The sequence below is a fragment of the Scyliorhinus torazame genome, chromosome 17 (genome assembly GCF_047496885.1).
Source record: "Scyliorhinus torazame isolate Kashiwa2021f chromosome 17, sScyTor2.1, whole genome shotgun sequence".
Lineage (NCBI taxonomy): Eukaryota > Metazoa > Chordata > Chondrichthyes > Carcharhiniformes > Scyliorhinidae > Scyliorhinus > Scyliorhinus torazame.
In genome coordinates, this window is record NC_092723.1 from 20,572,147 (window position 1) to 21,118,144 (window position 545,998).

General features: G+C 47.7%; 3 protein-coding genes, 1 long non-coding RNA gene, 1 other non-coding gene and 1 pseudogene across 13 annotated transcripts; 3 read left to right on the forward strand and 3 right to left on the reverse strand.

The window, feature by feature from the left end:
* Positions 1 to 9,944: 9,944 nt before the first annotated feature.
* On the reverse strand, positions 9,945 to 11,652 carry LOC140393767 (uncharacterized). The gene is made up of 2 exons (XR_011935728.1): positions 11,606 to 11,652; positions 9,945 to 10,244 (listed from the first exon to the last, which is right to left on the reverse strand). It is a non-coding gene; the product is annotated as an uncharacterized lncRNA (long non-coding RNA).
* Positions 11,653 to 39,216: 27,564 nt separating this feature from the next.
* Positions 39,217 to 260,280, reverse strand: LOC140393765 (suppressor of tumorigenicity 7 protein homolog). Of its 6 annotated transcripts, none has more exons than XM_072480155.1 (15): positions 260,120 to 260,280; positions 181,929 to 182,011; positions 162,285 to 162,447; positions 159,949 to 160,003; positions 156,438 to 156,553; positions 151,374 to 151,452; positions 146,137 to 146,291; positions 144,027 to 144,124; positions 142,632 to 142,746; positions 139,745 to 139,817; positions 116,466 to 116,568; positions 70,836 to 70,986; positions 65,171 to 65,263; positions 53,969 to 54,108; positions 39,217 to 39,645 (listed from the first exon to the last, which is right to left on the reverse strand). In XM_072480155.1, exons 1-15 carry the CDS (start codon positions 260,271 to 260,273, stop codon positions 39,550 to 39,552), a joined length of 1,674 nt encoding a protein of 557 aa, XP_072336256.1. In that variant the 5' UTR covers positions 260,274 to 260,280; the 3' UTR covers positions 39,217 to 39,549. The 6 variants fall into 6 exon arrangements, with proteins under 6 accessions (XP_072336256.1, XP_072336260.1, XP_072336258.1 ...); XM_072480159.1 differs by lacking the exon at positions 260,120 to 260,280 and adding an exon at positions 216,581 to 216,890; XM_072480157.1 differs by lacking the exon at positions 65,171 to 65,263.
* trnas-gcu (transfer RNA serine (anticodon GCU)) lies at positions 206,930 to 207,011 on the reverse strand. Its single transcript has one exon. It is a non-coding gene; the product is annotated as a tRNA-Ser (tRNA).
* Positions 259,906 to 356,196, forward strand: capza1b (capping actin protein of muscle Z-line subunit alpha 1b). Of its 2 annotated transcripts, none has more exons than XM_072480161.1 (10): positions 259,906 to 260,204; positions 328,806 to 328,869; positions 334,337 to 334,388; positions 334,924 to 334,987; positions 336,606 to 336,812; positions 339,297 to 339,376; positions 346,623 to 346,701; positions 346,788 to 346,859; positions 351,206 to 351,268; positions 353,980 to 356,196. In XM_072480161.1, exons 2-10 carry the CDS (start codon positions 328,830 to 328,832, stop codon positions 354,118 to 354,120), a joined length of 798 nt encoding a protein of 265 aa, XP_072336262.1. In that variant the 5' UTR covers positions 259,906 to 260,204; positions 328,806 to 328,829; the 3' UTR covers positions 354,121 to 356,196. The 2 variants fall into 2 exon arrangements, with proteins under 2 accessions (XP_072336262.1, XP_072336261.1); XM_072480160.1 differs by lacking the exon at positions 259,906 to 260,204 and adding an exon at positions 295,097 to 295,189.
* An 88,878-nt stretch (positions 356,197 to 445,074) lies between these two features.
* On the forward strand, positions 445,075 to 529,428 carry LOC140393768 (putative helicase MOV-10). 3 transcript variants are annotated; one of them, XM_072480162.1, is made up of 22 exons: positions 445,075 to 445,433; positions 456,057 to 456,156; positions 459,740 to 459,888; positions 470,043 to 470,281; positions 471,962 to 472,202; positions 477,525 to 477,665; positions 482,302 to 482,464; positions 486,517 to 486,668; positions 490,414 to 490,590; positions 491,495 to 491,642; positions 494,145 to 494,306; positions 495,468 to 495,571; positions 499,136 to 499,233; positions 503,998 to 504,117; positions 510,044 to 510,152; positions 512,451 to 512,568; positions 515,484 to 515,675; positions 517,258 to 517,332; positions 524,669 to 524,794; positions 525,538 to 525,626; positions 526,788 to 526,906; positions 527,898 to 529,428. In XM_072480162.1, exons 1-22 carry the CDS (start codon positions 445,297 to 445,299, stop codon positions 527,957 to 527,959), a joined length of 3,021 nt encoding a protein of 1,006 aa, XP_072336263.1. In that variant the 5' UTR covers positions 445,075 to 445,296; the 3' UTR covers positions 527,960 to 529,428. The 3 variants fall into 3 exon arrangements, with proteins under 3 accessions (XP_072336263.1, XP_072336264.1, XP_072336265.1); XM_072480163.1 differs by lacking the exon at positions 456,057 to 456,156; XM_072480164.1 differs by lacking the exons at positions 445,075 to 445,433; positions 456,057 to 456,156 and adding an exon at positions 457,132 to 457,176.
* On the forward strand, positions 502,334 to 502,539 carry LOC140394623 (U2 spliceosomal RNA; annotated as a pseudogene).
* Positions 529,429 to 545,998: the final 16,570 nt, after the last annotated feature.

Sequence of the window (545,998 nt, forward strand, 5' to 3'; positions counted from 1 at the left end):
TGGGGTAATGCTGTTTTTTGAAGGGGTTCTGTATTGGGGTAATGCTGTTTATTAAGTGGTTCTGTATTGGGGTAATGCTGTTTATTAAGGGGTTCTGTATTGGGGTAATGCTGTTTTTTGAAGGGGTTCTGTATTGGGGTAATGCTGTTTATTTCAGGGTTCTGTATTGGGGTAATGCTGTTTATTAAGGGGTTTTGTATTGGCGTAATGCTGTTTATTAAGGAGTTCTGTATTGGGGTAATGCTGTTTATTAGGGGGTTCTGTATTGGGGTAATGCTGTTTATTAAGGGGTTCTGTATTGAGGTAATGCTGTTTTTTGAAGGGGTTCTGTATTGGGGTAATGCTGTTTATTAAGGGGTTCTGTAATGGGGTAATACTGTTTTTTGAGGGTGTTCTGTATTGGGGTAATGCTGTTTATTTCAGGGTTCTGTGTTGGGGTAATGCTGTTTATTCAGGAATTCTGTATTGGGGTAATGCTGTTTATTAAGGGTTCTGTATTGGGGTAATGCTGTTTATTAAGGGGTTCTGTATTGGGGTAATGTTGTTTATTAAGAGGTTCTGTATTGGGGTAATGCTGTTTATTAAGTGGTTCTGTATTGGGGTAATGCTGTTTATTAGGGGGTTCTGTATTGGGGTAATGCTGTTTTTGAAGGGGTTCTGTATTGGGGTAATGCTGTTTTTTGAAGGGGTTCTGTATTGGGGTAATGCTGTTTATTAAGGGGTTCTGTATTGGGGTAATGCTGTTTATTAAGGGGTTCTGCATTGGGGTAATGCTGTTTATTAAGGGGTTCTGTATTGGGGTAATGTTGTTTATTAAGGGGTTCTGTATTGGGGTAATGCTGTTTATTTAAGGGGCTCTATATTGGAATAATGCTGTTTATTAAGGGGTTCTGTATTGGGGTAATACTGTTTATTGAGGGGTTCCGTATTGGGGTAATGCTGTTTATTTAAAGGGTTCTGTATTAGGTGATGCTGAAATGGTTATTGTCAGGGTCTGTGTTGTAGTGAAGGTCTTCATATAAGGCTGTTAACAATGTTCATAATCATAACTCGTTATTAGGGTGAAGCTGTCTAAACTGGGTCTTTGCCTTTGGCTGGGGTTCTTTATGTAAGTCACGGTTTTTATGTAATTATGCCATTAAAACACAGTGTCCCACAAATGACAAAGATTAATTACCAGATAATCAGATTTTTATTGATGTTGATTGAGGAATAAACATTGGCCAGGAAACTGGGGAGAACTTCCTTGTTCATCAAAATAATACAACGAAAAAAGAACAATACAGCACAGGAACAGGCCCTTCGGTCCTCCAAACCTGTACCGGTCATGATACCATCCTTGGCCCAAACCCTCAGCACTTCCTAGTGCCGTATTCCTCAATACCCATCCTATCCATGTATTTTTCGAGATGCTTTTTGAATGCCGTTAATGCATCTAAATGCCATGGGATCTTTTATATCCGCCTGAGCAGACATCTCACCTGACAGACAGCACCTCCGACAGTGCAGCACCACCTCAGCTCCACACTGAACGCTCGATCAGACAATTTTGTATTTTATGCTCATACCCACTCACTTAAACTTTACCAAACTCACTTCATGAACAACTTTGCAACCGTTGGGCAAAGGAGAATCCGTCACATCAGTCAAGGCTGACCTTGCTGCCAGAGAGAAATCACTTGATGAATAAAAAAAATTCTGCAACGTGGTGTCATCTGGGAGTCCAGATTCAGTCTGATAGGAATTGCACTATAAATTGGCTCCATTCTCAGCAGAAAAATAGCGGAACGTTGAAAAAAATGCAGAACAGGTTTATAAGGATGTTACTTAAATTGAACGGACGCAGATATCAGGGAAGGTTGAACAGTTGGGGATCACCAGTGCTGGAAGAAGGCAGACTAAGGGACCTGATAAAGTTCTTTCAAACTATTATTATTTATTTAAAAATTCTAATTCAGGGGCAATTTGGCGTGGCCAATCCACCTAACCTACACCTCTTTGGGTTGTGGGGGGAGACCCATGCAGACACGGGGAGAATATACAAACTCCGCACGGACAGTGACCCAGGGCTGGGATCGAACCCCGGTCCTCAGCGTCATGAGGCAGCAGTGCTAACCACTGTGCCGCCATGCCATCCCCCAGGTTCTTTCAGTTAACAAAGGGGTTTTGATAAGATGGATGTGGAGATTTATTTTCCCACTTGTGGGTGATTCCAGAACAAATTGGGCATTAATATGAGATAGCCACTGAATGAACCAGAGGAAGGATTTAGGAGAGTTTCTTTACACAGAGAGAGGGGAGAATGTAGATACAGCCACTACATGGAGTGCAGAAGCAGAGCATTGGTAAAGTTGGCTTGATACATGCTTGAGGAAGAAGAGAATAGGGGGATACAGGGGCAGAGTGGAAGTAGGAAGGGTCAAGTGGAATATCAAGACTGGCAGAGACCAGTTGGGCAAAATGGTAAGTTTCTTCTACAATATAGCGAGCAGGTATTGGCATTGATTCAGAGCATTCTCAAGTACATCAGATATTTCATTCTCTGCTGTCTAGGGGCGAATTCCTCCCTCCATCCATACTGCTGTGCTCGTATTGACACTGTCTCTATCAGCACTGTCGGCAGGTCAGTCCTGAAACATTTCAAATGACTGAGCTTCTGGTATTCACTGATCAGTCAGTGAAGCAATAATAGAGCACGATAATCCACGAACAGTAAAGGCCCAGACATTTGAGTCTTTAACAAATAGAAACTTTAATCAGTTTATTTTAACTTCTTTCTTCCCCTTTTCTCATTTCATCCTCATTTCTGACATTTTTGAATCACTTTTCCCACAGTGCCCAAGATCTCCTTTCACAGGTTAAGAATTTATTGGAAGTGGCAGAAATGTTAACTTTTTTCTTCGTTATTGGGGCGTGATTTCTTTGACGAGGTGAGTACTTATTGCCCATTGAGATGGTAGTGATTAGCTCACTAGGTGGCTTTAGAAGGCAATTAAGAGTCAACCATTTTGGCTAAAGTCACAGAGACCAGACCAGATAGATACAGGAACTTTCCTTCCACGAAGAACATTAATGAACCACTGGATTCTTATGATGGTTCCTTTATTGAACTGAACACAACACTGGAGGATTTGAACTCTCATTTTCTGGATTAAAATCCATACCTTTGATTAATTGTACATTGACGTGGCAGTTTATAAAATATTCTTGGATGAGATAATTTGTTACCTATCCACAATTGCGCGTGAGAGGTTGATGGTAGCTGCCTTCCTGAACTATCCATGTTTTGTAGGAACATCCACAATGCAGTGAGGAAGGGCATGCCACGATTTTGACCCAGTGAAGGTGAAGGAACAGTGATCAATTTCCAAGTCAGGATGGTGTATTGTTTGGAGGGGAACCTGCAGATGATGGTGTTCCCATGTATCTGCTGCCCTCCTCCTTCTTGCTGGCAGAGATAGCCGATCTGGAAAGTACTGTTGAAGGAGCATTGGTGCATCTCTGCAGTGCATCTTATAGGTAGTAGACACTGCTGCTACTGGGAGCCAGTGATGGAGGGAGTGAATGTTTGGGGTGATAGATGGGGTGCCAATCATACAGATCGCTTCGTTCTGGATGGTGTTGAGCTTCTTGCATCGTTGGAAGTCACACTCATCCAGGCCATGGGAGAGTATTCAGACTTTGGAGTTTCAAGAGATGAGTAACTCACCTCAGAATGCACAGTCTCTGACCTGCTCTTGTGGCCACTGTATGCCTGGTCCAGTACAATTTCTGGTCAATCGTTGCCCCAGGATGTTAGTAGTGGGACAGTCAACGATGGTGATGTAATTGAATGTCATGGGGAGGTGGTCATTGCCTGGCACTTAAGTGGCACAAATATTACTTGCCAATTATAAGGCCAAGACTGGAAATTGTCCAGGTCTTGCCGCACCTGGATATAAATTGCTTTAGAGGGGCAGCACGGTGGCGCAGTGGGTTAGCCCTGCAGCCTCACGGCGCCGAGATCCCAGGTTCGATTCCGGCTCTGGGTCACTGTCCGTGTGGAGTTTGCACATTCTCCCCATGTTTGCGTGGGTTTCGCCCCCACAACCCAAAGATGTGCAGGGAAGGTGGACTGGCCACGCTAAATTGCCCCTCAATTGGAAAAAATGAATTGGGTACTCTAAATTTAAATGTTTTTTTTTTAATTGCTTTAGTGTGTGAGGAGTAGCGAATGGTGCTGAACATTGTGAAATCACCAACAAACATCTGACCTTATGATGGAGGAAAGGTAATTGCTGAAGCACCTGAAGATGGTTGGGCCTCGGACACCAACCTGAGGAATTCCTGCAGCGATGTCTAGAGTTCTAAGTCATAATTTTTAAAAGTCTCCTTTGAAAAGCATGCCCGACTAGCTGAAATCTCGGGCACGATCGAACGGCCTTGTTGCGCCCGACCTGGTGACGTGACGAGGCCATTAAATCTCGAGAGATCTTCCCCATTTAAAGGCGCTGGCTCCCACCAGAACCAAAAGAGTGGAGCTCTGTACGGTGGAACTGGGAGTTATCTTCATATCAGATATTTAAAAGGGTTTGGAGGTTGTAACTGCAGATTATAAGATATCATTGGAGATTAGGTACTGCACAATGAAGGTGAAACAATGAATTGCACAGATTGCAATGGTTAGGAAGATTTTCTCACCATGGAGATTCTACACAACTATGGCTTTACTATGTTAAATGGGCTTCATAAATGTAGATTGTTGTTGGAAAGGTGAAATTGTCTTTTCATATTCCATGTTTTCTGATATTCTGAATCCAGGCACTGAAGTTACAGGGAGTTCTGGAAATAGTCAACCAGACTCTGGTCTCACAGCAACAACAACCACTTGACTTTACATAGCACCTGCAATGTAGTCAAACACCCTGAAGCACTTCACAGGAGTGATACGGGACAAAATGAGGGGCATAGATAGAGTAGACAGGAAGAAATGTTACCACTTTGTGGAGGGGTCAATGACTAGGAGCATAGATTTAAGGTAAGGGACAGGAGGTTTAGAGGGAATGTGAGGAAAATCCTTTTCACCCAGAGGGGGGTGGGAGTTTGGAATTCGCTGCCAGAAAGGGTGGTGGAGTCAGAGACCCTCACAACATTTAAGAAGTATTTAGATAGGCACTTGTGATGCCAAGGCATACAAGTGTATGGGCCAAGTGCTGGAAAATGGGACTAGAATAGTTCAGTGGGTATTTTGGACCAGCGGAGACATGATGGGCCGAAGGCCCTTTTCTGTGCTGTAGATCTCTATGACTCTACACTAATAATTTTACACCAAGCCATAAATTAGGACAGATGGCCCAAAGTTTGGTCAAAGAGGTAAGTTTTAGGGAGTGTGCTAAAGGAAGAGGGAGACACAGGGAGATTTAGGAAAGAAATTCTGGAGCCTATAGGGCCCAAGCAGCTGAAGGTATTGCCACCAATCATGAGCATCAGGGACGCTGAAAAGACTAGAATTTGAGGGATGCAGAGATGTCTCACATTTGTGGTTTAGAGGAGCTAAAGAGATTGGGAGAGAGAGGCGAGGTCATGGAGGGATGGAAATTAGAGGAACATTGGTGATCTGAAATACAAGTAAGGTCACATTTGGAATCAGACAACAAATCAGCACTTGCGTTATCAAAGGACCAAAAATAGCAGCGGACCAGGTAGAATTACATCACCAGTGAAGAAATCAGCATCCAGACTTCCGATTATTTAAATTAATTTTATTACTTAAAAGTTTGAATTACCCAATAATTTAAATTAAAAGGGGATTTGAATGACAATTTGAATTATTGGATATAAATTAAGTAGATTTCAATTAAGGGGGTTGACTCTACGATTGGAGAATGCAGGAACAATACATAGATGAATCATAATCGAGTCGAGGGATTCAGGTGGTTTGTATATATCGGATAACAGGTACCTGGGAGTGAATTACAGACTTGACTCTCATCGAGATTTTCAAAGCGTGTACAGCGGCAACAACCTGCATTTATATTGTGTCTTCAGTGAAAAGCCCTCTCAGGAACATCATCAAACAATCTCTGACAGCAAGACATAAAAGCTTGATCATGGAAGCATATTTTAAGGAGTATCTGAGAAAGATGGAGAGGGTTAGGGAGGGACTACCAGAGCTTAGGGCCCAGGTAATTGAAGGCTTGGGTGTTAATGGTGGGACGATGAAAATTCGGGTAGCGCAAAAGGCCAGAATTGGAGGAGCTGAGATCTCAGAGGGTTGTAGGCCTGGAGGAGGTTACAGAGACAGGGACGGGCGAGGCCATGAAAGAAAGATCTGAAGACAAGGGGATAAGCAACTTAAAATGGAAATCAGTGAGCGAGTCCACTCATAATGACCAGTTTGGGTTGGGTACCGACACCAATAAGCCCCAATTAACACGAGACAACCCCTTCAACAGAGGAGTGGGGGGGGGGGTAGAGCATGAAATCTGAAGGAGTGTTTTAAAAAGTGGAACCTGACACTTTTATAATGTTCCCTCGGCTCATCTTTTACTGAAACAAAAAGCTTCAGGCAATCACAGCTCAGATAAAGATTGATGACTGCAGTTCTGAAGGAGAAGGGGGGGGGGGGGGCAGGTTTCATTCATCAACCTGTGCCTAAATCTGTGAGGTATTTCTGCCAGAGGATGTCTGATGAGGGTGGGGTGCTGCTGGTGGGGAGCGGAGATGGGGCCTGGGCTTCAGATGTCGGCAGCAAAAAAACTCACCACATGATTTTCCGGGAGCACAGGACTGTTTTTAACCACCGCAAAGAGTGTCTGTATATAGTCCCTCAGGGGCGGAAAGGTAACCTGCTTTGTTTGTGCAGTTCTGTCCATTCCCCATCCCTTGTAAACGGGGTAGTAATTGGCTGGAAGTGAGTTGACGAAGATTAGCGAGGAGCAAGTTAGTGTCGGTGAGTCATATCTTTGCTGCTGAACGGGCCCACTGGGAGGATATGAAACAAGATCCCCTGCTGGGTCAGCAACACTTCACAGACCTCCCGGGCCATCCCCCCACTTAACCTGAAAAGAAATCCATTAATTGCATTCTCCCGAGGTTTAACTCTCAGTCAGGGCAAAGCAAACATAAACACAGATTGTCTGAAACCCCTTGGGGTGCAACGTGCGAATATGGCACAGAGTCTTCAAACGACCGGTCGTCGTGTTCTGGAATGCACTGAAAATTTGCAGGACTATGGGGGAGAGAGTAGCTGGGGTCATGAGGGAGGTCTTGTGGTGCGGTGCGCAGCTGAAACTCTGGGCCTGAGTCCCACCCCAGGATTGACTGCCACGGAACTATCGTTTGTGGTGTGGCCAAGGAGGTTGATTCTCAACCTATGACTCCTTATGTTACGCCTTTGGCAAGGCGGCAAGAGCTGGAGAGATCCCTGATCGGCCAGAACTGTGTGGTAGCTGCAGGGCAACCCCCCCCCCCCCCCTGTGTGGTAGCTGCAGGGCAACCCCCCCCCCCCCCCCCCCACATTAAAAGACTCCATTGTCCAGACCCTCGCTTCAAGCAGCTGCTCGAGAGAGAACTGGGGTTGTGGGACTAAATGGAGAATTCTTTCAAAGATCTGACACAGTCAGGATGGGTTGAATGGTCTCCTATTCTACATCATTCTATAATTCTACGACTGGCTGTGTTTTTGGTCAGTTACTGCAGACCCAGTTATTTAGCTTACCGGTGGGATGGATGGCTTTAACTGAAAGGACGTTTCTCATCCCCATCGCTCACCATGTCCAAACCATGGCTCATCACAACCCTCCAACTATTGTTGGAATTGGTTCAAAGTGTCCCAGACCAGGTCTCATCCCACGTGCCTGCCACTGATCAGGCGATCCATCTATCCTTGTGGCATAATTCCTTCCCACCCCAATGAACACATTCTTTGCTTTTGATTGAATAATTCTGGACCATTAGTCACACCGCATTCCTATATCCAATATGTTTAATCATCAATAAATGAAAGCATTCAAAGAAAATGAAAACCCTCATACGATGTTAGTGACGCTCCTGTGACTGTTCTCCTTGGATACTTTGGAGACATCCTGGAGCGAGCTGGCAGCCTCAGTTTGAGTCCCCTTTTCCCAAAGCCTGGAGCCCAGTGTAACTCCCGATCACCTGCCTTTCTACAGCTTGAAGACCTTCAAAAGCAAACCTGGCACCAACACAGTTGCTCAGTCGAGATGTGGCCTGTATTCTTTGGAGTTCAGTACAATGAGAGATGATTTCACTGGAACATATAAAGTCCTCTAAAAACCAACTAATATAAAATCAACTCTTTAAAAAAGGATTGACAGGCTGAGAGACCATTTCTCCTGGCGGGAGAGTATAGAACTCGGAGACATGGGATTGAATTCTCCGTTTTCTGCCGCTGGCTACGGTAATTGTGATCGGGCAGAGAATAGCCCGGAAGTGAAAACTCGCGATTTGTGCCCTGTGCCGTTCTGACGCCATGCTCTGGTCATTTGTATGGATTTCAACGTCATTAGCGGACTAGATACGTCATTCTCCAGCCCTCTCGGGCAGAAGTCACACGGACGCGAATTGGTGCAAGTGTTTACATGCAGGGACTGGGTGCCATGGCTGCTGAGGGGGAGCGAGTGGGTAAAAAAAAAACCCTCTCAAAAACAGCTGGCCTTTCTGATGGTTGGGCGAGGGGGACTAGCGGGGAACTTAGGGCTGGATTCTCCGATCGCCGACGCCGAAATCGCATTCAGCGATCGGCCGGAGAATCCACTTTTATGCCAGAATTGGGAGCGGCGCGATTTTTGCGATGCTCTGCCCCCACATAAACGGTTTATGTTGGGGGGGGGGGGACCCGTTCCGCTGGCAGGGGGGGGGCTTCAGCGAGAGCTGGGGTGACTGATGGAGGGTGGTCCGGGGGGTGGCGAGGCTGGTTACAGGGGGACAGTTTTTGTTAGGCCGGGTCTGTGCGGGGTCGGCGCCATGTTGCACGGCGTGGCCGCCGCAGGTAAAGCTGGGGGCTTTACGCGGCGTGGCTGCTGGCCCACCACCGGGCGAAGGATCAGTGCGGGGGCAGCGCCGACTTTCTGATCGTAAGACCAGACGGATCCTGCGGACATAGCCGTAGAATTGGAGAATCCAGTCTTTCGTCTCCCAAATGGAGAATCCAATCCATCGTCTAGAAATAAGGGATCGGCCAATTACAACTGAGATAAGGATAAATCTTTTCACTCCGAGGATTACGAATCTTTGGAATTATCTACCCCAGAGAGCTGTATCATTGAAAATATTAATGGCTGAGATCAGTAGATTTTTGGACATTAAGGAAATTAAGGAATTAGTGGTTGGTGTGGGAAAGTGGAGTCAATGCAGAAAACCAGCCATTATCTTATTGAATGGTGGAGCAGGCTTGAGGGGCTGAATGGCCTACTCACTGCTCCTATTTTTTATATTCATACCTTATTTTCTCTCCATTTGACTTGACGAGGGTTGCTAACCTCCTCCCCCACTCCCACTCCACCAGGATTTTCCGGGAGTTTTGAGGAATTGATGATTATCATAGAATTTACAGTGCAGAAGGAGGCCATTCAGCCCATCGAGTCTGCACCGGCTCTTGGAAAGAGCACCCTACCCAAGGTCAACACCTCCACCCTATCCCCATAACCCAGTAACCCCACCCAACACGAAGGGCAATTTTGGACAATAAGGGCAATTTAGCATGGCCAATCCACCTAACCTGCACATTTTTGGACTGTGGGAGGAAACCAGAGCACCCGGAGGAAACCCACGCACACACGGGGAGGATGTGCAGACTCCGCACAGACAGTGACCCAAGCCGGGAATCGAACCTGGGACCCTGGAGCTGTGAAGCAATTGTGCTATCCACAATGCTACCTTAATCTTCAGGACACTGCTACAAACAAGAGTCCAGGAGAAAACCATAGAGGCATCAAAACAAATGTTTTTATCTGTATTTTATTTGAACACTTACTATTTATTATCTCAGCTCGGTTGGCACAGTAAATAGTTTTGGAATTTCTGATCGGGCAACATCTCAGGAGGATCTAGTGAATCGGATAACCGCCTTCCACTATCAGATACCTGGGATTGAAACCAGCCAGAGAAAATGGGATTGAAATCCGTTCGCACTTCCACAAGGATCCTTCCTCCACACAGTGAGTTCACCGCAGTCTCAATTAGTGTTACCAAATCTCCAGAATTGGCCTTGGGGATTCTCCTGGACATAGCCGAAAGTAACCCTGGGAAAAAAAATCAAAATCAAAGGGACACTAAAGTAACATTGTGTACTTTAAAAAAAAAGTAAAGAATGCTTTGATCGATTATTGAAGACAGAGGGGGGAAAGAAGAATCGGCCAATTGAACAGTTTGGCAACTTTCCGGCTGACTCTGGGATGGGCCTGGCGGGTGGCCAGTTGACCAATGATGGGAGGTGGGGTGGTTGGAGGTCGGTGATACAATCCAACTTGAGCTGCCACTCTCCATCCATCACAACATCACGCACAAACTACTCTTAAAATTGGCAGCGCCACATGGGCTTAGAAGTCAGTATTGATGGGGAATGGGACTTGTTGCAGCTCGGAGGGTGGAGTTAGGAACTGTGGGATTATTGACCAAAAAAACAACAACCTCACAGCTGCTTCGCAGCCGATCCTATTGCCAGTAGCGGGATGTAGAAGGATTCCTTTGGTTGTTGCATTTCATTTCCGTGTGTTGTGTAATCTGGAATAAAGATTATCCCTCTGTGAAAACATACAAAAGGCGCCATAGTTTAACCAGCAGCTTGGGTCTACATTAATTGGAGTCCTGGTGGATGTGATTGAACAAGTGGCCTCTGTAATCTGACGATGATGGCTGGAGCCAACCAGACCAGACTCGCTCCCCAGGCACCCCCCTGGCTTCAGACACTACCCTGCAGATGCTTCTCATGTCTGTGCACTTCGCCGCACAGCATCAGTCGGGAAAGCCAACCAATGCAAACCCTTTGCTGCGTCTTGACCTCTTAAAGTGCCGAGGGAGCTGGGGAAGAGTGGCGGGGTTACATATGCTTGCAAAGCGGAATAATGTTCCATTTCCACCCCCCCTCCCCAATCCCTCAGTTCCTATCCCCATCCCTCCTTCTCCCGCGCCCACCACTGACATTCCTCACTCCAATCGGGACAGACAAGACAGAGAGGGACGGGGGGGGCGGGGGGGGGAAGAAAAAATTCCACTGGGAGATTTTTGCAGGAATGGAATTAAAACAAAAATCCCAAAGAAGCAACCATAGACGAGGCTGAACATTTTAAGCAAATATTTGTACTGCGTGAAAACCCATCGCATTCAATCCGAAAAACTTGGAACAAACGATTGTTTGTAAGAGGACCTCGTTTAGTATTGCGCACTTGGTGACTCGTGAAATCAAATACAATCTACTGAACCACACTAAGCTCCCAGACAAACACAGTAACAGCGCAGCACCAGAGAATCTTCGGTCACAATCAAACTCCTGCAACAAATTGAAGCAGATAAATCTTTCCAGTGCATATTTCAGATCAATGAGGGAAGAAATAGTACACGTAGCAAATTATTCACGAAACATCTTGCTGCCGGAATTAGTTACCTTTGGGCTAGCTGCAGTTAGCCGACCCAGTTCTGGAACTGCGACAGGGCAAGGATTGCATTTTTCAAATTACACAAGAGCAGAGCCTGGCAGGTTTTTGCCAGTCACTGCCTGGTGCGTTTATGTTGGGCGTTGAAACAACAGCCCCACCTCACCAAATATGTAGATCACACAACAACTTGCATTCATATAGCGCCTTTAATGTGGTTAAAACCACCCCAGGTGCTTCACCAAAAAAGGTTGTACGCTGAGCCGTTAGGACAGGAGACCAAAGGATGATTCAAAGATGTTGGTTTTAAGGAGCATCTTTAAAGGGAGAGAGAAAGAGAGAGGTAGAGAGGCGAATAGGGTTAGGGAGTGAATTCCAGAGCTTAGCGTCCAGACAGACAAATCAAACACCAGGAAATGCTGCAGCTGCTGACTGACCAGATTTATGGGGATGTGTAAGCTTCAGAGATTTCAGTGTGATGTTTAACACAGGGGGAAAGTGTCGGCTGATGTGCATCAAACAAATAAACAGGATGGCCGGGTCGGGCCAAATGGTCTTCTTCCAGTTCCCAATTATTCCCATGCAATATACTGAAAGGACCTTCGATAGGAACTGTGCCCCCAGGAGGAGGCTTCAGCTTGTTAATCGATGCAGAAAATTCCCCTCCTCCCCTTCTCACCGCCGCCCCCAGCCTCACGTCCACAGCAACACGGCAGTAAATTCAAACCCAATGAGTCTCATGGCACAGGAAAACAGAGAGCGAACATCTCCTGGCTATTTTATATTTCAAAAAATTACTTTTGCAACAAACAGCCACTATTTGGCACTGACAATAATTTAATATCGTTTATAAGTTGGAAGTTCAAAATTTTTACATCAGGAAGAGGCCGTTTGATATATTCATTCATGGGTTTGGAGCAATGCTGAAAGGGCCAAGATTTATTGCCCATCCCTAATTGCCCTTGAGAAGGCGGTGGCGAGCCACCTTCTTGAGCCGCTGCAGTCCACGTGATGTAGGTACACCCACAGTGCTGTTAGGGAGGGAATTCCTGGATTTTGACGCACTGACAGTGAACGAACGGCGCAATATATTTCCAAGTCAGGATGGTGACTTGGAGGGGAACTTGCAGACGGTGGTGTTTCCAGTCGCTGCTGCACTTGTCCTCCTAGGTGAGAAATGTTGCCGATTTGGAAGGTGATATCTTGTCCTCTTGGTTGTACCAAATGTAAGGCCCTTTCAGGGGGGGGGGGGGTGCTAATTTTACAAGATGCCAATTTCCTGCCTTCTCGCCAGAACATTACAGATCCACCTGGCAATAACTACCCAGGACTTCTGTTTCAATCCTGTAATTAAGAAGTCTCGATTGCAATTGTTTTGTGTGGCAGCATCACGGTGCTAAATGGGATAGATTTCGAACAGATCTATCAACTCAAAACTGGGCATCCATGAGGTGCTGTGGGCCACAGCAACAGCAGAATTGTACTTGACCACAATCTGCAACTTCAAGAACTGCCGTGTCCCCCTCCCTACCATCACCTCCAAACCTGGGGATCAGCCCTGACTCAATGAAGAGGGCAGGAGGGTATGCCAGTAGCAACACCAGATATACCTAAAAATTAGGTGTCAACCTGGTGAAGCTACAACACAGGACCACTTGCGTGTCACACAGCAAAAGCAACAAATGGTAGACAGAGTATAGCGATCCCATAACTACTGAGGTTAGATTAAAAACTGTAGTCCTGTTACATCCACTCATGAATGGTGGTGGAAAATTAAACTTCTACACAGAGGTGGAGGCGCCATGAACATCGACACCCACAATGATGGGGGAGCCCAGCACATTGGTGCAAAAGACAAGGCTGCCAGGCACCTTCTATCAGAAGAACGGAGTGAATGATTAATCTCAGCCTCCTCCGGAGGTCCCCCTGCATCACAGATGTTAGTCTTCAGCCAATTTGATTCACTCCACGTGATATCAAGGAATGGCTGAAGGCACTGGATGCTACAAAGGCTATGGGCCCTGACAATATTCCGGCAATTGTACTGAAGACCTGTACTCCAGAACTCGCCACGCCCCTGGCCAAGCTGTTCCAGTACAACGACAATGCTGGCACCTAGCCAGCAATGTGGAAAATTGTCCAGGTATATTCTGTCCACAAAAAAACAGGTCAGATTCAATCTGGCCAATTAGCGCCCAATTTGGCTACTCTTGATCATCAGCAAAGTGATGGAAGCGGTTATTAACAGTGCTATCAAGCAGCACTCGCTCAGCAATAACCTGCTAAAGGACTCTGTTTGGGTTCTGCCAGCATTACCCAACCCTTGACCCCCATTACAGCGTTGGTTCAAAAGAGCTGAATTGACAAGACAAGGTGAGCGTGACTGCCCTTGACATCAAGGCAGCATTTGGCAGAGTATGACATAATAATAATAATTTTTATTATTGTCACAAGTAAGCTTACATTAACACTGCAATGAAGTTGCAGTGAAAAGCCCCTAGTCGCCACACTCCGGCGCCGTTTCGGGTACACAGAGGGAGAATTCAGAATGTCCAATTCACCTAACAAGCATGTCTTTCGGGATTTGTGGGAGAAACCGGAGCACCCGGAGGAAACCTACGCAGAACATGCAGACTCCGCACAGACAGTGACCCAAACGGGAATCGAACCCGGGTTCTTGGAGCGGGGAAGCAACAGTGCTCACCACTGTGCTACCGTGCTGACATCAAGGAGCCCAGCAAAACTGAAGTCAATGGGAATTAAGGGGAAAACTCTCCGCTGGTTGAAGTCTTCTCCAGCATAAAGGAAGATTATCTCAGCTCCAGGACATCACTGCAAGAGTTCCCAAGAGCAGTGTCGTCCATCTTCAACTGCTTCATCAGTGACCTTCCCTCTATCATCAGGTCAGAAATGGCGATGTTCACTGAGGATTGCACATGTTCAATAACATTTGCAACTCTAATACTGAAGCAGTCCATGTCCATATGCAGCATGTTCTGGACAACATTCAGGCCTGGGCTGATAAGTGGCAAGTAACAGTAATGCCGCACAAATGCCAGGCAATGACCATCTCCAACAAGAGAGAATCTAATCATGTCCCCTTGACATTCAATGGCATTACCATCTCTGATTCCCCCAATATCAACATTCTAGGTGTTACCATTAATGAGAAACTGAACTGGAGCAGCCATATAAATACTGTTAGCTACAAGAGGTCAGAGGCTAGGAATCTTGCGGTGTGTATCTCACTTCCTGATTCCCCAAAGCCTGTCCACAATCTACAAGTCACGAGTGTGACGGAATAGTCTCCATTTCTCTGACTGAGTGCTGCTCCAACGAAACTCAAGAAGCTCAACACCATCCAGGACAAATCAGCCCCGCTTGATCAGCACTTCTTCCACCATTGGTGCACAGCATGGCGTACCATAAACAAGATGCACTGCAGCAATTCACAAAGGTTCCTTTGACAGCACCTTCGACTGTTCAAATGGATATAATGCATCCTTTGGCACTATGTCTTCCCAGTAATTTCTGGTCAGAAATTTCTTTCTCAACCAACTAAAAAATGCAGATTAGAGGATAATGATCACATTACTGGTTGAGAGAGTTTGCTGTCCACAAATTGACTGCCGCATTTCCTACACTACAACATTGTTTTAAAAGTACTTTATTGGCTACAAAATGCTTGGCATCTGCTGAGGATGTGAAAGGCACTATATAAGTGCAAGTCTTACTTATTTATCCCTTGGCTCTGATGCTGTGGGGATGTTTCTCCACTAGAGTTAATTTCTCACCATCCTTTCCTTTTAATGAGCAAATTAAAATAAATAAATGGTATGTGGGAGGCAAACTTGGAGGTTGGCAAACAGATGTTGGGATAATAGAGGCGAGGGTGGGGTTGGGATTTCAAAAATAATTCAGCAGTTTATCTCCCACACTTGACCTAACCTATTACTGGCAGTGTCATTGCATGGGCTCCTGGCATTAACTGAAATAGCTCCTCGTGTTACTATTCGTAGGCTTTTTGAGCTCATCGAATGACTGACTAAGAAGGTCATGTACAATACTCTTCCCAAGTGTCCATCCGTCCCCCAATAACCCTCTTCCCCTGCCCCTGCCTAATGCTCCATGGTACCTTTTTTTCCACTCGTTCATTCAAAGCCCGTGCAAGCTGGTGGTGAAGTCAGCATTTGTTCTTCACCCCGCGTTGACCTCGTGAAGGTGATAGTGAGCCGCCTTCTTGACGATTGAGTGGCTTGCTCAGACATTTCAGAGGGCAGTTAAGAGTCTACCATATCACTGTGGCTCTAGTCACAGGTAGGCCAGGCCAAGTAAGGACGGCAGATTTCCTTCCCTAAAGGACATTAGTGAACCAGATGGGTTTTCAATGACAATATGGTGGTTCCAATTGAAATTACTCAGCCCCTCAATTCTGCTCCGCTAGTTATTTGATTACCATCACTGATACTAACTTTTAATTCCAGATGTACTTAAGATGCCATGGTGGGATTTGATCTCAATGTCTCGGGATCATTAGAGCAGGTCCCTGGATTATTAATCCTGTAACATAGCTGTTTTTGGTTGGTTTAGTGAAACAATGAGCTATCCAGGCCAGATGGGTCAGCATTACAATTGGCCTCTGTGTCTGGGAGCTGAGATAGGAAATGATGGCAGGTTCCCACTCCTGTTCACTGAGCTGTCTGTGAATGTTGAACGAGGCTGAGGTCAGGAACAGCTAATGAGTCCATTATGGACGGCATGGCAGCACAGTGGTTAGCACTGTTGCTTCACAGCACCAGGGAGGGGGTTCGATTCCCGGCTTGGGTCACTGGCTGTGCGGAGTCTGCACATTCTCCCCATGTCTGCGTGGGATTCCTCCGGGTGCTCCGGTTTCCTCCCACAAGTCCCGAAAGATGTACTTGTTAGGTGAATTGGACATTCTGAATTCCCCCTCAGTGTATCCGAACAGGTGCTGGAAGATGGAAATACTCGGCAGGTCAGGCAAAAATGGTGCAGAGAGAGTCCAGTCGATGCTTCGTCTTTCAAATCCCCTGTCATCAGAACAGCCAGCTAATTGAAATATTAACTCTCTTTCTTTCTCCGTGACTGCTATCAGACCTGTGGAGGATTTCAGCATTTTGCTCTTTTATTTCAAATCAAATAAATTGTCTGATCATTACCTCATTACCTGAATCCCCCACAATCAACTACCTGGGGGTTACCTTTGATCAGAAACTGAACTGGACTAGCCACATTAATACTGTGGCTACCAGGGCAGGTCAAAGGCCAGGAACCCTACGGTGAGTAACTCACCTCCTGACCGTCACCCCAAACCCTGTCCACTATCTACAAGGCACAAGTCAGGAGTGTAATGGAACACTCCCCACTTACTTGGATAAGTGCAGCTCCAACAACGCTCAAGAAGTTCCACACCATCCAGGACAAAGCAGCCCGCTTTATTGCCACCCTTCCACAAACATTCAAACCCTCCACCACCGACGAACAGTGGCAGCCGTGTGTACCATCTGCAAGGTACATTGCAGTAACTCATCAAGGTTCCTTAGACAACACCTTCTAAACCCACAACCTCTACCATCTAGAAGGACAAGAGCAGCAGATACCTGGGAACCCCACCACCTGGAGATTCCCCTCCAAGTCACTCTCCACCCTGCCTTGGAAATATATTGCCGTTCCTTCACTGTCGCTGGGGCAACATCCTGGAACTCCGTCCCTAACAGCACAGTGGGTGTACCTACACCTCAAGGACTGCAGCAGTTCATGAAAACAGCTCACCGCCACCTTCTGAAGGGCAGTAACGATGGGCAATAAATGCTGGCCTGACCAGCGACACCCACATCCCGTAAATTAATAAAGAAAATGTCCCTGTAAAGCCATGTTGGCTGGTTTGGGAGTGTGTTGCATTCTATTGTGTTAAAATTTATAATATAAATGCCTCAATGAAATATTTTTCAAAAGAAAAAATGAAAACCTCACTATTGTTTGTGGGACCTTGCTGTGTGCATGTCAGAACAACTGTTTCCTACATTTTAACACCGACCACGCTTGAGAAAAGTACTTGGTTGGATGCAAAACAATGTATCCCGGACTATCCAGTAATGAGGGATAATCAGCAAACTAAACTCTGAATGTGTGACTTCTGACTTTTCCAAGTGGGCAGTCTGGTTGTACAGGGTGGGCAATACAGGGTGGGCAATACAGGATGGGCAATACAGGGTGGGCAATACAGGGTGGGCAGCACAGGGTGGGCAATACAGGGTGGGCAATACAGGGTGGGCAGCACAAGGTGGGCAGCACAGGGTGGGCAATACAGGGTGGGCAATACAGGGTGGGAAATACAGGGTGGACAACACAGGGTGGGAAATACAGGGTGGGCAATAGAGGGTGGGCAATAGAGGGTGGGCAATACAGGGTGGGCAATACAGGGTGGGCAATACAGTGTGGGCAGTACAGGGTGGGCAATACAGGGTGGGCAATAAAGGGTGGGCAGTACAGGGTGGGCAATACAGGGCGAGCAATACAGGGTGGGCAGTACAGGGTGGGAAATACAGGGTGGGCAATACAGGGTGGGAAATACAGGGTGGGAAATACAGGGTGGGAAATACAGGGTGGGCAATACAGGGTGGGCAGTACGGGGTGGGCAGTACGGGGTGGGCAATACAGGGTGGGAAATACAGGGTGGGCAGTACAGGGTGGGCAATACAGGGTGGGCAGTACAGGGTGGGAAATACAGGGTGGGCAGTACGGGGTGGGCAGTACGGGGTGGGCAATACAGGGTGGGAAATACAGGGTGGGCAGTACAGGGTGGGCAATACAGGGTGGGCAGTACAGGGTGGGAAATACAGGGTGGGCAATACAGGGTGGGCAGTACAGGGTGGGAAATGCAGGGTGGGCAATACAGGGTGGGCAATACAGGGTGGGCAGTACAGGCAATACAGGGTGGGCTGTACAGGGTGGGCAATACAGTGTGGGCAGTACAGGGTGGGCAATACAGGATGGGCAATACAGGGTGGGCAATACAGGGTGGGCAGTACAGGGTGGGAAATGCAGGGTGGGCAATACAGGGTGGGCAATACAGGGTGGGCAGTACAGGCAATACAGGGTGGGCTGTACAGGGTGGGCAATACAGTGTGGGCAGTACAGGGTGGGCAATACAGGATGGGCAATACAGGGTGGGCAATACAGGGTGGGCAGTACAGGGTGGGAAATGCAGGGTGGGCAATACAGGGTGGGCAGTACAGGCAATACAGTGTGGGCAGTACAGGATGGGCAATACAGGGTGGGCTACCAGCCGATTCTCAATTTAATTTGAACAGTGCAGATCGGGCAGCCAATCAGCTATTCTTTCCACTCCAAACCGTGGAATTTTTATTCAAAAGAAAGTATGGGATTTATTAAAATGACAAATGTAAAAAAGGTGTTTTGCGTTTGTTCTCCACATCTGGTCAGACAGGGGGGTCAGGAGATGGGGGCGGGCAGGAGGAACAAACAAAGAGCCATGCCTATTTCGCCATCAGAAAAAAAGCATGCCGAAAGTGTCACTGCAAAATTACAACATCCGAATACAATTCGGAAAATTCACAGCAGCAGCGCAATGAACACTCCCTGGAATGGTCACAAACCAGATGGAGAGAGAATACAGGCGAACAGATCACGAAAGACGCCTCCAGCAAAACAGTGAAGTGGGGAAAAGGCTCCACGCATCCCATAAAATACAGGATGCCTGAGGTGTTCGTAATGGGCCTGTCACGTGTCCATTTGACTCCTTTGCTCCATTTGTCAAAAGAACATACCGCACCCTGGCCTCTTATCACCTGAGTTTGAACACTAATAGACAATTGTTTCTTTCCAAACCTACGATCTTCACAAACTCTCAGATTATGGACTGAGCTGCTTTGGTCTCAGATTTTCTGACATTCAATGGCATAAACCTGTACCTGAAAAAAAAACACAATTCCAGAAAAATAAGATCTAATCAGCAGTTCATTTTACAATAAATTATTTTAAAAGTCCACAACTGGACCATTCTGAAGTATTCATCCATTTCACACTTTAGAAATATAATCCAGGTTCGATTCCGGCTTGGGTCACTGTCTGTGCGGATTTCTGCACCTCCTCCCCGTGTGTGCGTGGGTTTCCTCCGGGTGCTCCGGTTTCCTCCCACAGACCAAAGATGTGCAGGTTAGGTGAATTGGCCATGATAAATTGCCCTTAGTGTCCAAAATTGCCCTTAGCGTTGGGTGGGGTTACTGGGTTATGGGGATAGGGTGTAGCTGTTGACCTTGGGTAGGGTGCTCTTTCCAAGAGCCGGTGCAGACTCGATGGGCCGAATGGCCTCCTTCTGCTCTGTACATTCTATGATAGGTCTTCCGAAACCCCGAAAATTGCCACCTCTGGACTCATCACCACCCTTGTTTTCAGCACCCGGAACATGACCTCTGCAAATCCCTCCCAGTACCCCCTAATCCTAGGGCATGCCCAAAACATGTGAACGTGGTTCGCTGGTCCTCCCGCGCATCTAGCGCACTTGTCCTCTACCCCAAAGAATTTGCTCATCCGAGCCACCGTCATGTGGGCCCGGTGAATGACCTTAAACTGAATCAGGCTGAGCCTGGCACTTGTTGCGGTTGAATTTACCCTACTCAGGGCTTCCACCCATACCCCATCCTCCATCTCTCCCCCCCCCCCCCCCCCCCCCACCGAGTTCCTTCTCCCATTTGAGTTTCAGTCCCTCTGTCTGGGACTCTTCCCCCTTCATGAGCACCTTGTAAATATCCGAGACTCTACCCTCTCCTCTAGAGACTATTCTGTCCTGGATCCCTATTGGCGGGAGGCGTGGGAAGGATGGGACCTGTCTGCGTACAAGTACCTAAAGTAATTTCCCCTTTTGTTGGCTTTCATTACTGGCACAACGGATGCGGCCCATTCCGCAAACTGTACCAGGTGTATGATCCTCAGATCATGCAGGCGCCGAAGCTCCATGTCGACTTTGGCAAGCAACGCATGAGGGATAATATCTGGGAAGCTTGTATTCCATGAATCTTACGGGGAAATGAACAAGGGTCTCCCTGTCGTTCTCATTGGGGTTGTAACAGGCTGTTACCATTAGAAAATGATGTGGAGATGCCGGCGTTACTGTGCTCACCATCATAAAGGGGAAGGTTAGCTCTGAGTGCAGTTTAAGCTAAGACCTTTTAGGAATTGTTTTAAAGTACATACCTGTGTGAAGTCATTCTTGTGTCTAAGTGCATTTTAAAAATTGTTTATTAAAATAAACATTTGCTTGAATATAAAATGATCACAATTGATCAGAAACATAATTTCCTGATTTCAAAAAATCTCATAATATACAAATTGCCAAAACTATTTTGGCAGCGGTTTCGAATTTCCTTTTAGGCTTTGGGTTTCACAGGGAAACACAGGGTGGAGGGAGGTTGTATCCCAGCAAATGCCTGGCTACTTTGCATCTCCATACAGTTCTGACTCAACGGGATTAATCATTCTGTGGAAGGTTCTGAGGTTGGTGGTGATTTCGAATGTGTTGGGGTTTGTGGTGTTTTGTTAAGATTTTCGTTAATTTGGAAGTTGTTGAAGTCAATGGAAGTAAAAGTGGGGAGCGATATAAAACATGCTGCCAATTCATGATCATTCCTTTTACTCATTGTCAAAATCTATCCCCATTATTTTGTCCATGGTACCAAACCTTTAAGATAGTAATGACAATATCTGCCTTGAACATAAGGTTGAACATAGTCTTTCAGATCCCAATGCACAATGTCACAGAGGACAAGCAGTGTTGTTTTGTGAAATACAATATATAATAGGCAAGGGACTGACTGACAGGTGACTTGTAATCCACAGCTAAGAGTAGGCAGTGGCAATGTGGTGTAGCTCAATACTTTCGGCATGGAATGGCTGTCAACAATTATCCTTCCCATATAATGTACGTCGGAACATAGGGGTACATAGGGGTTGGTTTGCTCAGTTGGCTGGATGGCTGGTTCGTCATGTGGAGCGACGCCAACATCGTAGGTTCAATTCCCGTACCGGCTGAGGTTATTCATGACGGCCCCGCCTTCTCAACCTTGCCCCCACTCACCTGAGGTATGGTGACCCTCAGGTTAATCTCCACCAGTCGGCTCTCTCTCGAAGAGTAGAGCGGCCTACGGTCCTCCAGCGACATTTATATTTATGCATAGGGACCTCCATTGACAATCAAATCAGATGATAGTGCAGTGAGTGTCTGCTCTTTGTAGCAGTGTTTTTCAAACTTTTTTTCCCGGGACCCACTTTTGCCAACCAGATGACTTTCGGGACCCACACTGGCCAAACTTTGTGACCTAACACCACGTTTGCTTACCTTTTAAGGCAAAAGGGGAGCATGCTTGGTCCTCACAATCTCACTCGAATTAGGCTCAAAGGAGGAGAAGGTAATCATATCAGGTGCAGGATTCAGCCAGATCCTTTATGCCATCTTCATCTTTATGAAAACCCAACCTCGCACATTTAGGTCGTCATGAAGGGCAATAACAACAAAATGCTTGTTTTACTCAGCACTGGATACTCCTGGGAGATGCTACTCCAGAATGCTAACAGCCTCATGGGCTTTTGGCATGTTTCTAATGTTGTATCACAGGTCAGCTACAGCAGCGTAGTCTTTTAATTTGGAGTCAGTTCTAAGTTAATAACTGACTCTAGGGTCTCAAGCTCAAAAGGAATTTTTCACCAACCACTTCTTTTTCAAAATCTGAAACTTCTCTTCTCATTTGCCAGTACTTCCCTGCATATAACACACATGGGCTTTGCATCCTTATTTGCACTGGCACAAGTGACAAAAATATACCTCAAGAAATCATCTTTATACTGCTTTGTTCTCAAATTAATTTCTTCTTTGTAGGCTGTAACCAGTGGCTCTGGAGCTCTGCACAGAGATCACACCAGCACTGCTCTCTCCTGCCCTGGGCTCTCCTGTGCAGCTCTCTCCAGGGAATTCTGTTGTGAGATACTGTCCCATAGGTACACTACCTATTTGTGTCTCTGGCCATCTCTTACTTTTAAGAAAACAATGGGCTGGATTCTCCACCATCGGGATTCTCTGTTTTTGCCGGCAGCCTGGGATTTCCTGACATCGTGGGGCTGCCCCCCAATGGGAAACCCCATTGACCAGCCGGCGAAACGGAGCATCCCGCCGGTGTGCTGAACCACAAATCAGGTGCGGGGGGGATGGAGAATCCAGCCCAATATCTTCACAGTCCTCTGTCGAGCAGCTAGAAAATGGAAACAACTCAGCTCTGTGAATTGGCGCCAAAAGCACATGCAAGGCACTTGATGTCAAGTGTACCAGCAGGGCGTGTGACCAGCTCTCTGTTGCCGCTTCTGGCCGGAAGACATCATGCAGCCTGATTATTTTCATTTAAAAGGTGGCAGCGATCGTCATTCTCAATGTAAAAGGCAGTCGCGGCCGTTGGGCGCTACTCCCGCGATCGGGACGATCGTGGGAATGGCACGACCAATCGTTCCGTGACCCTCCCAATACCCACCAAAGAGTCACGACCAGCACTTTTAAAACCCCTGTTTTATAGCATGCACCTCTTCAACCTGTTAGATTGGAGGATCATAGATTGAGACAGCACTGAAAGAGGACATTTGGTCCATCATACCTGTACTAGTATAGAACCCCTACAGTGCAGAAGGCCATTCGGCCCATCGGGTCTGCACCAGACCACTGAAAAAACATCCTACCTTGCCTAAGCCCAATCCCCCACCCTGCTCCCATAACCCCACCTAGGGGCAATTTAATATGGCCAAGCCTCCTAACCAGCACATCTTTGGACTGTGGGAGGAAACCAGAGCTCCCGGAGGAAACCCACGCAGACACGGGGAGAATGTGTAAACTCCACGCAGTCACCCGAGGTCAGAACCGAACCCTGGTCCTTGGAGCTGTGAGGCAGCAGTACAAATCATTGTGCCACCGTGTTGCCCAGTACTTTGACAGAACTATCCAATATCCTTATGTTTGTGGCTTCTTTTGCTACATAACTACATTTTATATATTGTAGTTCCATATAATAATAATAATCTTTATTGTCGCAAGTAGACTTACATTAACACTGCAATGAAGTTACTGTGAAAAGCCCCTAGTCACCACATTCTGGCGCCTGTTCGGGTACACAGAGCGAAAATTCAGAATGTCCAAATTACCTAACAAGCACACCTTCTGGGACTCCAGTAGCTGTTAAGATTAGTTTAGTGTCCTACATACCCCCATTGGAATCCCGCCTCCCAATATCCGTAGGTTAACCAGGCTGATTCACCCTCAAGTTGCCGAGGACCCGGGTTCGATCCCAGCCCCGGGTCACTGTCCATGTGGAGTTTGCACATTCACCCTGTATCTGTGTGGGTCTCACCCCCAAAGATGTGCAGGGTAGGCGAATTGGCCATGCTAAATTGCCCCCTAATTGGAAAAAAAAAGAATTGGATCATCTAAATCTATACTTAAAAAAACAGGCTGATTCACGTCAGCATCCCAACTGGTGTGAGGTTGCAGGACAGGAATGGAAGAAGTCTATCCCCTCCTATTTCAACTCCAATTTCATCTCGGTTGCACCAGGATGGAAGGAGTTGAAACCTCCCCAACAATCCATCAGTATGCAGCCCCTTTTCCATCTCTGATTTCCATCACTCGGCTGTGCCTTCAGTTAGCAAGAACTTAATTTCCTCCCTAAACCTCTTTATCTCACTACTTCCTTTAAGATGTTTCTTAAATCCTACATGTGTGACTGTGGTCTTCTGTGTCTCTGATAATGCTGCTTTGAAGCACCTATTGATGTAGACATTACAGGCGCTTTATAAATGCATTATATGGGGGCAGCACGGTGGCGCAGCTGGTTAGCACTGCTGCCTCACGGCGCCGAGGACCCAGATTTGATCCCGGCTCTGTGTCACTGTCCATGTGGAGTTTACACATTCTCCCCGTGTTTGCGTGGGTTTGCGTGGGTTTGCCCGCTCCCCCCACACAACCCAATGATGTGCAGGTAGGTGGATTGGCCACGCTAAATTGCCCCTTATTTGGAAAAAATGAATTGGGTACTCTAAATTAAAATAAATAAATAAATGCATCATATTGACTCACCGCATGCCCTGCCTCGGGTTCTCCTGAGCTTTTATTCCTGGGATGAAGCAGCATGGATGGATAGCTTCACAGCACACATTAAAAGGCTTTGGAGATACCAGACACTGGCTGATGAAGCATACTACAGCCAATTTTGTTCCATCTTTTTACTCCTTTATTTACTGATAAGGCCATGCTGAGAGGAACTGCAGACGGTCAATGAGAATGTTGAAAATGAGGAGGGAAATGGGCGGATAAGCAGCAGATGCAGTTTAAGGTGTAATGCATTGTGAGAGGGAAGAAAGAATAAAGACTGGACATTTCTGCTCAATGGTACATTTCCCACTTCAGCGCAGGAGCAAATTTGAAATCGTAACATAAACACTGAAATCCTTAAAAGTGAGTGGAGTGACAAAATCTTTGAAGGAGGCAAGTGGGCTTATATTGAGAGAAATTGAATGCATAAAACAAAGAGATCATGATGCCCCAGTACAATTAATCCACATCTGGATTGGTTTTATAAGGCCCAACAGCTAAATAGAACACAAATTAAACTGATGGACAAATTAAAAGGGGCCACACTCAAAGAACAAACGGAGCACATCCCAAAAGGAAACGGAAATTTAAAACCCTTCAAACCAAAATATGAAAATCAGGGTCTGTAATACAGTCCAACCCCTACGGTGCCTACCGAGCATGGAAGAGTCCACATCTGGATTCCTGTCTGAAATTCTGGAATGTTAGGAATGGGTTAAGAGACCTTCTAATTAAATACTAATTAGATGTCAAATATCCAATAGAAGTCACTGATACATAAAGGGGTTAAAGGTGGCACTATTTGTTGGTGGAGATTTGTGTGTGAAGTTCGATCAAAGGAATAAAGGTGGCTTGTGGAGAAGCAGAACACTCGTCTTCTTTACACTACAGCAACCCAGAAGCCTAACAGGGAACCTCCAACACAAAAGTGATTAATGCCTGAGAACACGGGATTAGCAGGATGTTACCATGTGTGAGGCTGTCAGAGGTATGAGGAAAGGTTAGTAGAAACTAATTCTCTCAAAATGAGAAGACTGAAAGAGGGAGCGAGAGTAGAGAGAACTTGATTTTAAAATAATAACATTTCAAAACAATAAAATGAATTAACAGTAAAATGAATTACTTCTGCTGCCAGGAAAAATAAAGGAGTGATCTTACCTAGAAGGTTAATTGTTAAATGTTTACCACTCTTTGTTTCAATTAGCAAAGCTTTGGGTCTGATGACTATTTAGGGATGGACTGTTGCAGTGCCTGTGTATTAATACTAGACTAGATTATCAAACTCCCCCAAGGCACGGAGTCACTCACAGCTATATATGTGCGCTATTCATTCATCCAAAGAACCCTGGCAATAGGGACTCCTGCTGAAAGTGATCTGCTTCGTTGCAGCATCTCTGTCATAGCAGACGAGTGAAGCGTCCCAGCAAACTGGACCATACGTGGTCGAGCCTTTCCAATAATAACCCTGCAGAACACTCCTGGAACTCACTCAATATACAAAAGCATTCAAGCCGCATATTATGGGGCTTTGTGAAAAACTAAATGTGCACAACAGGCCAATTAATCACGGCAATGCTTTGACAAACTGACATCTGTCAAACAGAACACTGGGGAAAAAATACAGCATAAATATAGGCCGCACACACAACTTCTTCTAAATACAGGGGAGGGCAGTCCCATTAGCTCACACTGGCTCAATGATGTAAGCCTTCAAAACATGAACAAACTAGCATTTATGTAACATCCCATCAGCTATCCAGCCAATTAATTATTGATGTACGGTCACTGCTCTTTGCAAATGCCGCAAATTTGTGCACAGCAAGCTCTCTCAAACAACAATGAGCTAAGTGACCAATGGGCCCATTTAAGCCCTATTGGTTGTGGTATGAATGCTGGTCAGGACATTGGGGCTTGTGACATCTCATCAAATGTGTACATGGAACATATATATAGTCCCAGATTTGGGGGTGGGGGAGGGCAGACTGGTTTAACAGGCGAGGGGCTAGCTTGAGAAGGCACGTCCTTCATCAATAACTTCAGCCGGTACAGATGACCGGGTTTCGGTTTAACATTACAGTACACCTAACAAACCAAGTAGGGAATTGGAATGTTTACCGCATCCTAGAAATGGGGCTTGACAATGCAGCACTCTGTGTTACACTGATGTAATAGCCTAGATTACTTAATCCAGTAACACTCCTTGTTTTCTCTATCATGGTTACAGCATTCACAGAAGAATGCTAACTTTAAAAGGCAACATGGTGATGCAGCGGTTAGCACTGCTGCCTCACAGTACCGAGAACCCGGGTTCGATCCTGGTCCCGGATCACTGTCCGTGTGGACTTTGCATGTTCTCCCAGTGTCTGCACAACCCAAAGATGTGCAGGGTAGGAGGATTGGCCACACTAAATTGCCCCTTAATTGGGGGAAAAAAAATAATTAGGTACTCGCTAACTTTAAAACATATCCCTCATTTCAATCAGGTCCGCTAGCTTAGTAACTAGGTCTATTGCTTGAGCCATACACATAACATGGCCGGGACCAAGTTCTCCTTGCTTAGGGAGCTGAAAATTCACGCGATCTTAATAATCTTTATTGTCATAAGTAGGCTTACATTAACACTGCAATGAAGTTGCTGTGAAAAGCCCCTCGTCGCCACACTCCGGCACCTGTTCGGGTACACAGAGGGAGAATTCAGAATGTCCAGTTCACCTAACAGCACGTCTTTCTGGACTAGTGAGAGGAAACCGGAGCACCCGGAGGAAACCCACGCAAGCACGGGGAGAATGTGCAGACTCCGCACAGACAGTGACGCAGTCGGGAATCGAACCTGGAACCCTGGCGCTGTGAGCCACTGTGCTACCGTGCCGCCGTTGTTGTTCCCGAGTTAGAAGATTGAGGGATCAAGCTACAATTTAAAGTGAGTGCAGAATTATCAGAGATCTTTGCTTTTTTGAATGAGGTCAAATCAAAACCCGTCTCACGAATTAGATTAAAGATCTGTCACTTATTGACAGAAAACCAGAACTTATCTCCAAAAAATATGTTAAACAGCAAGGAGGTTGGTAGCCGATTTCAGGAGACAGGATGGAGAAATACACAGACACATAAATTTAATGTGGAGTGGTATGAAGTGATATATTTGGGAAGGATGAGGAGAGGACAAATGGTTCAATTGTAAATGTGCAGCAACAGATAGGTGAGAGGTTCTGTGGAAAAAAAACATATGATTTTCTTTGTTAATCAGGGAATATAATTTTGCAAAAGCTATCCAAAGTACCTGTTAAGCCTCGGCTGATGTATCATGCTCAATTTTCAACATTGGACAATCTTAGGATGTCAAGGCATTAGAAATAGTGCAGAGGAGAGCCTGCTCCTAATTCTTGGGAGTGCATATTAACAATGAACAGGAGTCAACCATTCAGCCCTTCGAGCATTTTAATAGGACCATGGCAGATCCGACAGTAACCTCAAATCTGCACCCCTCCTACCCCGATAACCTATCATCTCCTTGCTTACCAAGAATCTATCCACCTCTGCCGTAAAACTATTCAGACTCTGCTTCCACCAACTTTTCAGGAAGAGAGTTCCAAAGGCTCACGATCCTCTGAGCAAAAAAAAAACTTCCATTTTGAATGGGCGACTCATTATTTTTAAAGAGTGGCCCCCTAGTTCTAGATTCTCCCACAAGAGGAGACATCCTCGCCACATATACCCTGTCAAGACCCCTCAGGATCTTATAAGTTTCAATCAATTCATCTCTTGCTGTTCTAAACTCCAGCTGATACAAAGCCCAGCCTGTCTAACCTTTCCTCACAAGATCACCCACCCATTCCTGGTATTAGTCTGGTAAACTTCTCTGAACTGCTTTCAAAGCATTTCTCCCCATGTCTGCGTGGGTTTCCTCCGGGTGCTTCCGTTTTCTCCCAGAGTCCAAAGGTGTGCAGGTTAGGTGGATTGGCCATGCTAAATTGCCCCTTAGTGTTCATGGGGATAGGGTGAAGGTATAGGGTGCGCTTTCCAAGGGTCGGTGCAGACTCGATGGGCTGAATGGCCTCCATCTGCACTGTAGATTCTATGATCTTTCCTTAAATAAGGTGACTGATACTGTACCCAGTACTCCAGATGTGGTCTCACTAGTCCCCTGTACAACTGAAGCATAACCTCGCTACTTCTATTTTCAGTTCCCCTCTCAGTAAATTACAACATTCTATTTGCTTCCCTATTTACTTGCTGTACCTTCATTCTAGACTTTTGTGATTCATGCACTGGGACACCCAGATCCCTCTGCATCTCCGAGCTCTGCAATCTCTCACAATTTAGATAATAAGCTTTTTAAAATTCTTTCTGCCGAAATGGGCAATTTCACATTTTCCCACATTATACTCCATTTGCCAGATCCTTGCCCACTCACTCACCTATCTATATATTTTTGTGACCTCCTTATGTCCTCTATGGGAGTTGGTTAGCTAAGTTGTCTGGACACCTGGTTTCTGATGCGGAGCGACACCAACAGCACGTGTTCAATTCCCCATACCGGCCGAGGTTATTCATAAAGGACCTGCCTTCTCAACCTTGCCCCTCGCCTGAGGTGTGGTGATCCTCAAGTTAAATTACCACCTGTCAGCTCTCTCCCTCTCTCTGAGGGGATAGCAGTCTATGGTCCTCTGGGACGGTGGCAACATTTATATGTCCCCTTCGCAACTTACTTTCCTACTTCAGTGTCGTCAGCAAAATTGGCAACCAGCCCTTCCTCCCAAGTTATTTGAATCAATTCTAAACAGCTGAGGTTCCAGCACTGACCCCTGTGGCACATCTTGTCCCCTCCTACCCCGATACATCTTGTCAACCTGGAAAATATCCATTTAAGTCAACAAGATGGTTACACAGACCCCTGGAGGGTTAAGCAGGGTAGTTGGGGGGTGGTATTGGGGCAGAGAAGAGGTGAGCTGACGGACAAAGCCTCACTCGAGGAGAATCAGGTGAGGATGAGTGTCCCCTTGGTCCTCTGGGCATGCCAGACCCTTGCTGCTGCCTGTCCTCCATCATCAAGCTCCTCCTACGGGTTCTCCCCAGCTCTTCCTTCATCCCCTCTTGGTCTGCCGCCTGCTCCTCAGATGAGGCCGCATGTCCCTCATCCTCCAGCATGTTGCCTCCCTGCTGTGCCAGGCTGCGTAGGGCACAAAAGTGGGAGACGCTCCGGGGCGTACTGCAGTGCACCACTGGAGCGGTCCAGGCAGCGGAACTGCATTTTGAGCAGTCCAATGCACTGCTCAATGACAACACGGGTGGCAACTTGGGCCTCGTTACACCAGGTCTCCACACTGCCGTCATCAGCCAGGACCTCAGCGAATTCACCTTACCCCCTAAGAGCCAACCCGTCATCCTGGGGTGGTCGAGTGTCCCAGGATGTAGCTGCCATGTCATGGAAGCGTGCATACATGTGCATGATCCGGAGGTGGCGGTCGCACGAGTTGAACATTCAAGGAGTGTAACCCCTTCCTGCCAATGAAGCGCACTCCCTGATGCCCTGGTGCACACAGGGAGACATGCGTGCCATCGATAACCCCTTGGACCTGGGGCATCCCAGCGATGGTGAGGAATCTTGCAGCCCAGGTATCTTGGTGGGCCTTGTCCACGTCAAAGTTGATAAAGTCTGATGCCCAGGCACACACGGCATGTGGGCTGTAGCTTGTGATATGCCGCACAAGTCTCCGTTCGAGCCCTGGGATGATCTGGTTCATAGAAGTTCAGGGTTGCTGTGACCTTCACGGCCGCCAGCAGCAGGTACCCTCCTCCTCAATGGGGTGCCAGGTCCACACTGTCTCTTTGTTGAGACGGAGTCTCCTGTGACACATGCTGTTCGTCATCTCCTCAAAAGACCAACGACACCTGTACACCTTGAGCCTGTCGCTGGCCTCCAACTCTGGGTACCTCTTCAGCCTGATTGGTGGCCGGGTCTTCAGTATGTGCGGCGGTTCCCTGTACATGGGGTGCTGCCTCCAGCCCACATCGACACTGCTGCCTTCTCCGGCCTCTCGCTGTGTGCACTCCCACTAGCACCGCGAGGGCAGCCTCTGTGGGACTGACATAACCAGCCATATTGTTATATCTGCAAGAATTGGAGGAGACTGACTGACAATGAGTTGGGGCTTCCACCCCAGGACCTTTACATCCCCCAAGCCTCCCCCACCCTATGAGTCCTGCCTTCTCTCAGAGTGCCATCCATTGAGTCAATTGTGCTGAAAAACCTCACTCTGCGCATTCACCCCCGGCCGTAGCAGGAGCCACTAGACCGCAGCTCAGGTTCACACACTGATCCACACACTTACCTATATGGTCTCGAGGCTATCCCCAGTGCTGAAGCCCAGTTCTTGAGTGCTTGATTGTTGGCTACTGTCTCTATGGTACTGATTCTTCTAGAGTTCAGGCAAACTATTCAGGCTTCAACGTTTGATTGAAGTGCAATACAATAATCACCATCTGAGACATGACACGTGTACCCACGAGAAGTCACTTGAGAATAATTTTTTATTTAACGGTTAATAGTAACAAAGATTTTTAAATCAACTGCGTAACACTCCACATACCACACTAACCATTAAACAAGGAAACGTTGCCGTTCCATATTGGTAGAAATGCAAAGCTACATCAGCTCATTTTCACAAAAAACACTGTATTATCCCTTGCAGGTTCCTCAACAGACAAGGAGCATAAACCTAAGAATATGTGATGTCTGAGCTTTGTTGTAGAAATGATATCTCCATGAATGTGTGACTTGTTCCACATAACAGTGCCATTCACCGTCCAGAATGCACAGCTGTGCAGGCCCTCCCACACGGCCCAATCTCACTGGAACCAAATCTTGGCATCAACATATTCCACTGGCACTCAAGGTGCAGTTGGACATCCTTGACTTCCAGCGTGTTTAACCCGCGGTGGATGTGCCAGTTACACGCAGCATTCACCACACCCGCATCAAAAGCATCAGTAATCTGCCAAAGCATTTCTTCAACGGTGTTAGCAGGTGGCCCATTTGGGTGAATGTCGTGCACGAGGTCTCGCAACGTCTTCTTGCTTCAAACCAGATTGTCTTTTGGACTCAACCATACCCCTGAGCCCAGTATTCCAGGACCCAGGGATCTCTCAAAAAATTGTCCTTCTTTCTGGCCACAGAAAAGGAAGGAAACAGCAACAGCAGCCTCCAGGTATCTGCAGCCACCAGCAGGAGAAAACAGCAAACACAATATACAGCTGTGAAGTGCTCTCACAGCTAACAAGGCCAATTCCTCATTAGCAATAGTCTTCAGCTGTGACGTTAGTGGCTGCTCCAAGTCAAAGGGAGTGAAAGTGACCTTCAGCATAGAACCAAGAGCAGGGTTTTGTCCTGGCAGTGTTTGGTAGGACAGGCAGGCAGCAGCTGTAGTTGCCCCGGTAATGGGTTTCCACAATATTTAAAGGTGGCTTGAAGGCCTCACAGATGAGGCCCCTCACCCAGCAAAGGCTCGATCCCCAATCTGCAACACTTCAGCCCCCCCAAACAAGCTCAATTCCCCTGAGGGGTTCCCTCCCTAACCCCCGCCCCCCCCCCCCCAACCACGCACTGGGGCAACAGCTCCATTGCCCTTGAGCAGCATGCTGGAAAACAAAAATGGCTGCTCACCTCCCTTCATCAGCCATTGCCCCAGCTTCAGGTTTTTAGAAAGGAATGCTAAACGACGCCCGCATGATTTCCCGCTGGGGAGCGGGTTAATTCTCAGCAGGCCGTTGCATTGGACTTCAATCTCGCTAATGAGATAGAAATTAATGCAGATGAGGGTTAATGATATGCTCACTATATTTGGGTGTGATTCAGAACTCTCCATCAGGAAGGGGCCAGTTAGATAGCAAACTGATGTGTACCCAGCGCAAATCTCGATTATGGCCTTTCTGCTATTTAACCAGCGCACTCAGATCTGCACTGGCACAACACAGTGGTTAAATCATGCACATAGTTTTCATTGGTAGGAGAATCCAGAGGACACCGATATAAGGTAATTGGCAAACAACAATTTATATAGCACCTTTAACGTAATGACATGTCCCAAGATGCTTCAGAGGCACATTATAAAACAAGACATTGTGTAATGAGAATGTCGCTTTAAGAAATGTAGGTGGAGCTGAGCTCTGGTTCTGCTTTTTAGTTTCACTTTGAGAAAAGCTTGGGTGTGTCTCTCTGTCTTTTTGGTTTCATTTTTCAGTGTGTTGCAGCTGAAGTCAGCCAAAACAGCTGTATTGTTGAGCTCTCTGCCATGAAGGACTATCTCTTAAATCATTTGGTGAATTCAGAATTATAAATGTTTTCAGTATTGAATGTAAACTCTGATGTGCTTCTGTTTAAAGGTTTGTTAAGTCTTCTGGGTGAAAAGGACAGCATAGATTACTTAGTGTTGTATTCTTTGGGGGGTGTATTTGATTTACTGGTTGCTAAGAGGTTCACTGTTTGTTTTAGAAAGGTTAACTTGAGTTCATACAATAAACATTGTTTTTTTTTTAAAATACTGGTCCATTTCTGCTGTACCATACCTGTAGAGTGAGCTGAATGCTCCCCATACCACAATCTATTAAAAGTTGTGGGTCAGGTGAACTCCATGATACACTTTGGGATTCTCTAAACCCTGGCCCATAACAATTGAGCCACAAAAGGACATTGGAGGTCAAATAACCAAAGGTTTGGATTGCAGGAGTGCCTTAAAAGGCAGAAATCAAGGTAGAGAGGTGCAAGGAGAATATACCAGAGCTTGGGGTCTTGATAACTGAAGGCACAGCAGCCAGTGGTGGAGCAACAGTGGTTGTACAGATGTTTCGGACAGTTGTGAGGTTTGGAGAGATTTTACAGATAGGGAGAGGTAAGGCCATGGGGGGTATTTGAAAACGAGGGTGAGAATTTAAAATTTGAAGGAGCCAGAGATGCATGAAGATAAATGTTTTTGCACAGGGAGTTGCTGTGATATGGAATACAATTTGAAAGGACAGTGGAACAGGTTCAACATTAACTTTCAGAAGGAAATTTGATGACTACTCAAAGGGAAAATATGCAGAGGTGTGAGGGAAATAATCAGCGGAATGGGACTAATTTGATAGTTCTATCAAAAAGCCAAAACTGATTCAATGGACCAAATGGTCACCTGTATATATGCTCTATGATAGTTGAAAGAAAGCATGGGCTTTATCCTAGTCCCCTGGCTGTCATCTACCCTCAACTGAATCAATACAGAGTAATCAATCATTTATATCAATGCTGGGGTTAAAATGGTCTCCATGCTTGCCTATCTGGAAGCAACGACTACCGTTCAAATTTAATTCAACATCTGCAAACCTCGGGATGGCCTGATGACACAACAGGCGGTCTATAAATCCAAACTCTTGTCTTCAACTCAAAAGTGCTATTTATGATGGGAGGAAAGAGGGATGATACCTTTGCTTCAAACCTAATGGCAGAATTTTCATAGAATTTACAGTGCAGCAGGAGGCCATTCGTCCCATCGAGTCTGCACCGGCCCTTGGAAAGAGCACTTCACTTAAGCTCGTGCCTCCATCCTATCCCCATAATTCAACCTCGCCTTTTTAGTCACCAAGGGCAATTTAGCTTGGCCAATCTACCTAACCTGCACATCTTTGGACTGTGGGAGGAAACCGGGGCACCCGGGAGGAAACCCATGCTAACATGGGGAGAACGTGCAGACTCCGCACAAACGGACCCAAGCCGGGAATCGAACCTGGGACACTGGAGCTGTGAAGCAACTGTGCTACCATGCTGCATTATTTCTAGCAACATTTACAATTCATTCCACCATAGCTGCACAGTGCATCAGTGTGTATCACGTACACGATGCAATTCAGCAACTCAAGGCTCCTTCAACAGAATCTCCTAAACCCGCAACACCGCCACTTAAAAGGACAAGGGCCGAAGGCACATCGGAACACCGTCATCCCCATGTTCCCCTCCAAGCCACACACCATTGACTTAGAGATATATCCTTTACTACCACGGGGTCAAAATTCTGGAACCCCCTTCCCCAACAATACTGTGGGTGTACTTTCACTACACGGCCTGCAGTGGTTCAAGAAGGCAACTGAGTGCATCTTCTCAAGGGCAGTTAGGGATAAATGCTGGCCGTGCCAGCAAACGCCCACATCCTGAAAATGAATGTTAAAGCCGCGGCAAATCACGCTTGGCCACAGAGTGGATAGCCTGGCAAATAGCACGCAGTGCAAAAGAAGATTTAAATCCTCTGCTGCCTCTCTTGAAAGCACTTAATATTTAGTGAACATTTAAATAAATTATTCCACTCCCTGATGTGCAAGCTCAAGGAGAATTTTTCTTTTTGGCCTGTTGTGCTAAAGTATGTGGTTTGGAGCACAGTCGATCAGCGGTTGTAAATGAACGGTACATTATGAAGACCCAAAGGATATAATTTATCTCCCACAAGTGAACTGACCGGATAACTCATGATCACTCAAGTTGTGAGAGAGTTACAGTTGGAGCCGCGAGGAATATAAATCACATCCCAGGGGCCTTCATAATGCATTTTATTTTGCCATATTAATTTTTTTAACATCTGTTATATAGATGATTACGTTTTCTGGAACTCTCTATTGCTTAGCAAATTGGTTCCAGTGCAGTTACAAGTGAGTACCAACCAGTATGATTCTCCTGCAGTGACAGTATTGATTGGTCTATGATTCCTTTGTTCTGGGATTACTGATTGGTCTATGATTCATTCCCTTGGATTGGGAGTATTGATTAGTCCAGAGCAGCACAAAACAGCAAGAGTATAGCAATTGCACGATGAGGAGCTAGGCAACTGCATGTGCAATGTGAATGAAATTGTACCTCACTGAACTGCAAAGTATCCAGGAATATATCTACAAGACCTTGTGGGTCATAATGGTGTGCAGATGGTGTGGCTGTAAAGATGGCATGGAATGGAAGGTTTTAGTTCTACAGAGACAAAGTAAGTCAGACGCACCAGCAAAGACGGTAAATGAAACTGTCCAGAAAGGGCACACACAGCATAAATGGTAAGGGGGAAATAAAAGAGCATTAGAGGTTGAAAAGGTCTTGACGCTAGACATTATGATACAGAATAGAAGCAACTGATGCAGCACATAAACGTGCCATAGACGAGGATATGATTAAGATAATAGTGACAAAACAATCCCATGTGGAAATGGGAGTCCTCAATGTTCTATATTTCAATGCTAGGAGCCTTAGGAATAAAATGGAAGATCAAGAGGCCTCTCCCAGAGATGGGTATGATGATATAGGCATCAGAGAACAAGTTCAATACCATTTGGATAGATCAAATGTTACAGACCATGCAGAAAAACAGATTATTTCAAAACTTGGTAGAAACTAACTGGGGTGAGAACTTGGATTGTAAGAGAGATGGTCCAGGTTTAAATGGACTTTGGCCAGGAAGACGGCATTTGACAAGAAGGAAATTGAACATCTGTTATAGGGCACCAGGTCAGGAAAAAGGAGTTGGATCATGAACATTAATGAAGGGCGAACAGATGCTATGGACTTCAATTTAATGGGAAGAGATTGGACAATCTACAGGCTGCAATAAACATTAAATCATGAACCTGGACACAATATTGAATTGTTAAATGGGGCAATTGGTCAACCAGTTTGGTTAAATTTGCAGATGTTTAGATTTCTGAATCCAAATCATCAATGCAAAGTAAGGATTAATCGTTGGGGCATTCAGCATCTTCTGACACTCATGGTGTTGTACCTTTCACTCAAATTTCTTATCCATTCCTGTCTGGCTAAAAGGTGTAAAGAGCAGGTGTAGACGTGCAGGTTTCCTGTAAGGCAAGGTTTTAATTGGTAAAAGAAAAATGCATGTCAGGCAATCTAAGGAAATCCATCAGAAAGTGGAGCGTCATCCTAGATTAATTTCCAGATAATTTGTATTGGTGATGTTGGCTGAATATTAGCCAAGACATTGGGAAGTTTGCCTGTGTTCCCTTTCAAATAGTACTGCTGGATCTATCTCCCTACGATAAGGAAAACTAGTTCCACGAGACGGAGGCTAAACTAATGTGGCAGGCAGAAAGGAGAGCAGAAGATGCAACTACGACGAGGTAAGATAAAGATGCTCAGGTAAGTGAGGTAGAAAAGTAATAAAACAGGACCAGATGTGAAAATAAAACGTCCAAAACATTTGCAGACCAAGCTGGATGCATGTTAATGTAAATATGAGGATATGGATGTTCAGCTGAGATGCCTTGTGCTCAAGTCTCTGGAGTGCGGATTTGAACCAACAACCTCTGACTCCGGTGGAAGAACGCTACCAAATGAGCCACTGCTGAAAGCACACGGGTGAGTTCCTGGCATTCATTGCTTAGAAAGGGGGGGGGGGGAAATGTTGAACGGGAGAGCCTGAATATGTTGACGGGTTGAGCATTCGCGCCACTTCCAGGCAGATTTGGAAGCGGAGCAGAACTTCGGGCAGGGTTCAGTCTATTTTACAGAATACAGTGTATATTTTAGCAGTCTCTGCAAACTGCAACAACTGCAGTCTATTTGGAGTCTGATGAAAGCAGGATTATTTTTCCACAAATCTGATTTGTATCATATGAATTATAGATGTAAAGTTAATCCCAGTCATTTACAACATACATCTGACCATTGGTATTACTGAAAAGAGATGTTGCTGAAGCTTTTTGGTTTGAATTCATTGGGGCAAATGCAAGAATGCCAAATTTCAAATGATGACATCAAATTACACTAAAGAAGGAAAGGATGCTGATTGGTTGGCAAGTTGACTCTGATTGGCGTAGGCACTGCCATGGAGAAAGCAACAGGGAGCTATCGGCTCCCCAAACGCCTGGGTAATTCAAAAAGGTGCAAGGCTTGAACAAATCTCATTTGTTTGCAGAGAATGGGTCGCTACATATGAATGCATGTCACTTTAATAAAGTGTAAACGGACCACGTTACGGATTCCATTTAAATTGGTTGCTAGTGTTGCTATTCGCACACTCCGAATTGTTCAGCAAGTGCTGCCCACTTATTGAGTCACATCGAACATTTAAGCATTTTGATTTAAAAACCTCTAGTAAACTTCCCCTTCGTCATCTCTGATCCATGGCCAACAATCCCAGCTTCTCTAGTCTCTTGAGATGAGATCCTCACCCCTGGTACCATGTCTGTGACAAACACTAGGGCACTAGGAAGCAAATGTTAATAACCCCACAAGGACAGGTTGAATTGGGAGTTGAAATTAAAATATGGAAGCACGACCACTTCCAGTTTTAATAGGGGCAGGGGGAAACCCACTTTCACGTCAGCCACTGGAACCCTTTAAGGAAATCGCATGCTTCCATTTGAACTCCAGTTTTATTTTTAGTACCTGTAGTTGAAAGTGGAGATGGATCCATGAGTCAAGTGCCTTCATTACACTACATGCGGGTAAGAGGAGCAGGAGTTTATCCACTAATCCACAGAGTTTAAACACCCCACTATGTTCCGCCTCTCTCCCACGTCCAATTCTCCTGACGCCCCCCCCCCCCCCCCCCCCTCCCCAACCATGTTGGACTTGGCTGCTACTTGTATACCGGCTGCTTTCCAGCACAATGGACAGCTAGCCAATCAACTTGCCTCTCGGCCAGGAAATCTGCTGACATTTAAAACAGGTCCTTAATTCCGGAAAACCATTCAATCTTTTCCCGACTCAAGAGCTCTGGGAATCTTAAATATTTGAAGATGAGAACCTGTAAAAGCAATGAATGTCAATGAGCATCAGAAAGAGAAAGCCGAGTTATTCCCAGAGTGTTGGAGTACTGTAGCCTACAACTCACCGGATGCCTTTGTTCAAATCACAGTCAGATATAACGGTCACAGGGAGCAACTGCAAATCTTTATCAGCAGAATCAGGCTGATCCTTATAAAATCTGGAAAGGCTTGGGTTTTGAAGAGGTGCTTGAAAAGTAGTTTCATCGTAGAATCCATCAGCACAAGAGGACGACATTCAGAAATCTAAATTAGTACCACTCCCCTCCACTTTCTCCAGAACACTGCAATTTTTTTCCCTTCAAGTATTTCGTCCATCCCCTTTTGGTGGTTGGATGAACTTCCACTGCCCTTTTAGCAAGGTGTATAAAACTTTTAACGGCATGGAACATTAAATGAACAAGAGAAGGCTAATTTTAGGACTCGTGTCAGGAAATTCTTCTTTACACAATCAACAACTAACATACAAAATAAGTTTCCAGATAGAGTAGCAGAGGTGAAGTTGTCAAAATCACTTGAGAAACAATTGAGCACCAATATCAAGGGGCAGTTGGAATTTTCTGATAAATAAGTTGAGATGAATTGAATGGCCTTCTGCATTCCGTGATTCTCTGAGCGAGTGCAGCACAAGTTAGCGAACAGAAATAAAATGGGGTTCATCTACACAAAGAATGCACAAAATTTAACTTTATTTTTTTTCCCCCTTTTGATTTTTTTTTTTGTCTGTTTCCCCATTTGGCAAAGAGAAACTGAAATAAATTCTTCTCTTAGTTCTTTGTTACAAGGTTTAAAGCACCCAGACTTGGCAGAAGTGACAGTGTCTACGACTTGCAGTAGTAATGTTCTCCTCGGCCCTTCCCTCCCTCGTCTCAATAGCCTGGGCAGTGTTTTGTTGTACACTGACAGGTCCAGGAAAGGGGGGGGGGGGGGGGGAGGGGGAGAGAGAGAGAGAGAGGTTTAAGGGAAGGAGAGAGTGTTGGATCTGTTTTCTGTGAACCATTTGTGTCAGATTCGGGTCAGCAGGTGCCAGAAGCTGGAGGGTAAGACACTCTCAATCTTCTCCATCACAAAGTTGAAGGGTGCAAAGAGCGTGCTGAAGAACTGCAAGACATTAAACAGTAAGGAAGTGAGAGTCAGAGACATGTCTTTTGATTGAGTAACATACAGGAACAGCATTACAAACCCAAAGGCACACCCACCAAACCTTCAAGGGAAATGCCTTGCTGTATTTTAAAAAACTATTTGACTCCTGCTTTGTCGACTGTCACTGCCTGCACTGCTCTGGAATGAGCTGATGAATTAGAATGCTGTAAAAAAGAACTGTAACAATTGTTTGTGATACTGGCAGATGAATGTTAACAGGGCATTATTGTTATGTTTCTTTGCAAAGTAGTAAACAAAATCATTTAAAATATTACCCCTCTTTTTTTCCAGATTATGAAAATAACTGTTATTCAAGGACTGATAACTAGTCTGCTCAATATGTATCCTTTTTTTGCACAAAGACGTCCACAGCAGAAGGTTTAAATGATTCCAAGATTGTGTGGATTCCACAATGGGAGACGGTGGAACTGTACACTTCTTCTATATGAATGTATTTACTGTATCTTGCGAGCTACAGATGAAAATACAATCAATCAGTCTTTTTCGCGGCTCACACTTTAGATTAGATGATGCATGCACGTCAGATTGGGCAGGCGATCTTTTTAGAACCCAGCTGTTTTGCTAGAAGGAAATTTATCTTCTTTGAAATACTCAATGTCCACCATTAACAGACAGCTCAAGGTTAGCTATTGCCCATGGTGCCAGCAGTACTTCAGTTGATAGCACTTTCGCCTGAGTCAGCAGGCTATGGATTCTAATCTTGCTCTAATGACCTCAGCACACAATCAAGGCTGATGTTCCCACTGAGGGAGTGCTGGGAGCACTGAACATTTACCTGGGAAAATAAATGTCCCCCAAAGTTTTACTCCAAGGAACGGTTCAGACCAGTGGTGGGAAACCTGCAGCCTGGGGGCTGCATCATGGTTCAGAGTGTGACCCCAAGACTTGTTGTTCACCGTTGTCCATGCGCAGGGCTGCGAGATTCCACTGGTGCCCATCCACATAGATTTCCTACTGGTATGACTAAAATGATGGGTCACAAAGCAAGGTGGGTGCTGATTGCGCTCACACAACACTGACTGGGAGAGCTGTGTGCTCCCTCTGCATCCAATCTAAGCACAGATATTTCTTTTGCGTTTACCATGAGGTTTTGACCGCTCTATAAATATATGAATGATTAAGCATTTTCTACAACTTATTTATTCAAGGGGTCATGGTCAGTGAACATGCTCGATTTAAACCTTGCGGCCCACTGAGATGAGGGAGGGTCACTCATGCGGCCCACTCACTAGCCTAGATTGTCCATCACTGGTGCAGACTATTCCACTGCTCAGGGCTAACACTAACAACGGCCACTCCTGATTCATACGTAGGATTGGCAACTGAAGGGCAGCATGGTGGCGCAGTGGGTTAGCCCTGCTGTCTCATGGTGCTGAGGTCCCAGGTTCGATCCCGGCTCTGGGTCACTGTCCGTGTGGAGTTTGCACATTCTCCCCGTGTTTGCGTGGGTTTCGCCCCCACAACACAAAGATGTGCAAGGTAGATGGATTGAACACGCTAAATTGCCCCTTAATTGGAAAAAATGAATTGGGTACTCTAAATTTCTTTAAAAAAAAGGATTGGCAACTGACCCCATGTTTTATTGCACATGTCTCAGTTCTTTCTCGTGTGTTAACAGCCGAAGCTGAAGTTTTCGACATTCTTTGTTATTTCAATCTGACATTCATAACCTTGACTTAAAAAAATCTGAAGCAGGCTGACTGCACATAATGTACAGCACAGAATCAGGCCATTTGACCCAGCTCATCTGTGGTATCAATACTTTGTGTGAGTCTCCTCCCATTCCACCTGCCTCATCTCAGCCTTTCAGCATATCTTTATATTCCCATTTCTCTCATGTACCTGTCTAGTTTTCTTTTTGAAAAGAATCTAAGTTATTTCCTTTAACCGTTTCCTGTGAGAGCGTTCTACATTCTCCGGGTAATGATATTTCTCCTCCTTTCCCTGTTGGATTTATTAGCAACTATCTTGTACTTCTGGAACACACCATTGTAAATGTTGGTTGCAAATGGACTCCATTGAAAGTGGTCCAGGATCAAAATGCAAAACCAGAAAGTAGAACTAAATGGTTTCACTGATAAACACTAAAATCATTTATCAAAGTAGTCCCAAACGGGGCAGCACGGTAGCGCAGTGGTTAGCATTGCTGCCTCATGGCGCCGAGGTCCCAGGTTCGACCCTGGCTATGGGTCACTGTCCGTGTGGAGTTTGCACATTCTCCCCGTGTTTGAGTGGGTTTCGCCGCTACAACCCAAAAATGTGCAGGCTAGGTGGATTGGCCACGCTAAATTGCCCCTTAATTAGGAAAAATGAATTGGGTACTCTAAATTTCCATTTTTTTTAAAAGTGCCAAACCCCAACGTACACACTCATTGGAATTCACAAAGCTCCAGCGGTGTAGCTTATTTTAAACGGGTCAGGTAAATAACAGCAATTTTTTTTAAACAAACGTATCTGGGGCTCAAATGGGGAGGAAACTCCAGGTGCAGCTATCTAGATGGTCTGGACTTTGGCGTAGAGAGCATGATCCTGAAATTAGTTCTGTTAAACAGCCAGCAGATTGTTAAAGATTTCAGGGTGAGACATGTGAATACACAAGGTGCAGGAGTCGACCACACAACCTTGTTGATCCTGTTCTACCATTCAACATGATCTTGGCTGTTCAACTTCATTTTCCTGCCTGCTCTCCAGATCGCTTTGTTCTGAGACCCCCAAATATCTGTCTATCCCCAGCCTTAAATGGATTCAATGATGGAGTGTGCACAACTACCTGGGACGGAGAAGTCCAAAGATTCACCACCCTGAAGCAATCTCTCCTCACCTCGGACCCAAACGACCAGGCCCTTATCCAGAGACTGTGTTACATTCCCCGACCAGCGGAAACAATCTCTCAGCGTCCACCCCACCGAGCCCTTTCAGAATTTTGTAGGTTTCAATGAGATTACCATATTGTTTATTCTTTTAAACTCCAGGTAACACAAACCCAATTTACTCAGCTTTTCATCTAAGACCAACTCCCTCATCCTGGGGACCAATTTAGTGAATAAATATGGAATTGTACTATGTAGGAGGAAAATCATGAATGGGAACATATACATGATGGGAAAATGCTGAAAGGGCGGCCTGTAGATGAACAACGAAGCCTAGGGACTCAAATGCAATATCATTGTCCACCTCAGAAACTCTGAGTTACTGGTCATGGGTTCTGTGGTCGATCCTCAGGCCACATCTTCGACAGCAGATTTGGGGGGTATTTCCGGAAGGTGGAATTGGTCCTTGGGACTCCAGATCGCTGCCATGCCCTTCTCAGGCTACTTTTCGGGGCCTCCTCTTACCGTCGGGTGTCCTTGAAGAAGGAGGTTCCTCCAAGTAGGTCTCCTCTGAGCAAGGGTCGCCCAGGTATTGATGTTTGTGTTGCATTTCTCAAGGTAACCTTCAGGGTGATTGATGTAATTGACAAAACGCTGGCTAACTGGAAGTCAATGGTCGCAATATAAATCAGGCTGTTAAACGTTGGGAACCCATTTCATGTTACTAGCACAGACAATATCACTGCCGAGATGTCAGGAGGGAATTTTTTTAACACCAGGATTTTTAGGGGCTGGTTTAGCACAGTGGGCTAAACAGCTGGCTTGTAATGCAGAACAGGGCCAGCAGCGCGGGTTCAATTCCCGTACCGGCCTCCCGAACAGACGCCGGAACGTGGCGACTAGGGGCTTTTCACAGTAACTTCATTGAAGATTACTTGTGACAATAAGCTATTATTATTGCAGGGAATGCTTTGCTATGGAGAGTGGCTGAAGTAGAGGTTCATGCATCTTTTAAAGAAAATATGGATAAATATTTTAGAGGGAGAGCAGTGGGGCAGTTGTGGCTAATTTTGGATTGTACTACTTTTACTAAAATATTTAACTAGAAACAATGGCAATTTCATTCATTCGGTTGAAACATAAGTAAGTTTTATTCGAGGCTGTTATCTTCTGACCCTGGTGCATTGCGAATCACATAGTGACGTGCAATCCGTCAGTGTAAGACCGTGTTCTTCAAAGTCAGGGGAGCGGGTGTCGGGAGGGTCGCGGAGCCGTTGTCCGCGGCGCTCCCGATCGCGCAAATCCCCGCGCAGCGGCCGGCTTTTCATAACGCCGGCTGCAAGCGGCCGCAAACGTGTTAAAAAGAAAAAATATTTGGCCGCATTGCGCATGCATGCATGATGATCGACGCACATGCACAAGCGCGCCGATAATCGGGCACGCATGCGCAGTGTGACCGCTATTTTTTTAAACGATTGCAGCTTTTTGTTTTACAAGTTCTGTAGTGGTTTTTATTCATTTATTTAATTTTTATTTCTTTCATTTATTTTATTAATTTTTTTTTTTACAAGTTCGGGGGGGGTTTTATTAATTTTTTTCATTAATTTTATTCATTTTTTTTACAAGTTCGGAGGGGTTAGGGTATTTGATAAAATTTTTCAGGAAAAAAATTCAGAACTTTGGACAGATGGAGACTCCATACTTTCCGACACCAGAAGGCTTCACCTTCATCCAACAGGTTCCATTGGAGGAGCGTGTACGAGGGCCAAAGGGACCCAAAACCATTTCCTACATTTTTGTCAGCAGCAAACAAGGTAAGAGAAAATGGTGGGTAGCGAAGGTCAGCCGGGTTGGGTCCCGAAGGTTGGCCGGTTGGTAAAAATGGGTCCCCGGAAAAAAAGTTTGAAGAACACTGGTTTAAGCTAAACTAACTTCCTCGCCCTAATATTGACTCCTTGCCCGTCTGAGAACTTTGCAGCTGAACATCAATGCCGAATAAATTTGACATCCACTCACACAATCGAACTTCAGACATATCATAAAATAGTGAAAGTGAAACATTACAATCCTGACCCATATCAATGTCCAACAGAGGAGGCCTTTTGGCCCACTGTCTGTACTGTTCTTTGAAAGAGCTATCCAAAAAGTCCATTCCCTTGTTCTTTCCCCATTGCTCTGCAAGTTTGTTTTTTTAAGTATTTGTCTATTTTCCTCTTGAAAGTTTTCTTTTAAAATCTGCTTCAACCAGCCAATCCCTCATCGTAACAACTTACTGTGCAAAATAAATTCTCATCACCTTTCTCCCCAGCCCGACCCGGGATTTTTTGCAATCATCTTAAATCTGTTCCTTCTTGGTCTCAGACCCGTTTGTTGGTGGAAACAGTTTCTTTCTGCTATACATCAGCGGATTATATCTTCGCTTAACCGCCTCTATTCAGAGGAGGACAATTCCAGTTTCTCTGGTCTCTTCACATAGCTGAAGATCCTCATCCCTGGTTTAATTGTGTTACAGCTCTTCTGCACCCTCTCTATGCCGAGGGTGTATGCTCTATGTCCCCAGAATTGGGCACAATTCTCCAGCTGGGAAGCGATTTACAAAGGTTCAGCATCTCTCCCTTTGTGGTTTTTCATTGAAAAACCACAACTTACATAATCACCAGAGATATGAAAAATCCTGAAGATTTCGACTGCTAAATGGAATCTGCAGCAGGAGTTTTGCTCCAATTTAAAAATAGCTTTTGGATTTTAATAATTAAATACTCAACTAAGTGTTATTTAAAAACCAGGTTCAATTGAAGCGTTTAGTAAGTTCGTGTAGAAGATATTTCCACTTGTGGCAAGTCCAAAACTAGGGGCCATAAATATAAGGTGATTACTAATAAATCCAATAGGGAACTCGGGGAAACATCTTTACCCAGAGAGTGATGAGACTGTGGAATCTGTACCCACAAAATGTAGTTCAGATATGTAGTTTAAAGAGGACGCCAGATAAACACAAGGGAAAAAGGAATCGAAGGATAGGTTGATATTTTGAGATATATAAGGGTGGGAGGAGACTCATGTGGACCATGTAGAGGGGGGGGGGGGGGGGGGGGGGGGTGGCACAGTGGTTAGCACTGCTGCCTCACAGTGCCAGGGACTCAGGTTCCATTTTGGCCTCGGGTGACTGTGTGGAGTTTGCACGTTCTCCTAGTGTCTTCCTCCAGGTGCTCCGGTTTCCTCCCACAGTCCAGAGATGTGCGTGTTAGGTGGATTGGCCACGCTAAATTGCCCCTTAATGTCCAGGGAGTTAGGTTATGGGGTGGACACTCGTAAATGGGCAAGATTGCTCATTCGAAGGGCCGAATGGCCTCCTTCTGCACTATAGGGATGCTATGGTAAACCAGTGGATCTGTTCCTAGATAAAAATTCAAACCATATCCACATTCTGCTCCGTTACCATGAACACTTTCTTCTACATCTGTAACATCTCTTCCATCAGTGACCAACAAAATTCCAGTCTATTCCAAGGCTCAATGTCCCCCAACACACTTCTAGTGTATAGGTTCAACTTATATCAAGTCCTCATCTGCATAAGTCCAGAATTGCCGTCCTCTGGTCTCTTGAAGCTCCAGCTGCATCACCTACACCACAGTGAACGGACTTCAAAATTCTCAGCTTCTCTCTCAATCTCTCTTTACCTTTGTGGTTTCCTCCTGTTTTATGTTCCCATATACATTCACTGTCTCTCAGTCTCGCCACTGATGGCTGCTCGTTGACTCCTGCCCCTGCCTAGACCACTTTTGTCCTGCCATTTCTCTCTCTGCTTTCAACCCACTATAAACTTTGAATAACTTCTATCCTCACCATAACTCTCCATACATCTTCCTACCTTCGCCTCCGCGCCCCACACTACCAAGAAAGACCCTTCAAAAGCCCTTCTGCATTTAAGAACATCAGGAGTGAGCCATCTGGCCCCTCGAGCCTGCTCCGCCATTCAATGAGATCATGGCTGATCTTTTGTGAACTTGGCTCCACTTTCCGGCCCGAACACCATAACCCTTAATCCCTTTATTCTTCAAAAAACTATGTATCTTTATCTTAAAAACATGTAATGAAGGAGCCTCTACTGCTTCACTGGGCAAGGAATTCCATAGATTCACAACCCTTTGGGTGAAGAAGTTCCTCCTAAACTCAGTCCTTAAGGAGGAAAAGCAGCAACATAGTTGTTCATGTTGGTGAATTATGTTCAAGAGTGAGATTCTTTGCTTAATGACCCGTGGTATCACCTTTTTGACAACCGCCGACACAACTGTTAACGAAACACCTTTTGTTCTCATCCCAACAATACAGTATCTCTGCTGCCTTCACGATACAGCACGGAGTGGTTTGTTAGGCTTGGTCTCAACAGCCTTTTCCCAGAATATTATTTCCTGACACCTGCCCTGAATGACACAGCACAGGACGAGGCCATCCAGCCCCATTGTGCTCTTGCTGGCTCTCCAAATTGTTCCTTATATCACTGCACACAGAAGTTAGTGCTTACAGCTGAGATTTATAACTCTTGAAGACTAGAAATAAAACTCATACTTGCCAGGTGGAATGTTACACTCATTTAAAATAAAAAGTCAATAAATAGACATAGGACGATTCTAAGTGGAACAATATTACTAACTATCATTGTAATTTTCCCAATGGGGTGGAAATCATATTTATAAAAAACAGATGGGCTTATTTAAACCAGTTCCTTTGTGCATCTGCTGACTTGCCAGCCCTGACTGTCTTTTCACAGAGTATTCTTTCCACTGATACACACTCTCATATTTAGCAAAACCTAATCTCTATTGGTTCAGTACGAAAAAGGCCCCAGCGTTTTCCCATTAATCAGACAAAGCCTCGACCCAAACTGTGGAGACACAGAAGCAAAGTGAGCAGCATTGCTGCCCCCCCCCCCCCCCGCACAACAGACTGGTGCATGGATCTGGTTCCTGCTCCCGAGGCTGCTCTGGTTAGTTTCACACTGGCTATGAAGTGGAGTCAGCACATTCAAGAGAGTTCGATTCCTCCCCCCAACCCGCTTTCTTTGGATTGTTGACTCGGCCACTAACTAGCACCCTGGCCAATCCCCCTTGTGAAGAGGAGATTTATTACAGAATTACCAGCAGCAACACATGAATTGTCCCTCTGCCTTATTTCACCATCCAGTGCCAAGGGTAGCACAAGTGGCTATCACTGTGGCTTCACAGCGCCAGGGTTCCAGGTTTGATTCCCCGCTGGGTCACTGTCTGTACAGAGTCTGCATGTTCTCCCCGTGTCTCCGGGTGCTCTGGTTTCCTCCCACAGTCCAAAGATGTGCAGGTTAGGTGGATTGGCCATGATAAATTGCCTTCAGTGACCAAAAAGGTTAGATGGGGTTATTGGGATAGGGTGGAAGTGAGGGCTTAAGTGGGTCGGTGCAGACTCGATGGGCCGAATGGCCTCCTTCTGCACTGCATGTTTTTTTTTAATAAACATTTTATTGAGGTATTTTTTGGTATAACAACAACACAATAAACAATGTGCATGAAACTATAAACATAGTGCAAAAGTCATCTCCCTCCCTTACAGGTCCCACCTATTATTAACCCCCTACTCTCAGCTAAACTAACCCCCCCCCCCCCACCCTTCTGCTGACGATTAATTTTCCACGAAGAAGTCGACGAACGGTTGCCACCTCCGGGCGAACCCTAAAAGTGACCCTCTTGAGGCAAATTTGATTTTCTCCAAACAGAGAAAGCTAGCCATGTCTGATAGCCAGGTCTCCCGAATTCGGGGGCTTTGAGTCCCTTCAAGCTAACGGTATCCGTATCCGGGCTACCAGGGAAGCTAAGGCCAGAACGTCTGCCTCTTTCTCCTCCTGGATTCCCGGGTCTTCCAACACCCCAAAAATCGCCACCTCTGGACTCCGCGCCACCCTTATTTTTAACACCGTGGACATGACATCTGCAAACCCCTGCCAAAATCCCCGAAGCTTCGGACATGCCCAGAACATGTGGCCATGGTTCGCTGGTCCTCCCGCACATTTTGCACACCTGTCCTCCACCCCAAAGAATCTGCTCACCCAGGCCACTGTCATGTGAGCCCGGTGAACAACCTTAAATTGTATCAGGCTGAGCCCGGCACATGTTGCGGACACGTTGACTCTACTCAACCCGTCTGCCCATCGACCATCCTCTATCTCACCTCCCAGCTCCTCCTCCCACTTGCGCTTCAGCTCCTCGTTCTGCGTCTCCTCTGACCCCATAAGTACCTTGTAAATGTCCGAGATGCTCCCTTCTTCTATCCACCCTCTGGAAACTACCCTGTCCTGAATCCCCCTTAGCGGGAAGGCTGACACCTGTTTACGTAGATAAATTCAAATAACTGAATTTGTTTCCCCTCACCAACTCAATTTTCAACCATTTTGTAAAGAAAGCACTACAGTGATTTCGTAAGTGAATGAAATTCCGGTTGTGTTTACGTTTTGAAGATTACTAGCAGGGTACTGTGCTGTATTTCACCGTTTCCCTTAATTACTGTAACAAAAGAATAGTGGAGTTCCACCCAAAAGAGATCATCTCCATTCGCAGCCACTCTACTTCCCTTGCAGGGGAAATATGGACAATGCCCAATGTCTTCATGCAGCACTCAGCTGAGATCAAGCACTCACGTTGGGGATTGTAGGAAGAGATGAAAGCCATTTTGCCACTTCTTTGAAAATAATGCCATGGGACCTTTCACATCCACTTTAGAGAGCAAACGGTGCTTCGGTTAAATCTTAATCTAATCTTGCCATCAACAGTGCAGTGCTTCCTCAGCAACCGTACTGGAGAGTCAGCCTAGATTATGCGCTCAAATCTGTGGAGTGGGACTTTAATCCACAAACTTCTGGTTCAGAAGTGAGAAGGCTACCCAGCAAGCTACAGCTGATGTATACTTGAGAAGTAAAGGAAATATACCATCATACGACAAAATAGAACAGAAAGCAGAACAACAGGCCATTGAGCCCAGGCAGTACAATGTGGCATTTATACTTCATGTTAGCCTCCTCCTGTCATTCTTCATCTAAATCTATCCAAACCCTTTTTTGTCTTTATAGTATGCTTAGACATCTCAATTGTTGCATGCAGGGCCTTCAAGTGCGGTCAGTGTTCCACATTCACATGACCCGATGTGTGAAGAAATGATTTCCTGAACTTAATTTTAACTGGCTGTATTCTAAAACTGAAGGTGTTCACGATTTCTTTACTGTAGAACAGCCACTCCTCATCTACTCTCTTTACCTCCTTCATTAGTATTACAGTGCGAGAGCTTGCACCCTTCTGCACTGTTGCATCACCCTAATGCGCTGCTGTTTCACTGATACAAGAACGTCATTTTGTTGATGAATTCAGGTAAAACATGTCCCAGTTAGCCCACTGGCTTTGTGACTGCTAGTTGTGTGGACAATGCTGGGGCGGGATTCTCCCCTACCTGGCGGGGCGGGGGGCGGGGTCCCGGCGGGATGGAGTGGCGTGAACCACTCCGGCGTCAGGCCGCCACAAAGGTGCGGAGGAGGCCAAGCCCGCACCTTCAGGGGCTAGGCCCGTCCCGGAGTGGTTGGCGTCCCGCCGGCTGCCGTGGAAGGCCTTTGGCGCCACGCCAGCCGGGGCCGAAGGGACTCCGCCGGGAGTCCTCGCATGCGCGGGAGCATCAGCGGCTGCTGACGTCATCCCCACGCATGCGCAGGGGGGGGGGTCACCTACGCGCCGGCCATCGCGGAGACCTGCACGGCCGAAGAGTAGTAAAAGAGTGCCCCCATGGCACAGGCCCGCCCGCGGATTGGTGGGCCCCGGTCGCGGGCCAGGCCATCGTGGGGGCACTCCCCAGGGCCAGATTGCCCCGCGCCCCTCCCCAGGACCCCTGAGCCCGCTCGTGCCACAAGGTCCCGCTGGTAAGGGACCTGGTTCAATTCACGCCGGCGGGACCGACATAGCAGAAGTGGGACTTCGGCCCATCACGAGTCGGAGAATCGCCGAGGGGGGCCCGGCGTGGCGCGATTCCCGCCCCCGCCGAATCTCCAGTGCCGGAGAATTCAGCGGCCGGCAGGGGCGGGATTCACGCTGCGCCCCGGCGACTCTCCGACCCGGCGGGGGGTCGGAGAATCCTACCCCTGGTCTTTTTTCAAAGTTTGCTGGAGGAAATTTGATCAGTAAATCCTACATTGCAGCCATACTCAACTTTGCAAAGCAGCTCTGTGGCTGTGAAGTGCAGTGGAGTTCCCCTCATGTCTCGGCCAACATTTAACCCTTAAACATGAACAAAAATACCCCAAATTCCGCTCGTGGGATCTTGCTGTGTACAGACTGGCTACCGTGTTCTTACAGTTAAACAGTAACCACAGTCCAAAGGTATTTCACTGACTTTGGGAGTTCCTGAGGTTGTGAACGACCCTATATAAATGCAAGTGGTCTTTCTTTCTTTACTGCAACCGTACCAACAGATAACTGAGTTATTACTGCAAATACTGATGAGTAGCTGAGTAGAGTCCTTTAATTCAGTCACAAGCTATAAGCAGTTTTAAAAAATTGAATTGCAATTGTGTCGCAGATTTAACTGAGCATAAATGCTACAAGGTTCATCAATTGCCTGCCAGCTTATGAGAGACATCAAGCTACTTTCGAATAAACACAGACTGCGTGACTTGTGCAACCATGCATATGTCAAAGAGAGTTATTTTCTAATGTGACCAACAGTTTTCAAATCCAGGAAGTTACATTAACTGTTTTTGTGGGGATAGTTAAGGAGCTGTAGCTGTTACAATTGGTCTGGAATTTAAGAGATCTATTTTGGATCAGATTTATACAGCCACCTCCGTGGTTAAACATTCAAGAAAAGAAAGTTGTGTATATAAACATTTCCAAAGGGACAGCTTAAACATTTAGATTTTAGTCTTCCCTTTCATGGAGTTACTGAGAAGTTTCCACTTCAATTATATTTAAGCATCAAATGCATGACTGTTAATTTTTATTTCCCTGTTCATAGGATGGCACGGTGGTGCAGTGGTTAGCACTGCTGCCTGACGCCGCTGAGGACCGGGGTTTGATCCCGGCCCCGGGTCACTGTCATGTGGTTTGCACTTTCTCCCAGTGTCTGCGTGGATCTCACCCCCACAACCCAAAAACGTGCAGGGTAGGTGGATTCGCCGTGCTAAATTGCCCCTTAATTGGAATTTAAAAAAAAAAATTTCCCAGTTCACTTTTGGTTAAAACAATTCCCTTAATAGCTTTAGGTTCAAACAAGGTTGGATATTATGAAGCTCTATCGTAGGACAGCACGGTGGCACAGTAGTTAGCACTGTTGCCTCACGACACAGAGGACCCAGATTCGATCCTAGTCCCAGGTGACTATCCGTGTGGAGTTTGCACAATCTCCCAGTATCTGTGTAGGTCTCACCCACACAACCCAAAACGATGCGTAGGGTAGGTGAATTGACCATACTAAATTGCCCTTAATTGGAAAATAAATTAGATACTCTAAACTTTTAAAAAATGAAGTTCTATCATGTAAAACAACATACGAAATAGATGCAGGAATCAGCTATGCAGCCCCTGATGCCCACTCTTCTATTCAATAGGATCATAGCTGATATTAAAATAATAATCTTTATTATTGTCACAAGTAAGCTTACATTAATACTACGATGAAGTTACTGTGAAAATCTCCTAGTCGCAACACTCCGGCGCCTGTTCGGGTACACTGAGGAGGAATTCAAAATGTCCAATTCACCTAACAGCCCGTCTTTCGGGACTTGTGGGAGGAAACCCACACAGACACCCTCGAACATACAGACTCCGCACAGACAATGACCCAAGCCAGGAATCGAACCCGAGACCCTGGCGCTGAAAAACAACAGAGCTAACCACTGTGCTACCGTGCCGCCCCCGCAAGGTGATTTTCTACATCAACTCCCCTTGCCCAACTGTTTCCGATATCCCTTCATTCCCTTAGTTGAGAAAAATAATCAACTGATCCCAGCATTAAACGTATTCAATGACTGAGCATCCACAGCTCTCTGGGCTAGAGCATTTCAAAGATTCAGAAACCTCCAAGTGAAGAAACCCTTCTTCATCGGAGAGCTAAATGGCCAACCCCTTGTCCTGAGACTATGATTCCCTCGTACCCGACTCTCCAGCCAGAGAAACCGCCTCTCAGCATAAATCTGAAGAGGTATTTCGTAGAAGCTCAATTCCAGAAGCTAGAGAAAATAGTGGTAATTATTCTGTTCATTACCCTGGAGAGTGTGACTGACATATAGGGCTGGATTCTCCCGCCCCGCCCACCGGAAATGCCACAGGCGAGACGCCGACAATGGAAAAATCCATTGACCTCGGGCGGGATTCTCCGGTCACCGGGCAAAAGCAGCCGGAGAATCTCGCCCGCAGTTCCAGGAACAATGGTGTGAACAAATTTTAGATTGGAGATGGATTTCTTGCTAGACCGTAAATTGATGCAGAGCCAAGACAGGTGGATGGAGTTAACATACTGATCAGCCACGACCTCACTGATTATTGGGAATAGCCTCGATGGGCTGAATGACCTCCTCCTGATCCTACACTCCTAAGACCTAAAAACGTAAAAGCCTCCAGCTAAAATGTTACCCCATCTCCCCCTTTCAGATGCGGATGGAGAAACTCCGTGTTTCTTGATTCAGGTTTGCAGCATTTAGAATTTTAATCAAATTCCTTGGGCTGGATTCTCCGATCTACGACGCCGAAATCGCGTTCGGCGAGGGGGCGGAGAATCCCCAATGACGCCCAAATCGGGGACGGTGCCGCTTTCGCGATGCTCCGCCCCCTGAAAAGCGGCGTACTCCTGACGCCTTATCCACGGCCTCAGGCCATACCCTGGGGCCCGCCCTGCGATGCTCTGCCCCGACCGGCTGAGTTCCCGACGGCGTGGGACACGTATGGTCTCACCCGTCGTGAAGGTAGCGTGGCAGTTGCGGACTCAGTCGGGGGAGGGCCGATCCGCAGGCGGGGCTTCATTTGGGTGGGGGGCACTGTGGGGGCCGAAGGGGGGGGTACTATTTTTGCGGTCTGGATCCGCAATGAAGCACGGCGCGGTCGCTGCAGGCCGCCGCTGTACACGAGCGTGGCGCAGACCCAGCAATGCTCTGGGGCATATCGGCAGCTAGAGCTGTGAACTTTACACTGTCTCCCTGCAAGCCCCCCCCCCCCCCCCCCCCCACCCGGAGCGGGGAACCAGTGGTCGTTTTGCACCAGTTTTCCTGCCGTAAAACACCACCGTTTTCACGCCGGCATCGGAACTTAGTCTCCCAAATGGAGAATCCAGCCCCAGCCTTTTACCTGCTTAAAGTTTCCAAGTTCTAGTAACGCTGGTTACAGAACAGAATATGTTCACAAGCGAGCTGTAAATTACAAGTGCCTGGAAATTTCACCGGCAATACGTACAGCCTTAGCAAAGACGCCCATGAGCTCCGGAAACTGGTGTGTGAGGAGTGCCAGCATCGCAGTGAATGAACATAGTCCAGCGGTGAACAGGATGAAGAACGGGAGCTCCTTCTTAGGATAAACGGAAACTTCGTGGAAAGCTAGAAGGGCAAATAACAAAGGATACTCGGTGTTAAAAATGCAATACAACCTGATGAATAATACAAACACTTTCATGATTTTAATTTAAGAAATCTTGTTCACATTATTGCCTGTTCAGAGTAGCCCTGGCGAAGCTTTGGGGCGGGAATTATATTTTTGGTGTCTTCGGGAATCAAGGGCTAATGGGAAGGGGACAGGAAAGTGGGGCTGACGCCCAAGATCAGCGATGATCATATCGAATGGCAGAGCAGGCTTGATGGGCTGTATGTGCCACTCCTGCTTCTACTTACTATATTATGTGCCACAGTTCTTGTGATGTTAGGTAGCAACATTGAAAAAAAACACCCAGCCCATTAAGCTACTCAAACTTGTTCCACCTTTCGATGAAATCTTGGCTGATCTGTGTACTAGCTCCAGAGGCCTGCCTTGGTACAATATCTTTTTACACCCTTTACCTAGTAAAAATCTATCAATCCTGGATTTAAAATTATTAACTGAAACCAGCATCTGCTTCTTTTTGGAGCACAGAGCTCTGTATCTCTACCACCATTTGGACAAGTGCTTCCCCTTTGTACAGCCTGGTTCTGTTTTTAAGGTGAAGTCCCATTGGCCTACCAGAAGAAAAGTCCTCTCTATTTACCCTAATAATTTCTCCAAAAGTCCCAGAAAACTCAATCAAATCACTCCTCATTTTCTATATTCCCAGGAAGAGAACATGAATTTATGTCTCTCTGTCTAATCTAACCCTTGGAGATCCGGTAACATTCTGGTGAGTCTGCGCTGTAGGCCAATTTATCTTTTCGAAGCTGTAGTCCCCAGAACTGTACGCAGTGCTCTAGATGCGGCCTTAACGAGAGTTCAGTACAGCTGTAGCCAAACTTCCTCCTTTGTACTCTAGCCCCTGAGATATAAAGGTTAACATTCCATAAGGCTTTTTGATGATTTTGTGTGCCTGTTTATTATTAAGCATACATGTACTTCTTTGAGCCCCCGTGCCTTTTGACCAAGAGCTGGTTAGTTTAATGGCGAACCATTTGCAAAACTGTTTCAGCAGGATACCTGGGGACACTCCATCACAGCCCAGTGATGCAGTCTTACTGATTTTCTGTTTCCTTCAGTTGGGAAACTGAAGATGAACTGTCCTATTATACTAAAAACAAATAAGTACGATCTGATAGCCATTACAGAAACATGGCTGCAAAATGACATAGATTGGGAACTGAATATTGATGGGTACAGGACATTTAGAAAGGGCAGGATGCAGAAAAAGGTGGAGGAGTGCCACTGCTGATTAATGGTGGTGTGTTTGCATTAGAGAGGGATGACTTAAGTTCAGGAAACCAGGATGTAGAAGTGGTGTGGGTCAAGATGAAAAATGATAAAAGCAAAAAGTCGCTTGTGGGAGCGATGTACAGGTCCCCTAATTGTAAGTACATAGTAGGACAGATTATAAAGGGAGAGAGGTAGAGATAATGGAAGCTTGTCAGAAAGGTACGGTGATATTCTTGGGAGATTTTAATCTACAAAAACACTGGAAACATCAGGTGGGCAAAAGTAGCGTAAATGAGGGTTTTGTAGAATGTTTTTGGGATAGTTTCTTAAAGCAGTAAGTTCTGGAGCCAACAGAGAGCTTGCTATATTAGGCCTGATACTGTGCAACAAGATAGGACTATTTGATAACATCATAGTGAAGACATCTCTGGGTAACAGCAATCATAATATGATTACATTTTACATTCAGTTTGAAGGAGAGAAAAGTGGGTCCAAGACTAGTATTTTAAACATAATTAAGGGCAATTATGAGGGCATGAAAGCAGGACTAGCTAAAGTGAACTGGCAAATGAGGTCAAGGGATAGGTCACTAGAGATGCAGCGGCAGATATTTAAACGGATAGTTCAGAATACACAGAGTAGCTACATTCCAACGAGAAAGAAAAATTCCACCATCCATGGTTAACTAAAATGGCTAAAGACTGCATCAAATGTTTTTTTTCCTTTTTTTTTAAAATTTAGAATACCCAATTATTGGTTCTCCAGTTAAGGGGCAATTTAGCATGGTCAATCCACCTAACTTGCACATCTTTGGGTTGTGGGGGTGAAACCCACGCAGACCTGGGGAGAATGTGCAAACTCCACACGGACTGTGACCCAGGGCCGAGATTCGAACCCGGGTCCTCAGCGCCGCAGTCCCAGTGCTAACCACTGCGCCACATGCCGTCCAAGACTGCATGAAACTTAAAGAAAAAGCATATAATTATGCCAAGACCAGTGGCATGTCAAGATTGGATAAAATATAAAGAACAGCAAAAGGATTAATGAGAGGGGGAAAATTAGAGCACGAGAGAAAGCTAGCTAGAAATATAAGTACGGATAGTAAGAGTTTTTATAGATACGAAATAAGAAGAGTTAATAAAGTGAGCTTTGCTCCTAAGAAAAAGTGAGTCGGGGGAATTAAAAATGGAAAATAAAGAGATGGTGGATGAATTGAACAGGTATTTTGCACTAGAGTGGATAAAAGTAACATCTCACAAATAGCTGTAAATCAGGAAATGGAAGGGAGGGAGGAACAAAGGAAAATTACATTCACCAGGGAAGTGGTACCTAGCAAATTGTTGGCACTGCAAGTTGCCGAATCCCTGGGTCCTGATGGACTTCATCCTAGGATCTAAAAGTAGTGTCCAGCAAAATAGTTGATGCGTTGGTCTTAATTTTTCCAAAGTTCCTTGGATTTGGGTAAGGTACATTAGATTGTAAAATAGCAAATGTAATTCCTTTATTTAAAAAGGGCGGGAGACAGAAAGTAGGAATGTTGGCAGTTATTACTAGAGGTTATGGCAGAGCACTTCGAAAAGGTCACGGCAATAAGGCAGAGTCAACGCGGTTTTGTGAAAGGGAAATAATTCTAAGTGCTCTAAGTTTAACCAACTTACTGGAGTTCTTTGAGGAAGTAACCTGTGCTGTGGGTAAAGGGTAACAAGTGGATGTACTGAACTTAGATTTACAGAAGGCATTTGATAAGGGTGTCACATCAAAGGTTATTACAGAAAATAAAATATAATGTTGTAGGGGGTAACATATTGGTATGGATAGAAGATTGGCTAGCTGACAGGAGATAAAGGGTAGCCAGAAATAGGTATTTTTCTGGTTGTGCCAAAGGGATCAGTAGAGGGGCATCAACTTTTTACAATTTATATAAAGGTCTCGGATAAAGGGACTGAAAGTATGGCTACGAAATTTGCTGATAACACAAAGATAAGTAGGAAAGTAAGATGTGAAGATGACATATGGATACTACAAGGGGATTATAGACAAGTTAAGTGAGTGGGCAAATATATGACAAATGGAGTATAATGTGGAAAAATGAGAAATTGTCCATTTTGGCAGGAAGAATAAAAAAAGGAGCCTATTATCAAAATTGAGAGAGATTGCAAAGCTCTGATGCAGAGGGATCTGGGTGTCCGACTGCATGAATCACAAAATGCGGTTATGCAGGTGTAGCAAATAGGAAAGCTAATAGAATGTTATTGCTTTTTACAAGGGAAATTGAATGTAAAAGTAGGGTTGTTACGCTTCAGTTATACAGGGCATTGGTGAGACCACATCGGCAGTTGTGTGTGCAGTATTGGTCTCCTTATTTAAAGAAGAATGTAGATGCATTGGAAGCAGTTCAGAGAAGGTTTACTGAACAAGGGGCGGGTTTCTCTGACCCCCCCGCCGGGTCGGAGAATCCCCAGGAGGCGGCGAGAACTCCGTCCCGCCGCTCCAATGCCGACTGCCATATTCTCTGGCGCCGGTTTTCGGGAGGGGGCGGAGATCACGCCACGCCGGCTGTTGGCAGCGGCCCACCCGGCAATTCTCCTGGCCCCAATGGGCCAAGCGGCTGTCGGTTTCTGGCTAGTCCCGCCGGCGTGGATTGGACATGGTCCCACATGGCAGGACCTGGCTGGTATGCCGGCTGATGCGGTCCTCGGGGGGGCGCGGGGGGATCCCGCCCTGGGGAGGGACCCCCACGGTGGCCTGGCCTGCAATTGGGGCTCACTGATCTGCGGGCAGGCCTGTGCCGTGGGGGCACTCCTTCCTTCTGCGCCGGCCCCTTTAGGGCTCCGCCATGGCCGGTGCGGAGAAGACACCCCCCTGCACATGCGCTAGAACACGCCAGCTGGTCTGCGCTAAACCATGCCGGCGGTTCTGCTTATGCGCCAACTCGCGCAGTTCCTTCGGCGCCGGCTGGCGCGGCGCCAACCCCTCCAGCGCCGTTCTTGGTGCCGGCGTTGTGCCAATTCCCGATTACGGTGAATCCCGCCCCAGGAATGGGCAGGGTGTCATGAGGAAATGGACAGGCGAGGCTTGAATCTCCTGGAATTTAGAAGAGTAAGAGGTGATTTGATTGAAAGATAAAAGATCCAGAGGGGTCATGACAGGGTGGATGTGGAGAGGATGTTTCCTCGTGTGGGAGAATCGAGAACTAGAGATCAATGTTTTATGCCCGTTTAAGAGACAGAAATTAGGAGAATATTTTTCACTGAGAGGGTAGTGAGTCTATTGAGCACCCTTCCTCAAAAGGCAGTGGAAGCAGACTTTGAATATTTTTAAGACAAGAGGTGGTTGAATGCTTGGTAAGCAAGGGAGTGAAGAGTATCAGGGGTAGGAGGGAGGTTACAATTAGATCAGCCGTTATCTTATTGAATGGCAAAGCAGGCTTGTGGGGCTGAGTGGACTACTCTTGCTCCTAACACGTACGTTCATATGACTCCCACCTCCCCACAATATAAAAGCACAACACAAATGAGCCAGGAATTTGAACCAACATCATTCTGATTCATGTTGTTCACCACAAGTGCGCCGTGGCAGTTACAATAAGAACAGCGCTAATCTTTTAAAAACAATTGAGTACCCAATTCATTTTTCCAATTAAGGGGCAATTTAGCGTGGCCAATCCACCTGTCCTGCACATCTTTGGGTTGTGGGGGTGAGACCCACGCAGACACGGGGAGAATGTGCAAACTCCACAAAGCAGCGCTAATCTAAATTGCAAATGTGTTTGTCCAAAATTGTTGCTATCCTTGTAAAAGCAACATTTTTTAAAAAACAGATCAAGTATACAGAATTCAGGACAAAAATCACTTCCTTTAGGTGAAGGTTTGTCCAATCTGGCAGACACAATGCTGCCCCCTCTGACCTCTCAGGTGAACGGTCAAACCAAGTCAGGGAGGAGGGGATTTCCTCTCCAATAACTGCTCACGAGCAAAATGAGAAACTAAATAGTGACCCTGCTTGACTGCAGTCATTACGTCAAAATTCTTGGAGCAAAGCATTTACTTTCGAGAGACCATAATTGGTCAAAGTGAAGGCAAAATGATTCCTGGTGTGGCTGCAGCCACATTCTAGTCTGGAGTGCTATCATATCAGGATCAGAATCTCGCCGTAGAGAACACTCAATCAGTAACAAATTTGCTTACCTTTCTAATCAAGGTGGTTACACACCTGAAACCTTAACCTGCAGGTTTCTCTTTCAGACACTTATGAACAGATGCATTATTTCCAGCACTCTTAGTTCTGGCTTCATTTTTCTTCCCTGCTTGCAAATATTTCTTAATAATCTCACACAATATTGCAAATTACTTTCAAATAGCTTTTCTTTCCCATTTTCTTTCCTTACTTTATGGCCCACTCCTGACGCTCCCCTTTTGTGGGCGGCACAGTGGTTAGCACTGCTGCCTCACAGCACCGGGGACCCGGGTTTGGGTGACTGTCTGTGTGGTGGCTGCATGTTCTCCAAGCGCCTGCGTGGGTTTTCTTTGGCTGTTCTGGTTTCCTCCCACTGTCCAAAGATGTGCACGTCAGGTGGGTTGGTCATGATCAATGCCTGGGGTTGCGGGGAGTGGGCCAAGTTGGAGTACTCTTTTGGCGGCTCCGGAGAGACTTGATGTGCTGAATAGCCTCCTTCGGCACTGTTACGGTTTCTCTGGATCCTATATTTAAGGGAAAGCTAGGAAATATTGAATTTAACTGCAGGATCTATTTTACATTCTTGGACCTCATTATTTGACTGGCTGCAGACCAAAAAGAGACTGCCAGGCAGGAATATCTGCTACTCCAGGTCATAGACCAGGAGTGGGTTGGAGGAGAAACGGAGAGAGAGTGCATAGATAGGTAGCTCGTGGAGCTCCGACTGGGGAGTGTGCAACAGACGTGCTTGAGGTGATGGAAGAAGTGGGCAATGCCAAGGCGAATGCTGCTGCTGGATCCAGATACATTTGCGCCCCCCCCCCTCACCTGATGGGTCTCCTGGATAACCCGCGTGCAGTCAATGAATTTAAAACAAAGCGATAATTTGAGACAGCTTCATTAAATATTTAAATAATTAAACCTGCCTCTGGAGACCAGGTTAATCACCCGCCACCAACCCCAATAAAATCCAAAGATGGGCAGGTTTGGTTTCCTGTTTTTGAATTTTAAACCCACCCCACCATTCCTGAGGGTTAACGTCCAACCTCCATCTTTTCTGAAGTTTATTTCTTTCTCTGCTTGGGTTCTTTCGCTTTCCTCAATTTTTCCATTCTTTTTGATACATTTCCAACTTTGGCGTTGTGAATTGCAACAAATTGGTTGTCGAGCTTCTAAGCAATAACAGTTCGACCGTGTGTATTTTCTCAAATATGTAGAAACTGTAAGCCCCCCCCCTGCACCCAAAGCTACAGACTTTCATGCACCCTTAAGGATTTTTAGAAGGCTGCTACTACATATAAATTAAAGGTAACTACTAGCTGTTTCCTACATTCTAGTAGTGACTATGCTTCTAAAGTACATTGATTTGGGGTATCCTGAGGTAGTGAAAAGCATTATAGAAATACACGTTTTTTCTTTCTAATATTTCAAAATCTGGTGTGCTAGTAACAAGTCTCATAGAGCTCAATGTTGTACCGAGACACAGAAATGCTAAACCCCCAATGCTAATCGTTTTATATCAATAAATTGCCAATTTCAGAAAGCACAAACAGGTTATAAGATTGGACAGATAGGTGCTCAGGTGTAATTTCAAACGCAAAGTGAAACAGTTTTGTGGGAGGGAATGAGAGAAAGAAAACACACAAAGTAAAACTTTTTTTTAAAGAGGCAGATTTTGTTGTGTGGATGAAATACACAATTTGTTTTTTAAATGAGGGGAGGTGATGAGGCTTTTTTAAAAAATCACAGTGATTTAAAATAATAACTGAAATAATAGCAAAATATTGCTGATGCTGTAAATCAGAAATAAAAACAGAAAATGCTGGAAAAACTAATCAGGTCTGGTAACATCTGTGGTGAGAGAAGTAGAGTTAACGTTTGGAGTCCGTATGTCGCCTTCAGAAGAAGAGTCGGACAGACTCTTGTTAATGTTTTAATCATCTACAGTCCTCCGCTCTACCAACTGAGCTATCGAAGGAGAGGCCGAGTCTTGTTAATGTTAACTCTGTTTCTCTCTCCACAGATGCTGTCAGACCAGCTGAGTTTTGCCAGCATATCCTGTTCTTATTTTATATAAGGTAAGCCTGGTTTTGATAACAGTTGCCAAAGTAAAGATGAAAGACTTCTGGTATAAGGAGAGACTAGAGAAACTGGGTAGATATTCATTGCAGCAGGGTAAATGAAAAGGCGATCTCTTGGAGGTGTTCAGAAATTGAGGGTGTTGATGAGGTAATTTGAGAACATTTCACTCCTCGGTTTGTCAGTAATCACAAAGTTACGGTAATCAGTAAAAGACAGTTTTGCAGATTTTGTTTAATATAGTTTATCTGGACACTGAATATAGACTTGACCAGAATAATAGTGGAAACAGAAATGGATTAATTATAAAGAATGTACAGCGCAGGAAGAGATCACTCCATACCCTATTTCAACTCCACCTATAAGAGTTATGTTTGTTTCTCGCTCGTGTACTACGGAGAATTCCATTAAATGCATCGCTGCCTATTAGCCTCAACAATTCCATATGTTCTCACTATTCTCTGGGTCAAATTCTCTTGGATTTTTTGTTGAATGTTTTACGGGACAGTTTTATATTTATGACTCTAGTTATGATTTTTCCCTCCAGTGAAAAGATCTTCTCTCTGCCAACCCTATCAAACACGTTTCTAATTTCAGGTCACCTCCAAGACTTCACTTTTCCCAGCCTGTTCAGTCTTCTTTGATAGCATTTGGAAAAATTTCAATGGGTTGAGGAGGCAGCCCAATGAGCAGGCCAGAGTTTCATTCTGTGATGTAAAATTCTATCATGCTAAGGAATTGGGTGAATATGGGAAAAAGGGATGGGGGAATATGAAGAGAAGGGATTGGGGGGAATATAGAGAGAAGAGTTGAGGGAATATAGAGAGAAGGGATTGGGAGAGTATGGAGAGAAAGGATTGGGGGAATACAGAGAGAAGGGATTGGGAGAGTATGGCGAGAAGGGATTGGGGGAATATAGCGAGAAGGGTTGTGGGAATATAGAAAGAAGGGTTTGGGAGAGTATGGAGAGAAGGGATTGGAGGAATATGGAGAGACTGGAATGGTATTCAGATTGAGCAAGAAGGGACAGAATGTTTCACCTAATGTCCTATTCCCCTCCATTCTAATGAATGGTTGCACACTTGAAATACTTTCATTTTTCCTTTTAGTTCTTCTAAATGCTGTTCTTAAAATGGAAATAATAGATGAAGTAATCAACATTATAATTCCAAACTAGCCGGTGGCTGTGTTTTTCCATTGGTCATTTGGAAGATCAGTGGTACAGCTTCAAGGATTGTTTTTTTTAAAGAAAGCAGGTAGCTGGCAGCTGCTTTAACCACCGTCATGCTTCCAACTTTCTTTACTCAAGAGTAGTCAAGACATGGAACTCGCCATCATATTGAATTGTCGGAGCAAATCATTTAGATGGGTTCAAAGGGAAGCTCGGCAAGTACATGAGGGAGAAAGGGATAGAATGTTATGCTGGCAGGGTGAAATGGCGTACGGTGGGAGAAGGCACGTGTGGAACATAAACATTGGCACAAACCAGTCGAGCTGAATGGCCTTTTATGTGCTGTAAATTATATACAATTCTATATTACCTGATGGAGCTGTGTTTGGCTGAATTGACAGAAGTTGGGAGGCACTGTTCCTTTACGGTGCAAATTAAACTATAAAGAGCAGGGACTGTTCTTTCTCTATTCAAATGCAGAAATCAGTCCCTGGGGGTATTCCTCCTGAGCAATGAGATCATCTTAATTGAGCGACCATTTGACCCAATGTCTCAGGTAGGAATTTACCTCCTCCCAAAGCATCATCTGCTTGGAACCGGGAAACCACAAACCCATGATCTACTTCTGTGGATGCCTATGAAGGAAGGTCACCCGCAGGCACTCCAAATCCTTCAACAAGGCACACCCTTCCAATCACAACATGGGACAACAAGAGCTATACAACTGCTAACAGCACACAAGCAAAATCAAATAGAAACCTTGTATGCTGAGCTGGAGACTTTCACAAATTCTTTGAAAAAAAAACATTTAGAGTACCCAATTCGTTTTTCCAATTGAGGGGCAATTTAGCGTGGCCAATCCACCTACCCTGCACATCTTTGGGTTGTGGGGGCGAAACCCACGCAAACACGGGGAGAATGTGCAAAGACTTTCACAAATTCAACGCATTATGAATACCAAGAGAGCCCTGGTCTCTGATGGAATCTGTATCTGTGCCCTGAAGCAATTCCTTTCCAAACTGAAGCAGAGTACCAAGTTCCTGCACTGATAAGACACAGATTCTAAGCTTCATAATAATACATAAGCCATTAAAATAACTTAAAGTATTATGACAGGCACCTGAATCCTACCTTACCCGTTGACTGATTAAAATTATCACTTAACTTAACTGAGTGTAATTTAACATTTATTTACTCAACAGTAAAACTGTGAACCCTTTTACCTTGCAGTATGCCAGGAATTTTCAATGGGAATTCTCTGCACATTTTTAACCTAATTATAGGAGAAAAGCTCAAAAGCTAAACCTGCAAATGAAAACTGGATGTATTTTTTGTCATTTTCTTCAGAACTTTATGAACTCTTACTGCCAATTTTCTTTATTTTTTAATCTGAACAATTTCACATTTCTATAATGTTTCTCATGTATGGCATTGCGAGGTTGTAGAGTGGGGGAGGGTGGGGGTGAGGAAGCAGAAAGGTTAGGGTGAAATTTCAAAAGCATAGCCGGTGAAGACTTTCAAAAGCAGGGAAGGAGATTGCAAGATGGGAGTGAGTTAAGGATAAAATTCCAAAGGATAGAGATGCAATATTTATAAGTGGGACAGGTAGTGGTGTAGTGGAGAAGGCAAGGAGCTGGTCTACACAAACGAGGACGAGTTTCTGGGATGGAACTCTTGGAGAGAAAGAACTTTCATTTATATAGTACCTTTCACATCTGCAGGACGCCCTGATGCGCTGCATAGGCAAATATTTATGACTGAAGTGTGACCTCAATGTTGGGTAAGCAAGTGTAGCAAAGTTCCACAAATAGCAATGACATGAATGACCAGTTAATCTATATTTAATTTATAGTGCCAATTTAAATGTTGTACAGGGCAATGGGAAACTGCACTGCTATTTTTTGAATAGCTCTTTCTTTTCTGGTCCACTTTGAAAGGCAGACACTCAGTTTTATGTCCCATTTGAAAGTTGGCACCTTTGACAGTGCAGTAGTCCCTCAATGGGAGTCAACCTGGACTACATCCACATTCTACAGAGACGGGCAATGGAGGAGGAGGAGAATGTGGGACATTGCATAGATGAGAACAGAGGTTGCAGCATTTGGAGGAGTTGTAGCTCGCAGAGGATGGATGTGGCTAGGGAGCATTTGATAAGTTAAACCTTGGGATCATAAAAGCATGGATCAGGTTTCAGCAGCACTGAGGAAGAGGTAGGGGCAGGTGGAGCAGGAACATAATGCATTCTACTAATTTATTAAAACATGACAGTTACTTTTTTAAAAACTTTATTTAAGGTCTCATTTAATGGAAGAGAAAAGCCACATTCTTTATCAAGGAATAAAAGGTTGGATCATGAAACGTACATGGCAGTAACTCTCGGTCTGCTGTTTCAGTGCAGCTGGGATATGGATAGAAAAGATGACCTTTCTCCAAGGGATATGGGATCATTCGAAAAGCTGAAAGTAGAACAGTAACACAGATAAGATACACAACATTCACTGTAATAAACCACAGATGTTCCAGCAATGCAGCAGTCTCCAGAGTGAATGATTGTCTCCTTGTGAGATCCTGGGTATTAGCAATTATAGTAAAATAAATGGTTCTAGCTTTAAATGACTGACCCTCAGACAAGGTAAGCTTGATATGTGCCACGTATGTCAAAGAGTGCAGTCTACATAACCTGATGAAATATGGAGCTAATCACAACCGCAAAATCAGTTATTTTGCATATTAATTCTCTTATCATTCTTCAAATTGACTTGCACTGCTGTGCAGCTCTTATGTTTCAATGCAATCCAATTTCCTGTGCTCGATGTCGAGGGTGCCCAAAGCTCGGCCTGCATTCTTCACTTCATGTTTTCTAGCAGCCCATCTAATAAATGGTTCAAAAAAGGCCCATGTGCAGAGAGCACAGAATGAAAGGTGACAGATTAGTCAGGCAGTGATGCCAGTTCTTGCAGCAAGAAAACAAAGGGCCCACATGCGTGCCACCCTCCAGTCACAGCCAGCCTCCGACATTTATGGGGCTTTAAGTCTCAGAGGAACAGACCTGAAGCGAAGGAGGAGAGTGAAAGAGAACTGGAGAAGACACCCATAATTTTATAACGATGGAGAGCGTACACAACCATAGGTATACAAAGGCACAAAGATACTGTGTTTCATCAGGCAAAAATACAAAACTGTACAGCTGAAATGAGAAAGAAATGTAACATTCAATTCCCCAATTTCATGATATTTGATCAGTCGCAGCCCGTTCCTAAATTATGGCACACCGATCTTGCTCACTTTAAAATTTTGCATTCAGATCAGAGCATCCAAACTCTACCCGTGTTTCCACTTTATGTACGTTGGGAGAAATTGTAGCTTCAACCCAACATTGGCTTTTACACCCCAAGCATCCCATGGTGGAGGCACTAACACACTTTACCAGACAGCAAGATGAGGGTTCACTTCATTATTTCCTCCCTAGCCCTGGGAAACTGCTGGACAACCTCACCCAAAATTGAAATGCATGTTCAGATGGAGCAAAGAAAGGATCATTATGAGTCAGCGAACTCACATACAGCGAGTCAACTAATTCAGACAGGCCAAGATGGATAAGTAGACAGGGGGAAGCCAGTATGTTGGCAGTATCATCGGCAAATGCTCTCAAAGTCAGATTTCCACACCTCGCACAAATGTAATTCACATACAAAGAACTACAATGTTCACATAACAATTACTGCACTTCTCAACCAGCCTATTATTTTTGCACACAGCAAGATTCCACAATATGTTTTTGGGGTGATATTGATTGCTTGAGGGAAGGAAGATAGCAATAACAGGAGAATTACTGCTCTTCTTCTTAAATGATGGTGTGGTTGCTTCAACATTCACCTAAAGTACAAGTAATGGCAGCACCAACCAAACTAAGTTCCATTAGGCAGATGTTAACCCGAGCTGTTCTTGTCTGATAATGCTTAAGGCACCACAATTAGGAAACGCACATCATTCCCTGCACTAATACTCTCATTTAATAAATAAAAAAGTACACCAATTAATGGACACTAACTGTGCAAAATTTACATAAACTTCCCTTCTGGTTGCCTTTTGTGTTAGCTTAAACAGTTCTGCATCTAGATGCAATTAACAACAACTTTCAAACATGCGACCTCTATCAGTTAGGACAAGGGCAACCGATGTATGGGAACACCTCCACCTGCAAGTTCCCCTCCACCTGCAAGTTCCGCTCCAAGTCACACAGTCTTGACTGGAACTTTGTCGCCATTCCAAAATCCTGAAACCCCCTTTCCAAAACCATTGTGGGTGAACCTGTGGAGGTTCAGTCATTGAGTATGCTCAAAGCAGAGATTGAAGGTTTCTAGATACCAATGACATCAAGGGATACAAGGATAGTGCGGGAAGATGGCATTGAGGTAGAAGAGCTGCCATGATCTAGTTAAATGGCAGCGCAGGCTTGAGAGGCCAAATAGCCTCCTCCTGCTCCTGTGTTCCTATATGGACTGTAACGGTTCAAGAAGGCTGTTCATTCACCACTTGTTCAAAGTCAATTAGGGATGATCAATAGAGGCTGGCCTTGTCAGTAATGCTCGTACCCCAAGAATGTTTGTTCTTTAGCACAGAAAAATATCCCGAGGTACTTTACAGGACACTAAAGAAAATATTAAGTGCGATGGAATTTCAGCAGCCTGTTAAAAGAGAAGAATGGGGATGAGGGATTGAGGAAGATGGTTCCAGACTATGAACGTTCGTCGGCTGAAAGCCCTGTTCACAATGGTGGAATGATGAGAAAGAGCTATGTACAAGAGGTTGAAGTCAGAGGGCTCAAAAAGGGGCTGGAGAAGGTTACAGAGACAACAAAGGAAAAATCATAGAAGAATTTAAAAACAAGGATAGAATCTTGAGGCACTAGGGCAAGGGGAGACATTCTTTGCAGCTGGCAAGGTGGGAACGGCGCAGGCATGACGGCCATCTTTGCGATGGGCAAATTCAGTAGCGCACATGCACCACCTCCATTTTTATTGGGGGCAAAGTTCTTTAATTTTTTCCATGACAGAATAGGAATGACTTGTCCGTCAAACTGCTTCACACTTTTGAGTTACAATGTCTTATTGATGAGGCAGAGCAATGATACATGTCCAAGTCAGTGACTATAATTTGTATTTATATTATACCTTTCACATAAAATATTGGACTCTTTTCAGCCAAAATATTTCCTTTTTCTTTCAGATACTGACTGATTGTATTTTCAATATTCAATAATCTCTTTTCTCTGCACATCTACCTTTTAGAGTCTGATTTACAACTGGTTTTGACTGGACAGATGAAGTTTAATGTGGCGATCAACTGAAATGTGCTCTAATTATAGGGTAACTGAAGGAATGGTTTGATTTTCCAAGTCTCAGTATCCCAAGTAGAACAAAAAAATGCACCGACCTGTACAATGCAACCACCAAGATTTAAGGAAACACAGTTAATTTGAGCGAGTATTTAGTAGTTTCTCATAATAGAGGGACTTCAGATAGTCATGTTATAGACCAATAAGAATGTAAAAATATACTCTTCTAATTTTTGCAGTGGACATAACTATATTTCAATCAATTCATGTGTATATGCCAAAACAGCAGCTAATGCACATTGGACAGAATGAATCTGTTAGCACATACTAAACAGCTCCCAATAAACCTAATCCGTTCCAAAGAAATCCCTCAAGCTTTTACAGCCTCTGATTACCAGTCATTAAGATTGAGAAGAAACGGCAATGAAATTTACATTCTAAAAAAGCTAACATCGAAGACACAATTGCCCACCCTCCCCTCACCCTGCCAGCTGAAACTACCTTTAATCAAATTTCTGAGGCCCATGTTTATAGTGCCCTTGGGCTTTGTGTACAGGAAGGAAACAAAAGTGTGTTTATATGAAGAAGAGTGTGGTAGAAGAATGTTTAGGTGCTGATGGGAGCGAATGAGCAATGGGGGTTTGTGATGATTTATTTACCCAAAAAAAGAGGTGGGGAGTTGAGTGATTGGTGAAAGATTGTGGAAAAACAGCTTTTAGGCATTGTATCGTCACAGCTCTCCCCGACCCCACAGAGGCCACTAGATTATAGTTTAAAATAGGATTCATTCAATATTGCATAAAGCAGGATTTTGTTAGAATTTACTTCCTTCGGATTACATAACGGCCTGTAACTTCCTGGAGGGGGCAGGCAATCTCCGGTGGTTTGCCACTCTCTGTATACTTACCCATGCTGGGATTCCAAAGCCCCCGTCTCACCCAACCTTCCTCAGTCAGGCTGGGTGAGGCAGGAGCAGCGATGTACCCCCTGGCTCTACTGGCGTGCAGTAACTGGGGCTCAGAGAGGTAAGAAACGCCCTCTTTTTATAGCAATAGCTGCCATAAAGGAGGTGTTGAAAGAGACAATTAAAAAGACAATGGGGGACGGGGATGGGTGGGGGTTGTTCAATCTGGTAAGAGAGGAGGGGTTGGGGGTCTGGTCAGGGTGAGGATGGTTCCCCTGGGGGATCGTGTGTGTGTGTGTGATTGGTGGGGGGGGGGGGGGGGGGGGGGGGGGTTGTCCAATGCGAGGCTCTGGCTGGATTTTTAAAATAGTTACTCTGCAGTTAGAAGTATTTTTTTCCTCTAACTCTTTCAGAGTAACTATCTGGGCAAAACTGGCAGAACAATCCGAAGTTAGCGATTTAAATTGTTTGGTGGATGGTTCCCAGACCAGCGCAATTGTCCAGAGGAAGTTAGCGCTTCTGGGTAATTGCCAGGTAAACCCATATACAAGAACCTCTTCGAGGGATTCCCCAGTGCATCATTGAGGTATCCCCTAAATACGATGCTGGGAAACCCAGAAATTATGGGTCATAAGTCAAGAAATCATGCATAATGAGGTCTGATTTCATCCCAGTATAACATGCTATTCAAAGAAATACAGGGGTGTTCTCTCCGGTATCCTGGCCAATATTTATCCTACAATCAACATCAGTAAAACTGCTCACCCCCACATTAGTGTTAGTTGGACCTTGCGATGTGAAAATTAGCCAAAGTGTTTCACTACATTGCCACAGTTCAAAATTACTTAATTTCTGATAAAATGTGTTGCAACCTCCTCAGTGTGATGTGAAGTCGTGATTTTTGGATTATTACTCCACTCACTAATGCAGTAACATAACTACTACCCATACTTCCATCCTCATTACCAATAGGACTTATCACCAATAGAGTGCGAGAGGCATTGGACAGGGGTGCATATATTCTTCACCCAGCCACCTCCCCTTCCCTGCAATACCAAGCGAAGCTTTATCTGGAAGTTATGCATATTTCCCCCTGATATCGGGGGTGTTCAAATGGCAGGCTGGGATCATCAAATATTTCTTTATGCACATGATGTTCACCTGCACCTATTTTAATCAGCTTCTGTCCTTGATCTTCCTCAGTGCATTCAGCAGTTTGGTCACATCGCTGGCTTACAATAGCCTAGTGGTTATTCTACTGGACATAGAGCCGCGAGAATGTGAATGGAAAGCAGGATTAATGTTGATAACGTTTGACGTGGAGCTATTACTGGTATCAGTATAATGGGTCGAACATCCCATAGTACAGAGTCTTTGTTGGCTGTATCCACATTTTTAGTTCCTAGCTCAAAGATAACATGTACAAGTCCACAGATAAATTGAAACTGTATAAAATATTGCTGTTAAAATACAAACAACCAGCAAGGTTGGAATGAGAAGTAAGACACTGCTCACTATGTTTTTTTTAAACTAAATAAAGGTCTCAAAAGCCTTGATCAAGATTATTCCCCTCGACAAATCTCCCAATAAAGAATCACATGCTAGAAAATAATCACATCAGACAGAAGTTTAAAACTCAGGGAAACCCTTCACATTCCAGTTAATCTTCATTACAAAAACAGCATGAGTCTTGGAGTGTTCAGAACATCCAATTAAATAAGATCACTTGAAAATCGCTTTGAATTAGGTTAGTGAGCTTTGACACGAACAGCAAAAGGATACTTACTGCCTTCCCACGTACAGTGCAATAGGTTAAGGGCCCCCTCTACTCTCTTCCAGTGTTGAAGGTGAAAGAAAGCATATGCTATTGCTTCACTGTCTCCCCGCTTCAGAATGTGTTCTGGAGGCAAAATTAAACTTTTCATTTCTAGTAAATACTGAGGGGGAAAAAAATGGGAAAAGATACAAAAAACCGATTAGTTGTTAAAAAAAAATTTAAAACAGTAAACATCAAAGTGTAACCATCTTTACAGGGAACAGGAGAGATTATTTTTTACAACGGGTGGCATGAAGAAGCATTGCTTCAGAAGGCAGGCAGCATTAGGATTAAAGTTTATTTTTGCTAATTTCTTAAACAGTGTGTAATTCCCCCAGCTCCACACAAACTGGAAAATTGTGTAGTTTTGATATCTTCTGAACTTTACTTCAGTAAGGAACTAATGTATTTAGTTGTGAAACATTCTTATTCCTTCCCTCTCTCCCATTTATGAACCTCTTACTCTTTCCCACTCTCTTCTTCCATCCATGAACCATTCAGATTCCTCCTCCTCTTCCATTCTTCAAACGTTCCCACTCCTCTCTTTCCTGTTCCTGGCAAGGGTCGGATTTTCCAGAGGAACTGATAATTCCTAACTCTGTCCTCCTGAAACAACGGAGCACACCAGCGACATGAAGAGATGCACAACTCTGTCAACTTGATTCTTGCTGCACAATCACCAAGCAGCAAGTTTGATCTTCACAGATTTTTGTTGTCCATACTTGCGATTATAAGTTGTAGTACTTCACGTTAGAAAGTTGGGAGACCCAAATTTGACAAATCCTATAACGTTTGGAAACAAGTCAAAAAATCTAAACCAACATATGGCCAATTCCCATCTGCCAGTTGAACAGATTCTTAGAAACAACTCTGGAAATCCAAGAGATTTGTAAATGTGTGACCAATTTCCAGATTAAAGCAAAAACTTCAAGGCTCATGAGCTTTACAAATTATCTGCATGTGGGAATGTAAAGTTTCAGGAGTGCAGAGTGCAATTTATAGTACGGCACAAGGTTTTAAAAATAACACAACTGCATTTACGTAGCACTTCTTACAACCACCAGGCACCTCAGTGTTTTGCAGACAATTAACTACTTCTGAAGCGCAGTCACCGCTGTAATATTGGAAACACAGCAGCCAAGTTGCACACAGCAAAGCTCCCACAAACAGATTTGTGAAAAAAGACCAAATCATCTGTTTTTGCGACGTTAATTGAGGAGTAAATATTGGTCAGGACAAGCAGGAGAGAACTGAAATGGTGCCATGGGATCTGGTTAATCCACCACAGCAACAGGGCCTTGGTTTTAAAGTCTTACCTGAAAGACAGTGCCGCCCTCAGTAGCGTTGAATGGGACTTGAACCCAAAGCCTTGTGCCTCAAAGGCAAGAGTGCTACCACCTAACCAACCGCTGATACTATTTGTAGCATACATGACGCGGCCGGCGCCGCATAACTGGCGTCACCCGCGCATGCGCGGGTTGGCCGGTGCCAACCCGCGCATGCGTGGTTGCCGTCCTCTCCGAGTCCGCCCCGCAAGAAGATGTCTGACAGATCTTGCGGGGCTGCGGAAGAAAGGAGGTCCTCCTTCAGCGAGGCCGGCCCGACGATCGGTGGGCACCGATCGCGGGCCAGACCCCATTTGAGGCCCCCCCCCGGTGCAGGATCCCCCCTCCACCACCACAGGCCGCCCCCCCAGCGTTCCCGCGCTGTTCCCGCCATCAGAGACCAGGTGTGGACGGAGCCGGGGGGGGGGAACCCGCCGTTTTGGGCAGGCCGCTCAGCCAATCCGGCACTGAGAATCGCGGTTGTACCGGTGAATCGCCATTTTGGCTGTCTCGGGCGATTCACCGCGATTGTGCCGATCTGGCCGCTTCCGTGAATCGCGGGAGGGCGTCGGACCGGCGTGGCGGGAAAATTTGGCGAACCAGGCGATTCTCCAAACCGGCGCAGAAAATCGCGCCCCCCGTCTCTCTCTCTCTCTCTCCCCAGCACATCCGGTATCCGAGTTCCATATTTCAACAATCTGCACAAATAAATGTATCCTAACTTAGATCCACCCACCCTTGGTGACAATTTCAATTTGATTGTCCATCACTAACTATCCTTGCTGAGGAAACAACCTCTCCTTAATGAACCCGACCAAGTCAAGAGTCATCACAAACTCGGATTACAAAATCCAGTGCCATCAAAATCTTCCTCATTGTACCAGAAACTACTGCGACGATAATCTAGAAGGGAACAATAAGACTGAGAATGCAGCAAATCTGTAACGTGAACAGAAAATATTGTCAACCAGCCACCTTCTGTGAAGATGAAAGGTTAATAATTTGGCTGTGCCATCTACACCAAATTGCTTATCATTTTTTAACCTGATATTACAATCTCTCTTTCAGCAGCCAGCAATTTTTAGGGACGAGATTTTTTGAAGTGATGGTTTAAAAGGAGAGGGAATGGCATAGGGGAAACAGGGAGGATTCAAGAGGAAACATACATTCACAAGAGTACTAGGCACACCGTTGAAATATAAAATAATTTGTTCACGGACGCTCAGTTTGGGTTCCCCAGGGTCACTCAGCTCCTGACCTCATTACAGCCTTGCTTCAGACATGGACAAAAAGGCTGAATGCCAGAGGTGAAGCGAAAGTGACTGCCCTTGACATCAAGGCAGCATTTGATAGAGCATGGCCAACAAGGAACCCTAGCTAAACTGTAGACAATGCGAATCGGGTGAAAACTGGTTGGAGTCATTTAAAAAAAAAAAAAAATTTAGAGTACCCAATTCATTTTTTCCAATTAAGGGACAATTTAGTGTGGCCAATCCACCTAGCTTGCACATCTTTGGGTTGTGGGGGTGAAACCCACGCAAACACAGGGAGAATGTGAACTCCACTCGACGGTGACCCAGGGCCGGGATTGAACCTGGGACCTCGGCACCGTGAGGCATACTGGTTGGAGTCAGCAAATTACTGCGGATGCTGGAATCTGAAACGAAAGAGAAAATGCTGGAAAATCTCAGCAGGTCTGGCAGCATCTGTAGGGAGAGAAAAGAGCTAAAGTTTCGAGTCCGATGACTCTTTGTCAAAGCTCAAATGGTTGGAGTCATACCTGGCACAAAGGAAGATGGTTGTGGTGGTTGGAGGTCAATCAGCACAGCTCCAGGACATCACTGCAGGAGTTCCTCATGGAAGTGGCCTCAGCCCAACCATCTTCAGCTGCTTGATCAATTACCTTCCTTCTATCGTAAGGTCAGATGTGGGGATGTTTATTGATGACTGCACAATGCTCATTATCATTTGCGACTCCTCAGACACTGAAGCAGTCCATGTTAAATGCAGCAAGACATGGATAATATCCAGTTAAGGGACTGTTTAGCACAGGGCTAAATCGCTGGCTTTGAAAGCAGACCAAGGCAGGCCAGCAGCATGGTTCAATTCCCGTACCAGCCTCCCCGAACAGGCGCCGGGCTTTTCACAGTAACTTCATTTGAAGCCTACTTGTGACATTAAGCGATTTTCATTTCATTTCATTATATCCAGGCTTGGGCTGACAAGTGGCAAATAACATTCGTGTCACACAAGGACCATCTCCACCAAGAGAGGATCTAACCATCGCCCCTTGACGTTCAACGGCATTATCTTGGCTGAATTCTCTATGTCCTGAAGGTTACCATTGACCAGAAACTGAACTGGACTAGCCATGGCTGACAGAGCAGGTCAAAAGCTAGGAACTGAGATGGGTAACTCACCTCCTGACTCCTCAAAGTGTAACAGAATACTCTGCAAATACCTGGATGAGTGCAGCTCTGAAAACACCATCCTGGAGAAAGGAGCCCACTTGATTGCTACTCCTTTCACTAGCATTCAATCCCTCCACCACCAACGAACAGTGGCAGTAGTGTGTACCATCTGAAAGAGGCATCTCAGGAACTCACCAAGGTTCCTTAGACTGCACCTTCCAAACCCACGACCACTACCATCTAGAAGGATAGAGCAGCAGATGCCTGGGAATACACCACCTGGAAGTTGCCCTCCAAGCCACTCACCATCCTCACTTAGAACATATCGCCATTCCTTTATTGTCGTTGAGTCACACTCCTGGAACTCCCTCGCTAACAGCACTGTGGGTGTACCTACATCTCAGGCACTGCAGCAGTTCAAGGAGGCCACTCACCACCACTTTCTCAAGGGCAACTAGGGATGGGCAAATATGCTGATCTTGCAATCGACACCCACATCCCGTAAATGAATAAATAAAATAATTAATTTCAAAGCACCACGGTTGTCAAATAGCCAATTAACAACCTTCAACTCCAGTATCTGCTGCAATGTAGGAGACACAGAAGCCAACTTTCTCACACAAAAGCTTCACCAATAGCAATTAAATGAATGAGAAAATAATTTGTTTCAGTGAAGGTATCTAAAGCATAAATGTTGGCCAGGACACAAAGTCCCCTATTTTCTTCAAACAGTAGTGCTATGGGAGCATCCAAAAGCCAGCACCTTTGAGTGCAGCACTCCACGGTACTGCACTGAAGGATCAGTCTGGATCATCGCCTCAAGACTCTTGGCTTGAATCAGTAATCTTCTGACAACCGAGTAAAGGTTAACAATATTTCACGATTATATTAGTTGCCGTGCCGTTCATCAGAGGAATAAAGGGTACCTGTACGAAGGGTGACCATTGCACGGTGACACAGTGGTTAGCACCACTGCCTCATGGCACCAGAGGCCCGGGTTCAGTTCCAGCCTCGGGTCACTGCCTGTGTGGAGTCTGCACGTTCTCCCCATGTCTGCGTGGGTTTCCTCCGGGTGCTCCGGTTTCCTCCCACAGATATGCAGGTTAGGCGGATTGACCATGCCAAATTGCCTTAGTGTACAAAGATGTTCAGGTCAGGTGGGGCTGCGGAGATAGGGCAGGGGAAGTGGGCCTAGGTAGTGTGCTCTGTCAGAGGGCTGGTGTAGACTTGATGGGCCGAATGGCCTCCTTCTGCACTGTAGGAATTCTGTGGTTCCACCTTAGAGCCTGCTGAGGGCTCAAAGAGTTAGCGATATGCTAGGTTCACAATGGGCAGCATAGGCCTAACATTAAATCCGTGCTTCAGCAACTGTGGTTCACTAAAAGGTGTCTAACTTGCAGAAGGCTAAGTGTTTCAAAGATGCAGTGGCATTCTTTGTTTGGAGGCCAAAACTAAAGTTACCTGTGCAGCACTGACTTACACAATTCTTGCTTCAAAACCACCACCGAGGGCCCAGGGTTGGGAGGGCACTCTTGGCAGAGACTATTTAGCAGCCTGCATACAGTTCATTATTAGATTACAAACAAATAGAGAGTACAGCACAGAAACAGGCCATTCAACCTATCTGGGCTATACTGGTGTTAAGACCCCAAAAGAGCCTCCACCGATTCTGCCTCTGTATCCTCCAAAAATACATCAAGCGTCCTCTGAGATGCATCAACACTCTGTTTCAGCTACTTCAATTGGCAACAAATTCCATATTCTCACCACCCGCCTGCGAATGATTTGATTATTGTTGAATGACCAATTAGCAACTAATTTTTATTTAAGCACCCTCCACTTTTTCAGGATTCAACCACAAATGAAAACAGTTTCTCCACCCAATGAAATCCTTGCATAATTTTGAAGACATATTTCAAACCTTCTCTTACAACCTCAGTACTCTCTCAAATCACCTCTGACTGACTCATGTGGATTTCACACAGTCCCAAGTCTCAGTAAATGTGCCCGATTTCAATCCTCAGCAATTATCCCACTCAAAAAGGGCACAGGCAAGAGGCATCGGGCAGATGCTGCCCACCCTCTTCCCCCAGAGCACAAACTAGCACAGGAAGTTCCAACTGAATTCTTCCACCAGACAAAGGACCTTTTTATCTTTAAAGAACATCAATTAGACACAAGATTTGACAGAGGTGGGTAATGTTAGAAACACGAATGAAGGCAATGTGTTCACTACCCACAAGTTCCAAATCAGTATGCTCAGGACAGCAGCAGGTTTATTTCCTCCATTCATTCTCAGGATGTGTGTGGCATTGGCAAGGGTGGCATTATAGTTTGGAAGAGCTATATATTCTGTCGTTACAAGGACCAGAGAAGAAGAGCTTGAGAGTATTTCTTTTGAATTTGAATTTTTTTTTTAAGATTACCCAATTCATTTTTTCCATTAAGGGGCAATTTAGCGTGGCCAATTCACCTATCCTGCACATCATTTTGGGTTGTGGGGGTGAGACCCACGCAGACACGGGGAGAATGTGCAAACTCCACATGGACAGTGACCCGGGGCCTGGATCGAATCCATGTCCTTGGCGCCATGAGGCAGCAGTGCTAACCACTGCGCCACCATGCTGTCCTAGGGCTAGAGAGTAATGGATATGATTTAAGTATTTTCCAAAGGTTTAATGTAAAGGGGTAAGTCATAGCAGCAGAGCTCAACGCCATGGTGTGCTCCTCCTGCTCTATGTGGGAAGCCGGGAACATTTCCAGTGCCCAGATCAGCAGGCATGCAGGAAACTTCTCCAGCTGCAGCTCCTGGAAAGCCATGTTGTGGAGCTGGAGCAGTGACCGGGGACACTGCGGAGCATCCACAATGCAGAGCGTATCGTGGAGAGCACATACAGAGAGGTGGTCAGACCACAGGCTAAGATTCCACAGGAAAGAAGGGGATTGGTGACCACCATGCAGAGCAGAAATATCCTGCAGTCATTTCCTGCAAAACAGATAAACCGCTTTGGATACGGTTGCGAGGAATGGCCTCTCAAAGGAAAGCAGCAACAGCCAAATGTTTTGCATCACAGTTGGCTCTGCTGCAGAGGGTAGGAGCAATAGTTACAGGGGATTCAACTGTAAGGGAATAGAGTTTCTGTGGCTACAAACGAGACTCCGGGATGTTATGTTTACTCACTGATGCTAGGATCAAAGATGTCTCTGAGTGGCTACAGGACATTCGAGAGGGGGCAGGGTGAACAGCCAGTGGTTATGGTACAAATTACGAAGGTAAAAAGAAAGGGATGAGATTCTAAAAGCAGAATATAAGGAATGAGGAAATAAACTGAAAAGTCGGGTCTCAAAAGGTAGTGATCTCAGGATTATTACCAGTTGGTCCACGTGCTAGTCAGAGCGTTAATAGCTGGGTATGTCAGATGAACATGCGGTTGATGAGATGGTACAGGAGGGGTTTCGGTGGAGGGACGAGTACAAACTGTGCAAGCTACACCGAGGCAGTCTGATGTCCTTGGGGAAGTATCTGCAAGTGGTTGGGGCAGGGGTTAAACTAAAATGGCAGGGGGATGGGAACCTATGCAAGGAGTCAGAGGAAGGGGAAAGACGGACAAGAACAAAAGACAGAAAGAGGAATAAGAACAGTGACCAGCAGAGAAATCAAGGGAGAGAATCAAACAGCACCACAATGGGAACGGGACAAGGAATGTTAAAAAGACAAGTCTTAAGAGCATTTGCAATAAAGTGGATGAATTAATCACGTAATAGATGCAAATAGGTATGATAGAGTTGGGATTATGGAGACATGGCTGCAGGGTGACCAAGGATACGAACTGAACATCCAGGGATATTCAGTATTCAGGAAGCGCAGACAAAAAGGAAAAGGCAGTGCAGTTGCATTGCTGGTTAAAGAGGAAATTAATGCAATAGGGAGGAAGGATATTAGCTCCGACGATGTAGAATCTGTATGGGTATATCTGAGAAACACTGTTGGGCACAAACCTTTAGTGGGAGCTGTACATCGACCCTCCCCTCCCCCCCTGCACAAGCTGTAGTGGTGATGTTGGGAATGGCATTAAACAGGATATTAGAGATGCATGCGATAAAGGAACATCTGTAATCATGGGTGACTTCAATCTTCATACAGATCCATAGAATTGTTACAGTGCAAAAGGAGGCTATTTAGCCCATCAAGTCTGTAACTAGCAGAGTTGACAAGGGGGAGATAGTGGATGTGGTTTATTTGGACTTTCAGAAGGCTTTCAACAAAGTCCACATAAGAGATTAGCATGTAAAATTAAAAAGCATGTGATTGGGGGTAGTACATAAAGATGTATAGAAAACGGATTGGCAGAAAACAAAGAGTAGGAATAAACGGGTCTTTTTCCAAATGGGAAGCAGTGACAAGTTGGGTCCCACAGGAATCAGGGCTAGGACCACAGCTATTTACAACATATATTAATGATTTAGATGAGGCAACTAAATACAATATCTCCAAATTTGTAATGACACAACCTGGGTGGGAGGGTGAGCTGTGGAGAGGATGCAGAGATACTCTGTGATTGGAACACGTTGAGTGAGTGGGCAAATGCATGGCAAATGCAGTATAATGTGGATAAAGCTGAGATTATCCACTTTTGTCACAAAAGCAAAGCAGATTATTATCTGAATGGCTATAGATTAAGAGAGGGGAATGTGCAACGAGACCTGCGTGTGCTTGTAGACTAGTCGCTGAAAGTAAGCTTGCAGATGCAGCAGGCGGAAACGAAGGCAAATGTTATGTTGGTCTTCATAGCAGGAGTATTCGAGTACAGGAGCATCGATGTCTTGCTGCAATTAAACAGGGCCTTGGTCAGACCACACCTGGAATAGTGTCTGCAGTTTCAGTCTCCTTTTTTGAGGAAGGATTTGCTTGCTATAGAGGGAGTGCTGTGAAGGTTTACCACACTGATTCCTGGGATGGAGGGACTGATGTAGGAGGAGAGATTGAGTTGTTTAGGATTATATTCACCGGAGTTTAGAAGAATGAAGGGGGGGGGGATCTCATAGAAACCTATAAAATTCAAACAGGACTAGATAGTGTAGATGCAGGATGGATTTTCCTGATGGCGTGGAAGTCCAGAACCAGGGGTCACAGTCTAAGGATACAGGATAAACCATTTAGGACTGAAATGAGAAGAAAATTCTTTACCCAGGGCGTGGTGAGCCCGTGAAATTGCTACTATAGAAAGCGGTTGAGGCCAAAACATTGTAGATTTTCAAGAAGGAGTCAGATATAGTTTTTGGGGCTAAAAGGATGAAAGGACATAGGGGAAAGCGAGAATAGGTTACTAAACTGAGATAATCACCCATGATCACAATGAATGGCACAGCAGGCTAGAAGGGCTGAATGGTCTATTCCTGTTCCTATTTTCTATGTTTCTATGTTATTGCCTAGAGTCAGTTGCAGGTCAGACTGGATAAGGACAGTAGGTTTTCTTCCCGTTAAGGCCATTAATGAATAAGTTGGATTTTTGCAGTAATCCAACAGCTTCATGGTTATTTATACTGAGACCAGTTTTTTTTAAATTTCCAGATTTATTTATTTATTTTATTCTTTTAAACCGAATTCAAATTCTCAAACTGCCATGGTGAGAACTGAACAAGGTTCTCTGGATTATCGGTGTCATTGCTCATTTTTATCACATTTCTATGCAGCTTCTTAGAATATTATCGACATTAAAGGTACAATTTTAACTCCACTAAATGTCACATATAAAGCATTGTCAACACTGAAGTGGAGTTGGTGTAGAAGTTCAATCATGATCTTGATTGATAAAGCAGGCTCATTAGGCTGTATGGACTATTCCTGCTCCTATTCCTTACATTCCACATAGGAGATATTGGGACAAGTGATTAAACAAGTAGGTTTTAAAGGAGAAGAGACTAAGGAAGGAATTCCAGAGCTCATCATAGAAGAAACGTCCGGGTGGTGCAGTGGTTAGCACTGCTGCCTCACTGCGCCGAGGACCCGGGTTCAATCCCGGTCCCGGGTCATTGCCCATGCAGAGTTTGCACATTCTCCCCGTGTCTGCGTGGGTCTCAGCTCCACAACCCAAAGATGTGCAGGGTTGGTGGATTGGTCACGCTAAATTGTCCATTAATTGGGAGAAAAAAAAGAATTGGGTATTTAAATTTAAAGAAAAATAGAAGAAACTTCTGTCGATATCACACTCTAGCCCTAATGGGGCTGGTTTAGCTCAGTGGGCTAGACAGCTGGTTTGTGATGCAGAACAAGGTCAGCAGCACGGGTTAAATTCCCGTATCAGCTGAGAATTCTGAATTCTCCTTCTGTGTACCCGAACAGGCGCCGGAATGTGGCGACTCGGGGATTTTCACAGTAACTTCATTGCAGTGTTAATGTAAGCCTACTTGTGACAATAAAGAGTATTTATTTATTTAATTTATTTATTTATCCTTCATGACAGCCAAGAAGCCTGGTGCTTGATGAGTCATTGTTGTGGTTTTTGTAAAAGGACAGCAGCCGCACAAGATGGCCAAAGAGGGCACAAAATCTCAGAATCAATTGTTTCTAGCAATATATATATATTTATATACATATAATTAACTGTTTCAATTTGCGACGTTTCTTGACACCAGCTCTAAATATCTAGAGACTGGGTTGAGTTAGAGGGATGCTCACCTGAGCACACCTTTGTCAAATAATTGCTCTGGAGAATGGGGGAGGCAGGGGGAACAGACGCGGCAGCTCCGAGCAATATGTCTTGTTTTGGGAAATGTCACAAACGATAGGATTATTTACTAATCCGTTTTTCACACTGAGAAGTTTTCAGATTCATTTTCTGAAGGAATGCACTCAAGGTTTCTTAGACCCCCTTTAGATAAAGTAGATTTACTGCCTCAGTAGGTTCCCTTGGAGCATTAAGACCTACACTCTGGTGGCTAATACTGATGCTAATCCTGGCTAATCCCCCTTCAGTCTGTTTTACAGAGCAAGGATCACTGGCGGACATTAAGTTGTTGTGGGAAAGCTCGCCTGAATGCCTGACCTCTGGTCTGACTCCTCACCTGCTCTCCAGTGCTTGTGGCTTTGACTGTATTATGCCATTTTCTTGAGAACGGAAGCCAAAGAAAACTCATACATTTTGTTAATTAGGTGCAATTGTGCAAAAAGAAAATAAATCACATTGGTGAGACGATTCTGAACATATTTTTAAAAATTAGTTCTCTCTCAAGAGTCCTTTCATAGGAAAAAATGCACTTCAATCCCTGAATTATTAACACTGCAAGAATGTCAATTTTACACTGGCTGATTTAATCAGAAGCAAAACACAATCACTGGGATCACATGACAAAAGGGGCTCCAAATGGAAACACTTAAAAACCTCGCAAAGTTGCGTGCATATATTTATATGCAAGAATTTATTATTATTTTTTTTAAATCGAGAGAAAAAGTTCAAACTTTTTTTTCGTATAAGCTCTTTTCCCCCTAAAGGCGCAGGGGAGATGGGACACTCTGTCTGAGCCTGTCTTGGCTAAAGATGTGCAGTGCTTGATCAGTCATGCACACCGCAATTTCGCTCTGCAATTAGCTTTCTCTGCTTACAATGTAATTGAGAGACGAGGACACACAGTACAACACTGGGATAAATACAGACCCCTCAAGGTTACAGTCATTCATATCTACTTATGAAACAGCTGTATTTGCTAAAGATTAGAGACACTCAAATCCACACCCCAACTCTCAAGGCTATGCTTCCATTATTTTATACCTTATTACCACAGATGGCTAAAGCCACTAAAAGGTTCTCCAAAAGGCCACTTCTGCTGACCTCCTACATACAGTGTTATTTTCACATCCTTGAAAAGTCAGTGGTAAACAGACATATAGTTTAGGAGGAAAAGAGGAAAAACAACTCTGAGGGAAAACTGAGATATTCTGCCAACGAGTTATGTTCTTCCAGTGATGTGAGGAGCAGAGTGTCCCATTACTTGTCCCTTCACAATTTGTCACTGTACCTACCCCTTTTAATGTGCAATAAACAGATGCACGGTGGTGTCGCGAGACTGGTATTTTCCCAGTAGCGCAGAGCAAAGTCTGCCCGAGGTCAGCGACGTCAGATTTTCCTATCAACTGAAATATTGGCTTGGACCGATTTTATCAGTCGTGGAGTACAAGTAGACTTTACCACAAACTTGGAAGGATTCACCACCACCGATTCATCACAGAGTTGTGATAAGCATTAAGAAGGAACAGGAGTAAGATACCAGCAGCCAGCTGAGATGCCATATTATAAAAGGGATACGCAGTCACTGCATAAAATGGGAGAAAAACATTCAAAAGGATGAAACAATTCATCCGTGGAGGAAAGATTAAACAAGCTGGTGCTCCTTTCTCTGGACAAGAGAAGGTCGAGGGGTGACCTGATGCAGAACTTTAAGACTTAAGGTTTTGATGGGGTAAATGTAGAGAAATGTTTCCACTGGTGGGGAAGACCACAATTGGAACTCATAAATAAATAATAATCACTAATAAATCCAATAGAGAATTCAATGGTGGAAAGCACTACCACAAGGGGTAAGAGAGACAAAGAGCATAGGTGCATCTAAGGGGAAGCTAGCTAAGCATGTGAGGAAGAAAAGAATGGAGCAATATACTGATAGGCATTGGATGAGGATGGGTGGGAAGCGATGTATGTAGAGCGTAAACACCAGCATGGACCAGATAAGCTGAACTGCCAGCTTCTGTGCTGTACACTCTATAGAATCTAAGGACTGTTGATGCCCAGAGAGTCCCCAACAGGCAAGAAGAGGATAAAACTAGAAATAAAAAAGGGAGAAGAGGGAAAAAGAACAGAAGACTTGGGAACAAAGTTCTAACAGATGTTAACTTTTTAAAAAACTGCTATTGTATTGCACTCACGTGAATGGGAATTAAACAGTGCACATTGCTACATGAAAGGAAAGCTTGCTCAAGACTGTCATAGTGGAATACATTTCCCCCAATCAATAAATACATCAGAAATCCAATGACGACCCTGATCATAGCCTCCAAGTTACCATAGTTCACGCCTTTAGCCACAAGCTTTATGAGGAACATAAAATAGCTCCCTTCTGTGCTTTAAACTCTATGATTCTTCAAAAGAAAATAAGGCAGGTTAATTGGTATATTCATGAAAGCTTTCAGAAGGGATGCAGGAAAGGTGTGAATGTTGTAAATCTGAAATAAAAACATCAAATGTTGTTAACCAGCATCAGGTTAGTTGATCAGGGTCCAAAAAAGACAGAACTATTTAAGGGAACTTGAGCAATACAGACCAGTCCCAGCACTGTCCATGTTAATGCTGCTCTCCAAACACCCCCAAATATGTCAAAAAACCCTCAGCCAGCAAATGAACTCTGCAAGGGTTGTCCTAACAGTATCGACTGATGGGTCCACTGTGAAGATTGCTTGAACAGTAGATACGGACGGGTACGCACTGCGATGATTCCACAAGTATACTGAGGGTGCGCTCTGCAAATATTTGTGTAACAATGCAGTGTGGTCGCTATGCTCTGCAAAAGATTCCTTTTGTTGCTAATTTATTTTTCTCTTTATTTGGCTCTGAATATGGCGGCCAATATGGTCGCCTTCCTTAATTCCAATTACGTTTTGCTCTAGTCGCCAGGTATCTTTCGATACCGCCACAAGGTTCAAACCGAATACTGATCAAAGACTCGATACACCAGTTAGTTAGTTCAAAGTCAAATGCTGATTTATTTACACACACAGTTAAATATAATCATGCACAAATACTACAGACTAAGCTATCACTACTGCTAAAGCCTATACTTAGCTTCGGGCGCCCACTCAGTGAGAGGAACAATGGTCGTTGTTCGGTTCTGAGGCTGCTGGGGTTGAAGTGGTGATGGGGAACAGCTAAGATCGTCTCTCCAGTAGTGTGCGTTGACCTTGGACTTACTTGTTCTGGTGCAGCTTTTGGGTAGGTCTTTCCTCGGTGAGAGCCGGAGCCAAGAGAACGATTCTCTCTTGGGGGATCCTTCTTATACTCAAAAGGGGCTTCACGCGCTTTTGCGCAGGCCTTGAACTTGGCCCCAATTAATTGGGCCGTTTCTCAATCATTCCTATTGATTTCCTCCAATAAAAGGATGGGTGCCCTGATGGCTGGGCATGTCCTAGGTGGTTGTTGGCCTGCATTGTTCTGGTCTCCTCTGGCGCCGGGGTGTCTGCCTTGGTATCGTTTACTTAAATGTTACTCTTTTGTCCCCGGAAATGGCTCATTAGTATGGTAATGGCTTTACAGTTTCGGTCTTGTCTGGGAGCTGCGGCTCCAATCAACAGACAAACCCTGCACCTGCTTGCTTTCTCAGTATTGTCCATTTTCCCTGCAATCTTTGCAAAGTGTCCATTTTGTAATCGGGAAGTGGACATCCCAGATGGCTACACTTTTCCCCATCTGATGTCAGATGAACCTCAGGAATTCTGTGAATTTTGCTCAGAATTCAACACCTCCCAGAAATCAGTGGCTCAGCAGGGAAACACAACTTTTGTGTTTACGAGCCATAATAAAAACCAGGTAGGTTCGGAGTTCAATTCGCAGCATGGGCTGACCTCAGTCTGGACAACTATTGGGGTGCTACAAATGACCACGGCACCTCTGGGTTAGGGAAATGGGAGATGAAAAATCAGCCAAAACCCCCCATTCTTGATGACTACCTCATGACCACCCAAGTGCTCATTGGACGAGGAAGACGACACACTGTAGTGTAGTGGCTACATTACTGGACTAGTAATCCAGAGAAAGGTGAATTTCAATCCCACCATGGCAGCTTGAGAATTTGAATTCAGCCCAAAAGGCTGGTATTAGTTGAAAGAAAAAGGTGGCACGCAAGAGTTGAAATAACACAACTGTTTCGCTGCCATCCCTTACTGAAGGAACTCTTGCCATCCTTACCAGGGCTGGCCTATTTGTGACTCCAGCCCCACACCAGCATGGCTGACAATTAACTCCTCCCTGAACCGACACCGAATCAATGCAACCAGCCCGGGTAAACAGTGCCTTGCTTGGAGGCCCACATTCCCGAAAACGAATAGAAAAAAAAGTTAGGCTGTGCTGGCTTCCCTCACAGAAATTGGCTGGTTTAGCGCAGTGGGCTTAACAGCTGGCTTGCAATGCAGAACAATGCCAGCAGCGCGAGTTCAATTCCCGTATCGGCCTCTCCGAACAGGCACCGGAATGTGGCGACTAGGGGCTTTTCACAGTAACTTCATTGACGCCTACTTGTGACAATAAGTGGTATTATTATTAGTTGATCAGCCTGCCAGCATTTACTCACCCAGGCTCCCACAAGAGATTGCCACTTTCATGGACCAAGACAGAAATAAATGGGCAAAAATATTGGAAAATAAATATCCCCTTTTACCTTCACCCACAGCAGCAGGAAGAAAAGTGGGAAGACTTGAAATTCCTCGCATGTATCACCTCCCACGTGACCTTTTGATTACAATGTATTTAAATTTTATGCAACAGTCGAGGTTTTTGAAAGCCAGACCAGAGATCAAAGCACCTCAACTATCATCTATAAAGCAGTCAATACTTGCGCAATGCCCAGCAGCAAATTGACAGCCTAAAGAGAATTATTTGATCTTTATCCATCCAGTCACTAATAGCTTCCAGCTTTGGCTCGCTACAGAGGAGAGGGCCTACGATCCATCAGCTTTGAAGGTCCACTATGCAAAAGCCAGCAAACATACTCGCAGTGCGCAGATCAAAACAATTTCAACTCCTGCAAAATTCTACACTCACAGATGTTCTCCCAAAGTGTAAAAACCGGTTTTAAAAATTAATATCCAAACAAATTAGGAGAGGATTGAGTTTTACAAGCGTGGGCCTTGTGTTTTCTACTTGGCTTGGTACTCTTGCTAAGCCACAGGAGCTTCTGAGAACAGGGACCCTAAATTTCTCGACGTGAATTAGAATCAGGTGTGTGGCTCTAATGCCGAAATTAGAGCCATAACTCAATAATTGGACTGGATTTCGAGTAATCTTTTAACTTGCTGTTTGAAATCTAACGATGGTCAAAATCTGTGTAAACTCGACAATGTAGATTTCAAATCAAATATATATTTTTTTAAAATAGATTTAACCCATACCAGGATGTCACGGAGAAAGCAGAAAAGCTAGCTTCAACTGCTGCAGACTTTTCTTTCCTGCTCCTCACAATATGGAAGGCTTCCATTTCTTCTATACCCCTGGCTCCCCCTATTACAAGTCGCACGCTCCAGCTCCCATGGCACCTTCCTGCGGCCACACTCATGCCCCCAGCAAGATTGCTCTTAATCCAGTTTCTGAGAGCAACAATAGTAACCCTGGAGAACTTTTCCCTCCCTTGGACACAGTTAAGCAGCATACTCATTTTCCAGATTTTAAACTTGCTGTCGTTGTGGTCATCACAATGCATCACCCCTCAGTCCATGATCCTGAAGCGAAATTAGAATCACGGATTTACACTTTACCAGAAGTCCATTCGGCCCATTGTGCTGGGCTAGCTCACTGAAAGACTATTCCACTCCCCTCTTTAACCGCAGCCATGTAAATTTTCTTCCCTTCCAATTCCCCTTTCAAGGTCACAGCTGAATTTGTTTCCCAACCCTTTTTGAGACAGTGTGGTCCTGTTCGTAACAACTTGCTGGGAAAAAAACCTTCTTTACTGATTCCTTTTTGCCACCCACGTTATTTGAGCATTGTTGTTTCGTTGGCTATACTGAAATCATCAGGTTAGTGTTGTTCTTAAAACTGCATACAGCGAATGCATGACACAAGTTAAGCAATCTATGTCATTTGTCACTGTGCAGAATTTCAAGACAAGTAGATTGACGTCACACACATTAACTGTCGCAGAAAATACTCGGACCATATTTTGAGCTGCAAACCAAACCGGAGTCAAACAGAAATTCGCGGCTTGTAAAATTAAATCTTTCCTGACGTGTTCACACGCTGTCCGTGTTTTACCTAACATTTGCATTGCACAAAAATAACCAAATGGAATATTGCACAAGGCGGAATAGTTTAACGGAAGCCCTGAAGATGAATTGTGCTGGCTTTTGCATGGTGTAACTTTAAAGCTGATGGATGGTTAGGTGCTTGCCTGTGTAGCACACAGTAAAGCTGGAAGCTATTAGTTGCTGGATGGATAAAGATCAAATAATTCTCTTCAGACTATCAATTTGCTGTTGGTCAGTGTGCTAGCTGAGGAGGGGCAGAGTCCAGCTTAATCTGAGGCACAGGTGCTGGCAGCCCTATTGATGTTGAGCCCCAGCTCCCGCTGTGACCACCACGCAGCGGATTACTCCACCCACTTCAAAAATAAGGCACATCATGCAAAGGATTTGTGACTCACAATGAATACAAGAAAAACCATCACCACTGAAATGAATGCTTGCCTCCAGCAGTATCATGAAAGCAGCACTGCTTTCCCCCAAACAGTTTCACAGCTGGATTAACTAAGCACCTTGTAACCACGTGGAGACAAAATCCTTTTCATCCAAAACAGTTGCAGCAATGGTATTTTGCTGCTAAGTTACTGAGCAACTCTCTAGAAATGTCTAGCTGTATTCATTCCTTTCTTCTCCACAGAAGCTATTCCAAAAATCAATTGGCGAGACAGCTACAGGAACAGTTGAACACACACTTGAGGGGAATGCAAATTTGCCTCACATAAGGGGGCTGCTGAAGAAATTAATCAAAACGGTTAAATAATTATGCCAATTCTAGAGAACTTTTGAACACAGTAAACCTTTGCAAATCAGGAAAATGTACAGCACAGGAAGAGGCCATTTAGCCAACTTCACCTGGCTGGTTCTTAAAGAGATATCCACTTTGCTCCAGCCTCTTTTCTTTCCACCATAATCCTTTAAATTTTTCACCCTCAAGTATTCATTCAATTCCCTTTCAAAAGCTAATGGGATTTTGTTCCAGGTATATGCCAGTGGGCAGTTTTGGTCTCCATATTTAAGGAATTTAAAAAGATAATAATTTACGGTATGTGGGCTGGTCCAGCATTTATTGTCCATCCCTAATTGCCTTCCTGAAGGTGGCGGTGAGTTGCCTCATTGAACTGTTGCAGTCCCCAAGGTATAGGTACACTCGCTGTGCTGTTAGCGAGGGACTCCTAGGATTTTGACCCAGCGACAGTGAAGGAACAGCGCTATATTTTCACGTCAGGGTGGTGAGTGGGGGGGGCGACACACCCACGACCCTCCAGGTGGTAGGGTTCCCAGGAATCTCCTGCTCTTGTCCTACTCGACGTTAGCGGTTGTTTGGAAGGTGCTGTCTAAGGAACCGTGGCGAGTTACTGCTGGGCATCTTGTGGATGGTGCACATGGTCATACAGCAACATATGTGCCTTTAACAATCAGATGTTTGAAGGCATTTCATAGAAACATTTACAACAAATTCTGATAGTTATCTAACAAGATATTAGGTGAGATAACCAAAGACTTACTTAGGAGGTAGGTTTTTAAGTAATATCTTAATGGAAGAAAGGGACTAAGAGAGGCACAGAGCATAGGTCCCAGGCAGTGTAAGGCATAGTCTCTAATGAAGGAGCAATTAAAATCGGGGATGATCATGAGGCCAGAATTAGAGGAGTGCGAACATTTTGATGGGTTGCGGAGCTGAAAGAGATTACAGAGATGGGGAAAAGCAAGACCACGCAGGGAGAAGCAGCTTTAGAATTTTCTAGTCAAGACACTGTTTGACTGGGAGACAATGTAGGTCAGCGGACCCAGACAGGGGTGAGAGGTGAAAGGGATTTGGTGCACATTAAGACACAGGCAGCAGAGTTTTGGATGTTCTCAAATTTATGGGGGGGGGGGGTTAGAATGCAGGAGACAAATCAAGAGTGCATTGGGAATCAAATGTAATATTTCCAAGTTTGCCGGCAACACGAAACCTGGTGGGAATGTGGGGCGAAATTCTCCAACGGCGCGATGTCCGCCGACTGGCGCCAAAAACGGCGCCAATCAGACGGGCATCGCGCCGTCCCAAAGGTGCGGAATGCTCCGCATCTTTGGGGGCCGAGCCCCAACATTGAGGGGCTAGGCCGGCGGCGGAGGGATTTCTGCCCCGCCAGCTGGCGGAAATGGCGTTTGTTGCCCCGCCAGCTGGCGCGGAAATGCGGCGCATGCGCGGGAGCGTCAGCGGCCGCCAACAGTTTCCCGCGCATGCACAGTGGGGAGAGTCTCTTCCGCCTCCGCCATGGTGGAGGCCGTGGCGGAGGCGGAAGGGAAAGAGTGCCCCCACGGCACAGGCCCGCCCGCGGATCGGTGGGCCCCGATCGTGGGCCTGGCCACCGTGGGGGCACCCCCCGGGGCCAGATCGCCCCGCCTGGTCCCGCCGGTAAATACCAGCTTTGATTTACGCCGGCGGGACAGGCAATTTCTGGGCGGGACTTCGGCCCATCCGGGCCGGAGAATTGAGCGGGGGGTCCCGCCAACCGGCGCGGCCCGATTCCTGCCCCCGCCCAATCTCCGGTAAGGAGACTTCGGCGGGGGCGGGATTCATGGCGGCCAACGGCCATTCTCCGACCCGGCGGGGGGTCGGAGAATGACGCCCGTGAATAGTGAGGAGGATGTTAAGAGATTTTACGGTGATTTAGACAAGTCAAAGTGAGTGGGAAAATGCACGGCAGATGCACATAACGGGTGGATAAATGTGAAGTTGTCCACTTCAGACGGAGAAATAGAATGGCAAGAGTATTATTTAAATGGTGATAGATCAGGAAATGTTAACAAAGGGTTCTCAGTGTCCTAGTACACTAGTCACTGAAAGAAAGCAGGCAGGTGCAGCAAGCAGTTAGAAAGGCAAATGGTATGTTGGCCTTCAATGCAAGAGGACCTGAGTACAGGTGCAAGGATGTCTTACTGTAGTTGTACATGGCCTTGGCGAGACCACAGCTGGAATAGAGTGTGCAGTTTTGCTCTCCTTACCAAATAAAGGATATACTTGCCCTAGACTGATTCCTGGGATGGCAGGATTGTGGTGTGAGGAGATTGGGTCGACTGGGTCTGTATTCATTGGAATTTAGACGAGTGAGAAGAGATCTAATTGAAAGGTATAAAATTGACAGGGCTGAACAGACTGCATGTGGGGATGTTGTGTCCTCTGGTTGGAGGAGGGGATGGTCAAGAACAATGGGTCACAGTCTCAGGATACTTCTTCACTCAAGAGGGTGGTGAATCTGTGGAAATCTCCAACACAGAAAGCTGTGGAGGCCAAGTCGCTATATGTGTCTGTATATATTATATATAGATAGATTCCTAGACTCTAAAGTTGTCAAGGGGTATGGGGAGAGCAAGGTATTATGGTGTTGAGATGAAGGATCAGCCACAATCATATTGAATGGTGGAGCAGGCTCAAAGGGTCAAATGGCCTACTCCGGCTCCTATTTTCTATGAATAGCTCGGTCTTGAGGTAACAAAGGAGTGAATGAGGGTTTCAGCAGCAGATGAGTTGTTACAGAGGCAAAGTCGAAGTTAAGCAATATTACAGAGATGGAAATCGGCATGAATAGGCGGTCAAAGGCTCATCTGGGGGTTAACTATGACACCAAGGGCGCAATTCGCCGGCCTTTTTACGCTCGCGTTTAATCGAAACGAGGCCGGTGAATAGTGGGAGGCCAAAAATGAGAACCGCGCAGGCGGCAAACGGTACGCAATGCAACCGGCCTGCTCCCATAGGTGAAATTGTGATCTCGCCGTTGTGTGGCGAGAAACCAATTATCAACACATAAGCCCTATTTCCATGCAATTAACGAGAGCCACCCCATATCCAATGGCCTCCAGTCATTCAGCGGCCTCCCCAGCAAGTGGGCACACTGCCAACGATTAGTACTCTTTTTGAAAAACATGAACCTGGAGGAAAGTCCTCTGTGGGGAGCTGAAGAGGTGAGTAGTCATCTTTGGTCACAGGCAAAGAGCCCGGGGCTGCTGGGGTTGCCACCCCAGAGCTCGGTGGGGAACCCTCGGCTGGCGTGGGCCGCCATAGGAGGGTGGGGGGGGGCAACCGCTCAGAGCACCACCATGCCAACCCCTGGATCGTGTGTATCTGTTCTGGAATCAACCTTTGAACCTGCCCGACTGCCGAGGCCTCTGCCGTGCGGCTGAAGGTTATTGCTAATAGGGAATTGGCAATCGTGGTTAATTGAGCACTTCACACAACCCAAGTGGATTCCAGTGGGTGGATGGGCCATGTAGCATGTGCAGCTCATTGCCCAGCATCCCAATCACACCTTGAAGTCTGGACACTGTGCTTGACACTGTAGGAGGCAACACCACACACGCAGTAGCCAACATCCGAACACCCAGGGAATGGGACACAGCTCTGGGGACATGTCCACGGCTGTAAGGTGGGCGGGTGCCATGGGGAGGGGGAGATGCCTGGATGGGCCACGGGTTCGGAGGTCAGCCCGCATTGCGGAAGAAAGTGACAGAGGCATCACACTGGTTGTGCACAAAGGTGTTTATTGTGTTTGACAATTCCTCACCCTCCAATTGGTGCTGCCCCCTCCCCCACACCCAGACCCCTCACCCCCTCCTACCCCCCCCCTCCCACCCCCCACCCCAGTGCCCTCAGTGATCCTCAATGTGCTTTGCCCTCCTTGCTCTACCACTATGTCTAGGTGTGGCACCAGAATGCACATCAGAAGTGGAGGCAGCCAGCTGCTTACCCCGCGGGGCCTGTGGCCTTCGATGTCGCTGGTGGGCGTCCTCTGGGGTCTCTGAGGCCGAAAGGCCCCGGCTCACTTGTTGGTGGCCATGTGCTGGCTGCGAGTCGCGGCCTCATCAAAGGGAAGCTGGTGGCCACCGTCGCTACTCCATGTGACAGGTCCAGGTTGACATTCAGCGCCTCTTTTCCCATCCGGTGCCCATAGAGCCCTTGGGTTCACTTTGGGACCGAGGGGTAGTTGCTTCGAGCCCCAGCTGTCCCTGCATCATCTGGCTCTGCAAGTTCCCCATGATCTGCACCATTGTATCGGCGTCCTTGGCGATGCTCCTCAGTGACTGGGACATGCTCTGCAGCGCCTCGACAATGCCCACCTGTGACTAGCACAAGCTCTGCAGCGCCTCGGCCATGTCCATCTGAGAACGGGACATGTCCTGAAGAACCTCAACAAGATCACCCTGGTACTGGGTGACATGCCCCAGCAAGGTGGACGCACTGTCGAGATCCTCAGCCATGGTCGTCATCGACTGCGCAATGCCTTGGACACCTTCACTAATGGTGCCAACGTCGTACACCAGGCTCTCCACTGCGGTCGCCACCCTAGCAGTGTTGGCCTTGGTGCCACGCATTGCCGGAGATACCTCCTGCGCCCCTAGTCTCTGGGACTCCTCCAATCGAGTATGGGCCTGCTGGAGTGTCGCTGACATCCCCCTCTGAATGTGCGGGGTGCTCCCTCACGTCTCCATCAGTTCCGGATAACCCTGTTCCATAGAATCAGCTGGCGAACGCGGTGCCGGCGAATCGGCTGGTGAGCCTTCATTTATGGCGAAAAGCCTGTGAGGCCTCGTTAAGTGGACCAATTAACATTGAATAGCGATACCGACCTCACTGGGCCGAGTGCTGGGAAGCACACGCAATTCCTGCTCGCTACTACACTTAGAAATCTTTCCGGAGAATCGCGCCCAAGTTTGTAAGTGGACTGTTGACAGTGAAAGGAATGAAGTCAAAACTAAGGAATGGAGTTTGGAGCCAGGAGCAAAAACAATGGCTTTAGTCTTTGAAAATTTAATTGGGGGTAAGTTTTGCTCATCCAGTACTAGATGCCAGGTTAAGTAGTCTGATAATTTAGCAACAATGGAGGACTCCAGAATAACCCTAACCTGAAGTACTAACCTCAGTTTACATGACCAATTCAGTTTAATATTTCATGCACTATATCAATGATCGCTAATATGATTAACCAAACTATCAGTGACCACTGGAGCGCTATCATTTTACAGGTACCAGGGCATGTTTAAGACACACACCACAGTCTCGGACACATAATCCAGCCCAACCCTCAAATGCTGAGAGAGCACACCACTGTCAGAGGTGCCATTAACCTAAAGTCCCACCTGCCCTCTCAGCTGGATATCACATGATTTCAAAGGACAGCACGGTGGCGCAGTGGTTAGCACTGCTGCCTCAAGGCGCCGAGGGCCCGGGTTCAATCCCGGCCCCAGGCCACTGTCCCTGTGGAGTTTGCACATTCTCTTTTTTTTTTTAAATTTAGAGTACCCAATTCATTTTTTCCAATCAAGGGGCAATTTAGCATGGCCAATCCACCTAGCTTGCACATTTTTGGGATGTGGGGGTGAGACCCACGCAGACCCGGGGAGAATGTGCAAACTCGCGGGCAGCATGGTGGCGCAGTGGGTTAGCACTGCGGCCACACAGCGCCGAGATCCAAGGTTCGATCCCGGCTCTGGGTCACTGTCCGTGTGGAATTTGCACATTCTCCCCGTGTTTGCGTTGGTTTCACCCCCACAACCCAAAAATGTGCAGGCTAGGTGGATTGGCCACGCTAAATTGCCCCTTAATTGGAAAATAAATTTGGTACGCCAAATTGATTTTTAACAAATGACTTCAAAGAAGCACAGGGGAGTTTTCCCTGGTGCACCGAATATTAATTGTTCAATCAACATCTTTAAAACAGATGATCTCGTCATCACCACATGGTTACATTTTTTACACTCTAACTTTGGCTACTCTTAAAAAGTACAGAACTGTTTGCAAAACATGCGAGACATTCTGAATTCATGAAAGGTGCTGTGTAAATACAGGGGGCGCAATTCTCCCATCGGGAGACGAAGTCCCGATGCCGGAGTGAAAAGGCGTCGGAGGCCGTTCCCAGCCCCCTATTCTCCCGCCCCCGGGGGGCTAGGAGCGGCACCGCGTCATTTACGCGCTCCGGGCCTTGGCGCGCGTAAAAGCGGCGCCGCGTAAATGACGCGACCGGTGCCTCGTAAATGACATCACCTGCGCATGCCCGGTTGCCATCCTCCCCGCGGATGCCCCGCAAGAAGATGCCGGATCTCCTTCAGAGAGGCCGGCCCGCCGATCGGTGTGCACCGATCGCGAGGCAGACCCCTTTTGAGCCCCCGCCCCCCACCCAGTGCAGGAACCCCTCTCGCCCCCCCACCCCCCAGCGTTCCCGCGCTGTTCCCGCCAGCAGTGACCAGGTGTGGATGGCGCCGGCGGGAACCTGTCGTGTTGCGCTGGCCGCTTGGCCCATCCGGGCTGGAGAATCGCCGCTCGCCCATTACCAACGGCAAGCGGCGATTCTCCCAGCGGCCAGCCGTGATTCGCGCCGCGCCGGTTTGGGGGGGGGGGGAGAGGATCGGACGGCGTGGCGGGACTCGGGCGGCGCCCGGGCGATTCTTTCACCCGTCGTGAGGGGGGGGACTTTCATTGTATCTGGTCCACAATTTGTGTGAGGCAAAGTTAGGCCACTCGAGGTCGCACACAACTGTTGCACTGCACTGTAGGTATATTGCCAATATCTTGCATTGCCAACTTATTTATTGCTGATGCTGACAAGGCTAACAAAAATAAGAGCAAAATCCTATGGATGCTGGAAACCGGAAATATAAATAGCAAATACTGAAAAAGCTCAGGGAGGTCTGGCAGCATCCGTGGAGAGAAAAACGGAGTTAACTTTTCGAGTCCAATATGACTTAAGCTCCGATGAAAGGTCATACTGGACTCGAAACGTTATCTCAATTTTCTCTCCACAGATACTGTCAGACCCACTGAGCTTTTCCAGCCCATTTTCTGCTTTTATTAATGATAACATACAGGTTTCCTGCCTCTTAACAGGTACAACTGAAGCGGTTTCCACATAGCCTTCGACCTGTGGAATGATTCTAACTTGTGGAATACTCCCTTCATCCGTTAGCACGTTGAACCAATTGGAATTAATATCTAGAACTGAACAAAGCTATCAATACAAGCCTTTTCCTGAACAAGCTGTGTACGTTGTATATCTGTGACTGCCAGTGTAGACAGGTTCTTTGATGGGGAACATCCAGTGACAGCAGGAACCATTCCCAATAATTAAACCATAGAACCTCCGAGGGCAGAGGAAAGCCATTCTTATCAATCGATCCGGTGTCAGTTCTTAGAATCTCTACAGTGCACAAGGGAGGCCATTCGGCCCATCCGTTCTGCACCCACCCTCTGCAAGAGTACCCCCTCCTCCACCATATCTCTGTAAACCTACCTGACTTGCACACTAAGGGGCAATTTAGCATGGCCAAACCACCTAGCCTGCACATCTTTGGACTGTGGGAGGAAACCAGAGCACCCGGAGGAAACCCACGCAGACACGCGGAGAAAGTGCAAACTCCACACAAGCTGGAATTTATCCCGGGTCCCTGGCGTTGTACAAAGAACAAAGAAAAATACAGTACAGGAACAGGCCCTTCGGCCCTCCAAGCCAGGCACCCACTCCTCTGTGCAAAAAAAAACTTGCCTCGTACATCTACTCTAAACCTTGCCCCTCGCACCTTAAACCTATGCCCCCTAGTAATTGACCCCTCTACCCTGGGAAAAAGCTTCTGACTATCCATTCTGTCTATGCCCCTCATAATTTTGTAGACCTCTATCAGGTCGCCCCTCAACCTCCACCGTTCCAGTGAGAACAAACCAAGTTTATTCAACCTCTCCTCATAGCTAATGCCCTCCATACCAGGCAACATCCTGGTAAATCTCTTCTGCACCCTCTCTAAAGCCTCCACATCCTTCTGGTAGTGTGGTGACCAGAATTGAACACTATACTCCAAGTGTGGCTTAACTAAGGTTCTATACAGCTGCAACATGACTTGCCAATTTTTCTCCCTGCGAAGCAGCAGTGCTAACCACTGTGCCGCCGAGCCGCTTCTCGTCTAGAAGCAACCCAAAATGTGTTCACTCCCAAGAGGCCTGTGTCTTTCTCTGCCTCAGATACTTAGCACTTTTTCCATAGAGTCAAAGACAATGTGCTGCAGGGTCTCTCTGATAATAGTTGGTGGAAACATGTACAGCAAAAAACTCAATTGAATGAACTTGAACATTACCGAAAAAAAAAGAGACAAGCGATCAAAGCTTTTTGTCTTGAACACATCAGAAAAACTGGCAGAAATGACCAACTATAACAGGGGAACAACAATTTCAACCTAGCTGGCTTTCAACTGGGACTCACATGTAACACGAAATGCTAACTGTTCAGTCCCTGAATTGTCTAGTTAGGCTCCAATTACCAGCCTTGCGTCTTTTTTTTTTAAAAAGAGGTGTTTTGTCTGAATAAAACATCAGTAAGATGTTATAGACGGTTACGGCACTGGTAAATGATGCATCCACGCCACAGAAAAAGATACCCCGCACTGCAACAGTATATCTTTCTACGGCCCAAACTTTCCTTCACTGCGGTCTGGGCGAGATTGTTTCTTGAACCGATGCCAACAGTAAGACTGTGAGACCATTCCATGCACTGACAGCTGGCGCCCACTCCAATGAGCCACTGTCGCCAAGAAAAAAGAATGCAAAATTAAAACAACACATAATTAAACAACAAAAGCTGTGACAGTGCAACTTCAGGCCAATAATCCAGGGGAAGGGATCAAGTGGCCGTTGACGACAACATCGAAATGGATTGATTAGATTATGCAGCAGTAATCATTCCCATTTACCCCGCTATTGTATACTTAATTTCCTGAAGGAATGCGTATCTTGAGCACTTTATACACAATGTCAATAATACTGCTATGAATAATTATCATTTCTATAATTTCCATTTTAGGAATGGATTCCTAACATGCAGATCCAATTTTATGGAAAACAGGTTGAAGTTGTAACGGGAAGTTCATCGAGAGTTCACATTCTCCTCCCTTTGGACATCGAGGATGTCCCAAATTCAAAAACGATACAATATCGAAGAATAATCTACTGATCTGATGCTGGATTCGGAGTTATGAAGCCTATGCGGTTCTGTGTTCAAACATGATGCAAATAGGAAACTCCTATTGGACATGTCTGCATTAATGTATTTTTAATCACTCCCAATCTGTGCTCTTTTATATCTCGACTTGTCCCCAAGTGAGCCTTTCACCCACCTACCTCAGCCAGTTGAAAACCTGCGTTGAGAAGCTCCGGTATTGAGGAGTAACTACCCTTCCTGTGTGCCTCTAAAACATGTCCTGTAACACTTAGCTTAACGAAGAATTTGATAAAAATCTTCACGTGAAAAAAATATAAAAACTAGCCTGACTCTATGGCCTCTGTACCTGAGACTGGCCCCTGCAGAGGTCTTTTTTTAAATCCTACACATACTGGCAGTTTATAAATTATTATTATTTTTTTTTTAAAAGGAAAAAGTTGCAGAATGCTTCACAATGGTTAAAAGCTTTCATAAATCTTGACCTGACTTTCCCCACCGACACTGTAAAGGTGCAAGTACTGCATATGTCAGGTCAGTTAATGCCATGATTTTAGTCCACTTGAATAGCTCGAGGCTGACATCTGCTGGACTGTGAACACACTATCACAAATGCTGCTATTTAGGGCACGCGATCGAACAGAAAGGTTTTGAAGTGTGTTAGCGAGCGTGAATTGCTGGGTGTTTCCCGACGGCCGAACCGGTGAGACCGCTCCCGGCATCTAACAACAATTCGGGCCTGCAATGAAGCCTCACAGGCTTTACGTCAAAATGACTGCCCCGCCAGCTCATTCGCCTGGACTGCGTCCAGCAGCTCCCTGCTAACGAGGGGGAGCAGCACTTGTACCGATCCCGCAGAGCAAACCCCAGACAACACGCAGACATGTCACCGCGCAGACCAGCTCCACGATTCGGAGATGCCAATCTGACCAGGCTGTTTGACGTGGTGGAGTCCAGATGGGAAATCCTATTTCCCAGAGCAGGTCGGAGGGTCAGACACAGTTAGCCAGTGCCGGCAGGAGGCGGTGGCAACATGTAGCCAGGAGGACCGCTCACCAGAACCGCCACCCTGTACCGCAAGAAGCTAAATGACCTCCACCTAGCCACACGGGTGAGTTGGCATCATCCCTTGCCTTGGGGGGGGGGGGGGCAGACATCAGAGTCCTCACTCCTACAAGGAACAGGCCCAGATGATCTGTCACATGTGTGTTGTTCATGCCAGAATAATGATCCTTTCCTCCCGCTGACCACATGCCCATTCTCTCGCAGAATCTCCGTCGATGGTGCCGGCCCATCTGGGATGCCCCCGACCCGCCCCACCCCCTGCCTCCCAAGAGAACACGTCGAGGAGAGCTGAGGATGCCACTGTCGAGGCTCACAGCTATCACCACAACCCTCCACCAGTGCAGACACACACATCTCTGTTGGACGAAAGTAGTGGACAGGCTTCTGGGACAGGATCTGGTGAGCATCACACAGCTGCTGGCGCACATCAGGCGGAGGCACTGACCATATGTCCTGGTTGTTGGGGAATTGGCGGAGGCTGGAACATCCAGGACGGACAACAGTCGGAGGTCTGCTGGGCCCCAGTCAGATGTCAAGGTTATCCTGGAGCTGATGCAGACACTAGGATGCGGTCGTTAGATGCAGAGGGGGACGTCAGCAACCCTCCAGTGGGTCCATAGCCGATTGGAGGAGTCCCGGGCATGGGAGATGGCACTGGCACTGCATGGCACCGAGGCCAGTACTGCCAGGGAGGTGACTGCAGTGGAAAGCTCAAGGCATGATGTCAACAGTATGAGTGGTGGTGTTCAAGGCATTGCTCAGTCAGTGATGGCCATGGCTTGAGGGCCTCGACTGCATGTCCTGGTTGTTGGGGAACGTGCCCGACACAGGTGGACCTTGCCAAGCTGCTGCGGAGCATGTCCCAGTCGTTGAGGGTCGTGTCCCAGTCTCAGGTGAACATTGCTGAAGCGCCTCAGAGTATGTGCTAGTCATTTAGGAATGTGTCCTAGATGCAGGTGGACATTGGCAAGGCATTGCAGAGTGTGGCCCGGCCACAGAGGACCATCGCTGAGGGCGTTGACACCATGGTACAGGTAGTGGGGAGCTGCAAGGGCTGGCATGCAGGGGCCTCTGAAGCTCAATACAGCTGCCCCTCCATCCCAAGGTGATCCCTAGGGCCCTACGGACACCAATCAGGAGGAGGGAGCGCTGAAGGCCAACCAAGAGCCTCCCTACAGAGACAAAGGTGGTCACCAGCTCTCCTGTGATACCCACCCCTCCTGACAATGACACGTCTCGTGTCAGCAGGGGTCACGCCAAGGCATGTGCCACCACCTGCAAGTCGGCTGAGGCATTCCGGCCAAAGTCCTCCAGAGGATGCCCGCCAGGGGTATCAAAGGCCACACAGGGCACTGTAAGCAGCAGGCAGTCTCAACCTCAGATATGCATCCTGGGGACACACCTAGACATAGCAGGAGAGCGCCGAGGACTAAGGAGATACAGGATCACTGAAAAGGCACTTGGGGGGGGGGGGCAGGACATCGGTAGCAAGGGTCATAGAATTTACAGTGCAGAAGGAGGTTATTCGGCCCATCAAGTCTGCACCGGCCCTTGGAAAGAGCACCCTACCCAAGCCCACACCCCCACCCTATCCCTGTAACCTCACCCAACCCAACCCAACATTTCTGGACACTAGGGGCAATTTAGCATGGCCAATCCACCTAACCTGCACAATTTTGGACTGCGGGAGGAAACCGGAGCACCCGGAGGAAACCCACACAGACACGGGGAGAACGTGCAGCCTCCACACAGTGACCCAAGCCGGGAATCGAACCTGGGACCCTGGAGCTGTGAAGCAAATGTGCTAACCACTATGCTACCGTGCCCCCCAATTGTTCACCATTAAAACACATTACACCCGAGATGTGTGAAGCTACGGTCACGTTATTCCGCACTGCGGGCTGGCCTGCAATCCCCTCTCCCAGTTACCCTCTCCCGTCCCCCAGGGCATGGTGGTCCTGGGGGATGGGGATTTGGGGGGGGGGTCGGGGGTGGAAACAGTGGGTATGAAGGGGAGGGGGTGAGATGGTGGACAAAGCCCGTGCAGTGGCCCACCCTTACACTTCCTGCCTTCTGTCAGGGTGATGTTCAACAAGTCGGTTCTCCTGGGGGGACTCGCCTTGCACACGCACACCCGGCCACAGGACCCCAGAGCCCGCCAGGGACATAACTTGGACCGATCTCAAGTCCATTCCCCGATCTCCACAGCCACCCTCTGTCGTGGGGATGTCCCCTGTGCTGAAGCCCAGCTCTTGGGTGTTTGATTGTTGGCTGCTGCCCCTGTGGGGTTGAGGCCTCCAGTATTTAGGCAGAGTGTCTAAGCCTCTCGGTCTGATTGGCATGCCAGGCAATAACATGTCCCTATGTCTACCCACGGGAATCTGCTTGGGAGCTGTGAAGTGTTCACGTTAATAACATTGCCAATTCCCTATTAGCGATAGCTTCAGCTGTGTGGCCAGAGGCTGCCACCGTCAGTGGGGGTTAAAGTGGTCTTCACCATATTGCCACGGGTGGGGTTCTGTCCTAGGGGTGCCTGGTAGGATGGACAGTTGCCTCTGTTATGGGTTTCACAATCCAAGGGGTGGTTGTTAGGAACCACGGGCGCTGAGACCCTCATCACCCCAATCATCGGGCGACCCCCCACCAATGGCAGCTGACCCCCCCCCCCCAACCGGGCCAGTCCCCCCTGGGGGTCCCCCCACCTGCCCCGAGCACAGGGGCAGCAGCCCTAGTGCCCCCGGACTGATGGCCCGATCTCCAAGATGGCTACTTGTTTCCTGCAATGCCCACAGCTGCCATTGTGCTTGCTTTAAGTTTTTTAATAGGTATGCTAAAGGGTGCCCACGTGTCCGCTCGTTGGGGAGCCAGTGAGATCACGGCAGGCCTTTAGATAGGGGTTCCTTCCCATTAATGGGATGGAGATTGGCCTTAATCGGTGATTATTGGTTTCTGGCCACATCGCGGCGAGATCCGGATCTCACCAACAGGAGCGGGCTGGTTAGATCAGAAACACATTGGCACAGTTCTGCCTCTCCCACGATCTGACCAGTTTTCTCGGATTCGTGCCTGGCACGATGCGGCCTTTAGATCGCGCCCGTTGATGTGTTTTCAAACGTTTTTCCCGGGACTCACTTTTGCGAACTGGCCGACCTTCACGACACATGTCACCCGACCTTTGCGACACACACAATGTTCACTTACCTTCAATGCGAAAGAGGTGCCTACTTGGTCCTCACGGTCTCACTCCAATCAGGTTCACAGGAAGTGGGGGCAATGCATATCAGGTGCAGATCTCAACCAGTTCCTTTGTACCGTTTTCATCTTTGTGAGAACGGAAAATCCAACCTCGCACATGTAGGTCGCCGTGAGCGGCAATAACAACAAAATGCTTGTTTTACTCATCACTGGATATTCGTGGGAAACGCTATTCCAGAATGCTAACAGCCTCATAGACTTTGGCCTGTTTTTAATATGCTGTCACAAGTCAGTTACAGGAGCGTAGCTTTTTCATTTGGAGTCAGCTGTAAGTTAATAACAGAATCTGGGGTCAAATTTTCACCCACCACTTCTTTCAAAATCTGAAACTTTTCTCATTTGCCAGTACTTCCTTGCATATAACACACATGGGCTTTGCATCCTTATTTGCATTGGCACAGCTGACAAAATTATACCTCATCTGTATACTGCTTTGTTTCAGAGTTAAGTTTATTTTTTGCAGATTGTTAACCAGGAGCCCTGGAGCTCTGTACAGAGCTAACACTAGCAGTGCTCTGTCCTTCCAAGGATTCTCCTGATCACTTCTCCTCCAGCAGATTCTGATGTGCAATCCTGGCCAGTAGGTACACTGCCTATCTTTCTCTCCTTGTAACAAATCGATCCATCTTCACAGTCCTCTTGCCTTGCTTGCTCGCAACTAGAAAATGGAAGAAGCTCTCCTCTGTGATTTGGCACCAAAAGCATGCACATACAAGGTGCTTGACGTTGAGTGTATGTGCAACACGGGTGACCTGCTCACTGGTGCTGTTTATGGTGGGACGACTGCATGCGGCCTCATTTTGTTCTTATTTAAAAGCCGGTAGCGGCCGCCATTCTCAATTTAAATGCCAGTAGCAGCTTTTCGGAGCTTCTCTCGCAATCAGGACCACCACGGGAATGCTGCAACCCTCATTCAGAAGACATTCCATCAGGGTGCACAACAACAATTTTGCTACAAAATGGAACTAGCAACATCCAATGTGTGACAGGATCAGCACCTCCCGATACTTAGGGCAGTAAGTGAGCTGTAGTGATCAGAAGGATCCCAGGTTAGATTCTCAAGCTGTGCTGAGTGAGCTGATCTCAAGAACGAACACGACGAGTGTACTACGAATGACTTCAACACCCTTGGATTAGGAAGAGTGGAGGAGAATAAGGGGGTAAAAGTACATCCATAGATAAATTCTAAGAATGATTTTGAAGGATGGGAGAAGTGGAACAATATAAAGTGATTAGAGAAGGCAATCCTGACAGCAGGGGTTTAATGGCTGAAAGATCAGCCTCCAATGGTACATTGTGGTAAGGAAAGGAGGGCAGTAATCCAGACTTGGAGTAGAAGTAGGTGTGGGCTACATCATACACGTGGAGAAAGTGGACTGAATCCATGGACTGATTTGGAAACAAGGCCATAAACCCTAAATCAATGCAATAGGCATTTGTTTTTCACTTCACACACTTTCATATTAGGTAATGTTACAGGCATCTTGACAAACAAAAAATATGGCTAAATACTTTACTGAGCTAGTTATCAAATTCTACTTCACTTTATAGTGGTGTACAACTAAAGATTTAATTCTGACAATGTACCAACGTGGCTCAGTGCCATGAACCTTGCACCCTCAGGCAATAGTTAGCAATAGTTTCAGGGTTATAAATGAAAACTGTGATGTTCCTCAGCAAGGAACACAGTTTGCTTGGGGTTAAGTAAGTCTGACTCTAAACAGTGCCCAATTGTTCGGCTGAAAGAACTTGATTAAATCCATACTTTGACTTCATTTGCAAACCAAGTTCTTTGAAACTGTCATAGCTTTGAAATGCTGATCGAGTATGCAATGCAGGTCCAAGCTCTCTAGCTCCACAAGGGGCAAACTGGAAAGGTGAAGGCAGGTCAAAGTATATCAGACCTTGCTTTCACTAACAGCACTGTGGGTGCATCTAGACCAGATGGATGGTAGGCGGCGGCTCATCACCACTCTCAGAGGCTAGTAGGGATAAGCAGCACTGTTGAGCTTCCAATGATGTTCAGATCCTTTGAAAGAATAAAAAAGGCTGTGTGCCAGTGAGTGCCATCCATCAGAAATAACATGGGAATTTTAAAATCAAAATCAATCTTGGCCAAGGGTACTCCAAACTCCCATCAGCATGCCTGATGCAGCCAGGGAGAGTTTACAGAGCAAAGAAAGACTCCCCATGAACTGTCACCTTCCAGTCTCCCCAGTACATAGCAGCTTGCGCCAGTTAAAAGGAATACAATGCCCGTGTGGAAAATATGCCAACCAGCGGGGAGGCAGTGGTATAGTGGCATTGTCATTGGACTAGTAATCCAGAAAGACAGAGTAATACTCTGGGGACCAGAGTTCAGATGAAATTGGAATTCAATAAAAATCTAATCAAAAAATCCAGAAGTCTAATGGTGACTATGTACACTATTGTAAAAACCCATCCAATTCATTCATGTCCTTTAGGGTAGGAAATCTCCTGGGTCTGGCCTACATGTGACTCTGGGCACATGTGGTTAACTCTGAAACGCCCTCTAAAATTACTGAGAAAACCACTTCAAAGCCACTAAAAAGGAATTAAACTTTGGGGCCGGTGATGGCAACTCAGCACTGTCGATCATTGGGAGAGCTGTCTCATAGACTCGTCAAGCAATAGCCTGACATAGTCAAACTCACAGAATCATACAGATAATGCCCCACCATACCTGGGTATGCCCTGTCCCACCGGCGGAGGAAAAGTGGTATACAGTTGGGAGGGACTTGCCCTGGGAGTCCCCAACGTCGACTCTGGACGTCATGAAGTCTCATGGCATCAGGTCAAACATGAGTGAGGAAATCTTCTGCTGGCCCCCCCCCCCCCCAGTATGAATTAGTATTCCTCCATGTTGAACACCAAGGGTGCCAAAGGCACAAAATGAAATGTGCTCTGGGCGGGAGGCTTCGATGTGCATCACCAAGAGTTGGTCATTGGTAGCACCACTCCCGACTGAGAGTGCCCAGCTCGAAAGGACATAGCTGCTAGACTGAGTCTGCAGCAGGTGGTCAGGGAACCAGCAAGAGAGAAATACATCCTTGTCCTCATCCTCTGCATCATTTGCGGCTCCTCAGATAATGAAGCAGTCCATGTCCAAATGCAGCAAGGCCTGGATAATATCCAAGCTTGGGCTGATAAGTGGCAAGTAACATGCACCACACAAATACCAGGCAATGACCATCGCCAACAAGAAATGAAATGAAATGAAAATGAAACAACTAGTAATGAAATTCGCTTATTGTCACAAGTAGGCTTCAAATGAAGTTACTGTGAAAAGCCCCTAGTCGCCACATTCCGGCGCCTGTTCGGGGAGGCTGTTACGGGAAGAGAGAATCAAACCATCACCCCATGACACTAAATGTCATTGCCATTGCTGAATCCCCCACTATCAACATCCAGGAGGTTACCATTGACTAGAAACTGAACTGGGCTAGACATATAAATATTGTGGCTACAAGAGCAGGCCAGAGGCTAGGAATCCTGTGGCAAGTAACACACCTCCTGACTCCCTACAGTTGACTGATTGATTGATACCCCAGCCTACGGGGTAATTTAGCATGGCCAATCCACTTAACCTGCACATCTATGGACAGTGGGATGAAACCGGAGCACCCGGAGGTGACCCACGCTGACACGGAGAGAATGTGCAAACTCCACACGGACTGCCACCCAAGGTGGGAATCGAACTGGGTCCCTGGTGCAAGCTCCCAACCTCTATTCATATAGAAGAACAAGGGCAGATATATTGGAAACACCACCACCTGCAAACATCCCTCCAAGTCACTCACCATCCTGACTTAGAAATACATCACCATCGCTTCACTATCGCTGGAGCAAAATCCTGGAACTCCCTCCCTAACAGCACTGTGGTACTGCAGTGGTTCAAGAAGGCAGCTCACAACCACCTTCTCAAGAACAAATAAGCATGGGCAATAAATGGTGGGCAGCTAGACCGACCACACCTTATAAATGAATATTTTAAAATGTCAACCGACTACTGCCACACACAAACCCAGATGTTGTCTGTCTTCCTAAATAACAGTACGAAGTCTTACAACACCAGGTTAAAGTCCAACAGGTTTGTTTCGATGTCACTAGCTTTCGGAGCGCTGCTCCTTCCTCAGGTGAATGAAGAGGTATGTTCCAGAAACACATATATAGACAAATTCAAAGATGCCAGACAATGCTTGGAATGCGAGCATTTGCAGGTGATTAAATCTTTACAGATCCAGAGATGGGGGTAACCTCAGGTTAAAGAGGTGTGAATTGTGTCAAGCCAGGACAGTTGGTAGGATTTCGCAGGCCAGATGGTGGGGGATGAATGTAATGCGACATGAATCCCAGGTCCCGGTTGAGGCCGCACTCATGTGTGCGGAACCTGGCTATAAGTTTCTGCTCGGCGATTCTGCGTTGTCGCGCGTCCTGAAGGCCGCCTTGGAGAACGCTTACCCGGAGATCAGAGGCTGAATGCCCTTGATTGCTGAAGTGTTCCCCGACTGGAAGGGAACATTCCTGCCTGGTGATGGTCGCGCGATGTCCGTTCATTCGTTGTCGCACCGTCTGCATGGTCTCGCCAATTCACACCTCTTTAACCTGAGGTTACCCCATCTCTGGATCTGTAAAGATTTAATCACCTGCAAATGCTCGCATTCCAAGCATTGTCTGGCATCTTTGAATTTGTCTATATATGTGTTTCTGGAACAGACCTCTTCATTCACCTGAGGAAGGAGCAGCGCTCCGAAAGCTAGTGACATCGAAACAAACCTGTTGGACTTTAACCTGGTGTTGTAAGACTTCGTACTGTGCTCACCCCAGTCCAACGCCGGCATCTCCATATCATTCCTAAATAACGAGATGACTAAGCAAGTTTTTCCTGATAACCCTCCATGTGGCATAAGAGTTGCCAACAGAAACACTAGGACAACCCTAGACCTTTGCAGATATAGGGAATAAGATATCTAAGAAATCAAAATATAACATTCCAAACGGGGATCAAACCAAGATGCTGCCAATGGATAATGGAATTGGATGCAACATAATGTTCAATCAAAGCATGACGATTACTTAAATGGAAAAAATTTGCAGGGTTATGGGAAAAAGGCAGGGGAATGACACTAAGTCAGGATGATAGTTCGGAGAGCCGGTGCAAACACAATGGGCCAAATATGGCCTCCTTTTGCGCCGTAACAATTCTGTGATAATGAGGGATAACAGCCAATAAATGTGACTAATGAAAGAAAATGGACAAGATAGAAGACCCTTTCTTTAATCCAGGCCCCTCCACCGAGGAGAGTGATTATGACAGTCAATATCCTTTTAATTGGACATATCACAATTGCCCACTTTTACACTCCTAAAATTGGATCACATGCATTTAAAAGTCCATGTCATAAGAGGAAGTGTGCAGTCAGGACCAATCTACTTCTCAAGAGTATATACACATAATTATTCTTTTAGTGCAAAACCAGGGAACTTTTTTTTCTGTTTTGTTCAAAACAAGTTTTTGAAAGTTTTAAATTTTATAGATGGTTTATACTTGCACCGTTAAATGTCTGCCAGCTTTCCATTTTGAACTTACAATCTGTTTGTAATGCTTAGTTCATTGAAATATAATGTGGAACAAAAGCACATGGATTCCCATGTGACACTATATTTAAACCTCAAATGAACTGGACAACATAACATGCAATCAGCAGGCCTACAAGTCTTTTATGTTCAGACATACCAAATGGTCTAAATATGCCAGCACACTGGGAAACACATGCTGTCTAAAATTACTTATCAAATGAACAAAAACTTTTGAGTTTGAAAAATCTAGTAGAAACCACAGCTTGCAATGATCAGGGAATGGGTTCAGCTTTTGAGACACTGGGGATTACTGATTTGGTTGTAGCTTGAATGTAAGAGTCGGTCTTAATTTGTTTCTGTCAAATGCGTGTTTTAGTTTATTTGTGCTTCTCTCAATTGGCTTTTTAAATCTTTCCCAAAATTTGAATGCAGATGAGCGAGAGCATCAGCGAGAGGCCATTCAGCTTCAACCCTTGCAGCTACTGCGAATAGTCCTATCAGCCAACCTTCATCACCGTACTGTTCCAGGGGAACCATCGGTTGGGCAGAGGTTGGCAGGGGTGGAGAAGGAGAGGTAGTGTGTGTGTGCGTGGTGGTGGGGGAGAAGTAAGAGAGGGAGGGAGGGGGCGCATGGAAGGGGCAACAAGAGTGAGACGGGAAATGAGGCAATGGAAGAGAGAAAAGGAGATGGTAGAAGAGTAAGTGAGACGGGTGACAGAAAAGTGGAGAATAGAAGAAGGTCCCTATGCTGGCTCTTTGGTGGAGCTATCCAATCAATCCCACTCTTTCTGCTTTTTCCCTTCAAGCATTTATCCAAATCCCTTTTAAAAGCTCCTAGTCTCTCCACATAATTGAAGTCTGTCATCGTTGGTGCTACTCCAGTAAGTCTCTTCCACTCGGTATCTAACACCATGACATCCTTGCAATACTCCATCTGAGGCATAATCAGTGATTTATAAAAGGTTTCAGATGATTTCCTTGCTTTTATATTCTATGCCTCTATTATTCAAGCCAAGGATCGAATGCGGTTTTTTTTTTAAATGGCCATCTCAACTTATACTGCCACCTTTGGAAATTTGAGCCTCACTGTACAACAGTTCTTCAGAAGTGAAGCATTTAGTTTAAATTTCCTCTCATCGTTCTTTCACTTTTTTTCCTTTCATTTTTGACTTCCATATTTTCATTTTCATTCATTGGAAAATTTTCAAAATGAGATTTTAGAAAAATGCCTTACTTCACTTCTTTCACAACTCAAGAGTACTTAAGAAATCCCGAGAAAGAATAGGCTGGGGCTTGATTGAAAATTAAAATTTCACTCTTCTGTTTCTGTTTCAATTTTCCCCATCGATTCCACAAAACCTGGACCACTGGCTTCGCTGGTTTAGTTTTTTAAAAAATCATCTCAGTTTAATCCTGGTCTCTGTAAAACTAAAATGAGATTGAAATTCCAGTTTGAATTTAGAGGATGACAATTTTGATTGAACATCTACTTTACTCTTCATCTTAGTTGTAACTCACAGATCGTCCTGCACAGAACGTATTGTTCCCATCTGAAGTGGAAGCCTCTGTTAAAATACACTCTGTTCTTTCCCTGAGGCGTCATGTTTTAAACTATGCAAAGGTGCAATTGAGAATACAGTAAAAGATGCCTGCACAAACCATAGTCATGAATCATCCTTAAGGTGCCAGTTTGCCTTGTTTCACTGGATATACGTTGCACACTCGAACATTATTGCCCAAATACATTTTCTGGGTGAGTTAGCTTTGCAATTCAAAACAGCAGCAATGTTTCATTACTAGCAACAGAGACTATTGGGTTAATGCTTCCTTGACCTGCATTTTGTGGGTTTACGAATAATTGTATAACTTCAGTTGTCCAGGGCGGCACGGTGGCGCAGTGGTTAGCACTGCTGCCTACAATGCTGACGACCCGGGTTTGATCCCGGCCCTGTGTCACTGTCCGTGTGGCGTTTGCACATTCTCCGTGTCTGCGTGGGTTTCACTCCCACAACCCAAAGATGTAAAGGGTAGGTGGATTGGCCACGCTAAATTGCCCCTTAATTGGAAAAAAAAAATAATTGGGTACTCTAAATTTATTTTAAAAAAGAAAATAAACTTGGTTGTCCATTTATTGCATATGAAAATCCAAACGGAATCGGAAAACAGATAAAGATAAAGCCAAAAGGTCTGGAGAGTATAGACTGTGATCATAAATGTCAGTTTAATTGAAATATATGGTCAGAGCTTTTACGATAATTTTGAAAATGTGGAATGAGATATTATGAACGTCGACAAAAACGTTATTATGGGTATTCGTGTTTAGATAAAATAAAGAAATAAAATAAAGCCTGACTGGAGCAGTCAAAAAAATCAATTTAGGAGAAGATTTCACCTTGTAAAGAAAGGCACGCTTGCATTTCCGAAGTGCATTTACCGACCTCAGGACATCCCAAAATGCTTTATAGCCAATTAAGAACTTTAAGTGCACGCTCTGATGTAATATGGGAAACATGGCAGCCAGTTTGTACAAAGCAAGCTCCCATAATCAGCAATGATATTGATAAGATCATCTACTTCAGCGATGTTGATAGAGGACAAATATTGGCCAGGACACCAGGAAGAATTCCCTTCCCTTTGCCCTTCTTAAAAATAGCGATACGGGATCTTTTATGTGCACTCGAGAAGGCAGACGGGGCCTCGGTTTAACATTTCATCCAACAGAGGGCACTCCCGACAGTCCAGCAGCACCTCAGCATTGTGCTGGAATGTCAGCCTAGATTATGAGCTCAAGTCGGCAAGTCAGTGCACACAGTAGCTCCCACAGAATGTTATCGCGATTGTCCGCAATGTTGCACATTACAAAAAACAATATGAAACTTGACACATTTAGAAAGAAATAAAACTGGCAATGTGCATGGAGAGTCATCACTTTGTGCAGTCCTCCGGTGAAGTGGAGCTTTCCAGCAAGAGTGCACAAGTAATTCAGTCTACACACTCTTTCCCTACTATAATGTGTCTATATTTATAATGGAAATTGCATGCAAAAACATGTCACACCAGTGTATAACATGAGAATTTAAAAATAAGAGTAAATCACTCAAATCTCGAGCCTGATCCACCACTCAATTAGATCATGGTTATTCTGTATCTTGACTCCATTGACCTGCATTGGTTCCATAATCTTTTTAATATCCTTGCCTAGCCGGGGGGGGGGGGGGGTAAACATGCGGGGCAAGTTCCAGGTTACCACTACTTTTTGTGTGAAGAAATTTAGAGGCAGTTTTCTACACATATATAAGATATAGTGGGAGGATGTTTTTATATAACCAGTCTTCCTGCTAAAATGTTTCAATAAAATCATCTCAATGAGGTGCATGCTATACGTTTATTTTTTTTATGAATGAATGAACGAAACAGAGAGAATCAATGTACTTATGCATTTACACATACGATAGCCACCTTTTTTTATTCGCTCGTGGGATGTGGCCGTCGCTTGCTGGGCCAGCATTTACTGCCCATCCCAGAGGGTAATTAAGAGTAAACCACATTGCTGTGGATCTGGAGTCGCATATATGTCAGACCAGGAAAAGGCGACAGATTTCCTTCACTAAAGGACATTAGTGAACCAGATAGGCTTTTACAAAAAACTATTGTTTAATGGTCATGAGACTTTTAATTCCAGATGTGTGTTGAATTCAAATTTCACCACTTGCCACTGAACCCAGGTCCCCAGGTCTCTGGATCACTAGTCCAATGACAATAACACTTGTGCCATGCTTCCCTTGGTTGCACTGTGTCAAGAGACTACACACATCAAAAAAATCTTACAATTTTCACTTTTGGCTTATTGCATCTCCATTTTGACTCCCATTTCCAAGTTGTCCTTCAGCTGAACAAGGCGATGACTGTTCTTCCCCCAGCCTCCCCTCAGCACTGTGCTTCAAGCCGACAATCTATACACAAACCAGCACACGCCACATGTAAAGGACAGCTGAATTCAAGCATCCATCTAAAATGGGACAGAAACTTAGGTCTGTTCAAGGGAAAATGTAAAATGATCCCTTTCCCCCAGTGGGGCTCCAGCTCTGTAATCTACCTGTCTACCAAAACATACAGAGAGAACAATGGACACATGCAAATGGTTAAAGAAGGCAGTAATCTCATCAGGTTGCAGAGTTTAATACATCAACTAAATTCTGAGATCGTATTATAACTGGATAATCACTTCTGGGTATACAGCCCATTCTTGGCCTCAAATTGGTTAAGTCAAATCATTTAATATCTGAAATTTTTAGCGCTAATTCCCATTCTTGCCATGCTATTTGCATTGTTTCATTCAAATTATTTGATAATTCCATTTTTCTTTCACAAGCCAATTTATCAGCCGAGGAGCTTGCACGCTATGAATTTTGAGTCGTTTTGTTTGACTTTGGTCTAGTTTATCTGGTGATAGATGGTAGTGGGAGGCAAAGCATCTCACCTACTGATGTGCAAGGATATCTACATTTAAGGATTAGTAACTATCCTGCAACCATTGCAAGCGTTCGAGTAATTTTCTCCACTATTAAGCCATTGTAGCCACTAATTTTCATGGAGATGCACACAGGTGCACAGTTGTAGTCGCCATATCCCTCAAGTCCTACATCACACTATCTCCCATGGGTCTCACATGACACTGAGCACCAATAAACAAACACTTGCTACTGTAGCTTCTTTCATGTTACCAAATCGATCAGGAAACCAAACAAAATACTTTTTTTTTTCATTTGACTTGATTGTTCTAGGTTGATATAAACACACACCATTCATCCATTGTTTTCCCAGGCCCTATAGTGCACATATCATTCTCATATTGCTTTAATGGGTATTGTGCTGTTGACAGGTTGGTAGCTCCAGTACACACAACACATTTTATGTAAATCAAAAGGACACAAGTAAAAAGTGGTAGTGTGCATCGTGAATTTGTCCTAAGTCTATATCCTGGCAAGCTAAACAAGGCATATTTGTAAACCGTCCTAGAATTAATATTCACAATTTCCCACAACAGACCACTGTCAAACTAATGTAGGTTACCATTAATTATTTTTATTAATGATAACCAAACATTGCATCATCTAAATTACTGCCATACTCTAGAAAAAGGCTTGTATTAATTTGGTATCTTTTAAATCCTCTGGATGTACATGCCGGAAGTAAGGGCGGCACATTGGTGTACAGGATGGACATGGCGGATATACATGGCACAGGATGCACATGGTGGATGTAAGGATGGCACAGTGGCTAGCACTGCTGCCTCACAGCGCGAGGAACCAGAGTTCATTTTCAGCCTTGGAGGACTGTCTGAGTGCAGTTTACACTTTCTCCCAGTGTCTACGTGGGTTTCCTCTGGGTGCTCAGGTTTCCTCCCACAGTCCAAAGATGTGCAGGTTATGTGCATTGGCCATACTAAATTGCCCCTTAGTGTCCAAAGATGTGTGGGTCAGGTGGTGTTATGGAGATAGAGTGGAGACTCTTTCTAGGGTCGGTGTAGACTCGATGGGCCAAATGGCCTCCTTCTATACTGTAGCAGTTCTATGATTCTATGGCAGCCAATTTACACACAGTAAGGTTCCATATATATGCGACAACACTGGCATCTACCCGGCAATATGGAAAATTGCCTAGTGCCCTGTTCACAAAAAGCAGAACAAACCCAACCCAGCCAATTACCGCCCTATCAGTCTACTCTCAATCATCAGTTAAATGATGGAAGGGGTCATCAACAGGGCTATCAAGCGGCACTTACTTCATAATAACCTGCTCACTGTCGCTGTTTTGAGTTCTGCCAGGGTCACTCAGCTACTGACCTCAATACATCCTTGATTCAGACATGGACAAAAGAGCCGAATGCCAATGGTGAGGAGAGAGTGACTGCCCTTGACATCAAGACAGCACTGACCAAGAATGGCATCAAGCCATAAATTGGAGTCAATGGGAATCAGGGGGAATACTGGTTGGAGTCGTACCAGGCACAAAGGAAGACGGTTACAGTATTTGGAGGTTAATCATTACAGCTCCAGGATATCACTGTAGGAGTTCCTCAGGGTAGTGTCCTCATCCCAACTATCTTCAGCTACTTTATCAATGACCTCACTTCCATCATAAAGTCAGAAGTGGGGTTGTTTGCAGATGACTACACAATGTTCAGTACCATTTCCGGCTCCTCAGATACTGAAGCAGTCCATGTCCAAATGCAGCAAGACCTTAGGTGGCACAGTGGCCCCGGTTCACTGTCCGTGTGGAGTTTGCACATTCTCCGTGTTGGCCTGGGTTTCACCCCCACAATCCAAAGATGTGAAGGGTAGGTGGATTGGCCATACTAAATTACTCCTTAATTACAAAAAAAATAATCATTGGGTACTTTAAATTTTTTTTAAATGCAGCAAGACCTGGATAATGGACTTGGGCTGCAAAGTGGCAAATAACATTTGCATCACACAAGGACCATCTCCAACAAGAGAGGATCTAACCATCGCCCCTTGACATTCAATGGCATTAACTTCGTTGAACATAGAACATACAGTGCAGAAGGAGGCCATTCGGCCCATCGAGTCTGCACCGACCTACTTAAGCCCTCATTTCCACCCAACCGCAGTAACCCCCTCCCCTAACCATTTTGGACACTAATTAATCATGGCTAATCCACCTAACCTGCATGTCTTTGGACTGTGGGAGGAAACCGGAGCACCAGGAGGAAACCCACGCAGACACAGGGAGAACGTGCAGACTCCTCACAGACAGTGACCCAGCAGGGAATCGAACCTGGGACCTTGGCGCTGTGAAGCCACAGTGCTATCCACTTGTGCTACCATGCTGCCCTATTAACATTTGTTGAATTCACACTATTAACATCCTGGGGGCTTACCATTGACCAGAAACTGAACTGCACTAGCCATATAAATACCATGGCTACCAGAGCGGTCAAAGGCTAGGAATCCTGCAATGAGTAACTCAACTCCCGACTCCCCAAAGCCTGTCCACCATCTACAAGGCACAAGTCACGAGTGCAATAGAATATTCTCCAATTGCCTGGATGAGTGCAACTCCAACAATATTCAAGATGCTCAACACCATCAAGGACAAAGCAGCCAGCTTGATTGGTACCCCTTCCACAAACATTCACTTCCTCCACCACCGACACAGTCGCAACAGTGTGTACCATCTACAAGGTGTATTGCAGGAACTCACCAAGGCTCCTTAGGCAGCACCTTCCAAACCAACGTCGACCACCATCTAGAAGGACAAGCGCAGCAGATACATAGGAACACCATCATCACAATTTGGAAATATATCACTGTTCCTTCAGTGTTGCTGGATCAACATCCTGAAATTCCCTCCCTAATAGCAGTGGGTGTACCTACACCACATGGACTGTGGCAGTTCAAGAACGCAGCTCACCACCAGCTTCTCAAGGGCAATTAGGGATGGGCAACAAATGCTGGTTTAGCCAGTGAAGTAATTTAAAATATGTATTACATATTATACATATATATGCAGGAATGTTTTAACCCACCGAAGCAGGCAGACAGGACCTTGGTTTAAGGTGCATTGGAAGAAAAGGCACCTCTGACAGTCCAGCACCCCCAATGAAGTCTAAACCAGTGTTTTTCAAACTTTCTTTCGAGCGACCCACGTTACCAGAATAGACGACTATCGCGATCCATGCCACATTCACAAAAGATTCTCCATAATTACTATTAAAAACATCACACTCACTGTTGTCACTTAAAAATTATAAACTGAGCTGTTGTTTTTCCTTAAACAATAGCTCCACCCTGACACCTTGCTAAAGGATGTAAACTCAGGATTATTTGTTATCTTCACACCAATTGTTAGTATTTGGAAAATTGTGTGCTAGCACTGGAAAGATTACCAGGCTCAATATTGCACCGTTTTAACAACGTCACATCCACACGTTCAAAACCTATCAGACCTCGGATAGGAATTTAAACTCAAAACGTCAACTTAAGTAACAGGAGCACTAACTGTTGAACTGAAAACACGGTCATACAGAATGCCACTGGATGTCTGTCAGTACCGTTCCCAGGTAATTTGGTAACAGACTGAAAACATGCTTTAAAAAAAAACAATGCTAGGCACAGCTCAGGTGACCAATATGCAAAACGTGCAGACACATTCCATTCCATACACCTGTAACATTTTACCGGCTCCTGTATACATGAGTGTAGTGTAGTCGCCAGCTAATGCCATCTTTGGCGAACAATTCAAGCCTGATAAAGGTAGATGCAAAAGTCCTTACGGTAGAGGAACCAATTCAGCTGATGGGAGTCCATGTAGCCACACGGCAGAGATGGATGCTTGGGGTCGAGTACCTGGGAAGAGGGGGTGGATAGCGGCGGGGAGGAGATGAAAAACAGAAGCGTCCTTGAAGGACAAGAGCCCCGGTGTGGAGAGACAATTCGGAAGTGGAAGGAGTGGACATAGGGCTGGAGGAGGCTATATGTCTAAGTTAACTGAGAGAATGATAAAAGACGCACAGGGTTTGTCAGTGGCACCCTGAACTCAAGAACTATTACCACACGGAACTCAAGAAATAATGCAGGTCCTGACGCTGAACATAGTAGCAGGATATGCCAGCCAAAGAAAATTTCACAGGTCTCTGAGTGCAAACTGCCCAACTAACTCTGGCCCAGAGAGGCAAGTAAGTTCTCGGCACCAGCTTCTACATCAGCCGCGCGTGGTCATACACTCTACTGCAGTGAGAATTTACCCAGACAGAAAACGGTAAACATGGTCAGGCAATCTTTGGGGATTATTTTGGTGACCTTTTGGAGACCCATTCTACGCCATCCCGCGACACATCTACGGGTCGCGACCCTCACTTTGAAAATCCCTGGTCTAAACCATGCGTTCAAACCTCTGGAATGGAGCTTGAACCCACAAGCGAGAGTGCTACCAATTTGAACAATGGTAGCAGAGACACTTACCTTTGGCACATGTGGATTAAACTCTACTGCCCTGTGTATTGCTTCCACAGCATTCATTTCGGCTGTGCTGAGTCCTCGTCGGGACGCTGCCTCTGGAGAGAACCTACAAGCAAAAGCAAAGAAGAACTTTAACGATAAACCCACTTACTCCAGATGATGACCAAATATTTAAAATTCAAACTACATCCCTCATGAATAAGCATTTCAATCTTTGTGAACACTCTCCCACTCTCCTTCGTTGCTAAAGACTGAACAGGCCAAAGCCCTTTTCTTTAGATGAGAGAAGGCCTAGGGCTGATCCGATAGTTGTCTTTGAAGTTATGAAAGGGCTCGCCAGGATAGATGTAGCACAAATGTTTCCAATAGTCTTATGATCCCAGACCAGACGCCAACAGCGGCTAGGATACTGAACAGAATCTCCAACATTTTATTTTTGTAATAATAATTTTTATTGTCACAAGAAGGCTTACATTAACACTGCAATGGAGTTACTGTGAAAAGTAAGTCACCACACTCGCACCTGTTTGGGTACAGAGGGAGAATTCAGAATGTCCAATTCACCAAACAGCATGTCTTTCGGGACTTGTGGGAGGAAACCGAAGCACCCGGAGGAAACCCACGCAGACACGGGGAGAACATGCATACACCGCACAGGCAGTGGCCCAAGTGGGATCCTGACGCTGTGAAGCAACAGTATTAACCACTGTGCTACCGTGCCAACTGTGAAGAAAGGATACTTCACTCCAGGAGTGATCGCACGAAGAAATAGGGATATGGTATATTAAAACAAACGTTATTGCTACCACAGTATTAAAATCTTCAACATCACACCAGAAAATAACTTAAAATATTACTCAATAAAGTGAAAACAGTACCCTTAATTGCTTTCTTTATTCCCACTTCAACAACAAGAAAAAAAGCATCAACCATCTCAGCTCTCAATCCACTCTAAGTACTAACGGCATTGAGGAATACTGGCTTTAGAGATGTTCTTTGAGAAAGAGAGATATCTTAATACTAATTTAAAGACAAGATCTGACTTCTGTCAGACCCATGCAGAAACTCTGGGTGTATGGCTTCAGAAACTGTTTCTCAGCTTGTTTCAGCTCCCCCTTGATCTACAAGTCAACACTGCTATAAAGACTGTTAATCCCTTTTAACTGAACTGCAGAGAGCAAGCTGCCTGACTTGTCACAGCGTCATCCAGAACTGCACTGACCTGCTTTTCCAACAAAATGCCTGATGCCTTAGCTCCACGCAGTAATGACATAATCTTACCAAGCTTTAATTTAAAGAACTCCGCAAGGAATCCCCTTCATCAAAACAAAATTCCATTATCCTGAGCTTTTTATGATGCTTTAGTTGCACCCCGGACTCCCAACTAGAAATGTATTTAAAAGATATGACTGTAGCAGTCAAAACACACACTAACCCAGGCTTTTAAACCTTATTGTACCAAATACCTATAACACAATATATCTGATATTCTTACATTCGTCGCATAGAACCAGAGGCCAAAAATGTAAGTTGGACATTACTAAACGCAATAAGAAATTTTGGAGAAACCTATTTACCCAGAACAATAAGAACGCAAACATGCTGCCTCATGGACATTAAGAGGAATAGCATAGATGCTAAGGCTAGGCCTCAAGTCACTGAGATAGAATCTAAAACTCATCTCTTATTACAACAGCAGAAGGAATTTTGAATTGAAACCAGTTGATGTCTTTGAAAAATGAGGAAGCATCAAGTAACACTGGGAAACAGAGTGGTGACTAACATACAGCTGTTTTCGTGGATGTGGAATCGCACCTTTTCACCCTGGTTTTATTGGATTATCTTTAAACGCATGAAAAATCTTTGTGATGGATAATTGTTCAAATTGAAATGTTTTAGGTGCCGTTTTATTTCAATGTTTATTCTGAGGATATTGGTGATACTGGCAGGGCAGTAATCATCGGCCAACCCTCGAGACAGATTTTGCCACAAGTGCCATGTGTGAGGTGGTTATCAGGTGTTGGAGTGATTAGTGGTTTTCAGCATAGGTGCCAGTTGTCAAGCATTGTAGCTACTGATCGTTATGGTGGTGTGCACTGGCACTCAGCTATGGTTTCATTCCCCTCGGGTCCCTGTTCACCTATCACCCTCTTGGGGGCACTCAACCTTTCCAGTTCCCTCTCTTCCTTCAAAACAATTCACCTCTTTTTGATCATTATTTCAGTCTACCTTCCCAATGCTATTACAGCTCACCATTCAATCTCCCTTTGTTATGCAATAGAAATGTAAGTAACTTTGGACAGAATAACATCACCCAATAGTTAACGGATGGAATCTAATTGACGGCTCAGATGGGTTTATATGCACAGATGAATGAAATTAATTCCATTATCCTGAGCTTTTTATGATGCTTTAGTTGCATCCCGGACTCCCAACTAGAAATTTATTTAGAAATTTTTATTTCATTAATCTGTGCATATAAACCCATCAGAACCGTCAATTAGATTCCATCCGTTAACTATTGGGTGATGTTATTTTGTCCAAAGTTACTTACATTTCTATTGTATAATAAAACATATCAAAGAGATGAACAAAGGGAGATTGAATGGTGAGCTGTGATAGCATAAATAAATAAATGTAAAGATTAATTTAAGATTAATTAAAGATTAATGAAAAATGAACCTATGAAACAAATATACAAGTAACCTTCCTTGATAAATGATCCCACATGGCAACTGCCTTCATGCGAAATGTGAACATGGGGATTCTGGATGTCATGTAAAGGTTAACAATTGCCTGACAGCATGGTCTGGAGCAATAATTCAACTGAGGGCATCCCAAACAGCAGAGCTGGCACCCAGAAGCAAATTTCAACAGTCTCCAAATTTTGAGAATCAATAACTTTCTGTTACAAAACATGACATTGTTTTGTAGGACAGCCAAAAGATGACAATTCTCGAATTCAGCTGTTCTTCCCTATTCATTAATTGTCTTACCCCACTCTGTTGCATTGCTCATTTAGTGTTAGAACTAGGTTGTCAAACCGGCGTCCTGTGGGCCAGGATTTGGCTGTCAAATGCGTTCTACTGCCCCCCCGGAGCCAGTTTTCAGAATGGAAGATTTTGTAAGAAGTCGCTCCCCGATCACATGCTTTTCCTCTCCCGCGTTTACTACTGATTGGGGGGGTGGGGGGGCTCACAAAGTGCATTTATGTATGAAGTGAGAAAGTGAGAGTGTGCATGTACAAGTGAGAGATGGTGTGTGTGGGGTGGTGATGGGAGGGACTGAGTGTGTACGTGAGAGACTGAGTGTGTGTGGGGGGGATGGGAGGAACTGAGCGTGTATGTGGGGCGGAGGGGAGGAATGTGAGAACATGTGTGAGGTGGTGATGGGAGGGACTGAGTGTGAATATGAGAGACTGAGTGTGTATGTGGGGAGGGGATGGGAGGTGTGTGACGTGTGTGCGGGGGGGTTGGGAGGGAGTGGGAGCGAATGCGAGAGGGTGAATGCGTGTATGTGGGGAGGGATGTGTGTGTGCATGCCTGTGTGTGGGGTGGGAAGGAGAGAGCGGGTGGATGCCTGACTTACTCGCAGTCTCAGGTTTCTCATTCACTCTCACATACCACACACCAACAGATACACACACACTCACAGTGGCAGAGTGCGAGTGAGCACCCTGGGACTGGGAGTGTGCGTGGCAGACAGACTCTGGTCATTTTTATTAATTACTTGTTTTGACATAATAATTTATTGGTTTGACATAGCTTTTACTTGGCGCAGCAATTGTTTATTTTCTTAATAAATCAACTTTTTTTTTTAAAGTTCAGTTTAACGTTGTGCCGAAACACATCTTTCCGAAATTTGCTCATCGGCCCCTCGAGTGAGAAAAAAAAAGGAAATTTGCATCCACCGCCCACTCCCTCCCCCCAGCAAAGCAGAAAGATTGGACAAGCCTGCATTAGAAAGTGACCTGTACAATATAAGCAGCTGAGGGAGCAATGTAAATAGGAATGGTCACTATATTAAGGGCGTTACATCAATGCAAGTTATTGCTGTCACAACTTGGCAGCATGCAGCATTGTCAACAGTGCTACAACAATACAGGAAAATATAGGTGGCTTACAAGATTCTGAACTATCCAGGGCATTCAGATGAGGTCAGAAACTACGAAAGTGAGCTCCAGTTATTTATAACTAGCATCTGAAGGCCAGGAATGTGTAACGGCCTTGAACTGGTTCCAAGCCATTTACACTGCGTCGACAACACAGGCATTCTAAAACTTAGGAATGATTTCTCTACTTTATATTCCTGTGCTAATTATTCCAGGACCTCTGTCAGATGATACAGTAAATAGTGATTAGTATGAAACCAGTGGCAGATATTGCAATGCGTGACAGGTGCTTGAAACCCCTTCTACCATTCAGTTAGATCATGGCTCCATTTACCTCCTTAGCACCATGTCTCTTGATACCAGAAATGTATCCCTCGCAGTTTTGCAAACTCCAAACTACGCACACACAGATCACGACGCAGGACCACCCCCTGCCCCAAATATCAGTCAACACCAACAGGTTTTTCTGGAGGGGGGGTGGGATATTAAGTCAACTCAAAGCCTAATAGTGTGCAACTGTCCCTAACACTTCGTAAGTCTACATCTTTATTAGTGAATCTCCAATGTTGCTTGCACTGTTAAGTTTGAGGCTATGCTGCTTTGGACTGGCAAGTATAATTACCGTGTAAAACACAATATTTCATTCTACTGTTAACCCATAGGTGTATGTCCCTTTTAGTCTGACTAGCCTTACTGATGATAAATACACTCCATCTGGTTCAATTAAGGGGCTGGTTTAACTCAGTGGGCTAGACAGCTGGTTTGTGATGCAGAACAAGGACAGCAGCACGGGTTCAATTCCCGTACCAGCTGAGAATTCTGAATTCTCCGTGTACCCGAACAGACGCCGGAATGTGGCGACTAGGGGCTTTTCATTGCAGTGTAACTTGTAACAAGTCTAACAATGTAACTTCATTGCAGTGCTAATGTGAGCCTACTTGTGACAATAAAAATATTATTATTATTATTATTATTAAGGACTGCAGATATCATGAGCCAGATTTTCAAAGTGGGGACAGAAACCCAATAGCCAGATGGAATTACATGTCCTGAGCTTGTGCCTCAACAGTCAAATGTCATAATTGGCCATGAGGCGACCCGACTCCCAATTAGAGGTGTCCAGCGCCCTGCCTGGCACCAACAGCAAAGGCAGATGGCAGCCAGGTTGGAGACTGCAGCTATCTTGCTGATTGGAGCATTCAGCTCCTCACAGGGTCAGAAGTGTTGATGGGGTTAGAAGGGGCAATTAAGGTCCAGCCCTTGCACTGATACACGAACCCACGAAAATGATCATCTGGCCGACATAAAAACTTAAAATGCTGGAAAATCTCAGCAGGTCTCACAGCATCTGTGGAGAGAACAGAGCTAACGTTTTGAGTCTGAATGACTCTTCATCAGAATCGTATGGCCTGTAAAGCCTACTCTGCCATTCAATAAAATCATGGCTGATCTTGGTTTCAAGTCCACTTTCCTACCAACTCCCCATATTCCTAGATTCTCTGAGGCACCAAAACTCTGGCTATCCCAGCCTTATTCAACTGTGGAACATCCAAAACTCTCCGGGTTTCAGAATTCCAAAGATTCTCAACCTTTTTTGAGTAAAGCAGTTTCTCCTCATCTCAGTCCTAAATAATCAGCCCCTTATCCTGAGACTGTTTCCCCATTTTTTAGATTCCCCGGCCAGAGGATGCAATCTCTGTGTCTAACTATTAAGCCCCTTCAGAGTTTCAATGACGTCTCTCATTCTTCTAAATTCCAGAGAATACAAGCCCAATTTACTCAGCCTCTCATCGTTAGACAATCTTCTCATCCCAGGGACCAACTTAGTGAACATTTGCTGTACAGCCTCCTATACAAGTACAATCTTTCTTAAATGTGGAAACCAAAACTGCGCCCAAACTGCACCAAAACTGTTATCTCACCAAAGCCCTGTGCAATTGTAGCAAGATTTATTTATTCCTGTATTCCAATCCATTTGCAATAAAGGCCAACATGCCATTTACTTTCCCTGATACATGCTTTTGAGTATCAACATTTACAAGCTTCACAGCTTTTTAAAAATATGTTGTTTTTCTATTCTTATGATCAAGGTGAATAACTTCACACTTCCCCATATTATACTCCATTAGCCATCTTGTTCCCCACTCACTTGTTGCCACTCATCTAACCTGTCTATGTCTCTTTGCAGCCTTTATATGTCCTCCCAACAGGTTACCTTTCTACCGAGCAGCTAAGGGTCAACCACACTGCTGTAATTTTGGAGTCACATATGGGCCAGGCCAGGTAAGGGTGGCAGATTTCCTTCCCTAAAAGGACGTTGGTGAACCAGATGGATTTTTAACGACAATCAATGATATCTGTCATATATTTAGTGCCCACCATTCCATATCATAAGTCAAAGACTAGCTTTAAATTACAGATTTCTGAATTGAATTAACTCCCACCAGCTGCCATGGTGGGAGTTGAATCTATGTTGGAGTATTAGTCTGGGCCTCTGGATTACTAACCAGTGAGCTTACGACTGCACCACCGTATCCCTGGAATTTCCGGGATCTAATCATTGTTTCTGGACAGGTATCTAAGCACAGGTATCTCAGAGTTATTTCCCAATTCATTCACTGTTTTTTTATAACAAACAATTTTATTGAGGTATTTTTTGGCATTTTAAACAGTTACAGATAACAGAAATGTGCGAACATCAATATAAAACCAATGCTTCAATCAAACCATACTGCACATGCCCGCTCCTCTCCCCAAAAAACTCCCCCCTCCCTGCTGACGTTCACTCTCCTGCGAAGAAGTCGATGAATGGTTGCCACCTTCGGGCGAACCCCAATACAGATCCCCTCAAGGCGAACTTAATTTTTTCCATACCCAGAAAACTTGACATGTCCGAAAGCCATAGTTCGGTCTTCGGGGGGTTTTGAGTCCCTCCATGCCAGCAGTATTCGCCGCCGGGCTATTAGGGAAGCAAAGGCCAGAACATCTGCCTCTTTCTCCCCCTGGACTCCCGGGTCTTCCGAAACCCTGAAAATTGCTACCCCTGGACTCATCACCACCCTTGTTTTCAGCACCCGGGACATGACCCCCGCAAATCCCTCCCAGTACCCCCAAAGCTTAGGACATGCCCAAAACATGTGAACGTGGTTCGCTGGTCCACCCGCGCATCTAGCGCACTTGTCCTCTACCCCAAAGAATTTGCTCATCCGAGTTACCATCATGTGGGCCCGGTGAACGACCTTAAATTGAATCAGGCCGAGCCTGGCACATGTTGCAGTTGAGTTTACCCTACTCAGAGCTTCCGCCCACAGCCCGTCCTCCATCTCCCCGCCAAACTCCTCCTCCCATTTGAGTTTCAGTTCCTCCGTCTGGGACTCTTCCCCCTTCATGAGCACCTTGTAGATATCCGAGACTCTACCCTCTCCTCCTTCTCCTCGAGAGACTATTCTGTCCTGGATCCCTATTGGCGGGAGGCGCGGGAAAAGTGGGACCTGCCTGCGTACAAAGTCTCGCATCTGTAAGTACCTAAAGTCATTTCCCCTTACCAGCTCAAATTTCTCCTCCAAGCCCCTCAAATTCGCAAAGCTCCCCTCCAGGAACATATCGCCCACCCTCCCCACCCCCGCCCGCCGCCATGTTCGAAACCCTCCATCCATGTTCCCGGGGGTGAATCGATGGTTATCACATATTGGAGCCCAGACAGACGCACCCACCCCCGCCACATGCCTCCTCCACTGGCCTCATATCCGCAGGGCCGCCCCCACTACCGGGCTCGTGGAGTACCTGGCCGTCGACAGCGGTAGGGGAGCCGTGACCAGGGCTGCCAAACTGGTGCCCCTGCACGAAGCCGCCTCCACTCGCTCCCAGATAGACCCCGTACCCACCATCCACTTCCTTATCACGGCTATGTTAGCCGCCCAATAGTAGTTGGTCAGACTCGGCAATGCCATTCCCCCTCGCTGCGGCTCCTTTCAAGCATCGCCTTCTTCACCCGCAGGGATTTTCCTGCCCAGACAAAGCTCATGATGATTTTGCCGGTCCCTTTGAAGAAGGACCGTGGGGTAAAGATCGGGAGGCACTGGAAGATGAACAGAAATCTAGGGAGGATTGTCATCGTTACAGCTGCACCCTCCCCGCCAGTGACAGCGGGAGTGCATCCCATCTCCTAAACTCCCTCTTCATTTGTTCCACCACCCTAGTCAAATTTAACTTATGCAACCTGCCCCAGTCTCGTGCCACCTGTATCCCCAAGTACCGGAAACGTTCCTCCACCAGCCTAAATGGCAGCTCCTTCAGTCTATTCTCCTGGCCCCTTGCCTGCACCACAAACATCTCACTCTTGGCCATATTTAATTTGTACCCTGAAAACCGGCCAAACTTCCTCAATGTTTCCAGTATATTTTCCATCCCGGCCAGTGGGTCCGACACGTACAGGAGCAGGTCGTCCGCATAGAGAGAGACCCTATGTTCCACCCCTCCACCGCCCCCCCCCCCCCCCCCCCAGTCATTCCCTTCCACCCCTTCGCAGCTCTCAACGTCATCGCCAACGGCTCTATGGCCAGCGCGAACAGCAACGGGGAGAGTGGGCACCCCTGTCTGGTCCCGTGGTGTAGTCTGAAATAATCTGACATTATCCTGTTCAGCCTAATGCTAGCTTTTGGGGCCTGGTACAATAGACTGACCCAATTAACCAGTCCCTCCCCGAACCCAAACCGTCCAAGCACCTCCCACAAATAGCCCCACTCCAACCGGTCGAAGGCCTTCTCAGCATCCATTGCCACCTCTACCTCCACCTCCTTGCCCGTCGGGGGCATCATGATCACATTAAGCAATCTTCTCAAGTTAGCTGTCAGCTGCCTGCCTTTCACAAACCCTGTCTGATCGTCCCCAATCACCTCCGGTACGCAGTCCTCAATTCTAATCGCCAGGACCTTGGCATCCACATTGATGAGGGAGATTGGCCTGTCTGGCCCGCAGGATTCCGGGTCCTTGTTCCGCTTCAGTATCAGCGAGATGGTGGCTTGTGACATTGTCGGTGGCAGGGTCCCTCTGTCCCTTGCCTCATTAAAAACTCTCGTCAGGACTGGTCCCACTATCTCTTATTGAGAACGTCTTGTAAAACTCTACTGGGTATCCATCCGGTTCCGGGGCTTTCCCCGACTGCATGGTCTTTAGGCCCCCCCAATACCTCCTCCGCTCTAATCGGGGTCCCAGCCCGTCCACTAGTCCCCTGCCTACTTTTGGGAAGGTTAGTCCATCCAGGAACCTTTTCATCTCCTCCGGCTCTTCCGGGGGTTCTGAAGTGTACAGCTTACTATAGAAGTCCCGAAATACCTTATTCAGTCCTGCCGGGTCCTCCACTCTGCTCCCCTCCCCATCAACCACTCTACTTATTTCCCTGGCCGCCTCCCTCTTCCTGAGTTGCTGCGCTAGCAACCTACTGGCCTTCTCCCCATGCTCTAGCAATCTACCGGCCTTCTCCCCACTCCCCTCGCCTTCCTAAGTTGTTCCACGGCCCTACTCGTGGATAGCACCCAGAGTTCCGTCTGCAATCTCCGTCTCTCCCGGAATAGGTCCTCCCCCGGGGACCCCGCATGCTCCTCGTCTATCCGGTGAATTTCCCTAACCAATCTGTCCATCTGTCCATTTCTGCTCTGTCCGCCCTGACCCTGTGAGCCCGAATTGAGATCAGCTCCCCCCTCACTACTGCCTTCAGCGCCTCCCACAGGGTCGCTGCTGAAACCTCCCCCGTATCGTTCACCTGCAAGTAATTTTGCATACACTTCCGAAGTCTCTCACATATCCCCTCCTCCGACAACAGTCCTACGTCTAACCTCCATTGCGTGTGTTGGTAATTCGCCCCCCCGACCTGCAGGTCCACCCAGTGCGTGGCATGGTCCGAGATAATGATTGCCGAGTATTCCATATTCTTTACCTCTCCTACACAGTCCCTGCTCACGATTAAAAAAAATCAATCCTAGAATATACTTTATGAACATGCGAATAAAACGAGTAACCCCTTCCCGTCGGCTGTCTGGCTCTCCATGGGTCCACAGCCCCCATTTGCTCCATGAACCCTTTCAGCTCCCTTGCCATTGCTGGGAGTCTGCCCGTTCTGGGACATGACCGGTCCAGCCCCGGGTCAAGGACCGTATTAAAGTCCCCCCCCCCCACATTATCAACTTACGTGAGTCTAGGTCCGGGATCTTCCCCAGCACTCTTTTGATAAAGTCAATGTCGTCCCAGTTCGGGGCATATATGTTCACCAGCACCACTCTTCTCCCCTCCAGCTTGCCCCTTACCATAAGGAATCTGCCCCCGCCGTCTGCGACTACGCCATCCGCCTCAAATTGAACCCGCTTATTGATCATAATTGCTACCCCCCTGGACTTAGAATCCGAGTGGAAGACCTGGCTGATCCAGCCCTTCTTAGCCTAGTCTGGTCAGTCACTTTCAGATGTGTCTCTTGCAACATAATTTCATCCGCCTTTAGAGCCCGCATATGCGCGAACACACATGCCCTTTTAACTGGCCCATTTAGTCCCCTGACATTCCGGGTGATCAGCAAGGTTGGGGGGGGCACAACCACCCCCACCCAGTCAGCCATAACCTTTCTTGGGCCCGTACCCGGCCCATGCGACGTGCCATTCCTGGCTCGCCTCTTGGCTGCCTCCACCCCCAACCTCCTTTCCATTACCTACTTTAGATCCCCACGTCAGCAAAATAACTCTCCCCCCCTAGCAACATCCCCCGATAACCCCACCCCTGCCATTCACTGGCTGTATTCTCTCCCCCACCTGACTCCCTTGACGAGCCAATCTGCTAGCCCGGTGACTCATCGCTCCGGCGCCCCCTTGTCTCACTTCCGTTGTTTCCCCGACCTCATCTCCCCACTCCCCAGCACACCATCCCCCACTCCGACCCACTGGAGCAGTCTCACTAAGATGGGAAAGATCAAACAAGATGTAAACATCAAACCAGCAACGTGAGGCTGCTCCAGGTACAATACAATTCCAGCTGTGTACACAGAAAGGTGTTAACCCACGTCCCTATCTGAGCACCAAAAAAATATATGTATATATACATATAGATATATATATAACACCGCAATAACCCAGTACCCGTACATCCCCCATCCGAAACAAACATAAAAACCATAGACATAAATGAAACAAAAGCCCCCAACCAACATCTTTAATCCCCATTGCTGACCGGCCACCCTTTTGTTACAATACAGGCTCCAGCGCACTCAGAGAGCCCAACAAAAGGTACCCACCACAACAGAAGAAAAAAAAAGGAGGAAAAAAAAAACAGAAAAAAGGAAAAAGGCCATTTGAAAGGGGGGGGCGGGGAAGGAAATACCCTCCCCCACAGGCAAAAACTGCCCACAAAAAATACACCACAAGGCACCTTTAAAACAGTAAACAGTCAACCTGCAGTCCAGGCACAGTAGGCATCCCTTCAACCAGTAATTCGCGGACTCTAGCTTGCGTCCGTGGGTCCTTTTTTCGAGACCAGCCCCTGATCCCTCACAAAGTCCATCGCTTCTTCGGGCTCGGAGAAGTAGTGGTGTTGGCCCTGATGCGTAACCCAAACATGGGCCGGGAAGAGCAGACAAAACTTCACGTGCTTTTTGAACAACACCTCCTTAACTTGTTTGAAGGCTGCTCGCTGCCTGGCCACCTCCTGGCTTAGGTCCTGGTAAATGCAAAGGACACTGTTATTCCACGTGCTGCTCTTAGCCCACTGCAGCACCCGCTCCTTCTCCACAAACCTGTGGAACCTAATCACCATCGGACGGGGGTACCCCCCGGACGCACCTGTCTCGCCTGTACTCTGTGTGTCCCCTCCAGCTCCGGCGGTAGCGGACAGGCTTGAGCCCCCATCAGCTGCATCAACAGGTCCGCCACGAACGCTGTGGCATCAGCTCCCTCCGCCCCCTCCGGGAGGCCGATGATCCTCAGGTTTTGTCGATGGGCTCTATTTTCCAGCTCCTCTACTCTGTCCAGCAGTCTTCTCTGTCTCTCTTTCAACCCATCGACCTCTAGCGCAGCAATCGTCTGCGCGTCCGCCTGCTCCTCCACCGCCTCTCCCAGCTCCTTAACGTTTTCGTCCTGGGCATCCAGTGTCTGGTTCAGCTGATCCACTGCCTTCTGAAGTGGGTCCAAGTTATCCCGCTTCAACGACTCAAAACTGCTCTTTATCACCTGCAGCATGTTTTCCAGCGCCTGCTGGATCACCGGGTCCGAGGTTCGCAGGTCCGCCATCTTTGCGACCGGGTCAGCTTCCCCTGCACCTTGCTTTTGTCCCTTCCTCTCCAGTTTGCGCTGCTTTCTGCTCTCCCGCAGTTCCATGCAGCTCTGCTCGCTCCTTAGCCCCCCCCTGTGGCCGTCCTTTCACAGCTCCGCAAAACCGGGGAACCAGGTCCTCAAATCCCGCCGGAGTGAGAGCCCCCGAATGTGCGGCTCACTCACTCATTGCTGCCACCGGAAGCCAATTCTTTCACTGTTAATGGGCAGAATTCTCCCATCCCACCTGTGGTGGGTTTGATGGAGGGTGGGAGGGGAAAATCCATCAGGAGCTGAAAAGTTGGAAAATTGGCGACTTAAAAACAGCATGCAATTCTCCCAATGGTGGGTCAGTTCTCCCGCTGCCTGGTGGCGTGAACGGCATTTGCATTTCATAAATGTTCATTTAAACAGCTGATTGTCAAAATCTCATCAGGCCTTCCAATCTTGTGTCACACCAGCTGGGAATCACGTCGGCGCCAAACCTATTTTAAGAAGTGTGACATGCGCAAGGCGGACCACGGTTTGCTTGAGACTTCGGAATGAGTGCAATATAGCCTAACTGCTATAGCATTGTGCTGCTAATGTGCTGAACGTCACTCTGCTGGGTTTCTGCTGTCCAGAGCGGATCTTTATGGACAGCACTGTGCGGCAGGACTCATGGTTCCTCCACCCCAACTGCCCATGGTCCAACTTGAGGGAGGGGGGGTGGGGGGGGTGCAATGTGGATGGAGGGCTATGCAAAGTTTGGGGATGGAAGGACAAGCGAGCACGATGGCAGGCAGCGATGCAAGGAGGTGGATGAGGAAATGACGAGCAATGGAAGGCAAAGTGAAGACTTTGGAAGGGGGGGAAGAGGTTGGAGAGACCGCAGGAAATACTCACAAACAAGGGGGTCAAAAAGATACCACATCATTTACTGGAAGGGAATGCAGAAAGACTCCAGTTGGGCCAGAGGTCTACATGGGGCATAGGCGCCTTGCAGGTGCTGGGCCTAGGGGGAGGGAGATTAAACCGAGGTACGGATTTCTTCTCGAGGCTGATCTTTTGCCTCTAGGTTCTGGACATTCTGCATGGTCTTGAGGCCTGGTAGGCCATAGAGTGATAAGATTGTGCGGGAGTGGCATTTATATATAGCGCCCAGGCCTTCAAACCCACTAGCTGACGGCAGCCAGATCTTGGTAGAAAGTTAGAGGAATGGCAGGGAAGGGAGTGCAATGTTCCTCCTGCAGGATGTTTGGGGTGAGGGATGCAGTTAGTGTCCCTGCTGATTTTACCTGCAGGAAGTGCTGCCATCTCCAGCTCCTCCAAGACCGAGTTAGGGAACTGGAGCTGGAGTTGGAAGAACTTCGGATCATTCGGGAGGCAGAAGGGGTCATAGATAGCAGCTTCAGGGAATTAGTTACACCAAAGATTGGAGATAGGTGGGTAACTGTAAGAGGGACTGGGAAAAAACAGTCAGTGCAGGGATCCCCTGCGGTCGTTCCCCTGAGAAACAAGTATACCGCTTTGGATACTTGTGGGGGGGGGGACTTACCAGGGGTAAGCCATGGGGTACGGGCCTCTGGCACGGAGTCTGTCCCTGTTGCTCAGAAGGGAAGGGGGGAGAGGAGCAGAGCATTAGTAATTGGGGACTCTATAGTCAGGGGCACAGATAGGAGATTTTGTGGGAGCGTGAGAGACTCACGTTTGGTATGTTGCCTCCCAGGTGCAAGGGTACGTGATGTCTCGGATCGTGTTTTCCGGGTCCTTAGGGGGGAGGGGGAGCAGCCCCAAGTCGTGGTCCACATTGGCACCAACGACATAGGTAGGAAAGGGGACAAGGATGTCAGGCAGGCTTTCAGGGAGCTAGGATGGAAGCTCAGAACTAGAACAAACAGAGTTGTTATCTCTGGGTTGTTGCCCGTGCCACGTGATAGTGAGATGAGGAATAGGGAGAGAGAGCATTTAAACACGTGGCTACAGGGATGGTGCAGGCGGGAGGGTTTCAGATTTTTGGATAACTGGGGCTCTTTCTGGGGAAGGTGGGACCTCTACAGACAGGATGGTCTACATCTGAACCTGAGGGGCACAAATATCCTGGGGGGGAGATTTGTTAGTGCTCTTTGGGGGGGTTTAAACTAATGCAGCAGGGGCATGGGAACCTGGATTGTAGTTTTAGGGTAAGGGAGAATGAGAGTATAGAGGTCAGGAGCACAGATTTGACGTCGCAGGAGGGGGCCAGCGTTCAGGTAGGTGGTTTGAAGTGTGTACTTCAATGCCAGGAGTATACGAAACAAGGTAGGGGAACTGGCAGCGTGGGTTGGTACCTGGGACTTCGATGTTGTGGCCATTTCGGAGACATGGATAGAGCAGGGACAGGAATGGATGTTGCAGGTTCCGGGGTTTAGGTGTTTTAGTAAGCTCAGAGAAGGAGGCAAAAGAGGGGGAGGTGTGGCGCTGCTAGTCAAGAGCAGTATTACGGTGGTGGAGAGGATGCTAGATGGGGACTCTTCTTCCGAGGTAGTATTGGCTGAAGTTAGAAACAGGAAAGGAGAGGTCACCCTGTTGGGAGTTTTTTATAGGCCTCCTAATAGTTCTAGGGATGTAGAGGAAAGGATGGCGAAGATGATTCTGGATATGAGCGAAAGTAACAGGGTAGTTATTATGGGAGACTTTAACTTTCCAAATATTGACTGGAAAATATATAGTTCGAGTACAATAGATGGGTCGTTTTTTGTACAGTGTGTGCAGGAGGGTTTCCTGAAACAATATGTTGACAGGCCAACAAGAGGCGAGGCCACGTTGGATTTGGTTTTGGGTAATGAACCAGGCCAGGTGTTGGATTTGGAGGTAGGAGAGCACTTTGGGGACAGTGACCACAATTCGGTGACGTTTACGTTAATGATGGAAAGGGATAAGTATACACCGCAGGGCAAGAGTTATAGCTGGGGGAAGGGCAATTATGATGCCATTAGACGTGACTTGGGGGGGATAAGGTGGAGAAGTAGGCTGCAAGTGTTGGGCACACTGGATAAGTGGGGCTTGTTCAAGGATCAGCTACTGCGTGTTCTTGATAAGTATGTACCGGTCAGACAGGGAGGAAGGCGTCTAGCGAGGGAACCGTGGTTTACCAAGGAAGTGGAATCTCTTGTTAAGAGGAAGAAGGAGGCCTATGTGAAGATGAAGTGTGAAGTTTTGGTTGGGGCGATGGATAGTTACAAGGTAGCGAGGAAGGATCTAAAGAGAGAGCTAAGACGAGCAAGGAGGGGACATGAGAAGTATTTGGCAGGAAGGATCAAGGAAAACCCAAAAGCTTTCTATAGGTATGTCAGGAATAAGCGAATGACTAGGGAAAGAGTAGGACCAGTCAAGGACAGGGATGGGAAATTGTGTGTGGAGTCTGAAGAGATAGGCGAGATACTAAATGAATATTTTTCGTCAGTATTCACTCAGGAAAAAGATAATGTTGTGGAGGAGAATGCTGAGCCCCAGGCTAATAGAATAGATGGCATTGAGGTACGTAGGGAAGAGGTGTTGGCAATTCTGGACAGGCTGAAAATAGATAAGTCCCCGGGACCTGATGGGATTTATCCTAGGATTCTATGGGAGGCCAGGGAAGAGATTGCTGGACCTTTGGCTTTGATTTTTATGTCATCATTGGCTACAGGAATAGTGCCAGAGGACTGGAGGACAGCAAATGTGGTCCCTTTGTTCAAAAAGGGGAGCAGAGACAACCCCGGCAACTATAGACCGGTGAGCCTCACGTCTGTAGTGGGTAAAGTCTTGGAGGGGATTATAAGGGACAAGATTTATAATCATCTAGATAGGAATAATATGATCAGGGATAGTCAGCATGGCTTTGTGAAGGGTAGGTCATGCCTCACAAACCTTATCGAGTTCTTTGAGAAGGTGACTGAACAGGTAGACGAGGGTAGAGCAGTTGATGTGGTGTATATGGATTTCAGCAAAGCGTTTGATAAGGTTCCCCACGGTAGGCTATTGCAAAAAATACGGAGGCTGGGGATTGAGGGTGATTTAGAGATGTGGATCAGAAATTGGCTAGCTGAAAGAAGACAGAGGGTGGTGGTTGATGGGAAATGTTCAGAATGGAGTACAGTCACAAGTGGAGTACCACAAGGATCTGTTCTGGGGCCGTTGCTGTTTGTCATTTTTATCAATGACCTAGAGGAAGGCACAGAAGGGTGGGTGAGTAAATTTGCAGACGATACTAAAGTCGGTGGTGTTGTCGATAGTGTGGAAGGATGTAGCAGGTTACAGAGGGATATAGATAAGCTGCAGAGCTGGGCTGAGAGGTGGCAAATGGAGTTTAATGTAGAGAAGTGTGAGGTGATTCACTTTGGAAGGAATAACAGGAATGCGGAATATTTGGCTAATGGTAAAGTTCTTGAAAGTGTGGCTGAGCAGAGGGATCTAGGTGTCCATGTACATAGATCCCTGAAAGTTGCCACCCAGGTTGATAGGGTTGTGAAGAAGGCCTATGGAGTGTAGGCCTTTATTGGTAGAGGGATTGAATTCCGGAGTCGGGAGGTCATGTTGCAGCTGTACAGAACTCTGGTCCGGCCGCATTTGGAGTATTGCGCACAGTTCTGGTCACCGCATTATAGGAAGGACGTGGAGGCTTTGGAGCGGGTGCAGAGGAGATTTACCAGGATGTTGCCTGGTATGGAGGGAAAATCTTATGAGGAAAGGCTGACGGACTTGAGGTTGTTTTCGTTGGAGAGAAGAAGGTTAAGAGGAGACTTAATAGAGGCATACAAAATGATCAGGGGGTTGGATAGGGTGGACAGTGAGAGCCTTCTCCCGCGGATGGATATGGCTGGCACGAGGGGACATAACTTTAAACTGAGGGGTAATAGATATAGGACAGAGGTCAGAGGTAGGTTCTTTACGCAAAGAGTAGTGAGGCCGTGGAATGCCCTACCTGCTACAGTAGTGAACTCGCCAACATTGAGGGCATTTAAAAGTTTATTGGATAAACATATGGATGATAATGGCATAGTGTAGGTTAGATGGCTTTTGTTTCGGTGCAACATCGTGGGCCGAAGGGCCTGTACTGCGCTGTATTGTTCTATGTTCTAACGGGGCTGCGACTTGTCATTCGGACAGGAATTCACCTGTGCATAATTAATGAGGTTCCAAGCTCAGACTCTGGCACCCCATCCTGGCCAGAGGGAAAGGTACTGCCGGAGCCCCCGCGCTTGGTCTCAAAAATGGAGAATACCGCCCAAAGGAGTGCTACCCTCGTCCACAAAGCTACATAAGATCCTCTTATATTAAATGATACATTGCTGATTATTTGATATAATATTTCAGCTATACCCATGTAAAGGACACGGCTGATAGTAAATGCCGAGTAGTTCTAAATTCCAGAATGATAACTTGAAACAACTGTCCTCAACTGCATTTTTTTTGCAATTTGATATAGCGTGAGGAACAGTTTGAAATCCAGAGAATAGTGTCCCAGATATTTTGTGATGATTTTAAATAAAATAAATGTTGATTAGGAAATAAAACAAACAACAATAAATTAAACTAGAAGTACACCTAACTAAGATAACAGCTATACACATTATCACTAATTTTAAGCAGTTCCAAACAAGCCCAACTTTACTTCCACGGCTAACTCCCCCAAATGTTCCGCAAGACCGTATAGATTTTAAAATCTATAAAACATCCAGTGACAGTTACCACACTAGGCAGTTATATCTCTTTCGGGTTTCTTCCAAGGTAAAACCAACAACTTGCTTTCCAAGACTGGCTTTCTCCACAGACACCTCTTGCTGGGAGTTAAACAGCTATTCCTGCTGTTGGCTGAGGTCTACAAACAGCTCCCCAATGTAGGTTTAACCATCTCCTTAAATTGTTTCCCCTTTGATCTTCGCTTATCTAACCTAACGTCTTTTAGAACTCAAGACTTAATTACCTTAATTTCTTACTGTTAGCTGAGTGTAAATGCAAAGTACACTCACCTTATGACCCTACTTCACAACTCTCTTTTCACACCATCTCTTCCTTTGAAACTTTAACAACATATTCAGATTCAATCATGTTCTACCCCCCATTGTTACTAACCTGCCTTAGGTAAACATCTGTTTGCAGTATTGCAAAGTTCATTAACATATCAAAAGCACAAGTTCCATTAACACAACCATGTTGTCCCTGCCTTAATTAACTAGGTTTACCCAGTTTTTAAAAAACATTTAACCAGCAGAAAATATTCCAATTTCTTAGATTTCTTTGCTATTTCCATGTCACCAATATTTTCCTAACACATTATTGTTGTTACTGTTATACTCCGAAGCGTTTTCACCTTGGGTGCATCTGCAGAGCAGGTAAACCTTGTCTCATCATACCTGGTTAGTTCTATAGATTCAAAAAACTAGTTCAAATGTTAAGATAAACCACAAAACATGACTATTTAAGTAAACCATGCTGATCGGATTAAATATCGCTTTCATTTATTAACCAAGTATTAATCAGCAAACCATGCAAAAATCAACAAAACACAGAGGCTCATTTCTTCAAATGGAATTGAAGAGCAATGAAGTTATGTTAAATTTGGATAGAACCTTGTTTACATCACACTTGTACAGTGCTGTGAACAAACGCCTCCCACAAACCTCTGGCCTTTACAACAATACAAGATAGATATACAGGCAACAGAGAAAGTACAAACAAGATTTACAAGAATGTATCAGAACTGAGAGGTTATGTCTTTCAGGAAAGACTGGACAATCTAGAACTCTTTTCTCCAGGAAAGAGAAGGTTGATGGGGTGACCTGACAAATGACTTCAAGATTATGAAAGGGTTTGATAGGGTAGATGTAGAGCTGATGTTTCCAATTGCAGGTGAGACCAGTATGGGGACAATAAATACAAGATGCACTAATAAATCAAAGGAATTGAGGAGAAACTTCATTATTCAGTGGTGAGAATGTGGAATGTGTTACCACAGGGAGTAGTTAAGGTAAATACTATAGATATATTTAAGGGGAGGCTAGATATGCACCGGAGGGAGAAAGAAATGATAAGATATGCTGATAGGGTGAGATGAAAATAGATGGAGGAGACACATGTGGAACATGAAATACCTGGGTGGATCTACTTGGCCAAATGGCATGTTTATGCTGTAACTAATTTCTAGCACTACAAAATCAAACCAATCAAATCATTCAAAAATAATTTTCAACAGGTTGAAATAGCTTTGTTTGTTTCTGAGCACACGGATTACAAATTACATCTTCAGCTACAATGGCCCCATTAACACAAAGTCCCTTTTAAGCACACAAGATGACTGCTGAACCCAAGTGAACGTCTGTAGATTTCTCCTCAAAATCCATTCAGTTGATTTTTATACCGCGAGCCAGCTGGTCCCACTAAACTCTGGCCTCCACATGAGTGACTTCAAATTCCGCTTTCAAAAGTCACATTTTCAAGTCTTCTTTTAAATTACGCTTTCCCTCCATTGCTTCCACCAAGCTTTGCTTTCAAGCTTTACATCTCTCCCTTCGGGATTCCTTTGTCTTAAAAGGCTTTTATAGACACTCTTAAGCCCAGCCATCAATTTCCATAATTAGTTCAAATAACGTCTCCCAAACTACAGTAATTTCTCACAAACCTTGGCACTACTGTAGATATCTTTCTGGCCTCTCACAATCCAATGCTTTTCAAGGCAGCACGGTAGCATAGTGGTTAGCACAGTTGCTTCACAGCTCCAGGGTCCCAGGTTCGATTCCCGGCTTGGGTCACTGTCTGTGTGGAGTCTTCACTATCTCTCCGTGTGTGCGTGGGTTTCCTCCGGGTGCTCCGGTTTCCTCCCACAGTCCAAAGAGGTGCAGGTTAGGTGGATTGGCCATTCTAAATTGCCTTTAGTGTCCAAAAACGTTAGGTTGGGTTATGGGGATAAAGGGAATAGGGTGGAAGCGTGGGGCCCAAGTAAGGTCTTCTTTCCAAGGGCCAGTGCAGACTCAATGGGCTGAATGGCCTCCTTCTGCACTGTACATTCTATGAAGTCTCTGTGACTTTACTGAACAGTAATCTGTTCTAGTTCCCAATGTCCTTAACTCCATCCAGGCTTCTTGGAAATTTCTCCAGTTTCCTTACCGAGCTGGACTTTAGATTTCCAGCATCTGTTTTCTTAACCATTACTCCATGGTATGACTTTTCTTCCAGCAAGGCTGAGAGAGTGTTCCCTCTTTAGCCTTCTAAAACCAACTGCCTTCTAGCAGAGCTGCGAGTGCTGCCTTCTCTCTCATTACCCATCTCCAACTAAAACATATTAGGTAAACTAAAACTGAAATACTTTACAAAGCCCCAGTTGCTCAGCAACCACGGCTGGTTTATTTACTCTTGAAACCATTGCCCTCTCTAAGCACAATAGAATCACAGTTTGAATTTAGACAAATCCCCCACACATACAAATACCTTTGTCCAGCATGAATCTAACTATAGCTTTTTAACCTTCCAGGCACCAAAACATTAAATCAAACTCACTTACAACTATACCTTATAAATCCCATAAATCTACCTTTGTTTTCCAAACTGTGTATAGTGGTGAGAGTGATCAAGAAATCTGAGAATTGGTATTGGACAGACTTGCAAGCATCCCCCCCCCCCCCCCCCCCCCCGCCCCCAGCATACAAAAATGGATCCAAATACCTATAAAGATGCCTCTACAGTGGATTGCCCCTCATTTCCTTCTGGATTGTCACCCATTAACCCAATGACAGGATGTTGGAGCTCAAGTACTTCAGTTCTTCAGCTGAACTTTGATGCCTGTATTTCCCCTTTGGATTGGGCACCCGTCAGACACGCCACTGCAATTTCTCCTCACTTGGCCATAAGCAAGGCTCATCACATTGTCGCCTACTATACATATATGGTTTAGCGGTAGCCCTCAGTGCTGCACTGATGGTGGTGCTGCCTTTTGGAGGAAATGTTAAACCAAGGTCCTGTCTTCCCTCAGATCTCACTGCACTATTTTGAACAGGAGGGGAATTCTCTCTGGTGTCTTCGCAAATATTAATTCCTCACACAATATTTAAAACAGATCAGCTGTCATTGTCACAATGTTGTTCGTGGAAGCTTGATGAGCAGACACTGGCTGGTGTCTTTCCTATATTACAATAATGGGCTGGATTTTACATGCCCCTAACGGGCATGTTATTGGCAGAGGTGGGGGCCCCGCTCAACCAGCCCCTTGCCCAGCCCCAAGCTCACCACCAGAACATGCCAAGAGAGCAGGCACCAAAATCAGCAGCCCACATTCCATATTTAAATACATAATCAAGGGTCAATTAAGGTTAACAAGACAATTGACCCCAATAATATGCTGCCCTTGCCATAATATGGTTGGCATGGGCAGTCAGGAGGATTATGTAGGCTCTTTTGATTAAAAGTGTTTTCAAAAAAGGGTGGGAAGGAAGGTGATACTGGGGGGGGGGTTTGCCCTTTGTGTATCGGTGGGCAATAATATCCCAACTTTCTTTCTACCCGTCAGTGCTCTCTAACCTATCACCCCACACCCCTTCCTAGGCGGCACAAACTCTCCCGGCCCTATACCCCGCACTAAGCTTACTCCAGGATTCATTGGACTTCTGTAGTCCTGGAAGTGACAGTTAATGAGATCTGGGTGCTGACAGTCTTCCGATTAGCCGTAAGCCTCCATGGGTGAGACTTGCTCCCGAGTGAGGGGCAGAAGTCCCACTGTTTGGCAACTTACCCCACCCACAGTGCGTTCTGGCTGCAGGGCGGGCTGGAGTGGTACAAATCGATTTCACGCAGTGAGGGGTTGGCCTTATTATGCAGACCAATGATTTAATTTCAATAGTACTAAATTCACTTTAAACTGCTGTGCGCGCCCTGAGGTGCACAAAGCATCGCTTCATATGCAAGTCCCTCTACTTTAAAAGAAAACTCTTCCATAGGGTCCATAAAACTGTCAAACAATCTACTTTCCTCATTTATCTCCTTCTCTTACAATTAACAATGTCAGTTGTGGCTCAGTGGGTAGCACTCAGATGTCAATCAGAGGTACATTCAAGTTTCACTCCAAATATTCCAGCACGTAATCATGGCTGGCACTTTGATGATATATTGAGTGAATAATGCACTGTTGGAGTTGCTGTTTTGCATGAGACAGTACATCGAGACCTCGGTTGCTCACTCAAAAGGGCATAAAATATCCCATGGCACTATTTTGATGCCCTGGACAATATTTACTGTTCAACCAACATCACGTAGAACAGATGATCTGGTCATTATCCAATTGCTGCTCGTAGGATCTTGCTCTGCACAAATTATCATACAACAGTGACTACACTTCAAAAGTAGTTCATCGGCTGTTAGGTGCTTTGGGGCATCTGGAGGTCATGAAAAGCTGTGTAAAATATTAAAATTAAAGCTGGGCAGAACCTCTTGTTCTCTCCTACACTTTCCAGTTTTGGCATTGTTCTGCTCTACAAGCTTTGGCTCTTGAGCTTTTCCAAAAAACAGACAGAGGTCATTTTATTCTGAAAAGCTCTAGTCTCAAACAACAGCAATATTGTACTCTTATAACTTTTGGGGTAACAATATCCCAAGGCACTTCACCGTAGAGTTATGAATGCAAATATGAGGAACTATTGGGACAGAGGACCAATTAATTGCTTGGTCACATAGGTAGGTTTTAAGAAGCAGCTTAAAGCATGAGTGAGGTTAAATTGAAGAGAGGTTTTGCGGAGACAATTTCAGAACATAGAGGTGAGGCAGCTGAAGGCAAGGCTATGAATGGAAAAGAAATGGAACTAGTGATTGGGCAAGAGGCCAGAATTGAGGCGATTCCATTACAATCATGTCAATTTGGCGGTGGTTGCAATGAGAGTAAGGAATGAGGGACTTACTTGTCTGACACAGCTCGCGCTTTCAACAATGCAGCTGTGTAGCATATTGTCGCTGATTTTGGCAAGCTGATATCTGCAATCAAAAGCAAAATAGATTAGGGTCAAAATTAGGGTGACCAGATGTCCAGGTTTCTCATTAAATGGCCTGGTAACATAAGTGTCCTAAAACAATGTTTCAAATATTCCGGTTTTCACCGTTTCCATTTTTGTCAATGCGGTGGACCTGGATTTCCCCCCACTCCCCCGGGATCAAAGGGGGTTAGAATAATTTAATCCCTTCCTTGCTGAAGTAGGCCATTTGGCCCATCAGATCTGCACCAACACTCAACCAGGCCAAATTCCTCGACCCAACCCGGTAACCCCACCTAACCTTTAGACACTAAGGAGCAATTTAGCGTCGCCAATCCACCTAACCTGCACATCTTTGTACTGTGGGAGGAAACCCACGCAGGCACGGGGAGAATGTGCAGATTCCAGTCAACAGAGTTGTCACTACCTTTCTGGCGCCAACGGCTCTGTTAATGATGAAGCCTTTTAAACAATCTATAAAGAAGTATTACCAACTTTGGCTGGTCATATTCAGGCGATATCATCACATGATCGTCCATCTCCAACTGCCCCGCTGCAGCCCAGCATATCATTAATCACTGAGCCCCACTTTCCTACGGCTTGGCAAGTTTTTGATTTTTGAAAATCGGCTTATCCCAGTAAAAATCCTAAAACTCACTTTCAGGTATCCATTTTTAAAAAATATACATTTTCTCTGGCACTTTGAAACATTGTACATTCCACAACTAAAGTTCAAAAAAGTGCTGTTCTGAAAGGTGTTTATTGATGGGTGTCCCTCTAGCTCAAGGACAAATGTCTTTATTTTTACTGAACTATATGGAGTTATTTTCTTCCCACCAAATAACATCTTGGAAATATGTACAAAAGAATTAGCTTCATACAGCACTGCTCCAATCCATAATGAAATACCGCACTAGCACTGTCAGTATCCTATAAACAGACCAAATTAAAAACGGACAACACACAACAGCGACTATCTGGTGTGAGATCTATCTGGCGGGGAGAGGGACTCAACGGAATTACACTCTAGAGAAGTTAAAGGAGGCGCAATTACAAAGGAAAATAGGAAGTAGGAACAGCAGTAGGCCATTCAGCCTGCTCCAAGATCAAAGCAGATCATGGTTGATCATCTATCTCTTACACCATTTTCTCCACGACCCCCATATATCCCTTGATGTAATTGGTTTCCAGAAATCTATCGATTCCTGTGTTGACCACACTCAATGATTGAGCATCCACAGCCGACTTGAATAAAGAATCACAAAGACTTGCCACCATCAGAGCGAAGGAATTCCTCCTCATCTCTTTCTAAAATGCCCTGTCCCTTTCTCTGAGATTCTGTCCCCTCATTCTAGACACAATGACCATCCTGTCCACATCTACCCTATCATAGAGAATCTCTGGGCGGGATTCTCCGACTCCGACCCCCCCCCCCTCCCCGGGGCCGGGTCGGATAATCCCCAGGCGGGTGGCGCGAATCCCGCCCCGCCGCTCCAACTGCCGTATTCTCCAGCGCGGTTTTCGGGCAGGGGCGGGGATCACACCACGCTGTTCGGGGGCCGTTGGCAGCGGCCCTCCCGGCAATTCTCCGGGTCTCGATGGGCCGAGCGGCCATCGGTTTCTGGCCAGTCCCGCCGGCGTGGTTTGAACATGGTCCCACACAGCAGGACTGGCTGGTAGGCCGGCTGGTGCGGTGGCCTGGCCCGCGATCGGGGCCCACCGATCTGCAGGCGGGCCTGTGCCGTGGGGGCACTCCTTCCTTCTACGCCAGCCCCTGTAGGGCTCCGGCATGGCTGGTGCGGAGAAGACCCCCCCCCCCCCGCGCATGCCCCAGAATACGCCGACTGGTCTGCGCATGCGCTAAACCATGCCGGCCGTTCTGCGCATGCACTAACTCGCGCTGTCCCTTCGGCGCCGGCGCCAACTCCTCCGCCGCCAGCCTCGCCCCCGGAAGTGCGGAGAATTCCGCAACTTCCGGTTTGCCCAACGCCTGAGTGGTTCTCGCCGTTCTTGGCGCCGGCATCGGGCCAATTCACCGATTGCGGTGAATCCCGCCCTCTAAGTTTCAATGAGATCACCTCTATATAGTACAGGCCCAGTTCCCACAATCCCTCCTCATACAACAATCCTGCCACCCCAGGGATTAGTGTTGGAAAAAAAATATTGTACGCAACACAATACGTTCCTTGCAATTCTAAGTGTAAATAAATAAAATTAACATTAATATTAATAAAATTTATTTGGAAAACTGTTGTTAAAATGATCTGAAGCCTGCACCAGTCTTCAGGATTGGAGAAAGGAGACAGAAAGTAGGATAAAGGGAATGGTGACTGACTGGTAACACGTGGTATTCCCTAGGGACCTGAACTGGAACCTCAACTTTACACCATACATATTAATAACATGGACAAAGGAATAGGACATTGCACATTCAAGTTTGTGGATGACACTAAAGTAGGAGGCACAATAAGTTGTGTAGATAGGAGCAGGATGTTATAAAGCGACATAGACTAAGGCAGAGTTTTAGTGTGGGAAAATGCTAAAAGTATGGGCACCGGAAATTTTGCAACTGAGTGGGTCCCCAGTTCATTGAGGGATTTGCAGTCATTGGGGAAAGATCAGTTACAATTTTCTGTTATATCTGCAGGTTGGAGCTTCCAGAGGAAGTTCCAATAATCCAGCATAAAAGAGAATATATCTACAGTAAAAATCACACCTCGAGGGGCGAACAATGCATTTGGTGGTAGAAACACACACAAGCCTTGTGGAAACAGAATGCTGCCTTGTAATTAGTGTTGTTATTATTCAGGACACTAACCATCATATTTGGCCAAGACCACCTGTACATCAGCATAAGCCTGTAACTCCAGAAGAGCTTCTAATAAATTTTCATGTACATTCAGCATACTAAGCAGCGGAAACTCTTTCATCAACTGCAGAAGAAAAGACATTCAGTTTATACACTTTATTGATCATTTATTGAGGTCTTGAAAATACACAGCCAAAACTTTCATTTAACTCCATTCTTACAGTCACATTATTTAATTCTGTATTGAATAATATTTAGAGTTCTAAAAATCTCAAATCCACGAAAAAAAATTCTGACAGGATCTCATGTCAGTGACAAAGCTCTCCCTCGTTTTTGCTCCATGCAAGGGGTACATGCAATGAAAGCAGGAACCAAACATGCACAAAACCTCTATAAACATCCAGTGTTAAAAAAATTACCCAAGAATTAAGATCATAAATTAACCGTCTACTGGTACAATTATGGTAATTGCCTTTCACATTTTCAGGACGTCTCAAGGACCTTTGAACGGTTACTATTCACTGTTACAACGTAGAAACCTTGGTTGTCAATTTGACAAAGAGTCATCGGACTCGAAACATTAGCTCTTTTCTCTCCTTACAGATGCTGCCAGACTTGCTGAGATTTTCCAGCATTTTCTCTTTCGTTTCAGATTCCAGCTTCCGCAGTAATTTGCTTTTATTATTTGGTTGTCAATTTGTAGATTGCAAGCTCCCACAAACAGCAATAGGATAATGACTAGATATTTCATTTTAGAATTGGTGGTTGATCAATAAGTATTGGCCCATGACACCTGGAGGATTCCCCTGTCCTTCTTTGGAACAGCACCACTGCATCTTTTACGTGCACCTGAAGAGGCAGACAGATCTCCGGTTTAACACCTCATCCAAAAGGCAGCACCTCTGAAAGTGCAGCACTCCCTCAGTAGTGCAGTGGGAAAGTCGGCCTAAATTCTGTGCTCAAGTCTCCAGATGCAGGGAAACTCGAAAACCAATTTGTACATATCAAATTTCACACATCGCAAATTTGAAAAATTACCAATTAATTTGTTCTTATGGTGTTGGTTCAGGGTAAATGTCAGCTATGGCATCAGAACAATTCCTGTTCTACTTCTAATAGCGCCATGGGATTACTTAAGTGATGAACTGGAGGACAGGACATTTGACTCGATTAAAAGATAGCAACTCCACCAATGCAGCATTTCCTCAGCCTGTGGTAAGTCTTAAACCTCATGACCTTCAACTCAGGAATAACAATGCTACCAACTGAGATAAACTGACACTACTTCAGTAGAATTTAGAGTATGGCTAATACTTATAGTGGGAGGAAATAATTAAGTCCAAGTGACAAGTTTAAGCATTTCCCCAGATCCAGCTGAAGTTCACCTGTTGTCCCGTTACTCACATCTCTCATCAGTTTTACTGCTTCCCGTATTCTTCCCAGTTTTCTCGCACACATTGCAAGCCTTCGTTTGATATAAACTAATACATTTGTGTCTCGCCCTGCCAAGAGAAAATGAATTTAGCTGATTTTCAAACTATTCTCAAGAGGACAGGTTTTGGAAGATTAATGTCAGCTGCATTAATGAAAAATCAACTTCAGTATTTGGGACATGATAGCTGAACAACATTTCAATTTGAATTCTTATCCTCTCCTCCATGGCCCTCTGTGTGGAGTTTGAACGTTCTCCCTGTGCCTGCGTGAGTTTCCTCCGGGTGCTCCGGTTTCCTCCCACAGTCCAAAGACGTGCAGGCTAGGTGGACTGGCCATGCTAAAACTTTATCCTTAGTGTCTAAAGATGTGCAGGTTAGGTTGGGTTACAGGGATAGGACAGAGGAGTGGGTCTAGGTTGGGTGCTCTTTCAGAGAGCCGGTGCAGATTCGATGGGCAAAATGGCCTCCTTCAGCACTGTAGGAATTCTATGCACCTCCCAATCTCTGCAACCTCCTCCAGATCTCCAACCATGTGAGATCTCGGTGTTCCTCCAATTGTGGAATCTTGCACAACCCTGATTTTCATTATTCCACCACTGGCAGCCATGACTTCATTTGCCTGGGCCCTTGCTCTGGAATTCTCTCCTTAGCCTTCTTCATTTCTCTCTCTCCTCTTTTATGACAGTACTTTGAAGAGTAGTCACTGTTTCTCTGTTGGTAAACTTAGCAGCCAAATAGCTCCCTCAAGTAGCAGTGAAATAAATTAACTTTTTGTCTGTTTTTGGAGATGAGATGAGGAACAAACATTCACCGGATCATCTTTAAATCTGTGCAATGGGATACTTAACATTACAAAAGAGCACACTTGGGGTCTTGGTTTAATATCTTATTCTAAAGACAGTAACCTCAACAGTGCTGCACTGGAAGTGTCAGGTTGGACTATATGCCAGTCTCTGTAGGGGAAATTAAACCCAGAATCTTGTGACTGAGAAAAGCATTCTATCTCTGATTCGAGACTAAAACTACTGTATGGAGCCAGACAAAGCAATCAAGTAGGTTAATTTGGTCTTGCATTTTGTTTTAGTAAGTCTGGTATAGAACAGTAGTTTATGCCCATGGCATATACCTTCCCCAAGTCTTTAATTGGTTCAAAGCAAGATTTTATGGTTTGTAAATCACCTGTAACCTTGCAATTTTAAGTTTTACCTCACCTCTAATACTCTCTCTCTCAAACACAGCCTTCTGGCAGCTTGCCCAAGTGATTGTTTCTCACATGCAAGCCCAGACAATGATTAGCCACAGACTGCTCAACACTGGAGGCATCACAGCCAAGGTCAATTGCAAAATCACCTGCCATAAGCGAGGGTCACCGGATAGCAAACAGCCGCAGAAACCCGAGCTGCATTTCCCCCACCTGTCCCCTTCCGAACACAGGGTGCTGAAGCTAACTGTAGGTAGCCACTTGACATGATAAAGGGTGCCACCATTTAGGCCAAGTTGATAATGGATCATTGTCCTTTATCAGAAGATAAAGATTTGCATTTATATAGCAACTTTCACAAACTAAGGACATCCGAAAGTGACTTTTACAGCTAATGAAATTCTTTTGAAGTGCAGTCACTCTCGTGATGCAGGAACGTGGCAGCCAATTAGCAGACAAATGGCCCCACAGTCAGGTGATATCGGCTGGATAACTAGTTTTTTTAAAATGATGGAAGCATAAATATTGTTGCGGGCATTGGATAAAATTTCCCTGCTCTTTTTCAATAATGCTGTGGGATCTTTCATCTCCACCCAAGAGGGCAGAGAGGGCATTAATTTAACATCTTGCCGGAAAATCGAGACACTACCTAAAACTCCCATTCAGCTGGGCGTTTCCACCTTTTACCACTTGTCCAATAAGACCAGGCATATTCCTTTGATAAAAGGCAACTCCTATAAGATGACCCCCCCCCCCCCCCCCCCCCCCCCGGACACACACACAAACAAACTTGTTAATATGCCCCAAGGGTTGTGCAATTTTCCCTTAAGGCTTTAACACAATGGTACATCAATATTCAAGTCGCAGTTAGGCAACTTACTGTGTTGGGCTTCCTGCTGTGTGCTATGGTGCTGAAGCTGTTGGCTCCTTCTGTAGCAGACCTCGCCTGCTTTCAGCGCCTGTTTAAATAGTTTCTCAGCTTCAAGAATTGTGGTGGTTTCCTCCTCAGCTAAAAGAACGTATGCCGTGGCACACCTAAGATCACAAAGAAAACCAGATGTTACTTGTGTTTTACTTTGGTTTACTGTGCACCAAAGTAGTGATTACTTCAGTTGGCAAGCTGGGTAGCAGGCATGTAAACTCAGTTCATCGGGGTGAGTACTCTGCTACTTTTTAAACTACCATTTTTACTTTGAACTATTTTATCTTTGTAACTGACCTGTGCTGGACTTTGGTGAGAAGGTGACGGTAGACACCATGGTGCCTCCTTGTGTCGTTTTGCAGAATGTCAGTGAGGGATTTAATGTGCAATCCAAAGTTCTATTAATGATTCCTCCATCAGTTTGATCAGCTTTCTAAGTCCCACCCCCTATCACTTGAGACTGTAGTGGTTTTCCTGCAGAAGCAAAGCAACCTTTCACTGGAAGCACCAAAAGGATGCAGCACAGGAAACGGCTCTTCGGCCCACCAGGTGTGCGCTGACTCTTTGAATGATCTGTCCAATTAATTCCACTCCCCTTCCTGCTCATTTCCCACAGCCTTGCAGAGTTTTTCCTTTTTGTGTATTTATCCAATTCCCTTTAGAAACTTTTAACTGATTCTGCATCCATTAACTCCAACTACTCCTCTTCTCCTCACATGGGTGACACGGTAGCACAGTAGTTAGCAATGTGGCTTCACAGCTGCAGGGACCCGAGTTCGATTCCCGCTTGGGTCACTGTCGGTGCGGAGTCTACATGTTCGCCCAGTGTCTGCGTGGGCTTCCGGTTTCCTCTTGAAAGATGTGCCTGCTACCTGAATTCTCCCTGTGTACCCGAACTGTCGCCAGAGTGTGGCGACTAGGGGATTTTCGCAGTAACTTCACTGTAGTGTTCATGTAAGCATACTTGTGACACTAATAAAGATTATTATCTGCTAAAAATTGGACCTCGAAAAGAAAAATTTAGCTATCATGATAGCCAATGAACAGTTCACCTCGTACACAGTTTTAGGGAACTGAAAGGAGTACAATATTGTGTCGTACAAAGATTTTCTAGTTAGGAATCGCGAAGATAATATCCTAAGGCACTTAAATGCAATACGTCAACAGCACGCTTCAGATATGAGACAAAGTATTGACATTCCCCAACGTCACTAAGTTTTATTTTAAAAATACATTCACGGCATGTGAGCTCCTTGAGAAGGTGCTGGTGAACCATTTTCTTGAACCATGTGGTGAAGGTCCACCCAAAGTGCTGTTGCAGGATTTTAACCCAATGATGAGGAATGATGAATATATTTCCAAGTCAGGATGGTTGTGACTTTTAAGGGGATCCTAGAGGTGGTGGTGTACCTCGTCTCCTGGTCATTCTAAATGCTGTGAAGAAGCTCAGGCGATTTGCTGCTGTGCATTAGACTGCAAACGCTACAGCCACGTTACGCCAGAAATAGAGGAAGCATACGTTAAAGTTTACAGGGAATTTGGCTTAAAATCCCACGAATAACCACGGACGAGATAATTGGCACTCAGCACGAAACATTGCTTTACTCCAGAGCAGATAGTGACCCTGGCCATCATTCTCCGACCCCCCGCCGGGTCGGAGAATTGCCGTTGGCCGCTGTGAATCCCGCCCCCGCCGAAGTCTCCGGTACCGGAGATTGGGTGGGGGCGGGAATCCGGCCGCGCCGGTTGTCGGGACCCCCCGCTGGATTCTCCGGCCCGGATGGGCCGAAGTCCCGCCCAGGAATTGCCTGTCCCGCCGGCGTAAATCAAACCTGGTATTTACCGGCGGGACCAGGCGGCGTGGGCGGGCTCCGGGGTCCTGGGGGGGGGGCGCGGGGCGATCTGACCCAGGGGGGTGCCCCCACGGTGGCCTGGCCCGCGATCGGGGCTCACCGATCCGCGGGCGGGCCTGTGCCGTGGGGGCACTCTTTCCCTTCCGCCTCCGCCACGGCCTCCACCATGGCGGAGGCGGAAGAGACTCCCTCCACTGCGCATGCGCGGGAAACTGACAGCGGCCGCTGACTCTCCCGTGCATGCGCCGCATTTCCGCGCCAGCTGGCGGGGCAACAAACGCCATTTCCGCCAGCTGGCGGGGCGGAAATCCCTCCGGCGTCGGCCTAGCCCCTCAATTCCGAACCTTTGGGCCGGCGCGATGCCCGTCTGATTGGCGCCGTCTTTGGCGCCAGTCGGCGGACATCCCGCCGTTGGGGGAGAATTTCGCCCCCTATGTCTCTAAACACAAGCATTTCCGATTTTATCAATGAGTAAATCTCAGCATTGCATATGAAAGTTTTTCCAGCTAAATACTGCAGATTGATATTAGTTATAATTTAAATTCTAATTTTATCCCTACAGCTGACTCAAAGCTGTGCTTTTCAATTACGCACAATAAACCACATGTATTTCATTCTGAAAGCGACAACCCTGGACAATGAATTACATTTTTCACCAGTCCCAACTTGCAGAAAGCTCAATGCATTTACTCTGCTCTCTGCACCAGTTTGTTAAATTAAACCAAATATTGAATACAATTTCACAAATTAATGAAATCGGATATTACATTAAAGATTTGCTGCAGTGATATAAGACTGGCTGAGATATTGACAGGCTGGTCAAAAACAATGCGCACATATTGTAGCCACCTGAGTTGGCCAAGTCCCGATTTAAAATGGCGAACGGCAAAGGCTGAAGGGAAATTCAGCCAACACAGGCAGAAACCAGCAGGTGCAAGTTTGCTGTGTATTTAACTCTGCAAAGGCCCAGACAGCATCGATACTAGCAGCCATCTGCATAATAACGTAGCAACCATCTACATACTAATAAGCAATCCCCGGGAACAAGAGCAACATTTGGGACAAACAAGACTTCCCGGCGCCAGCAGGAGCCAACACAAAAGAGGTTAACGGACACCTCAAGACCACCCATTGATCAGGGAACCGCTCCAGTATTGGAGAAATCGAACCAAGCGATTGGAACGAAGTCCAATCACCTAGAACCAGGTACAGGGTCCGCCCCGAAAGGCGGGAAGCCCCTGAGGACTATAAAGTTAAGCCCCCCAAGTTCAAATCGCCCCTCTTCTTGACTGGGTCACCCTGCAACGCGAACCAACATTGACCGTGACCGGTCCAACGGCCGCCGAGAGATCGTAAGTCTTAAGTCAACGCTTGCTACGAGATAGGCGCTCCTAGCTATCAATCCGTACCAACTTCGAATCCCGCAGACTCAGAACCCGAACGAAAGGCCATTTGTTCCCCTGACCTGGTGGGCCAGTCCGAAGTTAAGTATAGACCTGTTAGTTATAGAAGTAGCTTAGACGTATAATTTGTGCATGAGTAGCGATTACTGTGTATAATAAATGCGCTTTGATATAAATCTTACTAATCGGTGTATTGAGTCATTGGTCATTACTCGAACTTGAACCTCGTGGCGGTATCATAAAGATACCTGGCGACTCGAGAGCAAAGGTTATAAAACAGAGCCAAGTGAACCGACCAAAAGTTAGCAACAATATATATATTGCCTTTAACATCCTAAGATACTTTGTACAAGGTCTTCTATTCCATAAAACACTCCCAGGGCAGGTATGGCTCGGGGCTGGATACAGGAAACACACGTAGACATGGGGATAAAGTGCAAACTCCACACAGACAGTCGCCCAAGGCCGGAATTGAACCCGGGAACTTGGGTCCCTCGAGCTGTGAGGCAGCAGTGCTAACGACCGTGCCACCGTGCCGCCTCCTAGAAGAGTTATTCTTGCAGAGAGTGACACAGACATGAGGGGGTCAAATAACAAAGAACAAAGAAAATTACAGCACAGGAACAGGCCCTTCGGCCCTCCCAGCCTGCGCCGATCCAGATCTTTTATCTAAACCTGTCTCCTATTTTCCAAGGATCTACTTCCCTCTGTTCCCCGCCCGTTCATACATCTGTCTAGATGCATCTTAAATGATGCTATCGTGCCTGCCTCTACACCTCCGCTGGCAAAGCGTTCCTGGCACCCACCACCCGCTGCGTAAAACACTTTTCACGCACATCCCCCTTAAACTTTCCCCCTCTCACCTTGAAATCATGACCCCTTGTAATTGACACCCCCACTCTTGGAAAAAGCTTGTTGCTCCTTCTCTGCTGTAACCATTCTCTTATTCCGTTCTCAATTAAATTCACTGAATTCAATGGGTCATATTGCAGTCCTCAAGTCCTCACAAATCAAAGCAGGTTTTTTTTAACCTTCCCCTCATTTGTCCTAAATCTCTCCCTGCCTCTCCCAAAGACAGGTTCTTGCTGAATTACACTGCACGAATGCTCCCAATCCTCCCTCACCAAAATGTCCTATTTCACCTGTCAGCATTGACAGTGGATGCTGGTGTTGGTATCGCCGAGTTGGACATGACACACATGCCAGCAGTAGGGAGTCGATAGTGATCAGATATACAATGTTTGACTGATTTCTCCCATATCAATGCCAAGCCCTCCTAAAGAGGGGGAGGGGAACAGGGCCAACTGTAAGATGCCTAATGGGGTCATCTATCTTGACGCAAACAGCGGATGAAGGCCTGTACAAAACAGAATTCACGGGGGTGTATTTAATTTGCTACATCAAAGAGGGAAGGATTGAGCAGATACACTCAATAAGCATTGCAGAGGCATATGGCACCCAAGGAGCCTACTTGACCCATCATACCTGTACTGGCTCTCTGAAAGAACCATCAATGTGTATAATCACCCTGCTCTCTCCTGTAGCCCTGCAAATCTTACCTTTTCAAGTGGCGATCCTTTGAATCACCTTAACACATCCTACATGGAAACATGTGATTTATGATGCAGAATCCCAGCAGAGCCAGTGATAAAGTATAATAATGTAAAAGTATGATAATGTAATCAAGGAATCAATACACTTTCATGCTTTAACACCTGGGAACTAAATATACTCTGCACTATTTCTAGCAACCTGTTCAACACGTTCACGTTAAAACTCTTTTGAACGACAGGCAAACAGGAGATGAAGTATTAGAAAAGTCCAAAAGACACAAATGGTCAACCAATGAGCGTGTCAGAAACCTTCAGACTGATGCAGAGGACAGTGGAGTGAGTGCGAGATCGTTACACACAACCTCAATCTGCAGTACAGAACATACTCATTGTTTAATTCCAATGCCTGATAAGCTGCCTTCATTCTAGCTTGAGCGTTCCTCTCCCGCCAGGCCTTCTGCATAACTGTCAAAAGAGCAAAAAGAAATAAAAGTGTAAGTGACAGCAGGTGTTTACATCTGACATACACCAGTACAGCAGCAGAAATGCTGCTCAGAAAAGTCCACGTTATTCAAGCCCACATTTAGCTAGAAGGCCATTAAATTTCTCTAGCTATAAAGGAGAGCAGATGTGTTATAACATGCACATGTGCTGTCCAACAGACTCAAGTGTCATGTGAATGTTAAATGCAGCAATAAAATTCAATGCTGCCATGCCAAAGTCTTTTGTGTTCCAGCAAACTAATCCCACGGTGCTAGGTCACGTGTAAGTCCACAATTCTGCATGTGGTACTCTGAAAATCTCAACTGAAATGTCACAGGACAGATGAGAGTCTCATGCTTCCTCAAACAGAAGCATGGCAGGGGTGGAAACAGAATCAAAAAGTGCCAGCTCTTTGATCAGCTCGGTTGGCTCTTTCACAGTTGCCAAAAGCACTGCCTAGTGCAGTAAAAGCCTTTTAAACCAGGACGTACCCAACTCCAATTCTTGGTTTTTGCTGAATCTGCCAACCTCAGTGAGGCAGTAGGCCACTTACAACAAGTTGGCTTCAATGAACCCTGTTGGGTTGTTACTTCTGATTTTGTCCTCTTTACGATGGTGCACACAGATGCATCACAATCATGTTCAGTTAGGTGAAGCTGGGTAACAATTTGGCCAGATGTGCACACATAATTGAGCAACCATTTTCATATCAAACATTGATACATTTATTTTTGCTATTTCCATTTGTATTCCTATGTCATGATGTGGAGATGCCAACGTTGGACTGGGGTGGGCACAATAGGAAGTCTTACAGGGCAGCACGGTGGCGAGCAATGCTGCCTACGGCGCTGAGGACCCGGGTTTGAATTCTGTCCCTGGGTCACTCTCCGTGCACATTCTCCCCGTGTCTGCATGGGTTTCACCTCCACAACCCAAAGATGTGCTGGATAGGTGGATTGACCACATTAAATTGCCCCTTAATTGGAAAAAATAATTGGGTACTCTTAAATTTATTGAAAAAAAGTCTTACAACACCAGGTTACAGTCCAACGGGTTTGTTTCGAATCACTAGCTTTCGGAACGCAGCTCCTTCATCAGGTGAATATTCCTATGTGCACATTGATGATACAACAGTGCCTTAAAAAATTAGCCACACTGCACTTACACTCTACGGTCAGTGGTGGCTCTGCGAGTGACTCCACCAGCAGGAAGATAAAATTGTATTGTGATATGTTGACAAACAGTTTCCATTGTCAGTGTAGACATAGGAATTTATAATGGAATAAAGTGAACGGGATGCGGATGCAAATGCAAGCTTTTTAATACATTATCGATGTAATCAACTTATTAATTTTAGTTCTGTTTTCATTCTTCAATGACTCGGGTGATTCTCTCTACAACCCTCCTAAAACTCTGCTCTCCTCCATTTCTGGCCTTTTGCACACCCCACTCTCCAGTTCTTTCATCCCATCATGAGCGACTGTGTCTTTAACCTTCTTGCCCCAAGCTCTAGAATTCCACTCTTAAACCTATCCTCCTCACTCTCCTCCTTTAAGACCCTGTTTAAACCTAATTCTTTGACCAAGCTGGTTACCTGTGCTATTGATTCCCTTTTTGGCTTAGTCAATTTCTGTCCAATTATGTTGCCATGAAGCACCTTGGACATTATCATAAAGTGCTACATAAATGCAAGGTCTTGTTGTTGTGTCATGCCGATCTTTGTTCATAATTCAGACCCACAACAACTGAGATATTTCTTGTGCCCCAGAACCTGAATAGCTCTCATTTTTGATGACCCAGAGTGGGTGCAGTATTAAAGTTGCAATATGACCAATATAGCATGGAGTTTGATAGGTATCTCCCTTGAATTATATTTCACTGTTTTGTCTATTTGTTCAATGTTCTATGGCTACGTTGATTGCAGCTCTAGCTGGACATCTTTAGTGTTAAGTTCACTAAGATTCCTAGGTCTCATTCAGTTTCATTCTTAATTTCAACACAATTGATGGAATGAACGCGAGTCTATTTTCCTTCCTATGTATAGTACTTCACACTTGTCTGTATTGAATTTAATCTGTCATTATTGATCCCACTTGTACATATTCTCCAACTCCCCCTAATTTCTCAGCTGCCTCTTTTGATTCCACTGCCCTGTAAAGTTTTCTTCCATCTGCAAGTTGGCCACCTTGAACTGAACTTCTGAATACAGGTTGCTTGTGTAAATAAGACGGGAGTCACACCAGACCTTAAACCCCCTCGCTCTAGCATAATTCCTCTAACAAGGACACCGGGTTAGCGGTGAGTCAGATTATCATGGATTCAAGTCTCTGGTCCACATATTTCAGCACAGTCTCTGGGCTGATACGTCATGTATTACAGCAGTACTGCTGTTGGAGGTTCCGTCTTTTGGAGGCGACGCTAAACCAAGGTGCCGTTAGTAAGGCCCTCTGGTTTCCTCTGACAAGTCCCGAAAGACGTGCTGTTAGGTGAATTGGACATTCTGAATTCTCCCTCAGTGTACCCGAACAGATGCCGTAGTGTGGCGACTAGGGGGCTTTGACAGTAACTTCACTGCAGCGTTAATGTAAGCCTACTTGTGAGAATAATAAAGATAATTATTATAAGATAGCCAAGGAAATGTGAAAAAAAAACATGGCACTATTCAAAGAGAATTTGGGGAGTTTCTTATTGTCCTGGCCAACATTAATCACACTTGCTGTGTGAAAATTGGGAGATACATTTCCCTACATTACAACGGCAACTATGTTTCATGAGTTGTAAATTGCTTTGGAAAGTTCAGAGATTCTGAAGGATATTATATAAATGCAAGTCCTTTCTTTGCAGATGCCCACGACTAATGCACACTGGTCATTTCAGTTCGGTTGGCTGGAATATATATTCATATAATAAAAACACATTGGGCCTAAAGAACTCAAGTCCATTTCATAACTTCCAGTGAGATCTGGTCTCAACTGGGCCATATGACAGGCCCTTAACCTTGTGGTGTAGGATAATACCCCGAGATAGTACATATTTCCTTTCTTCACAGATAAGACCATAAGACATAGGAGCAGAATTAGGCCACTCGGCCCATCGAGTCTGCTCCGCCATTCAATCATGGTTGATATGTTTCTCATCCCCATTCTCCTGCCTTCTCCCCATAACCCCCTGATCCCCTTATTGATCAAAAACCTATCTATCTCAGTCTTAAAGACACTCAGTGATTTGGCCTCCACAGGCTTCTGCGGCAAAGATTTCCATAGATTCACCACCCTCGAGGAATTTCCTCCTCATCTGTTTTAAAGGATCGTCCCTTTAGTCTGAGATTGTGTCCTCGGCTTTTAGTTTTTCCTAAAAGTGGAAACATCCTCTCCACGTCCACTCTATCCAGGCCACGAAATGCTGCAGATGCTGCCCAATTTATAATTCCTATATTTTCAGTTTTACCACTGTGGCAAGGATCAGAGGCCTCTCATGTCCCTCATACAGTTGTGCAATGGGAGATGACAAATTACATACATCTGGCATGAAACACAAACCGTACGAAAACAAGAGAAAATTCAGACAAATAACTACCAAGGCAAGTGCACGTGTATCCCAGTCACAAATCTAGCCGTGCAATATCTAGGTGACCACGAGCAGCACAGTTATTTTTGAGAAAGCTCAAATTTTGTTTGTTTCTAGTTTTCTCCCCACCTCTCCTGAATTAACTATGAGCCCAGAGATACCTTCATGTGAGCACTTGGGCATCGAGCGTCAGCAGGCTCTTGCACAAGGAACGTATCACTGCCAAACTCAACCCTGCCCCCTCCACTATCGTTCACACATTCAGGTTTACCAGCAGGAATCACTGGAAAATGGTCAGATGGACAAATCCCGGTTGATTTTCAATCCCTGACCGGCGGCGGGGGGGGGGGGGGGGGGGGGGGGGTGTGTGTCATAGAGGCCTTGTGCAGCACACAAAACGCTACTGCAACAGACATCAGGAACTAAATAACTTCTTGCATGGATGGATTTGTGTTGGCTGAGGCAAAAAGACAATTTTCTCAGCCAGCAGGTCATTTGATGGTCTAATCCGTTATTAATTAAGCGCAGTCCTCAACGCATACTGAAAAAAAGACTCAAAGAACACAATGCCAGGAAACAGACAGGCTGAAGCGTATTGTGCAGATAATGGTTTAAAAGCTAAAGACATAAACAAAATGAATGTCAAACAAACAGTCAAAAGAGGAGTGTAAATTTCACTCCACCTCATAAAGTGGATGAACTAAACTTCAAGTTGAACTGGAAAAAGAGCAGCGCAAAGCCCACATATTTCCCCCAGGGTGAATAAGTGATCTGTTTGACACATTATCTCCCAAAGAGTGATAACTAACACCATGCTCCTGGTTAGAACGTGGAATGAAAAACAATCCTTTTACAATAAAGAAGTGGGCCAAACCCTTCAAAATTTCATCTGGCAGCTCCAGTAAAATTTAAATACACTCGGTCATAAGGCTTCAGTGAACTGAATGTAATTGCAATGGGGATGTTAACAAAAGAATGCAATAACAAGTTAATCCAACAGGAACCAAGTCTGGTAATTACATACCTGAAAGCCTTGGTAACCTCCATAAAAGTTCATGTACATTGTAATACCCTAAGAGTACTTTTATACTGTAGCTATCTGAGATCAGCAGTTATAGAATCTGACTCGCAATCAATTTCTCATGTGAAAAGCATGCCTGCACAGGTGTGCAGAGCCAGCCTTGCATCCATTAAGCTGTTAGAGCCTTTAAAATACCCAGACTCTGAAACATTCTGAATAATTGCCCCTTCAACGACACACTCCAGCCAGTTGCTTTTTCTTTTTAAAAAAATACATTTCCTTTGTTAAACCACAAAGAAAAGAAAGTGTTTCGTTATGGCAATATAAATGCGCCCAAAATTCCCAACCAATTTCTCCACTGGTTAATCTGCAGACTCACCAGCATCTGCAGGTCTTGCATGATCTGTGTCGCATGTGAAAAAGGTTTGATGATCCTGTGCTGAAAGGTTCATGTCATAATATGTCAGAGGCTCTCTTCCTGTGACCCATGTGTACCTTCAGAAAAGGCAAAACGTGAGATTACTGAACAACATTTTATGCTGATCGGGCTGCAGTCAGAAAGGTTTTTCCCAGGTGTCACTTCTGCATCTGACAGGACCCGTTTATAGGCGGGACTTTCCCCCGCGTGCAGGTGCTGGAGGAGAAGTTCGGCCTGCCCCTGGGGAATGCATTCAGGTACCTCCAGGTTCGGGACTTTCTTAAAAAGCAGGTGGAGACATTTCCGCTGCTGCCCCGCGTAGGATACAGGACAGGGTTGTGTCTGGCATCTGGGTAGGGGAGGGGAAGGTGTCGGACATATATCAGGAGCTGCAGGAGGCGGAGGAAGCCTCAGTGGAGGAGTTGAAGAGCAAGTGGGAGGAAGAGCTGGGCGAGGAGCTGAATGAGGGCCTGTGGGCTGATGCCCTGGGCAGGGTAAATTCCTCCTCATCATGTGCCAGGCTCAGCTTAATTCAGTTTGAGGTGGTGCATCGGGCTCACATGACGACGGCGAGAATGAGTAAGTTCTTTGGGGTGGAGGACAGGTGCAAGAGATGTGCAGGGAGTCCGGCGAACCATGTCCGGCGCTTAAAGAATTCTGGCAGGGCTTTGCGAGGGCGATGTCTAGGATTTTGGCACTCAGGTGACGGCGAGTCCAGTAATAGTGATATTTGGGGTGTCAGAGGATCCGGGAGTGCAGGAAGCGAAAGAGGCCGAGGTACTGGCCTTTGCCTCCCTGGTAGCCCGGAGACGGATCTTGTTAATGTGGAGGGACTTGAAACCCCCGAGTGTGGAGACCAGGGTTAGCGATATGGCGGGGTTCCTCAGCCTGGAGCGAATAAAGTTCGCCTTGAGCGGGTCCTTGATGGGGTTCTCCCGGCGGTGGCAACCTCTCCTTGACGGAGAGTAATCCAGAGTCACAGGATAATGCTCTGCAGACATGGGTTCGAATCCTACCATGGCAAATGGTGAAATGTGAATTCAATAAAAATCTGAGATTTAAAAATCTAACGATGACCATTGTCAATTGTTGCAAAACCTCATCTGGTTCACCAACGTCGTTAAGGGAAGGAAATCTGCCATTCTTACTTGGTCTGACATATATGTAACTCCAGACCCACAGCAATGAAGTTAGAATAGAACCGCAGTCCCTACAGTGCAGAATGTGACCATTCAGCCCATCAAGTTTGCACCAATCCACTGAAAGAGCATCCTACCTAGGCCCATTCCCCGGGCCTATTCCTGCAGCCCCACCTATCCTACACATCTCTGGACCCTAAGGGGCAATTTAGCATGGCTAATCTACCTATCCTGCACATCTTGGTCTGTGGGAGGAAGCCGGAGCACCCAGAGGAAACCCATGCAGACACGGGGAGAAAGTACAAACTCCACACAGACAGACACCCAAGCCGGAACTGAACACAGGTCCTTTGTGCTATGAGGCAGCAGTGCTAACCACTGTGCCACCATGGTTGACTCTTAAATACCCACAGTTCAAGGGCAAGTAGGGATGAGCAATAAATGTTGGCCGAGCCAGCTACGTCCACATCCCAACAATTAATGAAAGGAAACAGATAATTAGATTAACTCTTTTCAGTGAGCTACAGCAAGACATAATAATGAACATTTTCTATACATCTAAGTATTGGTGTGTGGTCCATATTTATGCAAGAGAACTGTGAAAGTAGTATGGTTACAATATCTGTCTCAAACAAGTGATTGTTTTGTTACTGTTAATCAATTTTATGTTCATAGATTTGAGGGACAGCAATGCTGGGCAAAAGAACATTCTTGCACTTTGAATAACCCACATCAACATCAGGGGCTGGATTCTCCAAAAATGGGGCTATGTCCCCTCGCCGGCGTAAAAACGCTGGCGTTTCAACTCTTGACTTTCCTTTAAAAAGTCAAGAGCGATTCAGTTACCTGCTGGGGGTTAGCAGGGCCCCGGAGTGCTTCTTGGGCTCTCTGGCTATGGATATGGGCCCCCGCACTTCTGGTCGGGAGTCTGTGCATGCGCACGGTGGCGGCCGCGCCGTGCGTCATGGCGGACTCAGACCGCCATCGACAGTGTAGGCCCTCCTCCCGAGATGGCGCGTGCCTGTGGATCCGTGCCGCCCGATCGCTCCCCTGGCCATCCATGAGGCCTCCCCCGGGTGATCGATCCCCCCCCCCCCCCCCCCCGCCCCGAGTCCACAGCCGCCACCTGAGGTTCCCGATCGGCAATACGGGGTTAGAACCACGCAGTCGGGAACGCGCCAGTTTTGCCCGGAGAATTGCTGGGGGAGCCTCTGTCAATGGCCCCCCAGCCGTGCAGCGTAGTTTCGATTCCCGGGGACCGGAGTATCACGAAGCGGCGGCGGGCACAATTCCCGCGTAAACATTGATTCTCCGCCCCCGCGCCAAACGCAATTTCGGCATGAGGCTCCGGAGAATCCAGCCCCAGGTGTTCGAACATCAGGGGCGGGATTCTCCGACCCTCCACCGGGTTGGACAATCGCCGGGGGGCGTGGCGTGAATCCCGCCACGCCGCTCTGACGCCGGCTGCTGAATTCTCCGGCGGAGTCCTCGGGGGGGACACGGTGGCCTGGCCCGCGATCGGGGCCCACCGATCTGCAAGCGAGCCTGTACTGTGGGGCACTTTTCCCTCCGCGCCGGCCTCTGTAAGGCTCCGCCATGGCCTGCGCAGAGAAAAAAAAAACCTGCGCATGCGCAGAAAACACGCCGGCGGTTCTGCGCATGCACCAGAACCCGCCGGCAGTCCTGTGCATGCGCCAACTCGCGACAGCCAGCGGCGGCCCTTCGGCGCCAGTTGACGCGGCGTCAACCCCTCCAGCGCCAGCCTAGCCCCCAGAAGTGCGAGGATTCCGCAAGTTCCGGGCGGCCCGACGACGGAGTGATTCGCGCCGTTCTTGGCGTCGGTATGGGCCGCCCCGCCAATTGCGGGAGAATCCCGCCCCAGGTCTCCAAGTAAAACAAGTAAAGCTCCCTGTACACTGTCCCATTGAACACTCCAAGGACAAGTATAGCTTGGGGTTAGAGGGTAAAGTTCTCTCTACACTTTCCCTCCCAAAAGAAATCCCAGGGTAGGTGCAGCACGGGTTAAATTCAAGGGAACGGCACACACCACATACCGTCCCATCAAACACACGCAGGCAGGTGCAGTATGGATCTGTTTCAATAAAGTACCCCTACACCGTCATATCAAACACTCCCAATGTTTAGGGATTAATTTAAAGTGTCTGGATTACTAGTGACATCACCACTATGGCACCATCTCCCTGAAAGTTTAAACAGCTTGAGGCTATAGAAATTGGAGTCTTGTCTTTTCCCCCACCCTCCCTCCCCTCCACAGCCACACAGGCTTAATAAACTTTGCCTTAATCTCCACATAGTCACCAACACAGATGTACCTGCTGTATTCTGCTCCCCTGAAGAGATTCAGTGGATTTCGCCACACCTTACATTCTGTCAATACAAATTTAAAGATGTTAAATGTTACACGGTAAAATGCCGAATATGAAATTAGCCCAAGATGCATCTAATTGTAGTCTTAAAGATTCTCCACCAGTGATTGGTCAGAGCAATGGGTTAGCCATTTTTCTTTCACCTCTTAAATTTGGTTACAATCCAACTCAGATGATCAGATGAAAGCCTCTTTTTTTTTTCTGCTGACTGTCAGGGTCCAATGTGAATAGAATTTGGTCAATCCCAGTCCAATGTCTAATGGTCTGATGCACCTTAATTACAACAACAATCTCAATTTACAAAGCACCTTTAATAAAGCAAAACGTAAACAGAAGCATGACCAAAGCTGGCAATGAAGATATAATGAACTTTCAGCGTGCTAAGGAGAGACATGCAGGGTTCACTGTATTTTGGTTAGTCAAATGCTCATCACAAATCATTAATCATGAGTGTTAGAGGCGATCCAAATAATGGGGGAATGAACTTTGGACAAACAATCCAATCTCAGCTTTTTTTTTTTTTAAAATTGGGTGTGGGCAGTAGTTGGAAAATATTAAGAATTTTTGCTCCAGCAACTATTCAGATGCAGCTAACATCCTGAAAAAGACAGCAGTCACAGACTGAACTTCTGATCTCAACTCCTATCAGTTGAGACAAATTTCTCACTGCTTCCTATTTCTTTTGAACAGGGGGAGGATGTTAGAAGCAATAACATTGACCGAGAGCTGGAAACAGGTTTGCCTGACTGCCTCTCTGCACTTCCATGGACAGGCTTAACAAATGAGTTGAGAGAGAGAGAGAGAGAGAGAGAGAGAGAGAGTGAGAGAGAGTGAGAGAGAGAGAGAGAGAAAGAGAGAATGTACAGAAGGTCGTAACTGAAGACAGGCAGATTAAACGAAGAGCTTAAAAGCTATAGCCTGGCCATTCAATCAAGCTGCCCATCTCTAACCAGTCTTTTTTTATGGCTGCAGATCCATTAGTGCTTTTCAATCATAAGTTCAGGAGGTTTGACACTTTGATTGCTGAGTGTCCTTGTTCAATAAATCTCAATTAAGTATTTAAACTAATGCTTGCGAAGGTCATTTCATGGATTGATGCCAAAGACAGAAAAGAAATGTGACACCAACAATCATTTCAGACACAGAATGTCTTCTCTACTACTGATGTTCTGGACCTACGATCTGCATCACTCGATAACCAAGTGCAAGTTAGGTCCTTATTCAGCTCTTAGTCATGGTCAGGAAGAGATAACATAACAGAAAACGTTATTTCTGTGGAAAAATCATTCTCCCAGTGTTTGCATGGGTTTCACCCCCACAACCCAAAGATGGTGCAGGGTAGGTGAATTGGCCTCGCTAAATTGCCCCTTAATTGGAACAAAAGAATTGGGTACTCTAAATTTATTTTAGAAAAAAAAGATTCTGTGGCAAAATGCACAGCACAGAGTTTGTTACTCTGTGATGGAATTCCCAGCATACAGATGTGATTCTATTATGGGGGGGGGGGCTTAGCAAATAGTTCATCAAGTCGGCATTACTACGTTTCTCCACAACCAACTTTATGCAATCCCCTCCTTTTGCTTGCTCTCCTTTCTAAGTGTCATCCATTTCAAGCAACTTATAAAAATAATTTCTGTGAACTGTGTTTCAATAATGATTTGAGGCAGAAAATTCTCCATTCAAAACAGTAACCTCCCCGCCCGCTATCCGGGTGAAGAGGAAGAATCTCACTTGGCGAGTTGCTGCAGTGCAACCTCCAGACAGTGAGCATTACAGCAAATACATCGGACATTTACGTCAGACATATGGCACAGGAACAGGTCACTTGACACAAACAGTACATTTCACACACCAATTCAAACAACAAAATCGATTGTCTGCAAGGAGAATTCATCTCAAGGTAAGTTGAGAGAGTTGATTCAGGTAAATTGCTTACTGTCGTGAGGGCTTCAAATCACTGGGGATACCAGCTAACAGTGGATAAGTGAGAGGCCAGGCAGGGCAGAGTACCAGGGGCCAGGTAAGGTAGAGGGCCAGGAACGTACTTTATGTCTACTCCAGTAATTTATAAGATGCAGTTGTATATTATTCAAAGTTCACTAATGCTAAGTTTAACTAGAAGTAGTCGATAGCAGAAAACATTCCTCTCAAAAATCTAAAATGGAGGAAGTAGAAATCACTTGGCATGTAAATTGAACAATACTGTATCGAACATGCCCCTTGAAAGTTAAATCAATTTTGTTAAAGCAGAAGTAATCAAGAGTATCAATGGAAGTGATTACCTGATACATTTTGCCTGTTCGATTCAGCCTCTCCATTGCTGGCGGTAAAATGAACCGAGGGGGAATTATTATCCACTGCGCCAAGCAACGGACGCAAGTGGCTCACCGAGACCTGCTCAATGAAAGACGTGCCGTACTTCCGAAAATACCACCACTCAAATATCTGAAATGAGAAAAGAGACATATAGGAACTGAATCATTACCGAACAGTGCTGATTTATTCTGTGGATCAATAAGTTGATCTATCGACTTGGAGTCAGAAGAACAAAGCTCCTATTTGCACTCCAGAGACTTGAGCACTTAATCCAGGTTGATTCATGAAGGGCAAGTCTTGCCTCACAAATTTGATTGAATTCTTTGAGGAGGTAACTAAGTGTGTAGATGAAGGTAGAGCAGTTGATGTCGTATACATGGATTTCAGTAAGGCGTTTGATAAGGTTCCCCATGGTCGGCTCATGAAGAAAGTAAGGAGGTGTGGGATAGAGGGAAATTTGGCCAATTGGATAAGTAACTGGCTATCACATAGAAGACAGAGGGTGGTGGTGGATGGAAAATGTTCAGACTGGAGACCAGTTACCAGCAGTGTATCACAGGGATCAGTGCTGAGTCCACTGCTATTTGTGATTTTTATAAATGACTTGGAGGAGGGGGCTGAAGGGTGGGTCAGTAAATTTGCTGATGACACCAAGATTGGTGGAGTAGTGGATGAGGTGGAGGGCTGTTGTAGGCTGCAAAGAGACATTAATAGGATGCAGAGCTGGGCCGAAAAATGTTGGAGTTTAACCCTGATAGGAGCGAGGTGATTCATTTTGGTAGGACAAATTTGAATGTGGATTACTAGGTCAACGGCAGGGTTCTGAGGAACGTGGAGGAACAGAGAGATCTTGGGGTTCATGTCCACAGATCTCGGAAGGTTGCCACTCAAGTGGATAGAGCCGTGAAGAAGGTCTATAGTGTGTTAGTGTTTATCATGGATCATAGAATTTACAGTGCAGAAGGAGGCCATTCGGCCCATCGAGTCTGCACCGGTTCTTGGAAAGAGCACCCTACCCAGGGTCCACACCTCCACTCTATCCCCATAACCGAGTAACCTCACCCAACACCAAGGGCAACTTTGGACACGAAGGGCAACTTTGGACACTAAGGGCAATTTAGCATGGCCAATTCACCTAACTTGCACATCTTTGGACTGTTGGAGGAAACCGGAGCACCCGGAGGAAACCCACGCACACACGTGGAGAATGTGCAGACTCCGCACAGACAGTAACCCAAGCTGAGAATCGAACCTGGGACCCTGGAGCTGTGAAGCAATTGTGCTAACCACAATGTTACCGTGCTGCCCAAACAGGGGGCTTGAGTTTAAGAGCCGTGGGGTTATGCTGCAACTGTACAGGACCCGGGTGAGACCACATTTGGAGTATTGTGTGCAGTTCTGGTCACCTCACTATAGGAAGGATGTGGAAGCATTGGAAAGGGTGCAAAGGAGATTTACCAGGATGGTGCCTGGTTCGCAGGATAGGTCTTATGAGGAAAGGTTGAGGGAGCTAGGGCTTTTCTCATTGGAGCGAAGGAGGATGAGAGGCGACTTAATAGAGGTTTATAAGATGATGAGGGGGACAGAGTTGACGTTCAGAGACTATTTCCTTGGGTGGATGTAGCTATTACAAGGGGGCATAACTATAAGGTTTGGGGTGGGAGATATAGGAGGGATGTCCGAGGTAGGTTCTTTACTCAGAGAGTGGTTAGAGTGTGGAATGGACTGCCTGCTGTGATAGTGGAGTCGGACACTTTAGGAATTTTCAAGCGGTTACTGGACAGGCACATGGAGCACACCAGAATGACAGGGAGTGGGATAGCTTGATCTTGGTTTCAGACAAAGCTCGGCACAACATTGAGGGCCGAAGGGCCTGTTTTGTGCTGTACTGTTCTGTGCTGTACTGTTCTATGATACTCCCAGTGCAGCACTAAGGGGTTTTGCACTGCTGGGGGTACTGTCTTTCGATTAGTCGTCAAACTGAAAGCATGTTTGCCTTCTCAAGTGAATGTAAAAGATCCCACGTCAGTATTTCAAACAACAGCAGGGGAGTTCTCCCTGTACCCTTGTTAATACTTATCCCTGAAATAACATCATTCTTACACATAATCTGGTTGTCACATTGCTGTTCATGCGAGCTTACTGTGCATAAATTGGCTGCCACATTTCCTATGTAATAGCAGTGCAATAACTTCAAAAGTTAATCACTGGCTGTAATTTCTGGATGTCCCGAGGTTGGGAAACTCCTACAGCAAAACAAGGTTTTTTCGTGTTGTTTTCAAAATAGAGGAAGCTCAGTCAGTTTGTATCAATCTCGTCTAATCACATTCCATTAGTTTCTTTTCAAGACCAGGAGAAAATAAGCTTTTACATAATCTCCTCTTATCAATTCGCAAGACCCCCCGCTCTCTTCTTTCTTCACTCACACCCAATCACCTTCCCAACCCACAGAATGCTAAACTGTGGGCTCTCCAACATCCAGACTAGTATGGCAGGGGGGTGGGCACGGGAGCAATAGGTCAGAAGGTGAGAGCATTGAGGGAGAACTAGGGAATAGGGACAGTGTGGCTCTGAGGCAGAGCAGACAGGGAGAAGTTGCGGAACACAGCGGGTCTGGTGGCCTGAAGTGCATATGTTTTAATGCAAGAAGTATTACGGGTAAGGCAGATGAACTTAGAGCTTGGATTAGTACTTGGAACTATGATGTTGTTGCCATTACAGAGACCTGGTTGAGGGAAGGGCAGGATTGGCAGCTAAACGTTCCAGGATTTAGATGTTTCAGGCGGGATAGAGGGGGATGTAAAAGGGGAGGTGGAGTTGCGCTACTGGTTAGGGAGAATATCACAGCTGTACTGCGAGAGGACACCTCAGAGGGCAGTGAGGCTATATGGGTAGAGATCAGGAATAAGAAGGGTGCAGTCACAATGTTGGGGGTTTACTACAGGCCTCCCAACAGCCAGCGGGAGATAGAGGAGCAGATAGGTAGACAGATTTTGGAAAAGAGTAAAAACAGGGTTGTGGTGATGGGAGACTTCAACTTCCCCAATATTGACTGGGACTCACTTAGTGCCAGGGGCTTAGACGGGGCGGAGTTTGTAAGGAGCATCCAGGAGGGCTTCTTAAAACAATATGTAGACAGTCCAACTAGGGAAGGGGCGGTACTGGACCTGGTATTGGGGAATGAGCCCGGCCAGGTGGTAGATGTTTCAGTAGGGGAGCATTTCGGTAACAGTGACCACAATTCAGTAAGTTTTAAAGTACTGGTGGACAAGGATAAGAGTGGTCCTAGGATGAATGTGCTAAATTGGGGGAAGGCTAATTATAACAATATTAGGCGGGAACTGAAGAACATAGATTGGGGGCGGATGTTTGAGGGCAAATCAACATCTGACATGTGGGAGGCTTTCAAGGGGCAGTTGAAAGGAATTCAGGACCGGCATGTTCCTGTGAGGAAGAAGGATAAATACGGCAATTTTCGGGAACCTTGGATGACGAGAGATATTGTAGGCCACGTCAAAAAGAAAAAGGAGGCATTTGTCAGGGCTAAAAGGCTGGGAACAGACGAAGCCTGCGAGGAATATAAGGAAAGTAGGAAGGAACTTAAGCAAGGAGTCAGGAGGGCTAGAAGGGGGTCACGAAAAGTCATTGGCAAATAGGGTTAAGGAAAATCCCAAGGCTTTTTACACGTACATAAAAATCAAGAGGGTAGCCAGGGAAAGGGTTGGCCCACTGAAGGATAGGCAAGGGAATCTATGTGTGGAGCCAGAGGAAATGGGCGAGGTATTAAATGAATACTTTGCATCAGTATTCACCAAAGAGAAGGAATTGGTAGATGTTGAGTCTGGAGAAGGGTATGTAGATAGCCTGGGTCACATTGAGATCCAAAAAGACGAGGTGTTGGGTGTCTTAAAAAATATTAAGGTAGATAAGTCCCCAGGGCCTGATGGGATCTACCCCAGAATACTGAAGGAGGCTGGAGAGGAAATTGCTGAGGCCTTGACAGAAATCTTTGGATCCTCGCTGTCTTCAGGGGATGTCCCGGAGGACTGGAGAATAGCCAATGTTGTTCCTCTGTTTAAGAAGGGTAGCAAGGATAATCCCGGGAACTACAGGCCGGTGAGCCTTACTTCAGTGGTAGGGAAATTACTGGAGAGAATTCTTCGAGACAGGATCTACTCACATTTGGAAGCAAATGGACGTATTAGTGATTGGCAGCACGGTTTTGTGAAGGGGAGGTTGTGTCTCACTAACTTGATAGAGTTTTTCGAGGAGGTCACTAAGATGATTGATGCAGGTAGGGCAGTGGATGTTGTCTCTATGGACTTCAGTAAGACCTTCGACAAGGTCCCTCATGGTAGACTAGTACAAAAGGTGAAGTCACACGGGATCAGGGGTGAGCTGGCAAGGTGGATACAGAACTGGCTAGGCCATAGAAGGCAGAGAGTAGCAATGGAAGGGTGCTTTTCTCATTGGAGGGCTGTGACCAGTGGTGTTCCACAGGGATCAGTGCTGGGACCTTTGCTCTTTGTAGTATATATAAATGATTTGGAGGAAAATGTAACTGGTCTGATTAGTAAGTTTGCAGACGACACAAAGGTTGGTGGAATTGCGGATAGCGATGAGGACTGTCGGAGGATACAGCAGGATTTAGATTGTTTGGAGACTTGGGCGGAGAGATGGCAGATGGAGTTTAATCCGGACAAATGTGAGGTAATGCATTTTGGAAGGTCTAATGCAGGTAGGGAATATACAATGAATGGTAGAACCCTCAAGAGTATTGAAAGTCAAAGAGATCTAGGAGTACAGGTCCACAGGTCATTGAAAGGGGCAACACAGGTGGAGAAGGTAGTCAAGAAGGCATACGGCATGCTTGCCTTCATTGGCCGGGGCATTGAGTATAAGAATTGGCAAGTCATGTTGCAGCTGTATAGAACCTTAGTTAGGCCACACTTGGAGTATAGTGTTCAATTCTGGTCGCCACACTACCAGAAGGATGTGGAGGCTTTAGAGAGGGTGCAGAAGAGATTTACCAGAATGTTGCCTGGTATGGAGGGCATTAGCTATGAGGAGCGGTTGAATAAACTCGGTTTGTTCTCACTGGAACGAAGGAGGTTGAGGGGAGACCTGATAGAGGTATACAAAATTATGAGGGGCATAGACAGAGTGGATAGTCAGAGGCTTTTCCCCAGGGTAGAGGGGTCAATTACTAGGGGCATAGGTTTAAGATGAGAGGGGCAAGGTTTAGAGTAGATGTACGAGGCAAGTTTTTTACGCAGAGGGTAGTGGGTGCCTGGAACTCGCTACCGGAGGAGGTGGTGGAAGCAGGGACGATAGTGACATTTAAGGGGCATCTTGACAAATACATGAATAGGATGGGAATAGAGGGATACGGACCCAGGAAGTGTAGAAGATTGTAGTTTAGTCGGGCAGCATGGTCGGCACGGGCTTGGAGGGCCGAAGGGCCTGTTCCTGTGCTGTACATTTCTTTGTTCTTTGTTCAGACAGTTTTTGACATATTTGTGCCTGGACACATGTAAAAGCCTTTAAGAGGTCTTAACACAGACAGTGTGTGTGTGTGGGAGGGCGGAGAACTCACAGCTGAGACCAGTACACTCCACATTCACCAGTCACAGATGTTTACAGCATGGAAACAGGCCCTTCGGCCCAGCTTGTCCATTCGCCCAGTTTTTAATCACTAAGCTATTTCCACTTGCCCGCATTTGGCCCATATCCCTCTGTACCCACCCTGCCCTGTAACTGTCTAACTGCTTTTTAAAAGACAAAATCGTACCCGCCTCTACCACTGCCTTTGGCAGCCCGTTCCAGTTGCTCACCACCCTATGTGTGAAAAAATTCCCCTCTGGTCTCTTTTGTATCTCTCCCCTCTCACCATAAACCTATGCCCTCTAGTTCTGGACTCCTCCGTCTTCGGGAAAAGATGTCGATTATCTACCTTATCTATGCTCCTCATTATTTTATAGAACTCGATAAGTTCACCCCTAAGCCTCCTAGGCTCCAGGGAAAAGAGACCCAGCCTATCCAGCCTCTCCTTATAACTCAGACCATAAAGTCCTGGTAGCACCCTCGTAAATCTCTTCTGCACTCTTTCAAGTTTAACAATATCCTTCCTATAATAGGGTGACCAGAACTGAACACAGTAGACCTAGGGGGCGATTCTCCGAGCCCCGCGCGGGCCGGAGAATCGCAGCAACTGTGCCGCGACGCCCCGAAGCTGGCGCGCGATTCTCCGAAGTGTGGAGAATCGCCGCCATTTGCGCCGGCGCGTTTGCCGCGGGCCGCTGGAATCAGCGGGGCCGCCGATTCTCCAGCCCGGATAGGCCAAGCGGCCACGCGGATACGACAGAGTCCCACCGGCACCATTCACCCCTGGTCGCTGCCGGCGAGAACTCTGCGCGACTGGTCGGAGGGCGACCTGTTGGGGGGGGGGAGAACATAGAAAAAAACATAGAACATAGAAAAATACAGCGCAGAACAGGCCCTTCGGCCCACGATGTTGTGCCAAACCTTTGTCCTAGATTAATCATAGATTATCACTGAATTTACAGTGTGGAAGGAGGCCATTCGGCTCTTGGAAAGAGCACCCTACCCAAAGTCAACACCTCCACCCAACACTAAGGGCAATTTTGGACACCAAGGGCAATTTATCATGGCCAATCCACCAAATCTGCACATCTTTGGGCTGTGGGAGGAAACCGGAGCACCTGGAGAAAACCCACACAGACACAGGGAGGATGTGCAGACTCCGCACAGACAGTGACCCAAGCCGGAATCGAACCCGGGACCCTGGAGCTGTGAAGCAATTGTGCTATCCACAATGCTACCGTGCTGCCCTTTAGAACAAATAAATCTATTTTACCGTAATCCATGTACCTATCCAATAGCTGCTTGAAGGTCCCTAACGTTTCCGACTCAACTACTTCCACAGGCAGTGCATTCCATGCCCCCACTACTCTCTGGGTAAAGAACCTACCTCTGACATCCCCCTTATATCTTCCACCATTCACCTTCTATTTATGTCCCCTTGTAATAGATTGTTCAACCCGGGGGAAAAGTCTCTGACTGTTCATTCCCTCTGTTAATGAACGCGAGCACACCATAGGCCTTCTTCACAGCTCTATCCACTTGAGTGGCAACTTTCAAAGGGGGGCTCCTTCACCTGGGGGGGGGGGGCCTCCGATGGGGTCTGGCCCACGATCAGGGCCCACCAATCGGCGGGCCGGCCTCTCTCCCCCCCCGGGCCTACTTTCTGGCGCGGCCGGCCCCTGAACACCGACACCATGTTGAGTCAGGGCCGGCGCGCTAAAGAAGTCCTCCACGCATGCGCAGGTTGGCGCGGCCCAACTGCGCATGCGCGGGTCGGCGCAGCACCCATCTGGCGTCACAAAAGGAGGTTGGAGTGGCGTGAATCGCTCCAGCGCCGTGCTGGCCCCCTATGGGGGCCAGAATCAGTCGTACCCAGGCCTGATTCACGCTGTCGTGAAACGCGACGGCCCGAACACTTGGGCTCCATATTGGAGAATCGCCCCCAAAGAATTTACATGCAGAAGGAGGCCATTCGGCCCATCGAGTCTGCATCGGCCCTTGGAAAGAACACCCTACCTAAGCCCACACCTCTACCCTATCCAAGCCCACACCTCCACCCTATCCCCATAACCCAGTAACCCCACCTAACCTTTTTGTACACTAAGGGCAATTTAGCATGGTCAATCCACCAAATCAGGAAGAACGTGCAGACTCCACACAGATAGTGACCCAAGCTGGGAGTCGAACCTGGGACCCTAGAGCTGTGAAGCTACTGTGCCATCCACGTGTAGTCCATGTGTAGTCTTACCAATGTCTTGTACAACTTAACAAGTTGTCCCAACTCCTGTATTCAATCTTCTGCCCAATTAAACCTAGCATGCTGAATGCCTTCTTCACCACCCTGTCCACCTGAGACTCCATCTTGAAGGAGCTATGAACCTGTACCCATAGATCTCTTTGTTCTGGATTAACTTAGTAGGTCCTGGGGCAGCACGGTGGCGCAGTGGTTAGCACTGCAGCCTCACGATGCTGAGGTCCCAGGTTCGATCCTGGTCTGGGTCACTGTCCGTGTGGAGTTTGCACATTCTCCCAGTGTTTGCGTGGGTTTCGCCCCCACAACCCAAAGACGTGTAGGCTAGGTGGATTGGATACGTTAAATTGCCCCTTAATTGGCAAAAATTAATTGGGTACACTAAATTTATTTTTTAAAACCGAGTAGGTCCTGCCCAGATTTTATCTACCAAAATGGATCACCTCACATTATCCAAATTAAACTCCATCTGCCATTCATCCGTCCACTAGCCCAATTGGTCAAGATCCTGTTGCAATCTTATATAACCTTCTTCACTATCCACTATGCCACCAATCTTGGTGTCATCTGCAAACTTACTAACCATGCCTCCTACATTATCCCTGAGGCACATCGCTGTGACAGGCCTCCAGTTTGAAAAACAACCCTCCACAACGTCCCTTTGGCTTCTGTCACCAAGCCAATTTTGTATCCAATTGGCTACCTCACCCTGGATTATGTGAAATTTAACCTTTTACAATAATCTACCATGCGGTATCTTGTCAAAGGCCTTTCTGAAGTCCATGTAGACAATGTCAACCCCACTGCCCTCATCTACCTTTTTGGTTATCCCTTCCAAAAACTTAATCAAATTTGTGAGACATGACTTTCCCCTTACAAAGCTATGTGGACTTTCCCTAATTACCCCTTGCCTGTCTAAATGTCTGTAGATCCTGTCCCTCAGAATATCTAACTATTTACCCACTACAGAAAGCTCACCGGTCTGTAGTTCCCATGCTTATCCCTACAGCCCTACTTAAACAAGGGCACAACATTTGCTACCCTCCAATCTTCAGGCAACTCTCCTGTGGCTATCGATGATTCAAATATCTCAGCTAGGGGGCTGGACAATTTCCTCCCTCGCCCCCCACAACGTCCTGGGATACATTTCATCAGGTCCCAGGGATTTATTTATCTTGATGCGCTTTAATACCTCCAGCACCTCCTTCTCTGTAATATGTACACTCCTCAAGGCATCTCTTTTTATTTCCCCAATTTCCCTAACATTCGCACCTTTCTCAACAGTAAATACTGACGAGAAATATTCATTTAGGACCTCTCCCCATCCCTTGTGGATCCGCACATCGATGACCTTGTTTATCCTCAAGAGGCACTGACCCCTCCCTAGTCACCCTTTTACCCTTTATGTATCTGTGGAAGCTCTTTGGATTTTCCTTTGCCTCATCTGCCAAGACAATCTCATGTCCCCTTTTTGCCCTCCTGATTTCGCTCTTAAATTTTTGAGCAAGAGTTGCCAGTCATGACTTCAACTGGCTGAGCCCCGAGCTCTGGGATCCTTTCCGGAGCCTCTCCACCCCTTTGCCTCTCTCTCTCCTTGATACTAAAGTATTGAGAGAAACAGGGCAGCTCGGTTGGCTATGTGTTACACCTCAGTATGTGGCAAGCCAATTATCACCTCAATGTGAGTCACCATCAGGGGTTGCTCGCTACATTTGAAAAGCACCTGGTTAGAAAAAAAAACTGGCAAGAGCCTGAGGGAAAGATGACCAGCAGACAGGACAGCAACAAAAGAAAAGGAGCAACACATTTTTTTTTAAAAACGAAAAAACAATCAAAGGTTCATGGCAAATTAACTTTGTAACCTTGGCTGCCTGCATTTTACATATTTCCTCATTGCATAGGAGAACAAACTTGATGCAAAAGCAACAAAAAGATCTGTTTGTCCATGTCAAACGTTCATGTTGAACATCCATCCGGGTGCTGGTTTCAGCATATGTCCAGATGAATCCTTTGCAAAATGCTCAGCTTTCCTCGGTCACAGTTCCCATTGCACAGTTTTAAACCTTTAACTTGTCATGATCTGCCCAGTGATTCTGGACATCATCACAGTTGAAATAAAATGCATCTGGCATGGTTTAAAAAAGTACGGATTTTAAAAAGTAGTTCTGAAAGAACACATCAGTTACAAGGTAATTTGTTTGAGGTAATGTCCATGGGGGCGAGTACCACACGGATTCTTTTAAAATAATTTGTGGAGATGATTTCAAAACATGGTTGTGATGAATTTGCATGAGCATTCCGTATGCTGCTTGGCAGAGAAGGATACAGAGAGTGTGACTAAAGAGCTGTTTTCTCAGCCTTACAATCCACAGAACACAGGCGCCTCCTGTTGGTCGGTATGAAATTTGCAAAGATCGCTCTTCCTGAGCAGGTGAATCAGGATCATGTTTAAACTTTCCCGAGGACAGATTTCAGAGTATACAAAACGAGCAATCAGAGGTCATGGCATCTGCTTGAATCTAACCTCGCACTGAAGGTTCAGGTGCAGAGAACTGACTGTCTTCAAATTAATTTCAACACAAATGGAAACAAACTGTTGTTCTGGTCTTTATTCCATGTATAATTCTAGAGGCAGGACAATCTAATAGTTCAGCAAAATTGTCACCTCACCAGCCCCATGCCATTGTCTTTAGAGAATCATTAGATACAAGAGTAATGATCAATGACTGGAAGCAAGTTAATACAACACCAATCTTTAAAAGTGTCCGACAGACCACCAGCAAATTACAGATCAGGGATGCAATACCGCCCATCAGCATTCTTGTAGTGTCTTCAACGCAGCAAAATGTACGAGGTGGAATTTGTCACAGAGTGGTAATAGGACAGATGACCAAAAGCTTGGTCAAAGGGATAGCTTTTCATCAATTACTTTTTGGAGACAGAAGAGGGAATTCCAGAGCTTAGGCCTTCAGCAGCTGAAAGCACAGTCGCCAATGGTGAAGTGATATAAATCAGCAAGGCCACAATTGGAAGTGCTGGTGTCTTGGAAGGTTGTAGGGTGGAAGGTCACAGAAATAGGGAGGGGCAAAGTCATGAAGGCATCAAAACACATGGATAAGAGTTCAAAATAAAACAAAGCATTGTTCGAGCAGGAGCTAATTCAGATCAGCTACCACAGTGGGTAACGAATGAATTAGACTTGGTACGAGTTGTTGTGACTGCGCACGCAAGCACGCGCACGCGCACATCTTTGGCCCATCGGAAAACATTTTGAAAAAGGATAAAGTTTAAAGGGTCATGATGCTGTTGATCTGGTGTTCCTGCATGCAAAGGTTGATCGCTGGTCACAGTAGTTGCTTCGAAGTACTTTCCAAAGGAGTTTATATCCAGAAGAGGACAGAGTGAGATCAATGTCCTTGAGATCTCTCTCTCGTCTTAGCTTCTCAGGTTTCAAAATACAGACAAGTTATGTTGAGATGAGGATTTCCAGCTGGATACTGATAACTAAACTGAATTTCAGACAAGGTAGGGTGAGAACAAGTAGGCAACCTCCTCCTTTTAAGTTTATTTCCAAATCGAGTCAAAAAAATAAGTTCAAAACAGAAAATCATCTCAGTCAGGAGGTCTCCAAAAGCTCACCGGGGTCTCCCAGCCTTAGAAAAGAGTATTTTATTCCAGCAATTAAAGAATATAGTCATTTAGCTGAAGTGACTTCTTGGTAACGGCAGTTTCCTTACAGTAAAAGTGAATTTAGCACCTTTTTTAAAAAAAAATGTCAGTTACCAAGAAGGCGTCCAAAAATTCAATGTTGTTCTTGGAGATATGTATTCATAACACAAGTTAGGATCAGGATAGGGATCAGGGCAGTAGACTTTTAGGTTGAGCTCAAGTTTATGGCATAATATCGGAATATTTTACAAGATAGAGAGGCGATACAATGAAACAAGGGTGAGTTAACAAGGATTTACAAGTGGGAGATTACAATGAAGTTCTTGCAGAAAATGGTGGTCCACCACAGTTTACGGTATACAAATAATTTGGAGCTGACGACACCAACATTTGTTTGCAGCAAATTGTCAAACAATAGAGATCAGGGAATGACAGCGGTGGGAATGGCAGCAGGCGCAAATGTCATTGGACTCATGATCTAAAGACTTGGGTTAATGCTCTGGTGACACCAAGTTCAAATCTCGTCATGGCAATTAATAAATCTGGAATTAAAAGCTGGTCGCAGTAATAATGATCATGAAACTACTAGATTGTCATAAAAAACAATCTGGTTCACAAATGCTAACCTGGTGTGGTATGGTCTATATGTGACTCCAAAACCACAACAGTGTCGTTGACTTCCAAGTGCCCAGCAAGCATCAGATCACTACAGAAAAATTAATCACTGTAGGCACACCGTGCCAAGCCGATCCTTCAAAATTCTCAGCATTAATATCTGGGGTTTATACCAAAACTGGGAGAGTTGTTTTAGACTGATCAAGCAACAGCTTGGCACAATCATACCTTACTGCTGTTGCCCCAGACTCCTCCACACCAGTAAAGCATTGGATACAGTAACGGTTATAGGCCCTGACAATATCCCAGGAGTACTGAAGACTTGAGCTCCAGAACTAGCTGCACCACTAGCCAAGTTGTTCCAGTACAACTGGCACCTATCCAACAATGAGGACCTGAAAAAGTCTTGTCCACAAAAAGGACAAATTATCACCCCATTAATCTAATTTCCAATCATCAACAAATGAAACAAGATGTCATTGACAGTGCTATCATGTTTAAATCATAGTTAAATCAGTAACAACCTGCTCACCGACGCTCAGTTTGTGTTCTGCCAGTGTCACACAGGTTCAGAGTTCATTGTAGTATTGGTCCAAATGCGGTAAAAAGATTGAGAGCGACTGTTCTTGACATCAAGGCAGTAATTGACAAAGTGTTACATCAAGGATGCCATAGCAAAATTGAAGTCAATGGGAATCGGGGAAAACTCTCCATTGGTTGGATTCACATGTAGGAATATGGTTATGGTTCTTGGAGGTCAATCACCTCAGCCCCAAGGTACTGATGCAGAAATATTCCAGGGTAGTATCCTCGACTTAATCGTTTTCAGCCACATCATCAATGACCATCACTCCTTCATTAGGTCAGAAATGGCAATGTTCACTGATAATTACAGAGTAGTTCCATTCACAATTCCTCAGGTACCACAGCAGGACCTAAACAACATTCAGGTTTGGGTTGATAAGTGGCAAGTAACATTTGCACCACATGAGTGCCAGGTAATGACCATCCCCAACAAGAGAGAATCAAACCACCTCCCATTAATGTATAATGGCATTATTATCACTGAATTCCCAACCATTGGTCCAGTTCAGTCAAATAAATACAAGAACTACAAGAGCAGGTTAGAGGCTGGGAATTTTGCAGCGAGTAACTCACCTCTTGACCTCCCAAAACTTGTCCACCATCCACAGGGCACAAGTCAGCAGTGTGATGGAATCTCATGCCTGAATGAGTGCAGCTCCAACAATCTTCTTGAAACTCAACATTGTCCAGAACAAAGCAACCGGCTTGATTGGCAGCCCATCCAGAAACATTCACTCCCTCTCTCACTGATACAAAGTAGTAACAGTGTGCACCATACACAAGACGAAATGCAGCAATCCACCAAGGCTCCTTCAAAGAACCTTTCAAACTCCCAACCTCTTATCACATAGAAGAACAAGGGCACCAGATACATGGGAACACCACGTCCTCAAATTAATTGAAAAAAATGCAAGATGGATAGGTTTAGAAGAGGGCTGATGAGTTGGAAGGAACATAAACAAAAAAGTTCTAGGCTATACAACACAAGACAGGGATGGAAGGAATGGGTGGCAAGCTTATTACTTAATATTGTCCAGAGAAATAAGGAAAAAAACATTTTTTTATAATCTTTATTGTCACAAGTAGGCAATAAAGTTACTGTGAAAAACGGGGAAGATGTGCAGACTCCACACAGACAGTGACCCAATCCGGGAATCGAACCTGGGACCCTGGCGCTGTGAAGCAATTGTGCAACCACTGTGCTACTGTGCTGCCAAGAAGGATCTTGTATGTAGACAATAATGCATCAGAGATCCCAAGAGTTGATAGATGAGTTTGTGTAAGGTATTGGTACAGTCACATCTGGAGTAAAGTGTACAATTCTATGCACAAAACTGTAACAACAATATCCAGGCATGGGAAGCAGTGGAGAAGAGAGCAACTAAACTGGAAACCAGCTTAACTCTCATGTGGAAAAGGCACTACCCTAATGCTATTAGATAGGAAGTTCTATGATTTTGACCCAGTCATGATGAGGGCACAAGACAGTAAGCTGCATTGGAATGATGAAGTTTAGGAAGTATCATTAATGGTTTTCTGGAGGTGGACAATATTGCTCATGTGGAAAAGAGTAGTCTCTTACTCTCAACCTCATGCTTTCCGACTGCCTTTGACCAGCAAGACGTTAGGTTGACATTTACAATTAGTGGCAAACCAAAAGGTGCTCACCACTGACTTCAAAGATGATGTGGAGATGCCGGCGGTGGACTGGGGCGAGCACAGGAGGTTAAAGTCCAACAGGTTTGTTTCAAATCACTAGCTTTCGGAACTCAAGAGGCAGACGTCAAAGATGGCTGCTCGCGATCTCTGTGTCATGTCTTTAGGGCTGTTTAGCACAGGGCTAAATCGCTGGCTGTGAAAGCAGACCAAGGCAGGCCAGCAGCACGGTTCGATTCCCGTAACAGCCTCCCCGAACAGGCGCCGGAATGTGGCGACTAGGGGTTTTTCACAGTAACTTCATTTGAAGCCTACTTGTGACAATAAGCGATTTTCGTTTTCCTGATGTTCCCAGTTTGAAATCTGGGGCCAAGTCAAGGAATCTCCAGGGGCTCTGCAGCAGGGAGGTCAGAAAGTGGTTAATCAGTGAACCAGGACATAAAAAACGCTGAAACCCTACACTTAGCTACAGCAAAGTAAATGATTGGAACATACACATGGAATTAATGTAGAAGTCAAAATGTCAAAAAAATTAACATATGTAGAATTTCTTGTTGTAATAAGACAGCAAATAAAAAAACACCCTTCCAGTGAAACCCTTTAACAGTAATTAAAGCAGCTCACACCATGGAACCATAAAATCCATAGAATCCCTACAGTGCAGAAGGCGGCCATTCAGCCCATAGAGTCTGTACCAACCCTCTGAAACAGTACCCCACCACCGCCGTATCCCCACCCAATCCGCACATCTTTGGACACCAAGGGGCAATTTAGCATGGTCAGTCCATCTAAAACGCACATCTTTGGAATGTGGGAGGAAACCAGAGCACCTGGAGGAAGAAACCTATGTAGACATGAAGAGAATGGGCAAACTCCTCACAGACAGTTACCCAAGGCAGGAATTGAATCAGGGTCCCTGGCGCGGGGAGGTCACACGAACCACTGTGCCACCATACTGCCCCCAGAGTCAACTTGCCAACCAATCAGTACCCTTTTCTCATGCAATAAAAATTGTGCTCTCTTTGAAAGTTGGCATTCTTGTCACAGTCCTAATGAGTACAAGATGAAAAGCTTTGACGCCGTGTCTCTTTTCAGTAATACTCAAGTTCTGTGCCATCAAACGAATAGACAATATAAACAGTACACTCTTAAAACCTCAGTTACACCTCAATCAAGGAGGTGTAATTTTTCAGAAGCCTTGACAGCAATATTAAAGTTCTCATTGGTTCAAAAAATTTTGAGGGGAGCTCAACAGCGCACCTTCTGGAGAAGCTAAGAATCACTGATCGCAATCTCTGGATCACCCTGTTTAATCAGTATATGCAGACTCCAGAAACTGCTGTCAGAGTCAAGCGAATACTGACATTTTTACTATCGGTGCTACAGCAAATTTTGGTCCATCAAGTCATGGATCAGCCACAACCTACTCTCCATCAGCCCAACTACCTTCCAAGGTCACTTATGCATTCCTAATTTCAATCAGTTTACGAATGGTGGAGCTTCCTTCATTTACCTAGGCCCCTAGGTGCTGGAATGCCCTCCCGAAACCTCTGCGTTTCTCTACCTTTCTCAGCCCTTTAAGACGGTCCTTAATTCCTACCTCTTTGACCAAGCTTTAGATCACCTGTCCTTTGGTTTCGAGCAAGCCTTTGTTTGACAATGTTCTTATGAAGCACCTTGAAATGCTTTACTCTGTTACGGGTGATATATAAATACAATCTGTCTTGATGATGGACAGGACACAGAATTTAAAGTTCAGTTCAGGGTTGAACAGGACATCAGCGTATTGCATGAATGAACGGTCAAGAGACAGTGGGGTTGGGGTAGTGATGGCAAGGGGCCATAACCATGACTATTGTCTTATGGATGTTATGAAGTTATGGATAGTCCACTACTTGATCACAGACATCTGTGAATTGGTTGTACGGTTGAAAGTTAGAACTAGGCATCATCACGTACAGCTGGTGGTATTGTGGGATATAGAAGTGAAGAGGCAGTGATTCAAACCCTTACCAGAAAGAGGTTTTGATAGAAAAAGTATATACACACAAAATATATCTATACACACAAAATATATCTATATATACACACATATTTGAAAACTATATACCATACATTGAATACAAATGTATATCTATGTGTGGATCTATGATGATATTTACATTAGCTTGGATGATAACATTAATTTCTATTGACATTGTATTATGTAACTCACAATCTATTACGGTGTTTTAAGTTGCTTTATCTCCTTGACGTCATAAAGTTTGCTTTATCTCCTTGAAGTCATAAAGTTTAATTACTTTAAATAAATACAACAGGAGATCAAAGTTTAATTGATGTTTGGTGAGTGAATATAGCAGTTTGAGGTCACTGTAAATTTCCAACTCCACCCCATATAGTTGGTTAAAATAAAACCTGAAAGAAGAATACACTTTCTACACAAGTGTGGCAACTCAGTCAAAACTTCAATAAATCAGTTAAGGCCTCATTGTTAATTTCTTTCCCCCAGTTTTTCTCCAGAAAATGCTGAATTGTTGATAATATTTTCATGTTTGCAGTGTTCAGTTCCATTTGCAGTTCCTTCCCACATGCAGCATGGCCTGGGCAACATTTATTGGGCTAATACTTGGCAAGTAACATTTGTGCCCTTCAGATGCCAGGCATCAATGATCTCCAACAAGAGAGCGAGCATGACCACCTTGCTCTGTAATCTGGTGGGATCTGACCCAGAGTGTGGTGTACAGTTCATGTCTCCTTATTTAAAAAGGGATATACTTGCACTGGAGGCAGTTCAGAGAAGGTTCACAAGGTTGATTCCTTGGATGAAGGAAAGTTTGAGCAGGTTGGGCCTCTAATCCCTGCGTGTTTATAAGAATGAGGATTTTCTTTTATTGAAATATGAGAGGGTGAGGGGGTGGGTTGATCGGGTAGCTGCTGAGAGGACGATTAGCCCTCTTGACGAAATCTAGAAATAAGGGGGTCTCCCATTTACGGCAAAGATGAGGAATTTCTTCTCTCAGAAGGTCATTTGCCTTTGGATTTCTCCAGCCCAGCAGGCAGTGCAGGCTGGTTCATTGACTATATTCATGGCTGAGTTAGACAGATTTTTACTTGACAAGGGAGGCAAGGGTTATGGGGGCAGGCAGAAAATTGGAGTTACGGTCATAATCAGATCAGCAATAAGGCATGACTGAATGGTGGAGCAGGCTTGAAGAGTCAAATGGTCTACTAAAGCTCCTATTTCTTATGTCCTTTTTCTAAGGTTAGTGGTCCAGCTAAAGGTTCCCCAAGCTACCCCACAAGGGCAAGGCAGGAGCAACCGTACACTATCCCTACTCTCTGCTTTTACAATCTTTTTCAAACAAACAATCCCATTTGCTCTTAAATGATTTACGCGCTCTACTTCAACAATGTCCATACATGTGGTTGCAGTGCTCCATGGTCTGACCCAATCAACTTTCCTTAGTGTTCAGGTCTTCACACAAGGTGCCCATCACAGGGCTGCCTTATCTAGTCCTTATGGGGTTGGGGGGAAGTGGGGGAAGGAGAGGGAGAGGATGAAAACTTTTCCTCAGGGACAGAATGCCATTCAACCACCCAATCCTACTCTGCCATTCAACTATACCATGGCTGATCTGCAACTCACCTCCATTTACCCAACTTGGTCCCATATACCCAACAGAAACGTACAGACTCAGTCTTGAAAACTCCAACTGACACCCAATATCTATTGGGCCGATTTAGCTCAGTTGGCTAGACAGCTGGTTTGTCTCTACTTCCTCAGGAAATTCAGCAGTCCCAACAACTCTTATCAATTTCTATACCATAGAAAGCATCTTACCTGGCTGCTTCACAGCTTGATATGACAACTACGTGGCCCAAGACCGTAAGAAACTACAGAGAGCCGTGAACACAGCCCTGTCCATCACGTGAGCCCACCTCCCACCCATTGACTCTATCTACACCTCCCACTGCCTTGTGAAAGCGGGCAGCATAATCAAAGACCCCTCCCACCCGGGCTACTCTCTTTTCCAACCTCTTCCATTGGGCAGAAGATACAAAAGTTTGAAAACAGGCACCAACAGATTCAAAAACAGCTTCTTCCCCACTGTTACTGGACTCCTGAATGAACCTATTAGAACTCTTATGGACTGAACTGATCTTTCTACGCATCTTCTCTACAGTTGTAGCACCAAATACTGTATACTTCACCTGCTATCTATGTTTATGTATTTTCATTTTGTATCTCATGTATTTATTGTACGTTCTATGTTTTTATGTATGGAGCAATCTGCCTGGAATGAATGCAGCACAATACTTTTCAATGTAGCTGAGTACACGTGACAATAAATCTAAAGCTGAGGCAAAGTGAAGCCAGCAGCACGGGTTCAATTCCTGTACCGGCTGAGGTTATTCATGAAGGCCCCGCCTTTCATAGAATTTACAGTGCAGAAGGAGGCCATTCGGCCCATCGAGTCTGCACCGGCTCTTGGAAAGAGCACCCTACCCATCCACACACCTCCACCCTATCCCCATAACCCAGTAAACCCACCCAACACTAAGGGCAATTTTGGACACTAAGGGCAATTTAGCATGGCCAATCCACCTAACCTGCACATCTTTGGACTGTGGGAGGAAACCCACGCACACACGGGGAGAACGTGCAGACTCCGCACAGACAGTGACCCAAGCCAGGAATCGAACCTGGGACCCTGGAGCTGTGAAGCAATTGTGCTATTCACTATGCTACCGTGCTGCCCTCAACCTCTCCCCTCGCCCAAGGTTAAATCACCACCGGTCAGCTCTCCCCCTCTAGGGAGAAAGCAGCCTACTGTCATCTGGGACTATGGCAACTTTACCTTTCCTATTGGTGGAGGGTGTTCCAGGATTCAACAGGCTTTATGAAAATGAAACATTTTCTCCCCATCAACCCTATCCAATCCTAAGATTCTATGCACCTCTATCCAGTCATCAAACAATCTTCTAAGTTCTAGCGGATACAAGCCAATGAGTTAGCAGCATCGGAAACAAAACAAGATAATTTCTTCTGCTTGTCATTTGTAATAAAATGGCAAATATGTTTTAAAAGAACAAGATTTCTCAAAGAAACTGCTGGAGGAAGGTTTCCTCACTGGAGACCACATCCAATTGTGGACAGTGGAGAGTGAGCAGGTGCAGAGTTTCTGATCAATGGGAGAATTTTTCTTTAAATAACAGATATAATACTTACTAATATGAGTCCTGATATGAGAGAGGACGTCCCTGTTAATGCCACATAGAACTTCGGAGTCAATGTGTTCAGAAATGCAGTTACTAAAAGGAAGAGAAATTATTCACAGGTAAACAAGGAAAATAGGCTGGACAGCAACACAAGCACAAGAGAAAATCAAAGGAAACAGACTTGGAAGTATTTTTAATCACTGCTGTCTCAAACAACTGGATGAGGTCAAAATCCAGTCAAAGTAGATGAGATGAAATCACTTTCTCATTCATTCTACCTGCCAGTTATTACATTTTTCTTTAGTGGTCGGTGGGCGGTCATCAGTATCAGCCACAGCCCAGGGGGTAGCATTCTCGCCTCGGAGTCAGAAGGTTGTGTGTTCACAGACCCACTCCAGAGATTTGAGCACATGATGTAGGCTGACCCTGAGCGTTGCTGTAAGGGACTGTTGCATCTCAGGTGAAATACTAATGCACCTGTTCAGGTTGATGCTGTAAGGTTCCACAGCACTATTCACAAATCAGGAGGTGCTATCTCTATACTCTGGCGAACATCTTTCCTTCGAGCATTGCACAAACAGATCAACTGATGGTTTATCATTTACTCCTCACGGAACCTTGCAAATTGGCTACTACATTTTACAACACTGCAACAACAACCACACTCCAGACATAATACATTGGCTGTGAAGCACTTTCGGATGTCCAGAGGATGTTAAAGGCACAAGTTGTTTCAGAATGATCATACAGATACAAAAAAATGTAACTGATCCTCGGAAAGGCTCAATAATAGTGAGCACCAGGAGGTGGAAGCAGAGGGCCTTCGACAAGCTTCCACTGTTAAGACTCTGCTCAATTATTCCAGTAATCTGCGATTCTTTGAAAACATCTATGATCCACTGAAGAATGTCAATGTTTGAAATCTAGATTCAGTGTACATATGAATAATTTAGATTTGGTAAACACCTCAAATAGGATATTCAACTCTTATCTCACCCCAAGCAGGCTCTGGATCTATTTGCTCTTTGAGAGAAAGAAAATAAAGATTTGTTTTGCTACAGCGTCTTCCACAACCTCAGGACTTCCCAACTGCTTCACAGCCAATGGAGTACTTTTGAAATGTAGCCACTGTTGCAATATAGGAAAACACAGCAGCCAATTTGTGCACAGCAAGCTCCCACAAAACAAGTGGCCAGATAACCTGTTTTTACTGATGTTGGTTGAGCGATGAATAATGGGCAGGAAAGCAGGGAGAACACACCTCTGCTCTTTTTCAAAGTAGTGCCGCGGGATCTTTTACATCCACTTGGGTGAGTCAGATGAGCCGTGATCCAAACGCGCTTCGAACAGCGTAGCACTCTCTCAGTGCTTCACTGGGGCTAAAAACATAAAACTCTGGAAATACTCAGCAGGACTCGCAGCATTAGTGGAAAGAGAAACAGAGTTAATGTCTCGAGTCAGTATGACTCTCCTTCAGAGTCATAGATACTCGAAACATTAACTTTGTTTCTCTCTCCACTGATGCTGCCAGACCTGCTAGGTATTTCCAGCGTTTTGTGTTTTTATTTCAGATTTCCAGCAACCGCAGTATTTTGCTTTTAATACTGCTCTGGGAGCGTCGGCCTAGATTTTGTGGTCCAAGTCTCTGAAGTAGGACTTGAAGCTACAATCTGACTCCACGAGCTCAGAGCTAGCGACTGAACCACAGCTGTACGTTAGCTCAGCGATTTCTGTTTTATAAATTTTAACGCACAGTCCGCTGATGGTTGCAATAATCCTGATGACCCTGACTGTGTCACTGCCAGAAATGGAATGTCCTGTGGAGGAGGCGGCCCGAGCCAGAAAGAAATAGCTTTACTTAACCTCTGCCTAGTGAGACCAGATAATGTCTGTGTCTTGCTGCAATGAGAGTAGTGAGATATTAGTTTGAATTATTTTACAAATTTGAAAGTACATTTGAAAGGGTGCAATCTTAAATCACCAAAATGCTGAAGCCTTCACTCAAAACTCTGCTGTTTACACCTATCATCATAGATACGTGTACAGTGCATATCAAGAGTCACATTTAAATTACCATCCGTTTAATGTTGCGTGGCAATATAAATTTGCTCATGCCACTACCAGCGCCACCCAACTGTTCTAAACTCTGTAATTGTCACTGGGTACCTGTGCTCACCACTATGGTATCTTAGAATTACAGTGGCAGACCATTATATACCAGTACTGTAACCCAGATAGAGTGACAGACCTTTTCCCACCAGTACTGTAACCCAGAATTAGTGACAGACCTTTTCCCACCAGTACTGTAACCCAGAGTCACACAGTGACAGACCTGTCCCCATCAGTACTGTACCCCAGTGTTATACAGTGACAGACCTGTCCCCACCAGTACTGTATCCCAGAGTTATAGTGACAGACCTGTCCCCACCAGTACTGTAACCCAGAGTTAGTGACAGACCTGTCCCCACCAGTACTATATCCCAGAGTTAGTGACAGACCTGTCCCCACCAGTACTGTATCCCAGAGTTATAGTGACAGACCTGTCCCCACCAGTACTGTAGCCCAGTGTTATACAGTGACAGACCTGTCCCCACCAGTACTATATCCCAGAGTTAGTGGCAGACCTGTACCCACCCATACTGTATCCCAGAGATAGTGACAGACCTGTCCCCACCAGTACTGTATCCCAGAGTTATAGTGACAGACCTGTCCCCACCAGTACTGTAGCCCAGTGTTATACAGTGACAGACCTGTCCCCACCAGTACTATATCCCAGAGTTAGTGACAGACCTGTCCCCACCAGTACTGTATCCCAGAGTTATAGTGACAGACCTGTCCCCACCAGTACTGTAGCCCAGTGTTATACAGTGACAGACCTGTCCCCACCAGTACTATATCCCAGAGTTAGTGGCAGACCTGTACCCACCCGTACTGTATCCCAGAGATAGTGACAGACCTGTCCCCACCAGTACTTGAAGCATGGGAGGAGAGGTTAAAATACTGAATTCAGAGTGGAACTGTAAACAAGAAATGCCGATCAGGAACTGCAAATAACCGGATCTCGCAGTGTCGCGTTTTCTCTGAACATTCCCCTATCGATGTGCAAATCACTCCCTTTGGGATGTTGGCTGATCGTCAAATAGTCTGCAGTGTTTTAAGAATGTCAACACTCCCTTAATACAAGTGAGTCTATTCCCTTCAGATTATATATTGTGGAAATGTTGATGAAATCTAGGGCAGCAAACAGCTTTGCAAACAGGCCGCTTATTTGTGTGCTCATCCTAAAGTTTTATTTTATGTCCAAGCAGAAACTGGTGGAGTGGAATAGGTGGAGAAAAGTGCAAGAAGGCAGCCATTATTTTGCCTCAACTATCGGCGGTGGGCACACTGGACAACCGACCGTTTTATAGTCTTGAACAGGCTTTACACCAGCTGGACGATCACTCTTCAATCCCCATCTCAGGAATGACCGAATCACACCTCAAAAAACCTTTTGCACCCTCAAGTTGAGAGGACATTAGAAATAGGAGCAGGAGTGGGCCACATGGCCCCTGGAGCCTACACAACCATGCAGCAAGGATGGCTGATCCTCCCCATCAATTCCACTTTGAAAGCCAATCCCCTTGATTCTCTTAGGATCCAAAAATGTTGCAATCTTGGCCATTAATATACCCAATGATTATGCATCTGTAACACTCTTGAGGTGAGGAACTCCAATTGAAATGTTTTGACCACCGGGTATAAGGCACAAATGACTTCCCATTAAGGAATGAGGAAATGAAAACGTGAACAGGTTGCCCAATGTCAACAACCTGGGCGGGTTCCTTTTTCTGTCAGACCACAGCCCAATGGCCATGCTCACCATATAAATATTCTGATTAAACAGCCCAATAATACTTGGTGAAATGTATTTATTTTTAAAAATGGGTGTGAAATGGTTGCAGTTTAGGAATGGAGTAATGGCAATCGACAACACAAAGAACATAAGAATTAGGAGGAGAAGGCCAAGCAACCCTTCAACCAGCTCTGTCAATCAACAGGATCATAGATGTACATCGAGATCAACTTCACTTTCCCACTCTATTCCAAGATCACTTAATTCCCCTAGTGCCCAAAAACATATCGATCTCAGACTCAAGTAACATTTGTGTCACACAAGCGCCAGGCAATGACCATCACCAACAAGAGAATCTAACCTTCTCCCTGACATTCAATGGCATTAAAAACATGGAAAATAGGGTTAAAGCGAGGCCTTTCAGCCCTTCGAAACCATTCTGCCATTCATTATGATCTTCCAACTATTGGCCTGATCATGCCTCCCCCCCCCCCTCCACATCCTTTGATCCCCTCTGCCCCAAGTGCTACATCAAACAGCTTCTTGAAAACATACAATGTTACAATACCATTGTTGAATCCCCCACTATCAACAGCCTGGGGGTTACCACTGACATGAAACTGAACTAGACTAGCCATATATATATATATATATATATATATACATACACACTGTGGCGACGTGGGCAGGTCAGAGGCTGGGAATTCTGTGAAATGTAACACATCTCCCGACTCCCCAAAGCCTGTCCACCACCAACATGGCAAAAGTCAGTAATATGATGGAATACTCTCCACTTGCCTGGATGAATGCAGCTCCATCACACAAGAAGCTAGACACCATCCAGGGCAAAGCAACTCACTTGACGGCACCCCATCTACCACCTTCAATATTCGCTCATTCCACCACTGATGTACAGTGACAGCAATGTGTACCATCTACAAATAGACTGCAGAAACTCTCAGCCCCCTCCAAACCCACATCCTCCAACACAGAAGGATAAGGACATGGGAACACTATAATCCTTTTTTAAATAAACTTCAAAATACCCAATTCATTTTTTTTCCAATTAAGGGGCAATTTAGCGTAGCTAATCCACCTACCCAGCACATCTTTGGTTTATGGGGGTGAGACCCACGCAGACACGGGGAGAACGTGCAAACTCCACCCTCGGCACCATGAGACAGCACTGCTAACCACTGCGCCCTGGAAAACTGTAATCTGCAGGCTACCCTCCAAGCCACTCACCACCCTGACTTGGAAGTATAATGGTTATTCTTTCACTGACTCTGGGTCAAAATCCTGGAACTCCTTACCAAACGGCACTGAGTGTACCTACACCACATGGACTGCATTGGTTCAAGATGGTAACTCACCACCACCTTCTCAAGGGCAATTAGGGATGGGCAATAAATGCTGGCATAGCCAGTGAAGCCCACATCCTATGAAATGATTTAAAAAGAAATTTCTCTTCATCTCAGTCCTCAACAGCTGACTCTGATCCAGAGATGTTGCATTAGTTTTGGACAGCCCAGCCATGAGAAACATCCTCCCTCTATCTATCTACCATGTTAAGCCCTGTAAGTGTTTCATACATTTCAAAATGACTACCTCTCATTCTTCTCAACGCCAGAGAAGACAGAATCAATCTTTTGTTGCAGGACAATCCTCTCACTCCAGACAGCAATTGAGTTAACCTTGTTGCATCCTCTCCAAGGAATGTGCATCCTTCCTCAGTGCAGGAAACCATAAATGAACACAGTACGAGGTGTGACCTCACCAAAGCCGTACATAATTACAGCAAGACATCACGGGCTGGATTCTTCGATTTGCCCGGAGGTCCATGCCGTTTTACGTGGGGAAAATCGGCAAGGCCCCAGCACAGTCCTCTGACAGGCGAGGGGTTAGCAGCCGTGCCACATAAAACGCACGGCCCAGAACTGCCGGGTCTGTGGCCACGCATGCGCAATGTGACGACCTGCAGCGGCCGCGCCATACAACATGGCGCCAGCCGGGCGTGGACCCGACCTGCCAGATAGTGCCCCCTTGGACACGCCCTCACCACCCCTGGGTCACACCCCATCAGTCCCCCCCCAGCCCTCGCTGAAGCCCCCCTGGCCAGCAGCATGGCTCCCGCCCGACTGTGGCAGCGCTGGACATAGTCCGCGGCCGCCACGTGGATTCCCGCATGGTCGGGTACGTGGCCCATTGGGAGCACAGAATCGGGGGGGGGGGGCCTTCTGGTAACGTCCTGAGGCAGTCCCATGGCCTGTGGCGTGCTCCTCGATGACGCCATTTGAGGGGGCGGAGCATCCGAAAGCAGACACCACTCCTGATTCGGTCGTAAAAAGGGGTTCTCCGCCCGATCGCAGATTACAAAATTGCCATCAGCAAACGGAGAATCCCACCCCATTACTTTTGTACTCAAACTCCTTACAATAAGATTATACCATTTGCCTTCCTACTTACTTGTTGTATTCTCCATGTGAACTTTGAAATTTTTGTACAAGGATACCCAAATCCCTTTGAATCCCAACCCCAACCAGTCTCTCACTTATTTGAAAAAAAATTCTGTCTTTCTGTGCTTGCCACCCTAGTGGACAGTTCCATGCTTCCCCAGGTTTTTCTCCCGCTTATCCGGTCTATGTTGCTTTGCAGCCATTTTGCGAACTCCTTGCCCTCACAACGTACTTTCCCATCCACCTTTGATCATCGACAAATTTGGACATATCATCCCCCTCATCCAGGTCACTGATACAGATTCTAAATAGCGGAGGCTCAAACACTGGTGTTTGCAGCATTCCACTAGTTACACTCTGCCAACCCACAAATTACGAATTTATGCCCATTCTGCTTTCTGACCGATATCCAACACCCAATCCATGAGCTCTAATCTTGTGTAGCAACGTCTAGGGCCTGTGCAATTGTTACTCAGAACTTAGAGGAGATTTTAATTTTTATAATGTTTTCTGGGTAACTATTGGTGTAACACAGTCAGATCGATCGGAAGTTTGTTATTGTATTCACATTTCTCAGGCAGTTCCCAGTACTGGGCAATTGCCTCGGGGAATTTTGCACTTCAGGAAGTTTGCAATTTCATAGAATTTACAGTGCAGAAGGAGGCTATTCAGCCCATCGAGTCTGCACCGGCTCTTGGAAAGAGCACCCTACCCAAGGTCAACACCTCCACCATATCCCCATAACCCAGCAACCCCACCCAACACTAAGGGCAATTCTGGACACTAAGGGCAATTTAGCATGGCCAATCCACCTAACCTGCACATCTTTGGACTGTGGGAGGAAACCGGAGCACCCGGAGGAAACCCACGCACACACGGGAAGAATGTGCAAACTCCGCACAGACAGTGACCCAAGCCGGAATCGAACCTGGGACCCTGGAGCTGTGAAGCAATTGTGCTATCCACAATGCTACCGTGCTGCCCTATTGCTGTGCAACCTTACCTGGGAACTTCTGACGGAATTTCCCCCAGCACATCTTTGGGGAAAACCCCCACCCATATGATGCTGGGGAGCTCGGACACTCCCACCCATCATTTAATTTATTGTTCAATAGTTCTACCTAATCGCCCTTAGGAAAATTGATCCTCATACTTCCATGATTGGGTTTGTTAAATTTAACACCCTAGTTTTGGATTTAACCGCATCACTCACAAGCTGATCATGAAATTCTATATTACAATCACTCTTCCTTAAAGGATCTTCAATTGTGAAGACTACTAATTAACCAGCTCTCCTTACACACTATTAGATCTAAAATAGCCTGTTCCCTAGATGGCTCCTGACATATAGTTCTAGAAAACGGTCTTGACTGCATTCCACAAATACATCTCCAAACATTCTTTGGGTCATCTAAGAATAATGAATATCAAATGCTATCAAAACTATGATTAATGTTAGTCTATAAACTACTCCCATAGTGTTCTCAGTGCTTTATTATTTCGTAGCTCCACCTATTCTGATTCTACATCTGAATTAATTTCCATTCTCACTGTTGCCTTTATCTCATTTATTATTAGCCTCCTTCCCATTTTGCCTATCTTTTTGAAAAGTCAACTACCCTGGAATTGGGACAGCACGGTGGCTCAGTGGGTTAGCCCTGCAGCCTCACAGCGCCGAGGTCCCAGGTTCGATCCCGGCTCTGGGTCACTGTCCGTGTGGAGTTTGCACATTCTCCCCGTGTTTGCGTGGGTTTCACCCCCACAACCCAAAGATGTGCAGAGTAGGTGGATTGGCCAAAGTAAATTGCCCCCTAATTGGAAAAAAATAATTGGGTACTCTAAATTTACTTTAAAAAAACTACCCTGGAATTGTTATTTCCCAACCTTGGTAACTGCAGCTCAATAATGGTTAAAATATCGAATCAATTTATCGCTACTTGTGCTATTATATTATCTATCGTGCTATAAATCTTTATGTTTAACCTGTTAGCTGATCAGTCTTAATTTAGCAGCTGTATGATGTCATGCAAGTCTCTTGGCAAAGATTGCTCTTCCAATGGTTCATCCACTGCAGAACTTGCCATACCAACCAAGGCAGCTCTGGGCTTCATTCACTTTATTTTAAATAATCTCAAGTCTGTTGTCAGTAGTTTGGAAGATGACTGGTACCAGCATCCCTCATTCCGAGGGGGCCCCTCAACTATCACTACCAAACAGATAATCTGGTTATTATCATATTGCTGTTGTGGGACCTTGTCATGCACAAAAAAATCTATCAGGTTTCCTATATTACAACAATGAATACGCTTCAAAAATATACTAAAGTGCTTTGAGAAGTCCTGGAGGTCTCAGTAAACCTCCCCTACACACGTCCTTCGTAGGATCTTAAAATCCTTGCTAAAGTAAGACAATCAAATTGGGACAGAATATTCTAATTGTGGCCTAAACCGGCGCAGACACGATGGGCTGAGGGTTCTTTACTGTGCCGTATGACTCTATAACTCTCCATGGCTAAACATTGATCTATACCAGTTTATTACCGATTTGCTTTTGTCCCCTGTGACCCTTCTTAGTAAACTTAAGATCCCGTAAGCTTAATCAACGTGACACCCAGTTCTAAAGATTGATGTAAAAATATGTTTTTAAATGAGTATAGTGGAGTGCTTTGCATTCTGTTTTAAATTTATCTTTTAGTTCAGTCCACTTTTGGCATGCACCTACCGACAAGTTCATATGTCATCCTAACCCAGTCAGAACTGGATTCAATTTATGCTGTCACCCACACACTCCAGGTCTTGTGATATGCCTTTGCGTACTGCTTCATTTTAACTTATCTTCCCTGAAGCACAGTGCTGATGCAATTTCCAATGGAGATTCTGAATGACTTAAGTTAATTATGGGGCTTGATTTAGCAGACACAAGATAAAGTTCGGTTAATGGCACAGGCGAGCTTGCCAGCGCAGGATGGCTACTCGCGGGTTGGGGTCCCAGTTCTAAAGGCAGGCCGGATCTATTGACTACCCTCTGCGACCTCAGAATGCCACCCCCCCCCCACTTCACCTAACTTACCCCTTCCAGGATCCTCGAGCCACCCTCCTCACCCCACCTCTTATGGACAAGCCCCCCCCCCCCCCAAAAACACCCCCGGGTCCGACCCCTGGCATGTGCAACCTGGCATGATGGCAGTGCCAGCCTGGAATCCTGATAGTGCCCCGACCTCCGTGGCACCTCAACTCCCCCGTGAAACCCTCCTTCTCTCTCCTCCTCCTCCTCTCTCCCCCCCCCCCCCCACCCTACCTCATAAGGTGATTCGAACGCCGCGATTCTCGATGAAGGCCTCTCGCGAGATTCAACGGCATCGTCCTGACACGACGTCAGGCGCATCAAGGCTGCTGAATCACGCCCATGATATCTGTATACATACTACTGGCCTGCTGAATTACCATAAGAGTGTCCACTATTGCTGTAGTATAATTCTGTGTGGTACTGCTACAATAGAATTCATTATTGCAAGGTACTGCTGACGGTATGTACAATACGTGTGGTATTATTAAATACTACAGCAGGACAGAAAGAAAAGAATTTAGCACCAATCTTAATCTTGGGAAGTCCCAAAGTACCACATAGCCACGGGGACCTTTCAATTGTAGTCACGTTTAACACTGCAAGGGACGATTATACATCCCAGACTAATACTGGAAGCTAGAATCCCTACAATGCAGAAAGAGACCTTTCAGCCCGTTGAGTCTGCACTAACCCTCTGAAAGAACACCCGACCTAGGCCCACGGCCCATCCTCGCAACCCCGCCTAATGTTTGGACTCCGGAGTGGCAATCCACCTAACCTGCACATCTTTGGACTGGGAGGAAGCCAAGAGTACCCGGAGGAAACCCACGCAGACACTGAGAGAATATGAAAACTTGACACAGATAGTGAGCCAAGGTTGGAATCTAACCCGATTTCCTGGTGCTGTGAGGCAGCAGTGCTAACCACTGTGCCGCCCAAGTCGTTGCAAAATCTTCCACAGAATTAATTAGAAGTTTACAGCACAGACACAGGCCATACAATTCAACAGGTGTTTGTGATCCATACAAGTTCCACCCAGCTAACCAATTCTATCTATAAAAGTGACCAATCTCTGCTGCTATCTACACAAACACACTTACTGCACAAACCTGCTCTAACAGAAAAGGAACGGTTTGTTCATTCGGGAAATCACCCTGATTTTTGTAGGTGCAGTGGCTTTAACATTCCTTCCTTTGGGGAATTCCCGACAAATACTGATACATTCTCAGGGATCCTCTGCCTTAGTCTGCAGAACACAAGTGTTAAAGAAAACCTGAGCATTTATGTTGCATTGTTTACATTACATTTCGTTAGTTTTGTGAGGGCCACGAAGAATCCAGCACGAGTTTCAAGGATACAAAGAAATAACATTTATTTACAATAACATATATACACACACACAACAGCAGTAACCTCGCCTGCTGCTTACTCCTTCCTGCTGGTCCCAAACTGGCCAGCTTTATTTATACAGGGAGTCTGCTAATAATTTCTCCGCCCCCCCTCATTGGGGAAGCTCATACTCTCACAGGATTGTGGGATTGTCATTAGTCCCCAGCCAATGGTAAGCAGGCAGGTTATAACATCCCTCCCCCCCCAAAGTCCAAGGAATCCACCGAAGACCCTGGCGAAGGAGGGCATCAGACTCGTTTTGCCTCAGGCGGGACACCATTTGCACGAGGCGCTGGATCGGGCGGCGTGTAACGAGACGGAGACCGGCGCTTCCGTGATGAACGGCTTAACGGTTGTACATCCACGGCCCGTGGGCCAGAGGATTCCCCCTCTGATGCGTCCTGTGTCTCCATCTCGAAGTCAGAGTCTGCTGTCTCGGTCATCTCGGCGTCTCTTATCTCCGCGCGGTTCTGTAACGACCTGCGCAGGGTTTGAGTGAGGCACCAGAGGAAGATGGTGAGGACTACTTTCCATTGTCTCTGGTCTCTGCAGCTGTAGAAATGAGCTCGGGGGTGGGGAATCTTTGGAAGGGATAGTCTTCTGGACCAAACGTGGTCTACATGTTTGCGCTGGAGACGATCCTGGGCTTGCACCCGGTAAGGTATAGGGCCAGTTTGGCGAAAGATTATGCCAGGGACCCACTGGGCACCACCAGCAAAATTGCGAACGAACACTGGGTCACCGGGCGCAAACTGCCAAATCGGCCGATGTCGAGAAAAACCCTGTCCGTGCCGTTCTTGTGTACGGCGTACTTTTGCTCCAATGTCCGGGAAAACCATACTAAGGCGGGTGCGAAGTCTCCGGCCCATTAGGAGTTCTGCGGGAGCTACCCCAGTCACCGCATGGGGGGGTGGTCCTAAACGAAAACAAAAAGCGAGCCAGTCTCGTGTCCATTGACCCGGAAGACTGCTTCTTTGGGCCTCGTTTGAATGTCTGCACTGCGTGCTCCGACAACTCATTTGAAGCCGGGTGGTAAGGAGCAGTGTGGATATGGCGTATGCCGTTCATCTTCATGAACCTCGCAAACTGGTGAATGGAGTGCCGTTATCCGTGACCAGCACCTCGGGGAGGCCATGTGTACTAAAAGACAAACGCATCTTCTCAATTGTTGCGCAGGATGTTGTGCCTAGCATCTTATGCACCTCTAGCCATTTAGACTAGTTATTTAGACGATTAATAAAAGGAACATGGATCCTTGAAAAGGGGCGGCGAAATCCGCATGCAAGTGCGCCCAAGACCGCCCTGGCCATTCCCAGTGATGTAGGGGCGCGGCCGGCGGAAGCTTCTGATGCTCCTGACAAATGGAGCAGTTTTGGGCCACCTTCTCAATGTCGGCGTCGAGGCCTGGCCACCAAACATAACTCCGGGCCAACATTTTCATTTTTGGCACACCTGGATGCCCATTGTGCAAGTCTCTTAGTATCAGCTCCTGTCCTTTTTCCGGGACAATCACACGCGTCCCCCACAAGAGGATGTCGGCTTCCACGCTGAATTCAGACAGCTTGGAGGAAAATGCCCGCAACTCGCCTGGGAGCTGTCTATGCTGCCCACCATACAGGACTATGTGTCGAATCTTTGACAGGACTGGCTCCGTCTGGGTCCACTCACGGATCTGTGATGCCGTGACAGGCAAGGTGTTCATAAAATTTAGGGTTGCAACCACCTCACCGGTCATGGGGGTCGACATGGGGCCGGTAGATAAAGGCAATCGGCTCAGTGCGTCAGCATTCGCTATCTGCGTTCCTGGTTTGTGCTCCAGAGAATACTCGTATCAAGCGAGCAACAAAGCCCAGCGCTGGATCCGTGCGGAAGCAATGGACGGTATTGGCTTATCCTCTCTGAAAAGTCCCAGCAGAGTCTTATGATCAGTCACAATAGTGAAGTGGCGGCCATACACGTACTGGTGGAAACGTTTCACCGCAAAAACCACTGCCAGGCCATCCTTCTCGATCTGCGCGTACTTTTTTTCCGTTGCAGTCAATGTGCGGGAGGCGAAAGCTATCGGCTGCTCGGCCCCGTTCTCCATCTTGTGGGACAGGACGGCCTCAATACCATACGGGGATGCATCACATGTGACGAGCAAAGGCTTTCCAGGATCATAGTGGGTTAGTAACCCAGACGACGACAATTGTTGTTTTACCCGCCGGAAAACGGTTTCTTGCGGCTGACCCCAAACCCAGGTGTGATTTTTCTTTCGCAGAAGATGCAACGGGGCCAGCGTAGTTGCCAGATTGGGGAGGAACGTCCCGTAATAGTTTATGAGGCCGAGAAAAGAACGAAGATGCGAAGTGTCAGTCGGGGCGGGGGCCTGTTGAATCGCGCGCACCTTCTCTGCGACGGGGTGCAAACCTTCGCGGTCCACCCGATAACCCAGGTAGACTACTTCCTTCGCCTGAAAGACGCACTTTGTGCGACGTAGACGGACTCCAGCCTCTGAAAAGCGTCCAAGGACAGCCTCCAGATTTTCCAAATGTTCCTGCTCCGACGTCCCTGTGATCAAAAAGTCTAAGTAGACAGCGACATGCGGTAAACCTCTCAAAATGCCCTCCATAACGCGTTGAAAAATAGCGCAGGCAGAGGATACTCCAAAGGGCAAACGTGTATATTCATACAGGCCCCAGTGTGTATTAATCGTTACATATGGTCGGGAGGCAGGGTCCAGCTCCAACTGTAGGTAGGCGTGACTCATATCTAATTTTGTGAACGAGAGTCTACCTGCAAGCTTTGCGTAGAGATCCTCTATGCGAGGCATTGGATATCGGTCGAGTGGGGAAGCCGTATTCACTGTAAATTTATAGTCGCCGCACAAGCAAACTGTGGCATCTGGCTTCATTACAGGTACAATTGGTGCTGCCCAGTCAGCGAAACGGACGGGCCTGATAATACCCAAAGTTTCCAAACAAGTGAGCTCCCCTTCTACCTTCTCGAGCAAGGCATAAGGCACCGGGCGTGCCCGGAAATAGCGCGGCGTTGCTCCTGGTTCGACTTGGATACAGGCTGCGGACCCTTTTATTTTCCCCAAACCGGGCTGGAATATATCTGGGTATCGTCCTAGCACCTCAGTCAACCCTCCAGAAACTGTTTGGAGGATGTGCTGCCATTGCAACCGCAAATGGCGCAACCAGTCCCGATCCAACAGGCTGGGCCCATGGCCACGCACCACGATAAATCCATCAACAACAGGGGTCATCGTAGTTCCTGCAATGTCCAATGGTTCCCCCGTGTTGCTGGCCAACCTGGCCTGTGTGTCGGTTAATGTAAGGGTCTGTATACCCTGCTAGATGCGGTCGAATGTCCTCTGGCCGATCACGGAGACCGCTGCGCCAGTGTCCAACTCCATCTCAAGCGGGTGACCATTGACCCATACTGTCACCTTAATGGGGGCCACACGGGGAGTTGCCACACAATGCAGCTGCAGGCAGTCGTCCTCCGTCTCCACGTCCTCAGGAGTAGTCGCCGCAGGTTCATCCGCATGGAAGGTACGACCCCTGGGCTGGTCCCAGTTTCGGTCAGAACGAAGGCGCCTCTGGCGCCCCCAGGACCGGCGTCCGCGACGGGGTCGGCGCCTACAAGTCTGACACGGACATGGCTCCTCATCCATTGGTTCTGGAGAAGGCTCCCTTCGGGGAGGAATGTCCGACGGCCACTGGCGTCGATCCAGACGTCGTCTTGCCCAAGGTACTGCAGGAGTGCAGGGGGACGTTTTCGGACGGAAGGGGTTGCGCCCCAAGGCATGCACTTCCATTCCCTGTATCTCCTGCACTCCTCGTTCTGCGCTCTCTCGGGACAATACTATTTGAATGGCCTGTTGAAAAGTCAATGTTGGCTGAGCTAACAACTTTCTCCGGGTGGCCGCATTGTTAATACCGCAAACCAAACGGTCGAGTAACATTTCTGACAAGGTCTCACCATAGTCACAATACTCCGCAATCCTGTGTAGCCTGGAAAGAAAGTCGGCAAGGGATTCTCCTGGGGTCCTCTCAGCGGTATTAAACCGGTAACGTTGGACTATTGTGGACGGGGTTGGGTTAAAATGCTGCCCCACTAAATTTACAAGTTCATCAAACGTTTTGGTGTCCGGCGCAGCTGGGTACGTAAGGCTCCTAATCACCCCAAACATATGCGGGCCGCAGGCGGTAAGCAATATGACCACCTGGCGCTCGTTTTCGGTGATATTGTTTGCCCGGAAATAGTAACACATCTGTTGTGCGTACTGGTTCCAGCGCAGCATCAAAAATATCCAAACGTCCGTACAGAGGCATGGTGTAATAGAAAACAACTTCCAACCTGTGTCCAACAAAAATCCAGGGAGGTGGCTTCAGCAGTGTAGACAGCTATTCATTTGAACCCTCGTCGCCAGTTTTGTGAGGGCCACGAAGAATCCAGCACGAGTTTCAAGGATACAAAGAAATAACATTTATTTACAATAACATATATATACACAACAGCAGCAACCTCGCTTGCTGCTTACTCCTTCCTGCTAGTTCCAAACTGGCCAGCTTTATTTATACAGGGAGTCTGCTAATGATTTCTCCGCCCCCCTCATTGGGGAAGCTCATACTCCCACAGGATTGTGGGATTGTCATTAGTCCCCAGCCAATGGTAAGCAGGCAGGTTATAACAGTTAGCAAGGAACAACAGAATTAACATGCTGGTAAGTCACCAGAAACAGAACAGATGCAAAATAAAGAAGTCTCAAGGTTAGGGCAGCATAGTGGTAATATTATCAAACTAGTAATCCTGAGGCCAAGGATTTTCCTCTGCGACTCAGACCCACCAGCAATGTGGTTGACTCAACTGATCTCCTCTGTTCAAGGGCAAGTAGGGACAGGCAATTAGAAGCCGGCATTGTCAGCGACACCCACAACCCATGACAGAATTTTCTTTCAAACTGTGCTCCTAGCATGAGGGGTGGCCGAATCCCCAACAGACATCACATGATTTCAAGGACCTCTGGGCACCAGGACAGAAAGAGCATCTTTCACAACCTCGGAACATCCCAAAGTATTTTTGAAGTGCAGTCACTGTTGCAATGTAGGAAACCCAGCAGCCAATTCACACACTGCAAGCTCCCACAACAGCAATGATAATGGTCAGATAGCCATTGGTTGACATGATAAATGATCTCCACATGGGAGAAGCCGCTGATCAGTCTGCCAGACAGGGCAGAAGGAACTTTGGTTTAGCGCCTCAAGTAAAAGAAGGCATGCCTCTGGAGCGGGACTTGAAGCCACAACCTTCTGATACAAAGAGAATGCTACTGCTCAGCTACAACTGACACTCGAGATGAAAGGAATGTGTCCTCGTGCAAAAAGAATGGGTACTCGTATGTAAAGCTATTAAAAGGCAGTCCAGGCCCAGTTTGCATAGCACATTTCTTATAAGGAAATACACTGCATACAAATAAATGGCAAATTTGTACGGTTGAACTCAACAGGCTCAAGCCACTTTGCCTCTGGGGTGCTAATCTCCATTAAACCGCTGTGCAGAGGAACAATGAAGAGACAAAACTCTCCCCGTATACTGCTTTGCGCTTTGGAGCAGCAGAATTGAAGGAACAGTGACTTTGCTGGGCCATATCTCCTAAGTCCAGACTCCAGAATCTCGGTGTAAGGCAAGATGAGCAGTGTGAGTCAGGTTACGTTGCCGTAAGAGACTTCTCAGCTGAGCACCAGTGTTCTACCCATATACAGAAACTTGGCATCAATACTGGCAGATTTACCCCCTCTGCAAATACCAGGCCTGGCACACCACATTCCTGAGATACTGAACTTCCTCTGCCACACTATGTTTGAATCCATAGAATCCTTGCAGTGCAGGAGGCCATTTGGCCCATCAAGTCTGCACCAACCCTTTGAAAGAGCACCCTACCCAGACCCACACGCTGCCCTATCCCCGTAACCCCATCTAACCCAACCGGCATATCAGGACACTAAGAGGCAATTTTTTAACAGAGCCAAGCCAACTAATCTGCACATCTTTGGACCGTGAGGGGAAACCGGAGCACCCGGAGGAAACCCACGCAGACATGGGAGAATATGCATATTTCACACAGTCACCTAAGGCCAGAATTGAACCTGGGTCGCTGGCACCGTGAGGCGGTAGTGCTAACCACTGTGCCACCGTGCAGCCCACGAGATCGCCTAATTGGAGAAAATCACACACGCAAAGTCCATTGCACACGCAATACGCCTAAGTAGTTAAATTGGTCAAAAAAAGTATTTTTTCCCTCGCTCCTAGCCCAATCTTTATTTCCCTTTATTTACTTCTCATCCAGTACCTGGTTTCATTCATCCAGCTGCTCTGACTCACCCTCTTTTTCCATCATTCCTCGTGTTTCTTTATCAGTTAAGGAGAGACTGTGGGAGCCACCTTCCCAGATGCCCTGTTCCCCATTCAGATTTCCATCAAGTTACCACACAAAGTGCATGCAAGTTGAAGGATGCAGGAAATGTCACATTCTCCATCAACATCTAATCCATTTTGTTTGAAACTAAATTGTGAGCAGCATAAGGGAGCATCACTTTAAACTAGTGAATGGGCAAATATTGGAAAGTTGTTCTTCACAGAGGGGATCAATACTTGGAATGAATTGCCAGATGCAGTAATGAATGGGAGAACAGTGGACCATTAAACACAATCAATGCTCCAAATGAATTTTAGGATCTTTCTAGATAGTTGAATTGATGGGCCAAATTATCTTCATAATCTATAACTGTCTTGTGATGTTGCACGTCACAACGATAAAAGAGTTGTTGACTGATCATGAACAATCTATTGTATTGGATTGTGCTGATACTAGGATTGTGTGATGCAAAAAAAGAATCATGGAGTTTACAGCACAGAAAGAGACCTTTGAGCACATTGTGTCCATGTCGGCCATCAAGCACCGATTTATTCTAATCCTATTTTCCAGCACTTGGCCCATGGCTTTATACGCTATGGCATTTCAAATGCTCATTAAATGTTGTGAGGGTTCCTGCCTCTACCATCCTTTCAGACAGTGAGTTCCAGATTCCTCCACCCTCTGGGTGAAAAGGTTTTTTCGCATCTCCTATGAATATTCTACCCATTACCTTAAATCTATGCCCCCTGATTATTGACCCCTCTACCAAGGGGAAAAGTTCCTTCCTATCCACCCTATCTAAGCCCCTCAAAATTTTGTACACCTCAATCAGGTGCCCCCTCAGCCTTCTCTGCTTCAAGGAAAACAACCCCAACCTAGCCAGTCTCTCTTGATAGCTAAAACACTCCAGCCCAGGCAACATCTTGGTGAATCTCCTCTGCACCATCTCGAGTACAATTACTCCCTTCCATAGCGTGGCAACCAGAACTGCACAGTACTCTAGCGGTGGCTTAACCAGCGTTTTATACAGCTCAAAGCTGTCCAGCCCTCCTTTCCCAGTGCCCTGCATGTTATTCCTATTCAAGTATTCATCCAATTAATTCCCTTTTGTTATTACTACTCAATCTGCTTCCACTACTGTATCACAACAAGCATGTCAAAAAAGTTGATCCTCATGAAATTCACTGTCCAATCATTTTGACTGTCAGCTGCGTCTCCTTGTTAGCCTTCACGCTTCGGAGTTCGAAGATTCTGGCTCAAGTCCCACTCCAGAACTTGAGCGCAAAACAAATCAAAGTCAGCGCTCTAGTGCAATACTATCAATGGCAGTGCTGCACTGTCAAAGGTGCTGTCTTTCAAATGAGAAGATAAACCAAGAACCTGCCTGCTTTCTCAGGCAGGTGTAAAAGATCCCATAGCCCTATTTTAAGAAGAGCAAGGGAATTGCTCACGATCCTGGCCAATAGTTATCCCTCAATCAATATTGCTAAAACAAATGATTATCTGGTTGTTCTCAAATTGCTGCTTGTGTGGGCTAGCTGTATGCAGATTAACTGCCGTGTTGCCTGCATTATATAAGTGAATACATTTTCAAGTATTTAACTGGCTGAAAAACACCGACTTTTGGAAATCATGGAGGTGCTCCATAAATGAAAGTTTTTCTCTTTTGTACATGTTCTTCCACTTCCTCTGCACAAACATGGTGTTGAAGGCAAGACGCATTGAATCCATCCAAAACCAGAAGATCGGATTATTCAACTCTGTCATTTCTGGAATACTGCTGACAGAGAATGGATGCTGCTTTTGTCTACCCAACAGTCACCGCAATCAAAACATTCTTCAATCTTGCAAAACATTTTGGGACATTATTAAAAATGTACATTCTCTCAAAAAAAAGACTCGTATTTCTCTCTCTTGGGCAGTCCCTCAGCCTCGAGGATGACTTGCTTCCACTCCTGGGAGGTAGGTTATCCAGTGCTTGAAAAGTCCGACCCTGGATCCACAGACTCTGCCACAGGTTTGGCAGGCGGTGCCTGATGAGGTGGGTGGGTGGGACGCTCTGGATTCTGCGCTCTCCTTCCGCTGTTAACGCTTGGCTTTCGCGTGCTCCACCCTGCAACGCTCGAGTTGATTGTCGCCTTTACGGATGCATTTTTTCCAGCATTCTAAGACAAGCGAGTTCTACGTGTCGGTGGGTATGTTGCATTTATTCACGGAGGTTTTCAGAGTGTCCATGTGGCATTTCCCCTGCCCTCCTAGTGATCACTTGCCATTGCAGACCTTGGAGTATAGCACTTGTTTTGGCCGTTTTGTGTCGGGCAAGCGGGCAATGTGGCCCGCCCATCGCAGCTGATCGAACATGACCAGTGTCTCGATACTGAGGATATTGGTCTGGAAGAGGACGCTCACGTTGGTATGCCAATCCTGCCAGTGGATTTGCAGGATTTTGCGGAGGCAGCATTGGTGATATCTCTCCAAGGATTTGAGGTGTCTGCTGTACACTGGCCATGTTTCCAATGCATGCAGGAAAGCGGGGACCACGGATGCTCTATAGACCATGAGCTTGGTGCTGGGTTTGAGGTCTCGGACTTTGAATACTCTGTTCCTCAGGCTTACGAAAACTGCACTGGCACATTGAATGTCTGCTCACACCGAGAGGGGGCTCCCGAGGTATGGGAAATGATCCACATTGTCCAGGGGCTCACCATGGATCTCAATGGTTGGGAGCAGTTTTGTGTGGCAGGAGTGAGCTGGTAGAGAATCTTTGTTTTCCGGATGTTGTCTGAGGCCCATTCTCTCATATGCCTCGGTGAATGTTTTGACGATGGCTTGTTGCTCAGCCTCCGAATGTGCACACACACACACACAAGTGTCATCTGCTCAATGACAAGAGGTTGACGTGGTCTTGGTTCTGGCCTGGAGACTTCAGAGGTTGAACAATTTCCTGCTTGTCTGGTAGGTTAGCTCCAGTCCAGCGTGGAGCTTCAGGGTGACAGGGTGGAGTGTTGCTGCGAGGAAGATAGAGAAAAGCACTGGTGCAAAGATACAGCCCTGTTTGACCCCAGCTTGTTCACGTATTGGGTCTGTGGTGGTTCCGTTGGTGAGGATCACAGCTTGCAGGTCATCATGTATTTATATAACTTGCATTTATATATCTCCTTTTGATTACATCTGGGCATCCCAAAGCAATTTACAACCAATGAAGTACTTATGAAATGTAATTGTGGTTGTAATGTAAATTGGACATTCTGAATTCTCCGTGTACCCGAACAGGCGCCGGAATGTGGCAATTAGGGGCTTTTCACAGTAACTTCATTGCAGTTAATGTAAGCCTACTTGTGACAATAAAAAGTTTATTATTATTATTAATGTAGGAAAGGCAGTCGTCAATTTGCACACATCAAGTTACCAAAAACTGCAACATGATGACGACCGTAAATATGATGTTAATTGAAGGACATTATTGGATATGGCAACAAGGAGAATGGAATAGTGAAAATAGAATTCTTGCATGGAATAGTGAAAATAGAACTTTTACATCCACCTGAGAGAACATAGTCTTGGTTTAAGGTGTCATCAGAAAGACAGCATGTTCAAGTTTTGACAGTGCAGCACTCTTTCAGTTACTGCACTAAGTGTCAGCCTAAATTTTGTGCTCATGTCTTTGGATTGGGACCTGGGTCCACACCTTTTGTATCAAGTCGAGAGTATTGCCCACTGAGCCATGGCTGATGGAAACCCATCCTTTCCTGGGATTTCAAAACTATTATTTTTCCAGTAATAATTACAGATCACTCAATAAATTGTAAAGATTATTACCTCCGTGTTCTTGAACTTACACATACACACACCATGGAGTTGGTCAAGCAGTTTAATTTGTTTTAAAACATCAGTGACTCACAAAGCCATTGTGTGCAGTGACAGTAACAATATAAATAGAGACATAAATAATTGCTTACGCAAGAATAAGCAGCAGTAAACGGAGTGCAGGTGGCGGTTATCAACGACTCAAGACTTCCTGGCCCAGAATATGTTGTTGTCTCTTCTCTACAATGAGGCTTTGGCTCAATAACTGGTACTGGTCTTTTTATTACATTGCAGGGCTAGGACAAAATTCTAGCTGGAGGTCAAACACTCTATATTAAATATACTTGCGAGGTGTAGAGGTCACTGGTGTTCAGGAACTCATTTATTGAACTTATGCGGGAGGGTGGAGTACATCGGCAACATATGATCACTGCACACGTTTTTAATTTTCCCTGTGCTAGACAAAGGTTTGACAAGCAGCAATGCAAGCGAGAGCAAGCCAGGATGAGGGGGAGTGGAGTGGGGGCATGGATGAGTGCTTAGTTCACCCGTGACAAGAACAATCCTGACGTGTAAACACATGTCATTGGGCACAGTAATATTTGCTCCCTGCAATGGGGTATCTTCGACAGCGCGCAGAAGAATTATCTCTTTAGGTTATACACCAGTCTGTGCCACCCGATTTATATTAATGTTGTTGGGTGTCCATCATAAGCTCCCCGTTTCTTGATCATAGTGCCAATTATAATGAGTGGCAATGAGTTTCAGAAACTAAAACTCTAGCCTAGTCCTGACAAATGGTTACGGTCGTTTTGTTTGCTGATATTAAATGCAATGGGAAATAGGCTCACGGACTCACTCTGGAATATATGACAAAAGGAAAACCTAGCTGTCTTGCCAAGCAGTCCTAAAAGTCTGTCCCTCTATCAAATTATTACAAACAGACACGCAAAGAGGCAGCTTTGTGACACAAGAGAGTTATTGTGACATTTCAGCAGTTACTGCATAATATGCACAAAATCAAGAACATGCCACGGGCAGCTACAAAACCGGAAACTTCAGAAACCAAAATGGCTGGACACATTCAAAAGTGTGAAAAGTGCAAGTGACTTGTGTTGCTGATTTTGCCTTAGTTCAATTGCTCTGTTTTATTACCTTTGCTCTCGAGTCGCCATGTATCTTTATGATACCGCCACGAGGTTCAAGTCCGAGTAATGATCAATAATCCAATACACCGATTAGTAAGGTTTAAATCAAAGCACATTTATTATACACAGTAATCGCTACTCAGGCACAAATTCTACATCTAAGCTACTTCTACAACTAACAGGCCTATACTTAACTTTGGATTGGCCCACCAGGTCAGGGGAAAAAATGGCCTTTCGTTCGGGTCCTGAGCCTGCGGGATTCGAAGTTGATACGGCTTGGTAGCTAGGAGCGCCTGTCTCGTAGCAAGCGTTGAATTAAGACTTACAATTTCGATCTTCACTGCTCCGGTCACAGTCAATGTTGGTTCATTGTTGCTGGGTGACCCGGGCAGCAAGAAGAGCGTCAAGAGAGCGAAGAGGTGGAGAAGAAGAGAGCGATTTGAACTTGGGGCTCAATTCTTATAGACCCCAGGGGCTTCCCGCCTTTCGGGGCGGCCCCTGTACCTGGTCCCAAGTGATTGGGCTTTGTCCCAATTGCTTGGTTCGATTTTCTCCAATGCTGGAGCGGTTCCCTGATCGATGGGCGGTCTTGAGGTGCTCGTTCACCTCCTTTTGTGTAGGCTCCTGCTGGCGCCGAAGAGTCTGGTTTTGCTTTGTGTGTCTAAATGTTGCTTATTGTTCCCGGGATTGCTCATTAGTATGCAGATGGCTGTTGTTTTGTTATGCTGATGGTTGCTGGTATCGATATTGTCTGGCCTTTCCAGAGATAAATACACAACCAACCTGCAGCTGCTGGTTTTTTGTCTTGTTGGCTGACTTTCCCATCAGCCTTTGCCGTTCGCCATTTTGAATCAGGAGTTGGCCATTTTAAGTGGCTACACTTGTGACCTGCAAGCAATGGAGACGCCGAATAGAGTGTCAACCAACAGTGACAGTTTTTTAAAATACATTTAGAGTATCTAATTCTTTTTTTTCCCCAATTAAGGGGCAATTTAGCATGGCCAATCAACCTACCTTGCTCATCTTTTGGGTTGTGGGGGTGAGACCCACACAGACACGGGAAGAATGTGCAAACTCCACACGGACAGGGACCCGGGTCCGGGATCGAAACCGGGTCCTCAGCGTCGTGAGGCAGCAGTGCTAACCACTGAGTCACCGTGCCACCCATCAACAGTTTTGGTCGTTGTTTAAACTACCATCAGGCAGATGTTCTGTGCATCCGTTTTGATAAAATCATAGAATAATACACCACAGAAGGACAACATCTGACTCATCACAGCTCTTTGAATCAGCTTCCACCAGACTTTCAGCTGGTGTATTCCAGATCAAAACTCACTTCTGTAAATGTTTCAAGTTTCCTCTGGTTCGCTTGTCACTTACCTTAAATTGGTGTCCTCTGGTATTGACTATTTTGACATCAGAGACACCTTCTTTATCAAATCGCACCGTAATCTTCTCTGCTCTATGGAGAACAACCCCAGATTATCTGGTCTCTCCACAAAACTGAATTCCTGGTATAACAATCCAAGGACAGTATGCACACAGCTGCATCCACAAATATAAACAGCCTCTTCCAGTAGTAGCAGAATCTTACTTCTCTATGCCTACCAAGACAATGCTTTCCCAGGACCCACACCATAAGTTTGAACACCTACCTCCCTCTAGTTTCTCCCCCAATTCCCTCCAAGTACATCTTATCCACTTCCTGCTTCCTCACAGTATTCCCACTGAACACCCAACATCCCTTCCTGGCACCCATGATAGCTGACATTGTAAATGGTTCCCAATCTGTGGGTACCATCCTCCTACACGTTGGAAAACATCATTCTCGCCACCTTCCTGAAAAGCCTACCCTTGGGCCTTTCTGTCCTTCTGAACTGCCAACTCAGCTTCAGTCTCCAAAGACTTTCAACATACTGTCATCTCTCAGATATGTGTTTTACCTGTCCTATAACTCCCTATTTGGATTTTCCAGCTTTCCTGGTGAAGGTTCTACATATGCATGCTGCTTTTAAAGTTAACAAGCACTAAAAAATAAACAGCGGCACAATGGTTAGCACTGCTGCCTCACAGCGCCAGGTATCTGGGTTCAATTCTGACCTTGGGCGACTGTCAGTCTGGGGTGTGCACATTTTCCCCGTGTCTGCATGTGTTTCCTCCGGGTGCTCAGGTTTCCTCCCACAGACTAAAGATGTGCAGGTTAGGTCGGGATACAGGGATAGGACGGGGGAGTAGGCCTAGGTAGGGTTCTCTTTCAGAGGGTTGATGCAGACTCGATGGGCTGAATGGCCCCCTTCTGCATTTGTAGGGATTCTATGAAAACTAGCTCAGCAAGTGAAGGTGCAGAATTTGTCTTTAGACTGTCGGTTATGACCAGCAGTTAGAGTGACATACGCAGACAACCACAGCTCTACAAAAGAGCTCCAATTGTGCAAAGAGCTCAGCTCCTGTCTTGCAGAAATAGTATGATAAGCATAGATGAAATTTGAGAAATAACAAATGGACGCTAGTTCAAAGTAATTTATGTAGATTATCATCATAGATTATCATCATAGAATTTACAGTGCAGAAGGAGGCCATTCGGCCCATCGAATCTGCACCGGCTCTTGGAAAGAGCACCCTACCCAATGTCAACAACTCCACCCTATCCCCATAAACCCAGTAACCCCACCCAACACTAAGGGCAATTTTGGACACTAAGGGCAATTTATCATGGACAATCCACCTAACCTGCACATCTTTGGACTGTGGGAGGAAACCGGAGCACCCGCAGGAAACCCACACACACACGGCGAGGATGTGCAGACTCCGCACAGACAGTGACCCAAGCCGGAATCGAACCTGGGACTCTGGAGCTGTGAAGCAATTGTGCTATCCACAATGCTACCGTGCTGTCCAAAAAATCGACGAGGATCGGATTTGAACCCACGCGTGCATAACACAATGGATTAGCAGTCCATCGCCTTAACCACTCGACCACCTCGTCCCGCAAGTAGTCTGTATCCTAACAAATGGACATAGAGAATGGGTGTGTGTATGTGTGTGGGGGGTGTTTAAATCCCAGGCATTCCAACATCACAACAATATCACAGGATTACCATCATCATGTAACCTAATTAAGAAATGGAGGAGGCCACTGTTACAATCAGATGATTGTGGACACATCCATTTACTTCTGTCATCATTTTACTTAAAATCAATACAAATTCTTTGCTGTCTCTGGAGGCCATTAATTTTTTTATCTCGTATGGCTATAATCGCTGCCAGTTAATTTCTAGAGTGTGATTGTAAAACATTGCAGAGTTTCTGTAATGCAATTACTAAAGTATGACTGTGCGGTAAGGTAATTATCAGTACACCAGAGGTCATCGTGCTGCAGCCTTTGGCTACCTAATGCTGTTGGTTATAGGAGATCATAAAACTTATATAAACTGCGCTTATTTTGAACATGGTCAGAGAAGTCTGCTCCCCACATGCGTAATAAAACCACTTGAACATTGCATCTGCTTAGTTGACATTTTATGTCAGCATGTCCGCTTGGACCTTAAAATTCTAACAAATTTTGTTTCCCACCCGCCCCTCCACCTTTCAGATAGTGATATACTGACACCTGCATACAGTTCTGAGAAACATAAGTTTTAGTGAGTAGCTGAAGGAAACCAGTATTTGTAGAGAAATGGTTTTGGGGAAATTAATGGGATTGAAGGCGGATAAATCTCCAGCGCCTGATAATCTTCATCCCAGAGTAGTTAAGGAAGTAGCCCTAGAAACAGTAGATCCATTGGTGGTCATTTTCCAAAATTCTTTGGACTCTGGAATGGTTCCTACAAATTGAAGGGCAGCTAATATAACCCCGCTATTCAAAAAAGGAGCTAGAGAGAGAATAGGGAACTATAGACCAGTGAGCCTAACGTGGGTAGTGGGGAAGTTGCTGGAGTCCATTATCAAGGATTTCATAGCACAGCATTTGGAAAGCAGTGGTATATTCAGACAAGGTCAGCATGGATTTACAAAAGGGAAATCATGCTTAACAAATCCACTGGAATTCTTTGATGATGTAGCGTTGACCAGGGAGATGCGGTTTCTTTAGACTTTCAGAAGGCTTTTGACAAGGTCTCACATAGATTACTATGTAAAGTTAAAACGCGAACGATTACAGGTAGTGTCTTGAGATGAATAGAAAGCTGGTTAACAAAAAGTTGGAATAAATGGCTCTTTTTCTGATTGGCAGGCAGTGACTAGTGGGGTATCGCAAGAATCTGTACTAGGACCCCAACTGTTCACATTATATATTAATGATTTGGACAAGGGAATTAAATGTAGTATCTCCCAATTTGCAGATCATACAAAATTGGGGGAGGGGGAGCTGGGAGGAGGATGCAGAGATGCTTCAGTGTGATTTGAACAGTCCGAGTGAGTGGGCATATGCATGGTAGATACAATATAATGTGGATAAATGTGAGGTTATCCGCTTTGGTAGCAATACTAGGAAGGCAGATTATTATTTGAATGGGTGCAAATTGAGAGGTGGATACTCAGCGAGACCTTGTTGTCCTTGTGCATCAATCGCTGAAAGCGCAAACGGTTATGTTAGCCTTCATATGGAGAGAATTTGAGTGTAGGAATAGGTATGTTTTTCTGAAATTGTATATGGCATTGGTGAGGCCACCCTTGGAGTATTGTGTGCAGTTCGAATGTCGTTATCTGTTCTTGCAATCGAGGGAGTGCAGCAAAGCTTTACCAGGCTGATTCCTGGGATGGCGAAACTGTCATACAAGGAGAGACTAAGTCAGTTAGGACTATATTAATTGGAGTTTAGAAGAGTGAGAGGGAATCTCATAGAAACTGATAAAATTCTGACAGGATAGATTCAGAAAGAACGTTCCCGATAGTGGGAGAGTCCAGAACTAGGGGTCATAGGGGATAAATCTTTTAGGACTGAGGTGAGGAGAGATTTCTTCATTCAGAGTGGTGAATTCTGTGGCATTCACCACCACAAAAAGTAGTTGAAGCCAAAACCATTTGTAATCTCAAGAAGGAATTATATAAAGCTCTTGCGGCTAAAGGGCTGAAGGGTTGGGACTGCACGTCTTTGGACTGTGTGAGGAAACCGGAGCACCCGGATGAAACCCACGCAGACATAAGAACATAAAAACTAGGAGCAGGAGTAGGCCACCTGGAGCCTGCTCCGCCATTCAATGAGATCATGGCTGATCTTTGTGGACTCAGCTCCACTCTCCGGCCCGTACACTATATCCCCGAATCCCTTTATTCTTTAGAAAGGTATCTATCTTTTTCTTTAAAATGTTTAAAGAAGGAGCCTCAACTGCTTCACTGGGCAAGGAATTCCAGAGATTCACAACCCTTTGGGTGAAGAAGTTCCTCCTAAACTCGGTCCTAAATCTACTTCCCCTTATTTTGAGGCTTTGCCTCCTAGTTCTGCTTTCCCTGACCAGTGGAAACAACCTGCCCATATCTATCCTATCTATTCCCTTCATAATTTTATGTTTCAATAAGATCCCCCCGCATCCTTCTAAACTCATGTGGAGAACGTGCAGACTCCGCACAAGCAGTGACCCAGCGGGGAATCGAACCTGGGACCCTGGCGCTGTGAAGCCACAGTGCTTTCCACTTGTGCTATCGTGCTGCCCAAATGAACTTGATAATTAGCCATGATCAGAATGAATGGCGGAGCAGGCTTGAAGGGCCGAATGGCCTCCCACGCTTCGATTTTCTATGTTTCTATGTACATCCAGTATTGGCTAGTTTTCACTGTTGCATCTGTTAGCTCGATGAGGAATTCTAGAAGTACTAATTCAGCAGCTAATTAGTAACAAATCCGAAAATCAAAAGAAAACCTTCACACAGCGCAACTGAACAGCAGTAATCCATAACATGTCTGCAATCAAACCTAAAGCCGAAAGTATAGATCTGAGAAATCTACAACATACCCACTGGTACAAGGTGCGGTTTCTCATGATCTTTTGTGCTCCCAGAAAACAGCAGGGTCAAATTATTGGACTGTAGTGTCTCCTGTCTCAAGCGGCACCCTTTCACTGTCTTCACTCAATACACTGAATAGAAAAGCTGCAAGGGCAGAATGGAAAGTTTAAAATTGCGCACTTGTTGAAATGCAGCAAGGTAAGCTACAGTTAAAACTGGTCATGATGCAGGGTAAACCCCCATTTCCCCCTAATATATATCACCTCTCAAGCTCAAAACAGCAGCATCTACTCCATTGCTATAACATTTCCAAACTTCTAGGCGCGAGTGGGGGTAACTTTGCTCTCAGGTCATATTATGAAGTGAAACCTACCTTAACGGTGAGGGTGGAGGTCGGAAACACCCAACACCCGATATGCCTAGGACCTTTTGCGCATGCACAAGCCCTTTCACTTCCCATGTAAACTTCCCACTGTAACCACATGCTCTCCTTCCCTGAAAGCAGTGTTGCAATGCCAGCGCTTGTGCACAGGTGTAACTATATAACAGCAAAGTTTACATAGGTCATTCCGACTACAAATGTAGACCCAAGAATTTATTGTGGAAATATCATAAGGACTGAACCTATGACTTTAAAATAGGGACAGAATTGCATCTGTACACGGGTCTGATTACTCCCACCTTCTAATCCTGCTTCAACTAAGTCCCTTGATCTGAACTCCAATCGTGAGAGATATATCATATAAAACAAGAGATTAGCATGCAAAAGCTCAAGAGTTCAGCTGATCCATCGAATCCGAACAATGCAGGAGGCCATTCGGACATTTGAGTCTGCACCAGCATGCTGATAGAACACTGTGCCTAGGCCCATTGCCTCGTCCTATCCTCATAAGTTTGCGCATTGATCATGGTCAACCCACCTAACCTGCACATCTTTGGACCCGAAGGGGCAATTTAGCATGGCTAATCCACCTAACCTGCACATCTTTGGGCCTGAAGGGACAATTTAGCATGGCCAATCCACCTAACCTGCACATCTTTGGACCCGAAGGGACAATTTGGCATGGCCAATCCACCTAACCTGCACATCTTTGGACTGTGGGAGCACCCGGAGGAAACCCACTGATGATGGAGTACCTTGAGTATGGATGCATTTAATCATCAAAAACCTTTTTGGACTGTGTGCACTTTCAGCTACCTCTGTCCTACGCTTTAAATCTTTCCACCTCGGTCATATCCATTAAGGCACTCCTTAAACCAACATCTTTCACCCAAGTTTTTGGTCACTTATCCTAATATCTCCTTATGTGGTTCAGCGTCAAATTTTATTTGACAATGTTCTAAATGTTTTGCTGCAGTAAAGGGCTATATAAATGCAACTTGTAGCAGCAGACTTATTAAGATGCTGTATGCTATCTGCTGATCCAATCCTTTTAACCTATTTATTAATTTAGAACAATTCCCTTCAACCTCATTGTATGTCACAATTAGTACATCAAGAAGCTTTGGACTTCAATCATATTCAACTCCAATTCTGCCCCAGTTTAACCAATAGTTTTTTAAAATCCTGCCACACTCCTCCATGTAGAAGATTTCGTCCAGCATCTGTTCTGAAATCACAAAATTCCACTGCTCAAATTTAGCTAAATGGTTCACATTTACAAAATCATTTACAAAGTCCCGAAAGACGTGCTTGTTAGGTGAATTGGACATTCTGAATTCTCCCTCTGTGTACCCGAATACGGCGCTGGAGTGTGGCGACTAGGGGATTTTAACAGTAACTTCATTGCAGTGTTAATGTAAGCCTACTTGTGACAATAATAAAGATTATTATAAAATCTGACAGTACTCCCCGAACACTGAAATATGCTGATGATTCTGGTCAGAGTTGGCCCTCCACTGTTCTGTGGAGGGTGGCCATGCTCACACTATTGTAGCCTGTCGGTGACACAACTAAATTCTGACAAGCATCTGCCAAATAGGGTCATCGGAAAGAGCAGTCTAACCACAGCTATTAAGTATTGCTCAGGCCTGTAGGGTGGGGTCATTCATCCTATGACAAGAAGAATGTGAAATACCTGAGCAAGAGGCAGTGTGTGTTGGCGAATCGTGAGAGTGATAGCAGCTCGTATCTGGTCTATAACCTATACACTATGTTTATGTCACTGTAGGCAAGGCAAGGGCAAAAATATGTCTCACTAAAAGACCAGGGATGGGGAAAACACCAAGTGAGGGTGGAACTGGAAGGATTAACAATCGCCCTTGAACTACCACATCAGGGGTTTCAGAAATCATATCATAGCCTATCCACTCACATGGATTTTGCGTGGCACCAGCTGCTCTAACAAAATGGGGAGGGAATACCTTTCACAATAAAACAAACATGATATCAAACACGAGTAATGAAAAAGCTGGTCCTCACAATTCACTGCAAGCTTCAGCAAGCATCTTGCGAAACAAAACCATCTTGTAACTGCTATTATCAACTGAACTGGATCATTTAGCAATAACACACTTCGCACTTCTTCTTTCTTAACTCAGTAGAGGCAAAATACAATTTTGCAAACATTTGTCAGATCTTACAACATTTGTCAGGAGTCTTATAATTAATCGAAGTACTGAAAACTAGGTGTGTCTCCAGTCAATCTCAGTAAAAAAAACAATGCTGAGTTGCAGCTACAGCATCAACAATCCACTAATATTTAGTAATACACCAACTGTTCTATATTTTCAATGATTGAGAAATACTGCCATTGTATGATAGTGACACAGAATACAGTAACACTATATGCTGTTAACTGTAGCATGCTATCCAGTCCTTCTGTAAGTTACCAGTACACTGCAGAGAAGAACTGCACATTATTATAATCTAAGCAGTTACAAAATTCTCAAGCCTCTAATATGTCCTGAGGGAGAGCAGAATATAAAACAATTCCCTATCTGCCTAAAACACAGAATTTTAATAAAATCTCACTCATACACCATATGCCCCAAGTATCGCTCTAATAAGCATGTGCAGAAAGTCACCAGCAAGCAAACTGGAAGTGGTTAATTTATAGTAATAATAATAATCTTTATTAGTGTTACAAGCAGGCTTACATTAACACTGCAATGAAGTGACTGTGAAAATCCCCGAGTCGCCACACTCCGGTGCCTGTTCGGATACACTGAGGGAGAATTCAGAATGTCCAATTGACCTAACAAGCATGTCTTTCAGGACTTGTGGGATGAAACTGGAGCACCCGGAGGAAACCCACTCAGACATGGAGAGAACGTGCAGACTCCGCACAGACTGTGACCCAAGCCGGGAACTAAACTCAGGTCCCTGGCGCTGTGAAGCTACAGTGCTAACCACCTTGCTACTGTGCCACTCAAACCATCATTGCAGTGGTCAGAAGAATGTGAGAATGTAGACAATGAAATGAAAGAAGCTTTACTGAAGTCAGAGCTGTTGGTTCATTATAATCCAAGAATTAAGTTGCAATTAGCTTGTGATGGTTCACCCTATGGGGTTGGTGCAGTCGACTCGCACATTATGCCTTCAGGAGGAGATTGATCAATTAGCATTTGCTTCACGCACTCTTACTAGCACAGAAAAGAATTACACTCATCTAGGAAAAGAAGGTTCCACCGTTCCCTTTATGGGCGTCATTTTACTCTTTTGACAGATCATCGACCCTTGACTGCAATCTTGTGCTGCATAAAAAGTTTACCGTCTTTGGCAGCTAGTAGATTGCAACGATGGTCATTGATATTGTTGGAAGGAAGTTCACTGATGAAGCAGCTGAAATTGATTGGACCGACGACACGACCCTGAGGAACTCCTGCAGTAATGTCCCGGGACTGAGATAACTGATCTCCAACAACCTCAGCCATCTTCTTTTGTGTAAGGTATGACTTCAACCAGTGGAGAGTTTTCCCCCCCGATTCCCTCTGACTCCAGTTTTGTTAGGGCTCCTTGATGTGAAAGTAAGTGGATTGGCCAAGCTGAATTGCCCCTTAATTGGAAAAGAAGTTGCATACTCTTAATTATAACTTTTTTTTTAATGCACCTACCCTGCACATCTTTGGGTTGTGGGGGTGAGACCCTCACAAACACGGAGAGAATGTGCAAACTCCACACAGAGAGTGACCCGGGGCCGAACCCTGGTCCTCAGCGCCGTGATGCAGCAGTGCTAACCACTGCACCACCATGCCGCCTTAGTTATGCTCCTTTTCAACTGTAAATACTGAGGCAATGTAATTGTTCTATATGCCAATCCGCATTATCACTGACAATATCTCAATTTTCAGCTTTCAGTGGGCCTGCATTGCTCTTGACCACCTTGGCTTCCCTTTAGATAACTATAAAATATCTTCTGATTGATTTTGACGTCCCTTGAAAGTTTCATTTCATAATCCCTTCTAGTCGCCCTTATTATCTTTGTATCTATCCCATTCATCCGCATCTGTGCTATTTCTTGCATTTTTGTCAGCCCTTTCTTTTAGTTTTATGCTGTCCCTAAACTCTTTAATTGTCCATGGCTGCTTTTTTTGTGAAGCTGAGCCTTTTCCTCTCAGGGGTATATACTTGCTCTGTATCTCATTCAATGTTTCTTTAAATATTCTCTACTCGTCTTCAGTCGTTTGACCTATTAACAAATCTTCCCAGTTTACCGTGGGCAGTCTGTCTCATCCCATTGAAGTCAGCTTTACCCAAATTCTAAATTTCTAGTGTCTGAAATGTGCTTTTCACTTTCAAACACTACACTGAATTCAATCATGTTATGATCATTATTCGATCAATATTTGGGCACATTTAGGCTACTAATTAAATTGGGCTCATTACTCAGAACAAAATCTAATATTGCCAGTCCCCTTGTTGCTCCAGAACATATTGCTGCAGGATATCCCGGACACATTCCAGAAATTCACTACCTTTCTGACAGGTGCTTGTCTGACTCCCCCAATCTATGTTTAAGTTGAAACCCCCCTGCCTTTGCTACATACTTGCCTAATTTCTACAATCTAGCACCTCAGAACTACCAGAGTCGATACACAACACCCATCATAGTTTTAGATCCTTTTTCGTTCCTCAGTTCCACCCATATGGTCTTCACTGGATGCTTTCCCCTTGTTATACCCTCCCTCAACATTGAAGTGATAGTATTTCTGATTAGTAAGGTTACTCCACCCCCTCTGCCATCTTCCCTATCCTTCCAGTAAACTTTATAACAGGGTATATTTAGTTTCCAATCCCGACCATCCTACAGCCATGTCTCTGTAATAGCTACTTCATCATAGCCCTCAACTTGCATTTGTGCCTGCAGCTCATCTAGTTTATTCCATACACTCCTTGCATTTGTCAGCATGTCAATCAATCAAAATCCACATAAACACCAAACGGATCACGTACAGATATAGGAAGCCATGTATTAAATATCCTTACAGGCAGCAGCTCACGGCATCACATTAATAGGTGCTAATTAAACAGACGCAGCATCTGTCAGAGCACACTTGCTAAAATCTTTGGGTAGTTACTCACAAATTAACTGAAATGTCTTGTCAAAAAAATCTAAGGGAATGGTGAGCAGAGAAACATTAAATAAAGAGAGAATAGTGTATCATGATCCAATACCACAAGTGACTGACCAGGAATCCAGAAAGTTGTGCATCTGCGAAGTAAAAATTAGAGAAATAGACTCTCTTAGGTCACATGATCTGTGATCATTGCGAGTTATTTGGTTACTTAATGTTGGCAAATATTTGATAAGCGACTACAGGCACCTTGAGTACAATTAGCCATCTGGACAGTCAGCCATTTCTCCTGCACAACCTTTGCCTTTAACGTAGGAAAAGGTTCCAAAGGTGCTCCACAGGTTAACCATTTAGGGACAGAAGACTGATTCTTTGCAACGTGTTTTTTTAATGGTACCCAAGAGCAGCAGAACTTCCATTTATATACTGCCTTTCCCGACCTCAGGATGTCCCAAAGCACTTTACAACTAACTGAGGACTTTTGAAATGCAGTTACTGCTGCGTTGCAAGGGCAATATTGGAAATAGCAACCGCAATAAAATCACACACAGCAGTAAAATTAGAGGGTCTATCCAATCTGGCAACCTCGTGTCGAGTCTGTTGACCTAGTTATAGGGTCATGGTCAAAGCTGATTTCCCTTCTCTCCTCTCCATTCTTTTCCCTGATATTTTCAAGGGGTGGTTATAAAGCAATTTCCCATCCCATCGATCGCAAACACAGCTCCTTTTCCAGTCTTTCTGAAAGAGGCGTGCCGGAGGAACAAAGATCGGCTGCTTGCTGTAGACCAGCAGAGACCGGGAATTGATCAAGCATTAATGGTTTGCTACAAAATGGAAGCGTTTTTCGGTCAGGGACGGGCACGATTCTCATCCAAGACTGCCAGTCTCGGAGCACTGCGAGAGATCGGCACATGGCTTCCACATTCCCCCGGCTCTACCATGCACAACTCTCAGTGAAACCATTTTGAACAGACACGCCATTCTTTACAGATTAATACTGCGTTACAAAAAAAATGCAGTCCTTCCAATCGAGAGGATGGTTTTTAAATATGGGTTTAAATTCAAGACTCCGTACACCGCGGGGACAATACCTACAGGAAGAGTCGGCGTTGAACATGTCTGGCGCAGTTGCAAGAACAAGTTGGAAGATCCAGGCTCTGGGAAGGGGGGAATAGACCTTAGAAGACGCCTTCTCGCTGAGCCACAGGAGCCTCTAGGTCTCTCGCACAGACAGAACTGGGCAGTCTCTTCTCTGAATGGCGATGAAAGTGAAACTGAGCGAGATTGGTCAGAGAGGGAAGGAAAGGGAGGCGTGTTGCTACTTTGCTCTCCCGCTTTACAGAACACAAACACACACGGATTGAGAGAGAGTCCGTCTGGCATCGATGCTGGGGGGGAAGAAGGAGTGTCTGGCAGGGCAGACCGAGGCAATGACACGTACAGAGAGCCAAATATCTGGAACTGATAGGAAACACAAACTGTGTGTGTGTAGTGTATGACGCAAAAGTGTGAGGCTGGAGCCACGTTTGCTGACTGTTGACAAATCATTCTTCCAACATGCAACCCCATTGGGAAAACGAACCCTGATTAAAAACACTCTTGATGCTCATCCTGAAGGTTCAAGTGACCATTGAAATGTGTGGTGTGATAGTGGCCCACAGACAACAAGTTCCTATGGCTACGTAATGATGCACTTTCACAGACTCCATCAGTGAAATCAAAAGATATTCATTAATAAGAATTGTGCAGCAGTCTCATTGTTGTGGCTAGCTCCCAAACTGTCTCTTTGCCCAAGAGACTCTCTCACCATGGTTTTATTCCACATTGAGTCCCGATTAGTCACAGGCCATGTGACCCTTATTCTGCTGTGTTGCCCTTCAAGGGATAATCTATATCTCTCCCCCTTCAAGTCCTTTATACAATTTCAAGAACTAATTCACTCAGTCCTAAATGTGCAAAAGAGTCATCAGACTCGAAACGTTAGCTCTCTTCTCTCCCTACAGATGCTGCCAGACCTGCTGAGATTTTCCAGCATTTTCTCTTTCATTATATACCTGAGTTGGACAATTCTAAATCGAGTCTTGGGGAGGTTATGTTTCTTGTTGAGCAGCGTAATTCTGTAGTTTGAGGCGACGTTAACAGGAACTGCAATAATGGGTACCTCTTTTGGCACAGGCGCTGTATAATTCAGTTAGGAATTAGGCTCTCTGCCTGGTACAGGAATGACTACTCTTGCTCTATGATGACATCCTGACAACTCAATTCATTCTTGTGAGTAAAGAATGGTTTCATTTCCTCAGAAACTGGCTCATTTATCCATCCTATAAGTATTGCGTCTCTCACTTTGGATAGAAGTGGATCTCTATTCCTGATCTGCTTCACCAAGACTGGCTCCTGATCTGCTTTGCCAAAACTGGCAATGTGTTGAAGAAATGTAATGCCATGATGATTCCTTGTGGTACTGGTACTTTCTTGCAAGGGTAGGCGGCTAAAAGCATCCGCATTCATTGTGTGTGGCCCAGGTTGGTACTTGCAAACATATTCATAGGCTGACAGAATTAACGCCTGTCGTTGAATTCTTGCTACGGTAGTCAAAGGTAGTCTTCTCATCGTTGAAGAGACCGAAGAGCGGTTTGTGGTCAAAAACTATGGTGAAGTGTCTACCATATGAGTACTGGTGGAATTTCTTGACGCCAATGACTATTGATAGTCCTTCCTTTTCAATTTGTGAGCAGTCTTTTACAGCCTCTGAAGGGTTCTCGATACATACCTTATCAGTCTTTCAGAGCCGTTGCCCATATTGTGGGACAACACTGCACCAACACCATATGGAGAGGCGTCGCAGGTCAATATCAGTTCTTTAGATGGGTTGAATTCTGCTCACAGGTTTGAGGAATGCAGCAATTGTTTTACTCTGCTGAAAGATTCCTCCTGGGGTGCCTTCTAAGACCAGCGATGGTGTTCAAGGGGGCCAATACCATTGAGAAGTTTGGTTAAAAAAAGTCCATAGTAGTTTACCATCCCCAAAAGATATTTGAGTTTAGTTGTGTTTGTGGGGCAGCCACCTCTTTTATCACATTGACCTTGTCTTCCACAGGGTGTAATCCATGTGCATCTACACGGTGCCCCAGGTAGGTCACCTCAGTGGCTTGAAAGTGCCACTTCTCTTTCTTGAGGCGAACTCCTGCCTCCTGAAATCTCTTTAACGCCTCGTCTAAATTTGCTAAATGCTCGCCCTTGATCCAGTTATAAGGACATCATCAAGGTATAGTACAACCCGCGGTAGCCCCTGTCCTTCGGAATATTGCACATGCCAAAGACACACCAAAAGGTAGGCGGGTGTACTGGAGCAGGCCTTTGTGCATTTATTGTGACATACCCCAGGAAGCGTCATCTAATCCAAGTTTCTGGTATGCGTGACTCATATCCAGCTTTGTGGAAGATTGACCTCCAGCCAGCTTTGCATATATGTCTTCAATTCTTGGGATTGGTTATTTATCCAGCTTGACAGCCTGATTAACTGTTAGCTTTTCATCGCTTGAAATGCAGATGGTCTTGTCCACTTTCAATACGGGGACTATAGGTGCTGCCCATTCCAAGAACTAAACAGGCTGTATAACACCTTTCCTCCAACTCGTTTTAATTCCGTATCCACTTTCTCTCGTAAGGCATATCGTACCAGTCACCTCTGGATCCACATAGATCTTAGCTTGTAGCGCTTTGATTTTGCCTAATTCATCGCAGAAGATGCTCTCGTATTTTCTTAACAGTTCGGGCAGTTCCCCTTCCCACACTTAAAAAACCTCAGCCCGGGCAGCACGGTGGCGCAGTGGGTTAGCCCTGTTGCTTCACGGCGCCGAGGTCCCAGGTTCGATCTCGGCTCTGGGTCACTGTCCGTGTGGAGTTTGCACATTCTCCCCGTGTTTCCATGGGTTTCACCCCACAACCCAAAGATGTGCAGGCTACGTGGACTGGCCGTGCTAAATTGCCCCTTAATTGGAAAAAATTGATTGGGTACTCTTAAGTTTAAAAAAAAAAACCTCAGCCCAATTCAACTTGATTTCTTTAAACCAATCGCGGCTGAGACGGCTTGGTCCTTTATGGACGGCTAATCCACTATTATCACGGGGAGCTGGGTAGACTGTTGTCCATAGCTTACAGGTACCATGGTGGTGCCTTTTATTTTTATTGCTTCTCTCATATAAGTCTTCAACTTGGCTAAAGTGATCTTCAAGTTCTATGGTAGGACTCCCTCCCTAAGGTACTGAAATGTACCCTCATCCAACAAAATGGCTGATGCCCTATATCCACAGCCATCTTAAAAGACTTCCCCATTTACCTGGAGTATTTTAGTAATAGGGTCTATCTTGCCTGTTTTTAGATTAAACATAGAGTGAATATCAGAATCACTGGTGCTAAGCTCTTCCACATTGTATACTTGTAACATCTTGGTTGATTGATTACTCAGCGACCTTGACATAGCTCTGCATATATATTATAAATTTAGAGTACCCAATTATTTTTTTCCAATTAAGGGGCAATTTAGTGGGGCCAATCTACCTAACCTGCACATCTTTTGAGTTGTGGGGGCAAAACCCAGGCAGACACGGGGAGAATGTGCAAACTCAACACCCCAGTGACGTGGGGCTGGGATCGAACAGGGGTCCTCAGCGTGTAGGCAGCAGTGCTAACCACTGCGCCACCATGCCGCCCAATAATGCACTTTCATAGAGTTCATTAGTGAAAACCAAAGATATTTATTACTAAAAATCGTACAACAGCCTCACGGCTAGCTAGCTCCAAAATGTTGGTTTGATTGATTGATATTTATTGTCACATGTACCGAAGTACAGTGAAAAGTATTTTTCTGCAGCCAAGGGAACGTACACAGTACATACATAGTAGACAAAAGAATAATCGACAGAGTACATTGGCAAATGGTACATCAACAAATAGTGATTGGTTACAGTGCGGAACAAGGGCCAAACAAGCAATACATGAGGAAGAACAGCATAGGGTGTCGTGAATAGCGTTCTTACAGGGAACAGATCAGTCCAAGGGAGAGTCTTTGAGCAGTCTAATAGCTGTGGGGAAGAAGCTGATCCTATGTCTGGATGTGCGGGCCTTCAGACTTCTGTATCTTCTGCCTGATGGAATGGTCTGGAAATTAGCAAAGCCTGGGTGTGAGGGGTCTCTGACAATGTTGTCTGCCTTCCTGAGGCAGCGGGAGGTGTAGCCAGAATCAATGAGAAGATGGCAAGCTTGTGTGATGCGTTAGGCTGAGTTCACCACACTCTGCAGTTTCTTGCTTTCTTGGGCCGAGCAGTTGCCATACCAAGCTGTGATGCAGCCGGATAGGATGCTCTCTATGGCACATCTGTCGAGGTTTGTGAGATGGAAAGGGCTGAAAAAGGTACATAAAAGCTGCTGAGTGTACAAAATTTATCCGTTCACCAGTTAGTGCAGGAATGTGCAGCCATCTGTGATGCAAAACCCCCCAGTGATTGCACATTGAGTCCCGATTGGCTGCATGGGCCATGTGACCCTTACCCTGCTGTGTTGCCCTTAAAGCGACAATCATCACAGGTTATTTGCTCCACAGTCTGTTGGCCAATGGTAATAGTTTGTATGCCAGGAATATTCTTCAGAATCTTATATTTCAGATCTGTTCTGAGTTTACTGATATTCAACAGTAGAGGTCAGGCAGCTCATTGTATCTGTGACGGCTCTTTAAAATAGCTATCCTATTAGATCCCCACTGACCTGCATTTTTCCCCCTTTCAAGTACAGTATTTATCAAATTTACCTTTGAAGGTTATTATTGAATATGCTTCCACCATCTTTTTAGGCAGTGTATCTCAGATCATAACCACTGGGTACATGAAAAAAAAAAATTCTCTACTCCCCTCTGGCTCTATATCAATTCACTTTAATTTGTGTTCTCTAGTTACTGATCCTCTGCCAGTAGAAATTGTTTCTCCTTATTTATTCTATCAAACCCATTATAATTTTGAAAATCTCTGTTAAATCTCCTTAATCTTCCCTGCTCGAAGTGGAACAATCCCAGCTTCTCCAGTCTCTCTACACAGCTATATCTCTCATCCAGTTTGGCAAACCATCTCTGCATCCTCTCCAAGGTTTTTGTTTGATGGTCTTTGCTACAGTTTTGGCAGATTAACTGGCACCAAAGCCAGAGAATGGAACTTATCAGCCCAGGTTCCCAAGCCAATCAATACAATGTGACCCCATGGGAAGTGCATGTGTGCTGATTGACTGATGGCTGCTCCCGGTTATATTGTGATGCCCCCACAGAGGAATACCTAGCCAATATGCCCTTCCTATGTCACACATGGCATGACCACTTAGGCAGGTAACAGCTGCAGCATCCCTTTGGATGTTTTTAAGGCAAAGATAGATAGATTTTTGAACAGTAAAGGAATTAAGGGTTCTGGTGAACAGGCGGGTAAGTGCAGCTGAGTCCACAAAAAGATCAGCAACGATCTTATTGCATGGCGGAGCAGGCTCAAGGGGCCAGATGGCCTACCCCTACTCCTAATTCTTATGTTCTTATAAGAAAACATGATTCACCATTTTCAAGAACAAAGGGGAAAATTTGAGGAATCAACCCGACATCTTGTTTGAATGATGTATTAGCTGTAAGGATGGTCAAGTTACACTTTCCATTAAAATGTTTTTATCACTAGCTGGTTTCATGGCAGACAATTGCCAGCTAGGAATATGCCATCTAGTTACTGCGTGACTGGACACAACGATAGGTTAGCAATTGTGACATGGATGCTGATAATTTATCAATAGTTAATCTGAGTACCGAGAACCAACAGTCAGTATATTTTACTTGGATATGGATAAGAACTGCAATTTAGGTCATCACCCTGCCATTATTATAGTGTTGCTTTTTATAAAGCAGAAAAAATTTGATCTAGAATTAATTTCGTTTTTAAAAAAAATAATTTTTATTAAAGGTTTTCATAAAATATCAATAACAAAATGAAAAAGAAACCCAACAGGGTTAAGTACAAAACACAGTCCAGAAAAACAACTCTCCATACCTCCCTCCCCCCTGTACATAAATAATAAATTAACATTAACACCCTGACTTAATACAACAAGTATATACACCCGCGCAGACCCTCCAGTGTAAATAACAAAAACAAAAAAAAATAAAGTGACCCACCCCCCCAGAGTTGCTGCTGCCATTGACCAATGTCTACCACTCTGCCAGGAAGTCTAAGAATGGTCGCCACCGCCTAAAGAACCCTTGTACCGACCCTCTAAAGGCGAATTTCACCCTCTCCAACTTAATAAACCCCGCCAATATCGTTGATCCAGGATTCCACGCTTGGGGGCCTCGCATCCTTCCACTGAAGAAGAATCCTTCGGCGGGCTACCAGGGACGCAAAGGCCAGAATTCCGGCCTCATTCGCCTCCTGCACTCCCGGCTCCTCTGCCACCCCAAATATTGCGAGCCCCCAGCCCGGCTTGATCCTGGATCCTACCACCCTCGACACCGTCCTCGTTACGCCCTTCCAAAATTCCTCCAGCGCTGGGCATGCCCAGAACATATGGGTGTGATTTGCTGGGCTCCTTGAGCACCTAACACACCTGTCCTCACCCCCAAAAAGCCAACTCATCCTTGTCCCGGTCATGTGTGCCCTGTGCAGCACCTTAAATTGTATGAGGCTGAGCCTCGTGCACGATGAGGAAGAGTTCACCCTCCCCAGCGCATCTGCCCACGTGCCTTCCCCAATTTCCTCTCCCAACTCCTCCTCCCACTTACCTTTTACCTCCACCACCGAGGCCTCCTCCTCCTCCTGCATCACCTGGTAAGTTTCTGAGATCTTCCACCTTTCCCACCCATCCCCCCGAGAGCACCCTGTCCTGTACTGTGTGTGGCCGTAGCCACGGGAATTCCACCACCTGCCGTCTGGCAAACGCCCTTACCTGTAAGTACCTGAAGGTGTTCCCCGGGGGGAGCCCGTACTTCTCTTCCAGCTCACCCAGGCTCGCAAACATCCTGTCCACAAACAGGTCTCCCAACATTCGTATCCCTGCCCTGTGCCACCCCAAAAACCCTCCACCTGTTCGTCCTGGGGCGAACCGGTGGTTCCCCCGTAATGGGGCCCCGCCGAGGCCCCCACTTCCCCCCTGTGCCGCCTCCACTGCCCCCAAATTATGAGGGCAGCCACCACCACCGGGCTCGTGGTATACCTCCTTGGAGGGAGCGGCAGCGGCGCCGTTGCCAGCGCCCCCCCGACTCGTACCCACACAAGACGCCGTCTCCAGCCTCTTCCATGCAGCCCCCTCCCCCTCCATCAACCACTTGCGCACCATCGTCGCATTGGCGGCCCAGTAGTATCCACAGAGGTTGGGCAGCGCCAGTACCCCCCTATCTCTACTCCACTCCAGGAACACCCTTCTTACCCTCGGAGTCCCTTGCACGCACACAAACCCCATTATACTCCTGTTAACCCGCCTGAAAAAAGCCTTCGGGATAAACACAGGGAAGCACTGGAACAGGAACAAAAACCTTGGGAGCACCGTCATTTTGATTGACTGCACCCTACCCGCCAAGGACAGCGGCAACGCGTCCCACCTCTTGAACTCCTCCATTTGCTCCACCAGCCTTGTAAAGTTAAGCCTATGCAGGGACCCCCAGCTCCTGGCCACCTGGACTCCCAGATACCTGAAGCTCCTCTCCGCCTTTTTTAGTGGGAGCTCGCCAACCCCCTCTCCTGGTCCCCTGGATGAACTACGAACAGCTCGCTCTTCCCCATGTTGAGCTTGTACCCCGAAAAGTCCCCGAATTGCCTAGGAATCCTCATTACCTCCGGCATTCCTCCCACCGGGTCCGCCACATACTGCTGCAGGTCGTCCGCATAAAGTGACACCCTATGCTCCTCACGACCCCGCACCAACCCCCTCCAGTTCCTGGACTCCCTCAGTGCCATAGCCAGGGGTTCAATCGCCAGTGCGATGAGCAGGGTGGATAAGGGACACCACTGAGCAGGGTGGATACCGAAAGTACTCGGACCTCCTCCTGTTTGTGGCCACACTCGCCATCGGGACCTCATACAACAGCCTAACCCACCTGACAAACCCCTCCCCAAACCTGAACCTCTTCAGCACCTCCCACAGATACCCCCACTCTACCCTATCGAAGGCTTTCTCAGCGTCCATCGCCACCACTATCTCCGCCTCCCCCTCCCTCGCCGGCATCATGATGACGTTCAAAAGCCTCCTCACATTCGCGTTCAACTGCCTCCCCTTCACAAACACTGTCTGGTCTTCATGGATGATCTGCGGCACACAATCCTCAATCCTCGTGGCTAAGACCTTCGCCAGCACCTTGGCATCTACATTTAGCAAGGAAATCGCTCTGTAAGACCCACACTGCAGGGGATCCTTGTCCCGCTTCAGGATCAAGGAGATCAGTGCCCGGGACATCGTCGGGGGCAAACCCCGACCTCCCTTGCCTCATTGAAGGTCCTAACAGCGGGCCCAACAGGTCCATATATTTTTATTTAGAATTCGACCGGGAAGCCGTCTGGACCCAGTGCCTTTCCCGCCTGCATGCTTCCTATCCCTTTGATCAGCTCCTCCAGCCCAATCGGGGCCCCCAATCCCGCCGCCAGTCCCTCTTCCACCTTTGGAAACCTCAATTGGTCCAGGAAGCGGCCCCTCCCTCCCTCCTCCCGTGGGGGCTCGGATCGGTACAATTCCTCGTAGAAGTCCCTGAAGACCCCACTGATGCCAGCTCCACCTGGCCGCACCACACTCCCTCCCCTGTCCTTAATTCCCCCGATCTCCCTAGCTGTGTCCCGCTTCCGAAGCTGATGCGCCAGTATCCGGCTTGCCTTTTCCCCATACTCGTAAATCGCCCCCCTGGGCCTTCCTCCACTGCACCTCCGCCTTCCTGGTGGTCACCAGGTCGAATTCGGCCTGGAGGCTATGCCTCTTCCTCAACAATCCTTCCTCGGGCTCCTCCGCATACCTCCTGTCTACCCTCACCATCTCCCCCACCAGCCTCTCCCTCTCCCCCCGCTTCTTGTGGGCCCTAATGACGATCAGCTCTCCCCTCACAATCACCTTCAGTGCCTCCCATACCATCCCCACTTGGACCTCCCCGTTGTCATTGGTCTCCAGGTACCTCTCTATACTTCCTCGGACCCGCTCGCTCACCTCCTCGTCCGCCAACAGCCCCACCTCCAAGCGCCACAACGGGCGCTGGTCCCTCTCTTCCCCCATCTCCAAGTCCACCCAATGCGGGGCGTGGTCCGAAATGGCTATTGCCGAATACTCAGTGTCCTCTACTCTCGCTATCAACGCCCTACTCAAGATGAAAAAGGCGATTCGGGAATAAGCCTTATAAACATGTGAGAAGAATGAAAATTCCCTAGCCCCCGGCCTTGCAAATCTCCAAGGGTCCACCCCTCCCATCTGGTCCATAAACCCCCTCAGCACTCTAGCCGCCGCCGGCTTCCTACCCGTCCTATACCTGGAGCGATCCAGTGCCGGATCCAGCACCGTGTTAAAGTCTCCCCCCATTATCAGGCTCCCCACTTCCAAGTCTGGGATCCGACCCAACATACGCCGCATAAAACCCTCATCGTCCCAGTTCGGGGCATACACATTGACCTATACCACCCTCTCTCCCTGCAAGTTACCACTTACCATTATGTGCCTGCCGCAATTATCTGCCACAATGCTCGACACCTCAAACGACACCTTCTTTCCCACCAAGATCGGCACCCCTCGATTTTTGGCATCCAGCCCAGAGTGAAACACCTGACCTTCCCACCCTTTCCTCAATCTTACCTGGTCTGCCACCTTCAGGTGTGTCTCCTGAAGCATAACCACATCCGCCTTGGGCCCCTTCAGGTGCGTGAACACGCGGGCCCGCTTAACCGGCCCATTCAGTCCCCTTACATTCCAGGTTATCAGCCGGATCAGGGGGCTACCCGCCCCCCTCCCCCGCCGACTAGCCATGACCCCTCCTCGGCCAGCCACGCGCCCGCACCCCACACCCGGCCCGTTCCCCACAGCGGCATACCCCCGTCTCGACCCCCTCCCCCCCCATTCGCTCCAGCTCCTCCTTGACCATAGCAGCAGCAACCCGATACACACCCCCCCCCCCCCCCCCCCCCGGCTAGGACCCATCCTAGCTGATTTACTCGCCCCATTGCACTTCCGCAAGTCAGCTGGCTCCTGCTGACACCGGCCACTCCCGCCTCTCCTTCGACTCCTCCCATTGGGTGGCGCACCCTCCTCTCCCGTCCCCGTCCATCGGCTCTCCCCCTCCCCCTTCTGTTAATAGCACGGGAAACAACACTTGCTTCCCCGCCCCGGCCCCGCCCCCTCCAGTCTTCAGCGCGGGAAAAAGCCCACGCTTTCTACCTACCAGGCCCCGCCACAATGCTCGAAACCCGGAGCAATACAAAGGCCCCCCCCCTCGAAACAAAAATAAACATAGCATATCAACCGCAGTCCCCAATCGCCCGTCCCAACCCTCAATCTGTGTCCAACTTCTCGGCCTGAACAAAGGCCCACGCCTCCTCCGGAGACTCAAAATAATGGTGCCGGTCCTTGTAGGTGACCCACAGTCGCGCCGGCTGCAACATGGCAAACTTAACCCCCTTCATGTGCAGCACCGTCTTCGCTCGATTGTACCCGGCCCGCCTCTTTGCCATCTCCGCACTCCAGTCCTGATATATCCAAACCTCCGCGTTCTCCCACCTGCTGCTCCTCTCCTTCTTGGCCCATCTGAGCACACGCTCCCGGTCGACAAACCGATGGAACCTCACCAGCACCGCCCGCGGAGGCTCGTTAGCCTTGGGCCTCCTCGCCAGCACTCTATGGGCCCCTTCCAGCTCCAGGGGCCCCTGGAAGGACCCCACTCCCATCAGCGAGTTCAACATGGTGATCACATAGGCCCCCACGTCCGGCCCCTCCAGCCCCTCCGGGAGGCCCAGAATCCGCAGATTTGTCCGCCTCGACCGTTTCTCCATCTCCTCGAACCGCTCCTGCCATTTCTTGTGGAGCGCCTCGTGCGCCTCCACCTTTACCGCCAGGCCTAAGATCTCGTCCTCATTGTCAGAGATCTTTTGTCGAGCCTCGCGGATCGCCACTCCCTGGGTCGTCTGTGTCTCCAGCAGCTTATCAATAGACGCCTTCATCGGCTCTAGCAGGTCCGTTTTAATCTCTCTGAAGCAGCGCGTGACACCCTCCTGCTGCGCTTCGGCCCACTGCATCCACGCTGCCTGGTCTCCGCCCACCGTCATTTTGTCCTTCTTCCCTCGCACCCTCTTCGGGTCCACCACCTTTTTTGTCGCCCTGCTCCTAGTTGAAGCCATTTACTGACGGGGAGCTGTTGTAGACTCCTTCCCACACCGGGAAACGTCGAAAAAGTGCCGTTGGGAGCCCTGAAAAGAGCCCAAAAGTCTGTTTTTGCGGGAGCCGCCAAATGTGTGACTTAGCTCCGCATAGCCACAACCGGAAGTCATCTAGAATTAATTTCACCGTACGGCTAATCATAGAATTTCAAATGTTTACAGCACAGGTGAACATTGTGACTGCGCTTACTCTTTGCTCGAGCAAGTCAATACTACCCTCAACTGTCTTATCTTTCTCCATAGCACTGTATCTTCCTCTGCTTCAAATATTTATCCAATTTTCCTTAATTTTCTCTGAATTAATCATTCCTTGTGACAAAAGCATTCCATGCTTCAGCTATCCATCTTTCCCTATTCATTCTGTCAAAACCTTTCTTAAAAATGAGAAAGAACCAACATTAAAAGTGAAATGCAGAGCGAGTACAACATGGCAGTGTGAACAGTTGACCCCAGGATTAATTTACAATGTATTTATGTGAAGCAGAGGAAGGTTCAGGGCAGCAAAGACAAAAAGGGCTAGTTGTAAAGAGCTAGTACAAACACAAAGGGCTGAAAAGTCTTCTTCTGGCCTGTAACATTTATGGTAATATTGAATAGTTTTTCAAACCCACACAAATCTAACGAGGTATTCTGAAGTTATTAGGGTCAGAGACTGTGGACGGAAACCACTACACGGATCGCCTTTGTAGCCACCTGAGTTGGCCAAGTCTCGATTTAAAATGGCGAACGGCAAAGGCTGAAGGGAAATTCAGCCAACACAGGCAGAAACCAGCAGGTGCAAGTTTGCTGTGTATTTAACTCTGCAAAGGCCCAGACAGCATCGATAGTAGCAGCCATATGCATAATAATGTAGCAACCATCTACATACTAATAAGCAATCCCCGGGAACAATAGCAACATTTGGGACAAACAAGACTAAGCCAGACTCCCCGGCGCCAGCAGGAGCCAACACAAAAGAGGTTAACGGACACCTCAAGACCGCCCATCGATCAGGGAACCGCTCCAGTATTGGAGAAATCGAACCAAGCGATTGGAACAAAGTCCAATCACCTAGAACCAGGTACAGGGTCCGCCCCGAAAGGCGGGAAGCCCCTGGAAACTATAAAGTTAAACCACCAAGTTCAAATCGTTCTTCTTGACCGGGTCACCCAGCAACGCGAACCAACATTGACCGTGACCGGTTCAACGGCCGCCGAGAGATCGTAAGTCTTAAGTCAACGCTCGCTACGAGATAGGCGCTCCTAGCTATCAATCCGTACCAACTTCGAATCCCGCAGACTCAGAACCCGAGCGAAAGGCCATTTGTTCCGCTGACCTGGTGGGCCAGTTCGAAGTTAAGTACAGGCCTGTTAGTTATAGAAGTAGCTTAGACGTAGAATTTGTGCATGAGTAGCGATTACTGTGTATAATAAATGTGCTTTGATTTAAATCTTACTAATCGGTATATTGAGTTATTGGCCATTACTCGAACTTGAACCTCGTGGCGCTATCATAAAGATACCTGGCGACTCGAGAGCAAAGGTTATAAAACAGAGCCAAGTGAACCAATCAAAAGTTAGCAACATATTACTGGCGACTCCGCCGTGACTCGAACTAGAAGTGGCTTAACCACTCCGGGAGAACCCAAAAATTTGAATTAGAGATCCAATTGGGAACAGAAAACCACAAGTGTTCAAGCAGTTCTGACCAATCCTCGTAATTCGGAAGTGTGTGTATGCATGCGTAACTAACAGGGCTATAAGGTAAACTGATAGATTTTCTTGTTACGACAAAACTATCGGGAGTTTGTACTTCGGAATTTAGCGAAAGCCGTACCCGTATTTACAGCACCGCCTTAGCTCCCCTGTTCCAAATTTAAAAGAAGCATTCGGACAAGAAAGATGGCAATGCAGGCAATGCAGCGTCTCATGAACCCAGAGGAATTTGCGGTCACAGCGACCAGCAGCAGTAGAGTCGGACAATGTCCCGTATAGGAGGAAGAAATCAGGAAGTACCTCAAAGGGAAATGATGGTCCCTTTGTAGCGAATTCTGTAGCAATGAGGAAACAGGTCCCGGGAGTATAGGACATACTTGGTGGGAGAACCTGAGCGAGATTCACAAGAAGAGCTTAGGGAAAGCTCGCAAGCCGATGGCAATCGTGTCCTGCTTGGCACAATTGCGAGGCACAGAGGAGGTCGTTAGGACGCTCCGGAAAGAGGTAGAAGGCATACATCGAATGAGTAAGGTCGATGTTAGTGAGGTACAAAGAGAGAACTTAGAGTTGAGGAGGAAGTTGGCAGCAAAAGACGGAGAGGTGGATGATGCCAAGTGGGCTCACCAGTCTTGTCTGGCGCACTTAAGCAGCTTCCAGTCACAGTATGAAAAGGCCTATCAGGACACGCAACGTGCAGTCCTGGTACGAGAGGAAACCGAGAAACAGGTAGAAGCATTGCAGAGGCAGTGTAGTGACCTGAAGGCAGCGTTAAGAGCACTCCATGCTGCCACCACGGAGCAAAGACAAAGCTCACTAGACAACGCAAAGTGCCGGAAGCAGATTGCAGAGCTGCAATCGCTGCTTTCAGTCCAAAAACGATTCCAGGAAACCTTTGGAGCAAAATTAGATGAGGAAGACGGCCCTGATTGGGAAGAGCTAAATGAAACAGCGCAGAGATATGTTCAGGGAACATGTGCGCAGGGAACGCCCCAAAAGAGGAAAGCGCCCCAACCCCCCACAGAGCAGATAGTTCAGGCTCCAAAGAACCCAGTAACCACCCACCGCACAGCCACATTGGACGATACGGAATTTCTGTACACCACCCCCTTAACAGTGACCCAATTACGGGACGCGTGCGATAAAATCAAACTGTTCCTCCCCACCTCAGACCCCCACCATTTCTTTGCCAGAGTAAAGCAGCAGGCGACCATGTACGGCCTGGATGAGCGAGAGCATGTAAAGCTCACAGTTTTAAGTTTAGACCCTTCGGTCGGATCAGCCCTTCCCGACCCACAGAATGTAGGAGGAGGCACCCTTGCAGAAATGCATACCGCAGTCCTAGACGCAATCGGGTATAACCGGCGTGACCCCGTAGATGGCCTCAGTAAGTGCAGGCAAAAGAAAACCGAGCACCCCACAGCGTTTGCTGGACGCCTGTAGATCCACTTTGCAGTAGTTTTTGGAGACTTAGACCGCGCCCATTTGTCCCCAGACAACATGGCCAAATGGACCCGCACCCTTATCTCCCATGCCACAGAAACAGGACAGAAAGCGTGCGCGAATTATAATCCCTCAGAGGAAGCTCATAATGAAAAATGGGTAGTAAAAAGATTGTCCCGCGCCTGGGAGCAGTCTGTACAAAAGAAACCCACAGTTAAAAATCCCGAAGAAAAGCAGGCCGACGCAGATATACAGGCAGTTAAAACACACCAGAACCCCGCATGGGTAAATGAAGGAAAGAACAGCCCCCCACAAAATTCACAGGAGTGTTACAACTGTGGACAGTTGGGACACTTTGCAAGGGAATGCAATGCCCCACGAAAGCCACAGAGAGCCCAGCAGACGGGCACTCTAAGTAGGAATAAGACAGAGCCCATACATAGTGTGAGCACCCGTTCAGATCAGACGGACCTGAACGGAACGGACTGACGGTGTTCGGGCTCCCCCAGTTGGGTCTGCGACACCCTTTGGGACAGGTCCGGACGACCAGTAGTTGCAGCGAAGATACGGGGACAGCCCATCGAGTTTCTCTGGGACACAGGAGGGTCCCGCACCACAATAAATTCCTCCACCATGTTCCAAAAGGACACGTGGCCCACTACAGCCACTATCACCCTCAGCGGCTTTACAGGCCACTCACAGCTGGTTTAGCACACTCGGCTAAATCGCTGGCTTTTAAAGCAGACCAAGGCAGGCCAGCAGCACGGTACGATTCCCATACCAGCCTCCCCGAACAGGCGCCGGAATGTGGCGACTAGGGGCTTTTCACAGTAACTTCTTTGAAGCCTACTTGTGACAATAAGTGATTTTCATTTCATTTCATTTCATTTTTCACAGCAGGGCCACATCACAGCCCCTGCATCCATTCAAATCGGCAACATCACCACCAAGCACCCCATAGTTTTAGTTGACCTGCCCCACACAGCAGAACACATTCTGGGAATAGACTTCATGAACTCCCACCACCTTTCATTTGATCCAGTCAACCAGTGTGTCTGGAAAATGGCAAAGTCTGCAAGAGCCCCCGCAACGCTCACAATAGGTGAATACGCCAACAAAATCAGCGCAGAAAACGAATTTTGGTTTAACCCGACCACGCTTAGCACAGACAAGCATGTTAGGGCAGTTTTACAGAAAAACAGGATAGCATTCGCGACCCACAAACACGACTGTGGCCGGATGGCTGGTTCCGTACAAATCACAGGACCTGACCCAAGACCCCAAAAACAGTATGGATTTCCCCAAGAGGCAGAGGGAGAAATTGCAAAAGTAATCGAAAGCTTATTAGAGCAGGGCGTACTTAGATCAGTAGCCTCCACTAATAATGCCCCGATTTGGCCAGTTAGAAAGCCCGATGGATCATGGCGACTGCCCATCATTACCGGGAACGTAACAAAATCACCCCCGCAGCAGCCCCCACAGTAGCCACAAGTCCCGAGACCATGCTCAAGCAGGGACACAATTCCCGATTCTTTACGGTTTTGGACATCAGTAATGGATTCTGGTCCATTCATTGGCAAAGGCGTGCCAGCACAAATTTGCCTTCACCTTTAAAAACCAACAGTACACGTGGACATGCCTTCCACAAGGATTCCACAACTCCCCCTCCATTTTCCACCGACAGCTGGCAAATGGTTTAGCCAAATTCTCTCGCCCCGAATGTCTGGTCCAGTACGTAGATGACCTACTACTGCAGACAGGCTCCAAGGAAGAGCACATTGAGCTTCTGTCCGAAGCTTCTGTCCGAACTCCTGGCACTCTTAAATTCCAGATTTTGGAAGATAAGGTGATATATTTGGGTACAATTATCACACATGGTAAACGCGAGATCGAGCATAAAAGGATTGACTCGATTGCTAAATTGCTCCTTCCCCAGAACGTTTCAGCCCCCCGGTCGTTTTTAGGACTGCTTGGCTACTGCCGAAACTACATTGACGGTTTCGCCAGCAAGGCAGCACCCCTCTCAGACCTCCTAAAGAAAGGAGCCCCCTGGGAATGGCTTCCGCAGCATACGGATGCTGTGGATGCGTTGAAGCAAGCACTCATAGCAGCCCCCGCACTACAAGTTCCAGACCTTCTTTCCCCTTACGCGATCGAGGTAGCAAGCACAGACCGCACCCTTTCGGCCGTGCTCCTTCAGGAACGGCACGAACAGTTAAGGCCCGTGGCTTACGCCTCCAGAGTTTTAGATGCTGTGGAGCAGGAATTTTCAGCCTGTGAGAGGCACCTGCTCGCAGTATTCTGGGCAGTACAGTATTTTTCGTACATTACCGGACTGAACCCCATCACAATCCTCACGGAACACACCCCCACCCAACTTTTATTTGACGGACGACTCAAGGACGGTACAGTTAGTCAGATAAGAGCAGCCAGATGGACCCTTCTTTTGCAGGGACGGGACATCACTGTTAAAAGGACAAAGACCCACACTTTTTTAGCCGACAACTTACCCCCCACAAATGTGAACCCCCCACGAATGTGAAATCATCTCTCCACACCACAACATAGGCCCCTTTATTGCTAAAACACCCTCCAGAAAGATAGGTAGTTCAACCCAGAGCCCCAAGAACACAGACACGTGCGAGCCCATAAAGATATATGTGGATGGATCTTCCGAAGCGCATAACAGGATGCGGTATTTCAGTCGGGGACGCGCAGGGACGTGCCCTAGAAGAAACAGCAATAAAACTTCCAGGACATTTAGACGCGCAGGCAGCAGAACCTGCGGCCATCGCATTCATAGTGGAACACCCAGATTCCTTCCCCAGCCCAGCAGACATATACTCGGACAGCCTCTATGTCTGCAACAGCCTTATAGAATTCCTACCCCTGTGGAAAGCAAGAGGATTTGTTTCTGCAGACGGAAAACCCCTCCCTTCAGCCCCATTGCTCCGTCACATCTTAGAGAGAGCACAGAACAGGACTTTTGGTGTAGTCAAAGTTCGAAGTCACCATCGTTCCTCCCCCCTGTAAATGTAAAGGCCGACGCACTGGCTACAGCAGGTTCCAGGCACGAATATTTTTGGACACCCCCCGAAAGTGCACCAGTGAATGCAGTTCAGGTCTCGCAGACTAAGATCGAGGATCTAGTGCAGGCCCAGAAGCAGGACAGCAATCTCAAGGAGATTTTAAACGGAAACTATCCAGCACCCTACGAGAGGTTTAAAAATGCTCTTGACCACACATGACTGTGTGGTGTTAAAAGACACCCTTTATGTGGTTCCTGAATAGGACAGGAACCAACTGATTTATTTATTCCATGGCGGTCATGGACATCAGGGAATCGATCCCACTACAGCCCACCTAAGGCAGATCTGCTGGTGGCCAAGTTTAAAAGAAGATGTTACTCATTACGTTGAGAATTGTCTTATCTGCGCCCAGAATAATCCGGACAGATACGCCAAAAAAGCTCAACTCAGTCACACCCGACCCGTTAATGGCCCCTGGACTAACCTCCAGATTGATTTTTTAGGACCATTGCCCCCTTGTAGGAATGGTTATAAATATGTACTCGTGGTGATAGACACGTTTACAAAATGGGTGGAAACGTTCCCATCCAGAACTAACACGGCAAAGACCACAGACAAGATTTTAACTCACCACATGTTTACAAGATGGGGACTCCCCCGCAGCATTAAATCCGACCAAGGTTCCCATTTTACGGGACGTGTCATGAAGAACGTCCTCACGATATTTGGCATTACCCAAAAATTCCACATTGCATACCACCCCCAGTCGGGTGGTATCGTGGAGCGCATGAATCGGACCCTAAAATCCACCCTCAGAAAAATGGTCCAGCAAAACAACACCACTTGGGACTCAGTCCTCCCTTTTGCGCTGATGTTTCTGCGAAATACAGTTTCAACTTCTACAGGTTACACCCCACACACTCTCATGACCGGACGCCCCATGAAAGGCACAGAATTTTTATTGGGCTTAGACTTGACCAGCCCCGAAGTGACTGCCCTCACACACGAGAACGCAATCAAACAATTAGTGGAGAATGTTGAACCGGCTCAGCTAGCAGCCGCATGAAATTGGGCACAAGAAAGAAACAGAGCAAGGCTTGTTTCGATAAGACAGTGCATGCGACTGAGTTCAGTGTAGGACAGCAAGTCATGCTCTCCGTATACAACCCCAGCACATTCCTGTCACCAAAGTACTCGGGTCCGTACTCCATTGCGGACAAAGTAAGCCCTTTCGTCTACAAAATAAAATACCCCAATGGAAAGACTGCGTGGTTCCATATCAACCAGCTGAAGGCATATGGAACACAGTCTAACCACGCACACCCTTCATGCTCGACGCAGCACACCACACCCCGCCCACAGCCAACGTAACCCTACCATCCCCCAACACGTCCAGCCCAGCCACGGACTCAACCTCGACTCCACCCCCGAAATATACACTCCGCCCCGGAACGCCCACTGACAGCAGCAGCAGCGACAGCGACTGTGACTCAGACAATAGCCACAGCACGCCTCCCTACTATCCCCATGCAACAGGACCCACACCCAGCGAATCTGACCACGATTCGAGTGATCCCTTCATGATCACTTTCCTAAACAAACCCCACCACCGACCTACAATGATGACCCCGATTCCGTCCCCACAGAACTAGACACCACCTATTGGCACAGAGATCATTCGTACAGACTCGTCCGGAATGACGAGAGCGATCCGAAATCATACCAAGCAGCCCTATCAGCCCTGATACACTCGAGAGTGTGGCATCGGAGAGAAGATGACGACCTTGAGTCTGACTCCCAAAACAAGAATCCCTTTGCGACCCTGTTCGCAACCGATATCTGAGATGTCCAGATGATGTTTTAAAAGGAACCGCTTGGGAGAAAACGGTGTCCTTTCTGATGGAACCTGCAGCATGTTTTATGTTGTTTGTAGTGTTTTGTTAAATGTTGTATGTTAGACCGGAAAACATTTTTCCACAGCCCCACGCCTTTTCGGCCAAAACCGCTGAGAACTTGTCCGCAGAGACTTGTTAAGGTCCCAGAAGCCAGTTCAGCGGAACTCATCTGTCGACGGAAACACAGACCCCCGTTCATAACTGCTCTTCTGGTTCGAGGAAGGAACCAATACGGCAGCCCCCCACGATGATTACATTTCTTGCCCGTTCTTGTCGGTTGCTCAGGCAGTGGAGAAACGGCTTGGGACCCGCCCTGCCTGGGAACCCCCCCCTCTGGTCAGCTACGCTCGGGTAGGGCACACACGGCATTGGTCACCGTCGCGGCCCATACGCACCTCATTTCGGAAAATTTGGTTCAAAAAGTTTTGTTTTGTTTCAGGTAACCCTTAGGTTGCCAACCACATGCTATTTACATCCTGAAACATTGGGATGGTAAACCGCACAGTCTGCGAGACGGCTCTCACTGGTTCATTATCTGTATGTGTGTCTTGTCCTGAAATTCGGTTTTTGGAGAAAAAAAATGAGGGAGTCACACATAGTGACCAATTATAAAGGGAGTAATTGGCACTAAAGGGCAGACAGGCTATCGTACGAGATATTAACACAAGATAGTAACAGACACTATGCTTGATCACACAGAACTCCAGAAGCTCCAGGACCGGAGAAGAGAAGTGAAAGAAGAAGAACCATGAGGACATCCTCCGCGTGGCTCATCGTTATAATGGACATTTGGTTGCGTGCGAACGCGAACCCCCTGACCTCACCTCCCCCAGCCATTAATGATTCACTTCCCCACAGTACCCAGAGCACAGTCACAAGCGACACCACACCATCTTGGTGTGACAGGTTTATAACCTGGTACTCCCTGTCCTACGTGATAGAATCCCTATTGGGATTGGCGATACTCTGCTGCATCGTGCAGACTATTCATCTGAGAAAATGGAGAAGGAGAGCCTACCGCGCTCGCACCCCGGTATATAGAATAAGATCCCCTATTTTCGGATACAACCAGACCCCCGACCCCCGCGATCTATAATAAAGAGCATTCATTTGCGTTTTTTTGTAAATAAAGAAATGTTCATGAGCAATTGTACAATCCTGAGCTTGACTGCCAAGCCAGGAAAATGTGTATAAAACTGCTATTATTTTGTTTGTATGGTTTAGGAAGTTAGTGTGATGAAATATTTGAGTGAGTGTAGTTTATTAAGGATAGTTAGAGTTTCCCATTTTCTTGTTTTGTAATGCATGTCCCTGTTTGACATAGCACCCCTCAGAATGTCAGTTAAAATTTTCTTGCATGGTTACGGTCAGTGTAGAGGCCATCGAAGAGTGCTCGCCGGGTCAGGGAATTGAAAGCAACGCAGTTATGTGATCCTTCACGCTTCGCGTTAGGATCACAAGGAGGGAGTGTAGCCACCTGAGTTGGCCAAGTCCCGATTTAAAATGGCGAACGGCAAAGGCTGAAGGGAAATTCAGCCAACACAGGCAGAAACCAGCAGGTGCAAGTTTGCTGTGTATTTAACTCTGCAAAGGCCCAGACAGCATCGATACTAGCAGCTATCTGCATAATAATGTAGCAACCATCTACATACTAATAAGCAATCCCCGGGAACAATAGCAACATTTGGGACAAACAAAACTAAGCCAGACTCCCCGGCGCCAGCAGGAGCCAACACAAAAGAGGTTAACGGACACCTCAAGACCGCCCATCGATCAGGGAACCGCTCCAGTATTGGAGAAATCAAACCAAGCGATTGGAACAAAGTCCAATCACCTAGAACCAGGTACAGGGTCCGCCCCGAAAGGCAGGAAGCCCCTGGGGACTATAAAGTTAAGTCCCCAAGTTCAAATCGTTCTTCTTGACCGGGTCACCCAGCAACGCGAACCAACATTGACCGTGACCAGTTCGACGGCCGGCGAGAGATCCTAAGTCTTAAGTCAACGCTCGCTACCAGATAGGCGCTCCTAGCTATCAATCCGTACCAACTTCGAATCCCGCAGACTCAGAACCCGAACAAAAGGCCATTTGTTCCCCTGACCTGGTGTGCCAGTCCGAAGTTAAGTACAGGCCTGTTAGTTATAGAAGTAACTTAGACGTAGAATTTGTGCATGAGTAGCGATTACTGTGTATAATAAATGTGCTTTGATTTAAATCTTCCTAATTGGTGTATTGAGTTATTGGTCATTACTCGAACTTAAACCTCGTGGCGGTATCATAAAGATACCTGGCGACTCGAGAGCAAAGGTTATAAAACAGAGCCAAGTGAACCAACCAAAAGTTAGCAACATCTTGACTTCAGCAAGGAAAATAAATCCTGTAGGAATTTCAGGCGAGAAACCTCTCAATGAGGCTAACAATAGTGGAATGTGGAGGATAAAATACTTCTAAAGTCAGATGTTCATTGCTGTAGGTTTTATATATCATCGGCTGGGGTGTGCTCGTATTTTAACCCATAATTCACTGTGCAAATATTTCATTGGGAGCTCTACTTCTTACATTACAACAGTAGCGCTTTGACATATCTAGTACTCATGAAACATGCTCCATAAATGCAAGTTTTTTTTCTCTGCTCTAGCCGTTTGGTAGATTTACAGAATCTAATGTTGAGCGGACTTACTATGTAAAGTCACTGAAAAGGTTTATAGTAACTGGATTCAGATCAACAGGTCCCCAAAACAAGACACACACAATGGAACCACACCAGTAACTTTGTTCCCCCAAGCGAAGAGCATGGAGAGCCCAATCCTAAACTCAGGCCAAAATCCTTAAGAGATTTATAGCAGAGGAATGGGCCATTTAGCCCAATTGATCTATGATAATGTTTATGCTCCACATGTGCTTCCTCCAGTCACAGCCTCCTCCCCTCACTTCATCTAACCCTATCAGCATATTGGTTCCTGGGATGAGAGGGTTCTCTTATGAGGAGAGGCTGAGCAAATTCGGCTTATACTCTATGGAATTTAGAAAAGTGAGAATTGATCTCTAAGAAATATGCAAGATTCTGAATCTTTTGTTACAACCTGAAACGATTACTTAGTTTTTCATGTCACAGAAGCTACCTAACCCGTTGAGTACTTCCTGTCGTTTCTGTTCTTATTATTGTGGCCTGCTATTCCTTTCACCATCAAGTACGTATCTAGTTTCAACGCATATATGCTATATAACTCAAACTCTTCATGTGGCAGCAAATTCCACATTCTCACCGCTTTCTGAGTCAAGAAGCGTTCCCTGATTTTATATCAGATTTATTAGTGACTGGCTCTGTGACCTCTAATTTGAACTTTCCCACAAGTAGAAACATCTTCTCTACACTTACCTCATCAAACTCCTTCATAATTTTAAATATCATTATTAGGTCAGCTCTCATTCTGGTATCTCTGTAAATCTTTTTTTCATCTTTTAAAGAACATCTATATCCTTTTTGTAATACGGACACCAGAACAATTCACAATCACAATCCACGATATTCTAAGTGTGGTCAAACCAAAGTTTTATATGAGTTTAAGATAACTTTTCTGCTTTTCAGTTCCATTCCTCTAGAAATGAACCCCCGTGCTTTCCTTCACCTGTTCCGATTAAGGGTCTGTGTCTGCATAGATGCTGCTTGTCCTGCTGAGTATTTGAAACATTTTCTATGTTTTTTATTGCCTTGTCAACTTATGTCAGTCGCTACGTTTAATGATTTGCAAATCTGTTCCCTATTCATCTGATCCTCAATCCTATGTAAACATTCATTTTCCAAGTGGCTACTTATTCATATCAAAATGCACCCTCCGTATCATGAATTTCTCTGCTCACCAGTGCGTGGAAATATGGTTCATTAAAACGAATGGGCGGGTGCAGGAAATAGGCCAAGTGAAACGTGGCAACCAGGACAAGCAGAAACTATCTCCTTCCCAGCAGGAGAGCCAAAGTCAATTAAAATGGTTTTCTCATGAGAAGAATCAGAGAATCATAGAATTTACAGTGCAGAAGGAAGCCATTCGGCCCATCAAGCTGCTCTGGCACTTGGAAAGAGCACCCGACTTAAGCCCACGCCTCCATCCTATCCCTGTAACCCAGATCCCCACCTAACCTTTTGGACATTAAGGGGCAATTTAACATGGCCAATCCATCTAACTGCACATCATCGGACTGTAGAAGAAAACCGGAGCACCCCGGGGGAAACCCACGCAGACACGAGGAGAAAGTGCAAACTCCATACAGACAGTCACCCAAGACCGGAATTGAACCTAGGTCCCTGGAGCTGTGAAGCACCATTGCTAACCACTGTGCCAACCTGCCGCCCCAAGAATGAGAAAAGTGAGGAAAACAGAAATACTGTGCTTACAGTTAAAGACCCAGAAATGGGAAGTACCCTTGAATATTTGATGTTATTATTTACAATTCCTTTAGAGTTGTCAGACCTGATTTGATAGAGTGTTTTGTTTCGAGTGTCAGCCTTAAGAAGGGTACATTGGCCTTGGAGGCTTTTATACATTGGCCTTGGAGGGAATTAAGCAACAATTCAGCATCTGGTATTTGGTATGAAGATATTTAGCTATGGTGGGAATATGGTCAAACAAGGGAAATATTTGTCGCAGATGAGTAAGTTGAGGCATAACCTGGTACAAAATAGTCAAGTGAATTAACAGAAATGGCTCTTCCTGTGGGCAATGAAGGACAATGATGCAGAATCATGGAATTTTGGCTGTCAAAAGGAGTCCAAGAAAAGTTTTTTTGACACCGGGCTGTGAGATTGGAAGCACAGCGCCACAGAAGGAAGTAAATGCAGTGACAATTTAAGTGTTTAAAGGGAGATGCATACTAAATCGAGAACTAGTGCGAAGAAAGGACAAGGGATTGGCATTGAAAAGATGCAACTCACATGAATAAAAGACTCGATGGACGAAATGATCAACGTATGTTCATGTATTTCATCTATTACATCAATTGTAAATAATAATAATCTTTCTTTTTGACACAAGTAGGCTTACACCAACACCGCAATGAAGCCACTGTGAAAATCCCCTAATCACCACACATACTCTGGCGCCTGTTTGGGTACACAGAGGGAGAATTCAGAATGTCCAATTCACCTAACAAGCACATCTTTCGAGACTTGAGTGGAAACCGGAGCACCCGGAGGAAATCCACGCAGACACAGGGAGAACCCATACAGACTCCGCACAGACAGTGACCCAAGTGGAAATCGAACTTGGGACCCTGGTGCTGTGAAGCAACAGTGCTATCCACTGTGCTACCATGCCACCCAGGACCTTTGACTGGTGAAATAGTATTGATAAAATCAGTCCTGAGCACGAGTCAGTGTCCTCTGAGGAGATGAGAATTTGAAAATGACAAATAAAAAATCTCTTTAGTACAAGTTACATATTCAACAAAATCAATCTCCTTCACGTTTCAGCTTTCCTAGCCAAAGGATTCAGAAGAAAAGAGTTGGTATCATGCAACCAAAGTGCAAGAATTGGCAAAAACATATCATGCGCACAGCATGAACTTAGGGGAAAATGAAAGCATAGTTATTGAATAACTACTGTACCCTCAATGTTGATCAAGCAGCTTTGCTGGTGAACCTTTCACTGGTAAACAATATGGGCTGGTGAGTTTAAATGGCTGATGAAAGAACAGTAGATTATGAGAGAAAGTTGTCCGTTTGTTAAAATCCTGGACACATAATTTATTTCAGAGACAATTGCATTTATATGGTACCTTTATTTTCCAAACATTCTGAATGTGCTTCACAAATAACTAATTACACTTGAAGCACAATCACTGTTGTTACGTAGGCAAGCATACAAGCAAGGTACGCACAAGGTCAAACAAACAGTAAGATGAACAAGCAGCTGATCTGTTTCAATGGCCAGAACACTAGGAGCACTTCACCGCTCATCCTCAAATGGTGCCGTTGAATCTTTAATGTTGTTGCTAACTTTTGGTTGGCTCTTAATTTGGCTCTGTTTAATCACATTTGTTCAAGAGTCGCCAGGTATCTTTCGACACCGCCACAAGGTTCAGAACCGAATACTGATCAATGACTCGATACACCAGTTAGTAAGTTCAAAAGCAATGCTCATTTATTTACACACAGTCAAATCTACTCATGCATAAAATCTACAAACTAAACAACCACTGTTACTAAAGCCTATACTTAGCTTTGGGCGCCCACTCAGAGGAACAATGGCCGTTGCTCGGTTCTGAGGCTGCTGGGTTGAGCTGTTTACAGGGTAGCAACTAGGAGCGTCTATCTCGTAGCGTGCGTTGACTTGGGACTTATTTGGTCTGATGCAGCTGCTAGGCAGGTCTCTCTTTTCGGTGAGAGCCAAAGCCAAAGGAGGGTGTTCTCCCTTGGGGGATACCTTTTATACTAAAAAGGGCTTCGCGCGCCTTTGGGTGGGCCTTGAACTTGGCCTCAACTAATAGGGTCTTTCCCAATCATCTGTATCGATTTTCCTCCAATAGAGGGGTGGTTCCCTGATCGCTGGGCGTGTCCTGGTGACCGTCAGTCTGCTTTGTCTTAGCTTCTTCTGGCGCTGGGGAGTCTGCCTTAACATTGTGTATCTAAACGTTTCCCTTTTGTCCCCGGAGATGGCTCATTAGTATGTAGATTGTTTGGTAGTTTCTGTCCTGTCTTGAGAGTTTAAGGTTCTAATCAACAGACAGAGCTTGCACCTGCTTGTTTCTTAGCATTGTCCAATTTTCCCTGCATTCTTTGCAAGTGTCCATTTTGTAATCGGGACGTGGCCATCGAGGATTGGCTACACTCCCTCCTTGTGATCCTCAACGCGAAGCTTGAAGGATCACATTACTATGTCGTCTTCATCCTCTGATCACCGGGGCACCCATACTTAGGCTCTACACTGCCCTATCCTGTGCAACACAATTTTACCTAAACCATTTTAAATACATTCATTATCATAAAACTCTACGGGGCGCTATGACATTAATACATGCATTACAGAAAAATAAAAAAACTGGAACCTCTAACTATTCTCAATAAGCTATCCTCATTCAAACAATCCAAAAATACAAACAATCCAAAAATAATCTATACATCTTAAACTGTACAAAATAGCAGCACACAAATTTCTCTGGCCTGGCAGACACAGAGGTTTACATCTCTTTATTCCATAGAATGCACTAAACAAAATGGATGCTCTTTAATCCGTCCCAATGGGTTCGGGGGTCTGGTGAAATCCGAAAATGGGTGACCTAAATCTGGGTACCGGGGTGCGAGAGCGATATGCTCTCTTTTGCCATTTCTTGACTCTAAACGTTTGCACGACACTGCAAAGTATCGCCAGCACTAAGAGTGCTTCGACTACATATGAGAGTGAGTACCAGGTGATAAACTTATCACACCAGGTCGGGGTATTGCTAGCTGTCGCTGGGCTAGTTATCTCGGGGTTCCATGTATTGCAGGGGTGAGAATCATTTACGGTTTGTGTGGTAGGGGTCAGGGGGGTAGCGTCCGCGCGCAACTGAAGGGATCCCGCTAAGATCCATGTGAACACGAAGGCTGTCTTCATCTTTGTCGGACTTCTTCTTTGTCTTCCTCTCGGGTTCCTGGGTTTCTGAGTTCTGTGAATACAAGCATAATTTCTGTTATTATCTTGCTTAAGGTCTCGTATGTCTGCCTGTCCTTTATTGCCAATTTCCCTTTATAATTGGTCATCATCTGTTACTCCCTCATTAAAAAAAAACGATTATTTGGTCTAGACATTTAAGAAAAATACTGCCATACTGCGAGCCGTCTCAGCCTGTGTGATTTACCATCCCAGTGTTTAAGGATGTAAATAGCATAGGGAAGCAACCTAAGGATTGCCAAAACCAAACAAAAGAATTTTCGAATGTAACGAGCCAAAACGGGGTGCGTATGGGCCGCGGTGGGTAAGAAATGGGTGGAATCCCCGGGTAGGACGGTGATCAATGCCGGTGTGCTCTACTCGAGCGTAGCTGACCAGAGGGGGGTCCTCAGGCACGGCGGGGACGAATGCCGTTTCTCCACTGCCTGAGCAACCAGCAAGAACGGGTAAGAATGTGGTCGTCGTGGGGGGCTGCCTCTTGAATTAGGAGAGCAACTATGAGTCGTGTTCTGTAGACAAACTAGTTCCTCTGAACTATTGTCTGGGACAAACGTGTTCCATTAACAAGGTTCTGGTGACACCTGCAGTGTGGGTCTTACAGACCGATTTCCTTGCTAAATGTAGATGCCAAGGTGCTGGTGAAGGTCTTAGCCACGAGGATTGAGGATTGTGTGCCGCAGATCATCCATGAAGACCAGACGGGGTTTGTGAAGGGGAGGCAGTTGAACGCGAATGTGCGGAGGCTTTTGAACGTTATCATGATGCCGGCGAGGGAGGGGGGAGACAGAGATAGTGGTGGCAATGGACGCTGAGAAAGCCTTCGATAGGGTAGAGTGGGGGTACCTGTGGGAGGTGCTGAAGAGGTTCGGGTTTGGGGAGGGGTTTGTCAGGTGGGTTTGGCTGTTGTATGAGGTCCCGATGGCGAGTGTGGCCACAAACAGGAGGAGGTCCGAGTATTTTCGGTTGCACCGAGGGACGAGACGGGGTGTCCCTTATCCCCCGTGCTCTTCGCACTGGCGATTGAACCCCTGGCTATGGCACTGAGGGAGTCAAGGAACTGGAGGGGGTTGGTGCGGGGTGGGGAGGAGCATAGGGTGTCACTTTATGCGGACAACCTGCTGCTGTATGTGGCGGACCCGGTGGGAGGAATGCCAGAGGTAATGAGGATTCTTAGGGAATTCGGGGACTTTTCGGGGTACAAGCTCAACATGGGGAAGAACGAGCTGTTCGTAGTTCATCCAGGGGACCAGGAGAGGGGGATTGGCGAGCTCCCACTATAAAAGGCGGAGAGGAGCTTCAGGTAGTCCAGGTGGCCAGGAGCTGGGGGGCCCTGCATAGGCTTAACTTTACAAGGCTGGTGGAGCAAATGGAGGAGGAGTTCAAGAGGTGGGGCGCATTGCCGCTGTCCTTGGCGGGTAGGGTGCAGTCAATCAAAATGACGATGCTCCCAAGGTTTTTGTTCCTATTCCAGTGCCTCCCCGTGTTTATCCCAAAGGCTTTTTTCAGGCGGGTTAACAGGAGTATAATGGGCGCCAGGGACTCCGAGGGTGAGAAGGGTGTTCCTGGAACGGAGTAGAGATAGGGGAGGGCTGGCGCTGCCCAACCTCTGTGGATACTACTGGGCCGCCAATGCGACGATGGTGCGCAAGTGGGTGATGGAGGGGGAGGGGGCCGCATGGAAGAGGCTGGAGACGGCATCTTGTGTTGGTACGAGTCTGGGGGCGCTGGCAACAGGGCCGCTGCCGCTCCCTCCAAGGAGGTATACCACGGGCCCGGTGGTGGTGGCTGCCCTCAAAATTTGGGGGCAGTGGAGACAGCACAGGGGGGAAGTGGGGGCCTCGGCGGGGACCCCATTACGGGGGAACCACCGGTTCGCCCCAGGAAGAACAGGTGGAGAGTTTGCGTGGTGGCACAGGGCAGGGATACGAAAGTTGGGGGACCTGTTTGTGGATGGGAAGTTTGCGAGCCTGGGTGAGCTGGAGGGGAAGTACGGGCTCCCCCGGGGAACACCTTCAGGTACTTACAGGTAAGGGCGTTTGCCAGACGGCAGGTGGCGGAATTCCCGCGGCTACGGCCACACACAGTACAGGACAGGGTGCTTTCGGGGGGGGGGGTGGGTGGGAGTGGGGAAGATCTCGGAAACCTACCAGGTAATGCAGGAGGAGGAGGAGGCCTTGGTGGTGGAGGTAAAGGGTAAGTGGGAGGAGGAGTTGGGAGAGGAAATTGAGGAAGGGATGTGGGCAGATGCCCTGGGGAGGGTGAACTCTTCCTCATCGTGCGCGAGGCTCAGCCTCATACAGTTTAAGGTGCTGCACAGGGCACACATGACCGGGACAAGGATGAGTCGGGTTTTTTTGGGGTGAGGACAGGTTTGTTAGGTGCTCAGGGAGCTCAGCAAACCACACCCATATGTTCTGGGCATGCCCAGCGCTGGAGGAATTTTGGAAGGGCGTAGCGAGGACGGTGTCGAGGGTGGTAGCATCCAGGGTCAAGCCGGGCTGGCGGCTCGCAATATTTGGGGTGGCAGAGGAGCCGGGAGTGCAGGAGGCGAAAGAGGCCGGAAATCTGGCCTTTGCGTCCCTGGTAGCCCAGCGAAGGATTCTTCTTCAGTGGAAGGATGCGAGGCCCCCAAGCGTGGAATCCTGGATCAACGATATGGCGGGGTTTATTAAGTTGGAGAGGGTGAAATTCGCCTTGAGAGGGTCGGTACAAGGGTTCTTTAGGCGGTGGCAACCGTTCTTAGACTTCCTGGCAGAGAGGTAGACATTGGTCAATGGCAGCAGCAACACGGGGCGGGGGGGTCACTTTATATATTTTTTTGTTTTTGTTATTTACAGTGGAGGGTCTGAGGGGGTGTATATACTTGTTGTATTAAGTCGGGGTGTTAATGTTAATTTATTATTTATGTACAGGGGGGAGGGGGGTATGGAGGGTTGTTTTTCTGGACTGTGTTTTGTACTTAACCCTGTTGGGTTTCTTTTTCATTTTGTTATTGATATTTTATGAAAACCTTTAATAAAAATTATTTTTTTTAAAAAGAAAATGGAGGGGGAGTTGTGGAAGCCTTGTGGAAGGCATGTTCACGTGTATTGTTGCCCTTGGAATGTAAAGGCGAATTTGTACTGGCACGCTTTAGCCAATGGAATGGACCAGAAGCCATTACTAATGTCCAAAAAGTGTTTGACTGGAGTCCCTGTTTGAGCATGGTCTCGGGACTCGTGGCTACGTTGGGGGCTGTTGCTGGGGCTATTTTGTTAAGTTCCCGGTAATCAGTGGTCAGTCGGCATGATCCATCCGGTTTCCTGACGGGCCAAATCGGTGCGTTGTTTGTGGAGGCTACTGATCTGAGTACGCCGTGATCCAACAAACTCTCTATTACTTTGGATATTTCTCCCTCTGCTTCCTGGGGAAACCCGTACTGCTTCTGGGGTTTAGGGTCGGGAGCTGTAATGTTCACAAAGCCAGTCAAACTGCCACAGTCGTGCTTGTGCTGTGCAAATGCTGCTTTATGTTCCTGCAGGACTGCCCTAACCTGTTTATCTGCACTAATGGCTCGAGGATCGAACCAGAAGTCTCCTACTGAGCTAATCCTATTTACGTGTTCTCCTACTGAGCGTGGCGGGGGCTCGTGCTGCCCTTGCCATTTTCCATACACACTTGTTAACTGGATCAAAAGAAAGGTTATGGGAGCTCATGAAATCGATCCCAAGGATATGTTCTGCTATCTGGGGCAGATCAACTAAAAATACGGGGTGCTTGGTTGTGATGTTCCATATCTGTATTGCTATAGGGACCGTGATGTGTCCCTGTTGTAAATGGCCTGTAAAACCGCTGAATGTAATGGTGTTTGTTGTGGGCCACGTGTCTCGCTGGAACATCGTGGAGGAATTGAGTGTGGTGCGGGACCCTCCTGTGTCCCAAAGAAATTCAACGGGTTGTCCCCAAACTTTGCCTGCTACTACCGGTCAACCGGACTTGTCCCAAAGTGTGTCGCAGACCCAAGTTGGGGAGCCCGAACACCGTCAGTCGGTGCCGTTCATGTCTGTATTTTCCGAATGGGCGCTAACGCTATGGATCGGCTTTGCCCCATTCTTGTTTAGGATGCCTGTCTGTTGGTTTCTCTGCTGCTTCTGGGGTGCGTTGCGCTCTCGTGCAAAGTGTCCTAGCTGTCCACAATTAAAACATTCTTGAGGTTTTGGCTGGGGTTGGCTGTTCCTGCCCTCATTTACCCATGTGGGGTTCTGGTGTGCTTTAACTGGGTTCATTTCTGTTTGCTCTTCATCGGGTGTTATAAATGCGGTTTTGCCTGCAATTGATTGCTCCCAAGCACAGGACAATCTCTTCAAGACCCATCTTTCATTGTGGGCCTCATCTGAGGGGTCATAATTTGTGCAAGCTATTCGTCCTGCTTCTGTGACGTGGGAGACTAGAATTTGGGTCTATTTGGTCATATTATCTGGGGACAAATGGGCGCTAGCTAACTCTCCAAAATCTGCGGTAAAGTGAATCCACAAACATCCAGCAAACGCTGTGGGGTGCTCGGTCTTCTTTTGCCTACACTTATTTAGGCCTTCTACTGTTAAAACCGATCGGATCAAGGATCGATGTGTGCATCTCTTGGAGTGTGCCTCCTCCTACATTCTTTGGGTCGGGAAGGGCTGCTACAACTGAAGGGTCGAGGCTTAAAACTGTGAGCTTCACTTGCTCTTTTTCATCCAGGCCAAACATGGTTGCCTGTTGTTTGACGCAAAAAATTGGTGGGGGTCTGATGTGGGAAGGAACGGTGTAATTTTTCCACACGCGTCCCGTAATTGGGTCACGGTTAACGGGGTTGTGTAAAGGAAATCTACTTCTCCTTCTCCTGCAGCCCTGCGGTGTGTGGTTACAGGGTTCATGGGGGTGTGTTCTGCCTGTTCCGTTGGGGGTTGGGGCGCTTTCCTTTTCTGGGGGTTTTCCTGCGTACACGTCCCATGTACGTATCGATGGGCAGTCGCGTTCAATTCCTGCCGATCGGGGCAGTTTTCTTGATCTAATTGGGGTCCGAATGTACTCTGAAATCCATTTCGCACGGACGGCAGAGATTGCAATTCTGCAATTTACTTCCGGCACTTTGCGTGGTCTACTGAGCTCTGCCTTTGTTCCGTTGTGGAAGTATGGAGTGCTCGTAGGGCTGCTTTTAAATCATTGCACTGTTTCTGCAATTTCTCAACTTGCTGTTCTGTTTCTTGTCTTACCAAGACCGCACGTTGCGTGTCCTGGTAGGCCTTATCGTATTGCGTCTGAAAACTGTTCAAATGCACAAGACAAGACTGATGTGCCCTCTTGGCATCATCCACCTTTCTGTCCCTTGCTGCTAACTGCTCTTTTAAATCGCGATTCTCTTTCTCTACCTCACTCACGTCTACCTCACTGGTTCTGTCTCTCTCCTCTATCTCTCTACGGAGCGTCCTAACGACCTCCTCTGTGCCTCGCAATTGTGCCAAACAGGACACGATTGCCATCGGCCTGCGAGCTTCCCCTAAGCTCTTCTTGTGGATCTCTGACAGGTTCTCCCACCAAGTATGTCCTATACTCCCGGGTCCTGTTTCCTCATTATCATAGAATTCACTCCAAAGGGGCCATCCTTTCCCTTTGAGATATTTCCTGATCTCATCTTCCCAAACGGGACACTGTCCTACTCTACTGCTGGTCGCTGCGACCTCGAATTCCTGGGGGTTCATAAGGCGTTCCATTGCCTTCATTGCCATTCTCTCTATCTAGGATCTCTACTGAATTTGGTGATGATTCAGGGGGTGATAAAGTGGTGATGTAAACACGGGTACGGCTTACGTTATTTTCCGGCCTACAAAACTGCCGACAGTTTTATGCAACAAAATCTCTCAGGTTTGCATTAACACACTTCCGAATCTCAGAGGCTTGATCAGCACTGTATTTAACGCTTGTGGTTTTTCTTTCTGTTCCCAATTGGATTCTCAATTCAAATTTTGGGTTCTCTCGGAGTGGTTAGGCCACTTGTACGTCGAGTCCCGGCGGAGTCGCCAGTAAATGTTGCTAACTTTTGGTTGGCGCTTAATTTGGCTGTTTAATCACGTTTGTTCAAGAGTCACCAGGTATCTTTCGACACCGCCACAAGGTTCGGAACCGAATACTGATCAATGACTCGATACACCAGTTAGTAAGTTCAAAAGCAATGCTCACTTATTTACACACAGTCAAATCTACTCATGCATAAACTCTACAAACTAAACTACCACTATTACTAAAGCCTATACTTAGCTTTGGGCGCCCACTCAGTCAGAGGAACAATGGCCGTTGCTCGGTTCTGAGGCTGCTGGGTTGAGCTGTTCACAGGGTAGCAACTAGAAGCGTCTATCTCGTAGCGTGCGTTGACTTGGGACTTACTTGGTCTGATGCAGCTGCTAGGCAGACCTCTCTCTTCGGTGAGAGCCAAAGCCAAAGGAGGGCGTTCTCCCTTGGGGGATACCTTTTATACTAAAAAGGGCTTTGCGTGCTTTTGGGCAGGCCTTGTACTTGGCCTCAACTAATTGGGTCTTTCCCAATCAACTGTATCGATTTTCCTCCAATAGAGGGGTGGTTTCCTGATCGCTGGGCGTGTCCTGGTGACCGTCAGTCTGCTTCGTCTTAGCTTCTGCTGGCGTCGGGGAGTCTGCCTTAACATTGTATATCTAAACGTTTCCCTTTTGTCCCCGGAGATGGCTCACTAGTATGTAGATTGTTTGGTAGTTTCTGTCCTGTCTGAGAGATTACGGTTCTAATCAACAGACAGAGCTTGCACCTGCTTGTTTCTTAGCATTGTCCAATTTTCCCTGCATTCTTTGCAAGTGTCCATTTTGTAATCGGGACGTGGCCATCCCAGATGGCTACAATGTCCACTCAAACACGAATTTGGTTTGATGCTTCATCCAAAAACAGCACTTCCGACAATGTAGAACTTCCACATTGCTGCAATGAGATGTTAATCTAGATTATGTGGTTTGAGTCCTGGAGTGAAAACTATCTTATTCAGAGCCAGAAGGCTTTGAGAATGTAGAAATTTCTATGCCAATGTCACCCCAGACCGCCGACCTGGGCATGCTGAGAAATGTGAAGCACAGCTGCTCTTGGGGACCCTTCTGTGTTGTGCAACAGTGTTAGGGAAAGTGTAGTCGCGCCTTGCTTACAACAGTAGATGCCGTAAACCAAATAAGTTGAAAGGACCAAACCATTTTCACAGGAGATAAGTGGGTAAAAGGTAGGTGGGTGAGAGGTAGGAGGGTGTCAAGTACTCAGGGCGGATTGGGTGGATAGTCGGGAGTTAGGTGGTAGTCAGGAGAGCTAATGGTCGGAGAATATTCCAGACATAGTCATTGTGTCTTATGACAGTGATTATATCCCAGTCCATGTATCTGGGTGACTGTGAGAGAGACAGACAGTGATTATATCCCAGTCCTTGTATCTCAGTGACTGTGAGAGAGACATGGATTATATCCCAGTGCTTGTATCTCAGTGACTGTGAGAGACAGTGATTATATCCCAGTCCTTGTATCTCAGTGACTGTGAGAGAGAGACAGTGATGATATCCCAGTCCATGTATGTCAGTGACTGTGAGAGAGACAGTGATTATATCCCAGTCCTTGTATCTCAGTGACTGTGAGAGAGAGACAGTGATTATATCCCAGTCCTTGTATCTCAGTGACTGTGAGAGGGGGAGAGTGATTATATCCCAGTCCATGTATGTCAGTGACTGTGAGAGAGAGACAGTGATTATATCCCAGTCCTTGTATCTCAGTGACTGTGAGAGAAAGAGACAGTGATTATATCCCAGTCCTTATATCTCAGTGACTGTGAGAGAGACAGTGATTATATCCCAGTCCTTGTATCTCAGTGACTGTGAGAGAGACAGTGATTATATCCCAGTCCTTGTATCTCAGTGACTGTGAGAGAGACAGTGATTATATCCCAGTCCTTGTATCTCAGTGACTGTGGGAGAGAGAGAGACAGTGATTATATCCCAGTCCTTATATCTCAGAGATTGTGAGGGAGAGACAGTGATTATATCCCAGTTCGTGTATCTCAGTCACTGTGAGAGAGACAGTGATTATATCCCAGTCGGTGTATCTCAGTGACTGTGTGAGAGAGGCAGTGGTTATATCCCAGTCCTTGTATCTCAGTGACTGTGAGAGAGAGACGGTGATTATATCCCAGTCCTTGTATCTCAGTGACTGTGAGAGAGAGAGACAGTGATTATATCCCAGTCCTTGTATCTCAGTGACTGTGAGAGAGAGAGAGTGATTATATCCCAGTCCAAGTATGTCAGTGACTGTGAGAGAGAGACAGTGATTATATCCCAGTCCTTGTATCTCAGTCACTGTGAGAGAGAGACAGTGATTATATCCCAGTCCGTGTATATCCGTGACTGTGAGAGAGAAACAGTGATTTTACCCCAGTCCTTGTATCTCAGTGACAGTGTGAGAGACAGTGATTATATCCGAGTCCTTGTATCTCAGTGACTGTGAGAGAGATAGTAATTATATCCCAGTCCTTGGATCTCAGTGACTGAGAGAGACAGTGATTATATCCCAGTCCTTGTATCTCAGTGACTGTGTGAGAGAGACAGTGATTATATCCCAGTCACAGTGTGAGAGAGAGAGAGACAGTGATTATATCCCAGTCCTTGTATCTCAGTGACAGTGAGAGACAGTTATTATATCCCAGTCCATGTATCTCAGTGACTGTGAGCGAGACAGTGATTATATCCCAGTCCTTGTATCTCAGTGACAGTGTGAGAGAGGCAGTGATTATATCCCAGTCCTTGTATCTCGGTGACTGTGTGAGAGAGAAACAGTGATTTTATCCCAGTCCTTGTATCTCAGTGACAGTGTGAGAGAGACAGTGATTATATCCCAGTCCGTGGATCTCAGTGCCTGGGTGAGAGAGAGACAGTGATTATATCCCAGTCCTTGTATCTCGGTAACTGTGAGAGAGACAGTGATTATATCCCAGTCCTTGTATCTCAGTGACTGTGTGAGAGACAGTGATTAAACCCCAGTCCTTGTATCTCAGTGAGTGTGAGACAGTGATTATATCCGAGTCCTTGTATCTCAGTGACTGTGAGAGAGACAGTAATTATATCCCAGTCCTTGGATCTCAGTGACTGAGAGAGACAGTGGTTATATCCCAGTCCTTGTATCTCAGTGACTGTGTGAGAGAGACAGAGATTATATCCCAGTCCTTGTATCTCAGTGACTGAGAGAGAGGGAGACAGTGATTATATCACATTCCTTGTATCTCAGTGACAGTGTGAGAGAGAGAGACAGTGATTATATCCCAGTCCTTGTATCTCAGTGACAGTGAGAGACAGTTATTATATCTCAGTCCATGTATCTCAGTGACTGTGAGCGAGACAGTGATTATATCCCAGTCCTGATACCTCAGTGACTGTAAGAGAGAGACAGTGATTATATCCCAGTCCTTTTATCTCAGTGACTGTGAGAGAGAGAGACAGTGTTTATATCCCAGTCCATGTATCTCAGTGACTGAGAGAGAGACAGTGATTAAATCCCAGCTCTTGTATCTCAGTGACTGTGAGAGAGATAGAGAAAGACAGTGATTATATCCCAGTTCTTGTACCTCAGTGACTGTGAGAGAGAGACAGAGATTATATCCCAGTCCTTGTATCTCAGTGACTATGAGAGAGAGGGAGGGAGAGAGAGAGAGAGACAGTGATTTTATCTGAGTCCTTGTATCTCAGTGACTGTGTGAGAGAGACAGGGATTATGTCCCAGCCCTTGTATCTCAGTGACAGTGTGAAATACAATGATCATATCCCAGTCCTTGTATCTCAGTGACTGTGTGAGAGAGAGAAAGAGACACAGTGAATATATTCAAGTCCTTGTATCTCAGTGACTGTGTGCGAGACACAGTGATAATATTCCAGTCCTTGTATCTCAGTGACTGAGAGAGTTAGTGATTATACCCCAGCCCTTGTATCTCACTGACTGTGAGAGAGAGAGAGAGAGAGAGACAGTGATTATAGCCCAGTCCTTGTATCTCAGTGACTGTGAGAGAGAGAGACAGTGATTATATCCCAGTACTTGTATCTCAGCGACTGTGAGAGAGAGACAGTGATTATATCCCAGTCCATGTATGTCAGTGACTGTGAGAGACAGTGATTATATCCCAGTCCTTGGATCTCAGTGACTGTGAGCGAGACAGTGATTATATCCCAGTCCATGTATCTCAGTGACTGTGAGAGAGACAGTGATTATATCCCAGCTCTTGTATCTCAGTGACTGTGAGAGAGATAGAGAGAGAAAGACAGTGATTATATACCAGTTCTTGTATCTCAGTGACTGTGTGAGAGAGACAGTGATTATATCCCAGTCCTTGTAGTTCAGTGACTGGGAGAGAGAGAGTGAGACAGTGATTATTTCCCAGTCCTTGTATCTCAGTGACAGTGAGAGACAGTTATTATATCTCAGTCCATGTATCTCAGTGACTGTGAGCGAGACAGTGATTATATCCCAGTCCTGATACCTCAGTGACTGTAAGAGAGAGACAGTGATTAAATCCCAGTCCTTTTATCTCAGTGACTGTGAGAGAGAGACAGTGATTATATCCCAGTCCTTGTATCTCAGTGACTGTGAGAGAGACAGTGATTATATCCCAGTCCTTATATCTCAGTGAGAGAGAAACAGTAATTATATCCCAGTCCTTGTATCTCAGTGACTGTGTGAGAGACAGTGATTATACCCCAGTCCTTGTATCTCAGTGAGTGTGAGAGAGACAGCGATTATATCCCAGTCCATGTATGTCAGTGACTGTGAGAGAGACAGTGATTATATCCCAGTCCTTGTATCTCAGTGACTGTGAGACAGTGATTATATCCCAGTCCTTATATCTCAGTGAGAGAGAAACAGTAATTATATCCCAGTCCTTGTATCTCAGTGACTGTGTGAGAGACAGTGATTATACCCCAGTCCTTGTATCTCAGTGAGTGTGAGAGAGACAGCGATTATATCCCAGTCCATGTATGTCAGTGACTGTGAGAGAGACAGTGATTATATCCCAGTCCATGTATCTCAGTGACTGTGAGAGAGACAGCGATTATATCCCAGTCCTGATATCTCAGTGACTGTGTGAGTGAGAGACAGTGATTATATCCCAGTCCTTGTATCTCAGTGATTGCGAGAGAGACAGACAGTGAATATATCCCAGTCCTTGTATCACAGTGACTGTGTGAGACAGTGAGTATTCCCCAGTCCTTGTATCTCAGTGACTGAGAGAGAGAGAGACAGTGAGTATACCCAAGTCCTTGTATCTCAGTGACTGTGAGAGAGAGACAGTGATTATATCCCAGTCCTTGTATTTCAGTGACTGGGAGAGAGAGAGAGAGAGAGAGACAATGTTTATATTCCAGTCCTTGTATCTCAGTGACTGTGTGAGAGACACAGTGATTATATCCCAGTCCTTGTATCTCAGTGATTGTGTGAGAGAGACAGTGATTATATTTCAGTACAAAGTCTTACAACACCAGGTTAAAGTCGAACAGGTTTGTTTCTAGCCCCCCGTTACTAGCTTTCGGAGCGCTGCTCCTTCCCCAGGCGAAGGAGCTGAGGGAGAGAGTGATTATAGCCCAGTCCTTGTATCTCAGTGACTGGGAGAGAGACAGTGATTATATCCCAGTCCATGTATCTGGGTGACTGTGAGAGAGACAGACAGTGATTATATCCCAGTCCTTGTATCTCAGTGACTGTGAGAGAGACATGGATTATATCCCAGTGCTTGTATCTCAGTGACTGTGAGAGACAGTGATTATATCCCAGTCCTTGTATCTCAGTGACTGTGAGAGAGAGACAGTGATGATATCCCAGTCCATGTATGTCAGTGACTGTGAGAGAGACAGTGATTATATCCCAGTCCTTGTATCTCAGTGACTGTGAGAGAGAGACAGTGATTATATCCCAGTCCTTGTATCTCAGTGACTGTGAGAGGGAGAGAGTGATTATATCCCAGTCCATGTATGTCAGTGACTGTGAGAGAGAGACAGTGATTATATCCCAGTCCTTGTATCTCAGTGACTGTGAGAGAAAGAGACAGTGATTATATCCCAGTCCTTATATCTCAGTGACTGTGAGAGAGACAGTGATTATATCCCAGTCCTTGTATCTCAGTGACTGTGAGAGAGACAGTGATTATATCCCAGTCCTTGTATCTCAGTGACTGTGAGAGAGACAGTGATTATATCCCAGTCCTTGTATCTCAGTGACTGTGGGAGAGAGACAGTGATTATATCCCAGTCCTTATATCTCAGAGATTGTGAGGGAGAGACAGTGATTATATCCCAGTTCGTGTATCTCAGTCACTGTGAGAGAGACAGTGATTATATCCCAGTCGGTGTATCTCAGTGACTGTGTGAGAGAGGCAGTGGTTATATCCCAGTCCTTGTATCTCAGTGACTGTGAGAGAGAGACGGTGATTATATCCCAGTCCTTGTATCTCAGTGACTGTGAGAGAGAGAGACAGTGATTATATCCCAGTCCTTGTATCTCAGTGACTGTGAGAGAGAGTGATTATATCCCAGTCCAAGTATGTCAGTGACTGTGAGAGAGAGACAGTGATTATATCCCAGTCCTTGTATCTCAGTCACTGTGAGAGAGAGACAGTGATTATATCCCAGTCCGTGTATATCCGTGACTGTGAGAGAGAAACAGTGATTTTACCCCAGTCCTTGTATCTCAGTGACAGTGTGAGAGACAGTGATTATATCCGAGTCCTTGTATCTCAGTGACTGTGAGAGAGATAGTAATTATATCCCAGTCCTTGGATCTCAGTGACTGAGAGAGACAGTGATTATATCCCAGTCCTTGTATCTCAGTGACTGTGTGAGAGAGACAGTGATTATATCCCAGTCACAGTGTGAGAGAGAGAGAGACAGTGATTATATCCCAGTCCTTGTATCTCAGTGACAGTGAGAGACAGTTATTATATCCCAGTCCATGTATCTCAGTGACTGTGAGCGAGACAGTGATTATATCCCAGTCCTTGTATCTCAGTGACAGTGTGAGAGAGGCAGTGATTATATCCCAGTCCTTGTATCTCGGTGACTGTGTGAGAGAGAAACAGTGATTTTATCCCAGTCCTTGTATCTCAGTGACAGTGTGAGAGAGACAGTGATTATATCCCAGTCCGTGGATCTCAGTGCCTGGGTGAGAGAGAGACAGTGATTATATCCCAGTCCTTGTATCTCGGTAACTGTGAGAGAGACAGTGATTATATCCCAGTCCTTGTATCTCAGTGACTGTGTGAGAGACAGTGATTAAACCCCAGTCCTTGTATCTCAGTGAGTGTGAGACAGTGATTATATCCGAGTCCTTGTATCTCAGTGACTGTGAGAGAGACAGTAATTATATCCCAGTCCTTGGATCTCAGTGACTGAGAGAGACAGTGGTTATATCCCAGTCCTTGTATCTCAGTGACTGTGTGAGAGAGACAGAGATTATATCCCAGTCCTTGTATCTCAGTGACTGAGAGAGAGGGAGACAGTGATTATATCACATTCCTTGTATCTCAGTGACAGTGTGAGAGAGAGAGACAGTGATTATATCCCAGTCCTTGTATCTCAGTGACAGTGAGAGACAGTTATTATATCTCAGTCCATGTATCTCAGTGACTGTGAGCGAGACAGTGATTATATCCCAGTCCTGATACCTCAGTGACTGTAAGAGAGAGACAGTGATTATATCCCAGTCCTTTTATCTCAGTGACTGTGAGAGAGAGAGACAGTGTTTATATCCCAGTCCATGTATCTCAGTGACTGAGAGAGAGACAGTGATTAAATCCCAGCTCTTGTATCTCAGTGACTGTGAGAGAGATAGAGAAAGACAGTGATTATATCCCAGTTCTTGTACCTCAGTGACTGTGAGAGAGAGACAGAGATTATATCCCAGTCCTTGTATCTCAGTGACTATGAGAGAGAGGGAGGGAGAGAGAGAGAGAGACAGTGATTTTATCTGAGTCCTTGTATCTCAGTGACTGTGTGAGAGAGACAGGGATTATGTCCCAGCCCTTGTATCTCAGTGACAGTGTGAAATACAATGATCATATCCCAGTCCTTGTATCTCAGTGACTGTGTGAGAGAGAGAAAGAGACACAGTGAATATATTCAAGTCCTTGTATCTCAGTGACTGTGTGCGAGACACAGTGATAATATTCCAGTCCTTGTATCTCAGTGACTGAGAGAGTTAGTGATTATACCCCAGCCCTTGTATCTCACTGACTGTGAGAGAGAGAGAGAGAGAGAGACAGTGATTATAGCCCAGTCCTTGTATCTCAGTGACTGTGAGAGAGAGAGACAGTGATTATATCCCAGTACTTGTATCTCAGCGACTGTGAGAGAGAGACAGTGATTATATCCCAGTCCATGTATGTCAGTGACTGTGAGAGACAGTGATTATATCCCAGTCCTTGGATCTCAGTGACTGTGAGCGAGACAGTGATTATATCCCAGTCCATGTATCTCAGTGACTGTGAGAGAGACAGTGATTATATCCCAGCTCTTGTATCTCAGTGACTGTGAGAGAGATAGAGAGAGAAAGACAGTGATTATATACCAGTTCTTGTATCTCAGTGACTGTGTGAGAGAGACAGTGATTATATCCCAGTCCTTGTATTTCAGTGACTGGGAGAGAGAGAGTGAGACAGTGATTATTTCCCAGTCCTTGTATCTCAGTGACAGTGAGAGACAGTTATTATATCTCAGTCCATGTATCTCAGTGACTGTGAGCGAGACAGTGATTATATCCCAGTCCTGATACCTCAGTGACTGTAAGAGAGAGACAGTGATTAAATCCCAGTCCTTTTATCTCAGTGACTGTGAGAGAGAGACAGTGATTATATCCCAGTCCTTGTATCTCAGTGACTGTGAGAGAGACAGTGATTATATCCCAGTCCTTATATCTCAGTGAGAGAGAAACAGTAATTATATCCCAGTCCTTGTATCTCAGTGACTGTGTGAGAGACAGTGATTATACCCCAGTCCTTGTATCTCAGTGAGTGTGAGAGAGACAGCGATTATATCCCAGTCCATGTATGTCAGTGACTGTGAGAGAGACAGTGATTATATCCCAGTCCTTGTATCTCAGTGACTGTGAGAGAGACAGTGATTATATCCCAGTCCTTATATCTCAGTGAGAGAGAAACAGTAATTATATCCCAGTCCTTGTATCTCAGTGACTGTGTGAGAGACAGTGATTATACCCCAGTCCTTGTATCTCAGTGAGTGTGAGAGAGACAGCGATTATATCCCAGTCCATGTATGTCAGTGACTGTGAGAGAGACAGTGATTATATCCCAGTCCATGTATCTCAGTGACTGTGAGAGAGACAGCGATTATATCCCAGTCCTGATATCTCAGTGACTGTGTGAGTGAGAGACAGTGATTATATCCCAGTCCTTGTATCTCAGTGATTGCGAGAGAGACAGACAGTGAATATATCCCAGTCCTTGTATCACAGTGACTGTGTGAGACAGTGAGTATTCCCCAGTCCTTGTATCTCAGTGACTGAGAGAGAGAGAGACAGTGAGTATACCCAAGTCCTTGTATCTCAGTGACTGTGAGAGAGAGACAGTGATTATATCCCAGTCCTTGTATTTCAGTGACTGGGAGAGAGAGAGAGAGAGAGAGACAATGTTTATATTCCAGTCCTTGTATCTCAGTGACTGTGTGAGAGACACAGTGATTATATCCCAGTCCTTGTATCTCAGTGATTGTGTGAGAGAGACAGTGATTATATTTCAGTACAAAGTCTTACAACACCAGGTTAAAGTCGAACAGGTTTGTTTCTAGCCCCCCGTTACTAGCTTTCGGAGCGCTGCTCCTTCCCCAGGCGAAGGAGCTGAGGGAGAGAGTGATTATAGCCCAGTCCTTGTATCTCAGTGACTGGGAGAGAGACAGTGATTATATCCCAGTCCTTGTGTTTCAGTGACTGGGAGAGAGAGAGAGACAGTGATTATATCCCAGTCCTTGTATCTCAGTGATTGTGAGAGAGACAGTGATTATATCCCAGTCCTTGTATCACAGTGACTGTGTGAGACAGTGAGTATTCCCCAGTCCTTGTATCTCAGTGACTGTGAGAGAGACAGTGAGTATACCCAAGTCCTTGTATCTCAGTGACTGTGAGAGAGACAGTGATTATATCCCAGTCCTTGTGTTTCAATGACTGTGAGAGAGAGAGAGAGAGAGACAGTGATTATATCCCAGCCCCTATCTCCCACTGGTTAAAGGGTCCTGGTGACGTCACTGTTGTGGGTAAGATGGCGGCCGGCGCAGGTCCCTCACACCCCCATGTGTACCTTAAAGCCGGCGCCTCTCTCCCTGCCCCCGGGGGTGGACACCGGCCCAAGCAGTAACGCGGTGGAGGGTGAAGCCGCGAGAGGTGTTGTCTGTGAACGGGAGGGTGGGTGGATACGAAAAGCGGCCGGGGTTTGAGGGGGCGCCGGGACTCCGGCGGCGGCCGCTTACCTGCGCTGAGGTTCTGGTGGAGTTTGAGCGGCGCCCGCAGGATGTAGAGGAGGCCGAGCACCAGGACGAACCACAGCGCCCACAGGTAGGTCCACGACCAACTGACACACCGCTTTAGCCGCTCGACAAATCCCGCCGAGCCCCCGTCCGCCATGTTTACCCGGCCGGCCTGGGGGATTATGGGATACAGGAGGACTCCTCCGCCAGGCTGAGCGGCCAGTTCCCCATGTGCATGCAGAGTGGCAGTGTGGGCGTGTGTGCCACCGATCTCCCCAGTCCAGAGCTGCCCTCCACCCTCTGCTGTCAGAAACATTTTTTTTGTGGAAATATATGTTCAAAGAGCTGATTCTATCTGTGGGAGGGAGGTTTGTTAGCTTCTCATAGAATCCCTACAGGGCAGAAGGAGACAATTTAGCCCATCGAGCCGGCACCGACCCTCCCTAAGAGCACCCTTCCTCAGACCCCCACCCTACCTCCCCCGAACCCCCCACCCTACTTCTCTTTCCCCCCCTCCCTCTCTTACCCCCCCCCCCCACCATTTCCCCCCCGAAACCCCCACCATTTCCCCCCCGAACTCTCCCTTACCCTCTTTCCCCCCCCCCCCCGAACCCACCCTCTTCCCCCCCGAACCCACCCTCTTTTCCCCCCCCGAACCCACCCTCTTTTCCCCCCCCGAACCCACCCTCTTTTCCCCCCCCGAACCCACCCTCTTTTCCCCCCCCGAACCCACCCTCTTTTCCCCCCCCGAACCCACCCTCTTTTCCCCCCCCGAACCCACCCTCTTTTCCCCCCCCGAACCCACCCTCTTTTCCCCCCCCGAACCCACCCTCTTTCCCCCCCCCGAACCCACCCTCTTTCCCCCCCCCCCCTGAACCCACCCTCTTTCCCCCCCCCCGAACCCACCCTCTTTCCCCCCCCGAACCCACCCTCTTCCCCCCCCCCCCAAACCCATCCTCTGTCCCCCCCCCCAAACCCATCCTCTGTCCCCCCCCCCGAACCCATCCTCTGTCCCCCCCCCCGAACCCATCCTCTTTCACCCCCCCGAACCCATCCTCTTTCCCCCCCCGAACCCATCCTCTTTCCCCCCCCGAACCCATCCTCTTTCCCCCCCCGAACCCATCCTCTTCCCCCCCCCCCCCGAACCCACCCTCTTCCCCCCCCCCGAACCCACCCTCTATCCACCCTCTTTCCCCCCACCCGAACCCACCCTCTTTCCCCCCCCCGAACCCACCCTCTTTCCCCCCCCCCGAACCCACCCTCTTTCCCCCCCCCCGAACCCACCCTCTTTCCCCCCCCCCGAACCCACCCTCTTTCCCCCCCCCCGAACCCACCCTCTTTCCCCCCCCCGAACCCACCCTCTTTCCCCCCCCGAACCCACCCTCTTTCCCCCCCCCCCCGAACCCACCCTCTTTCCCCCCCCCGAACCCACCCTCTTTCCCCCCCCCGAACCCACCCTCTTTCCCCCCCCCGAACCCACCCTCTTTCCCCCCCCCGAACCCACCCTCTTTCCCCCCCCCGAACCCACCCTCTTTCCCCCCCCCCCGAACCCACCCTCTTTTCCCCCCCCCCGAACCCACCCTCTTTCCCCCCCGAACCCACCCTCTTTCCCCCCCGAACCCACCCTCTTTCCCCCCCCCGAACCCACCCTCTTTCCCCCCCCCGAACCCACCCTCTTTCCCCCCCCCCCGAACCCACCCTCTTTCCCCCCCCCCCGAACCCACCCTCTTTCCCCCCCCCCGAACCCACCCTCTTTCCCCCCCCCCCGAACCCACCCTCTTTCCCCCCCCCGAACCCACCCTCTTTCCCCCCCCCCGAACCCATCCTCTTTCCCCCCCCCCCGAACCCATCCTCTTTCCCCCCCCCCCGAACCCATCCTCTTTTCCCCCCCCCCGAACCCATCCTCTTTTCCCCCCCCCCCGAACCCATCCTCTTTTCCCCCCCCCCGAACCCATCCTCTTTCCCCCCCCGAACCCATCCTCTTTCCCCCCCCGAACCCATCCTCTTTCCCCCCCCGAACCCATCCTCTTTCCCCCCCCGAACCCATCCTCTTTCCCCCCCCGAACCCATCCTCTTTCCCCCCCCGAACCCATCCTCTTTCCCCCCCCGAACCCATCCTCTTTCCCCCCCCGAACCCATCCTCTTTCCCCCCCCGAACCCATCCTCTTTCCCCCCCCCGAACCCATCCTCTTTCCCCCCCCCGAACCCATCCTCTTTCCCCCCCCCGAACCCATCCTCTTTCCCCCCGAACCCATCCTCTTTCCCCCCCCCGAACCCACCCTCTTTCCCCCCCCCCCGAACCCACCCTCTTTCCCCCCCCCCCGAACCCACCCTCTTTTCCCCCCCCCAACCCACCCTCTTTTCCCCCCCCCAACCCACCCTCTTTTCCCCCCCCCCAACCCACCCTCTTTTCCCCCCCCCGAACCCACCCTCTTTTCCCCCCCCCGAACCCACCCTCTTTTCCCCCCCCCCCGAACCCACCCTCTTTTCCCCCCCCCCCGAACCCACCCTCTTTCCCCCCCCCGAACCCACCCTCTTTCCCCCCCCGAATCCACCCTCTTTCCCCCCCCCCCCCCCGAACCCACCCTCTGCCCCCCCCGGGCCCACCCTACTCTGCCCCCCCTTCCCGAACCCCCGCTCCCCGAACCCCCCACCCTCCCTTTTCTCCCCCCACCCTCCCTTTTCTCCCCCCACCCTCCCTTTTCTCCCCCCCCCCCCCCCCAACCCTCCTTTTTCTCCTCCCCCCCCCCCCCCCCTCACCTAACCGTTTGGACACTTAAGGGGCAATTTAGCATGCAAGGAAACTGCAGGAAACACCCGCAGACATGGGGAGAACGTGCAAACTCCACACAGACGGTCATCCGAGGCCAGATCGTACCCGGGTCTCTGGCATTGTGAGTGCTAACCAGTGTGCTGCTGGGGCTAAAGATGTTACAATAATAACTTGCCCAATGTACTGAAGCTGGAAATCTGAAATTAAAACTGGATTTGTTCCCAAAATATACCTTATTCCTAATTGTAAAGCTACATTACAGTTCAAATTCGACTGTACAAAGTTCAAATCAACAACATATATTTGTAAGTCTTACAACACCTTAGCATCTTAGATTCACCTGAGGAAGGAGCAGCGCTCCGAAAGCTAGTGACATCGAAACAAACCTGTTGGACTTTAACCTGGTGTTGTAAGACTTCGTACTGTGCTCACCCCAGTCCAACGCCGGCATCTCCACATCATATATTTGTAAAGCACAGGAAAAATGGCATAAATGCTTCAATGGACCATTATATGAAAAAGGATGACATTTGGGAATTGAGTGCACCTTGTGTGCCGATTTGGATTGAATGGCAGTCAAGTCCTGACTTGAGGCTGGTCCTTGGATTTGCTAATCCAATGTAGTGTTTGTCGCTTGTGCCTCCTTCAAGATCTGACTCTGCAAAACCTGTTTCGCTTGGAATGGCAATGCTGATATTGTACCTGCCTAGGACTTTAACTGAGTCCTCGTCTCCAATCTTATCTTGTATTATTGTCTAGAAGCTCCGTGAAGCAAGTGTTTTCTTTACATTCCGATCGCAGTGTTTGGTGACCAGCCAGGAGGCCGTGATGACCTTGCAGGTGTAGGGAGTGGAGTGCAAAGCTGTGTTTTGCGTTCCTTTCCTTCCACTTCATCGGTCTGAGGAGAGCAGCTCTGGCATTTTAGGAGATTACGAGATCTGTGGAGAGCAACCTGTAATCTAAAGCAGCCTGCATGCAGCGCAGGATTAAGTCCACCAGTAACTTCCTCAACCTGTCTCCGTTGCTACTTGCCATTGACATGGGGCCATTGACATGGGTAATCAGCTATGTAGATTGATGTTTGCTGACCAACCTGCACACTGAGTGAGGTTGCTCCCACTAATGCTGCTTTTGTGCAAATGTGCTGCAAGAGCGGCTGCTGAAAGGAATGCCGGTTTTAACTTTGGAGTTGTCCTCCCAGATTGGGATTCAGTCTGTGGGCACTGTCTGTCCTTCCAAATTGTCAGCACAAAGATTTTACTAGTTGGCCCATAGTTAGCTGTTTAAAGTCAATTTCCTTCTCCTAAGTAGGTGGATTGGCTGTGCTAAATTGCCCCTTGGTGTCCAAAATGTTAGGTGGGGTTGCTGGGATAGGGTGGTGGGGGGGGGGGGGCCTTAGGGAGGGTGCTCCTTCGGGAGGGTGCTCCTTCGGGAGGGTTGGTGCAGAGTTGATAGGCCAAATAGCTTCCTTCTTCACTGTAGGGATTCTATGATTCTAAGTAAGCTGTCAATCAAGGAATATGAGCCCCATACACCCAGCTCTCTGGATTGAGGTGCAGACACTCCTCTTCAAACCTCTGCTCACGGTTCTAAATAGGGATTGGCATGTGAAGCTGGGAACTCCGAGTTTGATTCGTAGAAGCTATTTGACAATATGGGACATTTTGTGGGTGAACAGCACATCAACTCTTGTCATCATTAAGGTCTTTCCTAGTCCTTTGACCACACTGCAATTCTCATTAAAGGTTAACTTCTTATTCTCTAAAACCCAGATTCAGAATCCGTTAACATTCAATTGTAAACCATGCGGGTGGTGCAGTGGGTAGCACTGCTGCTTCACGGCGCTGAGGACCCGGGTTGGATCCCAGCCCTGGGTCACTGTCCGTGTGGAATTTGCACCCCTGCCCCCCTGTGTCTGCATGGGTGTCATCCCCACAACTAAAAGATGTGCACGATAGGTAGATTGGCCACACTAAATTGTTCCTTAATTGGAAAAAGAGAATTGGGCACTCTATATTTATTTTAAAAATAAAAACAATTGTAAACCATAAGTTACACAGTGAATGGGAGGTACAACTGCGACAGATCTTAACTACTCAGCACATGCATCAATAATCTCAATCACAAAGTTCTGTCTTCCTCACAAATAATTTCAGTCCTTCTAGGATGTAGCCTGATTCCTCAACCGACAACATTGCATAAGCAACCTCGTTCCATGGGCATGATCTTCACGAAAAAAATTACACTGGTCCACAGGACTTCCTCAACTCTGTCTGGGTGATATAGATCCACTAGTCTTATCTCCAGGTCACAAAAACCCACTTTAGAAAATTTGGGTGACCTTTTGGCTGTTCACGTCGACGGGATCATCCAGTCCTGCTGACTGCGTGCCCTTGCCCCAGGTTTCCCGGCGGCCTGCGGTGGATTCAATGGGAAAGCCACTGACCGCAGCGGCACCAGCAGATTCTTCCGATAGCCAACGAATGGCCGCAACACATTGCGTGGAGGCCAGAGAATCTTGCTTTGCTTATTCTCTCCTTCCGCATCCACCCCCGTCTTCAGCCTGCCTGAACTGCCCCACTGGAATCATCATTTGCTACTAAGCTTAAAGTGCTGTGTGTCCTTTTATATGTTTCAATCTCCCTAAAAGTTTTTGTTTCCATCTCCGCTTCAGTTTTAGTTTCCTTAGAAGCTGGAAGGGCCAGTTTCCTTTCTTAGTTTCCCATTCTGATTTCCGTCAGCTTTGGTCTGTCTCATAAAATTTTAAACCATGTATTCTATCACAAAGTAGAATAATTAGGCATGGAATTGAATTGCCTGGAAGAGAGTCTTTTGAGGAAGCAACTCCTAGATGCCATAAGAGAGAGAGTAGAATCTCTTTTGCTTTCTTGGACCGTTACACTCACTTTTAGTGATTTGTGTACTTGGATACCCAAATCTCTTTGTTCCTCCAAGGTTTGTAACATCCTGCCATGTTGAACATATTCTGGTTTGTCCTTTTTGAATCCAAAATTGCTGACCTCGTCTTCCCCACATTGAACTCGCGTCTGCCAAAGAGTTGCTAACACATGTAATCTATCCGTGTTCCTTTGTAACTTCTTGCTTTTATTTACACTATTTGCTCTGCCTCCTTGGCCTTCACACTGAGGAAAAAATGTCATCGAGTCATAGAGGTCTACAGCACATTGCGTATGCGCAGATAAAAAACAACCACCTAAGTATTCTAATCCCAGTTTCCAGCACTTGTCCCATAGCCTTGTATGCTTTGGCATCGCAAGTGCACATCTAAATACTTCCTAAATGTTATGAAGATGTCTGCCTCCACAACCCTTTCAGACAGTGAGTTCCAGACTCTCCTTACTTAAAACTATGCCCCCTGGTCATTGATCCCTCCAGGTGGTTAGCACCGCTGCTTCACAGCGCCAGGGTCCCAGGTTCGATTCCTGGCTTGGGTCACTGTCTGTGCAGTGTCTGCATATTCTCCCCGTGTCTGCTTGGGTTTCCCGGTTTCCTCCCACAAATCCCAAAAGACGTGCTGTTCGGCGAATTCTGAATTCTCCCTCTGTGTATCCAAACAAGTGCTGGAATGTGGCAACTAGGGGCTTTTCACGGTAACGTCATTGCAATGTACGCTTACTTGTGACAATAAAAAATATTTTTTTATGGAGAAAAGTGTCGTCTTGTCTACTATGTCTATGCCCCTCATAATTTTATATATGTCAATCATGTCCCCCCTCTGCTCCAAGGAAAACAACCCATCTATCCAATCTCTCTTCGTAAATAAAACTCTCCAGCTCTGGCAACCTCCTGGTAAATCTCCTCTGCACCCTTTCCAGTGCTATCACATCCTTCCTATAATGTAGATTCCAGAACTGAACACAATACTCCAGCTGTGGCCTAACCAACATTTTATCTAGCTCCAGCATAACCTCCCTGCTCTTAAACTCTATGCCTCGGCTAATAAAGGCAAGTATACCATATGTATACACCTGCCATGCTAACTTAAGGGACCGGTGTACATGCACACCAAGGTCTCTCTGATCCTCGGTGCTTCCCATATCAACTCTGAATCATTTTATTTGAAATAACATCACAGTCACTGACTTATGCAATTTTTGAATTGCAATCTTCCATGAAACTCATGAGCACGTCTGAATCATGACAAGCCAATGGCAGGTGTGGAAAACATGCATGAATGGAAAATGAAAAATCTCAATTGTGTGTCTAATAAGAACCTCTAATAATGTTAGTTTTACGGGCAGCACGACGGTGCAGTGGTTAGCATTGCTTCCTCACGGTGCTGAGGACCTGGGTTCGAATCCCGGCCCTGGGTCACTGACCGTGTGGAGTTTGCACATTCTCCCCGTGTCTGTGTGGGTTTCACCCCCACAACCCAAAAGATGTGCAGGGTAGGTGGATTGGCCACGCTAAATTGCCCCTTAATTGGAAAATATAATTGGGTATGCTAAATTTATAAAAAATCAAAACCAAAAAATATAATAAATAATGTTGGTTTTATTGTGCTAAATGGAAACCTGCTCTTAGTGCACCCTCAGCATCACCCAGCCACTTGAGCCACAGTGTACACTGTTGCAATCTGCATTTATATAACTTTACATTCTTTATATGTTGAAATATATTCAAAATAAGAATCTACGATAACACTGGTTGAAGAACTATCACTGGCGTAGATGTGAAGTCACTGGGGGAGCACTGCACCTTCCAGTCACTGGGGGAACATGATGTGGAGACGCCGGCGTTGGACTTGGGTGAGCACAGTAAGAAGTCTTACAACACCAGGTTAGAGTCCAACAGGTTTGTTTCGATGTCACTAGCTTTCGGAGCGCTGCTCTTCATTCACCTGAGAAAGGAGCAGCGCTCCGAAAGCTAGTAACATCGAAACAAACCTGTTGGACTTTAGCCTGGTGCTGTAAGACTTCTTACTGGGGGAACACTGCACCTTCCAGCCACTGGCAGGGGGGAACACTGCACCTTCCAGCCACTGGCAGGGGGGAACACTGCACCTTCCAGCCACTGGCAGGGGGTTGGGAGCACTGCACCTTCCAGCCACTGGCAGGGGGTTGGGGAGCACTGCACTTTCCAGCCACTGGCAGGGGGTTGGGGAGCACTGCACCTTCCAGCCACTGGCAGGGGGTTGGGGAGCACTGCGCCTTCCAGCCACTGGCAGGGGGTTGGGGAGCACTGCACCTTCCAGCCACTGGCAGGGGGTTGGGGAGCACTGCACCTTCCAGCCAATATGGGGATTGGGGGTGCACTACATCCAGCCACTGGGGGAGCACTCCACCTTCCAGCCACTGCAAGATAGTAGGGGGAGCACTGCACCCAGCCACTGGGGGCGGGGGGGACTGCTGTACCATCCAGCTATTTTGGGGGAGCATTGCACCCTCCAGCCACTGGCGTGGAGGAGTACTGCAATGCTCAGCCACTGGCAAGGTGGGGACTGCACCTTCCAGCCACTGGGGGTAAGCACTGCACCTTCCAGCCACTTGGCTGGCACACTGCACCTTCCAGCCACTGGGGGGGGAGCACTGCAGCTTCTAGCCATTGTCAGGGGGGAACAGAACACTGCACCTTCCAGCCACTGGCAGGCAAGAGCACTGTACCTTCCAGCCTCTGGGGGAGAGCATGCACCTTCCATCCACTGGGGGGAGCACTGCACCTTCCATCCACTGGGGGCGGGGGGGAGAACTGCACCTTTCAGCCACTCGGGGGTGGGGCGGGGCGGGGGGGGAGAGAACTGCACCTTTCAGCCACTGGGGGGGAGCACTGCACCTTCCAGCCACTGGGGGGAAGCACTGCACCTTCCAGCCACTGGGGGGAAGCACTGCACCTTCCAGCCACTGGGGGGGCGCACTGCACCACATGATCACTACACTTTCCTCTGTCCTCTACCCCTCCCTTGTTTTTTAAATTTAGAGTACCCAATTCATTTTTCCAATTAAGGGGCAATTTAGTGTGGCCAATCCACCTAGCCTGCACATTTTTGGGTTGTGGGGGGCGAAACCCACGCAAATACGGTGAGAATGTGCAAACTCCACGCGGACAGTGACCCAGAGCCGGAATCGAACCTGGGACCTCGGCGCCGTGCGGCAGAGTGCTAACCACTGTGCCACCGTGCTGCCCCAACCCCTCCTTCCTGACATATCTTTCACATCATGTTTTTGTTCTTGGCCTTCGTCAATGTACTCTTATCTGTGCAGCTGAGATTTAAACACCCATTTCACAGCTTTGACTAACCTGTAGTTTGTTATATTTCATTTGTAGTCATTGGATCACAGAATTGTCAAATGCAGAAGGTGGCCATTTGGCCCATCATCTCACGACCGGCCCTTCAAACGAGCATCGTGACTTAGTGCCATTTACCTGCTTCTTCCCTGTACCCCTGCACATTGTTTCATTTCAAATAATCTAATGCTCTCTTAAATATGATTGAACTGGCCTCGAACACTCTTCCAGGCTGTGCATTCCAGATGGCAACCTTGCTAATTAAACTTTAATGTGATAGAGCTGTTGTAAGGTCTGAACAGCGAGTGACGTCCTTATTCAGGGACACCCTCTGAGACTCAAATATTTTCCAACTCACGCGGATAAGTACTGAGAGAGGTCCAAGACTGGCAGGGTGACACCATCTGTTTGATGCATTAGCTTCATAAGTCTCTGCCACACATTCGCTTCCTGCTTGCTTCCCAGCCTTTGCATGGTTGAGTGAGAAGTTGCTAGAATCATGGATTCGTAGAAACTTCCAGCACAGAAGGAGGCCATTCATCCTATCGAGGGTGTGCTGTCTCTTTGCAAGAGCAATCCTGTTTAATCCCACATCTCGCTTCTTTTCAAATTTAGAGCACCCAATTATTTTTACCAATTAAGGGGCAATTCAGCATGGCCAATCCACCTACCCTGCGCATCTTTTTGGGTTGTGGGGGTGAGACCCACCCAGACACGGGGAGACGGTGCAAATTCCACATGGGCAGTGACCCGGGGCCGGGATCGAACCCGGGACCATGGCTCCGTGAGGCAGCAGTGCTCGCCACTACGCCACCGTGCTGCCTTCCATCCTCACTTTCTTGTCCATAACCCTTGAAGTTCCTCATCTTCAAGTATTGTCCAACTCCTATTTAAATTATTAATTGAATCGGCTTCCACTGCCGTTTCGAGTCGAGTGTTCCAGATCTCGACAACTCTCTTTTACGAGTGGGGGGGGAAAAAATCCCCCTCATCAATTCGTTTGCCACTCATTTTAATTTATGATCTCCTGATTAATGACCCACTCGCCAAAGATTTTTCTCCAGCTGCTCTGTCGAAACTTCTCATCATCTTGAAGGCCTCTATTCAGGCATCTCTTAACCCTTTCTGTTCCAGGGAGAACAGTCCGAACTTTTCCAACCTTTCCACAGGACCAAAGTCCCTCATCTCCCCTGGTAACATACAAGTGAATCTCCTCTGCACCCTTTGAAAGTCTTTATATCTGCTGCAGCAAAGGTTTATAATAATCTTTATTGTCATAAGTAGGCTTACATTAAAACAGCAATGAAGTTACTGTGAAAAGCCCCTAGTCACCACATTCCGGCGCCTGTTCTGGCTCACCGAGGAAGAATTCAGAATGTCCAATTACCTAGCAGCACGTCTTTCGGACTTGTGGGAGGAAACCGGAGCACCCGGAGAAAATCCACGCAGACATGGGGAGAACGTGCAGTCTCCACATAGACAGTGACCCAAGCCGGGAATCGAACCCGGGACCCTGGCGCTGTGAAGCAACAGTCCTTTTTTAATAAATAAATTTAGAGTACCCAATTCATTTTTCCAATTAAGGGGCAATTTAGCGTGGCCAATCCACCTCCCCTGCACATCTTTGGGTTGTGGGGGCGAAACCCACGCAAACACTGGAAGAACGTGCAAACTCCACACGGACAGTGACCCAAAGCCGGGATCGAAACTGGGACCTCAGCGCCGTGAGGCAGGAATGCTAACCACTTGCGCCACCGTGCTGACCTTGAAGCAACAGTGCTATTCACTCCATGCTGCCCAGATTGGTGTAAGGTTGAGGGGAGAGTCACCCTGGCATTTGAGCAGTTCAATGAAGCAATGGGATTAATAATGTAGAAATAAGAAGGAAATTTTCAAATTTCACAGTCCTCAATAAATCTTTTATTTATCTGAAATATCTCATTATTTCCGCCTTCTTTTACACCACTATCACTTCTGCCATTTAATTGTCTTCATAGAATTCCTACAGTGCAGAAGGAGGTCATCAAGTCTGCACTGTCCCTCTGAAAGAGCACCCTACCGAGAACCCCACCCTATTCCCGTAACCCCATCTAACCTACACATCTTTGAACTGTGGGAGAAACCCGGAGCATCAGAGGAAACGCATGCAGACACAGGGAGAAAGTGCAGTGACCCAAGGCTGGAATCGAACCCGGGTCCCTGGGGCTGTGAGGCAGGTGTGCTAACCACTGCATTGCCCCTCTGCCCTTCGGTCCTTTCAGCTAATCACAAATGGTTCCTTCACTGGCTCTTTACCCTGAGTCCTTCCCTCTTTTTCAGCCGCCCATCTAGAATGTTTCTGTGTCCTGATAAATGGACATCAGTCTGAAATGATTAGTCCTACCTCGCCCTCTCGACACTCGCTGCTTCACCAATGTAGCATTTCCTGTTTTCGGTAAAGTTGCAGCAGTAGCTGAATAGTCTGGCTTCCCCAGCAGAGGGCAGTCACTCAGAATCCCTTCACCACCCTCCTCCCCCAGCCACCACCTCCAGCACTTTCTGAATGATTTTTAAAAATAAAGTTTAAAATACCCAATTATTATTTTTTTTCCAATGAAGGGACTGTAGCCAATACCATTTAGCAAAAACATTAGAAATTGTGTACTCAAAATGTAGAACGTCCTAGGGTGCTACTCAAGAATGTATTCAAACAGCAAGCTAAAGAAGGAGCTATTAGTTCAGAGCCACTAAAAGCTTTGTCAAAGAAGTGGCTTTTAAGGACAGTCTTAAAAGAGGGAGATGTTAAGGATGGAATTCCAGTTTGAAGCTCTCTTTCCCGTTATCCTTTCAGACACTTTTTAAAATGCAGCACCTTGACACAGCATCTGATCACCCCTCCAAATTGGGCAGCACGGTAGTACAGTGGTTCGTACAGTTGCTTCACAGCTCCAGGGTCCAGGTTCGATTCTGCCTGTGCGGAGTCTGCACGTTCTCCCCGTGTCTGCGTGGGTTTCCTCCGGGTGCTCCGGTTTCCTCCCACAGTCCAAAGATGTGCAGGTTAGGTGGATTGGCCATGATAAATTGCCCCTAGTGTCCATAAAGGTTAGGTGGGGTTATGGGGTTAGGTTGGAAGTGTGGGCTTGAGGTGAGTGTACTCTTTCCAAGGGTCAGTGCAGACTCGATGGGCTGAATGGCCTCCTTCTGCACTGTAAATTCTATGATTCTATGAAATTCTAACATCTTTGACTTTGCAGCTATTTTTCTTGGGTCACTTTTAATTCCTTCATGGGATGTTGGCGTTGCTGGCTAGGCCAGCATTTATGGCGGTGGTGAGCTGCCGCCTTCATCCACTACAGTGCCTGAGGTGTAGGTACACCCACAGTGCTATTAGAAAGCGAGTTCTCAGATTTCGACCCAGTGACAGTGAGGAAACTTCTATATTTCCAAGTCAGGATGGTGAGTGACTTGGACGGAAACCTGCAGGCAGTGGTGTTCCCATGCGTCTGCAGCCCTTGTCCTTCTGGGTGGTAGTGATCATGGATTTGGAAGGTGCTGTCTAAGGAGCCTTGGTAAGTCGCTGCAGTGCATCTTGTAGATGGTACACACTGCTGCCACTGTGCGCCAGTGGTGGAATGAGTGAATGTTTAAGTTGCTGGATAAGGTGCTGAGCAAGCGGCTGCTTTGATCTGGGTGGTTTTGAGCTTCTTTAGCGTTGGAGCTGCACTAATCAAAGTAAGTAAAAAGTATTCCATCACACTCGTGTCTTGCTTTGGGAATCAGGAAGTGTGTTACATGCTGCAGAGCCCCCAACCGTTGCCTTTGTAGCCACAGCATTTATATGGCTGATCATGTTCAATTTCTGGTTAAAGTAACTCCCAGGATGTTGACAGCAGAGGATTCAGCAATGGTAATTCCATTGATACAATCGGGATTTGGTACTAATCTGTGTGATAAGAATTACGATAAGAATCAAGCTAGTCAGTTGGGCTCGCAGTGTCGCACATTTGCTTGTATTGGAAGCTACATGTAATAATACAAGGGGACCCTGTCCTTGCAGATAGAAGGAACATGTGCACACAATGCACCTGTTTCAGCGAAACCCAATAAATGACAGTCATTTGTTCGTTCATTTCTCAGGGAAATACCTTGACAAATCATCAAGCCACCTGGTTTAAATTTCAAACAATATTTGGCAGTTAACTGTCATCAACCGTGCACTGGCACATCCTGCATGGCATCGCCTCTACCAATCAGAGTACACTTGCCAACCAATCATCGCTCTCTCTTCTCATACAGTGTAATGTTTTTTCCCTTGCATTGGTATTCTTGCGAATGTACTGATGAGTGCAAGATGAAAAGCTTCGACCAAATGTCAATCATATTACTCGTCCGTTGTAAGCCCAAAAATGAATAAAGTCCATTTCTTGCTGTATATGGACATGGGCTGCTTCAGTATCTGAGGAGTTGTGAATGGTACTTAACTCTGAGAGGCATCACGGTTTTTTCCTACGTTTATGGTTCTTTATAAATAAACCCAAGTTGTGCACTGTCCCTGGAGGAACAAACTAAGTTTATTTTCCAGAGAAGTACATCTGCTGGTGAAAACTTATCAATGGAGATCATGGACACACATTCCATTGGCATGACTCATGACTACAAATACTACTTTGGATGACTGGTTATTGCAAATATTCAAGTGTCTGATTATGCTTCTGAGTTTCAGACTTGATGATAGCAGATGTATCATCTGTTACAATGTGTAGTGATATCATGGGATGGAACCAGAGTGACTGATCCATAAGGTGACCTTGTACTTCAGCCTCTAGTGATATTTAGGTGATTAGCTCCTGACCAATAACACTCAGTTTCAAACGCAAATACATACAACTGGGGAGGTTTGTAGAAACTCCCCTCTGACTTTCTGAAAAGACAGCTTCCTCCTGTTCATGTGTAAATATTGAGTCATTTGAAACCTGTTGTGTTATTGAATCAAACAAACGAGGAGGTTCCAGGTTCCACGCCCAGCCTGAGATCCTGCAATGACTTAGGCCCCTGTCGCAAACTCTTGGGTCCACTCTTATCAATTCCGTCCTCCCCTCTCATCACTGCCAATGGCCAGATAGTTTGCAACATCAGCACTCTGATTGACTCTGCACTGCGCTTCCAACCCGTGTCCATTGCAAAGACTGACTACACCCACCTCCATAACATCACCCATCTCCGCCTCTGTTTCAGTTATCCATTGCCAAAACCACTATCTGTGCTTTGTCATCTCCAGATTGGACTACTCCAGTGTTCTCCCATTCAATCGTCCAGTCTCCAGCTACTCCAGCTTTTGTTTTTTTAAATTTAGAGTCGCCAATTATTTTTTTCCAATTAAGGGCAATTTAGCATGACCAATCAGCCTAGCCTGCACATCTTTGGGTTGTGGGGGTGAGACCCAGGCAGACATGGGGAGAATGTGCAAACTCCACACGGACAGTGACCCAGGGCCGGGATTCGAAGCCGGGCCCTCGGCGCTGTGAGGCAACAGAGCTAACCACTGTGCCGCCGTGCTGCCCCACATTGCTGTTTATGAGAGCTTGCCAAACTCACAGAATCCCTACAGTGCAGAAGGAGGTCATATGGCCCATTGGGTCTGCACCGGCCCTTGGAAAGTGCACCGTAATTAAACCCACGCCTCCACCCTATCCCAGTAATCCCCCTAACCTTTTGGACACTTAAGGTGCAAATTAGAAAGGTCAGTCCACCTAACCTGCACTTCTTTGGACTGTGGAGGAAACTGGAGCACCCGGAGGAAACCCACGTAGACACTGGGAGAACGTGCAGACTCCACACAGTCACTCGAGGCCAGAATTGAACCCGGGTTCCTGGCACTGTGAGGCAGCAGTGCTTTTTAAAAATAAATTTAGGAGTACTCAATTATTTTTTTTCCCCAATTAAGGGGCAATTTAGCACAGCCAATCCACCTACCCTGCACATCTTTGGGTTGTGGGGGTGAGGCACACAGACATGGGGAGAATGTCCAAGCTCCACACGGACAGTGACCCGGGGCTGGGATCGAACCGGGGTCCTCGGTGTCGTGAGGCAACAGTGCAAACCACTGCCGCCCAAATTGGCTGCTGAGTTCCCTACATTACAACAGTGACTACACTTCAAAAGCTTTTATTTGGCTGTAAAACACCTGGGAATGTCCTCAGATTGTGGAATGTGCATTTTCCCAATGTTTCATAGAATTTACAGTGCAGAAGGAGGCCATTCGGCCCATCGAGTCTGCACCGGCTCTTGGAAAGAGCACCCTATCCAAGCCCACACCTCCACCCTATCCCCCTAACCCAGTAACCTCACCCAACACTAAGGGCAATTTTGGACACTAAGGGCAATTTAGCATGGCCAATCCACCTAACTGCACATCTTTGGACTGTGGGAGGGAACCAGAGCACCCGGAGGAAACCCACGCACACACTGGGAGAACGTGCAATCTCCGCACAGATAGTGACCCAAGCCGGGAATCGAACCTGGGACTCTGGAGCTGTGAAGCAATTGTGCTAACCACTATGCTACCGTGCTGCCCTAATTGGTTTCGCCCCCACAACCCAAAGATGTGCAAGGTAGGTGGATAGGCCACACTAAATTGCCCCTTAATTGGAAAAAATTAATTGGGTATTCTAAAAATAAAAAATTTTAAACAGCACTAATGACTTGATCATCTGTTTCTTTTTAGGTGATGTTGTATGAGGGATAAATATTGGCCAGGACGCCAGGAATAACACTCCTGCTTTTCTTTGAAAAAGCACCACGGAATCTTTAACATCCACCTGAGAGGACAGGTCGAGACTCAGCTTAAAAGTCTGACCCGAACAACAGCATCCCCAACAGTGCAGCACTTCCGCAGTGCTGCGCTTGGACTGCCAGTCTCGATTTTATGCTCCGATCTCTGGAGTGGAACTTTAACCCAGAGCTCAAACTACATTCCCTTTGGACATTGAATGAACAGAAAAGAAACCAAGCTTTCTTACTTGGTTTAAAATTTCCATGCATTACCTCACGTGTTTTGGGGGAACAGCCTTTCTCTGTGTCATGCTTGACTAAACCAAAGAATCTTATTCTGTTTGTCATTTGGACCTCGCCCTTTACCTAGTCCCAAAATGAAATAAAAGCAAATATTTTGTGGACTTGATCTTCTCGGGTATCCCTAGCTGTAGGCTGACATGATGTTGCGAATTGTTTGGAAACTCCTTTTACAGCTAATTTGCTGAGCTGGGATTTCATCAATGTGTTCAACGTCCAAATTGCTTTCTTTGGTGTAAAAGAGCATTCTCCGCCTGTGTAAATACCTTGCACAAAAATTATTTAAATGGACAAGGTCTCCTTTCTCTGTCATTTATGCCACTTCCATGCAGACCGGCACGGGTAAAGGGAAATGCTTTAACTTCTGAAGGTTCGGTCAGACCTGAATCTCTCAGAACGGTACTGTACAGAAACCGGCCACTCGGCCCATCATTCCAATGTCTGCCCTTTGAAAGAGTTATCCAGTCAGTCCCATACCCCTACCCGTTCCCCGTAACCCTGCAAAGCTTTCCATTTTTAATTATTCATACAATTCTCTTGAAAGCTACCATTGAATCTGTTTCTCAGGCAGTGCGTTTCGGATCTCATGTGCTACGATTAAACCAAAAAAAAATTTTTTTTTTATCCTTTCATCTTTGGCCAAGGTCTTTTTTCAGACACGTGTTCGACCTGACTGAGCACGCTCGAACCTTGAACTGGATGCACTTTTATTTCTCCCTGATGTCCGGGAGCCTCGGCCAGGGACCTCCAAGAAGGGAGAACAAAATAATCACATGAGTCTGAGGTCAGAGTGGTTTCTGATTATATTCCAACACCGAAATAACAAGGGCAAGTAAGAAAAACACTTTGATGAAGTATATCTGTGTGGCAGTGGGATAGGGATTTCCAACTATTTTGATCTAACCAAATAACCTAAATGGAACAAACTGAGAGGTTAGTGATTTTCAATAACCCAAGATTGTCCTGCAGTATCCAGGAGTTAAAGATTAATTTCCACTGCACAAGCGCAGGCAAAAATAACCCAGGCAGAAACCTAGAGAGAATTAGCTCAGATTTTTTTCCCCCCTCATTTCCTTTGGAAACTTTCATTTATCAATTAGAAAAATATTGGAGATCTGGGACAATAGCTTGTCATACAGTGGGGAAGAATCATTCAGTAGAGTAATAGAGTCTGTTCAATTTCGGCTTGGCTGTGGGCAGGCGGGGGCAGTTCCATGATGGACGATTCAGGCAACCAATGGCGAAAATGTGGGAGAGGTCATGGTTCAGGTCAGGATGTCATGTGATGATAACCTCCTGGGGAACCAATCCAGCTAGAGTTGAGAACCCTGGGATAGAAAGGGTTAATAAATACGTGGGGAGAGTAATTGAAGTCTGCCTGGCGAATCTGCCTCCGCTTCATCTGGAAAGTATCAGAATAATGCAATAAAATATTCAATTTTCAGGTGTGAATGTGACATTTTCTCTCTCCCTTACTCTCTTCGCCTGAAGCATGATTTTGGTGCACCAACCCATTTGCTGAATGACCATTCATCAGGACGAAGTTCAGAGTCAGCAGAATATTCAACAAGAACAATGTTGCACCATTAACGTGACCAATGTGCCAAGGGGGTGGTGACGAATGACGCTGAGGAATGTAGTAGAAGAGTTGGCAGAATTAAAAGAAAAACTTTCATTCATATCGCCTCTGAGGACATCCCAAAGTGCTTTATAGCCAATGAAATACTTTTGAAGTGTGTAAGAAACGCAGCTATCAATTTAGGCATAGCCGGGTTCCCCGAAACAGCAATGTTATAGAACTCAATCTTCTGCCTTTGTGATGTTGATCGAGGGATAAATGTCGGCCTTGAATATCCGGGGATAACTCCCTTGATCTTCAAGATAGTTGTGGATTATCTTTAAATAATAAAAGGGGTCTCTTCTTTCTCGTCTCATCCTCTGCATCTCCAGCAGTGCAGCATTCCCTCAGTACTGCACTGGAATGTCAGTCTAGATTTTTGTGATCCAGTCCCTGGTTTTGATCCATAACCTGCTGAGTCCGAGGCAAGAGTACAACCAACTGAGCCATGACTGATAACTGGCGACTCGACGGGTGAATGAGAACCGGTTTCGGGAGGATTTTGAAGATGCGGCTAAGGTCGGGAGTTTAAAGAGAGATTTCAACCGTAGCTGAGGTTTGTGTTATTGACCCAGCAGTACAAGGAGAATGTACAGGGGCCAGAGTGTGACGAGTCAATAGCATAAGCTGGAATGCGGGGCTGGAGGCGAAAAGCAAAGGCAGAGTGAGGAGAGGCCTTGGAGGGATTTGTAAATGAGAACAGTGGGCGGGATTCTCTCCGCCCACGCCGGGTCGGAGAATCGCCGGGCCGGGCGTGAATCGTGTGATGTTGGTCCGCCGATTCTCCGGTGAGCGGAGAATCGGCGCCGGAGCGCGCCCCCCCCCCCCCCCCCCCCCCCCCCCAAACGATGATTCTCCGCCCGGGGTGGGGTATGTGGCCGCAAACAAAATCCCGAGTCCCGCCGGCGCCATCCACGTGTGGTCTTACCCAGCGGGACCTCGGCGTGCATCCTTTCGGGGGCAGCCTGTGGGGAGGGGGGGTGAGGGGGCCTCCGCTGTGGCTTGGCCCTCAATCGGGGCCTACCGGTCGTCGGGTTGGGGGCCTCTTTTTCTCCGTGGCGGCCCCTGTAACCCTACGCCATGCTGGGTCGGGGCCGGCGCAGAAAAGGAAGCCACCGCGCATGTACGGAATCACACCGGTCGCAGTGCGCATGCATGCATTTGCGCCGGTTTCAACGCGCATGCGCAGACCTGCGGCACCCATTTGACGCCGGTATCGGCAGCTGTAATGGCGTGGATCGCTCCAGTGCCGTGCTGGCCTCCTGTAGGGCTCAGAATCACTGCTCCTGGGGGCCTGTTGACACCGACGTAAAACGCGACAGCGTTTACGACGCCTTCAAAGCTTAGCCTCAGGATCAGAGAATCCCGCCCAAAGTCTTTGACTTCAGTGCTTTGCGGATGGGGAGGCGTTGGTGAGGGTTTGAAGATGGATGAGTAATGCTTGGGACCGATTTTAACATGGTGCAAGTGGATGGGTTTTAAATGGATCGAGTGGGTGATGTAACAGGGAATTGTAGGTGAATATGACATTTGTCACATTTACTAAACATACAGACACACCCACGCAAGTACACATTAACACAACCACACATCCACACACGTACACATTCACACACCCACACACATATACATGTTCACACACACGTTCACACACCCACACACACGCACACACAGACACATTCACACGCACATATACACATTCACAAGTACGCGCACACACACATTCGCTCACACACACATGCACATTCACACACATGCACATTCACACACACACACACATTCTCATACACAGACATTCACACACATATACACATTCACACATACACATGCACATTCGCGCCCATATATCTCACACAGATTCACATGCACACATACACATTCACGCGCACATCACACGCAAACACATACATATTCACACACATGAAAATTCACACATACACATTTGCACATACAAATTCACACATACATATACACATTTGCTCACATATGCACATTCACACGTGCGCACATTCATACGCGCGTACATAGACACATCCCCATGCGCGCACACACATACAATTTCTCACACGCACACACACCCACTTATACACATTCACATTTATACATTCACACACACATATACACATTCTCACACACGCCCACACACACGTACGCATTCTCACCCACACACACACGTGCATTCTCACACACACTGACATTACAACAATAACTTCAAAAGTAATTTACTGCTTTGAAATGTCTGGTGGTGAAAAGAAAAATATAAATGCAAGACTTATTTTCTTCTAAACATACCAACTCTCATAAGTGAGCGATGTTGGCCTTTGAGAAACAAATACCTTTGTGCACCCAACTGGGGTGGGTGTTGAGTCAAGGGCCAGAGATGGATTGGGCACTGCCATGTCAAGATCTCTTTAACTGAGCTGAGCTGTTTAAATAAAAATAAATAATCTTTATTGTCACAAGTAGGCAATGAAGTTACTGTGAAAAGCCCCTAGTCGCCACATTCCGGCGCCTGTTCGGGTACACAGAGGGAGAATTCAGAATGTCCAAATTACCTAACTTACTTAACAGCATATCTTTCGGGGCATGGGGGAGGAAACCAGACCACCCGGAGGAAACCCACGCAGACATGGGGAGAATGTGCAGACTCCACCCAGACAGTGACCCAAGCCGGGAATCGAACCTGGGACCCTGGAGCTGAGAAGCAACAGTATGCTACTTGATAGGGGGACGGACAGGAGATTTTGTGGCCGCAAACGAGAGTCCAGGACCGTGTGTTGCCTCCCGGGTGCCACAGTCAAAGATATCTCGGAGCAGCTGCAGAACATTCTCAAGGAGGAGGGAGAGCAGCCAGAAGTCATTATGCACATTGGTACAAATGGCATGAATAGAAATAGGGATGAGTTCCTGAGGAGTGATTATAGAGAGCTAGGAAAAAGGTTAAGAAGCAGAACCTCAAGGGCAGTAATCGTTGCATTACTTTCAGTGCCACGTACTACTGAGGGTAAGAACAGGAGAATATGGCAGATGAATGCGTGGCTAAAGAATTGGTGCAGGGGGCAAGGATTCAGGTTTTCCGATCATTGAGATCTTTTCTGGGGCAGTGATAACCTGTTTAAGAGGGATGGGTTGCATCTGAACTGAAGGGGGACCAATTTCCTGGGGGGCAGATTTGTTACTGCTACAGGGGAGTGTTTAAATTAGATTGTCAGAGGGCAGCACAGTGGCGCAGTGGGTTAGCACTGCTGCCTCACGGCGCCGAACCCAGGGTCAATCCCGGCTCTGGGTCACTGTCCGTGTGGAGTTACACATTCTCCCCGTGTCTGCGTGGGTTTCGCCCCCACAACCCAAAGATGTGCAGGCTAGGTGGATTTGCCATGCTAAATTGCCCTTAATTGGAAAAGATGAATTGAGTACAAATTAGATTGACAGGGGGCCTGGGATCCTCAGCAGCAGGAAAGAAAATGAGGGGCGGAAAGGAGATGCAGTACTCAGCAACAGCAAGCTGAATAGACATGACAGGCAGGAGGACGGCAGGGAGCGGGGGAAACCTGTTGGATTGAATTGCATCTTTTTCAATGCAGGAGGGTTGACAGGTAAGGCTGATGAACTCGGGGCATGGATAGGTACGTGGGACTGGGATTTCATGGCCATAACTGAAACATGGCTAAGGGAGGGGCAGGACTGGCAGCAATTTTCCAGGGTACAGGTGCTTTAAGCGGGACAGAAGTGGAGGAAAGAAAGGGGTGTTGCATTTTTGATTAAGGGGAGCATCACGGCAATAGTCCGAGATGAAATAACTGAGGGGTCATTCAGCGAGGCTTTGTGGGTGGAACTAAGAAATAAGAAAGGAATGGTGACCTTATTGGGTTGTACTAATGGCCCCCAAATAGTCAAAGGGAATTAGAAGAACAAATATGCAGGGAGATTGGGGAGACTTGCAGGAGTATTGGATTGTCATAGTCAGGGATTTTAATTTTCCTAACAGACTGGCACCGCCATAGTGTTAAGGAATTAGATGGAGTGGAATTTGTTAAGTGTGTTCAGGAAAGTTGGGTAGCACAGTGGCACATTGGTTAGCATTGCTGCCTCACGGCGCCGAGGTCCCAGGTCAGATCCCAGCTCTGGGTCACTGTCCATGTGGAGTTTGCACATTCTCCCCGTATTTGCCTGGGTTTCGCCCCCACAACCCAAAGATGAGCAGGGTAGATGGATTGGCTATGCTAAAATTGCCCTTTTAATTGGAAAAAATGAATTGGGTACACTAAATTTATAAAAAGAAAGTGTGTTCAGGAAAGTTACCTCGGGCAATATGTGGAAGGCCCTACTCGGGAAAGGGCAAAACTTGACCTACTCTTGGGAAATAGGGCAGGGCAGAATTTGAGGTGACGGTGGGGGACCACTTTGGGACCAGTGACCATAGTTCTATTAATTTTTAAATAGTTATGGAAAGGGACAAAACATGTCCACAGGTGCAAGTTCTAAATTGAGCCAAGGCAAATTTTGATGGAATTAGACAGGAGCTTGCAAGGGTTGATTGGAGGAGCTTGTTTGATGGTAAAGGGACCTTCGGCAAGTGGGAAGCCTTTCAATGTAAAATAGCTAGAGTTCGGGGTCTATATGTTCCTGTTAGGGTGAAGGGCAAGGCTGGCAGGGAACCCAGGATGATTTTTTAGCCAGGAAAAAGAAGGAGGCATGGCTCAGTTACTGGAGGTAGCTGGAATCAAGGGATTGCCTGGAAGTGTTCAGGGGATACATGAGTGTACAGGAAATTAGGAGGGCAAAAAGGGGGCACGAGGTAGCTTTGGCTGAGAGGATTAATGTGAATCCAATTTAAGCATATTAAAGGAAAAAGAATAACTAGAGAGAGAATAGGACCCCTCAAGGACCAAAATGGACACGTGTGTGGAACTGCAGGAGATGGGTGAGGTTCTCAATGAATATTTCTCTTGTGTTTACCGTGGAGAAAGGCGTGAAGACTTGGGAACCTGGAAAGGTTAATACCAAGTTATTGGGGACAATTTGCATTACAGTAGAGGAGGTGATGGCTATATTAAAATGTATGAAGGTGGATAAATCTCCTGCCCCTGAACCCATATATCAAAGAACACTGCATGAGGCTAGAGAAGAAATTGCGGGAGCCCTGCCTGAGATATTTGCATCATCGATGGCCACGGGTGAGGTACCAGATGATTGGAGGGCAGCAAATGTTGTGCCCTTATTTAAGAACGGTTGCAAAGAAAAACCTGGGAATTATAGAACGGTAAGCCTAACATCTATGGTGGATAAGTTACTAGAGAGGATTCTGAGGGATAAGATATATACAGGTGTTTGGAAAGACAGGATTTGATTAGGAGTAGTCAGCACGGCTTTGTGAATGGCAGATCATGCCTTTTTTTAAATTTTAGAGTACCCAATTATTTTTTCCAATTGAGGGGCAATTTAGCATCGCCAATCCACCTACCCTGCACATCTTTGGCCCGTGGGGGTGAGACCCACGCAGACATGGGGAGAATGTGCAAACTCCGCACGCAAGTGACCCGGGGCCGGGATTGAACCTGCATCCTTGGTGCTGTGAGGCAGTAGTGCTAACCCCTGTGCTGAATTTTTAAACTGGCGTAACATTATCATAGAATATCATAGAATTTACAGTGCAGAAGGAGGCCATTCGGCCCATCGAGTCTGCACCGGCTCTTGGAAAGAGCACCCTACCCAAGGTCAACACCTCCACCCTATCCCCATAACCCAGTAACCCCACTCAACACTAAGGGCAATTTTGGACACTAAGAGCAATTTAGCATAGCCAATGCACCTAACCTGCACATCTTTGGACTGTGGGAGGAAACCGGAGCACCCGGACGAAACCCACGCACACACGGGGAGGATGTGCAGACTCCGCACAGACAGTGACCCAAGCCGGAATCGAACCTGGGACCCTGGAGCTGTGAAGCAATTGTGCTATCCACAATGCTACCGTGCTGCCCATACCCGCTCCGAAAGAATGCAGATGTCAGATGAGGGACTATTGTAAGCACTAAGAGGGCACAACCAAAGCAAGGTGATAGGAATCGGCAATAAGCATGCTACTCTGGGAGGAAGGAAGGATATCACAGGCTCGCTCTCAGACGAAGAGACAATGCATTAAAACTGTATCATCACGACTAAGGTCACCCCAATAAGAGAAAGCTACTCATAAATAGTCATCAATTACAGACGAAGGTGGACACGGGCTGCTGTTTCTGCTATTGGTGATACAGATTTGGTCACCTCCAAACTTTGTCCAATCTTGGAAGACAATAGAGCCAGTTTAGGCACCTATACACGGGAACCGTTGCAGATTAAGGGAATTGCAACACCCACGGAAGCAGTCAGCCCAGCTTCCATTCAACGTCGTGCGAGGATAGGGACCATGTCTTATGGGGAGAGATTGGCCCCAGCAGTTAAGGTGGATTGACTAGAGCTTTTCAGGCTGGGCATTGGAGGACAAAACAAAGTTATCAGCAAATATCCAGATGTCTTCCAGGAGGGCCTTGGAAAAATAAGAGGAGCTAGAGCCAAAATCTATATGGTTAGCACGGCGCTGACGACCCGGGTTCGATCCCGGCCCCGGGTCACGGTCCGTGTGGAGTTTGCACATTCTCCCCGTGTCTGTGTGGGTCTCACTCCCACAACCCAAAGATGTGTAGGGTAGGTGGATTGGCCACACTAAAGTTGCCCCATTCCCTACACATTGCTGACAAAGGAAGAGGATGAACTCCACCTCTTGCAAAACCGATAATCATCCGGCTGGTACAGTTTGCAGATTAGGCAACGTCTGTAGTCCCAGTATTGAAACCGGTCAAAACCGCCCACTTGTGCGGGGATTATAAACTATCAGTAAACAAGCCTCGCATTTGGACAGATACCAATGTCATGAATAGAGGACCTCTCGGGAAAGTTGGCTGGAGGACTCTTTCAAAACTCGATATGAGTCACGCGTATCTCCAATTGGACCTAGACGCAACTTTGAGAAATTTGTGACCATTAATACCCAGTCCCACAACAGCACGAGGTGCAACCGTGGGCAATGCGGAGAAGACAACCTTCTCCGCTCCCTACAACAGGACTTACTTGGAGGGGGGGTGGAAGGAATGTTTAACCCTTACGGGGATGACCTGATTGATTTCCCGTGGGGCTCGTGGACTCCTCCGGCGAGGGCCGGGATCCCAACAGCGGGCTTGTTAATTCCCCATGATAAAGTGTTCAATTCTGGTCGCCATACTACCAGAAGGATGTGGAGGCTTTAGAGAGGGTGCAGAAAAGATTTGCCAGGATGTTGCCTGGTATGGAACATACCATATGAGGAGCAGTTGAATAAACTCGGTTTGTTCTCACTGGAACGAAGGAGGTTGAGGGGCGACCTGATAGAGGTATACAAAATTATGAGGGGCATAGACAGAGTGGATAGTCAGAGGCTTTTTCCCAGGGTAGAGGGGTCAATTACTAGGGGGCATAGGTTTAAGGTGCAAGGGGCAAGGTTTAGAGGAGATGTACAAGGTAAGTTTTTTTACACAGAGGGTAGTGGGTGCTTGGAACTCGCTGCCGGAGGAGGTGGTGGAAGCAGGGACGATAGTGATATTTAAGGGGCATCTTGACAAATACATGAATAGGATGGGAATAGAGGGATACGGACCCAGGAAGTGTAGAAGATTGTAGTTTAGACAGGCAGCATGGTCGACACAAGCTTGGAGGGCCGAAGGGCCTCTTCCTGTGCTCTACTTTTCTTTGTTCTTTGTTCTAAAAGCCGACCTGGGAAGGAGCCGACATCTGAGGATGGTCTCGACTGGGACTAAGACTGATACTTTATTATTGTATTTCCTAGTAGGTAATAAACTATTTTCGACTCTCCTTTTTGGGACTCCTCATTGACTACAAATAGAGTTAACGTTTCGAGTATGTATTTCTCTTTGGACTCTTTTTTTTCTCTGCAGATGCTGTCAAACCTGCTGAGCTTTCCAGCATTTTCTGTTTTTGTTTCATGTTTCCAGCATTTCTGCAGTATTTTATTTTGGTAGTGTGCTGCTGGATTCAGTGAGGTGTGGCGGTAGTCAGTGGATGTTGCAGTGCAGGGAGAGTGACAGTGCTCCCGGCATGGTGCAGTGCTATGTGGTAGTGCTCACTGTGCAGGCAATATTTACTGAGATGTGTTGCGGTGCTCACTGGACAAGGAGTGTGGCAGCGCTCACTGGGCAGGCAGTGTGGCAGTGCTTTGTTACCTGACACCTGCAGTACTTACCTGGCAGGGATGAAACCATGATCCCGAGGGTGTGATCAAGAAGGTGGTTTGCCCAGATCAAGTGTAGTCTGTTGATCGTGGATTGGAGAGCACAGAGGGATTGAAGTCGTCGAAGAGGAAACGTTTAGAGCTCGGCTGCTATTGGCGGATCTACATGCTGGTCTAAGCCTCTGGTTTAGGCCTAACGCCGATACAGTTTAGACTCAACTTGTGAGCTATCGCTGCAGCTGCATCCCGACCACCAGGCTGGGGAGTGCGAAACACTGTCCGAGTCACAGTGAAGAAGTCGGAAGGGGAGTCACCTGTGGACCGCAATTTCTTCGTGAAGCGGGTGCTGCTTGAGTGCTGCGGGTTTCAAGCAACAGATATCTTCTGCTTGCAAGACTTCCCCAACAATGGATATTTTGACGTTACCTTCAAGAGTGTCACAGCTTGCATCAAATTCTTGAACGTGTTCAAGGAAAAAGGTAACCAGAGCCCCCTTTCTATCCTGACTGCGGAGCCTCTGTTTACGCTACCATCGCAGCAAAACCAGGTTGTTACACTGCACATGTACAACCCTCACGTCCCCGTGTCTGATGTGCTCACGTTCCTCGCCAGGTACGTCGAGCTGAAAAGTAACAGCATGCAACTGAAGGACACCTTTGGCATCTGGACAACTGAGCACCAGATCAAGGTGACTCTGAGAACAGACGGTGACGGAACCATCCTGCATTCCCCCCTCCAGTTTCTCCATTGGAGTAAATCGTGGCTACATCTACTACGTGGGACAGCCACGAGTATGCCGCACCTGTGACAAAACGGGGCATGTTGCCGCCAACTGCAATGTCACCTTCTGCAAAAACTGCAGGCAGGAGGCACACATGACAAAGGACTGCAAGGACGACAAGTGCTGCAACCTGTGTGGGGAGGCCGGCCATCTTTACAGGGCCTGCCCAAAACGCGGGGCAACGTACGCACAAATCATCAGCGGCAGAGTCAAAAAAAACGACCAGAGAGGAGGTTCATGCACCCTCCATCGACAAAGACACCACAGCACAGAATACTGAAAATCAACAGAAGGGCCCTCAACAAAAAGTGGAGGCCCCAGCTCAACCTGACAACTCAACCCCAACCTCATCTGATGAGGAAGACTCAATGGAAGAGGATGGAACGAAGAACGAAGAGCCCTGGGAAACGGTGAACAGGGACAAACGAAAGAGGAAACAAAAAAATGAACTGAAGAAACCCCCGATGGGGAGTGGCAAAAAGCGGCACCTTTCAGCTAGCGGTCTTAGCGCCGACACCTCCTCCGATGAGGGAAAACAAGACAAGAATCAGCCTCAAATAAAGAGGCAAAGTACCAATATGGAACGGGATGCACAAACCCCCCCCCCCCCCCCCAGACCACCGACAGGGAAGGAAATAAAGCACGCCGAGATCATCAACCTCTGGTGGGTGGGAACAGCAACATGACCAATGGACGCCAAACGCTGGACATTAAAAATAAAGTCACAGACCAACTCCAGAAATTAACAAGCAGCAACAACCCAGGTGAAAACCGGCCTGCCACCCCAACACCCACTGAATGCCACGACGGATGCCAGGGCTACACTACCCCCCCAATGCATCCCCGTCGAGTTCACAGGCCCAGTATGGACCAGGACAGCTTTCTCAGCCCTGCAACTGTGCAACAGTTTGCGAGCACCACCCGCATGCTGGGGAACATTGAACAGCTGGAACAGCCAACTGTATAGACTCTGGACTCTGAGACTGGTAAATCTACCTTTTTAAAATGGGGTTTAAAACTGCATCTATTAATGTGCGAAGCATTAAAGATACTTTGCGGTGTGTCGCCACACTCGGCTACTTAGCAAACGTGAAAGCCGACCTACTGTTCCTGCAGGAGTGTGGAATTCCTCGCCTCAGCAACTACAGGCGCTGGTCGAGCTGGTGGTCCCACGGGCCATTCATCTGGTCAGGAGGAAACGACTGTCGTTCCTCCGGCCTGGGTATTCTGCTGCGGGGAGGCAACTTCACCATCTCCGACGTTAAGGAGGTGGTGGGTGGACGCCTCCTTGTAGTAGACGTTAAATACAAAAACGTCCCTCTCAGACTCATTAAGGTGTACGCCCCGGCCGTAAAGAGTGAGCGGCTGCCAGTCCTTCAGCAACTTCCGCTGCTGTTGGCCAACTCCAAGCCTGTCATTCTGGGCGGTGACTTCAACTGCATCATCGATGCGGCTGGACGATCCAGCAGAGCCAACAGCAAATTAAAAGCTGCGTCCAGGCTCCTGATGGAAACGGTAAAAGACGCCAAGCTGCTCGACGTCTTCAGCAACCCTGCAGACGGAGCGCAGCGTAGATACACATGGTCACGGCCAGACGGGTCCGTCCGCTCCAGGATAGACTTCTTCTTTGTGTCCCGTGCTTTCACGGTCAGGTCCACCGTCGTTAAGCCGGTGTTCTTCTCTGACCACTGCCTCCTACTGGCCGACTGCCACCTGCAGGAAGACCAGGGGGTGGGCAGGGGGACATGGAAGCTGAATGTAAAACTGTTGACTCCAGAGAACCTCGAGGAACTCAAAAGGGATTACAAAGGTTGGAGAACCGTGAAACCCCTCTTTGAGTCTCCACATCTCTGGTGGGAAGCAATCAAGTAGAACATCAAAAGGTTTTTCATCCTCAAAGGCATTCAAAAGGTGAGAGAGAGCGACGAGGGGCCATGTCTAGGCTCCAGAAATGTATGCAGAATTTGCTCCAGCTGCAGTCGATGGGGGTTGATGTCAAGGATGATCTCCAAGAGTTGAAGAGCCAGCAAGCCTCGCTCTACACCTCGGAGGCCGCCAAGGTTATCTTCCATTCCAGAGTCCGCTCCCTGGAGCAGGATGAAAAGTGCTCACGCTTCTTCTTCCAAAAGGTGCACAGAGAGACCTCTGTGATCAGCAGCCTGAAGAAAGAAGATGGCTCTGTAAAGTCATCGCAGTCTGACATCCTGAGGATCAGCAAATCCTTTTATGCCGGACTATATGATCTGAAGCCAACAGATAGCACTGTTTCCCAGACCTTCCTATCGTCTATCACGGAGGTCTTGGGCGACAGTGAGCAGGAAAACCTGGACAAACCGCTAACTCTGGAAGAGCTGACAAAGGCCGCCAGGTCCTTTGAGACGAGTAAAACTCCCGGAAGCGACGGCTTACCGGCTGAGTTGTATTTGGCTCTGTGGGACTGGATGGTCCCAGACCTACTGGAAGTGTACGAGAGTATGCTTCTGGATGGCAGCATGTCAGAATCCATGAGGAAAGGTATCATCACCCTCCTCTACAAGCAGAAGGGGGAAAGGGAAGAAATTCGAAATTGGCGACCCATTTCACTGTTGAATGTGGATTATAAAATTCTAGCCAAGCTCATCGCCAATCGGGTCAGGTCTGCTCTGGAATCGGTGATCCACCCTGACCAGACCTGTGCTGTACCCGGCAGGAAGATCTCTGATAGCCTCACGCTACTCAGGGATACGATCGCCTACGTGCAGGACAGGAAGGTGGACACCTGCCTCATCAGCCTTGACTAGGAGAAGGCTTTTGACAGAATATTGCACACGTACATGATGGATGTGCTCTCCAAAATGGGGTTTGGGGAGGGAATTCGCAATTGGATCAAACTGCTCTACACAAACATCTATAGCGCAGTCTCAATCAAGGGGTGGGAATCAGAAAAGTTCCAGATCAAATCAGGAGTCAGGCAGGGCTGCCCTCTCTCCTCGGCCCTGTTTGTGTGCTTCATAGAACCTTTTGCCGAGTCTGCTTCATAGAACCTTTTGCCGAGTCTATCAGGAAGGATCCGGGTAGAAGATGAGTGACGGTCCCAGGCAGCGGAGGTGTGCAAGTTAAGGCCTCCCTGTACATGGACGACGTCGACGTCTTCTGCTCGGATCCCGCGTCTGTATGCAGGCTCGTGAATGCCTGCGACCAGTTTGAACTGGCCTTGGGAGCCAAGGTGAACCGCTGCAAGAGCGAGGCCCTGTTCTTTGGGAACTGGGCCAACCGGTCCTTTGTCCCCTTCACTGTCAGGTCAGATTACCTGAAGATGCTGGGGATATGGTTAGAATCATAGAATCATAGAAGTTTACAGCATGGAAACAGGCCCTTCGGCCCAACCAGTCCATGCCGCCCAGTTTTTACCATTAAGCTAGTCCCAGTTGCCCGCACTTGGCCCATAACCCTCTATACCCATCTTACCCATGTAACTATCTAAATGCTTTTTGAAAGACACAATTGTACCCGCCTCTACTACTACCTCTGGCATCCCATTCCAGACACTCACTACCCTCTGAGTGAAGAAATTGCCCCTCTGGGCCCTTCTGAATCTCTCCCCTCTCACCTTAAACCTATGCCCTCTAGTTTTAGACTCCCCTACCTTTGGGAAAAGATGTTGACTATCTACCTTATCTATGCCCCTCATTATTTTATAGACCTCTATAAGATCACCCCTAAGCCTCCTACGCTCCAGGGAAAAAAGTCCCAGTCTATCCAGCCTCTCCTTATAACTCAAACCATCAAGTCCCGGCAACATCCTAGTAAATCTTTTCTGCACTCTTTCTAGTTTAATAATATCCTTTCTATAATAGGGTGACCAGAACTGCACACAGTATTCCAAATGTGGCCGTACCAATGCCTTGTACAACTTCAACAAGACGTCCCAACTCCTGTATTCAATGTTCTGACCAATGAAACCAAGCATGCCGAATGCCTTCTTCACCACCCTGTCCACCTGCGACTCCACCTTCAAGGAGCTATGAACCTGTACTCCTAGATCTCTTTGTTCTATAACTCTCCCCAACGCCATACCATTAACTGAGTAGGTCCTGGCCTGATTCGATCTGCCAAAATGCATCACCTCACATTTATCTAAATTAAACTCCATCTGCCATTCGTCGGCCCACTGGCCTAATTGATCAAGATCCCGTTGCAATCCTAGATAACCTTCTTCACTATCCACTGTGCCACCAATCTTGGTGTCATCTGCAAACTTACTAACCATGCCTCCTAAATTCTCATCCAAATCATTAATATAAATCACAAATAACAGTGGACCCAGCACCGATCCCTGAGGCACACCACTGGTCACAGGCCTCCAGTTTGAAAAACAACCCTCTACAACCACCCTCTGCCTTCTGTCGTCCAGCCAATTTTGAATCCAATTGGCAACCTCACCCTGGATCCCGTGAGCTTTAACCTTCTGCAACAACCTACCATGCGGTACCTTGTCAAAGGCTTTGCTAAAGTCCATGTAGACAACGTCTACTGCACTGCCCTCATCTACCTTCTTGGTCACTCCCTCAAAAAACTCAATCAAATTTGTGAGACATGATTTTCCACGCACAAAGCCATGCTGACTGCCCCGAATCAGTCCTTGCCTCTCTAAATGCTTATAGATCCTGTCTCTCAGAATACCTTCTAGCAACTTACCTCCTACAGACGTTAGACTCACCGGTCTGTAGTTCCCAGGCTTTTCCCTGCTGCCCTTCTTAAACAAGGGCACAACATTCGCCACTCTCCAATCTTCAGGCACCTCACCTGTGGCTGCCGATGATTCAAATATCTCGGTTAGGGGACCCGCAATTTCCTCCCTAGCCTCCCACAACATCCTGGGATACATTTCATCAGGTCCCGGGGATTTATCTACCTTGATGCGCTTTAAGACTTCCAGCACCTCCTCCTCTGTAATATGCACACTTCTCAAGACATCACTATTTATTTCCCTTAGTTTCCTAAAATCCATGCCTTTCTCCACCGTGAATACCGATGAGAAATATTCATTCAGGATCTCACCCAACTCTTGTGGCTCTGCACATAGATGTCCTTGTTGATCCTTAAGAGGCCCGACTCTGTCCCGAGTTACTCTTTTCCCCTTTATGTATCTGTAGAATCTCTTTGGATTCTCCCTTGCATTATTTGCCAAAGCAATTTCATGTCCCCTTTTTGCCCTCCTGATTTCCCTCTTAACTCTATTTCGACAATCTCTATACTCTTCAAGGGATCTACTTGATCCCAGTTGCTTATGAACGTCATATGCCTCCTTCTTCTTTTTGACCAGAGTCTCAATATCTCGAGTCATCCAGGGTTCCCTACTTCTACCAGCCTTGCCCTTCACTCTAAAGGGAATGCGCTTACCCTGCACCCTGGTTAACACATTTTTAAAAGCCTCCCATTTACCAGCCATCCCTTTGCCTGCCAATAGTCTCCCCCAATCTACCTCTGCAAGTTCCTGTCTGATACCATCAAAATTGGCCTTGCCCAATTAAGAATTTTAACTCTTGGGCCAGACCTATCATTCTCCATAGCTATCTTAAAACTAATGGAATTATGGTCACTTGTCCCAAAGTGATCCCTCACTAGCACTTCTGTCACTTGCCCTTCCTTGTTTCCCAAGACGAGGTCAAGTTTTGCCCCCTCTCTAGTCGGTCCATCCACATACTGAATGAGAAATTCCTCCTGAATACACTCAACAAATTTCCCTCCATCCAAGCCCCTAATGCTATGGCTGTCCCAGTCAATGTTGGGAAAGTTAAAGTCCCCTACTACTACCACCCTATTATTCTTGCAGCTATCTGTAATCTCCTTACATATTTGCTCCTCAATTTCCCGCTGACTATTTGGGGGCCTGTAGTACAGTCCTACCAAGGTGATCTCTCCCTTCTTATTTTTCAGTTCCACCCATATAGACTCAGTGGGCGAACCCTCGGATATATCCCCTCTAAGTACTGCCGTGATGTTCTCCCTAATCAAAAACGCCACTCCCCCTCCTCTCTTACCTCCTGTTCTATCCTTTCTATAGCATCTGTACCCCGGAACATTGAGCTGCCAGTCCTGCCCCTCCCTTAGCCATGTTTCAGTCATAGCTATAATATCCCAGTCCCATGTGCCCGTCCATGCCCTGAGTTCATCCGCTTTGCCCGTCAGGCCCCTTGCATTGAAATAAATGCAGTTTAATGTAGACCTTCCTTGCTCTCTGCCCTGCTTTCTCTGGTCATGCTTTACACACTCTCCCTCCCTGCCTTTTGTTTCTGTCCCCACTGACTTCCTACATCGGTTCCCATCCCCCTGGCACATTAGTTTAAACCCTCCCCAACTGCACTAGCAAACACCCCCCCGAGAACATTGGTTCCGGTCCCACCCAGATGCAGACCGTCCGATTTGTACAGGTCCCACCTCCCCCAGAATCGGTCCCAATGTCCCAGGAATTTGAAACCCTCCCTCTTGCACCATCTCTCAAGCCACGTATTCATCCTAGCTATCCTGTCATTCCTACTCTGACTATCACGTGGCACTGGTAGCAATCCTGAGATTACTACCTTTGAGGTCCTACTTTTTAGTTTAACTCCTAACTCCCTAAATTCAGCTTGTAGGACTTCATCCCGTTTTTTACCTATATCGTTGGTGCCTATATGCACCACGACAGCTGGCTGTTCACCCTCCCCCTCCAGAATGCCCTGCAGCCGCTCCGAGACATCCTTGACCCTTGCACCAGGGAGGCAACATACCAACCTGGATTCTCGTTTGCGTCCGCAGAAACGTTCAGAGCGGCTGGGGCGTGCACCAAAAGCTGGGAGGAGTGCATCGCCAAGGTCAGACAGAAACTGGGCGGGTGGGAGCAACGCTCCTTCTCCATTGCGGGCAAAAACCTGGTCATCAGGTGTGAGGCACTCTCGGTGTTACTGCGTGTAGCGCAGGTCTGGCCCATTCCCCGACCCTACGCCGCGGCAGTCACCCAGGCCGTCTTCAAATTCATCTGGAGATCCAAGATGGACCATGTCCGAAGGGACACCATGTACAAACCTCTGGATAAGGGAGGGAAAAACGTACCCAACGCCTCCCTCATCCTGATGGCCACCTTTGTGTGCAGCTGCATCAAGCTGTGTGTGGACCCCCGGTATACAAACACCAAGTGTCACTACATACTGAGGTTCTACCTGTCCCCGGTGTTGCGAAGGATGGGCCTGGCCTCATTGCCGCGGAACGCTCCAAGTACTTGGACCATGCCATACCACCTGTCTCTCGTGGAAAAGGTTTTGAAGAAAAACACCTTTGACCACAAGGCAAGGAAGCAGTGGTCAGCACGTAATGTCCTCGAGGCCCTCAGGGAAAAGGAGACTGTGGAGGACGTTGGACGGTTCCCTGAGCAGACTGTCAGAGCCATCTGGCAGAACGTCTCATCACCAGAACGTACAACAAGCACCAAGACCTAGCTTGGCTGGTGGTGAGAAGGGCCCTCCCCGTCAGATTCTTCATATACACCCGAAGGCTCAGCGCCGTTGCACGCTGACCTTGGAGTGGCTGTGGGGGAAATGAGATGGTCCCTCACCTCCTTGTGGAATGTGCCTTTGCAAAGAAGGTCTGGAGAGAGATGCAGTGGTATTTGTCAAGGTTCATCCCGAGCAGCTCTTTGACACAGGACTCTGTGCTCTACGGACTGTTTCCAGGGACACACACCAAGACAAACATCAACTGCTGCTGGAAGGTCATCAACTCGGTGAAAGACGCTCTTTGGTCTGCCCGGAACTAGCTGATCTTCCAGTGCAAAGAGCTGTCCTCGACCGAGTGTTGCAGACTGGCACATTCCAAGGTCCAGGACTACGTGCTGAGGGACGCACTCAAGCTTCGGGCAGCTGCCGCCAAGGCGCAATGGGGAAAGACCACTGTGTAAGGTCTTACCAGCAAATGTGCACCGAGGGCGGGTAACAGTGTAAACCCCCTTCGGTCTGGGTCATTAACACTCCAATGGATAAAAGAAACATGACAATGTAAATGTTTAAGAAGGAACTGTAACGTAAAGAGCAATGTGTGTAAGGTTATCAAAATTGAATGGAAGAAAGTCAAGGGAATGTGTAACTCTGATGGAAATGTACAGTCAAGACAATTCGAGATGTTCTGTAATGTTTAAGATTGATTTTATGAATAAAGTATATTTTTTGGGAAAAAAAAACCCTGCAGTACCGGCGTTGGGCTGGAGGGCGGCGCGGCTGAGCACGGGCGGATGCCCCGCCCCCTCCAGGGGACGCTCCCATGATGCCAGGCTGCGGGACAGCGCTGGATTCAAGATGGCGGAAGAGCAGCTCTCGGATCGCGAGAAGGTGAGAGGCCCGGTGGGGGTGGGGTCGCTGCAGGGCACTTGGAGGCAGTGTGTCCAATACTGGCACCGGGCCTGGGGTGGCCTGGCCTCCTACCCAGTCCGTCTGCCAGACGCCGGAGCCGCCACCCTAAACTACAGCAATCCCGTCAGAATCGGCTCGGGAGAGAGGAGAGCAAAATGTTTCACAGCGGCCGGTCCGCGGGAGGGGCCCCGCTCTCCGACCCCCCCCCCATCAGAACCCCCGCATCTCCCCCCCCCCCCCATCAGAACCCCCGCTCCCCCCCCATCAGAACCCCCGCTCTTCCCCCCCATCAGAACCCCCGCTCTTCCCCCCCATCAGAACCCCCGCTCCCCCCATCAGAACCCCCGCTCTTCCCCCCCATCAGAACCCCCGCTCTTCCCCCCCCATCAGAACCCCCGCTCCCCCCATCAGAACCCCCGCTCCCCCCCCCCATCAGAACCCCCGCTCCCCCCCATCAGAACCCCCGCTCCCCCCCATCAGAACCCCCGCTCCCCCCCATCAGAACCCCCGCTCCCACCCCCATCAGAACCCCCGCTCCCCCCCCCATCAGAACCCCCGCTCCCCCCCCATCAGAACCCCCGCTCTTCCCCCCCATCAGAACCCCCGCTCTTCCCCCCCATCAGAACCCCCGCTCTTCCCCCCCCCCATCAGAACACCCGCTCTCCCCCTCCCCATCAGAACCCCCGCTCCCCCCATCAGAACCCCCGCTCTTCCCCCCCCCCCATCAGAACACCCGCTCTCCCCCTCCCCATCAGAACCCCCGCTCCCCCATCAGAACCCCTGCTCCCCCCCCCCCATCAGAACCCCCGCTCCCCCCCATCAGAACCCCCGCTCCCCCCCATCAGAACCCCCGCTCCCCCCCATCAGAACCCGCGCTCCACCCCCCCCCATCAGAACCCCCGCTCCCACCCCCATCAGAACCCCCGCTCCCCCCCCCCATCAGAACCCCCGCTCCCCCCCCCATCAGAACCCCCGCTCCCCCCCATCAGAACCCCCGCTCCCCCCCCCATCAGAACCCCCGCTCCCCCCCCATCAGAACCCCCGCTCCCCCCCCATCAGAACCCCCGCTCCCCCCCCATCAGAACCCCCGCTCCCCCCCCCCATCAGAACCCCCGCTCCCCCCCCATCAGAACACCCGCTCCCCCCCCATCACAACCCCCCCTCCCCCCCATCAGAACCCCCCCTCTCCCCAATCAGAACCCCCCCTCCCCCCCCCATCAGAACCCCCACTCCCCCCCCCATCAGAACCCCCGCTTCCCCCCCATCAGAACCCCCCCTTCACCCCCCATCAGAACCCCCGCGGCCCCCCCATCAGATCCCCCGCTCCCCCCCCCATCAGATCCCCCGCTCCCCCCCCATCAGATCCCCCGCTCCCCCCCATCAGAACCCCCGCTCCCCCCCATCAGAACCCCCGCTCCCCCCCATCAGAACCCCCGCTCCCCCCCATCAGAACCCCCGCTCCCCCCCATCAGAACCCCCGCTCCCCCCCATCAGAACCCCCGCTCCCCCCCATCAGAACCCCCGCTCCCCCCCCATCAGAACCCCCGCTCCCCCCCCATCAGAACCCGCGCTCCCCCCCCCATCAGAACCCCCGCTCCCCACCCCATCAGAACACCCGCTCCCCCCCCATCAGAACACCCGCTCCCCCCCCCATCAGAACCGCCGCTCCCCCCCATCAGAACCGCCGCTCCCCCCCCCCCCATCAGAACCCCCGCTCCCCCCATCAGAACCCCCGCTCCCCCCCCCCCATCAGAACCCCCGCTCCCCCCCATCAGAACCCCCGCTCCCCCCCCCATCAGAACCCCGGCTTCTCCCCCCCCCCATCAGAACCCCCGAGGCCCCCCCCATCAGATCCCCCGCTCCCCCCCATCAGAAACCCCGCTCCACCCCCATCAGAACCCCCGCTCCCCCCCCATCAGAACCCCCGCTCCCCCCCATCAGAACCCCCGCTCCCCCCCATCAGAACCCCCGCTCCCCCCCCATCAGAACCCCCGCTCCCCCCCCATCAGAACCCCCGCTCCCCCCCCCCATCAGAGCCCCCGCTCCCCCCCCCCCATCAGAGCCCCCGCTCCCCCCCATCAGAACCCCCGCTCCCCCATCAGAACCCCCGCTCCCCCATCAGAACCCCCGCTCCCCCATCAGAACCCCCGCTCCCCCATCAGAACCCCCGCTCCCCCCATCAAAACCCCACTCCCCCCCGTCACACCCCACTCTCTTTCCCCCCCCCCCCCCCCCGTCACACCCCACTTCCCCCCCATCACACCCGACTTCCCCCCCCCCCCCTGTCATACCCCACTACCCCCCCCCCCCCCCCCCCCCCCCGTCACACCCATCCCCCCCTTCACGCCCCACTCTCTCCTCCTCTCTCCCCCCCCCCCCCCCCCCCCCCCCGTCATCACACCCCACGACTCCATTCCCCCCCCCCTGGTCACACCCCACTCCTCCCCCGGTCCCACACCACTGCCCCCCCTTACCCCACTGCCCCCCCGTCTTACCCCACTCCCCCCCCGTCTTACCCCACTTCCCCCCCCCCCCCGTCTTACCCCACTCCCACCACCCATCTTACCCCACTCCCCTCCCCTTCTTAACCCCCCCCCCCCGGCGTACCCCACTCTCCCCATCGTACCCCACTCCCCCCCCGTCGTACCCCACTCCCCCCCCCGTCTTACCCCACTCCCCCACCCCCGTCTTACCCCACTCCCCCCTGTCTTACCCCACTCCCCCCCCCCCCCCCGTCTTACCACAGTCCCCCCCCCCGTCTTACCACAGTCCCCCCCCCCCCGTCTTACCACAGTCCCCCCCCCCTGTCTTACCCCAGTCCCCCCCCCCCCGTCTTACCCCAGTCCCCCCCCCCCCCGTCTTACCCCAGTCCCCCCCCCGTCTTACCCCAGTCCCCCCCCCGTCTTACCCCAGTCCCCCCCCCGTCTTACCCCAGTCCCCCCCCCCCCGTCTTACCCCAGTCCCCCCCCCGTCTTACCCCAGTCCCCCCCCCCGTCTTACCCCAGTCCCCCCTCGTCTTAGCCCAGTCCCCCCTCGTCTTAGCCCAGTCCCCCCTCGTCTTAGCCCAGTCCCCCCTCGTCTTAGCCCAGTCCCCCCTCGTCTTAGCCCAGTCCCCCCTCGTCTTAGCCCAGTCCCCCCTCGTCTTACCCCAGTCACCCCATGTCTTACCCCAGTCCCCCCTCGTCTTACCCCAGTCCCCCCTCGTCTTACCCCAGTCCCCCCTCGTCTTACCCCAGTCCCCCCTCGTCTTACCCCAGTCCCCCCTCGTCTTACCCCAGTCCCCCCTCGTCTTACCCCAGTCCCCCCTCGTCTTACCCCAGTCCCCCCTCGTCTTACCCCAGTCCCCCCTCGTCTTACCCCAGTCCCCCCTCGTCTTACCCCAGTCCCCCCTCGTCTTACCCCAGTCCCCCCTCGTCTTACCCCAGTCCCCCCTCGTCTTACCCCAGTCCCCCCTCGTCTTACCCCAGTCCCCCCTCGTCTTACCCCAGTCCCCCCTCGTCTTACCCCAGTCCCCCCTCGTCTTACCCCAGTCCCCCCTCGTCTTACCCCAGTCCCCCCTCGTCTTACCCCAGTCCCCCCTCGTCTTACCCCAGTCCCCCCTCGTCTTACCCCAGTCCCCCCTCGTCTTACCCCAGTCCCCCCTCGTCTTACCCCAGTCCCCCCTCGTCTTACCCCAGTCCCCCCTCGTCTTACCCCAGTCCCCCCTCGTCTTACCCCAGTCCCCCCTCGTCTTACCCCAGTCCCCCCTCGTCTTACCCCAGTCCCCCCTCGTCTTACCCCAGTCCCCCCTCGTCTTACCCCAGTCCCCCCTCGTCTTACCCCAGTCCCCCCTCGTCTTACCCCAGTCCCCCCTCGTCTTACCCCAGTCCCCCCTCGTCTTACCCCAGTCCCCCCTCGTCTTACCCCAGTCCCCCCTCGTCTTACCCCAGTCCCCCCTCGTCTTACCCCAGTCCCCCCTCGTCTTACCCCAGTCCCCCCTCGTCTTACCCCAGTCCCCCCTCGTCTTACCCCAGTCCCCCCTCGTCTTACCCCAGTCCCCCCTCGTCTTACCCCAGTCCCCCCTCGTCTTACCCCAGTCCCCCCTCGTCTTACCCCAGTCCCCCCTCGTCTTACCCCAGTCCCCCCTCGTCTTACCCCAGTCCCCCCTCGTCTTACCCCAGTCCCCCCTCGTCTTACCCCAGTCCCCCCTCGTCTTACCCCAGTCCCCCCTCGTCTTACCCCAGTCCCCCCTCGTCTTACCCCAGTCCCCCCTCGTCTTACCCCAGTCCCCCCTCGTCTTACCCCAGTCCCCCCTCGTCTTACCCCAGTCCCCCCTCGTCTTACCCCAGTCCCCCCTCGTCTTACCCCAGTCCCCCCTCGTCTTACCCCAGTCCCCCCTCGTCTTACCCCAGTCCCCCCTCGTCTTACCCCAGTCCCCCCTCGTCTTACCCCAGTCCCCCCTCGTCTTACCCCAGTCCCCCCTCGTCTTACCCCAGTCCCCCCTCGTCTTACCCCAGTCCCCCCTCGTCTTACCCCAGTCCCCCCTCGTCTTACCCCAGTCCCCCCTCGTCTTACCCCAGTCCCCCCTCGTCTTACCCCAGTCCCCCCTCGTCTTACCCCAGTCCCCCCTCGTCTTACCCCAGTCCCCCCTCGTCTTACCCCAGTCCCCCCTCGTCTTACCCCAGTCCCCCCTCGTCTTACCCCAGTCCCCCCTCGTCTTACCCCAGTCCCCCCTCGTCTTACCCCAGTCCCCCCTCGTCTTACCCCAGTCCCCCCTCGTCTTACCCCAGTCCCCCCTCGTCTTACCCCAGTCCCCCCTCGTCTTACCCCAGTCCCCCCTCGTCTTACCCCAGTCCCCCCTCGTCTTACCCCAGTCCCCCCTCGTCTTACCCCAGTCCCCCCTCGTCTTACCCCAGTCCCCCCTCGTCTTACCCCAGTCCCCCCTCGTCTTACCCCAGTCCCCCCTCGTCTTACCCCAGTCCCCCCTCGTCTTACCCCAGTCCCCCCTCGTCTTACCCCAGTCCCCCCTCGTCTTACCCCAGTCCCCCCTCGTCTTACCCCAGTCCCCCCTCGTCTTACCCCAGTCCCCCCTCGTCTTACCCCAGTCCCCCCTCGTCTTACCCCAGTCCCCCCTCGTCTTACCCCAGTCCCCCCTCGTCTTACCCCAGTCCCCCCTCGTCTTACCCCAGTCCCCCCCCGTCTTACCCCACTCCCCCCCGTCTTACCCCACTCCCCCCCGTCTTACCCCACTCCCCCCCCGTCTTACCCCACTCCCCCCCCGTCTTACCCCACTCCCCCTCCCGTCTTACCCCACTCCCCCCCCCCCGTCTTACCCCCCGTCTTACCCCACTCCCCCCCCCCCCGTCTTACCCCACTCCCCCCCGTCTTACCCCACTCCCCCCCGTCTTACCCCACTCCCCCCCCCGTCTTACCCCACTCCCCCCCCCCCGTCTTACCCCACTCCCCCCCGTCTTACCCCACTCCCCCCCCGTCTTACCCCACTCCCCCCCGTCTTACCCCACTCCCCCCCCGTCTTACCCCACTCCCCCCCGTCTTACCCCACTCCCCCCCGTCTTACCCCACTCCCCCCCCGTCTTACCCCACTCCCCCCCCGTCTTACCCCACTCCCCCCCCCGTCTTACCCCACTCCCCCCGTCTTACCCCACTCCCCCCCGCCTTCCCCACTTCCCCCCGTCTTACCCCACTTCCCCCCGTCTTACCCCACTTCCCCCCGTCTTACCCCACTCCCCCCCCCCCCCGTCTTACCCCACTTCCCCCCCCCCCCGTCTTACCCCACTCCCCCCCCCCCCGTCTTACCTCACTCACCCCCCCCCCCGTCTTACCCCACTTCCGCCCCCCCCCCCGTCTTAGACACCCCCCCAATCAGACCAGTTTGCAACCCATCCTGCACCACTGAAACCTTTTTGCAGAGGTGTTCGCAAGCTTGTCGTTCTGTTTGACACTTGCCAGAATGATGCAGTCAAGTAAAGCATGCACCAAACATGTATGTTAACTTCCCTGAGGGACTGGCTTTTGCTAGCATCGGTAGTGCTTGTTTGCATTAATGCTCTCGGCTGCGGAGTTGGTTTCTAGTGAATTTTGATTGCAGTCAGTTTTAAAAATGATTGAAATTTGACTTTTTAGTTCATGGTGAAGAGTTAGAATTCCCAAGCTGCTTTAAAAGTGAGCTGTGTTTATTCATGTGCCTACCAATCACTGCTTCAACCACATAAGATTAGAAAAATCTTGAATTGCTTGTCACACCTCCCTCCAGATGTCTTCCCCATGTTATAACCAAATCATTCCACTCAATCTCATGTATTCCACACAACCGTATTTGCATTTGAGCTATTTTTATCTTGTTTGCAAGTTCAGGTTTGTAGATATCAAGTTTGGCTGGTTTTGTCACTTGGAAGTTTTCTTCGCTATAAAATGCTGACCAAATAATGCCTTGCATTAAAGGTGTTGTTCAAATGAAACTAATTTTCTGAAAAGTAGTATGTAATGGAGAAGTGCAGACAGCGAAGCTTTTTTATTTAAATTTACTTGTAAATGTTTCCTCAATATTGTTTAATTTTCTGACAATGGGATACAGTTCCACAGATTATTGAAACCTTGGCTGAATATAGTGAACTTTATACAATAAAACCTATCTTGATCTGTAGCCTCAGAACCTTGCTGGGATGGTGGCCTTCCAATTTCGTTTTTGGATTTTCAATTTCTTCCAACTTGCCACTTAGTATTTCCTTGTATTGTAAGATAGAACCATGAAACTAAAAACTGCAAACAGCAGGGGTGGTGCGGGTGGGTGGGGAATGAAGGAAGCGAGAGGGCAGATCCAGTTACTTCTGTTTTTCAGTGAACAGTTTTCAGAATTAATTGATTCCTTCAATTTTCAGATGAAAGTGCCCAGTTCACAGATCTGTTGGTCCCAAAATACTAAGATGAATGGATTCAACAGTGCACTCTTGAGAAAACTGCTGAGGAAACGGGCGGCACGGTAGCACAGTGGGTAGCACTGTTGCTTCACCGCTCCAGGGTCCTAGGTTTGATTCCCGGCTTGGGTCACTGTGTAGAGTCTGCACGTTCTCCCTGTCTGCATGGGTTTTCTCCAGGTGCTCCGGTTTCCTCCAAGTCCCAAAAACGTGCTGTTAGGTGAATTGGATATGCTGATTTCTCCCTCTGTACCCTAATAGATGCCGGAATATGGCAACTAGGGGCTTTTCACAGTAACTTCATTGCAGTGTTAATGTAAGCCTACTTCTGACAAAGATTATTAAAAAGATTAAAAGAATAATAAATAATTGGCAATTGTAGCAGAAGCTATATGTAGGATAACTGTTGAGCCACAGTTACACAACCCATTGATGAGGTACATCACATCATGGTTTCTTTTTTACTGTGACTGACATTAGAGGAAGTGGTTTCAATTGAAAAGTACCCTCATGTCCCAGATCTTTTACATCTTGATGAAAACTTTGACTTGCATATTGATTATTTCAAAGCTCTGCAGGCTATCCTCCCATCTCCAACCCTCTATTTACTTGTGCTTATCTGAAACTCTGCTGTCTGTATCCTAACTTTCCACCCATCACCCCTTTGCTTGCTTACCACTCTCCTTCACCCCTGTTTTCAAATCCTTCACTGCCTACTTCTCAAACCACTTCCAGCTCTACAGTCCTCATATAATTCCGCACCCCCAGGTAGTTTTCACATGAGCAGCTTGTTCGGTATAATTGGTCACTTCTAGCCATATGGTTAAAGCAGATGAAAGTTATCAATGTTATTGATTGTGATCCACTAAGGGAATCATCATCAACTCTTTTCTGTTAGCCTCCTTAAATGTTGTACAGTGTGCACACACAGCACATGCAGCTTTTATTGCAACACAAACAATCTGTTGAAACTGTATTGTGCCCAACTTTAGTCTCCAAATGTTTGCAAAGTCATGTAGATAGCAAAGGCGACCATATTATAGCCTTGGGCCCTGGGTGCAACAGTATTCAACAGTTCTTAATAAGATTAGGTTCTATTCGCAGTAAATGCCGGCGATAATATATAAATCGCATTTGTTATGATTTCACGGTTATTGAATAAACGTTACTATACAATGCTAAAACAATTTACAATATCTGTCTTATACTATAACATTCAGGGTTAATACGAGGTACATATGAATTAACAGGTGAACTGTGATCAAACCCACTATACTGCACAATCAATGCAGGTGCAACCAAGACAGATTCCATGGATTTCTAAACAACCCACCGGATGTCAGTGAACACTGAATCAATCAATCGCTTTGAAACTTTCTCATGAGGGATTCCTGTCTTAACCTTTGAAGATCTAACCTTGGAATTCTTTCAATGCCGACCCAACTCGCATGGTTTCAATCTCCTCCCGAGATTCCATTCTCCTGGATTCCCGACTATGCACTCGAGCACAAATTCACAAGCACAACATCAGCTCTTCGACCATGCCAAGCAGGGGTATGGTCACTCCAATGGCCTGTAGCACAGTGCACAGGAACCTGGGGATGAGCTGCGTCCTGTGCTTAGTGGATATCCGTTATCCCATTGGGGGGTGGGACACCTACTTGTTGATTAAGCAGCCTGTTCCCCTCTTCATTTGTGAGTGCTTGGCGGACACCAAGAAATTAGTGGTCTGGGTTGGTATCCAATGGGTTAGTTCTTGGTCTTCATTTTTCTCTTGGGAGACCTTGAATATTTGATCCTCTAATGAGTCTCTCTCTTTTTCCCTGAGCTACTAGAACGTGAAGTTTAGAGTTGGCGCATGCTGAAGTTCAATTAGTAATGGTGACTGGGCTGTCGGGGAGAAGGACTGCTCTAGGTGTCCTTCCTGCAATAGTGGTTGTCTGGACTTGCTTTGGGGGTCCCTTCCCTGCGTTTCTTTTTTTTTTTCCTGACTGGGTGAGTGTGACGCTGGTTCTTATCCTGGTCTGAATATGTTGTTGCTTGTCACCTCTCCACAAATGTATGGAATGATTTTGGTTCGATCTGGGCCTGGTTTGGGTTTAAGTTGTGTTGTGTGGGAAAATGTAACTCCTCTTAGGACTGGAGTTTTGTGTATTTTCTTTCATAAGCATGGATATGATGAATCAATTCTCGGTTCCTGCATGAGTGCAGATGGGTCTGATATCCAAGGAAAGGGGTAGTGATGGGTCGTTGATGCCTTTGGCGCTGCGGGGGTTGGGAGTTGAACGTTGGTGCGCACCCGATTAATCCACAGGAAATTTACCCTGATTTTTTTTTAAATTTAGAGTACCCAATTCATTTTTTCCAATTAAGGGTCAATTTAGTGTGGCCAATCCACCTACCCTGCACATCTTTGGGTTGTGGGGGCGAAACCCATGCAAACACCTGCATTGATTGTGCAAACTCCACACAGATACCCTGATTAATTTATTGTGGATTTGTGCGATGTGTATGGTGTGTACCGTTTTGCCATGTCTATGACTTTATCCTGCTCCTCCCTCCGTCTTGGTGGGGCTATAGGGCTATATGAGTATCTAGTTATGTCTAATGATTATATTGAGCAAGTTGTGATATCATTCTCCTGTTTCATTCTGTACTCACTAGGTTGAGCGGTTTTCTTTTTCTTGGTTATAGCGACGTATTATTTTATAACTTCATTGCGTTCTTTAAAATGTAAAAGCTCAAGAAAAATTTGAAGAAGATGAGCGGCATTATGGCATTGCTGTTTGTGGGATCTTGCTGCTGCATTTCCTGCATACAAATATTCTCCACAACCCCCTGGAGAATATTCTGAGAACTCTGGTTGATTTCATGGGAATCTTGTGCTCCAGTGTATTTTTGATTTTAACTACTAACAACTTGGAGTTTTAACTTGACTGCAGAATTGCTTGTTACATTTCTCAAATTAGGAGAGGAATATTTTTAAAAGCGGAATAGTTGAGACTGTGGCAGGTTGTGGATTTATTTTTACACGTTTCTCATTTGTTGATTCTCCCTCTAGGTTTTCCCTGGTATTGTATTTGACACTTTTTTTTCTTTTATAAATTGAGAGTACCCAATTCTTTTTTTTAAATTAAGGGGCAATTTAGCGTGACCAATCCACCGAGCATGCACATCTTTTTGGGCTGTGGGGGTGAGACCCACGCAGAGTGGGGAGAATGTGCAAATTCCACAAGGACAGTGACCGTGTCACATATGAATCACGTTCCTATGTTTTGGTCCTGTCCAAAGCTGGAGGTTTACTGGAAGACTGTTTTTAGGGTAATCTCTAAAGGACTGGGATCAGACCCAGGTCTTTGGCGCTGTGAGGCAGCAATGCTAACCACCATACTGCCCCCATATTTGACACTTTATTAGGTATATTTGGTGTTGTATTTTTTCTTTTCTTTGTTTTTTAATAAATTTAGAGGACCCAATTATTTTTTTTTCCAATTAAGGGGCAATTTCATGTGGCCAATCCACCTAACCTGCACATCATAGAATTTACAGTGCAGAAGGAGGCCATTCGGCCCATCGAGTCTGCACCGGCTCTTGGAAAGAGCACCCTACCGAAGGTCAACACCGCCACCCTATCCCCATAACTCAGTAACCCAGTAACCCCACCCAACACTAAGGGCAATTTTGGACACTAAGGGCAATTTATCATGGCCAATCCACCTAACCCGCACATCTTTGGACTGTGGGAGGAAACCGGAGCACCCGGAGGAAACCCACGCACACACAGGGAGGATGTGCAGACTCCACACAGACAGTGACCCAAGCCGGAATCGAACCTGGGACCCTGGAGCTGTGAAGCAATTGTGCTATCCACAAGGCTACCGTGCTGCCCTTTGGGTTGTGGGGGTGAAACCCACACCGACATGGGGAGAATGTGCAAACTCCAAACGGACAGTGACCCAGGGCTGGGATTTGAACCTGGGTCCTCAGCGCCGCAGTCCCAGTGCTAACCACTGCGCCACATGCAGCCCTTATTTGGTGTTGTATTGATAATGACCACTTCACTGCAGTCAGGAGCCAAACAATGCACTGATAAAGGTTGTACTGGCGTCTACTTATGTTTTCAACTGAGGAAATGGTGCTGTGTTCCAAATCCTGTGTTCTGCAGTGAAGCTAAATCATAAATCATCTGACTCAGTTGAGGATTGGCCACAATATCTGCTGACAGCAAATAAAATGGTTTTCTGAAATCTATGTAGAAATGCCCACAGTGATCATTTGATTGTACCATACTTTTGTAGTGCTTAAACCAAGAACTTGCAATGCCTCCTCCTCGTGTGCAAGGTTGGAGCTGATACAGCTGAAGGTGGTATATAGAGCACACCTCACAAGGGCGAGGATGAGCCGGCTCTTTGAGAGTGTAGACGATGTCTCTGAACGTTGTGGGGGGGAGCCCGCAAATCACGTTCATATGTTTTGGTCTTGTCCAAAGCTGGAGGCTTACTGGAAGAAGGTTTTTAAGGTAATCTCTAAAGTGGTGCACGTGAAACTGGACCCGGGCCCTCAGGAGGCCATATTCGCGGTGTCGGACCAGCCGGGGTTGGAAACGGGTGCGGAGGCAGATGTTGTAGCCTTCACCTCGTTGATCGCCCGAAGGCGGATCTGAATGGGATGGAGAGCAACCTCTCCACCCTGTGCCCTGGTGTGGCGGGGGGACTTGTTGGAATTCTTGACTCTTGAGAAGGTTAAGTTTGAACTGAGGGGAAGGATGGAGAGATTCTACAATTCATGGGTGTTATTCATTGTGCACTTTCAAGAACTGGATAACATCGAACATTAGCTTTGGGGGGGGGGGGGGGAAGAGGAGGGTGGGGGGGGAGAGGACGGTTGGGGGGAGGGGCTGTATGTGTTAATGGTGACTACGGGTGATCCCTGATTCATTTTTGTCATTTGTTTATGTTAACATGCGGACTAATGTTTGGAGGGAGGATGTGATCGTTATTAATCTGGGGATTGACATTGCATTCGTTACTGATTATTGTTTATTGTTGGTGGGTGCAACTTTGGGAGAAAATGTGAAAAAGGAGGAGAATAAAAATATTGTTTTAAAAAACCAGGAACTTGCATTTGTGTCATAATATTCACAACATCAGAATATTCCAAAGTGTTTTACAGCTGATGATGCTTTTAAAGGGTAGTCACTAATAATACTCTTTATTGTCACAAGTAGGCATACATTAACACTGCAATGAAGTTACTGTGAAAAGCCCCTAGTCGCCACACTCCGGCGCCTGTTCGGGTACACACAGGGAAAATTCAGAATGTCCAAGTTACCTAACAACCTCGGGGCTGTTTAGCACAGGGCTAAATCGCTGGCTTTGAAGGCAGGCCAGCAGCAAGGTTCAATTCCCGTAACAGCCTCCCCGAACAGGTGCCGGAATGTGGCGACTAGGGGCTTTTCACAGTAACTTCATCTGAAGCCTACTTGTGACAAGTGATTTTCATTTCACAACACTTCTTTCGGAATTGTCGGAGGAAACCCACGCAGACACATTGAGAACGTGCAGACTCCACACAGATAGTGACCCAATCCGGGAATAGAACCCAGGACCCTGGAGCTGCAAAGCAACAGTGCTGCCCACTGTTGTAATGCAGGGAGTATAGAGGGGTATTCTAGTTGGTGATGTAAATTGACAGATAAATGTGAGCACCTGGACGTTGAGGAAAACTTCTGCTCTGTTCACTGTCTCGTCTGAAAGGCAGAAATTGTGACAAATTTGTATTTCAGCTCTTTTGATTCTGTCACAGTTAATTATCCGACAGTGCAGTACCCTCTCAATACTGTGCAGGCATTGTCAGCCTGGATTATGTGCTCAAGCCTCTGGAATGGGACTTGAACTCACAACCTTCTGACCAAACGAGAGAGCTCCCCAATGGAAATTGGCAGACACCCAATCTCAATCTCTCTTAGTCCTTAGTAATTTTCTCCAACTTGTAACTATATACCTATTTTATAAAGCTGTTCAAAACCATGAAGGGTTTTGATAGAGTAACTCAGAAAAAGAAAATAATTTGTGACGGCAAGGGGAAATGAACTAATGAGATACTCATTCATAGAGCCAGCACAGGCATGTTGGGCTGAACGGACGCCTCCTGTGCTGTATCGTTTTATTATTCATTGCAACGATTGCTGGATGTGGTTTTTTTTGTGCTGTTGGTTGTGTGCTGTGAATTGCAGTCAAGTAATGCGGATACTTTGCTGGTAACTTATTGCACCAGTGAGCAAGAGGAAGTTGGGTTCTGCTAAGTGCAGTATTTTTTACCTGAAATGGTAATATTCAAATGCTTCACTGGTTATAACAGGAAGTTCAGTACAACCAAAAGCGTTTAAGATTTTGAGAAGTGTTCCAGTGAGAAAAGTTTGCAAAATATGCTTATTCCATGTAGCAAAAAAAAGTTGTGGTTACAATTTTCAACTTTTCTCATTTAATATCATCCTCTCTTTTCTCCATGGGCTTATAACGTCTATCAGTGCCACTCTGAGCTTGCTGCACGGTGATCTGTTACTGCTCCTTCATGGCTGCCACGTTGCTCACAAGAATGAATGTATTAGATAAAGGGGTGATCTAATTGCATTGTCTAATATAATAAATAGAGTTGCGAGGATAGAAAGAAACTATTTATTCTAGGTAACCCAGAATGTTGCCAACAATAACTTGCATTTGTAAAGAACTTTTTAAAGTAGCACAACTACCAAGGTACTGTATGGCTACGTCCCGATTACAAAATGGACACTTGCAAAGAATGCAGGGAAAATTGGACAATACCGAAAAAGCAAGCAGGTGCAAGGTCTGTCTGTTGATTAGAGCTGTAACTCTCAGACAGGACCGGTACTGCAGAACCACCTACATACTAATGAGCCATCCCCGGGGACAAAAGGCAACATTTAGGTAAACAATGCTAAGACAGACATCCCGGCGCCAGAGGAGACTAAAACAAAGCAGACCAACGGACACCTAGGACATGCCCAGCAACCAAGGAACCCACCTCTCTATTGGAGGAAAATCGATAAGGACAATTGCGAAATGGCCAAATTCAAGGCCCGCCCAAAAGCGCCCAAAGCCTTTTTGGGGTATAAAAAGGACACCCCAAGAGAGGATCGCTCTCTTGGCCTTGGCTGTCAGCGAGGAGAGACCCCCCAAAGCTGCTCCAGACCAAGTAAGTTCCAAGTCAACGCATGCTACGAGATATATGCTCCTAGTTGCTACCCTGTAAACAGCTCAACCCAGCAGCCTCAGAACCGAGCAATGGCCATTGTTCCTCTGACTGAGTGGGCACCCGAAGCTAAGTATAGGCTTTTAGTAATAGTGATAATTTAGGTTGTAGAGTTTTATGCATGAGTAGATTTGACTGTGTAAATAAATGAGCATTGCTTTTGAACTTACTAACTGCTGTATCGAGTCTTTGATCAGTATTCGGTTTGAACCTTGTGGTGGTATCGAAAGATACCTGGCGACTCTAGAGCAAACGTAATTAAACAGAGCCAAATTAAGAGACAACAGCAAGTTAGCAACATTTACTGGCGACTCTGGTAGGACTCGACCAAGAAGTGGCCTAGTCACGCCGAGAGAACCAAATTTGAATTGAGAATCCAATTGGAAACAGAAAAACCACAAGCGTAAGAACAGTATTAATCAAGCCTCCGAGATTCAGAAGTGTGTTAATGCATGCGTACTAATAGGGATGTACGGTAAACCTGAGAGATTTTGTTGCGTAAAACTGTCGGGAGTTTTGTAGGCTGGAAATTAGCGTAAGCCATACCCGTGTTTACATCACCACTTTATCACCCCCTGTTCCAAATTCAGTAGAGAACCTAGATAAAGAAAATGGCAATGAAGACAATGGAACGCCTTATGAACCCCCAGGAATTCAAGGTCGCAGCGACCAGTAGAGTAGGACAGTGTCCCGTTTGGGAAGATGAGATCAGGAAATATCTCAAAGGGAAAGGATGGCCCCTTTGGAGTGAATTCTGCGCCAATGACGAAACAGGTCCCTGGAGTATAGGACATACTTGGTGTGAGAACCTGTCAGAGATACACAAGAAGAGCTTGGGGAAAGCTCGCAAGCTGATGGCAATCGTGTCCTGTTTGGCACAATTGCGAGGCACAGAGGAGGTCGTTAGGACGCTCCGTAGAGAGATAGAGGAGAGAGACAGAAGTAATGAGATAGACGTGAACGAAATAGAGAAGGAGAATAGAGATTTGAGAGAGCAGTTAGCAGCAAGGGACAGAGAGGTAGATGATGCCAAGTGGACACGCCAGTCTTGTCTCGCGCATTTGAGTAGCTTCCAAACGTAATATGATAAGGCCTACCAGGATACGCAACGTGTGGTCTTGGTAAGACGAGACCGAGCAACAAGTTGAGAAATTGCAGAAACAGTGCAATGATTTGAAAGCAGCCCTACGAGCACTCCATACTTCCACGACGGAGCAAAGGCAGAGCTCCGTAGACCACGCAAAGTACCGGAAGCAAATTGCAGAATTGCAATCTCTGCTTTCCGTTCAAAATGGGTTTCAAAGCACATTTGGACCACAATTAGAGCAGGAAAACGGCACCGATTGGCAGGAATTGAACGAGACTGCCCATAGATATGTACATGGGACATGTACGCAGGAAAAACCTCAGAAAAGAAAAGCACCCCAACCAAACAGGCAGGACACACCCCCATGAACCCTGTAACCGCAGGGCCGCAGCAGAAGGCGATGCAGATTTCCTTTACACAACCCCGTTAACCATGACCCAATTACGGGACGCGTGTGGAAAAATTACACCGTTCCTTCCCACATCAGACCCCCACCAATTTTTCGCGAAAGTTAAACAGCAGGCTGCCATGTACGGCCTGGACGAAAAGGAGCAAGTGAAGCTCACAGTTTTAAGCCTCGACGCTTCAGTCGTGGCAGCCCTTCCCGACCCACAGAATGTAGGAGGAGGCACACTCCCAAGAAATGCACACAGCGATCCTTGATGCGATCGGCTACAACAGAGGAGACCCCGTAGAAGGCCAGTTAGTAAGTTCAAAAGCAATGCTCATTTATTTACACACCGTCAAATCTACTCATGCATAAAACTCTACAACCTAAACTATCACTATTACTAAAAGCCTATACTTCGCTTCGGGTGCCCACTCATCCACTGTTCCTGATGAATCTTATCCCTTTGTTATCCTGTTTTTACAACCCTGATAAAGAGTCTGGAAGAACCTGTTTTGTGCATTGACCTTAACATTGATGTGTTGACATGTGAATGCTCCTCTTGGTGAACTCTATGCCACACAACCAGCAGGTTTAGCTTCTTGGATCTGTGTTGAATAACCATGCGCGCCCTTGACCAACCCGAGATTGGGCAGTGGAACACTTTTTAAAATAAATTTAGAGTACCCAATTCTTTTTTTTTTCAATTAAGGGGCAACCTAGCATGGCAAACTTACCTACCTTGCACATCTTTGGGTTGTGGGGATGAGACCCACGCAGACACGGGGCAAATGTGCAAACTCCACGCACAAAATGACCAGGGGCCAGAATCGAACCCGGGTCCTCAGGGGAGTGCAATGCTAAACCACTGTGCAACCGGGCCGCCCAGGGTAGCGGAACACTGACCACTGCTCACACTCTTATCTTCTATTCAGTGACCCCAGCTAATTCAGTGGGTGTAGTTGGCAATCCAGACGTGTTACACTGGTTTTCCAGAATTAAATTATAGTTCGCGTTTCTGACCGGATTATCCTCGTGGGGTGGTGCAGTGGTTAGCACTGCTGCCTCCCGGCAACGAGGACCTCCGTGGATTCAATCCCAGCCCCGGGTCACTGTCCATGTGAAGTTTGCACATTCTCCCCATGTCTGCATGGATCTGAAAACCCAAAAGTGTGCAGGGTAGGTAAATTGGCCACGCTAAAATTGCCCCTTAATTGGAAAAAAGAATTGGGTACTCTAAATTTAAAGAAGGATTATCTTTCTTGTAAAAGCACAATCGAGTAACATAATAGAAGTAAATGTTTAAATTTAAAACTATTGTATTTGAGTTTTATTAATATTGTTAAAAATGGGGTTATAACAAAATAAATAAGCATTTTTAATTAGTATGTAGCCCACCACTTGAATAAGCTGATTTTAACTGTAAATTAATTTGGTTTCCTTCCAGAAATCCCGAACGACATGCTTGTTAGGTGAATTGTACATTCTGAATTCTCCTCTATGTACCCGAACATGCGCCGGAGTGTGGTGACTCCAATTAAGGGGCAATTTTAGGAGGAACTTCTTCACCCAAAGGGTTGTGAATCTATGGAATTCCTTGCCCAGTGAAGCAGTAGAGGCTCCTTCATTAAATGTTTTTAAGATAAAGATAGATAGTTTTTTGAAGAATAAAGGGATTAAGGGTTATGGTGTTCGGGCCGGAAAGTGGAGCTGAGTCCACAAAAGATCAGCCATGATCTCATTGAATGGCGGAGCAGGCTCGAGGGGCCAGATGGCCTACTCCTGCTCCTAGTTCTTATGTTCTTATGACTCGGGGATTTTCACAGTAACTTCATTACAGTGTTAATGTAAGCCTACCTGTGACACTGATAAAGATTATTATTAAATGGGAATATTAGTTATCATCCAGTGTTCTCATTGATGTGTCTGGGTTGGTCAAATAATAGCCAACCTCAATGAAGGTTAAAGTTTGTTACCCTGGGCAGCACGGTGGCACAGTGGTTAGCACTGAGGACCCGGGTCCGATCCCGGCTCTGGGTCACTGTCCGTGTGGAGTTTGCACATTCTCCCCGTGTTTGTATGGGTTTCGCTCTCACAACCCAAAGATGTGCAGGATAGGCGGATTGGGCGCGCTAAATTGCCCCTTAATTGGAAAAAATGAATTGGGTACTCTAAATTGGAACAAAAAAGCTTGTTACCCTTTCGACTTTCCAGTACTAATTTCCGTTACTAAGGGGTCAGGGTGACCTACATTTGGACCTTGCCCAGCAGATTGAATTATTTCAGCCTGATTTTTTTAAAAATGTTTTTATTGAGGATTTTTTGTAATGTACAGAACAGAGGTAAGCGTTGAATACATTGAAAACAAAAAAATAATTTCAGCCTGATTAACAATATTGGAAAAACCTACAGAGATGGAACAACTTTCCTTTATCTCTAGCTGGCAGGATTCAAACAATGAAAATCAACATACTCCCTAGATTTTGCTTTTTCTTTCAATCCTCCCCATTTTCCTGCCCAAATTCTTGCTTATCAAGGTTAACAAATTGATATTTCCTTTATCTGTGGGCTAGAATCCCAGAATCTGCAGCGTATTACTCCAGAGGGAAAGACAAACTTATTGTTTTATTACTGGACCGTCAATATCCGAAAAATCTTGCTGTGGATCTACGATCCCGATTCAATATGGGGCCAATGGAGGCTTGCTCTTGCACTACATCCACTCTCCTTGCCACAGTTACTGCACCATTGCCCTTTTCTCCCTCTAGATTTTCCTCGAGCCCAGTGATGGTCTCCTCTCTTAGAATCTGGAAACAGGTCTGATAACGTTTTAAACTCCTGTCCTTGTCTTCACTGGCCCCTATCTGCAGCAGCGACCTTTTCTTACCTTTATGAAATGAAATGAAAATTTCATTGGGGCTGGATTCAACCTTTAACTTGTGGAAATTGAAGGGACTCGCGCACCTTTGTAACCTACATGTCAGGGAGGTTTGCCAGCTTTAGAGAATTGGCGGACAATTCTCCGCTACCCAATTCGAGTCTTTTTAGCCACTTTCAAATTTGCGATTTCACCAATACGCTTTCGCTTCCTTTCCTCTGATTCCACCTTACTGGAGAGAATTCTATCCTCCGCTCAGCCGGGTCTATGTCAGATCTATATTTTTTTCAACCTATTGAACATTTTTAAATTTAAAGACAAATACAAAAACATGATACACGAACAGCCCCCCAAACACCCTACTACCCTCCTCCCCCCAACAGCTGACAGTGATCAGATCCTTAAAATACATACAAACGGTTGCCATCTTGTTTGGAACCTCCAAATCAATCCCCTCTCTATATTTAACAGTTGGCTACCCCAGCCACACTGAAGCATTTGGTGGAGAAGCTGACCTCCACTCCAGCAGAACCCGCCTAAAAAGTTTGACCCCGCTCCCACCTGCAACTCTGGCAGCTCTGACTCCCGGAATATGGCCTCCACGGGACCCGGCTCCAACTCCCTGCCCACGATCGGCAAAATGGTGCTGAAGAAAGATCCCCAAAAGTTCGCTAGCTTAGGACATGCCCAGAACATTTGTACGTAATTCACTGGGTTCCATCACACAGCGTGCACTTTTCTTCTACCCCCTCAAGCACTCGACTCACCCTTGCCCTCGTTAAGTGTGCCCGATGCACCACCTTCAACTGTTATGAGCCCGACCCTTGCTCACGACAACATAGTGTTCACCTTCCGTAAGGCCTCACGCCACATACCCCTCCTCCACTTCACCCCCTAGCTGTTCCTCCCATTCATCTTAATCCCCTCCAGCGAGGCCCCATCCTCCACAACAACCTCCCATAGATACCTGAAGTTTTACCCTCCTCCAACCCGACCAGCGACAAGTACCCTTTCCACCAACGACGCGAGCAGCACAACCGGGAAATTCAAATCAACCTTTCCCACAAAATTCCAAACGTGCAAGAACCTGAACGTCTCCGACTGCGCAAACCTGTACTTCTCCACTAACTCACAAACTGCCCTTCCAGGAGCAAATCTCCCGTTTCTGCCACCCCTGATCGATATCATCCTCGACCCTCCCCCGCTTTTAAAGTGCTGCCGTAATTGCCTTCATATTTTTAACGCAGTCCCCACCACCGGTTTCCCTGAAAACTTCCTCTGGGAGAGCGGGAACTTGGCCATCACCAGGGCCCGCAACCCCATCCCCTCACATGACCTGGTCTCCATCTTTATCCAAACTGACTCCTGATCCCAGCATCATCTCCGCATTCGCCATCCAATAGTAGTAATGCAAGTTTGGCAGCCCTAACCCCCCCCCCCCCCGATTGCCGGTCCCTTTGTAGGACCACTCTGTGGTTCCGTGCCACCATCCCTGCCCATATAAACAACAAAATCATGCTTTCCACCCCAACAAAGAACGCCTTAGGTAGAAACACCGGTCAGCATTGAAAAAGGAACAAGAACTGGCGAGATATTAATTTTCACCGATGGCACTCCCAGCTAATGACAGTGGAAGACTATCCCATTTTTAAAAAAAAATTAAATTAAGGGGCAATTTAGAGTGGCCTATCCACCTACCCTGCACATCTTTAGGTTGTGGGAATGAGACCCACGCAGACACTGGGAGAATGTGCAAACTCGCACACGGACACTGGTCCGGGGCCGGGATCGAACCTGGGTCCTCAACGCCATGTGGCGCACATTCCACTGGGTCCCGAGCCGTCTTCAAAGGAAGTGAAATGGAGGCCTGACCCATTGTTTCTGGGAGCACTCCCCGAGCCACTGTGTCCTCAAACGCTACCACCAGCAGCGGGACCAACCTATCCCCGAACGTTTTATAAAACTCCACTGAGAAGCCATCCGGCCCCATTGTCTTCCCCGTTTTATATTCCCGATTGCCTTCCTGTGCCCCCAGCGGCTCCTCCAATCCCTCCTGGTCCTCCTCCTCCTCCACCCTTGGGCTGTCCAACTCCTCCCAAAAAATCAGCCATGTTCGAATCATCCACTGCAGATTACATTTTTTGTAAAATGCCTCAAACACTCTATTCACCTTCTCCAGGACCGAAACCCTCTCTCTCTCCTCCCCCACCCCCACCCCGCCTTCTATACCCAAATGATTTCCTGGGACGCCACCTGCTTCCTCAACAGGCACGCCAGCAACCTGCTGGCCTATAGACTGCCCTCTTGTCTGTATCAACTGTCAAGCCCTTATCCATGGACACCAGGTCAAACTGTGCCTGCAACCAAAAGCTCTGGGGTCCTCCATATACTTCCCATCCACTTCCAATATCTCATCCACCAACCGCTGACATTCCCCCCTTGCTTCCCTATCCACCTGTGCCTTATATGCCATCACCTCCCCTCTCACCACCGCCTACAGGGCTTCCCACAACACCAAGGGTGAAACCTCCCCATTCCTGTTGAACTCCACATAATCATGGCCATCCTTACACAAAATGCCGCTTTCCTTATTCCCTGCAGCAGAGCTCAACCCATTATATGGAGATGCCGGCGTTGGACTGGTGTGAGCAGAGTAAGATGTCTTACAACACCAGGTTAATGTCCAACGGGTTTGTTTCAAACACAAGCTTTCGGAGCAGTGCTCCTTCACTGATTCATCTGAGGAAGGAGCAGTGCTCCGAAAACTAGTGTTTGAAACAAACCTTTTGGACTTTAACCTGGTGTTGTAAGACTTCTTACTCTGCTCATCCCATTATAAACACTGGATAAAAGCAAATTACTACGGATGCTGGAATCTGAAACAAAAGAGAAAATGCTCGAAAATCTCAGCAGGTCCATTGTAAATTCAATTGATCAATGAGACCTTGTGCAACGTGAGAAGGCAGATACTGCTTGGTTGGAGGCCTCCCGCTCAGCCTAGTGCCTCTGGCTGTTTGGGGGACTTGGTGTCTTTTTGCATTTGGAGGAAATTAAATTTATCATCAGGGGTTCTGTTCTCTCCTTTTTCAAAGATCTAGACACCGTCCGCTGTTAGGTCTGTTTGAGATAGTTTATTTTCTTTTTCTTTGTTTTGTTTGTATTGGGAAATTTTAATTTTTGTTCTCTGCCATAATTGTTGTATACTGTACCTGTTTTGGATTGAAAATATTTGTTGCATTATTTCTAACAAAAAAATTTAAAAACACAGATTTTTTTTTAGATGTTTGTTGGTCTTGGCTTCTATTGTGCAGTAACAAAAGCCCAGGTTGCTACATGCTGTTGTGTTACTCTGCATGGAGTGGGGTTGCTGCTGCATGCTGGCGTGTTACTCTGCATGGAGTGGGGTTGTTGCTGCATGCTGTCGTGTTACTCTGCATGGAGTGGGGTTGCTGCTGCATGCTGTCATGTTATGTTCAACAGTGCAGGCAATCTTCCTCCTGATAGAAAAGGCATGAACTCTGCATCTGTAATATGAACAGTTATCTTTTTTATAAATATTTTTATTCTTTTTCACATTTTCTCCCAAATTTACACCCACCAACAATAAACAATAAGCAGTAACGAATATAATATTAATCCCCATATCAACAACAATCCACCAACCCCCAAACAACTGCCCGCATGTTAACATAAACAAATAACATGGAATCAGGAATCACCCGTAGTCACCGTTAACACATATTGACCCCCTCCTCCCAAACTCCACCACCACTAATGTACAATGTTATCCAATTCTTGAAAGTGCATAATGAATAATGCCCATGAATTGTAGAACCCCTCCATCCTTCCCCTCAGTTCAAACTTAACCTTCTCGAGAGTCACGAATTCCAACAGGTCCCCCCGCCATGCCAGGGCACAGGGTGGAGAGGTTGATAGGATATGGACCCGAATAGGATCCACCTTCGGGCGATCAACGAGGCGAAGGCTACAACATCTACCTCCGCACCCGTTTCCAATCCCGGCTGATCCAACACCCCGAATATGGCCTCCCGAGGGCCCGGGTCCAGTTTCACGTGCACTTCTTTAGAGATTACTATAAAAGCCTCCTTCCAGTAATCCTCCAACTTTGGACAGGACCAAAACATATGAACGCGATTCGCCCCCCCCCCCCGCAACGTTCACACACACCTACTCCCTCAAAGAGCTGTCTCATCCTCGCCCTTGTGAGGTGTGCTCTATATACCACCTTCAGCTGTATCAGCCCCAACCTCGCACACGAGGTGGAGTCGTTCACTCCTGAACAGTTATCTTTTACTGAATGATTACATTAGTGAGGCTGAGGAATTTTCAACTGAGTTTTTGGAATTTGAAGGTTTAATTAATGGCTTTAACGAACATTTATATTTCTTTTAGTTACCTGTTCGCAGAATCTATGTAAAGGAAAAGAAACAAGTTATCCTGTTCTTGAGCTCAGGACATTCCAAAGTACTTCAGAGAGCTGCAGTGGCTGCCATTAGGAGGGTGTGGGAGAAATTGGCAAACGACAGGCACTCCAGAGAGGGCATGGTGATGGGTAAACAACATAACAGGAGATTCATAGGGGATATAATTCAACCAAGTCATCTCACGTTAGAGAGATCCTAGATTGGGTTCATCCCCAGACATGCAGTGAGAGTTTCCAACTGCTGAAGCTGTTTCGATGCTGTTAGGCTTTCAGCCTAAGACTGTCCATTTGTTAAACTCCCAAATTTCTTCCCTTATGTCCAGCAAGTTATTGAATAGAGAACCTCCGAGGAAGGAGAATCTTTTGGGACATGATCATGAAGGAAGTGTACAGTAACAGCCACAGCATGGGATGCAGTCACCTTGCATTGGGAAGACTGGATCATTCTGAGAGAAAAATACAGCAAAGTAGATTTCACAAACTGCACATGTTCTTACATGCTGGTTGGAAAACGAGCTACTGATTTTCTGTTGGATTTGATTAGATTATTAAAGCTGCCAGTGACAGTTCAATGAGATTACTTTCCACTTTCCCAGGGGCTGATTTTGCTCAGGAGCTGGTTGGTTTGGCAAGAATTGAGATGCCATTTGAAAATCACCACTTGTGTTGAAAGACCTAAGGATTCTATTGCTCATTTGCACTTTTGTGTTATTCTGTCCCCTATTTCTCTCTTCATTTCCTCCAACGGTCAGCTCTTGAAGAACACTTTGTGTGTTTTCTAGCAAATATCCTCACTCAAACTCTTCCAAGAGCTGGATGATGTTGACAGGATATTGGGGTGGCACAGTGGTTAGCACTGCTGCCTCACAGGGTGAGGAACCTGGGTTAGATTCCAACTTTTGGTGATTGTGTGCAGTGCACACACACTTCCCATGTCTGCGTGGGTTTCCTCCGGGCGGTTTCCTCCCACCGTTCAAAGATGTGCAGGTTAGATGGATTGGCCATGCTTAATTGCCCCTTAGTGTCCAACGGTTAAGTGGGAGATTACGGGGATAGGGCGGAGGATTGAGCATGGGTAGGGTGCTCTTTCAGAGGGTTGGTGCAGACTCGAATGGCCTCCTGCACTGCAAGGATTCTATGATTCTCTTTAACATCGGAGGCATCATGAGCCCAATTTTGTCAATGGTCTACACTTGACTTCCTACCATTGGGTGGAAATCAGGAGCGGGAATCGCAGCTGTTCCCATTGGTCAAAACCCTTACCGACCTGGCCTAATTGTGGCTTAGTGGTGGTGCTCTTCACAGAAGGTTAAAGCCCCGTTCCGAACATTCAAACACACAGTCTCGGCTGACATTTCGGTGGAACCAAGGCCCTATCTGGTTCCTCACATGGATGTAAAAGAGCCAATGCCACTTAAGGCAAGCGGGAGAATTCTGTTCAGGTCAATATTTATTCCTCAGCCGCTAATCGTAAAATGGAATGTCTTGATCTAAATCACATTGCTGTTTGTGGGAGCTTGCTGTGCACAAATTGGCCTCCAACAATGTAACAATGATTATGCTTCAAAGGTACTTTGGCTGCAAATTCCAGAGGTCATGAAAGGGTCCATATCAATGTATGTTTTTTGTCTACGCAACCATCTGGGAGTAAAAACACAACTGAGAAGTTTGTAATTGCATATTGAGTCTACACCCACCTGAGTAACTTCTGCCTTGCGAGTTTAAGTCTGTGAGAAACCATGCCCAGACAGGATCAGAAACCATTGAGCACAAAGCTCAGTGAATACTCTGCTGGCAGTTTATAATCAGCCTGTGAGTAAAACTTCCTGTGTGGGAGACAAGTGCAGGGTGTGTGCAGCAGGAGTGGAATGTGGCACTATTGCTTATTTACTCCTCTTATCACTTGATGGGAAATTAAACTGCTTCTACTTCTTCTCTTCCCCAACCCCCCACCCCTCCCAAAATGCTACCTTCGCACTATATTTTTGTCAGTAGATGTTGTCTTTGGGTGACATTACCTTCGTTGGAGCACCTCTCCATGATGAAACTCGGCAATAGGGGAAGTAAAAGTGCAGCTGTCAGCAGAATCTCTCTGCAATCTAGTTCTGCATTTTATGTATTAATGTGCAAATTGTGGGTAGTGTACTGAGGTGGTTAAATTGATGGAAATAATCGAGAGGCCTAGATTAATCACCCAAAAACCGAGATTGGCTCACCATGGCAGTTTAAGAATTTGAATTGCATCTTTAGTTTTTAAAAAAATTGATTAATTAACAATAAGGGGCTGGTTTAGCACACTGGGCTAAATCGCTGGCTTTTAAAGTAGACCAAGCAGGCCAGCAGCACGGTTCAATTCCCGTACCAGCCTCCCCGAACAGGCGCCGGAATGTGGCGACTAGGGGCTTTTCACAGTAACTTCATTTGAAGCCTACTTGTGACAATAAGCGATTTTCATTTTTTTCAATAATCAAAACTGATCTCTGTAAAATTACCATGTAGCTGTCAGTTTATCATTGAAATAAATGATTTACTGATGTCCTCAAGCAACCTGCTCTGGCCTAAATGTCCCCAGTCCCACATGAGCATGATTGGCTCTAACTGCCCCTCTAAAGTAGTTGAGCATGTCACTCTGTTTGTACCAAACCACCACCAGCAGGTGGCCTACCACCGTGGAGATGGCAATAAATGCCCAAAACACCCACATTTTGAGAATGCATTTTTAAAAAAGAGTTGTACTTCACATTTTCCCAAAGTTCTTGGTCGCTGATTTGAAAGTGTACTGGTAGCGCGAAGAGTGAGCTAATCCATTGAGTAGCCGAGTCATGCGCTTGAAATTGGGTGACATGAATGCACATGGTTCACCTCTTTTACCGTCTTGATCTTGCTGCCTTGCAAGTTGAGCAAAACAATAGCACCAACATTACAACACTTAGAAAATCAACATCCCCTCCAAGATATTCCATCCGATTTGAATAACTTGGCATTCTATGACCAACGGTTTTGGCCATATTTTGAAATGGCCATTGTGTTCCTGTGTTGATTATTTCGTAAATGGTGATTCCACAGAGCTTAAGGAGAAAGGGGAAATTTGGGTAGAGTACATGCAAGAGTGCATTACACCAATCTGTACACATCAGGGTCTTATAAATAACAATGAGATAACAACATGTCCGTGTTGGTATTGATTAAAAGAGGAATGTCTACACAATCACATACATCTACCTGGCTCCTCTCTCAAATGTGCAACTGTTCATCCAGCCAAACAGTGGACAAGGTCTCATTTCCACCATTTCATCCAATAAATGGCACCTCCAAGAGTGCAGGACTGAGGCAGCGCTATTTTGAAGTGTCACCTCGATTGTGTACTTGAACACTTTTGAGTTCAAATCAATTTCAAAAAGATATATTTTAGGGATTATCATTTTAATGTTGAACTTTTCCACAAAAGCCATGTTTATGTACTCAGCTAAGCATTTGAATTTTCATGGGAAACATCTATAGAGATTTGGTTGTGATTAAGTGGCAATGAAGACTTTCCCCCACCCCCCTCACTTGGCGCTTTTCCAAAGTGGCTATCAACAGTTGAGCTGTGTACTGGATTCTCGAGTGCAATCCTGTGTCCGACTGTGCCCTACATACTGCACTGTTGAATTAACTTTTGCAACATTTCCCTTGTGTATTGTTTAAAATAAAAAGTCAAAATGAGATCAGTGACGAGGTTATCATTGGTATCAGCATTGAATCATTGACCACGCTCGATCTGCTCCACTGGGCGGGCCACGTCATCCGCATGCCTGACATGGGACTCTTGAAACAAGCACTCTACTTGGAACTTCAACAAGCAAGCAAACCCCAGGAGGGCAGAGGAAATGTTTCAAGGACACCTTCAAAGCCTCCTTGGAAGAAGTGCAATATCCTCACAGACACCTGTTTGATTCCCAAAACCTGGCGAAGTGAAGGCAAAGTATCCGGGAAGAAGCTGATCACCTAGAGTTTCTTCGCCAAGTGCAAGCTGACGCCAAGTGTCGACAGTGGAAGGAGCGTATGACTATCTTGGCATCCAATCTGCCCATTCCTCCAACCACCGTCTGTCCCACTTGTGACAGAGACTGTAGGTCGTGCCTTGGACTCCTCTGTCACCTGAGAACTCATTTTAACTTTAGTTTGCAAGTCATCCTTGACTCCGAGGGACTGCCTAAGAAGAAGATAGAGCCAACTACAGAGCCCCTGAGCGCACTACCAATTTTGTACCATTGAAGAACCCTGACACTGCACCTGAGTACAGTACTTGTCATTAGAAGTGCAGAAAGCTGTTTTGTCATCCCTCAATTAGAGCTTTCTCTGAATTTATGATGGTGTGAGGCTTGAATTTTAAATGACTGAATCTGGACCGTCTGGATAGTGCGAAAATACTTGTAGTTTTTTGTTTATTCTGCTTGTTGATTATGTCCTTTTCCTGCTGGTTCCACCTCTGCTTCCGATTCCTCCGTGTGCATTTTGTGGATGGATGATGGGTTTGAATGGAACTCCACTGTGACACAACCTTCAATAATGGAACGGTGCGCTTTTCATGTAAAGCTGCCACTTGGACAAAGTTATTTGTTTAAGTGTGAATTGAGCCCTGCAAGAGTTTCAAGGTGAAAGTTTGAAAATGCAGGAGAATGTGTGAAATGTTAATACTATGATCCTGACAAAAACATACATTGTCCTAAGCTGCTTGCAGCTGAAGATCACAATGGCTCAAGTTTTTGCTTCTGGGGTAACCCATGTTTATTGGTTTCTCCCAATTCATTCACGTCAATATGTAGAAAGCCCCAGACAATAGCTGTTTGTTGACCCTCTAATTGCCAAATTGAATATGATCAGATGTTGACCAGCATAAGTATTCAATTTCATTTGGCTTCAATTATTTATTATGTTAGGACTACAGGAGCGTTTTTATTGAGGCTAGTGGTTTAAAAGCACATTAATTGGCTGACAGAAGCTTGCCCTATAACTGGGGCCATTCCATGCATTCGGGGCCTTTTGCTTTCTACTCCATTGATGGGAAAAGTACATTGTTTCTTTGGATGTCTGTGGTCCACACAGATTTGACTACTGCCCCAGGCTGAGCTTTCTCTGTTTGTTCCCAGGTTGCTTGATCAATGGAAAATCTTTTTGGTCTGAGCAGGAGAAATTGCAACGTAATGGTCAGTATACATCGTATTGTGCAGTGAGTTCATTGCCTAACTGCAGAATATTAAGTTTGCTGGAGACCTTAACCATGGCTCTATAAGTAGCTCTCTTGAGGCCTTAAGCCAGAAGAGCATTGAAAATAGGAGCTGGAATTGGCCATTCAACATTTCAAGCCTGCTCCACCATTCATTAAGATCATAACTGATCCAACTCCACCTTCCCACGCTATCCCTATATTCCTTGATTCCCCCAGTATCCAAAAATATATTGACCCCTGACTTGAATGTACTGAACAAGAGAACTTCAAAACTTCAAACCCTTTGAAGAAATTTGTCTACATCTCTGGCCATTAGTCTGATCCCTAAGGTTATGAGTTCAAGCCCCACTCAAAAGTCTTGACCACAAAATCTAGACTAAGATTGTCAGTGCGGTACTGAGGGCCGTTCAGATACAATGTGTAACTAAAGCCCATTTGTCCTATTGGGTCACTGTAAAATGTTCCATTATACTTTGGTTTGTGAGCACTCCAGAAAGACCCACTAAGATTTCAGTAAAGGGAATTGATGATGACAACATGTACATGCTGAAATATTCACTGCTAAACTCCTCACTGGTGGAGCTGAAGTTTCTCAAGTCTTGACGAGGGCTCTGTAAACCTGAAATGCCAACTTGTACGTTATCTCCACAGATGCTACCTGGCCTGTGTTCCCAGGGTCTGCAGTATTTTGCTTCTTGTTACTACATGGCACTTTCATAGATTTGCTCCAAGATTTGGATTTGCTCATCACATGCATGGAGTCTGCAACAGCTACTAATGTTGTAACGTCTTAAGTTTCCAGCAAGCAACTTTGTGTAAATTATTGCCGTTTCAGAGGAAACTTGTTGGATGGAAGCCGCTCAAAAGTTCCTCCATGACAGTATCTCAGTTATTAATTGTTTTTGTGTTGAGCTGCTGTTGTCATACAAACCAGCAAGACCCCTGAATGTGATCCCTGCTCTGTACTAAATGTGTAGGACAGTCCCACTTGCCTGCAGTGGCCCTGGGATTGGGGAGGATAATGAGCAACTTCACTAAAGATTTGCACTAATTTTTACCATTCAATATGCATGTTTGTCTAAACATCCGGTGTGACAAGGATTTGCTTTCACCTGACAGTCCTGAGTCCTACCTTTTACAGCAAGCAAATAGTTTGTTGATACTCACTGCCTTGGCTCGTGTGTACAAATGGTTACCTCTACAGGGTACTAGAGGTTAACCAGTACCTGTAGAACTACCTCAGCAACAAGTCACCTTGACAATAAAATGTCTTCGATTTTCACAGTAACTTCATTGCAGTATTAATGTAAGCTTACTTGTGACACTAATAAAGATTATTATTATAATATTTGAACCAGCAAGTATTTTCTGGTCATGACATTTTATGATAGGTTCTAATCAGTATGTCAATTATTTAAATTTACTTATGTTCAGTTAGTGGAAATTTTAACAGTTGGGATGAGTAGGGGCAGCACGGTGGCACAGTGGTTAGCACTTCTGCCGCACGGTGCCGAGGAACTGGGTTCGATCCCAGCCCTGGGTCACTGTCCATCTGGAGTTTGCACATTTGCCCCATATCTGCGTGAGTCTCACCCCCACAACCCAAAGAGATGTGCAGGATAGGTGAATTGACCATGCCAAATTGCCTCTTAATTGGGGGGAAAAAAATAATTGGATACTCTAAATTTATTTTAAGTGTTATGCAGACAAATACAGCAACCAAGTTAGGATCAACACAGTTTGCCAGAAAATAGGTGGCACAGTGGCTCAGTGGTTAGCACTGCTGCCTCACGGTGCCGAGGAATTGGATTCGATCCTGGCCCTGGGTCACTGTCCGTGTGGAGTTTGCACATTCTCCCCGTGTCTGCATGGATCTCACCCCCACAATCCAAAGATGTGCAGGGTAGATGGATTGGCCATGCTAATTTGCTGCTTAATTGGGTACTCTAAATGTTTTTAAAAGTTTGCCAGAAAATCTCTGTGCTGGTGGAGAGGGGGATATGAGCCAACGCAAGCAGCACCGTTTGATCTCTCTCATTAAGTCCTGCGGGCAGTTGAATCCTCGGATTAATGTTCATTGGAGAGACAGATTCTTAACCATGCAGCCCTGGAGTGTCAGTCTAGAATAAATTATGCATTTGAGCCCCAGCGCACGGGTTTTTGGAGGAGACGTTAAACACAATCCCTGTCTGCCCCCTCAGGTAGTCGTACAAGATCCATTGACACTATTTCAAAGAGTGAGGGAGTGCCCCTGGTGCCTTGACCAATATTTATCCCTCAACCAACATCACAACAACAGATCAACAGATGTATGGTCATTACCACATCACCGTTTGTAGAACCTTGCTTGCACAGATTCGCTGTCAGATTTCCTACATTACTGTACAATAGTGACTCGACTACATTGACCGTAATATATTTGGGCCATTCTGTGGCCATCAAAGGCGCTCTATAAAAACAGGTCTTATATCTCTCGAGACTACAGCTTTTGGCCTCTGGTGTGAGTAACAACACCTGAACCAAGCAGGCACTGAATCTTGATAATGCATTGTTTCCCTCTCCTATCACCTGTGTTTTTTTTCCTCTTGTAAGGTGACAGCTCAGAAGCAGAAACCTCTGCTGCTTTGAGTATGTGCCTTTCACCAGGCTGAAGGCAAAGAACTAGAACATACTTGTCTTCCCTTGCAAACACTGACCTGTGCCTTTGCAATGCATTCAGTTAAAGCAGCAGTTCTCTTTTCTTCTTTTTATAGAAGTGCTTGCCAATTCATTTTCTCTTTCCGCAGCACAGCTCGAGATCAATCGTATTACCTCATGCCTTAGTTCAAATTAATTGATTCAATTTAACCCCATTTGCTATGTTTCGCCGTGAATGCATTCTCAAATCGAGATGAGTGGAAATTACTTACAACACTCTGCAAAGATCCAGTTTGAAACTCTGCATTCTCTAATTGTACTTCCTCTAATGGAGTGTCACAAACCTTTTTTGTCATAGTTTTCAGATTGCGATCTGCAAGGTCATAAGAGTTTTGTCTGGTATTGGGTAGTGTCTTGCATTCTGTATATTTTTCTGTACTTAATGGTGGGCTGGGTGGTTTGTGTTTGGAATTTGTTGCGATCGGTTGAGGAGAAATGAGCTGGCTCATTTTTTTCAACTTCCTTGGTTGGTCAAACAAAAGATTTGTTTAAAATTCTTCCCCCCCCCCCCCCCCCCCCCCCCCCCCCAACAACCAAATGTGAGGTTCTCTGTTGGGTCTGTCAGGATGTCTTGAGAATGTTGTGTTAACAAAAAACATCAAGCTGAGTTATTGAACAAAGCTGATTTATTTGCGCTACTAAATTAAAGATTCTAACCAGTCAACAAGGAATAAATTATTAAATAAAACTACACAATATCTCTTACTACAGAACTCCATACGATGCAACTAATCTATCTCACGCCTAAACGCCTTCTCCCAGAATCCCAGGAGTCACATGATATTTATATGACTACTCTTTATCTTCATCTGGTGGTGAGGAGTATTAACATTTTATTGTTAATTCTTTGTATTCCTTACAATACATATATCGTTCCACCCTGTGGATGCCTTTCCCGTCTGAATGTTATTTATTTGTCAATAAGGACCAGTCAAACCAGATTTTCTCGAGTCAAATAAAGAATAAGTTTACTAGTCACTAAAACCCACGGAAAAAAAAATTTAAGCTGGAACACACAGTCACACAGATCATATAAGAAAGTTGAGTCCAAATAAAAGTTTAAAAAGAATATGCGAGTACGTCCTTGGCCTATGTGTTGAAAGATGATGGTACATTGCAGCCATTAGTCATTACTGTGGAACTCAAGCTGACTGGCAATTTCGACGTCTGTTAGAGACACTTGTTGGCTTGTCCGCAGTGAGAGAGGTGACCGGTTTGCCTCTACAGGAGTGGCTGTTCTTTTATTCCTGTTGTTGGCTTCTTCCTGGTAAAGCACTTGTCTCCAGTGCGTTAGAGCAAGTGAGAGATGGCCTGCTTGTCTCTGTAGGGTTTACTTAGAAGACTGGCGTTTCTTGCTTCTGTCACTGCCAAACACTTGTCTCAGAATCAGTTTTAAGCTGGTTTCTCTCTGTATTTCTGGGAAGGGAGATAGGCATGTCTTGCATCCAAAATCCGTTTTGCTTTCAATTCAAACTTTTTGACACATTTTGAGATATAAATCAACAGAAGATTTTTTGGGGATGCCGTGCAGGGTGAAACAGGCTGGGAGGATAGTTTCCATTGTCTTCACAAACACATGAGATTAAAGACAATTTTTTAAATAATTAATGTTTACGGGATGTTGACTTCGCTGGCTAGGCCAGCATTTGTTGCCCATCCCTAATGGCCCTTGAGAAGGTGGAGGTGAATTCCTTCTTGAACCACTGTAGTCCATGTGGTGCAGGTACAGCCATTGTGCTGGGAAGGAGTTCCAGGATTTTGACCCAGCGACAGTGAAGGAACAGCGATATATTTCCAAGTCAGGATGGTGAGTGACTTGGAGGAGAATTTCCAAGTGGTGGTGTTCCCATGTATCTGGTGCCCTTGCCCTTCTGGATGGTAGCATGGTTTGGAAGGTGCTGCCGAAGGCGCAATGGTGAGTTCCTGCAGTGTAGCTTGCAGATGCTTCATACTGATGCTACTGTGCGTCGGTGGTGAAGGGACCGAATGTTTGTTTTCAATGCTTTCCTTTCAAGTGTCTCTGTTTGAAGTGGGCCTTGACACCGCCCCAGGTACAAATTTCCATGTCTTCCCAGAATGGTCTGTCCATGTAATCCACTTTGGAATTTTCCAGAAGGGACCCCTTTACAGCATCAGCCATCTTTTGATTAGTGTCTTTTCTTATATTTCTTAAAGAACACAAGCCTTTAAGCAATTCAGTATGTTCGTGCTGTGGATCATTTTTACTCTGACATTGTTTGTGGGCACGTGTGTGCTTGCGTGCAAGTGATAAGGTATCAGAAAAGAAGTTCATAAGGGCAGCGCAGTGGGTTAGCACTGCGGCCTCATGGCGCTGAGGTCCCAGGTTCGATCCCGGCTCTGGGTCACTGTCCGTGTGGAGTTTGCATATTCTCCCCGTGTTTGCGTGGGTTTCGCCCCCACAACCCAAAAATATGCAAGCTAGGTGGATTGGCCACACTAAATTGCCCCTTAATTGGAAAAAATGAATTGGGTACTCTAAATTTAAAAAAAAAGAAAAGAAGTTTATTGTGCATTACAGTATTGCATCCTGGAACTTTTACCCAGCAGTTACTTGGTCTTTGGGCTTGGAGGAAGGATGCTGGTGCAGACGGTCCTGAATTGATTTAAGAACTGCCTGCCATCATGTTTATCATGAGGAAAGCATAGCATTGCTAAATATGTGAATTTCTGTTTTGATTTTAGGTGCACATAGCCACCAACTTCATCATGCATGCACCACCAGGAGAATTCAATGAAGTATTTAATGGTAAGTGAATGAAAGATAGCCTACCTCCGTCCGACCTGCTGATTGTGATCATGGGTGGGCAGCACAAGTGGATAGCATTGTGGCTTCACACCTCCAGGGTCCCAGGTTCGATTCCTCGCTGGGTCACTGTCTGTGTGGAGTCTGCACGTTCTCCCCGTGTCTGCGTGGGTTTCCTCCGGCTGCTCCGGTTTTCTCCCACAGTCCAAAGACGTGCAGGTTAGGTGAATTGGACATGCTAAATTGCCCTTTGTGTCCAAAAAGGTTAGGAGGGGTTACGGGGATAGGGTGGAAATGAGGGCTTAAGTGGGTCGGTGCAGACTGGATGGGCCGAATGGCCTCCTTCTGTATGTATGTTCTATGAGACAACCTTAAATGTTCGCATATCTGTCTGTTTGTTCTGGTATGGTAATGCAGAGTATAATTGCTCTTTTATTGTCCTAGTGCTTTTTGACTTCAAATGCTGTTTAGGTGTCCATCATGGAACCTGGAACTATTATAACCACCTACAGGTCCTGAGGTTAACCTGTGATTGCACTGAGATCTTGGGTCTTGCTCAGAGTGGCAGTAAGACTCTGGGCTAGTATATTGATACATGAGAATTGCGAAATTAATGGGACACAGTGATGTATCTGAATTAGATACTAAATGTTATGGGAAGGCACTGTGGTGCAGTGATTAGCACTGCTGCCTCACGGCACTGAGGACCTGGGTTCGATCCTGGCCCCGGGTCACTGTCTGTGTGGAGTTTGCACATTCTCCGCATGTCTGCATAGGTGTCACCCCCACAACTCAAAGATGTGCAGGCTAGGAGGATTGGCCACACTAAATTGCCCCTTCATTGGGAAAAAAAATTATTGGGTACACTAAATTTTTTTTAAAAAATATATTAAATGTTAATAGGTTAATCAAGAGCACTACTGAGTTACTGTTCCATTATGGACTAAGCACTAATAATATGTTCAAAATATGGTACAAAAGAAATATAATACTCAACAGCGATAGAATGCTCAAATATGCAATCACCCCAAAGTGTCCAATTTCTGTTGATTGTAGATTCTCTTCTAGAGGAGGGTAGTTGGGCTTTTTCCACCATTGCAGTAATGAAGTTCTCTTAATGGTCTCTTTTACACCCTTTATTCCAAGGATGGACAAGATATCATACTGATGGTGTCTTATGGCTCGTTTGATATTGTCTTGGGCCCAAATGTCGAATTGCGTGCTGAGTTTGTTTAAGAAAGCCTGTCCTGGCAGTGTCCATTCTTCTTAGATCAACTTCAAAAAGGTTGCCAGATAAAGATGTGTGCAGATAGGTCAACACACTGTTGAGTTCTGTATATCTTCAGAATTTTTCATGGTCTGGTTTTGCTGGTTTGTCATCTCTACAGTGCAGAAGGAGACCATTCGGCCCATCGAGTTAGCACCGGCCCTTGGAAAGAGCATCCTACTTAAGCCCATGCCTCCACCCTATCCCCGTTATCCGGTAACTCTACCTAACCTTTTGGACACTATGGGGCAATTGATCATGGCCAATCCACCTCACCTGCCCATCTTTGGACTGTGGGAGGAAACAGGAGCACCCGGAAGAAACCCACGTAGACACGGGGAGAAAGTGAAAACTCCGTACAGACAGTCACCCGAGGCCGGAATTGAACCCGGATCTTGGAGCTGTGAGGAAGTAGTGCTAATTACTTAGCAAGAGATCTCTGAAGCCCCGACGTGACCCCCGAACCCCCCCAAATCCTTAGTGCACTATGGGAGGGTCTTCGCCCCTGGTGACAATGCCAGGATGCCCAGGTGGCACCAGCTGTACCAGGGTGCAACCTGCCCAAAAGGCATGCCCTGGGGGCCTCCGATCCCTTGGGAGACCCCCACGAGTGCCGTTCCATCTGGTTACCGTTTGTGGAGTTCAGAACTGAACAGTGCTCATCTGAGGTCTCTGTAGCCTCCATCTAAAATTTAAAAACTTAAGCCTGAAATTTCAGGAAATTCGGGAACATTTTTAAATACAAAGAGTAGCTCAGCAATTTTAATAGACACAATCAAATATTAAGGGCAGCACGGTAGCATTGTGGATAGCACAATTGCTTCACAGCTCCAGGGTCCCAGGTTTGATTCCGGCTTGGGTCACTGTCTGTGCGGTGTCTGCACATCCTCCCCTTGTGTGCGTGGGTTTCCTCCGGGTGCTCCGGTTTCCTCCCACAGTCCAAAGATGTGCAGGTTAGGTGGATTGGCCATGATCAATTGCCCCTTAGTGTCCAAAAGGTTAGGTAGAGTTACCGGATAACGGGGATAGGGTGGAGGCATGGGCTTAAGTAGGATGCTCTTTCCAAGGGCCGGTGCTAACTCAATGGGCCCTTAGTGTTGGGTGGGGTTACTGCGTTATGGGGATAGGGTGGGGGTGTTGACCTTGGGTAGGGTGCTCTTTCCAAGAGCCGGTGCAGACTCGATGGGCCGACTGGCCTCCTGCACTGTAAATTCTATGAATTTTATGATTTCTATCATTTGCAGTGTTTTCAGCTTCTCGAGGCACGCTGCCCCATGCAAAGTTAACTTTTGCCGCATGTTCACTGTTACCAGACAACTCCATAAGCATCTCTTTCCTGTTGTCTCATTCCTCACCACCAGGAGGGAGATCATGGATTACTTTGTTGTCAAGATTGAGACCTCCTGAGCTAGCCCTGAACTCCTATATTTTGATAATCTCTCTCCTACCTTATTTCATGCCCTCTGATATTTCAGCTTGCTTATGAGACCTACCCTCTGCTCCCTTGACGCTATTCGCACTAAACTACTGACCACTTAGCTACTTTTCCTGGCCTCCGCGCTAGCTGATATTGTCAATTGTTCCTTCCTATCAGATATCGTTCCCCTCACTCTCTCTGTCAACATGACACCATTTACCAAAAAATATACTTGACTCTCCTGTCCTTGTGCACTATGCTTCATTTATAATCATAGAGTAGAACCATGGAATCCCTACAGTACAGAAGGAGGCCATTCGGCCCATGAAGTCTGCACTGACCCTCTGAAAGAGCACCCTACCTAGGTCCACTCCCCTGCCTTATCCCCGAAACCCCTCCTAATCTTTGGACTGTGGGAGGAAATCGGAGCACACGGAAAACCTATGCAGACACCGAGAGAACATGCAAACTCCATACAGTCACCCAAGGCCAGAATTGAACCTGGCTGTGGCAGCACGGTGGCGCAGTGGGTTAGCCCTGCTGCCTCACGGCGCCGAGGCCCCAGGTTCGATCCCGGCTCTGGGTCATTGTCCGTGTGGAGTTTGCACATTCTCCCCGTGTTTGCGTGGGTTTCGCCCCCACAACCCAAAGATGTGCAGGCTAGGTGGATTGGCCAAACTAAATTGCCCCTTAATTGGGAAAAATGAATTGGGTACTCTAAATTTATTTTTTAAAAAGAATTGAACCTGGCTCCCTGGCGCTGTGAAGCAGTCGTGCTAACCATTTTGCCACCGTTCCATCATGGATTTCCTCTCAAGCCCTTGAATCACAGAATAATACAGTGCAGAAGAGGCCCTTCGTCCCATCGAGTCTGCAACAATGCATGATAGACACCTGACATGCCCACCTAATCCCATTTGCCAACACTTGGTCCATAGCATTGAATGTTATGACCACTGCGCCACCATGCTGCCCAGTTCCAGACACTTTGTTAAACGATGTGAGGCAACCTGTCTTTCCCACTTTCCCAGGCAATGCATTCCAGACTGTTGCCATCCTCTGGATAAAGAAGTTTTCCCTAAAATCCCCCCCTAAACCTCCTGTCCCTCCCGTTGAACTTGTGTCCCCTCTTAACTGACCCTTCAACTAAGGGGAACAGCTGCTCCAATGTGTTGTTGTCTCCCAAATCTGTGCCCAAAGTTTTTGCAAATATTTGTTTGAAACTCTGCTCAGGATTCCGCCACTGCGACAGCATTGAAATGTTTTCATGCAAGTCATAAATGTGATTGTGGCTGTGATGCACTAACTCTCCACATCATTCTCTGCCTGCCTGCAGCTTTTGGCACACCATCTTCCTGTAAAGCCTTTTCTCCATTGTCAAGCTGAGTGCTGCTGCCATTGCCTGGTTCCTCACTTTGTTCTCTGGCCTGAGCCAGAGTCTCCTGCAATGGTTTTTCTTCCCATACCAACAGGTGTCCCCCAAGGGTCTATTCTTGAATCTTCCCTGTTTCTCATCTGCAGGCTGTTCATCAGTGGCATAGGCAAGAGATATTGTCAACTTTTATATGAGCTGGTGACACCAGGTTCTGCCTTGTCATCATTTCTCTTGACCCCCTCCATCGTCTCGGTTGTCAGACTTCTTCTCTAGCATTAGTTCTTGATGAGCTGCAATTTCCCCCAAATAAAAATTGCAATGGCTGAAACTATTATTTCAGGCCCCAACCAGAAACTCTGTTCCCTCGCCATTGAATCTATTCCCTTCCTTTACCATTGATTCAGGTTGAAACACACTGTAACCAACTTAAATATCGCTTCTGACCCCATGTTTCCATCATGAAAATCATCTGCAGGGCGTGCTGCCTCATGAAGCCGAGGCCCCGGGTTCGATCCTGGCTCTGGGTCACTGTCCGTGTGGAGTTTGCACCTTCTCCCCGTGTGTGTGGGTATCACCCCCACAGCCCAAAGATGTGCAGGCTAGGTGGGTTGGCCTCCCTTAATTGGAAAAAAGAAAGAATTGGGTACTCTAAATTTATTAAAAATAAAAAAAAATTTGACAGCTGACATAATTTTAGTTGAGCTTAAAAGGTCATCTGTGCAATTTTATTGTGATTAGCATTTTTTTGTATTTTGTGTAATTATTTTGGTCAGAAATGACTTATCAGGAGTAACGTGCATACAATTCTCTTAGTAAACTACTAGTAACCATTGAGAGATTGTGCCAGAATAGTTGATTGATTAATTTTAATTTGGCAGAGTTCTTTTCTCGTGATCCTGCCAAGAGCCTTCATGCAACAACCTTTCTGTGCATTTGACGATGCTTAGATGGCCGATCCCCTATTCAGATGGTGTGCTGTTTGGGTGGCAAGTGTTTAGCAATAATAGAAAGCATTGGATATGTTCCAATATTTCCTGAAGTTTTCAAGCAAGTTGCTATGGACCCAGGGGGTCTAGGATGTTGTCATCAGAATCTGCTCCTGTGGCACATTCTCCCCGAGTCTGCGTGGGTCTCAACCCTACAACAGAAGGTGCGCAGAGTCGGTGGATTAGCCCGCTAAATTGCCCCTAGTTGGAATTTTTTTTTAAAAAAATAATCTGTTAATTTTGGGACTAAAATCTAATAATTTAAATTAAACATCTTTGAATTAACAGATATTAACTTCTGTGTGATCTTTTCAAGTAAATTAATCTTGATTGTTGAACTAAATCTTTATTTTTGAACTTAATTCAAACCTGTAATTAGAGAAAATAATCAGCTGCTCTGATTTTTAAATGTTCTTAATTTCCAGATGTGCGTTTACTAATGAATAATGACAGTCTTCTCAAGGAAGCAACGGTTCAGTAAGTTTCCTTTTAAGTTCAAAATCATTTTTCTATGTTTTCAAGGAAGTATGTGTCAGAGTGTGAGGTAATATTAGCTGTTCTGTCATTCATGGTTCAGAACATCGGACATTTCTTGCAAAAGAATTGGAGCGACCCATTTAGCCCCTCACGCCTGATCTGCAATTCACTGAGATCATGGCTGATCTGTGACCTAACACCTTATTACCTACAGCCTTTAACACCATTGGGTCAAAAAATCTACTAATCTCATATTTAAAATTAGCAATGGACACTTCTCTACATTTAGCGGATTAGGAAAATATACATACAGTGGGAGTTTCTGGAGCAAATCACTTAGTTACTGTGAATGCTGTAGACTGTCAGCTGCAAATATAATGACCATGATCAGAGAAAGTTGATAGAACTCTGCCTCGCAGTAATAGGCCATCACACACCAGTTTTAATGGCATAATCTATTCCATAAGATAGATGAGAAAAAGCAGAGTTGCAGCAGTTAATGTGGGTACACTGACCAACCTCCTTCTTCTCGCAGTGCATTTGCGCAGTACAATATGGACCAGTTCACCCCTGCGAAGATAGAGGGCCAAGCAGATCAGGTAAAGAGGAAACTTGGGAATTCTTGTGTGGATGATGGTGCGGCAAAGGTATAAAAATGCTGCAGTTGTGCATTGGCAGCCAGTTTGTGTAGCAGAGTGTTACTGGTGTTGATGAATCTGTAACCCAACACCATCAAAAGAGGCTAGGTAAAATATGGAGACAGCGCACCCCATTCAACAGGTGCAGTGTGAGTGCATGTGCTATGGTCAATGGATGGCAGCAATGCATTGTTATATTCACCTTGCTACTTGCACCTGGTATCCGCATAACAAACCCTCCAAAGTGTGCTTTATCAGTTGTTTGCCTACAAATCACTGCTTCCTATTATTTGGAAAGGCAGCCCCAAGATGATGCTACTAACAATAGAAACTTGGAACCAGCTCAACCCAGAATTACAGATTTGGTAATCCAATACCTGAGGTCCACCGTGCACTCGTGCAGTGTTCCATTCATCCAGCGGGCCTGGATCATGAATGGAATCCTGGAGGGGTAGATGTGTCATCAGTCCTGGGATTATCCAGTTGTCTGCAGGTAGCTGTTCCAAGCCAGTGCTCCTATGTATAGTATTCTACCCAGACAAGCAGCCCTGGTAACATCTGCAATTCTTGCTGCTTAAACTTCAAAAGTACACCTGAGCCTGGATGTTTGGTAAGTGGAACATGTCCCTTCAGGGAGTGTGTTTTCACTCCATAATGGGTGAGCAGAAATCATAGGAGCGGGTATATATTTTTCAGTGGCATGATTTTGGTGACCTTTAACCATGGTGATGAGTTTCCATGTGTGTCATGTATCTGGCCTGCTTTTTTTTTAATGAACTAAAGCATATGTTAACCAATTCTTGTACTTCTATTCCCAATATTCCATAGTCATTTTCATAAAGATTTTGTGTAAAAGAACTCTGGTTTTAAACTTAAACATTGAAATTTAACTTCTGGATGTTTTTGGTAGCAATATAAAATTGTATATGTGCGCGCACATTGTTTGAATGTTTCCTTATGAATAGGGAAGGGGGCGGCCAACAGGTTACTTTATCACTACTCATTCATCCACTTACACCTACCACAATATCTTCTGAGTCCCCTTTCAACTACCTGCTCAATCCCTGTGGTCTCATCTCCCCTTCCTCTGACATCACTCAGCTCATTTATAACAACCATTCCCACTGTCTACAATGTCTCCATGTGGGAGGGTGTACTTCCAGCAACTAATTTATATGGGCTGTTTCTTTTCTCTTTTTAAAAAATAAATTTAGAGTACCCAATTCATTTTTTCCAATTAAGGGGCAATTTAGCGTGGCCAGTCCACCTACCTTGCCCATCTTTGGGTTGTGGGGGTGAAACCCACGCGGACACTAGGAGGATGTGCAAACTCCACACGGACAGTGACCCAGAGCCGTGATCGAACCTGGGACCTCGGTGCCGTGAGGCAGCAATGCTAACCACTGCGCCACAGTGCTGTCCATATGGGCTGTTTCACTACAACTGTCAGCAAATTAAGTTCAAATGGAAAATGTGAGCAGGAAGTGAATGCAATGTTATCATTTTGATATATAGAAAGGTTTATATATTCTTTATTGCTGAAAAGTTGAAAGAGTTAAGCTGTGACATTTTTGCATAGGTCCTGGTCACAGAACATGGAAATCTGGGTAACGGAAGATTTGCGGATCCAAAGAGTAAACTTTCCTTCAAATTTGATCATGTGAGGAAAGAAGGCAGTGATGCCCAACCTCACGAGGGTGAGACTGCAATAGAATCATGGAGGAGTGCCTGTGATATCGCAGTGCGAGCGTACGTGGAAAACCACTATCCCTGTGGCATCTCCACTGTTAAGTATTGTGAAAATCTATTGTGACTTGTGCTGTATTAAGTGTGGTTCAAATTTTTGTTGGTGGAAAAATGTTTTAAGACCATTAGCGAATGACTCATTGGGTTAGACATATGATGGAGGGATGATAATTGACCAAGTTCCTACTGATGGTCATTGCATGTGTAATGGGGCAGCACGGTAGCCTTGTGGATAGCACAATTGCTTCACAGCTCCAGGGTCCCAGGTTCGATTCCGGCTTGGGTCACTGTCTGTGCGGAGTCTGCACGTCCTCCCCGTGTGTGCGTGGGTTTTCTCCGGGTGCTCCGGTTTCCTCCCACAGTCCAAAGATGTGCAGGTTAGGTGGATCGGCCATGATAAATTGCCCTTAGTGTCCAAAATTGCCCTTAGTGTTGGGTGGGGTTACGGGGATAGGGTGGAGATGTTGACTTTGGGTAGGGTGCTCTTTCCAAGAGCCGGTGCAGACTCGATGGGCCGAATGGCCTCCTTCTGCACTGTAAATTCTATGATAATCTATGAGTGAGGTTAAGATTTTGCTTGGCTGGAATTGGTGTATCAGTTGAAAGCTTGCTGACTTGCACTGTTCAGCATTATGCTTAATATGTTGTTGAGGCCAAGGAGAACAAGTGAGTTCAGCTTTTGCAGTCATGCAGGACCTTGATGGTTACTTTGACCAGGGTGTAAAATGCCAGCCACCCAGGATTTACACTCAGAAATTAGTGTGAGGGCAAAAAGTAAATCGAGAAAACAAAAGCAAAATTCTGCGAATGCTGGAAATATTAAAACAGAAAATTCTGCAAATGCCCGGGCCTGGAAACGCCTGTGGAGAGAGAAACTGTTTTGAGGCAGTCACCTTTTGTTGAGCTGGTTCTAACAAAGCAAAGCTGTCTTGGAACATTAACTTTTTCTGTCTCCATGGATGCTGCAGATCTGTCGGGCATTTTCAGTTTGTAAATAACTGGAGAACTTTGGAGCAGAATGCAGGTTAGAAATTGGGCTCCCAAAATTAAAGAATTTTTCCATTCGGTGTTTTATTTAAGGGTGCTAATCAGAACACTTCTGAAGGCAGTGAAAGAAACTGTCAAAAATCATGGAATGACAGCACAGGTTGAGGCCGTTTGATCCATCACACCTGCGCCGGCTCTTTGCAAGAGCTATCTAATTTGTCCCAATCCTCCACTCTCTCCTGTTAGTCTAGAATTTATCCTATTCGCCATTGAAAGCTGCTATTGAATCTGCTCCGCCACCATTTCAGGCCATGCATTCTTCAAAGAATGGGAGCAGTTGACGATGCCCACAAACACCGGGTGAGGATAGAGAGATTTGAGAGGTCGGGAGGGTATCAAACAGAAAGTAGGTTGCAAATGGTATCGACTGTGTTCTGCTACTGGTGGGATGGAGAAACCTTTGTATTCTGAGGCCAGGAACTATCAGATTGGTTCAGCAGCTGAGCCTGTTGATGGCTTTTGATGTAGGTATATTTGTCTATGTTCCCAGTTAGTTTTCGACAGCTGTCTATAATTTAAAGCCTTGTCCCCAACTCTCTCCATATTTTCAAGTGGACTTCAATTCCCTTCCACTACCTTAACTAGCCTATCTGAACCTGTTATTGAAATTCACTCCATCTCTTCTGTCCCTACTTGGCTAAGCCAGTGTGTTCACCAACACCATGTGGGAGAATCTCAGTCCTCTTTCATAATCCATTCCTGCACTACAATAAAAAAGTGCTGCAAATATACAATACGACACCCAAATTGGCATCTGTAAAGGGAACCAGTTCTTTTTTTATATAAATTTAGAGTACCCAATTATTTTTTTTTCCAATTAAGGGGCAATTCAGCATGGCCAATCCACCTAACCTGCACATCTTTTTGGGTTATGTGGGGTGAAACCCACGCAGACACGGGGAGAATGCGCAAACTCCACATGGACAGTGACCCAGGGCCGGGATTCGAACCCAGGTCCTCAGTGCTAACCACTGCGCCACCCCTAAAGGGAACCAGTTCTAATGATCGTCAGTCACCCCAAACATAAAGCTTTCTTCCCCACAGATACTGAAGTGACTGGCTTCAGAATTATTGCAGTGGATTAGCCTGCTGCCTCGCGGCGCCGAGGTCCCAGGTTCGATCCCGGCTCTGGGCCACTGTCTGTGTGGAGTTTGCACATTCTCCCCGTGTCTGCGTGGGTTTCGCCCCCACAACCCAAAGATGTGCAGGCTAGGTAGATTGGCCACACTAAATTGCCTCTTAATTGGAAAAAATGAATTGGGTACTCTAACTTTATTAAAAAAAGAATTGTTTCCTCTTATTCCTCCATTACCACTAAATATTTGATGGTGTTTTTTTAAAAATAGTTCATTTTGCTGAGCCAATAGCAGCTAATTAATTGTGCTGTACACTTATCCAACACAAAAGATCAAACAGTCACAGTTATTAGAATGAAAACTTTTTCTTGTGTACTATTGTCAGCATTTCTGTTTTGTAGGTCTACGGTAAGACAGTCAATGGCCAACAAACTATTATAGTTTGTATTGAAGACCATCAGTTTCAGCCTCACAATTTCTGGTAGGTGTCTATTTTAATGTGAATGTTTACTGGTGATTGAATGCAATCCTAATGACCAGAGCAGAATGTGGTTGAGCTTTGGATAATCAGTAGGATGAAAATGCGTTCCAATAGTGAGCTTTCCTGTTCTCTGTCTATCTTTTCTGTTAGAAACCTAGTTGAACAAAATAAATAGGAGCAGGGGGAGGTTATTTAGCCACTTGAGTACACTCCACTGTTCAATACCATCATGGTCGAGGAGCTCGCTCACCCAATCCCTTAATTCCCTGAGTGTTCAAAGATCTTTCTATTTTGGTCATCAATATACTCAATAGTGAAGCTTCGACAATCCTCTGGGGTAGACAATTCCAAAGAGGCACAACCCTCAGCAAATAAATTTCTCCTCATCTCGGTCCTAAATGATTGACCCCTCACCCTGAAGCAGTGCCCCGTGTTATAGATTTCACACGAAGGAGAGCAATTTCTGTTGTTGTGGTGGTAGCAGATACTTCAGTGCAGAACAAGGGTTTTTTATTCAAGTGTACACTAAAAGAGCTCCAACTTAATGTCGGAGGCGACGATATCATTAATTCTGAAGCGAGATAAAGATCCGCTGCAATGCGGGTCATATAGGCCTATCTCGCTCCTGAATGTAGACGCCAAGTTGCTGGCAAAAGTGCTAGCATCGAGGATTGTGTCCCGGGGGTGGTGCATGAAGACCAGACGGGGTTTGTAAAGGGGAGACAATTGAATGTCAACGTGCGATGGCTGTTGGGGGTGATAATGATGCCCCCAGCGGAGGGGGAGGCAGAGATAGTGGCAGCAATGGATGCAGAGAAGGCATTCGATAGGGTAGAGTGGGAGTATTTATGGGAGGTGTTGAGGAGGTTTGGGTTCGGGGAGGGGTTTGTCAGTTGGGTCAAACTCCTCTATGGGGCCCCAGTGGCAAGTGTCGTCACAAATCGGCAGAGATCGGAGTATTTTCGGTTACATAGTGGAACAAGGCAGGGGTGCCCCCTGTCCCCATTACTGTTTGCGCTGGCAATTGAACCACTGGCCATAGCGTTGAGAGACTCTAGGAAATGGAGGGGGTGGTTAGAGGGGGAGAGGAACACCGAGTGTCACTCTACGCAGATATGACCTGCTGTATGTGGAGGGGATGACATGACAGAGGTTATGCAGATATTGAGGGAGTTTGGAGATTTTTTGTTTCTTAGTACACCCTGGGGATCAGGGAAGAGGGATAGACGGCCTGTCGTTAAGGAGAGTGGAAAGGAGCTTCCGATATTTGGGGATTCAGGTAGCCAAGAGCTGGGGAACTCTACACAAACTCAATCTGACGCGGCTGGTGGAGCAGATGGAGGAGGATTTCAAGAGGTGGGATATGCTGCCGCTCTCACTGGCGGGCAGAGTGCAGGCGGTCAAGATGATGGTCCTCCCAAGGTTTCTTTTTGTGTTTCAATGTCTCCCCATTTTGATTACTAAGGCCTTTTTTAAGAAAGTAGATAGGAGTGTTATGAGTTTTGTGTGGGCAGGGAAGACCCCGAGGGTAAGGAGGGGGTTCCTGCAGCGCAGCAGGGATAGAGGGGGACTGGCGTTGCCAAATCTGGACGATTATTACTGGGCCGCCAATGTGGCGATGGTTTGCAAGTGGATGAGGGAGGGAGAGGGGGCGGCATGGAAGAGGCTGGAGATGGCGTCCTGTAAAGGAACGAGCCTAAAGGCGCTGGTGACGGCGCCGCTACCGCTCTCCCCGAAAAGGTATACCACAAACCCGTGGTGGTGGCAACTTAAGGATCTGGGGGCAATGGAGGCGACATGGGGGGTGACGGGTGCCTCGGTGTGGTCCCCGATCAGGAATAACCATAGGTTTGTCCCAGGAAGGATGGACGGAGGGTTCCAGAGCTGGCATCGGGCAGGAATTAGGAGATTGAGAGACTTGTTTATTGACTGGGAGTTTGCGAGCCTGGGAGCGCTGGAGGAAAAGTATGAGTTGCCCCCAGGGGAATATCTTTAGATACATGCGTGTGAGGGCGTTTACGAGGCAACAGGTGAGGGAATTTCCGCTGCTCCCAACACAGGGGATCCAGGATAGAGTGATTTCCGGGGCATGGGTCGGGGAGGGCAAAGTGTCCGAAATATATCAGGAGATGAAAGACGAGGGGGAGGCGCTGGTAGTGGAGCTGAAGGGAAAATGGGAAGAAGAGCTGGGGGAGGAGATTGGGGAGGGTCTGTGGGCAGATGCCCCAAGTAGGGTAAATTCCTCTTCCTCGTGTGCCAGGCTTAGCCTGATACAATTCAAGGTTCTACACAGAGCACACATGACGGGAGCAAGGTTGAGCAGGCTCTTCGGAGTGGAGGACAGGTGCGGGAGGTGCTTGGGAAGCCCGGTGAACCACACACATGTTTTGGTCGTGTCCGGCACTGGATGGGTACTGGAGGGGAGTGGCAAGAGTGATTTCAAAGGTGGTGAAAGTCCTGGTCAAGCCAGGCTGGGGGTTAGCTATATTTGGGGTAGCGGAAGAGCCGGGAGTGCAGGCGGCGATAGAGGCCGATATTCTGGTCTTTGCGTCCCTGGTAGCCCGGCGAAGGATCTTACTCATGTGGAAGGAAGCGAAACCCCCTGGCGTGGAGGCCTGGATAAACGACATGGCAGGGTTCATAAAACTGGAACGGATGAAGTTTGCGTTGAGAGGATCGGTTCAGGGGTTCTCCAGGCGGTGGCAACCGTTCCTTGACTATCTCGTGGAATGTTAAGGGAAAATAGATCGTCAGCAGCAGCCCAGAGAGAGGGAGGGGGGGAGGGGGGGGGGGGGGGAGCACTATTTTTTGTTACTTTGCCAGTTCACTATTTTATTTAAATAATGTTACTTATTAGTTATTATGTTATCTTTTATGTTGATTTGTAAGGTGGAAAAATTGTGCTTGAAAACTTTAATAAAATATATTTTTTTTAAAAAGAGCTCCAACTTCCAAGAAGGCAATAGGAGCTCTGACAAAGGCATTCCACACTACAATAATTAAGCACAGGCGGGTATGCTCTTTGTCACAGGCTGACCGTCTTCATTCTGTGCAATTACCAACATTTCCCACCTACAAGCAACACTTGTTTTGTATACTAAATTACTGTTATTCCAAGCTGTCCTTTACTAACCTAAGTTTTCATTCTACTGTAACTGTGTCTACCCTGTCGAGCTCTTTCACCCTCATGTATGTTTGAATGAAATTACCTCTGAAGCCCAGGAATTTACTCAGCCTCTCGCCGTCCCCTCCTGGGAAACAATCTAGTGACTCCTCGCTCTATCACCTCCAAAGCAAGTTTATTCTTCCTTTGATATGGAGACCAAAACTGCACTGCAGTACACGAGGTGTGATCTTACCAACACCCTTTACAATTCTAACAAGACTTCCTTATTCTTTTATTCTAATCCTCTTGCAATAAGACCAACATATAATTTTCTTTTCTAATTACTTGCTGCACCTTCATGCTGACATTCCACTTTCTTTGTATGAGTGCACCCACATCTCTTTGACTATCAACATTTTCAAGTTTCACTCCTTTTAAATATATTTTGCTTTTCTATTTTTACTGGCAAATTGAATAACCTCCACATTATATTCCATCTGCCTCCTTGTTTCCCACTTACTCAAGCTGTCTACATCTCTTTGCAGCCACTTTATGTCCTCTTTACAGATTCCATTCCTACCCATCGTTGTATCTTGAGAAAAGTTAAATATATTATTCTTGATTTCTCCATCTATGTTATTTATGGAGATTGTAAATAGCTAAAGCTCCAGCATTACTACTTGCGACATTTCACTAATTATAACCTGCAAGTTGAAAACGCCCTTTATCCCTACTCACTGCTCCTGAACATTAACCAATTCTCTGTACGTGCTAATATATTACCATCAACCCCATGAACCCATATTTGCACATTCTTTTTGTATGCCATCTTATCGAATGCCAAGTATACATCATCTGATGTTTCCCGCTTAACTATCCTATCTACAGTCTCAAAGAGCTCTAATAATTTTTTTTGAGTGCCCAATTATTATTTTTCCAATTAAGGGGCAATTTAGCGAGGGCAATTTAGCGAGGCCAATCCACCTAACCTGCACATCTTTGGGTTGTGGGGGTGAAACCCATGCAGACACGGGGAGAATGTGCAAACTCCACACAGACAGTGACCTGGGATCGAACCCTGGTCCTCAGCGTCGTGAGGCAGCAGTGTTAACCGCTGTGCCTCTGTGCTGCCCAGGAGCTCTAATAAATTTGTCAAATATAGTTTCTACCTAATCCTACCTAAGCCAACATCTTCATCCTTTCCCCATAACCCAGTAACCCCACCGTACCTATTTGGACACTAAGGGAAATTTTGCATGTCCAATCCACCTAACCTGCACGCCTTTGGACTTTGGGCTGCTCGCTAGCACAGTGGTTAGCACAGTTGCTTCATAGCTCCAGGGTCCCGGGTTTGATTCTCGGCTTGACTCACTGTCTGCGGAGTCTACACGTTCTCTCCGTGTCTGCGCGGGTTTCCTCCAGGTGCTCCGGTTTCCTGCCACAGTCCAAAAATGTACAGGTTAGGTGGATTGACCATGCTAAATTGCCCTTGGTGTCCAAATAGGTACGGTGGGGTTACTGGGTTATGGGGAAAGGATGAAGGTGTTGCTTTAGGTATGATTATCTTTCCAAGGGCTGGTGCAGACCGATGGACGAATGACATTCATCATTTCCCACGATAAGTTTTCCTGCCATCTGCCTGAGACCAACATTTACTTTAGTTATTCTTTTTATATTCTTGTGAAATCCTTTAAATCTGTTTTTGTATGCCTAGTTAGTTTACACTCATTCTACATTTTTCCCCCTTTTTATAATTTCTAGTCATGGCACAGTGATTAGCTCCGCCACAAATCCGGGCTCAATTCTGACCTTAGGTGATTGTGTGGAGTTTCCATTCCGCTCCGTGTTTGCATGGGTCTCCTCTGGGTGTACCGATTTCCTCCTACAGTCCAAAGATGTACCGGTTAGGCCCTACTCAATGACCCCTTCGTGTCCAAACTTATGTAGGTTAGCTGGGGTTATGGGGGTTACAGGGATAGGTCGGGGGGGTGGGCCTCTGTAGAGTGCTCTTTCGGAGTGCAGACTTGATAGGCCGATTGGCCTCTTTCTTTCGGGATTCTGTGAACTTCTATGAACTTTTCTGGTGACTAAAACACTCCCAGTACTCGGGCTCACCTATTACTTTGAGTGGAATATAACTTTGTCAGAACCCATTTGCTGGGTTCTGAAGAAGTCAAATTCCGGTCGATGTTAACTCTGCGTTCCTTTCCCCACAGATGCCGCCAGATCTACTGAGTATTTCCAGCACTTGTTTTTATTTTAGCTATGCAAAATCCTGGTTAGACCACACCTGGAGAACTGTGAGCAGTTCTTGGCACCACATCTTAGGAAGGATATATTGTCCTTGGAGGGAGTGCATGGTAGATTTACCTGAACAACCTTGGACTCCAGGGTTAAATGCAGAGAGAGATCATACAAACGAAGATTGTATTTTCTAGAAATTTGAAGATTAATAGGTAATTTAATCAAAATGTTTGTGGATATTAAGGGGAACAAATAGTTTGTCACTACATACCCTCCTTCTTCTGGTTGGGAAGTGGAAGACTAGAGGGGTCTAATCTTAGAAACTAGAGCAGAAAACACATGAACTCTTCTACACACCAAGTGGCAGAAGTTTGGAGCTCTCATGCAAAAAGCAATTAATGCTGGATTAGTTAATTTAAAAACTGAGACAGAATTTGTAAGCCAAAGATATCTAGCAAAGGCTGGTGTACAGAACTAGGTCGCAGATCAGCCATGATCTCATTGAATGGTGGAACAGGCTCGAGGGGCTAAGTGACCATCTGTTCCTATGTTCTTATTAACTGCAAAAACTCTTTGATGTTTAGAAGATGATTCCATAAATTTACTATCAAGCTTATTAATAACTTGCATTTGGGGATCAGTTAGCTCAGTTGGCTGGACAGCTGGTTCGTGACGTGGAGTAATGCTAACAGTTCTGGTTTAGTTCCCGTGTTGTCTAAGGTTATCCATGAGGGCGCAGCCGCCTCACTTCTGAACCTTGTCCCTCACCTGAGGTGTGATGACCCTCAGGTTAAATCATTACCAGTCAGTTCTCCAAAGAGCAGAGCCAGTCTATGGTCCTCTGGGATGGTGGCAACATTTACATTTTAATAACTTGCATTTATGTAACTTTGCAATTCGTTTTATAAAGGTATGTTTTATCCCGTACCAGCCTCCCCGAACAGGTGCCGGAATGTGGCGACGAGGGGCTTTTCACAGTAACTTCATTGAAGCCTACTTGTGACAATAAGCGATTTTCATTTTTATTTCAAGGAGAATAAATTAAACATATAAAGTCAGGAAAGGGAGAGATAGAACGAGCCATTGAGGGACAGCTGAAAGCTTGGTGGAAAGGATGGGTTTGAGATCTTAATAAAGCTAGTGCAAAGGGTGAGTTGGTGGTCTGAGGGAGGGAGCTCCAGAGATCCAGGAGGGGAACTGCACGTTATTTGAGGTTTGCACAACAGGATAAAAAACACATGAGCAGATTTGGTTGTTTGATGCTGTTGCATAGCAAATCTACCTTCTATTCCATTTAACACCTGAATCATTTCTTGGCTGGTACCACTTTATTAGTATGTTCTATATTGACTATGTTGCCCCTGCTCCTGCGCTCAAATGGGAAGGTTTATGAGTCTTACCTTATCCCAGGAAGTAGTTTCTAAAAAGTAGAAATGGAATTGTAGGATCAAGATGTTTCTACGCTGCATGTAAAGGTGCAAGTAATTCGGAGAATGGAGGAAACAAGCCAGGTAGGTGACAAAGTGCTTTTAAAACTGTCCTTTAATGCCTTGAGACTATTATCTTTTCGGATTTTTTGCCTATGAACCTAATCTCAGTTGCAAGAAAGAATGAATTACATTTCTGTAGTGCCTTTCCCAACCTCCGGACACCCCAAAGCGCTTTACAGGCAATGACATACTGTTAAAGTGTAGTCACTGTTGTAATGCCTTGTAATGGGCAGGGGAATTATCTCTAGCCACGCTGGAAGAAAAGGGTGCCCAACAACTTGAGAAATAATACCATTGAGCAGAATTTCAAATTTCTGGTTTGGAGGGTGTGCGTGTTTATTCCAAGTATTTTTTGTTATAAATGTCCGTAAAATATTTGCCTTTTTTATTCACTCCCCTTCTGAAGGAATGGGCGTTGGAGATCAGAGTGGAAATTTGCCATTACCCCACCGTCCGCTCAGCTCACTGGAGTTCTGAAGATCCAGGTGTGTGATGCTTTCTTTGTGTAACTATGCAAATTCCATTGTACGATGTGTAGAGTCATTTCAAATGTGTTGTAATTTCTTCCAAGGTCCATTATTATGAAGATGGTAATGTTCAGTTGATGAGTCAAAAAGACATCCAGGAAACCTTGCCAATTACAGTAAGTCTGAATTGCTTAAATGATTACCTGCCTACTAGGAACTGAGTATTGTCAGGAACTAATGTAATAATGTGAAGGAGTCACTGGTTTTAAATGCAGTAAGTCTTGGGATAGAGTGTTAGCAGGATTCAGTTCACCCTTCACCCACTATGCCCTGAACTAAGAACAGTGAGCTCTTTGAGAAACAAAAGGGTATCACTGACCCATGAAAATAAGGTTAAAGAATCCAATCTCTGGCTTAAAACTCCCACTTTCCAGTTTGAAATGCCTTCAATGAAAGAACAAAACTTTGCAGTCACGCTTCAAGGGCAGGTGAGTTAAAATTAAGCAGTGGTTAGGTATCCTCAGGTTACATAAACCAGGTCTCCACAAACCCCCAACTCTGCTTTTGCACCAGCTTTAAAAACTATCTCAAAACTCATCCTTTCGGGACTTACGGTGGCGGTATGGAGGCGATGGTCGCACGTAAGGTAGTCCCGCCAGAGCCTTTGTTTTTTGGTCCTTTGGAGGACTTGAGAGAGCATGGATAGGTGCTGAAGGAGGTAGAGGGGACCTTGTCACAGCATAGCGATCAAAAAGCCTCGCTAGAAGCTGAGATGCTTGTGGTGGAGGAGAGGAATAAAGCCCCAAGGACAAAGTATTCGTCAAATCCAGTGGTGTTTCCACTTTAAAGATACCGAGACAATAAGTGAAGTTTAAGGGGCATCTTGACAAATACATGAATAGGATGGGAATAGACGGATACGGAAGTGTGGAAGATTTAGTTTGGACGGGCAGCATGGTCGGCGCAGGCTTGGAGGGCCGAGGGGCCTGTTCCTGTGCTGTACTTTTCTTTGTACGGCAACATTTTCAGTTCGGGTCAGTGCCAAAGCTGGCTCCCATTTGTGCCAACCATTTGAGCTGGGGAGATTACATTCAGGGGGTGGGAAGGGAGTAGGTGATCTGTTCCTGGAGGGGCCGTTTGACAGTCCAGAGGAATTGAAGGAAAACCTTGGGCTCACAGGATCAGATTTATTCAGATAACTTCAAGTTCGTAACTTTGCAAAACTGATATTCCTGACATTCCCTGTAGCACTGCCATCATCACTAATGGATCTTTTGCTCACAGGTTCGGAGGAAGGGATCACGTCCGGCATTTATTGACGGATTATGTTGGAGGAATCAGTGTCTGTGGAAGGGGTTAAGGCTAGGTGGGAGGAGGAGTTGGGGCCCATATTAGACGGCAAGGTGTGGAGTGAGGCCCTTCGCAGGGTAATCACCACACCCTCGTGCACGAGGCTTGGTTTAATCCAACTTCAAAGTAGTTTTCAGAGCGCAGTTGACCAAGTCCAGCACTTTGTTCTGTATTTGTCAAATTGCTGGTGTCGTTTCTTTGTAGGGGTGGAGGACAGGTGTGAACGCTGCTCAAGATATCTGGCTAACCCCACACACATGTTCTAGTCTTGTCCCAAGCTCCTGGGTTTCTGGGTCTTAGCACCGTGTCGGTGATTCTGAAGATTGAGCTGGAGCCCTGGCCTTTGCCTCACTGATTGCTTGGAGGCGAGTACTGCTGGGGTGGGGGTCGGTGTCACCGGGGGGGGGGGGGGGGGAAAGGGCTTAGGTTGTGGGCGGGTTCTATTTGAAGTATATATGTGTGTTCGTTCTGGTTATTCTGTATGATACAAAATGAAAAATTTGAATTAAAAATATATTTTTTTTTATAAAACATCCTTTCAACCAAGCTTTCGGTTATCCCTCACTGTCTCTCCCTTTCCTGGCCCTATGTTTAATTTATTCTCCTTTATAAAACTAGTTGGGAGGCTTAATAAATGCAAGTTATAAACTGCATATTAATAAGCTTGATAGTAAATGTATGGATTCATCCTCGAAACACCAAAGAGTTTTCACAGCTGTTAAGAACATAGGAACAGGGGAGGACACTTGAGCCTGTTCCGCCATTCAAAGAGGAATGGGAAGAGCAGGGAGTTGGAGGAAATTCCAGTTTTTGAGGTGCTGGAATTAATGAACTGCGGGAAGAGATGGTTTGCTGATTTTTGCCCGCAACACACTGAAGGGGGAGGGTCATATAAGGCGCATGATATTTGGAGACTAAAATGTGCAAAAAATGCATCAGGTAGCTTTTATCACTGAGAAGGGCAAAGATGACGGAAGGCCAGCAGCTGGAAGCTAGTTGATTTTACCAGATGACAAGCATATCTTTGTATTCCGTTCAGGAGTGGTTTGTGTATCACTGAATGGTAAATCAGCTATTTCACAGCAAAAATACTCGAGAGCTTTTGTTTGAAGCAAATTTCCACACAAAAAGAGGAACAGTTGAAAATATGGCAATGAAACAGCATAATGTTAGAAGAACATCTGTTACACTGCTGTTTTGTGGTATGAAGTGAGCATTCAACTTTGCATCCAGAAGGTGTACCTAATGCTGTCAGGTTAGATGCATCGCGGAGTTTGTTTGTGCTATCTGGGCTCTGCTTTTGACACTTGTGATCCCGGATACACTGAGAGGCTGAAATAACTTGTACGACGGGTTCTCTGCCAATACCCCACCCCTTCTGTCTTGCGTAACATAAGAGGATGTTGTTCATTTCTGTTTTTACTGATATTGCTTATTCTTTGCGGAAGTAGTAGGTCATATGCAATAGCAGCAAGAATAGATCATGCACCTCTTCCGTCCCAACCATCCACATCACCAAGCACACTTTCATTTAATAAGATAATGGCTAATCTGATCTTGCCCTCAACTCCATATTTCTGCCTGATCCCCATAATCTTTGACTCATCTGTAATTCAAAACTGTCTATCTCAGCCTTGAATGTAACCAATGACTCGCCCTCCACAGCTCTCTGGGGTAGAGAATTTCCGAGATTTACAACTCTCTGAGGGAAGAAATTCCTCCTTGCCTCAGTTTTAAATGGGCAATCCTGTGTTCTGAAACTGTGTCCCCTAGTTCTAGATTCCCCAAGAGGGGAGACATCCTCTCAGCATATGCTCCATCAAGCTCCCTCAGAAACTTGTATGATTCAACAAGATCGCCTCTCGTTCTTCTAATCCTATCAATAATTACAAACAGAACCTTACTCAACCTTTGTTCATAAGACAACCTCTTCATCCCAGGAATCAACCTCCTGAACATTTTCTGAATTGCCTCTAATGCAAGTATATCCCTCCTTAAATAAGGAGACCAAAACTGTACTTAACACTCTTTTAACACCCTGTGCAACTGCAGCAAGACTACTGTACTTTTATACTCTAAACCCCTTACAATAAAGGAAAACGTGCCACTTGCCTTCCTAATTGCTTGCTAATTTGTGTTCTTCGTATGAGGACACCCAAATCCTTCTGCACCACAGCATTTTGTAGTCTCTCTCAATTGAGGTAACATAATACTTTTCTATTCTTCCTGTTAATGTGAATTACCTCCTATTTTCCAACATTATACTCCAAATGCTAAATATTTCCCCACTCACTTAACTTATCAATTTCCCTTTGCAGACTCTATATTGAAAGTGATGCAGCAGCATCCTTGTATTTTGGTAAACAATTAATTTATCTTGTCCATTGGTTTCACTAACGAAGCAAACATTCATCTCTCCTTGCCATGACTTGTTTTTTAAATATAACAATGTGGCAATTATATCAGAAAGCAGTTAAGAATCCAAGATTGCGAGGGCAGCACGGTTGCACAGTGGATAGAATTGCTGCCTCACGGTGCAGAGGTCCCAGGTTCGATCCCAGCTCTGGGCCACTGTCCGTGTGGAGTTTGCACATTCTCCCCGTGTTTGCGTGGATTTCGACCCCACAACCCAAAAATGTACAGAGTAGGTGGATTGGCTACACTAAATTGCCCTTAATTGGAAAAATGAATTGTGTACTCTCTATTTTTTTTTAAAGCAACAAGCCAGCAGATTCCTTTCACTAAAGAACATTAATGAACCAGTTGAGTTTTTAATGAGAATCAGCCTTGGTCATTTCTCTGGATTATTAATCCAGCAATCACTGAACTACTGTACCCCGATTTTTGAGTATACCCCCATAGTTATGGTCTACCATTTATCAGCGAGCCTCCAGACCTCCTCCTGCAACCCCTTTCCCTTTCCCCTGCTCCCCAGCCTTGGTTTCTCTAAGCCCAGCGAAGATATTATAAATTAGCAAAGATCAGCGATGTAACCTGGGGCTATTCTGGTCTTCCTGGCTCACTGGATAAACTGAATAATCAGTAGAACCTGTATAACTATCTGAGTGGCAAAGTGACTTTGGATCGGTCTCTGTTTATTCCTGAGGAACTTGGAATTAGCCTGCTTGTACTAATTAAATCCTCCTAATTCTTCTTTCTTTCTCTCATTTAGAATGAAACCCAGACTGCAAAGGAACTTGTGAAAAAAATTGAAGCAGCAGAGTGTGGTTACCAGGTAGGAGTTTGGCCTTTGCATGGGATGCCAAGCAATCATTCAAACATACCAGTTAGGAACAGGGAAGGCCATTTGCCCCCTTGAGGCAGCTCCGCTTTTCAATAATATTGTGGCTGATCTGATTGTGGCCTTGTAGGATAACTCCCTCATCCCAGGAAACAGTTGAACCCTCTCTGAGCTGACTCTAATGCACATATATACTTTTTTAAATAGGAGAACAAAACTGTACGTAGTAAAAGTAAAGTCGGCATAGTCAGATGCTTTCCCCTTTGAGGGGGAGAGCTGACTGGTGGTGATTTAACCTGAGGATCACTACACCTCAGGCTAGGGGCAAGGTTGAGAACGTAGGGTCTTCACGAATAACCTCAGCTGGTACGGGGATTAAACCCGCACTAATGGCGTTGTTCTGCATCACGTACCTGCTGTCTAGCCAACTGAGCTAAACCAGCCCCTTAGTACTGTAGATGTGGTCTCACCAATGTGCTATACAACTGTACCAAAAGATCTCTACTTTCATATTCCATTCTACTTGCAATAAACAACAACATTCAATTTGCCTTCCTAATCGTTTGCTGTATCTACATACTAACGTTTTGTGATTCACATACCAGAACATCTAGATCCCTACCTCCGAGTTCCACAATGTCTCAGTATTTCAATAATATGCTGCTCTTCTATTCTTCCTCCCAACATGGGCAAGTTCACATTTTCCCACATTATACTTCATCTCCCAAATATTTGCTCGCTTTTCTAACTAATCTATATCCCTTTGCAGGCCCCTTATGTCCTCTTCACAACTTATTCTCCTTCCTATCTTTGAGTCCTCAGTAAATTTAGCAACCATACATTTGGCCCCGTCACCCAAGTGATTAATACAGTTTGTAAATAGTTGAGACCCCAGTGCTGATCCCTGTAGCACTCCACCTGTTACATCTTGCCAACCTGAAAATGACTAATTTATACCACTGTCTGTTTTCTGTTAGCAAACCAATCCTCTATCCACGCTAAGTCGTTACCCCCTACACCATGAGCTCTTATTCTGTGTTGTAAGCTTTGACGTTGCACTTTATCAAATGCTTTCTGGATATCCAAGTACGCCATATCCATTGGTTCCCCTTTATGCTTGTTACTTCCTCAAAAAATTCTAATAGACTAGTTCCTGCAACTATGTAAGGAAAGCTCCAGCACTGTGCTCAGAAAGCTGCTTTTCACAGTTATTCTTATGGCCACTGCATTCTCCAATTTTAAAAAAACTTATTGTTGCACTGGCTTAATCGATGCGTTGGTGTGCAAATGTTTGCTTGAATCAGCTGAGACAAATAGTCAGCTGCATCAGAATGAATAGGAGGTGCATGCCTTTGATCAGGCAGGGGTATTATTGTGGCTGCAAATCGAAGAGGGATCTGGGCACTTGCCTATCAAGTGGTAGCTGTTGTTTTAATGTAGGGAAATTCAAAGTGATTTTGGAAAGGGGATCAAACCCCGGGAATTGAAGGTTCCCTAGCATTCGGGGGTTTAATAATCTTTTTTTATTGTCACAAGTATGAAGTTACTGTGAAAAACCGCTAGTCGCCTCATTCCGGCGCCTGTTTGTGTAAGCTGGTACGGGAATTGAACCTGCGCTGCTGGCCTTGTTCTGCATTACAAACCAGCTGTCTCGCCCACTCAGCTAAACCAGCCAGTTTAAACCAGTTTAACGTGGGAGTCCGGGTAGAGTGGTAGCATCACTGGACGAGTAACCCAGAGGTCCAGACTAATGCTCAGGGGAATATGGGTTCAAATCCCAACACAGCAGCTGGTGGAATTTAAATTCAATTAATAAAGTCTGAAATTAAAAATTGGTCTTGGTAATAGTCGCCACAAAACGGCAGTCGAATGTAAAAACTCACCTTCACTTGTGTCCTTTAGGAAAGGAAATCTGCTATCCTTACCTGGTCTGGCCTACATGTGACTCCAGACCCACAGCAATGTGGTTGATTCTGAACTACCCTCTGAAACCACCCAGTTCAAGGGCAATTGGGGATGAGAAACATATGTTGGCCGTGCCAGAGGTGCCCACATCCCATAAAAGAATAAAAAAGGAAGACTCAAGTGGGATTTTGATGGATAAATAGTTTAATTCAGTCAGCACAGTGAGAGACCTTTGAATATAAATAAGACCTCGGTGTGCAGTCGGAGGGGTAAAAGATGTTTTTCATCGATTGTGCACATACCATGTCTTTGAGATCACTCGGTGCAGTTCTAATCACAGTCCTGTGATGGGGCTAAGAAATAAGAGCAAGACCCCCTTGAGTCTATTCCACCATTCAGTAAGACCATGGTTGATCCTCCCCAGCTCCACTTACCTGCCCTGTCCTCGTATCCCTTGATTCCCTGAGTGTTCAAAGACCTTTGGACCTCTATCATGAATATACTCCTTCCAGGCAACCACCCACAGCTTTACACGGTACAGAATCACAACACCATGAGTGAAAGGATTTTTCCTCAGTCAATTTTAAACAGCTGATCCTATGGCCCCCTAATTCTGGACTGCAGCCAGGGGAAACAGCTTTGACGTGTACAAAGGAAGGAAACAAAACTGATATTGTGGGCGGGGTAAGGACACAAGCTGTGAAATGATTTTTGACAGATCTGCCTTCAAATCGTCCTTGTTTGAGTCTGTTTTTGAATTGGAACTATTGTGGCAAGCTTTGGTTTCTGTTTCGTTTCAGACTGCCATCTGCGAGAATTACAATGCCATGTCTGATACCACCTTCAAAGCCTTGCGTAGGAGCCTGCCAGTTACTCGCACGAAGGTCGACTGGAACAAGATCATGAGCTACAGGATTGGCCAAGAGATGCAGAGTGCTTAAAGCAAATGTGTACAAAAGAGGCTTAATGTCAATGTGCAAAAAAACCCCAAAAGGTGTGGTCTCACAAACTGTCAGGATTGGTTCTCTAATCAATCTCTCTCTCTTCACTCTCTCCGCCTTTCCTCGGGCTCCCTGCAATGTTGATCATATTGTCCGACAGACCACCCTGACAATTGTTTTTGCAAGATGTCACTGAAGTCATGTGTGTGAGGTGGCAGGAGGAAAGCTATTAAAAAATGAAGATTAGCCCCTTGGTTGAGCATCAAATTGATGAAATGCAGCCTTTGCTGTTGTCGACATTGCTAAAGAATGAGGATGTTTTGATATATTGGGTCCAATTCTAATTTTTCTTTGAGGATTTGCGGTTATTTTAAGTCTTAAATGCAGTTGCTTCCTAGGAGTGCAGCCAGCACAGTGGATAATAGCTTGAGAGATATATAGCCTTGCTTAGCAGCTGACTGAGAATTGGAATTCATTTTATGGTCACAGAAGCTTTTTAAATGTTTCTCTGAGTGTTGCAGCTTTAGAATTTCATGGTGAACTGGCTCTTTCCTTTGATTTTTTTCCCCCCCCCTCAATTTTCTCCTGTTTGTGAGTCCACACCTTACTTACCCTATCAATGTTGGCAAGGCAGGATGGTTCAGTGTTTAAAAGAAATTCCAGAAACCAGGCAGGGTGGCTCTGCTTTAAAGTACTGCTTGACTGAAGAAAGCTTGGAGCAACAACAATCGATGTCTTTCCCCCTACCCCTCCCCTTCGCTCCTCCCTCATCCAATGGCTCTGAATGACCTGAATCATGTGTATCTTTACTGAAAATATTGTGCGTTCCTCCAACTGATTGAGGGTTCTTGTGTGTAAACCTTTTCGCCGGGTAGTACACTGTGAGTTGGGTCAAACTTGATGGCTTTTTATGTGTAGTGGCTAACTGCAGTTGTACGCAGCAAGGAGCTGGGAAGGTCCGACTGGAAAACTACATCTGATGAGGGGTTTAGGGGTGGGTATGGAGTGGAAACAAAGGTGGACAATTCAACGTGTTCTTCCTCCCAAACCTGTTTTACCTCATTTTTTGATATACAATAACTATAACCAATGACAAAATTAGTACACCAGCAGAGAGCGATAGCCACTTTGCTAATTTTAGGCTGGAACGGTTCGGAGCTGGTAACAGATGGAGCCTGAAACACGCTGATCAGTTGAAGAAGGAAGATACATGGAAACAAAGGGGATAAGAACAGAGTCAAAGATATTGACGCGGCCATCACCTTGAACAACCCTATCTCGTTCCATTATAACCCTTTCTCTATGGTCTCAATTACAAGGTGCTTGCATGACTTGTATGTCATGTGCCATACAATGAAGCTAGTTGTGTTTAATTCTTGAAGGTACCAATGAGAAACATTACATGACTACTGGTACATGAGGCAGAGAGACTGAGTTTTGCATTCTCTTGTTTTGGACTGGCTGGTGAAATTCATATTTGTGTGGGTCCAATGTCCACTGGTCAGTTGCTGTAACCTTTCCTGATCAGCAAATGGATGTCTGGATGGAAATGTAGGAAAAGAACTGAAAGAAGGCGGCCTTAAGTTAAATTGCGGTTAATGGTGTTCATTTTTTTTACTGTATTAACTTGCACAGGATAAATGTAAAGCAAAGCCAATGAAATAAGTGGCAGCCGAGTATTATCCATACCAATATTTTTACAGAGCTCTTGACTGGTGACATTAAAAAGAAAGCAAATTGTAATATAACTCCCTAACTAAATCTCCAAAAGGCTTTGCTTTTTTTCTTAAAATGGATTGTTTTGTACTGTATTTTGCTTTTATTAAATTTGAAATGCTATTTTTTAGTTCACTGCCAATGGAATTCCAAAACCAGCAGAGACTTATTGCTTCATACTCTTCAGGGGTGTAGCATGCTTCAGATAAAGTGGTGGCGGCGAGCTTGAAGATTTATATAATGAATCTCGGAAATTAAACTGTAATCGCACAGACACCTACTTGCGGGTGACTGTGCCGTCGCAAAAATGTGGTGCAATTTTTTTATTGATTTTTAAATCCAGTAAAATTACTTACATTAGCAGTATTCTTAAGACATTTTATTTCTCCATCTCAAGCGTTTCACGCGGTTTCTGTACACAAAGGCTGCATGTTATTCCTACTCTTGATTATGTTGTGATAATCTATAATCCAAAGCACGGCTGATGCACAGCTCTTCAACCACTGGGAGTGTTGGGAGGTTTGCACTGAAGTTTGAGGATTTATTGTAAATACTCCCCTCCACATCTCTAACTTCTCAATCTCCCACTTTCATCTCTGTGCCCTTCCAATTCTTGCATGTTGTGCATTTTTGAGTTTAATTGTTCCAGTATATTGACAGTTGTCGGTTACCCTGGCCCTAAAACTCTGACATTCCCATCTTCAAACCTCTTTGTCACCTTTTTAAGATGCACCTTAAAACCTCATTCTTGACCAAAGTCTTGATGTCACCTTCTGTGGCTCAGTGCCGGATTTTGCCAACATCCCTGTGACGTACCTTAGGATAATTTTCCACACCAAAGACGCTATATAAAATTATTGTGCCTGGCATATTTAGACGGTCCCGCAAGTCAACCTTGACCTCCACTAAGGCAGCAATTCAAGCCCTCCAGTTGTACTTGTCCTTGCCCTCGTGAGTTGGGGGATTGGTTGGGAGGAGCAAACGTACTCTTGAGCGCTATCCAGTCCTCCTTTTCACCAGCACTCACCGCCCCCCATTGGACTTAAGATGCAAACTGGGTGGCTCACTGCCGTAATAGCCTCTGAAACCCATTGCCTTGAAGAATGGACAAATGGAGATGACTCGCACCTGTTGTACACCGGAGGTATCTGACATTGGTGGGGAAGGAACTTCACCCAACTTTTTGGACTGGCCGGGAAAGGAATAACCTGCATGTTTATCACTTGCACTAAAATCTTGGTGTCTGAACTTCCCACTCTTGGGGCTGGCTTGACAGCTTCTGGAGAAACCACAGATGTTAAAGTATTTTGTGGGTAGAAAATACAATGTGTCTGCCTCCTATACCATACCAATCTTTGATTTTCCATCATTGTACTTATTTACTTTTCTCTGAACGAAAGCAACTTCCATTTACCGTAGCATCTTTACTGTAGTAGCCAAGGCATTTCATGAATGCTGTCAAAACAAAATTTGACACCAAGCAATATATGATATTTGGATAGGTAGTCAAAAGCTTGGGCGAAGAGTTAGATTTTAAACAACGCCTTGAAGCTGGAGAGGTTCATGGAGGAAATTCTAGAGGTCTAGACCCCTGCCAGCTGAAGGTACAGCCATCAGTGGTGGAGTATTTAAAATCAGGATTGCAAGAGGTCAGAATTGGAGGGATGCAGAGTTCCAGGAAGGTTGTAGGGCTGGAGCAGGTAACACAGATGGGCTTTTAGCTATTTCAAAGAAACCTGCAGAGGTTCGAGATACTCTACAGCAGCAAGTTTGATTGGGTGGTGAATCAATTGTTAATCTTTTCTCGCTACGTGCGCGGATGGGAAAATAACCCAACACCATACATGACTAATGGGGGGTGGTTGGAGATTACATAGAACATAGAGTGCAGAAGGAGGACATTCGGCCCATCGAGAAGTCACACGGGATCAGGGGTGAACTGGCAAGGTGGATACAGAACTGGCTAGGCCAGAGAAGGCAGAGGGTAGCAATGGAGGGATGCTTTTCTAATTGGAGGGCTGTGACCAGTGGTGTTCCACCGGGATCAGTGCTGGGACCTTTGCTCTTTGTAGTATGTATAAATGATTTGGAGGAAAATGTAACTGGTCTGATTAGTAAGTTTGCAGATGACACAAAGGTTGGTGGAATTGCGGATAGCGATGAGGACTGTCTGAGGATACAGCAGGATTTAGATTGTCTGGAGACTTGGGCGGAGAGATGGCAGATGGAGTTTAATCCGGACAAATGTGAGGTAATGCATTTTGGAAGGTCTAATGCAGGTAGGGAATATACAGTGAATGGTAGAACCCTCAAGAGTATTGAAAGTCAAAGAGATCTAGGAGTACAGGTCCACAGGTCATTGAAAGGGGCAACACAGGTGGAGAAGGTAGTCAAGAAGGCATACGGCATGCTTGCCTTCATTGGCCGGGGCATTGAGTATAAGAATTGGCAAGTCATGTTGCAGCTGTATAGAACCTTAGTTAGGCCACACTTGGAGTATAGTGTTCAATTCTGGTCGCCACACTACCAGAAGGATGTGGAGGCTTTAGAGAGGGTGCAGAAGAGATTTACCAGAATGTTGCCTGGTATGGAGGGCATAAGCTATGAGGAGCGATTGAATAAACTCGGTTTGTTTTCACTGGAACGAAGGAGGTTGAGGGGCGACCTGATAGAGGTATACAAAATTATATGGGGCATAGACAGAGTGGATAGTCAGAGGCTTTTCCCCAGGGTAGAGGGGTCAATTACTAGGGGGCATAGGTTTAAGGTGAGAGGGGCAAGGTTTAGAGTAGATGTACGAGGCAAGTTTTTTACGCAGAGGGTAGTGGGTACCTGGAACTCGCTACCGGAGGAGGTAGTGGAAGCAGGGACGATAGGGACATTTAAGGGGCATCTTGACAAATATATGAATAGGATGGGAATAGAAGGATACGGACCCAGGAAGTGTAGAAGATTGTAGTTTAGTCGGGCAGTATGGTCGGCACGGGCTTGGAGGGCCGAAGGGCCTGTTCCTGTGCTGTACATTTCTTTGTTCTTTGTTCTCTTTGTTCTTTTGAGTCTGCACTGACCCACTTAAGCCCTCACTTCCACCCTATCCCCGTAACCCAATAACCCCTCCTAACCTTTTTGGTCACTAAGGTCAATTTATCATGGCCAATCCACCTAACCTGCATGTCTTTGGACAGTGGGAGGAAACCGGAGCACCCGGAGGAAACCCACGCAGACACTGGGAGAACATGCAGACTCCGCACAGACAGTGACCCAGCGGGGAATCGATTGTTGAAATAAATTGTGCAATTTTATCCCGAAATGTAATTTCCCAGATCTCATGAATTCAGCTTCTGTCACCATTCATTAATGGCTCTGAGTATGTAAGGAGCAAGAACTTTGGGTCTGTGTCCCATGTTCAAACAGTTATTACTCATTTTTAGCACAATGTTATTCACATATGGAATACCTTTCTAGAAAGGTTTATTGAGTCAGTGAAAAAAATCAATTAGAAGGGAACTGGAAACATACTTGAGAAGAATGAATAGGAAATTTAAGTAGTTCTAGTTGAAGAACTAACAGGGACATAACTACAATTAGATCTAATAGGGCATTACTGACAAAGCCAACATTTGTTTCCCATCCATAATTGCCTAGAACTGAGTGGCTTGCTAGGTTATTTCAGAGGGCATTTAAGAATTAACTGCGTTGCTGTGGGCATGGATTCATATAGGCCATACCAGGTAAGGACAGCAGATTGTGCCCCCTGAAGGGCTTTCATGAAACGGATGTTTATGACAATTGATAGTTTTCTGGTCACCATTGCCGAGGTTAGCTTTAAATTCAACATTTTCTTAATTTGATTTAATTCCAACCAGCTGCTGTGGTGGGATTGAAACCTATGCCCTCAATTAGCCTGAGCCTCTGGATCACTCGTCCAATGACTACTATGCCATTATAAAGCTTCACTCAGCTGCTGAAACCTAGGAGAGAATTTTCAGTCAGTGTTCTGTAAATGAGGACAGCCGGCAGGAAGCAGCAAACTCCATAGCTTTCATTGTTCTATTTCTGGCTGTGTGGTATTGGTTTCATGGGAGTTTAAGTCACACTTCTTGGAAACTGCACGTTGACAGAAACGTATGGGGGTGAGGTGGGGTCAGTTTGAAAACCACCTTTAGGAAGCTGCAGCAAGGCTGGGTGGAACACTTGTCCCTGATAAAACCATATGACGTGGGAGCATAAGTAGTGATGCAGTAAGCTGCAAGGTGGGTGCCCCAAATGCACATAATTAAGGCTGATACTTTAATGCAGAAAGAAGTCTTACATCACCAGGTTAAAGTCCAACAAGTTTGTTTTGAATCACTAGTTTTTGGAGCACGGCTCCTTCCTCAGGTGAATGGAGCTGTGCTCCGAAAGGTAGTGATTTGAAATAAACCTGTTGGACTTTAACCTGGTGTTGTAAGACTTACTGTGCTCACCCCAGTCCAACACCAGCATCTCCACATCATGACTTTAATGAGGGAAAGCTACATTGCCAGTAGTACTGACTTTTAGTTGAGGTATTAGACCAGAGATGTTCAACCTGAGTCTGGTCTTCCTGTTCAGGTAGACGTATTCAAAAGGAGTATGGTGCCGGTTTAGCTCAGTTGGCTGGACAGCTGGTTTGTGATGCGGAGCGAGGACAACAGCTTGAGTTCAATTCCCATACCGGCTGAGGTTATTCATGAAGGCCCCGCCTCTTAATCTTGCTCCTTGCCTGAGGTGTGATGACCCTCAGGTTAAATCACCCCCAGTCAGCTCTCCTCCTCAAAGGGGAAAGCAGCCTGTGGTCATCTGGGACCTTACTCAAAACAATCACACAACATTTTCTTAAATAATGCGTATGGAGTGTCGTGACAACCTTCCCTCCCTCAATCAACATGAATGGTCGCATCTGGTTTGCTGTTTCATGGGTCCTTTCTGCGTGGCAGCCACAGCTTTCCTACAAACCAACTATTACTGGTTGCGAAATACTACTTTTCCTGAAAGTGTGAAAGGTGCTTTATGACACCATGCTATTTTTTCGATGCGTATTCTTGATTTGTGGTGTCTTCAAACACTCAATTCGAATGAAGTGATTGAATCAATTAAACTGAACCCTTTGATTGTAACAGCATTGCCAATTAGGATAGACAAAACAGTGGCACCAAGAAAATCTCAGGAATTTAATGTAGTTCCCAATCCAGATGGTGGCCTCCAGAATCCTAAATCAGAAACCACAAGATTCCCCACCTAGGGCCATGTTGCCCAATACATTTACCATTGGTCACATGTGGAAAATTGGCAATCCAGAGATGGCTGATTACATTTGAGTAAGAAATTTAAAATGACTTAACTGCTGTCCTTGCTGATCATGATACTCATGCCTTTAGCTTTTTTTTGCATTTGTTGGAAAAATGCAAAGAGGAAAGCCGAGTGTAAGAGTGCTGTGTTTCCTTTTTACTGACTTGGTAGGAGATGTTAAGTAAATATACACTGACACAGTACATCTTCCTGTGTTGTCTAAGTGTGTGTAAATGATTTTACTAAAAGTGTGCGGAGCTAAAATGGTGTACCTTTAGCAACACCTATGGTTTAGTCAGCAATTTCTAATGACCAATGCTGTCCTAAGGCAGTCCAACTAAACGCTGTGTACCTCTATTAGATGGCTTGTTGATCAATTTCAGGAATTCACAAGACACTTGGCTTGGCGTATAACTTTATTAGTTCCAAAGTCCACCCATACCTAATTGAGCATAACATTCATTAGTGAATCTTAATTCTGTGATGCATATTCTTTTGATAGGTTCCCAGCTTTGCCAGTCATTTCATGCTCACAATTTGGGTCAAATTGCTGGGGTTAGCACCAATGGAGGGTAGTGCATTGAACCTGGAAAATCATTCTTTGGAAGTTAAGGGAGTCGGGCATCCTGTGAAACATTTCCAGGTGACAACATAACATACACAGTACCTGTGTGGATAGATAATGGAAAGGCACATGGGGGGGGGGGGGGAATCTCACTGTACCTTTGTCAAAATACAGTTTTATCAATATGCTATTGTCTGGGTCATGGTTTTTGTATCTTGGATCAGCATTTAACCTGTATGGGCACAAACATGGCTTTTACTTTCTCATGGACCTGGAGGTCGTTCAGTCCATTCCGTAATTAAATGTGATTGGAGATATTAGTTTCTCAACAGGCTATCAGTTCCCAGGTTCTGATGGGGACAGTGGCCATAATAGTTTGGAAGAGCTGGTCATTGTTTCTCCTGAACGTACAGGTTTTGTGTATTTCTTCTGTTTCCCCTGATCCCATGGGTACCTAAAAGACACAAGTCAAAGTGAAACTTATAGGCACACCTTTACTGGATGTACAAGCTACTGCCATCATATCTGAGAACTGAGTGAGGTGGGTTTCCAATACCTTGTAGGATGTATTTACATAAACAGTTAACATGATAGGAGCAGCAATAGATCATATGGCACCTCGTGCCTGCTTCATCAGTCAATACCATCATGGCTAGAGCAGCATGGTGGCACAGTGGTTAGCATTGCTGCCTCATGGCGCCCAGGTCCCAGGTTTGACCCCGGCTCTGGGTCACACTGTGAGGAATTTGCACATTCTCCTTGTGTCTGCATGGGCTTCGCCCCCACAACCCAAAGATGTGCAGGGTAGGTGAATTGGCCACGCTAAATTGCCCCTTAATTAGAAAAAATCAATTGGGTACTCTATCATGGCTGATCTTTCTCTTCACTTTCCTGTCCATTCTGTGTAAACCTCAATTCCCTGAGAGATCGAAAAACTATCTATCTCAGACTTAAGTATACTCAACAGTGGAGCCTTCACAACCCTCTAGCATAAAACATTCCAAAGATTAATCACCCTCCTAGTCTGTAATGCCAACACTGCTAATGCAGAAGGAATCCAGGCTAATCACGTAAACACACAGATGAACACCTTGTAACAACTGGCTAATGAACTTCCATTTGAACCGACCTGTATAACATACTGTATATATGTACCAAAGCTTTCTATACATTTACTTGAATCCGTCTCCTTTTTTCTGTATTCCATATTTCCTGTGTGCTAGTCCATAGTAATCCAGAAGCACACTGCATATGCTATTCTCCTCCACTGAAGTTGTGAATTTTGTGGTGACACAGGAGATGTATTTTTTTTACACAAAACGTCTGCTCCCATCTGGCCAAAAATTTCCCCTGGATGAGACACTGGAACAAAAGAAAGTGTGAGACACGACAGATTTTCTTATGCTATTCAATCTGAGCAATCACCTAACCAATGTTTATTTTTCCAACCAAGGCTGCAGTTCCATTGTTATTAGCACTCCACGACCTTGCCAAAGGAACCATTCTCCCCACGTGAGCCTAGATATTACAATGGCAGGAGCCTATTTAATCGTGGAATATACTGCAACCAAACTCCTAGCTGCCAAGTCCGTACACTTTCAATGCCCAGCAATGAGTCGATAGCGATCAGGAGCAGGATCCCTGGCTGATTTATTTCTCTTGTCACACTTCTCCAAGCATCTGAGGGCAACAGTGAAATGAAAAACTCTGTCTCCTGTCCAATTGGCTTAGACAAGAGATCACACCTGGTGCCTTCTAATCTGTTTCGCTCAGAATGACAGAAAATGGGGCACTCAACCATAGGCATAACAGTTTATTACAATATTAGCATCTAATGAAGATCTACAATGTGTTGCAATAGTACAATATCCCTCTGTATTTCAGAGACCGTCAGTATTAAGTATCTGGTTATTGAACCAGTGATGCACTAAGCGTCAAGAACCAGAAAGACATGTGAGACTTTAACCAAGTCTTTAATACACTACATAGGGAGCTAACCCGACACAGACGACCCCAGACAAAATGGGTCCGGTCTCAGAAGCTGGGTCTTATACCTAACTCCCGGGGGAGTGGCCAAGGCGGAGCTCTCCGTGGCCAGGTCAGGTTACATACAGGTGACCGAACCTCTACAGAGCTACAGTACAATACACAGGATTACAGGGCCACATTACACACAACTATTATATAACTATGTACAATGCTAGGGAAGTACAGTGGTGTATCACCACATTCACCCCTTGTTTAGAAGGAAGTCCGGGGTGAAAATATGGAGTAGCAAACACAGTGAACAAACAGGGAGTAACGAACAGAGTCCATCAGGAGGTTCCGTGTCGTCAGAGGTCGAGACGAACGATGGGTTTGGTCGATCTCTTTGAACGTCGGACCTGCGGCGCTGAGGTAGTGTCCGGCGGCATCCGTGCGGTCGGTGGTGCTGGGTCGCGAGGCGGCATGACGTCCCCCACCGCTTTGGCTGGCTCGAGGCGAAACTGCGGGTTGACAGCGGCTGGCACGGAGTAGTAACAGGCCGAGGGATCGACGGGAGCAGAGAGGGAGCGGGGTGGAGGTTGCGGGGCGGGGGCGGCAGGGGCCCCAGAGGGGGCCAGGTCCTTGATGGAGACGGTCTCCTCACGCCCATCGGGATACACTATGTACGTGTACTGTGGGTTGGCGTGGAGGAGACGGACTCTCTCCACCAGGGGCTCCGCCTTAGAGGTCCGCACGTGCTTGCAGAGCAGGACATCTCCCGGGGACAGGAGCCAGGTCGGAAGCGATGTCACGGACGCCGATCCCCTGGAGAAGAGAATTATCTGCTCATGACGGGTAGCATTCGTTGCAGTACACAAAAGGGACCGGATGGAGTGGAGTGCGGCAGGGAGGGCCTCCTGCCAACGGGAAACTGGTAGGCCTTTGGACTTGAGGGCTAGCAGCACGGCCTTCCAAACTGTCGCGTTCTCCCTCTCCACCTGTCCGTTCCCCCGGGGGTTGTAACTGGTCGTCCTGCTCGAGGCAACGCCCCTGGCGAGCAGGTACCGACGCAGCTCCTCACTCATGAAGGAGGCGCCCCGGTCACTGTGAATGTAATTGGGATAACCGAACAGCATGAAGAGGTCGTGCAACGCTATGATGACGGTGGTGGAGGTCGTGTCGGGGCAGGGAATGGCGAAGGGGAACCGCGAGTACTCGTCGATGACATTGAGGAAGTACGTGTTGCGGTTGTGGGTGGGGAGGGGCCCTTTGAAGTCAATGCTGAGACGTTCAAAGGGGCGGGTAGCCTTGATTAGGTGCGCCTTGTCTGGCTTGTAGAATTGCGGCTTGCACTCCGCACAGACTTGGCAGTCACTAGTCATGGCCTTGCCCTCCTCGACTGAGAAGGGCAGGTTGTGGCCCTTGGTGTAGTGGTAGAACCGCCTGACGCCCGGGTGACAGAGGTCATTATGTAGTGCCCACAGTCGGTCATCCTGTGCGTTGGCACAAGTACTACGAGACAGGGCATCAGGAGGATCATTGAGCTTACCTGGCCGGTATAAGATACTATAATTGTAGGTGGAGAGTTCAATCCTCCACCGTAATATCTTATCATTTTTGATTTTACCTCGTTGTTTGTTGTCGAACATGAACGCAACTGATCGTTGGTCAGTAACGAGGGTAAATGGTTTTCCGGCCAGGTAGTGCCTCCAATGCCGGACGGCTTCCTTCTCAACAGAGGAGTGGCGGATCTCGGGGCCTTGGAGTGTGCGGGAAAAGAAGGCGATGGGCCTGCCCGCCTGGTTGAGGGTGGCTCCCAGGGCAAAGTCGGAGGCATCGCTCTCGACTTGGAATGGTGCAGACTCGTCTACCGCATGCATGGCGGCTTTGGCGATAGCGGTTTTTAGGAGGTGGAAGGCCTGGCAGGCCTCGGGCGGGAGGGGGAATGAGGGGGAACGGAGGAGGGGTCGGGCCTTGTCAGCGTACTCGGGCACCCACTGGGCATAGTAGGCAAAGAACCCGAGGCATCGCCTCAGTTCTTTGGGGCAGGTGGGAATGGGGAGTTCGAGAAGGGGGTGCAGACAGTCGTGATCGGGGCCGAGGACACCGTTCTCCACCACGTAGCCGAGTATGGCGAGGCGGGTGGTGCCGAAAACATATTTTGCCTCGTTGTACGTGAGATTGAGGCGTTTGGCAGTTTGGAGGAATTTAGTGAGGTTGATGTCATGGTCCTGCTGGTTGTGACCGCAGATGGTGACGTTGTCCAGATACGGGAAGGTAGCCCGCAGTCTGTTCTGGTCCACCATTCGGTCCATCTCCCGTTGGAAGACCGAGACTCCATTGGTGACGCCAAAGGGTACCCTAAGAAAGTGGTAGAGGCGGCCGTCCGCCTCGAAGGCCGTGAAGTTACGGTCCTCCGGGCGGATAGGGAGCTGGTATTAGGCGGATTTCAAGTCTATGGTGGAGAACACCCGGTACTGTGCAATCCGGTTGACCATGTCAGATATGCGGGGGAGGGGATACGCATCAAGCAGCGTGTACCGGTTGATGGTCTGACTGTAGTCAATGACCATGCGGTGTTTCTCGCTAGACTTGACTACCACCACTTGGGCTCGCCAGGGGCTGGTGCTGTGAGCAATGATCTTTTCCGAGAGAAGGCGCTTAATCTCCGCTCGAATGAATTGGCGGTCCCCGAAACTGTAACGCCAACTTTTAGTAGCCACGGGCTTGCAGTCGGGGGTGAGATTAGCAAACAGTGAAGGGGGGGGATCCTGAGCGTGGAGAGATTACAGGTGGGACCCGGGGGGGGGGATCAGGGAAGAACTGGGGGTTGGAGACTGTGAGGGGGGGGAGGGGGCCGTTAAAATGCAAGGTGAGGCTGCGCAGGTGGCATTGGAAGTCCAGGCCGAGGATCGCGGCGGCGCAGAGGTAAGGGAGGACCATGAATTTGAAATCCTGGAACACCACGCCGTTCACTGAGAGGGTGACGACGCAGTAGCCCGAAACCTCGGCCGACTGGGAGTTGGAGGCCATGGAAATATGCCTGCGCGTGGGTAGTACCTTGAGGGAGCAGCGGCGCACGGTGTCCGGGTGGAGGAAGCTCTCCGTGCTGCCGCTGTCGAAGAGGCAGGTAACAGTGAAACAATTTACCTGAACCTCCATGGTGGATCTGGCGAGCTGATGCGGTCTGTCCTGGTCGAGGACGATGGATGCGATGGTGGAGCTGTTGGAGAAGGGTGCCGGATCCGGGGAGCGGCCTGCGGAAGAAGGTGGCGGCGCCCAGGCGTCGTAGGCTGCTGTTGGAGGCCAGGTTGCTGTCGTTGGCTGCATCTCAGTTGTTTGCAGCATTTTGGTCGAGTGCGCAGGTCCGAAAGTGACGATCGGCAGCAGGGCGGACCTGGAAGCGACGATCGGCGGCGGACCGGAAGTGAAGGAAGCCGGGCCGGGGATAATCAAAGATGGCGGCGCCCATGCGTCGCACGTGTCGAATAGCGAGCCGGGAACGGAGGATGGCGGCACCCAGGAGTAGCAGGCCGCGGTGTTGGACCCCGAGGCAGCGGTGGAGCGGCAGACGTTTGCAAAATGGCCTTTCTTGCCACAGGCTGAACAGGTAGCATCTCTAGCAGGGCAGCGTTTCCTGGGGTGTTTTGCCTGGCCACAAAAGTAACACTGGGGCCCAGGCATTATTTTTACTGCTGGTGTGGCTGGGTGGGCCGTGACTTGCAGGGGTTGTTACTGGGCGGGCGGCAGGGAGGTAGCGGCCACGTAGGGAACGTGGGCAGGCGCATAGGAAGTTTGGGCAGGCGTGTAGGACGCATTATTGTCATAGGCTGCCTGTTGGGCCTCTGCCATAGTGACTGCCGTGTCCAGAGTCAGGGTAGTTTGTGCCAGTAGGAGTTGGCGAATTGGGACGGAAGTGATGCCAGCTACAAAGGCATCGAGTGCCAGGGCCTCAGTGTTCTGCTCAGCGGAGACTGCTGGCGCGTTGCAGGTGAGCGCGAGGGCACGGAGGTCCCGAACGAACACGGATAGGGGTTCACCCGGCTGCTGGTGCCGGGAGGCGAGGCGGTGGTGGGCGTAAATAGAATTAACAGTTCGTGCATACCGGCTTTTGAGCTTCACGATGGCATCGGCGTAGGTCGTTGTTCCCGTGATGAGGTCGAAAAGCCCGTAGTCGAGCCGTGAGCACAGGAGGTTGAGTCGGTCAGCGTCCGTTTTGGCGAAGGCGGAGGATGCTTCCAGGTAGGCCTCGAAACACCGGAGCCAGCAGTTAAAAAGGTGATCCGCGCGTGGAGCGTGGGGGTCGAGCGAGACCTTGTCGGGTTTCAGAGCAGCCTCCATTATAACTGTAGTGTATTAAATTGATGCACTAAGCATCAAGAACCACAAAGACATGTGAGACTTTAACCAAGGCTTTAATACACTACATAGGGAGCTTACCCGACACAGACGACCCCAGACAAAATGGGTCCGGTCTCAGAAGCTGGGTCTTATACCTAACTCCCGGGGGAGTGGCCAAGGCGGAGCTCTCCGTGGCCAGGTCAGGTTACATACAGGTGACCGAACCTCTACAGAGCACCAGTACAATACACAGTACAATACACAGGATTACAGGGCCACGTTACACACAACTATTATATAACTATGTACAATGCTAGGGAAGTACAGTGGTGTATCACCACAACCAGCAAGGTAATTACAGCCAACTCCCATCATATCTTCATTCAACAGGATGTGGGCAGTAGATTTCCATTATATCTGTGCCTATCTATCCTGAAGGATCACTTGATCTGTGCTGCCCTCTTGTTCTGGTGGGTTCCTGTGGATTGTTAAAGTTCCTACAACATTTTACGAAGAAGAGCAGGGTGTTCGCCTCCGTGCCCTCACCAATATTTACCCCTTAGCCAACATTACGGAAAAAAATATTAGTGGATCAATCATTGCACTTTGCAATCTTATCGAAATCTGTAAAATGCTTTGGGTCATTCAGAACTGAAGAAAAATTCTACATGTATATGCAAGCTTAAAATCCAGCTTCTCAACAAAATGAAATGTCACCAACCTAATATCGTCTTCCTTGGCATGGCGCCCATTTCCTGATTACACTTGAAAAGCCTTAGGCCCATTTTGTACTTTAAAGCTGTTACATAAATATATGTTCTTAGTCATGCTGAGGCTCTGTGACTGCTGATTCTGTTCTGCCACCAGTTAAGCCATTGCCATTTGTGTGACTCTACAACCCAAGTGCCATTAATAAAACAAAAGGGACAGTTTGTGCCAAAACTTGGTTCAAATAACATTCACCAGTGTTGCATGACAAAGTCTGAGCACAGCAGTGCCTCTCAACGCTGGAGACTGCTGAATCACATCAACAAACAACTTCAGGTTGAATCAAATCTATGTCAATTTACAGAGAATGACGTGCTCTATATATTCTGTCTGTTAAATTCACTTGGCAGCTCTGGCTGGATGTGGCACATGTGACAATACTACTCCTGGGATAAACAAGGACAGTTCCCAAGTCGTGTGTGTAAAGCTGCAGCAGCCTTGCACAAGACCGTTTTTCGGACTGAACAAAGCCAATATCTGCATAATCCTGAAATGTGACTGTCAGTTCACCATGGTGAGTCAGGCACAGAGACTCCAAACAACCCAGGACTGAGTGACATTGTGCATCAGCACCTGCTCTATATGTACGACGTGTGTCCAGATCAGCCAGTCCAACATTCCCAGTGCTCTAGTGAGGGAATGCTGTACTGCCAGAAGGTGGCATCTTTCAGTTGAGACGTTAAACTGAGGCCCCATAGGGCAGCACGGTGGCACAGTGGTTAGCATTGCTGCCTCATGGCACCTAGGTCCCAGGTTCGATCCCGGCTCTGGGTCACTGTCTGTGTGGAGTTAGCACATTCTCCCCGTGTTTGCGTGGGTTTCGCCCCCACAACACAAAGATGTGCAGGGTAGGTGGATTGGCCACGCTAAATTGCCCCTTAATTGGATACACTGTGAAAAGCCCCCAGTCGCCACATTCCGGCGCCTATTCGGGGAGGCTGGTATGGGAATTAAACCGTGCTGCAGGACTGCCTTGGTCTGCTTTAAAAGCCAGCTATTTAGCCCAGTGTGCTAAACCAGCCTCTACCCTATCCCAGTAATCCCACCTAACCTTTTGGACAATAAGGGGCAATTGTGCACAGCCAATCCACCTAATCTGCACTTCTTTGGACTGTGGGAGGAAACTGGAGCACCCGGAGGAAACCCACGCAGACACGGGGAGAAATACAAACTCCACACAGTCACCTGAGGCTGGAACTGAACCCAGGTCCCTGGGGCTATAAGGCAGCAGTGCTAGCCAACATGCTGCCGATCATAGAGTCATAGAATTTTACAACACAGAGGACCTTTGGCGCATCATGTATGCGTTGACCATCAAACACCTGTCTATTCTAATCCCGTTTGTCCTGAGGTTCTTCAAGTTGCTATATAAATGCAATCTTTAGGATATCCAGTCTTGGTGAGTGAGGTACAGATTAGGAGGTTACTAACTACCCGAATTGAATGGTGTGGTAAATAGTGAGGAGGAAAGCCTTAGATTGCAGGACAATATGGGTAGGCTGGTCAGATGGGCAGAACAGTGGCAAATAATCTGTCACAATGAAAAGTGTGAGGTGATGCATTTTGGGAGGACTATGAAGGGAGGCTGGTGATGTTTTCCTTTGAGGAGAGAAGGCTAAGGGGAACCTGATTGAGGTGTACAGAATTATGAGAGACATAGATAGGGCAGATAGAAAAAAACATTTCCCCATAGTAGAAGTCAGTTACCAGGGGGCATAGATTTTAAGTACCAGGTAGGAGATTTAGAGGGGATTTGGGGAAAAGCCTTTTCCCCCAGAGGTTGGTGGAAATCTGAAACTCACTGCCTGAAAGGGTGGTATCACACATAACGTTTAAGAAGCATTTAGATGTGGGCAGCACGGTGGCGCAGTGGGCTTAGCCCTGTTGCCTCACGGCACCGAGGTCCCAGATTCGATCCCGGCTCTGGGTCACTGTCCGTGTGGAGTTTGCACATTCTCCCCGTGTCTGCGTCCACAACCCAGAGATGTGCAGGGTAGGTGAATTGGTCACACTAAAATTGCCCCTTAATTGGAAAAAATGAATTGGGCACTCTAAATTTAAAAAAAAAAGAAGCATTTAGATGAGCACTTGAAACACCATAGCATACCAGGATGTAGACCAAGTGCTGAAAAATTAGAATAGATAGGTGCTCGAGGGCTGGCGCATACACGATGGGCAGAAGGGCCTTTCTGTGCTGTAAAATTCTATGATCGGCAGCACTGTGGTTAGCATTGCTGCCTCAGCGCCAGGGACCCGGGTTCAATTCCGGCCTCAGGTGACTGTGTGGAGTTTGCACTTTCTCCCCTTGTCCGCGTGGATTTCCTTTTTTTTTATTAAATATTTTATTGAAAATTTTTGGTCAACCAACACAGTACATTGTGCATCCTTTACACAATATTATAACAACACAAATAACAATGACCTATTTTATAAACAAAAAATGAATAAATAATAAATAACAAAAATGAAAACTAGCCCTAATTGGCAACTGCCTTATCACAAGTAACACTGTCCAAAAATATAATTTAACAGTCCAATATATAATTATCTGTAGCAACGACCTATACATACTATACAGTATATATTAACAACCCTGAGAGTCCTTCTGGTTCCTCCTCCCCCCCCCCCCCCCCCCTCCCCCCCGATCCTGGGCTGCTGCTGCTGCCTTCTTTTTCCCATTCCGTCTATCTTTCTGCGAGGTATTCGACGAACGGTTGCCACCGCCTGGTGAACCCTTGAGCCGACCCCCTTAGGACGAACTTAATCCGCTCTAGCTTTATAAACCCCGCCATGTCATTTATCCAGGTCTCCACCCCCGGGGGCTTGGCTTCTTTCCACATTAGCAATATCCTGCGCCGGGCTACTAGGGACGCAAAGGCCAAAACATCGGCCTCTCTCGCCTCCTGCACTCCCGGCTCTTGTGCAACCCCAAATATAGCCAACCCCCAGCTTGGTTCGACCCGCACTCCTACTACTTTTGAAAGCACCTTTGTCACCCCCATCCAAAACCCCTGTAGTGCCGGGCATGACCAAAACATATGGGTATGATTCGCTGGGCTTCTCGAGCACCTCGCACACCTATCCTCCACCCCAAAAAATTTACTGAGCCGTGCTCCAGTCATATGTGCCCTGTGTAATACCTTAAACTGAATCAGGCTTAGCCTGGCACACGAGGACGACGAGTTTACCCTGCTTAGGGCATCTGCCCACAGCCCCTCCTCGATCTCCTCCCCCAGCTCTTCTTCCCATTTCCCTTTTAGTTCATCTACCGTAGTCTCCCCTTCGTCCCTCATTTCCCTATATATATCTGACACCTTACCATCCCCCACCCATGTCTTTGAGATCACTCTGTCCTGCACCTCTTGTGTCGGGAGCTGCGGGAATTCCCTCACCTGTTGCCTCGCAAAAGCCCTCAGTTGCATATACCTGAATGCATTCCCTTGGGGCAACCCATATTTCTCGGTCAGCGCTCCCAGACTCGCGAACTTCCCATCCACAAACAGATCTTTCAGTTGCGTTATTCCTGCTCTTTGCCACATTCCATAGCCCCCATCCATTCCCCCCGGGGCAAACCTATGGTTGTTTCTTATCGGGGACCCCCCCCAAGGCTCCAGTCTTTCCCCTATGCCGTCTCCACTGTCCCCAAATCTTCAGTGTAGCCACCACCACCGGGCTTGTGGTGTAGTTCCTCGGTGAGAACGGCAATGGGGCTGTCACCATAGCCTGTAGGCTAGTCCCCCTACAGGACGCCCTCTCTAATCTCTTCCACGCCGCTCCCTCCTCCTCTCCCATCCACTTACTCACCATTGAAATATTAGCGGCCCAATAATACTCACTTAGGCTCGGTAGTGCCAGCCCCCCCCTATACCTGCTACGCTGTAAGAATCCCTTCCTCACTCTCGGGGTCTTCCCGGCCCACACAAAACCCATGATACTCTTTTCAATCCTTTGCGTAGCCTAACCTGGTCTATCAGTTTCAGGTGCGTTTCCTGTAACATAACCACATCTGCCTTAAGTTTCTTAAGGTGTGCGAGTACCCGTGCCCTCTTTATCGGCCCGTTCAGCCCTCTCACGTTCCACGTGATCAGCCGAGTTGGGGGGCTTCCTACCCCCCCCCCCCTTGTCGATTAGCCATCACCTTTTTCCAGCTCCTCACCCGGTTCCCACGCAGCTGTATCTCCCCCAGGCGGTGCCCCCCCGCCCATCCTCTCCCATGCCAGCTCCCCCCTCTCCCCAGCAGCAGCAACCCAGTAATTCCCCCCTCCCACCCCCCCCCGCTAGATCCCCCGCTAGCGTAATTACTCCCCCCATGTTGCTCCCAGAAGTCAGCAAACTCTGGCTGACCTCGGCTTCCCCCCGTAACCTCGGCTCGCACCGTGCGACGCCCCCTCCTTCCTGCTTCTCTATTCCCGCCATGATTATCATAGCGCGGGAACCAAGCCCGCGCTTCTCCCTTGGCCCCGCCCCCAATGGCCAACGCCCCATCTCCTCCACCTCCCCTCCTCCCCCCATCATCACCTGTGGGAGAGAGAAAAGTTACCGCATCGCAGGATTAGTACATAAAACCCCTCTTTGCCCCCCACATTCGCCCCACCACTTTGTTCGAACGTTCTTTTTAATAACCCGCTCATTCCAGTTTTTCTTCCACAATAAAAGTCCACGCTTCATCCGCCGTCTCAAAGTAGTGGTGCCTCTCTCGATATGTGACCCACAGTCTTGCCGGTTGCAGCATTCCAAATTTTATCTTCTTTTTATGAAGCACCGCCTTGGCCCGATTAAAGCTCACCCTCCTTCTCGCCACCTCCGCACTCCAGTCTTGATAAACGCGGATCACCGCGTTCTCCCATTTACTGCTCCGAGTTTTCTTCGCCCATCTAAGGACCATTTCTCTATCCTTAAAACGGAGGAATCTCACCACTATGGCTCTGGGAATTTCTCCTGCTCTCGGTCCTCGCGCCATCACTCGGTATGCTCCCTCCACCTCCAACGGACCCGCCGGGGCCTCCGCTCCCATTAACGAGTGCAGCATCGTGCTCACATATGCCCCGACGTCCGCTCCCTCCACACCTTCAGGAAGACCAAGAATCCTCAGGTTGTTCCTCCTTGCGTTGTTTTCCAGTGCCTCCAACCTTTCCACACATCGTTTCTGATGTGCCTCCTGCGTCTCCGTCTTCACCACCAGGCCCTGTATATCGTCCTCATTCTCGGCTGCCTTTGCCTTCACGACCCGAAGCTCCCGCTCCTGGGTCTTTTGTTCCTCCTTTAGCCCTTCGATCGCCTGTAGTATCGGGGCCAACAGCTCTTTCTTCATTTCCTTTTTGATCTCTTCCACACAGCATTTCAAGAACTCTTGTTGTTCAGGGCCCCATGTTAAACTGCCACCTTCCGACGCCATCTTGGTTTTTGCTTGCCTTCCTTGCCGCTCTTCTAAAGGATCCACTGCAATCTGGCCACTTTCTCCTCCTTTTTCCATCCGTATCCAGGGGGGATTCCCTTCTGATTTACCGCACAGTGTTTTTAGCCGTCAAAATTGCCGTTGGGGCTCCTATCCAGAGCCCAAAAGTCCGTTTCACAGGGAGCTGCCGAAACGTGCGACTCAGCTGGTCATCGCCGCACCCGGAAGTTCCGTCCGCGTGGATTTCCACCGGTTGGTCCGGTTTCCTCCCACACTCCTAAGATGTGCAGTTTAGGTGGATTGACCACGCTAAATTGCCACTTAGTTTCCAAAACATTAGGTGGGGTTATGGGGATAGGATCGGGGCATGGGCCTAGGTAGGGTATTCTTTCCAAACTACGGTGCAGATTCAATGGATTGAATGGTCTGCTTCTGCACTGTAGACATTCTATGATTCTATATCTTCAAGGCTATACATCTACTCAGCTGGATAGCACTGCTGCCTCACGGCACCGAGGTCCCAGGTTCGATCCCGGCTCTGGGTCACTGTCTGTGTGGAGTTTGCACATTCTCCCCATGTTTGCGTGGGTTTCGCCCCCATAACCCAAAGATGGCTAGGTAGATTGGCCACGCTAAATTGCCCCTTAATTGGAAAAAATTAATTGGGTACTCTAAATTTAGAAAAAAAATAAAAAATACATTTACTCGGCCTGCTTGAGCATTACCTGGTGACAGAACGATAGATTACACGCACTCTGATACAATGGATGGCGCTGGTGGAGTAACTAGGACTGATGCATATGAAACGCTGCACTGTCTGAGAGCTTGCAGTAGGTGGCAGATGTTGGCAACACTCACTCAAAGATAGCTTTGCTTTATTAATCTCTCCAGCTGTTTGACACTGTTTGTCTCTGTCAATGTTTCTTATTTCTGACCAGGACCCATTTTGTTCGGTTAACCGGTTCAGTTATTTACGCATCTCCATCTCCTTAGCTGTGTTTCTTATTACTCTCCTGTGTTAACACCACTTAGGCCGTTTAATCATTTTTTCTCTTCTTTTTTTTCCGTATATTTTTATTAATATTTTGAGAAACACAAAACAATAATATTCATAAACAATTACAACCAATCCTAAAATTGTTAGAACGCTTTTCCAATAATACAGACAAATCAAAGAAAAAGCAGATAACTTAAACTCTATACTCAAAATCCCTAACAGCTGATGATGTCTAGATCTTAAAAAAGGAGGACATCCCCTGGCACAATGTAGGGGGAAGATGCGCGTGAGGTGGCTCCCGCTACAGTACTGTGTTTCTGTCCCTATTTCTTAGTATCAGAGGATGGTTTTCTTCTGAGCGCCCACATAGGTAATGGATTAAGGATCCTGTATGACTGAAATGCCCAGAAAAGTTGGGGGAAAGAAGGTGAACAGCTGAAGCTCGTAAATGGAGTCGGGGACCTCTCAGAATTCGTCAGCAGGGGCAGCACGGTGGCGCATTGCAGCCTCACGGTGCCGAGGTCCCAGGTTCAATCCCGGCTCTGGGTCACTGTCCGTGTGGAGTTTGCACATTCTCCCCGTGTTTGCGTGGGTTTCGCCCCCACAACGCAAAGATGTGCAGGCTAGGTGGATTGGCCATGCTAAATTGGCCCGTAATTGGAAAAAATGAATTGGGTAATTTAAAAAAAAGAATTTGTCAGCAGGTAAAATGGCGGAGGCAGTCTCTGGGGGCTCCGGCCACTCCACTAATGTTCGAGGTGCTTTCGAGTACCATGGCGAAAGAATTCCATTACCACCGGCGGGTTGTGTCTGAGGACCTCCGGAAAGCAATGGAGGAGGCTTTGGCCCCCATATGAGCAGCACTGGAGAAGACCAATGAAACCGTGGAAGCCGATGGAGCCACTATAAAAGATATGGTAGTGGCCCTTTCGAGCCACAGTGATCGGATTGCCTCACTGGAATGGGAGCTGTCATCGGTGGACGAGGTTGTTGAAGGTCAAGCGAAATTGTGGGAGGGGGGATGCAAGGCCCAATGCCCACAAAGTACTTTGCAGATGTTTGGTAAGATGGTTGATGTAGGTGGACTCAGATCCCCTCCTGAATTGGACCGTGCCCACTGTGCACTCCGGCAGAGGCCTCGTCCTGAGAATCCACCGCGTGCAGTAAGAGTGAAATTCCATAGCTTCAAGGAGAAAGAGCAGGTTCTGAGATGGGTGAAGGAACACATCGTTACTTTAAGTGGGAGGACATTCGATGGAAAGGACTATTTAGTATGCGCACCAGGTGAGGCGGACTCATTTGTTAAAAACCATACATTGGGCCTGGTGTGATCGTGTTTTTTGGTTTTTGGGGACGGGCATGTTGAATTGTTGTGGTTTCATGTTTGTTCTTGTATTTGTTCTTTGTTTGAGTTGAATTTTTTTTTAAAAATTTTAGAGTACCCAATTCTTTTGTTCCAATTAAGCGGCAATTTAGCGTGGCCAAATCACCTAGCCTGCACATCTTTTTGGGGTGTGGGGGTGCAATCCACGCAGACACAGAGAGAATGTGCAAGCTCCACACGTACAGTGACCTCGGGCCGGGGTCGAACCCGGGTCCTCGGTACTGTGATGCAGCAGTGCTAACCACTGTGCCATTGTGCTGCCCCCGTTTGGGTTGAATTTTTACAGTTCTTGTTTGGATGTGGGGTTAGTTCTATGTCGGGTTCTGTTTGTTATAATATATAGCTCCCTTTTGGAAGGCAAGATTTATGTTTTTTTTGTTGTTTGTAAATATTTTTCTTAACTCTAGTCAGGACCCTCCTTGCTAACTCCACACAGACAGAGACCCGGGGCCAGCATCGAACCCGGGTCCTCGGTGCTGTGAGGCAGCAGTGCTAACCACTGCACCACTGTGCCTTAGAGTTAGCTAATGGGAGCGGCTTTGAAGGTTAGCAGCAACTCATTATAGTCTTTTTTTTAATTTAGGTTACCCAATTCATTTTTTCCAATTAAGGGGCAATTTAGCGTGGCCAATCCACCGACCCTGCACATCTTTGGGTTGTGGGGGCGAAACCCACGCAAACAGGGGGAGAATGTGCAAACTCCACACGGACAGTGACCCAGAGCCGGGAACGAACCTGGGACCTCAGCGCCGTGAGGCAGCCGTGTTAACCACTGTGCCACCGTGCTGCCCTATCATAGAGCGGAGAAACTACGACATCTTCTTCACAACCTTCAACACGTCATCGATGAAGATGAACATCTTGCCAAGGTCATCCCCATACCCCCACTACTTGCCTTCAAACGACCGCGCAACCTCAAACAAACCATTGTTTGCAGCAAACTACCCAGCCTTCAGAACAGTGACCACGACACCACACAACCCTGCCATGGCAATCTCTGCAAGACGTGCCAGATCATCGACATGGATACCACCATTACACGTGAGAACACCACCCACCAGGTACGCGGTACATACTCGTGCGACTCGGCCAACGTTGTCAACCTCATACACTGCAGGAAAGGATGTCCCGAAGCGTGGTACATTGGCGAGACCATGCAGACGCTGCGACAACGAATGAATGGACATCGTGCGACAATCACCAGGCAGGAATGTTCCCTTCCAATCAGGGAACACTTCAGCAGTCAAGGGCATTCAGCCTCTGATCTCCGGGTACGCGTTCTCCAAGGCGGCCTTCAGGATGCGCGACAACGCAGAATCGCCAAGCAGAAGCTTATAGCCAAGTTCCGCACACATGAGTGCGGCCTCAACCGGGACCTGGGATTCATGTCGCATTACATTCATCCCCCACCATCTGGCCTGCGAAATCCTACCAACTGTCCTGGCTTGACACAATTCACACCTCTTTAACCTGGGGTTACCCCATCTCTGGATCTGTAAAGATTTAATTACCTGCTAATGCTCGCATTCCAAGCATTGTCTGGCATCTTTGAATCTGTCTATATATATGTTTCTGGAACAGACCTCTTCATTCACCTGAGGAAGGAGCAGCGCTCCGAAAGCTAGTGACATCGAAACAAACCTGTTGGACTTTAACCTGGTGTTGTAAGACTTCGTACTGTGCTCACCCCAGTCCAACGCCGGCATCTCCACATCATAGTTTTTAGGTAATGAGCTTGGAGTTCTTCTTTTGTTTAGGTTTGTTACAAGTAGATTTTAGTTGTTTGTGTTTGCCTTACCTCTATTTGGTTTTTAAAATATTTTTATTGAAGGCTTTTCAACAAAATATGAATGTACAAAATAGCAAAAGAACAACCATGGATCGTCAGAAGACCATCACATCAATCCAACAACAACCCCAACCCTCCAGCCCACTGACAACGACACCGATCCACGTCCCTCCTTCCCCTTTTTTAACCCCCCTCCCCCCGAATGCCCCCCCCCCTCGCTGATCCATCAGTCCTCCGTGAAGAAATCGATGAACAGTTTCCACCTCCAAATGAACCCCCGCAGAGCGAATTTGATCCCACCCCCCAAAATCAACTGCTCATATCTAAATCCGGTATCCTCCCCAATACCCGCCTCATAAAATCCACATCCAGGCCTGCCCTCGGATATTTAATGCCATCTCTCCCTTCCCAACTGCGCCACACCAACCACACCCATGTCAGCAGCCCTCCCCAAACAAAGAACCAACCCCACCCCACCTCCCCCCATGCCTTCCTCCTGGCAACCCCCACTTCACCTCCATTAACTAGCCCACCCAAGGCTGTAACCTCCCCATCCCTTTCCAATCCAAGCCCCTCCCAACCACCAATAAACAAAGAACAAAAAGCCCACTCAGCATTGCCGCTCCCCCATTGAAACCCACCCCAAACAACCCACCCCAGACATTTTACCACATACACAAAGCTCTTCTCCAAAGCTCAGTGTCCTCACACTCCTACCAGTCCGTGGTCTCTCATAAGGTCCATCGCCTCCTCCGGCGGGTCAAAATAAACCTCCTGCTTCTGATGAGTCACCCATAAGTGGGCAGGGTACAGAACCCCAAACTTCACTCGCTTCTTGAAGAGGGCAGTCTTTACCCAGTTGAACCCGGCTCTCCTCTTCACCAGCTCCACACGCAGGTCCTGACATATCCGCAGCTTATTCCCTTTCCAGGAACTCCTCCTGGTTTGCCACACCCACTGCAAAATCTTTTCCTTGTCCAAGAAACGGAGCAACCTCACCTCCATCATCCTCGGCAGCTCCCCCACCTACAGCCTCCTCCTTAGCACCCTGCCTGCTCGATCCATCTTGAGGGGCCAATCAAACGTCTCCTTCTCCCCATCAACTACTCCAACATCCTCGCCACATACTTGGCAGCCTCTCCTCCCACGATACCCTCGGGCATCCTGACTGTCCGAACGGTCTGCAGCATGGAGCGATTCTCCAGGTCCTCCAACCTCTCTCGGCCTCTTCCGGCAGTCCACCACCATCCCTAACTCCCCGCCAGCGAGGCCATCCGCTCTTCGTGCTTCCCCCACCGCCTCCTCCACCTTCTGAATCGCCAGGCCCTGAACCTCCAGCCTCTGCCCCACTTTCTCAATCGCCGCCCTAAGCGGCTCCACCCCTTCGCCAGGTCCTCCGAGGACTCCTTCCTCTGCTGCTGGAGCTTATTATCTCAAAGCTCCACCTGTTGCTCTGTTGGCCACCGGGTGGGCAGTGCTGCCCCCTTGCCCTCTGCTATCTTGACCTGGGCGCACCATAAAAACATCCCTGCCCCAGCTGCTCTCTCTTTCTCGGAGCACTTCTCTTCCTCTGATCCATGCATCAGACTCACCAGACGAGTATTACCTTCCCTGGGCACTCACACACCTTTCACCCTCAAAAGGACCCCCATACGGGTGGGGAAGGACCAATAAAATCCACCTTGGGTGGGAGTCACCAAATGTGTGACCACTCACTCCATGGCCACCCCCGGAAGCCGCCTTACCTCTATTTGTATGGGTATTTGGGTTTGGTGTTCATGGGCATTGGTGAGGAGGGGGTGGGGGGTGCGGGTAGTGCAGATTTTGCTTTGTGCAGTCTTTTGATTTGATTTGGCGATCTAGTTTAGCACACTGGGCTAAATCGCTGGCTTTTAAAGCAGACCAAGCAGGCCAGCAGCACGGTTCAATTCCCGTACCAGCCTCCCCGAACAGGCGCCGGAATGTGGCGACTAGGGGCTTTTCACAGTAACTTCATTTGAAGCCTATTTGTGACAATAAGCGATTTTCATTTCATATTGGGTGGGCCTTGTGATACTGAAAACAAGCTGACAAGACACATAGGTCCGGAACAGACACTGCCACACGAGGCCCTGGCTGGAATCGATACTGGCTGACTGCGAGAGCACTTAAGTCAACACATAAACTCACTATTCATATTGACTTTGTGATTACCCACTCACGTTTACACAAAAGAACAAGACCATTCTATGAATATGTAACAACCTTCCAGACACAGGTGATCAACTTTGCAGCTGGACGAAGGACAGACAAAAGAAGCCATCGGACTCCATAATGAGCTGATGGCTGGTCAGGCGAGGATATTTCAGAGGACAATGGGCCTTTATTGAATCATCCTGGATAAACAGGAGGACCCTGTTTTTCCCATTAACGAGTTGGGGTCTGGATGGGACAATGGCCAGATGTGAGCGTTTACCTATGGCTCAATGCTAGCAGACCAGTATAATGCAAGGAACATTTAGAACAAATATTCAGTGATAACCTGGGAGCCCCCTGGCACAATCATCGCAAGAAGAAGGGACCCTGGGTTTTGAAGCGCAGAGAAGACATCCACATTGAGTGATCGAAGCCCAGCCTCCTTCACTAAGTGTGGATAAAACCTAAAGCTCAGCTTTGAGTCTGAGCCACAGTTTGTTGAGGGAGAGAATTATGAATAAAGTTGTGTTAAACCGTGAACCTGTTTTGTACTTTGTTCATCCCACAAATAACGGCGCCAGGGTAAAACCTTTGATGGTCGAAGTATCTCAGAGTTTACAGATACAACAGCCTGCTTGCTGTGCCTTTTAGGTGTATTTTGGATAATCTCTCTGAGTGGAAATCGCTGACTCTAGGGGGGACTGAGACCCCCCCCCCCCCCTCCCCCTCCCCCCTAGTTCACTTGGTCACCTGGAACGTTAGGAGGTTGACTGGCCCAGTGAGAGGGTCAAGAGTATTTGTTCGCCTTAAGGGCTTAAACTCTGATGCGGTGTTTTTGCGGATCAGGGACCAGACAAGAAGAGGTGGATTGGACAGGTCTTTAAAGAAAGGGTTCAGTTTTCTGCCTCTGAGATTTTGTCCGACCCTAACAGCAGACATGTTATTGTCTATGGCTCACTGGGGGCACCCTGGTGGTTCTGGTTAATATCTATGCCCCCGAACTGGGACAATATAAATGTTATCAATAATCTGCTCGCCTCCCTCCCTGATTTAGACGCGTCAGCACATTTTGGGTGGGGATTGTAGCACCGTCAATAAGACGCGAGGCAGGTTGAGGTAATGTCAATTGAAGGCTTTATTAAGCAGAACTTTATCCCCAGCAGCGTGGTTACAGAATGCAGCTGCTGAGGGAAATGGAGGGAAAAGCTGGGTTCTTATACCGGCATTTCTGGGTGGAGTCCAGTAGGTGGCAGATCCTATCAGGACCTGGCATCCCTCCACCAATAGCCTGTCGACACGTGGTGTACCGTATTACCCCTAATACATACCACCACAGGGATCTAAACTTTGTCCTGGACCCGAGAGTGGATTGTTTTAAACCCAAAACTAAGCTGGTGGATTCCATTCTTTTTTTAAAATATAAATTTAGAGTACCCAATTATTATTTTTTCCAATTAAGGGGCAATTTAGCGTGGCCAATCCACCTACCCTGCACATCTTTGGGTTGTCGGGGCGAAACCCACGCAGACACGGGGAGAATGTGCAAACTCCACACGGACAGTGACCCAGGGTCGGGATTCAAACCGGGGTCCTCAGCGCCGCAGTCCCAGTGCTATCCACTGTGCCACATGTCGCCCTCGGGTGGATTCCATTCTTGAGGTGAGCCACCAGTACTCAGTTGTCCCTACCCCAGACTTATTGGCAAGTAGGAATAAGCTCTAAACACAATTTGAGCTATTATCGACTATCGCTATTATCCCCTTCAAATCTGGAGTTACGGCCATGTCCATGCTCGCGGACGGATCGAAGGAACCGCTAGTCATTTTAGCCTGGAACAGCCTAGGGGGCCGACCGTGTGGCATCCGGAGGTGTGTAGCGAACCGGGAAGCGGCGTTTCCACGCGGAGCGCCTTGTCAGAATCGTCGGAACAGAGGTGGCCGTGGGCGCCAACACAGTGGGTCCCAGTGGTGGCAAGACGTCCATGTCAATCTCGGAATCGGAGTTCAGCGGGATTCCGTCCGGAATCTCGTTGTCCTCGATGTCCGAAACCGGCTTCTCCGGCAGGTGTGGCTGGGGCCAAACGCGGCAGCTCGGGGCGGAGGCGGTAACTCGAGCTGGGGCCGGTTTTGGGCTGAAACTTCCGGAATCGGATCTGGGGTCTCAGGGATGCGCCCATGGAGGCGACCCACATGCCGATTTGATTTGGGCCCCTTTGCCCTCACTCGATAAGAGACCCGTCCTGTCTGGGCTAACACGATGCCTGGGATCCATGTGGTGCCTTCCCCAAAGTTGCAGACGTACACCGGGTCTCCGACAGTGAAGGTGAGCAAAAGCGTACACCGGCCTTCGCCAGCCTCGGCTCTATCTTGGTGCCATCCTGGTGCTATCCTGAGAACCAAACTCAAACGCGTACAAAGGCGGCGGTCCATCAGCAATTCGGCCGGAGCGACCCTCGTCGTGGCGTGTGGCATTGTCCTGTCGCAAAAAAGGAATCGCGCCAGTCGCGTCTCGCAGGACCCCTCTCGCTGACATCTTCCACCCGGTCTGCTAAAACCGGTGCCAATACTGTCCAGTGACGTGGGGGTTTGGTGGAATCATAATGAGTTAGCAAGCCAGCTGCTTCTTCACTTGCAAGAAAGCTTTGTTGTGTTGTGCTGCTTCGGATAACACAGGCTGCTACTTGATGCAGTCTTAACTAAAGGATGCTCCAGACTCTGAAATGAGTTCAACGTGTTAATTGAACTATTAACAGTTCTCAAATGAGTTCGACTCTCTGCTAATCCAACTGTAGTAACTCAGTCTAACTGTACCAGCTTGCTCTAAGCCACGTGCTGGGGTGTGGTGCTGCTGATCAACCCTGTCTAACTCTCCAGATGTCTGTCTGTGGAAAGAGGCAGGGTGTGAGTGCCTCATCCCTTTTATAGTGTTTCTGTCATGCCCCCTTGTGGTGATGCCACCTCTGAGTGTCCTGACTGCCTATTGGTTGTGTCCTATTCTGAGTGTTCATTGGTTGCATGTTTGCATATCATGACATTTCCCCTTTTTTTGTTGTTTTTTAGATGTATATACATGTGAATGTGTCTGTCTAATGTGACTGACTGAGGAATACAGAACAGAACAAACAAAACAAATGCTCATAAGTCCAGTCTCTGAGGCTTGCATCTGATCCTCGTCGACCGCTGGAGAGGTGGTGGAGGGGATGATGATGTCTTGACAGGGGAGTGGGAGGCACGACTGGTGGCCCCGTGGTTCGAGGTATCTGGAGGTGGCAATTCGACAGGTGACAATAGAGGGGAAAGTGGTTGTGGACAAGCAACTTTTCGCAGTGCCCTTCGATTCCTTCGCACAATGGAGCCATCAGCCATACGTATGACATAGGATCTGGGCGCGGCCTGTCGAACAACGACAGCCGGAGCAGACCACCCACCATCCGGTATCTTGATCCTGACCGTGTCTGCTGGGGATAGCACGTCCAGATCGGTGGCAAGTGCGGCATAGCCCTGCTTCTGGCTGTCGCAAAGCTGCTGCACCTTCTGCAGCACCGGGAGGTGATCAAGGTTGGGCTGGTGTATGGTTGGAAGCGCCGTCCGCAGGTCCCTGTTCATCAGCAGTTAAGCTGGCGACATGCCAGTGGACAAGGGAGTCTCCCGGTACGCAAGTAATGCTAGGTGTATGTCGGAAGCGGAGTCCGAGGCCTTGCGGATGAGCTGCTTCACAATGTGCACCCCTTTTTCGACTTTGCCATTGGACTGTGGATAGTGCTGACTGGAGGTGACATGCCTGAAATTGTAGCTCTTGGCAAATGTGGACCATTCTCGACTGTGGAAGCACGGGACATTGTCGCTCATGACGGTGTTCGGGATGCCATGCCGTGAGAATGTCTCTTTCCACGCTTTGATGACGGTCCGTGAGGTCTGGCAGCTTCAGCACCTCAGGATAGTTCGAAAAGTAATTGATGATTTAGATATAGACATGACCATTCGCGTGGAATAGGTCAATGCCAACCTTGGACCACGGAGAGGTCTCTAGGTCATGTGGTTGGAGCATCTCCTTGCACTGTGCTGGTTGCAACCTCTGACAGGTTTTGCAGTTCAGGACCATGTCCTTGATGTCCTGGTTGATGCCGGGCCAGTAGACAATGCATCGGCGATGATGAGCTCCTTGCCAGGTGTGTACACCAAATTGAAATCATACATCCGCAGTTTGAGCAGAATTCTCTGCAAATGAGGCGTTATGTCGTTCAGGTCCTTTTGGATGATGTGGACCAGAGTCCTATGATCCTACTCAACAGTAAATGTTGGCAAGCCGTAGACATAATCATGAAATTTGAGGATGCTGGTGAGAAGACCTAAACACTCCTTCTCAATCTGCGCATACCTGGTCTCAGTGGGTGTCATTGCTCGTGACGCGTATGCTACTGGTACCCAAGATGATGTGTCGTCTCTTTGAAGCAACACCGCCCCAATGCCATCCTGACTCGCATCTGTGGATATCTTGGTCTCTCGGTCTGGGTCAAAGAATGTAAGGGCAGGTGCAGTGGTGAGCTTGGCTTTCAGCTCCAGCCACTCTGTTCGGTGCTCCGCCTTCCACTCAAAGGCGGTTGATTTTTTTCACCAGGTTGCGTAGGACCGTGGTGTGTGTGGCCAAATTCGGGATGAACTTGCCAAGGAAATTGACCATTCCCAGGAAGCGCAGTACTGCCTTCTTGTCCTCGGGGACTTTCATTGCCTCGATGGCTTTCATTTTGTCTGTGTCCGGGCGGACACCGTGTTGCGAAATCTGATCGCCCAGGAACTTCAGCGTGGATGTCCCAAAACAGCACTTGGACCTATTTAGCTTGAGGCCATGTTCATGTATGCGTCAGAATACTTTCTTGCGTCGCGACACATGTTCCTCTGGGGTTGTGGACCAGATTATGATATCGTCAACATCGACACTAATCCCTTTTATTCCCTCCATCGTCTGTTCCATGATACGATGGAAAATCTCTGATGCCGAGATGATGCCAAATGGCATTCGGTTGTAGCAGAATCTGCCAAAAGGCGTGTTGAAGGTGCAGAGCTTCTGCTGGATTCTTCAAGTTGGATTTGCCAAAATCCTTGGGATGCGTCCAATTTTGTGAAGAAGCGCACGTGTGCCATCTCACTCGTGATTTCTTCCCTCTTCGGGATGGGGTAATGTTCCCGCATAATGTTTTTGTTTAGATCCTTGGGGTCAATGCAGATGCGTAGGTCCCCCGAAGGCTTCTTTACGCACACCATCGAGCTGACCCAGTCGGTTGGTTCAGTGACCTTGGAGATGATGCCTTTTTGTTGTAGACTCATGAGCTCTGCCTTCAGGCGGTCTCTCAGTGGAGCAGGGACTCGTCGTGGTGCGTGGACCACTGACTTGGCATCAGGCCGCAGAAGAATCTTGTATTCGTACGGCAGCGTGCCCATCCCGCTAAATACATCTGGGTACTGGGTTAGGATGTCGTCGATGCTGGCCTGAAGATCTGAATGGGATGGCGTCGTGGTGTAGACCCTTTGAATGAGGTTCAGTTGCTTGCAGGTGTGTGAACCTAACAGAGACACCCTGACTGGTTTAACAATCTCGAAGCGTAAGCTTGCTTGTGTATGTTGGCTGGACACCTCCAGATGGCAGGACCCCAGTGCCTTGATTGTGTTTCCATTGTAGTCCAGGAGTTTGCAGGCAGCTGGAAGGATTGTGGGAGGCTTCTTGATTCTCTTCAAGTCCACCAGCGAAATCAGGTTGGCGGAGGCACCTGTGTCCAGTTTGAACTGGATGGGGCAGTGGTTGACTTTCATCACTGCATGCCATTCATCCTCGGAATCCATGGCCAGGATTGATTGGACTCGCGATATGTCTGGTGTGGCGTATTCGCACTTCGTAATAATGCCCACTCGGTAAGTGTTGTCCAGGTATTCATCATCTGGATCCGTCGCACTGCCTGGATCAGAGTCATGCATTTGGTGTTGCACACTACTGATGCGCCGCTGTCGGAATTGGGAGCTCTAGCTCCTGACTGGTGGTGCAGATCTGCACAGGGCTGCACAGTGGTTTGGTTTCCCACAGTTTAAACAGCGTTTGCGTCTTGCAGGGCAATGTTTCTTTAAATGGGCGGTGCCGCAGTTTGCACACGTCATGACGTCGGCGTCATGACGCTCAGTGCTTCGTTGCGCATGTGCGGTGCGGTTCTCGACGTCTGCACCTGCGCAGTGCGGTTTTCGGCCGCTTTGTGTTCCCGATCGCATTGCGCATGCGTCGGGCCCCGGGACGAGCGCGCGAAATGGCCGCTTTCGTCAATGTGGAGGCGTTGCATGTGGGAGATGGCCTGAACACTCTCCACCTCGTGGGAGGCTTGTTTTTCACTTTCCGCCGTTTTGTACTGTGAATAGGGATTTTTAGAGTGTTCATGCACAGTACACGTTTCAACCGCGACTGGAAGGGTCATGTGCTTGATTTTCAACAATTGCTCTTGCAGTTCTGCTTGAATGATCACCAGTTGGCACCAAGATTGCCGGTGGTCCTGAGCTGATGAGGAGCCTGAACCTTATCCATTGTGCCTGTATTCAGTAGCTGGTTGTCATGGATCTTGCTGATTTGAACTAAATAGATTGAACAGTCACTCCTGGTATCATGTTGTGCTGTGCTGCTTTGGATAACACAGGCTGCTATTTGATGCAGTCTTAACCAAAGGATGCTCCGGACTCAGAAATAAGTTCAACGTGTTTGTTGAACTATTAACACAGTTCTCACATGAGTTCGACTCTCTGCTAATCTAACTGCAGTAACTCAGTCTAACTGTAGCAGCTTGCTCTAAGCCACGGGCTGGGGTGTGATGCTGCTGATCAACCCTGTCTAACTCTCCAGATGTCTGTCTGTAGAAAGAGGCAGGGTGTGAGTGCGTCATCCCTTTTATAGTGTTTATGTCATGCCCCCTTGCGGTGATGCCACCTCTGAGTGTCCTGACTGCCCATTGGTTGTGTCCTATTCTGAGTATTCATTGGTTGCATGTTTGCACATCATGACAAGTTTCATCCTGCTGCCGTTTCCACGCTCACTCCTGGGTGTTTTCAAAAGGAAATTCAGGGGGTCCAACATAATTGCAAGGCTTGGGATGAACTTGCCATAATAGTTCACCAAACCCAGAATTAAACGATGTTCCATGGCACTCGTAGAGGTAGGAGCCGATTGAATGATGCAAACCTTCTCCGCGATCGGTTGCAAACCCTCAGGGTCCACTTGGTAGGCCAGATACGCAACTTCTCTGCTGTGAAAAACATAGTAAGAAGTCTTACAACACCAGGTTAAAGTCCAGCAGGTTTGTTTCGAATCACTTGGTTCGAAAGTGATTCGAAACAAACCTGCTGGACTTTAACCTGGTGTTGTAAGACTTCTTACTGTGCTCACCCCAGTCCAACGCCGGCATCTCCACATCGTGAAAAACATTCTTCACTCTCCACAGGCGATCGGCCGTCTCCGGGAACCGACGGAACAACCCAGCATTGTTATCAAAAGCCTTTAGAACTCAAAAACAGCAATCATTTGTACAGCGCAGTTAAATTGGTAAAACGCTCCTAACATATCACTATTATGAAAGAAAATTTGCAATCAAGCCATGTTAAGTAAATACCGGAACAGGCAACCAAAAGCCTGGCCAAAGAAATGGATCGTAAGGAAAACCATAAAGGTGGAGAGAGAGGTCGAGAGGCAGGGAGGGTTGGGCAGGGAATTCCAAAGCTCAGAGTCCAAGCAGTTGCCAATGGTGGGGTGAAGGGAGCGGGGAAGGTGCAAGAGGCCAAAATTGGAGGAATGCAGAGATCTCAGTCGGTTGTGGGGATGTTGAAGATTGCAGAGATAGGGAGGTGGGGGCAAGGATTGATTTGAAAGAACTTTGGCCATGGAGGGTGAATGTCGCTCTTTTGCATTTAATTTAGAATGCCCAATAATTTTTTTCAGTTAAGAGGCAATTTAGCGTGGTCAATCCACCTAATCCTCACATCTTTGGGTTGTGGGGGCTAAACCCACGCAGACACAGGGAGAATGTGCAAATTCCACACGGACAGTGACCCAGAGCCGGGATCAAACCTGGGACCTCAGCGCCGTGAAGCAGCAGTGCTAACCACTGCGCTGCCATGCTGCCCGGGATGAATGTAGATCAATGAATGAAGGGATGACAAGGGAACAAGACTTGCTGCATCAGAATAGGGGTGGCAGAGTTGTGGCTGACCTCAAATTCATGTAGGGTAGAAGATTGAAGACCAGCCAGGCAAGTATTAGAATAGTCAAGGCTGGTGGTAACGTTTCCTGTCGCAAACCGGAACATGCCTCCTCTGGCTGCACATTCAAAACCTCGCTCAGCCTCCCAGGACATCCTGGCCAAGAAGGAATATCGAAGCTTAGTGAAGCCATAAGACACCGATCACAGTACAAGATATGGTCCAGCGTTGTGCACTCTCAGATACAGGAGTCAGAAAGCAAAGGATACACACATCATGCCAACGTCACACCTCTATCACGCCAGCCCTATTGACACTGGAAGATTCACACCATCCTCTCCACCCCACCAACAAAGAATCGGCAAGACACCCACCAACTGGGCATCTCAGGAGGGGTACAATCCTCCCCCTCGCACCTTGACCCGATGAGGGAAACCCCCACGAGACACATATACCAAGTAAGAAGTCTTACAACACCAGATTAAAGTCCAACAGGTTTGTTTCAAATCACTAGCTTTCGGAGCACTGCTCCTTCCTCAGGTGAAAGAGCAGCGCTCCGAAAGCTAGTGTTTGAAACAAACCTGTTGGACTTTAACCTGGTGTTGTAATTCTTACTGTGCTCACCCCAGTCCAACGCCGGCATCTCTACATCACAATATACCAAATTGGGGCCTGCATCGGCATGTTACCTACCCAAATAAAGAAACAAGGCCACGAAAAGAGACGAGCATCAGGATTAGCCAAAGAATGGCGGACAAGGACCAGCACAGTATACCATCGCAGAAAGGAGACAGGGCGCGGAACAGCATAGCCTCAGCGGAGGTGGAAAACTCCCTCCCCAGGGGACCCCTGCCTAGAAAAGGAGGGCAATCAGGAAATCACTATATAATTTAGCACAGTGGGTTAAACAGCTGGCTTGTAAAGCAGAACAATGCCAGCAGCACGGGTTCAATTCCCGTACCTGCCTCCCCGAACAGGCGACTAGGGGCTTTTCACAGTAACTCCGTTTGAAGCCTACTTGTGACGACAAGTGATTTTCATTTCATTAAGACCACTTGGAGGAAAGGCAGCACGGCGGTGCAGTGGTTAGCACTGCTGCCTCATGGCGCCGAGGTCCCAGGTTTGATCCCGGCTCTGGGTCACTGTCCGTGTAGAGTTTGCACATTCTCCCCATGTTTGTGTTGGTTTCGCCCCTCAACCCAAAAGATGTGCAGGGTAGGTGGATTGGCCACGCTAAATTGCCCCGTAAGTGGAAAAAATGAATTGGGTACTCAAAATGTTTTTAAAAACATTTTTTTGAAGGGCAGTCTCTGTAATGTAGGAAACACAGCAGCTCATTTACATACAGAAAACTTCCACAAACACCTCAATGATAAGAACCAGATCATCTGATTTTTTTATTGGCTGAGGGATTAATGGTGGCCAGCACACTGGGGCGATCTCCCCTGCTCTTCAAATAATGTCAGCTTTTATTAGAAAGGCGGTGTGGTATTATCAAGTATTGCAGTACCCGAGAGGCTGTAGACCATTGGGTAAACCTAGGAGTTTACCATTGGCCGTTTGGTATGTAGCTCCGCCCTGACAGGCGGGGTATAAGAACCGGTGCCGTCCCAGTAGCCCTCATTCTGTACCGAAGCTGCTGGGGAACATATCTAGTCTATTAAAGCCTTCAGTTATGTTACAACCTCGTCTTTGAGTTTAATTGATCGTGTATCAATTTAATAGACTACACTTAAGCTGAAAGGATGGATCTCCGAATCAAGCCGGAGTGTCTACAACTCAGCCCCCAGGCGGAGAACTCGGAGGCAATATTTAAGCACTGGCTGGCGTGCTCTAAAGGCTACCTCGAGACGGCCAGAGGCACCCCCTCAGGAGAACAGAAACTGCATCTCCTGCACTCGAGAGTAAGCCCTGGAATCTTCACACTCATCGAGGAGGCGGAGGACTATGATGCTGCAATCGAATAGTTAAAGGGGCATTATATACGCCCTGTAAACCAGGTCTACGCACATCACCTGCTTGCAACTAGACGGCAAAGCCCCGGAGAATCGCTGGAGGACTTCTACCGGGCGTTACTGGTGATGGGCAGAAACTGTGGCTGCGCGCAAGTTTCGGGCAGCGAGCACACGGAACTTCTAATCCGGGATGCCTTCGTAGCAGGTATGAGCTCCTCAGAGATCCGCCAAAGACTCTTAGAAAAGGACACCCTGGGACTTAGAGAAGCACGGGCCCTGGCAGGGTCCATGGATGTTGCCTCCAGAAACGCGCAGTCCCATGCGCCCAGCCGCGCGGCGGCCCCCTGGGCTGCGTGGCATCCCGCAGCGGCAGCCCCACAGACCTTCCCCGTGTCCCCACAGACCTGCGCTGTAAGACGGCCCGCTAACTCCGTCGGGCCCCACTGTTTCTTCTGCGGGCAGGCGAAGCATCCTCGCACGCGCTGCCCGGCCCGCACCTCCACCTGCAAAGGGTGCGGCAAGAAGGGCCATTTTGTGGGGGTCTGCCAAGCACGAGCCGTGGGTGCGGTCTCCAGCGACTCCGGACCGCCGCGACAATCTTCCCCTTGGGCCCCAGGCGGCCAGCACTCACCACCACCCCCCTAACCTAGGGCCACGTCCAACCCACGGGCGCAGCCATCTTGCCCCTCGGACACCACGCTGGACGGATGGGCGCCGCCATTTTGTCCATCCCCGACCACCATGTGCGACCCATGGGAGACGCCATCTTGGATGGGGCCCCCAGCATGGCCGACTACACACTGCCCGATCACAACCTGCAACAGCTCCATCTGTCCTTGGTGACACTGGACCAAAATCGACCTCGGACACTCGCGACTGCAACGCCGACGGTGTTCATCAACGGCCACGAGACATTTTGCATGATCGACTCTGGGAGCACGGAGAGCTTTATACACCCCGAAACGGTAAGGCGCTGAACCCACCCAGTAAACCAAAGAATCTCCCTGGCCTCCGGGTCACACTCAGTGGAGATAAAGGGGTTCTGCCTAGCGAACCTCACTGTCCAAGGCAGGAAATTCAACAATTTCCGCCTTTATGTCCTGCCGCACCTCTGCATGGCTACACTCCTGGGGTTGGACTTCCAATGTAGCTTGCAAAGCCCGACCTTTAAATTCGGCGGCCCTATACCCCCCCTTACTGTCTGCGGCCTTGCGACCCTTAAGGTCGACCCGCCTTCCCTGTTTGCGAACCTCACCCCGGATTGCAAACCCGTCGCCACCAGGAGCAGACGGTACAGTGCCCAGGACCGGACCTTCATCAGGTCAGAGGTCCAAAGGTTACTGAGGGAAGGGGTCATTGAAGCTAGCAACAGTCCCTGGAGAGCTCAGGTAGTGGTGGTGAAGACTGGGGAGAAACATAGGATGGTCATTGACTACAGTCAGACCATCAACAGGTTTATGCAGCTGGAGGCGTACCCTCTCCCCCGCATATCCGACCTGGTAAACAGGATCGCACAATACAAGGTCTTCTCCACGGTGGATCTCAAGTCCGCTTACCATCAGCTACCCCTCCGCACTAGTGACCGCAAGTACACTGCCTTCAAAGCAGATGGGCGGCTCTACCAATTTTTAAGGGTTTCCTTTGGTGTCACTAATGGGTTCTCGGTCTTCCAACTCGAGATGGTCCGAATGGTTGACCGATACGGCTTATGCGCAACGTTCCCGTATCTGGATAATGTCACTATCTGCGGCCATGACCAGCAGGACCACGACACCAACCTCCGGAAATTTCTCCAGACCGCGAAAATCCTTAACTTAACGTAGAATAAGGATAAATGCGTATTTAGCACCGACCGCCTAGGCATTCTCAGCTACGTAGTGCGAAATGGAGTTATAGGCCCCGACCCCGAACGCATGCGCCCCCTTATGGAGTTCCCCCTCCCTCACTGCCCCAAGGCCCTGAAGCGCTGCCTCGGGTTTTTCAGTTATTACGCACAGTGGGTCCCCAACTACGCAGGCAAAGCCCGACCCCTAATCCAGTCCACAACCTTCCCCCTGTCGACGGAGGCCCGCCAGGCCTTCTGCCGCATCAAAGCAGACATTGCAAAGGCCACGATGCGCGCCATCGACGAGTCCCTCCCCTTCCAGGTCGAGAACGATGCGTCCACCGTAGCTCTGGCCGCCACCCTCAACCAAACGAGCAGACCTGTGGCCTTCTTCTCCTGGGCACTCCATGCTTCCGAAATTCGCCACTCCTTGGTCGAAAAAGAGGCGCAAGCCATAGTGGAAGCTGTGCGACATTGGCGGCATTACCTGGCCGGCAGGCGATTCACTCTCCTCACTGACCAACGGTCGGTGGCGTTCATGTTTGATAATGCATAGTGGGGCAAGATAAAGAACGACAAGATCTTACGGTGGAGGATAGAACTCTCCACCTACAACTACGAGATCTTGTACCGTCCTGGGAAGCTAAACGAGCCTTCCGATGCCCTGTCCCGCGGCACGTGTGCCACCGCACAAGTGGACTGCCTCCGAGCCCTCCACGAGGACCTCTGCCACCCAGGGGTCACTCGTTTTTTCCACTTCATTAAGACCCGCAACCTGCCCTACTCCATCGAGGAGGTTAGGACTGTCACCAGGGACTGCCAAATCTGCGCGGAGTACAAACCGCACTTCTACCGGCCAGAGAGGGCACATCTGATAAAGGCTTCCCGTCCCTTTGAACGCCTCAGCATGGACTTCAAAGGCCCCCTCCCCTCCACCGACCGCAACACGTATTTCCTGAATGTGATTGATGAGTACTCCCGGTTCCCATTCGCCATCCCCTGCCCCGACATGACCTCAAACACTGTCATCAAGGCCCTCCAGGGTATCTTTACACTGTTCGGTTTCCCCGCATACATACACAGTGATAGGGGGCCCTCCTTTATGAGCGATGAACTGCATCAATTCCTGCTCAGCAAGGGCATCGCCTCAAGCAGGACGACCAGTTACAACCCCCGGGGAAACGGGCAGGTAGAGAGGGAGAACGGAACGGTCTGGAAGACCGTTCTACTGGCCCTACGGTCCAGGACTCTTCCCATCTCCCGCTGGCAGGAGGTCCTCCCGGAGGCTCTCCACGCCATCCGGTCGCTGCTCTGTACAACTACCAATCAGACACCTCATGAACGTCTCCTTGTCTTCCCCAGGAAGTCCTCCTCCGGGATCTCGCTCCCAACCTGGCTAGCGACACCCGGACCCAACCTGCTTCGGAAGCACGTGCGGGCGCACAAGTCGGACCCGTTGGTCGAGAGGGTCCACCTGCTGCACGCTAACCCCCAGTACGCCTACATGGTGTTCCCTGACGGCCGGCAAGATACAGTCTCCCTCCGGGACCTAGCGCGCGCCGGAACCCCACGCGCACCCGAACCATTACCCCCCCCCAACAGCACCTCACTGGAGGGTCGATCCTCCCACCGCTCCTACCTAGGCCATCCCACCCACCGACGCCCCCTACAGGCGCCCCCCGTCTCGAGTCAACCGTTTGCCCCACCAGCTGGCAGGAAGTCCTCCCGGAGGCCCTCCACCCCTAGGGGTGACGAAGCTCCCATGGAGGCCGAGGCCACGCTCCTGGAGTCACAGACGCCCAGACCCCTAACAGAATCACCACCGAGGCTCAGACGATCCAGGAGGACTACCAGGCCACCCGACCGACTGATTGCTTCACTGTAACTGTAACTGTAAATGAACACTGACTGTATATATCTTCCATGCTTGTAAATATTCTCGACAACCCTGTAAGGAGGTATCACGGTACCTCCATATCTGATCATACCATGTTAAATGCAATTGTAACCACTGGCCACCAACCCCGCCGGTCTCTTTTTTACAGGGGGTGAATGTGGTATTATCAGGTATTGCAGTACCCAAGAGGCTGCAGACCATTGGGTAAAACTAGGAGTTTACCATTGGCCGTTTGGTATGTAGCTCCGCCCTGACAGGCGGGGTATAAGAACCGGTGCCGTCCCAGCAGCCCTCATTCTGTACCGAAGCTGCTGGGAAACAGATCTAGTCTATTAAAGCCTTCAGTTATGTTACAACCTCGTCTGAGTTTAATTGATTGTGCATCAGGCGGCACCTCTAAAAAGGCAGCACTTAATCTTTATGTCCAAGCTTCTGGAGTGAAATTTGAACCCACCATCTTGTGACTCGGCTAGTGTAAAGACTACACATTGAGCCAAGGTTGACACGCAACAGGATGTCACAGGTTCTATTGACGAGAACAGGAACGCACAAAGGATGTTTAACTTTTAGTCATCCTTAGCCAGCTCTTATTAACTTAGTTGAGTGATCCACAGTGAATTAAGGAAACAGTAATATTGTGTATTCAAAGCCGACCCGTGGAGTGCAGAGCAGTACTGAGGGAATGCTGCATGTCCAAAGGTGCTTTAACAAGAAACTTTAACATTCCTGCCTACTCTTTTTTTAAAATAAATTGAGAGTACCCAATTATTTTTTTCCAATTAAGGGGCAATTTACCGTGGCCAATCCACCTACCCCGCACATCTTTGGGTTGTGGGGACGAAACCCACGCAAACACGGGGAGAATGTGCAAACTCCACACGGACAGTGACCCAGAGCCGGGATTGAAGCTGGGACCTCGGCGCCGTGAGGCAGCAGCGCTAACCACTGCCACCATGCTGCCCCTAACGTTCCTGCCTATTCTTCTGGTTCTGGTGAATTGAAAAGATCACAGGGTGCTATTTCAAACAAACTTACAACAGAGAAAGAGGCCATTCAGCCCTTTGTACCTGTACCAGCTCTTTGCAAGCACTATCTAATTAGTCCCACTCCTCTCTACCCTTCACAGAGCATTACCATTGCTGAAGAGAGCAGCTGCACAATGTGGAAATTCCCCTCCAAGCCAACACCATCAGTGTCTGGGAGAGGGGGTGCAAATGGTGCAGAACACCTGGGCTGGGCTCAGTTATAATCAAAGTTAGGGTGGCATGGTGGCACAATGGTTAGCACTGCTGCCTCACAGCGCCAGGGACCCGCGTTAAATTCCGTCCTCGGGTCACTGTCTGTGTGGAGTTTGCACTTTCTCCCTATGTCTGTGTGGGTTTCCTCCAGGTGCTCCGGTTTCCTCCCACAGTCTAAAGATGTTCAGGTTAGGTGGATTGGCCATGATAAATCGCCCCTTAATGTCCAAAAGGTTAGGTGGGGTTACTGGGTTACAGGGATAGGGGGGGTCAGAGCGTGGGCCTAGGGTCGGTGCAAGGTCGATGGGCTGAATGGCCTACTTGTGCACTGTAGAGATTCTATGATTCTATGATAGCCTGCACATTTTTCTTTTTCAAATATTTATACAATTCCTTTTTGAAAGTTATAATTGAATCTGCCTCCATCACCGTTTCAGGCAGTGTATTTTTCTCATTTAAAGTGCCCAGTTATTTTTAGTTCCAATTAAGAGGCAATTTAGCGTAGCCAATCCACCTACCCTGCACATCTTTTGGGTTGTGGGGATGTGACCGACACAAACACAGGAAGGTTTCAGGCAGTGTATTACAGATCATAACAATTCATTACATTAAATGAATTCTCATTTAGCACATAGAATACCTGCAGTGCAGGACGAGGCCATTCGGCCCATTGAGTCTGCACCGACCCTCTGAAAGAGCACCCTCCCTAGGCCCAATCCCCTGCCCTAGCCTTGAAACCCACCTAACCTTCACATTGTTGGGTCATTTTCAGCATGGCCAAGCCACCTAGCCTGCACATCTTTGGACTGTGGGAGGAAACTGGAGCACCCGGAGAGAACCCGCGCAGACACGGGGCAAACGTGCAAACTAAACACAATCGGCAAAGGTTGGATTTGAACCCGGGTCCCTGCCGCTGTGAGGCAGCAGTGCTAACCATTGTTCCACTGTGCTGTCCCTAATCTTCTCATCATCTCCCCTCTGGTTCCAATGATCTTCAATCTATATCCTGTGGTTACAAACCTTCCTAACAGGAAACAGGATTTGAGGGAACTGCTGAAAACCTTATTCCCTTTCCCTGCTGTCCGTCGTCAGTGAGAATCTGAGAGCAAGACGCATGTGTGAGTTTCTTAACCCCTGAGTGTGCGGACAAATTGAATAACCAGTAGCAAAGCCCTTTGGATTTCGGCGGCAGCGGTGCGCAGGGGCCTTCTGGGAGGTGAGTAGTGAGTTTAAAAGCTCTTACCTTTACAGGAGCAGCCCTTTGGATTTCGGCGGCAGCGGTGCGCAGGGGCCTTCTTGGAGGTGAGTAGCGACTTTAAAACCACTTACCTTTACAGGAGCAGCCCTTTGGATTTCGGCGGCAGCGGTGCGCAGGGGCCTTCTGGGAGGTGAGTAGTGAGTTTAAAAGCTCTTACCTTTACAGGAGCAGCCCTTTGGATTTCGGCGGCAGCGGTGCGCAGGGGCCTTCTTGGAGGTGAGTAGCGACTTTAAAACCACTTACCTTTACAGGAGCAGCCCTTTGGATTTCGGCGGCAGCGGTGCGCAGGGGCCTTCTGGGAGGTGAGTAGTGAGTTTAAAAGCTCTTACCTTTACAGGAGCAGCCCTTTGGATTTCGGCGGCAGCGGTGCGCAGGGGCCTTCTGGGAGGTGAGTAGTGAGTTTAAAAGCTCTTACCTTTACAGGAGCAGCCCTTTGGATTTCGGCGGCAGCGGTGCGCAGGGGCCTTCTTGGAGGTGAGTAGTGAATTTAAAAACCTTACCTTTACAGGAGCAGCCCTTTGGATTTCGGCAGCAGCGGTGCGCAGGGGCCTTCTGGGAGGTGAGTAGTGAGTTTAAAAGCTCTTACCTTTACAGGAGCAGCCCTTTGGATTTCGGCGGCAGCGGTGCGCAGGGGCCTTCTTGGAGGTGAGTAGTGTATTTAAAAAGCCTTACCTGGTCCCGTGTCTGTTCTTCTTTTCTGTTTTATTTGTTTTTATATAAGGCGGGAACCGGAAGTTCGACCTCTGGCAAGTGTCCCCCCCCCCCCCCCCCCCCCCCCAACCAATAAATTCTGGTGGAGAGGAAACCCGAGACACTACACGTGTAGTGTCTCCCACCCGCCCTCCTCCTCTAACCTAATAATAAGACCCATTGGTGTAAGGTAAGTGCCATATTATATTATTATATTATTAGCATTGTGCAGGTCAAGGATCGGGGGTGGAGGAGCAGTCTCTGTCAGCGAGAGAACCTGAGAACATCTCAGACACTAAGAAGGTAAGTAAGTGATTTTTACTTTTATACCTTTTTTCAAATTGTGTGTGTCGGGGGGAAACTGAAGTGACATCACAGAAAAGCTGTGACCTGAGTGGCTGGTTGGGATTCTAACCTAAATTTAAAAAAAAAAAAAAAATTTGAGTATTTGGGAACTAATTAAACATAATAACTTAATTATAATTTAGAGGATATCTAAGCCAGAGATCGGAGAATATTATAGTTAGCTATCGCATTTCTATTAGAAATCTAGTGCTAGGAAACAGATAGTTGACAGTAACTTTGCAATTTAAAAAAAAAGTATTTAAAAAAAAGACAAATTTTAATTTTAATTAATTGACGCAATGTCAGTTAGAGGGGTGCTGTGCTCTGACTGTGAGATGTGGCAGGTCCGGGAGGCTTCCAGCCTCCCGGATGGCTTCATCTGCAGAAAGTGCACCCAACTGCAGCTCCTCACAGACCGCATGGTTCGGTTGGAGCAGCAATTGGATGCACTTAGGAGCATGCAGGTGGCGGAAAGCGTCATAGATCGCAGTTATGTAAATGTGGTCACACCCAAGGTGCAGGCAGAGAAATGGGTGACCACCAGAAAGGGCAGGCAGTCAGTGCAGGAATCCCCTGTGGTTGTCCCCCTCTCGAACAGATATACCCCTTTGGATACTGTCGGGGGGGATAGCCTATCAGGGGAAAACAGCAGCAGCCAGAGCAGTGGCACCACGGCTGGCTCTGATGTTCAGAAGGGAGGGTCAAAGCACAGAAGAGTAATAGTAATAGGGGACTCTATAGTCAGGGGCACAGATAGGCGCTTCTGTGGACGTGAAAGAGACTCCAGGATGGTATGTTGCCTCCCTGGTGCCAGGGTCCAGGATGTCTCCGAACGGGTAGAGGGAATCCTGAAGGGGGAGGGCAAACAGGCAGAGGTCGTTGTACATATTGGTACTAACGACATAGGCAGGAAGGGGCATGAGGTCCTGCAGCAGGAGTTCAGGGAGCTAGGCAGAAAGTTAAAAGACAGGACCTCGAGGGTTGTAATCTCGGGATTACTCCCTGTGCCACGTGCCAGTGAGGCTAGGAATAGGAAGATAGAGCAGACAAACACGTGGCTAAACAGCTGGTGTAGGAGGGAGGGTTTCCGTTATCTGGACCACTGGGAGCTCTTCCGGGGCAGGTGTGACCTGTATAAGATGGACGGGTTGCATCTAAACCGGAGAGGCATAAATATCCTGGCCGCGAGGTTTGCTAGTGTCACACGGGAGGGTTTAAACTAGTATGGCAGGGGGGTGGGCACGGGAGCAATAGGTCAGAAGGTGAGAGCATTGAGGGAGAACTAGGGAATAGGGACAGTGTGACTCTGAGGCAGAGCAGACGGGGAGAAGTTGCTGAACACAGCGGGTCTGGTGGCCTGAAGTGCATATGTTTTAATGCAAGGAGCATTACGGGTAAGGCAGATGAACTTAGAGCTTGGATTACTACTTGGAACTATGATGTTGTTGCCATTACAGAGACCTGGTTGAGGGAAGGGCAGGATTGGCAGCTAAACGTTCCAGGATTTAGATGTTTCAGGCGGGATAGAGGGGGATGTAAAAGGGGAGGCGGAGTTGCGCTACTTGTTCGGGAGAATATCACAGCTATACTGCGAGAGGACACCTCCGAGGGCAGTGAGGCTATATGGGTAGAAATCAGGAATAAGAAGGGTGCAGTCACAATGTTGGGGGTATACTACAGGCCTCCCAACAGCCAGCGGGAGATGGAGGAGCAGATAGGTAGACAGATTTTGGAAAAGAGTAAAAACAACAGGGTTGTGGTGATGGGAGACTTCAACTTCCCCAATATTGACTGGGACTCACTTAGTGCCAGGGGCTTAGACGGGGCGGAGTTTGTAAGGAGCATCCAGGAGGGCTTCTTAAAACAATATGTAAACAGTCCAACTAGGGAAGGGGCGATACTGGAGCTGGTATTGGGGAATGAGCCCGGCCAGGTGGTAGATGTTTCAGTCGGGGAGCATTTCGGTAACAGTGACCACAATTCAGTAAGTTGTAAAGTACTGGTGGACAAGGATAAGGGTGGTCCGAGGATGAATGTGCTAAATTGGGGGAAGGCTAATTATAACAATATTAGGCGGGAACTGAAGAACATAGATTGGGGGCGGATGTTTGAGGGCAAATCAACATCTGACATGTGGGAGGCTTTCAAGTGTCAGTTGAAAGGAATACAGGACAGGCATGTTCCTGTGAGGAAGAAAGATAAATACGGCAATTTTCGGGAACCTTGGATGACGAGTGATATTGTAGGCCTCGTCAAAAAGAAAAAGGAGGCATTTGTCAGGGCTAAAAGGCTGGGAACAGACGAAGCCTGTGTGGCATATAAGGAAAGTAGGAAGGAACTTAAGCAAGGAGTCAGGAGGGCTAGAAGGGGTCATGAAAAGTCATTGGCAAATAGGGTTAAGGAAAATCCCAAGGCTTTTTACACGTACATAAAAAGCAAGAGGGTAGCCAGGGAAAGGGTTGGCCCACTGAAGGATAGGCAAGGGAATCTATGTGTGGAGCCAGAGGAAATGGGCGAGGTACTAAATGAATACTTTGCATCAGTATTCACCAAAGAGAAGGAATTGGTAGATGTTGAGTCTGGAGAAGGGGGTGTAGATAGCCTGGGTCACATTGTGATCCAAAAAGACGAGGTTTTGGGTGTCTTAAAAAATATTAAGGTAGATAAGTCCCCAGGGCCGGATGGGATCTACCCCAGAATACTGAAGGAGGCTGGAGAGGAAATTGCTGAGGCCTTGACAGAAACCTTTGGATCCTCGCTGTCTTCAGGGGATGTCCCGGAGGACTGGAGAATAGCCAATGTTGTTCCTCTGTTTAAGAAGGGTAGCAAGGATAATCCCGGGAACTACAGGCCGGTGAGCCTTACTTCAGTGGTAGGGAAATTACTGGAGAGAATTCTTCGAGACAGGATCTACTCCCATTTGGAAGCAAATGGATGTATTAGTGAGAGGCAGCACGGTTTTGTGAAGGGAAGGTCGTGTCTCACTAACTTGATAGAGTTTTTCGAGGAGGTCACTAAGATGATTGATGCAGGTAGGGCAGTAGATGTTGTCTATATGGACTTCAGTAAGGCCTTTGACAAGGTCCCTCATGGTAGACTAGTACAAAAGGTGAAGTCACACGGGATCAGGGGTGAACTGGCAAGGTGGATACAGAACTGGCTAGGCCATAGAAGGCAGAGGGTAGCAATGGAGGGATGCTTTTCTCATTGGAGGGCTGTGACCAGTGGTGTTCCACAGGGATCAGTGCTGGGACCTTTGCTCTTTGTAGTATATATAAATGATTTGGAGGAAAATGTAACTGGTCTGATTAGTAAGTTTGCAGACGACACAAAGGTTGGTGGAATTGCGGATAGCGATGAGGACTGTCGGAGGATACAGCAGGATTTAGATTGTCTGGAGACTTGGGCGGAGAGATGGCAGATGGAGTTTAATCCGGACAAATGTGAGGTAATGCATTTTGGAAGGGCTAATGCAGGTAGGGAATATACAGTGAATGGTAGAACCCTCAAGAGTATTGAAAGTCAAAGAGATCTAGGAGTACAGGTCCACAGGTCATTGAAAGGGGCAACACAGGTGGAGAAGGTAGTCAAGAAGGCATACGGCATGCTTGCCTTCATTGGCCGGGGCATTGAGTATAAGAATTGGCAAGTCATGTTGCAGCTGTATAGAACCTTAGTTAGGCCACACTTGGAGTATAGTGTTCAATTCTGGTCGCCACACAACAGAAGGATGTGGAGGCTTTAGAGAGGGTGCAGAAGAGATTTACCAGAATGTTGCCTGGTATGGAGGGCATAAGCTATGAGGAGCGATTGAATAAACTCGGTTTGTTCTCACTGGAACGAAGGAGGTTGAGGGGCGACCTGATAGAGGTATACAAAATTATGAGGGGCATAGACAGAGTGGATAGTCAGAGGCTTTTCCCCAGGGTAGAGGGGTCAATTACTAGGGGGCATAGGTTTAAGGTGAGAGGGGCAAAGTTTAGAGTAGATGTACGAGGCAAGTTTTTTACGCAGAGGGTAGTGGGTGCCTGGAACTCACTACCGGAGGAGGTAGTGGAAGCAGGGACGATAGGGACATTTAAGGGGCATCTTGACAAATATATGAATAGGATGGGAATAGAAGGATACGGACCCAGGAAGTGTAGAAGATTGTAGTTTAGTCGGGCAGTATGGTCGGCACGGGCTTGGAGGGCCGAAGGGCCTGTTCCTGTGCTGTACATTTCTTTGTTCTTGTTCTTTGTTCACTCTTGAAGGGTAGTTTGGGGGAATTTAACACCCAAAGTCATGTGTTGAAGTGAAGTGATTTATAACTTTAACCCCTTCTAGGGAACATTTCTCTGAAAAATGACTCTAATTTAGGTTTAAGCTAACCACACCTGTTTGGGTCTGAAAAACTGGTCTATCTGCCCTGAAGGAAAGGAGTCACCTCACTACGTTCTAAGTATCCCAGAAACTTTTTGATTTTAATTTTTTCCAAGGGCAGCAGGGTGGCGCAATGGTTATTCAAAATAGCAGGAAGAATAGAAAAGTATTATGTTACCTCAGATGAGAGAGACTACAAAATGCTGTGGTGCAGAAGGATTTGGGCATCCTCGTATGAAGAACACAAGTTAGCAAGCAATTAGGAAGGCAAGTCGCACGTTGCTCTTTATTGCAAGGGGTTTGGAGTATAAAAGTACAGTAGTCTGGCTGCAGTTGCACAGGGTGTTAAGTGAGTGTTCAGTACAGTTTTGGTCTCCTTATTTAAGGAGTGATATACTTGCATTAGAGGCAATTCAGAAAAGGTTCAGGAGGTTGATTCCTGGGATGAAGAGGTTGTCTTACAAGCAAAGGTTGAGTAAGGTTGTGTTTGTAATTATTGATATATAGAAGAACGAAGGTGAGCACAGTGGCACAGTGGATAGCACTGCTGCCACACGGCGCCAAGGTCCCAAGTTTGATCCCGGAGATTGCACATTCTCCCTGTGTTTGCGTGGGTTTAGCCCCCACAACCCAAAGATGTGCAGGTTAGGTGGATTGGCCACGCTAAATTGCCCCTTAATTGGAGAAAAATAGTTGGGTACTCTAAATTTAGACAAAAATTTTTTTTCCCAATTAAGGGGCAATTTAGCGTGGCTAATCCATCCACCCTGCACATATTTGGGTTGTGGCCGTGAGACCCATGCAGACACGGGGAGAATGTGCAAACTCACCATGGACAGTGACTCGGGACCAGGAGGAACCCGGGACCTCAGCACCGTGACGCAGTAGCGCTAACCACTATGCCACCGTGCTGCCATAACATCCCACAAATTATAAGGGGTTGTAGGTCTCGCTTCAATAATGTATCTCCCCACCCAAAAGTATACAGAGCGGGGTTCTCAGAGTTGTATACAGTATATTACATACTAGTGCAGCACGGTGGCGCAGTGGTTAGGATTCCAGTCTCACGGCGCCGAGGTCCCAGGTTCGATCCCGGCTCTGGGTCACTGTCCGTGTGGCGTTTGCACATTCACCCCGTGTTCGTGTGGGTTTCGCCCCCACAACCCAAAGATGTGCAAGGTAGGTGGATTGGTCACGCTAAATTTCCCCTTAATTGGAAAAAATGAATTGGGTACTCTAAATTTATTTTAAAAAGAATAATACATATTTAGGACTATATATCTACTAACTTATTTACAAACTTATTCAAGAACCAAACATACATTTTAAGTGGTTAAGTGTCACGCAACATTAAAGATTATTAAAAGGAAGGAAAACATAATCTTATTTCGATATAGAATCCAAGAATTAAACCTCTATAAAGTTACAGCAAAATATCTTCGAATATCCATCAAAATCTCAAGTAAAGTGTTGACCTTGAATTCTCTGAGTAGCACACTGCCTATCCAGCAAGGTATCTCTGCTGAAGCGTAGAAGTATCTGACTATGTATTTGGAACCTTAACCATGAGAAGCATTGATGAGGATTCTAATACTTTTGAACTTTCAATGGTGAAGTTCCTATTTTTATAGTTTATTTTTTTAAAGTTTAAAGTGCCCTAAAGTTGGCGATGTCGTCATTGATGCCGGGCCAGTACACTGCCTCTCGGGCCCGTCGGCGGCACTTCTCCACGCCAAGATGGCCCTCGTGTAGCTGTTCCAAGACAAGCTGGCGCATGCTGTGCAGGATAACAATGCGGTCCAGCTTCAGGGGGACACCATCGACTACCGCCAGATCGTCTCTGATGTTATAGAACTGCGGGCATTGGCCCTTGAGCCACCCGTCTGTTAGGTGGCGCATGACACACTGTAGCAGGGGGTCAGCCGCAGTCTCGCGGCGAATTTAGACGAGACGTTCATCCGTGGCCGGTAGATTGGAGGCCACGAAGGCCACATAGGCGTCAACCTGGCAGACGAATCCTGCTGGGTCACACGGGGTGTTGACTGCCCTGGACAGAGCGTCGGCTATGATCAGGTCATTGCCCGGAGTGTATACGAGCTGGAAGTCTTTTCACCGGAGTTTGAGCAGAATGCTCTGGAGGCGAGGCGTCATGTCGTTCAAGTCTTTTTGTATTATATTGACCAGCGGGCGATGGTTGGTCTCGACGGTGCATTGGGGAAGGCCGTACACATAATCATGAAACTTGACGACACCGGCCAAAAGGCCCAGGCACTCCTTTTCTATCTGCGCGTAGCGCTGTTCCATGGGGGTCATGGCGCGTGACACATATGCAACGGGGATTCATGATGAGGCCTCATCACGTTGCAGGAGCACTGCCCCAATGCCAGATTGGCTGGCATCGGTCAAATTTTTGTCTCTTTCGCTTGATCAAAAAAGGCCAATACCGGGGCCGTGGTAAGTTTGTTTTTAAGTTCTCTCCATTCGCGCTCGTGGGCAGGAAGCCATTGGAAGTCTGTCGTCTTCCTGACCAGGTTGCTGAGAGCCGTGGTATGAGAGGCGAGGTAAGGGATGAACTTCCCTTTGTAGTTGACCATGCCCAGAAATCGGAGGACCGCCTTCTTGTCCTCTGGCTTTTTCATGGCTGTGATGGCAGCCACCTTGTCCGCATCCGGCCGCACACCCAACTGGGAGATGTGGTCCCCTAGGAACTTGAGTTCCATCTGGCCGAAGGAGCATTTGGCTCTGTTGAGCCATCGGCCCTGCTCCCGTATGCGTTTGAACACGCGCTGGAGGCGACTGATATGCTCCTACAAATGGATGGTGGACCAAATGATTATGTCGTCGACATAGACGCGAACACTTTCAATGCCTTCCATCATTTGTTCCATGACCCTGTGGAACACTTCTGACGCCGATATGATCCCAAACGGCATCCTGTTGTAACAATATCTGCCAAAAGGGGTGTTAAAGGTACACAGTTTCCTGCTGGATCTGTCTAGTTGAATTTGCCAGAATCCTTTCGAGGCGTCAAGTTTGGTGAAGAGCTTGGTGCGAGCCATCTCGCATGTGATCTCTTTGCGCTTGGCGATTGGGTAATGCTTCCTCATTATGTTGCGATTCAGATCCTTTGGATCACTGCAGATTCTGAGCTCGCCGGAAGGCTTTTTTATGCATACCATGGAACTGACCCAGTCGGTTGGTTCCGTAACTCTGGAGATCACTCCTTGGTCTTGGAGGTCCTGCAGCAGCTGCTTGAGGCGGTCTTTGAGGGGTGCTGGGACTCTGCGAGGTGCATGCAACACAGGAATGGCGTTCTGTTTGAGTAAGATCTTGTAAGTATATGGGATAGTGCCCATGCCTTCGAAGACATCACGGTGCTGGTCGATGATGGCGTTGAGTTGTGTAGCCACCTAAAATGGCTGATTCCCTATTAATTTGGCCAAAACCCGATTTAAAATGGCTAACCGAAAAGGCTGATGGGAAAAGCAGGCAACAGGACACAAACGGACAGCTGCAGACAGAATAGCGTATTCGGCTCTGGGGAAGTCGGCCCAGATCGTACTCAAGACTATTAGCAGCACATCAACCCAGACATCTGCAGTTTAATCGGCTATCCCCGGGAACAATTGCAACATATTAGCAATTGAGTGCCGGGCCAGACCTTTCGGAGCCTGCAGTGGCCGAAACAAAGACAGGTGAACGACCACCCCCGATCGAGGAATCGCTCCGTTATTGGATATATCGAACCCAGTGATTGGGAACAAGTCCAATCACTTGGGACTCAGGGTCAAGGGCCGCCCCGAGAGGCGGGAAGCCCCGGGACCCTAGAAAGTGAGGGGCCAAGATCAGATCGCTCTCTCTCTCTCCCTTCTTCTCCTGCTTGCAACCTTCGCAAGAACATCGACCAGAAACTGTAAGTTTGACTCCAGCGATCGCTACCCGATAGAGACTCCTAGCCATCGACCCATATCAGCCTTTTGAATCCCGCGGGCCAGATTCGATTCGATAAGCCATTCGCTTCCCTGACCTGGTGGGCCCTTCCTAAAGTTAAGTATTGGCCAGTAGTGGTAGGTTTCTATATAGAGAGTAGCATTATTGTGTAAGCATTACTTGTTGTATATAATAAATGACTGTTGATTTCAATCTTACTAAGCGGTGTGCTGACTTATGAATCATAACTCGAGCTTGAACCACGTGGCGGTATCAGAAAGATACCTGGCGACTCATGAGCAAAGGTGACATAATCAGAGGTAATAAACTAAGGCTAATAAGAGCAACAGTTGCGCCCTGAAGTCAGCATCCTGGAAGGCAGACGCGTCATCAGGAGAGAGAGAGTGAACTCTTTGAATGAGGTTTAGCAGCTTGCACGTCTGTGCGCCAAGCAGAGAGTCCTTCGAGGAGCCCACAATCTCAAAAGGAAGGATGGCTTTTCGTGACTTGTGCGTCATTTCGAGTTGGCATGAGCCGGTAGCAGGAATGATGTTGCCATTGTAGTCCAATAGCTGGCAGGCCGATGGAAGAATGGTTGGTTTGACACAAAGGCTTTGGAAAGCAGACCACGCCATGAGATTGGCGGAGGCACCAGTGTCCAGGCGGAATCGTATTTGGGACCGGTTGACCGTCAGGGTGGCACACCACACATCGTCTGGATCGATGCTGTATACCAACAGCGGCTGGTGTCTTTGCTTTGGGGACAGCCTGTTTTTCGTTACGACACCGACTCGAAAAGGCGCCTTCAGGTCCTCGGTGTCACTGCTGTGTGGGAGGTCGGAATCGGTGACCGTGGGTTGAATTGCCTGAACATTCCTGCGAGGCTGGCTGAAGCGATATGAATTGGAAGGCTGAGCTGCTCGACAGCAGGCAGCATAGTGGCCAAGTCTTCAACATCGCAGGCATTGTCGAGATTTTGCGGGACATTACCGCTTTAAATGGGCGGAGCCACAGTTGCTGCACATTGTGACATCAGCACATTCGCTGCGCCACTGCGCATGCGTGGTGCGGTCATGCGTGGTGCGCGCCTGTGCATTACATTCCTCCACGTCGCCGTCCCCTCGTTTGGTCCGTACAAGCGCGGGAGTCTGCGAAAAGCGTGCAAAATGGCCGCCCTAATCCAGGCTGAGGCCCTGGAGGTGCTCAATCACTTGGACCCGTTCCACCTCGTGGGGACCTTGCCGCGCCGTTTCAGCCGCTTGTATATGGGAGCAGCATTTTCATGTAGGACACAGGTTTCGATGTCGGTCGCTAGGGTGAGTTGCTTTACTTTGAGGAGCTGCTGACATAGGGGGTCCGACTGAACACCGAAAACGACCTGGTCGCGTATCATGGAGTCGGAGGTGGGACCGTAGCTGCAAGATTGCACAACATTGCGGAGGTGTGTTAGAAAGAATTGGAAAGGTTTGTCCTTACCCTGCAAACGCTGCTGGAACACGTTGCGCACAAAACTTTCATTCACCTCTACGCTGCAGTGAGTGTCAAATTTGAGGAGAACCGTCTTGAACTTCGTCTTGTCTTCGTCATCTGCAAAGGTGAGAGTTGAAAATGTGGATGGCATGGTCCCCGGCCGTGGAGGGGAGAAGAGCAATCTTTCTGGTGTCTGAGGCGCCCTCCCTGTCCGTGGCTTCGAGGAAGAGCTGGAAGCGCTGTTTGAAAATCTTCCAGTTGGTCCCGAGGTTGCCGGCGATGCGGAGCGATGGCGGCGGGCTGATGTTGTCCATGTTGCAGGATGACGGAATGCTGGCGGAAGGCAGATCACTTGCAAGTAGGTCTAAGAAGTGCTAGTATGCAACCATTCCTGGTATCATGATGTGTTGGGTGTTCTGGATCACATACAGGTCACCAACACTTGAAGTAGTGCAACACTATTTTATTAAAAGGTTAACTATTTAAACGTACTTGAACTGTGGGTAAATACGATACTAGCTTTAACTAAAGACCTTTGCCTTGTCCTAACCAGTTGATGCACTCAGTACATGGTGAATGTCTGTGTTGCAGGCTGTGAGCTCTGTGCTCCTAGCTAGCTGCTACTCGAATGAGCGGGATCTCTGATGCCCCCTGTCTTTATAGTGCGTGTGCTCTCACTCGTGATTGGCTGCGGTGTTGTGTATGTTGATTGGTCCCACTGTGTGTCCATCAGTGTGTGTCTGCACCATGATATACTGGTGTATATTATGACATTGACCACATTAAATTGTCCCTTCATTGGAAAAAATTTAAAAAGCATTGCGTGAGGCCAGTAGAAACAACTGTCTCGTTCACTTATCAGTTATCTCGCCATGAGGCCCCAGTCCTGGGTGTTGGAACTTTACTTGTAAAACAAAGGATAGTAGGGCAGCACGGTGACGCAGTGGGTTAGCCCTGCTGCCTCACGGCCGAGGTCCCAGGTTCGATCCCGTCTGGGTCACTGTCCGTGGGCGCGCTAAATTGCCCCTTCATTGGAAAAAATGAATTGGGTACTCTAAATTTGTAGAAAAAAAACTAAAGGATAATGTGGTGAAGGCTTATAACTTACAGAATATTACACAGCACTGATACAGAAAGGTTATAATGCAAATTGTAACTAAAATTACACAGAGTGGAACTTAAACTCTGGGCAGCACGGTAGCACAAGTGGATAGCACTGTGGCTGCACAGCGCCAGGGTCCCAGGTTCAATTCCCCACTGGGACACTGTCTGTGTGGAGTCTGGACATTCTCCCTGTGTCTGTGTGGGTTTCCTCCAGATGCTCCGGTTTCCTCCCACAGTCCAAAGACGTGCAGGTTAGGTGGATTGGCCATGATAAATTGCCCTTAGTGACCAAAAAGGTTAGGACGGGTTATTGGGTTACGGGGATAGGGTGTAAGTGAGGGCTTAAGTGGGTCGGTGCAGACTCGATGGGCTGAATGGCCTCCTTCTGCTCTGTATGTTCTATGTTCCGGTGGCGGCCATGAAGTGAGTTGTCGCACATTTGGTGGCTCTCGCTCGAGGTGGAACTGTTTGGTCCTTTTCACCTGATTATTGGGGGTGTTTGCTGGTGCAATGTGAGTGAACAGTGAGAGATATAAATTCTCCTCTGGTGGGGCCTGTTCATGGCCTATCAAATGATCAAGGGGCAGCAGTCTGGCCAGGAGGAGTTTCGAAGTGCGACAGAGGAAAAAACGGCGGAGAGCTCTGGGGCGTCGCTGCCTTGTCATAAATTGGTGGAGTTTCTGAATGTCAAGTTCCAACAGCAGAGGCCTCGGAGACCTGGCTAAGGTGGCAAAGCTGGTCAGGGCAGCTATTGAGAGGGGTATTGATTGATTAATTGATTGATTGATTTATTGTCACATGTACCGAAGTACAGTGAAAAGTATTTTTCTGAGGCCAAGGGAACGTACACAGTAGACAAAGAGAATAATCGACAAAGTACATCGACAAACAGTGATTGGTTACAGTGCGGAACAAGGGGCCAAACAAAGCAAATACAAGATGAGGAAGAGCAGCATAGGGCGTCGTGAATAGTGTTCTTACAGGGAACAGATCAGTCTGAGGGGGAGTCGTTGAGGAGTCTGGCAGCTGTGGGGAAGAAGCTGTTCCTATGTCTGGATGTGCGGGTCTTCAGACTTCTGTATCTTCTGCCTGGTGGAAGGGTCTGGAAGAGGGCAAAGCCTGGGTGGGAGGGGTCTCTGACAATGCTGTCTGCCTTCCTGAGGCAGCGGGAGGTGTAGACAGAATCAATGGGAGGGTGGCCAGCCTGTGTGATGCGTTGGGCTGAGTTCACCACCCCCTGCAGTTTCTTGCGATCTTGGACCGAGCAGTTGCCATACCAACTGTGATGCAGCCGGATGCAGCCAGAGAGAGTGGAGCAAAGGCTGGAGGCACAGAGTTTGGCGGTGCAGAAGGTGGACGAGTCGGTGGTTGATCTTGAGGACTGGTTGGCCTTGTTGCAGGCGGAGATTATGCTCGTGGCGGAGGACCAGAAGAGGCTGAGGGAGAAGGTGAAGGATTTGGAGAACCGCTTCAGGAGGCAGAATCTCCGGATTGTGGGGCTGCCTGACGGGATTGAGACAAGGCAGACCACAGAGTATGTGAGGAATATGTTTGAGAGGTTGGTGGGGAAGGGGGTCTTTGACTATCCTCCCTAGGTGGATCGAGTACACAGGGCATTGAGGAGGAGGCTGAAAGCTGGGGAAAAGCGAGGGTAATGGTGGCGCGGTTGCGTCATTTTCTGGATAACAAGAGGATTCTCCGATGGGCGAAGGAGACGAGAAAGTATACCTGGGAAGGAAACGTGGTGCATATCAAACAGACCTTTGGTGCGGAGTTGGCCAAGTGGCGAGCTGGGTTCAATAAGGTCAAAGCAGCCCTCTACAAGAAAGGAGTGAAGTTCGGGATGTTATATCCTGCTCATCAGTGTGTCATGCAGCAGAATCAGGAATTTTATTTTGATATGCGGAGGAGGCGAGTAACTTGTATTTACTCTTAGTGTGTGGACTGGGTAATTGTATTCAATTGTTGTTGGGGAATTGTGGGTGAGATGTGGTAGGGGGTTAGGCGGTTGCCTCGAGTGGGGGCCACCATGCTAGCAGGTAGGCTAGTTAACAGGAGTGAAGTGGAGGCTCGATCCATGGAGGGAGTGGTGGGGGGGGGGGGGGGTTGGAGTGGTTGGTTTTCTTTTTCTTTGCGCATGGAGGGGGCAGGGATGATTGGAGGAGTGGGAGATGCTGATGTGGATAGAGTTAGTGTGGCGCAGTTGGTTAAAGGGAAATGGCGGCGGACATCTTGGGGAGGCCCCGAATGTGAGTGAGCGAGGATCTGGTGGAGCTGGTTAAAGAGGGGATATAGTTCCGGGTGCGGCGATGACCAGCTAAGTCGCACGTTTCGGCAGCTCCCGGTGGAACGGACTTTTGGGCTCTTGATAGGAGCCCCAACGGCAATTTTAACGGCTAAAAACACCGTGCGGTAAACCAGAAGGGTGTTCCCCCTGGACACGGATGGAAAAAGGAGAGGAAAGTGGCCGGATTGCAGCGGATCCTTTGGAACAACGGCAAGGAAGGCAAGCAGAAACCAAGATGGCGTCGGAAGGTGGCAGTTTCATATGGGGCCCTGAACAACAAGAGTTCTTGAAACGCTGCGTGGAGGAGATAAAAAAGGAAATGAAGAAAGAGTTGTTGGCCCCGATATTACAGGCGATTGAAGGGCTGAAAGAGGAACAAAAGACCCAGGAGCAGGAGCTTCGGGTTGTGAAGGCGAAAGCAGCAGAGAATGAGAACGATATACAGGGCCTGGTGGTGAAGTCGGAGATACAGGAGGCACACCAGAAACGATGTGTGGAGAGGTTGGAGGCACTGGAAAACAACGCAAGGAGGAACAACTTGAGGATTCTTGGCCTTCCTGAAGGTGTGGAGGGGGCGGACGTCGGGGCATATGTGAGCACGATGCTGCACTCGTTAATGGGAGCGGAGGCCCCGACGGGTCCGTTGGAGGTGGAGGGAGCATACCGAGTTATGGTGCGAGGATCGAGAGCAGGAGAAACTCCCAGAGCCATAGTGGTGAGATTACTCCGTTTTAAGGATAGAGAAATGGTCCTTAGATGGGCGAAGAAAACTCGTTGCAGTAAATGGGAGAACGCGGTGATCCGCGTTTATCAAGATTGGAGTGCGGAGGTGGCGAGAAGGAGGGCGAGCTTTAATCGGGCCAAAGCGGTACTTCACAAAAGGAAGATAAAATTTGGAATGCTGCAACCGGCAAGACTGTGGGTCACATATCAAGGGAGGCACCACTACTTTGAGACGGCGGATGAAGCGTGGACTTTTATTGTAGAAGAAAAATTGGAATGAGTGGATTATGAAAATGAACGTTTGGACAAAGTGGTGGGGCGAATGGGGGGGGGCGAAGAGGGGTTTTATGTTTTAATCCTGCGGTATGGTAACTGTAACTTTTCTTTCTCCCACAGGTGGTGATGGGGGGAGGTGGGGAGGGAGAGGAGATGGGGCGTTGGCCATGGGAGGCGGGGCCGAGGGAGAGGCGCGGGCTTGGTTCCCGCGCTATGATAATTATGGCGGGAATAGAGAAGCAGGAAGGAGGGGGCGTCGCACGGTGCGAGCCGTGATCACGGGGGGAAGCCGAGGTCAGCCAGAGTTTGCTGACTTCTGGGAGCAACATGGGGGGAGTAATTACGCTAGCGGGGGGTCTAGCGGGGGGGGTGGGAGGGGGGAATTACTGGGTTGCTGCTGCTGGGGAAAGGGGGGAGTGGGTACGGGAAAGGATGGGCGGGGGGGCACCGCCTGGGAGAGATACAGCTGCGTGGGAACTGGGTGAGAAGCTGGAAAAAGATGATGGCTAACCGGCAAGGGGGGGGGGGGGGGGGGGGTGGGAAGCCCCCCAACTCGGCTGATCACGTGGAACGTGAGAGGGCTTAACGGGCCGATAAAGAGGGCACGAGTACTCGCACACCTTAAGAAACTTAAAGCAGATGTGGTTATGTTACAGGAAACGCACCTGAAACTGATAGACCAGGTTAGGCTGCGCAAAGGATGGGTGGGGCAGGTGTTCCATTCGGGGCTGGATGCGAAAAACAGGGGGGTGGCTATATTAGTGGGGAAGCGGGTAATGTTCGAGGCAAAGACTATAGTGGCGGATAACGGGGGCAGATACGTGATGGTGAGTGGCAAATTACAGGGAGAGATGGTGGTTTTGGTAAACGTGTATGCCCCGAACTGGGACGATGCCAACTTTATGAGGCGAATGCTAGGACGCATCCCGGACCTAGAGACGGGAAAGCTGATAATGGGGGGAGACTTTAACACGGTGTTGGAACCAAGGCTGGATAGGTCGAAGTCCAGGACTGGTAGGAGGCCGGCAGCAGCCAAGGTGCTTAAGGATTTTATGGAGCAGATGGGAGGGGTGGACCCGTGGAGATTCAGTAGACCTAGGAGTAAGGAGTTCTCGTTTTTCTCCTATGTCCATAAAGTCTATTCACGCATAGACATTTTTGTATTGGGTAGGGCATTGATCCCGAGGGTGAGGGGAACGGAATATACGGCTATAGCCATTTCGGATCATGCCCCACACTGGGTTGACTTGGAGATAGGGGAGGAAACAAGAGGGCGCCCACCCTGGAGAATGGACATGGGACTAATGGCAGATGAGGGGGTGTGCCTAAGGGTGAGGGGATGCATTGAAAAGTACTTGGAACTCAATGACAATGGGGAGGTTCAGGTGGGAGTGGTCTGGGAGGCGTTGAAGGCGGTGGTGAGGGGGGAGCTGATATCAATAAGGACACATAAAGGGAAGCAGGAGAGTAAGGAACGGGAGCGGTTGCTGCAAGAACTTTTGAGGGTGGACAGACAATATGCGGAAGCACCGGAGGAGGGACTGTACAGGGAAAGGCAAAGGCTGCATGTGGAATTTGACTTGCTGACTACAGGCACTGCAGAGGCACAATGGAGGAAGGCGCAGGGTGTACAGTATGAATATGGAGAGAAGGCGAGCAGATTGCTGGCACACCAATTGAGGAAAAGGGGAGCAGCGAGGGAAATAGGGGGGGTGAGGGACGAGGAAGGAGAGATGGAGCGGGGAGCGGAGAGAGTGAATGAAGTGTTCAAGACATTTTATAAAAAATTGTATGAAGCTCAACCCCCGGATGGGAGGGAGAGAATGATGGATTTTTTGGATCGGCTGGAAATTCCCAAGGTGGAAGAGCAGGAAAGGGTGGGACTGGGAGCACAGATCACGGTAGAAGAAGTGGTGAAAGGAATTAGGAACATGCAGACAGGAAAGGCCCCGGGACCGGACGGATTCCCAGTTGAATTTTACAGAAAATATTTGGACTTGCTCGCCCCGCTACTGACGAGGACCTTTAATGAGGCAAAGGAAAGGGGACAACTGCCCCCGACTATGTCAGAAGCAACGATATCGCTTCTCTTAAAGAAGGAAAAGGATCCGCTACAATGCGGGTCCTACAGACCAATTTCCCTCCTAAATGTGGATGCCAAGGTCCTGGCCAAGGTAATGGCAATGAGAATAGAGGAATGTGTCCCGGGGGTGGTTCATGAGGATCAAACTGGGTTTGTGAAGGGGAGACAGCTGAACACGAATATACGGAGGCTGTTAGGGGTAATGATGATGGCCCCACCAGAGGGTGAAACGGAGATAGTAGTGGCGATGGATGCCGAGAAAGCATTTGATAGAGTGGAATGGGATTATCTGTGGGAGGTGTTGAGGAGATTTGGTTTTGGAGAGGGGTATGTTAGATGGGTGCAGCTGTTGTATAGGGCCCCAGTGGCGAGTGTGGTCACGAATGGACGGGGATCGGCATATTTTCGGCTCCATAGAGGGACAAGGCAGGGATGTCCTCTGTCCCCATTACTGTTTGCACTGGCGATTGAGCCCCTGGCGATAGCGCTGAGAGGTTCCAAGAGATGGAGGGGAATACTTAGGGGAGGAGAAGAACACCGGGTATCTTTATATGCGGATGATCTGCTACTATATGTGGCGGATCCAGCGGATGGGATGCCAGAAATAATGCGGATACTTGGGGAGTTTGGGGAGTTTTCAGGGTATAAATTGAACATGGGGAAGAGTGAGCTGTTTGTGGTGCATCCAGGGGAGCAGAGTAGAGAAATAGAAGACCTACCGTTGAGGAAGGTAACAAGAGACTTTCGTTACCTGGGGATCCAGATAGCTAAGAATTGGGGCACATTGCACAGGCTAAATTTGACGCGGTTGGTGGAACAGATGGAGGAAGATTTCAAGAGATGGGATATGGTAGCATTGTCAATGGCAGGGAGGGTGCAGGCGGTTAAGATGGTGGTCCTCCCGAGATTCCTCTTTGTGTTTCAGTGCCTCCCGGTGGTGATCACGAAGGCTTTTTTCAAAAGGATAGAAAAGAGTATCATGGGTTTTGTTTGGCCCGTGAAGACTCCGAGAGTGAGGAAGGGATTCTTACAGCGTAGTAGGGATAGGGGGGGGCTGGCACTACCGAGCCTAAGTGAGTATTATTGGGCCGCTAATATTTCAATGGTGAGTAAGTGGATGGGAGAGGAGGAAGGAGCGGCGTGGAAGAGATTAGAGAGGGCGTCCTGTAGGGGGACCAGCCTGCAGGCTATGGTGACAGCCCCATTGCCGTTCTCACCAAGGAACTATACCACGAGTCCGGTGGTGGTAGCTACACTGAAGATTTGGGGACAGTGGAGACGACATAGGGGAAAGACCGGAGCATTGGGGGGGTCCCCGATAAGAAACAACCATAGGTTTGCCCCGGGGGGAATGGATGGGGGATATGGAATGTGGCAAAGAGCAGGAATAACGCAATTGAAAGATCTATTTGTGGATGGGAAGTTCGCGAGTCTGGGAGCGCTGACCGAGAAATATGGGTTGCCCCAAGGGAATGCATTCAGGTACATGCAATTGAGGGCTTTTGCGAGGCATCAGGTGAGGGAATTCCCGCAGCTCCCGACACAAGAGGTGCAGGACAGAGTCATCTCAGAGAAATGGGTGGGGGATGGTAAGGTGTCGGATATATATAGGGAAATGAGGGACGAAGGGGAGACTATGGTGGACGAACTAAAAGGGAAATGGGAAGAAGAGCTAGGGGAGGAGATCGAGGAGGGGCTGTGGGCAGATGCCCTAAACAGGGTAAACTCGTCGTCCTCGTGCGCCAGGCTAAGCCTGATTCAGTTTAAGGTATTACACAGGGCACATATGACTGGAACACGGCTCAGTAAATCTTTTGGGGTGGAGGATAGGTGTGCGAGGTGCTCGAGAAGCCCAGCGAATCATACCCATATGTTTTGGTCATGCCCGGCACTACAGGGGTTTTGGATGGGGGTGACAAAGGTGCTTTCGAAAGTAGTAGGAGTCCGGGTCGAACCAAGCTGGGGGTTGGCTATATTTGGGGTTGCACAAGAGCCGGGAGTGCAGGAGGCGAGAGAGGCCGATGTTTTGGCCTTTGCGTCCCTAGTAGCCCGGCGCAGGATATTGCTAATGTGGAAAGAAGCCAAGCCCCCGGGGGTGGAGACCTGGATAAATGATATGGCGGGGTTCATAAAGTTAGAGCGGATTAAGTTTGTCCTAAGGGGGTCGGCTCAAGGGTTCACCAGGCGGTGGCAACCGTTCGTCGAATATCTTGCGGAAAGATAGATGGGGGAAAAAGAAGGCAGCAGCAGCAGCCCAGGACTTGGGGGGGGGGGGGGGGGGAGGGATGGGGGGTGGGGGGGGGTGTGGCCTGAGACAAGGCAGTTGCCAATTAGGGCTAGTTTTTATTTTTGTTATTTAATATTTATTTATTTGTTGTTGTTTTTTTTTTCTTGTTTAAATAAAAAAGGTCATTATTATCTGTATTGTTATAATGTTGTGTAAAGGATGCACAATGTACTGTGTTGGTTGACCAAAAATGTTCAATAAAATATTTATTAAAAAAAAAAAAGAGGGGATATAGCGATTCAGGGAAGGGGAGAACAGGGAACCCTCTCTGACCTGATTGATTACATGGAATGATTGGGGATGAAATGGGCTGATTAAGGTGTTGCGTGTTTTCGCTGATTGTGGCGTTTCTTCAGAAAAAGCATTAAAAAAAAAATGTTTTTTTAGAGTACCCAATTAATTTTTTCCAATGAAGGGGCAATTTAGCGTGGCCAATCCATCTGCTCTGCACATCTTTGGGTTGTGGGGGCTAAACCCATGCAGACACAGGGAGAATGTGCAAACTCCACACGGACAGTGGCCCAGATCTGGGATCAAACCTGGGACCTCGGCGCAGTGAGACAGCAGGGCTACCACTGCGCCACTGTGATGCCCAGGAAACGCATTTTTAAAAAATAAATTTTACTTACCCAATTCTTTTTTCCAATTAAGGGTCAAATTTAGCGTGGCCAATCCACCTACCATGCACATATTTTTTGGTTGTGGGAGTGAGACCCACGCATACACGGGAAGAATGTGCAAACAACACACGGACAGTGAACCGGGCCCGGGATTGTCAAACCTCGGCGCTGTGAGGTAGCAGTGCTAACCACTGCACCGCCGTGCCGCCCTTCAGGAGACGCCTTTGCAGTTGGGGGGAATGAGACGAGGTTAAAGAAGGGCGGGTGGGGCAGGTATTTCATTCGGGGTTGGATATGAAGATGAGAGGATTGGCAGTTTTGGTCAACAAGAGGGTGGCTTTTGAGGCAGGGAGTATAGTGACAGACCCTGGGGGTAGATTTGTAATGGCGAGCGGGTGATTGGAGGGAGGTTTTAAAAAAAAATATATATATTTATTCAAATTTTTTCACAGATTTTCAACAACCCCCCCCCCCCCCCAACAAAAAGAAAGAAACAAGAACACAACAATCAAAAATTATACAAAAATTATACATTGGATTTCCCCCATATACAATAACCCCCCATATGACACTTAAAAGCACCAATAGGAAAGCCCCCCACCCACCCAAACGCCCCCCCCCAAAAGAACCCCCTCCTCCCGCCCCTGGGCTGCTGCTGCTGACCCCCTCCTAACGCTCCGCGAGATAGTCTAGGAACGGTTGCCACCGCCTGAGGAACCCCTGCACAGACCCTCGCAAGGCAAACTTTATCCTCTCCAGCTTGATGAACCCTGCCATGTCATTGATCCCAGCTTCCACACTAGGGGGCTTCGCATCCTTCCATAGTAACAAAATCCTCCGCCGGGCTACCAGGGACGCAAAGGCCAGAATACCGGCCTCTTTCGCCTCCTGCACTCCCGGCCCGTCCGTTACCCCAAATAATGCCAACCCCCAGCTCAGCTTGACCCAGGATTTCACCACCTTGGACATAGTCCTCGCAAAACCCCTCCAAAACCCATCCAGTGCCGTGCACGAGCAGAACATATGGACGGGATTTGCCGGGCTTCCCGAGCACCTCCCACACCTGTCCTCCACCCCAAAGAACCTACTCAACCTCGCCCCTGTCATATGCGCTCTGTGAGTAACTTTGAACTGTATTAGGCTGAGCCTGGCGCAAGAGGAGGAAGAATTAACCCTACTCAGGGCATCAGCCCACAGACCCTCATCTATCTCCTCCCCATGCTCCTCCTCCCACTTACCCTTTAACTCCTCCACCGAGGCCTCCTCCTCTTCCTTGAGCTCCTGGTAAATCACCAAAACTTTGCCTTCTCCAACCCATACACCCGGAATCACCCTGCCCTGAATCTCCTGTGCCAGGAGCAGCGGGAATTCCCTCATCTGCCACCTCACAAATGCCCTCACTTGCATGTACCTGAAAGCGTTTCCCGGGGGTAACCCAAACTTCTCCTCCAGCGCCCCTTGGCTCGCAAACGTCCCATCGATGAACAGGTCCCCCATTCCTCTAATCCCTGCCCGATGCCAGCTCAGAAACCCACCATCCATCCTTCCCGGGACAAACCGATGATTCTCCCGAATCGGGGACCAAACCGAGGCTCCCATCTAGCCCCTGTGTCTTCAACATTGCCGCCACCACCGGACTCGTGGTGTACCTTGTCGGCGAGAGCAGCAGCGGTGCCGTCACCCTCAGGCTCATTCCCCCACAGGACGCCATCTCTAACCTCTTCCACGCTGCCCCCTCTCCCTCCATTACCCACTTACGGATCATCGCCACATTGGCTGCCAAATAATAACCGCACAAATTCGGCAGCGCCAGCCCCCCCCCGTCCCTGCTACGCTCCAGAAACACTCTCTTCACCCTCGGGGTCTTATTCGCCCACACAAAACCCATGATGCTCCTACTTACCTGTTTGAAAAAGGCCTTGGGGATCATAATGGGAAGGCACTGGAACACAAAGAGAAACCTCGGGAGGACCGTCATTTTGACCGACTGCACCCTACCCGCTAGTGAGAGTGGCAGCATATCCCATCTTTTAAAATTCTCCTCCATCTGCTCCACCAACCGCGTCAAATTGAGTTTGTGCAGGGCCCCCCAACTCCTCGCTACTTGGATCCCTAGGTTTCCCGAAAGCTCCTTTCTGCCCTCCTCAGCGGTAGCTCGTCTATCCCCCTTCCCTGGTCCCCTGAATGCACCACAAAGAGCTCGCTCTTCCCCACGTTGAGTTTATACCCCGAAAAGTCCCCAAACTCCCTTAGGATCCGCATGACCTCCGCCATCCCCTCCACTGGATCTGCCACATACAGCAACAGGTCGTCAGCATACAACGACACCCGGTGTTCCTCTCCCCCCCGGACCAGTCCCCTCCATTTCCTGGACTCCCTCAGTGCCATGGCCAGAGGCTCAATTGCCAGTGCAAACAACAAGGGGGACAGGGGGCACCCCTGCCTCGTCCCCCGGTGCAGCCAAAAGTACTCCGACCTCTGCCGATTCGTAGCCACACACGCCACCGGCGCTCTATATAGCAGCCTGACCCAGCTGATGAACCCCTCCCCGAACCCAAACCTCCACAACACTTCCCAAAGATACTCCCACTCCACCCGGTCAAAGGCCTTCTCCGCGTCCATAGCTGCCACTACCTCCGCTTCCCCCTCCACCGGGGGCATCATACTCGCATTGAGGAGCCTCCGCACGGAGGGAGGTATTTTTAATACGATGCTGGGGACTGGGTTGGACTGGTCGTGTCCAATGTCCCTGAAGGTGTCGGCCATGGCAAAGGAGCTGTTGGGTTTATGGAATGCATGGGAGGGACAGACCCGGGGAGGTTTGAGAGGCCGAGGGCGAAGGAATTATTGTACATCTGGCACGTCCACCGGGTGTACTGGGTTGATTTCTTTGTCATGGACAAAGCACTGTTGGCGAGGGTGGTTGGATCAGAGTATTTGGCGATCATGGTGTCTGACCACGCGGCGCATTGGGTGGAATTGCACGATGCAAAATGGAATCCGCAATGGCAGCAATGAAGGTTGGATGTGGGGTTATTGGCAGATAAGGAGGCTTGTGAAAAGGTAGGGGTGGCTATCCGGAACTACGTGGAACACAATAAGATGGGGAGGTCTGTGTTTCCACATTGTGGGAGGCGCTGAAGGCGGTAGTAAGGGGGAGGGGGGTTTATCTTATCCGGGCGCACAAAGAGAGGATGGAGCGGGCTGAGAGGGTGAGGTTGGTGGAAGCCATTTTGAGAGTTGACTGGATGTACTCGGCAGCACCTGAGGAGGCACTGTTGAAGGAGAAACAGAAGCTCCAGATGGTGTTTGGACTTGTGTCCATGGGAAAGACGGTGGGGCAACTGCGCAGGGCCAAAGGGGCAGTACATGAATATGGGGTGAAAGCCAACATGATGCTTGCGCATCAGCTGAGGAGGCAGATGGCAGCAAGAGAAATTGGACAGGTGACAGATGACGGGGGTTCGGTACTAATGGAGCCGGAGGAGGTCCATGGGGTATTTGAGGCTTTTTCCTGGAAATTGTATAGCTCGGAGCCTCCGGTGGGGGATGAGGGTATGGAGGCGGTTTTTGGTTGGGCTGGAGTTCCCGAGGGTGGCGGAGGTGAAGGTGCAGGCACCGGGGGCCCCAATCGGGCTGAGACGGTAATGGATCGTGTGGGTTAGATGCAGATGGGAAAGGCCCCGTGTCTGGATGGGTTCCTGCCAAGTTCTACAAGAACTGTTAGCCACGATGTATAACTGTCTCAAGCCTCGACATTGCTTATTTTAAGGAAAGACACGGATTCGGATCAATGTGGGTCGTACCACCCGACTTCGAAGGTTGAATGTAGATGCGAAGCTGTTGGCGAAGGTACTGGAAACTCGGATAGAGGATTGTGTGCTGGGGTTGATAGGTGAGGACCAGATGGCATTTGAGACAGGGCGGCAGCTGTCAATGGATGTCCGGAGGTTACTGAATGTAATTATGGTGCCCTCAGAGCACTGAGAAGTTGAAGTGGTCGTGGCGATGGACGCGGAGAAGGCTTTCGATCAGGTTGAGTGGGCATACTTATTCAAGGTGCTGGGGTGGTTTGAGTTGAGGCAGGGATTTGTTGACTGGGTTCAACTGTTGTATAAGGCGCCTAAAGTGAGTGTTTGGGCGAACAAGGTGAGCTTGGCGTATTTAGGGTTGCATCGGGGACAAGGCAGGGGTGTCTGCTCTCCCCCCTGATCTTTGCCCTAGCAATTGAGCAACTGGCAATGGCACTTTGGGTCTCAAGGGGGTGGAGGGGTATTGAGCAGGGGGGGGTGAGGTGGTGGAGCACCGGGTTTCATTATATGGCGGATGATCTCCTGATGTATATTTTGGACCCGGTTGGGAGGTTCGACAGGATCATGGGGATTTTGGGAAGCTTTAGCCTCTTTTTGGGTTATAAATTCAACATTGGGAAAAGTGAGATCTTCCCAATTAATGCCCAGAGACAGGGGAGGAGTTTGATGGGGCTGCCACTGGTAGGGGCGAGTTTTCATTATCTTGGGATACAGTGGGCCCAGCTGCATAAGCTGAATTTGGCCCAGTTGGTGGAGAGAATGAAGTGAACTTTAAGAGGTGGGATGTGCTGTCATTGTCGTTGGCTGGTAGAGTCCAGGCGGTAGAGTGGATGTGGAGAGAATGTTTCCACTTCTGGGAAAAACTAGAACCAGGGGACACAATCTCAGACTAAAGGGACGATCATTTAGAACAGAGATGAGGGGGAATTTCTTCAGCCAGAGGGTGGTGAATCTGTGGAACTCTTTGCCGCAAATCACTGAGTGTTTTAAGACAGAGATAGATAAGTTTTTGATCAATACGATGATCAGGGGTTATGGGGAGAAGGCAGGAGAATGGGGATGAGAAAAATATCAGCCATGATTGAATGGCAGAGCAGACTCGATGGGCCGAGTGGCCTAATTCTGCTCCTATGTCTTCTGGTCTTCTGGTAAAGGTGATGGTGTTGGGGTAGCACAGTAATGCAGTGGTCAGCACTGCTGCCTCACGGCCTTGAGGTCCCAGGTTCGATCCCGGCTCTGGGTCACTGTCCGTGTGGAGTTTGCACATTCTCCCAGTGTCTGCGTCCACAACCCAGAGATGTGCAGGGTAGGTGGATTGGCCACGCTAAATTGACGTTTAATTGGAAAAAATGGATTGGGTAATCTAAATTTTATTTTTTTTAAAAGGTAATGGCATTGCCGAAGTTTTTGTTTGTATTTCAAATCCTATTTTATGAAGGTTAATGGCATGATTTTGAGGTCCGTGTGGGCGGGTAAGGATAGGAGGGTAATCTTGGAGGGGGATCATAGAACATACAGTGCAGAAGAGTCTGCATCGACCACTTAAGCCCTCACTTCCACCCAATCCCCGTAACCAATAACCCCTCCTCATCTTTTTGGTCACTACGGGCAATTTAGCATGGCCAATCCACATAACCTGCACGTCTTTGGACTGTGGGAGGAAACTGGAGCGCCCGGAGGAAACCCACGCAGACACGGGGAGAACGTGCAGACTCCGCACAGACAGTGACCCAAGCCGGGAATCGAACCTGGGACCCTGACGCTGTGAAGTCACGGTGCTAGCCACTTGTGCTACCATGCTGCCCTAACAACGGGAGATGCGGGGGTAGGGGTGGTTTAGCATTGCCGAACTTGTAAAACTATTATTGGGCAGCAAACATTGCAATGGTTAGGAAATGGGCGGTGGAGGAGCAGTAGGTGTGGGGGCAAGTGGAGGCTGCCTCGTGTAAAGGGACCAGTTTGAGGGCACGATTGCTGGTGCCCCTTCCGTTCTCGCTGGCCAGATATTCCACGAGCCCGGTGGTGATATCAGCGACTGTGGGAGGAAACCGGAGCACCCAGAGGAAACCCACGCAGACACGGGGAGAACGTGCAGACTCCGCACAGACAATGACCCAGCCCAGGAATCGAACCTGGGACCCTGGAGCTGTGAAGCAACTGTGCTAACCACTATGCTCCGTGTTGCCCACAAAGGGGAATGGGTTCAGCTATCTGCACTTTATGAGGAAGAAGATGGCTTTGTTTCCGACACTGCCACTGCCACCCCCAGCGCTGCAGGACAAACTCCTGGCCGAGGCGGAAATAGGAGTGGCAAAGTCTCAGACATATATGGGGCGCTATTGAAGAGAGAGAGTGCCCCGGTGGAGGAGGTTAGGCGTAAGTGGCAGGAAGAGCTTGGCTTTGGAGGCTTGAGTGTGGGGTAAGGCTTGGCGGAGGGTTAATGCACAAGACTAAGTCCCACCCAGTTCAATGTGGTACATAGGGCCCACATGATGTTGTCCAGGATGAGTTGGTTCTTCCCAGGGATGGAGGATAGATATGGACGGTGTGTGGGGAGGCTGTGGAGTACGTCCACATGATTTTGGCGTGTCTGCGGTTGAGGGGGCTTTGGACAGGATTTGCAGATATAATGTTGAACATTCTGGGGGGGGGATCCGGGAGTGCGGGTGGGGAGCGACGCCAACGTGTTGGCCTTTGCCTCCCCGACAGCCCGGAGACGGATTTTGTTGCGCTGGCGAGACTCGGCGCTGCCCAGTGCAGGGGTGTAAGGAGGTTGGGGGGTATTTGCTGTTGCTGTGGGGTTGTTTTTTTGTGTTTTTCGTCTTTGTTATGTCTATATTTGAAAATGCCCCCAATTGAATACCAGTATTTAATGCAATGAGTATAAGGGCGTAGCAATAGGCACTGTTTAAAATGCATACATTATAAATGGCAAATAACAATGGCCTAAAGAATTGTACTATTTCGAATTAATCACATATTATTACAAAGTTTAGTTCTAAGACAAAGTTAAAAGATAATTGCCCCTCTTAGCAGTTATGAGATAAACTGATGTGAGTGACATCTGTTGTTATTGCTTCTCTCCCTCGCTCCCAGTCTCCTGTTGATTATTCCCTCTGCTGACTGCTGAGCAGTCCAGGCACCTTGAAGGATTGAGACCCATGTGGTGGTTGTCCGTGCTTCGTCTGCCTGGTCTTAGGCCTTAAATCAATGATTATCACAACCTGCATTTTGATTTAGAGGAGGCCTAGTTTAGCCAAGCCATTTGGGGAACTTGTCCAACAGAACAAACGTTAACGAAGCAGCAGTTAATGAGGTTTCTGTCAGAGGGCCATGAGTTATGTCTGGAGGCGAATGGGACAAATGTTATCAAAGCAGAAGTTAATGTCAGGTGGCCATGAGTTATGTCTGGGATCGTTGGCCTGGAAAATGGGCGGGGGGGGGGGTTGTTGGGCCTTAAACTTTAAACTTTGAATCCTTCAACATGCACCTCAAGTGCTGCAATCTGCAGGGATGTGGACCAAGTGCTGGAAAGTGGGGTCAGGCCTTGGTGCTCATTTTCCAGCAAGAGCAGGTACAATGGGCCAAGTGGTGTCTTTCGCGCTATAAACTTTCTATGACTCTCCGTCCCATGGGCGGGTTCCTGCGTTCCCCGTCGCCGATTTAGCCGTTGGGGAGGCCTCAGGATGTCACCTGAAGGCGCTCCCCGTGCTCCGTCCCTGATGGGCTGAGTTCCAGACTGCGCGGCCGACTCATGGTTCTCAGCGGTCGGGAAGCTGGCCTGGCGGCTGCGGACTGTGTGCAGCGCCGCCACAGTCGGGCGGGAGTTATACTGCTGGCCGGAGGGGGGACTGGGGGGACTGGTGGGGGGGTGGCCAGGGAAGTGGCGAAGGGGTGTCCAGGGAGGGCACTATCTGGCAGGCCGGGTCTGCGCACAGCTGGCGCCATGTTGTATGGCGCGACCGCTGCAGGTCGTCGCTGTGCGCATGCGCGCCCACTGATCCGGCAATTCTCCGGCCGTTTTTGTTGTGGAAGCCGGGAGTTTTACGTGGCAAGGCTGCTAGCCCCTCACCAGTCGGAAAAAAAGCCACGGATCCTCCGGACATACCCTGGAAATCGGAGAATCCAGCCCCATGTATTTTGGATCACTCTCTGAAATCTCCTCTCGACCTTCTCTGCTTTAAGGGAAACAATCCCAGATTCTCTGCTCAGAACTGACATCCCTCATATGGGGCACTCCAGGAAATTCTCCTGGCGTCTTGGTGAATGTTTTTTTTGCAAGAGACGTATGGGGTCGGAGCAATCAGTCTACTCAGGGGAAGGAGAGCCTGTGGATGATACCGATTGAGTTCTGCATCAAGTCGACCAAGCATGGTACCGACTACACAGACCCGGCTAGGACCTGATGGATATTGTAAAAATAATTGGATTGGATTTGTTTATTGTCACGTGTACCTAGATACAATGAAAAGTATTTTTCGGCGAGCAGCTCAACAGATCATTAAGTACATGAAAAGAAAAGGAAATAAAAGAAAATAATAATAGGGCAACACAAAGGTACACAATGTAACTACATAAACACCAGCATCGGGTGAAGCGTACAGGGGTGTAGTGTTAATGAGGTTAGTCCATAATAGGGGCCGCAATTCTCCCATCGGGAGACTAAATCCCGCGCCGGAGTGAAAACCGGAGTGTTTCACTCCGGTGTCGGAGGCCGCTCCCAGCCCCCTATTCTCCCGCCCCGGGGGGGCTAGTAGCAGCGTCGCGTCATTTACACGCGCCGGGCCTTGGCGGCGCGTAAATGACGTCAATCGCGCATGCACGGTTGCCGTCCTCCCCGAGGCCGCCCCGCAAGAAGATGTCGGATGGATCTCCTTCAGAGAGGCCGGCCTGCCGATCGGTGGGCACCGAATGCGGGCCAGACCCCTTTTGAGGCCGCCCCCGGTGCAGGAATCCCCCTCCCCCCCCCCCCCCACAGGCCACCCCCCCCCCCCCCCCCCCCCAGCGTTCCCGCGCTGTTCCTGCCGGCAGCGACAAGGTGTGGACGGCGCCGGCGGGAAGCCGTCGTGTTGGGCAGGCCGTTTGGCCCATCCGGGCCGCTCGCCCGTTACAAACGGCCAGCCGTGATTCTCGCCGCGCCGGTTTGGGGGGGGTGGGAGAATCGCGTGCGGGTGCCGGGGCAGCGCGGCGAGACTTGCGCGGCGCCCCAGCGATTCTCCCACCCGGCATTGGGTGGGGGGGAGAATTCCACCCAGGGTCATTTAGGAGCCTGGTAACAGCGGGGAAGAAGCTGTTTTTGAGTCTGTTTGTGCGTGTTCTCAGACTTTTGTATCTCCTGCCTGATGGAAGAAGTTGGAAGAGTGAGTAAGCCGGGTGGGAGGGATCTTTGATTATGCTGCCCGCTTTCCCCAGATAGCGGGTAGTGTAGATGGAGTCAATGGATGGGAGGCAGGTTCGTGTGATGGACTGGGCTGTGTTCCCGACTCTCTGAAGTTTCTTGCGGTCTTGATTGAGGTCTTAATTGCTTTACAATTGTGGTGAACCACTGTAATAGGAGATGTAAGGTAGGACCTGCACTACAGGTTCGCCGATAGCTGCTGCCGGTTGGCTCCACCCACGGAGAACTGTATAAATATGTATGACCTCCAGTGCCCTGCCATTTCGCCAGCTGCAGCAGGAGGCCACGCATCTGACTGTAATAAAGCCACAGTTGTACCCAACTTTAGTCTTTGTGCAATTGATCGTGCATCAATTTATTACAGTCAGATGTGTGGCCTCCTGCTGCAGCAGGCGATCGGGCTTAATTCGTATATCCATTCTGTAGAAAATCTGAAGACCTTCATCAGGTCCGAAGTCCAGCGGCTGCTTAAAGAGGGTATTATCGAGGCCAGCAACAGCCCCTGGAGAGCCCAAGTGGTAGTGGTTAAAACTGGGGAAAAACACAGGATGGTCGTGGACTACAGCCAGACCATCAATCGGTACACGCAGCTCGACGCGTACCCCCTCCCACGCATATCTGATATGGTCAATCAGATTGCGCAGTACCGGGTCTTCTCAACAATTGACCTGAAATCCTCCTACCACCAGCTCCCCATCCGGAAGTCAGACCAGCCATACTCTGCCTTCGAGGCGGACGGTCGCCTCTACCACTTCCTTAGGGTCCCTTTTGGTGTCACAAATGGGGTCTCGGTCTTCCAAAGAGAGGTCTCGGTCTTCCAAAGAGAGATGGACCGAATGGTCGACCAGTACGGTTTGCGGGCCACCTTTCCGTACTTAGATAATGTCACCATCTGCGGCCATGACCAGCAGGACCACGATGCCAACCTCGATAAATTCCTCTGCACTGCCACTCTTCTCAACCTGACCTACAACAAAGAGAAGTGTGTGTTCAGCACGACCCAGTTAGCCATTCTCGGCTATGTAGTCCAAAACGGACTCCTCGAGCCCGACCCCGACCGCATGCGCCCCCTCATGGAACTTCCCCTGCCCCCAAACGCTGCCTGGGGTTCTTTTCCTACTACACTCAGTGGGTCCCAAACTATGCGGACAAGGCCCGCCCACTCATTCAGTCCACCCAATTCCCCCTTGCGGCCGAGGCACAACATGCTTTCGCCCGCATCAGAGCAGACATCGCCAAGGCCGGGACGCGCGCAGTGGACGAGTCACTGCCTTTCCAAGTAGAAAACGACGCTTCAGACGTCGCCCTTGCCGCCACTCTAAACTAGGCAGGCAGACCCATGGCATTCTTTTCCCGCATCCTTCATGCCTCGGAAATTCGACACTCATCCGTCGAGAAGGAGGCCCAAGCTATCGTTGAAGCTGTGCGGTATTGGAGGCATTACCTGGCCGGTAAGAGATTCACTCCCCTTACGGACCAACGGTCGGTAGCCTTCATGTTCAATAACACACAGCGGGGCAAGATCAAAAATTATAAAATCTTGCGGTGGAGAATCGAGCTCTCCACCTATAATTACGAGATCTTGTAAACTCAACGAGCCCCCAGACGCCCTCTCCCAAGGTACATGTGCCAGCGCACAAGTGGACCAACTCTGGGCCCTACACGTCAGCCTTTGTCACCCGGGGGTCACTCGATTGTACCATCTGGTCAAAGCTCGCAATCTGCCCTACTCCGTCGAGGAAGTAAGGACAGTCACCAGGGATGGCCAGGTCTGTGTGGAGTGCAAGCCGCACTTCTACCGGCCGGACAGTGAGTGCCTGGTGAAGGCTTCCCGCCCCTTTGAACGCCTCAGCGTGGATTTCAAAGGGCCCCCCCCCCTCCACCGACCGTAACACGTACATTCTCAGTGTGGTCGATGAGTACTCCAGATTCCCCTTCGCCATCCCATGCCCTGGTATGACGTCTGCCACCATCATCAAGGCCCTCAGCACCATCTTCGCTCTGTTCGGTTTCCCCGCCTACATCCACAGTGACAGGGGATCCTCATTCATGAGCGATGAGCTGCGTCAGTTCCTGCTCAGCAGGGGTATAGCCTCCAGCAGGACGACCAGCTACAACCCCCGGGGGAACGGACAAGTAGAGAGGGAGAATGGGACGGTTTGGAGGGCCGTCCAGCTGGCCCTTCGGTCCAGGAACCTCCCAGCCTCTCGCTGGCAGGAGGTCCTCCCTGACGCTCTGCACTCCATCCGGTCACTATTGTGCACCGCCACTAATAGCACACCCCATGAACGTGTTTTTACCTTCCCCAGGAAGTCCACATCCGGGGTGTCGCTCCCGACTTGGCTCGTTGCTCCAGGACCGGTCCTTCTCCGTAGGCACGTCCGACTCCACAAAGCGGACTCCTTGGTGGACAGGGTTCACCTGCTCCACACCAACCCTCAATATGCCTACGTTGAGCTCCCCGACGGCCGCCAAGATACTGTCTCACTCAGGGACCTGGCACCATCAGGTTCCATTCCAACCCCCCCCCCCCAACCAATGCGCCCCCCCCACCTCCCACCGCGCCGCCAATATTGACCCCACCAGAAACCCCCCCCCCCTTTTCCGCACAAGGGGACGAAGAGGACTTTGGCACACTCCCGGAGTTCCCCGATGACTGGCCAACATCAGCATCGCCACCATCGCCATTAGTGCCACCTCCACCACCGCCACTGTAGCCACCTAAAATGGCTGATTCCCTATTAATTTGGCCAAACCCGATTTAAAATGGCTCACCGAAAAGGCTGATGGGAAAAGCAGCCAACAGGACACAAACGGACAGCTGCAGACAGAATAGCTTATTCAGCTCTGGGGAAGTCGGCCCAGATCGATACTCAAGACCATTAGCAGCACATCAACACAGACATCTGCAGTTTAATCGGCTATCCCCGGGAACAATTGCAACATATTAGCAATTGAATGCCGGGCCAGACCTCTCGGCGCCTGCAGTGGCCGAAACAAAGACAGGTGAACGACCACCACCCGATCGAGGAATCGCCCCATTATTGGACGTATCGAACCCAGTGATTGGGAACAAGTCCAATCACTTGGGACTCAGAGTCAAGGGCCGCCCCGAGAGGCGGGAAGCCCCTGGGCCCTATAAAGTAAGGGGCCAAGTTCAGATCGCTCTCTCTCTCTCCCTTCCTCTCCTGCTCGAGACCTTCGCAAGAACATTGACGAAGAAACAGTAAGTTTGACTCCAGCGATCGCTACCCGATAAAGACTCCTAGCCATCAACCTGTATCAGCCTTTTTTGAATCCCACGGGCCAGATCCGATTCGATAAGCCATTTGTTTCCCTGACCTGGTGTGGCCTTCCTAAAGTTAAGTATTGGCCAGTAGTGATAGGTTTCTATATAGATAGTAGGATTATTGTGTAAGCATTACTTGTTGTATATAATAAATGACCGTTGATTTCAATCTTACTAAGCGGTGTGCTGACTTATTAATCATAACTCGAGCTTGAACCACGTGGCGGTATCAGAAAGATACCTGGCGACTCATGAGCAAAGGTGACATAATCAGAGGTAATAAACTAAGGCTAATAAGAGCAACATAATTGGCGACTCCGCCGGGACCCGACATAGAAGTGGAAAACCGCGCCGGGAGAACCCCAACAATTTGAATAGAATCCACTCGGAAACAAAAACAAAAAAACCACAAGTGTTCAAGCGGTTCTGGTTAATAATTCACAATTCGGAAGTGTGTGTATGCATGCGTAACTAACAGGGTTATAAGGTAAAACTGATAGATTTTGTTGCGTCAAAACTGTCGGAAGTCTGTATTTTCGGAAATTAGCACAAGCCGTACCCACATCTACGACACCACCTTAGCCCCCTGTTCCAAATTTGAACGTAACGAGCAGATAAGAGAGATGGCCATGCAGGCAATGCAGGCAATGCAATGCCTCATGAACCCCGAAGAATTTTGCGGTCGCACCGATCAGCAGCATTAAAGTGGGACAGTGTCCCATTTGGGAAGTGGAAATTCGCAAATTTCTGCAGGGCAAAGGATGGCCCGTGTGGAGCGGTTTCTGTAATAATGACGACTCAGGTTCCGGAAGTATAGGGCATACTTGGTGGGAGAACATGAGTGAAATTCATAAGAAAAGCTTAGCGAAAGCGCGCAAGCCGATGGCAATCGTGTCCTGTATGGCACAATTGCGAGGCACAGAGGAGGTCGTCAGGACGCTCCGAAAAGTAATAGAAGGCATACATCATATGAGTAAAATCGATGTATGCGAGATGGAAAAGGAAAACCTGGAATTGAAAAGGCAGTTAGAAGCCAAGGACGAAGAGGTGGCTGACGCCAAACGGGGTCACCAGTCTTGTCTGGCGCATTTAAGCAGTTTTCAATCCCAGTATGAGAAGGCTTATCAGGGCACGCAGAGTGCCATCCTGGTTAAGAAAGAGACGGAGAAGCAGGTGGAGACACTACAGAAGCAATGTAGTGATCTCAAGGCAGCCGTGAGAGCGCTCCACGCTGCAACCACGGAACGAAGGCAGAGTACCATAGACCATGCAAAGTGCCGAAAGCAAATTGCAGACCTGCAAGCAATGCTTTCTGTCCAAAAGGGATTCCAAGACACCTTTGGGGAAAGTTTAGACCAGGAAGATGGCCCTGATTGGGAAGAACTGCAAGAGACAGCGCAGAGATATGTTCAGGGAGCATGTGTGCAGGGAAAACCCCGAAGGAGGAGAGTACCCCCACCCCCCACACAGCAGGTAATACAGGCTCCCATGAACCCTGTAACAACCCACCGCACCGCCACAGCAAACGAGGCGGAAGTCTTATATTCCACCCCCCCTCACAGTGACCCAATTACGGGACGTGTGAGCTAAAATCGCACCGTTCCTCCCCGCTTCAGACCCACACCATTTCTTTGCCACCATCAAACACCAGGCGACCATGTACGGCCTGGATGAGAAAGAGCAGGTAAAGCTCACGGTCCTCAGCTTAGACCCATCGGTCGCAGCAGCCCTTCCCGACCCACAGAATGTAGGAGGAGGCAACCTTGCAGAAATGCATACCGCGATCCTGGATGCGATCGGGTACAACCGGGGCGACCCCATAGATGGTCTAAATAAGTGCAGACAGAAAAAGTCTGAACACCCCACAGCGTTCGCAGGACGCTTGTGGATTCACTTTGAAGCCGTTTTCGGAAATATAGACCGTGCCCATTTGTCCGCAGACAATATGGCCAAATGGACCCGCACCCTTATCTCCCATGCCACGGAAGCAGGACAGAATGCCTGTAGTAATTATGACCCCTCGGAGGAGGCTCATAATGAGAAGTGGGTGGTCAAAGGATTGTCCCGCGTTTGGGAACAAGCGGCTCACGGTAAACCCGCAGCTAGAACCCCTGAGGAAAACCAAGCCGCCGCAGACGTGCAGGCAGTAAGAAGCACTCTTCACAACCCCGCCTGGGTAAACGAGGGAAAGAACAGCCCCCCAGCAAAACCGCAAGAATGCTACAATTGCGGACAGTTGGGACATTTTGCCAAAGAATGCAATGGCCCAAAAAAGCCACAGAGAGCCCAACAGACCGGCACTCTCAATAAGAAAAAGACAGAGCCCATACATAGCGTTAGAGCCCAGTCCGATCAGACAGACTTGACCGGAACGGACTGACGGTGTACAGGCTCCCCCAGCTGGGTCTGCGATACCCTTTGGGATAGGTCAGGACGACCCGTAGTCGCAGCAAAGGTTAGGGGACAGCCGATCGAGCTTCTCTGGGACACAGGAGGGTCCTGCACAACCTTAAATTCCTCCACCCTTGGTAAGGACACGTGGCCCACCACAGCCACTATCACCCTCAGCGGCTTCACAGGCCACTCACAACAGGGACATATCACAACCCCTGTACCCATCCAGATCGGAACCATGAATACAAAACACCCCGTTGTGTTCGTCGACCTGCCCCCAACAGCAGAGCACATTTTGGGGATCGACTTCATGAATTCTCATCACCTATCTTTCGATCCAGTCAACCAGTGTGTCTGGAAGATGGCGAAATCCGCTAGAGCCCCCGCTACGCTCAATATTGGGGATTATGTGAACAAAATTAGCGCAGTAGGCGAGTTTTGGTTCAACCCCACCACACTCAGCACGGACTGACAGGTTAGGGCAGTCCTGCAAAAGAACAGGGCAGCATTCGCAACCCACAAACACGACAGTGGATGGATGGCCGGTTCCGTACAAATAACAGGACCGGACCCTAGACCCCAAAAACAGTACGGATTTCCCCTAGAAGCAGAGGGAGAAATCCTAAAGGTCATAGAAAGCTTATTAGAGCATGGCGTCCTAAGATCGGTAGCCTCAACTAATAATGCCCCGATTTGGCCAGTAAGGAAACCCGACGGATCATGGCGCTTGACCATTGATTATCGGGAACTCAATAAAGTCACCCCCGCAGCAGCCCCCACCGTTGCAACAAGTCCCGAGACCATGCTCAAACAGGGACTCCATGCCCGATATTTCACGGTTTTGGACGTCAGTAATGGGTTCTGGTCCATTCCATTGGCAAAGGCGTGCCAGTATAAATTTGCCTTCGCTTTCAGAGCGCAGCAGTACACGTGGACATGCCTGCCACAAGGCTTCCACAACTCCTCCTCCATTTTCCACCGACAGCTGGCAAATGGACTAGCAAAATTTTCTCGCCGCGAATGTCTGGTACAGTATGTAGACGATCTACTACTGCAGACAGACACAAAGGAAGAGCACATTGAGCTTCTGTCCGAACTCCTAGAATTACTACATTCCATTGGCTGTAAAGTAAACCCCAAAAAGGCCCAGATATTGGAAGAAAAAGTGGTATATTTGGGTACAATTATCACACACGGCAAACGCGAGATCGAGCACAAAAGAATTGACTCAATCGCTAAATTGCCCCTTCCCCAACAAGTTTCAGCCCTCCGGTCGTTTTTAGGACTGGTTGGCTACTGCCGAAACCACATTGCTGGTTTCGCCAGCAAGGCAGCGCCCCTCTCAGACCTCCTAAAGAAAGGAACCACCTGGGAATGGCTTCCGCAGCATACGGATGTTGTGGAATCATTAAAACAGGCGCTCATAGCCGCCCCCGCACTACAAGTTCCCGACCAGCTTTCCCCTTACGCCATAGAGGTAGCGACCACAGACCGCACCCTTTCAGCCGTGCTCCTGCAGGAACGGCACGACCAGCTAAGACCCGTGGCTTATGCCTCCTGGATTTTAGATGCTGTGGAGCAGAGATTCTCAGCCTGTGAGAGGCACCTGCTCACAGTTTTCTGGGCAGTCCAGTACTTTTCATACATTACCGGACTGAACCCCATCACCATCTTGACCGAGCACACCCCCACCCAACTTTTACTGGACGGACGACTTAAAGACAGTACCGTCAGCCAAACCCACGCTGCTAGGTGGACCCTTCTCTTACAAGGACGGGACATCACAGTAAAACGGACAAAGACTCACACATACTTAGCGGACAATCTACAATACCCCGGAACCCCCCATGAGTGTGAAATCATCTCGCCCCACCATAATACAGGCCCCTTTATAGCTAAAACACCCCCCCCGAAAACTAGCCACTCCATCTCAGAACCCCCCTCACCAGGACACGTGTGACCCCATTAGGATTTATGTGGATGGATCTTCCACAATACTGGATGGGCAACGCATAACCGGTTGTGGGATTTATGTGGAGGACGCGCAGGGACGCGCCCTCGAGGAAATCGCATTAAAATTACCCGGACACTTAGGCGCGCAGGCAGCAGAGCTTGCGGCCATCGCTTACATTGTGGAGCACCCAGATTCCTTCCCCAGCCCAGCAGACATATATTCAGACAGTCTATACGTGTGCAACAGCCTCACTGAATTTCTGCCCCTCTGGGAAACGAGAGGATTTGTTTCCGCGGATGGGAAACCCCTCCCCTCAGCCCCATTACTCCGCCATATTCTGGAAAAAGCCAAGAACAGGACTTTTGGCATTATAAAAGTCCGCAGCCACCATCGTTCCTCCCCCCCTGGAAATGTAAAAGCCGACGCGCTGGCTAAGGCAGGATCCAGGCATGGGTATTTTTGGAAGCCCCCCGAGAGCGCCCCAGTGAGTGCGCCAGTGAGTGCAGTTCAGGTCACGCAGACTAGGATCGAAGATCTAGTAGAGGCCCAGAAGCAGGATAGCGCTCTCACTGAAATCGTGAAAGGGAAGTTTCCAGCCTCATACGAGAGGTACAGAAATGCAATAACCACACATGACGGTGTGGTGCTAAAGGACACCCTTTATGTAGTTCCTGAGCAGGATAGGAATCAAATGATCTGTTTATTCCATGATGGTCATGGACACCAGGGAATCAAACCCACCGCAGCCCACCTCAAACAACTTTGTTGGTGGCCTAATCTCAAAGAGGATGTATCCCATTACATTGAGAATTGCCTCATCTGCGCTCAGAACAACCCAGATAGATATGCCAAAAAGGCACAACTCAGCCACACCCGACCCGTTAACGGCCCCTGGACTAACCTCCAGATTGATTTTATAGGTCCATTGCCCCCTTGCAGGAATGGCTATAAATATGTTCTGGTGGTCATAGACACTTTTACAAAGTGGGTGGAAGCATTCCCAGCCCGCACCAACACCCCGAAAACCACAGCCAAAATCCTAACCCACCACATCTTTACAAGATGGGGACTCCCCCGCAGTATTGAATCGGACCAAGGTTCTCACTTTACGGGACGGGTCATGCAGAACGTCCTCACGATATTTGGCATAACCCAAAAATTTCACATTGCGTACCACCCTCAGTCGAGTGGTATAGTGGAGCGCATGAATCGGACCCTAAAAACCACCCTTAGGAAAATGGTCCAGCAGGATAACACCACTTGGGATTCGGTCCTCCCCTTTGCGCTGATGTTTTTGCGTAACACTGTTTCCACCTCCACAGGTTTCACTCCCTCATGACCGGACGCCCCATGAAAGGGACAGAGTACTTGTTGGGTTTAGACCTGACCAGCCCTGAAGTTACGGCCCTCACCCATGAGAAAGCCGTTGAACAATTACTTGCGAATGTAAAAACGGCTCAGTTAGCAGCCGCTGTTAAACTGGGCACTAAAAGAAAACAGAGCAAGGCCTGTTTTGATAAGGCAGTGCATGCGACGGAGTATAATATAGGACAACAAGTGATGTTGTCTGTGTATAACCCCAGCACATTTCTGTCTCCGAAATACTCGGGTCCGTACTCCATTACGGATAAAGTAAGCCCATCGGTATACAAAATCAAATACCAAAATGGGAAGACTGTCTGGTTTCACATAAACCAGCTAAAGGTTTATGGAGCACAGTCAAACCACGCCCACCGCATCATGCTTGACGCGGCAGACCAAACCCCGCCCACAGCCAACGTAACCACATCCACCCCTTCCACGTCCAGCCCAGACACGGACTCGCCCCCCGACTCCACCCACAAACTTTACACTTCGCCCCGGGACGCCCACAGACTGCAGCAGCAGAGACAGCGACTGTGACTCTGACGACAGCCACAGCACGCCTCCCTACTATCCTGGTCCCACACCCAGCGACTCCGAGTTCGACTCCAGTGATCCCTTCCTCATCACTTTCTTAAACAAACCACACCACCGGCCACCGAACCACACGAACGACCCCGACTTTGGCACCGCGACAACTCCTGCAGACTCGTCCGCAACGATGAGAGCGACCCCAACTCACACCACGCAGCCCTTTCCGCCCTAATTCACTCCAGAGTTTGGCACCCAGGAGAAGGTGACGACCTCGGGTCTGACTCCCAAGCCGCCAACCCCTATGCGACCCTGTTCGCAACAGAGAACTGAGGTGTCCACATGATGATTTAAAGGAGACACTTGGTGAAAAGTGTTGTCCTTCCTGATGGAACCTGCAGGATGTTTTCCGTTGTTTGTATGTTTGTTTAATGTTGTTCGTCCAACAGGAGAATGTTCTCACCGCCACACACCCATTCACCTGAACTTTTTAGCTTTTTCCCACTGACACCCACCACCGCCACACGCCCATTCTGCCGAAACCTCTGAGGACTTGCCTCAGACACCCACCGACACCAGACGCTTGTTCAGCGGAACTAGCTTTTCAGCTGATACTTGTTCGGGTATCAGACGCCCGATCGTAACTGCCCTTCTGATTTGACGGGAGATTCAGAACAGCAACCCCACCATGATGACTACATTTTTGCCTATTCTTGTCGGTTGCTCAGGCAGTGGAGAAACGGCGTGAGACCCGCCCTGCCTGGGGTACCCCCTGTTGGTCAAACACGCTCGGGTAGGGGAGATACGGTATTAGTAGCCGTCCTACCCGGGGACTCCATCCAAATCTTACCCGTCGCGGCCCATACGCACCTCATTCGAGCTTTTCCTTTCAAAAACAGTTTTATTTTATTTAGGCAACCTTTGGGTTGCTGCCAAATGCTATTTACATCCTAGAACATTTGGATGATAAACTTAGCACTGGTCCACCATTGGGAAGTGTGCCGTGTCCTAACATTTGTTTTGAAAAAAAAATGGGGGAGAAGTCACATATTGTGACCAATTATAAGGGTTTAATTGGCCCCAAGGAGGACAGACACATTAACACACCGGATATTAAACCAAGGTAGTTACAGATACTATGCTTGTTTTACAGAACTCCAGGAGCTCCAGGACCGGAGAAAAACAGAGAACACAGAGAAAGAAAAGAAAGAGGACAACCATGAGGACTTCGGTCATCGTGCTCAACATCTTTTTGGACATTTGGTTGCGCGGGAACGCGGACCCCATTACTCCAAACCCCCCTGCCGTTAATGTTTCACTGCCCCGCAGTACCGAGGGCCCAGTCACCAGCTACGCTGCATTATCCTGGTGTGCCAAGTTCATAACTTGGTACTCCCGGTCGTACGTCATTGAGGCACTGTTAGCATTGGCCATGCTCTGCTGTGCAGTACAGACCATGCGCCTCTGCAAGTGGAAAAGGAGAGCGTACCGCGCTCGAACCCCGGTATATCGGGTAGGATCACAAGGAGGGTCTGTAGCCACCTAAAATGGCTGATTCCCTATTAATTTGGCCAAAACCCGATTTAAAATGGCTCACCGAAAAGGCTGATGGGAAAAGCAGCCAACAGGACACAAACGGACAGCTCCAGATAGAATACCGTATTCGGCTCTGGGGAAGTCGGCCCAGATCGATACTCAAGACCATTAGCAGCACATCAACACAGACATCTGCAGTTTAATCGGCTATCCCCGGGAACAATTGCAACATATTAGCAATTGAATGCCGGGCCAGACCTGTCGGCGCCTGCAGTGGCCGAAACAAAGACAGGTGAACGACCACCCCCCGATCGAGGACTCGCCCCGTTATTGGACGTAGCGAACCCAGTGATTGGGAACAAGTCCAATCACTTGAGACTCAGGGTCAAGGGCCGCCCCGAGAGGCGGGAAGCCCCTAGGCCCTATAAAGTATGGGGCCAAGTTCAGATCGCTCTCTCTCTCTCCCTTCTTCTCCTGCTCGAGACCTTCGCAAGAACATCGACGAAGAAACAGTAAGTTTGACTCCAGCGATCGCTACCCGATAGAGACTCCTAGCCATCGACCTGTATCAGCCTTTTTTGAATCCCGCGGGCCAGATCCGATTCGATAAGCCATTCGTTTCCCTGACCTGGTGGGCCCTTCCTAAAGTTAAGTATTGGCCAGTAGTGGTAGGTTTCTATATAGATAGTAGGATTATTGTGTAAGCATTACTTGTTGTATATAATAAATGACCGTTGATTTCAATCTTACTAAGCGGTGTGCTGACTTATTAATCATAACTTGAGCTTGAACCACGTGGCGGTATCGGAAAGATACCTGGCGACTCATGAGCAAAGGTGACATAATCAGAGGTAATAAACTGAGGCTAATAAGAGCAACACCAGCACCGACTTCCCCGCCACCGTTATGCCGCTCCCAACGATGCACCAAAGTACCGGACCGGCTGAACGTTTGACGGACTCCGGACCGTCAACATGGGCTTTTCTTTCCCTACCACTGTACATAATTGCACTAATTGTATATAGTTTTTAAAAAATAATTTTTATTAAAGGTTTTCATAAAATATCAATAACAAAATGAGAAAGAAAAAATAACCCAACAGGGTTAAGTACAAAACACAACCTAAAAAAGCAACGCCCCAAACCCCTCCCCCCAGTACATAAATAATAAATTAACATTAACACCCCGACTTAACACAACAGGTGTATACACCCCCTCAGACCCTCCAGTGTAAATAACATAAACAAAAATAAAGTAAACCCCCCCCCCCCTTTCGAGCTGCTGCTGCCATTGACCAATGTCTATCGTTCTGCCAGAAAGTCTAAGAACGGTTGCCACCTCCTAAAGAACCCTTGTACCGACCCTCTCAATGCGAATTTCACCCTCTCCAATTTAATGAACCGTGCCATATCGCTGATCCAGGATTCCACGCTTGGGGGCCTCGTATCTTTCCACTGAAGGAGAATCCTTTGCCGGGCTACCAGGGACGCAAGGGCCAGAATTCCAGCCTCTTTCGCCTCCTGCACTCCCGGCTCCTCTGCCCAAATATTGCGAGCCCCCAGCCTGGTTTGACCCTGGATCCTACCACCCTCGACACCGTCCTCGTTACGCCCTTCCAAAATTCCTCCAGCGCTGGGCATGCCCAGAACATATGGGTGTGATTTGCTGAGCTCCCTGAGCACCTAACACACCTGTCCTCACCCCCAAAGAACCGTCTCATCCTTGTCCCGGTCATGTGTGCCCTGTGCAGCACCTTAAACTGTATGAGGCTGAGCCTCGCGCACGAAGAGGAAGAATTCACCCTCCCTAGGGCATCTGCCCACGTCCCCTCTTCGATCTCCTCTCCCAACTCCGCCTCCCACTTACCTTTCAACTCCACCACCGAGGCCTCCTCCTCCTCCTGCAACACCTGGTAAGTTTCCGAGATCTACCCCACTCCCACCCACCCCCCTGAGAGCACCCTGTCCTGTACTGTGTGTGGCAGTAGCCGCGGGAATTCCACCACCTGCCCTCTGGCAAACGCCCTTACCTGTAAGTACCTGAAGCTGTTCCCCGGGGGGAGCCCGTAATTCTCCTCCAGCTCACCCAAGCTCGCGAACTTACCGTCCACAAACAGGTCCCCCAACTTTCGTATCCCTGCCCTGTGCCACCCCAAAAACCCTCCACCTGTTCTTCCTGGGGCGAACCGGTGGTTCCCCCGTAATGGGGTCCACACCGAGGCCCAACTTCCCCCCTATGTCGCCTCCACTGCCCCCAAATTCTGAGGGCCGCCGCCACCACCGGGCTCGTGGTATACTCCCTTGGAGGGAGCGGCAGCGGCACCATTGCCAGCGCCCCCAGACTCGTACCCACACAGGACGCCGTCTCCAGCCTCTTCCATGCAGCCCCCTCCCCCTCCATCACCCACTTGCGCACCATCGTCGCATTGGTGGCCCAGTAGTACCCACAGAGGTTGGGCAGCGCAGCCCCCCCACTATCTCTACTCCGCTCCAGGAACACCCTTCTCACCCTCGGAGTCCCTCGCGCCCACACAAACCCCATTATACTTCTGTTAACCCGCCTGAAAAAAGCCTTCGGGATAAACATGAGGAGGAACTGGAACAGGAACAAAAACCTTGGGAGCACCGTCATTTTGATTGACTGCACCCTACCCGCCAGGGACAGCGGCAACGCGTCCCACCTCTTGAACTCCTCCTCCATTTGCTCCACCAGCCTTGTAAAGTTAAGCCTATGCAGGGCCCCCCAGCTCCTGGCCACCTGGACCCCCAAATATCTGAAGCTCCTCTCCGCCCTTTTTAGTAGGAGCTCGCCAATCCCCCTCTCCTGGTCCCCTAGCTGAACTACGAACAGCTCGCTCTTCCCCATACTGAGCTTGTACCCCGAAAAGTCCCCGAATTTGCTAAGGATCCTCATTACCTCTGGCATTCCTCCCACCGGGTCTGCCACATACAGCAACAGGTTGTCCGCATAAAGCGACACCCTATGCTCCTCTCCACCCCGCACCAACCCCTCCAGTTCCTCGACTCTCTCAGTGCCATAGCCAGGGGTTCAATCGCCAGTGTGAAGAGCAGGGGGACAGGGGACACCCCTGTCTCGTCCCTCGGTGCAACCGAAAGTACTCGGACCTCCTCCTATTTGTGGCCACACTCGCCATCGGGACCTCATACAACAACCCACCTGACAAACTCCTCCCCAAACCCAAAGCTCTTCAGCACCTCCCACAGGTACCCCCACTCTACCCTATCGAAGGCTTTCTCAGCGTCCATCGCCACCACTATCTCCGCCTCCCCCTCCCTCACCGGCATCATGATAACGTTCAAAAGCCTCCGCACATTCGTGTTCAACTGTCTCCCCTTCACAAATCCCGTCTGGTCTTCATGGATGATTAGCAGCACACAATCCTCAATCCTCGTGGCTAAGACCTTTGCCAGCACCTTGGCATATTTAGCAAGGAAATCGGTCTGTAAGGCCCACATTGCAGAGGATCCTTGTCCCGCTTCAGGATCAAGGAGATCAGTGCCCGGGACATCGTCGGGGGTAAAGCCCCCCCCCCCCCCCTTGCCTCATTAAAGATCCTAACTAACAGCGGGCTCAACAGGTCCATATATTTTTTATAGAACTCGACTGGGAAACCGTCCGGCCCCAGTGCCTTCCCCGCCTGCATACTTCCTATCCCTTTGATCAGCTCCTGCAGCCCAATCAGGGCCCCCAGTCCCGCCACCAGTCCCTTTTCCACCTTTGGAAACCTCAATTGGTCCAGGAAACGGCCCATCCCTCCCTCCCCCCATGGGGGCTCGGATCGGTACAATTCCTCGTAGAAGTCCCTGAAGACCCCATTGATGCCAACCCCACTCTGCACCACGCTCCCTCCCCTGTCCTTAACTCCCCCGATCTCCCTAGCTGCGACCCGCTTCCGAAGCTGATGCGCCAGCATCCGGCTTGCCTTTTCCCCATACTCGTAGACCACCCCCTGGGCCTTCCTCCACTGCACCTCCGCCTTCCTGGTGGTCACCAGGTCGAATTTGGCCTGGAGGCTGCACCTCTTCCTCAACAATCCTTCCTCAGGCTCTTCCGCATACCTCTTGTCGACCCTCACCATCTCCCCCACCAGCCTCTCCCTCGCCCCCCGCTCCCCCTGCTCCTTGTGGGCCCTAATGGAGATCAGCTCTCCCCTCACCACCGCCTTCAGTGCCTCCCATACCATCCCCACTCGGACCTCCCCATTGTCGTTGGTCTCCAAGTACCTCTCTATACTTCCTCGAACCCGCTCACTCACCTCCTCGTCCGCCAACAACCCCACCTCCAAGCGCCACAGTGGGCGCTGGTCCCTCTCCTCCCCCATCTCCAAGTCCACCCAATGCGGGGCGTGGTCCAAAATGGCTATTGCCGAATACTCGGTATCCTCTACTCTCGCTATCAGCGCCCTACTCAAAATGAAAAAGTCTATTCGAGCATAAGCCTTGTGGACATGTGAGAAGAATGAAAATTCCCTAGCCCCTGGCCTTGCAAATCTCCAAGGGTCCACTCCTCCCATTTGGTCCATAAATCCCCTCAACACTCTAGCCGCCGCCAGCTTCCTACCCGTCCTAGACCTGGGGCGATCCAGTGCTGGATCCAACACCGTGTTAAAGTCTCCCCCCATTATCAGGCCCCCCACTTCCAAGTCTGGGATCTGACCCAACATACGCCGCAGAAAACCCGCATCGTCCCAGTTCGGAGTATACACATTGACCAGTACCACCCTCTCTCCCTGCAACTTACCACTTACCATTATGTACCTACCGCCATTATCTGCCACAATGCTCGACGCCTCGAATGACACCTTCTTTCCCTCCAAGATCGCCACCCCTCAATTTTTGGCATCTAGCCCCGAGTGAAACGCCTGACCTACCCACCCTTTCCTCGGTCTTACCTGGTCTGCCACCTTCAGGTGTGTCTCCTGGAGCATGACCACATCCACATTGAGCACCTTCAGGTGCGCGAACACGCGGGCCCGCTTAACCGGCCCATTCAGTCCCCTTACCTTCCAGGTTATCAGCTGGATCAGGGGGCTACCCGCCCCCCTCCCCCGCCGACTAGCCATGACCCCTCCTCGGCCAGCCACGCGCCCGCACCCCACACCCGGCCCGTTCCCCACAGCAGCACCCCCCCCACCCCCCCCCCCCCCCCCCCACTCGCTCCAGCTCCTCCTTGACCTTAGCAGCAGCAACTCGATTAACCCCCCCCGGCTAGGAGACCCATCCTAGCTGGTTTACTCCCCCCCATTGCTAATTTTATATAGTTTCACGTCACCCCCGCCAGACTCATTTTTAACCCCCTGCTGCAGCTGAATGCGGTGAATGTGGTGAACCACTGTAATAGGAGATGTAAGGTAGGACCTGCACTACAGGTTCGTCGGTAGCTCCTGCCGGCTGACTCTGCCCACGGAGAACTGTATAAATAAGTATGACCTCCAGTGCCCTGCCATTTTGACAGCTGCAGCAGGGGGCCACACATCTGACTGTCACTACATACTGAGGTTCTACCTGTCCCCGGTGTTACGAAGGATGGGCCTGGCCTCATTGCCGCGGAACGCTCCAAGTAGTTGGACCGTGCCGTACCACCTGTCCCTCGTGGAAAAGTCTTTGAAGAAAAATACCTTTGACCACAAGGCAATGAAGCAGTGGTCAGCACGTAATGTCCTCGAGGCCCTCAGGGAAAAGCAGACCGTGGAGGACGTTGGACGGTTCCCTGAGCAGACTGTCAGAGTCATCTGGCAGAACGTCTCATCACCAGAACTTACAAACAAGCACCAAGACCTAGCTTGGCTGGTGGTGAGAAGGGCCCTCCCCGTCAGATTCTTCATGTTATCAAAATTGAATGGAAGAAAGTCAAGGGAATGTGTAACTCTGATGGAAATGTACAGTCAAGACAATTCGAAATGTTCTGTAATGTTTATGATAGATTTTATGAATAAAGTATATTTTGAGGAAAAAAATAAAGCCACAGTTGTACCCAACTTTAGTCTTTGTGCAATTGATCGTGCATCAACAATAAACCAGTTTTTTTTTAGATCTCGGACTTGCTTGTGGCTTACAAATGTGAACTTCCCTCCTGCATCTCAATCATCGGCCTCATTGCATTTTATGAGATTTGCTTTCACCAAAATGGCTGTCCACGTAACCACAATCACAGCACATCAGGTTAACCTGTTATTTGTGATGATGCGGAGATGCCGCGTTGGACTGGGGTGAGCACAGTAAGAAGTCTTACAACACCAGGTTAAAGTCCAACAGGTTTGTTTCGATGTCACTAGCTTTTGGAGCGCTGCTCCTTCCTCAGGTGAAGGAAGGAGCAGCGCTCCGAAAGCTAGTGACATCAAAACAAACCTGTTGGACTTCTTCCTGTTATTTGTGAATCATTTCACAATGTTTCTGAGAGATGGCATATAGAAATATTTTAAATGATGGGGGGAGAGGTACGAGGAGAGGACAATAATTGGAGTTACTGGTCACATGCAATTGTTTCACAATTTTATTCTCTAATGCTTCCGCTGTGAAGCAAGACTTTAAAGAATCAAAATGGGATTTTACCTACATTTGGAACTTTATTGAAGCAAACAGTGACCCACAAAAGCCAACCTAATGTTGGCACTGATGCAACCATTTTAAAAAGACTAAATTAGACTCTAATGGCTGCATTTTTTTTTTTGCAACCCTAGGACTGCATTGAACACAAGTGTGTGTCAGTCCCAGCTCCCTTATCACCAGGCCACGATCTCAAGTCTGTTACTCTCCCATCTCTGATGCTGCACTGGCTGAGTCCCCAGGTGTGTATCTGACCTCTCTCTACTCCTGCTGACTTTAGGATGCAGACCGCCGGAGGGTAAATTTTAGTTCCTGACCAGGACAATTTAAAGTCACTTTTGCAGCTCACGCAGGGGGATATTTTTAATCGGCTATTTTGTATGTTCTGTGCCCGGGGGGGGGGGGGGGGGGGGGGAATATTGGACCTTATCCAAAACAGGGAGAACAAACAATTCTGCTATGGCTAACAATTTAATACAATTAGGCAAACACATTCCCACAGAAACACCCTTTCGCCACCTGAATCGGGCCTGTTCCAATTTAGGAAATTCTCGATCGTCGCTAAAGTATTAATTTGATATTTCAAATCGCGCGTTTACCAAATGGACATGCAAATTTGCTGCTAAATTTAGTGTTGTATACCGAGCTTGCATTTTGCACGTCGGTTTCAGAATTAATGCCGCGGGTTATTTACACACTCCCAGATTCACATTGCAATATATCCCGGGTTAATAGCACCCTCTATTCCTGATTCACATTGCAATGTATCCCGGGTTATTTGCACCTTCAATCCCTGATTCACATTGCAACATATCCCGGGTTATTTGCACCCTCGATTCCAGATTCACATTGCAATGTATCCCGGGTTATTAGCACCCTCTATTCCTGATCCACATTTCAATGTATCCCGGTTATTTGCACCCTCTATTCCTGATCCACATTGCAATGTATCCCGGTTATTTGCACCTTCTATTCCTGATTCACATTGCAATGCATCCCGGGTTATTTGCACCTTCTAGTCCTGATTCACATTGCAATATATCCCGGGTTATCTGCACCCTGATCTGATATTTTAGGGCGAGCACTTTTCTAGTTTCCCAAGTATAACTGCGAACCCGAGAGTGAGTTTCGCTTTCGTTTCTTGCGTGCATTTTAATTCGGTTTTCAGGAACTCCAGAAAGCAGACGAGTTGATTCATTTGTTTTCCTCCCTGCCCCCTACGAAACTGCAATTTCCCTTAAACACTTGGAACCCGCCCCTTTGTTTCATTTTGTTGTTTTTCGGTGTCCGGTGTTGTTGGATTTTAATTCGGTGCAAGAGTAATTTAAAACCAAACCAAAAAAAAACCCACATCGAAATGTCTAAGAAACTTAGTTTGAAAGAGAAGCGTGAAGTGGGGGTGACGTTTATCAATTTCTTGAGCGAGACGAAACGGCAAGAAGAAACCTGCAAGGAGTCGATTAAATGTATTTACAATTCCGAATTCCGGGGCAGGTAATATTTCATTTACTCCCCTATCAATACATTCCAGTTTCTCTGTTAATTGTTACTTTCTGGTGGCTGTGGAGCCAAAATGTTACGATAGGCTTTTGAGACTTTCGTAAGATTGATTAAAATGTATTAAAGTGCTTCCTCACTCTCTAAGCTCCTTGTTGCAACATTGAGTGAAGACAGCTGAGTCACAGAGCAGCATCATGAAGCCGTTAAAGGGACCATTTCAATTAGTGTGCCCTAGGTGTGTGTGTGGGGGGCGTTATTGGCTGTTGCTTGTGAGAAGTGGCGTGTGCTGTGTTAGTATGGGGAGTCCATAGTTTTGTTTTTCTGTTTCTGAGTTGTGTGCAGGATGTTTTGAGGTTGTGTTCATTAATTGAGTCACAAATGTTGGAAATGGCCACCTTGTTCACCAAGGCGTGCAGAGGCAAATAAAAAAACCTGCAGTCACATTAACTCTCCCATCAATTTCCCACATTACCTACCTATTCAGATCCCCCTCACTCCAATCTTCCCCTGGGTGGTCCATTCCCACAGGCTCACTTGTCCCCCGTGTAGTCTGCTTCGTTTAACAGGTCCTCCACCAAACAATATTCTCTGGACCCAAAATCAAAGGCAAATTCTAATTCTTTACATGGGATCATGGACTTAGTGGGCCAAATTGTCTGCTTCTGTAATTAAAGTACGAAGTCTTACAACACCAGGTTAAAGTCCAACAGGTTTGTTTCAATGTCACTAGCTTTTGGAGCGCTGCTCCTTCCTCAGGTGAATGTAACTCATCTGTAATTAAAGCCCGGATGGATTTGAGGGGAAGTTGGATGAACCGAAGAATTAAGATTCAGATGGAAAAGGGTGGAAGGAGGTTTGTGTGGAGATGGGTTGAATGATCTGTCTCTCTGTTGTAAATACTATTGGTCAGAGCAGCGAACTCTTCCAATCAATAAATCAATAAATCACCCCACTTTTTCTAATGTATGTTAAAGTGGTAAAGATTTGCTAATTAATATCTGAACGGCCACTTGGTGAATTTCCTTACTTGTACAATCCAGGGATGGGGGTGGTGTAGTGGTATTGTCGCTGGACTAGCAATCCGGAGACCCGGGTTCAAATCCCACCACAGGAGATGGTGAAACTTGAATAAAAATATGGAATTAATGAGTCTAATGAGCTCTGGGTCACTGTCTGTCTGAGTTTGCACATTCTCCTCGTGTTTGCGTGGGTTTCGGCCCCACAACTCAAAAGATGTGCAAAGTACATCTCCTGTGGTGGGATTTGAACCCGGGTCTCCGGATGGTGAAACTTGAATAAAAATATGGAATTAATGAGTCTAATGAGCTCTGGGTCACTGTCTGTCTGAGTTTGCACATTCTCCTCGTGTTTGCGTGGGTTTCGGCCCCACAACTCAAAAGATGTGCAAAGTAGGTGGATTGAACATGCTAAATTGCCCCTTGGAAAAAATGAGCAATATTTAAATTTAGTGGGTACTCTAAATTAAAAAAAATTAAAAAAATCTTTGACACCAGAACAATATGGTTGACTCTTAAATGCCCTCTGAAATGGCCTAGTCAGTTAGGGCAATTAGGTGGCCAGCCAGTATAGGAATAAAAACAGAACTGCTGCTTGATGGTCCTTTCATACTCTGGTTACATCTCATTTAGATGGTAGCTATTAATGAATACCCCGCCTTTGGGCAGAACATTATTACATCATTGAATGTCCATGCCAGCAAATTCCATGTGCCTTCTCAGTTCCTGTATCCCTTTATCTCCCTTTTCTTCAAACATGAGTCAATATGGTTATTGCTCTATAAATGATATGGTTGCTGCAATGACAGCTCCTTGCAACTAAACACACCTTCCGTGTGATAGTGTTCCAGTTGCCTTGCAGTAGCATTATGGAGCAAAACCTGACACCAGGTACATGGGGAGATGTTGGGGCAGATGGAGAGGAGAGATTGCGAGGCAATTCCAGAACTCCAGTAAAACAAATTAAATGTTTGCATTTCTACAGCACCTCTTGCCATCACAGGACGTCTCAAAGCACATTGCAGCCAAAGTGCTTTTGAAGCGAGGTCACTGTTTGTCATTGTATTCTAAAAATTTTTAAAAACTTTTTAAAAGACCCAAAGTCTTTGATCTTTGGCTGCCAGTTACCAAGTTGTAAATTTAAACACAATTAACTTTTCTTACTAACAACTATCTATAAATGGGCAAAAAGTACAATTGGTTAACTACTACCTAATTTTAACTCCCCCCTCCTTAACTCACAAGGCAGACCAACACACGAGGGGAAAGAGGGGTGTGAAAATACTAAAAGTAAAAGGATGAAAGTCTCTCTTTCAGCTGGACATCTTCCAGTTAGATTTTTCTTCAGTCTGGGCCTCTAGTTGATATCTTTTGCTCTCGGTCTGTAATGGTTTTCACTAGATTCACCAGGGTCTCAAGACTTCTCTGCAGGCTCAGAAACAGCATAGAACATTACAGCGCAGTACAGGCCCTTCGGCCCTCCATGTTGTGCCGACCTGTGAAACCAATCTAAAGCCCATCTACACTATTCCCTTATCATCCATATGTTTATCCAAGGTAGTGAGCCTAGGTAGGGTGCTCTTTGAAAGGATCAGTGCAGACTCAGGTGGGCCGAATGGTATTGATTCCAAGACTATGGAAAGTTAGGGTGCAGGCAGCAGAGTTTCAAAAAAGGACTTCAGATCAGGATTGGGATGGAGGGAGATGAATGTCTATGAATGAGGTGTTAAGAGGAGGCTGTGTCTGCCTTCTTTGGTGGACATGGAAAATCCCATGGCTGTCATTTTGAAGAAGAGCAAAGGTCAATATTTATCCTTCATTCCGTATCTGGTCATGATCACATTGCTGTTTGTGAGAGCTTGCTGTGTGCAAATTGGCTGCTGTGTTTCTACTTTATGTGATGAATGTAGGACATTTTTATATATATTGTATTTTAGATCTGTTGCAGTACTATTTTTAAAAGCCTGAGTCTGTTGCAGTAATATTCTTAAAGAATCTAGATTAAGGTTTCCAGACTCTCTGGCTGCAAAGGGTGCAATTAAGTGAGATCGTCATTCATTACAACCGCGCCATTGTTTAGCTATATTGGGCTAATGGAATTTTGCTTATGGAAAGAAGGTTTCTTTGAAACATTGGGCGCGATTCTCTCCAAAACGCCTAAGTTCATTTGAGGCGGGTTTTTCAGGTAGTTCCCCACTGCTATGCAAGACACTTAGTCACTTTTTTGGGCCCTGGGGAGTTTCTCAGCGGTTTAGCCCACACTTAGAATTTTTTTTTAGCACTGGGGGAGCAGAACTCTGAGATCGGGCTGCCATTTTGAAAGAGTGCCCAGATCTCTAGTGAGCTTGTGGGTTTACCCCCCCCCCCCCCAACCCCAAGTGAGGGCACCCAACTATGGGGTCCCCCCCTCTTCAGCCCTCCCCCCCCCACAACCACTTACAGGCCCATCAGATCCCCACCTGTCACCCTCCCGGAGGCCCCTAATTACCTGCCCGCCACACACCCATCCTTCAAACACCGCCTCCACAATGCATTCATGAGCATGGCCCCCATGGCACTATGGCACTGCCCCCCCCAGCACCATGCTCCTGCCAGCTTGGCAGTACCAGGGTGGCAGTACCAAGATGCTAGCTGGGCAGTGCCAAGTTGCCTGCATTCCAGGGGGAGGGCCAGGGAGCCACCATGCACTGACCCTGACCACCCACGAGCCTCTGATGGCCCGGGAGACCCCCTGGGTGCCGTTCCACCTGGTACACGTTTGTGTAGACCAGTGCTGAATGGCGCCTGACTGCAGCCTCGCTGGGGAGATGGGTGGATCCCGGGGCAGACTTGCCGAAATTGGTTTAAAACCAGCTTCGGTCACACCTCCGTGTGAAGGACCAGGTTAGGTTAAGGAAGGGGTAGGCCGGGCAGGTTTTTCATTCGGGGTTTGATTTGAAATCGAGGGGTGTGGTGATTTTAATGAGCACAAAAATGGGATTCGAGAGTGAGGAAGGTGAGGGATCCAGGTGGGAGATATGTGATTGTGAGTGGGGTATTGGAAGGGGCACCGGTAGTGTTGGTAAATGTGTATGCTCCAAATTGGGATGATGTGGGTTTTATGAGGGGGTTGCTGGCAGCAGTCCCGGATTTGGCCACGTACCAGTTCATCATGGGAGGAGATTTTAACTGTGTCCTGGAGCCGAGGGTGGTCGATGGGTAGGGTACGCATGGCAAGGGAGCTGGGGGGTCTATGGAGAGGATGAGTATGGTGGATCCATGGCGCTTTCAGAACCCAGGGGGAAGGGAATATTCCTCCTTTTCACACGTCTATAAGGTGTATTCGAGGATTGGTTACTTTGTAGTGAGTCGGGAGATTTTGGTTGGGGTGGAGGGGGCAGAGTATGCGGGGATAGTTATCTCGGACCATGCACCCCACTGGCTGGATATTCGGTTCAGTACGCGACGAGAGCAGAGGCCAGGGTGGAGGTTTGACTCTGGGTTGTTGGAGGATTGAGCTTTTTGTGATAACGTGCGGTTGGCGATTAGGGATTATGTGGAGTTCAATCAGAATGGGGAGGTGTCAGCGTCCATTTTTTGGGAAGCACTGAAGGCAGTGGTCCAGGGAGAAATTATCTCATTTACGGTTTGTGCGAATGAGGAAAGGAGGGCGGAACATAACCGTCTAGTGAGCGAGATAGTGGAGGTGGACAGGGAATATTCACGGGTGCCCCACCGTGGAGGGATTGACGAGGAGAAAAAAGTTGCAGGGGCAATTTGACAGGCTGACAACGGGGAGGGTGTAGGGCAAGAGGGGTGCAGTACGAGTATGGGGAGTAGGCGAGCCGCATGCTGGCGCACCAGCTGCGGAGGCAGGCTGCGTCCAGGGAACTATTGAAGATCCGTACTGGGGCTGGGACTGGGGATGTGGTGTCAGAGCCAGGGAAGATAAATGAGGCATTTAGAGAGTATTACCAGGGACTTTATGAGGCAGACCCAGGAGGAGAGGAGGGGGACATGGGGTGGTTTCTGGACGAGCTGGAATTTCCCAAGGTGGAGGAAGCAAAGAGGCAGGCATTGGAGGAGCCCCTGGGGCTGGGGGAGGTGCTGGAAGTATCAGGGGTATGAAGTCGGGGAAGTCCCCTGGGCCGGATGGGTTGCCGGCAGAATTTTATAAGGAATTTGCGGCGGACCAGGCATCATATCTGTTGAGGGTGTTGCCCTTATTAGCCTTAGTTTTATTAGCTCTGATTATGTCACCTTTGCTCACGAGTCGCCAGGTATCTTTCGGATACAGCCACGTGGTTCAAGCTTGAGTTATGATTAATAAGTCAGCACACCGCTTAGTAAGATTGAAATCAATGGTCATTTATTATGTACAGCAATAAATACTTACACAAATAATCCTACTTTCTATATCAATCACTACCTACCACTACTGGCCAATACTTAACTTTCGGGGATGGCCCACCAGGCCAGGGAAACAAATGGCTTATCGAATTGGGTCTGGCCTGCGGGATTCAAAAGGCTGATATGGGTCGATGGCTAGGAGTCTCTTATCGGGTAGCGATCGCTGGAGTCAAACTTACAGTTTCTGGTCGATGTTCTTGCGAAGGTTGCGAGCAGGAGAAGAAGGGAGAGAGAGAGCGATCTGAACTTGGCCCCTCAATTTATAGGACCCAGGGGCTTCCTGCCTCTCGTGGACGGCCCTTGACCCTGAGTCCCAAGTGATTGGACTTGTTCCCAATCACTGGGTTCAATGTGCTCCAATAATGGGGCGATTCCTCGATCGGGTGGTGGTCGTTCACCTGTCTTTGTTTCGGCCACTGCAGGCGCCGAGAGGTCTGGCCCGGCATTCAATTGCTAATATGTTGCAATTATTCCCGGGGTAGCCGATTAAACTGCAGATGTCTGGGTTGATGTGCTGCTAATGGTCGCAGGTATTGATCTGGGCCGACTTCCCCAGAGCCGAATACGCTATTCTGTCTGCAGCTGTCCGTTTGTGTCCTGTTGGCTGCTTTTCCCATCAGCCTTTTTGGTTAGCCATTTTATATCGAGTTTTGGCCAAATTAATCGGGAATCAGCCATTTTAGGTGGCTACAGGGGGCGTTTAATGAAGCACTGGAGAAGGGGGAGTTGCCGGAGATGATGAAGCAGCAGTAATCACATTAATCCCCCAAAAAGGGAAGGATCCGGTGGAATGTGGGTCGTATAGACCCATATCACTATTGAACACGGATGTGAAAGTATTGGCTAAGTTGTTGGCGGGGAGGATGGAGGACTGTGTTGAATGTGGTGATGAATCCGTCGAGAGCTCTGGTACCGGAGGTGGTGGTGTCCATGGACGCGGAGAAAGCATTTGATCGGGTGGAGTGGCGGTACTTGTTCGAAGTTTTGGGAAGGGTTGGGTTTGGGCCGAGATTTGTGGCATGGGTGCGGTTGCTGTATGTGGCGCCAAGAGCGAGGGTGAGGACGAATGATATGAGCTCACGAAGCTTTGACTTACACAGGGGTATGAGGCAGGGGTGCCCAGTGCTTGTCGCCGCTGCTGTTTGCGCTGACCATAGAGCCATTGCCGATGGCTCTCAGGGGGTCGGCAGAGTGGCAGGGGTTAATGAGGGGACAGAGGGAGCATCGGGTGTCGCTCTATGCCGATGACCTCTTGCTGTATGTTTCGGATCCGTTGGAGAGTATGGGAAGGATTATGGGCTTGTTGGGGAGGTTTGGAGGGTTCTCGGGATACAAGCTGAATGTAGGGAAAAGCGAGGTATTCCTGGTGAATGAGCTGACACAGCCGGCTAATTTAGGGGGGGATGCCATTTACGGTAACGAGGGATAGGCTTAGGTACTTGGGGATTCAGGTAGCGAGGGAATGGATGGGACTCCATGAGTGGAACTTAATGAAGCTGATGGAGGAGGCCAGGGAGGATCTTAAGAGGTGGGATACACTGCACTTAACGTTGGCGGGGAGGGTCCAAGTGGTGAAAATGAATATTCTGCCGAGGTTCTTGTTTATCTTTCAGGCTCTCCTGATCTTTATACTAAAGGCCTTTTTTCGGAAAGTGGACACAATCATCTCTGACTTTGTATGGGCGGGGAAGGTGCCGAGGGTTGGGAGGACCCTGCTACAGAGGCAGAGGCAGCAGGGGGGGTTGGCATGGCCAAACTTGCTTCATTATTATTGGGCGGCGAATGTGGACAAGGTGCGGCGTTGGTGGGAAGGAGAAGGGGTAGAGTGGGTAAGGATGGAGGAGGAATCTTGTAAGAGGTCTAGTTAGAGGGCTATGGTGACGGCAGCATTGCCAATGGCTCCGAGTAGGTATTCAGGGAGCCCAGTGGTGCAGTCCACAGTAAAGATATGGAATCAGCTGAGGAGGCATTTTCGGGCGGAAGGGATGTCGGTGCTAACGCCGCTGTGCGAGAATCATGGGTTTGAGTCGGGGGGATGGATAGTGTGTACAGGAGGTGGAGGGAAGTGGGGCTGGTCAAGGTGAGGGATTTGTATTTGGAGGAAGGGTTTGCCAGTCTGGAGGAGCTAAGGGAGAGGGTAGAGCTGCCGAGGGGTAGTGAATTCAGGTATCTACAGGTTAGGGACTTTGCACGAAAGGTCTGGAAGGGGTTCCCTAGATTGCTGGGATACACCCTGCTGGAGTGACTGCTACTTCCGGATGTGGAAGGGGAGGGAAGAATTGGGGATATATATAAGTGGCTGGGGGAGCAGGGAGGCAAGTGGGTGGTAAAGATCAAGGAGAAATGGGAAGCGGGGTTGGGAATGGAGATCAATTGGGGAGTATGGAATGAGGCACTGCGAAGGGTAAACAGGACCTCGTCTTGTGCAAGGATGAGCCTGATACAGTTTAAGGTGGTGCACAGGGTGCATATGACTCAGGCGAGAATGAGTGGGTTCTTTCAGGGAGTAGCAGATGAGTGTGAGAGGTGTGGGCAGGAGCCAGCGAATCATGCGCACATGTTTTGGGGTTGTGAAAAATTGGGAAGATTCTGGGCGGGGTGTTCACGGTCTTAGTCAGGATAGTGGAGGAGGGAGTGGACCCAGACCCTTTGGTGGCAATATTTGGGGTTTCAGAGAAGCCAGAGCTCATGGAGAGGAGGAAGGCCGATATCTTAGCCTTCGCCTCTCTGATTGCACAGCGACAAATTTTGTTGGAGTGGCGGTCGGCATCACCACCGGGGGTAGCAGCATGGTTGGGTGACGTGTATGACTTCCTGCGGTTAGAGAAGATAAAGTATGAGTTAAAGGGCTCAGCAGGGGAGTTTGAGAAAAGGTGTGTTGCTAACGTTTGGTTGGTTCAATTGGCTCTGTTTTATAACCTTTGCTCGCGAGTCGCCAGGTATCTTTATGATACCGCCATGAGGTTCAAGTCCAAGTAATAATCAATAACTCAATGCACCAATTAGTAAGATTCAAATCAAAGCACATTTATTATACACAGTAAATCGCTACTCATGCATAAACTCTACTTTCTAAGCTATTTCTATCACTAACAGGCCAATACTTAGCTTCGGACTGCCCACCAGGTCAGGGGAACAAATGACCTTTCGTTCGGGTTTTGAGTCTGCGGGATTCAAAAGCTGGTATGGACTGGTAGCTAGGAGCGCCTATCTCGTAGCGAGCGTTGACTTGAGTCTTGCGTTCTTTGGAGGCAGCTAGACAGGTCACTGTCAACGGTTGGTTCGTGATGCTGTGTGACCCTGTCAAGAAGAACGATTTGAACTTGGGGGCTTTACTTTATAGCCCCCAGGGGTTTCCCGCCTTTCGGGGCGGACCCCGTACCTGGTTTCAAGTGATTGGACTTTGTTCCAGTTGCGTGGTTCGATTTCTCCAATACTGGAGCGGTTCCCTGATTGTTGGGCGGTCTTTACATGTCCGTTAACCTCTTTTGTGTTGGCTCCTGCTGGCGCCAAGGAATCTGGCTTGGCTTTGTTTACCTCAAATGTTTTGATTGTTCCTGGGGATCGCTCATTACTATGTAGATGGCTGCTGAATTGCTATGCAGATGGTTGCTTGTATCGATGCTGTCTGGGTTTTTGCAGAGTCTAATACACAGTAAACGTACACCTGCTCGTTTTGCCTGTGTTGGCTGAATTTCCCTTCAGCCTTTGCTGTTCTCCATTTTAAGTTGGGAAGTGGCCAACTCAGGTGGCTACAGGTGGGGATGTTTGAGGAGGTGTTCGTCGCAGGGGATGGGGGGGGGGGGTGAAAAAGGAGAAAAATCTGTACTAACTGTATAGTTGATTGTTGGGAAGAAAGCTTCCCAGGTGTTTATTTGCTGTAACCTACTTTGAGGGCAGCACGGTAGCATTGTGGATAGCACAATTGCTTCACAGCTCCAGGGTCCCAGGTTCGATTCCGGCTTGGGTCACTGTCTGTGCAGAGTCTGCACATCCTCCCCGTGTGTGTGTGGGTTTCCTCCGGGTGCTCCGGTTTCCTCCCACAGTCCAAAGATGTGCAGGTTAGGTGGATTGGCCATGATAAATTGCCCTTAGTGTCCAAAATTGCCCTTAGTGTTGTTTGGGGTTACTGGGTTATGGGGATAGGGTGGAGGTGTTGACCTGGGTGGGGTGCTCTTTCCAAGAGCCGGTGCAGACTCGATGGGCCGAATGGCCTCCTTCTGCACTGTAAATTCTATGATACAAGTTTGAATAAAATACGTTTAAAAAAAAAAAAACGCTTCGGTGAGCGTCATTTGGTCACACCCCTTGTGGATGTTCTTTTGACTCGGCCGCCTGGCAGGACTTGGGTGGATCCCGCGAGACATGAAGACTGCCGGGAAACCCTTGAGAAGTCACTCCCGTCATCCACCGGCCGCAGCGCGCCCATTTTCTTTTCCTCGCAATTTTACAAATCCTCAAAAAAGTATTGGGTTTCTTGTCCGGTACCCTTACAAATGTTGGGGTCTGATCCCGGGATCTTACCTACACTTCAAAAATACTTAGTTGTCTGTAAAGTAGTATGGAATGTCTTTGGAATGGCACACCATATAAATGCAAGTCCTTCTTATAAAGCAGGAATCTGCATTAAAAGTCTGCAGACTCAGATCAACAGCGAGAGTTTGGGATTCAGACAAGTGGAAAATGCACGCATGGTTCTTCCCAACCCGTTAAAAGATGTCAGAACCTGTAGGGTTGGTCTCTAATGGTACCATGTTGATCAGAGGGTCTCAATGGCGTTACACTGGTCAGTGGCGAGTTATTTTGCAGCTGAGATAACTTTAGGTGCAACAACCGAATGAGAAGCGTGCCCCTAGAAAGGGAGAGAAAATCAGCAGTGTTCCATTGGTGTACAATGCTAACATATGGATCCATGTGTGGACTGGATTGAGCAAGGTTATGCTGCCTAATCTGGACTTTGCAGAAGTGGGCATTTGGGCTTGAGTAGGACCGTCCAGTGCCCATGGAACTGTACCACAACTTTAAACTAACCCGCCCATTGGTGATCTGACAATTTGACACACCTCTGCTTTTGAAGTCCGTGAAGAGCAGTATTGAGCTGGATTTTCACCCTGCCTTCCGCTCAATCACTTGAGCCCGGTGAGTTTAAATTGCCCTTTCTTTGCCCCTACAGCTAGGTTTGATTAATCTGTATATATTTTTTTCTTTTCAGAGATGGCATCGTAAGTGCCAATTTCTCGAGTGTAATTTACGCTCTAAGTATATCGGGGAAGGCCCGAGTAACACGTGGTGAGATCTCCTTTAATTCTCAGGTATTGTACTGCAAATTTCACTACACCCCCTGTACAACTTTCAAAACAGGGAGGGGCAGCATGGTGGCAAAGTGGTTAGCACTGCTGCCTCACGACACCGAGGTCCCAGGTTCGATCCCGGCTCTGGGCCACTGTCCGTGTGGAGTTTGCACATTCTCCCTGTGTTTGCGTGGGTTTCGCCCCCACAACCCAAAGATGTGCAGGCTAGGTGGATTGAAAATGCTAAATTGCCCCTTAATTGGAAAAAATGAATTGGGTACACTAAATTTATTTTTTAAAAAACTTTCAAAGCAGGGTCACTAAAACCTCTCTTGAGCTGTGATCAAACCTGGGGGGGAGAGAGAGAAACAGATCATAGTGGGGACATGTGTTATTCTCACCTTCGAGCACTTCTGTTTATTCCACTTTCACATGCTTGGAGCAAAAATAGTGGCGGGTTGGATAAACAAAACTGTTGGAAGATGAGGAAAACACACTTGTGTTTATCCTGCCTCCTGCTATTTTTGTAACTAATAAACAACTGTTTGACTGACGTTCAAGAGCCACCTGATTGGGCAGGAAAGAGTTTGCTCGCTTTCCGATTGGTTATGGGGAAGGCACATTGATGAGATGGGCATGTTAGGGAACCAATTGTAGGACAGTGGGGATGGGGCAGTTCGAGGTGAGGGGGACATAAGATGAAATCCTTGGTATTGCTCCCAACTCGGATGGCAACCCAAGGCCTACAGAATGACGCATTATTAACGGGGCGCAGTCCTTTGAACACCAACCGTCTCTCCCCTTCCACACTCTCTCCTCCTGACTGAGCTCCCTATCTCGGTAGCATTGCTGTGCTTTTTTCAAAATTAATTCTTAAGATGCGGGCGTCACGGGCTGGTATGGCTGTCCTTTAGTGCCCATCTCTAGTTGCCCTGAGATGTGGAAAGTCTTGAACTAGTTTGATGCAACTGGGTAAACCTCTTCAGAGGGCAGAGGCAGCTGCAGAGGGGAATGACCGGTGTCGCGCACAGTCTGGATCGGGTAAGGACCCTCTCTCCCTGTTGAGAGTCCGCGTAAGGAGGCGTTGATGGCAGATGGGGGAAATCAACTGGAATGAGCATCCTAGTCTGTTTTGAGTGGCACACAGAGTCCTGGGAGGAGAGCCCTGACACCAAAGGGAATTGGGAGAAACCAGTTAACACAGGAGTTGTTTGCACCCACCCCCTTCCAAATCTGCTTTAGTTAAACGTTATCTGCAGCGTGTTTGTGTGGGCCGAGTCCTCTGGGGAAAAGCAAATCTGTTGTTGGAACGTTTGCTACTGCATGTTCGGTGAAAGACGAAGATTTAATTGTGTTTGGTTCACTAAATACATGAGAATGTTGAGTTAGGGTGCACTCTGAATCATGGGTGCAATTGTTGTCTTCCAGGCAGCTTTTGATTTCTGTGGGTGCTGATCCTGTATTGCAGCACAACAGCTCCAAGCAGCGAAGAGTGAAAAATACATTTTCCTCTCTGTAACACAGATTGGATTTCGAGCAGAGCCTTTTCTTTGGAGTAAAATATCCCTAAGGTGCTCTACAGGAGTGTGATTGAACAAGGTTTGACACTGATATTAGGACAGGTGACTAAGGAGGGGGGAGGGGGGGGGGGGGGGGGGGGCGGGGGCGGATGCGGATGCGTGAGGCATGGAGTGATTTTGAAAATGAGACTTTCAACATCAAGGTGTTAACTGGACGAGGAGCCAATGGAAGTCAACAAGCACACGGGTGATGGTGAAGACTTGTTGTGGGACAGCACGGTGGCGCAGTGGGGTAGCCCTGCTGCCTCACGGCGCCGAGGTCCCAGTTCGATCCCGGCTCTGGGTCACTGTCCGTGTGGAGTTTGCACATTCCCCCCCGTGTTTGTGTGGGAAATGTGCAAACTCCACATTCTCCGGTTATGGTGTTACTGATGAGGTGGCAAGCTACCTTATGTGTGATGAATATTCTCCCACAATGTGACTAATGTTTTAAGTTGATGCATGAGGTGCCAGTCGAATACCTGGACTATTGTTGTGGCACCCAGCCAGGCGACTGGGGCATATTCCATCACTGACCTCTGCCGCCTAGGGGGTGGAGGTGCTTTGGGGAGTCGGAAGGTGAGTCACTCACTGCAGAGTACTGAAAATCTGACTTTCTACAATGACTGCACTGATGTGGCTGGTCGAGCTCATTTCTGCTCATAGTAATTGATAATGCCGTTGAACACCAGGGAGGAGGCAGTTAGATTCTCTTGTTGGCAATGGTTATTGCCTGACTCCTCCTCCTCCTCCTCTCTTTCCCCCCCCCCCCCCCCCCCCCACCCCCGCCCCACCCTCCCTCTCTCTCTTGCTAAGCTACTGTCTGCATCATCAGTCTCTAATGAACAATCATCCCTCTGATGTGATTGGAATGAGTGACTCATTCATCACTCGTCCTGTTTTCATGTTAGTGGAGCTAAAGTAAACACCCGCCTCTTATCTTTACATTTCAAGGGCAGCACGGTGTCACAGTGCGTTAGCCCTGCTGCCTCACGGCGCCGAGGTCCCAGGTTCGATCCTGGCTCTGGGTCACTGTCTGTGTGAAGTTTGTACATTCTCCCCATGTTTGCGTGAGTTTCACCTCCACAACCCACGCTAAATTGCCCCTTTTTAAAAAAAAAATATTTACATTTCAAGGTCCTCCCACCCCCAGTTATTTAATAAAATTTTAAGGAGGTTAATCACAAGATGTGCCTTGTGAGAATGTTCTCATGGTTCAAAGAATGATTCAAAACCAAACAGCCGGTGTCTGCTTTATCATGCGAGGACACCAGAATAATAATTGAGACAAAGAAATAAATTCTCTTGCCTGCTCCGGTGTGTTTATCTGCCTTATTTTTAATAGTTGTAATTTAAAAAAATATAGTTTATCCTTTTTACCCGGTGACACCTTAGCAACCACACAGTCAGGGGATGTTCATACTTTCTGTCTTTTCATAGCCCGTTTCTCTTCCTGCCTGCACCAGTCTCTCTGACTAAGTAATGCAGCAGACTGACAAATCAAATGCACACTCACATGGTGCTGAGTTCATAGTCATAGAGGTTTACAGCATGAAAACAGGCCTTTTGGCCCAACTTGTCCATGCCGCCCAGTTTTTAAACCACAAAGCTAATCTATCTTTCCCATATAACTGTCTCATTCTGGGCAGCACGGTGGCGCAATGGTTAGCACTGCTGTCTCACGGCGCCGAGGTCTCAGGTTCGATCCCGGCTTTGGGTCACTGTTCATGTGGAGTTTGCACATTCTCCCCATGTTTACGTGGGTTTCGCCCCCACAACCCAAAGATGTGCAGGATAGGTGGATTGGCCACGCTAAATTGCCCCTTAATTGGAACAAATGAATTGGGTACTCTAAATTTATTTTTTTTTAAAGAATGAGACAGTTATTTATTTATTTAAATTTGATGGGGTGAATGGTTAGGTGGTTGCTTTTGACCAGCGCAAAGGGGACTTGCTCAACCTCTCCTCCATAAGATGACCAGCTGTACAAAGACTCTTGTGTAAAGAGGAACGACCTAACGTCCAGTGTCCTTTCTCCTTCCCAGCGGAGAAGAGTGGTGTATGCCGACCAGTATTCTAATCGACGCCCTGACCCCGTGGGCAATCTGGGGAGAACATCGCCTCCGGCTCTTGTCCAGGAGCCTGGAAAGAGGGGCCGTGCCAGAGCCATCATCCGGAAGCTGAAAAAGAACAGGTAAAGTGTACACCCTTCAAAGCGAAGAGGGGGGGGGGGTTTGTTTGTGCTGGAAGTGGCGGGGGGGGCGGGGGGGGGTTGTTTGTGCTCTGAAGGCTGGAGTTCAAATTTTCTCCATTTTGCTACCTTGCCTAAAGGGGCGGTAATCCAGCGGGATTGTCATTGAGCTGTTTGACCTTGAGGAGCATCGTTGATGAACCCAATCCGATCCTGTCTTCACTTTACGCCGTGAGTGCTTCAGGCAGGAGTCGTGAGGCAGCGATTGGGAGCAGGGGGGGCCTGATTGGTTGTCCTGTCACTAACCCAGGGTACTGAAGGCAGTTTCTAAAAAATGTTTTATTTTTTTAAATTTAGAGTACCCAATTCATTTTTTTCCCCCCAATTACGGGGCAATTTAGCGTGGCCAATCCACCCAGCCTGCACATCTTTGGGTTGTGGGGGCGAAACCCACGCAAACACGGGGAGAATGTGCAAACTCCACACGGACAGTGACCCGGGGCAGCGATTGAACCTGGGACCTCGGCGCCATGAGGCAGCAGTGCTAACCATTCTCCCACCGTGCTGCCCCAAAACCAAATTCTTTGTGTGGCTCAGAACCTCTGCACCCTCCAACATTAATATCTTCCAATCACAAGATGGAGACACAGCGGGATTCACTCGGGTTTACAGTTTATCATCCTGTAGGTCACATGAAGCAATGATAATGGGGTTTGTTGACAAATTACAGAATCCCGGAATGGTTACCATGCAGAAGGAGGCTTTTCGGCCCATCGTGTTTGTGCTGGATCTCCAAATGAACATTTTTTTTTTATTCATAGAAGTTACAGTGCAGAAGGAGGCCATTCGGCCCATCGAGTCTGCACCGGCTCTTGGAAAGAGCACCCTACCCAACCGCACACCTCCACCCTATCCCCATAACACAGTAACCGCACCCAACACGAAGGACAATTTTGGACACTTAGGGCAATTTAGCATGGCCAGTCCACCAAACTTGCACATCTTTGGACTGTGGGAGGAAACCGGAGCACCCAGAGGAAACCCACGCACACACGGGGAGGATGTGCAGACTCCGCACAGACAGTGACCCAAGCCGGAATCGAACCTGGGACCCTGGGGCTGTGAAGCAGTTGTGCTATCCACAATGCTACCGTGCTGCCCTCTATCTAGTACCCCCACGTTCCCCTCTTGTAAGCCTGCACATTCTACCTCCGGGGAGACCTGATTGAGGCCGACAAAGAGAGGTATAGACAGGGTGCCAAGTCAGAAGCTTGTTTCCCAAAGTGGAAGACTCGATTACAAGGGGGCACAGGTTCAAGGTGAGAGGGGGAAAGTTTAGGGGACATGTGCGGGAAAAGAATTTCACACACAGGGTGGTGTGTGCCTGGAAAGCGTTGCCAGTGGAGGTGGTGGAGGCAGGCACAATGGTAACTCTTAAGATGCATCTTTTTTAAAATTTAGAGCACGCAATTCATTTTTTCCAATTAAGGGGCAATTTAGTGTGGCCAATCCACCTACCATGCACATCTTTGGATTGTGGGGGCGATATCTACGCAAACACAGGGAGAATGTGCAAACTCCACACGGACAGTGACCCAGAGCCGGGATCGAACCTGGGACCTCGGCGCCGTGGGGCAGCAGTGCTAACCACTGCGTCACCGTGCTGCCGTGCTTAAGAGGCATCTTGATCGACACATGAACAGGTGGGGAATGGAGGGATACAGATCGTTTTGGCAATAAGTAGTAGGTCTAAATAAGGAATCTGGATCGGCGCAGGCTTGGTGGGCCGAAGGGCCTGTTCCTGTGCTGTAATGTTCTTTGTTCGTTTTAGATAACCGTCTAATTCCCTTTTGAATTCTTCAATTGAACGTGCTTTCACCACCATCTCATTCAGCCCACTCCAGATCTTAACCACTTGCTGTGCAAATCAAAATGTTCCTTGTGTCTCCATTGCTTCTTTTACCGATTTAGGCTTGAATTTGAGTCCTCTGGTTCTCGACCTCTCCGTGAGGGAACAGTTTCTCCTTATCTGCTTTAACCTGACCCCTGATGTTTTAAAAAAAAATAATGTTTCATTAAGGTATTTGAAAATATTTATAACACAACAGTAACAGAAACAATGACATCAACATGGTAAAATAACCCCCCCCCCCCCCCCAGAGGAATACTGCATCTGCTGACATTTTAAATTTTCCCCGAGAATGACGACGAACGGCTGCCCCCTCCGGGAGAACCCTAACATTGACCCTCTTGCGGTTTCCGGGTGCGGCGATGACCAGCTGAGTCGCACGTTTCGGCAGCTCCCTGTGAAACGGACTTTTGGGCTCTTGATAGGAGCCCCAACGGCAATTTTGACGGCTAAAAACACTGTGCGGTAAACCAGAAGGGAATCCCCCCTGGATACGGATGGAAAAAGGAGAGGGAAGTGGCCGGATTGCAGTGGATCCTTTAGAACAGCGGCAAGGAAGGCAAGCAAAAACCAAGATGGCGTCGGAAGGTGGCAGTTTAACATGGGGCCCTGAACAACAAGAGTTCTTGAAATGCTGTGTGGAAGAGATCAAAAAGGAAATGAAGAAAGAGCTGTTGGCCCCGATACTACAGGCGATCGAAGGGCTAAAGGAGGAACAAAAGACCCAGGAGCGGGAGCTTCGGGTCGTGAAGGCAAAGGCAGCCGAGAATGAGGACGATATACAGGGCCTGGTGGTGAAGACGGAGATGCAGGAGGCACATCAGAAACGATGTGTGGAAAGGTTGGAGGCACTGGAAAACAACGCAAGGAGGAACAACCTGAGGATTCTTGGTCTTCCTGAAGGTGTGGAGGGAGCGGACGTCGGGGCATATGTGAGCACGATGCTGCACTCGTTAATGGGAGCGGAGGCCCCGGCAGGTCCGTTGGAGGTGGAGGGAGCATACCGAGTGATGGCGCGAGGACCGAGAGCAGGAGAAATTCCCAGAGCCATAGTGGTGAGATTCCTCCGTTTTAAGGATAGAGAAATGGTCCTTAGATGGGCGAAGAAAACTCGGAGTAGTAAATGGGAGAACGCGGTGATCCGCGTTTATCAAGACTGGAGTGCGGAGGTGGCGAGAAGGAGGGCGCGCTTTAATCGGGCCAAGGCGGTGCTTCATAAAAAGAAGATAAAATTTGGAATGCTGCAACCGGCAAGACTGTGGGTCACATATCGAGAGAGGCACCACTACTTTGAGACGGCGGATGAAGCGTCTTTTATTGTGGAAGAAAAACTGGAATGAGCAGGTTATTAAAAAGAACGTTCGAACAAAGTGGTGGGGCGAATGTGGGGGGCAAAGAGGGGTTTTATGTACTAATCCTGCGATGTGGTAACTTTTCTCTCTCCCACAGGTGGTGATGGGGGGAGGAGGGGAGGTGGAGGAGATGGGGCGTTGGCCATTGGGGGCGGGGCCAAGGGAGAAGCGCGGGCTTGGTTCCCGCGCTATGATAATCATGGCGGGAATAGAGAAGCAGGAAGGAGGGGGCGTCGCACGGTGCGAGCCGAGGTCACGGGGGGAAGCCGAGGTCAGCCAGAGTTTGCTGACTTCTGGGAGCAACATGGGGGGAGTAATTACGCTAGCGGGGGATCTAGCAGGGGGGGGGTGGGAGGGGGGAATTACTGGGTTGCTGCTGCTGGGGAGAGGGGGGAGCTGGTATGGGAGAGGATGGGCGGGGGGGGCACCGCCTGGGGGAGATACAGCTACGTGGGAACCGGGTGAGGAGCTGGAAAAAGGTGATGGCTAATCGACAAGGGGGGGGGGGTAGGAAGCCCCCCAACTCGGCTGATCACGTGGAACGTGAGAGGGCTGAACGGGCCGATAGAGGGCACGGGTACTCGCACACCTTAAGAAACTTAAGGCAGATGTGGTTATGTTACAGGAAACGCACCTGAAACTGATAGACCAGGTTAGGCTACGCAAAGGATGGGTGGGGCAGGTGTTCCATTCGGGGCTAGATGCGAAAAACAGGGGGGTGGCTATATTAGTGGGGAAGCGGGTAATGTTCGAGGCAAAGACTATAGTGGCGGATAACGGGGGCAGATACGTGATGGTGAGTGGCAAACTACAGGGGGAGACGGTGGTTTTGGTAAACGTATATGCCCCGAACTGGGATGATGCCAATTTTATGAGGCGGATGCTAGGACGCATTCCGGACCTAGAGATGGGAAAGCTGATAATGGGGGGAGATTTTAATACGGTGTTGGAACCAGGGCTGGATAGGTCGAAGTCCAGGACTGGAAGGAGGCCGGCAGCAGCCAAGGTACTTAAAGATTTTATGGAGCAGATGGGAGGTGTAGACCCGTGGAGATTTAGCAGACCTAGGAGTAAGGAGTTCTCGTTTTTCTCCTATGTCCATAAAGTCTACTCGCGAATAGACTTTTTTGTGCTGGGTAGGGCATTGATCCCGAAGGTGAGGGGAACGGAGTATACGGCTATAGCCATTTCGGATCACGCTCCACACTGGGTGGGCTTGGAGATAGGGGAGGAAACAGGAGGGCGCCCACCCTGGAGAATGGACATGGGACTAATGGCAGATGAGGGTGTGTGTCTAAGGGTGAGGGGGTGCATTGAAAAGTACTTGGAACTCAATGATAATGGGGAGGTCCAGGTGGGAGTGGTCTGGGAGGCGTTGAAGGCGGTGGTTAGAGGGGAGCTGATATCAATAAGGGCACATAAAGGGAAGCAGGAGAGTAAGGAACGGGAGCGGTTGCTGCAAGAACTTTTGAGGGTGGACAGACAATATGCGGAAGCACCGGAGGAGGGACTGTACAGGGAAAGGCAAAGGCTACATGTAGAATTTGACTTGCTGACTACAGGCACTGCAGAGGCACAATGGAGGAAGGCACAGGGTGTACAGTACGAATATGGGGAGAAGGCGAGCAGGTTGCTGGCACACCAATTGAGGAAAAGGGGAGCAGCGAGGGAAATAGGGGGAGTGAGGGATGAGGAAGGAGAGATGGAGCGGGGAGCGGAGAGAGTGAATGGAGTGTTCAAGACATTTTATAAAAAATTATATGAAGCTCAACCCCCGGATGGGAGGGAGAGAATGATGGGCTTCTTGGATCGGCTGGAATTTCCCAAGGTGGAAGAGCAGGAAAGGGTGGGACTGGGAGCACAGATCGAGGTAGAAGAAGTGGTGAAAGGAATTAGGAGCATGCAGGCGGGAAAGACCCCGGGACCGGATGGATTCCCAGTCGAATTCTATAGAAAATATGTGGACTTGCTCGCCCCGGTACTGACGAGGACCTTTAATGAGGCAAAGGAAAGGGGACAACTGCCCCCGACTATGTCTGAAGCAACGATATCGCTTCTCTTAAAGAAGGAAAAGGACCCGCTACAATGCGGGTCCTATAGACCTATTTCCCTCCTAAATGTAGATGCCAAGGTCCTGGCCAAGGTAATGGCAATGAGAATAGAGGAATGTGTCCCGGGGGTGGTCCACGAGGACCAAACTGGGTTTGTGAAGGGGAGACAGCTGAACACGAATATACGGAGGTTGTTAGGGGTAATGATGATGGCCCCACCAGAGGGAGAAACGGAGATAGTAGTGGCGATGGATGCCGAGAAAGCATTTGATAGAGTGGAGTGGGATTATTTGTGGGAGGTGTTGAGGAGATTTGGTTTTGGAGAGGGGTATGTTAGATGGGTGCAGCTGTTGTATAGGGCCCCAGTGGCGAGCGTGGTCACGAATGGACGGGGATCTGCATATTTTCGGCTCCATAGAGGGACAAGGCAGGGATGCCCTCTGTCCCCATTATTGTTTGCACTGGCGATTGAGCCCCTGGCGATAGCGTTGAGGGGTTCCAAGAAGTGGAGGGGAGTACTTAGGGGAGGAGAAGAGCACCGGGTATCTTTGTATGCGGACGATTTGCTACTATACGTGGCGGACCCGGCGGAGGGGATGCCAGAAATAATGCGGATACTTGGGGAGTTTGGGGATTTTTCAGGGTATAAATTGAACATGGGGAAAAGTGAGTTGTTTGTGATGCATCCAGGGGAGCAGAGTAGAGAAATAGAGGACCTACCGTTGAGGAAGGTAACAAGGGACTTTCGTTACCTGGGGATCCAGATAGCTAAGAATTGGGGCACATTGCATAGGTTAAATTTAACGCGGTTGGTGGAACAGATGGAGGAGGATTTCAAGAGATGGGATATGGTATCCCTGTCAATGGCAGGGAGGGTGCAGGCGGTTAAGATGGTGGTCCTCCCGAGATTCCTCTTTGTGTTTCAGTGCCTCCCGGTGGTGATCACGAAGGCTTTTTTTAAAAGGATTGAAAAGAGCATCATGGGTTTTGTGTGGGCCGGGAAGACCCCGAGAGTGAGGAAGGGATTCTTACAGCGTAGCAGGGATAGGGGGGGGCTGGCACTACCGAGCCTAAGTGAGTATTATTGGGCCGCTAATATTTCAATGGTGAGTAAGTGGATGGGAGAGGAGGAGGGAGCGGCGTGGAAGAGATTAGAGAGGGCGACCTGTAGGGGGACTAGCCTACAGGCTATGGTGACAGCCCCATTGCCGTTCTCACCGAGGAACTACACCACAAGCCCGGTGGTGGTGGCTACACTGAAGATTTGGGGACAGTGGAGACGGCATAGGGGAAAGACTGGAGCCTTGGGGGGGGTCCCCGATAAGAAACAACCATAGGTTTGCCCCGGGGGGAATGTGGCACGGAGCAGGAATAACGCAACTGAAAGATCTGTTTGTGGATGGGAAGTTCGCGAGTCTGGGAGCGCTGACCGAGAAATATGGGTTGCCCCAAGGGAATGCATTCAGGTATATGCAACTGAGGGCTTTTGCGAGGCAACAGGTGAGGGAATTCCCGCAGCTCCCGACACAAGAGGTGCAGGACAGAGTGATCTCAAAGACATGGGTGGGGGATGGTAAGGTGTCAGATATATATAGGGAAATGAGGGACGAAGGGGAGACTATGGTAGATGAACTAAAAGGGAAATGGGAAGAAGAGCTGGGGGAGGAGATCGAGGAGGGGCTGTGGGCAGATGCCCTAAGCAGGGTAAACTCGTCGTCCTCGTGTGCCAGGCTAAGCCTGATTCAGTTTAAGGTATTACACAGGGCACATATGACTGGAGCACGGCTCAGTAAATTTTTTGGGGTGGAGGATAGGTGTGCGAGGTGCTCGAGAAGCCCAGCGAATCATACGCATATGTTTTGGTCATGCCCGGCACTACAGGTATTTTGGATGGGGGTGACAAAGGTGCTTTCAAAAGTAGTAGGAGTCCGGGTCGAACCAAGCTGGGGGTTGGCTATATTTGGGGTTGCACAAGAGCCGGGAGTGCAGGAGGCGAGAGAGGCCGATGTTTTGGCCTTTGCCCGGCGCAGGATATTGCTAATGTGGAAAGAAGCCAAGCCCCCGGGGGTGGAGACCTGGATAAATGACATGGCGGGGTTTATAAAGCTAGAGCGGATTAAGTTCGTCCTAAGGGGGTCGGCTCAAGGGTTCACCAGGCGGTGGCAACCGTTCGTCGAATACCTCGCAGAAAGATAGACGGAATGGGAAAAAGAAGGCAGCAGCAGCAGCCCAGGATCGGGGGGGGGGAGGGGGAACCAGAAGGACTCTCAGGGTTGTTAATATATACTGTATAGTATGTATAGGTCGTTGCTACAGATAATTATATATTGGACTGTTAAATTATATTTTTGGAGAGTGTTACTTGTGACAAGGCAGTTGCCAATTAGGGCTAGTTTTCATTTTTGTTATTTATTATTTATTCATTTTTTGTTTATAAAATAGGTCATTGTTATTTGTGTTGTTATAATATTGTGTAAAGGATGCACAATGTACTGTGTTGGTTGACCAAAAATTTTCAATAAAATATTTAATTAAAAAAAAACATTGACCCTCTTAAGGCAAACTTTATTTTCTCAAGACTGAGAAACCCAGCCATGTCACTAACCCAGGTCTCTACACTCGGGGGCTTCGAATCCCTCCACATTAATAAGACCCGTCTCCGGGCTACCAGGGAGGCAAAGGCCAGGACGTCGGCCTCTTTCGCCCCCTGAACTCACGGATCTTCCGACACTCCAAAGATCGCTACCTCGGGACTCGGCACCACCCGTGTTTTTAGCACCATGGACATTGCCTGAGCAAAACCCTGCCAAAACCCTCTAAGCTTCGGGCATGCCCAAAATGTGTGGACATGATTTGCTGGGCTTCCCGTGCACCTCGCACACCTATCCTCTACCCCGGAAAACTTACTCATCCTAGCCACTGTCATGTGTGCCCAGTGGACTACCTTAAATTGTATCAGGCTAAGCCAGGCACACGATGAGGAGGTATTAACCCTGCGTAGGGCATCCGCCCATAGCCCCGCCTCTATCTCTCCTCCTAGCTCGTCCTCCCACTTGCCCTTAAGCTCCTCCACCAGAGTTTCCTCCGCCTCCGAAAGCTCCTGGTAGATATCCGATATCTTCCCCGCTCCCACCCAGGTACTGGAGACTACTCTATCCTGTATCCCCTGGCGGCAGCAGCGGAAAGGCCAGCACCTGTTTTCTCAGGAAGTCACGCACCTGTAACTACCTAAAACCATTCCCTGCTGGCAATTTAAATTTATCCTCCAAAGCTGTCAAGCTGGGAAAGCTCCCGTCTATAAATAGATCCCCCATCCTTCTAATTCCTGCCCTCTGCCAACTCCGGAACCCACCATCTAGCCTACCCGGTACAAACATGTGGTTGTTATAAATCGGGGTCCAAATCGATGCTCTCTCCACTCTCTCATATCTCCTCCACTGCCCCCAGATCCTCGGAGCCGCCACTACCACCGGACTTGTGGAGTATCGGGCCGGCGAGAATGGCAGAGGTGCCGTTACCAATGCTCCCAGACTGGTGTCTTTACATGACGCCGCCTCCATCCGCTCCCATGCCGACCCTTCCCCCACTACCCACTTCCTGATCATGGCTATATTATCCGCCCAGTAGTAATTGCAGACGTTCGGCAGCGCCAACCCACCCTCCTCCCGACTGCGCTCCAGCAACACTTTCTTCACTCGCGGGGTTTTACTCGCCCACACGAAGCCCAAAATAATCTTATTCACCTGCTTGAAAAAGGCCTTAGGGATGAAGATGGGGAGGCACTGAAAGACAAACAGAAATCTGGGGAGGACCGTAATTTTCACGGTCTGTACCCTCCCCGCCAGTGATAGCGGGAGCATGTCCCATCTCTTAAAAGTCCCCTTCCATTTGTTCTACCAACCGGGATAGGTTAAGCTTATGCAGTACCTCCCATTTCCGGGCCACCTGGATTCCCAGATATCAAAAGCTCTTCCCTCCCATTCTAAGCGGCAGCTCTCCCAGTCTCTTCTCCTGCCCTCTTGCCTGGATCGCAAACATCTTGCTTTTCCCCATGTTCAATTTATCCCCCGAAAAATTGCCAAATTCCCCCAAGATTGACCCCTGTTGGTTTTGAACACCTTTATCAATGAGTCTGTGATAGAGCCAGAATTGAGTTCAGGAGAACCCCCAAAGGTGGGAGGGCTATGGTGGGAACAATGGGTCCAAAGACACCTATTCCTCCCGCCACTCGCCACATGTTGTGTCTCAAATTACTCCGATACTGGAGCCTAATATATTCTGAAAGAATTCAATCTGATTTGATTGAGGTTGTGGAAGCAGATTCTTCAACAGCATTCAAAGGGCATCTTGACATATAGAGGGATACGGCACTGGGAAGTGTTGAGGGTTTTGGCCAAGGGTGGTATCATGAACGGTACAGGCTTGGAGGGCCGAAGGGCCTGTCCCTGTGCTGTATTGTTCTTTGAATCTGTACTACCATCTCATAATTTCCCGAGGGAACCCAACCCATCTATATACCACTCACTGACTGAAATATTGTTTCCACAGAACTGTTTTAAATTTGCCCCATCTCCAGCAAATTTCTATTCAGAACATGGTTTGACATTTTCAATCCTCTTGCGAATTTTTGGTCTTTGCTGGCCACTTGCTGAATGGAGCTAATATTGTCCCGGATTTCTGATTTGACCCATTGTCCCAATTTTTGGAGTGGATCCTTCACTGCACTATTGACTCCTGATTGTAACAATGGGCCCAGCTCCCAGTAGTGTGGGAACCTGGGTGCCATTACTCCACGTGGTGGACGTTTGGGTTGCTGTGGTAACTCGGTGTTACCGTGTCTTTCAGGCATCAGATGATCCAGAATAAAGGCGGTGTGACGGTATGGTCGGAGTTCGATAAGGGTGAGGGGAAGATCCGAGTTTTCCTTGACCCTAGTGAACGGAAATCGGTTCCCATCTATGTCAAGAATGAAGGGAGTGAGGCGGTGACCTTCGTACGATGTGAGATGCTTCGCAAGTTCCGTGTGTTCACCCTGAAGGACGTGGCGAATGTGACCAGTTCCCAACCATTGACACTGGGCTCAGGTGAGGTGCCTGTTTCCTTTTCCTGACTTCACGCTGGCAGCTTCCTGAAAATTCTCTCTCCGGGTAAGAATGGGTTTGACCGCCATCCACTGGCTGCTCCTTGGAGGTACTGGCAAGCCTCTCGCACTGGGCAGTCCACAATTTAGATGCCATAAATAAAAGGCGGTCACTGATAAATCCAGTGAAACATTTAGGATAAACGTACTTACCCAGAGAGTGGTGAGAACGTGGAACTCGCTTTCGCAGGGAGTGGTTGAGGTGAATAGCAGAGTTTTTAAAAAACAATTTAAAGTACCCAATTCTTTTTTTCCCAATTAAAGGACAATTTAGCATGACCGATCCACCAATCCTGTACATCTTTGGGGAGTGGGACCCTCGCAAACACAGGGAGAATGTGCAAGCTCCACACGGGCACATTGACCCAGAGCCGGGATCGGACCTGGGACCTCGGTGCTGTGAGGAAGCAGTGCTAACCATTGTGCCACTGTGCCGTCCGGCAGAGTTACATTTGAGGGGAAATCTAGATAGGCGCATGAGGGATAGGAAAAGAAAGATATGCTGGTAGGAGGGAGGGTTGTGTTGAGCATTAACACCAGCCTGAATTAGTTGGCCTAAATGGCCCGTTTGTGTAAATTCATTCTAATTATAGATAGAAGCTCATAGAATTTACAGTGCAGAAGGAAGCCATTCGGCCCATCGAGTCTGCGCCGACTCTTGGAAAGAGCACCCTACTTAAGCCCACACCTCCACCCTATTCCCGTAACACAGTAACCCCAGCTATCATTTTTTGGACACTAAGGGGCAATTTAGCACAACCAATCCACCTAACCCGCACATCTTTGGACTGTGGGAGGAAACCGGAGCACCCGGAGGAAACCCACGCAGACACTGGGAGAACGTGCAGACAGTGACCCAAGCCGAGAATCGAACCTGGGACCCTGGAGTTGGGAAGCAACTGTGCTAACCACTGTGCTACCGTGCTGCCTCCTGTAGAAACATATAAAAAGCAGGCCTGAGACATGTGGTCCATGGAACCTGCTCTGCAATTCATATGATCTTGGCTGATCCTTTATCTCCAATCCATACTCCGCTCTCTCTCCCCATGCTCCTTGACACCTTTAGAGTCTAGAAATCTACCTATTTCTTTCTTCGATACATTCAGTGACTTGGCCCCGCAGTCTTCTGTGGTAGAAAATTCCACACGTTCACCACCCTCTGGGAAAAGTGTCCCCTCGCCTCAATCCTAAATGACCAGTGTCCTTAGATTGTGACCCCTTGTTCTAGCCCCCCCCCCCGGCCCCGCAGAGGAAACAACACCCTTACACCCAGTCTGTCCACCCCTGTCACAACTTTGTACGTTTTGATGCGATCCACCCTCATTCTTCTAAATTCCAGTGAACAGAGGCCCATTCTACCCAATCTCACCTCCTACCACAATCCTGCCACCCCAGGAATCAGTCTGGTGCACCGTCGCGGCACTTCCTCCATGGCAAGCATATCCTTTCTTAGATAAGGAGATCACCCGATGTATCTCAATCACTGGTAGCAGTTTTTTGATGCACTTGTGAGTGACTTGCCAGGCCACTTCAGAACACAGTTTACGAGTTAACCAGTTAAGTTTTAAGTGCGGCAGGACACTGTGCTTTGGACAAGTCAGTAACTTGTTCTTTATTTGTGCAGGAGAGGCCTACCCGATTGAAGTTGTTTGCTCGATGGCTGACTCTGGTTATTTCCCGATTACACTCGTCTTTCAGTTCCAAGATGGCAGCGCCAATTCTTTCCACATCATTCGCTTCTTCTCAGCTCGGGTAACCAGCAAGTTAATTGAAGAGCTTAAGCCAACTGCTCCCTACAAGCCATACCAACTTAGCATCAAACGTCCGACGGAAGAGATTGTGGAAGAAGGAACAATGCCGGACAGGTGAGTTTTATTGTACTGTCCGTCAGAACCACTGAAATGAAAATGAAATGAAAATCGCTTATTGTCACAAGTAGGCTTCAAATGAAGTTACTGTGAAAAGCCCCTAGTCGCCACATTCTGGCGCCTGTTCGGGGAGGCTGGTACGGGAATTGAACCGTGCTGCTGGCCTGCCTTGGTCTGCTTTAAAAGACAGCTATTTAGCCCAGTGTGCTAAACCAGCCCCAGACCACCTGAGACCTCTGCGTCCCTGAAAGGTGCATTCTGCAGGATTGCCAGGGCACCTTGGCTTGCCTAGGATTCCGAAGGTTTTGGGTTCAAAATCCTGGAGTTGAACATGAAAATCAAAGCTGCCCCTCCCAGTGCAATGCTTCTGGTTGAATTAAAACTGACCCTGTCTGCCCTTGTGGATGGATGTAAAAGATTCAACAGCGTTAGGGGCGGCACGTGGCGCAGTGGTTAGCACTGGGACTGTGGCGCTGAGGGCCCGGGTTCGAATCCCGGCCCTGGGTCACTGTCTGTGTGGAGTTTGCACATTCTCCTCGTGTCTGCATGGGTTTCACCCCCACAGCCCAAAGATGTGCAGGTTAGGTGGATTGGCCCCGCTAAATTGCCCCTTAATTGGAGAAAAAAATAATAATTGGGTACTCTAACTTTATTTAAAAAAAAAAAAGATTCAGTAGCATTATTTTAAAGAAGCGAGCTCTTCCAGGCTAATATTTACCCCTCATCATCCTTACTAAAGCCATGTGATCTAGTTCTTATCACTCACTGTTTGTGAGAGATTGCTGGATGTAAGTTGACGGCCACTTTTTAAAGCAAAAATCATTATTATGCGATGTGGGCTTCGCTGGTTAGATAAGTATTTGTTGCCCATCCCTAATTAGCCTTGAGGAGATGGTGATGTACTGCCTTGAACCGCTGCAGTCCATGTGGTGTAGGTACACCTACTGTGCTGTTAGGGAGGACGTTCCAGGTTTTTGACCTCGTGACAGTGAGGGAGCCGCGATATGTTTCCAAGTCAGGATGGTGAGTAACTTGGAGGGGAACCTATAGGCGGTGGTGTTCCCATGTGTCTGCAGCCCTCGTCCTTCGAGGTTGAGATCATGGATTTGGAAGGTGCTGTCTAAGGAGCCTTGGTAAGTCGCTGCAGTGCATCTTGTAGATGGTACACACTGCTGCCACTGTGCGCCGGTGGTGGAGGGGGTGAATACTCTTGGCAGGGCTGCCAATTAAGTGGGATGCTTTGGCCAGTCAAGTGAAGAGTATTCTATCACACTCTTGATTTGTGCCATGTAGGTGGTGGATAGGCTTTGGGGAGTGAGGAGGTGGAATTATTCACCACAGGATTCTGAGTCTCTGTCCTGCTTTTGTAACCACAGTACTTATGTGGCTAGTCCAGTTCTGTTTCTGGTCAATGATAACCCTCTGGATGTTGATAGTGGGGGGGGGGGCTGGGTTCAGTGATTGTAATACCATTTAATGTCAAAGGGAGATGGTTAGATTCTTTCTTGTCATTGCCTGGCACCGGTGTAGCACAATTGTTACTTGGCACTTGTCAGCTCAAGCCTGGGTATTGTCCAGGTCTTGTTTCATTTGGAAGAAGATTGCTTCAGATCTGAGCTGTGGATGGTGTTGAACATTGTACAATCATCAACGAATATCCCCACTTCTGACATTGTGAGTGTCATTGGTGAAGCAGTGAGGTCTAGGATACGACCCAGAGGAACTCCTGAGTTGATTGAGTACTCCAAAAATGGCCACAACCATCTTCCTTTGGGCTAGGTATGACTCCAACCATCAGAGTTTTTCCCCCTGATTCCCATTGACTCCAGTTTTGCTACACTTCAAAATGTATTTTGTGACTGTAAAGTGCTTTAGGATGTCATGTGTTTGTGAAAGCTCTATATAATACAATTTTGTCCTTCTTGGACTTCATTTGCTTCACTATTAGACAGCATTTATTGCCTGTCCCTAATTGCCCCTGAGGGGGCAGCTAAGAGTCAACCACATGCTGTGGGTCTGGAGGCACGTAGGCCAGACCAGGTAAGGATGCAGATTTCTTTCCCTAAAGGACATTAGTGAACCAGGTAGGTTTTTAATGACAATTGACAATGGTTTCATGGTCTTTCCTAGGCTTTTAATTCCAGATTTTTATTGAATTCCAATTTCACTATCTGTTGTGGCAGGATTTGAACCCAGGTCCCCATAATCCGGTGTCACTGTAATACTAGTCCAGTGACAGTAACAGAACACCACTGCCTCCCAATGTTTGCGACCTCTCTGAAAATTCCTCCCTAAACCTCTCTCTCATTGAAATCTATCTCTTTACTAAGCATTTTGTCACCTGCCCTAATGTCTCTTTCTGTGGCTTGGTGTCAAAATTTGTTTGATAAAACTCCTGTGAAATGCCTTTCAGATGCTTGCTATGTTAAAGGCTCGAATTAAACACAAACTGTTGTTATGTTGACTTGTTCCGGGGAACATTTGATTGATTTTATCCTCTTGTGAATGCAATGGGGATAAGGCATCAGTAAAATAAGTAACTTTATCCTTATTTATGCATACATGTCCTTCTATTTATGTATGTATGTGTATATTATGTGTGCATGTATATATATTTAAAATAAGTATATTAATTATAAATTGTATAACCTCAGATTATCTCCATTATGTAGATAGTGAAGATGTCTTTATAAAATATGGTCACTTTTGTTATGTTTGAGTGATTTAGATCACTTGTGCAATTGGTCAATTAAGTGATAACATAAATTTAATACTGATGAGTAGGAGGTCTTGTTGTGCAGTGATCAACGTCCCTGCCTCAGAGTCAGAAGATCTGGGTTCAAGTAATAATAATCTTTATTAGTGTCACAAGTAGGCTACCATTAACACTGCAATGAAGTTCCTGTGAAAATCCCCTCGTCGCCACATTCCGGTGCCTGTTCGGGTACACGGAGGGAAATTCAGAATATCCAATTCACCGAACAAGCACGTCTTTCGGGACTTTGTGGGAGGAAACCGGAGCACACGGAGGAAATACAGAGAGAATGTGCAGACTCCACACAGACAGTGACCCAAGCCGGGAATTGAACCTGGTTCCCTGGCGCTGGGAAGCAACAGTGCTAATCACTGTGCTCCCGCGCCACCCCAGGACTTAGCGCGGCCAAACAAGTTGAGTGTGTCAACCTGCAAAATCCTTCCAATACACGGGAGAAACTCCATGCTTGATGTGGAATGACGCCCCTCAAGCTAGCCACCCTTTTAGGAATTACTACCTGTGGGAACAGATTAAAGTCTGCCTTACTACACCACTAGATGACAGAAGAGAATTGGAATCGGAATACTTTTAATATAAATTTAATTTAGAGTACCAATTATTTTTTTCCAATTAAGGTGCAATTTAGTGTGGCCAATCCACCACCCCTCCAACACGCACACCTTCCCCATTCTCTGGGTAAAGATGTTTCTCCTCAATTCCCTCTTTTTAAAAAAAATTTAGAATACCCAATTATTTATTTTTTTCCAATTAAGGGGCAGTTTTAGCGTGGCCAATCCACCGAACCTGCACATTTTTGGGTTGTGCGGATGAAACCCACACAGACACAGGGAGTATGTGCAAACTCCACACGGACAGTGACCCAGAGCCGGCATTGAAACCGGGTCCTCGGCGCTATGAGGCAGCAGTACTAACCTCTTTGATGCCCTGGAATGGTAATGCTGATGAATGCAAATTGTAAGTGAGAAGGACAGAAAAAGCAATGGAGAAGTGCATGGGTACTGTGAATGAGACCCGGAGGCTTAATACTGAGACAGAGAAGCAATTTCCTTTTAAAACTAAGAAGTGGGTAGCACAAGTGGCTAGCACTGTGGCTTCACAGCGCCAGGGTACCAGGTTTGATTCCCCGCTGGGTCACTGTCTGTGCGGAATCTGCACGTTCTCCCCGTGTCTGCGTGGGTTTCCTCCGTGTGCTCCGGTTTCCTCCCACGGTCCAAAGACGTGCAGGTTAGGTGGATTGGCCATGATAAATTGCCCTTAGTGACCAAAAGGATTAGGAGGGGTTATTGGGTTACCGGGATAGGGTGGAAATGAGGGCTTAAGTGGGTCGGTGCCGACTCGATGGGCTGACTGGCCTCCTTCTGCACTGTATGTTGTATGACTGTATGTTCTATAAGTGAAAGTTAGAATCCATGGGCACAATCCAATCACAGGTGAGATTGAATTTTTCTGAAGTTCTATAATGGACTGCCCAGACCTCACCTGAGGTATTCCCCACAATTTCAAGGGCGTATTGGTGCTTTTGGGGTGATCAGTCCTCCTGGAATTGAAGATTAATTTCCAGGACGCGGGGCAGCACGGTGGCGCAGTGGATTAACCTTGTTGCCTCACGGCGCTGAGGTCCCAGGTTCGATCCCGGCTCTGGGTCACTGTCCGTGTGGAGTTTGCACATTCTCCCCGTGTTTGGGTGGGTTTCACCCCCACAACCCAAAGATGTGCGCGGCATGCTAAGGGGCCATGCTAAATTGCCCCTTAATTGGGAAAAAAAAGAAAATTAATTGGATACGCTAAATTTATTTTAAATTTTTTTTTTAAATTTCCAGGATGCTCCTGCAAGAAACCCATGAGGTAATAACCCGCACGTTCTCGATCTGGCAGGAAACAACATTGTCACAATGCTCCCAACGTGTAACATGGCTTTGGTTGAATGCTTGCACGATGGATGGATTGGCTTTTGGGACTCGGGGAATTGTGCCATTGTTAACTAAATGTTGAGTGGACTGGCACATTGGGGACCAAATGTATGATTTTGGTTGGGGGGGGGGGGGAAAGAGTTCAACCAATGCTGGTCTCCTTATTTTGGAGGGTGCCGAGAAACATTGAGAGTAATTCCAAGTCTCTTGAGGAAATATTGAAGAACCTCGGATTCTACAGTCTCGAAGAGCAAGGGTGGGTAGGAAATGCTCGTTGAGGATTAGAGGATCAGGTTGACCACAACTTTTTATTGGCCAGCTTGGGCAGAATGGTCTACTTTTATGTTCTAAATTTTCCTGTGTTTCTATAAGGGAGTGGGGACTGTTGTGTCGGTAACGTGAGTAGAACAAAAGGGTGAAGATGTGAACTAGGGAGAAATAAATTGAGTAGCCCTTCTTTGAAGGGAGATAAAGATTAGGAATAATTTGTGGTGGGAGGTGCAAATGTATCAGGAATGGGTGAGGGGTGGGAACTTGGTCCTCCTCACCCTCTCACTCCCTCCTGCGTTATGTGGTGTCTTAGAGTTCTGGCTGTGCATTTACTGACCCTGTATCTGCTTTGAATCTTTGCAGCTTTTCCAACTTCAAACTGGAAAGGGACATCCGCCTGGAGGCCAATAAATACCCTCCTGTTTTGTTTGCCGCTGTAAAGAGCGGATTGCAGGAGAGCCGCACTCTTAATCCCAACGTGAAGCTGGAGGTGCAAAGGATTAAGTAAGTCTTGCTTTCCGCTCCTGAACGGGGTGTGGAGTACGAGTTGGACTAGAGGGTGAACCAGGTGGTTTTTCATAAACCAATAAAATGGTATTTCTTATTATTCTCTGAAGGCATTGGCCCTCTCGGCGTGATGTTGGGGTTGCCACTCTCCTCGTCCAACCCATGGAGCTAGTTTTGGAAACAGCTGACTCATCAGCAGCTTCTGTCCAAAGGGAGTGAGGGGCGATCTGAAATTGTTGAACTCCCATGTTGAGTCTGTGAAGTGCCAAACCGAAAGATGAGGCGCTGTTCCCCGAGTTGACTCTTGAGTTTCATTGGAACTTGTGGGAGACCGAGAGGAGGGTGGGGAATTGAAATGATAGTTGACCGGAGTCACCTGTAGACTAGTTTTCTCCTCTGGGATTGGATTGGATGGGAGAGGCAGGCTATCTGGAGGCGGGGTTGGGGTGTGCACGTGGGGGTCTCGGCTGAGTCTGAGATCGGGCCTATTGACAGTCTCATCCCTCCCAACGCGCGCACCTTCCCCACCCTCTGGGTAAAGATGTTTCTCCTCGATTCCCTCTGTTTTAAAAAAAATTTAGAATACCCAGTTATTATTTTTTCCCAATTAAGGGGCAATTTTAGCATGGCCAATCCACCTAACCTGCACATCTTTGGGTTGGGTGGTGGGGGGGGGGTTGAAACCCACACAGGCATGGGGAGAATGTGCAAACTCTACACGGCCAGTGACCCAGGGCCGGGATTCGGACCTGGGACCTCGGTGCTAGTGCTAACCAATGCGCCACATGCTGCCCCTCTCGATTCCCACTTTGACTTATTGGTGATCATCTTATTTTTATGGCCCCTAGTTTTGGACTCCTCCACATGCTGAGACACTGAGATGAGGGGGAATTTCTTCTTTCAGAGGGTAGTGAATCTATGGAATTCTTTACCACATAAAGCTGTAGAGGCTGGAATGTTAAATATGTTCAAGGTTGAGGTAGACAGATTGTTAATCAGTTTGGAAATCCAGTGTTATGGGGATAAGGTGGGAAAGTGGAGTTGAGGATTATCTTTTATTTAATGTATTTTATTACAAACATGTATCAAAACTGGTTGCAGCAAATAAAGAGCCGGGGAAACATACTTCCCGGCAATCAACCTTACAGTCGTACAGGTCACCCAACCAAGCCCCTATCCCTGGTGTTGACGTCGACCACCACTGCAGTAAAATTTGCCGCCATGCAATCAGAGAAGCGAAGGCAACGACATCGGCCTTCCTCCTCTCCATGAGTTCCAGCTTTTCTGAACCCCAAGTATCGCCACCAAAGGGTCCGGTTCCACCTCCTTCTCCTCCACTATCCTGGCTAAGATTGTGAACAGTCCTGCCCAGAGCCTTCCCAATTTTTTGCAAGAAGTTGAGGATTGTTATATCTGATCAGTCATGATCTTATTGAATGATGGAGGAGACTCAAAGGGCCGAATGGCCTACTTCTGCTACATCTTAAGGTCTTACCTCTACATTTGCCCTACCAAACCCCTTCACAATTATTGAGATCACTGCTCATCCAATTAATTTCTATAGAAGAGAGCTGTGGCCTATTCCATCTTTCCTGATGACCTCTCCGTAGCTGGGGTAATCCTTGTAAATTTTTTTTGGCACTGCTTCTACACCTGTTTTTTTGAATGAAATGAAATGAAAATCGCTTATTGTCACAAGTAGGCTTCAAATGAAGTTACTGTGAAAAGCCCCTCGTCGCCACATTCCGTTGCCTGTTCGGGGAGGCTGGTATGGGAATATGGAATATGGAGAGTGCAGAATGCTCCCACAAGTGGTTAGAACATGGATGCCTATTTCAGTAAAGCTCACTCTTGGGGTTGACTGGGAATGCTGGGTGTGAGTGGAGTTGATTGTTAATATCTCTTCTGCAACGCTGATAAAAGAGACATGTTCTCAAAGCTTCTCCTCTTGCACTCATCAGGTTAGCTTGCCAGAATTTTCTGACAGTAACAGGGGAACAACAATTTATACTACATGAAATGAAAGCACTGATTGGTTGGCAAGTGGACTCTGATTGGTGGAGGCATTGCCATGGTGAATGCAGTATGGAACAGTTAACTGCCCGGCTGCATTTGCTGCCAATGCCGGGCATGTGCAGTCAATTCTGTTGCTCCCCAACATCATAGCGAGCGTCAGGACCAAAAATGGTGCTGTTCAAATAAACACAGCTAACTTTTCCCTCCTGTTTAAGCACCAGTTAAAGTCACCCCCTTTTTAAAGATGTTACAATTCTCAGTTCAGAATTTGAATTAATTATCTTTTGTGAATAATGACTTCACCGTTATCGTTTTAAGAAGAAAAGCAGAAATCATAAACCTTTTTAAAAATAAATTCAGAGTACCCAATTATTATTTTTTTATCCAATTAAGGGGCAATTTAGCACGGCCAATTCACCTAACTTGCACATCTTTGGGTTGTGGAGGTGAAACCCACGCAGACACGAGGAGAATGTGTAAACTCCACACGGACAGTGACCCAGGGCCGGGACTCGAACCTGGGTCCTCAGCGCCGTAGTCCCAGTGGTATTCACTGTGCCACTGTGCTGACCTTAGACCTTTTGTTTTAAACCTGGCGTCAATATTAAATGTATTGTACGAACAGGTCTAGTACATCATGGTTTGTATCGACACTTAAAATGCTGTTTTAAATGCCTTTCAATGGCAGCTTACGGAGTCAGTTTGGGGAATACCAGATGGATACATATATGAATCTTTCATACCGGGTCTAGTTTGCAGTTTGTAATTTGTAATGTTATTTTCCAAACTCGCCTATTATAGTCGTGTAACAGAACATTCCACAGAGCTTTAGGGGCAGAAGATTTCTGTTCAACTGTGACTCTGACAAAGACCTGGAACTTGGACTTCTCTTTACAGATACCAACAGACTTACAATGTGCTTTCAAATTTCTTGTATTTGCAATTTTTCATATTTGTCTCAGCAGTGACCAGTAAAATGGTCTGATAAAATGCTGGTGACTTTTGTTTTGGTATTTTAGTTTTAAGCTAGGTTTATATCATTTCAGAGAAGTGTAATATAAGCAGAAAATTTAATGGCAGGCTTGAAGGCCAATCATGAACTAAGGAGTGTTTCACACACAGGATTTTCTTTTTAAATTTTGAGTACCCAATTATTTTTCGTCCAATTAAGGGGCAATTTAGCTTGGCTAATCCACCTAACCTGCACATCTGTGTTTGGGTTGTGGGGGTGAAACCCACACAGACATGGGGAGAATGTGCAAATTCTTTAAAAAAAAAAAAAAAAAAAAAAAATTTGGAGTACCCAATTCATTTTTCCAATTAAGGGGCAATTTAGCGCGACCAATCCACCTAGCCTGCACATCTTTGGGTTGTGGGATCGAAACCCACGCAAACACGGGGAGTATGTGCAAACTCCACACGGACAGTGATCCAGAGCCGGGATTGAACCTGGGACCCCGTCGTCGTGAAGCAACAGTGCGAACCACTGCGCCACCGTGCATTGGCCACACTAAATTGCCCCTTAATTGGAAAAAATTAATTGGGTGCTCTAAATTTATATTTTAAAAAATCAATAGAAATTTGGGTTTCAGCCTATCCTTCCTAGCAGACTTGACACACTTGGATATGTGATTCAGCGATGTACACAGTACGCCAGGGCACTCTATTGTTTGGCCGCTTCAACATTGGAATATGGAAGGATACATGTCCCTAATTAATTAATAGCTTTTATTGTTCTTCAGGCGAAACTGAAACTTTCAACCATATTCATTACAGGGTGTGTGCCCATGCAGATATAAAATCTCTTGAAGCATGCGCAGAGATGTACTGGCAGGCTAGGCACAGTGGAATGAGGTTATTGGCATTCTGCATGTGCGTGGGACATTGTGTGTGCACAGACCTGTCAACTTGTGCTGGGAGGAGTTACAGTGCAACTGTCCAGCTTAGTTCAACATCAAACCAGCCGGGTCGGCTCCATGCAGTATAAATTGTTGTCCCCCATTACTGTTGGAAAATTCTCGTGAGCTCTCCTGGTGAATGCAAAATTTTTTTTTTTTTAATTTAGAGTATCCAATTTATTTTTTTCCAATTAAGGGGCAATTTAACATGGCCAATCCACCTACCTGCACATCTTTGGGTTGTGGGGGTGAAACCCACGCAAACACGGGGAGAATGTGCAAACTCCACGTGGACAGTGACCCAGAGCCGGGATCGAACCTGGGACCTCAGCGCTGTGAGGCAGCTGTGCTAACCACTAGGCCACCGTGCTGCCCCTTGATGAATGCAAGATGACCAACCTCGAAGACCTGCCTCTCTTTTCAGAAACCAAATGATTATTAATATCTCTTATTGATGATAATCCAGCTCCGTTTAGTCCAGAGATCAGAGAAATCTCTTTGACACTTAGAACATAGAACATAGAACAATACAGCGCAGTACAGGCCCTTCGGCCCACGATGTTGCACCGAAACAAAAGCCATCTAACCTACACTATGCCATTATCATCCATATGTTTATCCAATAAACTTTTAAATGCTTGCTCTTTCCTGGCTCTGTACCTCACTGTCTGCTGCACCCATCCCTCTCTAAGGGCATTTTAATGTTTTTTTTGGTCCAGCTTGTTACTGACCTCGAGGTTGGTGTTTGACAACTATGGTGAGAGATTCAGTCTGCTGCTTCATGTTGAGGAGATTCAGATGGAAGCTGACATCACCAGGTACAACATGGAGGATGTTACCATGGAAAGAGATCATCAGTGGAATAAACTGCTCGTTCTTAAGGTTAGTGCTGATGTTTCAAAAATGCTCAGAATTGGAGTGAGATCTTGGGAGATAGGAACTGGATAGGCCATTCACCCCCTTGAGCCTCCATCGTTCAGTCACAAACTATTTACCACACGGAAATGCGCCAGTTGGCCCAACTGGATCATGCTGGTGTTTCCACTTCACATGGACTTCCACGCACTAGCCCAGACACAAGTGAGACCTGAATTTCAGTGCCTGTGTGGTCCTGGGCGTGTCGGCCGTAGGTCCCAAAGGCTGGCAGATCGTTTGCAATGGGTACCCAACTCAAAATACACTGTCCAACATTCAATGTGATTCCGCGATTTGACAACATCTGCTGAATCACCCTCAAGTGTGCTAGAAATTATGCTGGCAGCCAATTTAAGATTGTCAGTTGGGCTTGCAGTGTGGTCGCTTGCATATATTAATGCACAGCTGTTTTCTTTACAGATAAAACATGTTACACACATTGCGGCCATTTCAACTAAAAATAGGCAACAACCATTCTCTGGTTCATTCCCCGGGGCAATGCTTTGACCAATCAGAGTCAACCTGCCTGGTTTGAATTTAAACAAGGTTGGCAGTTAACTGTCAGTCCTAAACCTTGCCGGTAGGGCAGCACGGTGGCGCAGTGGGTTAGCCCTGTTGCCTCACGGCGCCGAGGTCCCAGGTTCGATCCCGACTCTGGGTCACAGTCCGTGTGGAGTTTGCACATTCTCCCCGTGTTTGCGTGGGTTTCACCCCCACAACCCAAAGATATGCTGGTTAGGTGGATTGTAAATGTTAAATTGCCCCTTAATTGGAAAAAATGAATTGGGTACTCTAAATTTATTTAAAAATTAAAAAATAAACCTCGCCGGTGATATACCTGGTGTGCCTTTGTATTATTCCACTAGCTGAGGGTGAACTGGAAAATTCTGGAATTGATATCCTCTTGGGTTCCCCCTGTGACCTAGTGGTATAGCTCACTGAACTTGTAAACCACAAACCTAGATCAATACTTTGAGGTTCGAATCACCCACGTAGATGATTAAATTTGAATTCTGAAATAAACCTCTACCAATCGGTGTCCACCTGGCAACCAATCAGCACTCTCTTCTCCGGCACCATAATTTGTTGTTCCCTTTACATTTGGTATTCTTGCGAATTGTCCCGAAGAGTGTGAGAAAAAGATTCAACACCATGTCTTTTTCAGCAATACCCATTCGATCATCCCTTAGTCATCCATATTGCAGGGAATACAAGCCTAGTTGTGAAATCTGTCCCCTCAGTTTGGCCTTAACCGCCAGAGAAGTGGCAGCTTCTACATAAATATACATGTCCGGTGACTTGTGGCACTTAGCCAAGGCTTTGTGCCTCACCGGCCAGGAACTGGACCGATCAGTGTGGACTGAGCCACACCGGCCAGGAGCTGGACCGGTCAGTGCGGACTGAGCCACACTGGCCAGGAGCTGGACCAGTCAGTGTGGAGATTCCCCACACCGGCCAGGAACTGGACCAGTCAGTGTGGAGATTCCCCACACCGGCCAGGAGCTGGACCGGTCAGTGCGGACTGAGCCACACTGGCCAGGAGCTGGGCCGGTCAGTGTGGAGATTCCCCACACCGGCCAGGAGCTGGACCGATCAGTGCGGACTGAGCCACACTGGCCAGGAGCTGGACCGGTCAGTGCGGACTGAGCCACACTGGCCAGGAGCTGGACCGGTCAGTGCGGACTGAGCCACACTGGCCAGGAACTGGACCGGTCAGTGCGGACTGAGCCACACTGGCCAGGAACTGGACCGTTCAGTGTGGACTGAGCCACACTGGCCAGGAGCTGGACCGGTCAGTGCGGACTGAGCCACACTGGCCAGGAGCTGGACCGGTCAGTGCAGACTGAGCCACACCGGCCAGGAGCTGGACCGGTCAGTGCGGACTGAGCCACACCGGCCAGGAGCTGGACCGGTCAGTGCGGACTGAGCCACACTGGCCAGGAGCTGGACCGGTCAGTGCGGACTGAGCCACACTGGCCAGGAGCTGGACCGGTCAGTGCAGACTGAGCCACACCGGCCAGGAGCTGGACCGGTCAGTGCGGACTGAGCCACACCGGCCAGGAGCTGGACCGGTCAGTGCGGACTGAGCCACACCGGCCAGGAGCTGGACCGGTCAGTGCGGACTGAGCCACACTGGCCAGGAGCTGAACCGGTCAGTGTGGAGATAACCCACACCGGCCAGGAGCTGGACTGGTCAGTGCGGACTGAGCCACACTGGCCAGGAGCTGGACCGATCAGTGCGGACTGAGCCACACTGGCCAGGAGCTGGACCGGTCAGTGCAGACTGAGCCACACCGGCCAGGAGCTGGACCGGTCAGTGCGGACTGAGCCACACTGGCCAGGAGCTGGACCGATCAGTGCGGACTGAGCCACACTGGCCAGGAGCTGGACCGGTCAGTGCAGACTGAGCCACACCGGCCAGGAGCTGGACCGGTCAGTGTGGAGATAACCCACACCGGCCAGGAGCTGGACCGATCACTGCGGACTGAGCCACACCGGCCAGGAGCTGGACCGATCACTGCGGACTGAGCCACACTGGCCAGGAGCTGGACCGGTCAGTGCGGACTGAGCCACACTGGCCAGGAGCTGGACCGATCAGTGTGGACTGAGCCACACCGGCCAGGAGCTGGACCGATCAGTGTGGACTGAGCCACACTGGCCAGGAGCTGGACCGGTCAGTGTGGAGATAACCCACACCGGCCAGGAGCTGGACCGGTCAGTGCGGACTGAGCCACACTGGCCAGGAGCTGGACCGGTCAGTGCGGACTGAGCCACACCGGCCAGGAGCTGGACCGGTCAGTGCGGACTGAGCCACACTGGCCAGGAGCTGGACCGGTCACTGTGGAGATAACCCACACCGGCCAGGAGCTGGACCGGTCAGTGTGGACTGAGCCACACTGGCCAGGAGCTGGACCGGTCAGTGTGGACTGAGCCACACTGGCCAGGAGCTGGACCGGTCAGTGTGATGGCCCACTCCAGCCAGGAGCTAGACCGCTCAGTGTGGAGATAACACACACCGTCCAGGAGCTGGACCGATCAATGTGGACTGAGCCACACCGGCCAGGAGCTGGACTGGTCAGTGCGGACTGAGCCACACTGGCCAGGAGCTGGACCGGTCAGTATGGAGATAACACACACTGGCCAGGAGCTGGACTGGTCAGTGCGGACTGAGCTAGACTGGTCACTGTGGAGATAACCCACAGGCCAGGAGCTGGACCGGTCAGTACGGGGATAACCCACACCGGCCAGGAGCTGGACCTCTCAGTGTGGACTGTGCCACACTGGCCAGAAGCTGGACCGGTCAGTGTGGACTGAGCCACACTGGCCAGAAGCTGGACTGGTCAGTGTGGAGAAAACCCACACCGGCCACGAGCTGGACCGATCAGTGTGGTGATGATCCACACTGGCCAGGAGCTGAACCGGTCAGTGTGGAGATGAGCTGGGCCGGTCAGTGTGATGATGATCCACATTGGCCAGGAGCTGGACCGGTCAGTGTGGAGATGAGCTGGGCCGGTCAGTGTGATGATGATCCACATTGGCCAGGAGCTGGACCGGTCAGTGTGGAGATGAGCTGGACCGGTCAGTGTGGTGATGATCCACATTGGCCAGGAGCTGGACCGGTCAGTGTGGAGATGAGCTGGACTGGTCAGTGTGGTGATGATCCACATTGGCCAGGAGCTGGACCGGTCAGTGTGGAGATGAGCTAGACTGGTCAGTGTGGAGATGATCCACAACGGCCAGGACCGAGACGGGTCAGTGCGGACTGAGCCATACTGATCAGCAGCTAGACCGGTCAGTGTGGTGACTAGCTGGACCGGTCAGTTTGGTGATGACCCACACCGTCCAGGGTCTACATTGGTCAGTGCGGAGATGGGCCACACCGGTCTGGAAGGTTGCAGGTTTTGACTTATTCCGAGTAGGTTGATTTCAGCCAGTGGGCTGTGCTCTATAATTTACTGGTCTCTAATTAAATTTGTAACCTCGGGGCTGTTTCTATTTCCCTCTCCCGACTGTGGCAGGTTCCGGGTGTTGCTGAGAATCGGCCGTCTGTGCTACGCGCGGACCACCTGTTTGTGTCAAAGAGTGATGATCGGAGTCAACCAATCACACGTTACAAGGGCTATGTCCATGCGGTGGAGCTGGAGCGGGTGAAGCTGGGCTTTTCCCAAAAGTAAGTACCAGGATATTTCCCGAACAAATTGTGTCTATGCATTTGTGTGACCCATAACCCTGAAGATCAGCCTGAAACTGCAGGTAAACCTGACCGAACCGCCCTCTGAAATGGCCCTGCAATCCAGTCCGTTCAAGGGCATTGGTCGTAGGATCCGAAGGCTGGCTTAGCCAGCAGCAACCATGCCCCTCGAAAGAATAGATTTAAAAAATCGAGTCAGGCAGATTCCCTTCCGTCAGGGAAGCTGGCGACCCAGTTAGGATTTTGGGCACCTTTCTGGCACCGGTTTGTATGTGACCAGATTAATCCTCCTTGAATAACCCCAACAATGGTTTGTGGTCTGCCGCTAATATGAAATGCCGTCCATGCACATATTGGTGGAATTTCCTGGCGTTGAACCTGACCATCAACCCCTCCTTTTTAAAAATATTTGAGCGTACCCCAGGATCCAGCACATGTGGGCAATGGGCCTGTCAGTTCCATCAGGCACTCTATGAGAAAGAACGGCTCCAATTCCATATGGCGAAGCATTGCAGGCGAGGACAAGTTCTTTCTGGGGGTCAAAATGACTAGTCGACCGAAGCCTCATTTTGGGATGCTTTCCAAAACCACTTCTGGTGTTTCTTCAGCAAAGCATGTAAAGGTGCAAATAAGGTGGTCAAATTGGAATAATCATCCCCAAAAAGCTTCATTTAAAAAAAATTTTGAGTACCCAATTCATTTTTTCCAATTAAAGGGCAATTTAGCGTGTTCAATCCATCTACCTTGCACATCTTTGGGTTGTGGGGGCGAAACCCACGCAAACACGGGGAGAATGTGCAAACTCCACACGGATAGTGACCCAGAGCCGGGATCGAACCTGGGACCTCGGTGCAGTGAGGCAGCAGTGCTACCACTGCGCCACCGTGCTGCCCCCAAAAAGCTTTTCTGAATAGAAATATTTTAAAAACAAATATCATCCCAAGTTGGGCTTTAATCCGGTTGTGTTTATTTGAGGCAGGTGCTTCTCAGATAGCTTTGACACTCTCTTCCGACGGGTGCAGTCATTTAGCATCTACCCTGTGACCCAAATAGGTCACCTCGCTGGCCTGACACATGCATTTCTCCCTTTTCAAGCTCATGCCAGCATTGGTGAATCTCCTCAGTACCTCCCGTTGGCCAAGTATTCCTCCCCCATGGAACAGGTAATCAGGTCATCAGCTAAATAAACTGCAACTATGGGCACTCCCTGTAGCAAATACTCCGTGGTGCATTGGAACATTACGCACGCTGATGATCCCCCTAAATGGCATCCGAGTATATTCAAGCGAGCCTTTTGTGTGTGTTGATGGTCACGCACTCGATGTTTCATCCAATTCTAGTTGTAAGTAAGTGTGGCCCATGCCTAGTTCGATAAATGTCAAAACCTTAGCGATTTTAGCTTACAGGTTCTCAATCTTGGGTATGGGGTATCGGTCTAATTTGGCTGCTCCATTGACCATCATTTTTGCAAATTTGGATGTCTTGTCTGGCTTGATAATGGGAACGATAGGCACAGCCCATCCCTGCGAACTGTGCCGGTCTTATGATGCCTCGATCTTCAAGGCGCTCCAGCTCAGCTTCCACCTTTTCTAACATGGAATAAGGGGTCTGGCCCTGTAAAATCTTGGTGAGGCCTACTGGTTGGCGTATATTTTGGCTTGGAGCCCCTTTACCTTTCCTAGTTCATCTCGGAAGACCTCGGAATGCTACCGGATGACTTCGTACAGGCCCACCTGGCAAAGTTTGAATATTTGCACACAATTCAATTTACAATGTTGGAGCCAATCACCCCCTATTGAACTTGGACCCTGTCCCATCACAACGATAAGCAGGCCGACTGCCACCTGTAAGCTACTGGGGCAACCGTGGACCCCTTTAATTTGAAGTGCCTCTCCTATATAAGTGGCTAGCCAGGTTGCAGTGTTTTGCATTTGAGGGAGAATTCTGAATTCTCCCTCAGTGTACCAGGCAGGTGCCGTAATGTGGTGACTTGTGGATTTCCACAGTAACTTCATTGCAGTGTTAATGTAAGCCTACTTGTGACACTAATAAAATATTATGTGCAAACTCCACACAAGACAGTGACCCAGGGCCGGGATCGAACCCGGGACCGTGGCGCCGTGAGGCAGCAGCACTAGCCGCTGGGGAATCGAACCTTTAATAATAATAATCTTACTATCCTACTGTGAGAGCAAAATAATTTACTTGAGGACTAAAGGGTAGCCAGATCAATTCAAAAGCTTTCTCAAAATGTCTGAATACCTTAGTGCTACCCAGCAATGACATCATCTCCCCAGGCTGAAATCACATTCACTCCCCAGGGACTCCCCCCTAGTCAAAGAACAGTGCATTAGCCCAGGCTTTTAACTCCGGTCAATTTCATCTGTGGCTTGCAGAAGCTTCCTGTTCTTGCAAAACAAGATTCTTTTTTAAAACATTATTTATTTATTTATTTTTAAAGTATAAATTTAAAGTACCCAATTCTTTTTTTTTTCCAATTAAGGGGCAATTTAGCGTGGCCAATGCACCTACCCAGCACATTTTTGGGTTGAGACCCACGTAAACTTGGGAGAATGTGCAAGCTCCAAATAGACCGTGACCCGGGGCCGGGATTGAACCCGGATCCTCGGTGCTGTGAGGCAGCAGTGCTAACCACTGTGCTGCCCCTAGATTCTTTATAAAAACGTGACTACTGCAGCCAAACATATTCCAACCCAGACTTTTAAACCTTAAATTGCCAAACTTTTATAATCTAATAGATTTAAAATCCTGCATTCGTCACAGGGATGTCCCAAAACCACAATTCTCTTTCATCTTCCTAAACCTGGCCACGAAAATCACAATGGATTATTCTCGGGTCCGCCCCGCTGAGTTAAACTTGTATTGTTGAAGGATGTTGGAGGGCTTCGGGTGATAATCACCACCAATTCCACAAGATCGTTAAATGATTTTGAGTCGGGACCTCTGGATAGGACAAGCTTCTAATTATGCTGTAGGCCTGGATAGCACAGGCCGTGAGTGTTGCTTCACTTCCGTTTGCCCTGAGATTACTCTCCACATATTGTACCCAATCTTCTTCATCTGCATTAAAAGGCTCAAGCTAATAAATCCAATAGGGATTAATGGTGAGAATTTGCAATGTGGAGAGGTTGAGTTGAATAGTGAAAACGCGTTTAAGGGGAAGCTGGATCAACCCGAGGGAGAAAGGACTAGGGGCACAAGCTGATGGAGTGAGAGCATTAACGCCAGCCCATAGCAGTTGGGTTGAGCGACCTGTTTCCGAGCTAGAGATAATGTATAATATTTGTTCATAATTTACCATCTCACACCATAGTCGCCGCACCCATCAATCAACCTGAGCCAAGGTTGATCTCACTTCATCCATCGACTCCCAATTGACCAGTTTCGAAGAGGTAACTTGGTGAGGTTTGTTCTCTCAAGCCCAGAATTTCTGAGCGCATTGTAGCCCAAACTGCCGTTTGTCAAGAAATCATCAAACTCGGCCAAGGAAGAATCTTGTGCCCTTCTCGTTGGCTTGTGTCATTCCCACACTGGCTGGCTTCTCTAGCGACTGACTGCGGTTCGGGAATATGAACTTTTGTTTCAGTGATATTTCAGGAGGAAGTTGCTTCCTAGCTGAAGAAGGTGGAGACAGTTGATGTAAGAATGAGTTGACAGGACCACAAGAGTAACCCTGATAACCTAACGCTTTCAATCCCTCCAGGCTGCTGGCTGCTTTCATACCGAACATGAGGTTTAACGTCTCGTTCACATTTAACCGATTGCCATTGCAATTTCAACACCGGGCAGCACAATTAGCGGAGGACACCAATCTGAAGGACGTGCTCTTCCCCACTTATTCTGACGGACGGTGCATTCACCCGTACGAGAAAAGCTTGGTGTGAGTAAACCCGGCAGGAGCCACGGGCAGTAATTTGGGAGGCTAGCGGGGGACGGGGTGGGCAAGGGCAGCCTCGAGCATTGTCTCCGTTTATTGAGGCCTTAGTTGATGCCTGAAGTGAGCCGGTGCTGACCACCAGGGAAAGGTGACAGTCTCTTCTGGAAAAGAGAAGACGGAAGAGTCATAGAGGCCATTAAAATTATGAAAGGGTTTGGTGGGGTAGAAATGGAGAAGATGTTTCCACTTGTGGGGGTGACCAAAAAGAGGCACGATTTTTATAAGATGATTACTTTTGATTTCTTATGAATTTAGATTACCCAATTATTTTCTTTCCAATTAAGGGGCAATTTAGTGTGACCAATCCACCTACACTGCACATCTTTTTGGGTTGTGGGGGTGAGACCCATGCAGACACTGGGAGAATGTGCAAACTCCGCATGGACAATGACCAGGGACCGGGATTGAGCCCGGGTCCTCGGCGTCGTGTGGCAGCAGTGCTCACCACTGTGCCACCTTGCAGCCCTGTTATAGGATAGTTACTAATTAAAACGGTGAGGAATACAGGAGCAATTTATTTACCCGGAACAAATGAGAATGCGATCCATCTATCACTGAGTGGTTGAGGTGAATAGTATTTAAGGGCTGTTTGATGAATGGATGAGGGAAAGATGAATGGCAGGAGATGGGTGGAGGGGGAGACTGGTGTGAATTATAAACAATTGTTTAAATCAGTTGGACAAATGGCCCCTTTTCTTTTGGGAGAGAGAGAATTTGCCTTTCTTAAAAAAAGATTGCTGTGGAAGGATTGAAGATTTGAGTGGAGAGATTAGAGTTGAGCGCAGCTCCTTTAGAAATTTGAATGTTGGACCTGTTAATGTTGTGTTTTAAATTTTTTTTCAAACAGACTTTACGATCGGTCCCTCGAGAACAATCCGGAACAGGCCGCTGCTGTCAAGTGCATTGTGTCTGGGATCTCCAGACCTGCGCCATACCTGGTGTTTGGCCCTCCAGGCACAGGGAAAACGGTCACTATCGTGGAAGCTATTAAACAGGTAACGACTGCCCATTCCAAAACTCAACATGTTTTTGCTACTCAATTTTCTGCCTGGAAATCGAGAAAGGTGGTGACAATTGTCCTTCCGCGTGTTCGGACTCTTAGACCACCACCATTTGCCTAGCCAAGGGAACATGAGTTTCATAAAAGCAAAATACCGTTATTTAAAAAAAAAAAATTTAGAGTACCCAATTATTATTATTTTTTTCAATTAAGGGGCAATTTAGCGTGGCCAATCCACCTAGCCTGCACATCTTTGGGTTGTGGGGGTGAAACCACAGGCACCAGGCAATGGCCATCTCCAACAAGAAAGAGTGTAATCATCTCTTTTGGCATTTTCATCACTGAATCCCCACTATCAACATCCTGGGGGTTACCACTGACCAGAAACTCAACTGGACCAACCATATAAATACTGTGGCTACAAGAGCAGGTCAGGAGCTGGGAATCCTGTGGTGAATAACCCGCCTCCAGATTCCCCAAACCCTGTCCACCATTTCAAGGCTCACGTCAAGCCCCCTCCCCCTCCGCAAAGCTAGCACTCGTCAGCACTGCACTGACGTCAGCCACAACCTGCCGTATGATGACTGTCCCACTATCGAAGGAGCGAATAATGTTTTAAGGCTCGCTGCTCCCGCTCTCTCTCCCTTTCTCTCTCTCTCCCGAATTTCAGCTGAAGCTCTCGTTTGGAGTAGGTGACCCAGATGGCACATGATATTTTTAGAAAATGGAGTATTTCTGTCATGACCTCTATCTTGATTCACTTGCTCAAAGCAATGGAGAAGGCGCCACGAAAGATTACAAGGTTGGGAAACTTTGTTCCCTAAGAAACAGAAGGATGACCTGAGAGAGGATTCCATGATTCTGATTCCTCCTTGGCAGGTGCCTCTCATTCTCCCCCGTGTAACTTTTGAGGTCAACCAAAGCTCTGCTGCCTCTCTCTCAGCTCGCATCAAATCCGGTTTGCTCGTCATCCCCAGATTCGCTGACCTACTTTTAGCTCTCGCTTAAACAACACCTCGGTTTCAAAATTCTTGTCCTTGTTTTCGAATTCCTCCGTGGCCTCATTCCTTCCCATCTGTATAAACCTCTCCAGCTCTCTGAGGTATCTGTGCTTCTCTATTTCTGGCTTTTGGAGCATCTCTGATTTTAATCTTTGGCAGCCGTTCCTTCAATTAGGCCCTAACTCTGGAATTCCTTCCCTAAACCTCACACCTCTTGTGTCTCTGTCCTCCTCAAAATTCTCCTTAAACCAAAAGGTTTGACCAGGTTTATGGTCACCTTTCCTGATATCTCCGTATATGGCTCAGCATCATAACTTGTGTGATTAGACTTCTCTGAAGCACTTTGGGGGGGGGGGGGGCGTTTTGTGTTGGAAGGGTGCCATATGAATATATGTTATAATTGCATTTAGTGACCTTTGATTGGGTAGAGGATATTTCAAGATTGTTACTAATAAATCCAAAAAGGGGTTGGCACAGTGGTTACCACTGCTGCCTCAACGAGTTCAATTCCGACCTCGGGTGACTGTCCATGTGGAGTTTACATGTTCTCCCCGTGACTGCGTGGGTTTCCTCCGGGTGCTCCGGTTTCCCCCCTCAGTCCAATGATGTACAGGTTAGGTGGATTGGCCATGCTAAATTGCCCCTTGGTGTCCAAAAGGTTAGGTAGGGTTACTGCGTTAAGGGTGGGGCATGGGCCTTGGTAGGGTGCTCTTTCCAAGGGTCGGTGCAGACTCGATGGGTCAAATGGTCTCCTTCTGCACTGAAGGGATTCTATAATAGTCTGTACATTTTTCTTTTTCAAATATTTATCTAAAGAGAGTTGGGAGTTGAGGGACGTTGATTTGAAAAAAAAATAAAAAAATTTGGAGTACCCAATTATTTTTCTTTCCAATTAAGGGACAATTTAGCCAATCCACTTCACATCTTTTTGGGTTGTGGGGTGAGACTCACACAGACACGGGGAGATTGTGCAAACCCCACACAGACGGTGACCCGGGATCGACCCCGGGTCCTCGGCGCCGTAAGGCAGCAGTGCTAACCAGTGCACCACCGTGCTGCCCTTGGGTGATAAGGGTAAACGAGGCAAAGCTTCCCAGTGGGAGAAGAGTCGGTACCAGTGGGAACGGGTTTAAAATCATTGGCTATGAACCAAAGGGAAGAACGTAGTTTTTTAAATGTAACTTGGTATGATCAAGAATGTGCTGCCTCAAACCGGTTTCAGAGTAACATTCAAAAATGAATGATTAAATACATGAGCAAGAAGAAAATATTTTCATGTTTAGATGAAAAGAGCATGAGAGTGGGACTAAATTGAATAATCCTATCAAAGGGCTGGGAAAGGAGAGATGGGTCAAATGGCCTGTTCCCATCTGTTGTGCGATTCTACAATTGCAGACATTGCTGAGGATCTTTCAACTGCTTTGATGTTTGTAACACTCCACACCGCTCAGATGTTATTTTTTTAAAAAAATGTATTTATTGGATTTGATACTCAGGTGCTGAAATGTATCCCGACAGCCCACATCCTCGCCTGTGCTCCCTCCAACAGCGCCACTGACCTACTGTGCCAGCGAATCAGGAAACATGTGGACAAAAGGGAAATTTACCGTCTTAATGCCATGTGTCGGTACTGGGACACCATCCCCCAGGAAGTACAGGTAACTCCCCTCCTTCTGTTCAATGTCGCCTCCTCAATCTGACTTTCCGCTGACGTAGGAAACCCAAAACTCGGGCCACCAAATAAAAGATTGTTACTGACAAATCCAAGAAGGAATTCAGAAGACCATCTTCACCCAGAGAGAGTCTTTAGAATGTGGAACTCGCTACCACAGTGAGGCGAAAGCATAGATATAAACATGCGAGTTAGGAGCAGGAGTAGGCCATTCGGTCCCTCAAGCCTGTCCCACCGTTCAAATAAGATCATGCTGATCTGATTGTAACTAGCGTTTCTCTGTATCTAACCCTGTGTTGTACGTGTCCTGGGAGTGTTTGATGGGATGATGTTGGTGGAGCTTTACTCTGTATCTAACCCCGTGCTGTACCTGTCCTGGGAGTGTTTGATGGGGACAGTGTAGAGGGAGCTTTACTCTGGACCTAATCCCGTGCTGTACTTGTCCTTGGGAGTGTTTGATGGGGACAGTGTAGAGGGAGCTTTACTCTGTATCTAAGGTTTTGAAGTAGTTTCTTATCTCTCTTGCTGTGCTGCCTTCCATATTTTGCCATCGTGCTGTGACCAAGGATCTTCAGGCCCCTGCAACCTAATCACTAGGTTGTTTATTGCTGGTATTGATCGCTTTTCTATCGTATTGTAAAGAAAGACTTGCAATTCTATCTTACCTTTCAGACTTCAGGATGTAGAATCATAGAATCACTAGTGCCGAAGGAGGCCATTCAGCCCATCGTGTCTGCACCAACCCGCTGAAACAGTACCCTACCTATGCCCACTTTCCCCGTAACCCCACGTTCTTGGACACTAAGGGGCAATTTAGCATGGCCAATCTACCTAATCTGCACATCTTTGGACTGTGGGAGGAAACCGGAGCACCCGGAGGAAACCCACGCAGACAAGTGGGAAAAGTGCAAACTCCAGAGAGACCATCACCCGAGGCTGGAGTTGGACACCGGTGCCTGGCGCTGTGAGGCAGCAATGCAAGCCACTGTGATGCCCATGCACGTGCCACATTCTTTACGCCCAATTAAATGTTTTTTATGTGTCGTGACTGAACGTAGGGAAATACGACCCAAGTCAGAAGAGAGAATGGTGACAATTTGGCGCTCTTAACTCCTCTGAACTAACAGCTGACTCTTCTCTTTGACAGGAATGCTCGAACTGGAATGAGTCTGACAGGACTTTTGAGTATCCATCAAAAGAGATACTGAAGCAATATCGTGTGATTGCGACCACGCTGGTAACCGCTGGAAGGTGGGTACTGAAAACAGTGTGACCGGCAGTGTGTGACCTTTCGTAGAATCGCCTCGGGGCGAGGGAGGCCATTTGGCCAGTTGTGCCTGTGTTGTCTCTTTTGAAGGAGCTATCCCATTGTCCCACTCACTTTTTCTTTACCCAAACCCTTGCGAGGTTAACTCCTTAAAGTGTTTATTCAGCTCCCCTTTGCAAGATGATTGTATTTTCTTCCATAGCCTTCCAGGCAGTCATAGCATCATAACGTCTGCGCAGAAAAATCCTCATCCCGCCCTGAATGTCTTACCAGTTGTTTAAAACAGTCTGCCTCTGGCTGCTGAGACTCCTGTCAGTGGAAATAGCTTTTCCTTATTTACTCTAAACCCCCCCCCCCTTATCAAATCTCCTCTGCTCCAATGAGAATTTGATTTTTAATGCCATTTGCAATCTCACTTTCATGAACTGCATACTAGGGAACCGAGAGTAACAAAGCTCTGGCCGGGGCTGCATAACTATCATTGGATCCAATGCTGTTCTGGGCATCAGTACAGTGTGTTTATTGGGCGGCATGTGGCTCAGTGGTTAGCACTGGGACTGCGGCGCTGAGGACCCGGGTTCGAATCCCGGCCCTGGGTCACTGCCCGTGTGGAGTTTGCACATTCTCCCCTGGGTTTCACCCCACAACGTAAAGGTGTGCAAGGTAGGTGGACTGGCCACGCTAAATTGCCCCTTAATTGGAAACAAAATAATTGGGTACTCTAAATTAGAAAAAAAAGTGCAGTATGCTTTCTGTCAACACTGTCTCGTATCGACTGAAGCAAGGCGTGGCTGTGACTCCATTTCTCCCCTCACTACCTGAATTCCAAAGGATATTAGTGCTGGAGCTGGTGTTCCCACACTCGCCAAATCATTTCAACATTGCACCAAATCCAATCCCAATTTCCTACTCATTCTTCACCTCTGTTTAATTCCTCTCTCCAGCTGCCAACGCTAACCATTTGTATTCGTTTAGCACCTTCAACATAAAGCGTCCCAAACCCCTTCATAAGAACTTTATCAAACAAAATTTGACACTTGAGATAAATTAGCTATTCGGCAGATTATTTGACAGCCGTGTGTACCATTTACAGGGTGCGCTGCAGGAACTCACCAAGGCTCCTTCGACAGCTCCTTCCAATCCCACAAAAGCTGCCACCTAGAACGACAAGGGCAGTAGATGAATGGGGGCACCACCATCTGGAGGTTCCCCTCCAAGCCATGTACCATGCTGCCTTGGAAATATATCACCATTCCTTCACTGTCAGCCCGTCAAAACCGCGGGGCTCCCTCCCTAACAGCACTGTGGATGTACCGAAGCCACATGGACTGCATCTCACCATTACCTTCTCGAGGTCAATTGGGGATGGGCAATAAATGCTGGCCTAGCCAGCGACATCCACATTACGTGAAATAAAAAACGACCAAATGCTTGCTCCAGGAGGTCAGTTTTCAGGACTGTTTTGAAGGAAGAGAGGTTTAGGGAGTGAATTTAGGTCCCGGACAGCTGAATGCACGGCTGCCAACAGATCAGGTGTGTGCAAGAGGCCAGAATTGGAGGAGTGAAGAGGTCTCGGAGAGGTGTAACGGGGAGAGATTACAGAGATGGGGAGGGGCGAGACCATGGGGCAGGTTTAAAAAAACAATGCAAATGTTAAAATTGGGATGTTGTTGGATTGGGAGCCAGTGTAGATCAGTGAGCACAGGGGGCGATAGGAGAGCAGGACTCAATAAGAGTTAGGATTGTTGTTCAAAGTTTTGAACAAGTCCATGTGTGTAGGTACACCCACAGTGCCGTTAGGGAGGGAGGGCTAGGATTTTCACCCAGTGATGGTGAAGGAACGGTGGGCTGTACAGCTGGTTTGTGATGCAGAACAAGGCCAGCAGCGCGGGTTCAATTCCCGTACCAGCTTACCTGAACAGGCGCTGGAATGTGGCGACTAGGGGCTTTTCACAATAACTTCATACTTGTGACAATAAAAGATTATTATTATTAATATTATATTTCCAAGTCAGAATGGTGAGTGGCTTGGGGGGGAGTTTGCAGGTGGTGGTGTTCCCATGTGTCTGCTGCCATTGTCCTTTTGGCAGATGACAGGTTGGCTAGGAGAGTTGTAATAGTCAAACCTGATGTAACTGAGGCTTGACTGAATGGAGCAGTTATCAGCATTCAAGTTGGGCAGTATTACAGTGAGGGTGCGAATATGCGCTCAGAAACTGAACTCTGGGTCTGATACAACACTTGAGGTTGTGAGCAGCCAGATTCAGCTCCCATGTTGCTAGGGAGAGCAGTGGAGTCAGTGGTCACGTGACGCGCTTGTTGTTTAGGCCAAAGACGATGGCTTCATCTTCCCAACATTCAGTCAGAGGAAATATCTCATTCCGTACTGGGTATAGGACAAGCATCCAGTGGAGACTGACAGAGCAGAAATCAGAGAGCAGACCCTGAATAATCCCACATTCATGAACTCAAATTGAAGGAATTTTAAAATGTTTTAAAAATAAATAAATTTAGAGTACCCAATTCATTTATTTTAATTAAGAGGCAATTTAGCATGGCCAGTCCACCTACCCTGCACATCTTTGGGTTATGGGTGCGAAACCCACTCAAACGCGGGGAGAATGTGCAAAGTTCACACTGACAGTGACCCAGGGCCGTGATCGAACCTGGGACCTCGGCGCCGTGAGGTATTGAAGGAATTTATATCAGCCATTTGGAGAGGCTTTGTGTCTGGCACATGGGGCGCGATTCTCCACTCCCGCGCCGGTTGGGAGAATCGCCTGGGCCACCAAAATTTCCCGGGACGCCGGTCCGACACCCTCCTGCGATTCTCCCAAGCGTTGGGAACGGCCCGTTCGAGTTTCGCGGGCCGGAGAATCGCCGGAGACACCCAAAATGGCGATTCTCCGGCACCCCGCTATTCTCAGGCCCGTATGGGCCGAGCGGCCAGGCCACAACGGCGGGTTCCCCCCGGCGCCGTCCACACCTGGCCACTGCCGTCGTGAGCGGTGCGTGAACGCTGGGGGGGCGGCCTGCGGGGGGGGGGCGAGGGGGGAGCCTGCACCGGGGGGTACTTCAAATGTGGGGTGGCCTGCGATCGGTGCACACCGATCGTCGGGCAGTCCTCTCTGAAGGAGGACCTTCCTTCCGCGGCCCCACAAGATCCGTCAGACATCTTCTTGCGGGGCGGACTTAGAGAGGACGGCAACCACGCATGCGCGGATGACGCCTGTTATGCGGCGCCGGCCGCGTCATCTATGCGGCGCCGCTTTTACGCGGGCGACAAGGCCTGGCGCATGTAGATGACGCGGCCCTGATCCTAGCCCATTGTCAGGGCCTGAATCGGTCGGGATCGGGGCCGTTTCGCGCCGTCGTGAAACTTGACGGCGTGGCCACTTCGGCGTGGGAGTGGAGAATCCCGCCCAGGGTGTTTACCAAGAGCCAATCTGGTGGTGAACTGCAGTTATAAAGGTGCAGCTTGCGGGTGTTTAAACACATGGGAGAAGGATGTTACATTTCGCTGCTATTTACTTTATATTTTAAAACAGGTTAGCCTCTGCAAAGTTCCCAGCTGGGCATTTTTCCCATGTGTTCATTGATGAGGCCGGGCACGCTGTTGAACCAGAGTGTGTCATTGCTATCGCAGGTAAGAATATGTCACCGATGGACACCTCTGCCGCTGCTTCCTGTTCTTCAATCTATTTGGGATTTTGATAACGTAGATGGGGAGAAACTGTTTTCACTTTCCCAGGTGGGCAATCGGGGTGACAAACTTAGAATATTTTGCAAAACAGTTGAAAATTATTTTTTACGCAGAGAATCATGATCTGGTACGCAGTTCCTGAAGGGGCGGTGGGAGCAGATTCAGTAGCGCTACGGGGGGAAAGAGCAACTCTTGTGTGATTAACTGAATAGCTCTTCCAAAGAGCCAACACAAGCACGGTGGGCCGAATGGACTCTTGATTGGTTCAGTGCGATTTTATTAGATTGCATTGTTTTTTTTTTTTGGCTGTAACCAGCAACTGCTAACTAAATGAACTTGGTAACCTGGTTTCAGCAATTTGCTTACCTGTTTAATTCCGGGAACCCCACGGGATGGGGAGACTTTATAAAAAGGTGCAGGAGAAAGTTAACAATGATTCCAGGGATAAGGGCAGTAGAATCATAGAATTTACAGTGCAGAAGGAGGCCATTCGGCCCATCGAGTCTGCACCGGCTCTTACAAAGAGCAATCCACTCGAGCCCACGTATCTACCCTATCCCGCAACCCAGCAACCCCCACTTAACCTTTTTGGACACTTGAGGGCAATTTATCATGGCAAATCCACCTAACCCGCACAACTTTGGACTGTGGGAGGAAACCGGAGCACCCGGAGGAAACCCACGCACACACGGGGAGAACATGCAGACTCCGGACACAGACAGTGACCCAGTGGGGAATCGAACCACATGATCCTGGAGCTGTGAAGCAATTATGTTTACCACTATGCTACCGTGCTGTCCTATGGATAGACTGGCGAAACTGAGATTTATTTCATTTTTGCAGATATTTGTCCAATTCTCTTTTTGAAAGTTATTATTGTATCTCCGACCACACTTCCGGGCAGCGCATTCCCGATCACAATGACTTGCGTGAAAAGAAACCAAATCTCCGTCTCCCTCCGCTTATTTAATGATCCTCCAGGCAACAGAATCAATTCTTTGTTTCCTTATTAAAATCCCTCATGATTCTGAATGCCTCTATTCAATCTCCTCATGACCTTCTGTGCTCTAAGAAGAAGAATTGCACACTCTCCATTCACTTCTGTGTCACCTGGTGTGACCATTTGTTTTAGTTCCCCTCCCTTCCCCGGCCCTTATCCTCCAGATATATAAAATTCTTGGCAGGGTTGGTTTTGAAATGAATGTGCTGAGGGATATTTATGAGCTGTAACTAGAAACCAGGTGGTGGGGTAGTTAAGAGTCTTCTTTCACCTCCTGTCACCTGGGTTCAAAGTTGGCCCAGGTGACTGGGCTCACTGTCGTCTCCTCCTGCTGCGGGTTTGAAGGATCCAGTGAAACATTGAACGTTGGCAGGATCAGTCTATTTTCGAGAGTCTCTCAGCACATGGTTAGATACAGTACCTTCCTCCAGCCCTAGAAGAGTTTGCAGTCTTGTGGTGTAGTGGGCCTGCCTCTCAGCCAGAAAACCCCAGTTCATCCGAGAAATCTTTGTCCCTCTAACCCTGAGAAGATGTCCCAAGTCAAGAGGCACACAAAGCACAAACTTGTGTCTGTCTTCAATAGTTTGTCTTTTCTGGATCAGCTCGCTGGCCTGTCACTAGAGGCTTCAGATTGAGGGGTGCCACTATACATCAAATATAGCTTACCAGCAGTCCTCCTACACTTGCTGCCTGCCACAAGCATATTAGAAGAATTTACAGGTTGATAATCAACCCGTTTGACTATGTTATGGACACCCCTTCCATGGCCATCAAGTCGTGCAGTGGGACTTGAACCTGGAGCTTCTGCCCAGAGGTGGGACAGTGCCCACTGTGTTATGTGATATCTAACTCTGATCGTGTGAACACAGCAATAATTGCCCTAATTGATTTTTTTTTCTAAATTTAGAGGACCCAATTATTTTTTTTCAATTAAGGGACAATTTAGAGTGGCCAATCCACCTACCCTGCACATCTTTGGGTTGTGGGGGTGAGACCCACGCAGACAAGGGGAGAATGTGCAAACTCCGATTGCTCCTAATTCAGCATTAACCTGCATTGAGTTGGCAGTCTTGCTTAGATAGCTGATGTTATGAATATCAAATCATAGGGCAGCACAGTGGCGCAGTGTTTAGCACTGCTGCCTCATGGCACCGAGGTCCCAGGTTCGATCCCGGCTCTGGGTCACTGTCCGTGTGGAGTTTGTACATTCTCCCCGTGTCTGCGTGGGTTTCGCCCCCACAACCCAAAGATGTGCAGGCTAGGTGGATTGGCCACGCTAAATTGCCCCTTAATTGGAAAAAATGAATTGGGCACACTAACTTTAAAAAGAAAAAACTAAATGAATTTCAAATCATGCAAATAGTATGTTGGGTTTATTGCAAGCGGGTGGAGCCTAAGAGTAAGGAAGTTTTCCTGCAGTTGTACAGGTCTTTGTCGAGACCACACTTGGAGCACTGTCAATACAGTTTGGCTCCCCCATCCTAAATAAAGATGGAAATAATTGCTTTGGAGAGGACATGATGAAGTTTCACTGGATTGATTCCCACTATGAGGATTGTCCTATGAGGAGAGATTGAATGGAATGGGCCAACTCTCTCTGGAGCTTAGACGAAAAGTGAGCTTATTGAAGAATACACATATATCTGAGAGGGTCTGGCAAGGTAGGTGATGATGTGCCATTTCCCCCCCTGACTGTAGAGTCTAGAACTAGGGGCTCAGTTTCAGGATAAGTGTTTGGCCATTTAGCATTGAGCTGAGGAGAAATCTCTTCTCTCGGAGGGTTGTAAATCTTTGTAATTCTCAAGCCCAAATAACTCGGCTATTGACCGCGTTCAGGGTCAGAGCCGTAGATATTTAGACACTACCTACATCCCCTCTCGTTCCCCTCTATTCCCTTGGAGGAAAATGAGCATCACCTGTAATCTTATTGGATGGGGGAGCCGGCTCAAGAAGTTGAATGGACCACCCTGCACCCATTTTTGTTCAGCTGTCACTGGTGTAGCAGACAGCAATTTCTGAGATTGTGGCTAAGGTAAATTGATGATCGCTTCTCAGCCTTTTGGCTAAGATCAAGTATAGTATCTGCTCTGCCTTTTGACTCCGATCTGGTATGTCTCTCTTATGGGGCCCATGAATTGGATTCAATCTGAATTTGAATTGTTTTTTGGAGCAGGCAAGGAGCTGGATTAGGGGTCCGCCCCTGTCCACACTCTGAGCTCTGGCTTGGTAACTCAGAAAAAGTAATTTAAAAAAAAAAGATAAATTGATGGCCACTGTAGAGAGAGCTTTACTCAATATCTAACCCTGTACCAGCTGGGAATGTTTGATGGAACAGTGCAAAGGGAGCTTTACTCTGTATCTAACCCTGTGCTGTACCTGTCCTGGGAGTGTTTGAAGGGAACAGTGTAGAGGGAGCTTTACTCTGTATCTAACCCCGTGCTGTACCTGTCCTGGGAGTGTTTGTTGGGGACAATGTAGAGGGAGCTTTACTCTGTATCTAACCCCGTACTGTACCTGTCCTGGGAGTATTTGATGGGGACAATGTAGCGGGAGCTTTACTCTGTATCTAACCCCGTACTGTACCTGTCCTGGGAGTATTTGATGGGGTCAGTGTAGAGGGAGCTTTACTCTGTATCTAACTCCGTGCTGTACCTGTCCTGGGAATGTTTGATGGGGACAGTGTAGAGGGAGCTTTACTCTGTATCAAACCCCGTGCTGTACCTGTCCCGGGAGTGTTTGATGGGGACAGTGCAAAGGGAGCTTTACTCTGTATCTAACTCCGTGCTGTACCTGTCCTGGGAGTGTTTGATGGGGACAGTGCAGAGGGAGCTTTACTCTGTATCTAACCCCGTGCTGTACCTGGCCTGGGAATGTTTGATGGGGACAATGTAGAGGGAGCTTTACTCTCTATCTAACCCCGTGCTGTACTTGTCCTGGGAGCATTTGATGGGGACAGTAAGGAGGGAGCTTTACTTTGTATCTAACCGTGCCAGGTTCAGCCTGATTCAATTTAAGGTGGTCCACAGAGCGCACTTGACGGTGGCGAGGTTGAGTAGGTTCTTTGGGGTAGAGGACAGATGTGGAAGGTGCTCAGGGAGCCCGGCGAACCATGTCCATATGTTTTGGTCATGCCCGGCACTGGAGGGGTTCTGGAGAGGAGTGGAGCGAGCAATATCTCAGGTGGTGAAAGTCCGGGTCAAGCCAAGCTGGGGGCTAGCAATATTCGGAGTAGTGGACGAACCGGGAGTGCAGGAGGCGAAAGAGGCCGGCAATCTGGCCTTTGCGTCCCTAGTAGCCCGGCGAAGGATCTTGCTAATGTGGAAGGAGGCGAAGCCCCCCAGCCTGGAGGCCTGGATAAATGATATGGCTGGGTTCATAAAGTTGGAGAGGATTAAGTTTGCCTTGAGAGGGTCTGCGCAGGGGTTCTACAGGCGGTGGCAACCGTTCCTAGACTATCTCGCGGAGCGTTAGAGGAAGGTCGGTCAGCAGCTGCAGCAACCTTGGGGGGGGGGGTTATTGTTTGTAAGGGAGAAAAACTGTGTTAAAAAACTTTAATAAATATATATTTTTAAAAAAAATACTTTGTATCTAACCCTGTACCTTCCCGGGAGTGTTTGATGGGGGACAATTTAGATGCGAGCCTTACTCTGTATTTAACTCTGTGCTGTATGTTTCCAGTGTATTGATGCCGATGTTTTTGGTTTAAGGGCTGCTGGATGTGATGGATTTAGAAAGCAACCGGGATGGTGGACAGCTGGTCTTGGCTGGAGATCCAAAGCAGCTGGGCCCGGTGCTGAGGTCTCCCATTGCCATCCAGCACGGACTGGGTAAGTGGGGATAGGTGCTTTTTATGAGTGTCCCTTTTTACTGCACAATAGGTGGAGACCTCTAACTGGGGTGAGCTGATAGAAATCTAGACGGGTGTGAAAGGGTTCGATAGAGTTTTTTTTTAATGCATTTTATTCAAACTTGTTTCAAAGTAGGTTACAGCAAATAAACACCCCGGGAAACATTCTTCCCAACAATCAACTATGCAGTTTGTACAGATTTTTCTCCTTTTTTTTTCTCTCCCCCCCCCCCCCCCCCCCATCACCCACCCCACTGCGACGAACAGCTCCTCTAACACGGTCACAAACATCCCCCACCTTTTCTCAAACTCCCCTGCTGAGCCCCTTAGCTCATACTTTATCTTCTCTAACCGCAGGAAGTCGTACAGGTCACTCCAGCATAATTTGTCGCCGTGCAATCAGAGAGGCGAAGGCTAAGATATCGGCCTTCCTCCTCTCCATGAGCTCCGGCTTCTCTGAAACCCCAAATATCGCCACCAAAGGTTCCGGGTCCACTCCCTCCTCCACTATCCTGGCTAAGGACCGCGAACACTCCTACCCAGAATTTTCCCAATTTTTCACAACCCCAAAACATATGCGCGTGATTCGCTGGCCCCCGCCCACACCTCTCACACTCATCTGCTACCCCCTGAAAGAACCCACTCATTCTCGCCTGAGTCATATGCACCCTGTGCACCACCTTGAACTGTATCAGGCTCATCCTTGCACAAGAGGAGGTCCCGTTTACCCTTCGCAGTGCCTCACTCCATACTCCCCAATTGATCTCCATTCCCAACTCCGCTTCCCATTTCTCCTTGATCTTCACCACCCGCTTGCCTCCCTGCTCCCTCAGCCAATTATATATATATATCCCCAATTCTTCCCTCCCCTTCCACATCCGGAAGTAGCAGTCACTCCAGCAGGGTGTATCCCGACAATCTAGGAAACCCCTTCCAGACCTTTCGTGCAAAGTCCCTAACCTGTAGATACCTGAACTCACTACCCCTCGGCAGCTCTACCCTCTCCCTTAGCTCCTCCAGACTGGCAAACCCTTCCTCCAAATACAAATCCCTCACCTTGACCAGCCCCTCAAACCCATGATTCTCGCACAGCAGCGTTGAGCACCGACATCCCTTCCATCCTAAAATGCCTCCTCAGCTGATTCCATATCTTCACCGTGGACTGCACCACTGGGCTCCCTGAATACCTACTCGGAGCCATTGGCAATGCTGCCATCACCATAGCCCTCTAACTAGACCCCTTACAAGATTCCTCCTCCATCCGAACCCACTCTACCCCTTCTCCTTCCCACCACCTTGTCCACATTCACCGCCCAATAATAATGAAGCAAGTTTGGCGACGCCAACGCCCTCTGCTGCCTCTGCTTCTGTAGCAAGGTCCTCCCCATCCTCGGTACCTTCCCCGCCCATACAAAGTCAGAGATGATTGTGTCCACTTTCCGAAAAAAGGCCTTTGGTATCAAGATCGGGAGAGCCTGAAAGATAAACTAGAACCTCAGCATAATATTCATTTTCACCACTTGGACCCTCCCCGCCAATGTTAAGTGCAGTGTATTTAGAGTACCCAATTCATTTTTTTCTAATTAAGGGGCACTTGGCGTGTTCAATTAACCTACCTTGCACATCTTTGGGTTGTGGGGGCGAAACCCACGCATACACTGGGAGAATGTGTAACTCCACACGGACAGTGACCCAGAGCCGGGATCGAACCTGGGACCTCGGCGCCGTGAGACTGCAGTGCTACCACTGCGCCACCGTGCTGCCCTTTCATCACCACATTCAACAGCCATCTTATATTACTCGTAAGCTGCCTGCCCTTCACGAAGCCTGTTTGATCTTCTGCAACCACCCCCAGGACACACTCCCCCACCAACAACTTAGCCAATACTTTCACATCCGTGTTCAATAGTGATATGGGTCTATACGACTCACATTCCACCAGACCCTTCCCTTTTTTGGGGATTAGTGTGATTACTGCCTGCTTCATCGTCTCTGGCAATCCCCCTTCTCCAGTGCTTCATTAAACGCCCCCAACAGATGTGGTGCCAGGTCCACCGCAAATTCCTTATCAAATTCTGCCGGGTACCCATCCGGCCCAGGGGCCTTCCCCGACTTCATACCCCTGATACTATCCAGCACCTCCCTCAGCCCCTGGGGCTCCTCCAACGCCTGCCTCTTTGCTTCCTCCACCTGGGGAAATTCCAGCTCGTCCAGAAACCACCCCATGTCCCCCTCCTCTCCTCCTGGGTCTGCCTCATAAAGTCTCTGGTGATACTCTCTAAATGACTCATCTATCTTCCCTGGCTCTGACACCACATCCCAAGCCCCAGTCCGGATCTTCAATATTTCCCTGGACACAGCCTGCCTCTGCAGCTGGTGCGCCAGCGTGCGGCTCGCCTTCTCCCCATACTCGTATTGCACCCCTCTTGCCCTACGCAGTTGCCCTACCGCCCTCCCGTTGTCAGCCTGTCAAATTGCCCCTGCAACTTTTTCCTCCTCGCCAATCCCACCACGGTGGGCACCCTCGAATATTCCCTGTCCACCTCCACTATCTCGCTCACCAGACGGTTATGTTCCGCCCTCCTTTCCTTAGCCGACACCTCCCCATTCTGATTGAACTCCACATAATCCCTAGTCGCCAACCGCACCTTATCATAAAAACCTCCATCCGCCAACAACCCCGAGTCAGACCTCCGCCTCTGCTCTCGTCCCGTATTGAACCGAATATCCAGCCAGTGGGGTGCATGGTCCGAGATAACTATCCCCGCATACTCTGCCCCCTCCACCCCAACCAAAATCTCCCGACTCACTACAAAGTAATCAATCCTCGAATGCACCTTCTGTGACAAAAAGGAATACTCCCTTCCCCCTGGGTTCTGAAAGTGCCAAAGATTCACCAGACCCATCCTCTCCATTAAACCCCCCCCCCCCCAAGCTCCCTTGCCATTCGTACCCTACCCATCGACCTGGGGCTCGATCTATCCACCCTCAGCTCCAGGACACAGTTAAAATCTCCTCCCATGATCAACTGGTATGTGTCCAAATCCAGGATTGCTGTCAGCAACCCCTCATAAAACCCACATCATCCCAATTTGGGGCATACACATTTACCAACACTACCGGTGCCCCTTCCAATACCCCACTCACAATCACATATCTCCCACCTGGATCCCTCACCTCCTTCGCACTCTCGAATCCCATTTCTTTGCTCATTAACATCGCCACACCCCTCGATTTCAAATCAAACCCCGAGTGAAAAACCTGCCCGACCCAGCCCTTCCTTAACCTAACCTCGTCCTTCACACTGAGGTGTGTCCCCTGCAAAAAGCCACCCCCGCTTTCAAGCTCCTGAAGTGCGCAAACACCCGCGACCTTTTAACCGGCCCATTCAGTCCCCGGATGTTCCACGTTATCAACCTTGCCGGAGGCTTGCGCCTCCAATCTCCTCTACCGTCCGTCATCTTCCCCACTTAACTCCTGCCCCTTTAATTCCACTTTGTACCTAGCCCCCCCCCACCACCACCACCACTCCTCAGCTCAAAGAAGAAGGACTCCTGCTGGCCTTGCCCTCCCCCACCCAAACAAGGACTTCTCCTGAACTCCAGGTAGCCTTCTCCAAAAGCAAACAAACAGATGTTAAACACAAACAGTCCCATAAAACAGTGGGGGGGGGGGATGGGAACATCCATCCCCACATAAACTTTTCACCCCTACAACTCCTTACAATCTCAACATTGAACAGAAACCCCCCCCCCCACAAAAAAAGGCGAAATTCCCCCACTTCAAACATGTTCCCGACCATTACATAGTGCAAGCACCTCTGTTCCCAAGCATTGTCCACTCAGTTCTCCCCCAGTTTATGCTCCTTAATGAAGTCTTCGGCTGCTTCTGGTGTCTCAAAATAATACTCCCGGCCTCCGAACGTCACCCATAATTTTGCCAGGTAGAGCACCCCAAACCTGATCTGCTGCCGGTACAGCACCGCCTTGGCCTTGTTGAAACCTGCCCACCATTTTGCCAACTTGGCTCCGATGTCCTGATAAATCCGGACGTTATTTCCCTCCCAGTCGCAGCTACGCTTCTCCTTGACCCACTGTAGAATTTTCTCTTTCTCCACAAATATATGGAGTCACACGATCACCGCCCATGGCGGCTCCCCAGCTCTAGGCTTTTGCCTCAGAGACCTATGTGCTCGATCCACTTCAGGTGCCTTATCCAGCACCCCTCCTGTCACCAGTCCCGCCAGCATCCTTGAGACGTACCTCGTGGCACTCACACCCTCCACTCCTTCAGGCAGGCCCACTATTCGCAGGTTCAGTCTTCTCGAGGTATTCTGCTGCTCCTCAACCTCTGCCCTCAACGTTTTACAAAGGTCTCCCAGGAGCCCTGCCTCCAGAGCCACCACACGATCGCTGTGGTCCGAGATCACTCCTTCAATCTCCTGAATCTGTGACCCCTGCACCTCCAAACACCTCTCCATCCGCTCCAAAGTACTCTTCAGGAGTGCCACAGCTTCTGCAATGGCCTTTGCATGATCCTCATGCATTTCGTTCCTCTGTTTATGGAATTCCTCCTTGATACAAATCATCAGCTCCTGTATCTGGGGCCTTACAACTTGCCCCTCCCCCGCCTGCATGCTGGAAGAGACTGTGAAGCACAAGACTGTTTCAACTTTCCAGCCAAACCTCTCCCTGTTTTCTGCCGGGTCCGGTGATCAGAAGACGTACCATTCCAGCGGTAAACTACTCCTCTAACATTGACCTACGCCTTTTCTTCAAAATTCCACCCGGATCTGGGTAAAAAAAGCCCTTTTCTGTGACTTTGAACAAGAACAGCCCTTTATGTGACCAATCACTCCATGGTCACAAGCGGAAGTCTTCACTAGAGTTAATGTAGGGAGGATGTTTCCACTTGTACATGGGGCCTAAACTGGAGGGCAATGAATATCACTTAATGATCCATTCAGGAGAAAGAGTTTTACCCAGAGATGTGGTGAGAATGCGGAGCTGGTGATCACATGGAGGAGCTGAGATGGATAGACATAGATGCATTTAAGGAAAAGCTAGATAAACACATGAAGGAGAAAGGAATAGAAGGATATGTTAATGGGGTGAGATGGAGATGCATGGAAAGAGATGTATGAGCCTGATGGGCTGGATGAAGTGTTCCTGTGCTGTGATATTGGATATGTTGCACATATGACAAGCTTAGCTCCTGAACCCACCAATACTATACTCACAAGTGCAAAAACGTTGCTTTTTAAACATTGGCTGGATGGAGGAGCTTAGCTGGTGTGTGCATGACCGTGTTCACTGTCTAACCTTCATATAATCCACGTAATTGACTCCTCTTCTCTGTGTGACGACTGCACTGTAATGAGGGACAATGATCATTGAACCAGCTCACTGGCACCTTCTAGTGGCGAGTCACAGGCGACGATATCTGGCATTATACAGTGTCTTTCCATTTGTAAAATGTCACGGGAGGCTTCACAGGAGTGTGAACGGGTAAAAGGTGACACCTGACCCAAAGGAGACTGTCGAACAGGTAGCTGAAGACTTTGCCAAAGTGACAGATTTTAATCAATGTCTTAATGGAGAAGCGAGATGAAGAAAGGCCGAGAGAAATCCAGAGATTCAGGCCAAGGAGCCAGTGGTGGAATGATTAAAGTTGAAGATGATCAAGTGCGCGGAATTGGAGGAGCGCAGAGATCTCGATGGGTAGTTGAGGTAGGGAGAGGTGAGGGTGAGAATTTTAATATAAGGGCTCAATAGTGGGAGAAAACTGAGGCCATTTTAAAACTTTGAATGTAAATGTAATTTACAACTTCACTCTCTTTGGCTGGAGGGAGATCTGCTTGCAGTATGTAGGTGACGGATTAAACAGTCATTTTCAATGTGTTTCAGACTTGTCTTTGTTGGAAAGGTTAATGGATACAAACACCCTTTACCAGAAGAACCCAGATTCTGGCTCCTACAACCAACATTTTGTAACAAAGCTTCTACGCAATTACAGGTGAGTTCTGTGCGAGGCCAACAAGCTGGGAGTTTGCTTTGGATGTCCATCTCTTTTTCTATCTGGGTTAGGGATCTGTTGCCATCTCCTTCCCTCCCCCTGCTTGGGTTTGATGCCAGCAGGAATTGTTCACACAAATGATCAAGACTGATGGTGTTTCCCCACCTTCCTGAACCCCCACCCTCCCCCAAACATTCTGCAGCACCTGTTGCTCTTTCTGTCACCTCTTCCTCCACCCAACTTGTTCTCACCTAGCCAGCGTGTTGCTGGGAGTATAATTCCATTGGTACTTGGAGCTTTCTGCTTCCTTAGCGAGTGGAGGGGGGTGGGGGTTGAGCTTTATGTGAAATTGGTTCAAGACCAGCAGAACAAGACACGTGCACCTGTCCTATTCTCACATGTCTCTCACGCATACTCACAGCAAAGTAGGAGATCTTGACTGATTTTTTTCCAATTCCTCCTCTGCTGTCTAAAGACACTGAGGTCATTGTAACTGTGGTCAGTTAAACCTCAGCTTGTGTGGCTCAGTGATTCACTGGATGCAGTAGTCAATTGTCAAAGTCCTCAGGAAGTGATTGGTCATGTGATGGACTTTCAGAACCTTTTAACGAAAGTAAGATTGTTATTTCCTTTGCATCTGAAATTAAAGAATGTAAGTCCATAAGTTGACACTTTGTTTTGTTAAAGTGCGATATTGGTTAAAAAAAATAATCCCGACAAGTTGAAAGTAACACCAGGTCAAACTTGATGCATTATCTGATTGGACCAACAGGACCTCTTTCCCAACTCAATTGACTTTGACCAATTGGGCTGCATTTTCCGAGATTTATATGAAAGAAACCGAGCTAACAACTCTTCCAGTTGGTTTTTAGCGTGCAAGGGTGGGGGTAAGATGGTGATTTAGTGTTGAGTGGAGGATGGGATGTGGTTTAGATTGTCGCGTGGGGAGGAGGGGGGATTGAGTGTTTAGTGGCCAGAAATGATGGTAAATACATAACTGGGAGATGATCTGATTGATGGGCGTGAGCTACCTTTGGAGGAAATGGACCAATGGCAGAAGATGCCTTTGTTTGGGACACGAAGGACACCGGTTTTGGGCACAGCCTGGTCACAAAGTGTAAACACTATACAAAATAATAGAGATGTTGACCTACTGATTAACTCCCTGCTTTGGTTCTCCACTGTTCCTTTGCAGATTTGGAATTGGGAAGTTCTTTCACGTGGGGATAGCTGATCCTTTGAGTTTGAGAGGTGAGGGTAGGAAGCTGAGATGGGAGTGGCTCACCTCATGGCACTGGTGGGTCGATGTGGTAACCCACTTGCCCTCATGAGGAGGATGGGGGGGGGGGGGGGGGGGGGGAAGAGATGAAATCTCCTTGAATAAATGTTTTTAAAAATAAATTTAGAGTACCCAATTATTGTTTTTCCAATTAAGGGGCAATTTAGCGTGGCCAATCCACCTAACCAGCACATCTTTTGGTTGTGGGGGCGAAACCCACGCAGACATGGGGAAGATGTGCAAACTCCACACGGACATTGACCCAGGGCTGGGTTTCGAACCTGGGTCCTCAGCGCCGTAGTCCCAGTGCTAACCACTGCGCCACCGTGCTGCCTACCTTGAATCAGTGTTGCCTCCTCCTTGGGACTTGGCAAACAGCAGCATTATATCCTGGAGTTGTTCATTGAATGCATGTTCATGATGTACAACAGTCAATGACAATTGTCATTAAATAGCATAGATGCATTCAAGGGCCAAGTTAGGACTGAAAGGCAATAGATTGGGTGAGGGGGAAAAGGATGGACAGAGGGCCATTTGGAGCTGAGAAACTAACAAGGAGCCGTTGAGCTTGAATGCCCTATTTCTGTGCTATAGATCACGAGGGGTGTGGACAGAGTAGATCGGGAGAGAAACTGTTCCCACTTTTGTGAAAGGATCAAGAACATGAGGGCACAGATTTAACATTGTTGGCAAAAGAAGCCAAGGTGACGAGAGGGAAACTACGAGTGGTTAGGATATGGAATGCTCTGCTGGAGAGTGAGATGGAGGCAGGTTTAATTGAAGAATTCAAAAGGCACAAGACAGTTATCCGAAAATGAAGAATGTGCAGGGGTACGAGGAGAAGAACGGGTGGATGGCGTGGGGTGAGTTCTTTCAGACTGCCAGCACTGACACGGTGGGGCAAATGGCCGCCTTCTGCGCTGTAACGATTCTGTGGAATGCTTTGTATTAAAATTAGGACGTTTTGCTGACCATGCGTTTGGCTGTTTGAAGTTATCTAATGTTGTTGTGTTTGTTAGGTCACATCCCACTATCCTGGAGATTCCCAATGAGTTATTCTACGATAATGAGCTGATGACGTATGCGGATCCATTGATCACAGAGTCTTACTGCCAGTGGCAACATTTACCAAAGAAGGTAAGTTTGACAGGTGGAAGCATTTCCCTGATGTTTGGTTACCAGTAACACTTACTACACATACTGGGAAGGCCTGAAGCCTCTCTCCATACACTGCTTCTGTTGGGTATCCCTCGAGATGTTGCAGTCGATATTTGAATTCCACTTCTGTATCTTGACTGAGTTTTCTAATACCCTTTCTTCTCTGCAGCAGGGTGAGAGAGAGACTCTTGGATGAACATCATCTCTAGTCTTGGGTGGCACAGTGGTTAGCACTGCTGCCTCACAGCTCCAGGGTCCCAGGTTCAATTCCGGCCTCTGGTTTCTGTCTGTGTGGAGTTTGCACGTTCCTCCCGTGTGTGCGTGGGTTTCCTCCGGGTGCTCCGGTTTCCCCCCCACTGTCCAAAAAAGTGCAGATTAGGTAGATTGGCCATGCTAAATTGCCCCTTTGTGTCCAAAAGATTAGATGGGGTTACGGAGATAGGGTGCTCTTTCCAAGGGTCGGTGCAGACTCCTGCTGCACTGTAATTTCTATGATTCTTGAAGGTGTGTTCTTCCTCTTGCCTCTGCAAGACTCTCTTCCTCTCTCTCTCTCATATGTTTTTGCATGTTTTCACATGCTCTCCATGCTTCTTGCTTGTCTGAACTGCCCACTCTTGTTTTATATCAGTTTCTTGCACACTTATTTCTATATACTGGTGATAAAATGTGGACTGGTGCTGTTACAGGACAAGAAAAAACTGAAATTCCTTTCCCTCCATTTTCTCTTTCCCCTACAAGCTTTTGAAATGTAAGCCTCTGAGTCTCTTACTCAATGATTCCTGTTTTTAATTACTCTTATTTTCTGCTTTTTCTTTTCAAATTTAGCGTTCTGGATCTTTTGAATCTCTGCTGCCTCTAATTAATTTTACATTCTGGCAGAGAAATGGGCCGTTCTGCCTGCCTTTATGCTCCATATGGGCTGCTGCCTCTCTTATTCTCACCAGATCACTTTTCTATTCCCTTCTTCCTTGCTTTAATCTTCTTTCCCCTTTAGCACATCTATACTATTCACCTTCATTCCTTTTTAAAAAAATTTAGAGTACCCAATTCATTTTTTCCATTTAAGGGGCAATTTAGCATGGCCAATCCACCTACCTTGCACATTTTTGGGTTGTGGGGGCGAAACCCACGCAAACACGGGGAGAATGTGCAAACTCCACATGGACGGTTACCCAGAGCCGGGATCGAACCTGGGACCTCAGCGCCGTGAGGCCGCAGTGCTAACCCACTGCGCCACCATGCTGCCTTTCACCTTCATTCCTGCGTGTGGTAGATAGTTCAACATAGACCATAGAACATTACAGTGCAGTACAGGCCCTTTGGCCCTCAATGATGCGCCGACCTGTGAAACCACTCTAAAGCCCATCTACACTATTCCCTTATCGTCCATATGTCTATCCAATGACCATTTGAATGCCCTTAGTGTTGGCGAGTCCACTACTGTTGCAGGCAGGGCATTCCATGCCCTTACTACTGTCTGAGTAAAGAACCTACCTCTGACATCTGTCCTATATCTATCTCCCCTCAATTTAAAGCTATGTCCCCTCTTGCTAGACAACACCATCCGAGGAAAAAGGCTCTCACTGTCCACCCTATCCAATCCTCTGATCATCTTGCATGCCTCAATTAAGTCACCTCTTAACCTTCTTCTCTCTTAACGAAAACAGCCTCAAGTCCCTCAGCCTTTCCTCATAAGATCTTCCCTCCATACCAGGCAACATTCTGGTAAACCTTCTCACCACTCTGATTAAAGATGTTTTTCTTCTGAATTCTCTCATGGATTTATTTGTGACTATCGTATACCTTTACCCTCTTGTTTTTCTCTCGCCCATGAGTGAAGACATCCTCTTTGCACCTGCCCTATCCAAGCCTGATGCCAAACTGGGAGATCCTGTCTCGACTGAATTAGTGGAGGGATAGCTGGGAAGAAAATGGGTAGCTTTTGTCGAAGTGAACATTGGCCAGACTATGCTGGCATAGGTGTGATGGGCCAAATGGCCTTGTTATCATTCGGTGATGGTTTGAACGATAACTGTTTGAGTGAGGTGTTACGGGGCAGGCGGTGCTTGCGGTGCTCCACCTCCAAGCCAATCACCATCCTGATTTGGAAATATGGCGCTGTTCCTTCACTGTCGCTGGGTCAAAATCATGTAGCATCCTCCCCTCCCTAACAGCATGGTGGGTGTACCTGTCGTGTTATTGACCCTGGGGTAACGGATTGCAACTGGATGTAGGTAGACTGTAAAACAGACACCAAACTTAGACGTTGGTTCAATACGATTTGCTGAACTTCTGTAACAAGGCACACAGCTTGCTATGGGTTTGACACTCTACTACTCTGAGTGTGCTAACTCTAACTAACTAGACCAGACCAGCTCTGAGCCACGTGTAGAAGGTGCTAACTGATATATACACCCTAACTGTCACTACAGTTGTCACCAGTGGGAAGAGGCGGAGTGCTGATGCCTCATGTGTTTTATAGTAGGAAGCCCCCCCCTCTGGTGTTAGTGATTGGTTGTGTTCTGTCCTGTGTGTTTTGATTGGCTAACCTGGGTGTCTATCACTGCCTGTCTTTACCTCATGATGTGCAGATTATGACAGTACCTACACCACATGGATTGCAATGGGTCAAGATGGTGGCTTACCACCATCTCCCCATTGGCAATTAGGGATGGGTAATAAATGCTGGCCCGATCAGTGATGCCCACATCCTGTGAAGGAATTAAGAGGCTATTCTTGCATGCCAGCCAGTACCCGGCGGAGAAAGCGGGCCATGATTGGTCAGAAAGTGGGAAGCGGTCACTGTGTGGGGAATAATGACTGATCTTGGTCTGTGTGCATCATGCTGGCCCCAGGGGTCAGAAATCCTGACAATGAACATTTTGGACCTCTAGGATTTTCCAATAATCTTCCATGGAGTTCTGGGCGAAGACCAAAGGGAAGAAAAGAGCCCGTCTTTCTTCAATGTTGACGAGATCGATAAAGTATTGTTCTACCTCAAGAAGCTGCTGACCGACCAAGGGAAGAAGGGCATTGCTAAGATTTCGCCCAAGGAAATTGGTGTGATTTCTCCTTACAGGAAACAGGTTTGGAATTTTTCATCCTTGAGGGGCGGGGACAGAATTCTCTCTCACCTTATTCAGACCTGTCACCTTTCTCTGTTTTCTCCTGTAACCCCATCGGCCTTTCCAACCTGACATCAGTGTGTTTGTAGAAATCTCTTCCTCACTGCTCTATAATATTTGTTTTCCTTTTCAAGGTTTTATCCAATTCCCCTTTGAAAGTTACACGCTTCGGGCAGTGATTTCCAGATCACAATAACTCACTGATTTCTTTTTTTAAATGTCCCGGGTTTTCCCTCCAGCTATTTTGTCAATTACCTGATGACACATTTAACATCAACAAAACATTGCACAACGCTTCAGAAATGTGATCATAATTGGGAGGTCAAACCGAGCGAGGAGATGAGGGAAGGGATGACGACACTCCGTCAAGGAGGTGGGACTGATGGAGGTGGATGGAGGATTGGGGCTGGAGGGGTTTCAGGAGAGACGTCCGTAGTGTGGAGCTTAGACAGCTAAAGGCACAGTCAGCCATGGTAAGGTGAAGTGAGGGAGAGTGGGCATTCCGATCACAGGAGTCCAGATTTGGAATATTTGTGTGGGAAATGCGGGTTAAAGGAGACGGACACCGAAATAAATATATGGCTGTACCACAATCAGAAGAGAGAGAAGTCTGGTAATGCTGGTGGAGGGTTTGTGGTGTGGGGTATTGTGGAAGGTAAATGCCTCAACTTTGTGCACGGCTGGGGCTGATACAGCTGAAGGTAGTGTACAAGGCGCACCTCACAAAATCAGGGACGAGCCAGCTGTTCGAGGGGCTAGAGGATGTCTGAGCGTATGGGAGGGGTCCTGTGAGCCAAGTTCATATGTTTCGGTCCTGCCTGAAGCTGGAAAGGTTTTGGACGATGGTGTTCAGCACTATCCTGGGGATCTCGCATGTCGATATGGAGCCCCGTCCCCTGGAAGCCATGTTAGGGGTGTCGGACCGACTGGAGCTACAGGCGAGTGCGGGGGGCAGATATTTCAGCCTTCGCCTCGCTGATTGCTCGCAGATGGGTCTTGTTGGGATGTCAGCTTCTCCATCCCGTGCCTCCGTGTGGCGGGGGGGGGACCTGTTGTAGTTTTTGACTCTGGAGAAGGTGAAGTTTGCACTGCGGAGGGTGGGTAGGGGAAGAGTGAGGGGTTCTACAACTGTTGGAGTTTGTTCATCGTGCACTTCTTTCGGGGAGTTAGTTACCGTTGACTGTTGAGGGGGGGTTTGGGGGATTTTTGTTGGGGTTGTTTTGTGTTGTAACATGGTTGAAAATTTGCGGAATAAAAATAGTTTCCAAACTATCCCTTTAACGGAGAGGAACTGAAACCATTGCCATATCCTCACCAGAAGCTTCTACTTCGCCACCAAAAGCTTGCTTGAGAAGTACTTGCTGGCCAAGAGAAGTAATTGCCATGGAACTAGCATTTACGGTACAGATCAACCACCAGCTAATGGTGGGCTCGACAAGAGGGACTGAACGGCTCCCTTCTGTGAGTTTCAGCTGTTAGCTGCGGGGACACCAGACAAAACTTTGGTTTGCGCTATTTCATGAAGATTTCTTTCCCTCTGAAGGTGGAGAAGATCCGAAGAGCAATAACCAAACTGGACAAGGAGCTGATGGCCATGAATGACATCAAAGAATTGAAGGTATGTAGTGTGTACCTGGTAATGTCGTTCCTTCTGCTTTTCTAATCTCTCCAGGAATTCATGGGCTGGCATTTGTTGCCCGTCACCAATTGCCCTTGAACTGAGTGGTTTTCGAGGCCATTTCAGTGGGGGGGCAGTTTTTTTTTCCCCCAAAATAATTTAGTGCACCCAATTCATTTTTTCCAATTAAGGGGCAATTTAGCATGGCCAATTCACCTAACCTGCACATCTTTGGGCTGTGGGGGCGAAACCCCTGCAAACACGGGGAGAATGTGCAAACTCCACACGGACAGTGACCCAGAGCCGGGATCGAACCTGGGACCTCTGCGCTGTGAGGCTGCAGGGCTAACCCACTGCACCACCGTGCTGCCCCCTAGTGGGGGCAGTTAAGATTCGACCACATTGCTGTGGGTCTGGAGTCGCGTGTAGGCCAGACCAGGTGAGGGTGGGCAGGCTTCCTTCCCCAAAGGATATTCGTGAACCAGATGGGGTTTTTCAACAATCCATGATGGGGGTCACCATTTGAGATTTTAGGCTCTCCGCACCACTTGAAGAATTTCTTTTTTTTTTTAAATTTGGAGTACCCGGCAGAGCCTGAGGATCGTTGGGCTCCCGGAGGGATCCAAAGGAGCGGACACTGGGGCATATATAGTGGCCATGTTTGAGGAGCTGCTGGGGGATGGGGCATTCCCCCGACCCTTGGAGGTGGACAGGGCTCACAGAGCGCTTGCGAGGAAGCCGCGAATGGGAGACTCCCCGAGGGCAATGGTGGTGAGATTCCACAGATATCTGGATAAGGAGCGTGTTTTATAGTGGGCCAAGCAGACACGGAGCTGCAAGTGGGACAACAGTATCCTACGGATCTATCAAGACCTGAGTGCGGAGGTGGCCAGGAGAAGAGCGGGATTCAATCAGATCAGGTCGACTCTTTTCAAGAAAAAGGTGAAGTTCGGGCTGTTGTACCCAGCCCACCTCTGGGTCACATCCGAGCGACAGTATTTCTATTTCGAGTCGCCAGAGGAAGTGCTGGACTTCTCGAAAAGGAAAGGACTGGTGTCGGACTGAGAACTTTGAATTTGGCTGTAGTGTCTATGTTTTGCAAAGAAAATGTTCCTTGGGGTTTTTTTCAGATATTATTTGTAATGCCTGCTGTATAGGTCTGGGACCAGCTGCAGAGCTGAGTGAGGTAAAAGATTGTATTTGCACTGTTGGGGGATGGAGGTGTGTTTGTTCAGATGCTGGATCTTTTACTTGATCTTTTCCTTTGTTTGAGTTCAACCAGGGTTTTTGTTTTCATCTCTGTCGGGCAATTGGATTGGGATTGTTTTTCATTTGAATATGTATGTATGAGCGGGGGGGGGGGCGACAATAGGTGGGAGATTGTCTGGCGCCAGGGGCAAAGGCCACCAAGTTAGCTGGACGGGCTAGCTTACGGAAGCACAGTGGGGGGTGTACAGATGCGCGATGAGCTCCCCAACTAGACTGATCACCTGGAATGTGAGAGGGCTCAATGAGCCGGTCAAGAGGGAACACGTGTTCGCGCATCTGAGGGGACTGAAGGTGGGCGTGGTAATGCTGCAGGCGATGCACCTTAGAGTAGCTGATCAGATTAGGTTAAGGAAAGGTTGGGTGGGTCGGACAGGTTTTCCACTCGGGACTGGACTCAAAAGACCAGAGGGGTCACGATCCTGATCAACAAGCGAGTGGTGTTTGAGGCGGGTAGAATAGTTTCAGATGGGGGAGGATGGTACATTATGGTCAGTGGGAAACTGGATGGGGTGCAGATGGTACTAGTAAATGTATACGCGCCAAACTGGGACAATGTGGAGTTTATAAAGAGGATGCTGGGGAAGATACTGGACCTGGATTCGCATAAGCTAGTCATGGGAGGGGACTTCAATACAGTTATTGACCCTGGTTTAGACCGGTCAAGCTCAGAAACGGGCAGGGTGCCAGCAATGGCTAAGGAGCTAAAACGGTTAATGGAGCAGATGGGTGGGTTGGGGGGTGGGGGGTGCAGGGGGGGATCCATGGAGATTTGGGCAGCCGAGGGTGAAGGAGTTCTCCTACTCACACGTGCATAAAGTGTACTCCCGGATCGATTTCTTCATTCTGAGCAGGGCTTTACTGACGGGGGTGGTGGACACGGGGTACTCGGCGATTACAATGTCAGATCATGCCCCGCACTGGGTTGACCTACAAGTTAGTAGAGACAGTAATCAGCGCCCGCACTGGAAGTTAGATGTGGGGTTCTTAGCGGATGAGGAGATGTGCGGGCGATTGAGGAAATGTATTCAGAATTCCCTGAAGGTCAATGACACGGGAAATTTCAGCAGCGGTGGTTAGAGGGGAGCTGATCTCGATACGGGCCCACAGGGAGAAGGTAGACAGGACAGACTGGTAAAGGAGATACCACATGTCGACAAGAGGTATGCGGAGATCCCAGAGGCAGGTCTTCTAAGGGAACGGAGGAGTCTACAAGCGGAATTCGGCTTGTTAACCACAGGGAGGGCGGTGGAGCAGCTGAGAAAAGTGAGGGGGGTGATCTACGAGCACAGAGAGAAGGCCAGCAGAATGCTTGCACAGCAGCTTAGAAAGAGGGAGGCAGCCAGGGAGATAGGGAAAGTAAGGGATGGAGATGGGAACCTGGTGGGAGACTCAGCAGGGGTGAATAAGGCATTTAAGAAGGTTTACAGTAGGGTCGAAATCCAGACCGGGGCTGGAGGGATGAGGCACTTCCTAGGGGGGCTGAATTTCCCGAAGGTGGACGGGGAGCTGGTAGAAGGGGATTGACAAGATAGTGGAGGGTCTGAAGGCCATGCAGTTGGGTAAAGCCTCGGGTCCAGCCGGGTACCCAGCGGAATTCAATAAAAAGTCTTCTGGGATATTGGGTCCGCTGTTGATGAGGACATTCAATGAGGCAAGGGAAAGAGGGGTGCTTCCCCTGACGATGTCACAGGTCACGATCTCGCTGATTCTGAAGCGGGATAAGGATCCGGAGCTGTGTGGGTCCTACAGGCCGATATCCCTATTGAATGTGGACGCCAAACTGCTGGCCAAAAGTTTGTCCTCTAGGATTGAAGATTTTGTTCCGTATGTGATTGAGGAGGACCAGACGGGGTTTGTTAAGGGAAGGCAGTTGGTGTCCAATGTAAGAAGGTTGGTAAATGTGATCATGATGTCCCCAGAAGGTAGGGAGGTGGAGGTAGTGGTCGCAATGGACGCAGAGAAGGCTTTTGATCGAGTAGAATGGGACTATCTGTGGGAGGTACTGGGACGGGTCGGATTTGGATGGGGCTTTATTGACTGGGTCAGGTTGCTGTATCAGGCTCCTGTGGCGAGCGTACGGGTGACATTGGACTATTTTAGGTTACACCGGGGGACGAGGCATGGATGCCCCCTCTCCCCGCTGTTGTTCGCGCTGGCTATAGAGCCGCTGGCAATTGCTCTGAGAGCCTCAAGGGGCTGGAAAGGGTTGGTCCGGGGGGAGTGGAATACAGAGTCTCACTTTACGCAGACGACTTGCTCCTGTATATATCGGACCCAGTGGGGGGGATGGAAGAAATCGAGGATTCTCAGGGTACAAACTAAATATGGGTAAAAGCAAGACGTTTGTGATCCAGGCAAGGGGACAGGAGAGGCGACTGGGGGAACTGCTGTTTAGAGTGGTAGGGGGAAGTTTTAGGTATCTAGGCATCCAAGTGGCGCGGGAATGGGAATGGGAATGGTTACACAAACTTAATCTGGCCCGTCTGGTGGACCAAATGAAGGACGATTTTCGGAGGTGGGACGCACTCCCGCTGTCACTAGCTGGGAAGGTGCAGACGGTGAAGATGACGGTCCTTCCGAGATTCCTGTTTGTGTTCCAGTATCTCTCCATCTTTATTCTGCACTCCTTCTTTAAACAGGTTAACAAAGTTATCACGGGCTTTGTATGGGCGGGCAAGACCCCGCGAGTAAAAAAGGGGATGATTGAGCGGAGCCGGGGAGAGGGCGGGCTGGCGCTGCCAAATTTCAGTAACTATTATTGGGCGGCGAATATAGCCATGATTAGCGGGTGGGGGAGGGTTGGCATGGGTGCGTATGGAGGTGGCTTCATGCAAGGGCACCAGCTTGGGGGCGTTGATAACGGCCCCTCTGCCGTTCCCGCCGGCACGGTACTCCACCAGCCCCGTGTTGGTGGCAGCCCTGAGAGTCTGGGGGAAATGGAGGAAGCATGTGGGAGCGGAGGGAGCATCGGTCTGGTCCCCAATCTGTAATAACCACGGTTTTCCCCGGGAATGATGGACGGGGGGTTTCGGAGAGGGCAGGAATTGAGAAAATGGGGGATATGTTTATAGAGGGGAGCTTTCCGAGTATGAGGGAGCTGGAGGATAAATTCGGATTGGCGAAGGGAAACAAATTTGGGTACCTGCAGGTCGGGACTTTCTACGTAGACAGGTATCAACCTTCCTGCTCCTACCACCAAAGGGGATTCAGGATAGGGTAGTTTCCAGAATGTGGGTGGGAGAAGGGAAGGTCTCTGGCATCTATAAGGAACTCATGGGGTCAGAGGACACGCAGACCTCGGAGCTGAAGCGCAAATGGGAGGAGTTAGGAGGAGAGATAGAGGATGGTCTCTGGGCAGACGCGTTGAGTAGAGTCAACGCGTCCAGAACATGTGCCAGGCTCAGCCTGATACAGTTCAAGGTCGTTCACGGGGCTCACATGACAGTGGCCCGGATGAGCAGGTTCTTTAAGATAGGTGCACAAGGTGTGCGGGGGCGGGCAGCGAACCATGTCCATATGTTCTGGACATGCCCAAAGCTCAGGGCATTCTGGCAGGGATTTGGAGATGTCATGTCCACGGTGTTAAAAACAAGGGAGGCGCCGAGTCCGGAGGTGGCGATTTTCGGAATGTCGGAAGATCCGGGAATCCAGGAGAAAGAGGCAGACTTGTTCTGGCCTTTGCTTCCCTGGTAGCCTGGAGATGGATACTATTAGCTTGAAGGGACTCAAAGCCCCCGAAGTTGGAGACCTGGCTATCGGACATGGCTAGCTTTCTCTGTCTGGAGAAAATCAAGTTTGCCTTGAGAGGGTCACTGTTAGGGTTCGCCCGGAGGTGGCAACCGTTCGTCTATTTCTTCGCGGAAAATTAATCGTCAGCAGAAGGGGGTGGGGGTAGTTTAGTTTAGAGTTGGGGGTTAATAAAGGTGGGACCTGCAAGGGAGGTAGCAGGCTTTTTATTTGCACTATGTTTATAGACTTATGTATAGTTGTTGTAAAACCAAAAAATACCTCAATAAAATGTTTATTTAAAATTTTTTTTTTAAAATTTGGAGTACCCAATTCTTTTTTTTTTTCCAATTAAGGGGCAATTCAACGTGGCCAATCCATCTACCCTGCACATCTTTTTTGGGTTGTGGGGGTGAGATCCACGCAGACACTGGGAGAATATGCGATCTCCACATGGGCAGTGACCTGCGGTCGGGATCGAACCCGAGTCCTCAGCGCCGTGAGGCAGCAGTGCTAACCACTGATCCACCGTGCCACCCCCCACTTGAAGAATTTAAGGGTCAGTTTGTCTATGTACAACTTCCAGACTTCCCAAACACTTCACACCACACCAATGTGTGAAGTGTAGCCACTGTTGCAATGTAGGAAACAACCCAGCAAAACAGCTGGGGCTAGGGCTGGTTTAGCACAGAGGGCTAAGACAGCTGGCTTGTAATGCAGAACAAGACCAGCAGCACAGGTTCAATTCCCGTTCAGGCTCCCCGAACAGGTGCCGGAATGTGGCGACTAGGGGCTTTTCACAGTAACTTCATTGAAGCCTACTTGTGACAATAAGTTATTATTATATTATTATTATAACTTCACAAACAGTAAAATAAAAGCAAACTGCTGGAAATCTGAAATAAAAATCAAATTTTCAAGTCCGATATGGGTGTTGTTCGATTCAAAACATTAACTCTGTTTCTCTCGACGCAGATTTCATAGAATTTACAGTGCTGAAGGAGGCCATTAGGCCCATCGAGTCTGCACCAGCTCTTGGAAAGAGCACCCCACCCAAGCCCACACCTCCGCCCTATCCCTGTAACCCAGTAACCCCACTTAACTTTTTTGGGATACTACGGGCAATTTATCATGGCCAATCCACCTAACCTGCACATCTTTGGACTGTGGGAGAAAACCGGAGCACCCGGAGGAAACCCACGCACACACGGGGAGAACGTGCAGACTCTGCACAGACAGGGACTCAAGCCGGGAATCGAACCTGGGACCCTGGAGCTGTGAAGCAACAGTGCTAACCACTGAGCTACCGTGCTGCCCTTGTTGCCAGACCTGCTGAATTTTACCAGCGCTTGTTTTTTTTAATCCCACGAGCAGTAATCTGTCTTTGTGATGTTGATTGAAGGATGAATGTTGGCCAGGAAAGGCCATTACTAGATTAGAGATTAAGTTTGACCATTTTTGGTTTTGGAGTCCGTCCTGTATCGTGGGAAAATCATGTTAACATTGACGCACTCACTTCCAAGTAGAGAAGACTTGTTATTTCAAGCCAGGATGTTGGGGTGAATAGTGCTTTTCGGTCTCTTGCGTCCACCTGAGGGAGCATCTCATCCAAAGCCGGCATGTTTAACAGTGCAGCACTGAGCGTGTCAGCCTGGATATTGTGCTCATGTCTCTGGAGTGGGTCTTGAACCCATGTCCAACTCACTTGGAGGCGAACCTGCTATCCAATGTGCCACACTTACAGATATGCTGATGAGAATGAAGCTCGAAATGACTCGTTGCTTCCGAAGGTAAGATGGTGTACTTGCCCTAGTGAAGGAAAAGAGGGCCCTTAATTCAGATTTACCAGTGTTTGAAATCCTGCCAGCCTTGGAATAGCAAGTCTTCACTACTTGAAGTGAGTTCGTTCGTGTTAACATGATTATCCCACGACACAGGACGGACTCCAAAAGAAAAACGGTCAAACTTCATCTCTAATCTAGTAATGGCGTTTCCTTTTTTTTTTTTGAAAATCTTTTTATTGGCTTTTCTCATATTTATAAAGAGTTGTTGCTTATATACATTATTTTTCTTGCCCGTGCTAATTTGCTTTAGTAATGACCTTTCCTAACTGTTACCAACTGCACCCAGAATCCCATCACTCACGTAATCGCACTTTAACAAGCCAATTGAAGATTCCGGGCTTTTTATACTGCCCAGAGCAGCCTGATTGATTTAGTATGGGTTTAGTGACTCTTTTGTAATTGGTGTCCATGGTGATGGTAAATGATTGATTCCATTTGCCTGATGTAGCCAGCTGGCAGCGACGGGCCCTGTGATTGAGTGTTTTATATTTCTTCAGGTGGGGTCAGTTGAGGAGTTCCAGGGTCAGGAACGGAAGGTGATCATCATCTCCACTGTTCGCAGCAGCTCCGATTATTTACAGATGGATGAAGATTTCAATCTCGGCTTCCTTAAAAACCCAAAGGTAATTTGTCACATCTTCTTGCCAGGCATCTCCACTCCCTTAGCTGTCCTTACCCCATCCCCAAGTTTTGAGCTGCAGTCACTATTGTAGGACGTGTGGCAACTGATTTGTGCTCAGCAAGCTTCCACGAACAATGTTTTTTTAAATTGTTCCAATTAAGGGGCAATTTAGCATGGTCAAAACACTTAGCCTGCAGATCTTTGGATTGTGGGGATGAGATCCACGCAAACACGGGGAGAATGTGCAAACTCCACACGGACAGTGACCCGGGCCAGGATCGAACCCGAATCCTCAGCACTGTGAGGCAGCAGTGCTAACCACTGCGCCACCGTGCTGCCCCTTCCCACAAACCGAATGATCACAACATCTATTTTTGTGATGTTGATTTACAAACTGAGTGATAAATAGTGGCCTGGTGGAGAGAACCCTTTAGTTCTTTGTAATAGTAGAAATGGGACCTTTCTTGTCATTTTGGGAGAGTAAAACAGGGTCTCTGTTTAAGGTTTCATTCGAAAGACCGTATCAGTGGCTGCACAACACTCGCTCTGCATTGCGCTGGGAATGTGTCAAAAATATGGGCTCAAGATTTCAGAGAGTGAACCAGGGCTGGGGATAATGTGTTTCTCTACTGGGTATCAATTGCATTCTTTCTCACTCTCTACCAATCTGGGTTGCCAAGAATGCTGCGTGAAGTGTGGAAATATTTGAATGAATCTTGAGTAATCTTCTTTCTCTCTCAATAGCGCTTTAATGTTGCACTAACTAGAGCCAAGGCCCTGCTGATAGTGGTGGGAAACCCCATGATCCTCCGCCAGGACCCAAACTGGAACAGGTAGGTGAACCTACCCTCTCTCTACTGCCCCGCATCATGTATTTGACACCAGTTTTATTTCCCGGTGCCAGTTAGTGCCCACCACCTGAGCTTTAGTTAAAACTCGTGCACTCTGAAGTAGTGCTGCTGGGTTTATGTGCTGTCGGTCCAGTTACCAACCCACCAGGGTTGCCATGGGGACTCCAGGAATTAAGGATTAAATTCCAGGATGCAGCTGTGAGCCAATTTAAAAAAAAATAAATAAAAAAAAAATGTTCAATATTCTTTGAAGACTTATTTATTGCAAAAATATTGGATGTGGTAAAATTTTCTGTTTGACTAAGAGTCAAGAATGATCCAATCTAATAACAGTCCAGTCCAGTTTACACTTGGTGTGGGAAGGCGGAGACTTGTGACGATGGATGTGTCAAATGGCCAATGGTGGGAGTGCAAGGGCGGGGCATTTGGAAGCGAGAGATCATGTGGTGAAACCTCCAGTGTCCTGTCCAACTAGAGTTGGCAACCCAGGTTGTTTGTCAAGTCCCTACTCATTCGTTTTGAGAGCCAGATAGATTGAAGATTTCCTGAGTTCAGCACTGCTGTATTCCGTTAGGGGGTCTGGGCTGGGGCGGTGGAATAGTTATGGGAGTGGAACATCAATGTGGGTTTGTGCCCTGGTCATTGAGCTGCTGAATGAATGGTGTGTGAATGGAAGAGAGGATTGAGCAGGGTTGTGATTTGCCCTCTTCCTGCTGATTTTTGTTTTTAAGTGGAGAGCTGCTGGCTGGTGAATGTGCATTTATATAGCATACTAAAATGTTCAAAGATGTTTCAAAGTAGCATAAATGAAGCAAAATTTGACACTGAGCCAATGGAACTGGCAGTAAGAGAGTGATTAAAAGCTCGAGTCAAAGAGAAAGGATTTTAATGAGCTTCTTAAAGGAGAGAGAGAGACGGAGGGGTTTGCGGAGGGAATTGCAGAGCTTGGGGCCCAAGCAGCTGAAGTGGTGGAACAGAAGTCCGAATTGGAGTTTGAGGTGTGTACAGGTCACAGACATATGGAGGGGTGAGGCCATAACGTGTTTTGAATATGGAAGATAACTTTAAATTGGAGGCAAGATTCACCTTTGTACCTGTTCCGCTGTTTGGTTGTCCCTCTCTGATTTAATGTTTGGTCTGCAGACTCCTGAGTTACTGCGTCACAAAACAGGCCTACACTGGCTATGAGTATGAAAGTGATGATCACGAAATCGACCTTATCGATCGCCTTGAACAGCTCAGCCTGGACACTGAACCAACAGGTACAATTCAGAGACACCATGAAGTAGCTGTAATTAATGTGTGCATTTGCCCCTCTCCTGTATTTACAATTACATGACGTTGACTGTTAAAACGAATCACAATGTACTCCTTGAGAGTAGCCCGTTTCTGTAAGGGTTTTTGATTTGGTCTGTATGGGCCTTTTGATGGTTCTGCTCCTCTCTGCCGCAGTGAGCACTGCCTGACCTCAATTCCTAGTCTTTGGGGGGGAAATCAGCTGTTTGTCTTGGTCACTGACTCCTGTTGAGACTTTCCACACTTATGACTATCATAACCTCCTGTCCCTCGCAGTCGGGACTCCTTTATGACCACTTGGATAAGGTACCAGAGCTCGTGAAAAGAGTCAATGTCTGCAGAAGCAGGCAGGAAAAGATTCAGCAGAAACCTGGGCCAGTTCTGAAAAGTTACATCCATGTGAATTTTGCCCAAGCACTTTTAGATCTTTAAAAAAAAAAAAAAAAAAAATTTGGAGTACCCAATTACTTTTTTCCAATTAAGGGGCAATTTAGCGTGGCCATTCCACCTACCCTGCACATCTTTTGGGTTGTGGGGGTGAGACCCACACAGATACAGGGAGACTATGCAAACTCCACTAACAGATTAGTTCTTGAGGACATGATTAAGTATCGACGAGAGTGCACCCCGAACAAGCTGATTAGACGATGAGTAGAGCACAAAGTTCAAAATTCACAACCCTCGAGTGAGAGGAACGGGGTTTAAAAGCATTTGCCAGAGTCGTGAGGAGCAAACTGTTCTTGAATGGAATGGTTTTGACCTTTAACATGGCGTTGGATAGTTAAGATTTGGGGCGGGTGTTGCAGGTGAAGCAGGATTGATGGGGCAAAGTGCCATTTTCATGTTTCCTTCTCAAATATTGTTCCTCACACTTTGGGAATATAATTGTGGGAAGCTGTGACTCAGAATTTGTGATACATTGTCCGACAAACTGATTTATTTATTCTGATTTGTCAGATCCTGATGTAGTTAGCATCATCCAGCAGCAGCTGGAGCCAGAATGGAGAAGTGAGGTTTGATCGAACGGAATCTTGAAGAAAAAAGACACAGGAAGATGGAAACGTTGAAACAATGAAAAGTGGAGGAAGAAAAAAGATTCAGCTGCTTTTGTCAAATATATTAAAAAATTGGAAAGGAAATTCAATTCTCTTAAATGAATCAGGTGCTTTCTATAAATTTTGTAATCACGGAAAGAATTTTTAACTGTTTTCTAAAGTGGAGACCTTTGATGTTTAATGGTATTGCTGCATTTCTGAACTGCTTTCTCTGCATGATTGATGTTTACTCCCGTCGCTCCATGAGGCAGGGTTCAGGTGTGAAACCTGCGTCTTCGAAACACTTGTGTTTCAGGATGAAGTATCCTGTAAATCCACACTCGAAGACCCGGGCTGTGTAGTTGAGCTAGGAAGATCCCCCATATTCCATTCCTGATCTACGTTGAGTTGGCTTATTCTCAGCAGGGGGAATAGCAGCATGGTTTTCCCGAACTGACCTCTTGTGTTTGGGGTTGTTAGCTGGCGGTGGTGGAAGAGGAGGAAATGGGCTCATCAACCTGATCATAATCCAGGTAGAATGTGAGCCCCATGGCCAATTAGCCACTCCTGTCTTGGGAAAGAAGGTTGACCTAATCAGGTCCTATGGAGCAGTACCCCAGCCTACAGGCATGATCAAGAGGGAGATGAATATTTTATTTTGAAACCATGCTGCTGGCTGAGCCTAGCTAGCAATGAAGCATTTGGGGATTAGTTGCAGTGAATCTCCAACCTGTGATGTTTACCCACACCTACCCACTGTTTAACTATTTGTTACTCTGCTGAAGTTGTAGAAACAAGTTACTTACCTTGTGCTCCTTTTAAGGAGGCAGCTGCTTTTACCAGGATTGCTAATCTAAGTGGTTAGCATCAAACTATAAATTTCTTTACAGATTGGGAGTGTGTCTATTGTCAAGACACCTTGTAATCTGCATGCCTTATCAGAATGCACAAAGCATCCTGTAGTGCAACTCTCGTGTTCTGCTGTTTTTGACTCTCCCGCTTCAGACCTGACAGGGTAACTTTGATTATAGTCCACAGTATATAACTGGGAACACTGCGTTGACCTGCTATTATACTTTTCTGGAATAGCATACGGGGAGAGAAATAACAGATGGCTGATCTGAAACCGACGGAAGTCAAACCCGTGAGTGCGCCTGGTCGATTTAGTTAGCAGCTGCTTGCTCCGGTACAGGTTAATGAGTTTATTGTTCAGAGCAGAGGAAACAATGAGAGGCTTGATTCCAGATGTGAATATGTTCAGCGTTTGGTTTCAAATACCCAGCGCCTCGTTCCTTCCTGGTGGTTTTGATGTAATTGTGAACTGTATATCTGGTAAAAGTCCTCCTCACTGTATTTTCTAGATGAATAATTAGTTGATTTTGCCTGCAGCATACCATTTGAAAGAAAAGATGCAATGTTTGGATATCTCAAATAAATTATGTATAAAGAACAAACGCTTGTTTTTGTCAAAATGTGGCAAGGTACCACACCCTGCACAATCACTGGTTAATCTATTTTCGGTGTTGATTGCAAACAGGATATTGGGTGGGACACCAAACAAACTTTCAAATCCTCCTCCTATCCATCACGCAGTCCTCTTAGGTGCTCAGTTGGTAATTGGCCTTGATTGGCATCAGTGCCTATGGGGAGTACAATGTGCTGCTGACTAGGGTGGAACTGGTTTTAATTTCCAGGGGCAGCACGGTGGCGCAGTGGTTAGCACTGCTGCCTCACGGAACCGAGGACATGGGTTTGATCTCGGCCCCGGGTCACTGTCCATGTGGAGTTTGCACATTCTCCCCGTGTCCGCGTGGCTCTCACCCCCACAAGCCAAAGATGTGCAGGCTAGGTGGATTGGCCACGCTAAATTGCCCCTGAATTGGAACAAAAAAATAATTGGGTACTCTAAATTTAAAAGAAGTCCTAAGTTCCAAAAACTGATGTGATGTGGAATAATTTAATTTCCCTTACTGGGTATCACATTGAGCTCATCTAGCACATTAGAACTGAAAGCTGGCACTCAGATCTAACGTGTTTCATGTCATGATACTGTTTGCTAGATCAGCCATGATCTTACTGAATGGCAAGAGCAGGCTGGAGGACCAAATTGCCAGCTCCCATTTCTGACATTTTTGTATCTGTTTAATTCGTTCATGGGATGTAGACGTCGCTGGCTGGGCTAGTATATATTGCCCATCCCTGAAGGCATTTAAGAGTCAATCACATTGCTGTGGATCTGGAGTCGCATGTAGGCCAGACCAGGTAAGGATGAAAGATTTCCTTCCCCGTGAAACAAGCGGTTTCATAGTCATCTATAGACTTTAATTCTGGATGTTTTTTAATTTTTTTAATGAGTTCAAACTTCGTCTACCATGGTGGGATTTGAACTCTGATCCCCTGAGAATGAGTTGGGGTTTCTGGATTACTAGTCCAGAGACAATACCACTAAGTCACTGCCTCCCCTCCTAGGGACACGGAGAATGTGCAAACTCCACATGTGGCCAGGATCGAACCCGGGTCTTCGGAGCCGTGAGGCAGCAGTGCTAACCACTGCCACCGTGCATGCCCTCCCTCCTATTTGACTTGATATTGAATTTTGTTCGGTAATATTTCTATGGGATGTCTTACTGCAGGAAAATGCTATATAAATGCAAGTTATTTAAAAAGCCAGCAGGTAAATCCTGGTGCTCCGCTGATAAACACAGTGCTCGATCTCTCACTAAAGCTATGTGGTACTAATATTCTGCTTTTGGCTATTTGGTCATTCCTGCTGCTGTGCTACACAAATGCAATGGGAAAGGGGATGGATAATCTGCTGGGGGCAGGGGGTGCTGAATAGGGGAGGTGACTTTTCAAGTGTGGCTGTGATCTAACAAAGGACTACCACTTTTTTCCCCTCCGAGCACGTTTAAATTATTTTAAAATTATTTGAGTGCAGCCACCTTCCTGTTCCCCATAATATGGGGGGTAAGTTACCAGAACCAGAGGCCTTTTACTGCCCAATTGATTATCATTTAAGAGGAGTCAATCCACATCCACTGGCATAAAACACTGCAATGGCAGGCATGCCAGAGAGAGGTGTTTTTTGAAATGCAGCCTTGAAAAGGTGGGAAGGGGGCATACATCAATCGGAGGGCAGGAATGTCCTTCGCCCTTTGCATCAAGAAGACGACCATCATCCCTGTACCAAACAAAAGTCAAGCAGCATGCCTTAATCATCCAGTGGCTCTGACATCCATCACCATGAAATGCTTCGAAAGGTTAGTCATGGCACGAATCAACGCCAGCCTCCCGGATTGCCTTGATCCACTACAGTTCACCTACCGCTACAACAGGTCCACAGCAGACCCATCTCCATGGCCCTGCACTCTACCCTGGAACACCTAGATAACAAAGACACCTATGTCAGACTCCTATTCATTGACTACAGCTCAGCCTTCAACACCATCGTTCCTACGCTACTCATCTCCAAACTCCATGGCCTGGGCCTCGGCTTCTCCCTCTGTGATTGGATCCTAAACTTTCTAACCCACAGGCCACAATCAGTAAAGATGGGCAACAACACCTCCTCCACGATCATCCTCAACACCAGTGCCCCACAAGGCTGTGTCCTCAGCCTTCTACTATACTCCTTATACGCTTATGACAGTGTGGCCAAATTCCCCTCCAACTCGACTTTCGAATTTGCTGGCGACGCCACCGTAGTGGGTCGGATTTCAAATGACGAGACAGAGTACAGGAATGAGATGGAGAATCTGGTGAACTGGTGCGGCGACAATAATCTCTCCCTCAATGTCAACAAAACGAAGGAGATTGTCATCGACTTCAGGAAGCATAGTGGAGAACATGCCCCTGTCTACATCAATGGGAACGAAGTAGAAAGGGTCGAGAGCTTCAAGTTTTTAGGTGTACAGATCACCAACAGCCTGTCCTGGTCCCCCCCCCCCATGCCGACACTATAGTTAAGAAAGCCCACCAACAACTACACTTTCTCAGAAGACTAAGGAAATTTGGCATGTCAGCTACAACCTTCACCAACTTCTACAGATGCTCCATAGAAAGCATTCTTTCAATTATGTGGGAGCGAACGACGCAGGAGAGGTGACGGTGGCAGTGGTTTGGGAGGCTCTGAAGGCGGTCGTTAGGGGAGAGTTAATCTCCATTAGGTCCCATAGGGAGGAGAGGGCGAGACTGGTGGGAGAGATACTCAGGGTAGACAGGAGGTACGCGGAGGCCCCACAGGGGGAGCAGTTCAACGAGCGCCGGAAATTACAGGCGGAGGCGCAGCTGAGGAAAGCGAAGGGGGCAGTTTATGAGTATGGGGAGAAGGTGAGCAGGATGCTGGCACATCAGCTGCGCAGGAGGGATGCGGACAGAGAGATTGGGGGAGTGCGGGATAGGGAAGGCAACATGGTACTGAGCCCAGAGAGGGTTAATGAAGTCTTCAGGGAGTTCTACGGGAGGTTATAAGAGTCAGAACCCTCCGGGAGGGCGAAGGGATGAGGCAGTTCATGGACCGGTTGAGGTTCCCAAGGGTGGAAGCAGAGCGGGTGGAGGGACTGAGGCCCCCGATTGAGTTGGAGGAGGTAGTCAGGGGGGCTGGCAGGCATGCAGACGGGCAAGGCCCTGGACCCGGACGGCTTCCCCGTAGAATTTTATAAGAAGTTCTCGGAGCTGCTGAGCCCGCTCCTGCTGAGAACCTTCAATGAGGCAAAGGAGAAAGGGACCCTCCCTCCGACAATGTCGCAGGCATTGATCTCGCTCATCCTGACGAAGAAGGATCCGCTTCAGTGTGGGTCCTACAGGCCGATATCGCTCCTGAATGTAGATGCCAAGCTATTGGCAAACATTCTGGCCACCAGAATAGAGGACTGTGTCCCTGGAGTGACTGGGGAGGCCCAGATGGGTTTTGTTAAGGGCAGGCAGCTGAACACGAACGTGAGGAGGCTCCTGAATATCATCAGGGTGCCCTCGGAAGGGTGGAGGTGGTGGCTGCGATGGACGCGGAGAAGGCCTTCGACAGGGTGGAGTGGGACTATCTGTGGGAGGCGCTAGGCAGGTTTGGATTCGGGGAGGGATTTGTAGGGTGCGTCAAGCTGCTGTACCAGGCCCCTGTAGCGAGTCTGTCCACAAACCGGCTAAGGTCGGAATATTTCAGGCTGCATCGGGGGATGTCCCCATTGCTGTTTGCCCTGGCAATTGAGCCATTGCGCTCAGGACTTCAAGGGATTGGAGGGAGCTGGTGCGTGGAGAGGAGGAACACTGGGTCTCCCTCTACGTGGATGACCTGCTGTTGTATATTTCGAACCCGTTGGAGGGGATGGGGGGAGGTCATGCAGATCCTGGGGGACTTTGGGAGGTTCTCGGGGTGTAAGTTGAACGTGGGGAAGAGTGAGCTGTTCGTGGTCCACGGTAGGGGCCAGGAGGAGAGACTGAGGGAGCTCCTGCTCAGGATAGTGGAGAGGAGCTTTCGGTACTTGGGTATACAAGGGCCAGGAACGGAGATGCCCTACACAGGCTCAACTTAACCCGGCTAGTGGAGCAGATGGAGGGAGAGTTTAAAAGCTGGGATATGCTCCCGCTTTCCCTGGCGGGACGGGTGCAGACTGAGGATGACGGTTCACCCCAGGTTCCTCTTCGTATTTCAGTGCCTCCCCATTTTCATCCCCAAGTCCTTCTTTAAGCGGGTGAATAAGATTGTTACGGGATTTGTGTGGGCGAATAAAACCCCGCGAGTCAAATGGGTATTCTTGGAGCGGGGGGAAGAGGACTGGCTCTGCCGAACTGCAGTTATTACTGGGCGGCCAATGTGGCCATGATTAGAAAATGGATGATGGAGGAGGGGGCGGCTCTGCTGCCGTTCTCGCCGGCGCGAAACACCACAAGTCCGGTGGTGATGGTGGCACTGAGGATCTGGGGGCAGTGGAGGAGACACAGGGGAGAGGAGGGCGGCCTCTGTGTGGACCCCGATACGGAATGCCAGATTTGCTCCGGGTAGGATGGATGGGGGGTACCAAGGCTGGTATAGGGCAGGTATTAGGAGGATGGGGGACCTGTTTATAGATGGGGCTTTCCCCAGCATGCAGGCACTGGAGGATAGGTTCGGCCTGCCCCCGGGGAATGCGTTCAGGTACCTTCATGTTCGGGACTTCCTTAGAAAACAGGTGGGGACATTCCCGCTGCTGCCCCCACGTAGGATGCAGGATAGGGTGGTGTCTGGCGTCTGGGTAGGGGAGGGGAAGTGTCGGACATATATCAGGAGATGGAGGAAGCCTGAGTGGGGGAGTTGAAGGATAAGTGGGGGGAAGGATCTGGGCAAGGAGCTGGATGAGGGCCTGTGGGCCGATGCCCTGGGCAGGGTACACTCCTCCTCATCATGTGCCAGGCTTGGCTTAATCCAGTTTAAGGTGGTGCATTGGGCGCATATAACGGCGGCAAGAATGAGTAGGTTTTTTGGGGTGGAGGATAGGTGCCCAAGGTGTTCAGGGAGTCCGGCGAATCATGCCCATATGTTTTGGCCATGCCCGGCGCTTAAAGGATTCTGGCAGGGGTTTGCAAGGGTGATGTCTCTGGTTTTGGACGCTCGGGTGAAGGCGAGTCCGACGGTCGCGATATTTGGAGTGTCGGAGGATCCAGGAGTGCAGGAAGCGAAAAAGGCCGAGGTACTGGCATTTGCCTCCCTGGTAGCCCGGAGACGGAATTTGTTAATCTGAAGGCCTGGATTAGCGATATGGCGGGGTTCCTCAGCCTGGAGCGAATAAAGTTCGCCTTGAAAGGGTCCTTGATGGGGTTCTCCCGGCGGTGGCAACCTTTCCTTGACTTTCTAGAGGAGCAGTAAGTTTCAGCAGCAGCAGCATCCTGGGGGTGGGAGGGGGGTACTGTTGATATAATGTGAGTTGGGCATGGAGACAAAACCCACCTTGTTGTTTTAAAAAAAATAATAAAAAAAATAGTTTTTCTGTTTTGTAAATAGTTTTATTGTAAGCTTTGGGCTATGCTTATTGTTACTTTTTATTACCATCTGTATTTCTATTTTTGTTATGTAAAAACGCTGATTGGAAAAACTTTAATAAAACATTTATTTTAAAAAAAATAAAGCTTTCTTTCTGGTTGTATCACAGCTTGGTATGGAGCCTGCTCTGCCCAAGACCGCAGGAAACTACAAAACGTTGTGAATGTAGCCCAGTCCATCACGCAAACCAGCCTCCCATCCATTGACTATCTATAATTCCCGCTGCCTCAGAAAGGCAGCCAGCATAATTAAGGACCCCACGCACCCCGGACATACTCTCTTCCACCTTCTTCCGTCAGGAAAAATATACCACAAGTTTGAGGTCATGTACCAACCGACTCAAGATCAGCTTCTTCCCTGCTGCCATCAGACTTTTGAATGGACCTACCTCGTATTAAGTTGATCTTTTCTCTTTTTTCAAGGAATTTGTCTTTATTGTAATTTTCACGACAATGGCCTTGTAAATCAATCTCAGAATATTATATGCTTTAACTGCTCTCTTCATCTATCCTGTCACTTTTTTTTAATTGTTTATTCAAAGTTTTTCCAACAAAGATTTTCAGCCAATTAAACCCCCCCCGTAACAGAAAAGAAAAAGGGAAGGAACAGAGCAAAACATAAATATATCAATCCAACATAATACAGAACTTGTACAATGGGTTCCTCCCGCACATATTGACTTTCCCATATGTTTGTGTTTTTCCTTTTTCAAGCGCCCCTAGGAAAACCCTCTTCCCCGCCCACCCATATACCCCCCCCCCCCCCACCCCCCCCCCCCGAAAGAGACACCCCGCCTCCCCTCCCTGGGTTGCTGCTGCTGCTGACCGACCTCCTTCTAACGCTCCGCGAGATGGTCTAGGAACGGTTGCCACCGCCTGTAGAACCCCTGTGCAGACCCTCTCAAGGCAAACTTTATCCTTTCCAACTTGATGAACCCTGCCATGTAATTTATCCAGGCTTCCACACTGGGGGGGCTTCGCATCTTTCCATAATAGCAAGATCCTCTGCCGGGCTACCAGGAACGCAAAGGCCAGAATACCAGCCTCTTTCGCCTCCTGCACTCCCGGCTCGTCCGCCACCCCAAATAGTGCCAGCCCCCAACTTGGCTTGACCTGGACTTTCACCACCTTAGACATAGTCCTCGCGAAACCCCTCCAGAACCCATCCAGTGGCGGGCACGACCAGAACATATGGACGTGATTTGCCGGGCTTCCTGAGCACCTCCCACATCTGTCCTCCACCCCAAAGAACCTACTCAGCCTCGCCCCTGTCATATGCGCTCTGTGAATAACCTTAAACTGTATCAGGTTAAGCCTGGCACATGAGGAAGAGGAATTAACCCTACTCAGGGCATCAGCCCACAGACCCTCTTCAATCTCCTCCCCCAACTCTTCCTCCCATTTGCCCTTCAGCTCCTCTACCAAAGCCTCCTCCTCTTCTTTCATCTCCTGATATATCACCAAAACCTTGCCTTCTCCGACCCATACACCTGAAATCACCCTGTCCTGAATGCCCTCTGCCGGGAGCAACGGGAACTCCCTCACCTGCCGCCTCACAAACGCCCTCACCTGCATGTACCTGAACTCATTTCCCAGGGGCATCCCAAACTTCTCCTCCAGCACCCCTAGGCTCGCAAACGTCCCATCTATAAACAGGTCCCCCATCCTACTGATCCCTGTCCGATGCCAGCTCTGAAACCCCCCATCCATCCTTCCTGGGACAAACCGATGGTTATCTCTGACCGGGGACCACACCGAGGCTCCCATCTCACCCGTGTGGTCTCCACTGCCCCAGATCCTTAGTGTGCCGCCACCACCGGACTCGTGGTGTACCTTGTCAGAGAGAGCGACAGCAGTGCCGTCACCAGCGCCCTCTGGCTCATTCCTTTGCAGGACATCATCTCCAACCTCTTCCATGCCTCTCCCTCTATTACCCACTTACGGATCATCGCCACGTTGGCTGCCCAATAGTAGCCACCCAGATTCGGCAACGTCAGCCCTCCTCTGTCCCTACTACGCTCCAGGAACCCCCTCCTTACCCTCGGGGTCTTGTTTGCCCACACAAAACCCATGATGCTCCTACCTACCCACTTAAAAAAGGCCTTGGTAATCATAATAGGAAGGCACTGGAACACAAAAAGAAACCTCGGGAGGACCATCATTTTAATCGACTGTACCCTGCCCGCTAGCGAGAGTGGCAACACATCCCATCATTTGAAGTCCTCCTCCACCTGCTCCACCAGCCGCGTCAAATTAAGTTTGTGCAGGGCCCCCCAGCTCCTAGCTACCTGGATCCCCAAGTACCGAAAGCTCCTTTCCGCCCTCAACGGTACTTAGTCTATCCCTCTTCCCTGGATGCACCACAAAGAGCTCACTTTTCCCTACATTGAGCTTATAGCCCGAGAAGTCAAGTTGATCTTTTCTCTACATGTTACTATAACTGTAACATTATATTCTGCAATCTCTCCTTCCTTCCCTATGCACGGTATGCATTGTTTGTACAGCATGCAAGGAACAATATTTTTCACAGTATACTAATACATGTGACAATAATAAATCAAATCAAAATCAGTCCTTCACCACCTGTCCTCTAAACCCCCACCTCAGCTCTTTGCTCCCTCACAGCTCTAACTGTCCAGGGACTTGCCTCTCTCCGGTTGCTATCGCTCTCCTTCTTCCACCTCCTTGCAATCCCAACAGCGTCTACCACAGAGCTTTAATACTGCCGGAGCAGTGGGCATCTCTCCGGGGTGGGACTAGCTGTCAACTGAGGGGGTGGAAACCTGTCATGGAGCTTGCTTTGCCCGTTCCCAGCATGTTATCACTGCGGGGCAGACTTTCTAAAAGTTGGTTTGCTTGTCAATGAATTTCCATCCAGGAAGGGGAATGATCAGTCCTCCTCGTCTCCCCATCCCACCGTAAAATCCAGTCCTTGGAGAAGATGTGGCCAAGACCAGAACTAGGGATCATCAATGTAAAATAGTGACTATTAAATCCAAATATGAATTCAGGAGAAACTTCTTTTACCCAAAAATGTTGAGAATGTGAAACTTGTCACCAGAGTGGTTGAAGCAACAGATAATATCAACCATTTAGCAGATAAGGGAGAAAGGAATAGGATTGGTTAGATGAAAAGGGGGTGGGAGGAAATGTACTTGTTGGGCTGAATAGCCTTTTTCTGTGCTGAAGTACTTTGAATGGAGGCAGGGGCATTACTGTCTAAGCTCAAAAGAACAGCCACTGAAAATTTTGCCTGTACACATACCCATGAGGGCAAACTTCAACGAGGCAGTAGTAGCAAGAGGTGCTTTTTTTCTTTTGAAGACTTCCTCCTTTGAAACACCCCCTTCCTGAGTATTTGTATTGAATTTTAAATATTTTAAGTTAAATATGTTACAAGTCAGGGGTTGTCACTATCTTTTTGTTTTGATCTTAACACTGGAGAATGATAGTACTGATTATTGGGACACCCGGTGTGGCGCGAGGGGGAGGGAGGAGAACAGGTGGAAACAGCCAGTCTTTGTTACACACGAGTACACATAGCAAGAAAGTATGTCCTGGATTTTGCTGCCACCACAGGTACAGATACAGTTTCCTGCTCCCATGCTGCCCCCAAGTCTGTACAACTATCTGCATCCATCTGGTGCTAGATCTGGAAATAAAAGTCATTGGAGGGGGTGTAGGGAAGAGAAAGATAAAAAGCAAAGAGCAAACATCTAGTTTAAAAAAAAATTGTGTCCAATTCATTTTTTCCAATTAAGGGGCAATTTAGCGTGGCCAATCCACCTACCTTGCACATCTTTGGGTTGTGGAGGCGAAACCCACGCAAACACAGGGAGAATGATACATCTAGTTTTAACGGCCCATAGTGTGAAAGACCCTACAAGGCCAATATTGTCAGAACTGGGTTTTGACAAAGCTAAGGCTGATTGTAATACAGCATTCTTTGTATTGTTGCCAAGGGACCAGTGGGTGCTTGTACCTTACAGAAAAATGTTTATGGCACAGAAAGAGGCCACTTGGACGATTGTGTTTGCATCAGTGAATCGGAGTACCAGTCGAATTAGTGTTTTTCAAACTTTTTTTGCCTGGGACCCATTTTTACCAGCCGGCCATCGTGACCCACGGCAGCCGACCTTCACGACGCAGGCCGCCCGATCTTCACGACCCACCATTTTCACTTACCTTTAATGTGACAGGTGAGCCTGGTTGGTCCTCACGACCGCACTTGCTTTGTTATTCAATGTTACATTACATTTTTTTTAAAAATGTAAATTTTGAGTACCCAATTCTTTTTTCCAATTAAGGGGCAATTTAACGTGGCCAATTCACCTACCCTGCACATCTTTTTGGGGTGTAGGGGTGAGACCCCATGCAGACACGCAGAGAATGTGCAAACTTCATAAGGACCTGTGACCTGGATCGGACCCGGGTCCTCAGTACCATTGGGCAGCAGTGCTAATCACTGCCCACAGTGCTGTTCCTCAATGTTACATTTCTGACAATGACTTTAGCTGATGGTTTATGGTCTCACTGCATCAATTGAAAAAAATGAGGTTTGTCCTTGAATTCGCCATGTTTAGTCTTCAAATGCCTTTGAAGGTTTGAAACTTTCATTTGCCAGTGTTTCCCTGCATATAGCACACATGAACTTTGAATCCTGATTTGCAGTGGCACAATTAATAACCCACACCTCAAGTAATCATCTTTATGCTGCTTTGTTGTTTTCAGCTTCTTCATGGGTTGTTCGCCAGAGACCCCGGAGTTCACACCAGCACTGCTGGCAGCTGCAAAATAGAGGAATCTCTCTTGTGCGCCCAGAGCTCATGACGTCAACGTATGGGGTACATGACCTGTTCTCTGTTGCCACTCCAGGCAGGAAAACTCCAGCGATTTAAAAAATAAAATAAAAATAAAAAAAATAAAATCTGCTCCTGGGTCAGCGCACTGATGTCAGATGTTCTGCCCTGCTGGGCTCTGGGCCTGTGCACTGCTGAGGGGGCACGCATATGCAGAATGGCGGGCATTGTGAAAGCTGGTCGCGGCTGGCACTTTTAAAAGCTGGTCTGGGCCATTGGCCACTTCTGCCGTGATTGGGAACCTCTACCAGTTCCAGATCTCCACCAATCATTGGGTGAAAATGTTTTTCCTCCTATCTCCCCTCTAATCTTTCTACCAATCACTTTAAATTTATGCCTCTCATCACTGACCTCTCTGCTAAGGTTCCCATTCACTCTATTCAGGCCCCTCACAATTTTGTACATCTCGATCAAATCTCACCTCAGCCTCCTCCGTTCCAAGGAGAACAAACGCAGTCTATCCAAATCTTTCCACATTGCTGCAATTTTCTAGTCCTGGCAACATCCTTATACCTTATATTTCAGTTATGAGGTGACCAGAACTGCACACATTACTCAAGTTGGTGTTTTATATTGTTCCAGCATAACATTATATTCTATACCCTGGCTAATAAAGGAAAGGATTCCATATACCGCCTTAACAACCTTTCCTGCTACTTTCAGGGATCAGTGGACCTCTCCGCACTCCCGGTGTAGACAGCAGACTGAATGGTCATGGTTGTTCAGCTGTTGCGTTTGAAAATAAAAGGAATTCTGGTGACGGGACTTCTGCCTCCGTGGACTTATTACAAACTTCAGCACATATTGCTGTTGGTACAGTCGGCCAGACTGAGTTGTCAGCAATTTCCACCCTCACACTATATCAGTGAACCAGATGGATTTGCACATCATTCCCCAACAGTGGGACTTGAATTCATAGCAAGATCGTTAGTCCAGACCTGTGGTTTACTAAGCTAATAGCATAACCATTATGCCACTGTAGCCCTATTAAGTGTCAATCTGCTTTCAAACCTCACCAGAGGTAAGTTTTCACTTTTTGTTTTTTGCATCTTTTGTCACTAAGTTTATTCGAAAGAAGGTATGTGGGAGAAACAAGGAGGGTAGGATCAACTTATTTCTTGGAGGGAACTAATTTTGGAGGAAGTAATGGATCCTTACTGGCAGGTGTCACATACTGTAAATATCAACAAAGCTCACATACTGTAATTATCGACAACAAAGCTGAGGTGAGTTTATAAAGGCTATCAAGGGTTATGCGGGAGATTTACGGGATGACTTCAGTTGCGGAGATGAGAAAGTGAGATTGTTCTCCTAAGAACAGGAGGGACTTCCGGTGGCGGCCATGGAGTAGGAGGTCGCACATTTGGTAGCTCCCGCTCGTGACAAACCTTTTGGACCCTTTTCCCCACAGACTTTTTTCGAATTTTATTTGAGAAATCGGGAGTGGATGGGATACCACACCAGTATATGGAGACGTGGCCGTATTAAAAAAAAAAAAAAAAAAAAAAAAAAAAAAAAAAAAAAAAAAAAAAAATCGAGCAGAGAAGGCACGGGTAAAATCCACAGCACAGAAAAACATGGCGGAGGTGCAGGGTACTGGCTCAGCGGCCAATGAAGCAGCTGGTAAAATTTATTCAGGAGGGTTTCGCCAAGCAAAAAGGAGGAAGGTCTAGACCTGATCAAGGCATCAATCAACCGGGTGGAGCAGAGGCTGGAAGCCCAAGGTGGGCGATCCAGAAGGTTGAGGAGAAGGTGGTCGAGCATGAGGAACACCTAACTGCGCTGGAGTTACAGGTGGGACTGATGAGGGATCAGCAGAAAAGGCTGCAAGAGAAGATGGACCTGGAGAACAGGTCCCGTTGACAGAACTTGAGGATCATCGGCCTCCAATGGAATGGACGCAAGGGCCTGTGGGGTGAAAATGCTCGAGAAATTAATGGGTGATGGGCGTTTGGGAGTGGATAGAGCGCACAGAACGGTTGCGAGGAGACACGTGTGAACAAGCCGCCGAGGGCGATGGTGGTGCGAATGCACTGGTTCCTGGATAAGGAACAGATTTTGCGGTGGGCCAAGCAGACACGGAGCTGCAAGTGGGAGAACAGCATGCTGCGCATCTACCAGGACCTGGGTGCGGATCTGGCCAAAAGAAGAGCGGGATTCAACCGAGTAAAATTGGCCCTTTTCAAGAAGAACGTGAAGTTTGGGCTGCTATATCCAGCTCGTTTATGGGTCACTTTTGAAGATCAGGAACTCTATTTTGAGTTGCCGGACAAAGCGTTGACTTTATTAAAAGTAAAGGGCTGGCAGGTGACGGAGGAAACTCCTAAGAACAGGAAAAGTTAGTACCCAATTCATTTTTTCCAATCAAGGGGCAATTTAGCATAGCCAATCCACCTGCCTTGTACATCTTTACATTGTGGGGGCGAAACCCACGCAAACACAGGGAGAATGTGCAAACTCCACATGGATGGTGACCCAGAGCCGGGATCGAACCTAGGACCTCGGCAGCAATGCTAACCACTGTGCCACCAAGAACAGGAAAAGTTAGGCGAAATTTAATAGCTGATCAAAATCACGAAGGGCTTTGATTGAGCAGTATAGAAAATATTTTCAGTGGCAGGAAGGGGGCGTTTAACCACGGCAGATCTAAGATAATTGACAAAAAAAACTGTAAAAATTAAAAGAATCTGGGAAGGCACTGCCAGTTAGGATGGTGGAAGCAGATTCATTAAATATTTAAGAATGTGAATATATGTAAGCTGTATGGCCTAATGCTTAGCTGATCAAATCAAACAGTATGTTCCTTTGGGTGTTTGTAATAATCACAGTACAGACCGTACATACCTAGCGTATAAACTGTGCATATAAACCCAAATAAGTGTGTTAGATATGATCCCACGATTGGGTAGCACTTGCTGAACAATCCGGTGTGCATTAATAGCTACACTAACAACCAATTTAAGATAAATCAGTTGAGATTGTGCAATTTACACTGGCACCAACATTCATAAGCAGGGACCCTTACGGAATATATTAAAGTCTGTCTATTTTATTTTAAACTCCCCATTGCTTTCTCCATGGCAACCCCGCCGCCAATCCGTCAACTTACAAACCAAATCAGCACCCTTTTCTCCTGCATTATGATGGTTTGAAATTTGGCATTCTTGCATTTGTCCTGATGAATGCAAGATGAAAAGCTTTGGATGTCTCTTTTTCAGCAATAATCAAATGCTTCAAAAACTTAGGTTTAGGGGAAAGAGCTGGCGTGTGGGACTAATTGGTGGCTCTTTGAGAGCCAAACTGATGGGCTTTGTACATGCAGTTGATTTGGGGATTGCATCATGGGGTTAAAAACCAAAGAGATGGGCAACACGACGACAGTGGTTAGCACTGCTGCCTCATGGTACCGAGGACCAGGCTTTAATCCCAGCCTCCAGGTCGCTGGAGTTTGCACATTCTCCCCACGTCTGCATGGGTCTCAGCCCCACAACCCAAAGATGGGCAGGGTAGGTGGATTGGCCACACTAAATTGATCCTTAATTGGAAAAAGATAATTGGGTACAAGAACCACCAAAAAAAAAAGAATCCAACTCACTCCTCCTATTCAGCTACTATAATTAAACACATTTAAATATTAACATGAGCCAAGTCCTTATTTTAGTTAAAATTATAAACATCTGGCTTCACGCAAATCAAGCTACCTCATTCAATTTCATAAAAGATAATGCTGCATGCAAAACACCTCTACCATTTGCCTACAAACCAACAGTCACTGACCTCCCTTCTCTCTACTGATCAGCACAGCACCCTACCCCTCCTGCCAAGCTGCAGAGATTCTATCCTATTGATCTTTATTGCCAAAGAGCACAGAAACAGGATTTCTTGCATGAAAGGAGGTGGTGTTGAACTTGTGCAAGACACCAATTCAGTTTGCCTTCGGAGAGAAAGCAGAGAGGGTATTTGATAGAGGCATTCAAAATCATTAGGTCTGGACAGAGTATATTGGGAAAAATTATTCCCACTAGTGAATCAATCTAGTATCAAAAGGCTCGAGTTAAAGTAATTGGCAAAAGTGACACGAGGAAAAACTTTTTCACCAGTGTGGTTGAGGTCTGGAATGCACTACCCAAGAACATGTTGGAGGCAGGCTTAATAAAGGCATTCAAAATTGAATCTGACTTTTTAATACTTCCATGGGATGAGGGCATCACAGGCAAGGACAGCTTAAGGCAGCACCAGGGATCTGAGTTCAATTACATCCTCAGGTGACTGTCCACGTGGAGCTGGCACCTTCTCCCAGTCTTGTTGGGTTTCCTCCTGCTGTTTAGCACAGGGCTAAATCGCTGGCTTTGAAAGCAGACCAGTAGCACGGTTCAATTCCCCTAACAGGCGCCGGAATGTGGCGACTAGGGGCTTTTCACAGTAACTTCATTTGAAGCCCACTTGTGACAATAAGCGATTTTCATTTAATTTTTTCAGAGTCCAAAGATGTGCAGGTGATGCTAAATTGCCCCTTCATGTCCAATGTGTTAGGTGTGGTTATTGGGATAGAGTGGGGGCATGGGCTCAGTAGGTTGCTCTTTCCAAGGGTCAGCACAGACTTGATGGGCCAAAATGCCTCCTTCTGCACTGTTGGGATTCTAGGAGTTGTTGCCAATCCCTCAAAATGGGTGGCTTGCTTAGCCATTTCAGAGGCTAGTTAAGAGTACACATTGCTCTGGGTGTGGAGTTTTCGGTTAGTCAATCCTCTACCTACACTAATATGTCATCTCCAACCATTACCTCTTGCAGTCACCTTATCAGATGCATTAAATGCACTGGCTCCCATATGTCCACCCTGCTTATTACAGCCTGAAAATTTGACAAACAATATTCCTTTCACAAAACCATGTTGACACCATCTGATGATTCAAATATCCTTCTCCTACCTTGGATTCTAGCATTTTCACCTGGTTTATATTTTCCTGCTGTTTCCCGCCCTCCATTCTAGAATATGGCGTTATTTTTGTGGTTTTCCAATCTGCTGGGACCTTTCCAGAAATGTAGACTTATCTTGGAAGACTACAACCAATATATCCCCCATTTCAGCAGCCACTTTCTTTAAGGCCATAGGAAGAAAGCCAGCAGGCCCAAGTCGATCTTTAGCCCCCAGTAGCTTTCCTCGTAGGGAGGTCCTGTGGTAGTATAATTGCCTGTGCCAGACATTCCAGATGCAAGTCCACTCCAAGACCGGGTGACCAAGGAAGGTTCATAACCAGAGTATCAACCTGCAAATCCTTGCAACATACACCGTGGCAGGTGGTGAAAGAGATTCCTGATCAGTTATAAAGGTCCTCCACCCTTATTATCTTGATCAGGGTACATTTGCAACCTGCCTCTTTGCCCTACTTGTTGTGGCCATGAACAGTGGGTCAGATTATGCCTGACAGCAGAGATCTGAAGAGGTTTCAAAAAGAACAAAGAACAGTACAGCACAGGAACAGGCCCTTCGGCCCTCCAAGCCCGTGCCGACCATGCTGCCCGACTAAACTACAATCTTGTACACTTCCTGGGTCCGTATCCCTCTATTCTCATCCTACTGTATTTGTCAAGATGCCCCTATGTCACTATCATCCCTGCTTCCACCACCTCCTCCGGTAGAGAGTTCCAGACACCCACTACCCTGTGTAAAAAAAAAAAAAAAAAAAAAAACTTGCCCCTTACATCTTAAACCTATGCCCCCTAGTAATTGACCCCTCTACCCTGGGGAAAAGCTTCTGACTATCCACTGTCTATGCCCCTCAATTTTGTAGACCTCTATCAGGTCACCCCTCAACCTCAGTCGTTCCAGTGAGAACAGAGTTTATTCAATTTTCCTCGTACTTTTTCCTCTAGCGATCTCGCCCTTCTCTATTCTTTGGATGCGGTCTAGTGTGAAGACAGATGGTTCAAAGTCACTGCCATTACCTTGTTTCCCCATCATTAATTCCCATCTCACCCTCCAAGAGACAAACAGTTTAACTATCCTTTTAATATACTTAGAAATTATCGATACTTCTGGCTAGTTCTCTAATACTCAACTTCTCTCTATTAGATTCTTGAGTAAACGTTTGCTGGTTTCCAAAATTTTCCCAATCTTCTGGGCTATCACTCAGCTGTGCAGAATTGTATATCT

Excerpts from the sequence above, each read along its gene's own strand:
- capza1b (XM_072480160.1), top strand. The coding sequence starts at position 295,157 with ATGGCGGAAGAGCAGCTCTCGGATCGCGAGAAG. Across the intron at positions 334,389-334,923 it reads CTCAAGGAAGCAACGGTTCA|TGCATTTGCGCAGTACAATA; the intron begins GTAAGTTTCCTT and ends TTCTTCTCGCAG. Across the intron at positions 339,377-346,622 it reads TTTCAGCCTCACAATTTCTG|GAATGGGCGTTGGAGATCAG; the intron begins GTAGGTGTCTAT and ends CCCCTTCTGAAG.
- LOC140393768 (XM_072480162.1), top strand. The coding sequence starts at position 445,297 with ATGTCTAAGAAACTTAGTTTGAAAGAGAAGCGTGAAGTGGGGGTGACG. Across the intron at positions 477,666-482,301 it reads CTGGAGGTGCAAAGGATTAA|CTTGTTACTGACCTCGAGGT; the intron begins GTAAGTCTTGCT and ends TTTTTGGTCCAG. Across the intron at positions 526,907-527,897 it reads CCTGGACACTGAACCAACAG|ATCCTGATGTAGTTAGCATC; the intron begins GTACAATTCAGA and ends CTGATTTGTCAG.
- LOC140393765 (XM_072480153.1), bottom strand. The coding sequence starts at position 216,868 with ATGCCAGACGGACTCTCTCTCAATCCGTGTGTGTTTGTGTTCTGTAAA. Across the intron at positions 146,292-151,373 it reads GCATTGGAATTAAACAATGA|GTGTGCCACGGCATACGTTC; the intron begins GTATGTTCTGTA and ends TTGTGATCTTAG. Across the intron at positions 144,125-146,136 it reads ACAGCAGGAAGCCCAACACA|GGCGAGACACAAATGTATTA; the intron begins GTAAGTTGCCTA and ends TTCTCTTGGCAG.